Source organism: Dermacentor silvarum, chromosome 7 (assembly GCF_013339745.2).
Source record: "Dermacentor silvarum isolate Dsil-2018 chromosome 7, BIME_Dsil_1.4, whole genome shotgun sequence".
Taxonomy (NCBI): domain Eukaryota; kingdom Metazoa; phylum Arthropoda; class Arachnida; order Ixodida; family Ixodidae; genus Dermacentor; species Dermacentor silvarum.
In genome coordinates this window covers 179,015,451-179,507,281 of record NC_051160.1, presented here as the reverse complement: position 1 = coordinate 179,507,281, position 491,831 = coordinate 179,015,451, and the positions used below count along the sequence as shown (strand labels likewise).

Sequence of the window (491,831 nt, the reverse complement as noted above, 5' to 3'; positions counted from 1 at the left end):
TTAGTGACTTTGTCTTTAGGTATAGGGCAGCCATTACTATCACACAATGAAATGCCATTTGGCTCGGCAGTTTTAATAGTTTTCCAGAAACGTTTGGGATTGTTGTATAGCATATATGGCAGAGTGTTAATGTAAAAATGATTTTTGGCTCGTGTATTTGATGCGATGTACTCGTTTCTGGCAGTGTAGTACTTCGTCCATGCAGAGCTAGAATTAGAACGCTCAGCAGATCTAACTGTCCTCTTCTTCTTATTGTTGTGCCGCTTTAAGTTAGCATTAAACCATGAGGACTGTGCTCACTCATTAATTGTAATAGTCGAAACATGTTTTGATGTGAGTCTCAACATTTCGTTTTTAAACAGCGTCCACTTGAATTCATTGGAGCATGACTCAAGATGAACAGCGAGATCTTCGTAGAAAACTGCTAATTCTTCCGTCATGGCAGCTTAGTCGCCTTTGTCGTACAATGTCAGTGTTTTTCTGCTTTTCTTGCTATTAAGCATTACACTACACACAGTACAGTTAATCGCAGAATGGTCACTTAGTGTGGGAAGAAGAGTTAGTGAGGAGAGGTGCGTGTTGCTCAAGTAAAGTCAAGAATATTAGAAGAATGAGGTAACATTTGCAGTTAACATTTCACTGTTTAAGCACTTGAGATTTTTATCTGCCACTTCATTTGTTATCAATGTTAGCGCGATAAAGGAAGCAAGAAGGCTGAGAAGGAGAAGACAGGGCGAGCGCTAAACTGACTAATTTCGGAAACAAAGCAAACCAAGAAGACAACCAAATGCACATGCGTGCAGCGGTTACGTTGCCAGCACAACGTCATGTCAAAACTGCAATTCACTACCAAAGAGATACTGATGTGTTGCTAATATGGCCTTGTTATTAGTGTAATAATCTTCCCACAATTACGTTGGGACATTACTTCTGCCTAGTATTTTGTGAAGCTGTGGTTCACATTTGCAAGTGTTGCAAAGAGTTGCTAAAGGCTCATTACCTTTATTCTTTATGGACAATTTATGCTCCCGTGGTTGGTCATTAATACGTATCCCAACGTGACCCACGAAGGTCTGCCCACATGATAGCGGGATCCCATAGACAATGCCAGTAGGGAAGTTCTCGTATGGCCTGGCGTGCCTCTTTCGGCATCCATGCTTCGTTTCAGCCTGGCAGGCACAGGCCAGCCAGCTGGTGCTGCACGAAATAAGCTACTGGAACGCCTTGTGTGTTGACGACCTTCCTGTGGGACGAGAACGGATTTAAGGTTTTTGTACAGTGCCAGTCCTTTACGGCCTGGTTCCTTTGACATTTTGCTAAAGGGTTTGGGTGACCGCTCCCAAGATGGGTTGCCAGCTGCAAGAAGCAATTGAGCATCACGACTAGTCTGCTGGCACGACTTCACTAGTGCTAACTCTAGGCACAGGTTGGCAATTTCTCTTATAAATAACTTGGAGCGTGCCAAATCATAATGCAACAGGCCTTTCTGCGCACGTGGGCAGTATTGCGACCAAACATGATCCTTTTATGTCTTTCTTAGGGCAGTTGACGCACTTTCCGGAGGCCAAGTATCTATGTATGTTCTATCTTTGAATCAAACCTGGGTAGTGCATCAGGCTGCTATGCTGAGGGAACAGGGTTTGAAACCAGCCTTCGGAGCAACTTTGGTCACCAAGCATGTGTATGTATGTGCCAGCGTTTCAAAGAACCTCTTTCACACCAGCATGGCTCATAGTAGGACTCGAAGGAACTCTATTTGACGCCGACTTGGAGTACTGGCCCAGTAGGCGTGTGCTGCTCATCAATGAAACTGGGAATATACCGCTCTGCAGTGACGAAAAAATTGCGGCAGATCACGATGACTGTCGATAATAGTAACACAACGTATTGCCACTTCGAAACGAGTTGTGGCAGCCCCACTGCCAGCTCATTGTGGTAGCTATGCTTTCACCTGCTCTCGCCATGATATCCCGCCTCCGGGACTAGAAGCTTATACCACACTCTGGGCCTTCGTGCTGGCCCAAAATGGAGGAAGCTGACCAGAAAATTTTCAGTCAGATATTTCGACTGCAAGAGGGGTGCGAACCAAGAAACATCAGACAAAGGTTAAAGAAACAGAGGGGGGTCTGTGAAAAACAGGGCTGCAGACGAAATCAGCACTGGAACATACACAACTTTCATGCAAGAAATTGCCAAAGAAAATATCTATGATAATTCTAGGGGAAGCTCTTTGTTGTTTGAAGCCAGGACGGGACGGGAGTATTGCGGACTGTCACCCATCCTTCATGTACTACCCCACACCGGGGCCTTTGAGGTAATAAGAAATAACATACCTGCCAAGTCTCCCGGATTACTTGGGAGACTCCCGGATTGGGACTGTTTCTCCCGGTTGTACGGTTGACAGGAAAATCTCCCAGAAATTTCACTTTTGTCCCATTTCTATGCGCGTCCAGCGCTTTGTCAGGCCACATTGGCAAAAAAGAATCCAACCCAATCCAATCCAGTTGGAATTGCGCAAAACATTGTTAAGGAAGGAGTATACGCTATTTCGTTAACTGCAGAGTCGCTCCTTATGCTGACGGGTTTGTTGAGTGTCCTAGTGGCCCTAATCTCATTAAGCTAGCGAGCGAATGCCGTGTTCCGCAACTAGCAACACTCGACTCTCCATCGTTCTCCTCTGCGTCAGCCACTCTGGCATTGCGTAGGCCTACGGTCAGTCATGGCTTTAAAAAAGCAAGGAGCGCTAGCGCAAAAAGTATCTTCAAGTATTTTTAATGGGGTGCTCAGCCGAAGGGACGCTGGGTATTTTGTTGATACCACAGCGCAATGCAGAGTGCGAGTGGCAATTTAACATCGGGAAAAATACGAGGACGCAGTGCCGCTCGTCCATGTGTCGCTCGTCTAAGATGCTGGAAATCTCGTCCTCGCAAAATGTGAAAGAAATGGAATTTCTTACAATCAAACATTCTCTGAAGAATTTTTGAACACCCGCTGTGGTTGCTTAGTGGTTTTGGCATTGCGCTGCTATGCAAGAGTTCGCTCGATCACATCTCGGCTGCGGCGGCTGCATTTAATTGGGACGAAATGCAAAAACGCCCGGTGTGCCGTCCACCGGGTGCACGTTAAAGAACCCCAGCTGGTCGAAATTAATCCGGAGTTCCCCACTACGGCGTGCCTCATAATCAGATGGTAGTTGTGGGAGGTCAGACCTGATAATTTAATTAAATTGTGAAGAATTTTTGAAGCCAAAATTAGCAAAAACGAAATGCTGCAAAAGTGAAACCTTGATGTTCATGTGGTAATTTGTATATCTGTGAATAAAATTGTAATGGAGTTGTCATGTCAGTACTTGCAAATATTAACGCCGGGGGGGAAGGTGTAACCGACTGCGCCCCCCCCCCCCCCCCCCCGGTTGGAAGATCTCCCAGATTTAGCTTCTGCGTATTTGGCAGGTATGAAATAATAAATAAAATGTACCGAGCCAAGTACCAAGGTATAGACATGCTGTGCGGTGTGTGCGGAGAGGAACACTTGATACTTTTCTTTAAAGGGCTTAACCCTACAGTGCAAAGCAGCGGGGCTGATTTTTTCAAAACATTGGGTTTAGGGACACTGGAGGCAAAATAGACTTTAAGCGGGTAGAAATAACCAAACGGAGGTTATCTGGCTAAAACCAAGGCAAGGATGAAATTTCACCCTCCACAAAGTACAAAATAGGTTAATAGTCATGGCTAGGTGGCGTGTGCCGCAGCCCGATTTAAACGGTTCAGCCTCATCCATCCATCCATCCTGTGCTGCTTTCAGCGCATAGGCGTATGGGTCCAAAGCGCTGTCTGATAATTCTCAACCACGCTGGACTTGCTCGTCAGCGAACGATGCCGCCACGTTGACTCTAGACGAATGTGAAGTGATCACGCCGCCGTTCCATGCGCAGCGAAGCTCAAAGCCCCTCAGTGTCTAAAAGTAGCACTAATCATTTCCCACCTCCTCTGTTCCACGGTACCGCTCGGCACGGCCAGCGCGACCTTGACAGTGGCACTGCCTGTGTCGACCCTGTCTGACGGGTAACGCGCTACCAGTGGAAATCAGTGGAAAACTCCGATCGTGCGTACAGCACTTTCCTTTCACTGGGTCGTAAATGGTGACAGGAGCGTGCTAGAAAGAAAAAAAATATACAGAAGCGCGACGCATGTGGCCACGTGACACAGATTGGCCAATGGGGGAGCGGAGGAGGCTGGGGTGACAGTAGGTGGTGAGGAGGAAACGCCGGGGCGAGTGCGGTGGCGGCAAGATATAAGAATGGCGCTACTTTTGGAAGATTGAGGGGCTTTAGCGAGGCTTGAGTGACAGCGCTGCATGTGGAGCTCGTGCCGCGAGGATGTCCCCCTGAATGCGCTTCACTTCGGTGGCGAGTTCATCTAGGTCTCTGAACCTACATCCCCTGAAGTAGGCCGTGATAGTCAGGTGCGCTTGCCGTGTTCCGCGCTCGGCTTTCTTTGCGTCGGTGGCGAGGGGGTTCGCGAGACGATAAAGTTCGTCCATCGCTCGAACATACTCTAGCAGGGACTCGTCTGGATGCTGCATACGCAACTCCGACTCTCTCCTCAAACACCTCTCGTAGTTGGCCAGAAGAAATTTCTCGCGAAAGTTTGTGCGGAACTCTTCTACCGTGTGGGCTCGGCGTCCGGCCAGTCGGATCCATCGAGCCACCTGCTCAGTCAGTGAAGCAGGGACCACGCGCACAAGAAGTTTGGTGTCTGGAAGCCGCGTTGCTTGCTGATAATACTGCAGATGGTCGAAGTACTTGTGCAATCGTGGCACCCATTGTAGGTAGGCAAGTTTACCTTCATTCATGGTCGCTCGCTCTGCGGAGGGGCGTGCATTGCGTTCTGTAGGGCGCCGGCTAAGCTCTGCATGATTTCCAGCGCGTTCTGCAGCATTTTTTCGCTTGACGGAATACTATTGCCCGAAGGTTCGGACGCATCTGCAGCTCGTGTCGAACTATTTAGTGGCATGTGTGCCTCTGTGTTCGCGTTGCGAAGCAGTGAGGTGCCCAGCGTGTTACACCTACTTTCAGGCCTAATCCCTGCCAACGTGGCGTTCCCGCGATCCGGACTGTTCTGCATAATACACTCAAAATCAAAGCTACTGGCTTGTTCGGAAGCTGCTGCCTTGTTAGCACTAGGTCTCTGATTTTGTGCCGCTACATCCAACAACGTGAACAAATCTAGAAAGTCAGACAAGCCCGTCACTATTGTTTGCTGGAACGTCGCTAGTCCTAACGCCAACACACTGAAAAAGACTTGCTGTGTTGCCGAATTCGATCCACGTTGGTAGCGCCTAATGTGGGGGTACGTGAGGCTAGGGCTGAAGGCAAGCTCAGGATCTAGCCACACACTCAGTCATTCCGTCATACTCCCCAACCCGTGGCGTGTGTAGCAGCTATGGAGGGTTTGGGCAAATAAGGCAACGAGCGAGTTAACAACATTTCTTGTTGTGGGCAATAAGGCACACTTGCAGAGGGAAGTCCACTCTGTAATAAGTAATAAATAGGCTTGCCTCGTTACGTGTGATAGTCACGTAAGTGAGGTCACTCGCGGGTTACAGCAGGTAAAATCCGTTACGGCAGGTTCGAGGTAGCTGGTGCTCTTTTATGCTCTTTACCTTTCGCGAGGAGAATGACCTCCTCGCCTGTCAGATACGTTGCCTTTACCCGCGAGCGTACGCGCGTCACGAGAGGCGAGCGAGAATCGAGAGAGGGCAAAGTGCCTCTCTCTCGTGTCTATGCCAGCTACCAATGCATCCACAACATGCGAACGTGACGACGAGAGTACGTGGGAGAAGATGGGGTGTGTGTGCTCCCCATAAGCTTATAAAATGCAGTCGAAAAAGGGTCAGTCGTTCAGAACAAAAAGTCTGAATAAGATAGAGTAAAACAAAGTAACATAATACCATAGCAACAGCAACTACCACTTACACAGTGCAATAAATAGTGATGAGACGGATATAGGCACCGTACGGGAAGAAAATCTCGAACACCAAGTAGAAAAACTGTATCAGAATATGATGAGAGACAGAATTGGTGACAAATATAATCTAAAATGCTAATAATGCCAAGTACAATATAGAACATGTCCAGTTACAAGACTGATCCAATTGCAAATGAAATAGTCATGGTGCATACAGAATCAGAGCAAAAGACAATATAAAATAAAACGAGAGAAGTGTTACTAAGATAGTGCAAGCAACACGCAAGTGAACGAATTCAGGTCAGTGCTTTCCAGAACTTCCGGTGGCAGGTTGTTCTAGTTGTTACTTGTACCAGGGAAAAAGGAGCACCTGTACACGTTTGTATAGCAAAGGTTACTTTCTTAAGGTGAGACAAACGCATTTCGCGACGGTTGATAGGTTTGGTCTATTGCTAACTTACCATGATATATCAGATAAAATAACATGATTCTTTTGCGATACCGTCTAGTTTGTAACGTTTCCAAGTTTGCACTTTGCAAAAGAGCTAATGGGGATATATTGCACTGGTAGGCATTAAATATAAATCTTACAGCCCTTCTTTGTATTGATTCAAGTTTAACTATGTTCACTTGTGTGCGCCTGATGCATATTCCAGTATGTATTGGTATGGCATACGTTTTATACGCTAGGCGTTTAATTTTGTGGGTTGCTTTAGTTAGCGCCCTTCTTAAGTATCCAAGTTTTCTCAAAGCCTTTCTCTTTTCTTTTTTTTTTCAGTACGTGCCACGTGTTTGTTCCATCTTAAATCAGATGCAGTCACTAGGCCTAAGTCTGAAACGTAAGCTGAAATATGCTTAAACAAAAGGAATTGAAACATTGGAATTTTAAGGGGCCTTTCTTACGAGTTACACTCATCATTACAGTTTTTTCGGGTTAATGGTCGTTTGCCATGTTGAGCACCAATTCTGTATTTTAGATAAGAAGTTGTTCAAGCAGACTTGGTCGCTGTTGAGCGTTAACTACCTGACAAAGCACACAGTCACCGGTGAATAGCCGGGGTGCCGTGGAAGATGTCATTAATCAAAAAGAAAAGTGGCCCGAGGATGGACCCCTGTGGTATGCCGGACTGAAGCAGTGCAGATGGTGAATGGATGACTTGCAGTTTAGATATGCTTCAATCCATGCTAATGAATGAATTCTGGGGTTTTACGTGCCAAAATGACGATTTGATTATGCCTCTGGAATAATTTTGACTGTCTTTAACGTGGCCGGGATCTGATCCTTGGCAGCGCAACACCGTAGCCGCTAAGCTAAGCCACTTAGCTTAACGGGTAATTCATGCTAATCCTTTTTAAGAATTGGTGTGAAACACTTTTTCAAAGTCTAACAGTAAGGTTTGGCAAGGTCATGAATCATTTCAAGTAGTTGCATAGTTTTCGATTATGTTGTTACTTTCGATGAGAGCTGAAATGTGTTTGAATATGATGTGTTCTAGTAGCAGCGATATAGGTACAGCATGGGCTGGTTGACCTTTTTCGGTATGGGTGTTATTTTAGTCGTAGGGAAGTTCTGCTCGTGCAAGGGATTTGTTAAATATTAGATGCAGGTAGTACTTATGACATCATTCTGCGTATCTCACTAAAAAGGCTGCTGGTCAATGTTGTCAGTGCCACTAGATTTCTCATCTTCAGCAAAAAGGAAAACACGCCCTCCCCTTCTTTGCTTATGCGATCAATTGGCGACAATTCATCCAACTAACTCAGGAGCTGTGCCGTCATTGTTAGTCAAACTGAGCAAAAGTATTCATTAAGTGTGCGTCCTATTTATGGGTTGTCCGTTACAGCAATATTGTTTATAACAAGTTTAGGAGCTGGCTTTTTCTTAGTCGAAAGATACCTCCAAAATTTGGTTGGAGACAAAGAAAAATACTTGTGCACTTTCTGGTAGCGTTTAGCACCGGCAATGCTGTCTTTCAGCTGTGATATCAGCACAGAAATGTGATGCTATGTGGCCTGTGGTGAAACGACGACGACGACGACATTGACTACATGTGCGGCGCATTGCGGAAAGAAGAGAGAGAGCACGAGGTGGCGCGGCGGAGAAAAAAGAAGAAGAGGTAGAAGGGCACGAGCGCAGCAGAGGCGTTGGAGACGGCGTTCGAAGAGCCAGGGTTCGAGAGGGTTGCTCGGGTGAACCGCTGGGCAACCTCCTGACCAGTTGCGTTCCTGCGGATGTCGGTGACCTGTGCGGCGACTACCTGCCCGCGAGACTGTTCCCGGCTATAGTACTGTTCCTGGTCGTCTGATCGCCTGCCGATCCTCAACGTTCGAGCCGCCGCCACCGCTAACCCAGCATCGCGGCAAGTCGACCCACTACGCCTTGCTCAGCGACCAAGTCGTCCCACCACGGTCTCCTTCTACTGAAGACGACGAGGACATGAGCAAGAACCTTGTAGCGTAGGGACGTAGCATGCAAGGGTTATATGTACTTTAGTCACTGTGTGGTGTGTGCGTCGTGCTGTTTGTATAGTGTTTTACAGAGTGCTTAGTTCTAATATATGTTATCTTCAAACCTAAACGTCTACGGCTCCATCCTTCACCGCACCGCACGTCAACAAACGTGACGGTCCGCAATCATCTCCCTACATTTCTGGCGTCCACGACAGGACAAAACTCTCTTTAACACCTTTTGAGAGTCTCACTTTGTTTATGTGCGGTGGTTGAAGATGGATGCCGAAAAGCTGATAGGTCTTGGTAAAGAGTTAGGACTGTCAGGAAAGGCACTCCAGCAGTGGATAGAGAAGGAACGCGAGAGAGAAAGCGAGAGATATACGCTACAGCGTGAAGCTGCTAAGGAGGATCACGACAGAGAGTTAGAGCGGCAAGCCGGAGAACGCCAGTTACTTGAGCTAAGGCTACGCGTGCAAGAGTCGCAACAACCTAGTCAAGCAGGCACAGCTGAACCAAGCGAACGCAGCGCGAGCAGTCAAGGTTTTCGGAGTCCGCACAAGCTAATTCCAGCTTTCAATGAATCCCGGGATGAACTCGACGCTTATATTCAAAGGTTCGAGCGAGTAGCCACTGACCAAGGATGGCCTCGTGATAGGTGGGGTCTATCCCTGAGTTTGTGCCTAACAGGGGAGACTCTCACTGTTGTCGGACGCATGTCTGCTGAAGATGCAACTGACTTTGCGAAGCTGAAGTCAACATTACTGCAGAGGTTCCGGTGTACCGAAGAGGGTTACCGAATCAAGTTCCGAGAGGCCACACCCGAAAATGGCGAAACAGGACGCCAATTTGCAGGCAGACTGCTTGGTTATTTTGACCATTGGCAAGAACTGGCCAAAACCGAAAGGACATATGACGCCTTGAGAGACAGGGTCGTCTCGGAACAATTTTTGCGTCGATGCGACCAGAAGCTCGCGGTATTTTTAAAGGAACGAGGCTGTAAAGATTTGAGCAATTTGGCCGCAACAGCAGATCATTATCTCGAAGCCCAAGGCCTGACACACCTGGCGAGAGGCAGAGAAGAGAACGCGTATGTGAAGAGCGGGACGGTGCCAAAAGAGCCAACGAGCGCTCAAGGAAAGCCCCATTGCTTCATATGCAATAAACGAGGCCACAAGCCGTCTGATTGCTGGTCTGGAGCCACAGGGAGTAGGCCCGTGAACAATGTGAAAGGGAAGAAGCCACAGAGCTTTCCCAAGAACACGAAGGTCCGCAACGAGGCTTTGTGTTCCAGTTATGAACGTGGCCAAACAATGCAAAAAAGCACCCTGCGCGAACAGTGCCAAATTTCAACAGACATTGAAGACACCCGATGTGACAAGATTGGGTCGGGTGCGGAAAGCCACGTCGACCCGATACGTCGGACAGCACGAATGCCGACAGCGCAAGGTTATCTGGAAGGTCAGCCTGTGACCGTTCTCAGAGATTCAGGCTGCGACACTGTCATCGTAAAACGCGCATTTGTTCCAGCCGAGAAACTTACTGGGAAAACGCGGACTGTTTATTTATTAGACAGTTCCGCTCAACACCTTCCACAAGCGGAAGTTGATATCGACTGTCCGTTCTACAAGGGCACGGTACTTGTCATATGCATGGAACGGCCGCTGTATGACGTTGTGTTGGGCAATATCAACGGCGTCTGCCCCTCTCTCGAGTTGCCTGGAAGCGAAGCCGCGCTAAAGCCTGAAAAACGTACTGATGGCTGTCTACATTGCAAGGACAACACCGAACCTGTTTGCGATGATGATGTGGCTGCTGTATCACGATCCGGTGGCAAAGAATCACCAAAGCTGCCAGTAGTCATGCCAAGCCCGTTGGACGTTGGTCCCGAAAGATTCGCGAAAATGCAAAAAGACGACCGGAGCCTCAGTGGTTGCTTCGCGGACGTTGGCAAGACTAAAACGACACGATCAACCACTGCCATATTCGTCATCATCAATGACCTTCTCTACCGGCGGTACAAGTCTGCGACACAGAGAGAAGTGGAACGGCTGGTTGTTCCGAAGGACCTTCGAGCATCCGTCCTGAAGATCGCACACGAAGGCATACTGTCCGGTCACCAAGGGACAAAGAGGACGGCGGATAGGGTTCCGGAAGAATTCTACTGGCCTGGTGTGCAAGCAGAAGTCACGCGGTTTGTGTAGTCCTGCGACATTTGTCAGACGACCGTCCCAAATCATCTTGTAGGACGTGTGCCTCTGAGAAACGCGCCGATAATCAATACGCCTTTCCAGCGCGTCGCTATCGATATCATTGGACCCCTGTCACCCATATCGGCCAGTGGTAATCGATATGTCCTAACTATGGTAGACTTTGCAACCCGTTATCCAGACGCGGTTGCGTTGCCAAACATCACCGCTGAAAGAATTGCCGAGGCATTGCTTGAGATGTTTTCCAGGGTCGGCATTCCACGAGAAATAGTAACCGACCGAGGTACACAATTCACCTCGCAGCTCATGAAAGAGTTAAGCCGTCTGCTGTCTTTTAAACAGCTACCAACCACGCCTTACCATCCAATGGCGAATGGTCTAGTGGAGCGCTTTAACGGAACATTAAAGCAAATGATCCGAAAGATGTGCCAAGAAAGCCTGAAAGATTGGGACCGATACTTAGCCCCACTGTTATTTGCCTACAGGGAAGTCCCGCAGGCAAGCTTGGGTTTCTCGCCCTTTGATCTGCTCTATGGACGCTACGTACGAAGACCAATGGCAATCCTCAAGGAGCTGTGGTCGGGAAGCCAACTGCATGACGAGACAAAAACGTACGGCTACGTTGTGGAGCTGCAAGAACGATTACACCGAACGTGCGAACTTGCCCATGAGGCACTTCGAAGGTCAAAGGCGACCCAGAAGGAATATTATGACCGGAAGGCGAAGGTTCGACACCTTGCCGTGGGAGACAAAGTATTACTTCTGCTCCCATCCGACAACAACAAACTAATACTGACCTGGAAGGGACCATTTACTATTATTGTCAAGAGAAGCGACATCGACTTTGTCGTAGACTTAGGCACACGAGAAGGTACCTTCCACATCAATCTCCTTAAAAAGTACGAGGAGCGGTCGCGGTCAACACTCGCGAAGGTGTTGAAAATAGCGACCCTCCATTTCTTGTACTCAAGCAGAAAGAAACGTACGAGAACGTAAAAATTGCCACAGACTTACCAGTAGAGCAAGGCGACCAAGCAAAGGATACGATGCGTGCATTCCAAGACATATTCTCGGATGTTCCTGGCAAGACGCATCTTGTAGAATGCCAACTAAGACTGACCACGGAAGCGCCAGCGCACGTACGCCAATATCCGGTACCTTTTGCAGTTGAACAAGCCATCGAAGAGGAAATACAGGAAATGCTGAAGCAAGGCTTCATTGAACCTTCGCGCTCACCATACCAGTCGCCGGTGGTGGTAGTTAAGAAGAAAGACGGTAGCATGCGTCTCTGCATCGATTTCGGACAACTAAATCGAGTGCTCATTACGGACAATGAACCAATTCCACGGATTGACATGATGTTCGCCAAGCTAGGAAAGAGTCGCTACTTTTCGAAGTTCGATTTCACGAAAGGGTATTGGCAGGTACCAATGCAACCAGAGAGCAAACAGATGACCGCCTTCCAGTCAGCATCAGGCCTGTACCAGTTCCGATTCATGCCATTCGGCATCAAGACCGCGCCAGCTGTATTCACACGGCTGATGAGGAAGGTAGTACACGACATCACCAATATTTATCACTATTTTGACGACGTTCTGATTGCCACAGAAACATGGGAACAACATATTGATACTCTCCGACGTTTTTTCCAACAAGTGAAGAACGCTGGCCTGACCATCAAACCCTCAAAAAGTGAAGTTGGATTCACTTCTGTGAAGTTTCTAGGACATATTGTAGGTCATGGTGCCTTACGTCCACAGACGGATACACTAGAGAAAATAGAAGCCGCCACGAGGCCGACCACTAAAAAGGAGGTCCGCTCATTTCTTGGTCTTACCGGTTATTACCAAGACTTTGTGCCAAATTATTCCGAAGTGTCTGCACCCCTCACAGACCTGACTCGCAAGCGGGCACCAAACAAACTCGCATGGGAGACGTGCCATCAGGAAGCCTTCGACAAACTTCGACACTTGCTTTCTGCGCAGCCAATTCTACGGTCCCCAGATTTAGAGCAGCCATTTGTACTTCGGACAGACGCCTCATCAACAAGCCTGGGAGCTGTCCTCCTGCAACGCCATGACGGGGTCTTACACCCGGTTGCATATGCAAGCCGGAAGCTACAACCCAGGGAGGCACGCTACTCCACCATAGAACGGGAAGGTCTCGCCCTTGTATGGGCCATCCAAAAGTTCCACGTGTTCCTCTACGGAAAGCGTTTCGTTTTGCAAACAGACCACGAACCACTTTCCTACATTAATTCAGCTAAGCATGTAAACAACAGAGTGCTCCGCTGGAGTTTGCTAGTCATGGAGTATGACTTCACTGTCGAGTATATCAAAGGCAGTGACAACATTGGCGCCGACTACCTCAGCAGAGTCTCGTAGTCCCCAAAATGACACCGACTATTGTTTATGTATGTGTTGAGGTTACTGCTTTTGTGTATCGTGTGCGTGTGCTTTAGAAATGTATGAACAGTGCGAACAGTCTGTGTACTTTCAAGTGTGTGCGATAAGTGCTAGTGAAACCAGTGCTCCTTCTGCAAGCCCACTCCTCAGAGCAAAGTTGGTTAAAGATAAACAACTTTCTTGGGTGAGGGGTAGTGTGGTGAAACGACGACGACGACGACATTGACTACATGTGCGGCGCGTTGCGGAAAGAAGAGAGAGAGCACGAGGTGGCGCGGCGGAGAAAAAAGAAGAAGAAGAGGTAGAAGGGCACGAGCGCAGCAGAGGCGTTGGAGACGGCGTTCGAAGAGCCAGGGTTCGAGAGGGTTGCTCGGGTGAACCGCTGGGCAACCTCCTGACCAGTTGCGTTCCTGCGGATGTCGGTGACCTGTGCGGCGACTACCTGCCCGCGAGACTGTTCCCGGCTATAGTACTGTTCCTGGTCGTCTGATCGCCTGCCGATCCTCAACGTTCGAGCCGCCGCCACCGCTAACCCAGCATCGCGGCAAGTCGACCCACTACGCCTTGCTCAGCGACCAAGTCGTCCCACCACGGTCTCCTTCTACTGAAGACGACGAGGACGTGAGCAAGAACCTTGTAGCGTAGGGACGTAGCATGCATGGGTTATATGTACTTTAGTCACTGTGTGGTGTGTGCGTCGTGCTGTTTGTATAGTGTTTTACAGAGTGCTTAGTTCTAATATATGTTATCTTCAAACCTAAACGTCTACGGCTCCATCCTTCACCGCACCGCACGTCAACAAACGTGACGGTCCGCAATCATCTCACTACATGGCCGATGCTGCAATTCATCGCTTATGTTTTGCTTTTTTGCAATCTTCGTCCCAAGTTATTTTTCACTTGTGTGGTACAAAGTCATATATGCATTTAATGACAAGGTTCTTTAAAAAATTCCTCGGGTAGCCAACCGAACGCTCATATAATTCAGAGAGAGAGAAAAAGTATGAAAATGAGCTACCACCCTGTGAATCTGTCATTTCTGTGGATGCAGTAACTTGGGGGTACAATTTCAATGTCACTAATGTTGCTCTTTAACCATATTTCAGTTTGCACTATAATTTGTGGCCTTTGTGCAATGACAATACTCTCTAAATCAGTGGTATTAGTAACAATGCTGCGAGCATTTATGTTTAGACTTGTGAAATTGTTTGCACTCCTGTGGTTTGGTCATTCCATCCACCTCGCCCTACCACGGTTTCAGACAACTGGTACTCTGGCATTTCTTTATCATCCCATACAAACAATTCGTTATCATCTATGATTTTAATCACAAACATATCTATTTTGCTGTGATGGAGGTTATTTTTGCTGCGAATATAGAGCAACATGCTTTTTGACAGCATCTGTACAGAACAAAGTCAGCAATTTTTTTTTTTATATGTGCTACAGCTAGCATAGAAAACAATTTTTAGTGTTGTTCACCAAGCTCTATTATATAAGAGAAGTGACATTCGGGCAATTTAGTCAAGTTTTGTCTTGTATACTGTGCAAGAACAGTCAGGTCTGGATGTGACGGGAAGATTTTCAGGTGTGCTTCCCGTGAGGGCTCCTTTCAGAATCGGCATTGCAGAGTATGAAAAAGAATGGTGCGACACCAGCATACACATGCAACTTTCAATCGATTTATTCAGTACATCTTATGCCGAAGTAAGCATCAAGCTCCTGCTTAAACAGATAGCACAAAGAGCAACCAAGAAGGAGCAATATCATTTACATTGCGGTATCTAAAAACTGCTGCTGATTGCAAAAGAGTGGCAGCTAAGGAACGCTAACGCACTGCACACCCCTTTTTCTTGGTACGAAATGCCTCTATCAACTCTTAGGTAACTTTGTCGCGACTTTTGCCAAGTAATGTAGTGTCCGCAAACTGCGGTGCATACAAGCGTCAGCCACCGTGGATGGGCAGATGTGACCCTGATGCACTCGTTAATAGAAGCACCAGGTTCCCTTAATCAGCCATTAATGTAGACCCCACCACAATTGAGGGGTGCAACACTCCAACAGTGCAGGTGAGAAAGGGCTTGGCATGCCTTTTCTCGCACGGTTGCTTCTTCTTTTGATAAGAAATACGAGCCACACTCAGTAGGCACAGAGAATACCACACGTACACTGTCTGTATTTGCATGCACCTGATGTTCGCTTCAGCATAAGCTTTCCTGAATAAATCCCTTCCTTGTGTCGTGCCATTCCTAAGCTGTACCTTCTAGCCCAGCGGAGAGTTTTAGCCAAATATTTGGTATGAGAGCTGACTTGATTTTACTAGGCATGTGTGTTCCTAGGAAGCAGAGGTTTTCTGTAGATTGGAACGGCTTCTTTACGTTTGAAAGATCCCGAATATGGAAGGTTTAATGACACAGTATGCTGCAGTAATTACATTTCGTATTTGTAACAGTTTGATCTGACGTGGTGTTGGCATTGGTTATTCTTGCTTTGCTGTCGTGGCTGCAGCTGTACCCCGAGCTGGAAGGTGACAAGTTGGAGCGGGACATTGGAGAGTTTGCAGCGTCGCTGGCATGGGTGCTCGAGTCGCGCCGTCTGGAGCGCTTGTTTGATCGGCACAGCCCATCAGCCTCTGCACTGCCCTTGCTCAAGGCCCCTTTCGAAGACTTTGTCGGCCTTGACACAGAGTCCAGGTAAGGGTTTCTGCAATGGCAGTGGGAATGGTCTTGCAGCGTTTGCTGTCTGGTGACTCGGCGATTGGTGATAATGCCAAATGCTGTGCCCCCATGGTGGTGAACAAATATTTTTGTGCTACTGCGCCTATGAAAATGAAAGGCTTGACACGGAAGACCTTTCTTGTTTCACTTTCACTTTATTTCCTTAAAGACCCCTGTTCGGGGTATTACATAAGGGGCGGCTTACAAAATATGAGATACAAAGAGTAAAAAAAAAATGTTACAAGGCATAATGCGAGGCAATTTCTTCTATGAAGGCAGATGAGCAGGGTATAGAAACGATGTTGTGCGCAAGGCCGTTCCAGTCTTTGGCTGTTCGAGGAAAAAAAGAAGATGCAAAAGTGATAGTATGCGCACGTGGACGAGCTACGTTTAAGGAATGGCCTATGCGATGGGATATGCGTGACGGTGGCAAGATATATGGTGCACGATTGAGTACGCTGTGGTAGAATTTGTGAAATAATGATAAGCTGACAATTAAACGGCGGTGGGAAAGGGTTTGTATGCCCGATTCCGCTTTTAACGAAGTTACACTGACATCGTATGAAAAGGTGGAGTGAATGAACCGGATGGCCCGATTCTGAAGTGCCTCAAGAGCGGTAATGAGGAAAGTCTGGCGAGGGCTCCAAATGGCTGATGCGTACTCCAGTTTGGGGCATATTAGTGTTTTATAAGATAATAATTTCACATGCTGCGATGGGTTTTTAAGTGACGTCGTAGGAACCCAAGTGATTTGTTAGCTGAAGAGATAATGTTAGTCACATGCAGACACCAGTCCAGATCAATTGAGACGGTAACACCCAGGTACTTATAATTCTTTACAAACTCAATTTGTTCGTTAGTGATTTCGTATTGAAATACCAAAGGGTTAGAACGGCGAGAAAACGACATTGCTTTACATTTGGTAGGGTTTAGGACCATTAACCAACGTTGACACCAATTTTGAATGTTGTTTAAGTCTTCCTGAAGGGCGATTTGATCATTATTATTAGTAACTAAGCGGTAAATGACAATCATCAGCGTACATGCAGATTTTTCACGACACGTGTAATGGTAGATCATTAATGTATATTAAAAATAGGAGGGGGCCTAATACAGAGCCCTGGGGGACGCCTGACGTTACGGGTAGGGGCTCAGAAGTATTGTTATTGATGTACACCGACTGCATGCGATTAGTAAGGAATTGTTCGATCCATGTTAAAACTGTAGGATGTAGATTTAACCGAGAAAGTTTTAGGAGCAGTCGTTGGTGAGCTACTTTGTCGAATGCTTTTGCGAAGTCAAGGAAAATTCCGTCAGTTTGTATGTTAATATCAAGAATTGAGTGTAGATCGTGAAGAAAAATAGCCAATTGTGTTTCGCAAGTTAGTCCCTTGCGGAATCCGTGCTGGGATTGGTCAAAGAAATTGTTAGTATCAAGGAAGTTAATTATATGGGTGTATATGACATGTTCCATGATCTTACAGGGCACCGATGTGATGGAAATGGGGCGGTAATTCAAAGGCACATTTTTATTGCCCGATTTGTAGACTGGAACGACCTTGCTCATGTTCCACTCTTTCGGAAGGTTTCCAGAAGACAGTGACTGTGAAAACAACCATGTTAGGCATGCCGCAGAGATGAACTTGGTGTTTTTTAAAAATTTCCAGTGTGATTTCGTCGAGACCTGCGGATGACGAAAGTTTAATATTATCTATTATATTTGAAATTCCATGTATCGAGAAAGTGATAGCCGGCATTGTAGGTAGAGACGGCGCAAGAAATGTAGGTAAGGGAGTGTCGGGTTCTTTAGTGAACACTGAAGAAAAGGCTGCATTAAAAGTGTTAGCAATGTCAGAGTCTGATAAAATTTCGCCCTGCTCATTCGGGAAGGAGATAGTGCGTGATGGCAGCGGGTTAATGATTTGCCAAAATTTTCGCACATATCGCAGCTGAAAAGGCCACAAGTTCTGGCGGACAGAGCAGACAACTGACTTCAAAACTCCCACAGTGCAGGGTGGCTCAGTCCTTACCTTTCATTTATCCTTATCTCTTTTTTACTTTGATTAATCGCACCATCTCAGGCACACATTACCATAATGCCACACCAAAGAGATCAATACAAGTTTGAAAATGGTTTGCAGTGAACCTGCTTGATGCTTATGGAAGCTGTCTACCATTTTTTTAGAAGTCACCCACTTTTGGGATGCAATAGGCAGCTTAGCATAGAAAACGTCCATTCTTGAAAAAGTGTGGGAAATATTTTCAACAGAATTGGTGCATCTGTGAACGTTGTAAGTGTTGGCAATGGTTATTCATAGAGTCCGTGGTGGTGGAATCCATGAAAAATGGCAACAGCGCAGGCCAAGAGCCAACAGCGACGTTTTCGGGGTGACAACTTATGGTGAAAACTTATCAAATGATGGCCGGAATAGTTAATTTTGGGGCTTTCAAAATACAGTAAAACCCTGGTGATACGATCACGGCTGGTAAGAATTTCGGTCTGATAGGAATTCGTAACATTCCCCAGCCAAAATACATTGCTCTCAATACGAAAAAGATCGGCGGTTACGAATACGTTGCCGCGCCACTGTGGATCATACGAACGTGTAAGCAGCAGCGGCGGCGGCAGCGGCCGAGCCAGCGGAGCGACCGGCACAGCGGGATCTGGGCGGGATCCATAGTCGCCAAGCAACCGGCCACGTCACGCAGCTGCGCAATCTCTCATTGGTCCCCACGTCGAGCAGGCCGGACCACATCACAGCCTAGCTGATGCTTTGACCAGAGAGAAAGGCGACGAGGACCGCTGCAGCAGCCACGACGGCGAAGCAACGATTGCGGTAGCACATTATTAAACAGCTGCATGAAGTAAGGATAGTACTTTTATCGGCCGTATAAACTTGTGAGCACAGGCATACTAACTAAATTATGGTGTCACACGCGCACAGGTAAACACGAACCCATCTCGCCCGATGACAATGCTGGAGTAAAGGGCCGTTTATAGTCCAACGTAACGCACGCGCACATGCTACGACATGTTAGCGAAAACGAGGGCGCACCGGTGCAGCCAAGGCTACCGGTGGCTTCCGATGCGCCCCGGCGGGCCAGGCGCCGAAATGGCTCCTGACCCATTCGCGTGTCGTAGGCGACGGCACCGTCAACCCACAATGCATTGCACACGAAGAAAGAAATGCGACCACGCCGCTTCGCCGACACGTGCGTTGAAGCGGGGATGGCATCTCGGCTGGCGCAGTGCAACTGGCGAAGTGTGACTAACCGCTGGCCTGCGCGCCAATAATGTCACGGGCCTAGCGCGGCAGCAGCGGCTGTCTCTCACTTCAACGCGAACTAAACGTCGAAAGCAATGCACATACTAAGCTATCCGGCACTAGGCGCACTTTGTCAACATCGCAGATCGTTATGAAGATGAGGCGCGTGCGGGCTCGCACTTAGCGCATGTCGCAGATCGCTTTCAAGATATGGCCATGTGATGCGGCGGCCGCGCCCTATCGGCAATGTGCCGGCTGCTTGTTGTAACGTACAAGCTTGCTGCACCGCTAAATTTACGTGACCGCCACATTCAAGTGCAACGTAAGATACAAAAAAATTACATATTGGCGACGTATGAAGGGCAACTTAATACATGGAAGTCGATGTAGGATTCAGGTCAGGACCACGAAAACACGACGTAGCAGCCGGGAAAATGCAGCAGCGAGAAAAGTATCAACGGGGTTCCACTATTAGGAATTTTTTCTGGTAAAAATGAATTCATTTTTTCTTGATTTTGTGTATGTTTTGATGACATGAATTTCGGGTGATATGAACTTTTCACGTGACCCCGCGAGATTCTTATCACCGAGGTTCTACTGTAATGACCTTTCAGAATAACGAGCAATTCACTCCGATCCCCTGAAGTTCGTTGCATCGAAATTTTACTGTAGAAGGAGTGAATAGTTTTGAAATATGTAACATCCAAGGATACAGATAAGCGAAAAGTGTTTGTCACTTAAAACTTTATTTCACGTTGATTAGAAGAGTAACAAACTATTGAAATTTCATTGGGCACTATGCATGTATGTCAGTCAGCTCATTATCACTGCCTTATGGTTAGGTTGAACTATAAAATGCCTTTTTAGCATGGTCGTAGCCATCATAGCAGCCTATCTTCAAGTTCTCACAGCCAGTTTCCATGCAGCCCTGTGCAGTAGAACCTAATTTCTCATTCATGTGTTTTCTCCGGTATAACATGGCTGACTAGGCTAGTCCCTGCAAAGGCTGCTGATAGACACCTATGTATTAGAATCCCCTTTAACATGTTGTTCCTGTAGGATAAATTGCGACTATGGAAGAAGTAGTTTGCGAAGCTGTTAAGGGGCTCAGTATCTGATGGTCGTGTCCGCGTGTAGAAAAAAAACTCATTGGCCATATGCTGTATGTGCGAGTGAAAGCACGTGAGGTACGCGCACTTTCACGGGGAGCGAACGCACGGCGGAGAGCAAACGCGACTTCGTCCGTCACGCGAAAGGCCGTTGGGGGATGGAAGGGAGGGATGGGAGGCCACGTTTAGCTGTGGCACCAAATGCTTATCTTGCGACCGGGTGCAAGGGGAACTGGCCACTCTATCACCCACGTGAATGCGGGAAGGCCGTGTGGGAGGGAGGCAGTGCGGCTTTTGCTCTGCGAGCAATTCATTGCGTACTTGTACTTCGCGCGGCGACGAGTGGTTGCGTGCACCGTACCTTGAAAGCGATCTGCAACACGGCTCCTACCTTTGTATGCGCTGTGCTTTTGGCGCTCAGTTTCTGTTGAAGTGATAGACCGCATGAACCTTCGCTCGCTGGTGCTGGCGCGCTTGCTCACGCTAGCGTTTTGACAGCGGTTGTGTGCGGTCATCGAGTGTGGTGTGTTCATGTTTGCGTGTGTGCGCTGACACTAACCTTGTTAATTCAGTTAGTAAGCGAATGTGTCCCAAGTTTTCAGTCTGAGAAGGTATAACATAAAAGGCATGCGCTGCCTGTGTTTGTTTCATGACATTTGTTTATGGGTTGTCTGTCACCTTTGCTTGGGAGTGCGGAGAGTTGCGTACATGCGCTACTCTCGATGGAGGAGAGACACGACTGGCGGCACAGCAAACGAGGATTTAATATTTACAAGAACGGTAGAAGCACGCGGCACACAACACTAAAACCGAAACTCAAAACTAAAGGCACGCAAAAATAAAGACATAACTCAACGTAGATGCTTACTTAATAGAAAATCCAAAACTCTACCTAAATACAACACTACTAAAGAAGAACTATCTCATTTCCGGAGCCTAGCTCCGCCTTATAAGTCTCTAGGACAGTCCTAGTCTTCACTTGCCAAAGTCTGGCCACCCTGGCCCCGGCCTAACTGCGTTGCAAATCAAACGTGGGCTCTTACGGACGGACGACTTGAAGTTCCTCTCGTCGGGTCCAAGTCGTATTCATTCAGGGCGTCGTTACTGCCGTAGGTGCCGTAGCTTTTCTTTGAAACTGTCCCAGCTGGTTATCTCGTCGTCACGCGTTTGGAGCCACACGCACAGGGTGCCGCCGAGATAAAAGATGACATTGGCGAGCATAACCGTTGGGTTCCACCTGCTATTAGCACTGGCGTGTTCATAGAGCTTGATCCATTCGCCAACGTCCGGTCCCTCCAGGCCAGAGAACACACCAGGGTCGGGATGTTGGGCAACTGTGACGATTGGAGCAGTCGGACGAGCCGAAGCCGTTGTAGAGGCGGTCTCGTCACTGGTAGGCATGGTGACAAGCTCAATGTACCGACCACTTCGGAGTTCCGTGGCGAGGACGGGGATCGCTAACCTCCACCAGAATGTTACGTGTGGAAAGACACAGACGAAAGAGGCTATTTACACGCTATTTACACTGGAGCCAGACAGCCAGGCCAACACTGGCTCGCGCCAGAAGCCTAGACACACTTCGTCTTTCTCACGGCAGCTTGTCTCTTGAGCATCTCTCGATGATATCGTAATAATATCAAGCAGGGAAAGGGGCTACTGTTACAGAATATAGCACGTGTTCCCTTATTTGCATGTGCACATGCTCCATCTCCGGTGACAGTATGAGAGCGAGACTTCTAAAAACTTTGCCAGCTGGCCTTCAGAGTTTTTTGAGAGAGCCCCGCTCTTTTGTTGGTTTTAAACGTCCCCTTGACTTTCTGTGTTTTTTCATCTTACCGCCTTCCTTCTTGCTAGCTTTCCCAAAACACAGATGGGTTTTTCTGCTTTCTGGTGCACGGCACGGGTGCACGTTGTCGGGATATGGGGGATGCCCACGGCGCTCTGCCTCGGCACACCGAGTCCCGCGGTTGGCGCATGCCTGCCCATCAACCGCGGTCCGGTTCAAGCTCGAGGAAACAATAGACGACAACCATGTGTACACTCGGACAGCATTTATTACGACTACAACTAACACTTTTAGCAGGCCAGCTAGTTATAGTTGACATCACTGAGGGTTCCTTCGAAGAGAATAATACACTAGGTAAAGAAGGGTTTCTGACTTACCAACTGAGGAATGCGGGCGGCCGCGGCGTTTGCCGTGGCAAGAACGCTGTTGACTAACCACGTGCGGGAATACGGGAGCAGCAGCGGAGACTTGCGCTACCGCCACTTGCTGGGGACCAAAAAGAGACGCGGGCGATGTCAGCGTGTCATGAGCCACAAAATGAAGAAAGAAAGAAAAAGAAAAAAACAGAAGAAGAGAACAAGAAGACACGTGGAGTCGGTGACAGAAATAAAGAAAGAAGAAGTTAGAAAATAAGAGCGGTCTCAAAGGAATACAACATGAAAGCAAAAGAAGAAGCACAAAAGTGCACGCGCAGCTACGTGGCGAATGGGATAAGGGACACGTAGCCGAAGAGAGCGGTCCAGCTACGCTCTGGGACGCAGGCAGGCAGAAGGAGCTGGAGGCCGAACAGGACGGGTGAATCGCGGAGACGGCGGCAACCCAATGGAAGCTGTGCTTCAGCTGCCGCGGCCACGACCCGCGAGCTGAGCGAACGCCCCATCGGAAGCCGCAGCTACGGGCTGACGGCGCTGCTTCCCGGATTCCCTGTGGCTACGATCCGCAGGCTTGCGGAGTTGACCGGGCGCTCCAGGCGCTCAGATCACCCCACCATCCTGACCTCCTGACCAGCTCAACCGAGGGCCGAACGTCGGAATCAGCGACGCCGACTCTACGACGACGCATCAGCGGGCCCAACAACGTGTCGCCGGAAGCAGCGACGACGACGTGACGTGGCCATGTCAAGGGACTTCATGTAAATATTTTGAACTGTTTATACGTCGTGTGCGAGGACTTAAGTTAGTGTTTGTAATTATCCAGCTTTGTATATAGTTTGTTGTGTGTTAGGGTTTAGATATTGGTTTGATAACGCGTGTTTTCTTAATATTTGTATTTTTCTTGTGTTCATGCCCCATAAAGGCTTTTCTTAACCCAAACGCTCCTTGCGTCATGTTTACCACCCTGAGACCGTGACACAGCGGGATCTCACGTGACACACCCGGTGGCGCTGATAGTGCTTGCGATTCCCGTGCGCCGCCCGCGAAAGGAAAGCTTCCCCTCTCCCCACCCTCGCTGGCTCGCATGCGCCCGACGCGACGTTCGCCCTGTGTGCGGCGGTCATGGGACCCGAGGATTCCCACAACGTATATGATTAACTTCGCAAGGGTGGCTGAACGGGCGTGTTGGTAAAGTTGCATTTTTGGTTAGTAGCGCGACGATCTACATGGAAACGATTTTTCCTGCTATCCCAAGGAAAAAAAATGCTGCAGAACCAACCATCATAACCGCTTTGTCACGTGTGCTGTAGGTGTTGTTTACAACATTCTCCTGTCCTGCGGCTGCGAATACATTGGTCAGACGGGACGCTGTCTCAATGAACGATTAAAGGAGCACAATTATCATGTTTTCAACTCCGTTTCTGGTCATCTCGGTATTCATTGCAGAGACCACGGTTGCAATCCGTTGTTCGATAGCACACAAATTATCAGTCGCAACAAAAACAAACATACTAGAGAAATCATTGAAGCGCTTGAAATTTACAAATCTGGGGAGCGCTGTGTTAGTGCCCCTTCATTGTCACTGTGCGATAAAGAAGTGCAATGTTTAACCACATGATTTGCATGTTGTTTGTTGGAAGCTGAGTCCTGAACACGTGCCACCTTTCTGTTCCTTCTATTGTGCCGTAGCGTGGTATTTAAACCTTGGTTATGTGCGCAATAAAATTGTTGTAAGTCTGCGCTCTTTCCTGTCCCTTCTCTCTCGTTTCCACGTAGATCGTCGCGCTGCTAACCAAAAATGCAGTATATGATTAAGGAATATGTGCTAAGCCCCCTTTGGCAATACGAACGCTTTTAACACATCCGCACTTCCGCAAGCCATCCGCATGTGGAATGATCTTCCCGATGATATCGCCTGTGATAATAACCTTAACACATTTCGCCACAAGCTTGAGGTACATATTTTCTGTTAAATAGTGCTGTAACATGGTCTCGTCGTTTAAGTTCTTTTGATTATTTTGCGATGTGTTGCGTTTTTGTTAGTTTTTTTTCTTCACTTGCACTCAAATGCTCTTTTAGTGCTTATTTCGGAAACGTATTCTGTTGTGCAGCATTTTTTTTCGTCACTTGCGTTGGAAACTTGTTTTACATTTTGCTATTTACTCTGTTGCGTTGCGTTTTGATGTTCACTTGCATTGTAACCCTGTTCTATACTAGTTTGCTTGTGCTTTCCAATAATGTATTAAGTAAACCCCTCTTACTGAATGCCCTTTGGGCCTGTAAGGTATTTTTAAATAAATAAATTAATTAACTAACGGTCTCCTATGCGAGACACGCATGGCAGGTGAAACGAGCACTCAAATCGCCACAGCAACATTAGAAGTAGCTTTGAATGGCTCCCAGTATACTTATTAGGCATCTAGGTACTCGCACTGTGACCGGAGATGGTGCGTGCGTGCCTGAATAATTAAGAAACGTGTACTATGTCGCGTGACAGTGCCTCCTTTACATTTCTTATATACTTCACTGCAATAAATTAGGTATGCTTCACTGCATAACCTGTCTGTATTGCGGCGAAGCTGACAAGTCAAGTTCGAGGTATTTGATGAAAGCCAGTTTTCAGATCGAAATTATGGAAGTTCGGGCCCAAAGAAATGTATGAGCGCCGGCCGAGACCTTCGGTGAGGATCGAATTAACCGAAAAATTAATTAACTCGAGTTGAATTAGTGAAACTCTACTGTAGTACATTTTCTGGGTACTACAGTCAAACCCGTTTATAATGAATTCAAAAGTTCCGTGAGAAGTGGTTGTTATCAGTAGTTCGTTATGCCGGGAGTTTCAGCAAACACTTTCACAAAGTTTTAAAGGTAGCCTGTGGCAGGCAGCACAATTCTAGTTCATGAGCTGGTCTACTTGAAGAAGCAGACATTACTTGCATAAGAAATTGAAATGCATAATCGACAAATTAACAAAAATGAACTAAATAAGTTTTAACTAATAACCTTATGGCCCATATTGTACTTTGAGAAATTTCAGCCGTGGAGTTCACAAGGCGGATCCACTTGGAACGAATTCTCAAGATGACACCACTTTCGAGATTCCCTAGCTTTGCGGAGAAATGCATTGGCATTCCAGTTGCTATGTTAACAAAGCATTGTTTTATTCATTGAAGCACCAAAGTGGACAAGCCGTGATCTGATAACGGTGTACTAGTAACCCTTAGCTACACTCTGTGGCGGCGATGCGTGGTGCAGCCGCCACAGAGTGTGGAAGCACTGAAGCACTCTTTAGAAGCACTGAAAATATTTGTTCGCAGCGAGTCTTTTTGTTTTGTTTGCCTCTTGCTCACGCGAAGTACTGCTCAGAAGCACCCGTTGATGTGAGGTTAATGAAAGCATGTGACATAGTGGAAGGCACACAAGACAGCGCTCTGGAGTCTCGCTCAAACGATGTTCTGCTGCCAACAGGTGTGCAGTTACTCGTGGTGTAGTACTGGTGGTGTGAGTTAGGGCAGAACTGGACTGGATCCAGGAGGACACTTAGGGCTGAAGGACATCCCAATTGCTGCTGCAAGTCAAGGGTGCCTGCTAGTACCATCGTGTGCTGGCTCTTGAGAATGTAATGGAATGGAAGGGCAACACTCCGATGCTCGCACAGCTCATACCACTCCCACGGTTCCCTTAATTCTAAGAGACCTGTAGGAAGCTTCAGGAAACATACACCTAAAACCAAAATGCACCCTCCTGGCCAGGTGTGCTGAAACTATGAGAGTTCCAGATGCATGGAAGGACACCCACAAATTGGGAAGTTGGTGGCATGGGACTGCCATGCTCCTTTTTACCACAGTGATTGTCTGTCCGCCTCGAATACGGGAAGTACTGGGTTCAAATCCTGGTGCCGCCGGAAACCCACCGTTTTTAATGCGTTATAATTCTTAGGGTACTTAGGTTACATTGTTTGAAAGTGCAACCCATACCTGTATGCAAAATTGACTCGCCCAAGAAACAGCATTCTTAAGGTACACTTTTCTGGGGCTATGTTTGCCCACCTACCTGGGTCACTGGGTAGTCTGTGGTCGAATGGGGCTGCTGTGCTGAGGCAACAGGGTTCTAAATCAACCATCTGACCAACTTGGGCCACAGAGCATGGCACAGTGTGTACATACGTGCCGCTCTTCTACAAACCTCTTTCATGCTGACATGGCTCGCTGTAGACATGGGACTGGGTAAGTACAGCTGCAGATTAGCACAAGTGACCAATGAGATTAAGTGCGACACACGATGCTGTCGTGCCCTAGCACGTTGAAAACGAGAGTGCCAGGCGCTCCCTCTTTGAAACATGAATCGTGTGGCACTTTAGATAACAGTGTGCATGGGAACAAGAGATTTCCCTGCTCCGCTCCTTGGCCACTTGTGTCCGCTGCAGCGGTACCCCTGTTCGAAGACTGGGTATGTGCCACCAGGTGCCCTTCAATGAACGTCTCTGAGGCTAACTTGGGTGACTGGCTATGTGCCACTGGGAATGTCTACAATAACGCGAGAATGCCGAGTAAAGGACAGCAACCCGAGCAGGCTGTGCCACAAATGCACTGTGCCGCATTTCAATGAACCTCTTGCTAACTGGTGTCACTGCGACTGAGTGCGCACCACGCTTCTTACCTCGGAGGTCGCGTGCGGACTTCTTGGCAGTTCCACTAGATGGCGTAGCGTGTCCGTAGAGAGAAGCCCGGTTGCTGCACGACGCATTTCTCGGTGTTTGCACACACCGGTGCGCCATGCATTTTGGCGGCGGGTGTTGTTGGGGAAGTGCGAGGAGGAGTGCCACTGCAGTACAGGCGTCGTATATAACTTGTTTCGGCGCTAGCAATGCATTGTGTTGCTATATATTGATTCAATGCTAACACATTACCGTCGACAGTCGTCGTGAGATGGGTTCTGCCACTATTTTTTCTAATGGGTAGAGATGTTCTCTGGTCTGGTGCTCGGCGGCTACCAGTTGGGGCTCGCATCTCGGAAGGGGGCCTCCAGGAATTGTGCACGGGGTCTCTAGGCGCCGCTTGTCGAACCATAGACGGCCTTGTTGAAGAGCATCTGCCGTGGCTGTGGGAGGCAGGATAGTGCTTCCCCAGGGTACCTACTAATGAAGTAGGCACAAGCACGATCCTGGCTAAGTGCTCGGCCATTATGGGACTTCGGCGCTTGAAAAAGAGGTGTTTGTCCCCAACCCGAGGGCATCCCCACCTAGTAGGTGCATTGGGACACAACATGGGAAATGGCCATCATGGTAGCAGCCTAAACCTCCTTTCAGTACGGGGGAGCTTCCAATTGGCACGTAATACCAAGTGAATTAAAATGAATTTATTCCTCCAAGAACTAACAATTAGGAAAAGCTTTATACGGTCACATCAGGAACTTTAATGCACACTGGCTGGTGAGCAATCTCATTTTTTTATAGCATTTAGGAAACAGTACCTCTCCTTTTAATCTCATCTTAATGCTTTTCTTCATAACTAAGTGACTAAAAATATGAGCTTTTCTTTTACTTAATGGGCTTCATTAGACATTTGTTTTACTTTGTCTAGATACGAGAAAATATATTTAATATTGGAAGCACTTTGTTGCTGAATATGGGTGTAGTTCAGTACAACTCAGTTATCTCCCTTGTTTTCTAGTTGCACATTTCCAAGTGGCCTTGTTCCCAGGTGTTGGCTGTAGTACTATTTTTAGCAGTGCAAGTTGAATGGCAGTGATGTGCGCATGCAATGCAGGCAGTTCCGTCGCCGGTGTGGCGGCCGCCAGCGCAAGCAGCTGGGTGACCTGAGCCTGCAGCTCGGTCTGGGCCGTGAGGCGCATGCGCTCTACACTGAGGCCCAGGAGCTTCTGCGAGGGGTGCCCGATTGGCTCTGGCTGGCCGCCACCCTCGAAGGGGCTGTGGCAGGTGAGCTCATCTCGTTGATTTATTCACCTAATCAAGCAAGGTATAATTTTGTGTGAGCAGATTTGTTCGATTTTCTTCGCATGCTTCGCACCAGTGCTTTTTACACCAGATGGCAACATTCAATGACAAAATTTTATTTATGGATCAATGGTACTCGCAAAGTGCAGTGACAGACAAACGAGGGGGCACACTCACATGTGCTAACTTAGATGATGTACGCTTATGTACGCGATGATGTATGCTTATCATGTGCACCATCCTGAAGTGTGGTATGTCGCCAAATGTAGAACCAATGAGGGAAATCAAATATTAAAATTTCAATTGCCTACACTTCTAAACCACAGAGTAAAGGAAAATAACATTGACACATCTGGTACATCACCAAGAGAACTGTGTTTAGTGTTTGTATAATGATGTGATATGTTGACTTCCTTTTTCTGAGTGCCTGCTTTGTAATCCCCTTTTTGAGTGACGTTCTGTATCTTATGCGAAGTGTTTTTTTCCTCTTAGTAGCTTCTCAAGCTGTTCACACAGCTGTTATCTGTCCTTCTCGTAACTTTTTTGTTGTTGCGGAATAAAATTTCAATTCAGTTCACATGCAGTGACCTACTCGTGAGACCAATGCTCTAGGCCTGTTCAGAACCCCAGGTGATCTAAATTAATCTGTAGTCTTAAACTACAGCATGCCTCATAATTGTATCGTGGTTTTGGCACTTAACCCCCCCCCCCTTTCATTTCTATACGAATACAACCGAGGCTGTCCGGTCTAATAATTGTAGTGATACCTCGTAAAGAGAAACCTATTGCTACGATCCCACTTTCTAAGGATTTCCCAGTGGCGACATTCGTGATTAGAACACAAAGAGTGACCCGATACAATTACACTTCTTGTTTACCAGTCAACACATTCCCGTAAAAAATAATAATGTTTCGGCACCAACGTTGAGTACATCGCCAAACTGTGATTGTATGATACGTTTTCCTGTCGCTAGAACCCATGTGAACAAGAAAAGGCACGAGGCACGTATGATCGAGATCGCCTGTCACGGCAGCTTTTCTGTAGTACTCGCCTGCCCGTGTCTTGTGAAAATCCCTGCACGTACTCGGTTTCCTCTTCTGGTACCAGCAAATCTTCTCGCGAGTCGTTGCACGTCGAATTCACAGCGAACCCTATTGCGATAAGCATCTTCGCTGTCCACATTATAGCTTGTGTGGCGTACTGCTGTTGGAAGCATACTGCATGTTTTAACAGCGTAGCTGTTTAAGCGCAAGGTTCGGCTACAAATCGTTGGCAGAAACTCCGCCATTGCCTAGCAACCACTTGGCACAGCTCCGCCTGGCTCGTGCTGTGCCTAGCTCTGACATCATTATTCGTCACCTAGCAACCACCTGCCATGTCTGCGCCCGGCCACGCCACGCTGCACCGCCGCTTCCAAGACATCGCCAAGCTTCCACAGGCGTGTAGGCGGAGGAAAAAAAAAAAAAAAAAGACATGACGTCACTGCGCGCCGCTTCGTTCGCGGCCTTTGTATAAAGCTCCGTGACGCCGTGACGGTGGCACATTGCCTAGTGTCTCTGCGCCGAGCACGTCGTTTGCGCCGCCTAAAAACATGGGTTGGTCAAAGATGTACGTAACCCCCGAGGTGCTTGATGGGAAGCTCGTTGCACCGCTGCTTACGAACGAATGCAACGGCTGCGATCTTACCCGGAATACTGTGCTGGTGAATCTTCGTCAAAGCACCAGCGAAGAGCGGAAGATCCCGAGTACCTCGCGCTTTGCAGGGAACGCTCTGGCCTGAGTGATCGCAAGCGCCGAGAAAGTGATCCTGGCTACCATGTCATGCGTAACTTCCAGCGTCACACCTACAAGTCCATGGGTGGCGCAAACGGCCAAGTCTGCGATCTGCTGTGGTTTGACGTCAACCTGTCTTCTCTGAACTCAGTTCAAGACTTCGAGAGGCACAATGCCGCCATGCAAGGGTTGCGCTAAGCGTTTCTCGCCGAAAACTACCCTGGAGAGATGAAGGTCTGCAAAAACCTTGGCATAACATAGCATTGCATAGCAAAACTTTATTAAAATCTTAGCGTGATATAGCAATACATAGCAGAAGCTCGGTAAAATCTTAGCATAACATAGCAATAAATAGCAAAACTCGGTAAAATCTTGGCATAACATAGTAATACGTAGCAAAAACTTCGCAAAACTATGTAAACCTTGGTCGATCGCCAGCCTTGCACCACTAGTGTAAGCTGCCCTCATTTTTTTAATCTGTTAACAAATGCGCCACCATTCCCTGCTACAAGTAGCACAGAGCGAGCATTAGGTTTCGCTCTGGCGGCATCGAATGTTGCCTACCAGCTCGATTTTGTTTCCGTTTTCCGTGCTGTCTTGAAACACAGCAAAGCGAGTTCAGGGCCACTCGAACCCCACAAGCTTGACATGCACTGGCGACTTGTGCCGCAACGATTCTTGCAGAGTGGGCACGTCAAAATTACAAGGCAATACGATCCACCCAAAAATGCTGTTGACCAAGGCCGAAATCAAGAGATGCAAACGTAAGCTTGCTGAAGCCACTAAAATGGCAATGCGCATCTCAGGCTGTTGCTGCTGTGGCCCTGCCAGCTTGGCGTGCCCACGTTGTTCACCAAATGCTTCACAATACATAGCTTTCTACTACAATTGAGTCTCAGAAATTTTTTAGTTGCTTTGAATAGTACGTTTTCCCGGTTAGTGTTTTTTTCTCATGTGTTTTCCACAACTTATGAACGACGTTCTGCTGTATTAGTGGCTGCAGTGCTGTCCTTTGCGACATGAGTATTCAGTACATAAATGGCGCAAAGAGATAGCAGCGGCATATTTATAGTTATCAAAAAGCCAGAAGGAATATCCTTTGCTCTATATTTGTATTATGATGTGCTTAGAGTGCTTGAAGTGCTTGCAGAATACAAAAATAAAAGATGACGATACTTGTGAGCGGCACGGAAAACATTTGATAGCGGGGGAAAAAAAACGGCTCAGAAGACTGCTTGAAAAATAACTGAGATAATTTTTCTAGAAAGGTTATGTACACACAGTGCACATTGCCCACGGTGGTGCCAAAGAAGGTTCCAGTATCCATTGCACATGGGTGACAGGAAGGAGATGGAGGCAGTGAAGTAGCTCCTGACAGCCCCCCATAATGTTGATTATGAAACCACTCAATCATTGGTGGATTGGCCAAGTCCTGCCTTGGTGTCACTTTGCTGGGTGCACTAGGCGGGTTTTGGCCAAGTCAGCTAAAACATGCACCCATGGTGTCTCGCATGCTGTTGACAAGCAAATAATGGAGACCTCCCTGCTTGGAGCTCCTGTTCTGCCAGAAACAACAAAATGAGGTGTTCGCTTGCACTGCATACAGCATGGGGGACTCCAGTGGCGTACACTACATGTGGCATTGTGCGGGTCTCTACACCGAATATGCCGAACATTCGAAAAATCGAATAGTAGATATTAAATTTGCAAATAGAACTATTCGAGTATTCGCACGCTCCTACTCATAACAAATCTGGCTACTGGGTGTCTGCACTGAAAAAGAAAAAGGAATGCGAAATCATAACAAAAAATTGTGGCAGAACCCACCTCACGATGACTGTTGATGGTAATGCGGTGCCATTGAGTCAGTATAGCGACACGATGTACTGCCATCGTTGAAACAAGTTATATACGAGGCGTGTACTGTAGTGGACTCGTCTTTCGCACGTCCCTACGAACACTCTGTGATGCCAAGAAGCCGGTCTCCAAAATGCATGGCATGCCAAAACTGCGGCAACTGGGCGCGCCTCATTTTGGACATGCTGCACCATCTAGTGGCACTGCCGAGAGATGAGAAGCATGTCATGCCTGGTAATGCTGAGAATTGTTCTCGCACATGCTGTGGCACATATGGAGTGTCCCAAGTTGACGAGAGGATCATTGAAGAGTGGGACATACGCAATGAATTCACAGCACAAGCTTTGACGTGAAAGGTGGTCGTTGAAAAGTGGCACATACCCAGTGCATTTGTGATGCAGCCTGCCAATGCGGCAGGTTGCTGTCCTTGAGTAACGCTTGTGACGTGGGTTCGGTTCCGCTCGGCATGGGAGAAATTTGAGAGATTGATTTCGTCATTTTCTAGCGGCACATTTTCAGATCCCGTCAGCATGGGTGACTGCGGAACCCCACAGGGCTCGGTGCTCTCACCCTTCCTCTTCAACCTAGCCCTGATAAACCTGCCGGCTAAACTAACCACTGTACCTCGTCTCGGTTCCCCTTATATGCGGATGACATCACCCTATGGACTACCAAAGGTCGAGATAGCGACATAGAAGATACCCTTCAAAGAGCAGTCGACATAATGGAACCCCGTTTAGAAACCTTGGGTCTTAGCTGCTCACAACCTAAATCCGAGGTACAGGTCAATCGTGACATCCCATTTGAAAAAGTTAGTTGAAAAAGCTAATTGAAAGTTAGCGCTTGTCCATGTCCCTCTTTTCGTTCTTGTTTGAATCTTGCACAATATCTTTGTTTTCCTCAAAGAGGCAAAAATGCAACAGCCTACCTCATCCCGGATCTCAAAATCCTGGTACAAGGAGAACCGGTCAAAAGAGTGGGTGGTCTCGTGGGTGGTCTGAATTTCTTATGTAAATAGCTTCTTCTATCTCTTTGACTTCATAAGTCACGGCTCAGGGAGCCGGGTGGCCGCGGGCCACGGGTGCCGCTACGGGCTGACTGGTATTGCGGCCTGGCACCGGGCGCTCCGAAACCGTCTGGGATGGTGGGCACCATCAACTCGGATGCTTTGTGCACCGAGCGGGGTAAGACCACCTCACAGAGCTAACGTCTCCTCGCGGCTGCCTGTTGTGCCCATTTTGGGTGATGTTTTTTTTTTGATGCCGGTTGTTGTCAGGGTAGCGACGCATTAGGCCTAAGGCTTTACGAAGCCGCCTATCGCACGTGGAGAGACAACCTGGTGGACCGTGGTGTTGAGATGTCGCACATTGATTCCCTCATTAGTTCGCCTCGCACAAATTGAAATTACTCGTTCGACTCAAGAAAGCAAGCTTTGTTTACGTGAACTTAGCATCTGAAATGCCACCCGAAATTTTGCTAGCCGAAGTGAATATCGAACCACGTGGTCGATGCGCATGCAGAATTCCTCTCCCTTGCACTACTTTAGTGTTTGTCGAGTGCGTTAATGCATGCAGCATGAGCGGAGTGACCCCTCGTTTGCTGTCACTTGCACATCACGTCGTCTGCGCTGTTGCCCCAGAGTACGATCGAGCTACCCCAGGCGATGCAGATGCCTGTGACCAGTTCGGCGCAGTGATTTCGGCGGCCGCCTGTGTACGGCTCGCTACCCTCGGCGGCTGGGAAAAGAGCCAGCAGTCACCAGCGGCTCTCGCCGGCAGGGCGCGTCGGCGCGAGTGACACTTGCTCGTGCCGACTTCTGCGTCGCCGTTTCCGGAGTCCTGTGCTGGAGTCGTGCCATCGAATCTGCAGAAGTGGTGCTGTGACCAGCGGACGCCAGCGGTGAACCCCAAAGACAATGTCTGCTCGCATGTTGTGGATAACGTGTGGACATTTCCTCGGCGTGGCCACTGTCGCATGTACTAACTTTTGTTCACGGCGCGCGTTGATAGACTGTGTGACATGTTTCGCCGGAGTATGTGTAGCAATTTAAGGTTGGGGGGATGTGGGGATGCGCGACTCTCACGCGTCCCCTGATGTTGTTTTCCCCGCATGTCTCCTGTAGTCCGGCTTCTCCGCGTGGCTAAGCCCGGCGGCAGTCGTGGTGGTTGCGGCGCATTGCGGAAGATGGCGCGAGTGTCGCGATGCTAACGCCGCCGAACGGCGGGGTGACTTGGGAGAGAAAGGTCGAGGGCACTTCCTCTTTGGGTTGGGATCGGTGAACGACGCGGACGTCCCCCCGCGTGCGCCGATCCACGCTTCGCGAGATTTCTCCCGTGGCTCGGAGCGGGACACCGGTATGGACGAACACGGATCATTCGAGCGCGCCGCCATTCGCGTGACTGTACACGTGAACGACTAGGCGATGGTGTCATAGCATGGGGCGAACGTATTCGCTCGCTATCGGGTCGGGGTGAGTCGGACTTGATTTTGTCGCATGCCCGTGTGAATGTTCTATTGGTTGTAATTTGGCTAGTGTGCATTAGTGTATGAAAGGTGCAATAAATGCCCTTTTGATTGTTTGCACTACTGTCTCGTCGTTCCTTTGTCCCTAGAGCATGTGTGAGACCCCACAACGGCTACAGGAATGACACCTGTGGGAGCGATGTTTGGACGAGAACTTTTGTGTCCTCTCGACCTACTCTAGCCGGAGACGGTGACACAGATCCCTGAGCGCCAGAAGACACTCAGGCAATCACGTTGCTTCTCAGTAGGGGAGAAAGTGCTTATCCGACAGTTTTTAAAGAAACCAAGGTTGAAGACTGGGCATATTGGTATAGCATACTAGAGGTTGAAATGCGCAGTATTAAAGATACCAGACTGGATTGAAGTGGAAATACTGCGCCGCGTCGGACCACGATCCTGGCTTATAAAAAGCGTCCTCGGAAAGGTTCTGCGTCACCTTAATCACATAAAAAAAAAAACAAGTCAGACCAGGCAAGCAATCCAAGCGCTGACAGACTGGACCACAGCAGACGAATTCGCGGATACAATGCCGGAAGAAACAAGTGCTTCTGTTCCGCTAGTACCGGATCCACTTGATACGCAAGAGAACAACACTTCCTCTCAAACATCGACCTCGACATCACAAGCAGGAACCACCCAGCAACTGTGACCATCAGAGATTAGGCGGCCTCCAGACCATTATGGAGACTTGGTCTAAGTGAGCAAGAATTGATATGTCGCCAGAAGACGACAACAATGAAGTGCGCACATGAAGGCACTGGTGCTCTGGCACGAGCGTGCCTCACGGAACGAACACCTCGCCAGTATATGATAATATGAGTGTAATAGATCATCGACAGCCAACTACGGCTGTAGAGACGCAGCAACCATCAAACCTCTACCAAAGAACATGCATCCTGCCTACTACGAGGGTAGGAGGATAGCTAGAGCCAAGACTCTAGCAAAGAAATACAGGGGAAGGCAGGATGTGGCGTATGTTGATGCGGCGGCAGACCCCGGCAATACCAATGCCTTCGCGATAGCGGTCTCCGCGGCAAACGGAGAACCGATATCAATAGCTACAGTCACAGTGAAACACTCCAACGTTGCGGATGAAGCAGCCGTAGCACTAGCTTTAACTAACCCCAAAATTAAACAGTTATAAGTGATTCAAAAATTGCCATTAATAATTACTCGAGAGGAAGAATCTAAAAAACCATCTCCCAAATCCTCCAAAACTACAGTGTAGACCGCTTATAATGTAAGTCACCGCAGTCGCGAATATCCGCACTATAAGCGGTACTGCACTATACATAGGCGCCGACTACGGGGGGGCTCCGGGGCTCGAGCCCCCTCCGGAGTTTTCCGGGGGAGGCCCCGCCCCCGCTCCTAAAATGTCATTACCAGAGCCCTGTTACCCAAATCATTTATGGTTTCTTTTCAGTTGCCTCTACCTCTTCCCTTAAAATGTTAATGTGGCTAAAAGCTAATTGCATCATTGCTGACACGGACGTGCACGGCTTTTATTCATACTTTCGCTTTATTTCTGAAAATCCTGACAATAGGAAAACAAGCGCTTTAGAAGCGCCTACCTCATCTGTATTTTTATTGCGATAGCAATTATATGGACACTCAAAAGCAGATTTCTGCCGTCGGCGTCGCCGTCGCCGTCGCCGTCGCCGTCGCCGTGAGGTTCCGTATGACGTCAATGGAGATGAAATCGTGGCCGCGCGCCGCCGAACGCTGTATGTGCGAGTGAAAGGGCGCGAGGGACGCGCTCTTTCACGGGGAGTGAACGCACGGCGGAGAACAAACGCGCGTTCTGCGCCGTGCTTCCTTAAGGGCTGCAGAAGTAGGCGTCTCTTTCCTCCTTTACAATCACCATATATGTAGAGCAAACGCGCCTTCTTCCGATGCGCGAGAGGCCGTGGGGGAGGGGGGGAAGGGGGAGGGAAGGGAGGCGACGTTTAGCTGCGGCACCAAGTGCCTATTTATATCAGAGGCTCCGGCAACAGTCACCAACGCCGCACGCATTTTGAGCGAACGCGGGCAAAATGCCGACGGCGTCGACAACAGTTCGGCGCGTTGCCGGTGCTGCTGCATGTCCAAGTTTATACAGCTGATAAAGCTAATATCATTACTCCGTATATCTCTCTACAAATTTGCTATCGCAATTGATGCTTCACCTTTCAGGTGAAACTGCGACAACTTTTTTCACTTCAACATGTTATTTTAATTTTCAGTGTGAACATCATGCACAGACACATTATATTTCAATGTGTACGCAGACAAAGTTCATTATATTTTAAAGAGAAAGAGGAAGCCAACTAACAATTATTTTTCATGATATGGATAGCCTATGTCTAGAGAATGAATATGTTTCTGTATGTTCAGCTCGCTACAAATTGCTTTGTCCGCTGTTTTGACACTGAAAAAGACCTGCAGACTTCAGTGACCCCTTCGGCAGTCTTTTATCAACGGTGAGTGACATGCACGTGAGTGATGTGTCTCAGCATTGCTTCTCTTTTCAGTAGGTATAAGCTAGCGACTCATGAAAATAAAAACTTATAATAATTTACAACATTCATTGGGGATGGAAACATCGCCACGTGCATGCAGAGTTCATAAATATCTCCACAACGTTCACCCCGACGGCCCAGCATTACTCCTTGTGAACCCTAAACACCTACGCTCGGCTGTTCTCCACGAACTTCACGACCTCCCCACTGCCGGTCACCTCGGTGTGTCACGTACCTACGACCGGATCCGCCGACGCTTCTTTTGGCCAGGGCTTGCTCGCTCCGTTCGAAGATACGTAGCTGCGTGTGAGAAATGCCAGCGACGCAAGACACCGTCGATGCTCCCTGCTGGGTACCTTCTACCAATTGACATTGCCGCGGAACCATTCTTTCGGGTTGGTTTAGATTTACTTGGTCCTTTTCCTCTTTCTACCTCTGGGAACAGGGGTATTCCAACCTCCCTTTGCTTTCACTCAATCCTTTCGTCCTTTTATCTATATATCGACGCCCCCCCCCCCCCCCCCCCACTTTACCACTTTTTTTGTGCGCCTGAACACCATTTTTCCTCCGCTACTTTTATTCTCCCTGTCAGACATCGATAGTTCACTGACCTCCAGCAGAGCAGACCCCCCCCCCCCCGCCGCCCCCTTGTCCAGACCCCTTGCATGAAAAGAGGAACCTGCCATGACACGTCAACCTGCTAACACACGGCGCTGCCTCAAACTCCTCCACCGACTATCAGTAGTGCATTCTATTTCTTTTCAATTCTATACCCTTGCCGCTAACACACTCTCGCTCGTTACCTCACCCACCTGCCTTACCTTCTCTCCCCTTTAGAAGAACCCTACCTATATATACTGTGCCGAGGATAGCATATGTCACCTTGAAGAAGACAAGTCCACTTGTCAAAACGTTGGCTCCTGCTCTCACCTTGTTCTCGTGTTACTCATCATCTTGAATCGCCATCTCCCGCATTCCCCTTGTTTTCCCTGGATCGGGGAAAACTAGCAATATATGAAACGATATCAATTTGCGTGTGCTTGTTGCATGCACTGAAGAGAATTTTTTCTCCACGAGATCTGCAAAGGATGGAAATATTTATCAAGCTTCTCGTAAGAACGTACAAACTATTCAGGTCTTTGAATGTAAATTGCAACTCGCTCTTTCGAAATACTTCAGGATGTGAAAAATCAGCTGCTACCGAATGCCAAATTGCCTGCTCCAAAGTGCTCCAAAATGAAATTTCTGATGCTATAATAATTACTTCAAATCAGAAGTCCACAGTAGCATCACTGCTAGCGCCATCTCTCGTAATACGCTTCCGCTTTAACGCCACGCGGTGAAGCCGGATTACAGGAGACGGGAGGCATGCAGGGAAAACAACATCAGGGGGCGCCTGAGAGTCATGCATCCCCGCACCGGAAAATACAATTTTTCGCCACCGACGTTCAGTAGATCACCAAACTGTGATATACGTTTTCCGGCCACTAAATCCTATGTAAACAAGAAAATATGCGAGGCGCATGCAATCGCAGTACATAGTTGTCTACTGCGGCAACTTCCCCGCAATACTCTTCTGCCCATCTTACATGAAAACGCAGCACACACTCGGTTTCTTATTTCGGTACTAGCAAATCTCCACCCAGGTCATCGCACGCTGCATTCACAGCTATTGCCGCCAACCTATTGCGATAAGCACCTTCACCTAGCTGTTTTACAGTATGTGGGGCGTAGTGCCATTGGTAGCGTACTGCATGTCTTCAGTTGGCAATAATCCAAATGCGTTGCCTGCTGCAGGCGGCATGATATGAGCATCTCGTTTCGCTTGTCGACTATTATTGCCGCTACCCAGAAATTATCACGCTATGCAGCACTTCTAGCCAGGCGGTGATTTTGGCTATCAAGAGTGTCATGACTTGCTTTGGCATGCCAGAGGTGCTCCAAAGTGACAGGAGGCCTCAGTTCTTGTCGCACGAGTTCACAAGCTTTGCTAAGAATCATGGGTTCAACCATGTCACTAGCAGTCCCGGGCATCCCCAGTCCAACGGCGCAGTGGAGCGTTCGGTGAAGTCCGTGAAAGATCTTTTCCGAAAGAGCGATGACTGCTTCGTGGCACTGTTGGCATATTGTGATGCACCAGGTGTCATGAGCTACAGCCCGTCTCAGCTTCTGATGGGTTGGCAGTTGCGAAGAAGTGTATCCAGAGACTAGGGCAAGCTGTCACCGGAACGACCACGACCCAGCGTCTTCTGGCAAAAAGGCAGTGTCGCCAAACGACACCAAGCTAAGGACTTTAACCATCGCCACGGTGTGTGAGAGCTTTCTGGCCTTACCCCAGGAGACAAGGTTTGGATAACGGATGCCGAGTGTCCTGCAGAAGTTCTCAGCAGGGCCCAGCGACCAATTTCATGCATCGTTCAAACACCATGAGGCATTCTTTACTGCTGGCATCTGGTGCCTTTTGGAACCGAGGAGCCCACTCTGGGTCCGAGGTCATTGTCTGCCAGTTAACCTGGCCAGGCATCTCCACCTTCAGTCCTGAACCAAGTACGACTGTCACCGTGTGAGCCAGTGACAATTTTAATAAAACACGTGGCGGGGCTAGTTGGTGATGCATTATTTCTTTCTTACAAAAGTAATATTGCGTTTTTTTTACAAGACGACGACACAGAAAGACATGACAGAATGAGCACTGATCTTGTCATGTCTTTCTGTGTGTTCGTCCTGAAAAAGTAGTGCTGGAATACCTTTGTAAGAAAGATGAAACAGTGATAAGTTACGAGCCAGATGCGAACATGAAATTACAATGCTTGGTAAGTGGATTGTTCTACCAAAGTGACTGAACCTGTAACCTAATAGATGGAACATGAAAAACAATGCTTGGTAAGTGGATTGTTCCACCAAAGTGACTGAACCTGTAACCTAATAGATGATGTGCATTCTGGGAAAGAGGGATGTAGTAGTGTGCTTTGTTCTAAACATATAGTGGCACTAACACAGGGCTAATACCATGTTAGTTACTAGATGGCGCCACCAGGCGGTCACATTTATGAGTGCAAATATTCTCGGAATAAAGTGTGCCAGGCACTTCCTTGCTGGCCCAGCTGAACGCTGCCTCATTCCTCGGATCACTACACCACCCCAGTGCTCCAACCCCTGCTGCATTTCAATCCTTGTACGCTTCTCTCCAGTGTCCCTTCCATCCCTGCGAAACATGAGTAGAATGCACAGCGCAGACTGGTGTCAGTGAGAGCTGCCGTAAGCACAGTGTTTTGGAGGGGTGGTAATGTACAAGTCTAGCAATGCAACAGGGGTGGTGGCTTTTTCAAGCGAAGCTTGTATTGCCTTTCAAGTGCGGTGGTGGTGGTGGTGGCGTCACGCTAAAACCCTATTGAAAACCTGTCGAAAACTCGCGTCTCGTTCACTTAGCATATACCAAAATTGACATGTAAGGGTACTAATATATGACTAACATGACTGATAGGTAATGACATCAATAACATCACATGCTCGTCAGTTACGTAGCGATTAACAATAATAAAATCACGTATGGTGCCTACCCGCATTGGATGCAGGTATAAGCCAGGGAAAGAAAGAAGGAAGGAAAGGAAGAAACAGAAGGAAAGAGAGAAATCACGTGTGGCGCGTTCCCACATTGGATATGTGGGTATGAGCCACGGATATGCGAGTATGAGCCAGGCACAAGAAAGAAGGAAAGAAAGAAAGAGAAGGAAAGAAAGAAAACCGGCTGCTCCCGAGTAGAGCAGGTGCGGGGAAAGCTGCGCCGGCGCTGGATTATGTGACGCACGCAACCATTCAGGGTCGTTTGGTGTGTCGCGGGGAGAGAAAGGAAAGAAAATGGGGTTGGCCTGTGCTCCGCCGGGCTTCACTTGCCTCGGATCAGTTTCGGCGTCTGGATGGGAAGGCCGCGCGTGGTGCGTTCTGCTGAGGAGCAGGCTGCATTTGAGGAACGGCGCCGGGAACTCGCTCGGGAAAGGGCTCGTCGTCGACGTGCCGATTCTAGCGTGAGGGCTTCCGAAGCCCAGGCAAAATGTCAGCGATGAGCCGTGGACCCCGAGTTGCGGGAGCGCGATGTTGAGGCCAAATATCAATAAAGAGCTGCAGATCTGAGTTTAGGGCAAAGCGGAACGCCTGCGACTGCATCGTCTTGCCGGAAGGTTTGCTTACCCCCATTTTCTTGACAAGGGAAAGGCTCGAATTTTTTTTCCTATGATTTTTCGTTTTTTTCTTTTCTTTCAGGGAAGCCACCCAGTAGCTGGATTTAATTGTTATGACGGATAATGTGACATGAAAACATTGTAAAAAGCACTTTATCCCCTTCAGGCACGCATTTTTCTTTTTCCTTTTATTATGCCCTGTTGTTAGGACACAATTTTTTTTTTGTTCTTCATTTGCTCTGCATGGTTTGCGATGGTTAATTTTGTGCAAATGGCATTTGCAAACAATGATGTGCTGCTTCTGTGTGTACTAACGTCGCGCAAACGGCAATGCGGGGGCCTGCGGCTTCGTCAAGCTGTCCATGTGGCAGCTTTTTCTGCATGCCCCTCGCGTCATGTACTGATGCGTTATGTACTGATGCAAATAAACATCATTGTCATTGTCATTAAATCTGGCAATGAGAAAAATAATTTTAGCATAATTTTTGGATCTCTATGCTTCAATAAAAGAGTCATTAAAAAACGAAAACAAAGATTTCATTTTTTCATAGTTTTTCGTGGTGTCCACATTGTGGACCAAAAAGAATGTGTACGGTACTTTCTGGTCGCTTAGCTAGGTAAGGGAGACAAAATATTTTTCCTGTGATTTTTCCTTGATTATCTAAACATTTGTTGTCTAATTTGTGTGGTAAAGATGAAAGCAATAATTCTGAGCCGACAGGCACAATAAACCGTCTCATTTTGGCTAGAGAATTTGGCTCTTCGCTGCCTATCCCTCACGGCGGCAACACTGTGCATTTGGTGTGCGCACATGCTTCGGCCAGTGATCGTACCTGTCATGTCTAATGGCAGCGGTCAGAAGTGACTGCGGTGTGGCCTTCTTGACTACTGCCTTAGAGCTGTCATTGCTTGGCCTACCGCGCTTTTTTGGAGCATTTCTGTTGCAAGTGATCAGGATGTTCTCAATGTTGGTTTGGAACGTCGTCATGTCCATGGTGGTTCTCTGTATGCATACAAGGCAGCTCACTCGCAAAGGCGGCTTTGAGGCGCCCTGTCTATAAACGTGGACACTAACTCTCGGTAGTTGCGTGCGGCACTCTTATACTTGGCACTCCAAGAAAAGATAGTATTTGGCAATCACTAACCATTGCTTTTTACAAATAAATAGCTTTTGGGTGTTTTTAATAAAGCGAATACCATGAAAACAAATAAAAACGGAGAGCTACTTACGGTTCGCACCGTGGAAGCTTGAAGTGGCCATTTTCCTGTGCTTTCTGATCATTATTTCATATGTCTTCAGAGTGATGGTACCGCTGGTCAAATAGAGCAAGGAAAGGCGCATTCGCTCATGCTTTTCAAATCGCATTTTTCAATCTATGCTTGGAACTACGCGAATACAAAGTTGGTGTCCAAGTTTGTAGACATGGCGCCTGAAGGGGTTATTTTACCAAAGAAGACTCCGCACTTTATTTTACCAAAGATGCCATGGCTCTCTGTTTTTCATGCAACCCAGTTGTCAAGTACGCTCTTTGTTTAGGGAACTCCTTGGCACACGCACACACACGCAGTCTGCGTTCCATCCAGCCGCACCGCATCCGGCTTGCTCCGCCGATTGCTTCACTCACTCAGTTTGTTGTTGAGCGCTCCCAGCACGCCTTCCATGTTCTCTCTCCTGGCCACACACGGTTGCCTACCGTCGCGTGCCTGCAACTCTACAGTTGCCTACCGTCTCGTGCCTGCGACTCTACGCCGCCTGGCGTCGGCCCGGTACCCTCACACAGTTATAATGATAGAACTTTTTTGGCAGTTGATCATTTTTATTAGTGGGTTCAATGGTAGTGAGATATTTTGAGTGTTTAAGCATTTTCCAATGCTGTGCAGGTGGGGAAATAGCACTGATTTCAATGTTGTGATGCAGACAAAGCAGATTTTGCCCTGCTGTTTCAGCTGCTGTTGCGGGAGGCCCCGAGGATAACAGGCGCAGTGGGGCATCCACGGACGAGGGTTGGGAGCAGCTGCGTGAGAGCTGCATCCACTATGCCAAGTACTCGCCCGTGGCCGCCATCCAAGCCGAGTGTGCCATCAAGGCAGCTCGATGGCTCTCGGCTCACGGGGTGAGTCATTTGCTCGGTTGGGGCTGCTAGTGTTTTTATGCATGTGCAAAATGTACTTCTTACACCAATGTTTGTCTGTTGGCATGCTATCTTAAGTGTGTGCAATGTGGCAGGTTAGACATGAATTGACAGGCCAAGTTTCACTACGAAGCAGTGGATTGAATGGCATAATTCTTAAATTACTGCAAATAATTGGCTCAACCATTGCAACTAAACCTTTGAGGGAAAATTTTTTTCGCCAGATGCGTCCTCCCTGGATCACTTTTTTTATTTTATTGCAGGCTTAAAATCTTCAGAGGGACCTGCTTCGAAAAGAATTTACCCCAGTTTTCTTAGTGTGACCATAAAGTGGCATAAAAATATTTTACATGGCTAAACATGCATTGTTTATTCGTGAATACAGATGGGCTTGCACATAAATACTTCTAATAAGAATATTTTAGGCAAATACACCTTGTGTGCACATGTGTACTTGGGGGTATATCTATCAATCAATAAATTTTTCACTTGAAAGTCAGCGCCTGTATTGTGTCTACATCTTCATTTCTGGTGTGCTGTTGCTTATTTGCCATGAGTCAAAAGCAACTCGCCCAGTTTTCCATCCTCTTCAGATACACTGGAATATAGATATGCAGTTGAACCCGGATATATCGAATCTGAAGGGGATCACAACAAAGTTCGATATATAGCTAATTCGATATATAATATAAAATTTTATACAAAAAATTTGAAGGGGATTTTACTGCTGTTCGTTATGCACAATAATTCACACAATGCACAAGTTATATGTGGGTTCAATATATCTGGGTTCGACTGTATGCTGATTCGGCACACTTGGTCAGTAGACCACCGAGGCATCGCTTTGGTGGCCCCAAAAGAGTCTGTAGCATCTACCGTACTTTCCGGTGTATAAGACGCGTTTTTTTTTTTTTTATTTTCTGAATTTTTCGTCGGTGCGTCTTATAGAATGGTGCGACTTATGTACGTTTGTTTTTCGGGAAACAATGGCGTCAAAATCGGATTCGATGTTATGGCCAAGCGAAGTGTGCTGGTTGATTTAATTGTTGCGGGTTCTGTGCGCGCTATCGAGGCGGCAGGTACGTTCTTCTCGTGATCGAGTTCCCGTGTGCCGTGCGAGAAGGATGGAGCAGCAACTCAAACGGCGGCAGGCCGACCGCGAGTTGGCCGACCCCGAATTCATCGCATCTGCAGATCACTGTCAAGATACAGCCTGCGCCGCTGCGCAAACTATGCAGTTGCTCGATAGGGAAACAGCGCAAAAAAACACAAGAAGAGAGACACACACGCTGGTGTGTGTCTCCCTTCTTGTCCTGTCGTGCTTTTTGCGCTGTTTCCCTATCGAGTATGTACCGACTAGCCCAAGCCTCTACCGTTATGCAGTTGCTACCAGAGTACAAGCCCCCCCCCCTCCCTCCCGCGCTGCTTTCCCGCTTTCCTTCCTTGCGCGCGATTCGGCTCACCGTCGGACGCTTTCACTCGCACATACAGCATATGGCGCGCGGGGACTATGTTATCGCCCTTGGACTTTATACGGAACATCGCGGCAACCACGACGGCAGAAATGCGCCTGGAGTGGAAATATATAGGCACCCATACGCTTGCGCGTGACCTGCGTTCACGGAGTGAAACGTCACTGTAACTTTTTTTAATCGCTTACCTAACGAAGAGGTACGTCTTATACACCGGTGCGACTTATATATGTTTTTTTCCTGAAAAACTGACGTTTTAAGGGGGATGCGTCTTATACAAAGGTGCGACTTATAGACTGGTAAATACGGTACTTCTTTTCGGTACGTCGGCTCGAAGGACGAAGAGGAGTTTGAAGTCGGGCATACGTGGTGTGATGTTTGCTCCCCGATCACCGTGTTTTCACCAGTGTGAATGTTAAAATATATATTGCCACGGGGATGAGAGTAGCAAAAGGGATAGGAAAATTATATTTACACAATATATACAGAGAGAGACGGCTGCAGGCAAGATTACAGAACAACAACACGAGCGCTGCCCAGATCGTCGTCTGCACCGTCTTTTTGGCACATAGAACCCCCGCCGTCGAGAGCGCCGTCTCGGCGCATAAGGAGCAGTAGGATCTTGTCCGGCAACATAAGGCTTAAGGCAGGAGACAGGCACGATATCAGTGGCGGACGCGGCAGATGAGCGACTGTCCAATGGAGTGATCTCGTACGTGACGTCTGTGACCTGGCATAGGACCTTGTAAGGCCCGGTGTATCGGGAAAGAAGCTTTGACGACAAGCCAACGTGGCGGCAAGGCGTCCAGAGGAGGACCAAAGAGCCCGGAGAGTAATTAACAACTCTGTGATGGCTATGTTAGCGGGCCTTCTGGGACAGCTGGGAGGCATAAAGACGATCCCTGGCAATCTGGCGAGCCGTTGCAGCCCGAGAAGCTGCATCGCAGTCATAGTCGGTAACAGGGTGCACAGGTGATGGTAAAAGAGTCTCAAAGGGCAATGTGGGATGGCGGCCAAACAAGAGGTAAAAGGGGGAAAAGCCAGCGGTGTCATGGCGTGACGAGTTGTAGGCGAATGTCACATAAGGCAAGGTTCTGTCCCAATCACGGTGGTCTGAGGAATACATGGAGAGCATTGTGGTCAGCGTGCGGTTGAGGCGCTCGGTAAGCCCATTGGTTTGCGGATGGTAGGCAGTGGTTAGCTTGTGACGGATGGAACACGAACTAAGAATGTTGTCAACGACTTTGGACAGAAAGGAGTGACCACGGTCGGTCAGCAGCTGTCGAGGAGCGCCGTGGTGAAGAATAACGTCGTAAAGTAGGAATTCCGCAATGTCAGTGGCACAGCTTGTCGGTAGTGCCCGCGTGATAGCGTATCGTGTCGCGTAGTCCGTAGCGACGGCAATCCACTTGTTCCCAGTCAGAGATGTTGGGAATGGCCCGATGAGATCAAGGCCGACGCGGTAGAACGGGACACCGGAAGTGACGATGGGCTGAAGAGGATCGGCTGGCGACAAGGATGGATGCTTGTGGCGCTGGCAAGACTCGCAAGAAGCAACGTATAGGCGCACAGAGTGGTGGAGGCCTGGCCAGAAGAACCGACGCCGAACGCGATCGTACATGCGAGTTGCTCCGAGATGTCCAGCGGTTGGGGCCTCATGAAGCTGTTCAAGGACAGTGGAACGGAGTGTTTCGGGAACAACCACTAGAAGCTCTGGGCCATCGGAGCTGGTGTTGCGTCTGTATAAGATGCCATCACGAAGCACGAATAATTGTAGGGACGGGGCACAGTTATGAGAGCGTAGACGGCGGATAATTGACCGCAAATTGGCATCGCTGAGCTGTTCGCTGCGTATGTCAGATAAATCGGATATTGCAAAGACACAGGCGTCCAAATTGTGCGCTGACAAGTCGGGAGGGTCCACTGGATGACGGGATAGGCAGTCCGCATCCTGATGCAGTCTGCCAGACTTGTAAGTGACGTCAAAGCTGTATTCTTGCAGTTTCAGTGCCCAGCGACCAAGTCGTCCAGTCGGATCTTTGAGGGAAGACAACCAGCAAAGCGCATGGTGGTCTGTGATGACCGAAAAGGTGCGGCCAAACAAGTATGGTCGAAACTTTCCGACAGCCCAAACTAGTGCGAGGCACTCGAGCTCAGTGTTCGAAAATTTGCACTCTGAAGAGGAAAGAAGGTGACTGGCATAGGCGATGACGCGATCGCGACCTTGCTGCTGCTGGGCGAGAACAGCGCCGATGCCATGTCCACTGGCGTCGGTGCAAAGTTCAGTGGGGGCTGACGGGTCAAAATGGGCCAAGATGGGTGGTGACGTAAGTAACGTCGTGAGCATGTGAAAGGCAGTGGCCTGTTCAGGACCCCAAGAAAATGGTGTTTCCTTCTTCAAGAGTTCCGTGAGTGGACGGGCAACGTCGGTGAAGTTCTTGACAAAACATCGAAAATAGGAGCACAAGCTGACAAAGCTCCGGACGTCTTTAGTGGAATGTTGTATAGGGAAGTCTTTGACAACAAGACTTTTTTCTGGGTCAGGTTGCACGCCTTCAGCACTCACAAGGTGGCCAAGCACAGTGATTTCGCGGCGGCCAAAACGGCATTTGGCAGAGTTCAGCTGAAGGCCTGCTCGCCTGAAAACTTCAAGAACTGCCGACAATCGGCTAAGGTGACTGTCAAATGTTGGTGAGAACACGATGACATCGTCAAGGTAACACAGGCAAGTGGACCATTTGTATCCACGGAGCAGGGAGTCCATCATCCGTTCAAATGTGGCTGGGGCATTACACAGTCCAAAGGGCATTACCTTAAACTCGTAAAGTCCATCGGGCGTAACAAATGCGGTCTTTTCACGGTCTTGATCATCGACGGAGATCTGCCAGTAGCCTGACCTCAGGTCGATAGACAGTCGAGAGCGCCATCGATCCGCGGCAAAGGGTAGACGTCCTTGCGCGTTACCTTGTTTAAGTGGCGGTAGTCGACGCAGAAGCGCCAGCTGCCATCTTTTTTCTTCACCAGGATGACCGGTGATGCCTATGGACTGCATGAAGGTTCAGTGACGTCCTTGGTGAGCATCTTGTCGAGTTCACGCTGTATCACTTATCGCTCGGCATAGGTACGTCGTCTGATTGGGCTGTCGTCCCCAGTATTGATCTTATGAGTGACCACAGATGTCTGTCCCAAAGGACGGTCATTGAAGTCAAAGATGTCGCGGTAGGACTTCAATATGCGCCGCATATCGGCTGTCTGTGCAGGAAGGAGGTCAGACGCAATCATCTTGTCAATATCACCGTCGACGAGATGGTGCGAGAAAGAGGAAGGGGCAGAGGATAAAGAAGCGTCAGTGACGAATGCAGAAACGGCACACTCATCGATAGAAGCAATGTGGCCAGAGTCATGCCGCCTGGGATGAGTTGCGTGCACCAGCTAAAGTTCAGTATGGGTAGAGACGTGTGATTAACTACATCTCTAATAAGGATCCCAGGTGAAAATTTCCAACTGGGAATGCAACTGGTTCCAGTTAAACTGGTTTATGGAACAATTGGTCCCAGTTGGTCCCCATTGCAACTGGTCCCAGTTGGTTCCCATTGCAACTGGTCCCAGTTGGTCCCCATTGCAACTGGTCCCAGTTGGTTCCCATTGCAAGTGGTCCCAGTTGGTCCCCATTGCAACTGGTCCCAGTTGGTCCCCATTGCAACTGGTCCCAGTTGGTTCCCATTGCAACTGGTCCCAGTTGGTCCCCATTGCAACTGGTCCCAGTTGGTTCCCATTGCAAGTGGTCCCAGTTGGTCCCCATTGCAACTGGTCCCAGTTGGTCCCCATTGCAACTGGTCCCAGTTGGTTCCCATTGCAACTGGTCCCAGTTGGTCCCCATTGCAACTGGTCCCAGTTGGTTCCCATTGCAAGTGGTCCCAGTTGGTCCCCATTGCAATTGGTCCCAGTTGGAGCCCATTGCAAGTGGTCCCAGTTGGTTCCCATTGCAAGTGGTCCCAGTTGGTTCCCATTGCAACTGGTCCCAGTTGGTCCCCATTGCAACTGGTCCCAGTTGGTTCCCATTGCAAGTGGTCCCAGTTGGAGCCCATTGCAAGTGGTCCCAGTTGGTCCCCATTGCAACTGGTCCCAGTTGGTTCCCATTGCAAGTGGTCCCAGTTGGTCCCCATTGCAATTGGTCCCAGTTGGAGCCCATTGCAACTGGTCCCAGTTGGTTCCCATTGCAACTGGTCCCAGTTGGTCCCCATTGCAACTGGTCCCAGTTGGTTCCCATTGCAAGTGGTCCCAGTTGGTCCCCATTGCAATTGGTCCCAGTTGGTTCCCATTGCAACTGGTCCCAGTTGGTTCCCATTGCAACTGGTCCCAGTTGGTCCCCATTGCAACTGGTCCCAGTTGGTCCCCATTGCAACTGGTCCCAGTTGGTTCCCATTGCAAGTGGTCCCAGTTGGTCCCCATTGCAATTGGTCCCAGTTGGAGCCCATTGCAACTGGTCCCAGTTGGTTCCCATTGCAACTGGTCCCAGTTGGTCCCCATTGCAACTGGTCCCAGTTGGTCCCCATTGCAATTGGTCCCAGTTGGAGCCCATTGCAAGTGGTCCCAGTTGGTCCCCATTGCAACTGGTCCCAGTTGGTCCCCATTGCAACTGGTCCCAGTTGGTTCCCATTGCAACTGGTCCCAGTTGGTCCCCATTGCAATTGGTCCCAGTTGGAGCCCATTGCAAGTGGTCCCAGTTGGTCCCCATTGCAACTGGTCCCAGTTGGTTCCCATTGCAAGTGGTCCCAGTTGGTTCCCATTGCAAGTGGTCCCAGTTGGTCCCCATTGCAACTGGTCCCAGTTGGTTCCCATTGCAAGTGGTCCCAGTTGGTCCCCATTGCAATTGGTCCCAGTTGGAGCCCATTGCAACTGGTCCCAGTTGGTTCCCATTGCAACTGGTCCCAGTTGGTCCCCATTGCAACTGGTCCCAGTTGGTTCCCATTGCAACTGGTCCCAGTTGGTCCCCATTGCAACTGGTCCCAGTTGGTTCCTATTGCAACTGGTCCCAGTTGGTCCCCATTGCAATTGGTCCCAGTTGGAGCCCATTGCAAGTGGTCCCAGTTGGTCCCCATTGCAACTGGTCCCAGTTGGTTCCCATTGCAAGTGGTCCCAGTTGGTTCCCATTGCAAGTGGTCCCAGTTGGTCCCCATTGCAATTGGTCCCAGTTGGAGCCCATTGCAACTGATCCCAGTTGGTCCCCATTGCAACTGGCCCGTGCAGAAGCCTATCAAAAGTGTATTCTGCTGATGGATTTCATACAACTAAGGCAGTTCAGCTATTATTGCTTGAGTCCCTAGCAAAATTTCTAATACAAACCCTAATAGTCTATTCGGTTATCGACACTAATACAGTCTAGTAGGTCTATTAGTGTATTAGTGTAATAGGTCTATTGGAGTGAAAGAAAATGTTGCAGTGTACCAGATACATAACGAAAAGCAGGTAAAATTGCTAAAAGCATTTATTAGCACAGCATGTATTTTTACAGATTCCTCCTTCGAGATCTTCGTCAGGTCAGCAATCTTGATTGAGAGCTTTTCGTTGACTTCGACCAAAGGACGTCCTTTTGAGGAAGTGGTTAAAAAAAACCTGGGCACAAAAATACACACATATAGAAGAAGTTAAAAACAGGGGTGCTAGTTCTACCACTAAACGTTTAAGCTGGCAATATTTGCTTCCACATTAGAGTAATGTGGCTCCGCAATTACCAATTAAACTAATTTTAGGACAGTGTGATATATGCTAGCTCAAAATGTTTATCATAATAAAAAATGACGCCACGTGACACGATAGGACAATTATAAAGAACACAAAATCAACATGTGTGTTCCATCGAAACAGTAGGCAGATATAAAGAACTCTAGACACAAATCTTGCACAGCGTTGTCGGAAACAGGCATGCCGATCATTGCTGCAACGCACACAGCAATCGGCCCGACGGCGCTGTACAGAAGTACTTACGTCCACCGTCAGGATAAAAAAAAAAGAAGACACCTCATACTGTACTATAGAAGCATAAACAAGAAGTATAATTACCTCGAAATGGTAAATCGGCGCCGGGGAGAACACTGCACATCGATGCACGCTGATAGATCCACAAGGCCGCGAAGTACAGGGGTAAAACAGTTGCCTTGGGTTGTTTTGAAGTCACAACAGCAGCCATAGATAAAACTATCCAAATATACTACTGCACGAATGAGATTGCACAGGCGCTAACACCACGGGTTCCTTAAAAACACATCGTTCATTCACTAACACGCACGCACGCCTCGTGTGACGCCTCGCCTTGACATGGCGGCCGCCATTGCACACGTGCTGTACGCAACTACCGCTGACTACGGTCGCAGTTTTATATCCTTCCCACCTGCCGCGTTCCCTTTTCTGCGATACTGCTCTTTGATGTCAATAAATATTACGGCCTTTTATATGCGATAACAAGTTAGCAATTTAGATTAAAAGTTTAGCATTTACTTTATGCGCACTTCAACAGAAAATACGACACTGACGAAACTTCAGCGGCAAACAAATATGGTTGTTCGTAAGCTGACCGGGCATGGAGTAAGAAAAAAAACCTCCATGTGACCGGGCACCGCGATCTGACGGCTGGTTGTTCGCGTTTTTTTTTTTTTTCGCAGGGGAGTATTCGCTGTGCTGTAAACACTAGCTGTTTCCTCGACTCATCGCGACGAGGCTCAGTGAAGCAAAATTGGCAAGACCATGTAGGCGCACGTCGCTTTTGTGTACGTCGCTGAGAGGTGGTGTGCTGAAACTAATGCAAACGTGCGAACGCAATCTGCTGCACAATTGTACAGCAGAATTTTTAATTATTCAGTGATTAATTAGAAACACCCCTCCATGCAAGCAAGCGGTCCGCTAATTTTTTGTCAATTAACTTTCACCAGCAAACAAGAGCTGTGGAATCTAGCAGTACATGTTGTACCAGACCAGCAACAATCTGCATAAGGCCAATAGGACCTATTAGTCTAATAGAGGAACTAGTAGACACGCAACACTGCTTGTAAAAGACTAATAAGTCTAATACGCACGGCCTCTTGGTCTTATAGGTAAATCAGTACGACTAATAGAAATTTCTATTGGTCTAATACAAAACTTATACAACTAATACAAAACTGATGTATTAGACTAATTATTACAGACTTCTATTAGAATGTTTGCTAGGATTGCTAAAACTGCCAAACTTAATTGCTCAGTATAAGTAGGACTAGCTGCTGCATGTTACTGCATGTTACTTGCTTTCATTTAAACTTCTGGTCACCATTTCCTTTGGATTCAAACTGGAAACAGTTGCTACCAGAACAACTGGCCAATGTTTAAGTTGGTTCCAGTTGCTACTGATACAACTGGTCAAAGTTCCAGTTGGAAACCAACTGGAACCAGTTGATTCCAGTACAACTGGTGAAAGTTCCAGTTGCCTCTCTACTGGAACCAGTTGATTCCAGTACAACTGGTCAAAGTTCCAGTTGGATCCCAACTGGGTCCAGTCACTCCCAGTATAACTGGAAATTGTTCCAGTTGGATCCCAACTGGAACCAGTTGCTACCCAGTTGCTTTCCAACTGGGACCAGTTGGTGTGTAACTGGGACCAGTTGGTTTCCAGCTGGAACCAGTTCATCCCAGCTGATCCCAGTTGGATCCCAGTTGGAAATTTTCACTTGGGATGTGAAGAAGAGCGACGTTTTTGGCGAATAAGATGTCACCGATCGGGGTCAAGATGTAATCGCCATCGGGAATGGGCGAACAAGACCGCAAGTTCACATACATAATGGCTTGAGGAGGTAGCCGAACGTAATCCACTGAGCACAAGCGCGGTTGGCGTGTAGTAGGAGCGTCATGGTAGCACGGTAGGTCTAGCTGAAGCAAGCCGGTTCCACAGTCAATAAGGGCAGAATGGGTAGACAGAAAATTCATACCGAGAATGAGGTCATGGGAGCATTTCTCGAGCACGGCAAGGAGTAAGCTTGTGGACCGGTCAGCAGCACTTATTCGCGCGGAGCACATCCCTAGCACGGGAAACGTTCCGCCATCGGCGACACGAATGAGCGGTACTGTGGGTGGTGTTAGGACCTTCTTAAGGCGGTGACGAAGCTCTGAATTCATCACTGATATCTGAGCCCCAGTGTCCACTAGAGCGACAACATGTGCGTCATCCAGTTTAACGTCTATCAGGTTTCGTCTGGTCTGCAGTGTGGTCAGAGGATTTGGCAGGCGGGTCGTCGATGCAGCATCACCTCTGGGAGCTGCATCGTCTAGTTTTCCCGAGGGAGTCGTTCAATCGGCGACGTAGGGCAGCGGAATTGGGGCGAGCGAGATGGTGGTTGGCGACGCCACAACGGCGAACGGGACTGATGACCACGTGGTTATGGCGAACGACGATACAGCATGGGGGGAGCGTCTTCAGTGGTGGTTTGGGGATGCTCGTGGTAGGGCTGAAATCAGCCATGATCCATGTCGGGGCGACTGTTGTTTCCATAGGGAGCCTTATACCAATACCACCGACTGTTACAATGACGGGCCACGTGTCCAATACGACGGCAGTTAAAGCAAATGGGACGGTCATCAGCAGTCCGCCACTCGGCTGGGTTGCGAGTACGGAAAGGCGGCCTTTGACCTTGGGCCTGCGAAAGTGAGGGACGGCGGTCGATCGGCTGCGAAGGAGCTGCGGCGCATACAGAGTCCAGGCCAGCATTGGAGAGCTCCTGATGAACGATAGCTTGGACTAGTGGCACCATCTGAAAGCTATGATCACAAATACAGCCGCACGTAGAAGCAGGAGACGCAGCGTCAAGTTCACGTCGGATGATCTTTTTCACGTGTTCCACGGTGAGCGGCGCCGACGGCTCAGGTACGTCTTCGCAGGACCACGTTGCTGCCGTGTTCGGAAGTCGAGCGAAATTATTGGCAATGCGTTGAATTTTGGCGGCCTCAAAGCGCTTGCACTCTTGGATGATGGCATCGATGGTGTCGCAGTATTTGCAGATTAGCAGGTTGAAAGCATCATCTGCTATGCCCTTTAACACGTGGCCTACTTTCTCAGACTCCGTCATGCTGTCGTCGGCTTTGCGGCAAAGGGCAAGCACGTCCTGTATATAAGTCAGGTATGACTCTGTCGCTGTCTGCGCACGAGATGCCAGCTCCTTCTTTGCTGCTGCCTTTCTACCTGTGGACTTGCTGAACAGGGAACATATCTTTTCCTTGCATGCATCCCAGCTCCCAATTTCCTCTTCATTATTCTGAAACCACACCTTCGCGGTTCCCTTGAGATAAAATAATTTGTTTGCCAACATGATCGTCTCATCCCAGTGATTATTCTTACTTGCATGCTCGTACAGGGGTAGCCAGTCCTCGATGTCGACGTTGTCAGTCCCGCAGAATGTGCCTGGGTCTTTTAGCTGAGCCAGGACGACCTTTGTCGTTGCAGCCGCCTCGGTGGGCGCAGACACCTCTTCCGCCATCGTGGATAAAGCCAAGCGTCGGTCGCTGCGGAGCTCCGTTGTACCGTGTGGGTACCCCGCACCTCCCACCAAAATGCCATGGGGATGAGAGTAGCAAAAGGGATAGGAAAATTATATTTACACGATATATACAGAGAGAGATGGCTGCAGACAAGACGGCAGAACAACAACACGAGCACTGCCCAGATTGTTGTCTTCGCGGTCTTTTTGGCGCATTCTTCCATGCTCGGCATAGCGCGTAACAATATTATATGTAGCGTGACTGAATGCGTCACTCCTTTACCTACAAGTGGTGACCCGGACGCTTTCAAACAACCTTTCCCTTCATATTTAGATGATATCCTTGTCTTCAGCTGCAGTACATCCGAACACGAGTCACCTGCACCAAGTTTTCATGTGACTGCAGCAGTGCGGTCTCATTGCCAACGCCACAAGGAGTGAATTCAGCATCTCAGAGTTGAATTTCCTTGGCCACCGCCTCCCAGTTGTGTCACTGCCATACCAGAATTTCCACGACCGACAACAGTGAGGAAACTTCGGGAGTTTTTAGGACTCAGGAATTATTACCACAGGTTCTTGTCATGCTGCGCCACCATCTTGCATCCACTTCATGACTTGTTGGGTAGCCACTTGAGGCCTAGAGTTCCTTTACCTTGGACAGAAGCAGCCACCAAAGCTTTCGAAAACATAAAAGTGGAACTCGTCAAGGCGACACTCCTTGCTCATCCTTTACCCAACAGCCTCACCTCCGTTATGGTCGACGTTTCGGATGTGGCTGTTGATTCTGTCCTCTGGCTGTTTGTCGCTGGCACATGGCAGCCCCTCTCTTTTTTTCTCTAACATGATGACCCCACAAGAGCGATGCTACAGCACCTTTGGCCGCGAGTTGCTGGCTATATGCCTTGCCGTCAAACACTTCCACTGCTACCTCGAAGGTTGTCAGTTCTTCATACTGACAGATCACAAGCCCCTAACATACGCCCTGAATTGAAACAGCACCTCGTGTACTCCCCGTGAGCTTCGACACCTGGCGTACGTATCTGAGTTTACAAGTGACATTCGTCATATCAACGGCAATGACAACACTGTGGCTGATGCACAACCTCGGCTACATGTCGACTTGACCTCCGTCACCAGACCCCACGTGGATTTCACACGCTTGGCTGCTGTCTAGCGCGATGACGACGATCTCCACAGGCTCCGTACCACTGGTACTTCACTCGTGCTTGAAGAAGTTCTTATGCCTGGCAGTGACGTTCCTATTATCTGTGATACTTCAAATAACCGCTGTCGTCCGTATGTGCCACGAGCTTTTCGCCGTGCCATTTTTGAGGCCCTACACTCTCTGTCAAACCTGGGAACGAGAGTGACGCAACGCCTAGTAACCTCTAAATATGTGTAGCCCCGTATAAAAGCTGATGTTCGGAACTGGACGCGCGGTTGCTTGAAATGCCAACAGGCTAAAGTTTCTAGACGCACAGTCGCCCCAATAGAAAGTTTTCCACCTCCTGTTGCCTGCTTGAGTCATACCCACATAGATATTGTGGGATGCCGTGTCGATGGAAGGACGCATCCCAACATGAAACATAACGACTGTTTATTAGCGTAGTAGCAGCGGCGGGGCGAGCATACCGCCGCTGCGCTCGAACGGTTAGTGAAGGAAGTATCTTTCGAGCTTGGCAGCTTGGGTTTATATCCACCGTCGCTGACGTAAGCCTCCGGTGAAGCTGCGGTGGCGCTGTCCCTTATCGGAGGCGTGGTGCAGCATGCAGCCGTGTCACGCCGGGCTAGCTAGTGGTGAGGCGGAGGCTGCGCCGGTTTGTGTGCAGTGTGTCGCCACATCACCCCCCCCCGCGGAGTGTAGAACCCTCAGGGTCTGTAGAAATCTGGGAGGCATAACAGATGTCCAGAGCGTGTTGTGACCGGAGCGGGCTGCGACGTCGGCGGCTGCAGATAGATGCCTGTGGATAGAGTGGTGCTGCCCGGTTCGTTCGCAGTGATGTATGCGAGCTTGAGCCGGTCAATCGAGATGCGGACGTCGTTCCCGTTCAGGCGCAGAGGGAAGTTTTTGTCGTCACGATGGACGACCAGGTAGGGTCCGCTGTAGGGTGGCTGGAAAGGCCTGCGGACGGTGTCGTCGCGGAGGAAAGCGTGCGTGCACGATGCTAGCTCCTTGAACACGAAAGGTGTAGGCTTGCAGTGGTGGGCTGCAGGTGATGAGCGTAAGGCGGTGATGGTGCGTCGGAGCCGGGCGACGAAGTCGGTGGGATCTGACGTCGTAGTGCTGGAAGGCAGTGCAGCGAGAAATTCACCTGGGAGACAGAGTGGTTCCCCATAGACGAGCTCCGCTGGTGTAGCGTGGATGTCTGGCTTGAAGGTGGCGCGAAGACCGAGGATGACGGCTGGGATGTCCTCGAGCCAGGTTGAGTCTGGGTGGCACATAATGGCTGCTTTGAACTGTTGGTGGAAACACTCGATCATTCCGTTGACGCAGGGGTGGTAACTGGTGGTCCTCAAGCGTTCAAAACCGATGGTCAGCCCGAGGAGCCTGAAAAGGTGCGATTCGAACTGTCATCCTTGGTTGGTGGTTACTTGGCGGGGGGGCGCCGAAACTAGTATTCCAGCCAGTGAAGAAGGCCGAGGCGATGCCTCGGGCCATCGGGTGTACCGGTCGATGGCGGTGAGGCAGTAGCAATAGGGTCCAGCCGGGGGAAAGAGTCCTATGATGTCGAGGTGGACGTGCTCAAACCGACCAGATGGCTGAGGGAATGTTCTGAGTGGTGACGTGACGTGTCTGGTGACTTTAGCACATTGGCATTGAATGCAGGAGCGCGCCCAGGTGCAACAATCCCGCTGCATGGAGGGCCAGACATAGCCGTCAGCCATGAGGCCTCTAGAGGCGCGTATGCCGGGATGGCTGAGGTTGTGGAGCTGTTGAAAAGACCACGGCCATGGGACAGGGGCACATAGGGCCTGCTTTGTCCTGTCGACATGTCGCAACAGATTGTGGTTGTCGACCCTGGAATGGGAACTTGTTGCAGCTGTAGTGAGAACCTGCCCTTGAGAAGTTCCTGCAGTTCGGCATCTGTAGTCTGAGCCTCAGCGAGGAAGTCTGCTGTTATCTGCCCAGAGTTGATGGCTGCTACACGTGAAAGCGCGTCGGCGACCACGTTGTCTTTTCCGCTCACGTGTTGGATGTCGTTGGTGAACTGTGCAATGAACGAGAGTTGGTTCTGCTGGACAGGCGGGAGTTTGTCGCGACGTTGAGAGAAGACATAGGTAAGAGGCTGGTGGTCGGTATAGATGGTGCAGTTCTGTGCTTCAAGAATACGGCGAAAGTGTTGCACTGCTTCGTATATCGCCAGAAGTTCTCTGTAGTAGGCTGGCAAACTTGCCGGGCAGTGGTCGTGTTTTCGTCAGTGGAACTGGCGGTTGAAGGGGTCGTTTTCTGAGCTGCAAGTTTCTTGGAGAAGAATGCCAAGGGATGCCAGGTGTTGTCCACGCGTTACATGAGGGCGGTGCCGATGGCGAAGCTAGATGCGTCCGTGAAGAGTCCCAAGGGAGCGTCTGGCACGAGATGGGTGAGAAGCGTGGCAGTTCAGAGGGCGGCTTTGCATTCTTCGAAAGTTTTCGCTAACGTTGGTGTCCATGTGACGGGTTGGTTTCCTCATAGGCCAGCCAAAGCATCGTGGAGGGGAGCCTGGTAGTCGGCTGCGTGTGGCAAGAAACGCCTATAAACGTTCAGCATGCCGAGGAAACGGCGAAGGTCTTTAGCGGTGGTGGGTCGAGGGTAATTTTGCAGGTCCGATATGCGTTGGGGCAAGGGCCGAGTTCCCTCAGATGAAACTTCGTGGCCGAGGAAGCGGACAACGGAAGCGCCTAGCGTGCTTTTTTGGATATTGGCAAGTAGACCGTGATCATCGAGGCGCTGGAACAGCAGACGAAGGTGCCTGTGGTGCTCTTCGGCATCGCGGGAAAATACCAGTATGTCGTCCAGGTAAAAGAAGCAGAAGTCGACGCCGCGGACGACGTCATCGATGAAGCGCTGAAAGGTTTGTCGAGCGTTCCTGAGGCCGAAGCTCATGAAGGGAAATGCGAACGAGCCAAAGGGAGTGATGATTGCCGTTTTCGGGACGTCATCCGGATTGACGGGTATCTGTGTGTAGGCCTTCACCAAGTCTAGCATGGAGAAGTCGTGGCAGCCATGAGTGCGATGGGCGAAGTCCTGTATGTGGTGGACGGGGTACTGGTCCAGGATGGTGCGTGTGTTGAGGGCATGATAGTCTCCTTAGGGCCGCCAGCCTTGGGTCTTCTTCGGCACAAGGTGCAGTGGCGAGGCCCATGGACTGTCAGAGCGGCGGGCAATTCCTTCGCGGAGCATGGCCTCGAACTTTGCTTTGGCTATCTGCATGCGGTCCGGGGCCAGGCGACGGGCGCGGCAGAAAACCGGGGGACCTGAAGTGGTCCGGATGTAGTGCACGGTGGTGTGCTGCACTTTGCGTGTCAGTCCGCTGGGGCGCGTCAATCCGGGAAATTCTTCGAGGATAGCGTGGTACGGCGAATGATTGTCAACACTGAGTACCTTGATGCTTGGCTGTTGGGCAGTCATTCGCTGGCCTGGTGTGGAGTGTCCCATTGTCGTGTCGATAAGGAGGTCGTTGCGGCAGTCCGGAAGGAGGTTGTAGTGAGCCAGAAAGTCTGAGCCGATGATTGGCTCGGCGACGTCGGCGATGATAAAGTTCCAGTGAAGGTCACGGCGTAAGTTTCAGAGCTGGATGTGCAGGCGGAGCGAGCCGTACATCTTGATTGTGGAGCGGTTTGCCGCACTGAGCTCGAAAGACATAGGCGGACAAGGACCTTGAAGATGGGATCGCGGGTAGCAGCAAATGTCGGAACCGCTGTCAACAAGGAACCGCTGCTTCGTGATTTGGTCGGTGACGAAGATGCGACGGCCTCCAGGTTGGCAGCTTGTGGCCGTCTCTACGAGCTGCCGTTGGCGTTTTCCGCATGTCCCACGGAACAGGGTGATCGACATTGCCGGGCTCTGTCCTTGAAGCGTTGGTGGTAGTAATACGGGCCGTTGTTATCAGGTTGCCGCGATGAAGTGGTGTTAAGGTCGCGGCTTTGCAAGTGGCGGCGCTGTTGCATCGGAAGACATTCATTCAGGCGTTGTTGAATGGAGGTGAGCTGTCGATCCATGTCGTCGATACGGCACGCAAGCTCTGTGGTGTGAAGCGATGCGGCGACAGCCTGGATGGTGGGCGACAACTGCGGCAAGGAGGTCTCGATGACGCGATCAGCAATCTCCGCAAGTTCGTTGAGAGGTAGCCTAACCTGAGCTTGCAGAATTGCCTGGACGTGCGGTGGGAGTCGTTGGAGCCAAAGCGCTCGCAGGAAAGAATCCTGGACTTGCATGTTGCCCGCGAGCGCACACATGTAGTGCAGGAGCTGCGAAGGTTTGTGCTCAGGAAGCTCTGCGGACTGAAGTTGTCGTATCTTCTGCTCTTCCGAGAGCGACAGGCGGTGGATAAGTGCAGTCTTCAGGAGTTCATAGAGGTTGGCCGTTGGTGGGTTGGCAAGGATATCCGGGACCTCGTTGGTCATAACGTGCATCCAGGTGGGCGACGATGTAATCGTAGCTGGTCCGGTTTTGTGTGATGCGCTCCAGGGAGAACTGGGCCTCGACCTGGGCGAACCAGACCTCGGGCGAGTCCACCCAAAATGGTGGAAGCTTGATGGCGACACGCCAGGTGTCGTATGAGGCAGCATGCGGGATGCCTTCTGTAGGAGCTGTGACGTCCTCAGCCGAGCCGACAGGCACGGCCTCGGTTGTGGAGGCGTTGCGATAATGCTGGTGTTGCTGGGTCTGTAGTTCCTGTTGAAGTTGTTGCACTTGCTGGCGAAGAGCGGTGAGGACTTCTTGTTCGGCCATGGTGGTGCGATTTGTTCGGTTTCCGGGTCACCAGATGTGGGATGCCGTGTCGATGGAAGGTCGCATCCCAACATGAAACTTAACGACTGTTTATTAGTGTAGTAGCAGCGGCGGGGCGAGCATACCGCCGCTGCGCTTGAACGGTTAGCGAAGGAAGTATCTTTCGAGCTTGGCAGCTTGGGTTTATATCCACCGTCGGTGACGTAAGCCTCCGGTGACGCTGCGGTGGGACTTTCTCTTATCGGAGGCGTGGTGCAGCATGCAGCCGTGTCACGCCGGGCTGGCAAGTGGCGAGTCGGAGGCTGCGCCGGTTTGTGCGCAGTGTGTGCGCTTCCTGTGCAAGAGCATAGATACATATTAACGTGCATTGACCTTTTTACTCATTGGCCCAAAGATCTTTCACTTAGGAACATTACCCCAAAACAGTCACACAAGCTGTTATCAAAGTCTGGGTCAGTCGATATGGCATCCTGTCTGCTATAACAGCCGACCACGATCATCAGTTTGAGTCCACACTTTCTCGTAACTTCTCGAAAACTTTTTTTGTTCATGTACCCAAAGGCCCTTTTTTACCGGCATTACATAGGGGGATTGAGAAAAAAAGCAATGAATGAACATTATACATATGTACCGTATTTACACGATTGTAAGTCGACTCTAATGTAGGTCGACCCCCCCAAAATTGCATGTCTCAAAAAAAAATTGGGGGGGGGGGGGGGGAGAAAAACCACGCGAGTGCATTTCACACAAGGGAAAATATTGATGGGGTTGCTCAGACTACTAATCGTCACTAGAGTTGACCTCACTGGTACTGCTGCCGTCATAGCTGCTGCGGTCCCACAGCACGTTGTCATCAAAAGTGAGTCCACACTTCGCGAACGACCGTACCACGACATCGCGCGGTACAGCCCCCAAGCAGGGAGGACCCACCCGCACACAGTAGCCAGAGAGGCCAAATTTTCTCGCGCTGAAGCCGCCACTGCCGCACCACACGTTCACTGACTCCAGACTTGTGTCCCGCTGCGCAGTTGTTAGTTTCCTCAACATGGAAGATAGCAGCTCGTTTGAATGCTGCTGAGAACGAGCGCCGAAAGTTCTTGGCACTCATGACAGGCGCGATGATTCAGCACAACAGCAGAAGTGACAGATGCGCGCGGCCGTCGAAAACAATCGTATCTCAAAAAAAAGCTCTTCCGCCAACTACTAATGCCCCCCAAACGACGGCTCTTCTGCCAACTACCAATACCCCCCTAACGGCGGCTCTTCCGCCAGCTACCAATACCCCCAAACGGCGGCTCTTCCGCCATCTACCAATACCCCCTAAACGGCGGCTCTTCCATGATCGATGCTCCCACAAGAGCCGTGCGCTCGTGGTGCGCGCAATCAAGATGTATGCAATACAGTAAATTATTACGCTACGCTTCTACCGTAACCATAAAAACGTAGTTGCAAAGTTGTAACCACGCCGTAGCACCCCTGATTTCTCGTTTCTCTTGCCGTTACTAGCGGTACACGGTTCGGTTTCGATTCTAAGTCGACCCCCCAATATTGGATTGCCAAATTTGAAAAAATGGGCCGACCTACAATCGTGTAAATTCGGTATTTACTCGAATCTAGGCCAACCCCAATTTTAAGCCGACCCACCAGAAGTTCGAAGCCAGAAAAAAAAAGAAAACTTGCCTCGAATGTAGGCCGAACGAAAAAGCGAGGACAGCATTCGCAAAATGAAACAGCATTTATTAAATATGAACATGCTGAGCTCATTCTACGTGACCATCGCTGCTAGCCTCGTTGCTATCTTCCATCTTCAAACAGTGCACTATTTTCAGTACCATCAAGCGCGTTAGAGATGCTGCACTTTTTTTAAGGAGCACACAATCAATGTTTGCTATCCTCGTTGAGGCGCACGCAAAAAGCATCTCCCATGGCCACCTCCAACGACGTACGTTTTTCTTATCGATGCCGAAGTCCCGCCTGGCTTGAACGTTTTACGATGCTTCTACTAAAGCCCCTCCATGCACGTTTTCAAAAGCGGCGGTGGCGCATGGATGAAGGGGCTTTAGCCTCTACGGCTCGCACAACTACCGTATTTACTCGATTCTAGTGCACCCTCGATTGTAACGCGCACCTGTTTTCCGTGACGACAAAAAAGTCCTTTACAGTACCACGCACCTCATGCTTTCAAACAGGAATACAACTTTCTGTCATTTGGAAAAACAGATAGGATTTCTCACGATGCACTGAAGTTGCGTTGAATAAAAAAAGTCGCAGTTTCATCGAATGCGATAGCAAATTAGTAGACCGCTATACGAAGTAAGTATAGCAGTTTTGTTGGCTGTATAAACTTGCAAACATTGGCTTACTAAATAAATTAACAAGCACGGTGTCACGCGCGCACAACCAAACATGAACACATCTCGCTCGTTGACCACGGAAACGAACTGTCAAAATGCTTGAGTGACGAAGCGCAGCGGGCGAATTGACCTTCATGCTAGCATGCCTCTCGCTTCAAAGGCAAAAATACGGCGCCCCGAAGACTTTCCCCGTCGCGATTGTTTTCAAGATAGGGCCAAGGCGATCGTATCGCCGAAGTGGATCGTCGCAGGCTTCGTTCCGCTGAAACCGTTCCGCATTGCTTTGCTGGCGAAAATCCTCTCCCTCTGATTGCGCTGTCCCGCACGCAAGTTTCAGATTCTCCGAATGCCCGTGATGCAGCCCGATTTCCGTCCGTCTCCGCACACATGATCACTTTCATTTTGAATGTAGCATCATGATGAACTCGGTACTTCGTGCTGATAGAGCAGACGCAGAGAGCGGGAAGACAGACGGTAGACTATTGCCTAAGCACGTGTACTGCAGCACATTGAGGAAGCTACGGTAGCTAGGCTAGAAAGTAGCTAGGCTTGACGCGCGTGCGAGGCAGCCATTTTGAAATGCCGACGGCTATATGGTAATGCAGATGTAAGGTCGTGTTAAAAGTGCGCGTTAGATTCGAGTAAATATGATATTTGTTAGAAATCGCCACTATAGTGGCATCACCTGTTTCGTGCCATTACGATAACGCCACGCCGCACGCTGGTGCTACACCATATCTATTCGACACAGGTCAAAATGGCGACGTCCCTCGTGTACTTCAGTTGGCTACTGGCGCGGCTAGTAGCGGCATGCGATACTGACCTTTCTAGATGGCGCTAACCATGCACCATATTTATCAGTTTCAGCTAAAAACTGGCGCTTTCTTTAAAATCCTCGAATCTGAGCCGACCCTAGAGTTTTGTATATGATTATTTGAAAAAAAAAACTATCGACCTATATTCGAACAAATACAGTAGCACCACAAGTAAAAGGAAGAAACCCTACACGTAGAACAAGATAACAAGATCACAAATACAAGATTGAGATATACAAATACAAGATTGAAATATACAAATACAAGTTTGAATTACAAGCTCAACATATAGGTCGCGTGGAAACGCTTTTATTTATCAGTATGCATCCAGCACTTCAGTTTATTAACAAAAGCATTGTGATTGTTCTCGGAAGCGATTTCAGCTGGTAGTCTGTTCCAATGCAATGAATGGCAAGGAATAGTTGATGCATAAGTTTAGTACGAGTGAACTTTGGCTGCACTTTAAAAGGGTGATCTAACCAGGGAGGCCGGTTTGATATGGGCTTTTGGGAATGCCGAGGGATTTGATATAGTTAATATCAGTTACGCCGTAGTAACGAGAATATTTTTTTATCACAAATCTATCAGCTTTACTCTGTAGCTATTAGAGCTTTTTGTTGAGGTATTCTTGATCCGGATTTCAAATGATAGCGGCATATTCCAGTTGCGGTCTAACTAAAGTAATGTATGCTGGTCGTCTGGTTTGCGGAGTACAAGTGGCGCCTGATAAAGCCGAGGGTTTTGGATGCTTTGCTACTTATGTAATCAATCTGTTGGTGCCACGTCAGGTCTGAAGAAATGTGAACGCCTAAATATGTGGACACTTCTTCAATGGCCACGTTATTAACAGGGTAAAAGCAAGTATGGGGTACACTGATCGTGGTGAATGTCATGGCTTTTGTTTAGCGATGTTTATCCCCATCCGCCATTTTTCGAACCACTTAGCGATTTCATCAAGGTCCGACTGCAGCAAATTAGTGTCATCAGAATTATTAGGCTTTCTGTATATAACACAGTCGTAAGCAAATAACTGGACAGTGGAAGTAAAGTTATTGCTTATATCATTAATGTAGATAAGTAACAGAGCTGGTCCAAGCACCGATCCTTGAGGTACACCAGATTTTACAGGTATTAGTGTGGAGCAATATTCATTTGCAGAAATAAAGTGCTGTCGGTTGCTTAGAAAACTGATGATCCAGCTCATCACATTCCTGCTTATACAGTAAAATCTCGGTGATAGGAATCTTGCGGGGTCGCCTGAAATATTCGTATCACCCGAAATTCGTGTCATAAAAACATAAACAAAATAAAAAAATGAATTAATTTTTACAAGAGAAGATTCCTAATAGTGGAAACCCATTGATACCTTCCTCGCTGCTGTGTTTTCCTGGCTGCTACGTCGCGTTTTCGCGGTCCCGACCTAAATATTATTGACTTCTATGTACAGCCGAATCTTGATAATTCGAACTCGAAGGGGCCCGAAAATTTGTTAGACTTAAAAGAAGGACGTATTTTTAAATTATTCGTGCACCATAGCACGATGCATGAACGGTGCGAGTCGTGAAATATCGTGGCGCCCAAGAGCATAGTGAGCGAGGCCCACGAAACTGCCCACGCCGGCCAACGCTGGCTTCCGGATAACAGCAGAACACGAAACTTCAGGGTGTGGGCGGCGCCGGCACGGCAATGGGCGCACGCGGAGACTGTGGAAGGTGAGGGAGGAAGACGGCAGGGAAACGGATTTTGCCTCGGAAACTCCGCCACTTCGGTTGCTCCCCTCGCCCTCCCTCTCAACTCCCTCGTAGCTCCCTCACCTTCAACTGTCACCGTGCGCGCCCGCCACCGCTCCAGCCAGCCTGGTGCCGGCGTCCTGAAGTTTCGTTTTCTGCCATTATCGGGAAGAGGGCGTTGCCGGCGTGGGCAGTTTTTTGGCCGGACTAGGACACCGCCGCTGCTTCCCTCTGCGCCGCAGCCGCAGCGTGCAAGGTCAGCACGTGACTAGAAAATAGAGGAAGCATAAAGGAAAAGGGTTCACTGCCATTTTCTCCGCATGGCTGAGACGTCGGCATGTACACGCGTGTTCCGGCGCAACGCAGAAACGGCGACCTTGCGCAACACTTCAGAAAGGGCAAAATTTCCGCCGGGGTTTTTTTTAAATTTTTTTGGGTTCGCGCGCGGCATTGAGGGGTCTTTCCTAAGCTTTTACTCTATGCTGGTGCTGGACCAAATCACGCTGCCGCGTGATTAGGCGCGCTGCTGAGAGCATTGTCGGTGCATGGTATATTCAAAGTAACCATTGCAAATGCTTTCGCGTTCGATTTACTGGGCGTTTTTGCACAGCCGCGTGACATAGCCGCGTGTCTGTGCCGGTCGCTCTGCTGGCTCGACCGCCGCTGATGTTTATCACGCGTTCGTATGATCCGCAGCGGCGCGGCAACGCATTCGGAACAGCCGATATTTCCTGTATTGTGAGCAATGTATTTTGTCTGGGGAATGTTACAAATTCATATCACACCGAAATTTGTACCAGCCGGGATCGTATCACCGGGGTGTTACTGTATTAAGGTTATCCATTTTCAGTATAAGACGATTATGAGCCACCTTATCAAATGCTTTTGTAAAGTCTATGAATACAGTGTCTATTCTAGTTAGGTTGTGTACAGCGTCGTGAATGTCAACCGTCAGTTCAAATAACTGTGATTCGCAGGAATGTCTACGCAAGAACTCGTGCTGGTTTTGGGAAAAGAAGTTGTGCTGATCTAAGTACTTAATTATTGCAGATGAAATTATGTGTTCAAGTATTTGACAGGGTGTGCTTGTTAATGAAATAGGTCTGTAATTTGTGAGGGCAGAATAGTCTCCAGATTTAAATGTAGTGTAGTGGGGAATATGCATGTAGCGCTGTGGGCTCTGCCATCGCTTAGGCGTGAGACTCGAGCTGCTGATGCCAAGAGCTGTGCATACAAAGGCACTTGCGATCTCTCGGATGAGCTTCAATAAATCGCTCTTTCAGTAGCTATAACACGAGCAATTTTCCATGCATCAGGCATGGAAATAGACTCTGTCAGTAGACTGCTGAAACAATGCAGTGAAAATGCGGGCTATTGTTGATTTAGTTAGTTTGAGCAGTTGGGGCAAATACCGTCAGGACCAGGACTTGAATTATTTGGCAAATGGTCAGTAGCTTGTTCTATTCCTTCTTGAGTAACCATAATATGTCGTCCATGGTGGCACTTATAGAACCAGCATGCGCACTTGGGGAGATTTGGATGACATCGCTAAGCACTGAGCTAAAAAATATATTAAATTCTGTGGCGACTTGTGAGAGCAACAGGATCTCACCATTATTTACTATAAATATAAGACTAGCTCTAGAGGACTTAGAATTTTTGAGAATTGGTTCTCGGTAACGTTGAAATATCGTGGTTAAAGAATTTATCTTTAGCTGTTTCAATTTCTACTTGACATAGTTTTGACTGTTCGCCGTAACTTTTCCAATTGTCCTCGGAGGCCGATGGTTTTGCCTTAGCATAAAGGTATCAACACGAAGACACCGTACCATTGACCGTCTTAAACCAGCTTATTTAGACAATGACTCGATAAGCACACACACACCACTGCAAACACCTTCGAACCTGCTTATTGCCATCCTAGAGTGCATTTTGCTATACATACTACTTTCATTTCTTCCATTCGCACCGCTCACCCCGCGGCTTCCTTACTAGGGGGAGGGCCCTGTAGCCAGTGTTGCCAGGTCCGACGAGGCGGCGTAGCCAAAAGCTAGAGAAGTTGTCGCCCAAATGTAGCCAAACACAAAAAAGTGCAAAAAAATTTCATAGCCAAATATAGCCATTATTATTTGCAATTTTATTTGTGTATACATTTTCACATTCGACTACGGCAATCCTTTTTTTGCACAACCCGGTGTAACAAAATGTCCGTGCCGCTATTACGGTCGGCCCTTGACATCAACATCAGCGACATCATGCTTACACAGAACGCTTTTTTGTTGGGCCATGAAACTGTTAAGTTCCAGCAAATCGCTGCAGAGGGTGAAATCAGTGCTTTTATTTTATGACAGATAGTACTAAGTTATTATTTATAGTTATTTAGTTATTTACAGTAATAATATTAACTACAAACTCTGCTTTTTAGATGTCGTGAACGCGAAATAATGTTTACCATCATCGATCTGTCACGTTATCTCTGCCTACGGCGTAAAAGTTCAGCTGTCCAGCGATCTGCGACGTGCTCACGGCTTCTTTTTTATGAGCTAAAACAAGTCTTTCGCGATATGATTTCTCGTGTTATTTGTCTTGTCGTCCTATCTTGTTTTCACTTTTTTTAATTAGCTTGGCCCGGGTTAGCTGGTACATGATCTATACACTGTTCATTTACATCAACCTGGCCGCCATCTTAGGTCTCTAGCACGGCAAGAACTTGCGTTAAAATAAAGTGTCAGACAACAGATGCCACTCGCCCTCTGAATCGGTATAAGTGAAGCTTTAAAAGATTACTGCGCAAAACGGCACACCAGTGTAAGAAGCACGCAGTTGTTTTCGGCGACGAGCACGTCCCGAACATAACTCGCTCGAAATGGTAAAAGCTGCGACAGCTCACAAAGAGCAAAGGTAAACAACAAATTGATAACAGTGTTTATGCTGTGAAAACCGGTTGCTGTCAAAAAGCAAATTATTTTGATGTGCTAATAAAGTTTTAGAATAGGGGCCCCCAACCTTTGGGGCCCCAAAGAGTTTGCGGGTGTTAGCGTTGGGTCATAAATATTGCTACAGGCGTGTGGTATTTGATTGTTTGACCGAGGCGCGCGGGCGCCATCACTCGAGAAAAGAAGAGGAAGAACGAGCTGGGCTCACGCTGTGAACCTAACCGGTTAGCGCTGCAACCGCTGTTGTAAATACAACCTGTAAATAGTTGCCCGCCTTATTGACTCGTTCTTCGCGTAGCATTGTGGTGGAGGTGGAACGTTCCCCGTCCTCGCCATGGAGCTCCGAAGCGGCCGCACCGTCGTCTTCTCAGCCATGGCTTCTGATGGAAACACCCCGTCGCCACCTACACCTGCGGCGCCTACCACAACGTACGTTACGGTTCCTAGTCTCCGTGATCCTGGGACATTCTCCGCCCAAAATGGCATTGACGTCGACGACTGGCTCAGCATGTATGAGCGTGTTAGCCAAAGCCACCACTGGGACCCTACCATCATGCTTGCCAATGTGATATATTATCTGGACGGGACACCGCTTGTCTGGTTTCGCACCCATGAGGTTGAGATATCCAGCTGGGACACTTTCAAAGAGAGGCTTCGCGACCTCTTTGGCAACCCATCAGGTCGCCAACAGGCTGCGCGAAAGGAGCTTGCTACCCGTGTCCAGTCGTCGACAGAATCGTATGTCGCCTACATACAGGAAGTGCTCGCGCTTTTCCGGAAAGTCGACGAGCACATGACCGAGGTTGACAAGGTGGGCCATATACTAAAAGGCATCGCGGACGTCGCCTTCAATTTGCTCGTCTGTAACGACGTCTCTACTGTCGCCGCCATCGTCAAAGAATGCCGCTGCTTCGAGGTAGCCAAAAGCCACCGTGTCGTCCCACAGTTTTCCCGGCTCCCAAACACCCCTGCCACGTCCTCTTGCTCTGCTCTTCCTGCCACACGACCTTTTCAAGAGAACGTCACTCGTATCGTTCGCCGTGAGATTGAAGCGGCGAGTTCGGCCCCCCTTCATCCACGACCCCTCGACGGTACCTTTGACCCAGCGGCCCCTACTATTTCCGTCATACAAGCAGTTGTGCGGCAAGGAATTGCAAACTTTGGCATCCCTACCGCCTGCTCTGTCTCCCGACCTGATTCGGCATCCATTCCCATGGCCACATCCTTCAACGACCAGTATTTCACTCCCCGACCACGCAATCCTGCTGAATGGCGTACCCCCGACGACAAACCGATCTGCTTCCACTGCCACCGAGTTGGTCACGTATCCCGCCACTGCCGCAGCACCTGGATGCCGCCGTACTGGAGCTCATTCCCTGCTCCTCGCCCATACGCCGACGCTCGCCGTTACTCACCTCGCCGTCCGTACTCTACTTCTGATGCCCCTGACAGCCGCTCCTCTGGGCGATCGCCGTCGCCTCAACGCCGTCGCTCCCCGTCACCCCAACCTCGCCGCTTTTCCTCGCCCAACCGCCGGACGGAAAACTAGGCCATGCAGCTCTTGGAGGTAGTGCTGCATCCCGTCCGTCCTGTACAAATCCTCCGCTGATGCTCCTCACGAACGCGAACCTAATTGACGTAGACGTGGATGGTGTTCCATTCAAGGCATTGGTTGATACTGGAGCCCAAGTGTCCATAATGAGCGCTAATCTTTGTCGTCGCCTCAAAAAAGTTCTTACGCCTGCCATCACTCGGGCCGTACACGTCGCCAATGGCGCCACTGTTGCCGTCAGTGGTATGTGCACTGCGCGCGTAGGAATTACTGGCCGCCACGTTCCAGTCCTGTTCACCGTGCTGACCAGTTGCCCCCACGACCTCATCTTCGGGCTCGACTTTCTGACGACGCATTCTGCCCTCATCGACTGTTCCACCGGTACGCTGTGCCTCGAGCTTCCTCTTGTTTCCGACGTTCGCCCCGAAAATAAAATATAACATTTTATGATAAGAGTAATTTAGATTTACGTGTTTAATAACAATTTAGAACTAATTCTATTAGCAGCAAGCAACTTGTTAGTTTTAAGTAACCAACTTTACATACCTTCACGCAGCCAAGTCGATCCGTGTTAGGCCTACGAGCCATGATTCGGAATCAGCGGTGTTTAATGAATCAATCCTCATTACACATGTTAGTTGAGAGAAAACGATAACCGCCATCACTTCTCCTAGCTTACGAACTTCACGCGTTACCACGAATCGAGCCCAGTTCGGTGCTAGGTTAGAGCCGTCGCTTCGATGGGTGCCGCCATGTTTGTTGACAAAAGCTTTTGGGGCATCTTTTGGGGCTCCTGCTAAATCGCTGAAATAGCGTGCCTGACGCAAAATCCAAGCACAGTTTGCGTCTTGCGCATGCGCAGTGGCTTCGACGCTATTTCTTTGGGCCCCCCAAAAGTTTGAGGCCCCTATTCTAAAATTCTCTAATATTTGCGGGGGTCTACGTGCCAAAGCCACAATATGATTGGGAGGCATGACGCAGTGGGGGACTCCGGATTAATTTTGGCCACCTCTGTTTCTTTAACGCATACCTAAATGTTAGTACACAGGTGTTCCTGCATTTTGCCTTGATCGAAATGCGGCCATCGTGGCCGGGAATCAAACCTGCGTCCTCCAGCCAGCAGCGCGACACCTCACCTGCTAAACTAACAGGGTGGGTGAAGTTCATGTGATGTGGTGCACTGATGTCATCGTGGCAAACATGTTTCAATATTGTCAAAATGAGTATCTGCATCTGTGACGTTACGGGCAAACCATCTAGAAGTAAAAGCACCAGAACCCACCTTTGGCTCGTGGTCTTGCTCCCATTATTTTTTATACATTCTTGCATGCTTGGCCCACTTCCCCATGTTTGGATTCTCCTCTCTGAGGAGGATCTGATCTTACGTCCAACCTATCGAAATGAATCTCGAATGTAAGCACGTACAAAAATTCATCTAGCAGGTGAAGGAAAATGGATATAAAGCTTCGCGCGAGATCGCGCGGTCGAAAGCTGTGCCCGGCGCGATACTTCATCCAGAATTAAGACATGGCCATGAACACACTGGGGCGTGTCATCCACCTGTGCTTCCATTCTTTCATGTCGGCGCCCCGATCGCCCGATGGCCCCGACCCTATGTCATTGCTCTCCCTTCCTGAGCATACCCATATTAGTACAGTGTACTGTGAAAAACCCACTACTCCCTGGTTCATCCCCATGCCCGGGGATCAGGTGCATAACGGTCAAGCGGGGTGTGTGTTTAAGTGCATCAAAGATCAAAGCCACCGGCTCAGACAACGGCGCAGAGAGGGAAGGGAAGGGGCGGGGCTGTCATTTCACGCACGCACACATGCACAACCGCTTTGCCGGCTCAGCCAGCTAAGACAAAGCCTTCGATATTTGCTTCTACCCGATCAAAGCGACCTCTGGAGCGTGGACTAGGGCGCCACTTATAGCTCAAACAAAGCCAAGTCGCAGATTTTCAGTAGCCCAAATATAGCCACATAGCCAACTCGTCCATGTCGACGCCAAAAATTTTTTCCTGTAGCCCAATTTGGCTATATATAGCCAAACCTGGCAACACTGCCTGTAGCGTCTACTTCTTTTCGGTGCGTCGGCTCGAAGGAAGAAGAGGACGATGAAGTCGGGCGCTCGTGGTGTGCCCTTTGTTCCCTGATCGCCAAGTTTTCGCCAGTGTAAATGTTAAAATATATATTATTATGTCGGGTGACCGAATGCATCACTCCTTTATCTACAGATCCTTTTAAAAAATGCGAGAAGGTTGCCACTGCAACCTCTCAGCTTGAGAAATCCAGAAGAAATGCTGGGGCGAGATCGCCACAAGCATTTCGCCACGTACTTCTCACTGGCTTACACGAGAAAACCCCATGTCCATGAGCCTTGCTTGCTCTACACGAAGCTTGCCGGCATCCTTCTCCAAGGAATCCACGTAGTGCAGCAGAAGGTGCCTCACGAGAATAAAGCCCTGGAGGGACTGAATCATCTCCAGGGCCTCCTGCAAGGACAATATTGAGGCAGCCTGCCCTACCGCATCATCGCTGTTGTCATCGCCATCACTGTTGCCGTCGCTATCCGATGAAAGCAAGTTCGCGACGATCACCTCATTCGTTCGAAGTTCTAATGCATGTGTCTGCATGTAGAAACTCTTGAAGTCTTGAAGCATCCTCGTTGACTGCTTACCACAGTTCAGGCATCACTTAATCGGTGGGAGCTTCGCTGGCTTGGTATAAGTCACTGCTGTCTCGGACAAAGCACGCTTTCCTAATGCAGTTCCACACCATAGAAGCACTTACTTCGGACCACGCACCAAACTGCACAACCACCAATAGATTGATGTTCAAATCTGGTTGCTCTTTGCTTGTCCGTGTGGCCATGTCCCTCAATGACTAACTTGTTCAGGACGCGGTGATGATACCTGACTTCAAGATTGTCGATCATGCCGGCGTCCATGGGCTGCAAGCCTGCCGTCGTGTTCAGCGGCAGGAAAATTACTTCCACGCTTGAGAGCTTAGGCATGGAATGGTGGGCACTACAATTATCTAGGATGAGCGCCACCTTCCTCTTAGATCGCTCGATACGTTGATCGAATTCCAAGAGCCACTCATGAAAAAGTTCTCGCATCATCGAGGCCTTGTGGTTGTGACAGTAGCACACCGGTATCCTGGCAGCACCGTGGAAGCAGCGGGGATTTTTTGATTTCCCAGTGACAAATGCGGAGCACTTGACACTCCTGTCCATGTTGGTGCACAAAAACACATTGAGGTACAGCTTGCTGTTTTTGCCATCCTTACGCGTGTATCCTTTGAGCGCACGGCTCTTAGCAACAAGAACAGTTCTGTTTCGTCGCCGTTATATGCATCAGTGTTAGTGTAGTTGCCGAGGATGTGCAGCAGCGTTTCTTCAACCCACTTCTGGTTCGCCTTCTGCTTCACCCACGTCAAGCGAAGCTGCCTCGCCGGTCAAAGCGCAAAGCTGTGTTGCCTGAGATGAAGCTGCAAATTTTGCAAGATTCAAAGAAGTATGAGCTGAGGATATTGACGATTCTGAAAACCTCAAGTGCCGCGATCATGAAAAGTGGAACCACTAGCCATGCTGATCAATGGAAAAAGGGTTAAGGACCCTTTTTCACCATAAACAACTGTTTCAAAAAGGAGGGCTTTGTGTGCCACGGCGAATCCCCCGCAATAGTGAAACCAACATGTCGCTACTGTAATGAAACAGGTGCTGCTTCGATGGAGCAGTTTCTGAGTGCAGATAGTGCTGCATCATTCTGGGAACAGATCTCTGACGAGGTGATCGTTGTCGCCACAGACGGCGGCGTGGTGCAACAGAGGCGACAACAGCGTGGCAGTGACGACGAGATTGGCAAAGGTCCATCTTTGATCCCGACCCCGATGTTCATGCAAAGTGCGCTGTTTTCGATCGTGTCGTTCATTGATTTTGTGCACGCTAAAGGACTGCCATCATTGCTCGCACAGCAGGTGGACACAATGTGCACCGTGGTCGTAGACCTGAAACTGCCACGAAAGAAAGTACAGATGTCTGACTATTTCAGCGCGCCTAATGCTTGGCACACTGTTTAGAGCTATAAATAAGCATTTTATTTTTCATTCTTCTTCCTACAACGTCTATTTAACGCAAGTGGCAAATTTGGTTTTGAAGCTACAAAGGTATGTTCGGCAGTCCAGATAAAGCGATGATCAATTATAACAACCGGATTTTTCGTTCTTGATACTGTTATAAGTGGACTGCACTGTATTGTATAATGATGCCGCATATTTTTTTTTGCCTTCTTGTTCAATTTTTCTTGCCATTGTAAACCCACCTTCCTCTTCGGACCTTGAGTACTTAAGGGTAATAATAATAAATAAATAAATAAAATATACCTTGGCTTTTTTTATGTACACATTTTTGTTCACCTCTGTTAAGATGTTATGAAAACATGAAAGATGGTAAAGGGGTACAACTTAAGGTACCTACGCCTTTTCGATAGTAAATTAAGGCCATTTCATCTCTCTGACAAGAACACTGGATGCTTATTTTGAAGTCATAATTACTGCACACAAAACGGGCTGTGCATTTCTGCACAAATTCTAGTTCATTTGTGTTTGACTTTTGCACTAAAAAGCCAATGTAAGTTAACTACTAACGTGATGCGCAAGGTGCACAAGAAAAGCGCAACGCTCTGTTCTGTCCTTTTTCTTTCTTTTCTTGTGCATCTTGCGCAACATGTTAATAGTTCAGTATGAACCAACTAGTCCACAAGAAAGTATTACTTCAACCTATGTAAGTGATTTTCTCGAGCAACTGTGATGGTAAGTCTCTGTTTGCAACTGTCAGATGTTGCCTCAGTGGGAAAGAGACAATGCCAGCTTGTGAATGAGCACATAAAAAAAAGGTGTGGAAAAAAATACAAACCATTTTTAGTACAATGTCTTAAATTCTACTACAAAGGAAACCTGTCGAGCCATTAAATTATTCAGCCTCACTTAGCAATCTGCACTCCTTGGTTGAGTGGCCACCCCAGAAAGGCATTGGTTCTAGGTTTGGTCCCCGGGTGATCAGGTTGATTTTTGACACCAAGGCTCTCTTTCTTAGAAACCTGTATAGTGCAGTCCAGTTATAAAGATACCACATATAACGATATATCGGTTATAATGATGAGTCGACTCAAGGGTATCAACTTAAGCGTTAGGGCTATGAGAAAAAAAACCATATCGGATATAACGAGTGAAATTTTGCTTCCGGGCGGCGTTTTTCATGCAGGATAATAGTGAAATTTATGTTTTAGTCGAGACGGGTTGAAAAGTTTGCCTACGCGAGTTCGTATCTGCCGCCATTACCGCGCAGCGTATCCCACCCGCGCGCCGGTTGCGAAAGCCACGGAGAGCATCGCTAGTTGGCACAGTGTGCACAAGATGGCGCCAGCTGCTTCGCGTCCGCGTCGCTGGTGGTTGTGCGAGCGTTCATAGAAGAGGAGGGGAAAAAAAAAAAGTAACCAATAAGCGAGCGGCGCCTGCACTCTCTCTCTCAGCGAGTGCGGAAATGCGCCACGGAAGAAGAGGGAGGTGCGCCGACCAAGCGCAAAGCTGTATAGCTTGAGACGAAGCTGCAAATTTAAAATTTTGCAGACTTGAAGAAGTACGAGCTCGCGCAGTCGATGATTATGGCAACCGGGAGTGCCACGATCATGTAGGCTAGAAGCAGTACCCATGCCGATCAACGGAAAAGGGGGGCTTTGTGTGCTAGGACGAAACCCCCATGGGTGAAACTAACACGGTGGAAGCTGCTGACATAACCGTACTTTAGTAGCACGTTGCTACTGACGATCAAACAGGTGGTGCTTGGGCGGAGGAGTTTCCGAGTGCAGATAGTGCTGCCTCGTTCTGCAAAGACCTCTCCGACATGGCAATCGTTGTCGCGACAGACGGTGGCGTTGTGCGACGGAGGCGACGACAGCAGCGGCAGTGACGATGAGATTGGCAATGGCCCGTCTTTTATACCGACCCCGATGTTCAAGCAGAGTACGCTGTCGTCGATCGAATCGCTCATTTATTTCATACACGCTAAATTATAACCGCCAGTGTTAGCGCAGCAGCTGGACGCGATGCACAACACAGATGTGAACCCAAAACTTCCGCGAAAGCAAGTGCAGATTTTTATTGCAGCGCACCTAACGACTGAAACGCTATTTAGAGGTATAAATAACCCTTCTATTTTTCACAGCCTACTTTCTACAATGTTGATTGTGTATCGCAAGTGGAACATTTTGTTGCGGGACTACAAAAGGTTTTTTTTTTAATTTTACGGCAGTCCAGATATAGCGATGACCGGTTATGACGATCGGATTTTTGTTCTTCTTGATATAAAAAAATGTTTGATTCTGTGAGACTTGGAGATTTCTGAAATACTGATTTGACAATAACTTATTTCGCAAGTGTTGTTTGAAAGATATTTCTTTTTGTATTGCCCTCGGCATGATCCCTAAGAGGGTGTTAGTGGTAAATGAATAAGTTAAATAACAGTAAATGTGCCTTGCTAGGACGTCTAATGTTGAGCACTGACAAAGCAGTGCGAGTCAGTACTACTTGCAATTGCGACTACTATTGAGAATGCCATGATGGTTTGTGTGGTGTAGTGCATCCTCATTTATGTTTATGCAGCGTCCCCTGGGTGCAGCGGAGTTTGTCCAGAGTGTCGTCTCCATGAACATGGCCCTGTCGGAGGCAGACAAGGTGCGCTTTGAGAGTGAGCTCGAGTGCTGCCATGCGATCTCAGGGTGGGACAACGAGATAGAATCACCCAGTAAATGCACACTCTCCATGTGTCGGTTAAGGGCGAAGCACTTTAGAGCTGTCGGCATCTAATGTGATGTCATGTCGTCGTGGTCACGCACAAAAACAAGATCTGCTCGCGTCTCGTTCACTTGGTACAGTAGAGCCCCGCTGATACGTTTTTCACGGGACCGTAAAAAAAACGTAAGACCCAGGAAACGCAAGAGCTGAGAAATAGGAAAAATTGAGAAATGAGAGTAGTGTTGAACTGCACACAATACTATTTTAATTCTTACGTGTGAAAAAAGTCGCAGTTTTGCCCGAAAGCTGAAGCATCGATTGCGATAGCTAATTAGTAGACAGCTATACAATGTAAGGATTTTATTTTTATTTTATTTATTTATTACATACTGCAGTCCGAAGACCAAGCAGGAGGGGCAAAAAAGGAGTGAAAGAAATGAACAAGTTATACAACAGGTTGTAATAAGCATTACTACTGAAAGACAAGCATACACTAACAAAGGTGATTAAATATACATATGTAGAAAAATTTGCATAACTATGTATTAACAGTTTTATGTACACAAGGGTAAAGCAAACACATCAAAATTTATACACAATCAGTTTAAACACAATCAACAGTTTTATGCACACAAGGGTAAAGCAAACACAACTTAGATAATGCGTTGACATAATGTAGTATGGCAATAACAACAATGTAGTTTAGACGAAAAGATGCATGTGTTTTTCGAAGTCAGGAAAGCCACGTTCTGGAAAAACATTTGAACGCAGTGCATTCCATTCGTTAATGGTTCGCGGAAAAAACGAGTGTTTAAAAAGGTTAGTACGTGCAAAGTACGGTGTCAGATCGTGATTGTGACTATGTCTGGTTTGCCGGGAAGAAGAGGGGGAAATGAATTGACTGAGATCGATACTAAACTGCCGATTTCGGAGCAGGAAAAGAAACTTGAGCCTCGCGATCGCTCTGCGCTGTTTCAAGAGTGGAATGTTGTTAATAGCCATCAGTGGTGAAGGTAAATCAAGATTGTGGTAGGTGTTATAGATGAATCTTACTGCTCTCCTTTCGACCATTGCTAGTTTATTAACATCCTTTTTAAAATATGGGTCCCAGGCCAGACATGCGTACTCTAGACGGGGTCGAATGAAAGTATTTGTCACAGCTGTCCCCAATTCGTCGTCGGCGCGAAGTCGATCGACGGGGCAGACAAGCCGGTTGGTCGTTCCGTACGCAAGCGAGCACAGTGAAAAGAGTCAGTGTCGGGAGTAAACAAGAAAAACAAGATATTTATCGGGTGATCAATATACACAAATTAATAAAATAAAATAATAAAACAACACAAGGCAGACTAACACACCTGAACTTAATATACACAATGATGAAAGAGAAATATGATGAGCAATTAACAATACATACACATATGAAACAGTGTGACGATCAAATACACAAGAATACACTAAACAGTATTTCACTAAAACAATGTTCAAAAGAAAACAAATGGTGTCATACGCATGGCCGGGCAGCAGCAGCAAGTCCATAAACCGTGAAGTCGGTGCACAAAGCTTTCCCGAAGAATGCTGGCGGTCCGATCTTGTCAAGGTGGATGCGAATTGCTGAGCTGGGTTTCCCGGGAGTCTAGATCTGGCGACTTCCCTTAAGCAGGTTGAGCTAACTTGAGGCGAACTACCGTGAGATTCGTTGCAGACGCTGGTTTGACGTCTCGTACGTCAACAAGTTCCTCGGAGTTCTGACGTGGCCAGGTGGCCCAGGCGATACTGGACGGCACTAGCCCCCCGACGGCTTCTCAGCAGCGCATAGGTTCAGCTTCTAGACTAATCAGCAGGGCCCAAAACCGGCGCCTAAGTAGCCTCTCCTTTCCCTAGTTCCCTATGTAGGGAAACTGTCGGTATGTAGAGTTCTCCTAATTCACGGTTCCTAGCTCTAAACAGTCTTGGCCACGCCCCTTTCACCATGGACGAAGAACCGCAGATTCTCCTCTCCCCCAAGTTCAAGGGCCAAGGTCGAGCCCGGCACTACCACGTGGCCGTACACGCACACTTCGACGTCCGTAATCGGCGTGTCGCGTCTTGAATCGAAATGCCGCCCGTGACGCCACGACGCTTTTGACGCGCGTAATTCGGCGTGTCACTAATCGAAATTATACGCCGCATAGTGAAGACCCCACGTTTTGACGCCCGTAATTCGGCGTGTCGCTAATCAGCGTCAAAAGCATTTGAAAACTCTCGAAAATATGCTGCTCCGTGACAGTATTATATGCAAGAAGTTTGATCTGAGATGGCGCGTTTTTTAGTTTATGTCGAGAAATTCTAGTTTTCTTGAAGCGGAGGAACAAACATCGTCAATATGGCTACCCCATGATAGTCGATTTGTAATCTTGACCCCCAAGTATTTAAAATCACTGACTTCGATCAGGGGATTATTATTTAAGGTGTACCTAGAAGAAAAAGGGCTGATTTTATTCGAGATTCGCATGAAGACTGATTTGTTAATGCTTAACTCTATCGACCATGTGTTGCACCAATTGGAAAGAGAATTCAGGTTGTTCTGCAAGCACTTTTGGTCCTTTTCACTTTCAATTGACTTGTAAAGAATGCAGTGGTCTCCAAAAAGTTTTAAGTTTATGGCGGAAGTGTCAACTGATGAAACGATGTCATTGATGAAGATAAGAAATAAGGCAGGACCAAGGACACTACGCTGGGGAACTCCCGAGGTTACAGGCAGAACCTCAGAGCTGCAGCTCTCGACCTGGACAAACTCTTTTCGGTTGGAGAGGTAAGAACAAATTCAATTAATTAAGTTAATGGGTAGGCCAATGTTAGAAAGTTTCACGAGTAGTTTACCGTGACAGACACAGTCGAAGGCTTTTCTAAAATCTAAGAAGATAGTGTCTATTTGGTCGCTCTTATCAAGTGCTATTGAGAAGTCATGAATAGTGGTGACAAGTTGTGTGGTAGTCAAGAGGCCTTTCCTAAAACCATGCTGGAAGGGAGTCAAAATATGGTTTTCTTCTAGAAAGGACGTTATGTAATGCGTAATGATGTGCTCTAGAAGTTTACAGGGGCCGGAAGTTAATGATATAGGCCAGTAGTTTTCAACATTCAGGCGATCACCTTTCTTGAATATAGGAATAACGCGCGCCGTACGCCAATCATCGGGAAGAATTGAATCATGAAACGGGGGAAAGACGAAAAAGATGGGTGAAGGCATGTGCAAAAGGTTCGGCGTAACGTTGCAGAAATGCGTTTGGTATACTGTATGGACCGTCAGAAGATTTAGTCTTAACTTTAAGTAACAGAGAAAGGACACCTTTGACAGTTATGAAATCGGCAGATATGGTAGGAAGGGAATGATTATTCGTGTCAGTATGATGTCCCTGAGTGAATACCGAGTGGAAATAGTGATTGAACTGGTTTGAAATTTTGGTTGGATCATTAACAATATGGCCGTTCACTGATATCTCGGTGAGTGTTTTGTGAGAGTCGCTCAAGTATCGCCAGAATCTATCCGGGTTTGTTTTCAAGAAGTTAGGGAGTGAATGGTTGAAGTATCTCGCGTTGGCTTCGGTTAGCCGAGTCGCAAGCTGGGCCTTCAATGAGATAAGTCTACAATGGTTTGTTTTCTTCTTTCTAGCACATTGTAGCTTGCGGTGCAAGTGTATTACAGTGTAGACCGCTTATAACGTAAGTCGCCGGAGTCGCGAATATCCGCACTATAAGCGGTACCGCACTATAACCAAAGCAACAATTTTCAAGGCCAGCACATATGCAAAACATGTGCACCGAGCCGCCACGCATAAGCAACAGTCGAGGAATGCGGCTAGAACGCTTGCATTCAATTTACAGTCGAATCTCGTTAATTCGAACCAAATCAAGCGGCGGCGCCTCCGACCGGCATTGCTCCGGCACTGCCATAGAGTAAAAGCTTAGGGGAGACCCCTCAACGTCGCAAGCGAACAAACCAAAAAAAAAAAAAAAAAACGCTGTGGACATTTCACTCTCTCTCAAATGGCAAGGTTGCCGATTCTGCGTTTCGCCGGAACATGCGTGTACGTGCCGACGTCTCAGCCACGCGTAGAAAATGGCAGTGAACCCTTCTTTCTCCTTTATGCTTCCTCTACTTTCTAGTCACGTGTTGACCTTGCACGCTGCGGCTACGGCGCATAGGGAAGCAGCAGCGCTGTCCCAGGCCGGCCAATGAAACTCCCCACGCCGGCAAACACCCGCTTCCCGATAACGGCACAAAACGAAACTTCGGGGAGCTGGCGCCGGGCCGGCTGTTGCGGCGATGCCTCGACGGCGGTGGGCGCGCACGGTGACAGTCGAAAGTGAGGGAGCTACGAGGGAGGGCGAGGGGAGCCACCGAAATGGCGGAGTTGCCAAGGCGAAATCCGCTTCCCTGCCGCCCTCCTCCGTCACATTCCACGGTCTCCACGTGCGCCCTTCGCCGTGCCGTGCCGGTGCCGCCCGCTCGCTGAAGTTTCGTTTACTGCCGTTATCGTGAAGCGAGCGTTGGCCGTTTCGTGGCCCTCGCTCGCTATGCGCGCTGTGATATTTCACGACTCGCACTCAAGATTCTGGTTCCAGCCTCACTGGCTGTTCGTTCGCACCACGTGCCCTTCTCCTCCACTCCGTCTCTCTTTCTTCCTCGAGCACTCCTTGGGGCGCCCGTTTGAGGGGAGCGTTCGCCGTCTCCGCTGACTTCCGTACTCCCAGGCAGCCGCACTGTAACCGGTATTTCGTTTCCCGCAACTGCACTATAAGCGATACGTGTATACCGTATTTACACGATTGTAGGTCGACCCATTTTTTCAAATTTGGCAATCCAATGTTGGGGGGTCGACTTAGAATCGAAACCGAACCGTGTACCTCTAGTAACGGCAAGAGAAACGAGAAATCAGGGGTGCTACGGCGTGGTTACAACTTTGAACCTACGTTTTTATGGTTACGGTAGAAGCGTAGCGTAATAATTTACTGTATTGCATACATTTTGATTGCGCGCATCACGAGCGCACGGCTCTTGTGGGAGCATCGATCATGGAAGAGCCGCCAGTTAGGGGGTATTGGTAGATGGCGGAAGAGCCGCCGTTTGGGGGGTATTGGTAGCTGGCGGAAGAGCCGCCGTTAGGGGGGTATTGGTAGTTGGCGGAAGAGCCGTTGTTTGGGGGGTATTAGTAGTTGGCGGAAGAGCTTTTATTTGAGATACGATTGTTTTCGACGGCCGCGCGCGTCTGTCACTTCTGCTGTTGTGCTGAATCGTCGCGCCTGTCATGAGTGCCAAGGACTTTCAGCACTCGTTCTCAGCAGCGTTCAAACGGGCTGCTATACTCCATGTTGAGGAAACTAGCAACTGTGCAGCGGGATGCAAGTCTGGAGTTGGCGAACGTGTGGTGCGGCAGTGGCGCCTTCAGCGCGAGAAAATTTGGCCTCTCTGGCTACTGTGTGCGGGTGGGTCCTCTCTGCGTGGGGGGCTGTACCGCGCGATGTCGTGGTGCGGTCGTTCGCGAAGTGTAGACTCACTTTTGATGATGACGTGCTTTGGGACCGCAGCAGCTATGACGGCAGCAGTACCAGTGAGGTCAACTCTAGTGACGATGAGTAGTCTTAGCAACCCCATCAATAAATTTCCCTTGTATGAAATGCACTCGCGTGGTTTTTCTCCCCTCCCCCCTTCCCACACACACACACACACACACAATTTTTTTTTTTTGAGACATGCAATTTTGGGGGGGTTGACCTACATTCGAGTCGACTTACAATCGTGTAAATACGGTACATGGAGTGCTATGGGAAAATTAGCGGGAGTCTGAAAAGACCGCACTATACCCGGTCCTGCACTATAAGCGGTTACGTTATAAGTGGTCTATGCTGTATATCTCTAGTAACCCACGGGTTATTTCTGTTTTTCCTAACACGTTTGCTTGGAACAAACTTATCAATGCAGTAATGTATCGCAGTTTTTATTTCATTCCAGATGGCCGACACGTTATCAGGAAGATTGTCGCATAAGAACCACAGATAATCCAAGATGGCCTGGTCATCAGCCTTCGAATAATCCTTAATAACATGCCTGGATTCTTGTTTGTGTAAATTTTGCACCAATACCGAAAGATAAAAACACGGCTTAAATTTTATGGTCAGAGATGCCTTCTTCAACGGAAACTGTATCTATATACATCAGAATTTAAAAAGACTAGGTCGAGTGTAGAACGGGCGTTTCCAGCCTCTCTGGTGTACTCGTTAACAATCTGTACAAGATCACACATCAAGACAATGTCGGCAAGCGGGTTCAGGGACGTTATATCAGAGTCAGAGCCAGGAATGCGCCAATAAACACTGGGTAAGTTAAAATCGCCTGCCAGAATCAGACGATCATTTTTGAACAGGTACATGTGGTAATATGGCTTGGTCAGATATTCATGCGTTGATGAGGGTGGTCTGTAGATGGCACACACGGTGAACGAATGGCCCCAGCAGCTCACTTTGAGGAATAAACTTTCGTGCTTATGGATTTGTTCAAGAGCACTAATTCCATCTTTAAGAACTATTGCTACACCGCCCCCTCGAGTCAGCCGGTCGCGTCTGAAGATTTGGTATGTCGGAGAAATTGGGACTGAATCGTTTATACCTTCATGCAGCCAGGTTTCTGTGATTATTGTAATATGAGGGCCATAGGTAAGTAGAAGGTACTCGAGCTTATGAACTTTATTGGATAAGCTTTGCGCGTTTACATTAAGCACTCTATAATTTTTGGAAGCAGCCTGCCGCGAGCGTCAATCAGAGCCTGTAGTTTGCAGATGAAGGGCTACACGTGTTTTTTTTTGCTTCATCCCAGACAAAAAGTTTGCCATCAATTTTGATCTTGTCGTGAATAAAAGTAACCCGTTTTCTGCTGTTGAGTTCATTTCTCGCACTTTCCCAATGTATAGTACAGTGTAGACCACTTATAACGTAAGTCGCCGGAGTCGCAAATATCTGCACTGTAAGCGGTACCGCACTATAACCAAAGCAACAATCTTCAAAGCCCGCACATATTCAAAACATGTGCACCTAGCCACCACGCATATGCGACAGTCGAGGAATGCGGCTAGAATGTTTGCATTCAATTTACAGTCGAATCTCGTTAATTCGAACCAAATCGCGTGGCGGCGCCTCCGACCGGCATTGCTCTGGCACCCCCATAGAGTAAAAGCTTAGGAGAGACCCCTCAATGTTGCGCGCCCACAAAAAAAAGAAAGAAAAAAAAGCACGGCGGAAATTTCACCCTCTCTCTAATGACAAGATCGCCGATTCTGCGTTGCGCCGGAACATGCATGTACGTGCCGACGTCTCAGCCACGCTACCGTAACCACGCATAGAAAATGGCAGTGAACCATTCATTCTCCTTTATGCTTCCTCTACTTTCTAGTCATGTGTTGACCTTGCACGCTGCGGCTACTGCGCAGAGGGAAGCAGTGGCGCTGTCCCAGGCTGGCCAACGAAACTGCCCACACCGGCAAACGCCTGCTTCGGTGCTTCCCGATAGCGGTAGAAAATGACACTTTGGCGAGCTGGCGCCGGGACGGCTGGAGTAGCGGCACCTGCACGGTGGCGGGCGCGCACGGTGACAGTCGAAAGTGAGGGAGCTACGAGGGAGGGCGAGGGGAGCCACCGAAGCGGCAGAGTTGCCGAGGTGAAATCCGCTTCCCTGCCGCCTTCCTCCCTCACATTCCACGGTCTCCGCGTGCGCCCTTTGCCGTGCTGTGCCGGCGCCGCCCGCTCCCTGAAGTTTCATTTACTGCCGTTATCGTGAAGCGAGCGTTTGCCAGCGTTGGCCGTTTCGTGGCCCTCGCTCGCTATGCGCGCTGTGATATTTCACGACTCGCACTCAAGATTCTGGTTTCAGCCTCACTGGCTGTTCGTTCGCACCACGTGCCCTTCTCCTCCACTCCGTCTCTCTTTCTTCCTCGAGCACTCCTTGGGGCGCCCGTTTGAGGGGAGCGTTCGCCGTCTCCGCTGACTTCCGTACTCCCAGGCAGCCGCACTGTAACCGGTATTTCGTTTCCCGCAACTGCACTATAAGCGATACGTGTATACATGGAGTGCTATGGGAAAATCAACGGGAGTCTGAAAAGACATATCCGGTCCTCCACTATAAGCGGTTACGTTATCACGCACAAAGCTACGAGCCGCCGACGCACCTACACTGCCTAGACTCTGCCCCCAATGCAGATCGCTCTCAAGACACGTGGCACATGCCCGCATCGGATATGTGGGTATGAGCCAGGGATATGTGGGAATTAGCATAAACTCGGGAAAATTGCTTTCGAAACGCCAGTCTGGCACGAGCGCAGCACAAGAGAGGGCACCACCACCCCACAAGCGCTCGATTCCTCCTCACTGGTGCAAGAATAGCACAAGAATAACATAAAGGAAACACTGGTGCATCACTGATTCTCACTTCCCCAGGTTCCACGTTAGTGGAGCTGCATAATCAGATCGTGGTTTTGGCACGTAAAACCACATAATTTAATTTTTTTTGAGAGGTCCTTTTCTTGCCTTCAGTGACTGAAAATGTGCTTGCGGTCAGTGACTGGACACGCCCGTTTGAACCATCTGGCAATTTTTTCACGCAGACAAAGAACTGTCCCGCCAAATTAAATTTGAATAAGATGTGGATCCGACGACTTCATTTCCAGATCAAATGCCCTTTTTTCAATGATGTTGAAATCATCGCAACAGACAACGAACTGATGTCTTTAATAGGAGAGAAAAAGGCACCAACTTACAAGTCAAAGCAAACCACCTGGCTTAGAAAACAACGCAAAAAGTTATACAAAGGAACGAAAATGGGGTCCAGAACAGCGCAAGCAGAGTGAGGGCATTTGGGTAAGAAAAGACGCGTGGTTGCGCTATTTGTAAAACTCCCTAGTCTATCTGTGCATATTCCTTATTAATTTTTATTTGTCGTATGCTGCATTTGCCTCTCAATAACACAATCCACGTTGTTCCTATATTTGCTATCGAGTCCTTTCGCGCTTTTGAGATACCGCTGTCTTATTTATTTATTTGTTATTATGTTTATTTATTTGGGCACCTGACAATTTTTACTCTATAATCCTTTGTTCTGCCTCTGGAAAATAAACGAAACCAGTGGCATAAGGCATGCTTTGACATGTAATGAAACTATGGCGTTATGGAATCACATTATACTTACGCTAATAATTCTAGCCATAAGTTGTGGTCAGAAATTGTTATATATCGTTTAATGCTTATGTATGTTAAGTTTTATCTTCTCAATAACTGACCTTTCGTCAGGAAAAGATTTCTTGATTGTATCTTTTGTATTAAATCTTTTACAAGGCGTTACATTGCTTTTTCATAGATGTGTACTTGTGCGACAATATGCACAAAACACATGTATCTCTCTAACGTGTTTAACTGAAACCGCTTGTCGCATGGCTCAACCAAGAGAAGCCAGTCTCTTGGGGACTCTGGCTGTAAAACTGAGTTGTCTCCTACTCTGAGGTCTTGCAAACACTCATATAAGCTCGTCACTCCAGTGAACAATCTTTCGAGGTCACAGGAAGTTTCCTGTGTAACTGTTAGTAAAGGTTATGTGTATATATATATATATATATATATATATATATATGCATACATGGGAGGGGCTCGGAAAACTAATCAGCCCCCCCCCCCCCCCCCCCCCCCCCGAAAAAATGAAAACTTTCCGCCTATGGTCTATCGTAAGCTTTTGCTCTATGGCGGTGTCGGAGCAATGTCGGTCGGAGGTGCCGCCGCGTGATTTGAAGCACTGCTGAGGGCATTGTCGGTGCACCGTATGTTCGTTTTAACCGTTGCAAATGCTTTCGCATTCGAATTACCGGGCATTTTCGCCCATAGCAATACACATAACTTTGACGGGACCACAGCGTCAGTTCGAATTAGGCGTGTTCGAATTAACGAGATTAGATTGTAAATGCTTTCTGTGGGTTTTCCTCGCTCGCATTATATGCGGGTGAAAACTTTTTTTTTATTGCTATCTGCAAATGACACCTCGTATTATATGCGGGTCCGTATTATACGCGGGTTTTTACGGTAATATTGGCACATGTCGTCACATATGAGCCATCTGCTGTGGCATGTACACGCTTGGGGGTTGGAAGAAGAAGAGAATGTTTTTCTTTTGCTCTGGTTCCGGTAAAGATGCGGACTTCTGGCTGTCTCTGTTGTTTCACCCACGACATTACTGGTGGAGTTGCTGGGTAAAAGCTCCTTACAGACAGCCACAGCTCCCACAGCAAGAAGAAGCCATCGCCTGCAAGGTCTACCACCCAAATTCGTTCCCTTGTCATTGAGACTGAAAATAACAATGTCAACGACCACTACAAATCAGGCGAGCCAAACCCACGAAGCCCAGTATTCTCTCCCGCATGTTTTTCATGCGCCACAGACACCCAGACCGTTCCACCGAGACACTTTTGAAGATGTTGAAGACTGGCTGGACCACTTCGATCGGGTTGCCAGCATCAACGAGTGGGATCATGTTCGCAAGCTGTGGAGAGTTTACTTCGTGCTAGAAGACTCTGCGAAGACGTGGTATGAGAACCATGATCGCAAAGGAACCCTCCTTTGCGACAAGGCAAGAGTTTAGCCGACAGCTCCGCGATGCGTACCACAACGCCGAAAGAAAGGAGAGCTGAACAAGCCATCCCGTCTAGGAACAAGCGGCCCAACAAGAGAGTCTTGATGTTTGTCGAGGACATGCTTCGTCTTTTCAGACACGCAGACCCTGCAATGCCCGAGGAAAAGAAGGTGCGACATTTAATGCGTGGAGTCAAGGAACAGCTTTTCGCCGGACTCGTACGCAATCCACCAACAACTGTGGCCGAGTTCGTGAGTGAGGCAGCCACAATGGAGCGTACTCTCCAGCAGCGGTCGTCACAGTATGAACGCCATGACGTCACGGCTACTGCGTGCTCTCTTGGGTCCGACAGCAAGAAGCAGGGCCTCGCACTCTTCATACGAAGCGTTGTGCGTGATGAACTGTGGCAACTCCAAGCAGTGGCACCAGTGGGACCCCAACCACCTATGACAGCACTTGTGTGATGTTATTGGGTGCAGGATCACTCCAGAAAGAGATAGAAGCAGCATGCAGAAGCACAAACACACATCAGACTTGTATTTAGACACACGCAATACATTGAAACATCACATACGCAACAGTTACCCAAAATAAGTTCTAGAAGATATGTAGCTAATATAGGTTAGTCAAATGTAGTCGGCCTACAGTTCATGTAGAAGCAGGTGTCGCCATGTCGGAGACGTCGGGGAACCGGTGTCGGACAGCAATGTCGGACAACAGGGTCGGACGGCTGGGTTGGACAGCAGGGTCGAACTACTGGGTCGGATCGCCTTGTGGAGCTCAGGTGGCCCTGCGCCACAGTCGAAGTACCGGAGCCTCCGCGTGCCCGGTTACCTGATGGCGGGGTTTGTGCCCCGGAGAACACTGCGGCAGCCCACCGGGTCACGTCCACAGCTGGCGAGGTAGCCCTGTGGCCGCTCACCCGAACGCTCGATCAGCCAGGCTAAGGACTGCCAGCCCTCCTGGATCAGTTGCCCAGCGGAAGAACTAGACGAGGTAACCCTGTGACCACTCACCCGAACACTCGATCAGCCAGGCTCAGGACCGCCAGCCCTCCTGGACCAGTTGCCCAGCGGAAGAACTGGATGAGGTGGCCTCTCAGCTGGTGACAGCTTTGATTCGGGAGCAGATGTTGTGACACGGGTGGCGATAGCTCCTATGGACCGGACGCCCAGCGAGGAAGCTCTGCCGTCGAACGCCGAACCTCGCGCACCGCCCACGCCACGGGCCACGCTCTCTCGAGCCACGCTTTTCGAGGCGCCACTGTCAACGCTCACAGGTCGATGTCAATGATGATGATCACCTTAAGGTACATACCCATTCACGGGTATTGGCCAAGAGTCGGTGTCATCTTCGCCACCGCACGGCGCACTGTCTTCACATGCTCATGTTTTAGACTCCCGTGTACCATATATTATCACAACTTGCGGACATCATCTGGAGTGAAATCAGACAGGTGGCGCAACCACTCGTACCACCAATACCTGAGGTCCCTCTGCTAACATATGCAGCGGCATTGAGGGCTCCTGCACCACCATCTGCAGATCCCATCATGCGTACAGTGGACCAGGCTACACATCTGTTCCCAGACACCTCTTCGCATCCGCTACCCGACCACCTGATCACTCAAGACAGAGCGCTACTAAGGCAAGTGTATGGCGCTCATCGAATAACCGTCCGCTATGCTGTGGCGAAGCGGGTCAATTTTTCAATTCAATTCAATTTATTTACTTTGTGAAAGATGCATACAAAAACGGGTGACAAAACCATCTGGGCCCTTAGCAATTTGCTAGTTCGGGCCCATGCATTAAGTACAAAAAATTAATGCACCCAGGCGCCAGTAACAAAACCTGAATATAATGTTTGAACTTTTACGTGCATAAAAGATGGATTACATGAAAATAATATAATAAAAGATAGATTACATGAAAATAACAATCAACAGTAATAATCATAATCATATAAATGACCAATAAATAAAAAATCAAATGGGGTCGGTGTTTTTTTTTTTTTTGACATCCGCAAAAGTACATACGATAGCAGGAGTAGAAAAAAAATTTTTTTTTGAGCACATTGTATTTCAAGAACACCATAGCACACTATTTTCATAGCACTAGAATTCGGCAAGAAATTGAAAATTGTTTTTAGCAATAATTTTCTTTTAATGAGCAAGAAAAATTGGGGCTTCTTTTTATCTCTAGTGTTAGAAAATTCCATATCTTTGTGCCAGTATAAGCTAACAGTCGCCTTCTGTATAAGTTGTTAACCGCTGGTATGTTGAAATTATGGTTATCTTGACTTCTTGTGTGTCTTTTGGAGGGGATAAAGATGGTGGAGGGAAGCGGGTTATTACTCGACAGAATTGTATGCATAGCATGTGCTGTTTGATAGTCACCTGCAACGATAAAGGGCATAACCGGTAGTTCGTGAAACAGTGGGGTAGTATGGTCTCTACAGTTTCAAAAGGTTAAAATGCGCAGGGCACGTTTTTGCAAAGTGATGAGTGGTGCTAGATATGAAGAATACCTATAACCCCATGATTCTACACAGTATGTAAGACGACAATGAAAAATTACAAAGTATACCATTCTCAGTGTACTTAGAGGAAAGTGCTGACGTGCGTGATTGAGCACAAAGCATGCATGTGTTAGTTTCTTGCAGATGTTACTGATATGTTCCTTAAAGTTTATTGAGGAATCTAGCGCGATGCCAAGGTATCGGCATGTGTCCACCTAGACGATTTCTTTGTTATCGATTTTCAAAGTTACTGAACGTTTATTTTTGTTGCCCGAGGATGCAAATATTACGTAATAAGTTTTAGTGCAGTTTAATGTCAGTTTATTTGCAGTGAATCATTTAGATATATTGTTTAGTTCTTTATTAGCAGCTTTTTCTATTTCATCATTATCTTTACCGGAAATTAGTACAGCTGTGTCATCAGCGTATATAACGGCATCACTATCATGCAGGCAGTTGGGGAGGTCATTTATGTATAAGGAAAATAATAGGGGGCCTAATACCGATCCTTGTGGTACCCCATGAGAGATTTGCAAAAAATCGGAAGTGTCTGCTTCTATATGCACTCTCTGCTGTCGGTTTGTGAGATACATGTAGCTTCGAAATAAGTTTACCGCTATGTCACGAAAACCATAGCAAGCTAGTTTCATTAGTAAAAGTTCATGGTCAACTGTATCAAACGCTTTTTTAAGTCTAAAAATATGCCAATAGCTGTTTCTTTGTTATGCGAAGCGTTATAAAATGTCACGGGTATAAACTATTTACAAGGTGTATTTACAGGAGATAGATAAACAGCAGCTGAGAATACAGAGAGGCTGTATCCACGAACAGCACTTCGTCCTCCTCTCCGTCGTCGACATTGTCTGCTTGCCTACCGTAACACAACCCCCGGCGGAAAAAGCACCGTCCCGGTGCTTCAGATGGGGCCATCGGTTAAGGGCATAATAGGGCTTAAGCCGAGAGACGTGTACGACGTCAGGTGATGTGGAACCGGGTGGCCCGACGGATGTCACTGGGATGATCTCATAGGTGACATTGGTCACTTGACGTAGAACGCGGTAAGGACCTTTGTAGCACGGAAGGAGTTTCTCGGAGAGCCCCACTCGTCGGCAAGGGGACCAAAGTAGTACCAGAGAGCCTGGTGAAGAGTATGTCTCACGATGGCGGCAATTGTAAGCGTGATTTTGAGTTTCCTGCGATGCCAACAAACGACTACGGGCAAGCTGGCGCGCATGGTCAGCGTGGGCGATGTCGTCGCGGGCATACTCGGTCCGGGAATTCCGTACCAATGGGAGCGAAGCGTCCAATGGTAATACAGGGTCACGACCGAAGAGCAAGTAAAAGGGGGAATACCCAGCAGTATCGTGGCGTGACGAATTATAGGCGAACGTGAAATAGGGTAGGGCAATATCCCAGTCCTTGTGGTCGGGTGAAACGTATTTCGATAGCATGTCAGTGATGGTCCGATTAAGCCGCTCAGTAAGGCCGTTGGTCTGGGGATGATAGGAGGTAGTGAGTTTGTGCTTGGTAGAACAGGAGTGTAGGATATCGGCGATGACTTGGGAGAGAAAAGTGCGGCCACGGTCGGTAAGGAGCTGTCGCGGGGCGCCATGGACTAAAATGATATCCCGGAGTAGGAAATCGGCGACGTCAGTCGCGCAGCTCGTGGGAAGCGCCCGAGTGATGGCGTAGCGCGTCTCGTAATCAGTAGCCACAGCAATCCACCTGTTGCCAGAGCTGGACTCGGGGAAAGGGCCAAGGAGATCCAAACCCACGCGGAAGAATGGTTCAGTTGGAATGGCGATCGGCTGTAAGTACCCGGCAGGAGGCATTGCTGGTTTTTTCCGATGTTGGCAGGGCTTGCAAGCAGCTACGTATCGCCGTACGGAGCGTGCGAGGCCGGGCCAATAGAAGTGGCGGCGCACACGGTCGTAAGTGCGAGCAACCCCAATGTGTCCGGCAGTAGGTGCATCATGAAGCTCCTGAAGCACGGTTAAGCGGAGGTGTTGGGGAACGACAAATAGAAGGGGAGGACTGTCAGGGTGAAAATTGCGGCGGTACAATATCCCGTCGTTGAGGACGAACCACCGTAACGATGGGTCAGTGGGAGCAGATTGCATTCGGTTTTCGTATTGCATATATGGTGACGGGAAAGCGAAACAAAAGGCAGCTGGTGGGTGACTGCCAGAGCAACACATGACGCTCACTTTGCACATTCAAAATGGCAGTGCATATCGTCTATTGAAAGCATGCAGTACGCTTCCAATGGCACCACACGAGATGCGTACGCAATAAAAGGGTCTGTACCCAGCCATTTAGCCCAGCACTGCAAGGAATGCGGCTGCAAACCGCCGTTTGAAGATTGCACAATACTAGGTAGATATACAGAACAAAGAGCACGTGAGATTTGGGAAGCGTTTTGCATTCAGTCACATGGAAACTCCTGCGTACCTTCTGTTTCTCTGCATAGCTGCGAGATTAACTACTTGTTAAAAACGTGATAGCCTGCTATGATGATTTTATTCTCTTCCTGGTGCAGAAACCATGTTTCTTCTGGCCTTCTGCGCCAAACCTGTGTGTTGTATATATTGCATTCCCTACAATAAACCAGTGGTTGTTAGTTCACCGCCCTGTCTGTCGTACTCACTAAGTCGTGTCCTAGCGCTGTTTGCTCCCGTCCTAAAAAGAAATAAAAATAATGGAAACAATCACTCCTGAAAGACGAAAAATTGCATATTTATACTATAAAAGAAAATGTGCCAGCAATAAAAGGGCTGAAAAAGTGAGAGCATTAAAGAACTAAGTTCGAACAATGTCAGGTCGTGCAAATTACAGCCTGAAAGAGTAACATCTGTCTGTGTTTTCCAGATGACACACACAAGCTTCTAAATGATTACAATTGAACCTTGATATAACCAACTAAAAGATAACGAAATTGCCGATATAACGAAATACTTCACTTTTTATAACTTCTTGTATATACAATACCATGTAGTGTCGAACCTCAATATAACAAACTTCTACTTGCAGCAAAAAACTTCGTTAAATTGCGAATTTCGTTAATTCGACGTTTTAAAGTTACAGCAGTAAAAATTATTTCACAAATTTCCTGAACATTCGTGGGTGATAGTACCTTGTCTCTAATCACTTTTAAACAAATCGCAAGAAAGCCAGGCCATAATAGCGTGGTTATGAGCGCCAGTGCACTCGGTGCAGATCTCGGATGCTGTGAGCCACGCCGATGCATTGCTCTCGGTGCGGCTCACAGCATCCGAGGTTAGCGTGTTGCGTCGCATGGTGCCGTAAATCATGGACACTATGGCTGACCGTGCCTAGTGGCCGCAGCCATTATCAGGTGGTGCCTTCAAATTAAAAGCGCAGAAGTGTAACAATATGCGGATATTTGTCCCGAGAAAAAAAAAATGAGGTGTTGAAGTTTCACCAGAAAGGCAGAACATTGATGGCGATAGCAAAGAGACAACAACATGGAGTAAGGTTCGTAGCTTTAGCGGTGTCACGCGCGCTCAAGCAAATATCACTCAATGACCGAAAACAATCACTGTCACAACACTACAGAACGCTTCGCACCGTGCCTTGGAAACTTGAGATTACGCGACCGCCAACACTAAACGTGCGGGAACAAAATGCGCATGAAACCCATCGTGGCTTGAGCTATGAACTTGCCAAAGATTACCTCCAAGATACGGCATGTGGCCCGCATATGGACAGCCATGCACAGCTGTAGCAAGGGTAGAGGAGATGGGAAGAGGGCAGATAGGCTTTCGTCACCCTACCCCCCGTAGCACATGCTTGATTACGTTACTGCACACTCGCCCCTTCCCCACCTCTCTTGCGCTGAAGAAATCAGCAGCTCTCGTGTTTCTCTGGCGCTCTGAGCTGCTGCACCTCCCGCGGCCTCCGCAAGGTATTACGCGACAAATTGCGCAGCACTGTTTCCTGCATACTGCGTCTCGGTGTGCGCGCTTCAATGCCGTTCTTTTAGAAGGATGCTTGCAAATAAGTTTGTCCTCGGTCGACATTTTAGTTTTTTTGCTAGATTTACCAGCTATACAGGCTCCAAGTGCTAGATGCTGTGGGGATGCGCGACTCTCACATGTCTCCTGATGTTGTTTTCCCTGCATGGATCCCGTCTCCTGTAATCTGGCTTTGCCACGTGGCTTTATGGCGGCAAAGGTTGGTGTGGTTGCGGCGCATTATGAGAGATAGTACGAGTGTTGCGCTGCTAACGCCACCTAACGGCGGGGTTACTTGGGCGCAAAAGGAAGAAGGCGCTCTTCGGCATGAAGTCGGTGGGCAGCGCGAATGCGTCGCACGCGCGTCGGCCCGTCTCGTGAGGCTAGGAGCGGGACACCGTACACTGGACAAACTCGGATCGTTCAAACGCGCCACCGTTCGCGTGACTGTACACGTGAAGGACCAGGCTATGGTGTCTAGCATAGGGCAGACATATTCGCTTGCTATCTGGTCGCTGTGAGTCGAACTTCCTCGATTTGTCGCACGGCCATCGGCATAGTAATTCATCTAGCAGGCGTTTGTGTATGGAAGCTGCAACAAACGCGTTAGATTGTTTGCACTACTGTGTTGTCGTTCCTTTGTCCCAAGAGCACGTGTGAGACCCCACAATGCTTGAAATGGCTGAAAGCTTCTTCAGATCTAAACTGTGTCACGAAATTACTTTGTTAAATCACAAGGAAGAAATACAGTTTTCAGTGGAACTGAAATCGGAATATAAAAATAATTTGTTACATCATGAATTTTATTAATGGAAAATTCGTTGCGTCAAAGTTTTACTGTACTTGGAACATCCTTATAGCGAAGTGTGTTTGTACACGATTTCAGTATTAACAATATTTCACTGCCACCACGAAGGAATACTACCAAGACAACAAATGGAAGCTTTTGTGGTCGTAGATGGATAAATGGTTGAATTACAAGCAGATGCTTGGGAACGCACCTCTCCAATCACGTGCTGCACGACCAATGGTGACTGGTGAAGCGGAGCAGCATCATGTTCTGTATAAAATCCAAGGGTGATAAGATCCGATTGCGCCCTGCACACTTTGGGTGCGAGTGAAAGTGTGCGAGGGTGAGCCAAGAAGGATGGTGGCTTGATGAGCGCCTTCTTCTCCTGCGAGCAAGGCGAAAGGGGGGGCGAGGGGAGGGGAGCGGGGGGATGAAGTGTGTGTTGGCCGTGACTGCGCATGGCTCTCAGCGCTGCTAAGCAGATACGCAGCCCGCTTTAGAGCTCATCTGCCGCGTGTGCAAGGAGCGGGTGTGCCAAGGTGCCGGGACATCATGTTCTCAGTCTTCCCGTGCGTTTAGTACTGGAGGTTGCATAATCTCAAGTTTTGGAGATGCGTTGACGCGAGAGACAGACGAAGCGTTCGCTCCACGCTGCTGGATACTTTTCATGATAGCGTCGTTCCACTGCGTGGGGGCGACAATATTAACCGCGGGGGCAGAGTGGATGCAAACCCATGGCTGGCTTCACTTCGTTCTGCCAATGTGAAGATATCATCAACATGACATTAAACTGCATCTTTCGTCGCCGACTCTGAAATTCAACAAAATGAATTTTTTACTCATTCAATTTTGTCTGATAATTAGCGAAATTTTGCAGCTCCTTCCGCGTAAGGAAAATCTATGGACTATTGACTACTTACTTGCATGAATGGTCGAATTTCAGTGTACCGAACTTTAAATATAACGAAGCAAATTACAGATTTTACCGACAAAGTTATATTGAGGTTTAACTGTGTAACATCGAGGCATCTAGTTTGCCTAGAAATTCTTCTTTGGTTTGTCATCATGTGAAAGTTGCGCTGAGATATTGAAATTTTGGAACATATGTTCTTAATTGACATAAGTGAAATCGTAAGACTGTTTTGGCTAGTAAAGCTCATAATCTTATACAAATAAATCTTCATTTGACAAAAGAAACAGCATCTGTTTGGATGCTTCTGTCTGCGCCTTTTCTGCGCTGTTTCTCAGGATGTCAGTCAACCCTTCATTGGGTGTGCTTACAAGAACTGTACGCACTGAAGTTGTGTTAGCTTATTCCAACTTATTGTAGGCCAATTGCCTTTATATCCACTTGCTGTAAGATCCTGTAACACGTACTATACTACATATAATGCATGCAATCAGATTTTCCAACTGCTACACAGTTAACTGTATCCTTCCATGACATTGCTTCTACTCTGAACTTCAGGCATGAAAGGTATTGTTTTGCAGGTGCTTTTATTTATTATTTACATTATGATGCTGCACTTGATTCAAACAATGCTGTTGTTCGTGACCAAGTCAAACTCGACAGTGTTTTTTCTAGCTTGTGCAAATGAAATGAAACTTGTCAAATGAAGATTAATTTATATAAGATTATGAGCTTTACTAGCCAAAACAGTCTTACGATTTCACTTATGTCAATTAAGAACATATGTTACGAAATTTCAATATCTCAGCGCAACTTTCACATGATGATAAGTGCAAGACACGTCTGCTTTATCCAGGAGATGTTGAATATTGTTGCCAATTCATGGCGAGAACTTTGCCAAATCTGATTGCATGCATTATATGTAGTATAGTATGTGTTACAGGATCTTACAGCAAGTGGATATAAAGGCAATTGGCCTACAATAAGTTGGAATCAGCTAACACAATACAGGGGTAATTGGAGATTGCAGGGAGAGGCCTTCGTCCTGCAGTGGACATAAATATAGGCTGATGATGGTGATGATGTAGTATAGGGTTGTTCAGTCTGGAATGCAACATCTCTGGAATAGTATAAATTTTCTTGAAGGCACATTTGACAACTGATGGTTGCTATCATTGCAACTTCAGTGTGTACAGTTCTTGTAAGCACACCCAATGAAGGGTTGACTGACATCCTGAGAAAGAGTGCAGAAAAGGCGCAGACAGAAGCAACAAAACAGATGCTGTTTCTTTTGTTCTGTCTGCGTCTTTTCCGCACTGTTTCTTAAGATGTCAGTTATTGTATTCCTGACTCACAGTTGTGGCAGTTCTTCACCATCGCTACAACATGATGGCAGTTTATAGGCATGGTATTTTTTGGGTCTGCTTCTGTGATGGCTCACACGGAGGTGTTGTTAGTTACACATTGTAATGTGTTTCGGCTGGATACACGAGTCTAGCCTCATAAATGACACTGCAGCATTATTAAGAGCAGTATCTTATAGGTGGATGTGTGCTGCAGGTGTCGTGGTATGGCTCCCTGGCCCGTCTCTATCTGGAGCTGGGTCTGGGGCGCAAGGCAGCCTTCTACACGCGAGTGGCTGCCCTCAAGTGCATGGCGGGAAAGCAGCCTGACCCCGTCCAGGTAGGACATTGCGTCAGCACTGCACCCATTGGGGATGTGCAAAATGCATAAGGGCCACTCGTGTGTGTGCCCAACCCTCAACAATGTTTTAAACGGTTCTCAAAGCTGTTCACTGCAAGCTCACCTGGGCCCAGTGTGCTTCACATGTGCTTACACGTGGGATGGAACCCTTCATTGTGCCTACTCGAGGTGGTGCCCAGTGTGAGAAAAGGAATTCTTGCCATCAAAGAAAACTGAACCTCTAAAGGAGCACTCTGGCTGCTTCCCCAAGGGTAAAAACCCTGCCTACATGTTACAGCACGTAGGGGGATCGGCGTCGCAAGAGGGTGCAGCAGCAGCAGGCAAGGGCCCTGTGGTAACTCCCTTTTGCCCCCTTGGTGGCAGCTGCCAGTGCTGCCCCAGCGTCTTCAAGGAAGGGCCCTAAACTGAGGCCTGAGGTCAGCTGTCCAGTGCCTTTGAGAGAGCAATGGAGGTCGACGCCAAAATATCAGCACTTTCTCAAGCGCACTAAGAGTGATACACTCCCATTAATGGCACCAAAGAAGAAACTAAACAGGTATGGTAGCGTTTTTGTAAACAGTACTTTTCCTTTCAGAGATGCAAATTGTGTCTAAGAGACTACGAACGCACTTGCCGGTTATCAAGAGGAGTGGTACAAGCCGCAGGTCCTGCACGAGAAGTTAAATTACAAATCACTTTCAAGGCTGTGGCCGTTTAAGTCTTGCCGCTTAGAACTGACACCATTTCTTCACTTCACATTCCGCCTGTTTCACAGGTCAGAGAACTTGAAAATTGAAGAGAACAGCTACCGCAGGCTTTTCTTTTACTAGGAGGTTGTAACCTTCACTGTACTCTTTGGAGTGGTGATAGAACTTGCCAAAGAGGGCAACTTATTGAATATTTTACTTTGTCTAATAACTTGGGTACTTAGAGCGTAGGTGCGCCTACTTATTTTTCACCGAGTCTGTAATTCTAGTTGCATTTTGCTCACCATCTTATTTTAGAGATTGTAAATGCGAAATCCTGGCCACCGCATATGGCATTTACCCCCAACTATATCACTCTTGTCAACAGTACCCGCTATGTAGTAAACTGTGCGCTTGGAAACTACAGGTGGCAGAAAAGACAGCAGTGGGTCTTGACTGTAACTATTATTCAAGGCTTGTTCACCAGTCACAAGCATCTGAAGAGGCTCTTCTTCATATAATGCTGTTAAAATAGAAATCTGTGATTATGCCGAAGGAGTGGGAAAATAGTGGCATTCTTAAACCCCACATCTTCCAGTAGCTATTGCCCTCACAGGCTGTTTGGCAAAACCTTATGAAAGCATTGTAAGTATGAGACTGACATTGACGCTTGACACATGACACTTATTTTAGACATTCACCAGTGTGATACAAAAAGGGGATCGACAGCTGGCCACCTTGTCTAACTCGGAACACAAAACAGGCGAAGCATTTCTATGCAAGCAGCGCTGCCTCGCAGTGTTCTTTGAACATGGCATTAAATCGATATTTGTTATGTTGCGCGACCAAGCTGACACTTGGGGATCCATGGCAGGAAACTTGCTAGTGAACGTTGAAGCAGCTGGGCCTAGCGTTGCAGAGCGCACGACAACGCAAATGGCCACTGGATTAGCATGCAAGAGCGCTGGTTCAAGGCTGCGAGATCATCAAAATGGGAGTGGTGGCTTCGATCAATGTCATTTAGTACATGCAGTCACAGCAAGTCCAAAAAATTGCACGCCGAATAGTTTAACATCCGAAATTGCAGACATCCTTATAGAGTCAAGTTCCATTAATGTGACCCTGACGGGACCGGCGAAATTCGGTGGGTCGAATTACACAGGAGGCAGAAAGAACGCTGAAACACACCACTGATTTAATTGGTAGTACTTTCCCAATCTAACTTATTCTTGAATTGAACGCCCACAAACTCTTTGTGTTCAAAGTGGAATGAATGAATGAATAAACCTTTATTTCAAGCAGTGACTTGTCAAAGTAGAAAACTAAGGTAAAAAAATCACATTAGATTTCCTAAACAAAGTAGAAATTGAATGTGCACTCCATTTTCTAGCAAGAAAAACATAGCATGCCTCCAATCCAGGCATTGAGAAAATGATGAAACACGCAAACTTTACCTTTGCAAAATAGATTTATCTCCAACATTGTCATAACTCTCAGCTAGCACTTTATCGCTGTCTATCAACCACAACATGACCTCCATGCAGTTCAGTGGACGTTAATGTTTTTTCAAACAACTCCACAAAAAGTGCAAACGAAATGGTGGCCCTGGCCTAGACTTTGCTAGTTCATCCTACAACACAGGCACTTCTCCCGAACGGCAAAAACACACGATGCCACTGCGTTGGCATGTGAAACGACTTGCCTTTGAATTAGCCTTCATAGTTGAAGGCTGAAAGCAGCTTGTCATTACGTTAGGCTGGCTGGAACTGGGAGATTACAATTCATTATAACTATCTTAAGGCACCAAAAAATCACACAGCACACAAGAGAACACAATGGGACAGGGCCACTCACATCTGCTTTATTTTATGGAAGACATGTACATATGTGCCTTCAGTCAGCGCATGCATAGCAAACACATTCATTCAAGCATCAAGTGTGGTATGATAAGGCACGCTGAAAAAAAGTTTTCTCAGCTTTGTACAAGGATATATGGAAGTTTCACAAATGTACAAGCTATCTTTCTTGCTGAGTGCTTCCCTCATTTCCCTGGCTCTTGTATCTCTACTTCTGGCAAGAATCCGTGCATCAAAAAAGCATGGCCCACAAGAACGTGAGGGGCAGTTTCTAATATGCTTAGGCAAATTTGGGCCCTCTTTATTTTGCTCAACATTTCGTTTGTGTTCCCTGATCCGCTAATTTACTCAGTGCCTGGTTTGTCCAATATAAGAATGACCGCAGGAGAGGGGAATTTCATAAACTACCCCTTTCGCACATCTCGTGTCCATGCTTAGTTCCGCAGCACCTTTCTTTTCCCTTTTCGTATCCGAGCTTTCTAGGTGCTGAAAAGATGAGCGGAACACCATGCCTGCTTGCACCCTTCTTGAAATTGTGGGCCAACTTTTGCGCATAAGTCACAGCCATCGGTCACACTTACCCGCACTTACCCGGCGAGCTTCGTAATCCTGCAGCACTGCTCTAGGGATGTCATCCTAGGCATGGACTTTCTAAACCAACACGGTGCAGTCATCGACTTAAGGTCCAAGTCGATAACGCTTTCAACGAACAACATCATACCACCGGATACACGTATCAGTTACCATGCCTTGAATGTGCTAGAAGAACAAGTCACCGTTCCGCCTCGCTCCAGCGTAATGATTTCCGTCGGTACCAAAGTGACTGCAGACATTAAGGGCGTCATCGAGGGCGATCATCATTTACTGTTCGATCAGGAAATTTACGTCGCTAGAGGCATAGCTGAGCTACATGAAGGGAAAGCATGCTTACGAACTTCAGCCACGAATACCCAGCACCTCCACCAGATGTCACGTAGTAGTGATAGTAAAGAAAACAGTCATAAAACTGTGTATGACGAAACTGATTGTTTATTGGGCGAACCTGTGCCCACAAAAGCAAGCTACACTCAAAGCACAATGATACCGGTGAACACAGTCGGCGATCGGCGAAATCTGATCAGCGGCGAAACGCGTCGGCTTTTATACACGAGTCATCGAAGGTTCCAGATTAATCCCCGGTGCCCGTGTGTCTTCTAGAAAGTTCTAGACAATTCGCGTCGCTCATACAATCAGACTACATGAGCGTCGGTGACCACAGACGACGGATAGAAGCATCGATAACGTTCGAGAAGCTTCCAATGCAGGCGCGTCCTCCGCCAAGCGATAACGTTTAGCAGCTGTTAGCTGGTGGAAAGCAGCCACCGCTGAAAGATAAACATGTATACGTGTCAATATAATTGCCAGTGTTAGCCAGCTTTGGGTATTTCATTGTTTAGGCTTCTTGTGATGGCACTGAACTGATATTACTGACGCCCGCTTCGTGATGCAACCCATGCAACATAAGTTCCACTGGCTTATGTACTTTACCTACCGCCAAAAACAGGTCAGGCAATACTGATGTGATACACAAATCTGACGAAATGCTTTCTTGCTGGATAAACACAATTCCTTCGAATTCTGTGATCCGTGAACTTGGGTATGTCTTTCAACAGGTTCAAAAATAATTTTGCATTACACCTGCACTGGTTCTGAAGTTTCAAAATAACAAATATGTGAATCGCTGCTTCAACAACTGTGACAACCGCTCAATGTTGAATGTTGAGAAATAAATCCTTGGCATTAGCACTTGGTAGCACATTTTGTAGCTAGAAAATTGGCCAGTATCTCCTACGGTGGCAGCTTGGTGTGCATTTTGATGTATATCGTTGATTGCAAATACACGATAATGTGGCAACGGTGCTGACATCCCCCCAACCTTAAATCACTACACATACTCCGGCGAAACATGTCACAAGGTCTAGCAACGCGCGCGTCGCGAACTAAAGTTAGTACATGCGACAGTGGTGCCGCCGAGGAAATGTCCACACATTATCCACAACATGCGAGCCGACATTGTCTCTGGGGTTCACCGCTAGCGTCCGTTGGTCACAGCACCAGCTCTGCAGATTCGATGGCACGACTCCAGCACAGGACTCCGGAAACGGCGATGCAGAAGTCGGCACGAGCAAGCGTCGCTCGCGCCGACGCGCCCTGCCGGCTCTTTTCCCAGCCGCCGAGGGTAGCAAGCCGGACACAGGCGGCCGCCGAAATCGCTGCGCCGAACTGGCCACAGGCATCTGCATCGCCTGGGGTAGCTCGATTGTAGTCCGGGGCAGCAGCGCTGACGATGTGCAGGTGACAGCAAACCAGGGGTGACTCCGCTCACGCTGCGTACACTCAACGCACTCGACAAACACTAAAGTAGTACAAGGGAGAGGAATTCGGCATACGCATCACCCATGTGGTACGATGTTCAATTCGGCTAGCGAAATTTCGGACGGCATTTCAGATGCTAAGTTCACCTGAACAAAGCTTGCTTTCTTGAGTCGAATGCGTCATTTCAATTCGTGCGAGGCGAACTAATGAGGGAAGCAATGTGCGCCTCAACACCACAGTCCACAAGGTTGTGTCCCTCCACGTGCGACAGGCGGCTTCGTAAAGCCTTAAGCCTAATGCGTCGCTACCCTGACAACAACCGGCATCCAAAAAGAAAGAATCACCCAAAATGGGCTCAACTGGCAGCCGCGAGGAGACGTTAGCTCCGTGAGGTGGTCCTACCCCGCTCGGTGCACACAGCATTCGAGTTGATGGCGCCCACCATCCCAGACGGTGTTGGAGCGCCCGGTGCCAGGCTGCAATACCAGTCAGCCCATAGCGGCACCCGTGGCCCGCGGCCACCCGGCTCCCTGAGCCTCGACTTCCGAAGTCAAAGAGATAGAAGAAGCTATTTACATAAGAAATTCGGACCACCCACGAGGCTTCCGTACTCACTCGCTTCAGGCTTGCCAATGCTCCGCGGGCGCTAGGCCTCGCTCTCCCAGGATGCAGACCACGTGGCTCTCGTACCGACGAGTGTACTTCAAAACACTCGTGAAAAGGCTTAGCATGTTGAAAAGTTCAAACACGCTACAGCAACCGTCTCCTTGCTCAAGAAAGCACGCTGCCGACGCTAGCGATCAAAATGCACGCTAGGAATACGCTTCGGTTCAAACAAAGGTTGTCTCGAACCAAGCAAAACTTTATCGTCCGATGCCCCAAGAGGTCCACGTTGGGCAGCCAGATGTGGGGTCTCACACATGCTCTTGGGACAAAGGAACGACAACACAGTAGTGCAAACAATCAAAAGGGCATTTATTGCGCCTTTCATACACCAATGCACACTAGCCGAATTACAACCAATAGAACATTCACACGGGCATGCGACAAATCAAGGAAGTCCGACTCACCGCAACTCGATAGTGAGCGAATATGTTCGCCCCATGCTATGACACCATCGCCTAGTCGTTCACGTATACGGTCACGCGAACGGTAGCGCGTTCGAACGATCCGTGTTCGTCCATACCGGTGCCCCGCTCCGAGCCACGCGAGACATCTTGCGAAGTGTGGATCGGCGCACGCGCGGGACGTCCGCGTCGCTCACCGATCCCCACCCAAAGGCCTTCGACCTTTTTCTCCCAAGTCACCCCGCCGTTCGGTGGCGTTAGCATCGAGACACTCGCGCCATCTCTCGCAACGCGCCACAACCACTACGACCACCTCCGGCGCCCAGCCAGGCGGTGAAGCCAGACCACAAAAGACGCATGAGAGTCGCGCATCCCCACAACCTCTAGGCCAATTGTGCGCTGAATGAGCTCGTGTCTGTTGGCAGTGGCCACAGCTCAGGTTTTCAGGCCTGTGCGTCACGGGAGGTGACGTAGGCTGTATCACTACCAGCCGGCTCTGCGCCCTTCGCCGGCCGTGCGGCTCGTGCTAGAGTGGAAAGCTGGTCGTTTCTTGCGGTATGAAAATCGGGAGCATCATTACTTTCATGTAATGCAAGACAGACCAGTGCATCCTGAAATAACATTTGTGTTAATCAAAGACATGAAGTTTTCCGTTTTCACAGGTTCTCAAAACACGGGCAAGATGCATGGCGAAAAGAAATTTTTATTGCATATGGAAACATCTAATGATGCATACCGGGTGCACGAGATATTTGAGAACCCAATGTTGGCTTCAGGCAGAGAAGAATATCTCCAGCAAAAATAGACATATTTTCACCAAAATTGGGGAAATACTTCTCTTACGGTTTATATCCACAATTACTAAATGAATCCGCCATCCGCAGCAATAACGGATTCAATTCGGCTTCGGAAACGGCTGCATGCTTAGAGATGTTGGCCATTGAGTCAGCAATGGCGGCCTTCAGCGAGTCTTTTGTATTATGTAGCTGTTTGTTGGCCTCTCTCTCAACGACGCCCCAGACATAGTAGTCGACCGGATTTAAATCTGGAGAACTAGGAGGCTACAAGTTGGGAGTGACATGGTCGTAGAAGTTGGCAGCCAGCCACTCCTGGGTGACGCAGGCGGTGTGGCCGTGAGCCGAATTTTCCTGAAAGACATAAGGTCTTCCTTTCGAAACAGTCTCTATCCAGGACATTACAATGGTGGCAAGCACCTCCAGGTATGCAGCAGCAATACTGTAGAGTCCTGCAAAAAAGTATGGCAGCATGACGTTACCCGCGTTGCTGAAGACGGCTAACACCATCACAGACGATGGAAATTTTGTGTGCATCACTGTAGGCACCTCATCGCCGCTTGCGCAAGGCCACCTGTGCTTATGGTGGTTAACTTTTTGGTCTTGGTCAAAGTTTTTTTATGTGAAAAAAAAACAGAGCATTCCAGGCTCCTCAGGTTTCTTCAGCTTGCTTAGCAAGCGCTTGGACCAGAAGAAACGATACTCCCGAGTTTTATTGGACATGAATTGCTGCCTTCTCACGACATAGGAACGGTACCTCAAGCCCTCGTGCACAGTGAACCTGACAGTCGACTCGGCGACTTGGAGCTCCTTTGCAATAGCCCACATTGACTTCCCTGCATCATCACTCACAATGACTTGCAGCCGCCGGAGAAAATCAGGGGTTCTGAGGACGTCTGAGCCCTGACTATGCTTTTTCCTTTTCGACACAGATGCCACCTCACTGCCAGAACACATCAGTTCTGTCCGCACCTTGTAAACGAAAGACTTCGCTACGTTCAGAAAGGTGGCAAATTCCAAGTCGCTGTGGTGTGCTGCCAGGGCGACGAGGACTGCACGGGCGTTTCATTTCCTACGTCAACCTGTACACTTTCATCTCTGAACAAACTGCGCAGCATGAATGATAAGGGGTCAACCAACAAAAAGCCGCACGCCTAGATAAATATGATGTGCCTGCTCGTGTCTATGGCAATAAGGAATTGTGTTCTCAAATACCTCGCTCACCCGGTAAAGCTCAAAGCAGCACATTTCATATTGCTGTTGCGGAACACGTGCTTCAATACAGAGCATAGACAAACAAGCCAATACAAAAAAAAAAGTGTTAAATGTACAAAGCAAGAGTGAAACGCTCCGCACATTATACAAAATCCCGTTAGTATCAATAAGAACTAACCCCTGACTGTTATAAAACACGAAACACAGTATGGCAAACAAGTAATCGAACAGTTACCGCATATGTAAAAAAAAAAATGTTTCTCGGCAAGTACTCGGGCCTTGTGCTTTTTGCCATTCTCTTCCTTTGCAGTGCGATAGACATCATTACGTTGCTTGCACAAGTTATTCAACAGAATATTTATAGTACAGTTCATAACTAAATGTATATGTTGCGTGTCCGGCCTTTTACACGCGTCGTCACCTCTTCAATATACTGCAAAAAATTACCATCTGCTGACTCGGAAAGCGCGAACAGTTGCAGAGATGAGGATGCATTTCTAACTTTACTTGGTTGAGGCAGCATGATTGCATTTGTTCTTAAACATTTGTAAGCATGCGCTGACATGGAAATACATGCGATTACTATCAAATGCGGGCTCTATCGAGCTATGCACGACCGGTCATGCTTAGGTTGCTCGATTATTGTGAAAAAATGTCAATTTTGAAGGCTGCACTTAAATTGAAGGGTACGGCTGTTTCAATAATGCAAGATTTCTCACGTATAGTTCGAGAAATTCGAAAGAAGCTTTGGAACAGTTCTGCTTTAGAAAGAAATAATGGCTCGAAAGTCAAACTTGTGCACAATACACTGAGCAAAGACGGCGTTATCTTTGACTGGTATGAAAAGAAAGGTTGTGGGGATGCAGGCGAACCACAAGGTGCACGTGTCCAACGAAAGAAAAATCAAAATTGATGTTTTGTACCAAAGCCTCAGGAGCTTCATATACTTAACGTGAACTGCCAGAGTGTTGTTAACAAAGTCACATAACTTGAAATATTGGTGACCCATAACCCTGAAATTATTATTCTCACGGAAATATGGTTAAATGATTCTATAAAAGACAACGAATTTGTTTCTCATGGGTACAATGTGCACAGGAAAGATCGAGGGAGCAAAGGCGGGGGGGGGGGGGGGGTGTTGCTTTACGGTTCAAGGAGCGTTTCAAAATTTTTCGTATGCCAGATATACCGAACATTGAGGGCATATTCTGTAAAGCTTATCATGGTGCAATTAGATATGTATTGGGAGCACTTTACCGACCACCAAATTTCTCTCCTGATTTCTTTGCTCATTTGCAAAGTTACCTGATTGCTCATGTGAAGCCTGGTGATCGATTAATTCTTGGCGGAGACTTCAATATGCCAGACATAGATTGGTCAACCTTCACACTAAATGTTTCTAATGGCAAGCTACAAGAAGGGTTGTTTGATATGATTTTTTCTTTTGATCAGCGGCAAGTAGTTGACAGTTTCACTAGAATACTAGGTAACTGCTGCTCCATCCTTGATCTGTTTTTCTTAAGTAGATCTATTACGGGGCAAGCAGAGTGCGAAGTGCTGCCAGGAATTTCCGATCACTCTGCGGTGTTGTTGACCCTTTGGGGCGTCTCTGTGAACAAGTCTGTTGATGTCATTTCCATGCTCAACTTCTCGCGCGCAGATGATGTCGCCATATTGGACATGCTTTCGTTTAGTTTTGACTCGTTGCAGGGCAGCAGTGCAGACATACATACACTGTGGAATCAATTTAAAGATCTTGTAAATGATTGCATAAAGCGCTTTGTTCCTTGCATGCTAAAGAAAAGAAAAGGCAAATCTCCTTGGATTTCACGGGACGCATTGCAATTAAAAAGACGGTTAAAGCACCTGAAGACAAAAAGAGGTACCGCAAGAGACTTAGACGCTTTGCTTACTAAAATTTCCGAACTCTCTTCCGAGCTAAAAATGCAAGTTTCTTCAGACAAGCAACGCTACTTTGGGGAGAAACTTCCTAAATTTATTTCAACATCTTCTGAAAAGTTCTGGAGGCTGATTTCTCCCATAAGCAAATTAATGATTTTTTCGTCGTACAGTTAAACCTTGTGGGAATCCTCGGGTCCCATAACCGCCGCACGGGCAGCGAACGTCGCGTCAAGCACATGCGTGCCAGGGAGAGTTGGGAGAGGGGAAACTGTCCTTCCGCGGGCGGCGCGCGGGAATCGCAAGCGCTATCAGCGCCACCGGATGGGTCACGTGAGATCCCGCTGATATCGCCCGGGTCTCTTTGTTCCCCAGCAAGCGGCGATGGCGGAAGTCTCCGCCGCCGCTCCCATATAGTACGTGGTTAGTCAACCGCGTTCTTGCCGCGGCAATCGCCGCGGCCGCCCGTATTCCCCAGTTGGTAAGTCGGAAGCCCTTCTTTACCTAGTGTATTATTCTCTTCGAGGGAACCCTCAGCGATGTCAACTATAGCTGGCTGGCCTGCTCGAAGTGTTAGTTGCAGTCGTAATAAATGCTTTCCGAGTGTACACGTGGTTGTCGTCTATTGTTTCCTCGAGCTTGTACCGGACCGCGGTTGATGCGCAGGCATGCGCCAACCACGGGGCTCGGTGTGTCAAGGCAGAGGGCCGTTGGCATCCCCACCATATCCCGACATTTTGGCGTTCCCAACGTTGGGCAAGCTCTTGGAAAACGGGACGACGATCGGTTCGGATGCGAGGAAGCCTGAAGGCTTTGTCCGGACCAGCGTTAGGCCTCAGTCGAAGGCGTGATTGCTAGCTAGATCTGTGTGTGCTTTCTTGAGGGCGAGTTAACGCTGCGCCAGTGTCGCCGAACTCGTGTAGACGCCGAGATATGCAGCAAGTTTTCTTTTAAGAGTACGCCCGAAGCGAGCGGTGCAGCAGCCGACGCGGTGGTCGATTTTCACTGTACATATGTAAATAGCGTCCTTTCTGTATCTTTGGCTCTGGGAGCCGGGCGCCGGAAACGCTGGCTAGGACGTCAGCGGGGCGCAGTCCCAGGAGTCTGCTCGGAAGCTGCGTGTTGAGCAGCGAGCGGGGACCATTTAGCTAGGCCTGCATCTCCTCGCGGCGGCTCATTGGAACCCTTTATGGGTCTTTTGTGGCATTGGTATCCGTCATTGACGCATTAGGCCTAAGGCTCTGCGGAGCTGCCGGTCGCATGTTCGAAGACGACCATGCCGTGACATTTAGCGGGTGCAACCGGATTCGCTAGTTCTACTATACTCGCCCGAGCGGAGAAACCTCATTCGAAATAGAAAGCTTATTTTGTTCAGATGAACTCAATATTTTGCGGGCGGAATAACCGAAATCTCGGGGGACCAGAGAGCGCTTTGTTCATACGAGCATCGCCCACTTTCGCACTGTATCGGACCGGAAAAATTCGGTCGAAGCGAGTAACTTCATTCAAACGAACTGGATTGTTTTTGTTTTTTTCTCGTTGCCGCATAAAGCTATGTGGTAGACGGGTGGTTCAGCATCGTGTCAGACGGCCGAAGCTGCGGCGGCCTCAACTGCCTTAAATCTAAGTGTTTGTGGAGTGCATTTGAGCGACTTTGCAGAATGAGTGAAGCCACCTCGACTTGCTATTGCTGCCATGGTCCACGTCCCTGGCTGCTGTCTCGGCCCCTCCCTGCTCGCGGCCCGATGCAGCAGCACATGGTAGCCACAATGAGGGAGGCCCACCATCACACTCCCACGAGGATGCTTCGGTGCGAGGTTCATCGAGCCGGCACGCGCGCGCTTCGAGAAAGTCCTGACCCGCTGTTCCCGGGTGGACATTGCGGCGCGCATCTTGAGGGCAAGCCATCTTCAGCCCCGTCATCGTCAACCACTGTGACGGCTGCCACATGTGGGCGGCCGCCACACAGGACAGTGCTGCCTATCAACGTGGATTCAGACATTTCCTGCCGGAGTTTACCATCGCATCTGCCCGGATACTTTGTCAATGCCGTCGTTCCAGCGATTTCTCCGCCGTAGGGCAATATTTAAGGGTGGAGGGATGTGGGAATCCTCGGGTCCCATAACCGCCGCACGGGCAGCAAACGTCGCGTCCAGCGCATGCGTGCCAGGGAGAGCTGGGAGAAGGAAAACTTTCCTTCCGCGGGCGGTGCGCGGGAATCGCAAGCGCTATCAGCGCCACCGGGTGGGTCACGTGAGATCCCGCTGATATCGCCCGGGTCTCTTTGGTCCCCAGCAAGCGGCGATGGCGGAAGTCTCCGCTGCTGCTCCCGTATTCCCGCACGTGGTTAGTCAACCGCGTTGCCGCGGCAAACGCCCCCCCCCCCCCCCCCCCGTATTCCCCAGTTGGTAAGTCGGAAGCCCTTCTTTACCTAGTGTATTATTCTCTTCGAGGGAACCCTCAGCGATGTCAACTATAGCTAGCTAGCCTGCTCAAAGTGTTAGTTGCAGTCGTAATAAATGCTTTCCGAGTGTACACGTGGTTGTCGTCGATTGTTTCCTCGAGCTTGTACCGGACCGCGGTTGATGCGCAGGCATGCGCCAACCGCGGGGCTCGGTGTGGGCGATCCCCACCATATCCCGACAACCTGGATATAACGAAATTGACAAATTCCCGAAATACTTCGTTATAAAGAGGATTTCGTTATATGCAGGTTCGGCACGAAAATTTGAAAAAGAAACGTTTACTGTATTTACTCGATTCTAAGGCGCCCCCGGATTGTAACGCGCACCCGTTTTCCGTTTTCTTCGAAGCAGTAGCGCACCCAGGATCTCTGCCATGGGGGGGGGGGGGGTTTACAGTTTGCCTTAGTTTGCCAATACCATCTAAACAGCACTAATTTCAATTTCTTCACGGGAAATTGTCAAAAAAAGCACATTTGCGCATGTTTGCGAGTGTGCAGACGATTGCGCGTCTTATATCTTAGTGGCAGTACTCAAAGGCGCAAGGAAAGAAAAGGGGTTAAACAAAATTGGGAGTTAACTCGGCCTCAGGGGGGGAGGGTTTACAACCTCCAAAACACCCCCCGTCGGTGCGCCACTGCGTCGAAGCACTCATCCTTGGAATGTCACACCAGTTACTGGATGCGTGGACGCGTGCCGTTTCGCACAAGCGCGAGGCACCGGAAACGAAGGGCGAGCACCACGATGGCGTAGTAGCGTCTTATAGTGTTACAGTAAAACCCCGCTGTTACGTTCCCGGGTGCTGCGTTTTCCCGGCTGTTACGTCGTTTTCGGCCGGTCCCGGCACAGCTCCCATAGAACCCAATGCATTGGTAACCCCGCTGTTGCGTCGCAACTGTGGGACCGTTCCCGCATCATACGTTGCGAACTGCCACCCCGCGCCGGCCCGAGCGGCCATTTTGACTTTTAATGTCGCTTGGCTTGGTGGCTTGACGATGGCATTGGCCGCCCAAAGTGCCGGGGGCGACAACTATGATGCATTTTCGGTTTCCGCCAGCAAAAGTATGACCCTTGAGATCCGTATTTGCTTTCTAAAGATGGTGTCTGTGACGCGTTATGGCCCTAAAATTGGTTTTGGCTACAGTGTACTAGAATAGTGGCAGTGTGCTCACTGCCGTATCCCTGCGCCGCGGCGCACTTAGCGTCGACTGCTCCGGTGCCCGCCAGAGGCGCTGCTGCCAGTTTCTCCTGAAAACTTCCCTCGCTTGGTATGGAGTGCGTTCTGTTGGATCACGACATTGACCGTTCTCCCTCAAGGGCTGCAGAAGATAGCGCCAACCTTTCCTTACTGAAAACGAACCACTTAATATCGACCTTGTCGGCTCTCGACTGGAAGTCCCGCCGGCGTTTTCAGCAGTATCCTCTGTGCTTGCTCTGTGCTTGACACAGAGCAAGCACAGAGGATTTGTCTCCACAAACCCGTATACCATCAGCTTTTCCTGCCTTAGTTGCTTGTCTATCTCCTCCCACTTCATCCTATTCCTGCCACCTTGCATGTTAATGTACCCTATGTCAGAATGACCTTGCCCTGGTGCTTACGTCTATTTCTTCTCCTACCGATTCTACGTTTCTTGAATCTTGGGGCCTCTCTGGGTCCGTCTTCGTCTACACTGGTGGTCTTAGGGCTCTGGGTCCCCCCAAAAAAGCCGTCGCTTGGCGCCCTATCCTACTACCTACCCTCCCGCCCGTGGCACCACTGTAGTGAATGCCATCCTGTGCAAAAGGGTGCGAGCCAGACTCGTACACTTCCCGGTTTACCTCCATTATGCCGTACCCAAGTGGTCGGCTCAGACCCCTAATGACCCGGTGTGGTGGTTCGTGGGCCCAGGGACTCGGATACAGGAAGCAAAGTCATAGACAGGACAAACATTTATCAACGACAGACAGAAACAATTACACTTAGGAAGAGCTACAAGATACTGTACAATGTCTATATAGTGTCCACGCAGTCCACGACTCACGCGAGCTATCACAGTGCGTGTCCTTCGGCCATTTTGTAAGATGGTCACTCACAATACTGATGACGATGGCGGGGGCGTCGGCGCTTGTAGACGCAGCGTTGTTTGTACGAAGAACTCGTACAGGTGGCCAGCACACGAGAAGGTGAACTGCTCGCACGACAGCATGGCAGGCCCACGCGGTCAGCAACGCGGCATCGTGGCCACGACCCCAGCAGGCGGTTGTGCCGGACCCTCTCACGTGGCTCGCCCGAACTTCGCACTCCCGACCAAGGCCATCTGGTACCGCTGGGCTCGAACGCTCGTTCACCGCAGGAACAGCACCGACCCGCTCAGCCTGGTCCGCATCTCAGCTCTGGCCGGAACACAGGTTCACCGTAGGACACGCCAGTCTCGTCCCGGCTGGTCTGGTAGCACTGGCTCGGTCCGTTTTGTGCCTCAGGTCGAACCCGTACACGCCCTGGCTAGCCTGGCAGCGCTAGCTCAGCCGTTTTCGTTCCGAAGGGCCCGAGCTCCCATGCACGTTCGTCACAAGCTCGCGCATTCACTTCTTCTTCTTGGCTTCCGTTGGCTTCTTCCAGGTTGCCATATAGTAGTTTCTTACTACACCCGGTTAGCCTCAAGCACACTCTGTTCCATCCCGCTAGCCTGGCCCCGGACCTGTGGGATTGTGCATATGGTCACATGCACATTCGCAGAGGTTTCTCTGAGTTTACGCAACCCAACCTCTAACTGTGTGTTTAGGTTCTGGCTCCTTCCCTTCAGCACATCGTTGAGACCAGCATGGATAACGACCAGATGTTCATGCTCCAGGTTGTCCCATACCACCTTCTGAGCTTTTGCCAGTGCGTCAACCATGCACTTCCCTGACTGGGCCTCCACCCTCACCCGCCCGTCTGCCTTCACTGTTGTAAGGACGCCGTCCTCAACCCTAGCTACGTTGGAGTCCCCCAGCACTAGGACCCTTCGCTCTACACGTTTGCCTCCTGCCTGCGATTGTCGTCCTCCAGTTCGCGCTAGCTGGTTCTCCACCCGCCGTGCGCCACTAACACGTGACGATGTGCTCCCTGCCGTTCGTCCCTTCCCACCCGAAGCCTGCCGCACTACCTCGCTGTAGAGTTGTGGAACCGCCGTGTTGCCGCCGGCTCTCGCCTGCTGTTCAACAGCCCCTAGGCGTCCCTCCCTGATCTCATGGCATGCCTCTGCCTGAGTCTCCGCGCTGTCCCCGCCGCCCGCCTGAGCTGACCCGGGATTACGTGCCGCCTGTGCCATTAGCGCCTCCACCCGCTCTTCCAGCATGGCCCGCTTTTCCCGTTCTTCTTGTAGCTCGCCAGCTATTCGCTTTACCAGGACGGCCTCAGCCCCCTCCCTGTGAAGCAACTCGCCGATACAGTAAAAGCTCGTTAACTCGGATCTCACGGGACCGGAGAAAATGTCCGAGTTAACCGAATTCCGAATTATCGAATGGACCATGAAAACAAAAGGAAAACGTACACGGCACAGACAAACCTTTATTTCTTGAAAAAGTGCGTTATTTTCGTCTGCCTCGCCGTCGGAATTTCTGACAGAACGATCTTATTTAATCCCATCAGGTGGTGGTGCGCACTGTTCACTGTCGCGAGATTGCTTGGTTCTTCACATAATAGCTTAAGGTGCTTCTCTTAACATCGTACTTTTTCATTATCTCTTGTCGAGAAACACCTGCGTTCACGTCTTTCAACATCATCACCTTTCTTTCAAGATCATTTGCTGGCTGCTGTGGCCGCTTAACTCCTGTGACGGTCGCCATCGGTATGAAGCGCGGCGGCGGCGGCAACGCACACACACACGCGGCCGCAACACGCGAAGTCACAACACAAAGAACTACGTCAACCAAGTCACGAAGTACACCAGTAGGCGTAGCGAGCAGCTGTTAGTAAACACTGGATGTGCCGGTGGCCCAAGCGCTTCCGCCGGGTGGTGACTAGCGCCACCTAGCCACTTCCCCCTCATTCACTATCATCATGATCATATTCTGCTGCAGTTCGTTCGGTTTCGGTTTCTCCAAAACTCCGGTTCCGCCGTCGGTTACGGCAAGCGGTGCTTAAGCCTCCAAGCCGCCAAGATCGCGCGACTCTGGAGTCGCGCGGAGTTGTCCGAGATAACCGGTGCGCGGCTAAATCCCTCCGAAATAATGAGCATTTCACCCCATTGAAATATACACAGTTTTGCCGGGACCGCGCCGCGAGTCCGAGTTAACCGAATTTCCGAGTTAACGAGGTCCGGATAAACGAGCTTTTACTGTACGAGTTTCGAGCTCAATTCGCCGCTCTCGCTCCACCTTCAGCTCCCCTTTGAGCTCTTCCACACAGGCTGCCCATCCCCTTCCATCCGCCGCACAGCCCCCTTAAATCCTTCACACGACCTGCACGCGAAGCTAGCCTCCTCAGCGTCGGCTAAACTGGTGAAGTGCGTCTCGTCCAAATAACACCAACGTTTGCACTCCTCGCACTGCACTAGCTCGTCATCACCCCTGTCCTTCCTAGCCTGCCGCACCATTGTCCACCCGACCACCTAAAGAGAAAGCCCACCAAAATACCTGAACAAACCCCACGGTAAGCCATACGGCAAACTCGCTATCCGGCTACTTCCGCTAGCTTCCCTAACGCAGTTTAAAACTGCCGCTTTACACTGCTTTCACCATGCAACACGTGCGCCACAACCCGCTTCCAAAAAAAAATTAGAACTATTCGCTACCTACTAACGTCCTACCAAACTGACCAAGAAACTAAAAAAAGCATGAAAAACAATATTGTCACGGGAAACGGTGTAAGTGAAAATATATTTACAAAATATATACAGCCAGCTGTAGCACTGCCAAGATGGCCGAAAGACAATCTCTTCAATTGTCGTCGTCTTCACCGAAATGGTCAACGTCATCTTTGTCCAATTGCGCGCAGTCTCGTAACATTAACCTCCGGCTGGAAAAGCGCCGACCCCATACCTTTCGGCCACGTGCACGACGTCTGAGGAAGGAGAAGACGTGGTAGGACTGAGCGGGGCGACTTCGTAAGTGACATCTGTCAATTGCCGCAGGACGCGATAGGGGCCAGAGTATCTCCAAAGTAGTTTTTCAGAAAGGCCAACGTGCCGAGACGGGGACCAGACAAGGACAAGATCACCCGCACTGAAGCGGGCGTCCCGGTGGTGGGCGTCGTACAACAACTTCTGCCGTGACAGCGACGCAGAGAGGCGAAGACGGGCAATGTGACGTGCCTTTTCTTCTGTAGCAATGGCGTCGCGCGCGTATTCAGTAGGCAGTGTGGCTGGGGTCGAAATAAGTTTGTCAAAAGGGAGCTTTGGTTCTCGGCCGTATAGAAGATAGAATGGAGAGTAGCCGGCGGTGTCATGGCGTGAGGAGTTGTAGGCAAAGGTGACAAAAGGTAGCGCAGTGTCCCAGTCATGGTGATCAGACAAAACATACATGTAGAGCGTATCAGTGATAGTGCGATTCAGACGTTCACTAAGACCGTTCGTTCGGGGGTGGTACGCAGTCATAAGTTTGTGTTTGGTGGCACAAGAACGTAGTAAGTCTTCACTGACTTTAGATAAGAAGTAGCGACCGCGGTTGGTGAAAAGCTGACGAGGAGTGCCGTGATGTAAAATTACGTCTTGCATCAAGAAGTCGGCGACGTCTGTATCGCAACTGGTCGGGAGAGGTTTTGTGATAGCGTAATGGGTTGCATAATCCGTAGCAACGGCAATCCATTTATTGCCAGCGGTGGAGAGAGGGAAGGGGCCGAGAAGGCCGAGGCCAACACGAAAAAATGGCTCGGCGGGTATGTCAATAGGCTGGAGGAGCCCAGCTGGAGGAAGAGATGGCCTTTTCCGGCGTTGGCACGACGCGCAGGCAGCGACTTATCGTTGAACAGATCGGTAGAGACCGGGCCAGAAAAAGCGCCGCCGTACACGGTCATACGTCCTGCAAACACCAAGGTGGCCGGCTGTTGGGACATCATGCAGTTGCTCGAGTACGGTTGCCCGAAGGTGTGCGGGAACGACGAGTAGTAGTTCCTGTCCCTCAGGGTGCAAGTTACGGCGATATAATGTGTCATTTACAATGACAAACAGGTGAAGTGACCGGTCCGACGAGCCAGACTGCAGGGCGTTGATGAGATCATTCAGAAACGTGTCCCGCTGTTGCTCGTCTCCAATATGGCTGAAAGCGGAAAGCGAGAAAAGGCCAGGTGGTGTATCCTCCGTGGTAGCTTCGGGGGCATAAACGGGGTGCCGAGACAAGCAGTCGGCATCCTGGTGTAGTCGACCAGACTTGTACACCACAGTGTACACGAATTCCTGGAGACGTAGAGCCCAGCGACGTAGACGCCCAGTGGGGTCCTTGAGGCTCGAAAGCCAGCACAGTGCGTGGTGGTCAGTGGTAACAGTAAAGGATGTGGGGATTGAGGGTTGCGCCGGCATGATCGCGCGCGCTTCGTCTGCTCTGCCATCCCTCGCCATCGTTCCCCGCTGGCCTCCTTCTCCGCCCGCGCCGCCTAACCGGTTCCCGCGGTGGCGCTGCGCACGCGGCGGTTTGCGGTGGGGGCGGAGCGCTGACGTCACTACGCGGCCGGTTGTCGGCCGCTAGCGGGGAAGCGTGGACTTCTCTCCGGGACCAGCGCACGGTACGTTCATGCTTTCCTCTCGTCCGCCGACACCTTTGTGACTAGGACTGAGCTCGCGCACGGTGCCTTTGCCCGTGCGGGGAGCGCGTACTTTGTGCTGATCCTTTCCCGACGCTAAGCCGACGAGCGGTGCCATTAGTGCTCGCGCGAGGTCGTACCTCGCCGAGCCGCACTTGCCGAAAGCCTAAGCCGAAGGATATTGCCCGTGCTCCCGCGAGTTGACCCATTGGTTATCGCCAGAGCAAGTAGCATAGCCGCCGGGACTTTTCCTAGCGGCGTGTCCCAGCTTGAGCCTGTGCTCTCGCCGCGACGTGCTATAGGCGCCTGTTATTGTATTTTCGCCCTGGTGCGGGACCCCTTTGGCTCCCCTCCGTGCGGGCGTTTGTGCAGTGCTGGTGCCGACGGTTTCAGTAAACGGTTTCCGTCAACTCAGGGCTTTACTGTGTTTTTGCGTGCGTCGCTCGGTAGCCCCTTGCGGCCTCTGAGCTCGCGCGCGAGCGGTGCTGGAGGCGACGGCTGACGCGGCCCTGTGGCTCGCTAAGCTCGAACCCGCGGTGGTTGGTCTCCTGTGAGACACCAAGAACCCACAAGGACCGCCCGTATAAATAGGGGTGAAATTTGCTAACTGCCCAAACAAGAGCGAGGCACTCGCACTCGGTAATAGAATAATTGCACTCGGCAGGGGAGAGAAGCCGGCTGGCGTACGCAATAACTCGATCACAGCCACGTTGGCATTGCCCTAAAACAGCACCAATGCCATAGCCACTCGCGTCTGTGCGTACTTCAGTTGTAGCATTGGGATCCAAGTGGGCGAGAATCAGCGGGGTAGTGAGTAGCGTGATAAGGTGTGAGAAGGCTGTGGCTTGAGCGAAACCCCACGAAAACGGTCTTTCCTGAGAAGATCGGTTAGTGGACGGGCTATGTCTGCAAAATTTCTGACAAATCGGCGGAAATACGAGCACAGGCCCACAAAGCTCCGAACATCCTTGGCACAAGTTGCCACAGGGAACTCGATGACAGCACGAACCTTGGCGGGGTCGGGACGGACGCCAGTTGAATCGACGAGATGCCCGAGGATGGTAATTTGGCAGCGACCGAAGTGGCATTTCGAAGAATTAAGTTGAAGCCCAGCCGCACGAAACACCGACAGGATGGATGAAAGACGTGTGAGGTGTGTGGCAAATGTCGGGGAGAACACGATCACGTCGTCCAGGTAGCACAGGCAAATCGACCATTTAAAGCTGTGCAACAGCGTGTCCATCATTTGCTCGAATGTGGCCGGGGCATTGCGCAAGCCAAATGGCATAGCTTTGAACTGATAGAGGCCGTCAGCTGTAACAAATGCTGTCTTTTCGCGGTCCCTGGCGTCCACGGCGATCTGCCAGTTACCAGAGCGTAGGTCTATGGATGAAAAATAGGTCGCTCCGTGAAGGCAATCCAGAGCGTCATCAATCCGTGGAAGAGGATATACATCCATTTTGGTGATCTTATTGAGATGCCAATAATCAACGCAAAATCGCCAACTGTTGTCTTTCTTTTTAACTAAGACAACAGGGGAAGCCCATGGACTCGCGGACGGCTCAATAATGCCTTTTGAAAGCATCTTGTCAACCTCTTGTTGAATAACTTGGCGCTCGGATGGCAACACGCGATAAGGTCGCCGGTGAATCGGAGGCGCATCGCCAGTATGTATGCGATGTTTGACGAGAGAGGTTTGACCTAAGGAACGGCCGTCAAAGTCGAAGATGTCGGAGTATGTGACGAGCAAATGATGGAGTTCGTCTGCTTGGGAGGGCAGAAGGTCCGGGGCAATCATCTTTGTGATAGCGCTCTGTACTGACGGAGAAGTGGGCGCGTCGGCGGACAAAATTGCTGACGTAGCATCAGGTGACAGTGATGAAATCTGGCACCCATCTGATGGTGACAGGGTGGCGAAAACTATGCCTTGGGGAAGAACTTGAGGACAGAGTCCGAATTTCAAGAGGGGCAGGCAAGTCTGGTTCATCGCAACAGTCACAACAGTGTGGGGGAAGGAAATGTGCGACAAAAGGACACTGGTAGGCGGAGTAACCACATAGTCACCATCATGGTACACTGGGGCAAGGTACAGCTACAATACAGGTGAGTGCTTGGGGTGGCAAACGAACAAACTCTGCACAAGAGAGCTGGCTCTGGACTACATCAGGAGCGTCTAGTGAAGCGGGGAAGTCAAGTTCAACGACACCGGCTGAGGAGTCAATTACAGCGGAGTGGTCAGTCAAGAAATCGAGTCCTAGGATTACGTCATGAGGGCAGTGGCGGAGAACATGAAACAACACGGAAGTGTGACGGCCAGCGACGCTCACGCGTGTGGTGCACATACCAAGCACGGCCGGAGTTCCGCCGTCAGCGACACGCACAACGCGGGACTCTGGAGATGTTAGCACTTGTGCAAGCATTCACGGAGATCAGCGCTCATGATACAAATATGTGCACCGGTGTCGATAAGGGCAGTAGCGGATAGGCCATCCACTTCTACGGCAAGTTGGTTCTCGTGCGTGGGCAAGGTTAAAAGAGGCTTTGCAGGTCGTGGGTCCAATGCAGCGTCGCCTCCGGGAGCTGCATTGCTCAGTTTTCCTGGGAAGAGCGGCCAGAGGGGTGCGGCGATGAATAGCGGCGGGGCAGAGGGGACCGGGAACGACGATCGTGCGGAGAAGGTGAATGGCTGGAGCTGCGGGTTGGTACGGGAGCGTCTCGGAGCGGTGAGTTGTTACGAGCGGGAAACTGCAGGGGCCGATTGTCGTCGCGGCGAATGTAAAAAAATGAGCGAGGGGAGGAAGGTTGGCGATACCGGCAGTGACGGGAAATATGTTCAACGCCGTGGCAATGAAATCATATGGGCTTATCGTCCTAGGTTCTCCACTGGGCCGGGTCACAATAGTGGCGCAACGTTGCTGTATTTCTGTAAGGCGGCAGCACAGAACTGACCCGAGGGTGAGGAAGGGAGGCAACAGGCTGGAGTCCTACGTTAGCCAGCTCTTCCCTCACGACGGCTTGGATTAAAGAGACTGTTGGTCGAGAATCGTCGGAAGGGCGTGCGAAATAGGAAGGTGTGAAGCCTTCGCTGCCTCAATTTCACGACGCATGATGCGGACAAGGCTATCAGTGGTCGGTTGCTGATTGAGCGCAGGATGATGTAGCGGCCGTGTTTGGAAGCCGCATGAATTGTTGGGCGATGCGGCGACTCTTCAGGGCTTCAAAATGCCGGCATCCCTTGATAATGTCTTCAATGGTCGAGCGGTCCTTAAAGACCGGCAATTTGAAAGCATCCTCAGCAATGCCTTTCAGGATGTGACTTACTTTGTCCGCCTCGGTCATGGTGGCATCAACTCGGCGGGAAAGGGCGTTAACGTCAAGTATATACGACACGTACGACTCCGTGGGAGATTGGGCGTGACAGGAGAGATCTTTCGAAGGGGCGCTCTGGCGGCCAATTGGTTTGCCAAATAGGTCACGAAGCTTCTGCTTACATCGATCCCAGCTGGTCAGCTCCGTTTCGTGAGTGTCAAACCAGACGCGCACTGTCCCACTGAGGTAGAAACCGACATTAGCGAGTGTCACTGTCGGGTCCCACCGATTGTTGGTTGCGACGTGCTCGTAATTCCTAATCCAGTCATCAACGTCGACGTTGTCGGTGCCGCAAAAAGATCCTGGGTCGCGGGGTTGGATCAAGATCACTGGCTGGGGTGCCGGTGTTGCGGTTGACACAATATGCCCGCCTGTTGACATGGTAGAACTTGCCAGGACATCTCTGCTGCGGAGTTCCGTCTTGAGTAGTACCCAGCACCAAAATGCCACGGGAAACGGTGTAAGTGAAAATATATTTACAAAATATATACAGCAAGCTGTAGCACTGCCAAGATGGCCGAAAGACAATCTCTTCAATCGTCGTCTTCTTCACCGAAATGGTCAACGTCATCTTTGTCCCATTGCGCGCAGTCTCGTAACAATATATATAGATAGCTCGGGTACCCTAACACTTCTATCAACCAAATAAAAATAAACAAAAATTGAACTTATTCATTGGTATGCTGCTCCTGCTGCGCTGAGCACCACTTGGCCACGACCGTCCTGTTCGGCTTCACTCGAGAGAGTGAAGCCGAACACTAGACCTGTGTGGATGGATGGATGAGGCTGAACCTTTTAAACCGGGCAGTGGCATACGCCACCTAGCCATGACTATTAACATATTTTGTACTTTGTGGTGGGTGAAATTTCACCCCTGCCTTGATTTTATCCACCAATCAGATAACCTCTGTTTAGTTATTTCTACCCGCTTAAAGTCTATTTTGCCTTCACTGTCCCTAAACCCCAATGCTTTGAAAAAATCAGCCCCGTTGCTTTGCACTGTAGGGTTAAGCCCTTTACAGAAAAGTATGAGGTGTTCAGCCGTTTCCTCTTCTCCACACGCACAGCACGTGTCTATACCTTGGTACTTGACTCGGTACATCTTAGTCCGCAATACTCCCGTCCTGGCTTCAAACAACAAAGAGCTTCCCCTAGAATTATCGTAGATATTTTCTTTGGCAATTTCTTGCTTGAAAGTTCGGTATGTTCCCAGTGCTGATTTAGTCTGCATCCCTGTTTTCCACAGACCCCTCTCTGTTTCCTTAACCTTTTTCTTAACCGCTGTTTCCTGGTTTGCACCCCTCCTGCAGTTCAAATATTTGATTGACAGTTTTCTGGTCAGCTTCCTCCATTTTGTATCAACATTCCTCATGTACAAATAACTGAAAACTCTCCTTGCCCACCGCTTTTCTGCCATTTCTCTCAATCGCTCCTCAAATTCTATCTTGCTGCTGGCTTCCCTGCCCTCGAATGACGTCCATCTCATGTCACCCTGTACCCCCTGATTTGGTGTATTTCCGTGTGCTGCCAGAGCCAGTCTACCTACCCCTCGCTGCTTAACTTCCAACCTTGCTCGAACCTCTGATCTCATGCACAGGACCGCATTGCCGAAAGTCAAACTAGGGACCATCACCCCTTTCCAAACCCCTCTCACCACTTCGTACCTATTGTAATTCCACAGTGCCCTATTTTTCATCACAGCTGCATTTCTGCTACCTTTAGCCGTCACATATTTTTCATGTTCCGTTAGGTACTCTGCCCCATTGTTTATCCACACTCCAAGATATTTGTACTTATCCACCACCTCCAGCGTAACCTCCTGTATCCTATGCTCGCTGCCCTGATTATCATTAAAAGTCATGACTGCCAATTTTTCTTTACTAAACTTCAAACCTAAGCTATCTCCCTCTTTACCACAGATGTCCATTAATCTCTGCAAGTCTTCCTTGCTGTCAGCCATAAGTACAATGTCATCCGCAAACATCAGTCCTGGTAATGACTGTTTAATCCATTCTCCTTGCTTGAAATAGGAAAGGTTGAAGCCAAGTCCGCTCCTCTCTAATTTTTTCTCTAATCCTTGTAAATACAGCATGAACAACAGAGGTGACAGAGGGCACCCCTGCCTAAGCCCCTGCTATATCTCTGTAGGCCCAGATACCTTGTTTTCACATTTTATAAGCACCTTGTTAGTTTTAGAGATATCTTTTAAAAGATTTTTTACTCCATCTTCCACATCTAGAGTGCCCAGTATGTCCCACAAATCCTTTTGGATTACACTGTCATAGGCTCCCTTGATATCCAGAAATGCAAGGCATAGGGGCCTGTGTTCCTTTTCTGCTATTTCAATACACTGTGTCAATGAGAACAGATTATCTTCTAACCTTCTTTGTTTCCGGAACCCATTTTGTAGTTCCCCCAGCACCTCCTCGCTCTCCACCCATGCCTGCAGTCTGTCCTTTATAATCTGCATCACCACCCTGTAAACCACTGACGTCACTGTTATGGGACGGTAGTTGTTTATGTCGGCTTTGTCCCCCTTTCCCTTATATATCATGCTCATCCTGCTCAGTCTCCACCCGTCGGGGGCTTCACCGTCCATTATCATTTTGCTCACTGTCTCTCTTAATGCTTTCTTAGATTTTGGGCCCAATGTCTTTATCAACATAATTGGGATGCCATCAGGACCTCTTCTTCTCTGCCCTTTCCCACTCGCTTTGTGCCAGTGGAGCCACTGCACTGACTAGTCCATCCTCACCTGATTGAGCACATGCTATGTTTCGTTGTTTAAATTTTTCTGTCATCATTGTTCTTATATGTTCCATTGCCTCATCTCCCTCTAGTCGAACACCTTGAGCTGTAACTATAAACCTCTGCTCTAGGGTAGTCTTATTACTCAAGGAGTTGAGATGTTTCCAAAATTTCTTCGCTGCTTTTCTGTCCTTTTTGTTTACTTCTGACAACCATTGGCTCCCCTTTCTTCTGATCTTCTCATTGATCAAATGGGATGCTTCCCTTCTACAGTTTAAAAAGTTATTCAATTTTCTGTCTACATCAGCTTCTGGTTCACCCCTCTGCTTTGAATATCTGTGTTCCCTGGATGCTTCCTGATGTTTCTCTATGGCCTTCTTAACTTCCTCTTCTTAACCTCCAAATGTTGTCGGAGAGTGAAACCGCGCCACCTGTCGGCGGCGACACGAAGTGCGTCAAGCTCTGCCGCGTTGTGAGCGCACTACAACTCTTGTAGTACACTGTAGTTTTCGCTCATAGATGTTCCGTCTAAAGTCCAAGGGCGATAACGCAGTTGCCGCGCGCCGTATGCTGTATGTGCAAGTGAAAATCTGCGCGAGGGGCGCCGATGGCCGCATCTAAATCTCGCGCGCGCATGAAAGAAAAGCAGGGAGGATGCGTGCCTTCTTCCGTTGCGCTCGAGGCACCGGCGAGGGAGCGAGGGGGTAGGGTAGTAGTAAGTGGCTTTTATATAAGAAAGGAAGATAAAAGTGCAGTACTGTAACTGTCTCTCGCTGGGAGGTCACCTCAACAGTACTGCATGGGGGAGGGATAATGGGAATAAAAGAGTGAGGAGTGAAAAGAGTAGAGGCAGCGGTAAGACCCCAAAGAAGGGATGAAGAGGTAGCAAAACGGGGCTTGTAGCCGCGTGTAAAGGTTCGTGGACTAAAAAAACTCAAGCAGAGCTGTGAAAGCTCGCTTGGTTATAGACGCATGTCCACGGGGAAAAGGAAAACGTTAGCGTTGTCCGATGGGAGTCCAAGGCGGCGATATGCGGCTGTTAATGAATCGCGGGCTAGGGAATAGCCGGCGCAGTCAAGAAGAATGTGGCTCAGAGTTTCATCTGAGCCATTGTTGCAACTGAGGCAGACAGAACTGTTGGTGCCGGATAGCTGAGCAGCTCGCTGTGCCGTTTTGGCACAGCCGACGCGAAGTCGGAGAAGAAAGGTTCGATCAGCTCGAGAGAGCCCCAACTTTGGGAGGGGACGAGGCGGAACACCGGAGGCGACTCGCGCGTCGGGGTGTTTGGCTCTGATGGCAATGGAGATGACGTGCCGGGCAGAGTCGAAGGGGCAAACAAAGTTCGTAAACGGTACGTTATGGTCGTGTGCCTGTTTGGCTAGGTGGTCTGCCAGTCCAGTTCCTTGAATGCCAGTGTGTGAGGGCACCCATTGAAAGAGAATATCGCAACCCTTTTGTTGTGCGTGTGCGAACTTCATGGAAAGTCGTTGGGCAATGAGCGGACCTCTTTCTCCTTTAAACAGGGTTTGTAGGGCGGCACGAGAGCCAGTAAGTATGGTGACAGCAGGGGGGAGATGTTCAAGAACACCATCGGCAGCCAGGTCAAGGGCTGCGAGTTCGGCCAGGGTTAAAGAGCAACTGCCGCGTAGGTGACACTGAGAGCTCCGGGATGGTGCAGGCTGCTGCTGCGGAGCCATTCTTGAGGACGGAGCCGTCGGTAAACACTTTCACGCGGCCAGAGAGTCTTTCATCAAAAGTGGCGGCGACTTCCTGGAGAATGGCGCAAGTGGCGGTGTTACGTTTGCTCCTAATACCCAGAATGGTTGTATGAATGACGGGTGGGCGGTGACGGTGGGGAATGGGGGGAAGCCAGCCGCAGTTGGGGGCGGGTACGGGTGAGTGAAATGCAGCTGCTCGCCGTCCCATGCAGGAGTGGGGGAGAGAGTGAAGTCGCAAAACAAGGTCTTGTCCTTGGCGTGTGCGTTGGAGTCGCTCGACGTGGTTGAGAGCGCGCCATTGTGCTTTGACAGATAGGGGGAAGTCTTTGGCTTCCGCGAGGGTGGGGCCTATTGGCCAGTTGCGCGGGAGGCCGTACAGTTGTCTAGGGTTTCCCATTGGGAGGGTCTCAGAGATGCCAAGGGAAGACATCTAGACGTGGCGACGGCGTTGTACACTCGAGCCAGTTGCGGCGAGCACCCGTGGCCTCGAGCAAGGAGGGAGCGCGCGGCATTTGCAACTTTGGTTGAGCTCTTGCGGAGTGCCGCTACGGCTGGTTTCCAGCTGAGTCTGTGGTCAATTAGTACGCCCAGGTGAGTACACCGCGCAGATTTAGGCGAGGAACTTGGTAGCGTCCGCGAAACTGGGGGTGTACCAGTAGCACCTCGGTTTTAGTAGGCGAAAGATTGAGTCCTATACCGGTGCAGGTAGGAGTCAATGGCGTTGATGGCGCCCTGAATGCTTTGGCCAGCGCCACTGCTTTGGCGGACCTGCCTGCGGCTTGAAGTGGGTCCAACAGCGAGGAGAGCCAGATCGTCGGCATAAATAGCTAGGCGGACATCAGAAGGGAGGGTGCGCGGGATAAAATCGGGAAGGCGTGCCAGAGCAAGGTTAAAAAGAAAGGGGCTGAGGACGCTCCCCTGTGGGACACCAATGGAGACGGAGCGAGGGGAGCTTGCAGAGCCCCCGACGCGCACGCGAAAAGAGTGGCCGCTAAGGAATGCAGACACATAGGCAAAGAGGCGGTCACAAACACGAATGGCGCGGAGTGCGTCCGTTATGGCGTAATGCAGGAGATTGTCAAACGCGCTTTTAACGTCGAGTAGGACAAGGTATCCGACATGCCCGTGTTGTTTGGCGTCTTCTAGTGTAGCAATGATGTCGGCGAGGCGGTCAGCGGTCGCACGATGTCGTCGGAAGCCGCTCATTTCAGGCGGAAGAAAGTCCAGTGCGGCGGCGATTCAATCGAGCCTACGAAGGGCCGTTGCTTCGAGAAGTTTCCCAGCGGCAGAGGTGAGGGAAATGGGCCGGTAGGATGTTAGCTGGGAGGCTGGTTTGCCCTTTTTCAGGAGGGGCATGATGATGGCTTCTTTCCACGAGGCTGGTATGCCGCCGGAGCGCCAAACCGCGTTGTAGGCTTCGAGGAGGTGAGGAAGGTGGGAGTGGTCGAGGTTGCGAAGCATCTGATAGGTGATGCCGTCACTTCCCGGTGTGGACCGACGTTTGCGGCTTTGGAGCACATGTGAGCTCGTAGATGGTGAAATATTCGTTACACAAGGCATGGATTTGGTCTTTAATGCCTTGCGTGGGGAAGAAACGGGAGGGTGCAAAAATTTCACACCTGTTTTGCTCGGGAGGGGCCAATGAAACGGCGTGAGTAGAGGCGGGCGCGTGAGGCAGAACACTGAAGTTTTCGGCAATGAGTTCGGCGACTTGGGCGGAAGTGATGTGCCGCGCGACTGCAAGTGACAAGGCCGGGCAGCGTGGGACTTTTGGACGGAGCATGGCACTGAGGATGCGCCAACATCGGGACTGGTTACAGGGGTCATCCAGAGTGGCACAGAGTCCAGCCCAGCTCTCGTTGCGGCGTTGCCTCGTGTGACGATGGCACACGGCATCAATACGATTGTATATAGAGGGTCCAATGCTCAGCCTTGGTGGTTCGGATGGCTACGCGTTGTGCTCTTCGGCGAGCAGCTCGAAGGTTGAGCTGTTTGATGTCTGGTGCAGGCGTGTTGGCGGGCACAGGACAGTAAACAGAGGCACTGCTGGTGCACTCAGTGATGTGTGTGAAGAGGTCGGACGCGACTGGCACAGCAGCACACAGTTCACGAAATCGAGGCCAGTTCACTACACAGTATGTTCGCACTTGTTGTGAGCATTATGGAGGGGTTCGAGGACGATGGGAAAGTGATCGGACCCCTGGGTGTCGGGCTTTCGGTGCCACTCATAGTGACAGCGCTCCGACACCAGAGGGAGGTCAATAACGCTGCGACTATTGACTCCTCGTCGGGCAAAGGTGGGTTTGCCCGTGTTGATGACGGGGAGTCCAGCAGCATGTATGGCATCAAGAAGATCACGCCCGTTAGGGTCGGTGTGGCCACTCCCCCAGGATGTGTTGTGGGAATTAAAGTCCCCGCAGAAAACGTGGTCACCGTTGACACGGTCGACTAGACGGTTGAGGAAGTGGCAATCCCACCTCCGAGCAGGCCATACGTAAATGGAGGTGACGGTGGTGTCAACAGAACCGACGCGGACGGTGGCAACCACGCACTTGACTCCGGTGCACTGGATGTCCGACACAGACACGAGGGCGTGTGGCAGCTGTGCACGAATGTAGAGTGATGCGCGTGAGCGGCCAGGTGGATGCGACGAGTCAGCACAGGGATGATCGGCACAAGTGCTAAGTTCGCAGTTTGTGGCACTGTGGTAAGCGACGAACCCTGGCAGAGTGAGCTCCCCCTTGCAAATATGAGTTTCCTGCAGAGCCAGGACATCGTATTTACTCTGCAGGAGTTCTTCCGCGAGTTCTGCGTGGCGGCAGCGCAAGGAACGGACGTTCCATTGGAGTACCCGCGGCCGTGGAGCGATGGAGTTAGCCATGATGAACCAGGGCCTCGTGGGCGGCTAACGCCGCTGTGCACAGTTGGTGGACGGGGGAGTCGTTTTGAAAGGTTCCGAGAAGAGCTTTTATGGCTGCCGCAAGAGCGGTGATCACATCTTTTTGTGAGTCAGAGTTGGCGACGTTGTGTGGCTGAGAGGGCGGCGGCAGGGCAGGTTGGCCTGCGAGAGCTTGGCTAAACGTGCGGCCGGGCTGAACGTGCGCACTCGGACGAGCTTCGGGCTGTGGTTTGGAGGCAGCAGAAATTGTCTGTTTTTAGGGGGGAAGCTCCTTAGGGTGTGGGTCTGTCCCTCCTCTGTAGTATGTAGTAGTAGTAGTAGTCGTCGTCGTAGCAGTTTGTCGTACTTTGTCGTCGTTGTACTTTTATGAAAAAAAAAAAACACCGCATATCCACGGGGTGAATGATGATGAGTGGGCGAAGCTCCGGAGGGAATCATCGGTAAACCGTGAATCTTCCGTGTAATTCGCCCAGTCTCGCCGCACTAAATCGAACGATTGACTTCCACCAATGACACGTGCCATATGTGACGTCATTCCTATTTTATAACAGCGCCCTTCATTATAATTGCACCATCTCCCGCTTAAGGGGACGCTAGCACAAACGCGTTAGAAATGTGCAGTACTCTCTAGTAAGGGGGAGAGGCCACAGCGTCTTACACAGCCGTTTACACATGCCGGAACGCGCACCGCGTTTGCCGACGCCATCACATGACTGCTGAGAGAGTATAACCCTCGTATTCATAAACGCTCCTCAACTTGAACTTGACTTGCCACCGCCTTCAACGCGTCTCGAACGCGCTGCCCAAGGCGGTGGCAAGTCAAGTTCAAGTCGAGGAGCGTTTATGAATGCGGGGGTAAGGCGGAGAGGCCACAGCGTCTTACACCAGCTTCTTACACAGGCCGTAACGCGCTAGCACAAATGCTTTAGAAACGCGCAGTCTTTCGTTAATGTTGGGTATTTATTGTCATCGTGGTGCGTGTGTCCATGTGCGCTTCGTGGCGTAGTGGCTAGCGCCGCACGTTCGGAAGCGAGGGGTCCCTGGTTCGATTCCGCGCTACGGACACAACTTTCGGAATTTTTTTTTTCATAAAAGTAGACGTGGCTACCTACTACTACGACGACGACTACTACTACTACTACATACTACAGAGGAGGGACAGACCCACACCGTAAGGAGCTTCGCCCTTAAAAATTTCGAAAGTTGTGTCCGTAGCGCGGAATCGAACCAGGGACCCCTCGCTTCCGAACGCGTGGCGCCACCACTCCAGCGGCCACCGCCAACACGGACGTCTGTCGCGTCGCCGTCAAGCTCCCACCCATTTGGGCAGAGTCACTCGAGGTGTGGTTCGCTTAAATCAAGGCGCAGTTTTCCCTGGCACGTATCACTCAGGAATGGACGCGCTACGACTACGTGGTCGCCCACCTAGACTCTCGCTACGCAGCTGAGCTCCGCGACGTACTCGAGCCGACCCCGTTAGTGTTCAAGGACTTGGCAACGTGCTCGCATGCCTTTCTCCGCGACGACACTGTACATGCGCCGTTTCAACCACCTACTCCGGACCCTATAACGTCATCCGCCGTGACGACAAAACATTCACCCTTCAAATCAGCGGGAGGGACGTTCGTGTCTCCATCGACCGACTGAAGTCGTCATACGCCCTCTCTTAGGAAACTACCAACTCCTGCGCGCCTCCCGTAAATCACCCACAACAGCCTCCAACGCCTCAGCCCGTGCCCTATATTACGCGCTTTGGGCACCAGGTGTGCATCCCCAATGTTCTTCAAACTTGAGGGCACCTCTCCGCTTGGGGGGGTGGTGTGGCGGCACGGTGCGGCGCCGCTTCTGCACCTGTGCGCAGCGTCGACGCTACTAAACCGAGCGCCAGCGTGATAAGAACACTCTTGCCCAACAGAAGACATAAGCTGTGTGCACGTGCTCCCGCAATGGGGGCAGTTGTTGTTATTCCGTCTTTCGTGTGGATGCATTAAAGTTATATGTACCCACAATATCATGCCATCAGCGTGGCTTCTGAAAGGGTTTTTCTACATGCACACAATTGGTAACTACTGTACACGATTTCGCTAAGGCAATAAATTTAGGTAAGCAGGTTGATGCAATCTTCATGGACTTTGCGAAAGCCTTTGATAAGGTTTCCCACAAAAAGCTACTCTACAAACTTATGTTACTCTTTGTAATGCCAAAATTGTTACTTGGCTTTCTGCATATCTTTCACACTGACATCAATATGTTTTATTTAAAAACCATGCCTCTCGTAGGCTTCCCATTGACTCTGGCGTTCCACAGGGTCTGCTGCTTGGACCAATTTTGTTTCTTGTTTTTAATAATGATCTCGTTAATGACATTCCCGTGAAAATTAGACTGTATGCGGATGATTGTGTAATGTATTCAGAAATACAGTAAAAGCTCGATGATACGATCACGGCTAATACGAATTTCCGGATTATACAAATTTTTCTGTGGTCCCATCCGAGCCCCATTACTTTGCAACGTGCTAGAGAATGGTTGTTACGAATCGATTTTCAGCCTGCGTCGGTTGATACGAATAAACGCCGCCCCACTGACGGCCGCGAAAGAGAACAGCGTGCAGTCACGCGCTTTCTCTCGTTCTCTTTTGGTGCGGAGGCGCGGCGCCGGACAGCGCGGACTCCGCGACTGGGCGCGAAGAGTTTGAAGCGGTGGCGCTTCAAGAAATAAATGCTTTTTACGTACATGGGCCTGAGTGAGTTCACCTCTGACTGTTTAATTTAGCTACAGTCGAATCTCGTTAATTCGAACAGGCTTATTTCGAACATACCGCGTACCGACAATGCTCTTAGCAGCGCGCCAAATAACGCAGGCGGCGCCTCCGACCGGCATTGCTCCAACACCGCCATAGAGCAAAAGCTCAGGAGAGACCCCTCAATGCCGCGCGCGAAGGAACGGGGAGAAAAAAAAAAAGAACCCGCGGCGGAAATTTCCCCCACTCTCAAATTGCAAGGTTGCCGTTTCTGCATCGCGCCGGAACAAGCGTGTACGTGCCGACTAGAGTGTTCTAGACAACCGTATTCTAGCACACACTAGTGCCGACGTCTCAGCCACACGGATAAAATGGCAGTGAACCCTTCTCCTCTATTTTCTAGTCACATGTTGACCTTGCACACTGCGGCAGCAGCGCAGAGGGAAGCAGCGGCGGAGGCACAGTCGGGCCAACGAAACTGCCACGCCTGCAAACACTCGCTTCCCGATAACGGCAGAAAACGAAACTTCAGGGGGCGGCTAAAATAAGCTGGCGCCAGCACGGCGGCGGGCGCGCACGGAGTCGAAGGTGAGAGAGCTACGAGCGAGTTGAGAGGAAGGGCGAGGGGAGCCACCGAAGCGGCGGAGTTGACGCGGCCAAATCCGCTTCCCTGCTGCCCTCCTCCCTCACCTTCGACGGTCTCCGCGCGCACCCGTGTGCCGGCGCCGCCCGCTCGCTCCCTGAAGCTTCGTTTTCTGTCGTTATCGGAAAGCGACCGTTAGCCGGCGTGGGCAGTTTCGTGGCCCGCGCTTGCTATGCGCTTGCGCGCCGCGATATTTCATGACTCGCACCGTTCGTGCATCGTGCTATGGGGCACGAATACATCAAAAATACGTCCTTTTAATTCGAACAAATTTTCGGGCCCCTTCGAGTTCGAATTATCGAGATTTGACAGTAGTTTTAATTGTGTTTCGATGATACGAATTTCGGCTGATACGAATGTTTTTCGTGACCCCGTGAGATGTATCATCGAGCTTTTACTCTAGATAGCGTCAGTGACCAACTAGGACTAAATGAAGCCTTTGAAAAAGTTGTGAAATAGTGTAGTGATTGGCAAATGGCTATCAATTTTGACAAAACTGTATTTATGAAAATTTCGCGCAAGCGTAGCAATCTGCACTTTCAGTACTCGGCGTGTAATGTCTTGCTATCTGAGGTTGAGCACATAAAATATCTTAGTATGTATTTGGATTTCTACAGATCTTAGATGGAACAAACACACTAACACTGTGTGCAATTCTGCCAATCAAAAGCTGTTCTTTCTCAGGCGGGCTTTGAGATTGACAGCACCTTAGATTCGCCTTCTTGCATTTAACGCAATTGTGCTGCCGCTTTTAGATTACGCATCTATTTTTGGCATCCTTTCATTAAAAAAGACATTGATAAAGTAGAAGGTATTCAAAAGTGGGCGGTTCCATATATATAGTAGCAGCTTTGGGTGCACGTCGATGACAGCCTTGCTAAACAGAGCCAATCTGCCAACTCTGACCCAAAGGAATCGTGTTCTCACATTAAAATTTTTGTTTCAGCTCATCAAGGGACACTACAGTGTAGATATTTCCGAGCTTATTTCCTTTTCATCGGGTTATGCTACAAGACAACGGCATGCACTAAGAACTACCCCCTTCACTAGCCGTAAAAATTGCTTTTAAATACTCATTTTTTTCCAGGGTCGTGACTGAATGGAATCAGCTGTCCAACGATGTTGTGTTGCAGTCATCCCTGAATTTGTTCATGTCCCATATTGTGTAATTTCCGTATTTTTCTTTTTTGCTCTGTTACATTTGCACTTGCAGTATATGCATTGATTCAGTTGTACTCGAAGCGTATCCTTTATTTCATGATATCTGTATTGTCTTTTTACTAGTACGTGTACTGGTAATTTTCTTTTGTTTGCCCTGCTAATCATGTCATAATGTTGTATCCCCATCCTGCAAAAATCCCGTAACAGGATTGCAGTATTTGTAAATAAATAAAAATAATTAACTTTAAGCAGCAAATCTGTCTGTTCTTTTAGGAACGTTACACCCTCCTTTTTTGCTTCACTTACGGTAGCTTCAACTTTATAACGAAGAGAAATCATTGTGCTCAACAATTGACAGCACTTTGTTCGTGCTTTCGCAGCATGGCAATACCGTCTAAAATTTTCATCAAAACACCGATGTCATTCACAGTGTCCTGGATGACATTTTTTCCCAATCTTCTGATTTGAGTTCCTTGGAAAGAGATGCTGATTTTCAGGTCTTCACAAACCGCCACGGAGGCTTCTAACTGTGGCTCACACCCACCTACAATGTTCAGACATATTGTACACACATAAGGGGAGGACTGTCCAAATCTCAGGGATTGAAACTGCTTCAAGGCACACATTGCGAGGTGGCGCTTTTCCTGTTCTGCATTGTATGACGCCACGGATTCCTTGACTGTATTAGCGAGCTGTTCCGCTTCCTTTCTTGTCTCCTTTGCTTCCGGAGCTTCTCTTGTGGTTTCTCCCAGCATAGAGAAATACGATAGACACCCAGGAAATGCTTTCGGTACAGAATCTGGGCGTAGGCACTGCACTGACGACACTAGGAGTGCATTGACAGTCCTTGGGTCTGTGTAAGACGTCGTTAATTCCAAGCAGGACCAGAGAAAATGGTCTGCACACACCTGCACAAACGTAAAAGTGTGTCCCGAGTCCCACGGTAACTGTAAAAAAAAAAAAGTAAGTTGCCTTGCAGTTCACACGCGCGACGCGTACGTTAGCAATAAACACGTGGTGTGAGGAGTTTTCTTTTTAGCCATTGCCTCTAAGTTATAAAAAGCAAAGCTCCCATGTACAGTGAAAAGTAACTAGAAAGAGCCGTTAAAAACGTCCTAACTTCATGCATGCAGGCGGCACAAAATCCTTCCTTGGGATAGCGCGGATCCACTTCTGCCGCATATTTCCATCCTTTGGAAAGTAAAACGCTGGGATCTTTTTCTTCCCGGCATATTTTCTGAAACATTCTGGAGCACAACACTTGTTCGGCATTTTCACACTGTTGTCTTCGGCTCCACATTAACGAAATTATGCCAAAAGATACAGAAACACGTGCAACGTGCCTTCAGCACCGATGCAGACACGCGCGCATCTGGCAGAGTCACTGGGATAATAGGGGAATGGAATGCAAGGAAAGTGAACTGGTCAAACTCGTCAGACGGGTTGGATGGCCGGCAGCTTGTGAAGTCAAATTCTTGTGCGCAGGCCTGAAAGCCTGTCTAGGAGATGTTGGCAGCGGAGACTAGTTTTTGTTGCTTTTCTGCTTGCACAAAGTTTCAAAAGGTCAATATTGTGGTGCTGCAGGAGGGCAAGACATGCTTACCAGAGAGTGGCCCACCAAACCTTTCTTAGGGCTGCAGTGGCTCACAGGATGTTTTGCAAACCTTGTTGTGTGCAGTGCTACCAGCTTCTGCTCAAGAGCCTGCCTGGGTACAGAGTGAGCCTGGACAAGCCAGCCAAGGGTGAGGATGCGAGATGGTTTTAAACCTTGTAGCGTAGTTTTGTTTGTGCCTCCTTTGACTTGTTCTGCTGGTCAAGTAGGCACACATTTCAGAAAGCAGTGGGGAGGATCATCACATCCTTTGTGGCCGCAGCTAAAGCACCTTGCCAATCATGAGGAGCCCATTGGGACCACAAGTGCCTTTCTGATTTCATGGAGTGGCACATCTGTGAGAATCCACATTAAAGCAGCCACCCTGCCACAGTAGTATGTTTGTCCTGTCCCCCACTCCACTGGCAATATCAGGGAAGATAACTTGGCAGAGCTGTTTGAGAAATTGTCAGGCACTGGTATTTGGGATGCTGTGTGATTAGGAGAGAGCCATGCTGTCATTTAGAAACCTATAAAAAGAGATCACCTGGTTTCTCAAAATGGTAGTTCAAGAATCTTGTAGGCACTGCCATTATTGTGCCTTAGACACTAGCTATGGCAGTGGCTAAAGCAACTTTGCACTTTTTTCTTTGTACTGTTACAGCACGCATACAGCAAAGCTTGTTGATATGTTTAAAAAAACACACAAGAAAAAACATACTAACCAGGAAAACGTGCAATCCACAGTCACTAAAAAAATTTGGCAGACTCAACCATAGGTCGGCAAAATAAGTGCAGCTCACTCAGAAATCATATTTTTTGCTTAGGGCCCACTTGGGCTCAGTCGGACTGCCCAATTGAACCTAACCCAGAGTCGAAGTCGGGCTACTTAGCCTACAGACTCTCAAAAACTCAGGCTTTCTTGTGAATTAAACACTACAGTGATTAAAAGAATATCATATGACATATACAGGGTGTCCTAACTATCATGCAGCAAGATTTAAAAATATGTAAATGCCACGTAATTGGACAGTGCGAAGGTAATGCTGTTTGCCGTCGCTTGCAGATACTCGGAGTATTTTTTGCATTCCACCTAATTAGATAATTAGTCGTAATTAAATAATCAACTTCTATACAATTAGATGAAAAGTGTCAATGAGAAAATTTTAGAGCAACATGTGAAACTACCAATACAGCTTTCTGGTGCTCAATACGTGCTACATAAAAGTGTTTTTCTGAGCATGAAAGAAGCCCGTGAATACACGCAAAATTGCTGCGCGACTGGCCACTCGAGGCACTTTGCGTGTATTCTGAGCAAAGTAATGCGATCGCATTAGAAACATTTTATACCTGTAAACAGCGTGTCAAGTGTTAGGCAGGCTGAAATAGTCAGAAATCTGCACTTGCTTTTGCGGCAGTTTTGCGGTATGCATCGCGGTATGCATTGCGATATGCATCGCGTCCAGCCGCTGCTGCGCGATCACTGTCAGCAATAATTTAGCTTGCATGAAATCAATGAGCGGCTCGATCGGCGTCGGGGTCAAAGACTAGCCATTGTCAATCTGACGTCACTGCTGCTGCTGTTGTCGCCTCAGTCTCTCACAACGCCGCCATCTGTCGTGACAACAATCGCCCCCGTCAGATATCTCTTCACAGAATGAAGCAACTCTACCTGCACTCAGAAACTCCTCCATCAAAGCATCACCAGTTTCATCGTCAGTAGTGACGTGTGGGTATCGCCATTGGGGGGGGTTTCGCCCCGGCCCACCTTTTTGGTTGACCGACATGTCCATACCGGTGCCCCGCTCCGAGCCACGCGAGACGTCTCGCGAAGCGTGGATCGGCGCACGCGCGGGACGTCCGCGTCGCTCACCGATCCCAACCCAAAGAGAGAGCGCCTCCGACCTTTTTCTCCCAAGTGACCCCGCCGTTCGGTAGCGTTAGCATTGCGACACTAGCGCCATCTCTTGCAACACGCCGCAACCACCGCCAGGCTTAGCCACGCAGAGAAGCCGGACTACAGGAGACATGCGGGGAAAGCAACATCAGGGGACGCGTGAGAGTCGCACATCCCCACAACCCCGAGCCACGCAAATACCTTTGTTCAAAAAGAGCGCTATGTCTCCATCCGCTATGCCTTCGCGGTCGCAAAATGTTTCATTCTCCACAAGAACCGCAGCGTGGCGGCACAGTTTCATCATCATCAACGACGCGCAGTGCAGCAAGACGTCGCTCCTCCGATTCTTCCACAGGTATAGCTAGTTTTGTCGAGAAAGACACACTGGACCGACATTGGTTAATTATGGCGCCGTTAGCTTGTAGAAAATCCATTCCCAATATAAGTTCCCGTGAACCTTCTCGTCCGTACAATAAAGTACAATAAAGTCAATAAAGTACAATAATGTCAGAAACATAGGTGAAGCCTTTTATCGTAAGTCTTGCGGTGCATCGGCCAAGGGGCGTAATAAGATGACCGCCTGCCGTGCGTATCTGCGGTCCAGTCCACTGCGTCACAACTTTTTTCAGGTTCTTCGCCATCTTGAAGCTTATTACTGAATAATCAGCGCCGGTGTCGACTAAGGCATTCAGCTCGCATCCGTCTATTATCAACCGCAAATCTGATGTAATCGTTTCGTTCCTGCATCTGTTTATTGGAATTATCTCGTCATCGCACTGGAACCGTGTTGGAGGATCTTCGAAACTCTGGTTATCAGCGGCCTCACCTCCACAGGTCGCTTGCTTCAGTTTTCCTGGTGTGGGCTTGGTGAACGACGCCTAGGCAATCTTGGAGACGCGCGTGGGCTTGGCGATCGGTAGCGCATGGGCGACGGTGACTGTGATTGATGTTGGCGAGGAGCAATGGGGCTTTGGCGCGTGGACAAGTATTTTTCTATCTCTGCTGGCCGTTCACCGTATCGGGGGCATGGTGCACTTAAGGGAAAACCTCTTAATCCAGCTTGACGGTACGGGCAGAACCTATACAGGTGACCCACTTCTCCGCAGTGAAAACACAGAGGTCTGCGCTCGTGGTCAAGCCAGACGTCGCTTTTCCGGGGCCTTTGTTCCACAAAACGAGGTGCACTACGTGCTGGAGGTGGATAGGCAGCCGGTGGTTCCAACAGACGAGGTGCACTGCGTACTGTCGACGGGTAGGGAACGGTCGTGACAACTGCTCCACTACTGTGTACCGCGGGTTGTCTGAGTACGTCGGCGTACGTAGGGGTGCACCGCATCGGCTGTGGCTCACGCTCTGGATCCCTTATGACCTGCCTCAGTTCATCCCGGACAACGTCGACGATAGATAGTGCAGTTGGAGTCTGAGGTGTCTGCAACTTGTTGAGCTCTTCCCCGATCACCGACCGGATGAGCTCCCGCAGGGCTTCAAGGTCATTCGGCGCACATCCAGAGAAGACATAGGCATGTGCACAGCTTGCCTCCCGGTTGTATTGCCGAGCGCGCTGTTCCAGCGTCTTTTCGATGGTCATTGCTTCGGTTCTGAACTCTGCGACCGTGCGCGGTGGGTTGCGGACGAGAACTGCGAAGAGTTCTTGCTTAACCCCCCGCATGAGATGGCGCAGCTTCTTATCTTCACTCATGGTGGGATCAGCACGCTTGAACAGGCGGGACATGTCCTCGATGTACATCGCCACGTTCTCGTTTGTGAGCTGGTTCCTAGCTTGAAGGGCAATTTCCGCCTTGTCTTTACGATCCGTGCTGGCGTATGTTGCTAGCAGTTGTCGTCGAAATTCCTCCCAAGAGGACAAAGAGGGTTTGTGGTTCTCATACCACGTTCTTGCGAAGTCCTCCAAAGCGAAATATATGTTACGGAGCTTCTGTCTCTCATTCCATTCATTAAAGCTTGCCACTCTCTTGAACATTCCAACCAGTCTTCCACGTCTTCGAACGAGTCGCCATGGAATGTTGGCGGCTTGCGAGGTTGGCTTACGACCAGCTGTGCCGGTGTTACCTGGCTAGTCATTGTGGCGGCGTCCGTTGTCCGAGTTTCTCTTGGCGTGAAGAGAAGAGGGCCGAATTCGGGCGAGTCACCTCGAAGACGGCGGCTGGTCCGCTGGTGCACAGGTGTCAGTTCCACGGGATGGACTCGCTGGTGGTCGGGGCTACGCTGACTTTCGTTCGTGGGGCTTCGGCTCATACCCCGCACCTCCACCAGAAATGTAACGATGTTGAGGAACACAGGTTAAGAAAACAACGATATTTAATAAGGGCGAACCTGTGCCTACGACTTAAAGTTACTGCGGTTGTGAAGAATGCCCGGCAGTCGCGTTCTAAAACTGGTGTCTAACCGTCTTCTTCTTTCTTCTCGAGTCCTGCCTCGTGCGCGTGGCTCATGCGAGCCGAGTCCAACCGGGTGCTCGTGCCACGAACACCGCTGCCTGTTGCTGCTTAACAACTCCACGGAACGGCGTGCACATTGTCCAATACGAAGGGCGCGCAGCTTGAATGTGGCCAAGTTGTCGCGACAATATTACCCTGCTTATCTTTCAGTGCATACATCTTGCCTTGTCCTATGCCTAGTGTTCTCACTTCTACTCCATGGGTCTCCACAAGAAAAGTAGAAAGTTACCTATCAAGAAAGGGGTCAGGCAAGGAGACACAACCTCTCCAATGCTATTCACTGCGTGTTTAGAAGAAGTATTCATGCTGTGCCCATATTTTACTGCTTCCTCAACCTTTTCCACGTTATAATTTCGGATATCCCTTACTTTTTTCTTGTTGATCAGTTTCGACAGTTCAGCGAATTCTATCTGATCTCTTGAGTTTGACACTTTCATGTTTTGCCGTTTCTTTATTAGATCCTTTGTTACTCGGGAGAGCTTACCTACTGGTTGCCTTGGTGCCTTACCTCCTACTTCAATTGCTGCTTCTGAGATCATCCTAGTTACGGTTTCATTCATTACCTCTATGTTGTCTTTATCTTCCTGTTCTTAACCTGCATATTTGTTTGCGAGCACCAGCCTGAATTGATCTGTTTTTGCCCTTACTTCGTCTAGGTTGGCCTGTTTCTTCATGACTAACTTTATTCTTTCTCTCTTCAAATTGAGAGAAATAATCCTAGGCCTCCCTAACCTATGGTCACTGCACTTTACCCTACCTAACACTTCTACATCCTGCACTATGCTGGGATCGGCAGAGAGTATGAAATCTATCTCATTCCTTGTTTTTTCATTAGGGCTTTTCCAGGTCCACTTCCTGTTGCTGCGCTTCCTGAAGAAGGTATTCATTATTCGGAGCCTATTTCTTTCCGCGAGTTATACCAACATCTCTCTTCTAATGTTCCTAGGATCGATGCCATAGTTGCCAATTTTTTGCTCGCCAGCCTGCTTTTTCCCCACTTTTGCATTGCAGTCGCCCATGATTATAGTATACTGAGTTTGCACCTTGCTCCTTGCTAATCCAACATCTTCATAAAATTGTTCTATTTCTTCATCATCGTGACTTGAGGTTGGGGCGTAGGCTTGTACAACCTTCATTCTATACCTCCTATTCAGCTTTATTACGACGACTGCTACCTTCTCATTTATGCTGTATAATTCATCAATGTTGCCCGCTATGTCCTTATGGACGAGAAATCCTACTCCGAATTCTCTCCTTTGTGCTGCGGCACTGCTCTCCATATCACCCCCAAGCGAATGGATTGGCAGACAGAGTTATCCGTGACATAAAACAGTTTATGTCAATGTACCCAAACTTCCGAGGAGGTTGGAAGTGCTGCCTAGAAGCAGCCATTGCACACCATAACAGGACACATACCACAAGCCTCGGATGTAGCCCACATTTCGCCGCGTATGGTGAAGTGCCGAAACTGTCCGCCGACCAGGAGCTTGGAATTTCGGACAAACTCCAGCTAACGGAACGACCAAAAACCATCGAGGAGTGCAGCAGGTATCGCGCAGCGATGAAACGCCAGTTCGACAAGAGGCATCATGGACATATACCGGATATCAAGCTAAACGACTTTGTGCTTGTCAGAAAGAGACCACCAGGAACTGATGTAAAAATCCTTGGTCCATTCCAGGTCGTGAAAACGTGTGTGCAGCAAGGCCTACTCAAGACTGTTGGGTATATGAACAGTGGACAATTAGAGATTGCAGCTGTGAGCAACATCATTCCTTATCACCCCAGGAGGGGTGAGACTTAAAAGAGGGGGAGTGTAAGGTAGAAGAAGAAGGCAAAATGCGAAGACGAAGAAGAAGAAGAAGAAGTTACAATAAACAGGGATGGCTGCCTTGTCATACTGATTATCTCAGTTTTATTACAAGGGTCGGCATGGAAGTACGGGCAGATAACGAGCGCATGTGATGAGAGATAGCCAGAAGCCATTTCTGACTGTCAGGCATATAGTTGCGGCAGTAGAGGGTGTTGTCTCGCACGGCAAAGTGGGCTGCTTGACAATGTAGCGTCTGCGTTGAAAAAACAACCGATGGAGCGACAAGATAGTCGAGCAGCAGTACAAGCGATAAGTTCTTGCGTTGCTCGGAGGGCATATTAATGGCGTTCAGTAGTGACAGGTCCGAGGTCGTAGAGGAAAAGGAAGCCACATATGGTGTCATCGGCAAGCAGGAGAGCGCGTCAGCGTCGGAACGCTTTCGACCGGAGCGGTATACGACAAGAATGTCATATTCCTGCAGGCGTAGTGCCCAACGGCCGAGGCGGCCCGACGGGTCTTTCAAGGAGGAGAGCCAACAAAGGGTGTGAGGGTCAGTGATGATGCTGAAAGGACAACCGTAGAGATAAGGACAAAACTTGGCGAATGCCCAAATGATGGCAAAGCATTCCTTCTCTGTAACGATGTAATTCATCTCAGCTTTCTTAAGGGTACGGCTAACTTAAGCTCTGACGTATTTTTCATTCGTGGCTTTCCATTGGACGAAGACAGCACCAAGGCTGACACCACTGGCATCGGTGTGAACCTCTGTCAGTGCAGTTGGGTCGTAATGGCGAAGAATCGGCGGTGAAGTCAGCAACCCGCGAAACTTGTCAAAGGCTTCTTCACATGCAGATGACCACGCAGAAATGCCTTTGCTTGCGGTAAGCAGTTTTGTCTAGGGTGCGATGGTAAAGGCGAAGTTCCGGATGATGCGATGAAAATAAGAGCACAGGCCAATGAAACTTCACAGTGCCTTGATAGATGTTGGCTTTGGAAACTCAGTGACTGCGCGAAGCTTGTCAGGATCGGGAAGGATGCCGTCTGTCGAGACAACGTGATCCGAGACAGTTAATTTTCAGGCAGCGGAATGGCACTTTTTGAGGTTGAGCTCTAGGCCAGCTGAAGTGAGACAGGTCAGGATGTCATGCAGATGGACGAGATGTGTCGGAAAATCCTTTGAGAAAACAACTATGTGACATAAACAGCAAGGTAACATAAACAAGTCTTCCACTTGTGTCCGCGAACGATGGTATCAATCATGCCCTCGAAGGTAGCGGGAGCATTGCAGAGCCTGAAAAGCATGTTAAACTCATACAGGCCATTGGGAGTGATGAAAGCCGTCTTTGTGTGGTCAGCCTCAGTCATGGGATCCTGCCAATAACCAGAACATAGATCTGAAGACAAGTATGCGGCACCTTGTAGATGATCAAGAGCATTGTCGATCCGAGGCAGCGGGTAAACATCTTTTCTGGTAATCCTGTTGAGGCGGCAATAATCAACACAAAATGAATGAAGCCATCTTTTTTGTGCACTAGAACGACAGGTGACGACCAAGGGCTTTGAGAAGGCTGAATGACGCTGCGCTGTAGCATGTCGTCCATTTGTTCCGTGGTAACTCGGCGCTCTTCTGCGGAAACGCGATACACACGCTGTCACAAGGGGGCATGGTAACTGGTGTCGATGGTATGAGAGACACTTGTCCTGCAACCCAAGGATGGTTGATTGAAGTCGAACGAAGAAACGAACTCGTTTAGTAGAGTAAGAAGTTGGCTGCAATGAGACGGCGAAAGGTCTGCGGCGATGGCGCAGTCAAAAACGGCTGAAGGCGGTGTTGATGAGACAGGAGTAAACGGGTGGCGCCACCGTGAACGTCAGGTCTTCAATACACGTTACAGCTTGCGCAAATCTTAAGGTCTCACCACACAGTATGGTCACTGGGTACCAGTGCCAATTACAGATGGGTATCAAAGCAGATTCAGACCTAACAGTGAGGACGGCGAACGGCAGAAATAAGTCCTTCCGGTGAGCAAGCATGTCATATGGCGTAAACGTCACAGTTAAGTCTGGCACGGCAGCACACGGCAAGGTCACGAGCACTGGTGTCTCCGGAGGTAGATCAGTATCCACATCAAGGACGACTTTGCGAACACTGAGGTCAGCGCCGACCGATGGTGAGTCGCATAGCGGCAAAAGGGCCACTTGCGCGTGAGAACAATCGATGATGGCACTATGAGGTGACAGAAAGTTGCACCTGAGGATGAGATGATGAGAACAGGATGGCAACACAAAGAACTTGATGATGTGTAAAATGTCGTGGATGACTACACGGACGGTGCATACAGCTGTAGGATGAATGTGTTGTGCGCTAGCAGTGCAGAGTGCCTTGCCAGATAGAGAGGTTGTGACTTTTTTCAGCTTGCAACAAAGATTTTCATGGATGATGGAAACGGCGGCCCCGGTATTGACAAGCACTTGTGCGGATACTCCCTCGACATGGACATCAATGACATTTTGCAGTGAAGATTGAGGTTTTAGAAAGTTCGATGAGCTTGCAGTTCTTGCCTCCGGAACTGTGCTATTAAGCTTCCCTCGGCAGTAGGTCGCCGACGACGCATAGGTTATAACGACCGTCGACGTGGAGAAGGAGAACGGCGACTGTCTGAACGGCGGTTGTGATCGAAGGGTCTCAGCGGCGAGTCAGCGACATCTCGGCAGCGTGTCTCGGCGGCATGTTGCGGTGCATAGGGGAACTGTTCGAAGGCATCACTGTTCAAGGACATGTTACGATGACAAAAGCGCACAACGTGACCAGCAATGCCACAGACGACGCAAAGAGGCCTGTTGTCTGGTGTGTGCCACGTGTCTGCTCGACGAAGAAGCTGGGGTGACTGCCGTGGAATGGGAGCAAGGGGAACTCGGTGCATTGGTGGTGGGACAGAATATGATAGTAGGGGTGGCCTTGAGATAACGAAGGTGTGACCCACGACGGGTAGTTGGCATAAGAGAGCAGTGCCGTCGGAGATGGGAATAGCGGCGGGTAGTCGGCATAGGAGAGCGGTGCCGTCACAGGAGCTGGCAGGCAAACGGGGGTAAGTGCGTCAGGTATTTGCGCACGGATGGCTTGTTGCACAGCCGTAGTTAGTGTTGGGGCAGGCTCCTGGCTGTGAGCAAGCAGCTACAGCTGGCGGGCCACTTCCTCTCGAATGAAATCCTTCAGCTGAAGGACAAGAACAGAAGGATCGGTATGGCCAGCGGCAACTGCACTAGCCGAGATGGAGTCAGCTTGTGGGACGTTTTGGCGGTCGATGTTACGTTGGCGGCCCAATTCGTCAAAACTCTGACACAGGTTAAAGAGAACGGCGACGCTGGTTGGGCTCTTGGCAAGCAGCATTTGAAATGCGTCGTCCTCAATACTCTTCAGAATATGTTTGATCTTCTCATCCTCCGTCATCGTTTGAACATGGCTTCAGAGATCCAATGCATCCTCAATATAGCTGGGAAAAGTCTCGCCCGGCTGCTGTGCTCGCTGGCGTTGTGGGGTCTCACATATGCTCTTGGGACAAAGGAACGACAACACAGTAGTGCAAACAATCAAAAGGGCATTTATTGCACCTTTCATACACTAATACATGCTAGCCGAATTACTACCCATAGAACACTCACTTGGGCGCACGACAAATCAAGGAAGTCCGACTCACCGCGACCGGATAGCGAGCGAATATGTTCGCCCCATGCTGTGACACCATCGCCTAGTCGTTCACGTGTATGGTCACGCGAACGGTGGCATGTTCGGATGATCCGTGTTCATCCATACCAGTGCCCTGCTCCTAGCCACGCGAGACGGTCTCACGAAGCGTGGATCGGCGCACGCGCAGGACGTCCGCATCGCTCACTGACCCAACCCGAAGAGGAACAGCCTTCTCCCTTTTGCGCCCACATAACCCCCCTGGCTCAGGTGGCGTCAGCAGCGCAACACTAGCGCCATCTCTCGTAATACGCTGCAACTCCGCCGCTGTAAAGCTACACAACGAAGCCGGATTACAGGAGACGGGAGCCATGCGGGGAAAACAACATCAGGGGACGCATGTGAGTCGCCCATCCCCACAGCGTAGACGCTGTTCGGCGCATAGCCTGTGGACTGCGGGGCGGCCAAACACTTCGGTGAAATGTGTTTTGAATGCGGACCAACTCGAGATGTCAGATTCGGGATTCTTAAACCATAAGTTTGCAACATCAGCTAGGTAAAAGATGACGTTATTCAGTTTTGTCTGGTCATCCCACTTATTGTGAGCATAGGAGGACAGCCAGTCTTCGACATCATGTTCTCCAGTCCCGCTAAAGATGGCCAAGTTGCGCTCACGGAGAACGCTGGCGCAAGTGACAATGTGGTTATCGAAGAGTTGTTTACAACTGATCACCTAGTTCAATTAGAACATGAAATAATCAAAACCTTTTTACACAAGCAACACTGCCTAACTATCTTTATCGACTTGGAGAAGGCATATGATTTGACATGGAGATAGGGCATTTTGAGGTACTTGGCAGACTTAGGGATTTAGACTTAATGATTTACTTACGAAACCTGTCCCCGTCCTGAAACTAAATGAAATATCACTACCAGTTAAACAAGAAAAGAAGTGTTTAGGGGTCATATTCAATAAAAAGCTATATTTTCTTGCACACATTAACAACCTAAAGGTTAAAACAGACGAAGCACTCAATGTCCCAAAAGTCCTGTGCCGGAAGTGCTGGGGTTCTGACCGTAAATGTCCTACATATTGATCATTCTTTGGTACGTTAGAAAATTGGACTACGGTTGCATAGCATATGGTTCAGCCAGACAATCTTACCTTAACCACGCAGGGATACCGACGGCCTTAAAAAAAATGTTTTTTTCATGGGTTTTGCACATCGCCCACCATATGCCGCCGCTACCGATTTTCTTCTCTTTGTATGACTGAACAATGCACGCGATGTCCGCAAGGGGTGCTGCGTGTCAGCTGAAAACTCCAGCGCTGGCTCCCCATACAGAACACAGAGAGATGTGTTTGCTTGAGGCATTGTTGTGAGCCATTGTTTGTAGCCAGTGAGAAGTTTAGCACTGTGATTGGCATCAAAGCGAGGCAGAAGCATTGATATGCTAAATGACCTCTGTCGTAAAGTCATCCTGACGCTGCAACGCCAGAAGAATGGTAAGCAAGGGCACGTGAACGGCACGGGGAAACATAGTGCTGGATGTTGACCGTCTGAATTTCCCTTGCGAAAACATGATCGATTGCACCACCAGTTCTGCAAGTTGGTGGTAATGGTATGTTGGAGTCGCAGCTCACAAAACACACACCGAAGACCTCTTGAATAACATTGGCAGCCAGCGGTTTTCGGGTTTCCTCAGATCGGATTACTTTGATGGGTCCTTTAATGACCACGTACCTAAACGAAAGTACACAAATGTTTTTGTATTTCGCCCCCCTTGTAATTTGACTGCCGCTTTCGGGATCGAACCTCGATCAATGCTATAGCTGCAAAGCTACCACAGCGGGCACAGAAGTGTTGAATTGAAGTGCGATGTCTAGTCTCTACGGTGCTACGATGTCACCTAGACGCTGCAGTGCTTTAATGTGGCTGTGAGTCTGCACGCTGTGCGTCAGTTGTACGCTTGACAAATTTGCATTATGTTTATTTTTCAGAAATACCAGAAACATAACTTAAATTAATGCAGTTTGTCCGCAAGCGATGCCATGTCTAGTAGTAGCTAGGGTGCTCTTGCGCGTAGGGGGGAGGGCGCATTGAGGCACCCTAGTAGTAGCATTTCCTTGCCTTCTCCCTTCGCATTTTCCCTCTTTTGCCCTCCCCCCATGTATGCGAGCGAAGAGTGCCGAGGCTATTATTCCCTCGTTTCATGGCTGCTTCGGTTCTACCCATGCTCTGCAATGCTTTTGTGGAGGGTCACAGATAATTACACCTGTCAAGAGGCTAATCTAGCGATGTCTTGTGAGCTCCAGAGGGCATTGTACACATTCGACGCGGTGCAAAGGTCCAAACCAGTTTCTTGCATCTCCTTTCCTCTCTGGCGTGCTCCTGTCATGTACTATACACATGCTCTGAACCACCCCCCGACGCGGTGTGCCATCAGCAGTGTGTGCACCACCATCAGCAGCAGCAGCAGTGGGAAAGACGAAGGAAAAGGCGAAGAAAGCTTGACTTTAATAATTACTTGTATCCACACAGGGTGGTAGCACTTGCTGGGCAACGAAGAGTTCAAAAATTAACGTTTTTCAAACATATAGATCGCACCGTATATATACGGCATCGACCATTAAAGACTTGTTCATGGCGCCGTATATTTACAGCATTGGCCGTCATAGGGTCAATTTCTGTGTGCCAATCAATACTAGTTTTTCTTTTGTCTAAATATAATGTCACCACTTTTTTTTTTTCTTAATGAAAGGTCTCGTTCTCATTCAATGCTCTGGGACTTTTACTCAGCTGCATTATATCCTCTTGTAGAAGAAACAAACCTCACAGGTACCTTGTGCATTACCACCAATGATTCCAACGAGTGTGAGAACACTGCAAAAACATCAGACACGTTCTTTGCAAGATCAATAAAAACAATAAAATCATCAACGAACCGTAAAATGGTTTTGACACGTGTATCTTGAAGGCGGCCAAAGAGCAACTTGTCTGCTTTTGACAGGTGTATGTCACTTGGCCCAGGTGCAATGCATGGATCTTATGGAAATGCTGTTTTGTTGTAGGGCCAAAAAAAAAATTAAAAAATAAACGGCATCAACTGCTAGTTGGAAGTCTGCACTCTGTCTTGGTTTTTCCCTGCATGTGCTGAAACAGAATGCATCAACAACTAGCCTGTCAACAAACATTATTTGCGCTTCTTTTTTTCTTGTCAAACTGGGCAGGTAACAAGTATTTTTAATGCAATTCTCCTATGAAATTTGAGCAGAACCAGTACAGCTCCAAGTGACCAGTTTTAATATGGAAACTGGGACCATTGTGTACTCCACTCATTTTATGGGCTACTTCTGCTACTGAGGCCATCTTGGCTCGAGAGTAGAACTTCATGTACTACATAAGCATTTAGTGGGAAAGATAACAGTCGCAGTTTCGCCCGAAAGGCGAAGCATGGATTGCGATAGCAAATTAGTAGAGAGCTATACGAAGCAATGATAGTAGTTTAATGGGCCATATGAAGTTGTAAATATTCGCTTACTAACTAAATAGACAAGCACGGTGTCACGCACGCACAGGTAAACATCAACACATATCACTCGATGACCGCGGAAACTTGCTGCGAAAACGCCGGAGTGAGAAAGCCCGCCAGCAGCACCGGGCAAATTGACCTTCCCGCTGTCTCTCGTCTCGCTTCAATGCAAACTTAACATCGAAAGCACAGCGCATACGAAGCTGCCGGCACACTGTGCATGCACTTCACCCACATCGCAGATCGCTTTCAAGATACGGCGCCCGCGCTGTGAGCAGCAGCCAATGGAATAGAACGCACCCCCCCTCACTCTCAGTTGCCTCGCCCCCGTGCCTCTCGCGTGAAAGAGGGCTGCGCGCTTCCAGCCTGCCCTTTTCCCTCGCATGCGCTACATTGAGTCGCGCTTACCAGCTCACCCTCGTACGTTTTCACTCGCACACACAACGTGCGAAGCGCAGCGACAATTGTATCGCCGCTGAAATTTATACAGAACCTCACGGTGATGGCAGAAATGCGCTTGGAGTGTCCACATCCCCGTCAGGCGCGAATTAACTCTGGCGATGAAAAAAATTATTTTTACATCATTTTCAGCTCTGCATGCTTCAATAAAAGAGTCATTAAAAGACGGAAGCATAAATTTTATTTTTTCATAGTTTTCCATGGTGTCCACACCTTAGCCTTAACCTTAACCTGGAAAAAATGTTGCACTGTACTTTCCAGTTCGCTTAGCTAGGAAAGTGGAACAAAACATTTTTCCTGTGATTCTTCCTTGATTATCTAAACATTTGCAACCTACTTTGTGTGGTAAAGATGAAAGCAATCATTCTGAGCCGACAGGCACAAAAACACCTGGCATTTTTGGCAGCGAATTCAGCTCTTTGCAGCGCATCCCTCACGGCGGCAACGCTATGTATTAGTGTGCACACGTGCTCCGGCCAAAGATTGTACCCGTCATATCTAATGGCAGCGGTCAGAAGTGACTGCGGTGAGGCCTTCTTGACAATGGGCTTCGACCTGTCATTGCTTGGCCTACCACGCTTTTTTGGAGCATTCTGTTGCAAGTGATCAGGCTGTTCGCAATGTCTGTTTGGAACGCCATCTTGTCCACGGTGTTCCTCTGTAGGAGCTTCCCGGTGCTTGCGTTCCTGAGGTTCTCTAACCAGCTGTTGCTCAGTGCAAAACAGAGAAAATGAGTAATCACCATCACGGGTCGCCGTTTGCGCCAATTCTTGCTCCGTGCATTCATCATCCGAGAGATCTGCATCGGATATGTCACCATTTTGAATTTTCACTAAAACTTCGTCGACAGTCTGGTCATCGACCTTCCTTCTCTCTACCACATGCTTATAAATGCCTGAAATAAATTAGGTTTTCATTATTTTAGCCTAGGGGCGTCATGTGCTATACAAGGCAGCTCGCTCAGAAAGGCGGCTTTGAGGCACCCTGTCCACAAAACGTGGACAATAACTTTCGGTAGTTGCATGCGGCACTCTTACACTTGGTACTCCAAGAAAAGGTAGTAGTATTTGACAATCACAAAACATTTATTTTTACAAATAAATGGCTTTTGGGTGTTTTTAATGACGTTAATATCATGAAAACAAATAAAAATAAAGAGCTACTTAAGGTTCGCACCGTGAAAGCTTGAAGCGGCCATTTTCCCGCACTTTCTGATCATTATTTCGTATGTCATCAGTGCGATGGCACCACTTGTCAAATAGAGAAAGGAAAGGTGCGTTCGCCCATGCTTTTCAAATCACATTTTTCAGTCTGTGTTTGGAACTACATGAATGCAAAGTTGGTGTCCACGTTTGTGGACATGGTGCCTGAAGGGGATATAATTGCTGTCACAATAATATCAGAAGTGCTACAGGATTAGTGAACAGGTAGAAGTTGAAGTTTAAATTTATTTGCATCATCACAATGCGGGAATGCTCGGGCCAAAAGTGAAAATCAATTCACTTGAGAAGCGCCTGAGCCCCTATATACAAGGCATACAAAAAGGGCTACAATATACACTAACAGGGCATTTTAACTATTTATCATTGCACGTCAACTTCTAGTGTTATACTGTGTAATATAATACAAACAGCTTGACAATAATTATAAATATATAAAAAAACACTAACAGCAGTGGAAAAAGTACTGACATCATGGAATGAAATACTCTCGTATGTTACGTATGCTGCACATTTCCACATGGATGTCTTGGAAAATTTGCCTGTTTATTAGAACTGCAAGTGCATGACGTAACATTTGCCGCCCATGCTGAGTACAACAAAATGGCACGTTCCAATACTCTTTACTGCGGAATGGATATACAATGGTATTCGTTTTCAGCGATGATATTGCCGCCACAACTTGGCCACATTCAAGTTGCGCGCCCTTCGTATTGGACACTGTGCACGCCGTACCATGGTGTTGTTCAGCAACAACAGGCAGCGATCTTCGTGGCACGAGCACCCGGTTGGACCGGGCTCGCATGCGCCACGCGCATGAGGCAGGACTCGAGAAGAAAGAAGAATACGGTTGGACGCCAGTTTTAGAACGCGACTGCCAGGCATTCTTCATGACCACAGTGACTTTTAGTCGTGGGCACAGGTTCGCGCTTAATAAATATAGTTGTTTTGTTAACCTGTGTTCCTCAACATCGTTACAATATGATAAGAAATGCATGCTCGAAGTTATATACAGATTTTTTGTATCTCATGCACAGAAAATACTTGTAAAGTTTGGGCACGGGAACAATTTTAAACTGACGAAACTGTTCAGCAGTGGGCATTGTAATCAGCACTAGCGATATGGCATAACGCCTTCTTTTGTAGCACATAGTTTGCTAATGTTAGACGATGTGGTACTTCCTCAAACCAGGAAACAATAGTTAAGATGTGATAAGAAGAGTGTGTTATAAATTAAATATTTTACGGATACGGGAAGGTATGAACGAAATTTTGCTAGAACACCAACACACCTATTTAGGCGAGACATAACTCAGCTAACGTGGGGATCCCAGCTCAAGCTAAATGGGAGATGCAAGTTGAAAATAGTGTCCAGTCACGATATCAAGAAACAGAAGGATATTAGCAATATCGTAAGATGAAAGCAGGTGGGGGAACAGGCTGTTGGAAACTATGGCATCGACTCTAGAAATGGAAGAAAAGCTGTGTTGGTAGAGTGTGTGGAAAGAAACCGATTGCAAATAATGAATGCCTTCACAAGAGTATGGATCCAAGCTAGTTGGTACGGCATCATTTTCCTTTAAGGCAGGGCAAGTGCACAAAGACACGGACAGCGAAAGAAGACAAACAGAGCATTTCAAACATACAGAACAGAACAAACAGTTTGAAGTAGCGCTCTGTTTGTCTTTTTTTCGCTGTCCGTGTCTTTGTGCGCTTGACCTGCCTTAAGGAAAATAATGAATGCCTTCTTTGGAAGGTGCAATTGCAAACCTGGAAATGAAATCGACTTGACACTCTGTGCCGACCCCAGCACTGTGCGAGATGTTCGGTTGATAAAGGATCAAAAGGTCAGTGAGGTTCAGGATTGCTCTCAATTTTAAGAGCGCCAACCGAGAAGCAGTGAGGGTAAAAGCAAATAAATTTAGGCTAGTGCTTGCCAGCAAACAAACTTTGATTGGCTGACAAACGAGACGCAAAAAAAAATAGTGTTGGAACAGAATCGTTATGTTATCTCGGCCAAGGACAGCAAAGGTTTAGGTTATACCTTAGACCATATTGTCTAAGGTATAAAATGAACCGACTAGCCCAGCAACAAGTTTTGTTAAAGGTTCAGGGGATGTGATGAGGTGGTATGGGCATGGGTGGGTGGGCAGTGGGTGCAGGCCTTCTGGCTTTAATGATTATGATGATCTGTTGCATAATGATTGGCAATTGTGCTAGTTAAATGTGCCTCATACTGAATAAGAGGGGAACTGAATAAGGAGGAGGCAACACAAACACTGCCACGGGAGTTGGTAAAGTAGGGAGATTATCGTGGCATTTCACATCATCGAATGTAACGACACTTGTATCAGCCACCCTTCAGCCATGCTGCAAAATAAAGAAAGTGTTTTCCTTTTTTTTTGGGAAGACTTGCATAAACATTGATGTGTAACTTGAACTGAGAAAGATGAGTCTGTTTTGTCTGTCAGTTCTTTTCAGTGATGTGAAGTGCTTTTTCTGTCACATGGTGGTGCACTAGTGTACCTATTTCAGACCAATTTCTTTTTCATTTGAAATCAAAATTAGTTTCGAGTACAACGTTTGTGTCATCTCTTCTTCCTATGTTGTGTGAACGGATACCAACTAGCCAAATTTTAGGCTTTACTAAATGCTGCTTTTTGACTTAGCCGGCAAACATCCTGCATCACAGCTTTTGTGCCATGTGTGGGTGCCTTGCCTTTGTTGCAGGCAGCAGTGTGATGGATGGCTGGCCCCGACTTCAGATTCAGCTGCTGCAGGACCTGCTAGTCACCGCTCGCAAGATGGACGACCTGCCACTGGCTGTCAGGTATTATGTGGTGGTGCAACTGCATTCTCTAGAAGACTGCACATTTTTGATAAGCACCCGCGTTCAAATTTCTCTTCATCACTTTAGCCCATTGTCTTTTACTGTGCATGAAAGAAAAAAAAATGCCAATTTCCAACTGCAAGCTTATTCTATGTACTGTCGGCGTCAAATGAAACACGAAGAGCGGAGTGTGGGGCCGAAGCATAACTGATGGTGCCATCCAATCATCACCATTGACAGGTATGACTGCACTGTGGGATGATTACTGTGATAATTTCGTGTCTGTTTTGGTTCTGTTATTTGAAAGCAGGAAAAGAAAAATCATAGGAAACAGAAGCTAAAATATTGCAGTCCATATAGGGTGAGCATTATCGCACAGTGTGGCAAAACTGTATGTGCTACTGGTGTAAAATGAAACATGAACAGCAGTGCACATATTACAGCTCGTGCTGTCTTCTTTTATCACTTTCAAATAAAAGAAAACCACAACAGAAACAAAAATATCCCAGCATAGAGGGAGCATCACCGCGCAGTACCTTCTATGCTGACCCATCTCATTTACTAGCATTCCATGCAAACATTTAGAACACGTAATATATTCTCACCTCATCGATTTTGGAAAGTAACTCATCCTTCCATCCATGCCATCACGGTTTTAGAAAAACCGTGTGATACTCAAAGTTGGTGAAAAGACTATCACATCATCTAGGTAACACAGACATGTCGACCATTTATAGCTGCGAAGTAAGGAGTCCATCATTCTTTCGAAAGTTGCCGGGGCATTACAAACACCGAATGGCATAACCTTGGATTGGTAGAGGCCGTCAGGTGTTATAAAGGTACAGTAAAAGCTCGATGAAACGATCACGGCTAATACGAATTTCCGGATGATACGAATTTTTCTGTGGTCCCGGCCGAGCCCCATTACTTTGCAACGTGCTAGAGAACGGTTGTTACGAATCGATTTTCAGCCTGCGTCGGTTGATACGAATAAACGCCGCCCCACCGACGGCCCCGAAAGAGAACAGCGCGCAGTCACGCGTTTTCTTTCCTTCTCTTTTGGTGCGGAGGCGCGGCGCCGGACAGCGCGGACTCCGCGACTGGGCGCGAATAGTTTGAAGCGGTGCTGCTTTTGGTGCTTTTGTACTTTTCCTCCTTTTCTGCGAGCCGTCAGATGGAGTGGCTGCTGCGCTTCGGGCCGCGTTCTTCGTGTTTGCGCCATATTGCCTAGTCGCAGCGAGCTATGTCTCGCAAGAGGAAAGCACTCTCCTTTAGAGAGAAATTTTTTCGAAAGGTCGATGAGGATCCCAAGATGAAGCGGACGGAGTTGGCTAAGGAGCTAGGCCTCGCAACGTCAACACTGAGCACAATTGTTGCACAGCGAGACTATCATGAAAAACGTGCTTTCGTTCAACGTCAACACGAAGCAAGCGAATTCGAACACGCTTATTTCGAACATACCGCGCACCGACAATGCTCTTAGCAGCGCGCCAAATCACGCGGCGGCGCCTCCGACCGGCATTGCTCCGACACCGCCATAGAGCAAAAGCTCAGGAGAGACCCCTCAATGCCGCGCGCGAAGGAACGGGGGAAAAAAAAAAAGAACCCGTGGCGGAAATTTTCTTCTCTCTCAAATTGCAAGGTCTCCGTTTCTGCATCGCGCCGGAACAAGCGTGTACGTGCCGACTAGAGTGTTCTAGACAACCGTATTCTAGCACACACTAGTGCCGACGTCTCAGCCACGCGGATAAAATGGCAGTGAACCCTTCTCCTCTATTTTCTAGTCACATGTTGACCTTGCACGCTGCGGCAGCAGCGCAGAGGGAAGCAGCGGCGGAGGCACAGTCGGGCCAACGAAACTGCCACGCCTGCAAACACTCGCTTCCCGATAACGGCAGAAAACGAAACTTCAGGGGGCGGCTATAATAAGCTGGCGCCAGCACGGCGGCGGGCGTGCACGGAGATGTGCGCACGGAATCGAAGGTGAGAGAGCTACGAGGGAGTTGAGAGGGAGGGCGAGGGGAGCCACCGAAGCGGCGGAGTTGACGCGGCCAAATCCGCTTCCCTGCCGCCCTCCTCCCTCAGCTTCGACGGTCTCCGCGCGCACCCGTGTGCCGGCGCCGCCTGCTCGCTCCCTGAAGCTTCGTTTTCTGTCGTTATCGGGAAGAGCCGGCGTGAGCAGTTTCGTGGCCCGCGCTTGCTATGCGCTTGCGCGCCGCGATATTTCACGACTCGCACCGTTCGTGCATCGTGCTATGGTGCACGAATACTTCAAAAATACGTCCTTTTAATTCGAACAAATTTTTGGGCCCCTTCGAGTTCAAATTATCGAGATTCGACAGTAGTTTTAATTGTGTTTCGATGATACGAATTTCGGCTAATAGGAATATTTTTCGTGACCCCGTGAGATTCGTATCATCGAGCTTTTATTGTAGTTGTTTTGCGGCCGAAGTCATCTACCGAGATCTGCCAATAGCCTGATCGAAGGTCTATGAATTAAAAGTTCCGTGCAAGCAGTCCAAAGTGTCATCAATACACCGCAAGGGGTAGACATCCTTGCGCGTTATTTTGTTGAGGTGTTTGTAATCGACACGTCGACTGCCGTACTTCTTGCAAAAGGATGCCCATGGACTGCAAGATGGCTCAATAACGCCTTTGCTCAACATCTTATCGACTTCTCATTGTATCACTTGTCTCAGCATGTGAAACACGGTACGGCCGGCAGCGTATCTGATCGGCATCTCTGGTGTAAATACGATGGGTGACCACCGCTGTCTGGGCTAAAGGGCGGCCATCAAGGTAAAAAATGTCGGTGTAAGTTTGCAAGAGACAGCGGAGGTCAGCAGCTTGTGCAGGAAGAAGGTCAGGTGCAATAATCTTGTTAAGTTCGTCTGTGAACTAGAGTAGGTGAATTGGAGGTTCCAGTAGAGGGTGAAGGAATTGCTGTGTCAAAAGCCAATATCTCGCAATCGTTGGCAGGCAAAATGATGCCCAATGACATGCCTCTGAGAACAATTTGATGTGAGCACTTAAAATTAAGGAGAGGGAGCGAAGTCTGATTGCCTGTAATAGTGAGCACGGTATGGGGATCGGCTAAATTCTTTTCGAGCAGTATGTCAGTGGTGATACATAGCACATAGATGCCATCAGGAACTGATGGAAACGACGCTAGAGTGATGTACGTAGTAGTGGCTTGAGGCGACAGGTGGATGTCTTCGGCAGAGCATAACCGTAGCTGTGTGACTGGCGGGCTATAGCAGCCGTAGAGTAGCTCAAGCTGAATGACACTACGACGCATGATCAAAGAGGGCTGAATGGGACGACAAAATGTTTTTAGCCAAGTATAATGTCGTATAATGTCGGAAACGACATGAGAGTGATATACGTAGTGGCTTGAGGCGGATGTCTTCAGTAGAGCATCAAGTTCTGTTTGGTCGGCAAAGTGGTTTTGCAGTTGAGTCATCAATGCAGTGTCTCCTCTGGGAGCTGCATCGCTTAGTTTTCCGGAGGCAGGAGTCGAGGCTACATTGGGGACGACCAGCCTGCGGCGATAGGGACGATGGTGGCGATGTTGGAATGACGATGAGGGACTGTTCAAAGTGGCGTCATCGTTTGGCTGTTGTGGTTAAAATGGAGGCTGGTAAATGCTGGCTCTGTTCGGGTGATAATAACTGGCGAATGGCAATCGTTGAAAGGAAGAGACGGTGTGGTTATTACAATGGCGAGCAATGTGACCGATACGCTGGCTGGCAAAACAGATTGGCCAATTGTCTGTGGTTTGCCACTCAGCCGGATTTCGGTAGCGTGCAGGATACCACTGACCAGTGGCTGGACAAGGAGCATTGGGCAGCTGTGAAGGGGCAACGGCACATACAGAATGAACTCCAAGATTAGCGAGTTCTGCACAGACTGCACAGACTGCACACTGTAGGCAAGTTGTTTGGCTCACTGGGGTGAGAAAAAGGGGCTGCAGGAGCCGTGGCTTCAAGTTATCGCCGCACTATTTGCGTCAGGTCACTTGATGATGACGGTCGCTGCATTGCTAGCCTTTCGTCATGAGAGGATGTCGCAGCCCTGTTTGGCAGACGTGCAAAGGTCATTGCAATGTGGCGGCTGTTGGCCTGTTCACAGCGCTGACATCTTTTATGATGTCCTGTACAGTCTCACAATTTTTGTACATGAGCAGGTTGAACGCATCGTCAGCGATCCCTTTCAGTACATGGCCAACCGTGTCTGACTCAGCCATATCGTGGTCAGCCTTACAGCACAGAGCCAGCACGTCTTGAATGTACGAAACATATGATTCTGTGGATGTTTGAACACAGGTCGGTAGTCCTTTCTTACCGGCACTCTTCCGCCGAGCTGGACGGCCGAACATGTCCCTCAGCTTCTGCTTGCACGTGTCCCAGTCATTGAGCTCTTCCTCGTGGTTATCATACCACACCTTCACCAAGCTTTGTAGGTAGAACACCAAGTTAGCCAGCATAATCGTTGGATCCCATTTGTTGTAGGCACTTACGCGCTCATACGTGGCGATCCAGTCTTCCACGTTGAGGTGGTCAGTGCCGCAGAATGGATCCAGGACAACCGTCGGAGTTGTAGGCGTTCATGTGGGCCGTGCCGTTTCGGGTCCTGTTTCGCCTGTCATGTTGTAAAGTCCAAGGTGATGACCACTGGAGAGCTTCGTTGTTGTCTCTCGTGGTTACCACGCACCTCCACCAATTTGTTACAATGTGGAAGTCAGGAGATAGAGATGTATATACAATATAACGGGTGCGCGAGGTATTTGGGAGCACAATGTTGGCTTCAGGCAGAGAAAAATATCTCCAGCAAAAATAGACATATTTTCACCAAACTTTGGGAAATACTTCTCTTACAGTTCATTTAACAATTGCTCAATGAATCCGTCATCCACAGCAATAACCGATTCAATTCGGCTTCGGAAACGGCTGCATGAACACATCAGGTGGTCCTTAGAGATGTTGGCCATGGAGTCTGTCACCTTTACTCGCTTGGGAGGCGGAGAGTTGCGTACGTGTGCTACTCTCGATGGAGGAAAGACACAACTGGTGGCACAGCAAACAAGGATTTAATATTTACAAGAACGGTAGCAGCACGCGGCACACAACACTAAAACCGTGAATCAGAAATGGAAGAAATCAAAAAACACAATTAGTGTTTCAACAAAAGGTAAAACATAGGAGAGCTATAAGCTGTGAAGTTCATTAAAAGAGAGAATTTCTACATCTGCATGGCACTGCATAGGCAATGCAAGGGTAATGCATGGGCGCCCGCAGGGACCTTGGATGAGGGTCGAATTGAAGGAAGACAACTGTAGATGCATGTATTGTACTATATATGTCATTGACATGATTTATCCACTCTCCTCTATAATGCCTTTGGCCCGAACTGAACAGTAATGCTGCTGCAGCCATGTGTGCCAGCTCCTGGAGTGGCTGCTGGAGTGGCTGTCCCCAGGAGAGCGGTCGGAGGCATGCCAGCAGCTGCAGGCACTGGCTGGACGGCTTCAGGGCCCGGCCTCTGCTCGACCCCCACTGCTGCACCTGCCCCTGGTCCGGTGAGTGGTCAATGGAAATGCATTTTATACATGGACCATAGGCCAACAATGCTACACTTGGGCACTTCCTGTGCTGCAGCTGGCGCACGGCTATTCGACAACCGCGGCATGGTTCAAGCTCCTGGAAACAGTGGCCAACAACCTCGTGTACGCTCTGAAAGCACTTGAGCTTTATCTTTTTATTTACTTGGAGAAAGGCCCTGTAGAAGCCCATGCAGGAATGTGCATAGGTGCAGAAGGAAGGGTCAGCTAAGATAAGCAGAAAAGTACAAAAGGAACAATGGCATAGGTACCGTATTTTTCCACGTATAACTCACTACTGCGTATAACCCCGCTCCCAATTGCGGCAGTTCGTGAACAGTTTTTAGTAATTGTGTTGTGGTTGATAGGCCTTTCCGAAATCTGTGTTGGCGGTGATGAATAAGGTTTTTAGCTTCTAAAAAAATGCCGGAACATGCTTGAATACAATGTTCTTTGGAATGTATACACAAGAACACAATATCGATATTGGTCGAAAAGAAGAGACGACTGTTGGGCACAGTTTCATTTCGTAGTTGTGTTGTGGTTGATAGGCGCTTCCCGAAATCTGTGTTTGTCGGTGATGAATAAGGGTATTAGCTTCTAAAAAATGCTGTAACTTTCTAAGCTGCTCGCTGCCACTATGTTGTGGCCTCATGAAGCAGTGGTGAGCTGTGAGTCTCCTATTTTTTCCCTTTCATTTATGATGCTGTCAGGGACACACCACAGTACTAACCCTTTCAAGCGTCAGTTATTTCTGTTGATTAAGATATCACTTTCACCACATTTCTCGCATCTTCAGAATCATAAAAAGTGCACAGCTGCAGAATAGATTAAGAATTTTCAATTCTTTAGTGAGTTTTGTCAAGTTTACAGAATGTGGACTTCATGCGAAAACTCGCTGCAGGAACATCAGACTTTATTTATTTTAATAACGTCACTACATGTGCCCAGGAGGCATTATTGTATCAAGAGTGCATTTCAAGATAAACAAAAAAAAACAACCAATACAATCAAAGCTATAAAAACAAAAGAATAATTGAACATCAGTGTCAGTCACACGACACGTGTCAAAGTAAAAAGACACAGGAGGAGGATTCATGATGCATCATGACTGCGTTTCATGCAATTGTCGCTTCAGTAAGGTGGCAAACGACTCACTGGATGCGGTAACAGTATTAGGTAAGTATTTCCACTCACATGTTGTGTGTGGGAAAAACGATGACTGGAACACTATGGTGGGGCACCTAATTTTTCTAGAATGACAGCAAGCTGAGCTAGTTGGTAAGGATTCATAACGTAAAGAGGTAAGGCGTGCAGATGCGGACACTGGAGAGTGTTGTCCACTTCGCTTCTCTTGTGTCCGTGTCGGCTTGCCTTACCTTTTTGCATTATGTACTAATTTCTCTAATTCGCTTACTATTATTCCTTCTCTGGGAATAGTATGTGGGAGGCTTCAATTACTTCTGGAGATCAATGTATAGGTTGTCGTGGTCAGAAAGGAAAGCCCGAAAAAGTGGTTTCTAATGTAATATGATACGATCAACTATCGAGAAGGCTTAAAAAGCACCAATACAGCCACTTGAAAATTATGCCTGATCCAACACATTGTGAAACACAATTTCATCACGCACACTCTCAATTCCAATTGGAAGTGTTTCAAGATGTATTCCACACATTTTAAATCTTGTCACTTTCATTAATGCTTTTGCTGTTGATGCATTTATCTTGTGGTGCGCAATTATGTACACAGCACCCTAAAGGGTTAATCGTCACCTTGAGTAAGTTTATCGGTACTTTCGAGCAGACACAACCAGCTCATGCGCTGCGCATAAAAGACTACGAGCCCATAGCATTTCAGCGAGATCACGCCCAGATAAGCATGCTAGCTTTATTATGCTCACGCAGCGGGAAGGCGGGAATTTCACGTCATTCATGGGCCAAAGGCACAATAATTGTGTTTTGAGCTGAAATTGACCATTACAATGCAGAGCTTTTTTTTATGTTTGAAACAGGTTAGGCTCGGACGCTTCAAATATTGCATTAGGACCAATCGTCTTGACTGTGTGCTAAGCATACTTTCTTGGCATAATGCCAGTAGTGCTGTTGTCCGTAGACGGGTCCGCTGCCAATGCTCTCAAAGGGACTGACTGGTGGCATTTTGGAAAGGTTCTGTGTTGTATTGCGCGGCCCATGGGCTTCTATTTTTGTGATTTCGCTTATCTCGAAATTTCTTACCAGTTTTTACAACTTCAAGTTAATGGTGGTTTATACACACACTCAAACATTGTTAGAACAAAGTTGAAGGGGGAAGCCAAAATGACTTCGTTATATCCATTACTGCATTATACTGACTATTACCGTTTACTGACCCGCCGTGGTTGCTCAGTGGCTATGGTGTTGGGCTGCTGAGCACGAGGTCGCGGGATCGAATCTCGGCCACGGCGGCCGCATTTCGATGGAGGCGAAATGCGAAAACACCCGTGTACTTAGATTCAGGTGCACGTTAAAGAACGCCAGGTGGTCCAAATTTCCAGAGTCCCCCACTACGGCATGCCTCATAATCAGTTCGTGGTTTTGGCACGTAAAACCCCATAATTTAATTTAATTTTTACCGTTTACTGCATGAAATGCCCACTGGCGTGCACAACTTTAAATGTGCAAAGAAGGCTAGGGCTCCATGGCTCGCCGAACCACTATGTGGCTGTGTATGCGGTGAAATTTCATTAAAACAACATCAAGAGATTCTCCAGCGTGTGCAGCATGCAACTTTTAGCACCTGATGCAACAGCGTTTACGATAGCCTTTTTCTGGTCCAATGAGATTATCTCCTGCTTCTGCTTCCCACTTGGCTTGCTCATATTGTTGTGAAACACCTATGCGGTTGAAAGGAACAGCTGTGATGCGAATATAAGTGATGCGGTTTATAAAGTACTCATATTCTTGTCATCCACTTTCGAGGAATTTGACACTCTATTGATCTAGACCTCTGTGTCGGCTCAGACGGCCGAAGGAAAGCTTGAGGTGTGTTTTGAAACCACTGAGATTGCGAGAAAATACCGGATGCACCAGCAACATGACAATGTACTACACAAAGTTCGATCTTCATCTCTTCATTTGAGCAGTGAAATGCAGTTTTTACCGTAGCAAACATGAGGAAATAAGGAGATGTTTATGTACATGGAGACGCAGTTTTTGACATCAAACCATGGTATTTAAATGTTAAAATTGTTTTTCAAGTTTATAACATAACAGTAGACAATAAAAACCACCTTGAAGAGTGATTATACGTATCACATAGCTGTGTTCGAGTCTCAGGAGCTTATAACGAGGTTCAAGTGTATATAGTGGCTAGATGTCGTACACATACACAAATAGCATGGAAAGTGGATGGGAAAACAGCGCCATGGTAGCGCAGTTAGTAAGACCATCGCACTCATAATGGGAAAACGTGGTTTTGAATTCCACCTGTGGCAATATATATGTACCTGTGGGCAGTGGTCATAAATTGGCTGACGATGAAGATAATGGAGTGCTTCCGTAGCTTTTCCTATTGTTTGAAATGGCAAGATGTTTACTCCTTCCAGTCAGATTTGAAAAGCCTTCAAAGTGTAGTGAAGGTGACACCAAAGTGATACCCGAGTAGTGCACGCTTGTCATCAACAGTTCCGTGGCTGCAGCATGGTCCTCTGTAAATAAGCGCCTTTCCAAGGAGTATTGTTTCTACGTTTGTAATGTTCCTTGTTTGAAACAGAATTGTGAGTAGCTTGATTTCTTTGAAGAGCTGCATGCACATTTCCTTGCTAGTCAAGAGCGCATGGACATTGCAGGCGGTTCCAGCCTCAGGCCCCGGCCCCACACCTGCGACCGCTGCGGCTGGGCTCCTCGCAGGTGGCCTCCAGTGGTGGGGGCAGCAGCCCTTTCATCTTCTCACCCCTGCAGCCACATCGGCGGCCGGGACGTGCACCGCTGCTCTGGGTCCAGGGTGAGGTGGCCGCCGTCACCTTGCAGCTCTGCAACCCGCTGCCCACCGAGCTGGCCGTCCAGCACATGGTGGGCGCACTTTCCTCTGCACTAGAGGGAACGCTGGGAATGATGGCCTTAACATTGTCCTTCAGATGGCCTTGTGCACGTTTAGAAATGTAGGATTGCTTCAAAATGTAGGTCGTTTAAAGCAGATGAAGCACAGTCAACAAAGTCACAAGAATGTTTCAAACCAGACAAATCCATGTACCATCATTCCCATGGTAATGCAGCAGCAGAGTTCTCTCTGGAAATTTCAGTAGAAAGCTCTGTCAGTTCAGTAACACGTTGGTGCATTCAGCTGGTCTTTCTGTGCTGAATCTTGTGTCAGGCAGCAACACAAACATGTGTTGTGGAGCTGCCTGATTGGTCCTCAGTAATCGGCACTTTTGTTGTGTGCACCCACATAGATGGCACAAAATCTGTCATCTCGCCGTAAGGATTGTTTCTTTACTGTAGCAGTCTGAAATGCCCAGGATGCTTCATTGGATGTCGATCAGTGCAAAATCACTGTTCTGTGGACCCCTAGCTTGGAAAGGAACCTAATCAGATTGCAGGCCTAATTGACTTCGAGAGGCTCACATTTAACACGTGCAGTCGAGGCACTGGAATGCACATGCTGAACACGAAGGAAGATGACCTCACATCTTGGCAAGCACCTCACATCACAGTGCTTTATTAAAGTTTCGCAAATCTTCCATTTTTCCGATGTAAACAGACTGCATGTCCATGTCACGGTTCACCAGTGCTGTAATTGCTCGTGGGTAGACGGGTGCATGGACTCCAAATTTAAGTACCTCCCGGATAGGGCCTCCTTTCTGCAGATGGGGAACTTTAGACTGGCATCAGAGCGCATAATCATAGTGTCTAAGAAAGGAATCCTTTCACTGGCTTCTACTATGGTGAATTTTATAAAAAGCTCCATACTGTTTATAAGCCCAAGAAATCTTTAAAATGTCGCCCTTGTTCAGGAAAACTTTTTTGGTTGGGACTGGAAGGAACCGAGTGCTCTGGATTCAGTTGTCTCCATTGTCCGATTTGCTGCAGATAGAGATTCAATTCATTTATTTTTTAAAGTGTCCATGAGCAGCTATAAGCGCCTTCTATGAGGGATAGAAGCTCCCATTGCAGTTCTATTTATCCGTTTGTAGAAATCATTGTTGTATGTGAAATAGGTGTTCAAGGGCCCCTCACCAGGTTTGGGCATTGCAAACAAACACACGCAGTCCGGTGATGATTGTGTCTGAAAAGTATGAAACAGCTGCGGGTCATGCAAACAGTTTCAAACACCAGGCCCTTGCTCTTAGGGGCTTCGAGCAACAGTGTCATGCTATGCAAGACACATTGCGTCACCAACCATGGCATGTGACTTCAGTTAATCTTATAATACGTAACACAAAACACCGTCACTAAAACTGCACCGCGTGCAAGAAAGGAAGAAAAAGAAAAAAGCAAGCAGGGCTCATCACATGAACATAATGTGATTTGACTTCGTTATGGGAGAAAGCAGGAAAGGAGCTTGCAGATGGCAGCTGGTAACGCTGATGCTAGTCGAGGCAAGGGACTTGTGACTCTCGCCTCATCGTGGCAGGGTAGCAGGAAAGTTCAATTTTTTTTCTCTCCTCAAATAAATGAACCGATCTGGAAAATTCTTTCAGCAAAATGCTTCTCAGATGGCGTTCTACAACTTCCAGTGTATAACTGAAATTTGCAATGGGGCCTGGTGAGTGGCCTTACAGGCATAAGTGTAGGAGACCACAGAGCTCTGTCGCATCAAATGATATCTATTCTTCTAACATCGAGTTGTTGCTCAACAGGCGCTGTCACGATACCACTGCAAGATTGACTGACACACTTGTTAATAAAGAACATACGTTGAAAAACATGAGTTGATAATTGTCTCCGAGGCACACATCCTTTACTTTTCTAATGAAATCTCGTGTGTTTTAGATGTGCGTTGCTCAGTCTTTCCCACAAGCTGGGGCACGAAGTTGTGCAAATATGTTGACAGACTCGGAAGAGGTGATCTCATATGGATCTCCGCCACACCACAGATGGCAGGCACTCAACCGTTGGTGCAGAGCAACTGGTAGTATAGTAGATTGCAGTTGGATTTTTCCGTTAATCAATCCCGACCGAAAGTCCCAGCCAGTGCTCATGCATTTCTATGGGTCCAAACAATCACTATTTCGATCAGTAAAATTGGCCTTCGCTGGATAATTTGAACTTCAGCACGATGTCAGGACGCATGCGCCTGACTTCTAGTGGCAGTGTCGGCAGAGCTTAGTGAATGTGGAGCTTAGCTCAGTGAATGTGCGGAACACGTCATCACTCGTCGAAAGCGCCTATTTATGGCCAGACCTAGCAATATTTTCAAGCAATAATCATAGCTCGCAGTGACCAATTACTGTATTTACCTGATTCTACGAGCACTTTTTTTTTCTTCAGAAAGATAGATTGAAAATTGTCTGAAAATTGTCTGCGCGGTAAAATCGGATACGAAAACAAAACCGATTCTGTGCCCTTCGTATGCTTTACCGTGTAACACTAACGTACTGCAGCGACGCTGATTTTAAAGATTGTGTGGCCGAGCTAACTTTAGGAAACTGGCCGCCATTGAGCAACACTTTCTTTTGTTTGATAAAACATTTGGTGCGCATTTGATTTCTACTTTGTTTAAGAGCTTTAATGTAATTTCTATGTTAGTTTTCTCCTTTGGACATCATAGAAAGTAGGCACGTGGTTGATGTGGGAGCGTGTTAGATGTTTGCAAATAGTGCCAAAGGAATCGGTGGTGTGTTTAGAAATTTTTTTATGAATCTCGAACAGTCATTATTTATTTAGCATTACTTGGCATTTTTTATGATAGCAATCAGTAATTAAAATGAACCAACTAGCCCCTCAAGACATTCTAGTTATGAATCTTGTTTAATTTGACCCACCAGATAATTTGATCAATTTTGTTGGTTCCGTCAAGGTCAAATTAACGGAAGTTGACTGTACAAACTTTTCTTTGATGGAGGCCGGTACTTAAAGACCTTGGAAAGTGTTTTCTGCAGCTCCGTTTGCACCTTACCTGTCAGTTTAAAAGGGAAGGCAGTTCTTTGGAGCTGGAAGTTGACCCAAATATATTTTCACGGGAAACGGTATAACTGAAAATATATTTACAAAATATATACAGCGAGCTGTAGCACTGCCAAGATGGCGGAAAGACAATCTCTGCAATCGTCGTCTTCTTCACCCAAATGATCGACGTCATCTTTGTCCCATTGCGCGCAGTCTCGTAACATTAACCTCCGGCCGGAAAAGCGCCGACCCGGCGCCTAAGACAGGGTGGGCGCGAGGTATGGCTTGAGGCGGGCCACGTGAATGACGTCTGAGGAAGGAGAAGACGTGGTAGGATTGAGCGGGGCTATTTCATAAGTGACATCTGTCAATTGTCGCAGGACGCGATAGGGGCCAGAGTATCTCCAAAGTAGTTTTTCAGAAAGGCCAACGCGCCGAGACGGGGACCAGACAAGGACAAGATCACCCGCACTGAAGCGGGCGTCCCAGTGGTGGGCGTCGTACAACAACTTCTGCGGTGACTGCGACGCAGAGAGGCAAAGACGGGCAATGTGACATGCCTTTTCTGCTGTAGCAATGGCATTGCGCGAGTATTCAGTAGGCGGTGCGTCAGGGGTCGAAATAAGTGTGTCGAAATGGAGCGTTGGTTCTCGTCCATATAGAAGATAGAAGGGAGAGTAGCCGGCGGTGTCATGGCGTGAGGAGTTGTAGGCAAAGGTGACAAAAGGTAGCGCAGTGTCCCAGTCATGGTGATCAGACGAAACATACATGGAGAGCATATCAGTGATAGTGCGATTCAGACATTCAGTAAGACCGTTCGTTTGGGGGTGGTACGCAGTCGTAAGTTTGTGTTTGCTGGCACAAGAACTAAGTAAGTCTTCAATGACTTTATATAAGAAGTAGCGACCCCGGGCGGTGAGAAGCTGACGAGGAGGGCCGTGATGTAAAATTACGTCGTGCATCAAGAAGTCGGCGACGTCTGTAGCGCAACTGGTCGGGAGAGGTCTTGTGATAGCGTAACGGGTCGCATAATCCGTAGCAACGGCAATCCATTTATTGCCAGCGATGGAGAGAGGGAAGGGGCCGAGAAGGTCGAGGCCAACACAAAAATATGGCTCGGCTGGTATGTCAATAGGCTGGAGGAGCCGAGCTGGAGGAAGAGATGGCCTTTTCCGGCATTGGCACGACGTGCAGGCAGCGACATAACATTGAACAGAACGGTAGAGACCGGGCCAGAAAAAGCGCCGCCGTACACGGTCATACGTCCTGGAAACACCAAGGTGGCCGGCTGTTGGGACATCAAGCAGTTGCTCGAGTACGGTTGCCCGAAGGTGTGCGGGAACGACGAGTAGTAGTTCCGGTCCGTCAGGGTGCATGTTACGGCGATATAATGTGCCATTTACAATGACAAACAGGCGACGTGCTCATAATTCCTAACCCAGTCATCAACGTCGACGTTGTCGGTGCTGCAAAAGGATCCTGGGTCACGGGGTTGGATCAAGATCACTAGCTGGGGTGCCGCTGTTGCGGTTGATGCAATATCCCCACCTGTTGACATTGTGGAACTTGCCAGGACACGTCCGCTGCGGAGTTCCGTCTTGAGTAGTACCCCAGCACTTCCACCAAAATGTCACGGGAAACGGTATAACTGAAAATATATTTACAAATTATATACAGCGAGCTATAGCACTGCAAAGATGGCGGACAAACAATCTTTTCAATCGTCGTCTTCTTCACCCAAATGATTGACGTCATCTTTGTGCCATTGCGCGCAGTCTCGTAACAATATTTTTGCTATTCCTTTGCTCCAAGTTAGTGTAGAGTATTTATTATTGCTCATTTGAAGCCCTGTATCATCCTTGGAACCAATGCAACCAGTAGATAAGCTCTCCCAAGTAACAATGGACCTAATAGAAAACAACAAAGCATGAAAGTGCCTAACTCAAGAGATCAGTCAGACTTCTCTGAAATGTCAAAGCTGACAGTTGAGCTTTGACAGTTCAGAGAAGTCTAACTGGGGAGCTATTTTATAGCAATGACTTTCAAAGTCACAATGCCTTTTTGCACGATGTCACCGCTTTTACAAATGGTGTATACGTATGCACAACGTTTTTTGAATAGTCCAATCAACAGCTCCCTCCGTTGGGCGGATGTTTCTTTCGTGGTCTCTTCGCTTTTTCCGGGGCTGTATAGCAAATTTGTTTTGTGAAAAGACATTTAATAAAAGCGCACGTCCATTCTTCGTAAAGCAAATTTGTTTTATAACCTTACAACGTGAAAGCGGCTGTTGCATAAAGAAAATCAAACGCAAGTGCTCCTATTTTTGAAGCCGTAGCCACATATTTGTCGAATATACATCCAATCCATGCCGTTGAGCTCACGCAAAATGGCGGCTTCTGTTGGTGTCGAGCAGCGGGCTGTCGCATCACCGAGTGTTTACGCTAGTCTGTAATGTTCCACAAGGGATTTCGGCCCACGACTGTGTACTTTCGTCTGAGAAGAAATTCAGACGCGGCTTCCGGCAAATGTGAGATAGAAGAAAGAGGTGAGTAAATATTCTCGTGTAGTGCTTGCATTGTTGTGTGGTTTTCGCTGCATGTATTGAATGACGTGTGATCCTTCCTTTTTTTAGGAAGAGCCAACAAGAATTATTCATAGCAGTGTAGAACATAGTGTATCGAGAACTGTCGAGACACCGCCACGACAGAACAATAGCTTCGTCAAAGTGATTGCAGCGACGGCAACCCTTCTTCGGTCAGGCGCCCCTGCACTGACGGTTCCGCTCTGAGAAAGAAGCTGCTAGAACGGTAAATGTGAGTAGCGACGTTAAGTTCTTTTACATTAATGGTATAAAAAGGTAAAACAGAGTAATCAAATCAAAGTGAGTGTTTTATGCAGGCGATAAGTTTAGACAAAATGTTTGCCTTACTGTGTTGCGGTAGGGCTGAAATTCTCATTTTTAGAAAGGCTTCAAAATGTCGGCGAAAGACCCATGTCTGTTAGGCTGTGTAGGAACAGGCCACTATTCTGTTTCACTTTATCGAGCAGCATCCATACCTGCTTCTACTAAGTTCTCGCCACGTATGAGTGCTGCTCGAAAAAACGAGCTGGGGGAGGACGTAGTGGCCCTTCTAAATGAACAGCGGTAAAGACAAGCCGCTGGCGCAGTCACTGGGCCAGCATGTGCTGACCTCTGTATTAATTGTATCGATCAGTAAACAAGCGTAGTGCTGTGATGTACAGTTGCAATCTTTTTGTGGGTGAACACGGGAGCGCGTGGATTTCTATATCACCAGCGCTGTCAGACGGCAGCCGCGCGCATGCTCGGGGAGGGTAGGCTCCTTTCGTGCGCATTACGTCATCGTAGCGCGCGTGTGTCGTCTGCTAGCAGTTTTTTCCCCCTCAATAGAAACCAAATTATGACAGAAACCACAATTTTGATGCTTCTAATTCAGAATGTTGTGCTTCTTATGCTTGGCGTTATTGTACTTAAACTTTTCACTTTGTTTAGTTTTCATTCTGCTGTGTTCTTATCGTACAACGAACAGGCAAGGGAACACGAACATCTGAACTTTTATTGGATGCAAGCTCAACAAAAGATTGATCCGTTTAGAAGTAGTATTAGTAAGCAGGAATAATTTTCTCTTTGATGATGGTAGTATTTTGTCATACAACCCTTTGCAGAAACGACTGCTGCCATCCTAGAGGGCAGTGACGCGTACAGCGCTGGCAGAAAGTTATAGTGCGCTCGAAGGTCCTCTCATTCTTGTCGAACGGTTGCCCACAGCTCATCCCCAGTCGTCGGGCGGACAGGTTTTCACACCATGGCTGCTTTGATGTCCCCCATATATTTTCGCAGATGTTCATGTCAGCGCCTTTGGCCGGCCAGGAAAGCATGCTGATTCTGCGATTTTCTATATGTTCCTTGACAACTTTTGCCGTGTGAACCGGCGCCAGGTCATGTTGAAACATAAAGTCAGGATCGGGAAAGACGCTGTGGGCGTAAGGCAGCAACACATTGTCCAAAATTTCTGTGCAGTATCGCTGCGATGTAAGGGCACCTTCTATGCGATGCAGAGGCCCGAGACCATGCCTTCACGCTGCGCTCCACACGTTCACGCAGTTTCGGCCACTCGCGGCGACTCCCTGCACATTGGCTGGTTTGTAACTGCATGGAAATCGTATTTTTGACCATCCTTCGCAAAATCAAACGTGCATTAAGAAAAGTTTCTTACCGTGTGCCTCTGGTTCGCCAAACTCGCATCCGTTGGTCTTGGTGAGTTGTAAAAGTCGACTCATCCGAGAAGATCACTCGGCCTCAGTCATCTGCCATCTATGAGGCGTGTGCTTCGGCAAACTGGAGACGTGACTTCTTGTTCGAAGCAGTGACGACTGGCTTTCGTGCAACTACAGAATTTCGCAGTCCAGCACTTCGGATGCGTCGCCGGACCGTAGCAAGGGAAGCGTCCACATCTAGCTGCTCCCGCACTTGCCTCGCGGACTGGAACGGGTTCTCGACGACAGCAGCTACCATAAGCGCGTCTTCATCCTCCGTCATTGCCTTTGGTCGACACCTGTGTGGGGCATCACAGAGTCGTCCTTCCTTGCTGAATGCCTGAATAATCCTGTTGATGGACTTTAGCGGCCTGTGCACGAGAGCACCGATGGAGCGCTGTGAATATCCCTTGAGCGAATATTGCACGATTTTCCACCTCTCTTCTTCGGGAATGCGGGCCATGCTGAAATTCAGTTGCTGCTCTGACAGATGCGGTAATGTGCGAGAATATACATATGCTGCTCAAAGACGGAAGCCCCTTTTTAATTACGCCCACAAGTGTCATGAGCATGCGTGGCCTTACTACAGATCAACAATGATCTTGAGAACGCCCACAAAACATTACATATATTTTCAAGTTTATTGATGCATCGTGGAGAGCGTAATGAGAAGTTCAACATCGTCACCAATCCCGAACCGTACGGCTACCTTATTGTGGTACACGCACAGCGGAAGAATTTGCGCACGCCGGACGCACTGTGCATGACCAATGCTTCTCGTTGCCGCCGCTGAACAGCGCTGTGAGCTCAGAAGGCCATCCGTTCCCGTGTTCACCCTCAAAAAGATTGCGACTGTACATTTACAAATTTACATGTAGTACTGTGATGATCATTTCTTGTACACATTTTCAGGATATAACTAGCAATGTCTAGGCACTCATGTGGCTAAAAGAAAAAAAGTCTAGTTCAAGTAGCCATGTAATGCATTTTTATGGGCCACAAATATATTTTCGGTGTCTCAATATAGAGTGACAATAGCAGTATTGCAGTAACTCCAAAGCCTGCGAATGCAGACCAATACAACAACATACCAAGGCCTTGTTGCTGACCTTCTGTAAGTAAATTTTAATTTATTTTCTTGCAAACAGCACCATAAGGCACAGATGGCTGGCCTGTGGCAGCTGGCAGAGGAAGTGCGCAGCCTGTGGCACACACAGGAGCAGTGCCTCGAGGAGGAGCGGCGGTCTCAGGGGACGAATCAACACCTCCTGCAGCTGTTGCTGGCTGCACTTGCTCATGGTGCAAGCCAAGCCCCTCAGCCATTTCAGGCCCCTTCATTAAATGTAAAGAAGCATAGGCAAGGAATTTTTCATCACATTTTTTTTAATCGCTTAGAAAAATTCGCTGATGTAGTAATGATGATATGAAGTCAGACTATTGCTGGTTTGCAACAAACAATTGCTTATGCCATCCTTTAATGCAACCACAAATAGCATAGCAGGTGCAGCATGATTTCATGCTTGAATTGATACTGCAGCAATAGGCTTGTCCACGCCATCAGGCTCACCTGCACAAGTGCGAGTAAGCCTGGTGGTGCGAGCATTCTGACTGTGGCATTTAAATTTCCAGGCACCTGATTGCTGTCATGTCAATGTGCGCATGAGGCCACACCACAATTTCATCCTGTCTCACCAAATAGTGGCGATCACTTCTTGAGAGGCAGGAGAATTCGGACCTTAATACAGTGTGGACCGCTTATAACGTAAGTCGCCGGAGTCGCAAATATCCGCACTATAAGCGGTACCACACTATAACCAAAGCAACAATTTTCAAGGCCTGCACATATGCAAAACATGTGCACCGAGCCGCCACGTGTATGCGACAGTCGAGGAATGCGGCTAGAACGTTTGCATTCAATTTACAGTCGAATCTCGTTAATTCGAACCAAATCACGCGACGGCGCCTCCGACCTGCATTGCTCCGGCACCGCCATAGAGTAAAAGCTTAGGAAACCCCCCCTCAATGTCGCGCGCGAACAAAACAAAAAAAAGAGAAAAAAAGAATGCGGCGGGAATTTCACCCTCTCTCAAATAGCATGGTCGCCGATGCTGCGTTGCGCCGGAACATGCGTGTACGTGCCGACGTCTCAGCCATGCTACCGTAGCCACGCGTAGAAAATGGCAGTGAACCCTTCTTTCTCCTTTATGCTTCCTCTAGTTTCTAGTCACGTGTTGACCTTGCACGCTGCGGCTACGGTGCAGAGGGAAGCAGCGGCGCTGTCCCCGGCCGGCCAACGAAACTGCCCACGCCGGCAAACGCCCACTTCCCTATAACGGCAGAAAACGAAACTTCGGGGAGCTGGCACCGGGCCGGCTGGAGCGGCCCAGCGGCGGCGCCTGCACGGTGGCGGGCGCGCATGGTGACAGTCGAAAGTGAGGGAGCTACGAGGGAGGGCGAGGAGAGCCACCGAAGCGGCGGAGTTGCCGAGGCAAAATCCGCTTCCCTGCCGCACTCCTCCCTCCCATTCCACGGTCTCTGTGTGCGCCCTTCGCCGTGCTGTGCCGGCGCCGCCCGCTCCCTGAAGTTTCGTTTACTGCCGTTATCGTGAAGCGAACGCGACAGAACACCCATACAAACTTGTTTCGCGGCCCTCGCTCGCTATGCGCGCCGTGATATTTCACGACTCGCACTCAAGATTCTGGTTTCAGCCTCACTGGCTGTTCGTTCACACCACGTGCGCTTGTCCTCCACTTCGTCTCTCTTTCTTCCTCGAGCACTCCTTGGGGCACCCGTTTGAGGGGAGCGTTTGCCGTCTCCACTGACTTACGTACTCCCAGGCAGCCGCACTGTAACCGGTATTTCGTTTCCCGCAACTGCACTATAAGCGATACGTGTATACATGTAGTGCTATGGGAAAATCAACGGGAGTCTGAAAAGACCGCACTATATCCGGTGCTGCACTATAAGTGGTTACGTTGAAAGCAACCTATGAACACACTCAAAAATGTGATGAAAATTCCTTGCCTATACTCCTTCATTTCATTTGTATATTTGTGACTATCAAAGTATGACATTGTTTTTTTTTTTTGTAACTCCACGACAGCATGCTCCTTTCACATGTGGTGATGTGCTTACACATCTGGCTGTGATAATAAATATGGTTCTGTTGTTGCATGATAATTTATGCACCTGTACATTCTTTTCTCGTACAGTTTAAACTGGGTGCTATTTCTGTGTAACTATGGTTTGCACAGTAGTTTTATGAAACAATGCGTGTCGTTACTTGTGATATTTTAGACGCAAGTGCAAGGGGATGTGATATTTATACAAGGTGACGTGATATATGCTGCATGTCTCTACTACTGCAGCCTGATGATTATCACGGTTCTTTAATGTAATTGCTATTGCATATGATGTGTGCATAAACATGTTTTACTTTAAAAAAGGGCTGTAGGTTGAAGAATAAAGAAAGTTGCAGTTTTGTTTAATGTTTTATTTACATGTCACTGCTACATTTGCAGTGTTAGCTTGCACTATAAAAATATTACTGTGTAACATTTCAGTTATTGACTCTACTATTTACAAGTGAGGACACTTGGCTGAAATCTACGTGAACACACTTCACGGCAGCCACACCGCTTGACATGTTGGATGACGAGTTGACAGCATTTTCAGGAAATTTTGCGGTTGTTGCGAGAGAAAAGGGTGCAGGACCTAGAAGGTGTGCATGTAACAGCACATTCGATGCAGCAGAAGGTGCGATGTGCACTGTGCATTTTGGCTTTTGTGAGCTTCACTGCCCGAGTAGAAACCGAGGAGACAAACGCTAATGTCCTTCATTACATAAGGGAAGCGGAGAACTGTCAGGGATACTAGTAAGAAAAAAAGGCTACAAAACAAAACTGCACGCTACATCCGTGGAACACAGGGCATCTACATGACGACAGCAGCAGCAAGCAAATGTCAAACACACCTTTAGAAGCCACTTAATTTTAGGTATCTTTCAATCTTATATGTTACCACTATATAGTTTGTTTTACTTATTATAAATGTACGGTCTACATAACCCTCGACTACACAACTTTTACATTTCTCTATAAATCGTTAATGCTTTGCATTATGTAGACATCAACTACAACTGAGTATGAAAAATGTTTTGTCAGCAATTTCACAGCAATAAATGCACAATGCAATTATTTCGTATCTGTTCGACCACCACATCTTGCTGATACTACAACAGCGTGTATGTACCTAGCGATGCTCACAATGCTGTTGATGTTGCAAATGCAGCCACACACTCCTCAAGTAATGCATGTGCTGCGCACGGGTTGTGTCGAACATGCCGATTACACTGTCTCGGACAGCCCGCCCTCTCAGATAATTCAATCGAGACCCGCTGTTTCGGGGCACACCATGTGGTATGGGGTCGCCGTTGTTATCGAGCTCACTACTACTGCTGGTGCTGCTGTCGTCATCACTTTCATCATCGTCGTCTTTGTCGCCCTCAGACAGCCGAAGGTTGTGTGTGCAACACAGCGCATGCAGCGACAATGTTGGCTGCTCGTTCTGGCTCGTAAAGGAGGGTGCGCTACCGCTGCAGACAGCGGAAATGCCTCATCAAGAGCCCAATACACCTCTCCACTACAGAACGTAAGGTGGCATGTGCTGTGTTGTACTTCCCCTCGGCTGTTTGTGTAGGAAGATAGCCGAGAACCGGGGTCAGGAGCCACGGATCCAAGGGATAGCCGCTGTCACCTGCATGAAAATGGAAATGGTGCACTGAGTACTGCTCTGATGAGAGGCAAGTTGACAACTGAGGAAAGTTACAGCATCATTCAACAAAGGTAGGGTTCAAACGTAGCAGACCTCACACTGTCGTGAGTCCCAAGTAAGAGCACGAATTGGGCATGTCCACCCCGACACAAACTGTTAACCAAATTACAAGCGTACTACTCGGTGCCCCCCTGAAGGTGAAGAAATCAACACTTACTGGTGCTACCAATGATAAAGTAGTAGCACTAATATGTGTTGCTTTCTTCTGCTCCTGGCAGGTACTTGGTAGCATGCTTGTAACTTAACACATTTAAAATTGTCAGTGCTAGCACTAATTGGTTTGATTTTTTCTACTTAGGCAGGCACTTACTCGTGTGCATGTTATTTAATTATAAGTTTGTGTTGGGGTGGACATGGCGTTTTATTCGCTGATGAAGCGTGATTACGACTAAAAATGCTCTGTCTCACCGATGAGGTATACACCGGGATTCGCGATGCGCCCCGCCTGGAACTGCCGGCGCAGCCATGTCGTCCGCCAGACGAATGAGTCGTGATCTGACCCCGGTCGCATGGGATACTCGGTCAGGATCCTCATGTCTGCGTCGCAGATCAGCGGAAAATGTGAACGGATAAAGTACGTGTTGACAGGTGCAACACAACTGTCAAAGGAATGAGCAGCACTAGAGAACATGACGTATACTTATGAACATGCAGTTTTCGGCGTAGTAGCCCTTCCGAGACATGAACGCAGCAGTATTGCGCTCACCCTTGGGTGCGATAATGGCAGTGAGGCCACCGTCCGTGCATCCGATAACGCCGGGAATAGCGCCGCGCCGAAGGAAACCCTCCTTCACGGCTGCCTTTTCTTCGGACGTCTTTGGAAAATGGTCACACTTGTTGCGGACCCCTGCGTTTACGACAGCCTCGGCCACGCGTCGCACGCACTCGCTCCCGGTCGACTGCGACACCCGCCGGATCGTCCCCTCGCTCCCTACGGACGCTTGCTCCCGGTGGCAAAGAAGAGCAGCGCGCACAACACCTTCTGCTCCACTGACAGTCCGGTCACTCGCTCCGCTTCTAGTTCCCCCACCAGTTCCTCGCACAACAACCGCACCATTTCCTTCAAGAGAAGAAAATGCCGTCGAAAATGGTCATCTGGCATGTCAAATGCGTCGTGTGGCTCTCCGTGTCCGCGTCGGCGAAGGCGAAGAGCCACCGCAGGGGGCAGCCATTTTTTATACGTTCTGAAACGACCCTACCTCCGGCGGTGCTAAAAAACTATGACTTTTATTGCGCATAATGAGTACATCAACGTCATTTTGACGTAGCGGGTTTCTGCGGGCTCCTGACATCGCGTGATTGACAGACAACATGGGCGTGGCCCGGTCATTTTCGACCAATCGCAGCCGGGTGAGGACATCAACAGTCATCGTCGAAAGTAATAGAATTGCTACCAAATAGCACCCCTGATCTCTTGAGTTGCTGACAACTGACACTTGACTTCAGTCAACGTAGAGAACAGGCTGGCTTTAGGAAGGGATATTCTACAATGGATCACATCCCATGTCATCAATCAGGTAATCGAGAAATCTGCGCAGTACAATAAACCTCTCTATATGGCTTTCACAGATAATGAAAACGCATTTGATTCAGTAGAGATACTAGCAGTCATAAAGGCCTTGCATAATCGAGGAGTACAGGCGGCATACGTGAATATCTTGGGAAGTAGCTACAAAGATTCCACAGCTACCTTGATTCTCCACAAGAAAAGTAAAAAGTTACCTATCAAGAAAGGGGTCAGGCAAGGAGACACAATCTATCCAATGCTATTCACTGCATGCTTAGAAGTATTCAAGCTATTAGACTGGGAAGGCTTACAAGTGAGAATCAACAGTGAATATCTCAACAACCTTCAGTTTGCAGAGCACGCAGTCCTGTTCAGCAACACTGGGGATGAATTACAACAATTGATTGAGGACCTTAATCGAGAAAGTGTAAGAGTAGGGTTGAAGATTAATATGCAGAAGGCAAAGGTAATGTTCAATACCCTGGCAAGGGGACAATAATTCATGATCGCCAGTCAGCCTCTAGAGTCTCTGCAGGAGTGTAGTATTTATCTCCTTCAATTAGTCACAGGGGACCCTGATCATGAGAAGGAAATTTACAGAAGAATAAAATTGGTTGGAGAGCATGTGTCAAGCATTTCTGACTGGGAGTTTACCATTTTCGTTGAAAAAAAAAGGGTGTACAATCAGTGCATTCTACCAGTGCTAACATGTGGGGCAGAAACATGGAGGTTAACAAAGAAGCTCGAGAACAAGTTAAGGACTGCGCAAAGAGCGATGTAGCGAAAAATGTTAGGCATAACGTTAAGAGACAGGAAGGGAGCAGTGTGGATCAATGAGCAAGTAGCGATAGCCAATATTCTATACATAAATCAGTGAACACACTCAAGAGTCGGCTCACTAAGACTTGGACCAACCCATGAGGCTGAGTTCATGTGGGCCTAGCTGAGTGGAATTTTGATGAACATGAGTCGGAGTGAGCTCAGTTGAGTAGAATTTTGGGTGAGTCTGAGTCCGTGTGAGCTAGGTTGAGTAGAGTTTTGGGGAGTCTGCACACACATGCCTTTAAATCACACAATGCAATAAAACAGTATGCAGCTGCATCTCACAAGCTAACAAAAATAAGATTCAGATACACAAATCTCATGCTGTCTTTGTATATCTTGCAAGTTGCATGATACTTTAATTGTAGAGAGAGTAATGACAGGATATCGTTATTTGAGTTTATGCAGTTATATGTGTAATTGCAAACTGATTAGCAACTTTTCCTCTATGTTGTTGGGCACAGCGTATGCCTCGTGATACGTCTGCACACTTGATTAGCTGCGGACATCCAAGAACCGTATGCACTTGAAAGGATCGATGGCATCATTCTGAGGAATGAATGCAACTGGCTAACTTCTCTGCAGCATTTTGATTTGCTTTTGTTTAATGTGTTATCTACTCTCGACTTTGTTCTCCCGACTTTGATCTCTCGACTTTGTTCATAAAAACAAGGTGCTTACCTGCTTTCCACATTTTTGCATGTGTTTTACTTGAGGTATAGAGAGAGAGAAGCAGGGAACGGCGGGGATGTTTACGATTAAGTGGTTACTAATACTGTGATACAGTGGAATCCTGTTGGAATGCTTTGACGTGTAGCTTTTCCCGCTTGAACGCGATGTCTTATTCTGTAAGATGGGTCAGTGGCTCGGCAGTACGTGTAAGGAGTCGAGGGCGTTATCTGATAGACCTCTTTACGAGTTATCTTATTGAGCCAACGGTAATCCACACAGAAGCGTATTGAGCCGTCCTTCTTGCGTACTAATACTACAGAAGACGCCCAAAGACAGTGGAAAGGCCGAATGACACCACGATGCAGCATATCGTCGACTTGCTCAGTAATTATCTGTCGCTCGGCTGCCGACACGCGGTATGGTCGCTCGCGTAATGGTGGATGGGAACCAGTGGGGACGCTGTGAGTGACGATCGCCGTACGTCCCAGGGATGGCTGGTTGCAATCAAACGACGAGTGAAAATTTTGAAGAAGCGCGAGGACTTGCTGGCGGTACGGAGGTGGCAGATCGGCGTCCAAGGCAGATTCAAGAACGTCTGACGACGACGACGGCGACGATGATGATGATGATGATGTGCACAGCAAGGGAGAAGAGAGGGCGTCGAGCTCATAACAGGCCGTGTCATCGGAAGTATCGAGAATGTGAAGCGGGTCAAGGGGCTGAACAGGACCGAGTGATTCTCTGCGCAATAAGGTCACAGGGGATTGAAACAGGTTACACACAAACATAGCGGATAATCCAGATACAGTGTAGAGGACAGCAAACGGGAGAGGTAGAGCCTTGCGACGGTGTAAAAAGCACCGTAGCGTCTTGCGCGGTGGAGCAAAATACGGGCACAAGAACCGCCATTTCGGGTGGTATGTTCGTATCGGAGACAACGGTGAGCTTGGCGGCTTTACTTGCAGAAGGGTCAGGCAGCGGAGCATCAGAAAGCGGAAAAGCGCCACTTCGGCCCGAGCACAGTCGATGACGGCACGATGGTGAGACAAGAAGTCCCAGCCAAGAATGATGTCATGTGAACATGAAGGCAGCACGAAAAATTCAAGAACATAAACAATGCCGGTAATGACAATGCCCTTGCAGTACATTGAGCAAGCGGTGCTATATGCTGCGCACTCGCGGTGCGCACTAGCAAACCAGACAACAGCGTGGTGACCTTGTTGAGATTATGACAAAGCTTTTCGTCCTCCTCCCCTACACATCCAACCTTTCAAAAGTGGTGAAGTGCTCCATCGCCCTAGGGGCCCTTAGAAATGCCGTTGTTCGCTCTTGCCCTCACTTGATGTCCAGCAGCTTCTCCAATCAAGTCCAGCGACTTAAGGAAAGTGGCTACCCTACACAACTGCTGTCATTCTCGACGGAAGCTTTATTGCAAGAGGTTCGTTCCCCCAGGAAACAGCGCGCAGTGGTTGAGGATTTAACCAAGACTGTTGCGATCCCGTACATACATGGTGTTTCCCATCGCATCAAGAAAGCCGCAGGCCGGGCTGGTGTAAAGGGGGGGTTTACCGCGCCTAACAAGTTGGGAAGGCTGTGCAAGAAAGTCAATGAGAGCCGGAGAGCACCTGGACTGTGCAATAAGCGACATGTCGCCAAGCCTGTAGAATGCAATACCAATGCAGTGTATTCAATTCCCACCTCGTGTGGCTGCACTTACATAGGGCAAACGGGACGTTGTATTAATGATTGTTTGCAGGAGCATGCGTACTGTGTCAATATTAAGACTGGCAGTAATCTTGCTGTTCATTGTGCAATGTGTGGGTGTGCACCACTCCTAGATAACACACGTGTGTTAAGAAGGTACAGCGATCAGATGGCCAGGGAAATTTTTGAGGCCTTTTCCATGTGTCATTTAGGAGCCACCTGTGTTAGTGCCCCATTTTTAACTCTCTGCGATAAGGAACTTAAGTTCCTCAGGAGTTGATCACTTTGGCCTGTGCCCACCATGTGTATTGTTAAATTTGTATTTTTTAGTGTTTTTGATGCATGCGCAGCTGGAGTTGATAGCCGGTTCTGATATGAAGTCACGTGGGCTGGGATCCCAAGACAACCCGGAGCTGCCCGAAGTTAGCAAAATCGGACGCCGGGACAGCGCTGGCCAGGAGATAAATGTAAACATGCTACCAGCATGGCAACGACCGGCATGGGCGGTGCGCGCGAGGCGTAGTCGGCCCATTTCTGCGTTGCCACCTCGAAAATATACAGGTGTATTCGGGCAAACAATAACTTTTGCGAGATTTTGCGTGACTGGCACAGCGTAACAATGCCAATACAGAAAACCGCACGTAAATAATCGCGAAAAAGCGATCGCTCGAGGAATGCCTCGAGGAGGTCGGCCACCGGCGACATTAGAAGTCATTTGACAAGACATGAAAAAGCGGGTACGTCATCACATGTAAAATTTGCCGATCGAAATGCTTGAATTCGATTTGAGAAAATTTGTATCGGTTGATAGCGCTCCTTTTAATTCTGCTCCTGTGCTGAAGGAGCTGGCTCTGCGGCTGGCGCATGAAAATGCAGGCCACCTGGGACCAGCGAAAAGCTTTACACGAAAAATAGTATTGGTCGATATTGGTATTGTTAGAGAGCAATAATTAACCTAATATACGTGTGGCCACTATTCATCTCAACCAGTGCACTCCTTTAACATCAACGGCGGTTTCGAGCTGCCACCCCAGCATACGACGAAGAGACGGAGCGAACATGGCTAGCTGCGACGCCTTCGCTATATAACTGCAGAAAAAAGATATCGCCGCATATACGCGAGCAATGTGAAAAGGGATACCACTAGAGAAAGATGGACCAAAAAAGCACCGCGATGTGGGGAATTGAGCGTCTACAACTTCGCGACCAACTTGCGCGGAACACAATCATAATCAAGCATAATCGACAGCGGCCACGGTGACGCCGCGCGCGCTGTATACGGCGGGGAAGAAGGATTCACGGCATGCACACATGCACACACAAAGGAAGCTTCAAATGGTTCGCCAGCCGCTCGTATGGCACCGCCTCGCAAGGCAGAACGGTGCACCCTAGTAAGATAATGCTAGAAGCAACGCAATCAGCGATCCACGCACCGCGCCGACGAGTACGCGAGACGAAGTCCAACACCACAACAGCCAGGGCGGCGCGCACTAGCGTCGACGCAAGCAGTTGGCTGAGCAAGGTAAAAGTCCTCAAGCGCCCGCTCTGCAATCCGTCAAGTCCCCACAAATATGGCGGCGAGCACGCATCGCCTCTTTTTGTCGTCTGCTAGCCAGAGAACTTCTAGAGAGCAGCCAGAACAAAATCGTCCTGGCTGGTTCTGGCAGCCCGCGGGTAGCCAGAAGCGTCCAGCCCGAGTAAAATGAACGCGCGGCGGAAGTGCGTCACGCGGTCGGCGGAGCAACCCGAGAAAAACGAAGGCGCGCTGGCTGGCTCTGGCAGCCCGCGGGTAGCCAGAAGTGGAAAATCGAAGAAGCCCACAGTCAAATCAAGCTGCGCTCCAGCTATCATCAACCGCTGCAAACATAGCGAGATAACAGCACACAGCACTTCGCGGCGCTGGCATCAGTCCAAGTTGGTTCAGGCCAAGCTGCGGAGCGTTCGTGTTAAGCATGCTGACAGCGGTACGTGTTATCTGTATTGCATTGCATCCTGTTGAGCGTACCCTACTAAATATTCTGCACACCACATGCAATGATAGGAGTAGCCCCGTCAGTGTCATTTGTTGAAAGACCTTGTGGGAATTACGAAGGTTCATATTTCCCCGCGTCCTTACGCGCGCCACGGAAGTGAGGAGAGCAGACGCGTTTTTCCCTCTTCCCGTTCGGGGAGCCAAACGGCTTTTCGCGCGGTGGCGCGATCCTCTTGGAAACCGGTTGCAAACGCAGCGGTGACGTGCACGCGGAGCCCCGCGCTCATTGGACCGAGCCCAGAACGAGGCGGGGCGGTCGCGATCGGTGCGACCGGCGCACGCCAGAGAAATGGGACACGACTGCGAGCCGCGACGAAGGACGGAGCTCAGGTAACCATCTTGTTCCCTTCCTTTGTCGTGTCCTACCTCATTCGACCACTATCGACCCCGACAAACGTCGAGGTCGACTCTATAGCCTGCTTCCACGCGAATTCCCATGGAGCAATAAACCCTTTTTATACTTGTTACACTATCATGTGTTGTCGTGTTTCTGCCTGTCCTTGTACCGCCGAACCCCGGTAGTACAAGGCAAGCACAAGGGAGTTGGCCGTCAAGCCTAAGCCTTACGACAAAGGCGGCTTGAGAGAACCCGGAGACTACAACCTACCAACGACTGATATATACTGGGCTTGTGTATACGTGTTATGCATTTTCACTTGTTTTATTGGCAACTCTGTCTGTGTGCAATTGGTGGCATGTGAGGAGTCACGTGCATGACTGTACACATAGTTATTGCCCCTTCTGGTTGGCCCACTTGTTGCAGTGAGCACATCATGATTTGTTTTTCCACCATGCAGTCCTTGCTGGCAGACGGCGTACCTCTGGAGAGCTTCCCAGCGTCCCTGGAGCTGCCGCCTGAGTCCAGCCCATACCCGGTCAAACTGCTGGGCACACCCCGGGCTACCGGGCAACTCCAGCTACGGGGTGAGTGCAAGCGGGGCTCCACTTGAAGGAGAGAAATGCAGCTGGGGCTGTTTTGTGTGCACGATGCAAGCACACATAATGTGATGCTCCCATGTCAATGCTTGCTTTGACCAAGGCAGGCTCACAGGTTGCTGTTGCATCACAAGCACAGCAGCTAACTCTCAGTGGCCATCCCAGACATTACAGCGTAGACCGCTTATAACGTAAGTTGCTGGAGTCGCGAATATCCGCACTATAAGTGGTACCGCACTATAACCAAAATAACTATTTTATTGCGATAATGGACACTCCAGGCGCATTTCTGCCATCACTGTCACCGTGCTCGAGGTTCTGTATTCGCTTACTAAATAAATTAACAAGCACGGTGTCATGCGCACACAAGCAAACATGAACACATCTTGCTCGTTGACCGCGGAAACGAACTGTCAAAACGCTCAAGTGACAAATCGCGGCGAGCGAATCGACCTTAGTGCTATCATGCCTCTCGCTTCAGCGCGACCTATAAGCGGCGAAAACACGGTGCGCGGTGGACTTTCCCCGTCGCCGACTGCTTTCAAAATAGGGCCAAGGCGATTGTATCGCCGAAGTGGATCGTCGCAGATTACGTCCTGCTTCGGTCCACTGAAACCATTCTGCATTGCTTTGCTGGCGAAAATCCTCTCCTTCTGCTTGCGCCAGTCCCGAACGCAGGTCACATGATCACTTTCCTTTTAAATGCGGTATCATGATGAATTCGGTACTTCATGCTGATAGAGCAGACGCAGAGAACGTGAAGACAGACGGTAGACTATTGCCTAAGCACTTGTACTGCAGCACATGGTGGAATTAAGCTACGGTAGCTAGACTCGAGAGTAGCTACGCTCGACGCGCGTGCGAGGCGGTCATTTTGAAATGCCGACGGCTATAAGGTAACGCAGATTTAGGGTCGTACTCGACTCTAAGTCCGACTCACCGCGACCAGATAGCGAGTGCATATGTTCGCCCCATGCTATGACACCATCGCCTAGTCGTTCACGTGTACGGTCACGCGAACGGTGGCGCGTTCGAACGATCCGTGTTCGTCCATACCGGTGTCCTGCTCTTAGCCTCGCGCGACGGTTGCGCGAAGCGGGCCGGCGCACGCGCAAAGCGTTCGTGCGTGTTGGCCGCCGATCCCAACCCAAAGAGAGAGAGCGCCTCCGACCTTTTTCTCCCAAGTGACCTCGCCATTCGGTGGCGTTAGCATCGCGACACTAGCGCCATTTCTCGCAACGCGCCGCAACCACCGCCGGGCTTAGCCACACAGAGAAGCCAGACTACAGGAGACATGCGGGGAAAACAACATCAGGGGACGCGTGAGAGTCGTGCATCCCCACAACACAAACACCGCAAGTAAGGTTTTAAGTCAAGCGCTCACTGCCAGCTGTTTATTTGCCACATTGGAAACCCACATGTACGCACGACTACCGCACCTACTCAATACACAACACCACAAGAAAGGTTTTAACTTAAGCGCTCACTGCCAAGTGTTTATTCGCCACAAAGAAAACCAACATGTACAATTATGAGCAATATGAAAGGAAACACAGGAACATGTGGCAAACAGCCTTGAAACAGACTCAGAGCGATACATAGATGGCGCTGTGAAAAAAAAGGGGGAAATAAGGGCGCTCTTCCACTAACTGTTGGCACTCCCACTATGCTGGCATTTCTACAAAGCAGCAGCTTACGTCATTTCGCCGATAATATGGTATTGTCCGACAGCCGATAAGACGGTAATCGTCGCAGTGACTTACACCGATTCATATTCTTTTCTTTCATTCATTCTTTTTTTTCTTCGCGTAACTGCTTGATAGTACTCTTAGACCAAGCTTGCCCTGTATTTCAAACCAATTCCAGAGTCCTTCCATGCTTTTCTGGTCACGAAACTGCCGCCTCAGTTTCATATAGAGCCAGCGCCCGCCGCTAGAGGCGCGACCGTGCATGGGAGGGCATGCGAACGCCGCTACCGCTGTGGTTGTGTGCGGGGCAGCCTCGGTATTCTAGCTTTCTCAACTTCCACAACCGTCGGTTTACTTTCACGTAACTATTTTTAACATTCCACATGCTTAAATAACTGCCCGATTGCGTCTTCTGCCACGATATGAGCGCCCGGGACGAAAAAAAAGCCGCTCATAACATGGAGCTTGCGGCGGTCTCGGACCAAAGAAAAAAAAAAGTATCTGGGATTTTGAGTCAGAATCGCCATACGATTATGAGGCATGCCGTAGTGGTGGACTCAGGATTAATTTTGACCACCTGGGATCCTTTAAAATGCACCTAAATTTAAATAAACGGGTGTTTTACATTTCGCCCCCGTCGAAATGCGTCCGCTGTGCACGGCCGGGCGGTCTCGGTCCATATTTCTTCGTCATCGCCGTTCGCCTCAACACTTCGGTAGGCTCCGCTGTTTAATATTTGCCTGAAATTAGACACCGCGCATTCGCACAAAGCGCCAGTGGTCCCACTTATCACCAGATGAAACCTATGGGCTGTTGCACCCCCGCAAGTAAGCGCCAACTCTCCGTTGCGCATAGCGTCAGATTGTTCACCGAGCACAGCTGTTCACTTTCTGTTAAATTGTGGGCAGTATCTTATCCGAAGATCAAAAGTATGAAATTGTTATTGCAAAAGACTGCTTCTGTAGAATGCTTAATGACAATGAAAAGGAAATTGAGCTGCTCCGAGCGCTTCAGATTTCTCTGCAAAACGATGCCATTTCTGAATGAGATTTAGGTAGGATAAATGCAAGACAAAATCCACTACTAAATGTCTTCGGTGCGACTTTTAGCAACGGATTAAGGCAAACGTGAAGTGTTAGGACCTGTACAGTTGAAACTAGCTGTATTGTAATTAGGCAATTGCCTTAGCAAGCAGTCTTTTAGAAGCGTCAGTAAGCCCAACACTTATTCAAGCTGCTCGTGGTTTCGACGCAGAAGCGATGAGACTAGGTATTTTGTTTCTTAATGCGCACCTATTTACAGGATGTTAAAATGTTGTAATCACCGGTCCTGATATTCTTATCATGGTCGAAAAATAAAGAAAAACTGCTTTATAATTCGATTAAAAAAAGAAATAAAACGTGTTGGTGCAAAAACAACATACAAGCATGATCATTTATTTATCATGCAAAATAAGTGGAGCGAAATACAAACAGCACAAAGAGGTGTCCGGTCATGAATGTTCCACCATTCACAATGCAAGAAGTTGTTAAAAGCACTGATATAATAAGCATAAAGATATAATAATCTGATGTAATAAGCATAAAGAAAAAAACATCAAACGTGAGAGATATGTATTAAGGGGCAGGAAACAAACACCAGCAAACGAATGGCAATAAATGCACAATGCATAAGATTGTTTCTATAAACAAGAAAGTGTAAAGCATAGGCATTTCATAACACATGGCAAAACAACTCAAACGAACACAAGTAGCCACATCACAAATACAGTAATTAAAAAAATATGGCTGGTTAGAGATACCACTATTCTACTTCTGCAGCTGTTACTTAAACATGCACACACAACTTGCTCAACAAATCATAATGCAAATATAGGTTTGGGCTTCGTGAGGTACGCTGGAAGGCCTTCAAAAATCCTTGGAATGGCGTTAGTCTTCAGCGTCGGCTGCTCACGCTCCAGGGACACGGCGTCGCCGTTGATGTTGAAATTGTACGCAGTGACGATTTCGGAGGCGTCGAAATGTTTCGCGCATTCGAAGTTAAAACCGCCACCTTCCTGCCGCGGTATGGCCCACTTCCATTTCTCGCGCAGCTCCTTGTCAATAGGCAAACGGAACAACGACACCTTTTCGGTCGTGCCCTTGTAGCCGGAACGGCAACCCGGCACGCAACACGTGTTCGGCATCGTTGTCCCACCCCGCCACTTCAACTAAACAGTCCAGCACTCGAAAAATAGCACAGCACATGCACAGAACGCACCCGATCACTCAGCTCGCCTCGCACTGCGCAAGCGTTTCGGTACGCGAACGATGCCCTCCGATGCGTAGTGGCGCCGCGTCGCGGCAGCTTTGGACAGCGTATGAACCTCTCCCATAGATGACGGCGGAGTTTCGTGACCAGAAAAACATGGAAGGACTCTGCCAATTCTTTATTTGAATCGACGCACCCAGTTGTCAGTGATGCAATATCTAACAGTGTTATCACTGTCTGCTGGCAATGCGAAGTTCCGCACTTTGCAGATGCATGGCGGGAGTGCAAACAGTTGTTAGAACAGCGTCCCCCTTTCCACCTTGTTTCTGACGGCGGCCACTGCGTATCACCCATAGCTGGGTCTGAGTGTGTTTTCTATGTGTTCCTGTGTTCCCTTTCATATTGCTCATAATAGTTGTGGGAACCCTCGGGTCCCATAACCGCCGCACGGGCAGCGAACGTCGCGTCACGCGCATGCGTGCCAGGGAGCGTTGGGAGAGGGGAAACTTTCCTTTCGCGGGCGGTGCACGGGAATCGCAAGCGCTATCAGCGCCACCGGGTGGGTCACGCGAGATCCCGCTGATATCGCCCGGGTCTCTTTGGTCCCCAGCAAGCGGCGATGGCGAAAGTCTCCGCTGCTGCTCCCGTATTCCCGCACGTGGTTAGTCAACCGCGTTGCCGCGGCAAACGCCGCCCCCCCCCCCGTATTCCCCAGTTGGTAAGTCGGAAGCCCTTCTTTACCTAGTGTATTATTCTCTTCGAGGGAACCCTCAGCGATGTCAACTATAGCTAGCTGGCCTGCTTGAAGTGTTAGTTTCAGTCGTAATAAATGCTTTCCGAGTGTACACGTGGTTGTCGTCTATTGTTTCCTCGAGCTTGTATCGGACCGCGGTTGATGCGCAGGCATGCGCCAACCGCGGGGCTCGGTGTGTCGAGGCAGAGGGCCGTCGGCAATCCCCACATATCCCGACATTTTGGCGTTCCCAACGTGGGGCAAGCTCTTGGAAAACGGGACGACGATCTGTCCGGACCAGCGTTAGGCCTCAGCCGAAGGCGTGATTGCTAGCTAGATCTGTGTGTGCTTTCTTGAGGGCGAGTTAACGCTGCGCCAGCGTCGTCGAACTCGTGTAGACGCTGAGATTTGCAGCAAATTTTCTTTTAAGAGTACGCCCGAAGCGAGTGAGTGCAGCAGCCGGCGCGGTGGTCGATTTTCCCTGTACATATGTAAATAGCCTCCTTTCTGTATCTTTGGCTCTGGGAGCTGGGCGCCGGAAATGCTGGCTAGGACGTCAGCGGGGCGCAGTCCCAGGAGCCTGCTCGGAAGCTGCGTGTTGAGCAGCGAGCGGGGACCACTTAGCTAGGCCTGCATCTCCTCGCGGCGGCTCATTGGAACCCTTTATGGGTCTTTTGTGGCATTGGTATCCGTCGTGGACGCGATTAGGCCTAAGGCTCTGCAGAGCTGCCGGTCGCATGTTCGAAGACGACCATGCCGTGACATTTAGCGGGTGCAACCGGATTCGCTAGTTCTACTATACTCGCTCGAGCGGGGAAACCTCGTTCGAAATAGAAAGCTTATTTTGTTCAGTTGAACTCAATAGTTTGCGGGCGGAATAACCGAAATCTCGGGGGACCAGAGAGCGCTTTGTTCATACGAGCATTGCCCACTTTCGCGCTGTATCGGACCGGAAAAATTCGGTCGAAGCGAATAACTTCATTCAAACGAACTGGATTGTTTTTTTTTTCTCGTTACCGCATAAAGCTATGCGGTAGACGGGTGGTTCAGCATCGTGTCAGACGGCCGACGCTGCGGCGGCCTCTACTGCCTTAATTCTAAGTGTTTGTGGAGTGCATTTGAGCGACTTTGCAGAACGAGTGAAGCCGCCTGGACTTGTTATTGCTGCCATCGTCCACGTCCCTGCCTGCTGTCTCGCCCTCAAATTGCAGCGGAGGCCCCTCCCTGTTCGCGGCCCGATGCAGTAACACATGGCAGCCACAATGAGGGAGGCCCACCATCCTACACTCCCACGAGGATGAGTCGGTGCGAGGTTCATCGTGCCGGCACGCGCGCCGCTTCGAGAAAGTCCAGACCCGCTGTTCCCGGGTGGACATTGCGGCGCGCATCTTGAGGGCAAGCCATCTTCAGCCCCCGTCATCGTCAACCACTGTGACGGCCGCCACACAGGACTGTGCTGCCTATCATCGTGGATTCGGACATTTCCTGCCGGAGTTTACCATCGCATCTGCCCGGATACTTTGTCAATGCCGTCGTTCCAGCGATTTCTCCACCGTAGGGCAATATTTAAGGGTGGAGGGATGTGGGAACCCTCGGGTCCCATAACCGCCGCACGGGCAGCGAACGTCGCGTCACGCGCATGCGTGCCAGGGAGAGTTGGGAGAGGGGAAACTTTCCTTCCGCGGGTGGCGCACGGGAATCGCAAGCGCTATCAGCGCCACCGGGTGGGTCACGCGAGATCCCGCTGATATCGCCCGGGTCTCTTTGGTCTCCAGCAAGCGGCTATGGCGGAAGTCTCGGCCACGGCCTCCCGTATTCCCGCACGTGGTTAGTCAACCGCGTTCTTGCCGCGGCAAACGCCGCAGCCGTCCGTGTTCCCCCAGTTGGTAAGTCGGAAGCCCTTCTTTACCTAGTGTATTATTCTCTTCGAGGGAACCCTCAGCGATGTCAACTATAGCTAGCTGGCCTGCTTGAAGTGTTAGTTGCAGTCGTAATAAATGCTTTCCGAGTGTACACGTGGTTGTCGTCTATTGTTTCCTCGAGCTTGTACCGGACCGCGGTTGATGCGCAGGCATGCGCCAACCGCGGGGCTCGGTGTGTCGAGGCAGAGGGCCATCGGCAATCCCCACATATCCCGACATAGTACACACGATTACTGCTCCTGCTCAATACATCATCAAGACCACCTACTACAGCATGTTATCTATCTTATGGCACTCTGATTACAATCGGGACTCTAATACCCTGACCTGGTATGGAAAAATGGAAATGGAAGGCTCGCTGACACACTGGTTCTTATTCTTCCTTATAAGAACTGCTTCTAAAGCTGAACATGCCATTCTTTTTATGATTTTGCTGAGAGTACGCATTTCACCAAACTGTGGTTCACACCCACATGAAATAACATGCGGAACAAGATGCGCAAATCTGTCATGTTTTTCTTGACTTTTTGAGTATGCTCCTTGAATCGGTTACACCACTCAGTTTGGCCGATGTAAAACTTCCCACATGATAAAAGAACTTCTTCTTGGGCAAGTTGGTGCTGATATTTCCTAGGTGAACTTGTCTGTGGCATGTTAGTGACACGCCACAGACAAGTTCCTAGGTGAACTTGTCTGTGATTGTGCTAGTGACACATCCATCACATTGTATTCTGCAGAAATGTGCTCTGCAGAAATGTATTCTGCAAAAATGTTATCATGACCATGTAGTTCCATGTCATACCTTGGCTCTCTGCGCACGCGCGGAAGTTAACTTTCTTTCTGTATGCTCTTCTTTTCTCTTCTGTCCCCTTTTCACAAAATGCATTTCGCGCCACAGACAAGTTCACCTAGGAAATTCCCACATGATAGCAGAACCGGATACATGGCACCCATGGAACATAATGCAAAGGCAACCTCATACCCCTGACACACGGGCGAACTAAAGTCTTTTAAAGTAAAACCCTTTACTACGTGCTATAGGGCCCCTTACAAAAAGGAGTTTCGCCAGTGACACACGGTTCGGCTCATTCTTCATGTTGTGTTCAGAAGTGCCACGCAGAACAGAAGGCACTGCTTTTTACTCTGATACTGACAAAACGCTAAAAAATTGATTGGGCTTCTAGTCAATACAAAACAAAAAAGAAGCAAGCACAAATCATAAAAGAGAAATAACATGAAGCATAAAAGATGTGTTGCAGCATTATAATTCGCATACAATTAAAAGCTCATTAATTAGCACCTCATTAATTCAAATTTTTAGATAATTTGAACTGACTGTCGCGGTGCGGCCATGCAGCATAGCCGTCTATGGATAAACCAACTTGTTATTTCGCACACGCATCGGCTCCTCCATCTTTAATTCAAACTGAGCACCACCACTCAGTGATGAACAAAAAAAGCAAAAAAAAAAAGCAACCTACAATAAGTGGCTATGACGATAGTGCTGACCAAAAATAGAAAGAAAACGGTACAAGTGCCATCCCCTGGAGCGTTTTGTCAGCCAAGGAAGAGCAGGCATGGCCTCCAAAACAGCTAGATAGCGCTCGCTCCCAATCTTGGAGGCCATGCAGCGGGCTACTGGAAGCCAAGCAAACGGAAAATCTAACATGGCGGCCTCCACGATCAGTTAACATGGACGAGGCTCGGAGCGAGCGATTTAGTCTGCAAAATTGAAATTTGGGGCCTAAATTCCTCCGAAAAATCGGTCGCAAAATTATCTATGGGAACCCATTTATGCAGTCCGGAATATCCATCAAGTCAAAAAAGTTTGTCGGCGACTGTAATGGGGGCGCTCAGTGTCGGGCGCCTATTTTTCAATTTGCTGAAGGGTAAAGATGAAGCTATGCTTCAAGTTTACACTTTGGAAGACAAACTAATGGCCATCGCTTTCAAAGAAAAGAAGCAAAAAGTGATCACAGGTAACTTTGGTCAATAAATATTGTGATTTACAAGTGCTTTCTAGTGTTACGCGAAGGACGAGTCAGTAAGACGAGCAACTGTTTACAGGTTATATGTCCAACAGCGGTTGCAGCGCTGACCAGTTAGATTCACCGCGCAAGCCCAGCTTGTTCTTCTTCCTCTTTTCTCGAGTGATGGCGCCCACGGGCCTCGTTCAAACAATCGCATACCACACGAGGTAGCATAATCCCCCGGCGGCCGTAGCGACGTTCCGGAGCGTCTAAATGTCATCACTGGGAGGGTGATACTGCTTCAGTCGTGTAACGTGCACGATATCACTGGACTGGGAAGCAGATGGGGTGTTAGGGGCAGTCTCATAGTTGACGGAAGTCACGGCACGAATCACTCGGTATGGGCCTGTATAGCGAGACAGCAGTTTTTCAGACAGGCCGACCTGAAGCAACGGAGACCATAGAAGCACCAAAGAACCAGGCGGGAAGTGCACGTCTCACTGTCGCTGGTCGTACAAACGCCTTTGACTCTCTTGGGAGTTCAGAAGGAGGTCACGGGCAATTTCTCTTGCATGGGCAGCGCGGGCAATGGCGTCAAGTGCATATTCACTGGTCGGTGCCACGTGAGCAGGGAGAGTTGTGTCGAGGGGCAGTGCTGGTTCTCAGCCGAACAGAAGGAAAAATGGGGAATAACCGGCTATGTCGTGGCGCGAGGAATTATACGCAAACGTGACAAACGGTAGAGCGAGGTCCCAGTCTGTGTTGTCTGAAGAGACATACTTCGCGAGCATGTCTGTGAGAGTGCGATTAAGACGCTCCGTGAGGCCATTTGTTTGCGGATGGTATGACGTGGATAGCTTGTGCCTCGTGGCACAGGACTGCGGGATGTCCGCGATAACTTTTGATAGGAATGTCCGGCCACGGTCTGTGAGAAGTTGTCGCGGAGCTTCATGTAATAAAATCACGTCGTGTAGAAGAAAATCGGTAACATCTCTGGCACAGCTTGTAGGGAGCGCTCGGGTGATGGCGTAGCGTGTGGCGTAATCTGTGGCCACAGCGATCCACCTGTTCCCAGAGGTAGAAAGAGGAAAAGGACCAAGTAAGTCTAAACCAACCCGAAAGAATGGCTCTGCGGGAATGTAGAGTGGTTGAAAGTACCCAGCAGGGAGCGTCGATGGTGTCTTGCGTCGCTGGCATTTCTCACACGCAGCTACGTATCTTCGAACGGAGCGAGCAAGCCCTGGCCAAATGAAGCATAGGCGGATCCGATCGTAGGTACGTGACATACCGAGGTGACCGGCAGTGGGGAGGTCATGAAGTTCGTGGAGAACAGCCGAGCGAAGGTGTTAAGGGATCACAAGGCAGTGGGGAGGTCTTGAAGTTCGTGAACAGCCGAGCGAAGGTGTTTAGGAATCACAAGGAGTAATGCTGGGCCGTTGGGGTAAACATTGCGGCGGTAGAGTACGCCATCTTGAAGTGTGAATAAGCGAAGGGAACTGTCGGTAAGTGACGATTCCAGGCGGTCAATGATGATACGCAAGGACGGGTCACGGTGTTGCTCGTCAGCGACATGGAGCAGTGGGAAAAGAGAGAACGCAGGCGTCGGTGTCAGTATCAAACGTAGAGGTCGGGTTTTTGACTGGGTAGCAAGAGAGGCAATCTGCATCCTGGTGTTGGGGTCCCGACTTGTACGTCACTGTGTAGAGATATTCTTGTAGTCGGAGGGCCCAACGACCGAGCGGGCCAGTAGGATCCTTGAGCGACGAAAGCGAATAGAGTGGATGATTGTCTGTGATTACTGAGAAGGGCTTGCCATATAAATACGGTTGAAAATTTCAAACAGCCCAGACGAGCAAGACATTCGCGCTCGGTAATCGAATAGTTGCGCTCTGCAGTTGTCAGGAGCCGGCTAGCATAGGCTATAAAGCGGTCGTGTCCGTGTCGGCATTGCGCTAAGACGGCGCCGATCCCATAACCACTGGCATCGGTTCGGACCTCTGTAGGTGTGGGCGGGTCAAAGTGGGCCAAGATCGGTGGATTGGTGAGCCATTACTGCTTGAACCTTCTCCGGGTCAGGTTGTACTCCGGAAGCATCAACGAGATGGCCTGGCACTGTAATCTGTCGGCGGCCGAAGTGGCACTTCGATGAGTTTAATTTGAGCCCACCCTTGCGGAAGACTTCAAGAATAGCTGCGACACGCTCAAGGTGCGTCTCAAATGTACGAGAAAACACAAGGACGTCGTCGAGGTAACAAAGGCAAGTTGACCATTTGAAACCTTGAAGCAGAGAGTCCATCATCCGTTCGAACGTGGCGGGGGCATTGCATAAACCGAACAGCATAACCTTATATTGGTAGAGGCCATCTGGAGTGACGAAAGCTGTCTTTTCTTGGTCTTGCTCATCGACGGAAATCTGCCAATAACCAGATCGAAGGTTAGACAAAAAGTATTTGGCACCGTGAAGACAAGAGCGTCGTCATTCGTGGTAAAGGGTAAACGTCCTTTTTAGTGATTCGATTTAGGTGGCGGTAATCAACGCAGAAATGCCTTGTGCCATCTTTCTTTTTGACGAGCACGACCGGCGACGCCCAAGGACTCCACGAGGGCTCAACAGTGCCTTTGGCGAGCATCTTGTTTACTTCCTGCTGAATAATTGGCTGCTCTGCTGTGGACACACGATACGGTGGCGGTGAATGGGAACAGCATCACCAGTGTTTATCCGATGATTAACAAGGGACGTCTGACCAAATGGTCGATTGTCAGTGTCAAATATGTCACAGTAGGAAAGCAAAAGGCAATGTAGGGGGCGGCTGCTTGGTCAGGTGCGAGGTGCGGAGCGACCATGGGACGGTAATGGGCCGTCGAGGTTCAAGGCATCCTGCGGGTAATCAGGAGGATCTGGAGACGCGTCGACTGCGAAAGCAGTGACATGGTCGTCTGTCACTGACCAGAGCATGGCCACCGCTATGCCTTCAGGTAACACTTGCTTCGTCAAGCCAAAATTGATAACGGGGAGACACATCCGATTAGCAGCAAGGGTAACGACAGAGTGTGGCACAGAGATGTCGCGCGCCAGGAGGACATCACGAATAGGGGCGACGACATAGTCGCCATCAGGCACGGTTGCCGTTGAGGCCAATTCGACGAAGGGTAGGGCTTTTGGAGGTAAACGAACAAACGCTGTAGTGCAGAGGGTGTTCGGTTGTTAGGGGCGAACGTCTGAAAGAAGAGGAAGCTTGAGGCACAGCGTACCGGTGGAACAGTCGATGAGGGCAGAATGCGTTGTCAGAAAGTCGAGCCTGAAGATTAGGTCATGAGGGCAACTGGTCAGCACGGTGAACAGGACTGGAACTTGGCGGTCAGCAATTTCAGTGCGAGCAGTGCAGATACCCCTGACGGCAACAGTGGCACCATTGGCGACGTGTACGGCTCGAGTGACGGCAGGTGTAAGAACCTTTTTGAGGCGACGACATAGGTTAGCGCTAATTATGGATGCTTGGGCTCCAGTATCAATCAATGCCGTCAACGGGACGCCATCTACGTCTACTTCAATTAGGTTCATGTTCGTGAGGAGCGTCAATGGAGAATTTGGACAGAACGAACTTGATGCAGCACTACCTCCAGGAGCTGCATGGCCTTGTTTTCCGTCCGGCGGTTTGACGAGGTTGGGGTGACGGGGAGGGACGGCGTTGAGGCGGCGGCGATCGCCGGGAGGTGCGGCTGTCAGGGGCATTAGCAGTAGGGTACAGACGGCGAGGTGATTAACGGCGAACGTCGGCGTATTGGCGAGGAGCAGGGAATGAGCTCCAGTACAGTGGCATCCAGGTGGTGCGGCAGTGGCGGAATACATGACCAACTCGGTGTTAGCGGAAGCAGATCGGTTTGTCGTCTGGGGTTCGCCATTCAGCAGGATTGCGTGTTCTGGGTGCGAAATACTGGTCATTACAGGTTGTGGACATAGGAATGAATGCCGAATCAGGTCGGGAGACAGACCTAGTAAGCGGTAGGGATGCCAAGGTTTGCAATTTCTTGCCGCACAACTGCTTTAATAATGGAAATAGTGGAGGCCGCTTGGTCAAAGGTACCATCTAGGGGTCACGGATGAAGGGGGGCTGGACTCGCCGCTTCAATCTCACGGCGAACGATACGAGTGGCGTTCTCTTGAAATGGACGTGTGCCGGTAAGATCAGAGCAAGAGAACGTGGCAGGGGTGTTTGGGAGCCAGGAAAACTCTGGGATGACGCGGCGGCTTTTCGCTACCTCGAATAAGCGGCATTCTTTGATGATGACAGTAGAAACGTCATTACAGATGAGCAATTGAACAATTGAAGGCGTCATCCGCGATGCCTTTTAGGATATGGCCAACCTTGTCAACCTCAGTCATGTGCTCGTCAACTTTCCGGCAAAGCGCGAGCACTTCCTGTATGTAGGAGACATACGATTTGGTTGACGACTGGACACGAGTAGCAAGCTCTTTTCACGCAGCCTGTTGGCGACCTGACGGGTTGCGAAGCCTCTCTTTGAAAATGTCCCAGCTGGAGAGCTTGACCTCATGGGTGCGGAACCAGACACGTGGTGTCCCGTCCAGATAAAAGATCACATTGGCAGCATGGTGGTAGGGTCCCAGCGGTGGCTTCGGCTAACACACTCATACATGCTGAGCCAGTCTGCGACATCAACGCCATTTTGGGTGGAGAATGTCCCAGGATCAGGGAGACTAGGAACCGTAACGTACATTGTGGTTGGCGCCACAGGTGTAGGTGGCGACGGGGTAGTTCCATTGGAAGCCATGGCTGAGAAGACGACGGTGCGGCCACTTCCGAGCTCCGTGGCAAGCACGGGGAACATTGCACCTCCACCACAATGTTACGCGAAGGACGAGTCAGTAAGACGAGCAACTATTTACAGGTTATATTTCCAACCACAGTTGCAGCACTGACCGGTTAGATTCACTGCGCGACTCCAGCTCGTTCTTCCTCTTTTCTCGAGTGATGGCACCCGCACGCCTCGTTCAAACAATCAAATACCATACGCGTGTAGCACTAGCAACCCGATCTCAATTCTGGCTGTTCTTCAGGCCCCAGACAAAAACTGTGTCTTTCTTGAGAAGTTCTGTGAAAGGACGCGCAACGTTAGCAAAATTGCGTACGAACCGGTGGAAGTATAAGCAGAGGCCCACAAAGCTTCGAATGTCTTTGGCACTTGGTCGACACGGGGAAATTCTTGACGGCGCGAACTTTCTCGGGATCGGGGCAGACACCGGAAGAATCAACTAGGTGTCCGAGCACAGTAAGTTGCCGGCGGCCGAAGTGGCATTTTGATGAATTGAGCTGAAGCCCAGCCTTGCGGAAAACACAAATAATTGTCGAAAGACACTCGAGGAGCATGGCAAAAGTTGGTGAAAAGACAATAACATCATTGAGGTAGCACAGGCAGATTGACCACTTAAAACCGTGAAGGAGAGCATCGATCATAGGTTCAAATGTAGCCGGGGCATTACACAACCCGAACGGCATCACTTTAAACTGATAAGAGGCCATCAGTTGTAATAAATGTGGTCTTTTTCACGGTCGATGTCGTCAACTGCAATCTGCCAGTACCCGGAGCGAAGGTCTATAGAAGAAAAATAGTTTGCACCATGTAAACAATTGAGGGCATCATCGTATCGTGGCAGGGGATACACATCTGTTTTTCTTACTTTGTATAGATGGCAATAGTCGACACAGAAGCGCCAGCTGTCGTCCTTCTTTCTCACGAGCACGACCATGAACGCCCAAGGGCTACAAGAAGGCTCAATTATATCTCGGGCAAGCATCTTGTCGACTTTCTTCTGTATAACTTGGCGCTCAGTAGGGAAGACGCGGTAGGGCCTTGAGTGGATTGAGCTGGCGTCGCCGGTGTGACCCAGTTTGACCCAGTGGCCAGTCATCGACATCGAAAATGTCTCGGTACGTGGCGTGGTACGTGGCAATAAAGTGCGTCCGCATGGTGGGCCAGAAGGTCAGGAGCGACCATTGTCGAGAAAGGTTCTAATACTCGGGTTGTAGGGTCCGAACCAGCAGAGGGAAAGGACGCAGTATCACCAGTCAAGGCAGAAATGTGGTAGTCGGAAGCCGGGGTCAAGGTTGCAAGAGATATGCCCTGAGGTAGCACTTAAGGACAGAGACAGAAATTCACCACAGGAAGACAGGTGGCATTGTCTTTTATGCGGACTACCGTGTGGGGGAATATGACGTTCTGCGACAGGAGGACGGTGGCTTTGGGCGACACGATGTAATCACCGTCGGCAACAGGTGGATCGGGTGAAACGGCAATATAGGTCACGGCTCGGTGAGGTAAGCGAACGTAATCGGTGGAGCATAGTCAACTCGGCGTAGGATCCGGAGGGTCAACAGCACATGGTAGGGCAAGTTGGACAGCCCCCGCAAAGCAATCAATAACGACTGAATGTGCCGACACAAAATCAAGGCCTAAGATGATTTCGTGTGGACACTGATCTAAAACCTAAAACAGGACACAATTATGATGTCCGGCTACAGTGACACGGGTGGCACACATCCCAGTGACAGCTGCAGTTCCACCGTCGCCTACGCAGACAACATCGAGCGGGGCATGAGTGAGGACTTTCTTTAGGCATGTACAGAGGTTCGAGTTCATAACCGATATGTGTGCTCCTGTGTCAATCAGGGCTGTTACAGCTATACCATCCACGTCCACGTTGATAAGGTTGTGATGGCCTGGCAGTGTAAGCAGAGGAATTTCGGGTTGGGTCGTCATGGCAGGTTCACCTCTCGGAGCTGCACCCGTTAGTTTTCCGAGGAGCGGTGGGAGCATGGAGGAAGGAAACCCATGGAGAGGCCCCGGCCAGCACGGACGTATTGGGGATAGTATGGCGGAAGTGTCGTGCTTTTATTCGCAAAGGAACACTGGGACGGGTACCCCAAATGTCAACATTGCCATAGCGACCACACTCCTGAAGCTTTCGCTGCTGCTGTCTGTCTCTGAAAAGTGAGATAAGATTTTTCTGCCGGTGTCTTTCTCGCAGCACCTTTTGTTTTCGAGAAAAGCTGACTTTGGAGTGTGGTGTGTAAGCTTGAAAGTAGTGTTTTGGGTCAGTGAGTGCGAGTGTCAGCCAGCAACATATACACTCAAGCAATCACAGCGCAGGTCTTCGTCGTCTTCTTCAACATGCCACGGAAAAACACAGGAGTGCGTCTGCTTCACTAAAACTGCTACAGAAGTTTCGTAGGCTTTGTTTTGACACGCGTCGGCAGCACACACTTGTGGTGGCTTGTAACAATGCAAGTTCAAAGTTCACGCCCATCTGCTCCGGCGAGCTCCCGAACCCCTGATTCGAGGCCCAAAGGGAGATGGCACACCAACATGGCTGCACTTTCGGCTTCAAAAGCGTGACGTCAGGGCCTCTCCTGTTTTGTTTCTTTCCTCCATGGGCGGGAGTAAGGGGACGGAGAGCAACAAGGCAGAGGCGAGCGGGAAAGATGTGGGCATGGCGAAGGGGAATGGTTTTGTCATGCGGGCAGAGATTTTGGAGTGGTGCCTTGTTCAATGCGGGGCGGCGGGCTGGGACTGCTAGGCGGCCGTCAGGCATTGCGATAGCTCTGCCAAGGCTGTGTGTTCCAAGAGCTGCGACAATAGCGAGAAATATGTCCAACGCCTTCACAGCAGAAGCATATAGGCCTATCATCAGAAGTGCACCATTCCTCCTGGTTGAGATAACAAGGACAAGCGAACGAACTTCGTGGTAGATCGGATACGCCGGGTGAGCGGTAGTCGGGTCTGTGGGCTGGGCTCAGTGAATGGAGTCCGACATTGGCCAACTCTTGTCGTACAACGGTCTGGATTAGGGATATTGTTGCATGGGAGTCGTCTGGGCCGCGAGCCTGGATAGGAACAGGAGATGCAGGTTCAATCTCCGGGCAGACGACGATGCTCGCAATACTGTCGGATGCAGGCGATACAGGTGGGAAACGGAGGTCCTCGCAGGTAGATGTTGCAGTCGTATTAGGAAGGTGAGAAAAGTTGTGAGCAATACGACGGCTTTTGGCTTCGTCGAATCGGCGGCATTCAGCAATGATGTCCTGCACTGTCGATGAGTCCTTGAAAACGAGGAGTGTAAACGCGTCATCCGTGATTCCTTTGAGGATGTGCGCGACCTTTTCCGCTTCCTACATCTTCTCCTCAACCTTGCAACAAAGAGCAAGCACGTCCTGAACATATGCCACAGGACTCAGTGCACGTCTGAGCTCGGCACGCAAGGTCTTTCTGGGCGGCACGCCGGCGGCCAACAGGCTTGCCAAACAAATCGGTGAGCTTTTGCTTGCACAGGTCCTGGCTGGTGAGTTCCTCTTCATGAGTCTCGAACCAGACGTCTCGAACCAGACGCGTGCAAGGTAAAATAGCAGCTTAGCGAGCGTGACGGTCAGTCCAGAAAATGGTGTCAAGACAACCAGTCCTACATCAACGTTCGGCGCGTCAAGAGTTCAAAAGACCGTCTCACAGTTTGGGTCGTGACAGCTCACTTGTCGATGTGTGGTATGGTCGTCGAGGCGAGCCGAGTCAGAGGTGGCATGGTTACTGTGGCTGGAACCGTTGACAGCACACGGCTGCGCTATCGTTCGCGGCGCCTGCCTACGTTGAGGACACCAGTGTGATGTCCGGCTGCAACTTATGAGGACCGCGACCCAAGGTCAACCCACGCAGACAGCACCTCGGTAGGCCTCAACCAAGAACAGCCCTCAGCAACTGCGCCCTGGCAGGAGCTACTCAGCAGGCCTCGGCCTTGGTCCCGGAACAGGCCTCCGCATCTGGCCCGGGTAGGCACGCCTTTGTCACTTGGCCGCACCAGAAACCACGACAGGAGCTGTTCTTCCCGAGCGTCGCACTCGCCCTGCTGCCACTGGGGCTTCGCCGCTCGAGCTCCTTCACACGGTCTCCCTGTAGCACTTCGTTTCTTTCATATTGCTACACGCAGTGTGGTATTTGGTTGTTTGAACGAGGCGCGCGGGCGCCTAGACGAAGAAGACTAACTGCTCTGGGCTCTCGAGCTATCGGCTGATCTGGCCAGCGCTGCAGCTATCTTTTGTAAATATACTTGTAAATAGTCTCCTGTACTTAATTCTTCGTTCGCGTAACATTTTTGGTGGAGCGTGCCGTTCCCCGTCCTCACCACAAAGCTCCGCAGCGGCCGCACCGTCCAGCTTTCCGCCATGGCTCCCGGTGATGACAACTCGTCTGCTGCTACTACTGCAACTCCAACCACAACGTACGTCACGGTTGCCACTCCCCGCGATCCTGGTATATTCTCCGGCCAAGATAATGTTGACATTGATGACTGGCTACGCATGTATGAGCTTGTTAGCCACAACAACCACTGGGACCCTACCATAATGCTAGCTAATGTCCTCTTCTACTTGGGCGGAACACCTCGTGTCTGGTTCCGGGCACACGAGGAGGAGATCTCTAGCTGGGACGCTTTCAAGGAGAAGCTCCGCGACCTCTTTGGAAATCCGACCGGTCGGCAGCAGGCTGCAAGAAAAGAGCTTGCTACACGAGTACAGTCTTCGACTGAATCGTATGTCTCGTACATACAAGACATGCTAGCTCTTTGCCGGAAAGTCGACGAGAACATGGTCGAAGTTGACAAGGTTGGCCACGTTCTCAAGGGGATCGCGGACGACGCGTTCAACTTGTTGATCTTCAACAATGTGTCTACCATCGACGTCATTGTCAAGGAATGCCGCCGCTTTGAGCTCGCCAAAAGCTGCCGCGTCATTCCACAGTTCTCCCGGCTCCCTAACATGGCTGCGACGTCGTCCTGCGTCGCCCTTACCGCTTCACCCCCCTCCAATGAGACCGTCACACGTATTGTTCGCCGCGAGCTCGAGGCTGCCTGCATTGCTCGCGTAGGAATTGCTGGCCGCCAAGATCCCGTCCTGTTCTTCGTGCTGACCAGTTGCCCTCATGACCTAATCTTCGGGCTCGACTTTCTGACGACGCATTCTGCCCTCATCGACTGTTCCACCGGTACGCTGTGCCTCGAGCTTCCTCTTGTTTCCGACGTTCGCCCCGAACAACTGCTCACAACCCTATGCACTACAGCGTTTGTTCGGTTACCCCCAAAAGCCCTAACCTTCGTCGAATTGGCCTCAACGGCAACCGTGCCTGATGGCGACTATGTCGTTGCCCCTATTCGTGATGTCCTCCTGGCGCGCGACATCTCTGTGCCACACTCCGTCGTTACCCTTGCCGCTAATCGGATGTGTCTCCCCGTTGTCAATTTTGACTTGACGAAGCAAGTGTTCCCTGAAGGCATAGCAGTGGCCACGCTCTGGTCAGTGACAGACGGCCACGTCACTGCTTTTGCAGCCGACGCGTCTCCAGATCCTCCTGATTACCCGTAGGATGCCTTGAACCTGGACGGCCCATTACGTCCCATGGTAGCTCCGGACCTCGCTCCTGGCCAAGCAGCCGCCCTATATCGCCTTTTGCTTTCCTATCGCGACATATTTGACACTGACAATCGCCCACTTGGTCAGACGTCCCTTGTTAAGCATCGGATAAACACTGGTGATGCTTTTCCCATTCATCGCCGACCGTATCGCGTGTCCACGGCACAGCGGCAAGTTATTCAGCAGGAAGTCAACAAGATGCTCGCCAAGGGCATTGTTGAGCCCTCATCGAGCCCTTGGGCGTCGCCGGTGGTGCTCGTAAAGAAGAAAGATGGCACGTGGCGTTTCTGTGTTGATTACCGCAACCTAAACCGAATCACTAAAAAGGACGTTACACGTTACCACAAATTGACGACTCTCTTGACTGTCTTCACTGGTGCCAAATACTTTTCGTCCATTGACCTTCGATCTGGTTATTGGCAGATTTCTGTCGATGAGCAAGACCAAGAAAAGACCGCTTTCGTCACTCCAGATGGCCTCTACCAATTTAAGGTTATGCCGTTTGGTTTATGCAATGCCCCTGCCACGTTCGAACGGATGATGGACTCTCTGCTTCAAGGTTTCAAATGGTCAACTTGCCTTTGTTACCTCGACGACGTCCTTGTGTTTTCTCCTACGTTTGAGACGCACCTTGAGCACGTCGCAGCTATCCTTGACGTCTTCCGCAAGGCTGGGATCCAATTAAACTCATCGAAGTGCCACTTCGGGCGCCGACAGATTGCAGTGCTCGGCCATCTCGTCGATGCTTCCGGAGTACAACCCGACCCGGAGAAGGTTCGAGCAGTAACAGCTTTTCCTGTACCTCAGTCTGTCAAAGTCGTCCGGAGTTTTGTGGGGCTCTGCTCTTATTTCAGACGGTTTGTGAAAGATTTCGCAGCAATCGCTCGACCACTCACTGAACTTATGAAGAAAGACGTGCCTTTTACGTGAGGTTCCCCTCAGGCTGCCGCATTTTCACGCCTTATCACGATTCTGACCAATCCACCGATCTTGGCCCACTTTGACCCGTCCGCACCTACAGAGGTCCGAACCGATGCCAGTGGTTATGGGATCGGCGCAGTCTTAGCGCAACGACAACACGGACACGACCGCGTTATAGCCTACGCTAGCCGGCTCCTGACAACTGCAGAGCGCAACAATTCAATTACCGAGCGCGAATGTCTTGCTCTCGTCTGGGCTGTTTCAAAGTTCCGCCCATATTTATATGGCAAGCCCTTCTCAGTAATCACAGACCATCATGCGCTGTGTTGGCTTTCGTCGCTCAAGGATCCTACTGGTAGGCTCGGTCGTTGGGCTCTCCGACTACAAGAATATCCCTACACAGTGACGTACAAGTCAGGACGCCAACACCAGGACACAGATTGCCTCTCTCGCTACCCAGTCCAAGACCCGACCTCTACGTCTGATACTGACACCGACGCCTGCGTTCTCTCTGTTTTTCCACTGGTCCATGTCGCCGACGAGCAGCGCTGTTCGCAGACCTTGCGTGTCATCATTGACCGCCTGGAATCGTCACTTGCCGACAGCTCCCTTCGCTTATTCACACTTCAAGATGGCGTACTCTACCGCCACAACGTTCACCCCGACGGCCCAGCATTACTCCTTGTGATCCCTAAACACCTTCGCTCGGCTGTTCTCCACGAACTTCACGACCTCCCCACTGCCGGTCACCTCGGTGTGTCACGTACCTACGACCGGATCCGCCGATGCTTCTTTTGGCCAGGGCTTGCTCGCTCCGTTCGCAGATACGTAGCTGCGTGTGAGAAATGCCAGCGACGCAAGACCCGTCGACGCTCCCTGCTGGGTACCTTCAACCAATTGACATTCCCGCGGAACCATTCTTTCGGGTTGGTTTAGATTTACTTGGTCCTTTTCCTCTTTCTACCTCTGGGAACAGGTGGATCGCTGTGGCCACAGATTACGCCACGCGCTACACCATCACCCGAGCGCTCCCTACAAGCTGCGCCACAGATGTTGCCGATTTTCTTCTACGCGACGTGATTTTATTACATGGCGCTCCGTGACAACTTCTCACAGACCGTGGCCGGACATTCCTGTGAAAAGTTATCGCGGACATCCTGCAGTCCTGTGCCACGAGGCACAAGCTATCCACGTCATACCATCCGCAAACGAATGGCCTCACGGAGCGTCTTAATCGCACTCTCACAGACATGCTCGCGAAGTATGTGTCTTCCGACCACACTTACTGGGACCTCGCTCTACCATTTGTCACCTTTGCATATAATTCCTCGCGCCACGACACAGCCGGTTATTCGCCATTTTTCCTTCTGTTCGGCCGAGAACCAGCACTGCCCCTCGACAAAAGCCTCCCTGTTCACGCAGCAACCACCAGTGATTATGCACTTGACGCCGTCGCCCGCGCTGCCCACGCAAGGGAAATTGTCCGTGGCCGCCTTCTGCACTCCCAAGAAAGTCAGCGGTGTTTGTACGACCAGCGACACCGCGACGTGCACTTCCCGCCTGGTTCTTTGGTGCTTCTATGGTCTCCGTCGCATTAGGTCGGCCTGTCAGAAAAACTGCCGTCTCGTTACACAGGCACCTACCGAGTGACTCGTGCCGTGACTCCCGTCACCTACGAGATCGCCCCTGACGCCCCATCTGCTTCCCAATCCAGTGATATCGTGCACGTTACACGACTGAAGCAGTATCACCCTCCCAGTGATGACATTTAGACGCTCCGGGACGTCGCTTCTGCCGCCGGGGGATTATGCTACACGCGTGTGGTATTTGGTTGTTTGAACGAAGCGCGCGGGCGTCTAGACGAAGAAGACGAACTGCTCTGGGCTCTCGAGCTATCGGCTGATCTGGCCAGCGCTGCAGCTATCTTTTGTAAATATACTTGTAAATAGTCTCCTGTACTTAATTCTTCGTTCGCGTAACATTTTCGTTCTTTTTTTTTTTTTCCTCCAGCTCCCATGCCACCTGCCCTCAGCTCGTATTATTCATTTCCGTTTTCGATTTCTTCAAAGTTCAAATTCTACTGAGTCAAGAAGTTGCGGCGTACACATAAAAAAAAATTATAAAAAGGAATATTGTGTTCGTTCCCCACATCAGGTAAACATCTCGTTCCGATCCTTTGTTGCACCCTGCCATTGTTTGCCTTACGATCGACCGTGGCAAACGTCACGGGCGTACAGTCAAACCTCGTTAATACTATTTAAAGCAGAAATTTGGGCTAGTTGGTTGTAACTGAACTTAGACATGGTAACAAGCGCTGATAGATTGGAACACAAAGAAGACACGTAGACTGGACGGGTGCTAGTCCAGTCTACTTGTCTTCTTTGTGTTCCCGTCTATCAGCGCTTGTTACGATGTCTAAGCTCGTTAATACGTAGTCAGCCGGGTTCGACGTTCAGGTACGCACTAAACAATGTAAGGATTAACCACCAATGTTAGTTTAGCGGCTACTTACCGGCTGGAAAGGAACTACGTGACGATGCTCTCAAACATACACTCTCAGACAGGCTTTATTCGCGGGACGGCAGCAAAATATCAGTTATCTTCACTTGCCACGATGACGGCATCTTCGAACAGAACGCTACAACAATACCACGACCGCAAGCACATTGGCGGAATGAAGAAAAAAAAAAAGAATGGTCACAATTCCACCCGATATAGGCGAAGCATCGATTGTCGATTGCAAATTAGTAGACAACTACATGAACTAAGGATAGTAGTTTTTTCGGTTGTATAAAGTTGTAAACATTCGCCTACTAAGTTAACAAGCACGGTGTAAAGCGTACACAGGTAAATATGAACACATCTCTCTCAATGACTGCGGAAACTCGATGTCACAATGCTGGAGGGAAAAGGCGCGGCAAGAGCAGCAAGTGAATTGACCTTCGTGCCGTCACCATGAACTAAACGTCGAAAGCACAGCACATATGAAACTACCGGCCCTAGTTACACTTTGTTCACATCGCAGATCGCTTTGAAGACAAGGCCCGCGCGGATGCGCTCTTTCTTCACGTCGCAGATCGCTTTCAAGATAGGCGGCCTGCGCGGCCGCCGCCGGTTGCCTCCCTCGTCGTGCTTTGCACGTGACCGAAGTTTGCTTCCGTCCCTGCCTTTCTCCCTCGCGTGTGTGAGATTGCATTGAGCTGAATCGTAGGCTGAACCTTGCAAGCTTTCACTCGCACATACAGTGTACGGCGCTCGGCAACGATGTTACCGTGTTTGGACTTTATACGGAACCTCAAAGCGACAACCACGACCACGGCAGAAATGCGCCTGGAGCGTCCATAAATTTGCAATCACAATAAAATGTGCTTCTGCGTGGTTACTACTTGGATTGGATTCGACGGCGAAGATAGAAATGGGATGGGAAAGGCAGTGAGGAGCAGCAGGAGCTTGATGTGAGCAAGTTGGTGTAACAGCTTCTGGTTTCAATTCAATTCAATTTTATTGATAAGTAAATTGTACAAAAACAGTAGCATACAGGAAGGGGTCCCAAAATAAAAACTGCAGGCGGGAACCCTTACAATGAATTAAATGTCGAGAAATAAAACGAACCTAACAATGCATAGGTGCTACCCTGTACTGGGGGAAGGGGGCAAAGAAAGACTGAAAGAATGGTGGAGAAATAGAGCAATAAGGTAGTGGGAAAGAAACTAGAAAAAGTGGGAATGTCTGGGAGAACTTTCAGATCATTTTTTCTTTTTTTTAATGTTGTTAGCAATCTGTAATTTTTTTATTTTTGTTCCCACTCCTGTAAGATCCTGTCAAGGCTTACAGTATTATTAAAGAAAAATAATATAATAGCTCTTGATCGACTTGTGGTGTGACGTGCAAGACTTCAATTGGAAACAAATAGAAATTTTTGAAACCGAAATTCTACATCTGCATAGTGCTTTCATAAAGCTGCATTTGGATGCTCTCAACACTGATTACTGGATGTGATGGCAATGTTATACTGGCAAAATTTTGAAATTTAAAGTGCCGGAAAAGGTAATTTTGTGCCAAACCCTGAAATAATGACTTTAAATGTCCTAAGCACTTGCTTGCCTAAGTAATTTTTTTTCTTAGTCACTGATAATTTTACATCCTTCCTAGAGGCACAGTCTTTCTTTCAATAAGCCTTTTGCACCACATTATTAGAATACGGAACTGCAGAGTTCAGTCAGACACACAACAGCACATATGAAGAAGAGCTTGGTCATCTGTGCTCTTTATGTTGTGTGTTTGTCTTAACTCTGTATTATTATGATGCTATTTCAACTAGCCCCAATGCAAGCCTTAATCTGTTTTGTGCAATGGTCTAGCAAATGCACATTGTGGTAAAGACTGGTGTTGTGATGATGCCATCACGCCTTAAGGGGGGACGCGGGTTCCAGAATGGTAAAAAACCGCCGAAAAATTGATTTTTGGAAAAACGCATTTTAGGAATGTTTGGGCCTTCAAGCAGCTGCCCTCAAATTATTAACCCTGATTTCGATCGGTAAATAGGAAAAAATCGGCTTTCAAAACGCCACGGGAGACGCGAAACGGCCTGCGGCAGGCAAAATTTGTTCAAACTTCCTGCGCGCACCGCGGGCCCAGCCGCCAACCGACCGCCGCCATCTTGGGCTTGTTTTGTAGCTGTTTTCTTTGTGAGCATTTTGCGCCAGCTAAAAATGCTCAAGCTGAACAACCGCTCTCGCTGTTTTTCCGAAGGTTGGTTCTGGGCCTCTGATTGAGCGGAGCGCGCGCGCGCAAGGTGAGCCCCCCGTCTCGTGCCTCCCATTGGCTGGCGCGCCCACTGAGGCGGCCATTTTGCTTTTTTTTGTTTGTTTTGCGTGCGCCGCCGTATCTCCGTTGCTCCCGGTTTCTCGCGGTCGTCTGCTACGCTTGTGTTCACGCGGCTTGCGCACCGTCTTTTCGTCTTGCGCTCGTCTGAAGATAACGCGTTAATCTTACGGAAAGAAACGAAAGCATCCATCGAACGCACGGCTGAAGATCGCGGACGAAGGCGCGCTACTTGAATGGCCGGAACCACCGCGTCCTAAGCGGCGCATCTAACGTGGCCGTTCATTCTACTGGGCATAGCTACGGCCCATCTGATGTCATCGGATCATCAGCCAGCGCATCCAGCGGCACCCAAGACTGTGTTGATATGGCATACCATTCAGCGCAAGACCGCGTTGATACGGCGTACTATTCAGCGCGGTGCGTGAACGGTCGGCACGAGCGGAATGGCCGGAACCACCTGTTGCGTCTGAAGCAGCCCATTAACGTCGCCGTTGATTCTACTGGGCATAGCTACGGCCCATCTGATGTCATCGGATCGTCAGCCAGCGCATCCAGCGGCACCCAAGACTGTGTTGATATGGCATACCATTCAGCGCAAGACCGCGTTGATACGGCGTACTATTCAGCGCGGTGCGTGAACGGTCGGCACGAGCGGAATGGCCGGAACCACCTGTTGCGTCTGAAGCAGCCCATTAACGTCGCCGTTGATTCTACTGGGCATAGCTACGGCCCATCTGATGTCATCGGATCGTCAGCCAGCGCATCCAGCGGCACCCAAGACTGTGTTGATATGGCATACCATTCAGCGCAAGACCGCGTTGATACGGCGTACTATTCAGCGCGGTGCGTGAACGGTCGGCACGAGCGGAATGGCCGGAACCACCTGTTGCGTCTGAAGCAGCCCATTAACGTCGCCGTTGATTCTACTGGGCATAGCTACGGCCCATCTGATGTCATCGGATCGTCAGCCAGCGCATCCAGCGGCACCCAAGACTGTGTTGATATGGCATACCATTCAGCGCAAGACCGCGTTGATACGGCGTACTATTCAGCGCGGTGCGTGAACGGTCGGCACGATCGGAATGGCCGGAACCACCTGTTGCGTCTGAAGCAGCCCATTAACGTCGCCGTTGATTCTACTGGGCATAGCTACGGCCCATCTGATGTCATCGGATCGTCAGCCAGCGCATCCAGCGGCACCCAAGACTGTGTTGATATGGCATACCATTCAGCGCAAGACCGCGTTGATACGGCGTACTATTCAGCGCGGTGCGTGAACGGTCGGCACGAGCGGAATGGCCGGAACCACCTGTTGCGTCTGAAGCAGCCCATTAACGTCGCCGTTGATTCTACTGGGCATAGCTACGGCCCATCTGATGTCATCGGATCGTCAGCCAGCGCATCCAGCGGCACCCAAGACTGTGTTGATATGGCATACCATTCAGCGCAAGACCGCGTTGATACGGCGTACTATTCAGCGCGGTGCGTGAACGGTCGGCACGAGCGGAATGGCCGGAACCACCTGTTGCGTCTGAAGCAGCCCATTAACGTCGCCGTTGATTCTACTGGGCATAGCTACGGCCCATCTGATGTCATCGGATCGTCAGCCAGCGCATCCAGCGGCACCCAAGACTGTGTTGATATGGCATACCATTCAGCGCAAGACCGCGTTGATACGGCGTACTATTCAGCGCGGTGCGTGAACGGTCGGCACGATCGGAATGGCCGGAACCACCTGTTGCGTCTGAAGCAGCCCATTAACGTCGCCGTTGATTCTACTGGGCATAGCTACGGCCCATCTGATGTCATCGGATCGTCAGCCAGCGCATCCAGCGGCACCCAAGACTGTGTTGATATGGCATACCATTCAGCGCAAGACCGCGTTGATACGGCGTACTATTCAGCGCGGTGCGTGAACGGTCGGCACGAGCGGAATGGCCGGAACCACCTGTTGCGTCTGAAGCAGCCCATTAACGTCGCCGTTGATTCTACTGGGCATAGCTACGGCCCATCTGATGTCATCGGATCGTCAGCCAGCGCATCCAGCGGCACCCAAGACTGTGTTGATATGGCATACCATTCAGCGCAAGACCGCGTTGATACGGCGTACTATTCAGCGCGGTGCGTGAACGGTCGGCACGAGCGGAATGGCCGGAACCACCTGTTGCGTCTGAAGCAGCCCATTAACGTCGCCGTTGATTCTACTGGGCATAGCTACGGCCCATCTGATGTCATCGGATCGTCAGCCAGCGCATCCAGCGGCACCCAAGACTGTGTTGATATGGCATACCATTCAGCGCAAGACCGCGTTGATACGGCGTACTATTCAGCGCGGTGCGTGAACGGTCGGCACGAGCGGAATGGCCGGAACCACCTGTTGCGTCTGAAGCAGCCCATTAACGTCGCCGTTGATTCTACTGGGCATAGCTACGGCCCATCTGATGTCATCGGATCGTCAGCCAGCGCATCCAGCGGCACCCAAGACTGTGTTGATATGGCATACCATTCAGCGCAAGACCGCGTTGATACGGCGTACTATTCAGCGCGGTGCGTGAACGGTCGGCACGAGCGGAATGGCCGGAACCACCTGTTGCGTCTGAAGCAGCCCATTAACGTCGCCGTTTATTCTACTGGGCATAGCTACGGCCCATCTGATGTCATCGGATCGTCAGCCAGCGCGTCCAGCGGCACCCAAGACTGTGTTGATATGGCATACCATTCAGCGCAAGACCGCGTTGATACGGCGTACTATTCAGCGCGGTGCGTGAACGGTCGGCACGAGCGGAATGGCCGAAACCACCTGTTGCGTCTGAAGCAGCCCATTAACGTCGCCGTTGATTCTACTGGGCATAGCTACGGCCCATCTGATGTCATCGGATCGTCAGCCAGCGCATCCAGCGGCACCCAAGACTGTGTTGATATGGCATACCATTCAGCGCAAGACCGCGTTGATACGGCGTACTATTCAGCGCGGTGCGTGAACGGTCGGCACGAGCGGAATGGCCGGAACCACCTGTTGCGTCTGAAGCAGCCCATTAACGTCGCCGTTGATTCTACTGGGCATAGCTACGGCCCATCTGATGTCATCGGATCGTCAGCCAGCGCATCCAGCGGCACCCAAGACTGTGTTGATATGGCATACCATTCAGCGCAAGACCGCGTTGATACGGCGTACTATTCAGCGCGGTGCGTGAACGGTCGGCACGAGCGGAATGGCCGGAACCACCTGTTGCGTCTGAAGCAGCCCATTAACGTCGCCGTTGATTCTACTGGGCATAGCTACGGCCCATCTGATGTCATCGGATCGTCAGCCAGCGCATCCAGCGGCACCCAAGACTGTGTTGATATGGCATACCATTCAGCGCAAGACCGCGTTGATACGGCGTACTATTCAGCGCGGTGCGTGAACGGTCGGCACGAGCGGAATGGCCGGAACCACCTGTTGCGTCTGAAGCAGCCCATTAACGTCGCCGTTGATTCTACTGGGCATAGCTACGGCCCATCTGATGTCATCGGATCGTCAGCCAGCGCATCCAGCGGCACCCAAGACTGTGTTGATATGGCATACCATTCAGCGCAAGACCGCGTTGATACGGCGTACTATTCAGCGCGGTGCGTGAACGGTCGGCACGAGCGGAATGGCCGGAACCACCTGTTGCGTCTGAAGCAGCCCATTAACGTCGCCGTTGATTCTACTGGGCATAGCTACGGCCCATCTGATGTCATCGGATCGTCAGCCAGCGCATCCAGCGGCACCCAAGACTGTGTTGATATGGCATACCATTCAGCGCAAGACCGCGTTGATACGGCGTACTATTCAGCGCGGTGCGTGAACGGTCGGCACGAGCGGAATGGCCGGAACCACCTGTTGCGTCTGAAGCAGCCCATTAACGTCGCCGTTGATTCTACTGGGCATAGCTACGGCCCATCTGATGTCATCGGATCGTCAGCCAGCGCATCCAGCGGCACCCAAGACTGTGTTGATATGGCATACCATTCAGCGCAAGACCGCGTTGATACGGCGTACTATTCAGCGCGGTGCGTGAACGGTCGGCACGAGCGGAATGGCCGAAACCACCTGTTGCGTCTGAAGCAGCCCATTAACGTCGCCGTTGATTCTACTGGGCATAGCTACGGCCCATCTGATGTCATCGGATCGTCAGCCAGCGCATCCAGCGGCACCCAAGACTGTGTTGATATGGCATACCATTCAGCGCAAGACCGCGTTGATACGGCGTACTATTCAGCGCGGTGCGTGAACGGTCGGCACGAGCGGAATGGCCGGAACCACCTGTTGCGTCAGAAGCAGCCCATTAACGTCGCCGTTGATTCTACTGGGCATAGCTACGGCCCATCTGATGTCATCGGATCGTCAGCCAGCGCATCCAGCGGCACCCAAGACTGTGTTGATATGGCATACCATTCAGCGCAAGACCGCGTTGATACGGCGTACTATTCAGCGCGGTGCGTGAACGGTCGGCACGAGCGGAATGGCCGGAACCACCTGTTGCGTCTGAAGCAGCCCATTAACGTCGCCGTTGATTCTACTGGGCATAGCTACGGCCCATCTGATGTCATCGGATCGTCAGCCAGCGCGTCCAGCGGCATCCACGACCGCGTTGAGTGGGCGAGTCGGCTGAGCGCGCGAGAAGTGCGGCGATCTTGAAGGAGTCTCTGGCATCATAGTGCGCAACGGACCGGAAATTCAAGGTGCTAGTCGCAAAAGCTTCGGAAGTCGCAAAATGAGCATCTAGACCAGGGGTTCTCAAGCAGGTTCGTTCCAGGGAACCCTGATAAGCTCCATGATGCGCCAAGGAACCCCCCCCCCCCAGTTAACCGAATTAAAATGTCCTAATTAACCAAATGTCGAATTATCGAGGGTATCAAGAAAACAATAAAGAAATGCTTAACTACATCAACACGCTTTTATTTACTCAATGAATCAGCAAAGTCTGTTTATATTTATTTAGCACAAAACCAGTGCAGAAGCTGAAATTCTCGTCATCTCATGACTGATTTGCGCTAGCAGCGGCGAAGGCCTCCGCGCGCGTACATCCCGATTATTTTTTCGCCAGTCAGCTGCTCGCCAACAAATTGTCCGCCCATCCCCAGTGAACCATTAATGTACCATAGATGTCCATAGAACATCATGTTTGAGACATTGCACACATCCTATAGATATCTATATTTATCCAAACAACATTACAAAGACGTACCATGGATAATCTAAGTCCCATCCAGATCACGTTGCTCTAACGTTGAAAGGATGTCGCAGCTGGACATAAGTAACCTCTAATAGATGTTCTTTTTGGGGATGCAGGAGGTCCATAGAACATCTAGTGGATATTTCCTGCTGACGCTATACTGAGCTGCATACCTGCGAGTGCCACAGCAGATGTACTATTGAATACAAATGAAATGGGAACAACAGAGTGTGTGGCAAAAATGTAACTAAAAGCATAGTCTGCGGCGTCGGCCAGCGATCATTTTACACATGCATGTGGTTTCGATGCGGAGTGCAGGGCTGCTTGTCCTAGTGCGTATTACGTCACCTGTATTTTGTTTGAAGCTTGTATTCTCACCCCACCATTGCAGTGCCATTCCTATCTGTGATTACTTTTAAGGTGGCTAGCACTGTTGTTGCGCATCCAATGCAATACATTTTTCGTGCTATTCAAATTACGATTAGACACTGTCAGCTTTGATGCTGGTAACAAAAGCAAAGCAATGCACGTTAGCAAGCTGGGTAGCATGCCAGCTATATCACACTACAGATGTAGCGATGGTGCTAGTCACCATAACACTGTACTGCCAGGTGGGTATGGCACTGTCGAGGAGAGATGAGAAAACTTTCGGACAAAATACGGGTGACGTTTATCGCAATAGGGCGAGCAGCGCTGCACTCTTCCTCGAGAACTACATCCCCACGCACGTGCACAACGACTGGCCGACGACATGCACAGTATACCTTTAGTTATGCTTCGGCCACACACTCCGCTGTTCGCATTTAATTTGTCCTCGATGGTACATCTGCTGAGGCACACTAATGGCACAGTTACCCCCATTGTCGGCATGTAGCTGGTGACTTTGCTTGAAATGTTTTGTTAACGTGTAAACGTGTGAATGTAAAAATATAAATTGCAACACTTATTAAGGTGAAAGCCTTGGATGGCTCAATGGTCGAAAAATCCGATGTCCAGCGTTGCAGCACCAAAATTTAATGGCACCAAAATTGGGGATTGAACCTTCGACCTTTGGTGTTAATTAGATCGAAGCGAATTAAAACATAGTTCATTAAGATAGAGTTAATTGAGGCACTCTAACCCACGGCCTTTGTTGGGAGTCAAAACCACTTGGAGAGATGGGCGAATCGGCCACATCTCCAAATTATCTCCAAGTTGGATTCCAATTGACATGGTGAAGGTAGAGTCGAACCCACTACCTTGGGTGTTCATTAGAGCGAAGTTACTTAAGGCAAGTTAATTAGGGCAGAGTTAATTAAGGCACTCGAACACTCTACCTTTGGTGGAAGTCAAACCCACGACTTTTGGTGTTAATTAAGGCAAAGTTAATTAAGATACAATTAAGGCACTCAAACCCTCGACCTTTGGTGGGAGTAGAGCCCGCAACCATTGGTGTTAATTATGACGAAGTTAATTAAGGCACATGTAATTAAGGCACTCGAGCCCACAACTTTGGTAGGAGAAAACAATAGAAGTAATAACGCATGCAAATGAGAATGACAAATAATTTAATTAATGCTTTGTGAGTGCGCAGGCTTCTGCCTTCATCCTCTTCAGTGTTCGCTAAAGTGACTGTCAACTTTTATATATAGTTCTAGCGCTCATCAAAATGCGAAAACTGAGCTAACAAAACCGTAAATCCGCATTTTGATCATTATGCATCATTACAAATCCTGCAATGGATAAATGAAAAATAGTGAGTTCAGTAAGCACTAGGTAAAGCACACCAGTGAAACTCACAATGTCATACCAATGTTACTTTTTTTATTTATACAACTGATAAAGCTTTATTACAAAAATGATCGGCCCCCAGCCACGCACATGTATGAAATTATTCATTACATGTTCTCGCTGTATACAGACAGGTTAAACGCGGATCTAAAAAAAAAAAAACACGTAATCAAAAACAGATTCTTGAAAATTAAACTTCATTAAAACACAAGTAACGAGTAGGCACAAAATGACTAGTAGGCACAGTGCCACAGTTATAATTAAAAAGAATAAAACTGATTACTAAGAGGTAGTATAACATACTAATTAATGACCAAAAGCGCATGGCCTGCTTGCCAGCACTTGCTTCTGGGGCCACCGGATTCAAGATAGAAAGCCAGTACTTTCTAGCTGCATTGAAAAATATATGGTGAAATAAATTCCACGCAAGCAGAATCCAGAGATGGAATGTTCATCTTGATAGGCAACTTGGTCAAGGCAGCTTCTCGGATCACAAAAGTGCCAATAACACAGTGGCGCACCGACGGGGGGGGGGGGGGGGATTTGGGGGTTGTAACCCCCCCCCCTGAGGCCGAGTTAACCCCCCCCCCCTTTTGTTTAACCCCTTTTCTTTCCTTGCGCCTTTGAGTACTGCAACTAAGATGTAAGACGCGCAGTCGTCTGCACACTCGCAAACTGGCGCAAAAAGCGCATTTTCTGACAATTTCCCGTGAAGAAATTGAAATTAGTGCTGTTTAGATGGTATCGGCAAACTGTCAACCCCCCCTGGCAGAGATCCTGGGTGCGCTACTGCAATAACATAATGCTGCCAGAGACTTAGAGATAGGCATTGCAAATGAGAAATATCCCTGACACTTGAAGAGGAACGCAGGAAACCAAGCGATACAAACATGTGCGAAAATTAACCATCAGAACATTGCCTCCAGAGTATTCCCGCAAGCGCTCCGCAAGGCGAACAAGCGTACCACAAATAGCAGTCAGAAGCACAGCTCGAAATTTCAGCACACAACTGTACAGTTCTGCCTAGTATACACGTACTTGGGCCATGGTCAACCGCACAAAAGTCGAAAAGACACAAATAAAGCACACGCTGCTCACGCCTGGAACATTGCTGCGCACTTGCATCGAGGCGCGTGTTGCTGAATTGATATCAGTGGCGATGCGAAGTCAGAACTATTGCGAGTTCTATGGTTCAAGCTTCTTTTTTTCTTTATAAATTGTCGTAATACATCAGCAAGTTAAAGGTTACGTATTTTCAACAGTGTACTAATAGATATAACTGAAAAATAAAGCATCTTTGCATGAGAAAGAAAATGACGTAACCGAGACCGAAAGCATAGCGAAAAAATGGCGCTTTTGCGCGCGGTGTCCGGCAGCAACGTTACTAGACCTCCAACAGTGCGAGCAAAGGTCGTGCTAAATTGCAAAATAATTAATTAAATGCTTTTGCTCTCCTAGCTTCCCATTGTTAGGCATTAGAGACAATTTGCTTGTATTTCTGCGGCATAGTGCGTGCATCTACTCATAACGCACTATGTACGATCAATGCACGAGAGCTTTGAATGTGCAAGAGATGTCCAAATCATAAGGACATTCGACGTCCTCTGGATGACCTTTGACTGCCACGTACCAGTCGAACGTACTATAGATGTAAACTGGACGTCGTTAAATGTCTTGGATATTTGGTCTTTTGTGGTACATCCAATGGATATTTGTGGTTCACTGGGTCGCGTTGTAGCCGGGGCTCTTAATCTTCGACAGCTTTAAACTACTGCTTGCCGCAACCGCTGCGCATGAAACCGCGGCCGCTATCGTCGCGATCATGGACGGCGACCTTGCGGTTCAGAAGGCAGGCAGGCGGCCGACGCACGCACCAAGTCAAAACGAAACTACCGTTCGCTGCAACAAGTGTGGACGAAACTGCGGCCGCTATCGACGCGATCATGGACGGTGACCTTGCGGTTCAGAAAGCAGGCGGCCGACGCACGCACGAAGTCAAAACGAAACTACCGTTCGCTGCAAGAAGTGCGGACGAAACCGCGGTCGCTGTCAACGCTAACATGGTTGGTGACTACGCATTTGTGAAGGCACGCAGCCGACGCACGCACCGAGTGAAAACGAAACTACTGTTTGCCTCAGCTGCTGTGGACGAAACTGCAGTGGTTATCGATGCGATCATGGATGTCAACTACGCACTTATGAAGGCACGCGGCATGCCGCCAACGTGGTGTTACGCGCGGCGATAAACGCAAGAATAAAGTCTTAAGGGCGCAATTAGGCACGAAGCGCTCCGGCGTTGCTGTCAATCACGTGCCGCGCACGCTTGCCACTGAGGATCATGGCAATGCGGACTGCGCCGCTTCGTTTCGGTAGGACGCTAGCGTCGTTCTTGCTCTTCTGCGGCGCGTATTTGCGATGCTCCGCGCATTCTTTTTTCTTCATTTTTTTTTATTCCTCCGACGTATACGTCAGTGTGCACGCAATCGGCACCTACGCTATCTACAAACGGCAGAAATGCGCATATTGGTAAATTACGGCCTCCGAGATTTAAGTACGAAAGCTTAGGCGTAATGCCCGTTTTCGGAGGTTGGGTGGCTACAAGTGGCTTGTGAATTTATTACTCAGTTCGCGCGTTGCCGTTACGCGCTGTGAGTGCTTTTGGACACTCGGGCGTGAGTAACGGACGTTCTGTAGATCGAGCGCACCTCGTTTTCGCCGTTTTAGCCACTTGGTTAGCGTGGGACCACGGAAAATTTATCAGTGGCTCGCGGAACCCCGAGCAGGGGCCGGCGGAACCCCAGGGTTCCGCGGAACCCACTTTGAGAACCCATGAATTCTAGACAGTAGTGATACCAAGGTTAGGCTTTCAAAACGGCACAAGCCAGCAAAGAACCCTGCATATACAGCCCTGGCATGCTGTAGAGCGAAGTGTTGTTGAATGACAATAATCAATTTTGTTCATTCAATAAATATTCCATAAATGCGTCATTTTGACTTGAACATTGTGTAAGTTTATTTGTCTAAGGGAAGGCTACTTTATTATACAATTTTTGTATTCATTTAGCTCATTTAGCTCGCAGGCCACTGGAACGGGCACATGAAGTGGTAAATGTAGTTTCTCATGCTGGTTTAGGGGCAGTACATGGCTTTATGACAAGCTTTTCCCAGTTTTCTGGCAGGGTACCGTCATATATTTAGTATAGTCATTCTCGTGAAGAATAGAGCTACAAAATGATGTCATTAATATTGCTGTAGCTGGATTCTAGAAAAAGTTGCAGCTGTCTAAACTTCAAATGCGTTTTTCTCAGTTCGATGTTTTTACACACCGCACTCAGCCTTACGGGGCTTTTTTCTATGATGTTGTATAGTGACAATAACAAGTTTGGTATCAGTGTATTCGTAATGAAATGATCTAGGGGGTGATGCTATTTATGTTACTCTAGCGTCATTTTATAAATTACAATCAAAAGTAACAATGAGTGAAAATAAGAAAAATATATTCACAGTCAATGTTGGTCTCCTTTCTTACCTTTATAATGCTTTCAAACAAATAAATATAGCATCCCCCCTAGAGCAAGTCTTTGGCATTAAAGTCATGCTCTTACTTTTTGCCTTTGACAAGGATAAGTTGCCAAAAAGCCCTGTAAGAAGTACTCATGAAATTTATTTTCAGATTTTAATACTTTCTGAACTAGAGTAGCTATCAAAAAACTAATTATAGATTTGAAATCAGTGTGAAAAATTGATCTAAACAGTGCAGTTTAGTTAAGATAGAACCAAAACTAAAGAAAAAGTTTTTAGAACCCACGTCCCCCCTTAAAGGGCCCCTCATCAGGTTTGGCCATTTTAAACAGACAAGCACAGCGCATACTTTACATGCAAGTGATCGTGTGATCAGCCAGGTAGAGTTTTTGTGAGCCCGGGTCCAAGCACCCGTCAACCTCTGCATCCTAGCCGCATTCACCCGTTCCAACCACTCCTTCCCTCGCCGGTTGGTACTTTGTGTTTTTTGTGATGCGACACTTGTCATGCAGCACGTCGTCTATTTCTCCCTGCCATCCGACACACCATGCTCACGTCGTTGCGCACACTTCACACATGACAGTGTGTCAACGCAGTGCATGGCACACTCGTAATCGCATTGATTGTGCATGCATCAGTCTATTCATTCATCAAAGTTGTTGGATTGCTTTGCTCTACTGGTGTCCCTGTGTAACATGCAGATTTTGATGAGCAGACAGTGCTGTGCCTACTTTGTTTTGGTTCAAGCGTGCTTGTTATTAGAAATGCAGTCACGTTGAGAAGTGGCTGGGTGATGTGTGTGCAGGCTACAGCACCTGCGTGCTGGGTGTCCACAGCGAGTGTGTGCTGGCGCAGCCCACAGCCCCCCCCGTGACAGTGGTGCCCCCCTTGCCCCTGCTCGAGGCGACGGCCAATCTGCCCCTGGCACCCGACTTTGCCACCATTGGGGATGCTGCTCATGTGGTCAACAACTATGCGCTCAGCCTGTACGCGGGCGAACGGTGGGTCAAGGGCATTCTCGCATTGGCAGAGCTACTCCCATGGTGTTCTTTTGAATGAAGCATTGCATTCATGTTAGCAGCACGTAGAAAACTGAACGAAACAGGCACACAAAGAAACATGCTAAAGAGATCGAAGGTCTCTCTAATAGGATGTGTTGCTTGGCTCATAAAATAAAGTACCATCACTGCTGCTACTACTACTGCCATTTGCAGGTTTGACGAGCACACGCTGTAGACAAAAGAATGTAAACACTAGAAGCTTCTCAAAGCTCCAAGACATTTCCTTTTTGTGTGCGTTTTCTCCAGTTTTGCTCTGCCAACTTAAGTGCAAGCTCTAGCAGCCAGCTGGCTCTCCTTGAGAGCTGTCATAGGGAGAAAGTCGAGTATATTTTCGTAACCAAACAGAGGCCTAAATCCAACCTAAAGTGCTGACAAATAAGTTTTAACATGCATTATTCCTTGTCTTGACTTTCCTCTTGTTTGGTTTTTGCATTGTATTGCACTATCACTCTTGAGTTCTCTTGAATATAATGAGTAATAATTGAATGCCGTGGTTTCTTGGATAATTGCACTTCCACTTTGCGTGTCTCAGACAGAGTTGGCTGAAAATGTCAGCTTGGCACACTGTAGGCATGACGACGCTGGATTGTCAAGTTCATTCACTACATAAATGCACAGTCAAAGCGAATCGAAAGGCTAATGTGTATTTCGAGAAGGAGCTTGAACCAAGTTAGTAACTGTTGATGCTTGTGGACAAGCGTGAAAGCAAGCTGTTCATGAATAGCCATACCCAGCTTGCTGTTAGCAACTGGCCGTGCAGCACTGCAGCATCACATGGATACTTAGACACTAAAGGAAAATCTTCAGTCAAGCTAGATTTAAAGATTAGGCTTCTGTAATAACGAATTCATCATTTGTAGAGAGAATAAAGCTTTTTTAAGTGAGAAAATGACTGAAACGTAAAATCTGTAGTGGTGCCACATGGTACCTCTCACGTGATGACAGCTCAAGAGAGGGAAGTCACGGGGGAGATGACATCAATTCATCCATTTTTGTGCCGGCTGTTCAAATTTAGGAGCAGGACCGGGACTTTAGGTGGCAATTTTCTACACAATAAAGTTATCTTGCCGACTGGCACACAGGAAGTGATGATAGGCTTCTTGATGAATACTTTGTTCAACTAAAGCTTCCTTCTAGTTTGTTAGCACTGAGGTGCTCCAAGCTGGCATAACCAGCTTACTTGGTATGGAAACTTTTCTTCAGCGGCCGCCGTCGTCGTTTCTCCTCTTCCATCAGAGATGGGACACCATAGACGTTTGCACTTGGAGATATGACTTTATGTACACAATATACGCATCCACAGCTATTTACAATGAGTCTGACGTAACACTCGACATAGCCAATAGTGCATAACACCGCTTGTATGTTCAGACCCTATGTTTACACTGGATTCGGCGCCTTAACTCTGCAGAGCCGACAGTACAGAGCACCTTTCCTGTGTCTGGAAGCACTCGTGAGGGGTCAGGAGCCCGGTTTTAACCCTTCGGTTGCTCCCCCCAAATCCCCTCGCAGCAAATCACGACAACACAGTGACCTGATTGGGTCAACTGGGCTCTCACTCGCTTGTCACTACTTCTCTCAGTCTCTACCTGCATTTCTCGGAATATTCAGAGAGCTAGAGGGAGAGAAAGAAAACAACAAACAAGAAATAAGCAAACAAAGCACAAACAGTTCCACTCTGCGACATGTTAAACTATCCCTGGCATTTCCCCTAGAACACTGTCGGTGAAAGAAACACCCGAGTCGCCCCGTTCTCGTGCCTTAATTGGAAGTCGCACACTGCATGCAATAAAGGGCGCCCATCGATGCACAATGCCGTTCGGCGCGTGGTCCGTCTCCGGTAGGCCCATAAAACTGTCATCCCAAAGATGGACTGCACCTCTAGTGCCAATTTGTCGCTCAAGGGCCCACGTGTCGAGTTACATGATCCTCCGGTCCTGAAATGGCTTCTTTACAACCGAGGCTGCCCATTGACACCCTAATGAAGTTTTGCAGGTCTTAGGCAGCGCATGAGAGGGCAGCCGTTCGCGCTTCCATTTGCGCTTCTGGGTCAAACAGCTCCCAATGCCACCCTCTCCTCCGCGTCTTCAGACCGCGCGTGCAGCATTTTACGATGCACCGCTGGCGACGCGGGTTCTCTGCAGCTGCAGAGCACCTCCTGACCCACTAACAAAGCCCCCCCTGCTAGTATTGCTTTCTACGACGCTCGAAAACGGCGACCTGCCATGTTTCTGGGGCGAAATTACTTTTCGGGCCCTCCTGAGTTTATCAACATCCTTTACAGTCCATGTAGCTCAACTTAATGCAGTGGAAATCTGTTAATTCGACCTTGTGAGGACCAATGAAATTTTGTTGAAGTAAACAAAAGGCAGTAAAATACTAAAACACACTACTGATTCATTTGACAATTTTTGCTTCAATTCTAACACACCCCTGAATTGAATGTGTAACCACTTTCTAATGGTTCAAATTCGAAAACAGTGTTAATATGACATTAGAGCTCTTAAGGGGAGATGGAGCTTTCGCATTGCAAAATATTGTGTCGGGGCGTCAAATAGATATAAGAGGGACAGGATTTATATACAGGGACTGTTAACAGAGATGGCCAAGATGGCTGAACATGCGCAGCGTTCCCCGGCTATCGTCGTCTTCTTCCTTAATGCAAGGAGGCGGCCCGTAACATCTAACCGCCCCGGCGGGCTGAGCGCCGTCTCGGCGCAGACTAATTACACGAGGGGACGACGGAAAAGTATGGTTTCAGTCGGGATACGTGCACGACGTCACGAGATGGCAGGGTAGATGGTGAAGAACTGTTCAATGGGGTGATTTCATAGTTCACGTCACTAAGTTGCAGTGAAACCTTGTAAGGTCCGGTGTAACGCGATAAAAGCTTTTCGGAGAGACCAACGCGACGAGAAGGGGTCCAGAGAAGCACAAGAGATCCCGGAGAAAAGCAGAGGATTGTCCCGCATGAGCTATCTGACGTGCCAGATGGGCTCGCGCGACAGCAGCACGGGCATACTCCATGGTATGTTGTAGAACAGCAGGTAGTAGCGTGTCAAAAGGCAATGCAGGGTGGTGACATAGAGGAGGTAAAATGGCGAAAAACCGGCGGTGTCGTGACGGGAGGAGTTGTATGCAAACGTGACGTATGGCAAAGCGCTGTCCCAGTCCCGATGATCGTCAGACACGTACATCGACAGCATATCTGTCAAGGTATGGTTCAGCCTTTCGGTGAGCCCTGCGGGTCGTACGCAGTAGTGAGCTTGTGCTCCACAGAACAGGAGCGAAGAAGGAGCGGCCTCGGTCTGTGAGCAGTTGCCGAGGAGCACCATGACGAAGGATGACGTCATGAAGGAGGAAGTCGGCGACGTCAGTGGCGCAACTAGTCAGCAAAGCTCGCGTCATGGCAAAACGCATAACGTAGTCGGTCGCAACTGCGAACCACGTGTTCCCTGAAGCAGACGTAGGCAATGGACCGAGGAGGTTGAGACCGACACGGTTGAATGGCTCCTGGGGTATGTGAATAGGATGCAGAAGGCCTGCAGGCAACCCCGAGGGCCGTTTACGTCGCTGACAAAGGTCACACGCAGCAATGTAGCGTCGACCTCTTCAGAGCTCCGTCGTCTGGTGAGAATACCCAGCACCTCCACCAATGTGTGATGGGGCGTCAAATAGATAAAAGAGGGACAGGATTTATATACAGGGACTGTTAACAGAGATGGCCAAGATGGCTGAACACGCGCAGCGTTCCCTGGTGATCATCGTCTTCTTCCTTAATGCAAGGAGGCGGCCCGTAACAATATTGACACGTGTGCTTGTTTATCTTTCACCCGCTAACAAATCTTAAACGTTATTGCTCGGCGTAGGACGTGCCTGTATGTATCGGAAGTTTCTTGAACGCTTTCGATGCTTCTATCCGTTGTCTGTTGTCACCGACGCTTATGTAATCTGACTGTATGAGCGAGGTGAATTGTCTAGTACTTTCTGGAAGACACGCGGGCACCAGGGATTACTCTGGAACCTTCAATGACTCATGTATAAAAGCCGACGCATTTCACCGCTGATCAGATTTCGCCGATCGCCGACTGTGTTTGTCGCTATCATTGTGCTTTGAGTGATACTTAGTTTGTGGGCACAGGTTCGCCTAATAAAAAGTCCGTTTCGTCATTCACAAGTTTTGCGACTGTTTTCTTCACCATCAATACTACGTAATATGGCCAAAAAATTAATTTTTGAATGTAACATTTTCAGTTTCTATAGCTCTTGTTCTATCTGATTTTGAAATATGTTCCAAAAGTGTACGCATTTGGGTTGTTTGGTTCATGACTTGAGCGGGAATGGCGCTGTCGAAGATTAGCAGCAGACGACGAAGAAAAAGAATGGAACGTGGGCTGCTGCCTTCGCGCCTGGCGCCAAGAAGTGAGCGCACCGTTATCATCATTAAACCTTTTGTGTTCGTCTCTCATCATTAAAGGCTTCGTTGAGTGTATCGCGGCTCCGTCTTTTCTGGAGAGGCGACCAAGTTGCCGGCGTTCCGCAACATATGGTGCCGAAACCCGGGAAAAGGGCCGTAGCACAGCTACTTCTGAAATCCTTTTACGTCGATGACCTGTTATTCGGAGCGAATTACTTAGAAGCAGCGGTGACTCTTTACAAGTGCACGAAAGAACTGATGGATGATGCTGGCATGCCTTTAAGGAAATGGAGCTCAAGCTGTAGGCAACTAGAACGACTGTTCGACTCCAATGATGCTCTTACCCCTCTAGCCTATGAGAACACTGGATATCAAGAGAGAGTGCTAGGGATGGATTGGTCGAAAGCGACAGACACCTTCATCTACAACCCGGAGAACATCTTTACTTTCTTGGAGAAGGCAAAGGACACTAAGCGTTTTGTCCTCCAGGCAGTGTCAAGGATCTACGACCCATTAGGATTTCTTTCACCATACGTAGTGCGAGGAAAAATACTGTTTCAGCAGTTATGGGTTTCAAAGGTAGACTGGGGTGTCGAGGATCTACGACCCATCAGGATTTCTCGCACCATACGTAGTGCGAGGGAAAATACTGTTTCAGCAGTTATGGGTTTCGAAGGTTTGCTGGGACGAAGATCTTCCTGATCACATTGTGGCAAAATGGCACGACTGGAGAAACGAATTGATCCATTTGTCAAAAGTCAACGTTCCCCGTCACCTCATGAGTGGAGTTACAGAACCGCATGACCTTCAGCTACACGTTTTCGTCGACGCAAGCACAAAAGCGTACGGAGCTTGTGCGTATACCTTCGTGTAGAAGATGTGAATGGGAGCATGGCTAGCACTCTGATTGTAGCCAAGTCAAGGATAGCCCCACTGAAAGCTCTATCCTTGCCACGACTAGAGCTAATGGGTGCGTTAACAGGAAGGAGGCTGTTCAAATATATAGTGGAAGGCTGCAGAGATCTCATGCCAAGAGCGCAATGTTTTCTTTGAACTGACGCAACCATAGTGCTTGGCTGGTTACAGCGAGTGCCTTCGACTTTAGACGTCTTTGTGAAGAACCGAATCACAGAAATTTTGTCTATTACTTCGGAATGTAGCTGGCGGCATTGTCCAGGAGAAACCAATCCTGCTGATAGACTGACCCGAGGTGTTTCCTTAAACGCACTGGTTACTGGGCTACACTGGTGGCAAGGACCAGCTTAGCTGAGTAAGGACTCAGGAAAATGGCCAGCTATGAAGCATTCAGAACCCCAAATCAACGACATCCTAGGGATAACAGCGACAAATTCAACGACGCTTCATTCTACAGAAACGCATTGCAGTTAACCCCACTGCTAGATGCCACGAAGTTTAGTTCATTGCACAAGCTTCTCCATGTCACAGCATGGGTGCAGCGCTTTGTCTCCAACGTTAAGTGCAAGATTAAGAAAGTTGGAGTCATCTCAGCTGAAGAAATATTGGCAGCTGAGAGATATTGGATCCGGCAAGTTCAAACTGAATCGTTTCCTGAGGAGAGGAGTTGGTTGCTGGAAAGGCAAGGTCCGCCCAGTAAATCATGGATAGCACAACTATACCCATTTCTCGACGAGAACGGGCTTCTACGCGTCGGAGGAAGACTACATAACCTCACAGACAGCCGAGACGTGAAGCATCCATTGCTACTTCCAAGTCGACATGGTTTCACCTAGCTGGTATTTGCGGATGCCCATCGTCGAGTCATGCATGGAGGAGTAACGGCGATAATACACAACGTACGCGAACGATTCTGGGTCCCAAGAGCACGACAAGCGGCAAAGAAAGCAATCAACCGATGCCTTCTATGCGTCCGCTTTCGCACGAAACCCACTGTGATGCTGTATACGCTGCTTCCATGTCTGCCGGGTCGAAAAAACGAAATCTTTCAACACTACAGGACTTGATTTTGCCGGACCATTATATGCGAAGTCATCTGAGAGCTCCGGCAGGAAAATGTACATCGTACTTTTCACATGTGAAGTAACAAGAGCATTGCATTTGGAACTGGTCTCGGATATGTCTTCACCTGCTTTCCTGTTGGCATTCCGGCGTTTCATGCAAGAAGGGGACTCCCAAGTTCCATTTACTCCGGCAATACCTTAACCTTTGTGGGTTCTTGGTGTCTCACAGGAGACCAACCACCGCGGGTTCGAGCTTAGCGAGCCACAGGGCCGTGTCAGCCATCGCCTCCAGCACCGCACGCGCGCGAGCTCAGAGGCCGCAAGGGGCTACCGAGCGACGCACGCAAAAACACAGTAAAGCCCTGAGTTGACGGAAACCGTTTACTGAAACCGTTGGCACCAGCACTGCACAAACGCCCGCGCGGCGGGGAGCCAAAGGGGTCCCGCACCAGGGCGAAAATACAATAACAGGCACCTATAGCACGTCGCGGCGAGAGCACAGGCTCAAGCTGGGACACACCGCTAGGAAAAGTCCTGGCGGCTATGCTACTTGCTCTGGCGATAACCAATGGGTCAACTCGCGAGAGCATGGGCAATATCCTTCGGCTTAGGTTTTCGGCAAGTGCGGCTCGGCGGGGTAAGACCTCGCGCGAGCACTAATGGCACTGCTCGTCGGCTTAGCGTCGGGAAAAGGATCAGCACAAAGTACGCGCTCCCCACACGGGCAAAGGCACCGTGCGCGAGTTCCAGTCCTAGTCACAAAGGTGTTGGCGGACGAGAGGAAAGCATGAACGTACCGTGCGCTGGTCCCCGAGAGAAGTCCCGAGCCATGCTCCACCGCTAGCAGCCCAAACGCGCGGCCGCGTGACCTCAGCGCCCCGCCCTCACCGCCAACCACCGCGTGCGCAGCGCCACCGCGGGAACCGGTTAGGCGGCGCGGGCGAGCGGGGAACGAAAGCGAGGGACGGCAGAGCCCGCGCAATGGCACCGGCGCCTCCCTCAATCCCCACACCTTTAAGACAACGTCGCAGGAGCTACAAAAAATATGGAAAGTACTATGACAAGACGGCTTCCAGGCTTACATTTTGAACCAAAGAATTCAGTGGAAGTTCATTGTCGAAGTGGCCCCATGGTGGGGAGGCTGGTGGGAACGGTTGGTCGGTACCGTAAAAATGGCACTCCGTAAAGTTTTAGGTCGAAGTTGTCTGTGCACAGAAGAACTTTCAACTATTATTACTGAGGTTGAAGCGGTGCTCAATTCAAGACCTCAAACGTATTGTGATAATCAAGCAGGCGAGCATGTTGCCCTCACGCCACATTTCCTAGTGGGCCAGCAGCTTATGACTTTACCAGAAGAAAATACATTGTCAGACCGAGTAACCAGCTAAGATCGCAATGACTATGCTACGCTTTCAACATCGACAAAAAATGATGAATGACTTCTGGAAGTGAAGGAAACATGAATATTTGCTGCGACTACCATCGGCTCATCGCTCACCCACGCATCACTCAAGAAATTTAAAGGTCGGAGACATCGTAACAGTCGACATTCCCAACACGCCCAAGTTATTCTGGCATCTAGCCCGGGTTCAAGAGGTGTACCCAGGCACCGACGGATTTGTGCGCGGCTGTTTTCCCCGATTACAGGGAGGCAAAGTCTTCAAGAGGCCAGTGCAGAAGCTACATCGTCTAGGACTAGATGTCACCACATTTGAGGCCCCGGAGGATGTCGGAGATTAGCAGCAGACGACGAAGAAAAAGAATGGAATGTGGGCTGCTGCCTCCCCGCCTGGCGCCAAGTGCGCACACCGTTGTCATCATCATTAAACCTTTTGTGTTCGTCTCTCGCCATTAAAGGCTTCATTGAGTGTATCGCAGCTTTGTCTTTTCTGGAGACGCGACCGAGTGTCCAGCGTTCCCCAACAGGCGCAGAATAAGAGGACGTGAAAAAAAGGACAGACAACAACACTGACAAATAACTGAATGTTCATTCTTTTGCACGGCATATATAGATACCTCTTTGCAAAAACCAGGAAACATGTGAAAGGGTTCAGCACAATGCGTTGGCGGGCTAGTTGGTGCGAATCCATAATTACTTGTTTAGCGCAAAAACAAGTAATTATGTGAAAGGTCATGTGTGCAAGTAAAAATAATGTAATCACTCTGATAAAAATGAAATTTATTTCGGAAAGAGTGAAATTGATGGAACGCTTACACAAGCATCACTACTCTCCTGGATATGGAATGCTAAAGAGATTAGATGCGCGCACCCATCATGATAGTTTGGCAGTATGGCACAGTCTTTAAAAAGTGGCTCACAGCCACATTCAACACAATGCAATGACAGGTGACTATCGCTTCCTTGCTTACTGACCTTAGGCGTGTTCGTGCATGCACTCATTCACACAACGCCCAGTTTGTCCGACATAGAGACGTCCGCTTTCCGGTAAACAATGGACATCTGCGATTGTCAGTTGCTGACAGTCCCGGGCTGCTTGGGGCTGCAGTGCCACATTCAATTTTGCTCGGAGAGCTTTGGGAACTCCGCCCACCAGTCCGAGAGTTGTCAGAAGCGCATTCATTTTTTCATGCACCGGAAGTTCCGGACTGCCCGCGGTCTCTCGAAATGGTCAGCAGATTTTTGTTCTGACAAGCGCAAGCAGCTAGCCGACGACGGCTGTCTGAGAAAGTTGTGCGCGGTGTTTGCCGCCTTGTTATGAAAGATTCTGTGTGCTTCTGCGTACTTTGCGCGTTTCAGACGGCAAATATTGTATACTCGGCTATCACGTCTCTTACATCAGTGCTTTGTGTGCCATTATGTGAACTTTTCATGAGCCATGAAAATACTGCAGCTTTAGTCCATGTTTTTTAAGGGGTAAGCACAGCGATCAGACACACATGTGTTGGAACGCGCTGCTAGGCTGAGCCAAGTGATTATAAGCAGCACACATCCCAAACAACAACTGAACTTTTATTCACTCAGATGCTCACGAAGAAAAGTCACGTGTTTCCTCGTGCATGCGCTCTTGGCATTGTGCACGGGAGTGCCGTTTCGGGGCGCTACAATAATTCCCCCCTAGTGAATGGGTCAACAATGAAGTGCGGTTCATAAGTTCATTCGCAATGGAGGTCTTGTACGCTGTCCACTCCGCATGAACCTTTCGATGACTGGTTGGGCCGGTTCAGTCGGTTCTGCTGGTAGTCCTTGTGGCTGTGGAACTCGAGATGATGCACGCACTTCACTGTTGCTGTCCACGTGCGCTGCTTTTACGTGGTCAAGCGAAACCACGTCGTGACAGCCACCTCGGTCGATCGGGATGTGCTTTTCTTTTCGTTTCACCACCTTGAACAGCACCATACGGGGGCTAGAGTGGAAGCTTTACGGCGTCGTGCCTTACAAACACGCGAGAGCAGGAGGAGAGATCACTGTGGACGTGTACATGCTGTGGTGCTGGCAGACGCGGAGGGACAGCGCGTAACTTGCTCATAATGTCCCGCAGTCGCAGGGCGTAATCGTTGTTTACCTGGATGTTTGCGTTTTTACTGTCAGCGACAAACTCCCCCGGAAGGCGAAGTGTTGTGCCGTATACGAGTTCAGCCGAGCAGCAGCCAATGTCCGCTTTCAGAGCCGTCCTAATTCCCAATAAAACCAGGGGTAACCTTTACACCATACCGTTGCTGATGGGATTGTAGGCCGTTGTTCTGATGTGCATGATTCCTAGGAGCCACGTGATGTTCCCAAATAAGGCAGACTCGAGTTGCGTTCCGCGATCTGTAGTCACTGTTGATGGAACTCCGAATCGCGCTACCCAGTGGTAGATGAAAGCGCGGGCCACAGTATCGGCAGGCATATCTGGGATGGGGACGGCCTCCGGCCACCGCATGAAGCGGTCGACGCAAGTTAGTAAGTAGTTTTGCCCTTCGCAATAAGGCAATGGTCCCACAAGGTCCAAATGCACATGTAAAAATCGAGTGTCCGGCTCAAGAAAGCATCCTAAGGGGGTCACCGTATGGCGCTGCACTTGGAGCGCTGACATGATAGGCACTCCCATGTACAACGTTGGATATCCCGGTTTATTCCGGGCCACATGAACCTAGCCCTGCACAGCCGTTGAGTGACTCGAATCCCCGGATGCGAGAGGCCGTGCAGCAATTCATAAATGTTGTGGTGAAGATCCGGGGGCACGAACGGTCTGGCCCTACCTGTGGACATGTCACAGCATACAGATCCTGTTGGTCCATCCACCCATTGCAGCTTCAAGGCACTAGTTGTGGACTTCAGTAGGTGTTTGAACTCCCTGTCACTGTGTTGAGTGGTCGTTAGTGTGGTGAAATCAACGCTGCTTGGTAGGCTGATGGCATTCACTGGGCTGTGCGAAAGAGCATCTGCCGCTGCATTGTCCTTCCCGCTGACATGGTGTATATCTGTCGTGAATTCTGCGATGTACGACATTTGGCAAAGCTCTCGTGCCACGTGTGCACCCTTATCTGAGTTGATCGCACGCAATGCGTAAGTCAACGGCTTGTGATCCATGAGTAGAAAAAATTCTCGTCCTTCTACATAGTGGCGGAAATGTCGTATAGCAGCGTATATGGCCAGGAGCTCCCTACCAAAGGTGCTGTACCGTCGTTCGAACGGGCTCAATTTTCTGGAGAGGAAAAAAATCGGTCGCCACCTTCCGCTCGACTTCTGCTGCAATACGGCTCCAATAGCTGCGTCGGAGGCGTCCACCATTACGCATTGCGAAACACTGGGCTGCGGGTATGCGAGCAGAGCGGCATTTGCGAGAGCCTCCTTAAAGGGCCCCTAAACCACCTCAGATATTTTTTGAACATTTCAAGTAAACACGCGCATCGAGTTCTGAATGCCGTCACGATCAACGATGTCAAACACTGCAGCCAGTCGTCTCCCATAGGTAGCCGTGCACTGGAGCTGAGCTGCAGCCAATGTTTTCGTTGCCGGTGGCGGAGGCGCGCAGCTTCGCGGTCGTCGATTGGCCCGTTGATCGTGCAGCGGGCGGGGTGCCGTCTGAACTGCCGTCTACTTTGGACACCTCTCACGCAGCAGGCGTTCTACAGCATTGGGGGCCAGTTCGCCGTCAGTATATGTGCCGCTAGCATGGCTAGCGTGGACGTGCCTTAACCGGAAGTAGGCAGTGTTTTGAGAAGCGCGTTGGTGATGACATATGTCACGTGACATTTCAAGCAGCACTTGGCGAGGAAGGGAGACCAGCTGATGAGGAGAGTAGTGAAGGAAAGAGCGAAACGAGCGAGGGCCGTTTTTCAATTATCAAACGCGTGTAACTCCGCTATTACGGCACCATTTCAAAAAATTCTCGCGGCTACATGTTCGTTGTAGACTCGTGCACAACTGCAACACCACAACTAAATTTTGACCTTGTGGGGTCTCACACGCGCTCTTGGGACAGAGGAACGACAACACAGTAGTGCAAACGAACAAAAGGTCTTTTATTGCGACTTTCATACACTAATGCACGCTAGTCGAAGTACTGTGCAGAGAACATTCACATGGGCACTCGACAAATCAAAGATGTCCGACTCACCGCGACTGGATAGCGAGCAAATATGTTCGCCCCATGCTATGACACCATCGCCTAGTCGTTCACGTGTTCATCCATACCAGTGCCCTGCTCCTAGCCATTCAAGACGGTCTCGCGAAGCGTGGATCGGCACACGCGCGGGACGGCCACATCGCTCACCGACCCCCACCCGAAGAGGAAGTGCCTTCAACCTTTTGCTCCCAAGTCACCCCGCCGTTCGGTGGCGTTAGCATCGTGACACTCGCGCCATCTCTCGTAATGCACCGCAACCACTACGACCTGCCGCCGGCGCTTAGCCACGCGAAGAAGCCGGATTACAGGAGACGCGAGCTATGCGGGGAAAACAACATCAGGCACACGTGAGAGTCGCGCAACCCCACAACCTCTAGGTGGTTTAGAGGCCCTTTAATATGCAGGAACGCTTCTACGGCTTGGTCGTTCCACTGAATGGCACTTGCATTAGTTCCTGATGCTGCTAGTAGGCTGTGCAGCGGGTGAAGGATGTGGGCGCGCTTCGGAACGAACCTACAGTAGAAGTTTACGAGTCCCAGGAACTCTCGGAGCTGGCGGATAGTTTTTGGCTGTGGAAACCGTCGTACTGCTTCGACCTTGTCCTGATGTGGTTGCACTCCCGCGCTTGAGATGCTGTGGCCCAAAAATAGTAGCGACGGTACCCCAAACACGCACCTGGCCGTATTGGTAACGATTCCATGCTCGGCCAGTCGCTGTAGCACGCAGCGTAGATGACTCTCCTGCTCTTCGGGCCTGCGGCTAGCAATCAGCAGGTCATCCAGGTAAACCTTGCAGAAATCGAGGCCCCGGACAACGTCATCCATGAACCGTTGAAAAGTTTGGCCTGCATTCCCTAAGCCGAAAGGCATATGTAGAAATTCGAACATTCCAAATGCCGTTGTTATTGCAGTCTTGGGAACATCCTCTGGTGCTACAGGTATCTGATGATATGCTCTCACCAGATCTATTTTTGAGAAGATGTTAGCGCCATGCAGGCAGGAGGTGAGGTCGTGGACGTGCAGCACTGAGTCACGGTCCGGTACAGTCACATGGTTTAGTGCCCTATAATCCCCACAAGGACGCCAATCACCGCCTATTGATTTGGGGACCATGTGAAGAGGCGACGCATAAGGGCTGGACAAAGGGCGTACTATGCCGAGTTCCATCATATGCGAAAACACCTGTCGTGCTAGTCGTAGCTTCTTGGCTGAAAGACACCGTGGCCGCGCATAGACCGGTGGTCCTGTGATTTCTATATGATGCTGAACATTGTGTTTCACTTCGGCGAATGCCTGCTGCTGTTGCCTCAGCTCTGGGAACTCTTGTACTATGGTGGTGAAGCGCGATTCTCCGGACGGGAAGGAATAATGTCGGGCCGAGAGGAGGATGCCAACACGGCTTGCCTTGTACCACTGCACGACATACAGGATCCTGAAGGTGTTTGTTCCGAACATCAACCAACAGACTGAAGTATTGCAGTTTGACCAATATGGCGAACTTGACATCAGCGGCTATGAACACCCATTTGAAGGTTCTGTTGAAACCGAAGTTCATCGTGAGCGAACGATGTCCGTATGTTCGTATCACCGTGTTATTGACGGCTTGGAGTGGCGATGTACGAGGGTTCTTCCTTTCGGTTTGTGACGCGGGTATCATGCACACCTCGGCGCCTGTGTCGACTAAGAAACGATCCCCATTGTTGCAGTCGGTAACAAAAAATACCGAGGGACGACTTGAAGGCAACATAGAAGCACTGGTCGCCCTCAGTGCTTGCCGATGTTGTTTCCCGAGCGCGCGTAGGGTGGAACGCAGTTACGCGCAGCATTTCCGAACCGCCGATGATACCAGCATATATTCTCCCACTGAGGTTGTGATAGCGACGTGTTTGGCTTGCTTAAATTTTGTGCATTCCTGCTTGTGCGCAAAGCTGATAACGTCTCGGTGAGTCGAGAAATATCTTCACGCATTTGCTGAAGTTCGTCCTGAGCCTGTTGTGCTTGCACGCCAGCCAGTGATGTGGGCGTGGTGATCGCCATGAGCCGATCAGCAAGCTCGGCGACCACAGCTAGGTCTTTCTGCTCTGACGCAGTGACAACCAAGCGGACACTTGCCGGCAGCTTTTGCAAAAAGAGTTCTCAGAATAATGCTCCGTCTACAGTGTTGTTTCGCCGCACAATAGTTGCATGTGCCGCAACAGCTGACTGGGAGTACGTTGGCCGTGGTCCGTGTCGCGAAGCAGTTGCTGCAGTCGCTGCGATTCGGAGGGCGTGACACCACGGATGAGGGTTTCTTTTAGTGTTGCATATGCTTTTTCAGCAGGTGGGTCGAGTAAAAGATCCCGTATTTTACTGGCTATGGGTGACGGGAGACTGTTTACGACGTAGTCGTACAATTAAACCTGGATATAAAGAAATTGACAAATTCCCGAAAAACTTCGTTATAAAGAAGATTTCATTACATGCAGGTTCGGCACGAAAATTCGAGAAAGAAATGCTTACTCTATTTACTCGATTCTAATGCGCCCTCAATTGTAACGCGCACCCGTTTTCCGTTTTCGTCAAAGCACTCATCCTTGGAATGTCACACCAGGTACCGGATGTGTGGACGCGTGTCGTTTCGCACAAGCGCAAGGCATCGGAAATGAAGAGTGAGCGTCACGATGATGTCGTAGCGTCGTATAGTGTTACAGTAGAACCCCACTGTTGCAATCCTGGGGGCTGCATTTTCCCGGTTGTTACGTCGTTTTCGGCCGGTCCCGGCACAGCTCCCATAGAACCCAATGCATTGGTAACTCCGCTGTTGCATTGCAACATCACACGTTGCGAACTGCCACCCCGCGCCGGCCCAAGCGTCCATTTTGATTTTTCATGACGCTTGGCTTGGTGGCATAACGATGGCATTGGCCGCCCAAAGTGCCGGGGGCAACAACTATGACGTATTTTCGGTTTCCGCCAGCAAAAGTATGGCCCTTGAGATTCGTATTTCCTATCTAAAGATGGTGTCTATGACGCGTTCTGGTCCTAAAATTGGTTTTGGCTCATAGATGTTTGGTATAAAGTCCAAGGGCGATAACATCGTCGCGTGCCGTATGCTATATGTGCGAGTGAAAACGTGCGAGGGGTTCCCGACGACCGCGTCTAAATCTCGCACGTGCAAGAAAAGCAGGGAGGAAGCGTGCCTTCACCGGCGAGGGAGCGAGGCGGGAGGGATAGCGGGGCGGCGTTGTCTGTACTCTGGCATCAACTGCGTACTGCGCGGCGGCGCGCGGTATCTTGAGAGCGATCTGTGTTGGGGCAGAGTCAGAGTCTAGCAGTGTAGGTGCGTCGGCGGCTCATAGCTTTGTGCGTGCTGTGTGTTCTCGGAGCGCAGTTTGCGTTGAAGCGATAGACTACAGCACGAAGGTCACTTCGCTCGCTTCTCCAGTGGCGCTTCCACACGCCGCCAGCGTTTGACACCGCGTGTCCGCGCTCACCGAGTGTGATGTGTCACAGCGTGTACCAGCGCGTCGCCCACATCAACTGGAAAAGGAGAGAGTGCCGGCTTGGCGGGCCAGGCTAGCTGCAGCAAGTGGCAGGGTCAGGTTTGAATGAAGGGAGGGGGAAAAGTCACGCCCGCGGCGGTAAAATCGCAGAGTCGAGGGATGCAGGCCCGCCTCGCACACGCATGCACACGTGCGCTCGCTTCGCATTCCGTCGCGGCGGAGAAGGTGCTTCCGGTTGCTGCTCGCGCAAAAATGACAAAATTTGGGCGAAATCTCTAGGTTGTCGGAGGGGAAAATTCGTTATATTGAGGGGGTCTCCCGCTGCCACTTCGTTACGTAGAGGTCTCAAAAACATGTGCTTCTATGGAATAACGGCGGGGAATATAAAAACTTCGTTATATCCAGGAATTCGTTATATGGAGGTTCGTTATAAGCAGGCTTAACTGTATTTGGTAAGAGCTACTGTGATGCATCGTGCTGTGAACTGCCCTTCTACTTGAATAAACCAGAGTGCGGGGTCAGCGGTCCAAAAAGGGGGCAGCTTACCGTCGACTGAAAAGACTGTCGGCATAGCCTCCGTCGTGGACGTCGAAGTTATAGTCGTGGAGTCCGTCGTCGACATCAAAGTCATAGCGACATTGATGCTCAACCCCGGTGGCTGCACCACAATTCCCGGTCACCAATGTCAGAAAGCTCGGCTAGGCTGAGCCAAGCGAGTATAAGCAACATGCATCTCAAACAACAGCTGAACTTTTATTCACTCCGAACCTCACAAAGAAAAGTCACGGGGTTCCTCGTGCATGCGCTCTTGGCATTGCGCACAGAAGCGCCGTTTCGCAGCGCAGCCAGACGGCAGCCAGCTAGTTTCGGTTCTGATAGGAAGTCGCATGGGCTGGAATCTCAAGACAACCTGAAGTTGCCCGAAGTTTGCATGGCAACGGCCGGCTTGGGCGCGATGCACGTTCGGCGTAGTCGGCCCATTTCTGCGTTGCCAGCTTGAAAATATATACAGTTGAACCCCGCTGATACGTTTTTCACGGGACTGTAAAAAAAAAGTAAGAGCCGGGAAACGCAAGTGCCGGGAAACAGGAAAAATTGAAAAATGGGAGTAGTGTTGAACTGCACACAATATATTTTAATTCTTACATGTTAAAAAAAGTAGTTTCGCCCGACGGCCATAGATTTCGATAGCAAATTAGTAGACAGTGTGGGGTCTCACACATGCTCTTGGGACAAAGGAACGACAACACAGTACTGCAAACAATCAAAAGGACATTTATTGCCCCTTTCATACACTAATACATGCTAGCCGAATTACAACCAATAGAACATTCACATGGGCGCGCGACAAGTCAAGGAAGTCCGACTCACCGCGACCGGATAGCGAGCGAATATGTTCGCCCCACGCTATGACACTGTAGCACCCACCGACGCTGCGAAGCGGGAATGCTAAGGTCAGCGCTCTCGGCCGGCGCCTTTGGGCCGGCTGCGACTGACGAGAAAAATAAAGTTGGGCGGCGCGTGCCAGCGGCACAAGCACGGCACGCGCTAGTCCGTTCTGAAAGCCTGCGGAGCCGGTCCTCTTGTTCTTTCCCCCTAGCTGCCGTTTTGACCACGTCCATCTTGATTTGGTGGGACCACTTCCTCACTCTCACGACTGTCGCTACATTCTCACAATGATCGACCGCTTCACCCGTTGGCCCGAAGCCGTGCCCATTCTGGACATCACTGCGGAAACGGTCGCCAAAGCCTTCGTTTCAGCATGGGTTTCCCGCTTCAGCTGCCCCAGCATCGTGACAACTGATCGCGGCCGGCAATTTGACTGCACACTTTTCACTTCACTCAACCGCCTGCTTGGCACTAAGCACTGCCGTACCACTGCATATCATCCCTGTGCCAATGGCATGGTTGAGCGGCTGCATCGCCAGCTCAAGGCTGCACTCACTGCGCACCTGGATCGAGAGCACTGGGTCGACCACCTTCCTATGGTGCTTCTCGACCTACGTGCCGTCCTTCATCGTGACCTTGGCTGTTCAGCGGCCGAACTGCTACCGAGCTTCCTCGACACACTCTGTAAATTGTTGAGTGTCAGTTGTCAATAGGTCACCTTCTTGACACGGCAGCATAGCGTCCAGCATCATCTGGACTTCACGACCATAGAGAAAGCGAGGGCATGAAGCGCGTTGTCTCTTGCACGGCGTTGTCTCATGAGCAGCTGGCTCCTGGAAAACCCGTCTGTCGGGGTTAAATCTCGAGCAGGGAAGAAGCGCATAGTCTTCTTTGTTGTTTTGGGCACAACCAGCTTTTTCCCTCGACCCATGTGGGGTCTCACAAGTGCTCTTGGGACAAAGGAACGACAACACAGTAGTGCAAACAATCAAAAGGGCATTTATTGCACCTTTCATACACTAATACATGCTAGCCGAATTACAACCAATAGAACATTCACATGGGCGCGCGACAAGTCAAGGAAGTCCGACTCACCGCGACCGGATAGCGAGCGAATATGTTCGCCCCACGCTATGACACTGTAGCACCCACCGACGCTGCGAAGCGGGAATGCTAAGGTCAGCGCTCTCGGCCGGCGCCTTTGGGCCGGCTGCGACTGACGAGAAAAATAAAGTTGGGCGGCGCGTGCCAGCGGCACAAGCACGGCACGCGCTAGTCCGTTCTGAAAGCCTGCGGAGCCGGTCCTCTTGTTCTTTCCCCCTAGCTGCCGTTTTGACCACGTCCATCTTGATTTGGTGGGACCACTTCCTCACTCTCACGACTGTCGCTACATTCTCACAATGATCGACCGCTTCACCCGTTGGCCCGAAGCCGTGCCCATTCTGGACATCCCTGCGGAAACGGTCGCCAAAGCCTTCGTTTCAGCATGGGTTTCCCGCTTCAGCTGCCCCAGCATCGTGACAACTGATCGCGGCCGGCAATTTGACTGCACACTTTTCACTTCACTCAACCGCCTGCTTGGCACTAAGCACTGCCGTACCACTGCATATCATCCCTGTGCCAATGGCATGGTTGAGCGGCTGCATCGCCAGCTCAAGGCTGCACTCACTGCGCACCTGGATCGAGAGCACTGGGTCGACCACCTTCCTATGGTGCTTCTCGACCTACGTGCCGTCCTTCATCGTGACCTTGGCTGTTCAGCGGCCGAACTGCTACCGAGCTTCCTCGACACACTCTGTAAATTGTTGAGTGTCAGTTGTCAATAGGTCACCTTCTTGACACGGCAGCATAGCGTCCAGCATCATCTGGACTTCACGACCATAGAGAAAGCGAGGGCATGAAGCGCGTTGTCTCTTGCACGGCGTTGTCTCATGAGCAGCTGGCTCCTGGAAAACCCGTCTGTCGGGGTTAAATCTCGAGCAGGGAAGAAGCGCATAGTCTTCTTTGTTGTTTTGGGCACAACCAGCTTTTTCCCTCGACCCATGTGGGGTCTCACAAGTGCTCTTGGGACAAAGGAACGACAACACAGTAGTGCAAACAATCAAAAGGGCATTTATTGCACCTTTCATACACTAATACATGCTAGCCGAATTACAACCAATAGAACATTCACATGGGCGCGCGACAAGTCAAGGAAGTCCGACTCACCGCGACCGGATAGCGAGCGAATATGTTCGCCCCATGCTATGACACCATCGCCTAGTCGTTCACGTGTACGGTCACGAGAACGGTGGCGCGTTCGAACGATCCGTGTTCGTCCATACCAGTGTCCTGCTCTTAGCCTCGCGAGACGGTCCCGCGAAGCGGGCCGGCGCATGCGCGAAGCGTTCGTGCGTGTTCGTCGCCGATCCAAAGCCAAAGAGAGAGCGCCTTCGACCTTTTTCTCCCAAGTCACCCCGCCGTTCGGTGGCGTTAGCATAGCGACACTCGCGCCATCTCTCGCAACGCGCCGCGACCACTACGACCGCCTCCGGCGCCCAGCCACGCAGTGAAGCCGGACCACAGGAGACGCGTGAGAGTCGCGCATCCCCACATCCCCCCAACTTTAAATCACTACACATACTCCGGCGAAAGATGTCGCAAGGTCTATCAACGCGCGTGTCGTGAACAAAAGTTTGTACATGCGACAGTGGCGCCGCCGAGGAAATGTCCACACGTTATCCACAACATGCGAGCCAACATTCTCTCTGGGGTTCACCGCTGGCGTCCATTAGTCACAGCACCCGCTCTGCAGATTCGATGGCACGACTCCAGCATAGGACTCCGGAAATGGTGACGCAGAAGTCGGCACGAGCAAGCGTCGCTCGCGCCATCGCGCCCTGCCGGCGAGAGCCGCTGTAGCCGTTGATGACTGCCGGCTCTTTTCCCAGCCGCTGAGGGTAGCGAGCCGGACACAGGCAGCCGCCGAAATCGCTGCGCCGAACTGGCCATGCCGAACTGGCCACAGGCATCTGCATCGCCTGGGGTAGCTCGATTGTAGTCCGAAGCAGCAACGCTGACGATGTGCAGGTGACAGCAAACCAGGGGTGACTCTGCTCACGCTGCGTACACTCAACGCATTCGACAAACACTAAAGTAGTGCAAGGGAGAGGAATTTGGCATACGCGTCGCCCACGTGGTACAATGTTGAATTCGGCTAGCGAAATTTCAGACGGCATTTCAGATGCTAAGTTCACGTGAACAAAGCTTGCTTTCTTGAGTCGAACGAGTAATTTGAATTCGTGCGAGGCGAACTAATGAGGGAAGCAATGTGTGACACCTCAACACCACGGTCCACCAGGTTGTGTCCCTCCACGTGCGATAGGCGGCTTCGTAAAGCCCTAGGCCTAATGCGTCGCTACCCTGACAACAACCGGCATCCAAAAAAAAACATCACTCAAAATGGGCACAACTGGCAGCCGCGAGGACACGTTAGCTCTGTGAGGTGGTCCTACCCCACTCGGTGCACACAGCATCCGAGTTGACGGCGCCCACCGTCCCAGACGGTGTCGGAGCACCCGGTGCCAGGCCGCAATACCAGTCAGTCTGTAGCGGCACCCGTGGCCTGCGGCCACCCGGCTCCCTGAGCTTGGTGGCCGCAGGCCACCCGGCTCAGGGTGCAAGAGATAGAAGCAAGCAACAGATAGAAGAAGCTAAATACATAAGAAATTCAGACCACCCACGAGGCTTCCGTACTCACTCGCTTCAGGCTTGCCAATGCTCCGCGGACGCTAGGCCTCGCTCTCGCAGGATGCAGACCACGTGGCTCTCGTACTGACGAGTGTACTTCAAAACACTCGCGAAAAGGCTTAGCATGTTGAATAGTTCAAACACGCTACAGCAACCGTCGCCTTGCTCAAGAAAGCACGCCGCCGATGCTAGCGATCAAAATCCATGCTAGGAATACGCTTCGGTTCAAACAAAGCTTGTCTCGAACCAAGCAAAACTCAATTATCGTTCTTTGTCCTAAGAGCCCCACGTTGGGCGCCAGATGTGGGGTCTCACACATGCTCTTGGGACAAAGGAACGACAACACAGTAGTGCAAACAATCAAAAGGGCATTTATTGCACCTTTCATACACTAATACATGCTAGCCGAATTACAACCAATAGAACATTCACATGGGCGCGCGACAAGTCAAGGAAGTCCGACTCACCGCGACCGGATAGCGAGCGAATATGTTCGCCCCATGCTATGACACCATCGCCTAGTCGTTCACGTGTACGGTCACGCGAACGGTGGCGCGTTCGAACCATCCGTGTTCGTCCGTACCGGTGTCCTGCTCTTAGCATCGCGAGACGGTCCCCGGGCCGGCGCACGCGTGAAGCGTTCGTGCGTGTTCGTCGCCAATCCCAAGCCAAAGAGAGAGCGCCTTCGACCTTTTTCTCTCAAGTCACCCCGCACGGTGTTTTTCTCCCAGTCACCCCGCACAAGCAGGGTGTCGGCGCCCACAGGCAAACATGAACACACCACACTCGATGAGCGCGGACACGCGCTGTCAGACGCTGGCGTTGAGCCGCTGCAGAAGCAAGTGAAGTGACCTTCGTGCTGTTGTCTATCGCTTCAACGCAAACTGAGCGCCAAGAACACACAGCACGCACAAAGCTACGGGCCGCCAATGCACCTACACTGCGTAAACTCTACCCCCAATGCAGATCGCTTTCAAGATACGGCCCGCGTGCCGCCGCGCAGTACACAGTTGATGCCAGAGCACAACGCTACCTGCTATCCCTCCCCCCTCGCTCCCTCGCAGGTGCCTCGAGCGCAATGGAAGAAGGCGCGCTTCCTCCCTGCTTTTCTTTCTTGCGCGCGAGATATAAACGCGGTCGGCTCCCCTCGCACTCTTTCACAATTCACAGCATACGGCATGCGTTATCGCCCTTGGACTTTATACCAAACATCTATGAGCCAAAACCAATTTTAGGGCCAGAACGCGTCATAGACACCATCTTTAGATATGAAATACTGATCTCAAGGGCCACACTTTTGCTGGCGGAAACTAAAAATACTTCATAAGTTTCGCCCCCGGCAATTTAGGCGGCCAATGCCATTGTCAAGCAACCAAGCCAAGCGCCATGAAAAGTCAAAATGGCCACTCGGACCGGCGCGGGGTGGCAGTTCGCTACCTATGATGCGGGAATGGTCCCATAGTTGCAATGTAACAGCGGGGTTACCAATGCATGGGTTCTATGGGAGCTGTGCCGGGACCGGCCGAAAACGACGTAACAGCCGGGAAAACGCAGCACCCGGGAACGTAACAGCGGGGTTCTACTTTTGCATTCGGGAATACTATCACTTTTGCAAGATTTCACGCAACTCGGCACAGGACGCGCTCTGGGTACCTCACTTTGCACAGCGCAACAAACGGCGTGCGACGCGTTCGATGCCAAATGTGAAATCACACGTAAGGATAGCGGAAGCGATCGCTCGAGGATGCCTGCTCGCAGTGATCCCGTCGGCCACCCGCGACATCTGAAATCATTTGACAAGACATTAAAAAGCAGGATATTGGTTATGTCTTATAGGCATATAATTTCGTGCCGGCTTGCTTGAATTCGATTTGACAATGTTTGTTTTGGCTGGGGCTGCGGCTGGCTCATAAAAATGCATGCCGCTTGTGACCAGCGAGAAGCTTCACGCGAAAAATAGTATCAGTCGATCATGAGAACAATAATAAAGGTAATGTACGTGTGGCCATTACTCATCTCAACCAGTGCATTACTTTAACATCAACGGCCTATATATAGTTAGAATGCATCGGTTTCGAGCGACCACCCAAGCATACAACGGAGAGACAGAGCAAACATGGGCTAGGTGTGATGCCTTCGCTAACTGCACAAAAAAAAGATATCACCGCATATACGCAAGTGATTTGAAAAGGGATACCACCAGAGAAAGATGAACCGAAAAGGCACTGCAGCGTATGGGAGTGAGAGTCTACAACTTTGCGGATAACTTGCGTGGAACACGATGAAGATACCATGCAAGCATGATCGAGAGCGCAGCGGGCTGTTCACGACCGGGAAGAAGCATTCACGGGACACATATATACACACACAAACGAAAGCTTCAAATGGTTTGCCGCCGCACCGCCTCACAAGGCGGAACGATGCATTAGAATCGTAGTAAGATTATGCTAAAAGTAATGCAATCAGCGATCCATGCACCACGCCGAGTACACGAGCGCTCACTGAGACCAAGTCCAAAACCACGTCAGCCGGGGCGGCACGCGCTAGCGTTCGACACAAGCCACTAGCGAGGCAAAAGTACTCAAGCGCCTGCATTGCAATCCATCAAGTCCCCACAACGATGTTGGCGAGCGCTCATTGCCACTTTTTGTCGTCTGCCAGCCAGAGTACTTCCCGAAAGCAGCCAAACCAAAATAGTCCTGGCTGGTTCTGGCAGCCCGCGGGAAGCCAGAAGTGGAAAATCACAGAGGCCCACCATCCAGAAGTGGAAAATCAAAGAGGCGCTGTCAACTTGGATGCGTGTGTAGAGCACTGCACGGGCTCGGGCTTACCCGAAAGCCCGGGCCCGGCCTGACCCGTGGGCTGGGTCGGGCCGGGTAAGGCAGTTTTTTCACGGCTCGGGCCGGGCTCGGGCATGACATGGGCTTTTTGACCCGGGCCCGGGCCAGGCTCGGGTATTTCGACGCGGGCCTGGGCAGGGCTCGGACTTTCTGGTGGTGCATGTAACGTGCAGCGAGTTATCCTCACGCATCTCGACTCTGAAAGACATGTTGCCCCGGCGCAGCTGGAAGCTAGCAGTGCTACTCCTTGTCATGAGTCACCGACAAGACGAATGAAATGATGCGAAAAAAAAAGCAAAAAGACGAAGACGCCGGCCGAAGAAACAGCCAAGGGACCCACAGGCGAGAAGCACATGAAGCGTGAGAGAAAAAAGAATAAATGAACAAAAAGGGGACGCAGGCGATGATGAGCTGGCTTTGCTGACGTGGTCGCCAAGTAGTTGCATCTCCAGCTGTGCTCTGGAGACGGGAGGCAGCAGCTTCAGGGACCATGGACCGAAGAGACGTTTGCGAGTTGGCCAGCGACAACTCCAGCTCCTGAGCCCCGACTGCGTCGCCGTGGCTGTGTTCCGCGGCCCCGGTCCAGCCCCAAGCTGCCGTAACCAGTTGCTGCTCTTTGCCACAAAGGCAATCGCCAATGCCACGTCAGCGGCACAACGGCCAACTGGCCCAGACCGCGTCCTGTGCCATGCGGGTCTCTGTGGAAGACCACAACCTCATCGCTCTCGACGGAGGTCGACGCCCACGCTGCGTCGGAACCACGCAGGCCAACGTCCTTTGCCACGCTGGGCCGGAGTCCGACAGCACGACTGGCGACGGTCAGAACATTAGTTTGTTCGTGACTTCGCATTGGTTAGTCGAGCGGAGGAACAATATGTAGTTGAGGGCTTGTTTGTTTTTTATATGTATAGCTAGTTTTTCGAGTGTTTGTGTATGTATAGTGTTTATAGTTTGTCAGGGTAGTTTGCTGTTTGTTTTTCTTCAATATCATTTTTTTTTAGATTAAATGTTCTTCTAGGTATTTGCTTTGTGTCTGTCCATTTCTGGAGCGCTGAAATTCGTGACACTCCTGCGTACTTCCCTTTTCTTCTTCCATCATATTTTGCACAGCTCAACAGAATGTAAAAGTCCAGAAAGACGGAAGTCGCCTCAAACCAAAGGATGCCATCGTTTTCCCTGCCTAAATCAATGTAATTAACGCTTTCAGCGCAGTGTAAGCGCATTCGCGACTTGCTGATTTTTCAAAGGCGAATTGGTAAAACGATGACTGGTAAGATAAGATAATTCGTCACGCGGCTGAAATATGGCACTGCGTCCATCCATAATTGCACGCATGTCCTCAACCAGCCGCCTAGCAGCAGCTCATTAGGCTGCACCACGGAGGAATGAGAAGCTTTCTTTCTCCATTTACTCCATCCATGCACTGCGCTCACAACCTGTCGTGGCTGCGCTTCGGCTAGAGTGTACTACAATACGATTGCGCGGGACGAGCTGCTGGGGCATCGCATGCTTTGCAGTGAAGCGCCCGACGTGGAAAAATACTGTGGCGGCGTGGCGATAGAAGTCGATTGGGCAGTATCAAAGTCGCGCCGTTGGAAACTGCTGGCGATACTGCTCAGCAGGGTCATTCGTACTACTTCCCATGCTGGTATTACCGTTCAGACCACTCAAATTGTGTTCATAATTGCATATTACATGTATTTAGGCCTTAAGAATAAATTCCTTTCATTCTCTTCTTTATTTGATTTTTTTAATGCCACTCGGTGGTCTTTTTCAGTCTCGGGCCGGGTTCGAGCCGGGCTCGGGCCGGGCTCGGGCCTAAGGTAAAGTGGTGGTGGGCCGGGCCGGGCGGGTAACGTAGATTATTTCCGGGCCCGGGCCGGGCCCAGGTCTCAGCCATAAAACTTTCGGTCGGGCTTGGGCGGGGCCGCCCGATGTAAAATCGGGCCCGGTCCGGGCTGAAAATATCGGCCCGTACAGTGCTCTAGCTGTGTGCACCGAGCGGGGTAGGACCACCTCACAGAGTTAACGTCTCCTTCCGGGTGCCTGAGGCGGTGGTGGTGTCTAGCATGGGGTGAACACATTCGCTCGCTATCCGGTCGCGCTGAGTCGTACTTCCTTGATTTGTTGCGCGCCCATCGGCATAGTAATTCGGCTGGCATGCATTAGTGTATGAAAGGTGCAATAAATGCCTTTTTGATTGTTTGCACCACTGTGTTGGCGTTCCTATGTCCGAAGAGGACGTGTGAGACCCCACAGCGCAAGATACCTAACGGTAATGCATCAAGCAGCTGACAGCCACAACCTTTTATTACATGCATATAGAGTGGAAATATGAAATACTCATTCTGTAAGGTGGCACGGAATGCAGACCGCTTCACGGTGCGATCTGTCCTGAAAGACAGATGCCGTGCAAATGGAAGGACATGAAATTATAGCGGACATGATGTCATGGATTAACATAGATGTTCTGGGCCCCTTTTGGCTGCTGCAACCCGGTCTCAGCAGACACGGCCTATAGTTTGACATGAGTTAAATGCTGCATATTCAAAAGTCATATTCAACCATTTAGTATTCTTAGATACTGTACAATAACAGACAAGCACGAGACTGGGGAGACTACACATGTGTGATCATACTGATGAGGCTCAATGAAATAAAATTAGTTTGCTCCGGTATCTACCCTTGTCTGTTCTTACACACTATCTTTTTCTAAGTAGTGAGGACTAGCCATCCCAGCAAGAAGTTTTGTTTGGTTAGTGTACAGTTGAAATATTTGCTCTCTAATGTGAATACACGGCCAAGAGAGCAGCAGGCAGCGTGTCTCAACCAGAGCAGGTCAGGCAACCTCTAGCTCGTGCCTCCCGGACTACTGGCGATGTGTCTGCAGCGCTGGGCATTCGTCTTCGCTACAATCACCCCCCATGCCCCATGTCATGAGCGTCAAGAAGCGGGGCATCACACAGCGTTTGAAATTCCACTTCAGCGCGAGAACAGTCGATGACGGCCTTATTAGCGGAAAGGAAGTCCCAGCCCAAAATAACATCGTGGGAACAAGAACACAGCACCAAAAATTCGACGAAGTAGAGGAGGCCGTTGATCACAACGCGAGCAGTACACGCAGCTGCAGGCATGATGTGGTCTGTGCTGGCAGTACCAAGGGATACGTTTGACAGTGGTGTCGTAACTTTTCTGAGCGAACGGCAAAGTTTGGCACTATAATAACTGAAGCTGCGGCACCAGTGTCAACGAGGGCGAGTGCAGCGACGCCGTCCACAAATACATCAAGAACATTAGTCGGAGAAGGGAGAGGCCTTGGTCTGTTCGTGGGTGATGCAGTTCTTGCCTCTGGAACTGCGGCGATTAGTTTTCTTGTTCTGGCGTAGAAGGACGACAACGCATCGACGAAAGCGAGCAGCGTTGAGGCGATGGCCAACGGCGGTCAACAGAGGGTGGTGGTCCGAATAGGAAGACATCTGGCCAGGGTTCTGAGACGCGGAGGACGACCGGGAAGGTGAAACGTATGGTTCGTTGTCGAAGCTGCGGCGGTAGGATGTTGTGTGGCGACGGCAAAATCGTGCAACGTGGCCAGGTAGATCACATGCAAAACATATTGGCCGGTTGTCAGGAGTGCGCCATTGTCCATTGCTGTGTGGGTACCGCGGCTGAACGAAGTGATGGACTGGACGCACTGGCATGACTGATGGGAATGGCGCAAAGGTCTGAAGTGGTGGCCGCGCGAGAGCCTCGGCATAGCTGAGAGGTGCAGTCACTCCGGGAAAAGCAACGGGAGTCGGCATTGGCGGAGTCTCGCGGGCAGAAGGGAGAGCTGTGCACACTTGCTCGTGGATGACCTGGCGAAGGTTGGCCGGCAAAGGCGAGGGTGCTGGCGTGGCTTAGGACAGCAGCGAAAGCTGACGAGCGACCTCAGCACGGACGAACTCTTTTATCTGGCAAAGCAGAGAGTCCATCTCAGGAGCCGCGGTCACGCTCGCGAGGGTTTCGTCGGACACAGGTGGGCGCCATCGAAACTCTGGCAAAGCTCAATGACTTCAGAAGCAGTGCCTGGGTTTTTGGACAGCAGCATATGAAAGGCATCGTCGGAAATACCCTTCATGGTGCGACGTACCTTGTCCGCCTCCGCCATCATCGGGTTGACATGCCGGCAGAGGTCGACGATGTCCTCTATGTAACTGGTGAAAGTTTCACCTGTTTCCTGGGATCGGCTTCGTAGGCGTTGTTCAGCGCGAAGTTTGCGCATGCCAGGACGGCCGAAAGCATCTGCGATGCTGGTGGTGAAGCTAGCCCACGTACGTAGATTGACTTCGTGGTATTTGAACCACAGCTTGGCAACACCCGATAAATAGAAGATCGCGTTGCCAAGCTTGAGGGGATCATCCCATTTGTTGGTGTTGCTGGTGCGCTCGTATGATTCCAGCCAATTTTCAACGTCTTTCTCATCGGTACCGCTGAAGACGTCAGGATCCCGCTGACGCTGGGCACCGGCACATACGATGGCTGGAGGAACCGGTGGGGATGTCGGGCTGGGGATGTCGGGCTGGGGTTGTCAGGCAGTTCGGGTGCGTAATTCCAGGTTGGGGGGAAAACCGCAGCACCTCCACCAGAATCTAATGTGAATACAGGCCAGGAGAGCAGTAGGCAGCGTGTCTTAACCAGAGCAGGTCAGGCAATCTCTAGCTCGCGCCTCCTGGACTACTGGCGATGTGTCTGCAGCGCCGGGCATTCGTCTTCTCTACATCTCATTTTTGTGATGCCTATTGGTGACAAGCACCCTAAAGTGTGCACATTGTTCCTCGCTGTATTGCACAACTGTGGTTTTAAGCATTACACCGGCTCAGTCGAGGCATTGTGAAAGGCTCTTGTGCTCAATAGTCGGTTCATTGTGAAGCTCTACTTCTTTTACGGGTGGTTCGATGTTTGTTGTACCTGGCTACTGAAGAAAACACAATAAACCATGGTTCAAGTGAAGCTGATCAAGTGCTCTGATGCAGGCGCCAGTGCATGCTGACCATAACCAACTCTGGGGCTGAGCCAATCGAGATGCTGGAGCTGAGCCTACAAACCAAGCTGGATCGTGGTGAGCATTTCAGGGCTGCAAAGGCCTCAGTTCAAAAATTTGCGCTTAGTTTTCCAGTTACCGTTAAGATTGGCAGAGAATGTTGTCCGTGTTATGGTGTAGCATTGTATGCACTGAGGCACTCCCAGGCATAGCAAGAAGGTCTCCAGTCCTTTATTAACATTAAATGTCTCTTGGTATGACCCAAAAATACAGATCCACAACTGTGTGATTAGGTTTGTAGCACATGCAATTCTATAGTGAAATTTAAATATATCTGTAAATTTGTCTGTAGTATTGCATTGAAGAGGCTGTGACATCTTCTCTCTGCAATTGATGCCTAGAAGGAGTGTGCCCTATGTCACATCGTGTTCAGCTGATTTTGTTCTCCATGGCAGGGACGAGAGAACCACTTCGAGTAAAGATGCCTTCTACATTGGGAAGCAATGGCGCACCGACGGGGGGGGTTTTGGGGGTTGTAACCCCCCCCTGAGGCCGAGTTAACCCCCCTTTTTTGAGACTGCAACTAAGATGTAAGACGCGCAATCGTCTGCACACTCGCTAATTTGCGCAAAAAGCGCATTTTTTGACAATTTCCTGTGAAGAAATTGAAATTAGTGCTGTTTAGATGGTATTGGCAAACTAAGGCAAACTGTCAACCCCCCCCTGGCAGAGATCCTGGGTGCGCTACTGTTGGGAAGTATGCACATAGTGATTTTCCAGAGTGCAGTTTGCGAATAATGCGCAGGCTTCTTCACCTATAATATAAATTCATGTTAAGTACAGTGTAGCCATTTATAACGTAAGTCACTGGAGTCGCGAATATTTGCATTATAAGCGGTACCGCACTATAACCTAAACAACGATTTTATTGTGATAGCAATTCTACGGACACTCCAGGCGCATTTCTAGCTGCCGTAGCTGTCGCTGTGAGGTTCTGTATAAAGAATTCTCGCCGTATGCTGTATGTGCGACTGAAAGCGTGCGAGGGTGAGCCAGTGATCGCGTCTTAGTCTCGCACATGCAAGGGAGGAAAGCGGGAAGGAAGTACGCTGTTTTCAGTCGCGCGCAAAGCTCGGAGGGGGGGGGGGGGTTGCGTTTACTCTGAGCGCGCACACCCGCCTGCAGGGGCAGGCGTGTGCAGAGAGCCGCGGTGACGGACGTGCTTTCAAGTGCTCCTGCCATTACGTCATTCTACCTGCACCTCGTGAGGAATGCTGGGATGCGTGGCCGGCGCAGCTTGGTGCGCTGGGCGAAAAATATGAATGGAGCTATTCACACGCCAGCAACATTGTAACACGCCTGATGGCGCGAGACGCACCAGTTGTTTGCCACTGTGACGTCGCGGAGCTCGACGTGCATACTCGCATTACGTTGGAGTACATCTGCGGCTTGAGGGGAGCGTTCGCCATCTCAGTTGACTGCCAAACTTCCAGGCAGCTGCACTGTAACCAGTATTTCGTCTCCCCCGACTGCACCATAAGCGATATGTGTATACATGGAGTGCTATGGGAAAATTAACGGGAGTCTGAAAATACCGTACTATATCCGGTCTTGCACTATAAGCGGTTACGTTATATGTGGTCTATACTGTAGTATTCACAATGTTAGCAAGTTTCTGTCATTACATCACGCACTATGAAGCATGGTTTACTAGAAACACTATGTAGCATTGGAAACAATGAAAGTAAGACATAAGTTGTCCACATACTGAAATCGGCTTAGGAAAAGTGATCATGAATTTTATTTATTTCACCACGAGGATGAAGAGGGTCGAGAAAAAAAGCTGTATATGCTTGACAAGCCCTCAATGAAGGGGGGGGGGTGATGTACAGGTAGCAGCACACTAAATACCAGGATCAGACATAGACAAACAATAATACAGTCAATACTGGTCACGAGTGCATAGAGGCCCTTCAAGAATTCATGCAACAACACGTACGTAACTCCCGAGTCATCCTCATGGGAGACTTTAACCTTCCAGACTTTAACTTGGCTACTATGCATTGCACTTCATTTGCCTCGAATGCACTAGTTGACCTCATGCTTAACTTCAACCTTCAACAGGTCATACTGCAACCTACACACACGCAAGGTTCCACAGCAAATATCCTACACTTGATATTTCTTAGCACTCATTTTTCTGCAAGTCACATCCAGGTTCATATTACTGAGGGTATATCAGATCACCAAATACCACTATGTCTACTACCATTACATAGTACATTAAAAAGTTTGTCACCTGTAGTAAATGTGCCTAACTTTGCAAGAGTTGACGACGGTAGCATATCGACTTATCTTGTGCATGAGTTGCAATCGTTTTCTGAAATCGCTTTAGAAACATCTACAACTGTTACTATGGCTCTATTTTTTACTATGACACTATGGCTTTATTTTAAAAGCATTGTTCTTCATTGCATGAGTAACTTCATACCTCTTAAGCGTAAACGACCCCGGTCAGATAACCCAGGGATAACTCGAGAAATCATCCATGCAAAACGACGAGTTAAACAGCTACGCCGTACAGTCAAAAACAGTGCTAGTGACCCAAGTAAAAATTCAAAGCTAGCTGCCGCTGTTGCAGACTTCAAAGAAAAGACAAGCGAAACAACAGTACTGCAAGGTAACCCTTCCGAACCTTCTTACAAGTAATCCACAAAGATTCTGTAGATATTTTCCTGTGAGCTCGTCCTCTGCATCCACGCCCTCACCAGAAGAAAACACCGCTAGAGCAAATGAATTTAACGATTTTTTCCATTCAGTGTTTAAGGAAGGTAATGGCTATCTACCTCCCCTAGGAACGACTACTAATGCGAGTATTGGTCCCATAGACAATTCAGAACCTCCTACTAAAACTAGATCACAAAAAGGCTAATGGCCCTGATGACATTCCTAATATTTTCCTCAAAAGATATGCGGAATTATGTAGCGCATACCTCGGCCTGATCTTTCGCAAATCAATTTTAACTTCCAAACAACCAGACGATTGGAAAGTCGCTAAAGTAACTCCAATCCACAAATCGGGAGACACAGACACGCCGTCTAATTTCAGGCCAATATCATTAACACGTACATCCTGTAAGTTGCTGGAGCATATAATTCTGAAACATAAATTTCCTAGAGACAATAAACTACCTATCACCTAATCAACATGGTTTTCATAGCGGTTTGTCAACCATTACTCAGCTCACTGAAGTAGTTCATGACCTTGCGTGTGCTATCAATAACAAGAGTCAAATTGATATGAGATTACTTGACCTAGCTAAAGCATTTGATTCTGTCTGCCACATAAAAATAATAGCGAAACTAGAAACTGTGCTTGGAAAAGGGGCAATAACCACCTGGACTTTTTATTAGACAGATCCCAATTCGTAGTAATGCCATCTAAATATGTACCAGTAACATCCGGAGTTCCACAGGGGTCTGTGCTTGGGCCAGTTTTATTCTTAATATTTATTAATGACATGACCAGTAACATAGAGTGCAATGTAAAGTTAATTGCTGATGACTGCATTATTTACAGAGAAATTAACAGTGTTTTTGGTACGCTTTCTTGTTTTATGTTCAAATTAAGTGTATACGTACTATTCAGTGAAACTTTTTTCCATCATGTATATGTTGCTGCATAAATTGTCACCTTCTACTTAACAGATCTCTTAGTATGCTGGCAGATTGGTGCAATAATTGGCAGATGTCAGTTAACATAAAAAAATCCGTGACCATGACCATCTCAAGAAAGAAAGAAGCCTCTTGCTACACGTACCTTATTAATAACCAGCCCCTAGCAAAAGCAAGAGAACGCAAATATCTAGGTATTATGTTAACATCTTATCTAAAATGGGACACTCACATCACAAGCATCACTACCACTGCACTGCGCAAACTGTTCTACCTTAAACGATGCCTAAAACTATCACCTCCGTCCACCAAACTCCTAGCCTACACGACCTTCGTGAGACCTGTTTTAGAGTATGCTAATACAGTATGGTTTCCGCATTCGAAGACTAACGTTAAAAAAACTAGAAACTGTCCAACATAAGGCTGTGAGGTTTATTCACAACAAATATAAACGTATGGATTCCCCTACTAACCTGTTGGTTGCCTCTGGCCTTCAGACGTTAGAAGCTAGAGCGATACAGTCCCGATTAATATTTCTTTTTCAATTTCTCCATAATACCTATAAAATTGACCAGTACAAGTATGTCGCTTATTCACAGTCACGTGAAAGCCGACATAAGCATCTGCATACATTGGTAGAATATTCTCACAAGGTCAACACATTTAAACACTTATTTTTCCCATATGAAATACGAAAATGGAACCAATTAGATCGCGATATAACAAGTGCTTACACTCTGTCTGAGTCCCACATGAAAATAGAGGCACTATAACTTTAAATTGACAAACAGCATGTTTACGCAATTGAACAAGCTGGCTGTCTCATCGTAAAGGATATATATAGATATTTTAATCACTTGGTTGCCTTTCTTTCTTTCTTTTTTGCGTGTTAATGTTTTTTGGTACGCTTTCTTGTTTTATGTTCAAATTAAGTGTATACGTACTATTCAGTGAAACTTTTTTCCGTCATGTATATGTTGCTGCATAAATTGTTGCCAATCACACGTATAAATATGTATGTTGCAATTGTGCATTCCTAGGCATATATATGTATAGATACATACTTTTTTTTTTTTCGTCTCACTTTTACTGTACAATGTACCCTCAATATGCCCACCTGTTATGCTCTCGATCGAGAGCGGCAGTATTGTAAATAAATAAATAAATAGATAAATAAATAAATAAATAACTAAATTAATTACTGAAATATACATGACTTCACGAAGCAAGAAACAAAACAAAAAATACACTGGTGTAATATAAACAGTAAGAAGAGCACATATATATTTCAATGAGTAAATTAAAAAAATGTCATGACTATTACGATACTCCCTGATGCGATATTTGAGCGCAGCTTTATACGTGTTTTCATTTCGCAATATATTGAGGCAAAGAAATTGAGACAAATCACCGCACCGACTGGCAGTAAGCCAGTGCTGTCAGCACCTTCAAGAGGGAGGGGCAGTATGGGAAAGCTGGCATGATGAGCAACATCGGAGCCAGCTGTGGAAGAAGATGACAAACGCCCGAGTAGTTTCACGAGTGTGTTCACGCGGTTACACCGAGAAATGCCGCCGCTCAGCCCAGGAACAGGCACCTAAGAGCTGCGCTCTAAAATGCAGTTCATAATACCACTTCTCAACATCAGCCTCAGGGTGTTCTACATCCGTCCACCATTGTCCTGAGTGGCTCTGTCTAACGCTACCAGGGCTTGATCTAGGGCACATAAATACTCAAGATAGGGTCCGGATTGATAGCCATCGCCTGTGGGGATGCGTGACTCACGCATCCCCAAATGTTGTTTTCCCCTCATGGTTCCCGTATCCTGTAATCCGGCTTCGCTGCGTGGTTTTATGGCGGTGGCGATCATTGGGGTAAGTAAGCAAGTAAGCTTGTTCCTAGTCCCTTTTAACGCAGAGCAGGCATTTTAGGTGCCACAGGGGAAAATATATAGTTTTTGCTGTCACACACAGTTCACTTTGGTTGTTTGTTCGTCCACCGTCGAGTTTCACCACAATTTCGCAAAGAGCACCCGTCCACCACAGTTTTACGAAAAACGCTGTGCCAAGCCAAGCGAAGTTTGGCATCGCTAACTGAGTTGCCCGGCAATGAAACACTTGGGTAGCATCTCATAGTCTGTAGCCAACCCCTTGGTCATTGTCGCAGGGGTAGATCTGGCTGGGCTTCACGTAAGCCGTGCGGAAGGATTGGAGAGGGCTGCATTCTGCACAACTGTCGTCCTGACATTGTGGGGTCTCACACATGCTCTTAATTGGGACAAAGGAACGACAACACAGTAGTGCTAACAATCAAAAGGGCATTTATTTCACCTTTCATGCATTAATGCGCGCTAGCCGAATTACTACCCATAGAACATTCACATTGGCATGCGACAAATCGAGGAAGTCTGGCTCACCGCAACCGGATAGCAAGCGAGTATGTTCACCCTATGCTAGACACCACCGCCTAGTCGTTCACGTATACGGTCACGCAAAAGGTTCGAACAATCTGTGTTCGTCCATTCCGGTGCCGTGCTCCCAAGCCTTCTCAGGACGCTCCTGCGAAGCGGGTCGGGGCACGTCCAAGAGGAAGCGCCTTCTCCCTTTTGCACCCAAGTAACCTTGCTATTAGGTGGCATTAGCAGCGCAACACTCGCGCCATCTCTCGCAATACGCCGCAACCACAGCGACCACCGCCGCCGTAAAGCCGTGAGTCGAGGCCGGATTACAGGAGATGAGAGCCATGCGGGGAAAACATCAGGGGACACGTGAGTCGCACATCCCCACAACATCGATGTCCAAGCGATGGCGTGCCGGTGTGCGCAGTTGGTAAAGGAGGTGTGTTGGGCGTTACCTTGGTCGAGCTGCTTTTGAGAATAGTTAATTGTTGGGCTAGTTGGTTTTCCATAACTGAACAAGTAACTTAGCACAATAAAAAACAGACACTAGAAAGGGAGACGAAGACAAGCGCTTTCAGTGAAGCTGTTTCGGTTGCTTTCGGTTTGAAAGCCCAGCTGCTTTCGGTTTGTCTGCAGAGCTGTTCCCACTGCAGAAATAGGCTCTTCATTGACTGGATCCGATCAATTTGTGCCTCATCCATTTGACCGGACAGGCCTAAGAGTTCAGTCAAACTTGGTGATGTTTGGGGTTTATCATGCAGTTGGGCAGACCTGCAAGACGTGAGCAACTGTTTCTTCAGTACCACCGCATAAACGTCACAAAGGATCTGAGTCGAACAGTTCATGTCGTTATTGTTGAGTGGCCAAAGATCCTGCGCGAGCTTGGAAGAGTAGTGCGCTCGGTCTGTCCCCCTGCAGTATGGTTCCCTGCTAAGTTCCAGTTTATGTTTTGCATAGCACGACAGACTCTTTTTCTATGCGGTCGCTGTGTGCCAGATGTCTATGCTTGTCAGCATTATCCATTGCTCGCTTCTTTACACCATTCGCTTTCACTTTTGGTTTCCTGGAGCTTTGGATTTGGGCCGAATTTTGTTCCGATAGAGGCAAGTCAAGAGGGTTTTTATGCCCTTACACCGCAGGTGTAGGCATATTCAGCGGCTGTAATTGGCTTCGGGCATAAATTTAAACCTGCCTATGTATTGCAATTTTTACCTTGCTTCTCGAACTTCAAACGATGACCAATCTATTTCACCTGTTATTGCGGCATTGGCTGTGAAAATGTTTCCTCCCAGCAGCCATAGCCCAAGTTCATTCTGGTGCTGGTTTAGGCTTATTATTGTCTGGGTCGAGTATGTTAGTGTCATAGAGTGACCACCTAAGTACAGTGTAGACCGCTTATAACGTAAGTCGCCGGATACGTGAATATCCGCACTATAAGCGGTACTGCACTAAAACCAAAGCAACAATTTTCAAGGCCCACACATATGCAAAACATGTGCACCGAGCCGCCACGCGTATGCGACAGTCGAGGAATGCGGCTAAAACGTTTGCATTCAATTTACAGTCGAATCTCGTTAATTCGAACCAAGTCACGCGGCGGCGCCTCCGGCACCGCCATAGAGTAAAAACTTAGGAGAGACCCCTCAATGTCGAGCGCGAACAAAAAAAAAACACGGCGGAAATTTCACCCTCTCTCAAATGGCTAGGTCGCCGATTCTGTGTTGCGCCTGAACATGCGTGTACGTGCCGACGTCTCAGCCACGCTACCGTAGCCATGCGTAGAAAGTGGCAGTGAACCCTTCTTTCTCCTTTATGCTTCCTCTACTTTCTAGTCACGTGTTGACCTTGCACGCTGCGGCTACGGCGCAGAGGGAAGCAGTGGCGCTGTCCCAGGCCGGCCAACGAAACTGCCCACGCCGGCAAACGCCCGCTTCCCGATAACGATAGAAAACGAAACTTTGGGGAGCTGGCGCCGGGCCAGCTGGAACGGCGGTGCCTGCACGGCGGCGCGCGCTCACAGTGACAGTCGAAAGTGAGGGAGCTACGAGGGAGGGCGAGGGGAGCCACCGAAGCGGCGGAGTTGCCGAGGTGAAATCCGCATCCCTGCCGCCCTCCTCCCTCACATTCCACAGTCTCCGTGTGCGCCCTTCGCCGTGCTGTGCCAACACCGCCCGCACCTTGAAGTTTCTTTACTGCCGTTATTGTGGAGCGAGCGTTGGGCGGCGTTGGCAGTTTCATGGCCCTCGCTTGCTATGCGCGGCGTGATATTTCACGACTCGCACTCAAGATTCTGGTTTCAGCCTCACTGGCTGTTTGTTCACACCACGTGCCCTTCTCCTCCACTTCGTCTCTCTTTCCTCCTCGAGCACTCCTTGGGGCGCCCGTTTGACGGGAGCGTTCGCCGTCTCCGCTGACTTCCGTACTCCCAGGCAGCCGCACTGTAACCGGTATTTCATTTCCCGCAACTGCACTATAAGCGATACGTGTATACATGGAGTGCTATGGGAAAATTAACGGGAGTCTGAAAAGACCGCACTATACCCGGTCCTGCACTATAAGCGGTTACGTTATATGTGGTCTATACTGTAATGCTTTTCTTTACTACATATCCCCTGCTTGGCCTGGAGAGGAGTTTTATTTTGTGACTCCTCATGACGTGCTGTAGCAGGCTACACGCAGGATTTGCCATACACGCTCGCATTGTGCAGATATCCTGGCACTGGACAGTTCCTGCCTGTTGTGTGTTGACGCCAGGACCGAGTTAGAACGTACTTTATTATCGAGGTGCACGCTGGCAGCCTCAACTCAACAACAAGAAGAGAACACACAACGATACTCGAGCGCACTGGCTATCTCTCGGCGCATGCGCAGCCAACAGTAGTTTGCGAGCCCAAAGTTATGATACGCTTATCGCATGACGTCACAACACTTCCTTCAGGCGCAATTTTAGAAATTATCTTAAGTTAGGCGATCAGGTGGGCGCCGCTTCCTTGTGCCTCTTCGTAAGTAAGGGTAACGGCTGCTCATGATTTTCTGGACTCAGTGGAGTCGTTGCTGGTGACGACTACTCCGGGCTTTGGTCTGTTGTCAGTGTAGTATCGGTGACGTCGGGTCCATGTGGCAGTTCCACTTCAGCCACTGGGCGATGTCGTACCTTTGGCTCAATCTTCGATGGTTGCAGGTGGTCCGTGTGCACGAACCGCACTGTGTTCTGCACATACACTAGATATGTTGAGCATGACTTTGCACGCGTCACTACTCCAGGCCACCAGTTCACCACTTCTCTACGCACAGAACGCACCAGTACACGTTCACCCACAGCAAACACTCGCGGCGGACCTCTCCGCATATCAGCAGATGTGTTTATTTTTGCGGTCTTAGCGCTCATTTCATCTTTTACGTCTGGGCACAGTAGCGACAATTGGGTCCGCAGCTTCCTTCGTACAAATAATTCAGCAGGTGTTCTTGCCGTGAAGGTGTGAGGCATTGTTCGATAACTGAATACGAAGTTATCTATTCTGTGTTAAAGCATTCTAGTAGTGCCATTTTCTGCGTCTTCTAGTACCTGTTTGAGAAGTGCTTTTTTAGTTGTCTCAACTGCACGCTCCGCCGCACTATTAGACTGCGAGTGGTACGGCGGCGTCAGTGTGTGCCTCACACCATTAGCTTGAAGGAAGTCTTTGAACTCAGCGGCTCGAAACTGCGGCCCGTTGTCCGTAATTACCTCCAGAGGAAGGCCATGCGTCGTGAACCAAGAACGCACGACCTCAACCGTCTTCGAGGTGGTTGTTACATTCATGATCTTAATTTCCAACCATTTGGAATACATGTCGATAGCGACAAGAAATGTCTTCCCTTTTTCTTCGGTGACATATAAATGCACTCTTTCCCATGGATTTTGACATACTTGCCATGATGACAAAGGTACTGGTGACGCTGCAGGGAGTACAGTCTGGCATATTTCACATTTGTGCTGTGAAAGAAGGTGTGTGGAGAAGGTGGCACACGCTGCCACCTTCTCCCGTGGGCGCTCGCCCGTCACTTGCGAACGGAGCGCACGCGGCGGTAGCTGGGCAGACATCTCATGCGCGCACAACGCGCGCCGCGGGAGCCAGGCGGACACGGGAGAAATGCACTTTGCCCTCTCCCGGTTCTCACTCGCCTCTCGCGACACGCGCACCCGCGCGGGAAGAGGGAAAGTATCCGGCGGGCGAGGAGGACACTCCCCTCGCGGAAAGGTAAAAAGATATAAAAGAGTGCGACTGAGAGACCCCCGGCTCTCTGACCTCGCTTGACCTACCTGCCCATACGGATTTACCCGCTGAAACCCGTGAGTTACCTCGTTTGCGTGACTACTACACGCGACGAGGCAAGCCTATTTTATTACTTATTATACAGAGCGGACTTCCCTCTGCAAGTGTGTTTTATTGCACACAGCAATAAACGTTGTTCAGTTGACTCGCTTGTTGCCTTATTCGCCCGAACCCTGCGTAGCTGCGATTACACGCGCTACGGGTTGGGGAAGACCCCCACATTTGGCGCTACCAGCGTGGTTCGAATTCGGCAACACGGCGAGTCTTTTTCTGTTTTTTGGAGCTGGGACTACTGAAGTTACAGCAAACAATGGCGACGGGCTTGTCTGACTTTCCAGATTTGTTCATGTTGTCGGATGTAGCGGCAGATAATCAGAGACCTAGTGCTAACGCGGCGGCAGCTTCCGAACAAACCGGTAGCTTTGATTTTGAGTGTTTCACGCGGAACAGTCGGGATCGTGGAAATGCTACGTTGGCAGGGTTTAGGCCTGAAACTAGGCCTAACACGCCTAACACCTCGCCGCTTCGTCCCACGGACTCAGAGCCACCTATGCCTCTAAATAGTTCGACGCAAGCTGTGGATGCGTCCGAACCTTTGGGCGGTAGTATTCCGTCAAGCGAAATAATGCTGCAGAATGCACTGCAAGTCATGCAGAGCTTAGCCGGCACCCTGCAGAACACAATGCAGGCCCCGTCGCAGAGCGAGCAACCACGAATTAAGGTAGACATGCCTACCTATAGTGGGTACCACGATCGCACTAGTGCAAACGAGTACCTCGACCATCTGCAGTATTATCAGCAAGCAATAGGGCTTTCAGACGCCGAACTTCTCGCGCGCGTGGTCCCTGCTTCACTGACTGAACAGGCGGCTCGTTGGTTCCGACTGGCCAGACACAGAGCCCGCACAGTAGAAGAGGTCCGCGCGAACTTCCGCGAGGAATTTCTTCCGGCCAACTATGAGTGGCGTTTGAGGAGAGAGTTGGAGTTGCGTACCCAGCATCCGGACGAGTCCCTGCTGGAGTATGTTCGAGCGATGGACGAACTTTATTGTCTCGCGAGCCCTCTCGCCACTGACGCCGAGAAAGTCGAGCGCGTCACACGGCAAGCGCACCCGACTTTCGCGGCCTACTTCAGGGGATGTAGGTTCAAAGACATAGACGAGCTCGCCGCCGAAGCAAAGCGCATCCAAGGGGACATCCTCGTGGCACGAGCATACCGTCCGCCTCCACCCGCCGCGCTGTCACTCGAGCCTCGCTGCGCGTGGAACGGCGGCGGGATCGCTTCACATTCCCCTAGGGTCGATGCGTCGGCATCGTTCGCCGACGAGCAGGTCCAGCGTGGTTGGGAATTATCAGACCGCGCCTTGGACCCGTACGCCTATGCGCTGAAAACAGCACAGCATAACGCGCCGAGCCAGGAACTTGCGAGAACGGAGGAGCGGAGCATGCTGACCGCCGAGCGTGGAAGCTACGGCCCGCCGGATTGGAGCGACGGGCGCCCACACCACCGAGGTTTCGGTGGCCGTTGCTACCAATGCGGCGGACTGGGGCACATCGCCCGTGACTGCGCAAGCACGCCGGGCCGAGGTCGAGCACGTGGTTCGGGAAACGGGCGAGGCCGCCGGTGATTCACCTTGGGTCCCGGGCGGTGATCTCGTACACAACTGGTGATTTCGATTTACTTGCGCCTTTGGCTTGTCGCGTTGGAAATGTCACGGACTCGCAGGCGCCGTTCATCGAGCTAACGATAGCCCGAAAGAAGTTTGCCGCATTATTGGATACTGGGGCAAGCGCTTCTTTATAAGAATGGATAGTTGGGCGAGTTGGTACGGTAACATATTCTTGATATAAGCGCTAAGAAGACACGGACGGAGGCCTCCGTCCGTGTCTTCTTAGCGCTTATATCAAGAATACGCTTCTTTATTTGGTGACGAGGTGTTGCAGCATCTCCGCGAGAACAATATCCGCTTAAGAGATAGTGACATCACTTTCCGCCTTACTTCCGGCACAGCACAATCGATCGGTGCAGCTAGACTAGTTATTCGTTGGGAGAGACGCGTCAGGCGACAACGCCTCGTACATCTTGCCGGTCTGTCAGTGCCTGTTATTTTAGGTCGAGACTTTCTCGCCAAGTCAAGTATTTTGATAGACATCGCCAGCGGAGGTTACTGAGAGAACGGAACGGGTGTTTTGAAGCGTTTCGCAAAAGCGCCCGTGCCTGCGGCGACACGCCAGTCTCCGGGGGCGGTGCGAGCGGGCCACACCCAGCCGCAGCCGAGCGAGCAAACCGTAATCGGTAAAGACGATCAAAGCAACGGAGAGACGGTGGCACAACATTGTGCCGCGACGTTGCAAGGGGCAGCGCACCCACTTTTGTCAGAGGTCAACAGCCTGCTGGAGAGAGAAAGGGCACGACTGTCATCGCTGTTGTACGAATACGACGCGATTTTCACGGACCGTCCGGGCCGCACTACGTTAGTCAGGCACAGGATAGACACGGGTGACGCTGCGTCATGGAAATGTAATCCTCGGCCGATAAGCTTGACTTAACGGAAAGCACTTGACAGCGCCTTAGATGAACTCATCGACACAGGCGTTGTGGAAAGGTCGAACAGCCCATGGGGCTTCCCGGTAGTTCTAGTCCCGAAGAAGGACGATACTTATCGCCTTTGTGTAGACTACCGCAGGCTGAATGAGGTTACGAAGAAGGATGCGTACCTTCTACCCTCCATTTCCTCTTTAGTATCTAACCTAGGCGGGGCGAAGTACTTTACGACGCTCGATGCTAGTCGTGGATACTTTCAGGTCGAAATGGACGAGCGTGACAAAGAGAAAACGGCTTTCACTTGTCACCGCGGGCTCTTTCAGTTCAAAAGAATGTCTTTTGGCTTAGTCGGAGCTCCCGCTACCTATCAGAGGTTGATAAACCGAGTTCTAGGAGGTGCGAAGTGGCAACATGCTCTCTCATATCTCGACGACATAGTGGTTTATTCGAAAACATTCGATGAGCACTTGTGCCACTTGAGAGAAGTCCTAGACTGGCTGAGGTCCGCGGGTATCACGTTGAACCCGAGTAAAGCTCAGATAGCTGCGAACAGAATAACGCTGTTGGGATTCACGTTGGACAACGGCCGCATTCAGCCGAGTGAGGATAAGCTTGAGGCTATACTGAGCTACCCGTCGCCGAAAGATATCGGCGAACTGAGACGCTTTCTAGGATTGGTGAACTTTTATCGCCAATTCATTCCAGACTGCGCGGCAGTGCAAGCGCCTTTAACAAAGCTCTTGAGGAAAGACGAGCGTTGGACTTGGGGTCAAGAGCAGGGGGCGGCACTGCGCGGTCTAACAAAGGTGCTCGTTGACACAGTAGAGTTGCAGCTGCCTGACTTAAACAGGGAGTTTGTGATTCAAACAGACGCAAGCGACCTGGGTCTAGGTGCAATTTTGCTTCAGGAGCACGGAGGCATTCTCCAACCGGTTGCGTTTACGAGCCATTCGTTGACGCCGGCGGAAAGAACTACTCGGTGACAGAGAAGGAGTGTCTCGCGATAGTTTTCGCTCTGCGAAAGTTTGACTATTATGTCGACGGAGTGGCATTCACGATTGAGACTGACCACATGGCTCTCACTTGGTTGAGGCGCTTGAGTGAGCCGAGTGGCCGCCTGGCGCGTTGGGCACTGCTTCTGCAGCGTTACGACTTCATCGTGCGCTACCACAAAGGAAAAAGCAATGCCGGAGCGGACGCACTTTCGCGAGCGCCAGTCCGAGGTGAGGGAGAAACCCTGGCCGTAGCCCGAGTAAGGGACGCGGAACAACCGTCGATCCTGGGCGAGAGCGTGAACCACGTAGATGTTGTCGGTTCCGCAGGAGTTGTCTTCAGCAGAAAGGAGCTGTTCGAGGCTCAGCAGAAGTATCTGTTTTGTCGAAAAGTGATCGATGGCCTCCGTGAGCCGGGCGGTGCGGCCGCCGCGCACATGGAGGCAGCTGGTATTGCTGTTGGTGCTCAGCGCTCAGGAACAGCTGGTAATGCTGTGAGCGCTGGATTCCTGTCTGCTGAATTCCGACGGCGTCCTGCTGAGGTATATTCCCACCGAGAACGACACAAGTGAGGCGTTTAAGGTGGTGATACCGCGCGCGTTGTGAGGAGCACTGCTACGCTACTTTCATGACTCGCGCATCGCTGGGCACGCGAGCGGCCCCAAGACTTACGTTGTGTCGCTTCCCTACCTGGCCAGGCATGAAACAGGACGTGATTCGCTACGCCCGATCGTGTCATGTGTGCCAAAGCGTGAAGCCCCGAGGCGGACGACCGCCCGGCTTCATGCAGCCTATCGACAGCCAGACTCCCTGGCAAATCGCGGCATGTGACATCATGGGACCGTATCCCACAACACCGAGCAGGAACAAATTTTTGCTAGTGGTTACGGATCACTTCAGTAAATGGGTAGAACTTTTCCCCCTACGAAAACTGACGGCACGGCTGATCATGGATAAGTTGATGGAGGTTTTCACCAGGTTTGGTTTTCCGGAGCAGTTGATAACGGACAATGCGTCCTACTTCACTGCAAAGGTGTTCGTTGACTCATGCGCCGCACTTGGCATTAAGCATAAGAAAACGACAACCTACCATGCTCAGTCGAACCCCACTGAACAAGTCAATCGCAACATCAAGCACATGCTTGTCGCGTTCTCTGAAAGGCATAAGGACTGGGATACCTACCTTCCAGAGATCAGGTTTGTAAATTGCGATCGACAGGGAACCACTCGACTGGGTATGCACCTTCTTCTCTCAACCTGGGGAGAGAGCTGCCGAATCCGATGGATAGGTTTCTCGCAGATCGCAGCGGAATGCCAGTCGCGCCGTCAGCACGAGCTGAATACGCGACGCATCTATGTGCCAAGATGACGGAAGCTTTACATAAAGCACGCTGTAATCTTCGCACTGCAAGGGCACAACAGAAGGCGCAGTACGACCACTCGCATCGGAACGTCCACTACGAAGTGGGCGATCTGGTGCTTCGACGCCAGCACAATCTCAGCGATGCTACCAAACAGTTCGCTGCCTCGCTGGCGCCGAAGTGGACCGGGCCGTATCAAGTGAGAGAGAAGGTTTCCTCGCTTGTTTACCGGCTCGAGAACAAGAAAGGAAAGCTGATCGGCAGACCGGTACACGTATGCGACCTGAAATGCTACGTGCTGCGTGATGAGCAGTGGGATGACGATCAGGCCCTCCCTCAACCACGATCGGTGAGAGAGAGCAGTCAGAACCGAATGGCGAGCCCGCAGCCGCACTACAATTTGCGTCGCAGGCGAAAGTAATCTGACTGCTAGTTGCGTAACCCGACGACTGCGAGGAACATTCGTAAGTCCGGGTGGCGTTGCGTACCGCGTGAGCATACAGCCATGCCGGGCTGGCACCTTGGTAGTTCCTGCCGGGGAAGCGAACGTCTAGTGACCACGGAGCGCCGAGTATGGATGACGAGTCGTCGAGGCCACGACGGGAATGTGGCCTGAACGTTCGACGCGTGGGTGTGCGGTTTCACCAAAGACTGCTGTGAGGGACAGTGCGGTGATTATCTTGTGCTGCGACTCGAATTGGTGATGATTCTTGCGAACATTCCCTTCGTAACAGACGTCGACGGGGTCCCCGGATACGGCCAACTTTGCTGCTGATCACAGTGCCGCTTTGTGCAGTTTGCTAATAATTTCCAGGAGCAGAGCAAGACGAGATACGGCCGTGCGAATTGCCTGCAGTACGCGCTGGAACAACTGACGCCCTTGCAGTACTGACGGCGCTACGCCGGCCTAGGAGCCGCACGAACCGCTAGCCGGCGGCCGGCAGACGACCACCCCGTCCAGTGCAGCCGACACCTAGGGCACAGCACTGAGAGCCACCTTCGAGCCCCGACAACGATTCCGCCTCGCAAGCCCGAGCAGTGCAGCTGACCAGCCGCCTCCGAGTCGGCATCAAGTGTCCGCCAGCTGAGGGCTACTTCACCACCAGCCCGACGCTTCCTCGGTCGCCAACCTCGGCGGGTACTCAGGCAAACGGACGTCCCTAGGTGCCAGCCTCAACGTACGGGGGCCTTCTTAAGGGGGGGAGGATGGGGGGAGCACACGCTGCCACCTTCTCCCGCGAGCGCTCGCCCGTCGCTTGCGAACGGAGCGCACGCGGCGGTAGCCGGGCGGACATCTCGTGCGCGCACAACGCGCGCCGCGGGAGCCGGGCTGGGCACGGGAGAAATGCACTTTGCCCTCTCCCGGTTCTCGCTCGCCTCTCGAGACACCCGCGCCCGCGCGGGAAGAGGGAAAGTATCCGGCGGGCGAGGAGGACACTCCCCTCACGGAAAGGTAAAAAGATATAAAAGAGCGCGACCGAGAGACCCCCAGGTCTCTCTGACCTCGCTTGACCTACCTGCCGATACGGATTTAGCAACGCTGAAACCCGTGAGTGACCTCGTTTGTGTGACTACTACACGCGACGAGGCAAGCCTATTTTATTACTTATTATACAGAGCGGACTTCCCTCTGCAAGTGTGTTTTATTGCCCACAGCAATAAACATTGTTGAGTTGACTCGCTTGTTGCCTTATTCGCCCGAACCCTGCGTAGCTGCGATTACACGCGCTACGGGTTGGGGAAGACCCCACAGTGCACAATGTTTCCGAGGACCTCGTCCATTCCAGGCCACCATACTATTGACCTCGCTAATGCTTTCATTCGGGTTACTCCCAAGTGCTGTTCATGCAGCAATTGCAAAAGACCATTTTGCAATGACTCCGGTATGACAGCTGTGTTTGTCCATATAGCGCACCCGTTGTGTACGCTGAGGTCCAACTCGTGTATCCAGAATGGCGTTAGGCTTCTTAGACACTGCTTTGGGCCATCCATGCCAAATCATGTCACGCACACCCCTCAGCACTCCATCCTTTGATGTGAATGGCAAGTCATTTAGGGCCGAAAAGATTTCCTCACAGCTGCTGCCTGTGTGAGGTAGCAGTAAACGAGACAGTGCGTCTGTATGCCGGATGGCTGTTGCTGGCTTGTGTTTGATTCGATAGCTGTAGTCGGCCAAAAATGTCAACCAGCGATGCACTCTTGCAGTGGTCACTGCACTGCCCTGCTGTTTAGGATCAAACAAAATTGTCAAGGGCTGGTGATTGGTTATTATATCAAAGGGTCGCCTGTAGAGGTACTTGTGAAATTTTTTACAGCAAACACAATACTAAATGCTTCTTTTTCAATTTGTCCGTAAATACGTTCAGACACAGACAACGACTGTGAAGCAAAAGCAACTGAGTTTTCCTCACCGTTTACCACGTGCAATAGCACTGCACCTAACCCATAATCAGATGCATCACATGTGATCCAAATTTCTTTTTTTACATCATAGAGTTGTAGCACACTTTTGTCAGTTAACATTTCTTTGCATCTTCCGAATTCCTCATCACATTCACGTGACCAGTGCCACATAGTTTCTTTTCACAGCAAGTCGCGCAATGGTTCCAAGACCGATGCAAAGTTTGGCAAAAATTTCCCATAATAGTGTATCAAACCCGTAAAGGCCTTCAGCTGGGTCACGCTAGTGGGCCTTGGTGCTTTTCTAAAGGCTTCTACTTTTTCTGCCGATGTGTGCAAGCCATCCTTGTCGATCTCGTGCCCCAAGTATGTGACACGCGGCTGAAGAAAGCTGCATTTCTTAGCATTCACTTTTATGCCATGTTCACTTAGGCGTCGCAGTACTTGCTCCACTTGTTCGTAGCACTGCTTGTAATTCTCACCTGCACTGACTACATCATCTAAGTAGCAGGTGGTTCCCGGCATATTGTGCAGTATCTGGTCCATGACTGCCTGGAAAATAGCCGGCGCGCACGCTACGCCATAAGGCAAGCGGCAGAACCTAAGGAGTCCTAAGTGGGTGTTTATTGTGAGCAGTTCTTGAGCTTGCTTGTTTAGTTCAAGCTGCAAGTACGCTTTCGAGAGATCTATGATAGAAAACATGGTTCCACCCTGCAGGTTTGCGAATATATCTTCAGGCAGCGGCAAGGGATATTGATCGACCTTGATTGCTGGATTTACCGTGACGCGGTAGTCGCCATATAATCGCAATTCCTGTGTGTTCTTTTTTGGATAAATCACAAGTGGTGTTGCCCATGTACTGTGCCTGGCCCTAAATATGACACCAGCTGTGTCTAATTTCACCAATTCTTGCTCGACTCGCTCACAGAAAGCACATGGCACTGTTCGCGCTTTCATCAATACAGGGTGCACATAAACACTTCCGAAACAGACAAAACTTCAGGCCAATTTATTTTTATTTTAGAAAGCCAGTTTCGGCCAAACAACATGGGCATTCTTGCCCCCTGCGCTTCTTTCGCTATGACCAGTGGCAGTTCGAAGCATTGGTCTTGGTATTGCATCTTTACATCTATGACGCCTACAGTAGGGACTGCCGTGCCATTGTACGCGGCTAATTTGACATTTGCTTGTCTGCAAGAGGCATTCAGAAAGTGTTTCGCATGCTCTACTTTTGACGATATTGACACTGCTGCGCCCATGTCAAGTTCCATGGGTATCACTTTATAATTTATCAGAACCTCGAGTAAAATGGTGTGCGTGCCTTCCTTTTGGTTCGTGCGACATAAAGTGAGTAGTTCGTTGTCGCACTCTTCGCTCTCTACACTGTGGACAAGCTTAGAATTGCACATTTTAGCAACATATGACCCTTTTTCATACACTTATAATAGGTACTGTTCAGAAACTCACAGGTGAATGCTGTCCTCCGCATCGATGACACATTCTTTTTGTTTCTTCTTTCACTGACCACTTTGCTTTTGCAAAGCTGGACTGCGCTGGCGCTTCTTTCGTTGGGGCTTTGCTTTGTTGCACAACTTTCTGTTGCCAGTGGATGTCTTCCGTTTCTGAAGGCACTCCTTTACCATTGGGTTGCACCATTTCTTTCGCGTCTTGCGTCGCTGCTTCCATGGCTACAGCTACGCTGCACGCACGTTCCCATGTCACTTCGTCATCTGGCATTGCCAACAGCCTGCACCGTACTCCCTTGGTACGTAGCCCAGCAATGAGCCGGTCCCGCAGAGCTTCCGTCAAAATGGTGCTGAATTTGCAGGTGGCAGCTAGTTTCTTCAATTCGACTATGAAATCTGCGACAGTCTCATGCGGTTGTTGCTTTCGCCGGTGAAACTGATACCGTTCCGTGACCAGGGAGCGCTTGGGAGCGTAATGCTTCTTCAGAATGTTCACGACTTCCGTGAATGACACCTTAGCTGGTGTTTTAAACAACAGCAAGCTCCGCAGCGTGATGTACGCCTTTTCACCGATAGCCGTTAAGAAGACCGGTAGCTTCTTGCCTTCGGCGATGTCATTGGTCGTGGCAAATACTTCGAACCGCTCCAGGTACATCTCAAAGTTGCCACCATCTGGACGCAACTCCGGTAGCTTCCCAACAGTGGCCGCCGTGCTTCCGTTCAGACTGGTTTGGTGGCCATCCTAGAAACCCGGCACGAATCCTATCCTCGTTGCCAGTTGTTGTAGCTTGACACCAGGACCAGGTTAGAACGTACTTTATTATCGAGGCGCACGCTGGCAGCCTCAACTCAACAACAAGAAGAGAACACACAACGATACTCGAGCTCGTGTAGGATAAGCACTGGCTGTCTCTCGGCGCATGCACAGCCAGCAGTAGTTTGCGAGCCCACAATTATGACATGCGAATGGCTTATTGCATGATGCATGACGTCACAACACTGCTGTAACAAATTTCCGATTGCGCTAGCTGCATTAGGCCCTGTTTTTTGGGACCGCCTAACCTCATTTGATAAAAATAAAATCGGCTTGCTATAGACGCTTTCACGAGGGTGCTTCTTACGGTCTGGCGTTTAGAGTATGTGTCAGTGTTGCCTGTTCGGTCTGGACTGTGAGCTTGCCTTGCGCTTGCATTGTGGAGTGGCAGGTGTCCTTCGATGTTTCCGTTTATTTTTGTCACGAATGACTTAGGCTCGTAAATAATGGCATATATACTCATCAAAAGGCTACAGGCCAGCACTGTGCAGTTTATGGGTGCACGTTAAACAACCAGCGGAAAATAAAGATTGTGGGGACTAAGTGTGTCCACAACACAGCACTCTGCGAGACCACTGCCACGATGTGGTATGTTCACACTTTGCCGGTTTCCTGCTTTACCTGAGGACTTGGCATTTCAGTCTAATGTGAACCAATGCACACATCAGTAAAATAATGCATTTTGGTAAACCATTTTCGGCGCATTTCCCAATAGGTTGCGAGAATTGTCAGTTCTTCGATGCAATATTTTCTCGTATGTAGTGGCAGAGGCTACATTTGTTGTTCTTTCAAACATGACTTTATTCCAGTTCCTAATACGGGGGTCACACGGCGCACTTTTGATCGTATTCGAGCTCGATATGGGTCGAATTTAATGGTCGCAATTGGCTTCTTTGCTCAATCTGCAGAAGGGAGCCAATCGCTGTCAAACGGTCTCGATCCCTATCAAAAGTGGCCGTGTGACACCGGTATAAGACAAATTGGAGCACTCTGCGAGAGAACTAGTTGGTAAATACACTTCGCAACGATCTGGAAAAAGTGTGTCCTATGGAAGATGTATGTAGACCCTGTGTCCACCAAAACATTGTCTCTGCATTCACACGCACCCTGCACGGCCCTGCCCATAAAGGTAATTAACTTCAACAGTGTGGTGCTGCATCGATCGCACCCATCTTTGAGCGTTGTCTATGTGCTTGGGCAGCAAGAGAATGCAAAAACGAAGGTGTCAACCTCATAAGCGCAGCCTAGCACCAGTGCTAGAGTTCGGGAACCATAATGCGCTAACTGTGCGTGCCGTAGAAACGCGCTAAATGAGTTCACGCAAGTAAGAACGTAAAAAACAGTGTTCGCATGGGTACATGGACAATAGCAGCATGCTTGCAAGAATAACAGTAACGAAAAAAATAAATTATTCGCACAGTCGATCAAGTGAAATACTTACGTGCGTGCAGTGACTGCTTTGCTGACCACTAAGCACTTTTCACTTACAGTCAGTAGTGGTTTACAGTCATATGTATATGTATTTATACGACAATTGTTAAGACTCAACATTACTTTATCCCGAGCTGTCAGCGTCTGTGTCAGCGTCTCGACGACGCCCCTCGGCTGCTCCGCACATGCGAGCTGAGCGCGAGGGAGAACGCGACAAGACGCCAAGAAGAACGGCGGCAAGAGCAACAGCGTCTGTGAGGGGTATATAATAAATGTGGGCAACCAAACGTATCACGTCTTCCCACAAGTGGTGACCCGGACTTGATTCGAACATGCAACCTGGACTTCCGACGCCAACGCGCCACCTGCTCGTTCCTTCGCCAACGCACCCAGTGTCCACGGTAAACGCCTTCAGCCTCGTTCATTCCGGCTGATCATGGACACCACACCCAACAGCGAAGTCACACCGAATCCCACGGTACCCGAACCTGTCGTCGCTACTCTCAAGCTACCGGAATTTTGGCAGTCGGACTCGGAACTCTGGTTTCTGAGCGTCGAGCCCCTCTTCCGACGACATCGAGTAACATCGCAAACAGCAAGGTACGACTATGTCATCGGTGCTTTACCACCTGCTGTCATTGCCATCCTAAGGGAGATTCTGCGCTCCCCGCCTCCTGACACACCCTACGACACTCTTAAAACAGAGCTTATACGCCGGACAACTGAGTCGGAACAGCGTAGGCTGCAGCAGCTACTCACCGCGGAGGAGCTCGGTGATCGAAAGCCCACGGAGCTTCTGCGTCGCATGCGGCATCTGATTGGGGACCAGTCTGCTGCATTGGACGCATCCATTCTACGGGAGCTCTTCCTACAGCGACTGCCACAGCAGGTGCGGATGATCTTGAGCATGTCCTCCACAGAAACCCTCAACTCACTGGCACAGATGGCCGACAAAATTATGGATGTCAGCACCCCGGCCATATCTGGAATTCAGAGACAACGCGACTCTTCCCTCTTTGCGCCGGTCCGCAACGATCGCTTGGACCGTCTCCTTCAAGCTAACCAGGAGCTCAACCGCAAAGTGGACCAGCTGGCCGCTGAACTCAGCTCGCTCAAAGCAGACCACCGAGGCAGTGCGTCACGACAGCGACACCAACGCCGCGACAGATCACCAAGTCTGGCTCGCAGCGTCTGCTGGTACCACCGCCGATACGGAGCACACGCTCGTCAGTGCAATCAGCCATGCCAGTTTGCGGGAAACGCACGGGCCATGCACTGACGGCGGTCAGTGTTTCAGGCCCACCATACAGCCGCCTATTCCACGTCACTGATTGCGTCACGAAAGTCCGGTACCTCATCTACACAGGTGCCGAAGTGTGTGTCGTTCCTCCTACGCTGGAGGACTGCCGACGACGTCTGACCACGCCGCCTGTCACTGCTGTCAATGGTTCAACCATAACGACCTTCGGACACAGGTCCGTTACGCTTGACATTGGCTTGAGACGCACGTTTCGATGGATTTTCTTAGTCGCTGACGTGCGTGTACCAATCATCGGTGCAGATTTTTTTTGGCATTTTAAGCTTGTGGTAGACCTACGACATAGCCGTCTCCTGGATTCTGAAACCCACCTAACAGTTCAAGGCGTGACATCAAGTTTACCACCTTTGCGTCTCGTGCAAGCTCATGCCAAAGTCTCTCCGCCGTGGTCTACACTTCTGGAAGAATTTTCCAATCTCTTCCGTGCTCCATCTCTTGAAGACCCGGTACGCCACCATGTCACTCACCACATTGTGACAGTAGGAGCGCCGGTGTTTGCACGTGCTCATCGTCTCGCTTCTGTCCGTTACAAGATCGCAAGGCAAGAATTTGAGCATATGCTTGAGCTCGGATAAGTCCGCCCCTCTTCTGGTGCCTGGTCATCACCGCTACACATGGTCCCCAATTCATCAGGTGACTGGAAACCGTGCGGTGACTATCGCACCCTCAACAAAGTGACGGTACCGGACCGCTACCCGATACCACACATCCAGGACTTCACGGCGTTGCTGCACGGTTGCACCGTATTCAGCAAGATCGACTTAGTGAAGGCATATCACCAAATACCTGTCGAGCCTTCCGACGTACCGAAGACTGCCATAATAACACCTTTTGGCATGTTTGAATACAGTTAAGCCTGCTTATAACTAACCTCCATAAAACGAATTCCTGGATATAACGAAGTTTTTCGATTCCCCACTGTTACTCCATAGAAGCACATGTATTTGAGACCTCTACGTAACGAAGTGGTAGCGGGATACCCCCTCAATATAACGAATTTTCTCCTCCGACCACCTAGAGATTTCGCCCCAAATTTTGTCATTTTTGCACGAGCAGCAACCGGAAGCACCTTCTCCGCCGCAATGGAATGCAAAGTGAGCGCACGTGTGCATGCGTGCGTGTGCAAGGCGGCCCTGCATCTCTCGACCCCGCAATCTTGCCGCCGCGGGCGTCACCTTTCCCCCTCCTTCATTCAAATCTGATCCTGCCGCTTGCTGCAGCTGGCCTAGCCCGCCAAGCCGGCACTCTCTCCTTTTCCAGCTGATGTTGCCGACGCGCTGGTACACGCTGGGTGGGGCACATCAGACTCGATGAGCGCGGACACGCGCTGTCAAACACTGGCGGCGTGTGGACGCGCCGCTGGAGAAGCGAGCGAAGTGACCTTCGTGCTGTTGTCTATCGCTTCAACGCAAACTGAGCTCCGAGAACACACAGCACGCAGAAAGCTACGAGCTGCCGACGCACGTACACTGCTAGACTCTACCCCAACGCAGATCGCTTTCAAGATACGGCCTGCGCGACCGCGTGCCGCCCCGCTATCCCTCCCCCCTCGCTGGTGCCTCGAATGCAACGGAAGAAGGCACGCTTCCTCCCTGCTTTTCTTGCGCACGCGAGATTTAGACGCGGTCGTCGGCTCCCCTCACACGTTTTCACTCGCACATACAGCATACGGCGCGCAGCGACTGCGTTATCGCCCTTGGACTTTAGGGTACGGCCACGCTAGCGGCAAAAACATCCAGCAAAAACGCGCGTCAGAAACGCGCGGCAATGCATCATGCCGCGCGCGGCAAAAGCGGCAGGAATCGGGGGTCTTGCGGCGTGCCGCGCGAAATGGGTTCGAGACCCATTTCTGCGGCAAATGCCGCGTGCCGCGAGATGAACAACCAATCAAGAGCGACGAGGGTGACGTCACGGAGCCATCACAATCGGAACGCCGCCGGTCCGCGCCGGGTTTTCAATCGACGATCTCGCATGAAACAACGAGCGCTCGCGGTGTTGCTCACCCATTCGGAGAGCGCGGGAGATCTTATCGCGCTGCTACGCGGCGAGACGCGCGTGTCACGGTGGCCTCGCGGCAAGGCAAGGCGCTGACGCGTGGCAACTTGCCGCTCGCTGCATGACGCACGCGTTTTTTGCTGCTAGCGTGGCCGTACCCTTATATACTGAATATCTATGAGCCAAAACCAATTTTAGGGCCACAACGCGTCATGGACACCATCTTTATATAGCAAATACGGATCTCAAGGGCCATACTTTTGCTGGCGGAAACCGAAAATACGTCATAGTTGTCGCCCCCGGCACTTTGGGCGGCCAATGCCATCGTCAAGCCACCAAGCCAAGCGACATGAAAGTCAAAATGGCCACTCGGGTCGGCGCGGGGTGGCAGTTTGCAACGTATGATGCGGGAACGGTCCCACAGTTGCAACGCAACAGCGGGGTTGCCAATGCATTGAGTTCTATGGGAGCTGTGCCGGGACCGGTCGAAAACGACGTAACAGCCGGGAAAACGCAGCCCCCGGGAGCGTACAGCGAGGTTCTACTGTAACACTATACGACGCTACGACGCCATCGTGACGCTCGCTTTTCCTTTCCGATGCCTCGCGCTTGTGCGAAACGACACGCATCCACGTATCCGGTACCTGGTGTGACATTCCGAGGATGAGTGCTTCGACGAAAACGGAAAACGGGTGCGCGTTACAATTGAGGGCGCGTTAGAATCGAGTAAATACGGTAAACGTTTATTTTTCGAATTTTCGTGCCGAACCTGCATATAACGAAATCCTCTTAATTTATAACGAAGTTTTCGGGAATTTGTCAATTTCTTTATATCCAGGCTTAACTGTACATACGTATGCCATTTGGTCTACGAAACACCGCACAAACCTTTCAACAGTTCGTGGACCAGGTTCTTCGTGGTTTGACGTGATGCTTCGCGTACATCGACGACATCCTGATCTTCAGCACCTCAGAAGCGGATCACCAACTTCACCTGCGTCAGGTTTTCACGTAGATCCGCAAGTACGGACTAGTCGTCAACGGACCGAAGAGCGAGTTTCTTCACTGGACTTCCTTGCCCATCGCGTGGATTCCCGTGGCATCTCTCCACTAGCCGCGCATGGAAGCTATATTACAGTTTCCACGACCAACAACTACGAAGAAACTGTGTGAATTCCTCGGGCTGGCCAACTATTACCGGCGGTTTATTCCCCACTGTGCTGCTATCTTGCAACCGCTCCATACACTTCTGTCCGGTCAAACAAAGCCGAACGCTTCCATCTCCTGGACAGGTGATGCCGAGACAGCTTTCAGTTCCATCAAGGAAGCGCTCGCCAACGCAACACTCCTCGCGCACCCAAAGTGCGGCGCCAGCACGTCACTCACTGTGGATGCCTCGGACGTCGCCATTGGAGCAGTCCTGCAGCAGCTGGTCGATGGAGTTTGGCAGCCGATCGCTTTCTTCTCCCGGAAGCTCTCGCAGACTGAGCGCCGTTACAACGCATTCGGTCGCGAACTGCTGGCGGCCTATTTGGCTGTCAAGCATTTTCGCCACTTCCTCGAAGGTCGGCAATTCCATATCCTCACCGACCACAAGCCGCTCACGTGTCTTTCGACCGCTACCACCTCTTCCCACAATCCACGTGAGATCCGCCAACTTGCCTACATATCAGAATTTACCAGTGATATCCGACACATCAGTGGCAAAGACAATCCTGTAGCTGACGCACTATCCCGAATAGAAATCAACGCAACGGTGCATGAGCACCCGCCAGTCGATTTTGCAGCCATGGCCACTGCACAATGCGAGGACAGTGACCTTCAAGTTCTACGACTCCAAGAGAACTCCCTCAAGTTCGAAGATGTCCAAATTCCAGGCTGCGCGAATAGCGCAGCCTGGTGTCACTCATTTGAGGTGTCACTCATTTGCGACACCTCTACCGGACGTCATCGCCCGTATGTTCCAGCGCCATTTCGCCGCAGCATCTTCAACGCCTTGCATTCCTTGTCGCACCCTGGCATACGTGCGACTCAACGCCTCGTCACAGAGCGATATCTGTGGCCACGAATGAACATCGACGTCCGCCGCTAGACACGTGCTTGCCTCAAATGCCAGCAAACCAAAGTCCAGCGCAACACAGTGAGCCCACTGGGTAACTTTACGCCTCCCGACTCGCGGTTCAGTCACGTGCACCTGGACCTCGTAGGCCCTTTGGCCCCATCGAACAACAGCCGCTATATGTTAACGTGCGTTGATCGGTTCACACGGTGGCCTGAGGCACTACCGCTCACCGACATGACGGCAGAGTCAGTTGCCCGCGGACTCATCACCGTGTGGATAAGCCGTTACGGAGTTCCCAAGACCATCACAACAGATAGAGGTCGTCAATTTGACTCCGCACTCTTTCGCACTTTGTCCCGGATGCTTGGTGTCAACCACATCAAGACGACGGCCTTACCACCCGATGTCGAACGGCATGCTTGAGCGATTTCACCGCCAACTCAAAGCCTCACTCATGGCCTCATCATCACTGATACCCTGGACGCACAGCTTTTACTCTGCCAACAACTGCGCTCGTATGTTGCCCACAGCTGTGGCGGTCGCCCGCACCGTCTGTTATCTCCACACGGCTCTCACCTTTGTATGTGCTGTGCATTCGCCGCTCAGTTTCCGTTGAAGCGATAGACCGCACGAACCTTCGCCGGCTGCGGCGGCTGCGCTTGCTGCCAGCGTTTTGACAGTCGTCTGCGGTCATTCAGTGTGATCTATTAATGTTTGCTTGTGCGCGCTGACACTACGCTTGTTAATTCCGTTAGTAAGCGAATGTGTCCAAGTTTATGCAGCCGATAAAACTACTATCCCTACTCTGAATAGCTCTCTACTAATTTGCTATCGCAATTGATGCTTTGCCTTTCGGGCGAAACTGCGACATTTTTTATGAACATAGCACAGTGAGAAGGTGTAAGGGAAACAAGGGAAAGAGCAGAGATGGCCCTAACGCTGGAATATTATTGGCTTATTTTGCTTCAGAGATAGCGCACACGAACAATTCTTGCCGTACGCAATATCTTCAATTCAGACATTTGGAAGAAAAGCCATTCCAGATAAACAAACATAAAAAGTAGGTAAACAAATATATCTTTATAACAAGTCCTGTTATAAACCCTATTGTGATTGACAGTATGTATAAATAAATAAATACTAAATACTAAAAATAAAAGTCTTGCACCTGGGCTGTATCAGTTGCGCTGGCATCTGTGATCACTGTCGCGCGTCGGTTCGCTGCAGGTACCGCGCTGCTCGATCGCCACACTTGTTCAGTTCAGTTCAGTTCAGTTTTATTTCCTTGAAGACCCCTTTGCTAGGGGTATTACATAAGGGGTGGGTACAGTTGATGCAACAGAAACACAGGTATTCAGAAAACTACAAGAAAGCTACATTTCGCAAGTGCATAAAAACAGAAAGAAGGGGGAAAATTTTCGCGGTGAAAAAAGCTGATTATTTTTCAGCCAACAAAGACACATTTTCGAAGAACGATGTCGGGCAAGTGATTTCAGCGACGTGGTGGGGAAGGGCGTTCCAGTCTGATGCTATGCAGGAAAAAAAAGACGAAGAAAAGGTAGCTGTATGGGAGCGTGGCTGTAAGACTTGTAATGGGTGCCCAGTTCGTAGCGATATGCGTGCGGGTGGTGTGATATATGGCTCATGAATTAGGGAACTGTAGAAGAACTTATGAAAGAGGCAAAGGCTGGCTGTAGCGCGACGACGTGCAAGGGGCTGGAGATCAGATTTTGCTCTTAAGGATGATACACTTACGTCATATGAGTATGATGAATGTATGTATCTGACGACGCGGTTTTGAAAGGACTCGAGCGCGTTAACAAGATAGACTTGATATGGATTCCAGATGGATGATGCGTATTCAACTTTCGGTCGGATAAGGGATTTGAAAGCTAGGAGTTTCACGTTCAGCGGGGCGTCGCGCAAGTGCAGTCTCATGAAGCCAAAAGTTCTGTTAGCTGATGAAAGTATGTTGGAAATATGCGTAACCCAACTGAGATCATGAGAAAGTGTTACGCCCAAGTACTTAAATGATTCTACTGATTCTATGGGAACGTTTACTATTGTATAAGAGGACAGGAAAGGGTTACGGCGGCGGGTAAAATATATATGCTTACATTTGTTGGGATTAAGAGTCATTAACCATTGTTCACTCCAAGACTGCACGTTGTTAAGACTTTGTTGTAAGGTGTTTTCGTCAGTAGCATTAGAAACTGGATGGTAAATCACGCAGTCATCAGCAAAAATTCGTATCTTGCAAGATACATGTAGGGGTAAGTCATTAATAAAAATTAAAAAGAGAAGAGGACCGAGAACTGATCCCTGCGGGACACCAGAAGTTACAGGGAGAAGAGTGGATGATTTGTCATTTATAGAAACGAATTGGTAGCGATCAGTAAGGAATGCTTCGAGCCATTTGAGTACGTCACTGTGCAAGTTCAAAGAAGAAAGTTTTAGTAGTAAGTGGCGGTGAGGAACTTTGTCAAAGGCCTTTTCATGGTCCAGAAAAATAGTGTCAGTTTGTTGGTTAAAGTCACGGTTTATATGCAAGTCGTGTAGAAACAAAGCTAGTTGCGTTTCGGTAGAGAAGCCCTTACAGAACCCATGCTGTGCCGAATGAAAAAATTGATTGGCGTCCAAGTGATTCATGATCAGGGAGTAGATAACATGTTCCATGATTTTGCACGGAAGGCTAGTGAGAGAGATTGGTCAATAATTTAGCAGTGTGTTCTTATTACCAGACTTGTAGATGGGAACGACCTTCCCCACCTTCCAGTCGTGAGGCATGGAGGCTGTAGAAAGTGACTGAGAGAATATAAGACACAAAAATGATGAAGAAATATATTTTGTATTTTTTAGCAGTTTAGAGTTTATATCATCTATACCTGCTGACGATGAAAGTTTAAGGTTTTAAATAATGCGCAAAACACCATCAGGATAAAACACCACGCTCGGCATGCTAGAAGCTATGTTGCAGGGGACATTAGACAATGGAACGTTATTATCATTAGAAAATACTGACGAAAATGCGTTGTTAAATATTAGTGCGCACTCAGTTTCAGGCATGATTTCCCCCGTATCATTAACAAGAGTTATGTGCGTGTGTTCCCAGGGTTGATTACTTTCCAAAATTTCTTGGGGTTGTCGTTAACATTTTAGTTAAGTCATTGTTGAAAAAGGACCATTTGGCATTGCGGACAGCACGTAAGTATTCTCTCTCAGTGGTGTAGTATTTTTCCCCATGAAGTTGGGCTTAAATTCTGCTTGGCATTACGAAAAAGTCTTTTTTTCTTATTTTCCAACCTCTTTACATTGTTATTAAGCCAAGGGTTCTGATGATTCTCACGGAATGTTATTTTTGGAATATACTTGTTTGCTAGTTCATTCATTTTATTTTTACACAGTTCCCAGTGGTCTTCAACAGATCGTTCACTGAATGAGGTTTCAAAGACTGGTAAAAAAGTGCACAATTCTTCATTTATAGCTTCGAAGTTTGCTTTATCATATAGGTTGATAGTTTTGCCGGAAAGAACACGCGGTGCTGGGGCAAAGTCAAATGTGGCATGACTCACACTGTGGTCACTGATAGGACGAAGATAGGTAACGGATGATAAGGTTTCTGGATGGTTAGTAAGTATAAGGTCCAAAATGTTTGCGCAGTCACGCGTTACACGTGTCGGGTCTGTGATAAGTTGCGATAAGTTAAAATTCAAACAGATGTCGACAAAGGCTTTCGCTTCTGCGTTGTTTATTGCGGAAGTCAGGTTATTCCAATCAATAATGGGGAAGTTGAAGTCACCAAACAGGAGTATATGAGCGTTAGGATGGCTTGCTGTAATCTGGCATAAAGCACTGTTAAGTTCTGGTGAGAAGTTTGGATTACTGGTAGGTGGCCTGTAGCACATGCCTATAATGACACAACGAGGGGAAGAGCGAATAAGAAGCCATAGTATTTCTAAGTTGGAAGAGATAGTAATTGGCTTACAGGATAATTCATTACTGGAAGCAATAAGAACACCCCCGCGTGCACCTTGACGGTCACAGCGATAAACATCAAAGTTTGGCAAGTCTTGGACTACTTCTTCGTCCCTAATTTCACTTGTGAGCCACGTTTCCGTTAGAACTAGCAAGTTGCTGTTAGATGACGTCACGAGATTTGATATTGCGTCACTTTTGGGAATGAAACTGTGGGCATTAGTATAAACAACAGATATGGAAAGGTTCTTCCTAGGGGGGGAAGGGCGGTTATTAACTGCATTTTTCTTGCGCAATGGTTGCTGTTTAATCTTTTTTACTGATTTAGTTGATTCGTCATATTCATAGCGCTGGGAACCCATGACGAGCATCTTGAAACGCATGGAAAAGGGCATAGATTGACTTTAGCGTAGGCAATAAGATGTTTGCGGGCGTTCCGAACTGCAGGTGAAAAATCTTCGCTCACGCTATAATTTGTGCCTTTCAGTTTGCGGCCATTAGACAGGACTGATTCTTTCGTTTTATATGACGCGAATTTCATAATGATGGGACGGTGCCGGTTAGGTGAATAGCGACCAAGGCGATGAGCACGTTCGATATCTTTGGACTCAAGGTTAACCTTCATGGTATCCGCGGTTTCATCAACGACCAGCTTTTCTGATTGTGCGAAGGTTTCTTTGGGGTTAGTATCAGGAAGACCATAGAAAATTAAATTATTCCTTCGGGACTGGTTGTCTGCATCGTCTAGGCGATTTTCAATGGCGTATACAAGGCTGGCAGTTTGAGCAGAGGCACATTTGACAGCTTCTAATTCATTTTGAAGGGGTATCATGGCCTGGTAATGATGTTCCAGTTCGGTCATTCGTTTGTTCAAGTCCATTAGATTGTTATCGGTATTTAGAATCTGACTTTTTAAGCCTTGAACCTCACTGATTAGTGTGTTTTGACTGGCTGAAATCTTTTGCAATTCTTTCAATACATCGTTTGTGTCGGGTCCCTGGGTAAGTTTCAATGTCACCAGAGAGTATTAGTAAGCTGCAAATCACTCCTACACATTCACCAATAAGAGCAAGGCAGCAATGTGGGCTCGGAAGCTGCACCAGACAATAGTCGCTACACCTCTTAGCAAAAAGGCTGTGCCTTGTACCAACCTGCATGGCGAAAACCAGTGGATTAGGCAACACTGTCATGGTGCAGCCACCATGCTTTGACATTTGGTTATAAGCACCCTGCACCACACCAGATCCAATAAGTTTTGCATGATTGAGCTATTTAGTTACGTCGGAAGCGTATGGAGTAACCACCGCATATCTACCAACCACTGACACGTGTCGTCGGGCCGCCGGTGCCTGGTTCTAAGCATTGCCCGACAGCTACGTACGCGCCTGCTTTCTCTAAATGAGGCAACCCTCAACCGCGAAACGTAATGGCGATCAGATTCAATCGATGATATGGTCACATGGGCCCAGCAATAACTATGAAATATACCGCTGATTAACACGCCAGGTCTCGACGAAGCAGACGCGGCTGCCGCCGCTACCGACGACGAAACTCCACATCCACTGGCTGGGCTTACTGTTGCCATGGCACACTACACTGAGCGCTCACGCAAGCACGTGAAACATGTAACAAGTCAAGCAGCACAAGACAAGTGAAGCAGAAGAAAACAATTGAAATAATGCGCGGTGAAGATCACACAACCGAAGTGCGGCTGGCCTGCTCTCGCAAGGCTCACAGTCTAAAATGGCGACATAACATGTTCTGACGCTAGATGTCGCCTGTGTTGGCCAGTGGCGCTGCTCAAATGTCGGTTTGTGAAAACGTCTATATTTAACCTGGGGGCTAGGGAAGAGGTCCGGATAAAGTATTATAATCAACCACGCCCAACAATTGGTTTGCATTACTGCATGAAATTGTTGGATTATCAAATACTGGAACTGTTGAATCTCCATCCAATGATAGTCTACGTAGCGTTGCAGTCTAAATATATTATCACCATCAAAAATGTAATCACGACTTATCGTATATATTTATATTTGTTAAAATGACCTTGGTCGAGCGCACAGAGCAATTTCAGTGCCCATAGAACACTGAACTGAATTTTTTTCTAAAGGCCTGTGTCGCTTCTGATTCTATCGGTTTCATTTTCAGGCCGTTTCTAAATAAGAGCTACACTACTATTTGTTGTTGTGGGGATGCACGACTCTCACGCGTCTCCTGTAATCCGGCTTCACCGCGGGGCTAAGTGCTAGCGGCGGTCGTGGTGGTTGCGGCGCATTGCGAGAGATGGCGCAAGTGTCGCGATGCTAACGCCACCGAACGACGGGGTGACTTGGGAGAAAAAGGTCGAAGGCGCTCCCTCTTTGGGTTGGGATCGGTGAGCGACGCGGACGTCCCGCGCGTGCGCCGATCCACGCTTCGCGAGACGTCTCGCGTGGCTCAGAGCCGGGCACCCGTATGGACGAACACGGATCGTACGAACGCGCGCCACCGTTCGCGTGACCGTACACGTGAACGACTAGGCGATGGTGTCATAGCATGGGGTGAACGTATTCTCTCGCTATCCGGTCACGGTGAGTCGGACTTCCTTGATTTGTCACGCGCCCGTGTGAATGTTCTATTGGTTGTAATTCGGCTAGTGTGCATTGGTGTATGAAAGGTGCAATAAATGCCCTTTTGATTGTTTACACTACTGTGTTGTCGTTCCTTTGTCCCAAGAGCATGTGTGAGACCCCACATTGTCTGGCAGGAGCAAGAACAGCAGATATTTATTAATTCATATTTTGACGAAATGAAAGCCACTTTTTTGTGATGTGTACCGAAAATTTGAACAATGTAGGTTGCTTATGTGCTCGAAAAACCGTTACTGAATACTCGCTTTCTCTAAATTTTTATGCTTTACACCCGGCATTTAGTTGTTTCCCCCTGGTGTCCTCCGTAAACTATGTGTGGCACGGTGTTTATACTTATTCAAAGTATGAAGCAATGTTCTGAGTGACAAGCGATAAATGGTTATTGTGTGTAGGTTCATTACAACCTTTGTAGAAAGTTACTCATTGAAGTGTTCCGGGGTGTCATACTAGACTCCTAAAATAGCTGCACGAAATACGGACTTGAAATTCCATGAAATTAAATAGGAAAATAGGGCCTAGGTTTGTGAGTGGTGGCACTGGCTAGCACTCCAAGGGTTAGTTCTAGTTGTAAGACATAAATACCCCAGAAAGTGGATGGGAAAATGGCACCGCGGTAGCTCAATCGTGAGAGCATCGCACGCATAATGCGAAGACGTGGGTTTGTTCCCCCCCACCTGCGGCCAGTTGTTTTTTCATCCATTTTCATTTTCATTAATTTATCATTTTTTAAATTCAATTACTAAGTACAAGTAATTTCCCCTATGTTGTCCTTGGGTGTCATTGTTTGTTAGCTTCTTATGATATGATTAATAAAAAGCGGGCCCCTCGGTTCCCTTTCTTCTGGTTCATAAAAATATGGAGAATTTTAAGCATATTGCGTTCCACTTTCCTGCTTTAAATGCAAGTGTTGCCGATAATTACTGAACCCTCATTTTCCAATGTGTTCTCGTGATTCATATGGGATGCATATAGGTTGTTTCTCTGGTGTCCTCAGTGAGCTAAACAAGGTATCTTGTTTATATCTGGGGAAAGTTAAGGGCATGGTATGGGCAATATGTAGACAATGTTCCAAATAAGTGGGTTAAAATCGCATTTTCCAATAGAATAGATGGCTGCACTGTCATAGTTACAAGTTACAACTACTGAGGTCAAATTTAGCGAATATAGGGTAACAATACGCCAAGTTTATGTGCGATGGCAAATGCACGTTGATCAAATGCAGCTTTAAAGAAACTGTAAGCAAGTATTCGAATGTATCACACTGTTGTTATTAGCTGGGTTTCCCAATGTTTCAAGAGAACTCTGCATTTCAGATATTTTATACTTTGACAGGACAGGCAGGATTTTAAGTTAAATGTGTCATGAAGGTTTAACGTTTCTGGCTTATTTAAAAGTGTTACGAATAATTGTTGAACCCCGTCTTTTTTTTTTTTCTTTTTACTTTTTCATGCGGGATATATTGGGTTCGCCTGGTGTCCTCACTGAACTAAAAGAAGCAGCTTCTTAATGTTCTGTGACTTTGAGGAACAGGCAATGTTTGATGTGTAGGTAAAGTTCAAAATAGACGGTAATTGGGGCTTTCTGAATAAATTATGTATGCAGGCACTCTATAGTGTGTTATGAGCCTGTCTAACATGCGGGGCACAATTGAGCCCACTGCCCTGACAGAACTGCAAATGCCACCAAGGCAAAGCTTAGCGAAAATTGATCGTACACTATGAAAGCTCTCTGTGCGAAGGTAAATGAGGTTGGGTCAAACAGAGTCTTTCTAAAAAAAATCTTATTCAAGTGCTAGAGCGTGTGATATTGCCGCTTTCAGCTATGCTTCTCATTGTACCAACGTAGCTGTTCATTACAACAGATTTATATTTCGTGGAAAGGGAAGAGGGGTCATGGTAAGTGCGACAAAATTTTTACGTTCCTGGTGTAGTTACAAGCGTTGCAATTAATTACTGAGTCGTCGTTTTCTCCCCCTATTTTCATGCATCAAAAGGCGTTCCTTGTTGGTTTGAGTGATGTCCTCGGTGATCTATACAAAACACTGTTTATATTTGGCGAAAATAAAGGGCGTGGTATGGGTTCAATGTAAGTAAACTTCAGAGACAGAAGACTGTCATATTGCAGTAAATTACGCAAGCAAGCAATCCGGAGCTTTATGAATGTGTTTTATGAACAAAGCAGAATTTGTCCTACTGCCTTGGGGGAACTGTGAACTCAACCGATATCAAATGTAGCAAAAATTAGCTGGGAGGGAGGACATCATAGAATTTTCTGGTGAAGTAGTTAGATGAGTGTTGATGAATCACTGGCTTTTTAAAAATTTCCGACAAGAAGTGCTTCCAAAGCTTTACATGGAGACAAGGTTTCAAACGGAACAGTCTTATACGGGCAAGTTCTTACAGTATGCGATATAATTACAGGAAACTGATACATTTAGTGCAACTATTCGAAAAAAATGTCGCAGTTTCACACGAAAGGCAAAGCATCAATTGCTATAGCAAATTAGTTGAGAGCTATACGGAGTAAGGATAGTAGTTTTATCAGCTGTATAAACTTGGGCATGCAGCAGTACTGGCAACACGCAGAACTATTGTCGATGCTGTCGGCATTTTGCCCGTGTTTGCATCGAACGCACGCGGCATTGGTGACTGTTGCCGGTGCCTTTGGGGGCGGCTTGAAGGTTTTCGACAAGATCAAAATGGGACACTCGTCGAGCAGCGTCGGAAGTCTTTACCACCTTCTCGCCTCGCAACGTTTTTATTTAATTACGCATTTGGTGCTGCAGCTAAACGTCGCCTCCCTTCCTGTCCCCCCACGACATTTCGCGCGACAGAAGAAGTCGTGTTTGCTCTATATATATGGTGATTGTAAAGGAGGAAAGAGATGCTTAATTCTGCAGCCCTTCAGAGAGCATGGCGCAGAATATGCATTTGCTCTCCGCCGTGCGTTCGCTCCTCGTGAAAGCGCGCATCCCTCGTGCGCTTTCACTCGCACATACAGCATACGGCGCGCAGCGACGATTTGATCGCCGTTGACGTCATACAGAACCTCACGGTGACGCCGACGGCAAAAATCCGCTTTGAGTGTCCAAATAATTGCTATCGCAATAAAACCAGCTTCGCTGGAAATCGGGTTGTAATGCGCCACGCACATATTTGCTGTCTGTCTTTCTTCTTTTGAGTATTGAGAGCAATTTATGTTGATTGTACTTTGCTCAGTATAACCTCGACAATACTATTATCTTAACTAGCGATTTTTGCTGTAGTCTTAAACACCAAGTAAAATTCTTTGAATTAGTAAAACTGTGTGCAACAAATGTGCATTTTTTTATGTGTGCTGTGTTATCCTGGGCTGGATCAGGGACCTCTGGGCACTCGATGCCTTTTGTCCCTGCATCGCATATAGATTGTAGAGTGTCAAGAAATAAATGCTAATTCCAATAATTTTTCAGACCCCCATGGTTCACCACGTGTGATTGAGAATAGGTCTATGTCTGTTAAATACAAAAATGCGTGACAGATGCATATCCAGGCTTTTTCACTCATTGTAATAATTATATATATATATATATATATATATATATATATATATATATAAAGAGAGAGAGAGAGAGAGATAGTCCCATTGTCTGCAGTTTGCCCCCCCACTCGAGACATAGTTGGTACGCCACTGGTTAGTGTGTCCGTTGAGTAGGTTGTTTGGACTGTGCGTGTTTTCCACAGTGTGCGACCTACTGAATAAGGTTGTACAAATGTCGGGATAGGTGCTATACTAGGCCTTTTAGTGCTGTAATGCAGTGATTTGTGCTTGTTTGTATGACATCGTGAGGCTTATAGCACGGGAAAAGACAAGGACGAAGGGAGAGGTGACAAACACAGGCGCTAACTTGCAACAATATTTATTTCGAGAAAAGGACCCACACATATATACAACTTTTTCGCAAACATCATCATACATGTGCCGTTTACATGGTGTGTAAGGTATTTTTGTAACCGGTGCATGTATGACGATGTATGCAAAAAAGTTGTATATATGTGTGGGTCCTTTTCTCGAAATAAATATTGTTGCAAGTTAGTGCCTGTGTTTGTCACCTCTCCCTTCGTCCTTGTCTTTTCACGCGCTATAAGCCTCACGAGGCCTTTTAGACGGTTCAATTTCTTGATTATCGAATCAGTTTGTTTTCGAAGGTCACACAGTGCGGTTATTTCCCACCTTGAGCCACAGGCCTGCTTCATTTTTCTCCTCAGGCTCTCCATTTTATGTAGGGGAGCTTGCTTTTTTTTTTTTTCGCTTAGATTTGTTCTAGGCTGGAGGGGGCGGGGGGGAAGAAATTCTGTTGATTGAGGATCTAGACAGACAGACAGAAAAACTTTATTTGTAGCAAGTGAGTTTGGACTCCTTTCAGTCCCTGGACCATCGCACGGTCCCACACTACGTCGAGACGGTCATGTTCCTTTTGCTCATGACATCGGCGGCCCGAGCCACTGCAGCAAGCTGCGATGTCGGGTCCATAGACAAGAGCAGGACCTCCCAGTCCTCCCAGCTTGAGATGGCAGGCTGTCCCTGCGGGGGAGGATCAGCAGGGCAGCCAAAAAGGATGTGGGAGAGTGTGGCGTGAGGGTCGCCGCATAAGGAGTATGTAGGGGAGGTGCCACAGTAGTGGGATAGCAGCTGAGGGGATGGGAGAGAGCGGGTCTGGAGGCGTCTCCAGAGGATCTGTTGGGGGTGGGGGGAGGAGGGTAAGTCCGACGATCCAAACGGGATACTTGCGTGAGCTTTGCAAAGCTGCGCGCCCGCTCCCTCGAGAAGCCCAGATCGAGGTGGTCCTGAGCCCGGCAAATCAAACCTCGGGCCAATTTATCGGCAGCCTCGTTTCCAGGCTTCCCAGAGTGAGCCGGCACCCACCGGAGCTCTACCCTGCCTGGTAAATTCTGGGTGGGGGTGTTCAACAAGTGCCAGGCAGGGGTGTGAATCCTGCCTCTGGCAAAGTTGGACAGAGCAGTCTTGGAATCACTAAAGATGTATTCAGCATCCGAATGTGCAAGGGCTAAGGCGATGGCGGTCTCCTCTGCCTCCTCAGGTGTAGAGCCCGAAGGAAGATGGTGAGTTAGTGGTCGGGGCTGGGTTGGGTTGCTAGCAACTGCTACAGCTTCATGCGTTGTACATACGGCGTCTACCCAAATGGCATTCTCGGCTTGTCCGTAATATTTGTGGAGGGCATTTGCGCGAGCTACGTGGCGAGAGATGTGATGCTGGGGATGGACGTTTCGAGGAAGGGGTTTAACTACGAGGGGGGTATGGATGTGTCGAGGAATGGCTATAAGGATTGACTGATTAGCGGGTATGTTGATGCAAAGGGAGGCGAGGATATGGCGGCCAGTGGCGCTTGTGGCGAGTCTTAAGTACTGCGTCTGAAGGTGCGCCTCAACTAGTTCAGGAAGCGTGTTATGCATGCCTAGTGCAAGAAGTTTGGCTGTGCTAGTGCTGCGGGGTAGCAGGGTGCGTACAGGTCCTTGAAATCCTTGAAAACCCTTGAAATTGAAAAGTGCATTTTCAAGGCCCTTGAGAGTCCTGGAATTTTTTTGCTTCCTTGAAAATCCTTGAATTTCATGAGCAATGCACTCTGATATTGCGACCTCCTTTCTGTGGTAGATCGGCATCGATCCGACATAGTCCCCATTTCAGAAACAATACGCCGGCACGAGCACACACGGTTCCGTTTTGCAGAACTACGGGAAAAAAATAAAAGGCTTCACCGCGTCAAACCGTGAACGGAGTGAGAGATGCGTGCCGCGCTTGGGTGCTGGCTCGGCTGGCAGTGTTTATGCTGCTTTCCTCACCCTATCGTTCGTTTCACTCCTCGCCCGTCGGTCTGCCTTTTCCCACTTTCCCTCTTGCTCGTGAGATGAAGCTAAAGAGAGCTTTAGTGGAGCAACTTTACCACTGATGCTCAGTGCCTTTGTGCCTTCGGGTGGAGGTCTGTTATAATATTATTTATGATAAAATAAGTGCAATAACCTTATGCTGAATGTTTTGGAAATGTTTGATGAACCAACCCAGCTAATACTGCAGAAGCCTGAGAGCAGTTGTGAGTGTTTGTTGTGTTAAATTTAATATTGCGTACTTGAGAAACGATCAAGACAAGACATGTTTTACAAAATTCCAATATACTGTACATCTATTTTTATAATATAATGGATGTGTTGGAAGACTACACTGGATGGTATGAAAATGTTCGGTAAACTTGCCCAGTTAATACTGGAGAAGTCAGAGTGGCTGTTGGTAGCATTCATTGTGTTTTGTAAACTTTTTTTTCTTCGGCATTGTTGTGAACTTGCAAAGTGATCAAGGCTACACAATACTAACATCATTGGGATATACATTTATTTCTTTTTATTTTAGCACAATAACCCTATGCTGAATGTTTTGAATATTTTTGGTGGACTTTACCCAGCCCATACTGGAGAAATCTCAGCCACCGTTCTAAGCATTCATTTTGTGTTGTGATCTTGAGAAGTTATCAAGGCTATACATTTTATTTTAATTGTGATATACATTTCCCTTGAAAAAGCTGTGACAGGTCCTGGAAAGTCCTGGAATATCCTTGAATTTTTGCCTTGGAAACCTGTACGAACCCTGGGTAGGTTTAGGGCTCCCTTAGTTGCAAGGAGGATCATGGCGTTCACGCACTCGGTTTCGGTGCGGTGCAGCTTGAGATATGGGGTGGCATACAGAATGCGTCTAAGCGTAAAAGCATGTACAACTTTCATGTTGTCTGCTTCGTCTAAACCCTTGTGCAGGGAAGATACGCGGCGTAGAAGCTGCAACACTGATTGCGTGGAGGTCTTGAGTGTTTTAAGCGTATGTTCATTGCATCCAGAATCTTGCAGGAAGAGTCCAAGGATGCGCAGGGTGGGACTGAGGGGGATAGGGGATCCTTGTAAAGTGATTTAGACGGGCGAGTTAGCGGCAGATTTTGGTCTAATTAGGAGGAGCGCGGACTTAGAGCGGGAACACTCGAGCCCGATAGATGATGCGTGAGTGGAGATGGTGTCGGCTGCTAATTGTAGAGTTTCCTCAATTTCCCCGTCAGAGCCATGAGTGGTCCATATGGTAATATCATCAGCGTACAGGGTATGCTTTAGGTGTGGGATGACATTGAGTTTCTGGGCTAAGGGGATGAGAGAAATATTAAATAGAAGTGGGGAGAGAACCGCGCCTTGAGGGTTTCCGAACTCGCCGAGTGTTAAGGGGGTGTGCTGAGCTGATCAATGTGCAAGGACGCAGTGCGGCCAGAGAGGAAGGCGCAAACGTAGTTGTAGGTTTTAGGGCCTACCTATAGTGCCTGCTGTTCCCGTAAGATGGCAGCGTGTCGAATTCTGTCAAATGCCTTAGTGAGGTCAACTGCCAGAATAGCTTTAGTGAGATCATCAAGCACGTCGTGCGTATTTTGGAGTAGGGCATCCTGCGCAGATAGATGCGCACGAAAGCCCACCATACTGTAGGGGAAAAGGTGATTCTCTTCCATGTACGTTGTTAGTCGGGCAAGGATTATGTGCGCGAAGGCCTTGCCGAGACAGGATGTAAGAGAAATGGGGCGGATGTTCTCTAGGGTGATGGGCTTGTGGGGTTTTGAGATAAATATGATTTTTCCATGCTTCCAGGAGGCAGGGAGGGTACCTGCTTCCCAGCACTCGTTAAAGTAAGTGACTAGGTGAGATATGGAGGCATCATCAAGATTTTGGATGGCAGCATTCGTAATTTGATCTTCCCCGGGTGCGGTATTGCGCATTTTCAATAGGGTTGCGTGAAATTCTGACTCTGTAATAGGGGCATCAAGCTGTGGTTGGGGTGAGCCCGTGTACTCGGGATGTTTGCAAGGAAGACCTGGGGTGGTATAAGTGCATTTCACCTGCGCGAGGAAGGCGTCGGTGTCCTGCCGATGGTTATGAGTTAGGCGGTGAATGCTAAGGCGCGTCTGAGTTTTAGATTGCGTGGGATCTAGCATGTGGCGTAACAGGTGCCAAGCGCAGGTTGTGGAGAGATTGCCGCGGAGGCCGTCACAAACCTGAGCCCAGTTAGCTTTGCAGAGAGTGACACTATGGTGTTCTATTTGGGATTGAAGCTGGGTGAGTTTGAGTTTTAGTTTCCTGTTGTGCTTTTGAGTTTTCCACCTTTGCGTTATATTGTCTTGAGCTTCAAGGAGGTGGGCGAGCTTATTGTCGATAACAATGTTGTTTGGAGTAGTATCGAGCGTTTGGGTATGTTGGCGAATGTCCTTCTGTAACTGAGTAGTCAAGGTGTCTAGGCCGAAGGGGGCCTGTGCTTTCTGCGCTTGCCTAAATTTACGGAGCTGGTACCAATTAGTGTGCCTAGCGGTAAATTTGCGCTCAGGTTGGCGATAGTTTACTGCTATGCGAATTAGGTGGTGGTTGCTACCTAGTGTGGCTTGCGTTCTTTCCCACTGTAGATGGGCCAAGTTTCTACCAAGCGTGAGGTCTGGGCTAGTATCGGCAGTAATGCTGTTACCAATCCGCGTAGGTAGGCTGAAATCATTAAAGATGGTCAGGTGGAGCACCAGTGTTTCATTGTATAAAACCGTGCCTCTGTGGTTGGTGCGTCGAATGCCCCAGTCCATGTGAGCGCAATTAAAGTCGCCGGCAACCAGTATGGAGTTTTATCCGGCCATTTGGGTTACGGATTTGAGGAGTGGACGGGAGTAGGTGAATAGGCTGTCGCGGGAGAAGATAGCAGTTAAGAATGAACAGGGGAGATTGTGCAGGGGTGGGGGGCAAAATTTCGATGAATGTGTGAGCAATAGGGGAGGTAATGTCGTGCACCGCGTAATGCAAGGAGTTACAGACGTATTTAACCACCCGAGGAAGATGAGTGGAGTCCGATGAGATAACAGCGTATCCTGGCAGTTGCCTGCAAACATTGCCGTCCTGGATAGCGATAATGTCTGGTGGGGACAAAGAATTGGCGATAATCTGTTGCAGAGGGTCGCTGCAATTCCATTGAATAATTTGTAAAGAATTATGGCCCCTCGGATGAGCCATGTTGAAGGGTGGCGGGACGAAGGAGGGGTGTGGAAGGTGGGACTGCGGGAGGAGAAGCCGTTGAGAGTCCAGGTATAAGCTGAGCTAAACGCTCCTCTACTTTGGTCATGATGCTAGGTATGACCGTATCCATTATACGGGTAATGGTAGCTTCAATCATAGTCTGACACTGTGCAGTGACCTGCGCAGTAATGCGCTCTGTGAAGTTGGCTTCTAGGTTTTGGGCAAGATCCTTAAATTTGGCTTCCAGGTCTATAGATTGGGCTGGGCTCTTATCAGGCCTCCTCTTTTTCTGAGGAGGTTGGTTCGACGGGGTGGATGAAGAAGATGGGGTTGGTGGAGTGGGAGGTAGAGCAGGGGTGGAGGTAGAAAGGGCTGCCCTGAGCTGCTTTACTTCTTCCCGCAGAGCCTTCACTTCCGGGTCCTGGGAGGTCGTGATGTTCGTCTTGGCAGCCTTGGAAGCCCATGTAGAGGTAGACGGGAGGGTCGTGCTAAGTGGGGGAAAGTCTTTCTTGGTAGGGCACTTTGTCTTCTGGGGCGGTGGGCTGCGTCTTTTGTTGGTGGCATTTCTTGCCTTGCACGAGCCGGTGCCCGTGAGATGCTGCGCCCCACAGAGAATGCAGATCGGGATGCAGGAGGGAAGATCTTGCGGTTCATGCTTGTCCCCGCACCACGGGCAGAGACCACTCTTAGGGTGAGGGCACACATCGTATCTGTTTCCCGGTCGACGACAGTTTGTGCATGCGTCTGGACTTCTCTTGTACGGCGTGCATATATACACTACACTCATATAACGTATGGTGTGAGGGACTGGCCCGTGCGCAAATGTGATCAATATGGAGAGGGTCCTACCCATTCTGTGGGCTGCGATGATATCAGCTTCCGGGTTGCGGGTCTGGAGGTCCCGTAGCATCTGTTCCGGTGTTTCCGCCCAGTAGGCTTGCGAGGTGACTCCGTGCGCAGCAGCGGGCGGCGGTGCGATGTAGGCGGCGACAGGGTAGCTGGTCTCTTGGAAGACCACTTCCTTGAGTTGGACGAGGTGAAGGGCCGTTGACTCGTGAGGTGTAGCGACCATGAAGGTGTTGTTCGTAGGGTGCATCCGGAGGTGAAACTCTCCTAGGTCCCGGTCAGCGGCGGTGACTTGTATAGCTTGCATGAGCCATGGTTCCGTTCAAAGCAAGGCCTCCTCTTCGTGGGAAAACTACCCTTATAGTGTCTGGAGGGAGGGAAGCAAGTTGCTTACTTCGCAGTGCGACTGCGTGCGTCACGCGCAGCTGTTGTTGTTGAGCGCGGTATGTCGGCTTGAACGTTGCAGGGGTAGCGTCGGCCGCAGTACCGACCGCGGACGCGGCAGGCTTATCTCGAACAGGGGCTCCATGAGGAGGTGCAACTAGCGTTTCTGGACTTGGTTTTCCACCCTTGTACGTGCGGAGTATCATGGTCCACTCACTTGCTCTGAACGTTGTCGGGTCGAAGTCTTCGCCCTGCGATTGCACATCCATGGCTCTTGGTGCTATAGCTCTTGGGGCTCTTGGGTGCGCCTCCGGTGATAGCTAGGCCTAGCCTCTAGTGAGGCAAGACCCAGCGTGGCGGCTGGCAAGGAGCAGACTTTCCGACGTCGATACGGTCCGAAAAAAGGTTAGAATGCAACAATGACTGTAACGGTTGAAAGGTGCTCACCTTTAGGAAGCGTTTGGCATATGAGGTGAGGCACTAGGGCGTGTGGTTCGCACGAAAAGAAGATTTCGCCCGGAGCCGATGCAGGGCACGTCTTGCTTCTCGAACGCGATGCACGTCTCCAGGACCTAGGTCTTTGGGTACAATAGTGCCATCGTCATCGGCCTGGTGGCAATGTATGAGTTTGGGATTTTCATCGCAGTCTTGGAGAGCCGTCACTTTTTCTATGAGTTCTTCATGTTAAGCACATTCTGTGTTGAGCTCATGAGTGAGTCTTTGTATTTACTGCTTTATTTGTGGCTTCTGATGTTGCCCACTGGTACTTTAATTGTTTCCACCAGCAGGTTAAACTTTTCCCTCATTTTTTTTTCCCTGCAATGCTATTGTGGTGTTAAGCGCAGATATCTTGGCACAGAACTTGCATGTGTATTTCTTCCCCTCAGCCTCTTCTATAGTAGAGAAAGGGGAGTCCTCCGTCCTCCAAGTGGGTCCAGCCTTCACAGTTTCCGCACTATACCATGCCAGAGTCTCCTTCCGTTGTGGCGTCTAGCTTTTTCGTTGCAAGGTGACGTTGTTTGGACATACTGACGCCAAAGTGGGCTGTCTTTTGATTCAAGGTTCAAAGAATGCGTTTTCATATGCAATCGCGCATAAGCCATTCACGCACAAATGCTGCACGCACTCCGGTGGTGCCAGTATGGCGACACCAGTCAGGCTTCGGCGATTGCAACACGCTAGGCCTATCGCTCTAACGTCCATTGTTGGTTTCACTTGTCAAACAGTTGGCCTTATGAATGTTACATCACTTGCCTGCTATCGTCCTGGTATTATACCTTTGTACGTGAGACGGTCATACAATGGCGATCAATGTATCCGCGTTGATGTTGTCCAAGCATGCAAAACACATTCACAAAAATCTCCAGAACTCCGTATGATCATATTATATATATTGCAGCATATAACGAGAGATGGCGTGAGTGTTGCGCTGCTAACGCCACCTTACGGCAGGGTTACTCGGGCGCACAATGGAGCAGGGTCTTCTTCTTTGGCCTCTTTGGTGTGGACACACTTTCTGCGAGACCATCTTGCGAGGCTTGGGAGTAGGTCACCGGAATGGACAAACACGATCGTTCGAACGCACCACCGTTCATGTGACCATAGACGCAAATGGCTATTCATTGGTGTTCAGCATGGAGCGAACATATTCGCTCGCTATCTGGTTAACAGTATAAGTTTCTTTCTTTTAAGGTTAAGCACGTTAGTTTTCCGTAAGTGCATAATTTGCATTGAGAAGCGTTGGTACGATACCACTTAACACGTGTCCTGTCCGGACAGAAGGAACCAGACCTTTTGTGACTGGGTCGCTCGTGTGTGTTGAGGGCGGCAGTGTTCTGAGTTTTCTATTAAGCGGGCATACAATTAGTTAATAGCAGACGCAGTTTCTTTTAAAGGTTCTTATGAGTGCGTAAATTACGCAAGTTTAATTTTGTTGTTCACTTAAGAGATATGTCCTGGGTGGACGAAAGGAAGAAACCTGACTAAGCGTTAGAAAGCGTCTGCTGGAGACGCAAAGAAGGCATTGAGAATAGTGTCCGCAAAATTCGAGCGATTTAATTATGCATCCTTAGGTTGGCGAGGCTGCTCATTGTCGTCAGTACGTGCGAAAAGTCGCCCATCGTGACAGTTTATGAACAGGCTGTTCGTGAAGTGAGGCTGCCTAAGATGTTCTGAAGCATTGGTTATTTATGGAATTTTGTTTGGTTCTACGTGTTACCTTCCTACCTTTGAATAACGAGGTATGTAATTGCATTGTGAGCTGGCAGTAATCCTCGTAGCGTCAAAACTCCGCTTGCTTATGATTAAAATGGTTGTTTCCATTGGCTGTTCCATTTCCTCACGATTCTTTTGTGACGACAATAGCATTCTGGGCTTGTCAGCATTCGAGGAGATATGGAATGCTGCTTGGAAAGGTGGTTGGAACTGCTGTATCAAAATTGGGTAAAGAAAAGAAAAGCACATAGTTGATTTTGATAGAGTAATAGCCTGGCGAGTTAGGGGTGAAAAGCCTGCACTTGCACGTGGTGCAGCGCTATGTTGTTTCGTTTGTTTGACGTACGGTCTCCAGGGCCCAGGATCCAGAAATTCGTCACACGAGGCTCGTCGCCAGTGTACTAGAGGCTTCATCAGAGTTCTTCATTGCCAGCGAATTGAGTTCCCCGGCCATTCCGAACTTCCGGGGGGAGGAGGAGCTGTTAGATACGGACCATTTCCCAGAATCACTCAAGTTTCCCCACCACCTCAAAAGGCCGTCGCATTCCAATTATGGTGCGCCGAGGTGCATCAACCACGCCTGGACCCGTCAGACAGGTTGGCGACACCCCCCCCCCCCCTCCTGCGCCTCACGTCAAGCTATTGCCTCTCATCCTGGTTGACACTTCCCGAAAGTGCAACGGGAGATGGGCACAGTTCCAGGTAGGGAGGCCTTGGTCGAGAGCAAAGTAGTTTTGCCGCACTGGAGGGTCGTTCCGAGAACATCCCGTCTCCTTCAGCCGAGTGCTTCCAGGCGAGGAGGCAACGCCGGAGGCAAATCAACCATCGGACAATGCAGCCCTCGGAGCGTCCCCATTGGCCGAATATGATGGCACTTGCACGGGCCAATACCAGGGGAGGAAAATGACGACACCGGAGCTGGCTCGACGATTGGCAGAAAATGATGGGACCCCGAGGGACCTCAATGGACTTCAAGGAATTCCGAGAGACTGAAGGGGTTAAAAGAGCGACAAATCGAGGAGAGGAAGATGATTCCTCTTCTTGCCACGGGTCGCAGCATCTGATTTGCTGCCGGCCGTCGATCACTGTTCATTATTTTGTATATTAGCATTGTAAATAATGTAAATAAATCCCTCCTTAACTCCCCCAAGTCCGCCTCAACGTCCCCCAACTCCCACAACCAACGCCTGCCAGATCCAATAACTGGTGGCATCGGTGAGATAGATCATCGCAGCCTCCAAGAAGATTCAATAACGTGTTCGACTGCCCCGCCGTGTGCAAGCTCCGTGCCGAACAAGCTCCTCCGTGGATGTGTGCAACAGCTAGGCAAAAATTTTATGAGCTGCATAGAAGACCTCATAGACTTGTGTAATCGCCTGAATTTATCCATGACCGAGCACGAGAAGATTAAACACATCTTCAAAGGTATTGACGATGATCCCTTTCAAATGCTGCTGGCAAAGGACCGACGCACCATAGCTGAGCTTACAACCTTGTGCCGGAGCTTTGACGAGCCCCGTAAGCAATGCGTCTTAATTCAGTGGCTATACTAATGCTGACTGTACACAGGCCCAGCCTGTTCATTAGCCCTTATTCAGAAAACTAAAAGCAGCAACCAATCGAGATGTGTGGTGGCTGTTATGAAAACACAAATAATACTTCACCAGCACCGATGCTGCAAGAACCATTGCTACGGCATAGCAATGGCACGCCGCTGTCCAGATGAAATCTCGAAGCAAGGAGCTCAAGAGGAACTGCTGCGACATAACAAGCGGGTCAATGTGATGCAACTGTGGTCCGACACTGCATTCATTTTTTCTTGTTAATGAGTAATGTGCAGACTTAGTTACTGGCAGATGTGGTTTGGCCACAATTTCACGGACCCATATTATGATGCTTTGTGGCACCCTCAAAACAATGCCATGAATGGCTTTACTAGTAATGTTCAGGTAAATAAATTAATAAATATACCCGCCACTACAGCTATGCCTCATGCATGCATCAGTAGCCAATGTAATTTTAGGTGGTACATTTGGTTCAAACATGCACGGCAACAAGTGATTTTCTGAATATTCTGTGCAAGTACGAGGCATTCTTTCACAATGTCCTTGCAGAGTCTGAGCGCAGCCTGATCCAGTGGAGCCCCGATGACCTGCAGTCACAGCTGCCGCTGCCTCCAGGTGGTGCAGCTTCCATAGCTCTCCAGGTGCACGGCCAGGCACCTTTCCTTGTTCCAGGTGTGGGTGCGCAACAATGGATCCTTCCGTGCTGTATCAAAGGAGCTCCTCAAATCCTCAAAAGAACTTTGTGCTTTACATAGCAGTAATTCTTCATAACATTTGACAGTTCCACGTTTTATAGGAGTCAAGAAATGCATTTCAGGTTAAGATAGACAACATGCCATAAAAAGTACTTCAATGCGTTCGACAGAAGCGGAGTTATCGGCAGTCAAAGGTCGTATGCCCGAGGGGTCGTTCAGCACCCCTTTCAATAATGAAACCCAAAGTTGTAACTAAAGATAACACTTGGCAGTTGATACTGGCATTTAACTACTGACACATTTTAACTACTTTTGCCAAAAATTACCATGATCATTGACCACTGAATTGCAAAGATGATTGCCAAAACCTCCATGGAACTTGTATGCATGCCAATGACAATCTCAAGCTATTTGTGTAAGCCATTGCCCCAAAACAACTTAGCAGCATAGCATGGAGCTACATCGCAGAATATGCAGTAGCACACACACAAACGCCAAGGCTCGCCCCTTTGTCAGCCAATCATGTTCCTCCATGACACTGCTTCCCTCTTACTGTCCTTGACATCGGTGTAGAGGTCTTTAGTTACAGGAGTGGTGAGCACTTGACTTCTCAGCAACATCTCGTCTCACTGTAGATCTGCTGTCCTTTTCTCATTAAATTGGTCCAAAACTGGCTTGTGCGAATATCAATTATTTGTTCAAAGCAATGTCAAGGTGAATATTAATTTCTGCCAAATAAATTCGAAGCGAAGCGTTAATAGTTTTGGGATTTGCTTAAAAGCAGCACAAGTGCCAGTTGTTGACAAATCTAAAAAGAAATTCGTTCCTTAGTTTTTGGAAAGCCTTGCGGAAAACCTAAGTTTCGAACCAGCACACAAAGAAAAGAATAAAGACAAGAGACCAGTGCACATGGTGCCGTACTTGCACAAGTTGTCACACAATCTAAAGAAAGTTTCCAATAGACGTAATGTTAATTTACTTTTCAGTGCCCCATGCAAGCTTCCCTTGGTATGCAATCGTATGAAAATGCTCAAAAAGCTCTTGTGCACCACCAATCATAAAGGTCGTTTTTACTGACTGCACGTTCAACGTTATCTATCAGATACCGCTGAGCTGGAATAAAATTTATATTGGACAAATGGGACAGTGTTTCAATGACAGAGCTCATCAGCACTGCAGTAACATTAATGACTACGGAAGTCATTTAGCGGGACATTACTATAACACGTGTGTATGCACTCCCATGTTTGAAAATACAAAATTCATAGGGAAAGGAAGAAGTAAGAGGAAAATGGAAATTAATAGAGGCATATCATATTTGAAAGGAAGGAGATAAATGTGTAAGCGCTTCCTTTCTAGCTTTGTCGAAAAAAGAAATAGCTTTTTTGTTGCTATGTATATGTGACTGGTCTACGCATGCTTATGCTGGGAAAGGTATAAAATGGCTGGAAAACAAGCTTCCAGTTCACGGTCAGCGCCTGTCTGTGGTATTTGTTTCTTCATGTCCTTGTTTTATTCTCGCTGTTCAACCTCAGTTCTAGATATGAACCAAGTAGGAGTCATCAAGATGTTTCTAGGTAGTCTATTTTCGAAAGGCTGTTATTCAGCAGGTATTTTCATGTAAAAATGATAGTTCAAGAATTTTTACAATGTCAGCAGCACGTAAAACTTGTTTACAGGCTTTTGCTTAGTGTTGCGCTTGTGGGGGTCTTCCCCAACCCGTAGCGCGTATAATCGCAGCTACGTAGGGTTCGGGCGAATAAGGCGACAAGCGAGTCAATGCAACAACGTTTATTGCTATGGGCAATAAAACACACTTGCAGAGGGAAGTCCGCTCTGTATAATAAGTAATAAAAGAGGCTTGCCTCGTCGCGTGTGGTAGTCACGCGAACGAGGTCACTCACGGGTTGCAGCGGGTATATCCGTATGGGCAGGTAGGTGCAGCGAGATCAGAGAGGCCCGGGGGTCTCTCGGTCGCGCTCTTTTATACCTTTTTACCTTTTCGCGAGGGGAATGTCCTCCTGGCCCGCCGGATACTTTCTTATTACAGCGCGGCACCGCTGTAATAGAAATTCAGTGCCCCATGCAAGCTTCCCTTGGTATGTAATCGTATGAAAATTCTCAAAAAGCTCTTGTGCACCACCAATCATAAAGGTCGTTTTTACTGACTGCACGTTCAACGTTATCTATCAGATACCGCTGAGCTGGAATAAAATTTATATTGGACAAATGGGACAGTGTCTCAATGACAGAGCTCATCAGCACTGCAGTAACAATAATGACCACGGAAGTCATTTAGGGTCATTTAGACTCTATAAGATCATTCGACGTATTGGCGCACTGGAATATGAGGTCGTGGACGGCACGACCTCATATTCCAGTGCGCCAATACGCCGAATGATCTTATAGGGTCTGAAGTAGCGACGTAAGAGTTTCTCGCTAAGTCCTCGTCGGCGTATCGGAGTCCAGACCCAAACATGGTTGTTAGGCTAGTATTCGACGTAGCGTCGTCGAAGATTGTTATGCCGGTTGTCCGTCCTCTGCTGGTTCTTGATGTGCAGGCGGGCGAGCTGTCGACCTTCCTCGGCACGCTGCAAATAGGTGGCAACGTCGAGATTTTCTTCGTCGATGACGTCCGGTAGCATGGCATCAAGTGTCGTTGCCGGGTTCCTTCCATAAACCAGGTTGAACGGCGCCATGTGCGTCGTTTCTTGCACGGCCGAATTGTATGCGAAGGTCACGTACGGAAGGATGGCATCCCACAACTTGTGTTCGATGTCGACGTACATTGCCAGCATGTTGGCGATGGTCTTATTTAGGAGCTCGGTGAAACCATTCGTCTGTGGGTGGTAGGCGGTGGTCCGGCAATGGCTTGTCTGGCTGTATCGCAAGATGGCTTGAGTTCGATCTGCCGTAAAGGCCGTACCTCTGTTGGTGATGAGGACTTCTGGGCGCACCATGACGCAGGAGGATGTTCTCAACGAAGAATCTGGCTACCTCGGCGGCATTGCCTTTGGGCAAGGCTTTTGTTTCGGCATAGCGGGTGAGGTAGTTCGTAGCTACGATGATCTATTTATTCCCAGACGTCGACGTCGGAAAAGGCCCCAGTAAGTCCATCCAGATCTGCTGGAACGGTCAGCGAGGTGGTTCGATCGGCTGTAGAAGTCATGTGGTGCTTGGCGACAGGGCTTTGTCAAATATTTGATAACGACAAGAAGCAGTCCTTGTATTGGAAGAGCAGGGCTTTTAGCTGTTATTTCTTATGCCTGGGAAGGTTCTCATTTACGTCAAAAGCTGGTTCAGGTACTACGTACAGTCGTCGTTGCAGGTTCTCTAGAGTCGGTGAAGGCGAAAGCACTGCTGGCTTGTACTATTTCACCGATGTAGGCGACCACGGTGCCTCTGTTAATGTGCTTGTATTTGTGGCTGAAGTTTGTGAGCAACACTCTTGCTTTTCCTTCACGTAGCTCAGCTATGGCTCTAGCGACGCAAATCTAACGGTCAAATAGTAATTGATGATCGCCCTCGACGACGTCTTCCATGTCTGCAGACACTTCGGTACCAACGGATATCATTACGCTTGAGCAAGGCGAAACGGTGACTTGTTCTTCAAGCACTTTCAAGGCATGGTAACTGATGTTTGTATCCGGCAGTATCGCTTTGTGCATTGAAAGCATTATCGACTTGGACCTTAAGTCGATGACTGCACTATGTTGGTTCAGAAAGTCCATGCCTAGGATGACGTCCCTGGAGCAGTGCTGCATGATTACAAAGCTCGCCGGGTAAGTGCGATTGTTAACCGTGACTTGCGCTGTGCAGATTCCAGCCAGCATTATAAGGTGGCCTCCCGCTGTCTGGATATCGGGTCCTTGCCAGGCCGTCTTCACCTTCAGCTTGGCGGCGAACGGGCCACTGAAGACGGAATAATCGGCTCTAGCGTCGACAAGAGCAGTGACATGACCATCGATTCGCACATCTAGGTCGGTAGACCATCGTCTAGCATTGCGGTTAAGTCGTGGCGTCAGATCACGGCTGCGTCGGCTTGCTCCGCTGCTGCTATGTTGTGTCGGCAGGTCTTCTTTCGGTGGCGAAGTGTTGTCGTCAAGGCTCTTGCCAGGGGGTGTGCTGATACCTCATTTGATGATGCGCGAATCGTCATCGGTGGTGGAGGATCTTCGGTATTGCGTCATACAGCAACCGTACCTCCATCGGTTTCTGCTTTTAGTTTCCTGGATAGAGGCTCATGGACTGGCCCCAGGCTGGGCCAGTGTATGGTCAGCGCTGTGGCGACAGGTAGCGTCCTGGTGATGGCAAGTGTGAGGGTCGGCGTGGTTGCCACTGGGCTCCGGTGAGGTAGTCGGCGATGTCACGTGGTTGCTCGCCAAGCTGTGGATGTGGCACATTGACGGCGAACCCTCGTAGGCCCATCTCGCGGTATGGGCATCGGTGGCAGGCATGACCAGCTTCCCCGCAGTGATAGCAGAGCGGGCGGTGGTCAGGGACGTGCCAAATGTCCGTCTTTCTCGGGTAGCTGCGCTGGGCGACGGACGGGCATGCTAGCGGCGGCGGTGGACGACGAAACTGCGTCGTTACGGGGCCCTGGTACGGGTGTGGAGGAGGACCTTGAAATCGTGATGTTCTCGTTGTTCAGTTGCACCCAGGCTTCTAGAACTTCGACCCGTTCCTTGTGCCCGATGCTTGTAAAGGTCTGCAGGAAGCCGTGGTGGAACAGGTCCCATGTTGTCAAGGTCGACTCCCGATTCTCGAACCATGTCCTGGCGGCATCTTCCAATCAGAAGAAGACATGGCGCAGCTTGTCGTCGCTGTTCCAGTTGTTGAATACAGAGACCTTTTCATGCGTCTCCAGCCAGCTTTCCGGATCCTCAAATGTTGATCCGCGGAACGTCGGTGGCTCCCGGGGGAGCTGTAACACGATCGGTGTAGGCGGCACTGGTGCTGTCATTGTTGATATGGTCGTGGCCGTGCACTTCCTGGTCTTCTCAGGAAGAAGTTCTTACTCCGGGGGCTGGTTTCGTAGCCTGAGGCCAGCTCGATGCTCTGGGACGATGTTGATACTGTCTTCGGGGTTCGGGCTTGGATCACGGCTTTTCGGGGGCTTCCGGTGCATGAACACAAAAGCACCTCCACCAGATGTCACGTAGTGATGACAAAGAAAACAGCAGCACTACTGTGAATGACGAAACTAGCTTTTTATTGGGTGAACTTGTGCCCACAAAAATAGGCTACACTCAAAGAACAACAATAGTGGCGAACACAGTCGGCGGTCGTCGAAAATGTGATTAGCAGCGAAACATGTCGGCTTTTTTTTATACATGAGTCATTGAAGGTTCCAGAGTAATCCCTGGTGCGCGCGTGTATTCTAGAAAGTACTAGACAATTTGCGTCACTCATTCAATCAGATTATGTAAGCGTCGGTGATAACAGACAATGAATAGAAGCATCGATAACGTTCAAGAAACTTTCGATACATGCAGGCACGTCCTGTCCCTCGCAATAACATTTAACATTTGTTAGCCGGTGAAAAGTGGTCAGTGAAAGATAAACATGTACACGTGTCAATATTGCCACGACCTTGATACGACTGAAAGCCTCTCGGCGCAATTCCATGCTAGGCACGTTTGGTTGCTTCAAGGCTCGTGGTGGGTGTGGTGGGTGCTCATAGTGTCGTATGTGTTTCTTTCGTGTGTCCTCGTTTTTTCACGCAGTTATATCAACGTCTAAAAGCTATGAACCTACTAGCCCGCCAGAACGTCCCCAAAGAAGACAACGATGAAGGTGCCAGGACAGCTCCATAAAAGATCTATAGCGTTGACTGAAGTCTGTTGTGGTTTTGTCTGTGACAAACTGGTGGAGGTGCTGGGTATGCCTCTATGTACTCTGACCCCCCCGGAACTGGAAGCGGACAACCTACACAAAACCCGACGGCTTTAAAGACTGCCTCCGATTCCGGAGGCCTTCAAGATCTGCCGAGGATGTCGACCACAAGCACAAGCCAGACACAGGAGACATATGATACAGGACAGCCTCCTGCATCGCTGGTTGTCCACACGCCACGCTGGCCATGGCCGTTCCATGGTGAGCCTTTTGAGGACAGAGAAGACTGGCTCGATGACTTCGATTGTGTGGCCGAGGTTAATGATTGGGATGAACAGAAAAAGCTAAGGAATGTGTACTTCGCCCTAGAGGACTCTGCCGAACATGGTTCGCTAACCACGAGCCATCCATCACCACCTGGCAAGAATTTCAACGGCCGATACGCGATACGTACAGCAGTCCTGCAAGAAAAGAGCGAGCATAGCAAGCCCTTCAGAGTAGGGTTCGAAAACCTAATGAAAGCGTAGCCATATTTGTAGAGGACATGTCGTGGCTTTTCAAGCGTGCTGACCCTGGCATGACAGAAGCGAAGAAGGTCCGCCTGCTGATGTGTGCAGTGAAAGAGCAGCTGTTTGCTGACTAATGCGAAGGCCTCCAGCTACAGTAGCTGAGTTCGTCAGTGAGGCGACAACAATGGAGCGAGCCCTTCAGCAATGCTTCTCCGTCTACGTTTGCGAAATCACCCTGGGATCAGCATCTTCTCTCTCGTTGCCCTGTGACACCAATGCGCTTCGAGAGCTTGTGCGTAGTGTCGTGCGGGAGGAGCTCGAACGAGTACAGAGAGTGTGATTTCAGCCAACTGTAACGTCCCTCACAGATATCGTCCGCGAAGAAGTCCGCCAGGCAACACAGCCATTCGTGCAAACCCGACCTGAAGCCGCCCCCGTACTGACTTATGCGCAAGCAGTGAGGCTACCTGCGCAGCCCATGAACCACTGTAACCTGCCTTCTTCTGAAGAACTGCTGTGCCACTTACAGGGTCAAGCTTCACAAACAAATATGTACGAGTCCACGAGCCCCCGAATCAATACGCGAAAGTCAGACGTGTGGCGCACACCTGACTATCAGCCACTCTGCTTCCACTGTGGCGAAGCGGGCCACTTGTACCGTGCCTGCTACTACCGACGAATAGGACTCCAGGTATATCACCCCGGCGTTCATCGCCCACGTGAGGGAGAGCGCCTGAGAGAAATCCAGCAATATCTGGCCAGTCAACATTCGTCGCCGTACACACAGTTCCCACCATTTGAACAGTCCCTGCCCAAGAGCCGAGCTCCGTCTCCACAGTGACGATCACCACCTCCTCGACGATCGGCGTCACCTAGCCGCTACACTACGTTCTCCGCTTCTTTGGGCAACCGGCCCACTAGTTCAAGTCGGGGAAACTAAGAACAGCGACTTCCGAGGGTGGAGCCACTGTCCAACGCACTTTGAAAGATCCTCCTCTGCGACATCCCGACGTCGAAGTCGACGATAACGATGACGACTGCGTACTTTCGGCACCTTGCTTCGAAAACTGTAAACCAGTTTCAGCCGGCATACTCGTTTATGTAGATAACTACCCGGTAACTGCTCATGTCGATACTGGTGCCGGTTATTCTGTTCTGAGCGGACAACTGGCTACTGCACTTCACAAGGTGACGACACTGTGGCCAGGACCTAAGCTCCGTACAGCCGGCGGTCATGTTCTCACGCCAATTGGCAAATGCACTGCGAGGGTACGCATTCATGAGACCACATTTGTCAGCTTTACCCCTTTTCGCTTGGTGCATGGCCGGGAAGCTGTTACAACGTTTGATGCAATGTTTTTACCAACCCACTGTTCTAATTTAGTCACTGATGCTGCCAAATTAGCTCGATGCGCCGAAGAGGCCCGCCAGCTCGCACGAATGTGTATCCGCTACCAATAACGCAACGACGCCGACCGATACAATCTTCATCACTGAGACGTCACTTATCAACCTGGTGACGAAGTATAGGTGTGGACACTGATCCGCCAGCGTGGTCGGTCGGAGAAACTTTTGTGCTGCTACTTTGGACCTTATAGGATCGTTCAACAACTCAGCGACGTCACATACGAGGTTATTCCTGAAGGAAAAGGCACCACTCGCCATCCTCGACGCCCATGCCTGTCAGATGTCGTTCACAGTCTCTCGGTTGAAGCTCTACTACTCCCGCTGACCGCAAAGCTCTACACCTCTCTCACCATCTACGTCTTCCTTAACAGTATCACTTTGGTGCCCCCCCAGTGCATAAATGTTCCGCATCGAGACGATGCTTCTAGGGAGGGGGGTAATGCCATGACCTTGACACCTTGACCTTGGTGCAATTCCATGCTAGGCATGTTGGGTTGCTCCCCGAAGAAGACGACGACGAAGGTGCCAGGACAGCTCCATAAAAGATCTATAGCGTCGACCGAAGTCTTTTGTGGTTTTGTCTGTGACAATATTTGGTAAACAATACAGATCTTACAATCCACAAATTTAGACATGTCTTATGCCACATTCTGAGTCTGCACATTCCTCTGTGAACCTTTTGGTTATCTTTAGCAAAATGTAGGGAAGCATCAGGATGTGGGTGTGGCTTTCTCTTCAGTCGATAAGTTCTCGAGTATTGCGAAAGACAAACAAATTGTTTATCCCTGTACTGCAATTGCCACTGCATCTTTTTTTCCCCATCCCTTTTAATTGGTTGCTTCTTCACAATGCATTCTAATATATATTTTTTTTTGTTTCTTGTGTGTACTCATAGAGTTCCTTCTGCTTTTAAATGGTTGTCCGTGTAATGAAAACAACTCCAACGTGTGAGTGCGTGCTACAAAACTGCAGCCAGCTGCTGCAAAATGTCTTCCAGGCTGTTGGCTCTAAAGCAGAGATTCCAATCACTATACTTGCCCTAAACTTCTGCTGTGGTGCATGGGCAGTGCAGCCAAATTAAGAAGCCCTGACTAAGAGTGCACATTCAACAGTGTTTGCAGATGGATTAGCCTTGTTCGTATAACGTGTTGGTAGGCTGTATGTAAACATGTGGATGAACCAAAAGATGTTGAGTGAACTGGGCCAGTTGGCGTTCATTCATTTTGAACTGCGCAAACACACCACACAGGCCTTTGCGTGGTTTGCACTCTCTCTGTCATTTACCGGGATCATTGTCACTCAGCGCAGTTCAAAATGAAGGACTTTGTGCTGCTATGAGGCTGCCAGTGCTATGCTCTTGTCTGCGCAGGAGGCTCACCAGAAGGTTCACAGGTGGTGCTACCCAAGGTAACCTGCCTTTGTTATTTAGCGTATTTTGAGCATGTATCGTCTCCATTTGGAAGTCAACTGTTGCCCTTTATGAGACCCATGGAATTGATCCAATTATCACGCAGGGTAAATTCAAAGAGGAGGCAGAAAAGGCACCTAAACACACCACTGCTTCATTTGGCAGTGTTTACCCATTTCTAAAGTGCCCCCAAGTGTAATGCACAACCAGTCTTTTTTTATATATAGTTTCAAAGTAGGGAACCAAATGCACTGAACAGGGGCGTAGCCAGAAATTTTTTTCGGGGTGGGGGTTCACCGGCCTGACTGGGGGGGGGGGGGCAAGCGTCTGCTTTCCTCTACGTGACGTGATCGATAATAAGTACCAGTAGTTTAAGCAGACTCTATACATGTATATCAAAGTAAAGACATGGGACCCCCCCCCCTCGCGTGTTCTTGTGCAGAAATTAAGTAAAAAGTAAAGTAAGTTCAGTAAAATACAGCAAGTACGACAGGCACAGTGGGCGTTTGGAGCAACGGTCTCTCATCGCGCCACTGAATGGACCAGTCTTCGAAAACGCATCATTGAGACGACCCGCCCGATCAGAGAGGACATCATTAATTGTTAATCTCCGTTAAGCGTAGATGGCGTTGTCCTTGTCGGGGCAAAGTGCGTTTCGCAAGTGAAGGACGGCTATACACATGAAAATGCACGTGTGACCAGGCTATACCTACTCCCATAGTAATAGCTTGTTCGCTGCGTCTTTGCGCTATAAAACTGAAATACGCACAAAAACGCGTAATGCTTTTTTTTTTTCGAAGCTTTCGTCGGTCTGCTCCCTCATACAAGAAGGTTGCATATCCGGCGGCAAGTGCATGGCCCGCTGTGTCTTCCGCTGTGTGCGAGCGTGCAGCCGTCATTTGCCTTTACGTCAACAGATTCATAATTGTACAGAATATTTCACCGCACAGCATAGATGTGGCATCTGTACGCGTTTTAAGTAGTGCGTGCAACTCATTTCTGCTTCACTTACGCCGGTGCAAACAGTGCAACTCATTTCTGCTTCACTTACGCCGGTGCAAACAGGAAGCGGCCTTGTACCTCACAGAATCTCGACTGATTGGTGTACTAGTGATGCACGAATGAACTCCGGTCTTGTTCAGTGCATAGTGCCCATAATCAATTTCTCAGGACGCGTGAACTCTGACGAGAACTGTCAGCGCCTGCAACAAGAGTTTAGTTACGCTGTACACAGCAGTAATCCATGCTTGTCAGCTGTCTGTTTCGTGCATTCAGTAGCGAGTCGGTGGAATTTCACTGTTGGCATCAACCACTTCGTGTGTACATTGCTGGTTTGGTATTCCACTACACAACAGCAACTACCAGCCTTCCGTAATTGCTGGTTTGGGATTCAACAACACATCAGTAACTACCAGCCTTCCGTAGGGGCGCAATCGCAAACAAGAGACGTTTCGCGTGCAGATCCTGCGCGAGCACGGCCTAACCGGCACCTGAAAGGAAGCGGCGGAAATGTATACCAGAAATTTCGACCACCTGGGGTCTTTAACGTGCACCTAAATCTAAACGGGCCTCGAGCATTTTCACCTTCATCCAAAATACGGCTGCCGCATTTGTTGCTGCAGAATGCGGCCGCCACATTCTCCCCCAAAACCTCACAGAGTGTCAAAGCCTCGACAAACACCGTGACAGTTTTTTCCATATGCAGACATGATTCGCTGTAAATTATCAACCCAAACAGAAGCGCCCAGGAATGAAATTGTGATAGTAGCACCGGTTTCTTGAATCATGGCAGCGCGAAGCGACGAGAACAAAGGCTGGGTAAGTGGGCCGGGGGGGGGGGGGGGGGGTGCGCAAAAAATTTCGAGGGGGGGGTTGAACCCCCCCACCCCCCCCCCGGCTGCGCCCCTGGCACTGAAATCTAACAGGCATCAATTCTTTTACAGGAAATTGTAAGTTGCCTGCAATTCTAGCAATCTGAAAAACATTAATCCTTCAGAGTTTGCCTTTACACAAGTATGGCAATTTATTTTTTGATGTTCATTGTGATCACTGTCACGCAGCTCTTTACTGTCATAAATGAAAATATACACTCGCCAATTTAAAATAAAATATTTGATGTTTTGGCACTTGTGTGCAAACATAAACAAATCACAAAACAAAATGCACAGCATCAGCGATTGTGTATGCACTGGATGTAATGTTGTTGAAGCAACATCAGCCTTTCATTCTGTTTATGGCATCTACATTAGTATGTGCAATGATTCTAAGAGAATCCCTGATGAAATTCTGTTTGTTTTGGTGATTATAGAGACTCATTTCCAGTTGATGTCATGCGCTGTTTTTTCGTGGTGCTCAGCCGCGGCATTCAAGGAGCGTTACTTCTTGTGCTGTTTTGGTCATCTCTGTATGCTTCCAGTTTAATCATTGCCTGGCAATCTTGACATGGAATTTTGTAGCCATTTCTGGGGCAGTTGTATTTTTTCAATGCAGTTATTAGCTCTGATGATTGAGCTTGTTTGTGGGAACATGGCAGACATGGATGTCATAATCTTTAAAAATTCTTCATAATGATTCACTCAATTCAGAAACGTAAGGGATAGAAGCCTGTTTCTTTTGTGTTGCACTTGCAGCACAAGAATTAGCAGGGGATTTAGCAGCACATCTTTCTTCAAGACCTAATTAGCTTTATGAGGGTATCCGTTTCCAGCCTAGAGGTTTTTGACTTTTCGGAGTTCAAGGTAGCATGCTTCAGCTGTGGAGCACAGGCTGAGAACTCCGGAGAGTAGCGCCACTGCTACCAAACCCTTGTGCCCAAAAGCATGTGATTCTGTGAAAAACTGGTGATGTGGGGAATTATGTGATGCAGGGAACGAAAGATTATTATATGCAAAAAAAGTAAACAAAAATCTATTTGTACAGCTGAACCTCAATGTAATGAGCATGGATATTATTTCCTATAATGAAGAAACTCTAAAATTTGTTAGGTCATGCTATACGCGTAGAGCGCGCAGATGGACGTGCCTCTGGTGGCGGCTTTGCTTGGCGCGCGGGAAGGAGGCAGTTGTCCACTGTAGATTTCTGCGACACTGTTCGTGCATCTCTTTTTGATTTAAGTTTTTGGAGTGAAATAAGCAGGAAGTTACCTATCAAAAAAGAGGTCAGGCAAGGAGACACAATCTCTCCAATGCTATTCACTGCATGCTTAGAAGAAGTATTCAAGCTCTTAGACTGGGAAGACTGAGGAGTGAGGATAAACAGTGAATATCGCAGCAGCCGTTGGTTTGCAGATGACATTGTCCGGAACTGCTTGCCTACGAGTCATTCGTACGCTCTAAGCTGGAATATGCATCTGCCATCTGGAGCCCTAACCAAAAATATCTAATAAAGTGCCTAGAATCAGTACAAAATCGTGCCACAAGATTAATTCATTCATGCTATTCATACAATACCAGTATATCATCGTTAGAAGCAGAGTCCGGCATATCAACCCTGGCTTGTTGGCGTCGTATCACTAGTTTGTAACTTATTCCATAAGTTTTTTTACAGCTCACTTCATCATCCACCCTACATCAGTCCTCCGGCACACATTTCAATTTGCATTGGTCATCCCTTCCAAGTCGCCCGGCCACGTGCGCACGCTACCACTTTTGCCTTATCATTTTTCCTGTATAACTTCCATATTTAACTGCGAGCAAACGTGTACTTAAACATCCTTTCCTTGTGTATTTATTTACTTTATACTTGTTGCCCACCCCTTAGGTAATACGCCCAACCCTGGGGGCCTTTAAGGTAATAAAGTGAAGGGAAGTGAACAATGGGGACGAATTACAACAAATGATTGAGGACCTTAATCGAGAAAGTGTAAGAATTGGGTTGAAGATGAATATGCAGAAGACAAAGATAATGTTCAATAGCCTGGCAAGGGAACAAGAATTCAGGATGGCCAGTCAGCCTCTAGAGTCTGTAAAGGAGTACGTGTATCTAGGTCAATTACTCACAGGGGACCCTGATCACGAAAAAGAAATTTACAGAAGAATAAAATTGGGTTGGAGTGCATACGGCAGGCACTACCAAATCCTGACTGGGAGCTTACCACTGTCGTTGAAGAGAAAAGTGTACAATCATTGCATTCTACCGGTGCTAACATATGGGGCAGAAACTTGGAGGTTAACAAAGAAGCTCGAGAACAAGTTAAGGACCGCACAAAGAGCGATGGAACGAAAAATCTTAGGACTAACATTAAGAGACAGGAAGAGAGCGGTGTGGATCAGAGAACAAACGGAGATAGCCGGTATTCTAGTTGACATTAAGAGGAAAAAATGGAGCTGCGCAGGCCATGTAATGCGTAGGATGGATAACCGGTGAGACATTATGGTTACAGAATGGTGCCGTCGTTGTTGGACTTCGCTAAAAAGGGGCCAAGTGACCTAGCGGGAGAGAAAAAGGAGAGCTGAACAAGGGAAAAGGGGTTGGAGTGACCCCTTTCCCCCTATCAGAATGCTGTGGATGCGTTTCCCGTGGACACCGATGTGTCCCATCTCCTGCAATATGCCACTCGGGCCTGCCAAGCGGCCGCAGTGGTTTTTTTTAATCATCGATATGTTAGTGCAAATGTGTATATATATATATATATATATATATATATATATATATATATATATATATAATGGAAATTGGAATCAGCTAGCGCAAGACAGGGGTAATTTGAGATCGCAGGGAGAGGCTTTCGCCCAGCAGTGGGCATAAAAATAGGCTGATCATATTTATTTATTTATTTATTTTCAAAAAAATTTAGTTGGAAGTCAACGCTTGTTCTCATTCACATTCATCTCTATCTCATCTTATTTTCACGCTGTGAAATTGTATCATAGATCACCAATGAGCCCACTCATATAGTATAATTTGCTGTTGAAGAAAACAACTTGAAATACACATTTTTGACATGTGTGCATGTTTTAGCCAGTGGCTTGGCTTGGTTAGACCATGACTGGCAAGACGATGCGCTGATGCCGAAATGACTGGATATTAGCAACAATGCAAAAAGTGTGTGTGCAATTTACTGTTGTTCTTGTGCCACTCACTGGCATGGAAAGCTGCCAATGGGACATTAAAACCTGCAGGAACCTTTTTGCTGGTTTCTCGAGGGTATCATGCTTGTATTTCTTTTGCATATACCAGATCACAATTTTTTTTCACCGATATCGACTTTATGCTTATAATACTGAATATCTGGTAGAGCAAAGGTATTCTCATGCCAGGTGCAACTTTGTTACAAGGAGGTTCGATGGTATGGGCATAATTTTCCACATGGACTCAGGAATGTTGATGGCAGGTATGGAGTGTATGTCAGATTTTTTTTTTTTTTTTGGCAACAAGAAAATTTTAAAAAATTTGTGCAACTGTTCAAAAAAGAAGCTTGGGCATTAGTGCTGTCAATTTGCAATAGGCATAGCTACGTTAATAATTGCAGGATGCCTTCTTTGAGTACATTGGCCAGACTGACTGGTGGGTGAATATTAGGTTGAGGGAACAGGTGCTTTGTTTCAGGAAAAAGGCCCACACTTGTCTGCCCATTGTTGCAGCTGTGTCCCTAAGTTCATAGAAACAAAAGTATTGTTTGCCCACATTTTACAAGAGAAATTGTCGAAGCAGTACTTATTGAGGGGTGACATTATATAAGCCAATCATCAGTATGACATGCCTCATCAGGAATTACTCGTACATGAATAAGAAAAATAAGCACAAACAAAGACAAGGAAATCAGCATTCTTCAGGGGGGGGGGGGGGGGGTATTTTGTAAGAGTCCACCTAGTGGACTGTCCACTTCGGCTGTCGCCATTGGCTCCCGCTTCACGAGCATGAAGGAGACTGGCTGGCACCTTCACGCTCGTGAAGCGGGAGCCAATGGCGACAGCCAAAGTGGACAGTCCACTAGGTGGATTCTGACAGAATATCCCCCCCCCCCCCCCTGGTCTCTGTATGTATTTCGGTCTTGTTTCTTCCTATGCACAAACAAGCACCAACTCATCCGACTTTATTTATCCTGGCAATATAGGTCAAGCACCAACTCATCCAACTTTATTTATCCTGGCAATAGGTCACGTTTTTTTTATTGTTGGCTTGCATTTTTTATGATAAATCTAGGTGCATTTATTGTAGCTTCTTGTGCCATCCGACTATGATCAGCTGTACAGCTTACAACTGAAGGAGCCGGGTGACTTTCGCGTGTGCAGCTATTTTGTAGATGTACAGGGCTCAGTGATTCAGATGTGATAATCGGCCTGCATGATGGCTGGCACTTCTTGCGCAATCAGTGGCTACTGGGGGCCAAGGTCAGTCCCAATGAACCACAACAGCCCTCGCTTTCATCGTATACTACAATGCATCCGCACAAAAGGCACCAGCAGCCATGCAGGATAATTATCGTGTTTTAATCGCTGAGCATTGTGCATAAGTAAGCGCGTCATCGTGAATAAAGCATTACTCATGAGTTGGACGAATGTCCAGTCTTATTTAAGTGCGAAGCACTTTAGGGGTCCGGGCTGTCGGCGTCTGTCACGTGATCATGCTCAAAAGAAGTGCTCAAAACAGGGTCAAAACAAATGCAGAACTGATCAAAACCGGTTCAAAATAAACTAACAGGATTCAGAGTAATTTAAAAGATGTGAATAATCAAGCATTAAGTGCATTAATTAACAGAAGTTCGTTAAAATTGCTTCTATCATCAGCAAAGGCTTTGGGTTCTATGTGCATGGCGGTTTCCCACCAGTTGTGCCTTAGCACAGGTGTCAAAACGGATGATGGATTGCTAAACACAAGATAAACATAGAATAAAACAAGATAAACACTAGGGAAACACCGGCAAATCACTGCTCCGCACTTACTCAGCTTTCACGTTGTGTGGAATTGCATTACCGCCGAGTTTACCATTGCATTAGCGCCGAGTTTTTTTTTTTTTTTCCACCTTGTTCATCGCTTTTTTGTATTGTTTCTTTCAAAGATTCCTTGTCTTGGAATCTAATGAGGAGCTTTTCATATTTACTTTCTTGCAAGAAAGAGAGCCATACGTGGATTGTTTTACTTCTTGCCTTTATTGAATGTTGTCACGTTATCACTGTGTTGTGCAAAGTGCCACTTGCTGTATTAGAAACATTGCAAATGTTCAAAATGGCACGAGCAATTCTAAGGGTGCGTGTTTTTTAAATTGAAGCATTCTTTGCCTCTTTCTTCGACTTTTCCACTGCTGCTGTCGCTGTCTTGCACGCAGGGTCGGGTGGTGGTTCAGAGCATGCAAATACATTGCAGGAGCGTGGCAGAGAGGAAAGGCAACGGGAGAAACTCATTTAGACCTTTCCATCATGTCGCCACAATGCCCTCTGGAGGTCCCTGAACGTTGCAACAATACGGTCTTAACAGCTGTAATTATCCATGACCCCCTGCAAAGCAGAAACTGCAGCACATCACCTTTGCACTAACATACATAAGTCCAGAGGGGAGGTAGATAGAATGGTAGTGAGAAGGCAGGGAGAGGAGACAGAATAAATAGAACCAACACAGTCACGAAATGAGTGAATAACAGCCTTGCCACTCTTAGCTCGCATACAAGGGGGGAGGGTGGAAGAGGGAAAAAACGACGTAAGAAGGCAAGGAAACGCTACTACTAGACACGTAAAGTTGTGAACAAATTGGATAAATTTAAGTTCAAGGTACAGTACAATACATTTCCGCTATTTCTGAAAAATAAACACCGTGCAAATTTGTCAAGTGGACAACTGATGCAGGGCATGCAGATGCAAAGCCTCATTGAAGCACCATAGCGTCTAGGTGACCCTATGGAAGCGGCCGCATGTCAAATCAACACTTCTGTGCCCGCCACTGTAGCTTTGCAGCTATGCCGTTGCTCCAGGTCACGGTTTCCCTGCCGACCGTGGCAGCAGCATTTCGACGGGGGCCAAATACAAAACACTCGTGTACTTGGATTTATGTGCATGTTAAAGACCCCCCGGGGCTCAAAATTCATCCGGAGTCTGCGACTACGGCATGCCTCATAATCATCTGATTGTGGTTTTGACACGTACAGCCCCTTAATTCAATTAAAGTTTAGCACTTCTGCCACAATGCGATGTGCGAGGCAATGACAAGGCTAACCTTCTCGGAGGCTGTGAACAACGGCGCACAACAACGCCTCAAGCAAGCACGTCTTCGTGTTTGTACCACGCAGACAAACAGCAGTGGTACATACAAGGTAACATCAACTTGCCACTCTCATATTGTGCTAACAAATTAAACATTTGCCATGAACATCACTGCACAAGTGCTGATTATCGTCGATAAAAAAAAACAGCACAGAAAGCTTCGCTTCCGAGTGCGTGGGATCCGCATAATGTTTTTTCTTTTATTTCTTTTGTAATGATGACGTCAGTGGCGCACCGACGGGGGGGGTTCCGGGGGTTGTAACCCCCCCCCCTGAGGCCGACTTAACCCCCCTCTTTTGTTTAACCCCTTTTCTTTCCTTGTGCATTTAAGTACTTCAACTAAGATGTAAGACGCGCAATCGTCTGCACACTCACAAAAATAGCATTTTTTGACAATTTCCCGTGAAGAAATTGAAATTAGTGCTATTTAGATGGTATTGGCAAACTGTCGACCCCCCCTGGCAGAGATCCTGGGTACGCTACTGGATGACGTGCCTTGTATATATAGTATTGTGCCTGGCCATTTGTTTATTGTGGCGAACTGTTCATCCATCACCCTGCTTGACAAAAGATGGCAGGTATTCATAACAGAACAAAAGATGTTTGTAAAATAAAAAAACTTCCACTGTGCAGGTGGTGGAGGTTGTGGTTCAGCTTCGCTACAGTGGGGGTCCTGGCCTGCAGGCACGTTACTGCCGTCAACTGGGGCTGGCCCTGACTCTGGAAGTGCAGCCGTCGCTCCTCATATCAGGATGGGATGTTCTACCAGCACAAGAGTGCGTTGCACTTACACATTATTAGAAAAGCACTCGGTGCTATCTACTTACTACAACAAACTGTGTGCAGTCACATTGCAGGCATTTTGATAAAGCCATGTTCTGCATCAGGCTTTGTCCATGTAGCATCTTCAATGTTATGTGCGCATATTGAGCATGCGGTCTAAGTGTAGGTTTAATATTATGTGGTTACATCTGGCATTTATAAAAGCATGCACTATTCCTGTGAGCCTTCACCACCGACCATATCTGTAGCTTATTGTGCGACACATACCTTGTCTAACATCAAGCTCAAAGCTGACTAAAATAAGAGCTATATCTGCTGACATATGGATTGTTTAAATCAATCATTTCAGTGCCATGATGCATGCAATGCAAGTCTGGTAATGTGCTCCACTGTTGACATTCCATTTCCCACTAATAGTATCAGGATAGGGGGCATCATTTTTGTCCCTGGTTGCTGTGTCTGGGTCCAATTCTCCATGCTGTTTTTCTGTCATGTAAATCGCCACATTTACCTTTGTGCAAGAAGTGCTTGCACCTGCAGGCAGTCTTTTTGCTTGTGCTGAGATGTGCACAAAGAGGCCAAATACTTTTTGTGTGATGCTTCTCAGTGGCGCACTGACGGGGGGGGATTCGGGGGTTGGAACCCCCCCCCCTGAGGCCGACTTAACCCCCCCTTTTGTTTAACCCCTTTTCTTTCCTTACGCATTTGAGTACTGCAACTAAGATGTAAGACGCGCAATCGTCTGCACACTTGCAAAAAGCGCATTTTTTAAACAATTTCCCGCGAAGAAATCGAAATTAGTGCTGTTTAGATGGTATTGGCAAACTATCAACCCCCCCCCTGCCAGAGATCCTGGGTGCGCTACTGATGCTTCTACAACCAACTATAGGACCACTCTGAATTGTGGCCAACATGTCCTCCAAGCAGAAAAAGCAAAAATTGCAAGAATAGATTGCTGTAGGCCAGTGGTGCTTGGGTCGTGCCAATCAAGCTGCACCATTTTGAGGGTTTCACATTAACCATTCTTTTTCTCACGGTTTGTGCAGTAAATGGAGAAGCACAATCTTCAACTGTACGAGGGTCATTAAAGTAAACCTTGGATTTTGTGTAGTATGTGCACACAAATACACACCAGAGCCATCTGTTAGGCATGCTATGACAAGACACCCGTGGGTTCTTACTTCGTGGTGTGCTGATGTTGCTTCACACCGTAAGTGATGGGTTAAAAATGATGATGACAGAGCCTGTGAACACACTTGAGAAACAACACACTGTAATGAAGTTTCTTACGAATACCTATAACCGACTGAAATTCACACTAGACTGTAAGCTCAGCAAGTAGATGAAATGGCAAGCCACAACACAATATTTTATCGATGCAAACAGTTTCGAGATGGCCGGATATCAGGTTGGGCGATGCTGGATGAGGCGGAGGCCCGTCAGCAGTCTCCCCAGACAGCAAGCATGTGAGGACCCAGTGCACTCAGGATGGAATGGCCTGGCTGGATACATCCAGGACATTAGTGTGCACTTGGTGGTACCTTGTTGGGCAGGTACTGCCACATCTGCCATCCTCGCCGCTAGTGACTATCATTTGTTTGGATCACTGAAAGAGTTCCTGGGACACCAGCACTTCAGGGAGAAGGTCAAGCAGGTTGTCTGTCATTCACAAGAAGAAATCTTTTTATGCTGCTGGCATCATCGAAAACTGCATCAGTTTCAAAGGGGATTACCTCGACAAATAAGACCACTTCCACGCATCTAAACATGTCTTTCAATCCTGAAAAATAAAAACTCGGAGTTGAGTTGAGCACCCCTCATAAGAACATTGATTGGCAGTATTGGTTGGTTAACAAAGGATGGCACTGAGCATAAAGGATGTCGGGAAATCATGCTGAGACTTCTCTGTTGGCCACTGAGTTTGTATTTCAAAATGAGTTTCATTTGTTTCATTTAATTTATTGTAGTCTTAAAGGCCCGAAGTCATTACACAAGTTAGGGGCTGTAACTAGGTAGTATGACATAAACAGACAAAAACACCAGTAACACAAAAGAAATAAGGTAAATACATCAATAGCCTTATTATGTAAGTACTGAAACAAACAAGCAGTAAAAATAATAAAAGAACACTAATTACTGGTGAGCTAATAAGGCAGTGGTGACATTCGTTTCAATATAAAAAACAATAATTCAGCACGAGAATAAGCTAACCACAAGCGATCTTGACAATGACCTGATAAGATACAGCAAATATGTTGTTTTATGTGATGATGTTGAACAGTTGTTGCCGGAAAGAGGCACAGTCTATACATGACTGCCGTAGAGGCTTGGGCTAGTCAGTACATACTCGATAGGGGAACAGCGCAAAAAAAAAACACGACACGAAGACAAGGAGGGAGACACACACCAGTGGTGACTGATGACTGAATTCTTTATTCAGAAAGGAACGCATATATACCAAAAGAAAAAGAAGAAAAGAAAGGTAGATCACAGCACATGGGCAAAAATAGACACCGATTAGATTTAGATTTCCCGCGAATTATGATGGTTCCTGAGATATGTTAGTTCTGCCTCAGACAAGGCCACAGACGGAGTGCTGATACAAGACGCACCATTCCTTGCAATGGCAGCAGCCTCAAAGATTTCTCATGCACACGCATCATGATAGCGTTTGTGGATCGTGCACTGCGAAAAGTCAAGTCCCGGATTACGGCACAGATCACAAGCACTGTAGTGTAAGGCGAAGTTGCTGCCAGTACCGGAGCGAAGGCTGTAGGCATGCTCTCTTAAGCGATCGTTTAGGCAACGACCAGTCTGTCCAATGCAGGAGCGTCTACAGGAAGAGGCACCTCGTACACCATGCCTGCTTTGTACTGGACGAATGGTGTGGCATGGTTCTTTTTACAAGCTGGTTGTTCGGATTTTTCCTGGTTGACCTGACGGCAAAGTCGACCTAGCTTGTTAGACGCATATCTCAGGAACCGTCATAATTCGCGGGAAATCTAAATCTAATCGGTGTCTGTTTTTGCCCATGAGCATAGATGTATACCCTTCTTTTCTTTCTTTTTTCTTTTGGTATATATGTGTTCCTTTCTGAATAAAGAATTCAGTCATCAGTCAGCGCTGGTGTGTGTCGCCCTTGTCTTCTTATCGTGTTTTTTTGCGCTGTTCCCCTATATACATGACGAAAGCTGGTTGATCGCAGGAAAACACATGGACAAAAGAAGGCACATTGGGTGCCTGTGCATTCAGTGTGTCTTCTTTTGTCCTTGTGTTTTCTTGTGCACAACCACCTTTAATTAAGATGTACCAACAAGCCCACAACACCACCTTTGTCTGTACACAAGGCTTTGCTATTGAGAAGGGCATTCCACAGGGTCATTGCCTTTGGACAAAATAAGTAGATCATCGCTGATGTGCGTCCGTGAATATGCGCGATTGAGTGACTGTGATTAAGGTGGGAAGATAATCTTGACGGGAATCTGAGTAAGGGGTGCCTTGAATGTGGATTGCTGTAGAAGTAGTACAAGAGGCTGAAGATGATGTGATGAATAGATAGTAGATCATGGATGCACTTCGGTGCAGTTACGCTAGATCTTCGACCATATTAACAAGTGATAAAGTGTGCAGCATTTTGTACTGCTTCTAGTGTATTAGTAAGGTATCATTGCAAATTGTTTCAATATTGTAACACACAGTTGAGACAATGTACTTTAATTAGTTTGTTAGGTGAAACTGTGCCCAACAAACAGCTATGTGACAGTCAACCTCCAACATAGTCTTTTCCCAAGAGTTCCACACTTCTTTTTCTCGTGTCATGCACTGATGGCACCTTGGTCCGATTGCGTGTGCCCTGTGAGCACATGTTGCCCGCTTAGCAGCTGCTCTCTTTCGCACGTAGCCATAAACAACTGGAAGAGGGCGCAGGATACAGTGGGCACGCGTGATTTGAAGGCAGCTTGTGTCATTGTCCTCCTTCCAAGAGTGCATCGTCCCAATGCTCATAAAGAAGGTGGTGGTTTCCAGGCAGTCATTTATAATGCTTGTTGATGAAAGCAGTTATAGAGAAACCTCATTACTACATTACTATGAACACCACATTAACAAACTTTTCGATTAACGAATTTTCTGAAATCCCCTGCTGACTGCTTATAGTTTCAATGTAAAAATAATTCAGTACTACGAACTTCAAAATACTGAACTTTGTAGCCTGTAGGTTCTCTCAAGCCGCCTTTGTGCATAAGGTTTAGGCTTGACGGCCAACTCATTGTGCTTGCCTTGTACGAGGCGATCTTGCTGTGTGATGGAGAGCACCCAAAGTGGCCGGGGCGACTGCCCCGGCGGCGCGCGCTGGTGCTGCGGGCACGACCTCGTCTGAGTTGAGCCCTGGGTAGTGTACGCCGAAATTTTCCGACGTTCTGGGGACGCAAGTGGAGGAGAGAGGTTCTTCGCCTTTCGAAAAGGGCCTCCGAGAACCGCCGCCATAATCTGCTGTGTTGGAGGTGCGCACGGAGGGAACCAAGATTTCCCCGACTGAAGAGAATAGGTTTGGTAACCAGCCGAAGAATGCTGGCATGTTGGTGAGGTGCACGGGGTCGGACACTCCTACATTTGTAGGGGATGCGGTAGTGCAGTATGTGTTTTCACGGCCCACATTTGTGGGTGACGCGGCCGATGCAACGAGGCCTCAGTTTTCCCTGGCCTGACTGCAAATATTGGCCAACTCCATGAGATTGCTAAGTTCGTACTGCAGCCTCGTTATCGTGTAGCGGGAGCCGGCTGCTGGATTGCGTCTGCAAATGAAAATACACGTTGGGCGCCAGTTGTAGTCTCCGAGTTCTCTCAAGCCGCCTTTGTGCATAAAGCTTAGGCTTGACGGCCGACTCCCTTGTGCTTGCCTTGTATGGCCGGGCTTTGGCAGTACCAGGACAAGCAGAAACACGACAACACACGACAGAATAACAGCCACAACAATGTTTATTGCTCTAGGGGATTCACGTGGAAGCAGGCTAGGTTCGACCGCAACGTTTGTTGGAGTCGATAGTGGTCGAATGATAGCAGGGCGCAACAAAGGATGGGAAAAAGATGGTTACCTGAGCTCTCTCCTTCGTCGTGGCTCGCAGTCTTCTCTCGTTACCCGCAGTCGCCGGCCTCGCCGACCTCGACCGCCCCGCCCTGTTCTTGGCTCGGTCCAATGAGCGCGGGGCTCCGCGTGCACGTCACCGCTGCGTTTGCAACCGGTTTCCAAAAGGGTCGCGCCACCACACGAAAAGCTGTTTGGCTCCCCGCACAGGAAGAGGGGAAAAGGCGTTTGCTCTCCTCACTTCCGTGGTGCGCGCGCGCGCGGGGAAATATGAACTTGCATAATTCCCTCAACTTGTCCATAAACAAGTTGGAAAGGTGTCATTCAAGTCGTCTCTTGCACTGCGGTATAGTATGCATATGTTGCGTACGGTAACATCCTGTCCCATGTTCAGTGCTCTATGTCCACTACCCATAATCTGTCTCCAAGTGTGTACTGGACCTCTCTTTGTCGCAAGTTGTATTGATTCACGTCACATCGGTTTGTTGTTGCTGCTGAATGTGGTGCCGTGCCAGCTCTTGTGCCTTTTTAGCTTTTTGTGTGAAGTCACTGATACCATGGTCATTCTTAGAGGTCTCATCTACAGGTAACATTGCATCTAAGTGTATGATGATGGTTCGTCCAGGAACAGTTGGAAAGGTGTCATTCGAGTCATCTCTTGCACTGCGGTATAGTATGCAGATGTTGCGTACGGTAATATCCTGTCCCATGTTCGGTGCTCTATGTCCACTACCCATAATATGTCTCCAGGTGTGTAATGGTGAACGTCTCTTTGTCGCAAGTTGTATTAATTCATGTCTGTTATAATTGAAGAGCATCTGCAAATAGTCCGAGACTTGGACTGGAACAACCCACTTTATTCAGCTGTACACAGATATATACACAGCTGACATACATACAACGCCTCCTCTCGGCGGAAAGAAACTAAAGCAAAACCGAAACTGAACTTGAATCATAACATACCCCTTCCTTATTTAGAATGTTAGTGACGTTAGCAAGGGCTAGTATACGAGCAAACATGCATGGTTCACTTTAAGACACATGCTGTACATGCACTACTTGGGCACAAAGTCCTTCAATGAAACTGCGTTCTCGTTGTGGCCATGCGGCCGCTCAACTGGCAGCAGACTGTACCGCCAGAGGCAGCAACTGTGGTTCACCGGAGGGAGTCGGGTGCATGATCACCGCAGGAGGCTGCGACGGCGATTCGCCGGAGAGAGTCGGGTGCACCATGGCCACATGAGGCGGCGACGTGCGCACTGCAGCAGGAGCTGGCACAGCCGGAGGCAGTGGTTTTTGCACTGCTACAGCAGGAGCTGGCGCAGCAGAATGCAGCGGTGTTTCTACTAAAGAGCAGGAGATGGCTGCATCGGCTCAAGAGGAAGTGGCAGCAACCCGATTGAACATTCATGGGGGTTCAGCCAACACCACCTGGACTGCCTACTTCAGGCCTCCGCACTGCCCGCCTGACATCACGGACCTGGCCGGTCAGGCCAGGTCAGGCCAGGTCTGACCGGCCAGGTCCGTGATGAGCGTCGGTCGGCGTAGCCACATGTTATTTATTTATTTTTTTAATCGCACCTTCCGGCTAGATTGTGGTAGTTGCTAGTACAATCGATAAAAATTTAAATACAGAAAGTGAAAAGTAATTTTTTCTTGTGAAATAGCACCAGGTGTGAGATCATATGCACTGAAACTGAAAAAAAAGTTAAAGAAGTTGAATGATCTCAAAAATGAAATATGTATTTATAAGTACACAGCTTATGCTGTTGTTTACTGCACTTACGCAAAAACGCCCGTGTGCTTGCGTTCTAGTGCATGTTAAAGAACCCTAGGTGGTCAAAATTAATCCGGAGCCCTCCACCACAGCATGCCTCATAATTAGAGCTGGTTTTGGCACGTAAAACTTGTGGGGATGCGCGACTCTCACGCGTCCCCTGATGTTGTTTTCCCCGCATGGCTCCCGTAGTACGGCTTCGCCGCGTAGCTTTACGGCGGCGGAGTTGCGGCGCAGTGCGAGAGATGGCGCGAGTGTCGCGATGCTGGCACCACCGAGCGCCAGGGTGACTTGGGGAGAGAGGGGTCAACGGCGCTTCCTTTTTGGCTTGGGATCGGCGACCAACACGCACGGACGCCTCGCGCGTGCGCCAGCCCGCTTCGCGCGACCGTCGCGCGAGGCTAAGAGCAGGACACCGGTATGAACGAACACGGATCGTTCGAGCGCGCCACCGTTCGCGTGACCGTAGACGTGAACGACTAGGCGATAGTGTCATAGCATGGGGCGAACGTATTCGATCGCTATCGGGTCGCGGTGAGTCGGACTTCCTTGATTTGTCGCGCGCCCGTGTGAATGTTCTATTGGTAGTAATTCGGCTAGTATGTATTAGTGTATGAAAGGTGCAATAAATGCCCTTTTGATTGTCTGCACTACTGCGTTGTCGTTCCTTTGTCCCAAGGGCACATGTGTGAGACCCCACAAACTCCTGAAAGAAGATATGTGCTAGCAGACAACAAGCTTGATCCTTGTTTACTTGTTGCTTCGAAGTCACATGCTAGCAATGATATTTCATGGGGAAAAAAACAAAAAAAACTCCTGCACACACAAAAACTATGCTAGTATATAACAACCCTGGTCCTTGTTTATGTGTTACTTTGCAATCACAAATTAGCGCTGACGTTTCGTGGCAAAAAAAGAAAAGAGAACCCCGCACATACTATAATATATGCTAACATATGACAGACTTGGTCCTTGTTCACATGATACTTCACAATAACATAATAGCACTGATGTTTCATGGCACAAAAATAAGCTCCCACACACAAACAAAGGTCCACAAATACTATTCACTTCAGTGTAAGCAGCTTTCTCTTATTGGTACAACTCTTCTGCTTAGATATTGTCACGAGCCTTCAGAAGTACTTTTGGGTTTTAATAAACCACAGAGCAGCTGTCTCCTTAAAAACGCAACCGACAGGGCTGGATCTCGAGCAGAGAAGAAGCACACAGTCTTATTTGTTGTTTTGGGCACGACCCGGTGGCATTATGCAACCTTCCAAACAAAAGCATCGCCTCGATGCTGCAAAATAGGCGTAAAAAGAAAAAGAAGAATAAAAATATAAGACAACGCAGGCATAGCGAAAGCATACAAAGAGGTCAACGTCACACCGACACAGTCAATGAACAAAGAAGTAAGCTCATGAAGATAAATGAAAAGCATAAAAAACGAAGGGGAATGAGAGAAAAAAAGAAAGAAAAAAAAATTACGGACATGCAGTGTACAGCTTCACGCGCATAGCATGAACTATGTCTGAGCTCAGTTGTCTTTGTGTCCTGCTATGTGTCTGCAATGTTAAGTCCGGGACTACTTCATAGTTTACATCGCTGACATGGCGTAGAACTTTATACGGACCAAATACCAGCTCAGCAACTTTCCACAGAGACCACGGTGGCGAATGGGGATCCACACCCAAACTTGGTCTCCGGGGTTGTAGGACACATCCCTGTGGCGGATGTTGTAGCATTGTGTGTCTGCCTGCTGCTGTGGGCCTACGTGCAGCCATGCGAGCTACCGAGCTTCCTCGACACACTCTGTAAATTGTTGAGTGTCAGTTGTCAATAGGTCACCTTCTTGACACGGCAGCATAGCGTCCAGCATCATCTGGACTTCACGACCATAGAGAAAGCGAGGGCATGAAGCGCGTTGTCTCTTGCACGGCGTTGTCTCATGAGCAGCTGGCTCCTGGAAAACCCGTCTGTCGGGGTTAAATCTCGAGCAGGGAAGAAGCGCATAGTCTTCTTTGTTGTTTTGGGCACAACCAGCTTTTTCCCTCGACCCATGTGGGGTCTCACAAGTGCTCTTGGGACAAAGGAACGACAACACAGTAGTGCAAACAATCAAAAGGGCATTTATTGCACCTTTCATACACTAATACATGCTAGCCGAATTACAACCAATAGAACATTCACATGGGCGCGCGACAAGTCAAGGAAGTCCGACTCACCGCGACCGGATAGCGAGCGAATATGTTCGCCCCATGCTATGACACCATCGCCTAGTCGTTCACGTGTACGGTCACGCGAACGGTGGCGCGTTCGAACGATCCGTGTTCGTCCATACCGGTGTCCTGCTCTTAGCCTCGCAAGATGGTCCCGCGAAGCAGGCCGGCGCACGCGCGAAGTGTTCGTGTGTGTTGGTCGCCGATCCCAAGCCAAAGAGAAAGCGCCTTCGACCTTTTTCTCCCTAGTCACCCCGCCGTTCGGTGGCATTAGCATCGCGACACTCGCGCCATCTCTCGCAATGCGCCGCAACCACTATGACCACCGCCGGCGCTTAGCCACGGGTAGAAGCCGGATTATGGTAGAAACGAGCTATGCGGGGAAAACAACATCAAGGGACGCGTGAGAGCGCATCCCCACATTCCCCCAACCTTAAATCACTACACATACTCTGGCGAAACATGTCACATGGTCTATCAACGCGCGCGTCGTGAACAAAAGTTAGTACATGTGACAGTGGCCACGCCGAGGAAATGTCCACACGTTATCCACAACATGCGAGCCGACATTGTCTCTGGGGTTCACCGCTGGCGTCCGTTGGTCACAGCACCACCTTTGCAGATTCGATGGCACGACTCCAGCCCAGGACTCCGGAAACGCAGACGCAGAAGTCGGCACGAGCAAGCGTCGATTGCGCCGACGCACCCTGCCGGCGACAGCCGCTGGTGATTGCCGGCTCTTTTCCCAGCCGCCGAGGGTAGCGAACCAGACACAGGTGGCCGCCGAAATCAGCTGCGCCGAAGTGGCCACAGGCATCTGCATCACCTGGGGTTGCTTGATTGTTGTCCGGGGCAGCAGCGCTGACGATGTGCAGGTGACAGCAAAGCAGGGGTGACTCCGCTCACGCTGCGTACACTCAACGCACTCGACAAACGCTAAAGTAGTGCAAGAAAGAGGAATTCGGCATACGCATCGCCCATGTGGTACGATGTTCAATTCGGCTAGCAAAATTTCGGGCGGCAGTTCAGATGCGAAGTTCACGTGAACAAAGCTTACTCTCTTGCGTCGAACGAGTAATTTTATTTCGTGCGCGTCGAACTAATGAGGGAAGCAATGTGTGACACCTCAACACCACAGTCCACCCGGTTGTGTCCCTCAAAGTGCGACAGGCGGCTTCGTAAAGCCTTAGGCCTAATGCGTCGCTACCCTGACAACAACCGGCATCCAAAAAAAAAACATCACCCAAAATGGGCACAACTGGCAGCCGCAAGGACACGTTAGCTCTGTGAGGTGGTCCTACCCCGCTCGGTGCACACAGCATCAGAGTTGACGGCGCCCACCATCCCAGACGGTGTCGGAGCATATGGTTCCATGCCGCAATACCAGTCAGCCCGTAGCGGCAGCCGTGGCCCGCGGCCACCCGGCTCCCTGAGCCGCGACTTCCGAAGTCAAAGAGATAGAAGAAGCTATTTGCATAAGAAATTTGGACCACCCACGAGACTTCCGTACTCATTCGCTTCAGGCTTGCCAATGCTCCGCGGGCGCTACGCCTCGCTCTCCCAGGATGCAGACCACGTGGCTCTCGTACCGACGAGTGTACTTCAAAAGACTCACGAAAAGGCTTAGCATCTTGAAAAGTTCAAACACGCTACAGCAACCATCGCCTCGCTCAAGAAAGCACATCGCCAACGCTAGCGATCAAAATCCACGCTAGGAATACGCTTCGGTTCAAACAAAGGTTGTCTCGAACCGAGCAAAACTCAAAATTATCGTCCGATGTCCCAAGAGGTCCACGTTGGGCAGCTAGATGTGGGGTCTCACACGCGCTCTTGGGACAAAGGAATGACAACACAGTAGTGCAAACAAACAAAAGGGCATTTATTGCACCTTTCATACACTAATACATGCTAGCCGAATTACTACCAATAGAACATTGCTACTGAAGTATTAAAGCACCAAACAGACGACGCAAGAAGAGACATGGACGAGCGCTTACTAACAACTGATGTTTTATTGAAATAAACACACAATATATAGGCATATCTGGTGGCGTAACTCGCACGTTGTCGAAATTCACATGGTAACCAGGCAAAAAGGCGATAAAAAGATTGTAAACGATGATGAAACTCAAATAAAAGATGACGTTCGCGACACTGACATGTGGTGTATAGAGCCACAAGACCATAAAAGATAATGGTTAAGCGATACACAAAACAGCGCTGTAACCCCTTTAGAGAGCTAACGATTAAGATTTTTACCAAGCGCATGCATGCGGCGCATCAACGTGCTAAGTTGTAACCAAGGGCTTCTAAAAAGGACAGTTCGCTTGTATACAATATTTTTGACGGTTCGCTGACGCATTCCAGGCCCTTCCTTTTAATGTGGAAGGCTTCCTTCAGCTCACGGGCAACACTGTCTTGACTTCTCTCCAGAACAATGCTATCTCTTAGGCGAGGCTTGCACCCGCACTCTTTGCAATGGATGGCCATATTGGATCCAGTCCCTTTCACTAGTGAGCGTTCATGTTCTTTTAGTCATTCATTCAAACATCGCCCCGTTTGTCCAATGTAAACCTTTTGGCATGAGAGGGGAATATGATAAACCACCCCTTTCTTGCAACTGACAAGTGGATCGGTATGCTGGGTTCCGCAGGTCGTGCGTTCTGTTTCTTGGTTGTTAACACGAGCGCACAATTTAGCAAGTTTTGAAGGGGCTGAAAAAACTACCGGGACTTTGAATTTACAAACGGCGTTGGAAACTTTAAACCTCCTCTGCTCATGCTGTCAATTAACAGATGATCATTCACCTCCAGCTCTCTATCTGCAATTGTGAGTTGTGCGCGACAGTTATCGCACGGCTGGTGCTTCAATGCTGCATATGCACAATAGCCAGCAATGTACGTAATCGCAGGCATGTCACTTGCAGACATCTTTAGGCTTTCTTCAGGGAGTGTGATGTATTTGCTTATCAGTGGCGTCAGCACTCAGTTGATTCAGTGCCTTTTCCTCTTGTTTGGACAAAGGCAAGTCTTCTAGAACAAGTGTGTTCCGAAGACGAGATTTGTTTCTGCTTCAAAGACTTGGGTTATTGAAACATTATATTGTGAACCACAGAGCTGCCTGTACTTGCTGAACCTAGCCTCTAGAGAATCTGTTTGAAACTTTCCCAAGAGGACGTATATAAAACCAAGCTCGTGCAGACAATACCTTGCTAGTTCGATCAAGGCATATGTGCTTAGTCGCAGAGCCGAATGCATCTCTTTGGTCATGCCATTAGAGTGAGTGCCTCTGCAGTTCTAGGCATCAAGCCAGGTCACAAACTTGTCAAGGAATTCAATCTGCTGGCACTGCATGTCACGGACCAATTCCTGCCATACATCCCGCTGCCTATGCCCCTTTTCCAGTGTCTTCACATTCACAATCTTCCACCACCTAATAATCAAATCACTAAATCTGGCAGTTTCTTCATGCACTGGCTATTGTAGCTTCTTGCCTTCAATTGCTTGAGCTGCTGACATAAAGCTGCTGAAAATTTTATGCGCAAGCTTTACCTTCTGCCGTTCCAAGTTGGTCGGATAGAGAGCCCTATATGTGAGCCCATAAGCAACATTTGCCAGTTTGTTTTGTTCCATTTGGTACAGGCGTTTTAGACAAAAAAAAAAGGATGCTTTCTGGTCACATCTGCTTTCTGTGGCTACAAACTCGAAAGGAGGTGAACAGAAATCTTTGTCTTTATCTTTCTGGTTTATCCAATTATTCCTCGTACATTTTAACAAATGCACAGTATCGACGATGTAAAATAAAGGCAGGATGCGGGTAGACAATGTCTGGTTCATTACTATTACCAAAAGGTGCCATCATTTTCATGTAAATGGCATTGTTATCGGTCACTGCCACCACAACATGAAGGCCAGCACTTTCGAGGCTCATAGTAACCCTTTTCAAGACATTGTGTCCTTGTATGGCAACAAAAGCGACTGCACCATAAAAACGTGGATAGCTTTAGCTGGCTCGGCGCAATGAGCAGCAGATTCCGTTAAACAGCTACCTGTGAACTCGAAAAACTGCTGCTGTAGGTGTATTTCATCTAACATCAGCGACACATTTCTCTCGTGTTCTTTCAAAATGCTTGCTCTAGCTGCGCTTTATGAATCTCAAAAAACTCTCCTGTTTCTGTTCTTTTGAAGGGCTGACATCACGTGTGGCGCAAACTCTCTTTACCATATCAGGGTATGGCAGCACCAGCTTTCCGCTGTGGCGAGAAAATTTATAAGCATGAGGTGAAATAGTGTACAATATACTAGAAAAAACAAGAAGTTCTGAGGAGTACCTCAGACCATTGCCCTTTCTCGTAAGGAGATTACACTGCTCCTTGAGAAACAGCAGAGCATCATCACGTTCAATTCAGTTCAATTCAGTTTATTTGGACATACATAGATGGTACAGGGCGTCCATGAGGCGTGGCAAAAGGAAGCAACAATGCCTCCTGACAGGGCCTTCACCTTGGGATCACACATCATGACAGCAGATTGGCATGACAAAATACTGCATTACATTGAGAGATCAAGGCAATCAGTGAAAATTCAGCAATACATGCTGTTTTACATATGACAAATTATTCTATTATTTGACATTATACATTGATTACATCATTCTAACTCACGGAAACAATGATGTAGAAAATCATTCTAATTGCACTTGCTCAAGACAAAAGAAAGGTACAATTCTAAGCAAAAGACGCAGGAGAAGAAAGCATAAATTTCATTCTTTAAATCCTCTAAATCCTCATTAGTAATATCCTCAAGCAGGGAAGTTACTAGGCCTAAGGTTCCTTACACTTTGTCGTGTTTCTGAATTATCTTCTTGCGAGTGTAGTTCTCCACGCTATCAAGGTGATCGACAAGTACTCAAAAATCACAAATTTTAGAAGGAATGCACAGCTGTTCGCTAGAAAATAACAGCATTTCTTGAAAACGCGCAAACAGATAAATCTGACCTCACTACCAAAGACATGGTTAGATCCGGTGTTTTCGAAGTCATCTCCACGTGAGTGAATATCACGCACGAATCACACACGGTCATGCACCAGAACACTTTGTGCCATATACGTTCCACGCGAGACGTAATGTCAATGAGGTTCTGAACTTTGTTCTCCTGCGACTCATTTCTGTACGTGATCTTTGACTGCTGGATGGCACGCTGAAGCAATTCGCGTTCAATCCGTATTTTCTTTTCGTCAGGACCTTCACGTGTTTTTCACTTGTCAGACTGCGTATGCCAGACAGTCAAGAAAAATTGTTGGCAGTGTGTCTGGCGTCAGCCTTGTCAGTTTCATGAGTTCTTCGATGGTCTGCCCGTCAACGTCCATGTATGACGACGTTGTCAGCAAATATTCAGGCTTGAAGTACCATTCACACACCTGCATACGACGAAAATGGTGTCACCAAAGAAAGTTTTTTGAAGCCAATTTAATTAATCGTCCAATGCAGCAAGTAAGTGGACCCGCACAAATTGAGGGAAGCTATGAAAACTTACAGCTATATCACAACGCTCTGCTACACACGGGAGGATGGCAATTTTTCCTTTCATCGCAGCTAAAATAGTATACCATGTTATCACTGATAGATATTCACAATTTCGCTTACCTTGGGGTCCTTCAACTGTGAAACATCCATGTCGTGGAGTATCACAGCACGTTGCCATTCAGCTTTTCTCTTCGGGTCGCTCGGGAAAGAAAACAAACTTTTGGACCTCCTTCGTAATTCCCTCTACACATCGGAACACAGCACCGGCCCATGCTTAAACATTCACGGCATATATCCACAGAATTACTTACGAATCGCAGAACAAAGCAAACGACGGCGGTCATGTTGAATCACATGTTGTGCCAACTTGTTGAGGCATGAAGTGTGCTCGGAATATAGGTGGCACTAGTCCTATTAAGGGACGACTTGGCCATCTAATGAGCATGGATGGAAGCATTTGGTTTGGCTGGCCGGTTCACTCGGCTCGGGCGAGGTCTGATGACGTCAGCTAGCACAGTGAGGAAGTGTCGAGGCCTGAAGAAGTCTAGGTGGTGGTGGTTCAGCTCGCTCTTCTGCAGCACCTTGGCAAGTTGTGCTGCGTTCCAAGTCCTGCCATCTTTTAACCAGAAGGAGGAAAATCCTTGCTTCTTCATGACTTCATTTGGTGGCGAGAATGCCAAGTCTCCTTTGAAGTGGACAGGCTTACTCTTATCGTCATCTCCTTGGCAGCTCTTCCTGTCCGCATATTGTTTGCTGCTCTGCTGTTGCGGCTTCAGTCAAGGCTGGTGCTGAAAAGCCAACCACGTCCAGCCTTGTTTGGGGCATTCTACCATGCAATAAGACCGCTGGAGCGACGCCAGTCGAGGCGTGTGGAGTGCACCTATAGATGCCCAGATATTCCTTACCTGCTCGACGGAGTGGTCGCCACTCCAGAAGAGAAACTTGGATATAGTTTTTTAGTGTTCAATTAAAGCGCTCTATTTGCCGATTGGCCTGTGGGTAATAGACTGAGGAATGAGACAAGCGGATAGCCTACTCTTGAAGGAATTCAGTGAACTCATGTGAAGTGAATTGTGGTCCGTTGTCAGAGACTACCTCCTCAGGATAACCCTTCCGTCAAAGAACGCTTGTTAGAAACTCCTTGACCGTGCTTGAGGATACGTTGCTACAGGAATAAACCTCTGGCCATTTGGAGTGGTAATCCACGAGAGTAATGATGAACCTGTTGTTGTGAGGTGCATGCTCCAGGGAGCCGACAGGGTCAATGCCGAGTTTTTGCCATGGTTGCTCGCGCCATTCCACAGGCTGTAAGGGTACTGGTGACGTTTTAGAAGACTTATCTGCCTCCAGGCACACATTACAGTTCTTTACGGCCGTTTCGACTTCCTTATCTATCTGAGGCCACCAGAATTGTTTCACGAAGTCTTCCCTTTGTGTAAGTGATGCCCTGATGCGTCTCATGCCCAATGACTATGATTTGAGCCGAAAGGGATAATGTTACGAGTCGCTCAGCACGCATCAATAAGTCATCCACCACTGAAAGTTCTTTGCAAATGTTGGAAAATGGCTTGATCTGTTTAGGAATGGACTTGTGTGGAGGCCAAGAAGTCATTATGAAAGGCTTCACTTGCTGTTGGCAGGCATTGCCAAAGACAGCTTGCTTGAATTCTTCTTTTGTCACACAAAGAGATTCAGCAAGCGAGACGATTTCTTTTTGCGTGGCAAGCTCAGCTTCTGCTCAGCTTCTGCAGCTGCGAACTACAAGCCCAGCAGTGGCTTCTGCGCACCTCCGCAGCCCTTGCGCCCGGCTCAGCATTGTGCACCCCAGCCTGGGCCCCCTGTTCACAATCCGTGGCGTACCCAAGACAACCGGCCCATCAGCTTCACGTATGGCTTTGACAGACACGTGGCACAGTTTTGCCGCCGGCGTGGTTGGTGCCCTCCTGCTGCTGCGAGACCACAAGGGAATGCACCTGACTCCCAGTCCCGCTATGACACACCAGTTCCGCACTTCGCTTCCTCGTTTCCTGCTCCCCGAAGTTTCAAGAATCGTCGGTCTCCATCTTCCCATCGACGTTCACTGTCCCCCCCTTATCCGCCGCCCTCCAGCTGTTGAGGAAAACTAATAGGCGCAGTTCCGGAGGCAAGAACTGCGATCTCATCGAACTGCTCAAGCCTTCGTTTATTCCCTGCGAACGTCATTGAAGTTTATGCGGAAGGTATCGCCGTTCACGCGCTTGTGGACACCGGTGCCACGGTGTCAGTGATAGCCGGCCAGCTTCGCCGTACGCTCCCCAAGGTCGCGACGCCATTTTCCGCTATTTCGCTACGTACAGCAAGCGCTGAGCCAATTGAGCCTGTAGGAACTTGCACCATCCGTGTCGCCATACAAGACAGTTTATATCACATTGAGTTTGTTGTTCTTCCCCACTGCTCTCATGCCATCATTCTAGGATGGGACTTCCTCTCTTCTCATCGCGCAGTTATTGATTGTGCCCGTGCAGAACTTGCACTGACTCCATTTTGCAGAAGTCTTTCTGAAGATTTGCCTCTATCTTCTGCTCGAGTGTTCGTCGCCGCCGACACCGATATCCCTGCTTTCTCTTCTGCCCTTCTGCCTGTTTTCTGTGCTGCTTTCTATGATCCCACAGTTCTCTTCATGCCATCTAAACATGCTGCACACTGTCATCCCTTCTTGCTTCCCTTTGCCCTCCTTCCCATTCACCAGGGCTCCAGTGCACTTTACGTTTCGAATCCGTTTTTATTTCCATCAAACTTGCACCATGGCGAGTGCCTCGGGTCTGCTGACGAATTTGAGACGAGCTCTGTATACGATGTGCCTGATGACTCAACTCCTCTTCAGGTTGATGCCATGGCTCTTCCTGTCTCTGCGTCTGAGCCGGCATGTGACAGAATGTTTGCTCGGTGTATTGATCCGAAACTCACTCCAAGTCAGTGCGCAGATTTTCGACCTCCTCACCCGACTTTGAACTTCCGTTGACCTCCAACAACAATGTTTAGGACGTACCGCCACAGTCGTTCATCACATCAACATTGGCAGCCATGTGCCACTACGTCAGCGTCCATACCGTGTGTCCACAACAGAGTGCCGTGTCATCGACGAGCATGTAGGCGACATGCTCCAACAATTCGTTTTTGTGTGGACTATCGACGCCTCAACAAGATAACCCGGAAAGATGTCTATCCTCTCCCCCGTATCGACGACGCACTGGACTACCTCCAAGGTGCTGAATTCTTTTCGTCCTTAGACTTAACGATCTGGTTATTGGCAAGTCCCGGTGGCTGAGTCAGATCACCCAAAAAACGGCATTCGTTACGCCTGACGGCTTATATGAATTTACTGTGATGCCCTTTGGCCTGTGCAATGCGCCTGCCACATTTGAAAGAATGATGGATAACATCCTCCGGGGCCTCAAATGGTAGACATACCTTTGTTATCTCGATGACATTGTCATCTTTACCCCAGACTTTTCTTCTCACCTGCTCCAACTTGAATGCGTCCTCACTTCCGTCACCGATGCTGGACTCTAGCTCAACATCAAGAAGTGTCGCTTCGCTGCCTGACAGCTAGTCATCCTTGGACACGTTTCAAAAGATGGTGTGCTTCCAGATCCTATCAAACTCCAAGAAGTCGCCGAATTCGCACGACCAAAGACCACAAAAGAACTCCGCAGCTTCATCGGATTGTGCTCATACCTTCGCCATTTCATCCGCAACTTCGCCATCATAATAGCGCCTTTGTCGCAGCTTCTCGCGGGTAACCACGACTTCTCGGCCTGGTCGCCACTTTGCAATGCCGCATTCGCGACGCTGCGTCGATTTCTAACCTCACCCCCATTTCTCCGTCATTTCGAGCCATGCGCACTGACAGAATACACACGGATGCTAGTGGTGTCGGCATTGGCACTGTTCTTGCGCAACGAAAGACTGGCTTTGATGAATACGTCGTTGCCTACGCCACCCGCGCACAGCAGAAGCCAACTATTCCGTCACAGGAAAAGAATGCGTGGCTATCATTTCGGCCATAACTAAATTCCACCCTTACCTCTACGGCCGCCCATTCGATGTCATAACTGACCATCATGCCCTCTGCTGGCTGTCGTCCTTAAAAGATTGTTCAGGTCGCCTCGCTCAATGGGCGGACCTCCAAGAGTACGACATTCGAGTGCTGTACTGCTCTGGCTGTAAACGTTCAGACGCGGATGCCCTGTCCCGCTCCCCTGTATCAGGCCGGCCCAATTATTCGAAGGTACCAATATGCGAGTCCTCCCTTACCGCCACGGACTTGCTTTTGGAGCAGCAGAAGGATCGATGGATTGTCTCTATGCTGACTTTTCTGTCCAACCCATCAGCGCCTTCTTCTTACTGTACACTGCATCGCCAAACACACCACTTCGCTGTTCGTGACGGACTCCTATATCACTGTAACTACCTCTCGGATGGCCGCAAATGGTTACTCGTGGTCCAACGACATCTACATTTGGAAATATGTGCAGCATTTCATGATGACCCATAATGCGTGCACGCAGGAGTACTAAAATCATATGCGCGCCTGCGACTCCGTTATTACTGGCGCGGAATGTACCGATTCGTCCGCCGATATGTGCGCTCCTGCCTCGCTGGCCAACGCCACAAGAATACCCCTCATTCCTCAGCTGCTCCATTGCAACCATTGCCTTGCCCAGGACGCGCCTTTGACCTCGTCAGAATTTGATCTTTACGTGCCCCTGCCGAGTACTTCAGACGGCAACCGCTGGGTGATTGTGGCAATAGACCATCTTACGCGCTACGCGGAAACTTCGCCTCTGCCCAACGCATCTGCACGTGATGTTGCATGGTTCCTTCTGCGTAACATCATACTTCACCATGGAGCCCCCAGAGAATTGCTGAGTGACACAGGCCGTGTCTTTCTCTGTGACGTTATAGAAGCCCTACTTAAGGAATGCCATGTAATTCACCGCACCACTAGTGCATACCACCCGCAGACTAATGGGATGACCGAGCGCTTTAATCATACTCTTGTTGGCATGTTATCCACGTACGTCGCATCTGACCACACCAGTTTGGACCGTGTTCTACCCTTCGTGACGTATGCTTACAACACCGCCACACAGACCACTTAGGAATTTTTCCCGTTCTTTTTTTTTTTACGGACGCGAGCCTTCCTGCACAATGGACACCATCCTTCCGTATCACCCTGACACGCCGGAATCTACTGCCCTCTCCGAAGCTGCTGCACACACGAAAGAGTACCGTTAGCTCGCCTGCACATTTACTTTGGGAGACCAGCAGCGACAAAAGCACCATCGGGATATTCCCGCCTCTCCTGCACCCTATGCCCCTGACTCACTAGTCTTGCTTTGGGTTCGCGCCACAATCCCTGGACTTTCACCCAAACTCGTTTCCAAGTACCAGGGTCCCTACTTTGTGGTCAATCAAACGTCTCCTGGTAGAACCCCTTGAGCCACTTTCGGATAAGCGCCGCCGAGGGCGTGAAATTGTGCACGTTCAGTGGCTAAAGCCTTACTTCGACCCACCTGTGCTATCCTGCCCGTAGGTTGCCGGGACGGCTCTTCTTCTCCGCGGAGATAATTGTACTGAAGTGCTTTGAGAAAGACGACGACGACGAGTTGGTCGAAGCCTTGTGCCTGTGTTGCCTGAGCTGTGCCACCTCTCGCTGCGGTGCTCTACTCTCTCAGGGCTGCATTAATTAAACCAGAACGCCTCTCTACACAAGAAATTTCACGACAGTTTCTGCATATTGCTTGAGAAAAGTGTTAGGAATATTATCACAACCAGAAGACGTTTTGACATTCAGATTTGACAAAAGTGACAGTACACCTGGATAGGATATAAATGATATGTCACATGTTGAAGCAGAAGCCGTGGATTGGCACATGATAGTTCGTGAGTACACACTATGAAAATGTGTTAAAATGTTGCGCAATTTTTATTGAGTCTGAAATCATGTGATCATGAAATTTAAGCAGTGTGAAAGGTTTCTTTTGCTCACTTATGAAAGTCCAGAACTTTGTTGGGTCATGTTTTATGAATTTTGGCAATAACATTTGAAAATAATTATCTTTAATTGCTCGTAGATCATGCGCTACCTGCTCACGCAGTGCACTTACTGAAGGTGACTGCGCATGTCGCTTTTTTAATTGCTTAAGCTTGCGTTTCAGTTGAATGAGGTCACGCGTCATCCATGGCGTCTTCTTATGAATTCTTTTTTGTTTATTTGGCACAAATGAATCTAAACAATTAAGGCACATATCTCAAAATTGATACAAAGAACATCGACATCATTGTCATTGAAATCAAACAGGCAACAATCTATGTATTCTAAAATGCTTGCGTCATCAGCACGTGAATAATCCTTAACTAAGCAGAATGATTTCGCTTGCTCACTGTGAGAGCTCAGCGACAAGAAAACACTAACAAGATAATGGTCGGACAGTCCCTGTTCTACAGAGGCAGTAAAATTAGAAAAATTTCTGGGAAGAAACAGTAAATCTAAAACCGATTTACATGTTCCCTGTTCTCGAGTTGGCTCACGAACAACTTGCATTAGGTTGTGTGCTAGCATGATGTTAGAAACAATGTTCACGTGACTGTTATAACTTTCAAGGGCCTTTAGTCCATCGCAGTCAACACCGGGTAAGTTAAAATCGCCAATGATTAAGATTTTGGATTTCAATTATTGCGACATATGAGCTTCTAATTTTCTGAAGTAATCCGGAGCTACATCAAGGGGTTTATATAACGCGTACATGATAAATTGATGACCCCAGCATGAGAGCTTGATACATAAGCCTTCAATATCAGTAATATCACCCAATAAGGAAGATTCAACATTGTTTTTAATGAGTACAGCAACACCTCCTCTTGAAGCCCTATCTTTACGGTATACTTTGTACTGAACGTGAGCCTCTCAGATCCTGGGATTGCTAAGAAATCAGACCTGTCACCCTTAGCCCTGAAGCAGTTGTCCCTGCTTTGCCTACATGAGTCTTGACTGAATACATATATACACGGACGGTTCCACCAATTCCAACAGCTCTACCAGAGCAGTGGTTGTTCCATCGGGCACCGTCTCTTTGCAATTTAAGTACTCTCACAACACCACGTCGACAGCAGCAGAACTTGCGGCTCTTCAAGGTGCAATCCATTACGTGCTCCAGCAACCACCAAATCGTTGGGCCATTTTCTGCGATTCGAAAGCAGCCCTACAAACTCTGCAGTTTGCCCTACGTCACGGGTTACACGAACAGCTAGTGTACGAAATAAGGCAAGCTCATCACCACGCGATTGAGAAAGGACGCAACATTGTATTTCAGTGGTTGCCGAGCCACTGCGGAATTGTTGGCAATGACAGTGCCGATGAAGCTGCTCGCTCGGCTCATCAAAAACATCAGCGAGTGCCTATACCGCTCTCAATAACGGACGCTGCGCGGCAACTTCAGTCACTTGCTTGCCACATCACACTTCAAAGATGGAATTCACCAGGTTTCAGCAACTCACGCTTGCATTCTCTCGACCCTAAATTGCGACTTCACCTGTCACCTGGACTCTCCAGTAGCGAAGCAACTTTACTGTGTCGCGTGTGGTTGGGCATCGCATTTACAAATTCCTATTCATTCCTGATAGGAATGGCTAACAGTGCAGCATGCAATTCGTGCAGGTGCAATGAGACACTAGAGCACCTTCTGTGTCATTGCCCAGCTTTTGACGCTCAATGACAGATTCTTCAAGCTCAATTCAGCATGTTAGATAGCAGAGTGCTGTCAGAGGAAAAGATTCTGGGACCATGGCCTACGCATTCTTGCATGCGAAAGGCCACAAAAGCTCTTCTTCACTTCTTGAAGGAGACTGGACTATATGAATGCTTGTGACAGTGGACCTTTCTCTGCGACTGGCTGTGTGAATGACTGACTCTTTATGATTTTTTTTATATTCTCGCTCCTTATCTATTTATCCCCCTTCCCTCTCCCCAAGCGTAGGGTAGCCAACCGGGCACGTCCTTGGTTAACCTCCCTACTTTTCCCTTCACGTTTCTCTCTCTCTCTCTTTGTACTGAACAGGGAAAATGTGTTCATCTATCTTATCGCGGAGCCACCTCTCGGTAATGACTGATATGTGGATCATGTTGTACTAAAGCACTTTCTAACGAATCAATGTTATTGCGTATACTACGTGCGTTTATGCTGATCGTGCGCAGTTGCCTATTTGATACTGAGCATCCTTGTCATGCTTGACATTGGCTACGTTGATTTCCTGTTTGCTATGCTTTACCTTGTTTTTCTGTTTTCACACATTTGCCCCTAGATTCATCCCACACAACCATCCACTTTATGCTTATCATGGAGCAAAGTTACCTTTTTGCCCTGAGCTTTTTCAGCCTTAACACTTTCCCAGAGTAGTTTTCAATTGTTTAACGTAGCTTGCGAATAATCATTCTGAATAAATATTGAAGATTCTTTCAGTTTCCTCACATTATTGAATATTTCCTTTTTTTCATTGAAATCTTGCAGATAAACAATTACAGGTCGTTTACCGCGCTGCCTACCGAGTCTATGAATGCATCCTATCGACACGCAGCTCATGCTCAGTGTATCTTTAAAAATGCCAGAAACAACTTTTCCCTTCAGATCAGCTTCTATTTCCTCAGGACTTTCAGGCAATCCATGTATAATTATGTTGGACCTTCTATTTTTGTCTTCTAGGTCAGTTAGTTTCATTGCTTGAAACTTTACTACATGTTCAAATGTCTTAAGAGGAATCTGAACTTGCTCATCTTGATTAGCAGGCGATGAAGTTAACATACTCCTAATCTCAGTCATATTCTGAAGATCATTAATCAGTTTTACTTTGTTGGTGACCAAAGCTTTAATTTCTTTTAATGCTTTAGTGATGGCCCTTTGGCCTTCCAGCAATTCCTCGAACATCTCCTCTTGCGTAGGGCCTGGATTCTCTTCTACGTCACCACAACTTGGCAGTTTACAGACAAGAAAACTATCGTACATGATACCAAGGCACTGTTGGAGGCACGGCAGAACCACAATACCACGAACATCACTACGGATTGAAATGGTAGAAACCGTAAAAGCACCAACCTCTGCAATGCAAAACAGATGCGTGGTCAGCCACATGCCAGTGTTGGTTCCGCCGTACCCACAAAAGATGAAGTTGTGCGGCTTCTCGTATATATTGCAGCTTGCTGATAACGCCATGCCAGCAGGGTGTCATCAGAGGATGAGTAGGCTGATAAGGGTTGTTCCACTGTGGTGAAAAACTGCAAGTCATCGACGTCGAATTGCCACTGGCCACATGCTTGCACACCGTGGTTTGTTGATTCAGAGATGCCACGCAAAACGCCCTGTGCAATGCAAAACAGATGTGTGGTCAGCCACATGCCACTGTTGGTTCTGCCGTAATGAATTTCTTAGTTAATTACTTAACGACACATTGCAATTTATGAATTGTAGCTGGTGAGTTTGCAAGACGCATTCACTTGAAATGAATTTCCAGGATGACACCAGTTTCGAGATATTATTTCTCGAAGTGTCACGAACTTAGTGTTGTACACGTTCCTCTAAAACAGGAACGAAAGCTCGTTCCTTACGAATATTGAAACGAGTTCCCGTTACAAGTTCCTTGAATGCGAAAGGAACGCGTTCCGGTTACACTTTAAGTATTGGAACGTGTCGTTACATTAATGTTCCATTTGATTTTTGTTTAAATTCAAATATAGCGTCGGATAATCTTGAGGCGATATAAAGTGAGAAATTTAAAACTCGCATCGAACTACGTATAATATACGAATTGGAACATCGCCGGCAGCAAATTATCTGGAGATAAAAATAATCCAAAGAAGCACTCCTACATTAATTTTTTCAGGGAGCACCGGACATACTCCAGACATGTCTAACTGCAATTTTGGTGCTCGTTTATTACAAGTGCAACACATATGGCATTTTCGACTTCGGTCTTCAAATGCGCATTCAGGATAGTGCACTTCAGATGTGCAAATAGAAAGTTACTCAGATTCACCAATATAATGAAATTTCTTGCACAAGAAACCGCATCGAAAGGAACAACACATAAGCATTTAATGAATGCGGATTCAATATTGCAGTACGAGTGAGAAAATTATCTCCAGAATACATATTCGCAACTTAGTAAAGTCCCTTTGAACTCAGCAAGAGTTGCATCTCAATGTTGGCGTCCGACAAGACGAACCCGTTTTTTTCGTCAGCACTTCGTTAGCAAAGTTGAACAGACGTATCACCGAAGTGCTTGAGGGTGCTGCCGTGTTGTACCTGAGGAAAAGTTGGCTCAGACCCTCGAACTTCTTCATCTGAGACAGCGGGTAGTCCACTGGTACTATATAGCAGGTAACGCGACAGATCATCCTGTGTCTCAGTTGGAATTGTTTGGTGCCTGAACGAGAAGAAATCTTCGGGCGCGGACGAGGTGGCAACATCTGCGCTGCCTGGTTTGGCCTCATTGCCACACGCTCACCTGCGCCCCCGGCTCACCTGTGCCCCCGGCAGGCGCCTTGAAGTGAAAACCACGATTGGCTGGTAGGGTCATGACAAATGCGAGTTACGTGAGGACTGGAAATTTTCCATCCGCCGTGAAGTCCCTCGAATGGCGTGCGATCCTGACGTCATCGTTCCTCTGCGGCAGGCTGGCATGCCGGCATGGAGGAAAGAAACTACAGGAGGGAGCGTCACGTGATAATCTTGAATGCTATTCATTAAGATATAGTGGAGAGCTCACGAAAAAAATGCACCATAGTCACTTAACAGGCAAGCGGTAATTTTTTGCGAATCATGCAGTCGCCCATCCGCCCTGAATGATGGATTAACAAAAAGAAGCAACGGGAATTTCCTTGTTGAGAAGACCGATAATCATACAGTGCGACGTAACTTGAGAAATAACGATATTGATACGTTCGAGATTTTAGAAGAAAAGAAAAAAAAAAAGATTGAATCGTCGCGATGGCACATCGTGAGTCGCCATATAGCGTCGAAGTCCTTAGTTATTGGTCGGTTGGTAATAACTTCATTGAAATGTCCTGCAGTTTTGGTGACCCGGGCTCAGGTCTCCCACGACGGGGTGTCGAGATCTTGTCTCACCGCCGCCTCGCGGGCCTGCTGGACAGGCGAGAGTTGGTCGCCAAGGTCGGAGCTGCGCAGAGCATTGGCCCACCTCAGCGATAGGGTCTCAGAGTTTAATTCGTTTTTGTGTTGGGCATTACATTCCCATAGCATGTGTTTGACTGTAGGTTTCCTGTTTGCGTATCTTGCGTGTGTCTTCTTTGTGTTATAACGAAATTATTTTTGAACAGCTCTGATAACGTCCACGCAACAATGGTTGCTTATGTACTGTCAAATGTTCATATGCTACGGCCTAAATCTCACGGTATGGTGCAAAAACGCGCTCGCAGCAAAAGCGAAACATTGTGAGCGGACATGCATGCAGAGGCGCAGTCGGTCGCTGCGACGTACGATCGCTGCATTGAGGCTTCATTCTGTTATGCGCCATTTGGTTATACGGACACCACACTATAAGAACATATTTCACATAGTCTGCTCTCAGCATTGCGTACCTTTCACGCAAGAAGCTGGTTCGGGGGACTTCATCACCACGTCGACCGCGCGCAATGGGCGTTCATTGTATGTATTCGGTAAGGCTGTCAGGGAGGAAGCATGCACATCGTGTCTCGAACAAGTACAACCCTTTATTCCCTCTCCTTGGCCTCCCCACCACTCCTTCTCCATGCTCACGATGTCGCTCCGTCAGTGGCGCCATCTCTCGGCTCCGTATCAGTGAGGATGATGTCGCTCTGTCTGGTGGCGCCATCTCTCGGCCTTGCGGTGGTTGTCCCCGCCACACAGTCCTTACACGTCTCCCCCCCCCCGTAGAACGTGAACCAGTCGCAGGCATGTCCAGTCGGGGTTCATAATACGTGGTCAGCTGGTCGGCATGGGCTATCCCGCGACGGCACCCTGTCGTTGGGTCTGTCAGCATGAAGTCGTTAACACCGACATTCCTTGTAATCCTATAAGGACCTGAACATCTTCGTACGAGCTTCGATGATACGCCTGTTGCTGCATTACTTAAAGTATGGCTGTCCAGGAGAACAAGGTCGCCTGGTTTCAGTGTAACTGGCTGCCTGTGGTGGTCGTAATATGCCTTTTGTTTCGCCTGAGCGGCAGTTTGCTGTCCGTGAGTAAATTCAAAGGCCTGGGCAAGGCACTGGCGAACTTCTTCGGAAAAGGCATGGTAAGCCGCGGCAGGCGGTTCAACGTTGTCCTTGGTGCCAGGTGGTTCCCATGGAGTGCGCAGCTCTCGACCATAACACAGGAAGGCAGGCGTGTAGCCTGTCACAACGCTCTCCGCAGTGCGGAGAGCAAAGGCAATTTCGGGGATGTGAGAGTCTCACTCCTTGTGGTTTGTGCAGTAGGCCCGGAGGCATTCCTTAACTGTACCCTTATGGTGTTCTACCATCTGTCCATCGGGGCGGTAAGGCACGGTATGACGGTCTTTTATGCCCCATTGCTTCAGGAGGCTCTTCCAAAGCGTACTGACAAATGGGCGCCCGTTGTCGCTGGAAATTGCTACTGGTACTCCATGCCGACAGAAGACTTGCCGCATACAATCAACAATGTTTTGGCTGGTAGCAGCTCTTAGAGGAAACAATTCAATGAACTTTGTGAACTTGTCAACCACCACCAGCAGGTACTGGTGGCGCCGTGGTGTGAGTGGTAACGGTCTGATGACATCTACACTAAGTTCCTCCATCGGTGCAGTGGCCCACTGGCTGCTCATAAGGCCTGCTGGCTTTTGGCGATTTGCCCTGGAGCGCTGGCAAACTTTACAGCATCTGACATATTTAGATACATCTGCTCGCATACCCAGCCATACGAAACGAGAAGAGACACGCTGAAATGTCTTGAAAAAACCTGCATGTGCACTCGTGGGGTGGTCATGTGCCATTGTCAGCACCAGAGTCCGCAAGCGCTCTGGTGGCACCTTTTGGTTCCCTCTGTGCTGAACGAGCAACCCAGTAGACTCCAGTTATGTCGAAGCAGCCGAGTCCTTAATTAGGCGTGATTGTGGGTCGTTCTCTGGGGGCGTTGTACCTTGCATGACGCTTTTCAGCTTGGCAAACAGTGGATCACGACCTTGCTTCTCAATCAGGCATTCTATATCGTTAAGGAGAGTCACATCGTCTGTCACAGACAGGGGGGCAACTATCTCGAACGTAATGTGTTGCTCAGGCTCTTGAACGGTAATCGGAAACAGAGTTTCGGGTAGAGTCTGGCTTGGGTTGTCTGGAAAGTTCAAGGGGGCTCTGCTAAGGGCATCTGCTGGAATGTTGGCAAGTCCTCTCCTGTGTTTGATCTTGCAGTTAAGGCCTTGCAGCCTAAGGACCCACCGCATGACTCTTGGTGAGGTTTGATTTGTTTGAAACATCCATGAGAGAGAAGAATGGTCACAGTGGATTTCGAATTCCGTAAATTCGAGGTAAGGTCTGAATTTATCGACTGCCCAGACCACTGCCAGGCACTCCCATTCCTGAACAGTGTACTCTTTTTCTGCCTCGGTGAGTACCCTGCTTTCGAACGACACGGGTCTGAGTTCCTCGGGGCTTGCCTGGAGTAGCACAGCAGCTATTCCGATACCACTGGCATCTGTTTCCACCACAAAGGGCTGGTTGAGGTCAGGCAGGTTCACCACGGCATCATTGGCCAACGACTGCTTCAGACTCTGGAGTGCGCACTCTTGCTTGTTGGTCCACTGCCAGGGTGCATCTTTCTTCGAAAGGCTGGTGAGGGGGTGGGCTGTGAGAGAAAATCGAGGTATGAAGCTTCGATAATACATTTTCTTAAATTTTTGCACGCAAATAAACAGGGACGAAGAAAAGGAGACACAAGGACGAGCGCTTTCTAACAACTGATGTTTATTATTGAAGAACCACCGGCTTAAATACCCACAGATCTGCGCGATCCTGTCAAAAGAATATGTCAAGAGCGCATAAAATAACGCTTGTCATGAAATGCCGCTACGCGGTCAGCATAAAAAGCAGCAATGTTCATAAAACAAGCACAAAAGGCGAAAACGCGTTAAAGATATGATGACAGCAGCGAATTCTCTTTATCTAACAATGAAACAGAAGGATGACTGATGCATTTTTCTTTTAGTTTTTCAATCCAGTGAGCTTCCACAATTTCTCTCGCGGTTTGATTTCTATGCCTAAGCAAAATGGCGGTGCTTTCAAGACAAGGTGAGCACGCATGTTCTTCACAATGCATCGCCAAATGCGTACTAGGGCGACCTTTGAGACTAGACAAGTGTTCCCTTAGTCTCGTGTTAACGCATCTCGAAGTCTGCCCTACGTACACATGACCACACGTCAAAGGAATCTGATAAACAACGTTCATCGCGCAATCGACAAATTGGTTCTTACGTGGATGTTTTATACTACATCCTTTCTTAGCATCATCCTTACTTTCAAACTTACTTTTGACCTTAGAACACACACTGCCTATTTTGTTTTTTGCTGAAAACACCACTATTACTTCGTAACTCCCAGCCACCTTCTTAAGTCTGTGTGAAAGGCCATGAACATACGGAATCACTGACACCTTAGAAGCTAAATTTTTCTGTCTTTGATTACTTGTGCATGATTCTTTATCCTGTTTTAGTTTTTTCATTAATCTAGAGCATGACGCCAGCATCACAGCGAGCGGGTATCCAGCCTTTCTCAACCGATTGACTTGTTCAAGAAATGCAATGTTTACAGTGTGATAACATGATTTCAACAACGCTGACCTGAAACATGAAATGACTATACCATTCTTCACAAGCCTAGAATGGTTAGAGGCATAGTTCATTAGTGGTTTTCCATCTCGGGGCGAGAATGACCAACACACATGTTCTGGTAGAAATTCTAACTTGACATCTAGAAACTGTAGCTTATTATCTACTGGTACTTCAGAAGTGAAAGTCAAGCCCTTGCCCAGAGAATTAAATGATTTTACTACCCTATTTCTGAAAACATCTTTGTCTACATGACAGCCCAAAATCAAGTAGTCATCTACATATCTGTATACCTTATATACTACACCTTCTAAATCTTTTGCCAGCTCTCTGTCTATGCTTCCCAGAAAAATGCTACTAAGGATGGGAGCTACCTTTGACCCGATGCACACGCCCCCTGCCTGTATATACGTTTAATCACAGAATCCTACGTGTGTATTAGCTAAATAAAAATGCAGAAGTTCAAGAAAGGACTCAACAGTCATCCCGCACGTGTTGCGAAATGACACCTCGTCATTCTCATTTGTTATGCAATCATGAACACTGCGCATTAAGGGCCCATGCGGCAAGGAATAATAGAGGTCTTGAACATCTATGCTGAATCCCCGTGTGCTCACCTTTTCTTGAAAGCACCGCCATTTTGCTTAGGCATAGAAATCAAACCGCGAGAGAAATTGTGGAAGCTCACTGGATTGAAAAACTAAAAGAAAAATGCATCAGTCATCCTTCTGTTTCATTGTTAGATAAAGAGAATTCGCTGCTGTCATCATATCTTTAACGCGTTTTCGCCTTTTGTGCTTGTTTTATGAACATTGCTGCTTTTTATGCTGACCGCGTAGCGGCATTTCATGACAAGCGTTATTTTATGCGCTCTTGACATGTTCTATTGACAGGATCGCGCAGATCTGTGGGTATTTAAGCCGGTGGTTCTTCAATAATAAACATCAGTTGTTAGAAAGCGCTCGTCCTTGTGTCTCCTTTTCTTCGTCCCTGTTTATTTGCGCGCAAAAATTTAAGAAAATGAATCTGTTCCAACTAGGCCGACTCGCAGTTATGCTTCGATAATACCCCGCCAGGCCAAGGAAAGATTGCAGTTGTTTGACTGTTGCTGGTTGAGGATAGTGCAACACAGCAAGCACTTTGCCTTTGTCAGGTCTACACTGCCCAGGTGAAATAATATGTCCAAGGAACCTGAGCGAGTGGTGACAGAGTTGGATCTTGTCTGGGTTGATGGTGAGGCCTGCGGCTCTGATGCGCTCGAGTACACATTGGATGTGTTCCACGTGCTTGTCCAGAGTGTCTAAATACACCAGGACGTCGTCGAGGAATTCCATTGCAAATTCATGATTTATACCATCCAAAACTCTGTCCATCAACGTTTGGAAGGTTGCTGGCCCACCTGCCACTAAGAAGGGCATCCTAGTGAATTCAAAGGTGCCCTGGTGGCAGATAAATGCGGTTTTAGTTATATCCTGTTAGCATACTGGGATTCGGAAAAAGCCTTGTGACAGATCAAAACTTGAAAACCATTGTGCCTGACCCAGCTGTGCCAAGAGCCAGTCAGTCCTGGGCATAGGGTAAACAGGCACCCTTGTTCGGCTATTCAGTGGCCGATAATCAATGGCGAGGCGGAAGCCACCAGACTTTTTTGCGACCAAAACAGGAGCACTCGTCCACTGACTGGTACTCGGGCGTATGAGCTTGTAGCGCCCACCGACGCCGCAGCGCGGGGCGCTTCGTTCGGCGCTCTCAGCTGGTGCCTTGGCACCGGCTGTCAAAGAAGGTGAAAATAAAAGACGCGCAGTGCTTGCTCGAGGCGCAAGCTCGGCACACGCAGTGTCGTTCCAAAAGCCAGCCACGCTGGTCGTCGCAGCCCCGTCGCTCGGTTCGCCACCTTCGCCCTTCTGATCAGGGACAACGGCAAGGCTCGTACAGCCGCCGTCACGTCCCTCCTACATTGGTGACCCGGAAGAGCGCGCCTTTTCCCGAGCGACACGCTGCCATAGCTCACCTGGCCGGAGCCCCAGTTCGACCCGCCATTGCCGCCGTTCTCGTCCAGCTATGTCGGCGCATGGTTCGCCCAGTTCGAGGCGGCTCTGGAGCTGAACCACATATGGATACAGGAGTTCAAGCACGTGGTACTCCTCGACGTCCTCCCGCTTGCTCTCCAGCTCCACCCCGGTGTTCCATCGCCTGGCCCGCGCCTGTACGACGAACTGCGGCAGTCCATCCTGGACTTCTACGGTGCTGTCTACCACCCTCTTCCAGAGGTAGACCGCGCGGTGCGCGAGTCATTTCTGCCAGCGCCTTCACCGCCAACACCAGACGCGTCTGCTCCTGCGCCCATCAGGCAAGCCTTCCTCCCTCAACTTGCCCTGATACCGTCTCGGCGCCCACCCGATACGCTACCGCACAGTCTCCAGCCTCCGGCTCTCTCCAGGGGTCTCTTTCGTGCGAGTACATGCACAATGTTGTCGCTGAGGGTATTGTCACGACCATGACACCGGCCACGTCATCGCCTTTCTCGCCCCCAACGATGACAGGCGACAGTGGAGACATCACCGACCCAACGCCGGCTACCGTGCCGCATGCCATTGGGTCTGTCTCCAACGCCATCGCTCCTGCAACAACAGCACCCGACCCTTCCACGTGGTCTGCTGAGCCGGTCTCCGAGGCAGTGCGCGAGCTCGGTATCACGCCGATCCCACTGCCTCCGACTCTGCCGGCTACCACCACCGCGGACACGGGCCACGACCTTCAGCGACCCTCACTGCATCCCATGTCAGGCGTCCTCAACGAACCATCGGACGCTCCTGCAGGCCTTGACCCCCCTTTGCCCGGTCAGCTCGTGGCTCACTCACCACGTATTCCGTCGCCATGTACCCCGCCAGGCTGCGCCGCGTCCACCTGCACTGCTCGCGTCGTGGTCCGCCCAGCACTTCAACTCCATCGGTCGTGCGCGCACCCTACGCGCCACGTAACAGTGCGGCACGTAATACGCCGCCGACAACGCTCGTGCGGGTACCGCCGGCGTACCATTCGCCTCACAGGCCTCCCCGTTCCTCCTTCAAGACGCATGGGCCGATCATTATATTGTCGGCTGGACGCGCCCCTCCCAAAAGCGTCCATTCTGCGAGTCCCTAGACCGTTGCGGAGCTCCCAGTGCCGCCCGCCTGAGTAGTGGTGGCGACCCGATGCCTTCATGTTGACGACTCGGACTGGCCACGGACACTTTTCAACCACGATTCAACTGCCTCGCCATTTCGAAGTTCCGTCTGGGCAGGGGGCCCTGTAGCGCCCACCGACGCTGCAACTGCGGGGTGCTTCGTTCGGCGCTCTCAGCTGGTGCCTTGGCGCCGGCTGTCAAAGAAGGAGAAAATAAAAGACGCGCAGCGCGTGCTCGAGGCGCAAGCTCGGCATGCGCAGTGTCGTTCCAAAAGCCAGCCACGCTGGTCGTCGCAGCCCCGCCGCTCGGTTCGCCGCCTTCGCCCTTCTGATCAGGGGTGCAGTTATCCATAATGGCCTGTTTTTTGGCATTGACAGGGCGAAGCTTGCAACGTACAGGTAGGCTGTCCCAGTGTCAATTCGATGTTCAGCAATTGTCATGCGCCCGGGGGTAGTTGTAATAATTTGGCTGAAAGTGTCAAGCACCTGCACCAGACGTGGATCAACATTCATCTGAGCCGCAAAGCTAGCAGGGTCATTGGCAGTTGAGACCTCAGAGCTGACCATAGGCCCAGGTTGCTCAGTGAATATTGGTTGCTCGGCAAAGATTGCTTGCTGGTAATATGATTCTTCGCTGTCTAGCTCCCCCTTAACCTGCTGCTCTCCTTTGACGAAGGGTACCATGCACTGCGGTTCCGTCCCAATTGTCCAACCTCCCAGTGCAATATGGAGCGATATTCCAGTCACTGTCAGGAAGTCCCTCCCGAGTACAATGTCCTTACAGAAGTCAGGCACACACAGGAACCGCTGGCGGCGGGAGCCTGCCGCCCAGTGGATCTTGCATCGGAGCGAGGACGTAGATTGAGACCAGCCCGTGGCCAGGCGGAGTGCGCGTACCTCTCTTTTGTGACTGGCTCCTGTGGCTTCAACAGCTGCCATCGCTTGTTGTCCCAGAAGGCTGACGCTGGATCCCGTGTCCACGAGGGCCTGGAATGTCGTTGCTCCGATGTGGATGTCGAGAAGGGGTTCCTTTCTGCCAGCAGTGGCCACAACCTGGAACGCGCTGTCGTAGATGCCTGCCGGCGTAGCATCTACCAATGGATGTTTCCCGAGTACTGATTCTCTGGGCATTCGGCCCGCACGTGCCCCAGTTGATGGCACTGAAAACACCTGGGCGGCGCATTTTGCCTACCCGTGGCGCATTGGCGGGCAACATGGCCTATCCCTCTGCAGCGCTGGCAGTGGACTTCTCGTGTGTTGGGCCACTGCCAACGAGCGGCCGGTTGCGAGGTGTGGGCGACTGGCTGCGTCAGCGTAGGAACGGTGGGGGCGGGATGAATTCTATCACGAAGATAGGACGGTTGGACCGCTGCGGGGTGTAGTGGCCAGTGGTATGGCGGCGACATTGTGGCTGACATAGTGGTGCCCACGGTGGCAGCCGCCGACATGGGCCACAGTCCGAGAGCGTTCGCAACTGCCCTGTGTGGTTGGAATGCCAAACCCTTTGCGACCTGGTTTGTTGGTGGTGGCGGTGGTTTGTACTGCCATCGCCGCCACGCTCTTTCCATCAATCCGTCTGCCTCCATCGTGAGCTCCCTCAGTGTGGTAAAGGTTGACCCTTCTGCGAGGTCTTGTAACTGCGGGTGCATTTGGTGGAGAACCCGCTGGACCTTCTCCTCTACTGGTACGGTTTCACCGATGCGGTCGTAGTATGCCGATATGACATAAATGAACTCCTTCAGGTTCTCCTCTGGGTGCTGGGTGCATTGTTGAAGCTCTTCCTTCAGGCGGCGCTTCAAGTCAATTGAAGCGAACTCCGCACGGAACGCTTGTGTGAACTCTTCCCACGTGGCGAAAACACCCGACAAAGCGCCACCACAGCTTAGCGCTGCCCTCCAAGGCAGCCGGCACCACGTTGCTAAGCCTTCTGGCAGAGTCGATACCAGACACGAGGCAAATGTTCTCCAAACGTTCGCGGAACACCTCCGGTGACTGTAGGTCATTGAATCCTGTGAACTTCGGCAGCTCTGATGTCACGGCAGGTGGCTGCGACACAGCTGCCGGCACCCCTAGGCCTACCGGCGCGGTAGTCACGGTGGCGGTCATCACTCGTTGCCGCAGCAGGGAGGCAACCTGTTCCCGCTGGATGGGCGATCCGTCTGTCTGGTTGACGAGGTACTGCACTACTTCCTCCGAAACATTCACGCTATCCATTTCCAATCCCGGACGAGCCCCCACTTGTCAGCAAGGAAGCGTGCACACCGCGTCTCTAACAAGTACAACCCTTTATTCCCTCTGCTCGGCCTCCCCACCACTCCTTCTCCGTGCTCACAATGTCGCTCCGTCCAGTGGTACCATCTCTCGGCTCCGTATCGGTGATGATGATGTCGCTCTGTCCGGTGGCGCCATCTCTCGGCCTTGCGGTGGTTGTCTCCGCCACACAGTCCTTACAAAGAGATAGTGCCTGTAAACTCTTCTGCACTTTCTGTTTGCCCAAGATTATTATTTTGACAGTAAGAAACTTCCCTCGTTTGGAGAGTACTTACAGAAACTGGCCAGTAGGGCTCCTGCGTGGTGTTCTTATTGAGCGCCGACAGCCAAACCTATGAGGAGCGCGCCGCATTATCCCTCATACTACGCAAGCGAGGCGCTTCAAACAGATGGCGACTCCTTAAGTCCTCGCCCCCAATAAAACGGCACTTTGGGAAAAAAGTAAGTGGAATAACAGTGCATTTTTACAGTGAGTTTGATGGCGCATATCTCCAACTGTGTCAAATGGGCAGTAAAGATGGTTCCTCAGTCCAATGCTGTGGCACTATGTTAGTGACGAGAAATTCAGCTACTTCAACGGCCGTTCCCCTAAGAATAGACACTGTCTCGGCATATCAAGTTAGGTAGTCAGTTGCAACTATGATCCATCGCTTTCCTGACAATGATGTAGGAGAGAGTCCAAGTACGTCCATTCCCACTTGTGCGAATGAACCTTCCGGTGGCTGTATGGGTTGAAGGAAACCTGCTGGTTTCAGTGGTGGTGTTTTACATCTTTGGCAATCCCACAGGTTCTCATATATTGTTGCACAGAATTCAACAACTGTGGAAGGAAGAATTATTTCATGTGAATGCGTGAAAATATTCTGGTCACTCCTGGAGTGTCCTGCTGATGGGTCACTGTGGCGCGCTTCCAATATCTCGGGTCATAACTTTGAAGGGACGACAAGCAGAAATGTCTCTGCACTATGCTCAAAATGCCTTTTGTAATGAACACGGAGAAAGGAAACTGAGGGGAAATTAGTTGTAGCTTTTAATAGAAATTAAGAAAATTATGAATAAATGGAAATCAATGTGGATGAAAAAACTGCCCGCAGGTGGGATATGAACCCACGTCTTCGCATTACGCTTGCGATGCTCTTGACAATTGAGCTACTGCCACACTGTTTTCATCCGCTTTCTGGGGTATTTATGTTTATCTACTAGAACTAACCTGTCCATTTCGTGCAGGTGTAGATTCTGTGGATTCGATCAGCGCATGTGACAAGCAATCAGCATCACTGTGCTTGTGACCAGACTTGTATGCGACCGTTATATTGTATTCCTGTAGCCACAGGCTCCATCTTGCAAGTCGTCCAGACGGGACTTTGCGATTTGCCAACCAGTACAATAGATGATGGTCGCCGATAGCTTGAAACGGTCTACCATATAAGTATGGCCTAAACTTGCTGATGGCCCATATCACTGTGAGGCATTCTTTTTCTGTGGCTGAGTAGTTGACCTCAGCCTTCAAAAGAGTGTGACTAGTGTGCGCAATAACTCGTTCCTCTCCATTTTGCCGGTGAATGAGGATGACCCTAAGGCCTAAATTGCTTGCATTGGTGTGGATATCTGTTTCGGCTTCCCCATCAAGATGCGCAAACTGGATGGTTCTGAAGATGCTTTTTTAGTTCGTTGAAGGCATTCTCCTGTTCACTCAAGTAGATGAAAATAATGTCTTCTTTTGTTGATTCGGCACTCCCTGAACAGTTCTTGATGAAGCATCTGTAGTAGGGGGATGCGGAGTCCTAAGAATCGCCTAATGGCCTTTTTGTACGTTGGAAATGTTTCCACTTCCGCAGTCTTCTCAGGGTCTAGCCGAATGCTTTCTGAACTGATGACATGGTCGAGGAAAAGTGGTTTGTTAAAGGCCTAATGAATATTCCTGTGGATTTATTGTCAAACCTGCTGATTTAATAGCTTTTGTCACAGCCCACAGTTGTTCTGTATGCTGCTCGAAGGTAGCAGAAACTATGACATTGTGTGGGATCTCACACGCGCTCTTGGGACAAAGGAACGACAATACAGTAGTGAAAACAAACAAAGGAGCATTTATTGCACCTTACATACACTAATGCATGCTAGCCGAATTACTACCCGTAGAACATTCACATGGTCGCGTGACAAATCAAGGAAGTCCAACTCATCGCGACCAGATAGCAAGCGAATATGTTCGCCCCATGCTATGACACCATCGCCTAGTCGTTCGTGTGTACGGTCACATGAACGGTGGCAAGTTCGAACGATCCGTGTTTGTCCATACCAATTTTCCGTCTAGGAAAATTTCATCTATGTGTGCCTGATCATCCATTGATTGCAAGGTGTTGTGTGCAAAATCCACAAGCTGGCTATCACACGAAAATCATTTTTAAATCCATGCTAGTGCTGGTAGAAAAATTTTATCGATTCAATGCGACTCGGTAGGTTGGGAGATACAGTGGGCTTAAGTAGTTTAGACGGTATGCTTGTTAATGATATCGGGCGGGGCTTCGTTACATCTGAGCGGTTTCCAGCCTTGTGGATTGGAATGATTTTGGCCTTTTTTGCCAGTCATGAGGTATGTCACCGGTGCTCAATTACTGCTTGAATATGACTTGATAATGAATGTGTGTTTTTTAACAACTTGCTAAGAATCTAGTCACAACCAGCAGAGGAAGAGAGATTAAGGGAACTGATTAGTTTAGCTATCCTATCATGGTTTACCTGGATTTCCGAGAACGCTACTCCTGATCCAAGCGGGGCACGATTAGTGATGTAATCAGTTGTAGTTAAAAGCACAGAGAAGTAGTAGTTGTTCAAGGCAGTTGCGAAATAATCAGCTTTAATCTGGTTACCAGAACTGTCTTTGAATTCAACTTGAGTTTGCTGGTACTTAGGAAAGAGAATTGCCCAAAATCTGCTAGGATTCTATTAGAACATAGAAAATAGATCAAACGAAAAAAAATTATCTTTGGCAGCTCTTAAATCTTTAATGTATTCTTCAGATCGTTTTATACATGTTCTTCCCACCACTGAGCGTTCTTAACTAAATTGGCCTTCCTGTACAGGCACGTTTTTCTGCTCAAAAGTTTCATTTATTTATTTCACCTCAAGGGCCCGAAGGCATTACATAAGGGGGGACATAAAACGCATGTAAACTTCAATTATCTGACCAAAAATGCAAAAATACACCAGAAATATAATCAGTTGAGTAAAAAAAACAATTGTGAATACATCGAAAGTATAAAGGGTATATACTTATGAAAGTGAGTTAGTCAGTGTTAGAGCACTGCACGGGCCCGATTTTTCGGCCCGAGCCCACCCGGGCCCAAATACAAAGCCCGAGCCCGGCCCGGGCGTTCATTACCAAATTTAGCTAGGGCCCGTGTGTGCATGACCAGGCCCGGCCTGTAAGAAAAAAATTCTTTTTTTTTAATTACAGATTGTACCGTATCTGTCAGCCTCACCTTCTCGAGGTTCAATCAGCTGCAGTATATAAGCAATAAAAGGCCGAAATCTTTGTTTCTCCCACGGGAACATCAGTAATCCGGCCCATTACCTGCGCTACTATTTTTCTGGTGGTGCGCATGCACTTACCTTGATTTGTATGATATGGTTCTATGATGTCATTTAGCATGCAAATATACAGGGTGTTTCATTTTAGCTGAACCAAATTTTTCAATATTGCCTGTGGCAGATAGCACAGTTAAAATCTTTGATCTAAACTACTCGATGAGGTGGCCATTACTTCCACGAGAAATCAAAATGCCTAATTGAAGAATTACCATAATTACGCTAATTAATGTTTTAATGAATTATTTTATGGCACATCTTTCAATCTACGAATTATAGCCGCCAAGTTCGCAAGGCGTATCCACTTGGAACGAATTCTCAGGACTAAACCAGTTTCGAGATAATAATTTTCAAAGTGTCTGACGAAATCAATCAAATCAAATCAATTTATTGTCCAGTTTACATGCTGGACGGTCATTTTGGTCTAAAAGCTACATATGTAGCTTGACGTGACCCATAAGACCAGGCAAGGCAATAGTACAGCAAACAGTGTGCACACATGCACAATAATTCACATATATTTCCAGCTATCGCTGGAATTCCTCATAGACGAAATAGCTATGAACGGAAAGACAAAGAATATTTGCGTCACGGCGAGTTGACAGAATTGGAAAAAGTTTTAACAGAATGCATTTTAAACAACACTACAATAACAATACTAGCTACACAAAACAACGCAACACCAGCTATACAACATAGCATAGGACTGAATTTTACAAGATCAACATTTGCTAAGAAAACGAAACAGGATTTACATAATATACTCAGAACCATACACAAAGGCAGAATAATAATCACATCAGATACATTCCAAGCGACCAAAGTGTCAGCTGAGTTCTTTCTTACTAAAATTACTGCCATTTTTGTATCTGTTCAAAGTGAATGGTAGGTAATGTATTAACGACTGATGCTTATAGAGTGTTCTGAAGTATGGAATTGACCATATTTCAGGATTTCTTCTGTTCGCATTAATGCGACGACGCTCTAAGGAGGTTAATTGTTTTATGTAGTTCCAAGCTAATTCTGACATGGATGGCCTAATGGATGGTCAAAACACCTAATTGAATATTTAACATAATTACGCAAATTAACTTTTTAATTAATTATTTTACGGCACATCTTTCAATCTACGAATTATAGCCGCTGAGTTCGCAAGGCGTATCCACTTGGAACGAATTCTCAGGACTGAACCAGTTTCGAGATATTAATTTTCAAAGTGTCCTACGAGATGCATGGGCATTCCAGTTAACTTTTTGAGGAAAACGCTGTTTTATGCATTGAAGCACAAAAGTAACTGGCCTTAGCACTAAAATAATGCCATATTATCGACACTAGTAATAGTGCGATCGCAAAAGCGGTAACATGGAAATGGTTTGAGGAGTGGTTCTTTGTATGATTTATTTTTCCTTACATGGAAACAATGTTCGTTTTTGCGGAAAAGACAAAAAATAAATTAGCGTAGCTTGCACTGGCGGCGCAATGCTAAAGAGACAGCGGAGATTATGGGCACCTAACTAATCCTGGCTTTTGGGCTAGACTAAGCACTACCAAGTCATCCCCAGCATTTCCCAGAATTTATTTATTATTGGTTGATTATCAATTAGCTATTGATTGGCTATTGATTGTCTATTGCAAGATATTGGCAGCATATTTGGGATAGGCTAAGCAGTACCAAGTTATCCGAATTTATTGATTATTGATCCATTATCGATTAGCTATTGATTGGCTGTCGATTGGCTATTGTAAGGTATTGGCCACGTATTTGGGCTAGGCTAAGCACTACCAAGTCATCCCCAGCATTTTCGGGAATTTGATTTATCGACTAGCTATTGATTGGCTATCAATTGCCTATCGATAGGCAATTAGTCCCCACCATTCTTAGCTAGACTTATCCAGGCTCAGCTTCGCTAGTTCACAGGTGTATGTGCCATTGCGCTTGGACCCTTTCTGCACTGCTGCCAGGATCGGACCACATTTTTGGATTCAGCGGACACATTAGGCCCGGCTGAAACAGCGCCGCTGTTAAAAATGAGAACTTCATCGGTTTTACTATTTTCTTTGATAGATATAGTCATATGATAAGATATACAGTCAAGAGAGCGCTGTGGATCTGAGAATAAACGGGGATAACCGATATTCTAGTTGACATTAAGAGGAAAAAATGGAGCTGGGCAGGCCATGTAATGCGTAGGATGGATAACCGATGGATCATTAGAGCTGCAGAATGGATACCAAGAGAAGGGAAGCGCAGTCCAGGACGGCAGAAAACTAGGTGGGGCGATGAAGTTAGGAAATTCGCAGGCGCAAATTGGAATCAGCTAGCGCAAGACAGGGTTAATTGGAGATCGCAGGGAGAGGCCTTCGTTCTGCAGTGGACATAAATATAGGCTGATGATGATGATGACAGTCATCTTGCACGTGTCACTTCAGCTTGGCACAGAATACATTGAAACATGCAATGCATAACGGTCGCGTGTGTTCGAAGGCCTAATTAGGCCCTTCAATGTGCGGGCCCGAGTCTGGCTCGGGCCCGTGGCATCAAGCCCAAGTCTGGCCCGGGCCTGCGGCCTCAAGCCCGAGCCCGTCCCGGGCCCGCGGTGTCAAGCCCGAGCCCGCCGACAAATGCTTCTGATGGTTGTCTGACTCTTGATCCTGCATCACCTTGGCAGCGCATGAAGTGTACCTTCCCTCCTGCAGGCCCACCAAATGCCACCTAGTGTTAGACTTGCGGAATGAGACGGAGCATGAGCTGGAACTGCGAGCTGATGACGAGCGGCAGCCGCTTCTCCTGGAGGCCAAAGATTGCTGCCGCATCCCAGTCACTGTCCACAGGTGCACAGCTGACAGGTGAGCGCTTTGTGCAGGGAGGGCTTAGTGCAACGTAGTCACAGGTGGACTGTTGCAGCTGGCCATGCGCAGAGGGCCCCGAGCAGCTGGCTGAGGTGGCCTGCCGCCAGCACCTGCGAGACACGGTCATGCTGCGCTGGTGGCTGATATCCTTGGCACTTTGTTCCTCACCTGTTACTGTTAAGAGTGGGCTTATATGCAGTAAAACCTCGTTGATACGATCCTGTTTCGTAGGAGTTCCCGTGCCAATGTTCGCAATAAAGAACGGAAAAAATAATCCAATACAGTTACCGTTCTCTTTTAACACTTAATATGTTCCTGGAAAACACAATTTTTCGGCACCATTGTCCAGAATATCACGAAAATATTATCGTCTGATACGTTTTTTGACCACTAGATCCCATGTAAACAAGAAAAGGTGCGAGGCACATGCGATCAAGCATTAGGCTCTTTCAATGACAGCTTCCTCACAGTACTCACATGTCACGTGAAAATCAGGAAACTCAGTTTCCTTTTCCGGTAGCAGCAAGACTCCTCGTGGGTCATAACATGTCACCATTCACAGCTATGGCTGCCAACCCGTTGCAATAAACACTTTCACCTATCTGTTTCGCAGTGCATGTGGCGTAGGAAGCATACTGCACACTTTTAATAGGGGATAAGCCAAACGTGCTGCCATTCCCTGGTGCAGCCAGCACAAAGTGAGCTTCATGTTTCACTCTGGTGGCATCATTTTTTTCGATCTTCTTGCTAGTTTTTTTCTTGCGTTCTTTACAAAATATATGAATGAGGTTCTACTGTATTTAAGGCTTCACACCTTCTGTAAAGGGAGTCTTTTAAGGCCCCATAAATTGTTGCACCGCCTCAGGAAGGCTGCAGGGAACTTCATGTCATTTTCACTGCAGCACAAAAGCTATAAAAAATATGCCACTTGGTAAATGAAGCACTTAGTATAAAAGCTTGTGTGAAAAAGCATGCCACATGCACATGGTCATGGTTTTACCTTATTCTCCTGTTGTGTTGAGAGTGCTATGTTGGTCAAATGGGCCAGTGTAGAGTGTACTAGATAGGGGGAGTGGGTCCAGCACAGGCTTTCCCCTGAAGCTTTCTTTATCGAGTTGGTGGTACCACCGTTGCCTTCACCTGAATGAGCGGACCCGAGGGCCGGTCGGGCGCTTGTCGCGTCGGAGACCCTACCTCAGCTGCATGGAGCTTTGACAGGCGTTTCACGCTGCTGCATCTAGTTTTGATACCCGGTGGCAGAAATAGTGATTGTATTCCACACCGACCTGTAATTAATAAAATGAAGAAAGAGCAACGGAAATGACGCAAATGACACAACGACGATGGTGTGTCGAGCAGACGAGAGCAACTCGGCCCATGAGCTCGCCTCAGCCAATGGGTGCTGCCAAAACACCCGGCGCTTCAGGATAAGGCGACAGCAGCACCACCGCAATTTCAGCATTTTTAGAGCGCAGCTCTACTACTCCAGGTACAAACCCAGAAAACACCTGGTTCCATAAATCTGACCTTCAAGCTCAGCCAAGGTCGAACTGAGACTAAGCCTGCTACTACCGGCGGCTGCTGCGTATGCCGCGTGGGCGCCCATATCTTGAAAGTGATCTGTGATGTGGACAATGTGCGTCAAGTGTTGGTAGCTTCGTATGCGCTGTGCTTTTGACACTTAGTTCGCGTTGAAGTGAGACTCGTCATGAAGGTCAATTCGCTCGCTGCTGTTGCCACGCCCAGCAGCGTCTGTATTTTGTCTTGTGGTGCATTTGTAGATGCGGTAGTTGCTGACGGCGCCGAGCAGCGTCTGTGTCCTTTCCCAAAGCAAGCAAAACCGTGCTATCACTCAACAGACTTGATTTAACCACGTTCTACCATGGCAAATTTTTTGCTTCACCCTTGGTGCTTGCTAAGGCTGGACCTACTCCCCCATTTTAGCACACTCTAGTCCAATGCTTGAAACATTGTTTAAGGCAGTGGTCTCATACTCACGGCCCACGTAGCCCAGCTAAGTAAAGGGCTCAGCAGGGCTTGAAGTCAGCCCTCGAAAAACGGCAATGGTTCCTGCAGCACAACAGCCAGACGAGCGACGACATGGTGAGGGCAATTTTTGCTGTTTCGCATCTCATATAACATACGCTGAATACTGAGGGTGGGCAGCGCACAGAGACTGAACACAAAGTACTTACTCAACTATCGACTTTTCTGAACATAATATTGCAAGGCAGCAGCACAGCTGTTGTCTCGAAGCCTTTATTCAGCTGAGCCACCCACTGAACGAAAACGACGCGCACAGTGATGATGATTATGTACAGGTGAAGAGGATGAAGGATGAATATTGTGCTCACACTAATTACCCCCCTCGCGCTGAAGCGGCCAACCTGGCCACTGGTTATAGTGGTGCGGTACACCGTTGGAATGTGTTTAGGCGCTAAACGTGGACGATTTCTGTGCCACGGTAGCGGCCATCGGAAGGTGTGACAGCGGGAGTGACGCGGTAGTTCACTGGCGAAGTTTGCTCTACAACAGTGTAGGGCCCTATAAAACGTGACTGAAACTTCACACAGGCCAGGAACACTTGTTGGTGTCCACAATAACACTTCATCGCCGGGGCTGAACAGAACGATGCAGTGAAATGCATCATAGCGAGTCTTCCTATCCTGTTGCGTGAATGAACACACGGGTTAGCATGCTTTTTCAATTAGAAAAAGAGAAGGAGGGCACTTGCCCACTCATTGCATTGCATGCAAAGGAATTGCATAGGCATTGCCTATGTTTTATAGCATTAAGATTTTAGGCAGGAGTAACGACAAAACAGCCTGTGAGCTTTTAGAAGCTTTTTATATCAAGAAAAAAGGTGATGCTTGCTTAAGTGACACTTCGGTTACCTTGTATCAAGCGGAAAATAATTTTCTGCGCAGCTTCTGTTGATTTGAGGTGGGCTTGATATGCAACCCCCCCCCCCACCACCCCCTCTCCCATTTTCTCCCCTTCCTTTTTGTGGCACGTCTTAAAGCTGCCTATATATTGTGGCTTTACACAAATAAAACCAGTTGATAGTTTGCGATCTATCCGTTTACGTCTCTTTTTTCGTGTGTTTGTCCATGTGTATGCGCAAAACGCTTCCCGATATAGCTCTGCACCAACTTGCCCAGCAAGAAGTTCTTCTAAACTACCTGTTGACTTGCTTCGGTGTTGAGGCGGGCGCAATGGCGACATGCTGCAAGGTGAGATATTAACTGCTCACTCACTGACGCCGACGAGTTCACGGGGACATAAAAAAAAAAAGAGACGTCGAGGAGAGAGGTCGGCGAAAGAATGGTCAGTAGCCAGTAGTGCGCTGTGCAGTGGTATTGTAGGCAAAAGTCAAGAATGGCAGGATGGTATTCCAGTTGGTGTGGTCAGCGTTGATGTACATGGATATCATGTCAGAGAGGGTTCAATGAAAGCGCTCTGTGAGGCCATTAGTCTGAGGATGGTAGCTGGTAGTCGTCTTATGGATGGTGTTACATGTATGGAGGACGTCCTCGAGACAGAAACGCCTTGCCACAGTCACTCAAAAGGGCGCATGGCACTTCATGTCATAGAAAGATGGCTTCCAAGAAGAAAGTCGCAATCTCCTCCGCGGATCCTGAAGGTAGCGCAGCTGTTTCAGCGTACCTGGTCAAGTGGTCAACTGCAGTGACGATCCATCTCTTGCCGCTAGCTGATAATGGCAGCAGTCCGTAGAGGTCAATCCTGATGACTGCGAATGGAGCGTCAGGACAGGGAAGAGGTTGCAGCAGTCCAGCCGGAGGTGAAGTGGACCGTTTGCGGCACTGGCAGAGCGAGCAAGAAGCGACGTATTTCGCTATGCAGGTGGCAAGTCCAGGCCAGGAAAAATGACTGCAGATGCGTTCATAGGTCTTGTGAAAGCCGAGATGTCCAGCCGTGGGATCATCGTGAAATGTATTCAATATCTGTTCCCTGAGTGATCGAGGAACAACAGGGACCCAACGTTGTCCTTCGGGGTGGAAGACATACCGGTAAAGGATTGAGTTTGCACACTTGAAGTTCTGTAACTGGCGACGGGGCTCGCGCGTTAGGAGGACGAAGTGAGCTGTGAAGGCATTTCATAATTGAGTGGCAGTAAGCGTCGTCGCATTGGTGGGACGCAAACGTCTCAGAGTGCAAAGAAGGAAGACCGTTGAGAGTGGCGAGTGAAAGAACTGCAGAGGACGCGTTCACAGGCTCAGTGACGGATGGAGGCAGGCCGGGAACGTCGGGCTGCAGTGGTAACGGACAGTGGCTGAGAGCATCTGCAATGTTGTGTTTCTTGCCTGATTTGTACGTGACGTCGAAGTCATATTCTCGCAGACGAGGTATCCAGCGACCTAGACGTCCAGACAAATTCTTTAACGTCGACAACCAGCACAAGGCGTGGTGGTCAGTCACGACCGTAAAGTGCGTGGCGGCCGTGTAAATACGGTCTGAATTTTTGGATGGCCCAAACAATGGCGAGACACTCCTGCTCAGTGATTGTATAATTTTTCTCGGCTGATGTTAGCGTCCAACTTGTGTGTGCGGCCACGTGTTCCTCAAAACGTTGTCGTTGCAAAATAACAGCGCCGATTCTATGGCCGCTGGCGTCAGTATGGAGTGGAGTGGGTGCGGAGTCATCGAAATGACAAAGCACTGGCTCAGACATGAGGGCACGCTTTAAAGTGTCAAACGCCGCTTGGAACTCGTCTGACCATACGTAGGGAGTTCCCGAAGGAAGGAGTCGGTGAAGCGCGATGGTCACGAAGTCACGTATGAAGCACCGGAAGTAAGAAGCGAGGCCAAGAAAGCTGCGAAGTTCTTTGGTGCATTGGAACCTTGGAAAGCGGAGGACGGCGGTAATCTTTTCGGGGTGAGGCCGAATGCTGTCTTTGCTTACGAGGTGGCCCAGTACTTTAATAGTCTTGCTGGCAAAGTGGCACTTTTTGGTATTCAGCTGAAGGCCAACAGCAGAGAGACACGTCAGACCTTCGTCTAGGCGCTGCAAGTGGAGTTGGAAGGTTGAAGAAAACATGACTATGTCGTCAAGGTAGCACAAACAAGACTTCCACTTAAGGCCCCGCAGAACAGTGTCCATCATTCGTTCAAAGGTTACTGGTGCATTGCAGAGGCCAAAAGGCACTGACGTTAAATTCTTGCAGTCCATCAGGTGTTGCAAAGGCAGTTTTTTTCTTGTCAGCCTCGTGCATCGGAATTCGCCAATAACCCGAGCGTAAGTCAAGACTGGGAAAGTATTCCGCGCCTTGCAATGAATCTAAAGTGTCGTCAATGCAAGGCAAAGGATATACGTCTTTTCGGGTTATTTTGTTCAAGGCACGGTAATCAACACAAAATCGCACTGTGCCATCTTTCTTGCGCACCAGAACGACGGGTGACGACCAAGGGCTGACATGTCCAATGCCTTTTAAAATGTTTCGAATGTAATCGGGCTCGCTCATTGCCGCGTCGACGCGGCGCCAAAGGGAAAGGACGTCTTCAATGTACGAAGTGTAAGTCTCCCCTGGTTGTTGTATGCACGCATCAAGCTGCCATTTTGAAACTTCAGAACGGATGGATGGTGTTCCAAAAATCTTCCGGACTTGGTGCTGGAAGGTGGTCCAATCGGGCAAGGCGCTCTCATGGTTAAAGAACCACGTCTTCGCGACATGGGACAGGTAGAAGGCGACGTGGCGAAGGTTTTGAGTGTCGCCCCAGTGGTTGTACCTGTAAGAAACCGAGGGGTCGCCGCGGAGCGCCCGACCAAGAGGACCAGCTCAGCAGGCTTTTAGAACGGACTAGCGCGTGCCGGGCTTGCGCTGTTAGCACGCGCTGCCCAACTTTATTTTATCGTCTGTTAAGCCGAGAGCGCCGATCTTGGGGTCCCTGTGTTGCGGCGTCAGTTGGCCCTACAGGGCCCCCCGCCCAGACGGAACGCCTAAATGTGTGCGATTCACTATGGTGTAGGAACCATTGTTAAAAGCGCAACACCACACAACACAAGATAAGACCAGACGAGCACAGGCGCAAACTGACAACTGATTTATTGAAAGCAGATCTCCAGCTATATATACCAACAGGCTGCGCAGGCGCATCGTCACAGCAACCCCCGGAAACATCAAACATATCGCGAAAGAAAATCAATTTCAGCTTTATACAGCGCAATAGAAGTGTCGCTGACACTCTTCACCTGCCTTTCTGATTAAAAATGCTTCCAACGTTTCACGCGCCGTTTTTTGTCTGCTTCTGCCTACAATTTTTGCACATCGGAAACGTGGTTCACAATTCGGGCAGTTCGTGCAGTGGTCGACAAGATGACTTCTCTCCTTGTTCATTAGATTTCTTGCGTGTTCCCTGAGCTGGTCGTTGAGGCAGCGCCCCGTCTGGCCGATATATACTTTGCCGCAGGTCAGGGGAATCTCGTACACAACGTTGTTGGCACACTCAACGAAACGTCGTTCATGGTTCTTTTTTTTACAGCCTCCCTTTTCCTCGGCACAGGTGGTGCGACGGCTAAGCTGAGCGAGCTTCTGGGGGACCGAGAAAGCCAACGGCACGTTGAACCGGCTAGCCACTTTTTTCAGGCTATGTGTGACCTTGTGTATGTACGGCACCACTTCTGGCCTCTGGAAGCCCACCAGGGGCTTTGCGGCATCTAGGTTGCAACGGTGCTTTATCTTCTTAAGAAGCGTCTCAGCCACAGACAAGACGACCGACCCAGGGAAGCTGGCTGAAAACAGCCTCCCCAATTGAAGGTTAAAACTTTCCTGCACCTTGTGAATGCACGACTTCCGAAGTGCTGAATCTAAACAGAGAGTTGTGATGCCTCTCTTTACCGTTTTTGAGTGAGCTGAATTGTACGGAAGGAGCTCTTTTTGTGCACGCGGAGAGTACGCCCAGCAAACATGCCTTTCATTGAACGTCACTCGCAAATCTAAAAACTGAAACTTACTTTCGTCTGGACGTTCAAAGGTGAAGGTTAGCCCTTTCCCATGATTTCTAAAATCTTCTAGAACACACTTCAGCGCATGCTCATACGAGGATGAGCACTTGTTAAACAGAACTAAGAAGTCGTCCACATAATGAAAAACTTTAAGGACCTTGTCAATGTAAGAAGAATTAAAACGATCGTGTAAAGAGCGATCGATGGTTGATAAAAAAATATGACACAACACAGGCGCGATACATGAACCAATACAGATACCTTTCTTTTGAAGATAAATCTGGTCGTCAAATTTGATAAAAGTGGACTGGAGGTAAAATTCCAAAAGGGCTAGAAGGTTTCGTTTCCTACAGACATGCCTGCGCCATTTTGGAACGCAACCGCACCATTTTCATCAATGCATTTTTTAACTGCGAGAAACAGTTCACTATGGGGCACCGCGTAAAAGAGATCTTCCACGTCGACAGAAAACGCGAAACCAATATCATTGTTGCCTTCAAGAAAGTTCACCACATCAGCGGAACTTTTCGTGAGGAACGGATCAGTTATCACGAGGTTATTTAGGGTTTTAAGCAGAAACTTACTGACGCAATGCTGCCACGTGCCCCGTTCTTTCACAATGGTACGTAATGGGGCATCGGGTTTATGCGTCTTAACGCTAAAGAAGACGTTCAGCGCAGCACTATCACTGTTTGTGATATCTCGGGCGAGCTTAAGAAGATCTAGGCTCTTGCAAAGTTCCACGGCTTTACTTTTAACTCTTGCCTTGCCTTTCTTCACGCAAAAGAAATTCTTATTGACAGCCACAGCAGCTTTTTCATAGTACATAGTTTTGGGTAAGACAACGAAACCGCCTACCTTATCTGCCTGTAAAACGCACAATTCATTGTTTTTAAAGAACTTCACAACACGTTTCAAACTGTCTTTAGCACCCCTTGGATCCATCCGCTTTACATTCTTGGCGAGACAGTCCATTCCTTCCAAAAGACAGCGTTCACGATCTTCCTGAGGTGCCCTCTCTGCAATTCTTCGGTTCAAAGCTGCAAGTTCGTGGGGAGGCACACACGGTTCTAGTCCAAACTTAGGACCCTTGTCTAGGATATTTGTAAAGTTGTAAGGAACTGAAGCTCCTCCCATGACTGTCAGGCTGCCGGTACGACGTTCTGGCTCCTTAGGCTTCGCCACGGCACCAAGGATCCACCTCAGGTTGTAGCTCCACCAGAATTCCGTCATTCGCATGGCTTCCCGTTTAAGAATGTAGAACTGGGTTTCCGCCACAACTCCAGGATACCGAGTAAAGGTAGCCACCCTCAGCCAATCGAAGTACAAATGCACTTGCCGCCAATGTTCGGATCGTAAAATTTTAACCAATCTTTTCACATGTCCCCACGAAGGCGCAACTGGTCCAAGCAGGGCACTTACTTCCGGAGGGGTGATGCTCTTCCTAATGCAGAATCCTAGAAGCCTTGAACGGCAGATCGCTGCGACGATGTTGGCCAGGAGCCGGTTGACATCATGAAGATCAGTACGACACACAAAGAAAGAGGAGCCTGATGTACAAGAAATATGCTCTAAAAGAGTTGACTGTTGGGCTAGTTGGTGTTTATACATAGGAACCATTGTTAAAAGTGCAACACCACACAACACAAGATGGTGGTCTGGCCTGGGAGTGCAGCAGTGGACGAGGTTTTGGTGGCAGCAGCTTGAGGAACATGGACCTGATGATCCCTGGATCGCTGAGGGCGCAAGCGGGACGCCATTCGCGATCCAGGGATCATCAGGTTCATGTGACGCCATTCGCGCTCTAAGCTGCAGATGTTGCATGGTCGGTGTGCATGGACGGTCGACCCCAGAGCGGTGCAGGGAACGCGGCTGCTATGATGACATTGTGCCAGTTCAGTTTGGACTGTCCAAGCGGTGAAGGCCGCAGTGGGGTGCGTCGGCTCTGACAGCAACATCGAATCCGGCACCCGCATAAACCGCGACCATGGTGACATGCCCGCGACGATGGGACCCAGCCTGCTCGATCGAGGTTAGTGTGGTGCCAACGTGTGAATGTCAATCGGACCCGTGAACATAGGTTAGGTTTTGAGGTGAGGGCGGGCGCTTTCGAAGTGCATGGTAGCAGCGTCCGGCCTGGCACCTGTAAAATCGGCTGGACGCAGCGACGAAAAGCAGCGGGGCTGCCGGCCGCACTGGGCACAAGTTCTCTGACGCCGAGCACCACAAGGTGAGGAGGCATCCTTGTGGCCAAACGTCAAGGCAGTGTCGTTGGGGCATTGAAGCCGAGACACTGAACGTGCGCTGCGATAGGGGGCATGCGACAAGGGCACCACGGGAAAGACGCTGGCGTAGCTAGGAAGTGCAGTGCACGTGATAGCTGGCGGACCAGTCTCACCGTAGTGTTGCCTCAGGATTTCACTCGGAACAGGTGCACTGATATGCGTCTCGACAGTCGTCAAGGCACGGCTCGCTGCTGTGTCGTCTCGACGGCTTGGACTAGGGACGCCATGTAACTCGGGTGGGGGTGAAGTACATGCCGACTCTTTGGTATGCTCGGGCGTGGATGCAAGGTGGTTGTTGCTGAGGACTAGTGGGCTCACCAGTTGTGTAGTTGATGGTGCGGGCAGTGTGGCAGGAGGTTGTTAGTTGTCGGGGAACGAACTAGACGCGGGAGGTGCAGTTGTAGTGTCTCCCCACAGTGACTCCTTCGGTGTAAGTTCGGCTGAAGATTTAGGAGCAGTGGCACAGCTCTCACCAAGCGCCGATGACAAAGAGGATGACGTAGGTTGAGCCACTCCTTCAGAAGGGTCAAGCATTGAAGGAAACTGTGGCGTGCTGCGTAAATGATCGGGAACTGGCATGCCAAAGTGATGAAAGAAGGCGGTTTTTAGGCCCTCGTCCATGTTCTGGTCTGGTGGCAGAAGGTTAAGACGAGAGAAGATGTCGGTGGGAATTTCTCGCTTGAGGAGTAGATACCGTGAGAGCTGCGACGACACGCCATTTACGTATAGCTATATGTCTACTTGCGCGAACCACACGATAGGGCTATGCGGACGGTAGGGCCACAGTTGCAAACGCCAAGGGTCATCAAGCTTCGATGGGCACCACTCTTCTTCCAACTAGTCCATGGCTGCAGGCGGGGCTTGGTAGCTGGCGATGCTGAATTGGTCCTTGTTGGTACTCTGAGGATCTCGTCTGGGTCACCAATGTAAGAAACCGAGGGGTCGTCGCGGAGCGCCCGACCAAGAGGACCAGCTCAGCAGGCTTTTAGAACGGACTAGCACGTGCCGGGCTTGCGCTGCTAGCACGCGCTGCCCAACTTTATTTCATCGTCTGTCAAGCCGAGAGCGCCGATCTTGGGGTCCCTGCGTTGCGGCGTCGGTTGGCGCTACATACCCACTCACTCGGTCATAGTTCTCCAGCCAGTCCTTGACGTCGTCGCGTGGCAGACCAGAGAATATAGTGGGATCACGCTGCGGGGCGGTAACGGTCCACGCGCAGGCGGCTGGTTGGGGGGCAGAGGGGGTGATGCGCAGGCTCTGGGTGCGGTACTTGGGTCATGGCAGTGGACAGGCGGAGCAAAAGGCGACCCGAACGAAGCTCCAGTGGAACTTGACGTTGTAGAGGTCTAGGGCAGAAAGCAGCCTCCACAACTTTGTAAGGCAGCAGCACAGCTGTTGTCTCGATGCCTTTATTCGGCTGAGCCACGCCTGAGCTGAGAAACGAGCCTCTCAAACAGTAAGATGGGCCGCCATATGTTTGCCTTTTCTCTTCCTTCTTGCTTACTTTTTGCGCATTCTGCCTTAAGCGATCGTTCACGCAACATTCAATTTGACCGATATACACTTTACCACAAGACATGGGGATGGCATAAACCCCACCTCTGGAGCACTTAACGAAGGGTTTCTCATGCCTTGTGCAGTAACTTTGCTTTCGCAGCAGATTCGAGGGCAGGAAAAAAACTATAGGCACACCATGACAGATGGCACCCTTTTTAACATTCTGTGACACTTTGTGAACATATTGTCACCTGTAGTAGTGGGAATAGGGCAAGCGCAGAGGCACAAGAAGAAAGAAGTGCATGCTAACCGCCCCGCTCGATAGTTGCCTCTCGCTGCCGTTTTCGCCAGAGCCCAGCCGCTCTCAATTAACGTTGTCAGCCGCTTTTGAAGACGCATGGCAAAGTGGTGGAAGTGCTGGGTATTTCTCACTCATGCCACAGACTCCTCCTGGGAGCAGAAGCACCAGCCCTGTGTTAGTCCATACTCCCGTCCATCGGACCAGCTGCAGGATCCGGGGACTGCCCCCTGAAGACACCGTAGTGCTTCAGACTACCCCAACCGGTATGGAACGTGCAATGACGAACCGGTATACACTTCAGAACCCGCTGGTGCCGAAGTCGTTCCATGGCGACGTCTTCGAAGACGTCGAAGACTGGATGACCGACTTCGAGCGCGTCGCCGAATACAACAAATGGGACGACGCAACTAAACTTTTGCCTCGAGGACGGCGCGCGTACATGGCTTCAAAACCGTGAGGAGCAACTGACGTTGTGGCGCGAGTTCCGCCGTCATGTACTGGACACTTACGCCAGTCCTGATCGCCACGAACGAGCCGAACGAGCAATTCAGGTCCGCGTCCAGCTTCCCAACGAAAGCGTTACCGCGTTCGTCGAAGATATGACGCGCCTCTTCAGACGAGCAGACCCTGGAATGACCGAGGACAAGAAGTTGCGTCACCTGATGCGAGTGGTGAAGGAGCAGCTCTTCGCTGGTCTGGTACGCAATCCTCCGAAGACTGTCGCCGAATTTCTATCCGAGGCGGTCAGTATGGAGAAGATGCTTCAGCAGCGCTCTAACTTTTACGAGCGACAAGTGAACGCGACTACGGACATGTCCACGGCCATCGGAAGCCACAATGACAACCTTCGAGGCCTCATCCACACTGTTGTGCGCGAAGAGATACTGAAGGTTTACGGCACCCCACAAGCCACGGTGAGCTCCATTGCAAGTGTAATAAGAGACGAAGTGCACTAAGCACTCCGGTCCACCGTTCCTTTTCCTAACACCGCGTCTGCACCTTCTGTACACCACCGTGCGACCTACGCAGAAGTCTTGCGACAGCCTGCTTCGTCCCCGCTGCTGTTTGTTCAGGCCGCTCATCCGGTTGCACTCCCACCAGCCCAACCGGTGCCATACATCGAGGAACGATGCACGCCTCCACCGTTTCCCCATGCTGCGTCTCCAGTTGTGCTTCCGAAAGAGCACCCGGTGCATTACACCGATGATCAACGCATGTCCCCTCGGAAGTCAGACGTTTGGCGCACTCTGGATCGCCGTCCTCTGTGTTTCCACTGTGGTGAGGCAGATCATTTGTACTGCCAGTGCCCATACCGACGCCTCGGGTTGCGGGGCTTTTCCCCCTATTCGCCGCCACCCCTACTGGGCCAACGACCTCGGGACATTGAGGATTATCTGGCTCAGCAACGCATGCCACCGCCTACCGGGCGGCAGTCACGCTCGCCGTCTCCAAGGCGATTTTCACCATCGCCCCAGCGGTATTCGAGCGGATGGTCGCCAAGTCCCCGCCGGGAAAACTAACTACAGCGACCTTTGGGGGCGAGGCCGCTGGCAGTCGACGCGCTGAAGACCTCCAATCGACGCGAGTAAACAAGGGTACCGGTCCGACATCAACTGCAGCTGAACAGAATGACGGGCTTTCGCTCGAAATACCGGTGGTGATCGACGGTTACGCGGTTAGCGCTTTAGTGGATACCGGAGCGGACTATTCTATATTAAGTGGGAAGATGGCGATGTTTCTGAAGAAAGCAGTTACCCCTTGGCATGGCTCGCAGATTTGTATGGCTGGCGGTCACGTCGTTACTCCACTGGAATCCTGCACGACAAGAGTTCGAATTCAAGGATCGACATTTGTGGCAAGTTGCCTTGTCCTACGCGAATGCTCCCGCGACGTCATTCTCGGATTTGACTTCCTGCAGGAATACGGCGCTGTTATTGACTTACGGGGAGGTGTAGTCACCTTCTCAGCCGACCAAGCAATCGACACAAACGATGACAAATGACATGACGACGCGCTACGTGTTGCCACCGAAAGTGTTACGCTTCCTCCACGAGCCAGTGTTCTAGTCGAAGTGATGTGCGTTGGAATGCGCGAAGGTGGAGTGGTCGCAGAAAGTAACTTAGCGCATCTACTGACACAAGGTGTTTGTGCGGCCAGGAGTGTGCTACAGCTTTGTGATGGCCGATCTAAGTTGCTAGTCACCAACTTTAGTAACGAGCATCGACACCTCTTCCGCGGTACTTCGATAGCGTTTGCCAAAGAAATAGAACACGTTGCTGAATGTTTTGCCCCTGAACCAGTGAGGATGGCTGACAAGGCACTGGGCAACGTCGACATTAATTCAGAGTTGTCTCAAGACAAACAGGCAGCACTGCATGAGCTGTTGCTTGAATTCAGGGCATGCTTCGCAAGCTCGTCTAAGGTACGCCAGACTTCGGTTACAAGGCACAGGATCATCACATGCGACGACGCACGCCCGATACACCAGCAGCCTTACCGCGTGTTGGCAAAGGAACGCGCAGCGATTCGTACACATGTACAAGAGATGCTTGAAGACGGTGTGATCGAACCTTCCAACAGCTCATGGTCGTCTCCGGTCGTTCTTGTCAAAAAGAAAGACGGAACGCTACACTTTTGCGTCGACTACCGGAAGCTCAACAACGTAACTAAAAAGGACGTGTACCCACTGCCACGTATCGACGACTCGTTAGATAGACTGCGGCGTGCCCAGTACTTTTCGTCACTCGATTTGAAAAGTAGATACTGGCAGATCGAGGTAGACGAACGAGACCGTGAGAAAACTGCCTTTGTGACTCCCGACGGCCTTTACGAATTTCGAGTGCTCCCTTTTGGTTTGTGTTCAGCCCCAGCAACGTTCCAGCGAATGATGGATACTGTCCTCGCTGGATTGAAGTGGCAGACTTGCCTTGGTGTATCTTGACGACGTAGTTGTCTTTTCTGAAACATTTGAGCAACATCTTCATCGCCTGCGGCATGTGCTAGAAGCGCTCGGATCGGCTGACCTCATGCTTAAACCAGAGAAGTGCCACTTCGGTTATGAAGAGCTCAAGTTTCTCGGACACGTCGTCAGCGCCAAAGGAGTTCGACCCGATCCCGACAAGCTTGCCGCTGTAGCAGCTTTTCCTCTTCCTGCCGACAAGAAGGCTGTCCGACGCTTCCTGGGCTTGTGTGCGTATTATCGCCGCTTCATCGACAACTTCTCGAAAATTGCGGAACCCCTGACTCGCCTTACCAGGGATGACACGCCATTTGCCTGGACGAATGAGCAACAAGCGGCCTTCGCTGAACTACGCCAACGCATGCAGTCAGCACCCGTCCTGGCACATTTTGACGAAGAGGCTGACACCGAGGTGCATACTGACGCCAGCAACATCGGCCTTGGCGCAGTACTCGTCCAACGTCAAGACGGCATTGAACGAGTAATGGCCTATGCTAGCCGCTCGCTGTCCCGTGCCGAGGTGAACTACTCTACTACAGAAAAAGAGTGTCTCGCGGTCGTCTGGGCGATCATGAAGTTTCGCCCTTATCTCCACGGCCGTCCCTTCAAAGTGGTGACAGACCACCATGCTCTATGTTGGTTGGCGAACATACGCAATCCTTCAGGATGGCTGGCACGGTGGAGCTTGCGGCTACAGGAATTCGACGTCACCATAGTTTATAAGTCTGGCCGCAAGCACGAAGACGCCGACACGTTGTCACGTGCTCCCGCCGAATCTGTCAGTCGACAGTCAGAGGACGACGACGGCTTCCTGGGTGCCCTTACTACGTCGGACTTGGTCAAATGCCAGTGTGACGACGCTGAAATTCGACCTCTCATCAACCACTTAGAGGGCCGTGAAACAACCATACCACGCCATCTACGTCGCGTCTTGACGTCCTTCTGTCTATGAGACAATGTGCTGTACAAGAAAAACGCCCGCCCGAATGATCGAGCCTACCTCCTAGTAGTTCCCAAAGACTTGCGGGACGATATTCTTTTCGCTTGCCACGACGAGCCTACATCTGGCCACCTCGGCTCCTCACGAACGCTTGCTAGAGTGCGCGAGATGTATTACTGGCCCGGACTTTCGGCAAGCGTCAAGCAGTATGTGAAAGGCTGCCGTGAATGTCAGCGACGAAAGTCACCACCCCTGAAGCCCGCCGGGTTATTGCAACCCATTGAACCACCTCATAAGCCATTCGACCAAGTCGGCTTGAACATTCTTGGGCCTTTTCCTCTGTCAACCGACGGCAACAAGTGGGTGATTGTCGCCATTGACTATTTAACCCGCTATGCCGAGACAGAGGCGCTCCCACGAGCCACGGCTTCTGAGGTAGCACAGTTCTTCATGTGTCACATTGTATTGCGCCATGGTGCCCCAGCCACTGTTATCACAGATAGAGGAACGGCGTTCATGGCACAGCTCACGGACGAAATTTTTCAACTAAGCAACATCACAGGAATCGAAAGACGACCGCTTACCATCCGCAGTCCAACGGCCTTACGGAGCGATTAAACAAGACCATCACAGACATGGTCTCTATGTACATTGACGTCCAGCATAAAACATGGGATCGTATCCTGCCTTATGTGACCTTCACGTATAATACCGCCGTACAAGAAACAATGCGCTTCACACCATTTCGCCTTGTCTATGGCCGCGAAGTACAGACGATGCTGGACGCTATGCTTCCGTGCCACGACGCCGAGAACCTAACTACTGATGCCAAAGAGTTTGCTCAGCGCACTGAGGAGGCTTGCCAGCTCGCGCGGCTGCACATCGGTGAGCAGCAACACGCAGATGCACGGCGCTATAACATCCGTCACCGGCAAGTGCGCTACAGTCCCGGTGACCAAGTGTTGGTGTGGACCCCTGTTCGCCGCCGTGGCCTTTGTGAAAAGTTGCTCAGCCGGTATTTTGGCCCCTACAAAAAGCTCTGCGCCGCATTAGTGACGTGAACTATGAAGTCGTTCCAGACAGTGCGGCGCAAACATGGCGCCGACAACCACCTAGTTCTGACGTAGTTCACGTTGTACGCATGAAGCCCTATGTTGCGCGTTAGTGATTTTTACGCTCCCATTTGCACCTAATGCACTTACCGCTCCGTTTCTAGAGAGGTAGAGAATTGTTTCTAGCTACGCTGCTGTAGCTGTCGCTGTGTTCTGTGCGCGAGCATCTTCATTGAGCATGTGTTGTTTTTTTGTTGTTGTTTTTTTTCCCTTTCCCACACCACTTCTTGAGCATCGAGCCGATGCTCTTTCCAAGGAAGAGGGAAATGTCACCTGTAGTAGTGGGAATAGGGCAAGCGCAGAGGCGCAAGAAGAAAGAAGTGCGCGTGCTAACCGCCCCGCTCGATAGTTGCCTCTCGCCGCCGTTTTCGCCAGAGCCCAGCTGCTCTCAATAAACGTCGTCAGCCCCTTTTGAAGACGCGTGGCAATATGGTATAACCTCCGGCCTCAAAATTGGGCCTCTGCCCTTAACTTTTTGCAGTAGTGTCTCCGGTGTGCATTGTCTTTTTGTTGCGGCAATTTTCCTCATCATCAATGCAAGAACAACTAGCCTAACAAATAATTTTTATTGCCGTTTCATGAGACTCATGTTTTCAGATGGCTTCACAGGCAGGCTGATAGAAAAATTTTGAACCTTTATGAGTAAAAAAAGAGTTTGATAGGTATGTAAGCACCGCGTCACTGACACTCGCCATAAAACAGTGAAAGGGAGATATGTCATCCACCCAAGTTATAGCACGAAGTCACAAAAAAAATCTATGTGGGCTTCTCAGTAAGAAAGCGTCACAGTTGAAAAGAATTTGTCATTGTCCGGCGATCTAACCCGCATAGGCGTATCAGGCCGTAGTCCAAAGTGGAGGGGCAGAGTAAGCCATTTGCCCCCCCCCCCCCCCCCACTTTCGAAAGCAGTCACTGTCGGCTGCACACTGGAAAAATCAACAAAACAGCCGAGGCCAAGTTGTCTTTCAATATAGCGCCCGTGTAACTGCTTTCTTTACTGCGTATTTCCTGCTTAGGCCACAAGCATTGTATTTCGGGACTCGCCACTACATGCTGTGGCAGATGACAGTCTGCCAGCAGCACTAAACAGTACGGTTTTTGTTGGAGCGAGGCCTCTTTCGCACCTATCTTGAAGAGGAAGCAGTCGCCCCCCGCCATGGTTGCGTAGTGGCTATGGTGCTTTGCTGCTAAGCACAAGGTCGCGGAATCAAATCCTGGCCACGGCAGCCGTATTTCGATGGGGGCCAAATATGAAAACACCCGTGTACTTAGATTTAGGTGCCCTTTAAATAACACCAGGTGGTCCAAATTATTCCGGAGTCCCCCACTATGGCGTGCCTCATAATCAGATCGTTGTTTTGACACATAAAACCCCATTATTTAAATTAACGTTTAATTTAGGCTGTCGCCGGGCAGCAGAAGACAAGTTTCGCCTTCCGCCACTTGCATTATCTCGTGTTTGTTGGGGCCGTCGAACCCCAACTATCTTTGAAAACACGAAATAAGCTTTGCATTTTACAATTTACTGGTCTGTAATTAGTGTTGCCATCTAAGCAATTTTATCACTAGATATGACGATATTCTCACATGTTTAGCGACGATTTTGCGACCGCCGTCTTTTTTGGCGACATGAATTTAGCGACTTCCAAGTTAGAAAGTTGCTTCAAAAATGACTTTCTGAACACATTTCATTATTCATAAGCTACATGGAAGCGACAAACTCACCGTACGATGCATAGGCTCCATGACCATGATGAAGCCAAGTTGGCCTTCACGTTGGTAGTCTTCACATTGTATTTGGGTTTTGCAGCACAGTCATCAATCATAGACTTCACATTGTTCTCACAAAACTTATCTGTTCTTATTCTTCACAAAACCGATTTAAATGAGTTGAAACCCTGCGGGTTCTGCGGCATTACTAAATGAATTCGGTTTGTGGGCATTCGCTAGCGTAGTAGTAAATTATTTTCCCGGAACCAATTGGAATAAATTTTTGGTCAAATTAAGAACACAGCATGTGGATGAGATAGATAGACTATAGAAACTTATTGTCACGAGTGGTGCTAGACACCGGTAACTACAGAAGGCGAGCGTGTGGCAAAACAAACATTTATTGAGGCGAACTTGTGCTCTACATAACCAAAACCCAACTAGCCCAGTAACAGCAACATGTGCGAGCACAGATGGCGATCGGCAAAACAGAGAGCATCACTTATGTGTGGGCAGTATTTAAAGGCTGCGAAGGAACATGCGTAGTACTATCACGAGAGATAGCACGAGTTGCCCTGCCTGATACGATGGGCCCATCATAGGTACGAAGCTCGTATCGCAGTAGGTTTGCACGAGTGCTTAAACGCGATAGCACTCGTCATTCGAAAGTCACCGGCACAGATGTAATGCCCAAAAGGCACGTGGCAATACACAGAAAGGCATAGATACTGAAGCGGCTGAACTCGTTCACATGAATCCGTATAAATCGCTTACATTTCTTACGGCTTTCAGACCAATCAATCATTCACGGTGGCTTTCAGGTAAATCAAGGGTGGAAGCTTAGTATTTGACCTGTATAAAGCTAATTGTCATCCGCGTGTTGACAACATGCGGCGAAGAATTTATTTCTCGTATAACAAACGTCGAGAATCAGGGATAATGTAGACTAAGTGCCTTTTCGTGCTAAGAAAACTTGGTTATTTGTGTTCTTCTGAATCTTGTTTTGTTGTATTTGTAATCATACAATCTGAAAGCTGGATTTAAACTGTCATCACCCGTTATTTAAATATTTCAGATGTCAACACGGATTTAGAAAAGGTAATTCTACATATATGTACTCAGCTGATTGAAATTTTTTTATGATTTCGCAGTAGGAAGTAATGCTGGTGACAAAACTGACGCAATTGTTGTGAATTCTAGCAAAGGCATTTGACAAATATTCCCACCAAAAGTTACTTTGTAAATTAAATGAAGTCCTCAAAAATGCACTATTGATAACCTGGTTCGTGTTCTTTTTTCTTTTGTATACCGTTTGGAAATTTGCAGGCGCAAGCTGGAATCAGCTAGCGCAAGACAGGGGTAATTGGAGATCACAGGGAGAGGCCTTCGTCCTGCAGTGGACATAAATATAGGCTGATGATAATGATGATGATTTGTATCTGTATTTGTTACATTTTTGAAAATCTTGCAATCATTCTGTATAATGTTTTGCCAACTTCCTTTTTCATTCCTGTGTACTACCTTGTTAATGTGCTACTGTTGATTTGAATTGTTAACTATCATAATTGTTTTCGCAGGAGGTCCCGATACAGTTTTTGACTTTGGGACCTCCTTCTGTATACTAAATACCTGTAATATGACCGAACTTTTAATCATAAATTCTTATTCTGATTTCATAACTCACACTGCCAAAATCCAGAGTGGGGATTGCAGTAAAAATAAATAAATAAATAAATGACTAAATAGGTAAATAAATAAATAAACAAATGAATAAATAAATAAAATCCTCTACACCCTGTTGGTAAATTCACTGTTCATCCATCACCTTCATGGACGGACATTAGACACATGTGAAACGTTTAGGTAAATGACTAACTTTACGTTAGCTTTACTTTAGCTTTTTTTTTTTTTCAAGATGCGTACGTCATTTAAAGTACCCATGACAGTCGTAGTGGGAATTGTATCGACTGTACTGTCTCACTTCGGCAACAAGGTTCAAAAAAATTTGGCAACACTGGATTGTAATGGCTCATTATGTGCAATAATCAGGTCTGTCAAACACAAAGATAACTACCACTGATCCATTCTCAGCAACTTTTAATGCAATGATAATCTGCAAATCTCATATGTATATATATATATATATGTATGATGTTACGGAGCAGTGGGGCATGGTGTGTCCGTGAACAACGAAGACAATTTAGCTAGGAGAGCACGCGGCTGGTTCGAGCAGCCATCTTGTGTAACCAGCATTGGCTGCAATTGTGTAAATACCTGTAAATACACCATTGCTTCACTATTTCTGCCCCGTGGCATTTTGGTGGAGGTGCGGGGTATTCCCAAGAGGACCACTGAGCTCTGCAGCGGTCGTCACCTTGGTATTAACATCATGACGGAGGACGCGGGACTGCGCCAGTGGCGACAACCCCAACCATTGTTGTGGCATATCCGAAAGATCCAGGAACGTTCTGCAGAACTGATAACGTTGACGGGGAAGATCGGATCACCATGTATGAGCGTGTGAGTACACACAATAAGTGGGATGTAACTGCAATGCAGGCGAACTTGATGTTCTACTTGCAAGGCATGGCAAAGGTGTGGTTTGACAACCACGAAGATGAGCTTACGGACTGGGAAACGTGTAAGCAGAAGCTGAAGGACTTGTTTGGCTGTCCACTTGGGCGGAAGAACGCCGCGAAGAAAGATCTAGCGACTCGTGCATAAACTTCCACGGAATCGTACATCACTTATATCCAGGACGTGCTAGCTCTGTGCCGCAAGGCTGACAGTGACATGTGTGAGTTGGACAAGGTCGGGCACGTTCTGAAGGGCATCGCTGATGATGCTTTCAATCTGCTAATGTGTAGGAATTGTGCGACAGTCGGCGATATTATCAAGGAGTGCCAACGCTTTGAGCTGGCAAAAAGCTGCCGCATTACAACTTTTCCAACATCCTTCGCCCGCTTACCGAACACAACTGCTACTTCCTCATGTGAGGACAGCAGAATGCAGCGACCATCGACTTCAGAAGATGTGACAGGAATTGTGCGGCGTGAAATTGAAGCAATGTCACCTGCCAACCTTTTTCCACGCGTCAGTGATCCCAACAGCTTGCCCATGGTACCACTTGTCTAAGCAATAGTCCGCGAAGAACTCAAACATCTCGGAGTTCATTCCTTTTGCTCTATTGCACCCTCACGACTCTCGGATGGACCTGCTCCGAAGCCTAGCCAGTGGATCGCTCCAGGCTATCGAAACCCGGCCGAGTGGCGAACTGCAGATGATTGACCGATCTGCTTTGCTTACCGTCAAATCGGTCACATTGCCCGCCATTGCCGCAGGCGAGTTGGATCCTCACTTCCACGACCACCCGATGGCTATTACCGTTCCGGACTGAGCCCACGGTGTTTCCAGCCTCCATTTGACCAGAAACCACCTAACGCCGACGCTACTGTTACATGTGTAGTGAAGAAGAGGAAGAAGTGCTCTTGCGTCTGTCGCTGTGTCCACCATCAGCGTTCGTGGACTGCCTCGATTGCGTGGGACGTCTAATAAATCGTCATATCACATTTGGTGGAGGTGCATGGAACAGTTCCGCACCGTCATTCCGCCATCACCAGTCCCGTTCGCCACCAGCTCGTCGCATCCCTATCGCCTCAGGCTCATCGCCCGCCGTCCCCCATGAACCTCCGACGCTCTTCCCCGGAAAACTAACTGCTGCAGCTCCCGGAGGTGATGCTGCACTGCCGACTCGACCAACAAATCCTCTGCTGACTTTACCGACCCGACAAAACCCGATTGATGTTATAGTCGATGGCATAAACATTCCGGCGTTGGTCGACAATGGTGCGCAACTTTCTGTGATGAGTGCCCGATTGCACCGCCGTCTGAACAAAATCCTCACACCTGCTGCATCACGAAGCCTGCGTGTCGCCGATGGAGGAACGCCCACCGTACTCGGAATGTGCACTGCTCATGTCAGCATCGCAGGGCACCTTACCACTGTTTTGTTTGCTGTTTTGGAACGATACCCTCACGATATTATACTAGGATTGGACTTCTTATCATCTCATGCCGCCCTCTTTGACTGCGCGTCCAGTGTGATTCAGCTTCAACTGCCCCAGAGCTTCGACATCCCACAAGAAACCCAACGTGCTTATGTTCCCTCGAGGACATCCGCCTACTATCGCAATCCACCCAGTACGTTAGTCTGACCTCATTTCCACCTGTTCCTGATGGCGTCTATGTGGTGAGTCCACATGCTCACGTAATGCTTGAAAGGACCATCGCCGTGCCGCACACCCTACTCACTGTTGCAGACAACCGAACCACACTCCCTCTCCTCAACTTTAACTACTGTGCGCAGGTGCTCCCGAGAGGCATGTCACTGGCCGATTTCTCGCCTATTGGTGATTGCGAGATCTCCGTATTGGAAACAGAAGGTCCACCATCCTCCGTAGGCAATTTCGATCAGTCCAACCCTGCAGTGGAAGAACTAAGCAAGATGATCGCAACTGACCTTCTCCCTACGCAGGCTACCGAGATATGCCACGTCTTGGAGGCTTATCGCGACATTTTTTATTTTGATGGTCGTCCTTTAGGCCAGACGTCAGTGGTCACTCACCGCATACATACCAGAGACGCCAATCCCATACACCGACGGCCGTACCATGTGTCACATGCCGAACGTCAAGTTATACAGCACGAAGTGGACAAAATTCTGACTATTCATTTTTATTTATTCACGTTGCCTCACAGGCTCCACATCGGAGCATTGTGTGAGGGGGGGGGGATTACATAGATAGGGGTAATGTCAGGAGCATGAGTAATATGACTATGCAAAAACAATGCTTATTGACTGTTAGTACCCATCACTGAAAAGTAAACACAACATTATACAATACTTAATAATGTGTTAGTATTTAGAAAAAATGGCCGTTACTTCGGCCCTAAAACTAGTTGGATCACGGATCTCCACGATGTGCTCCAGAAGACCATTCAAGTGAATGATAGCCTGCGGCAAAGCCGATGAAATAAATGCAACGGTTCTACCAGAAATGCGTTGGAAGCTTAGAGGGTTGTTTAAACGACGTGAAGTGCGGTAAGGTTGTGCAAGAGGCAGCGTTGAATGATTGACGCTATGGACTATCTTGTGGAATAGACAGATTAGGGCGATTATTCTCCTTGATTGCAATGTAGAAAGTGAGAGCGATGATTTAATGCTTGTTATGCTTGAGTGACGGTTGTAGTTCCTGGAAATGAAACGTGCGGCACGATTTTGAACCAATGCGAGGGAATTAAATAAGCCTGATGAGGTGACCAAATGGGTGATGCGTACTCGAGTTGCAGGCGAACAAATGTTTGATAGGCGAGCTTACGCGTAGTGGCAGGAGTTCCATGGAGATTACGTTTTAGATATCCTAATGTGCGCGATGCTTTGGCTGTTACTTTCTGTATGTGGGTGGACCAGCAGAGGTTACTCGTGAAATGAACGCCTAGGTATTTATATGAAAGCGTACGGGACACTAAGGTATTATTCAGTAAGTAATTGGAAGAAGAGATTGATTTTTTCCGGCTGAATGTCATGAGCTTGCATTTTTCGGTGTTATGTGACATTTGCCATGATTTTCACCAAGCGGTTATGTGATCGAGGTCACTTTGAAGTGCTAGGTGATCTGAAGATGAACAAATTTTGCGATAAATAATGCAGTCATCTGCGAACAAACCAATGGTTGATGTAATGTTAGAGGGCAAGTCATTAATGTAAATGAGGAACAGCAACGGGCCCAGGACGCTACCTTGAGGTACACCAGATAGTACCTCGCTAAATTGAGATGAGTGATCGTTAACAACTGTGAATTGTTTGCGAGATGACAGGAAGTTCCTTATCCATGAGGTTGTTGGTGAGTCTAGGTTAAGGGAAGTGATTTTAGCTATTAAGCGTGAATGCGCGACATGGTCAAATGCTTTTGAGAAGTCTAAGAATATGCAGTCTGTTTGAAAGTTCTCATCCATATTGTGTTGCAGTTCGTTAGTAAATTCTAGCAGTTGAGTGTCACACGAGAAGCCTTTCCTGAACTTATGCTGGTTAGTAAAAAAGAAATTATTACTGTCGAGATGCTGCGCAACGCCTGATACGATTATGTGTTCGAGGATCTTGCGTGAAACTGATGTCAATGAAATGGGGCGATAATTACACGCTTTTGTTTTATCACCTGATTTGAAAATGGAGATAATCTTGCCAATTTTCCAGTCATTTGGAATTTCTCCAGTTGTTAGGGATTGACGAAAGATGTAAAAGAGAATATTGCTTGAATGTATGACAGTGTTTTTGAGTATTTTTGTATTAATATCATCGACACCGGCGGAAGTTGATATCTTGAGGCTGTTTATCAGTGATGCAATGCCGGCGACACTAATTTCTATGGGGCTCATGTATTGGTCTACATCAGCTAATGGTGGAATATTGGAATGGTCTTCCTGCGTGAACACTGAAGCAAAATAGTTAATGAATACAGTAGGACATTCTTCTTGATTAATGGGAGCACCAGTGTCATTTAACAAGGAAATAAGTTTAGCGGGTGATGAATACAGTAGGACATTCTTCTTGATTAATGGGAGCACCAGTGTCATTTAACAAGGAAATAAGTTTAGCGGGTGATATCGTTTTACAGAATTTTTTGGGGTTGTGCGTCATAAGCGATTGAAGGTCGTGGGAATAATATTTAAACTTGGCTTTACGGATGGCACTGCAATATTCTTTATTGGTGATTGTATGTTTCTGCCATGAAGCCGGTGTGCCCAGGCGCTTAGCTGCTTTGAAAAGTCGCTTTTTCTTGTTTTTTAGTGCACGCAGCATCCGATTAAACCATGGTTTAGACGCGTTCATGCGAAAGGAGCGTAATGGTATATGAGAGTGGGTTAATTCCAGTAAACTATGTTTAAACAAAAGCCAGTTGTCATTGACAGAATGCTGAAAAAACTTCGGAAGGTATGTGTCACAAAAACTTTGCAAGCCGAGATTAATAGCATTGTAGTCAGCACGGTTATAATCAAAAATACGTTTAGGTATTAGCACACGTGTGCATGAAGAAATGGAAATCATGAAATTCAGCAGCATATGATCACTAAATCCCTGAGAACAAGAAATAGCGCTAAAACTGTCAGGGAATGACGTGAGGACGAGGTCGAGCGTGTTGTTGCCTCGGGTAGGCTGATTAACTAGTTGGACCAATGAGAAATCGAAAGTTAATTGAATAAAATTAGTGCCGTCACGCGTTCATGAACTTAAGCTAGGCCAATCAATTTCGGGATAACTGAAGTCGCCAAGTAGGCAAATACTTGATTTTGGAAATTTAACTTTTATTTCAGCAAGGTTATCATGCAAATCGGAGACAAAAGATTGGGGACTGTCTGGTGGTCTGTAACAGACTCCTCAAATATGTTTAGTAGATGGCGAAGTGATGCAAACCCACAAAATCTCTAATTGGCTGGGAAGAATAACGGGAAAGGACGTTATATGCTGTTTTACTGCAATCAGCACCCAACCTCCCCTTTTGTCGTTCCTATCATTTCGGTAGATATTGAAGTTATTGAAATCTGGCAGGACTTCATCGTTCCTAATCTTTTGGTGCAGCCACGTCTCGGTTAGTACTAAAATGTCACATTCACAGTTGTCCAGATATGAACAAAGTTCGATGCGTTTAGGAAGGATGCTGCGGATGTTAGTGAAGCATAAATATAGCTGGCAGTGTTTAGTGTTATTACGATAAGGCAAACATTTGTTTTTGATGACACGTGTCGCCGAGCTACACCTTTCCTCTGCTGAAACTAGTGTTACGATGTCGTTAGCGGCATCGTATACGTAAACACTGTCATTTATTCTTAGCTTATCAACATTAAGCTTGAACGGAACCTTCTTTGGTTTAGTAAATTCCAGCAACTTCTTTCTAGCCAGTCGTGTCTGCAATGAAAAATATTCGCGCACCGCAAAGTTGGTTCCTTTGAGCTTGGGACTGTTTCCAATTATCTGTTGCTTATCTTTAAAGAACGTGAAAGGCGTCATTGAACATTCGTCTAGTCCGTGTGCTTCCCCAGTTGTCCTTGTTAAGAAGAAGGATGGCAGCTGGCGCTTTTGCGTCGATTACCAACATCTGAATAAGATCACGCGCAAAGACCCACTGCCACGTACTGATGACGCCTTGTGCTGTCTGCATGGAGCCCAGTACTTCTCGTCCATAGACCTTCACTCTGGGTATTGGCAGGTCGCTGTAGATGGCATGGACCGCGAAAAGACCGCTTTTGTAACGCTGAATGGGCTTTATCAATTCAAGGTTATGCCATTTGGCCTTTGCAATGCCCTGGCAACCTTCGAGCGAATGATGGACTCTTTACTTCGTGGCTATAAATGGTCCACTTGTCTATGTTATTTAGATGACACGTGATAGTTTTTTCGCCCACATTTGCGAGTCACCTTACGCGTCTGTCGGCCATTCTTGGTGTTTTCCGATGTGCCGACCTGCAACTCAACTTGTCGAAGTGCCACTTTGGACGTCGCCAGATTACTGTTCTCAGCCACCTTGTCAGTGGCACAGGAATTCAGCCCGACCCCAACAAGATTCGCGCCGTCCACAACTTTCCCGTACCGTCATCCACAGCAGCTGTCAGAAGCTTTGTTGGCCTATGCTCATATTGCCGCCGCTTCATCAAGAACTTTGCCGACACCGCTCGCCCGCTCACTGACCTAATCAAGAAAGATGCTTCCTTCTCATGGGGACCTGCACAAGCCAAAGCCTTTGCCGCCCTTGTCCGCTTGCTAATGGCTCAACCATTGCTGGATCCACCATTGCTGGCTCACTAGGACCCTTCCGCTGCTACTGAACTTCACACAGACGCCAGCGGCCATGGCATAGGAGCTGTTCTCATTCAGCAGCAGAAGAATGCACAGCGAGTCATTGCATACGCAAGCCGCCTTCTCTCGACCACAGAGCGTAAGTTTTCTATCACGGAACACGAGTGCGGGGCGTTGGTTTGGGCAGTGGCCAAATTCCGCTCTTACTTATTTGGCCGCCCATTTTTCGTTATCACTGATCACTATGCTCTCTACTGGCTCTCATCGCTGAAAGATCCAACTGGACGACTGGGTCAATGGGCGCTACGGCTACAAGAATACACTTTTACTGTTCTGTACAAATCTGGCCATTTACACAAGGACACCGACTGTCTCTCCCGTCACCCGGTCGACAGTCCAGACCATGATGCCCACGACACGGATACTTGCGTCCTAGCCATTTCAAACTTGCATGACATTCGCAATGAACAATGCCGTGATGAATCTCTACCTCTTCTCATCGAATGGGTAGCTTCTGTGCATCCCAAACCCGCTATCAGTGCATTCGTCCTCCGCGACGGCATTCTGTACTGCCGCAATTTTCGCCCTGAAGGCCCGGAACTTTTTTGCTTGTTCTACCTCGACATCTTCGGGCAGAAGTTCTTGCGCAGCTACATGACGCGCCCACCGCCAGCCACCTCGGTGTCTCCCGTACCTACGACCGCGTACGACACGGTCTGCCCCGTGGCAATATATATATATACACACACACACACACACACACACCAAGGGAATGTTTCTCTGAATGATCTATTTGTTCTAATTCATACAGAAAGAACAGACGAATACACGGAACATTTATTTTCTTCCAATGTTCCACTCACGGAAATCTCTCTCTCCATCTCTCAATCTATACATATATATACATATATATATAATATATAGAAAGAGAGGAGAGAGTTTGCCCCCACCCCCACCCCGCACTCAAAAAATAGTTGGTATGCCACTGCTATCCCATGACCTTTCCGGGGCAATCGCTCTACAATTTGAGCTAACCAGGAGGCTTGCAAGTTGCGGCACCAAGCCCAATTAGCCAACAACTGCAGGGACCTTTGCCGAACTGATTTGCCATACTCTCTTGTGACCGTGAAGCACGTGTCGCAGAGTCCTTTATGTCATGGTGAGCACAGCGCAAGACAAATGCCAGCCAAAATTTGTCGGTATTTGAAAACAATGAAAAAAAAAACATGAGACAAAGACAAACGCACAATTTCAGACTTCGAAAGTTTTGCACTTGTCAGTGTCTCTAGCTTTTTATGCTTGTCTGTTTATTGTGCAGTATCTTTTTTCTAAGCATTATAAACCAACTACAAGTTTTATTCAACTGAAGCCTGCATGGCTCCACTAAAATGTGATGCCACGAGGAAAGTGTGGTGCACATTGAAATACTACAATAATTAACTTTGGAACTTCTAACCACGTGGTTGTGCGATTTGTTGCCTTCATCACTGCCTCCAAAAATTTGTTACCCGAGAAGAGTATTTATTGACTGCCCTTGGGTTGTTGTGCACTATTGAAATGTGTGCACTAGTGAAATGTGTGCACTAGTGAAATTGTGCAGTAGTGAAATGAGCATAGATGTGGCCAAACAGTGTAGCAGTGGCATCCAGCATAAGGTGTTGATTATAACAGAAATTTGTGTCCGCTGTGGGGGTTCGTTCTGTGTGAGGCTAAGGCTGAAGGCAAGCTCCGGATCTAACCACACACAGTCGTTTCGACGTACCCCACCTGTAGCGTGTGCGATCACAGCTACGTAGGGTTCGGGCGAATAAGGCAACGAGCGAGACAGTTCAACAACATATATTGCTGTTGCTGTGAGCAATAAGGCACGCTTGCAGAGGGAAGTCCACTCTGTAATAAGGAATAAATAGGCTTGCCTCGTTGCGTGTGGAAGTCACGCAAGCGAGGTCACTCACGGGTTGCAGTGGGTATATCCGTGGGGGCAGGTCAGGTGTAGCGAGGTCAGAGAGGCCCGGGGGTCTCTCGGTTGCGCTCTCTTATACCTTTTTACCTTTTCACGAGGGGAATGTTCTCCTCCGTCGGATACCTTCCCTCTTCCCGCGCGAGTACGCGAGTCGTGAGAGGCGAGCGAGAACCGGGAGAGTACAAAGTGCCGCTCTCTCATGTCCACCCGGCTCCCGCTGCACCCACTACGTGCGCATGCGACGACGAGCGTACATGGGAGAAAATGTTTGCCCGGCTCCCGCCGCGTGCGCTACATGCTCATGCGACGACGAGCGTACGCGGAAGAAGATGGCGGCGTGTGCTCCCCACATCGCATATGTTATATGTTGCTGTGGTTCCATTGCCTGCATACAAATTCTGGTGGTCAAGGGTGTCTCATGTGAGCGAATATTAATTATAACTGAAATCATTATGCTAAATTGGCAATTAGATAGACTTACTCATAATCCATAGAGCAGATGTTTCATTGGAATGGGTGCCAACAGAAAGGAAGCACATTTGTGAGTGGCAGAGGTGGTGTGATGAGGTCAGGAAATTTGCTGGCATAGGATGGCTGAGGCAAAACAAGGCAGTTGCTGGGAGAATGGGTTGTTGATGCGTCGGGAAACTAAATTGCACGGTTGCATTTTCAGACATGTTCTTTTTTCCTTGACTGCTTGTTGCACCCTTCTTTGGAGCGTGGCGGTGAAGCCAGCTTGGACGAGGTGCCTTGGACATCGCACATGCTCGACACCATCCTCCAGTCGCCTTTGCAGTGGGGTGAGTTGTGTCGTACATTGCCTTTGATCCGAGGCACTGTGAAGCATGGCAGTTGTCGATTATAAGGCGAGGGTGCAGTTGAAAAGCCCAAGAAAAAGAACTTGAGTATGCACACTAATGCAAGGCCATGTAGAGTAGCTACGATGGATTATTTAGATTCGACGGGGATTGCCCAAAATACCAAATAATCAGAAGTCCCCATAGTAATCAAAATAATCGGTGAGGGTCATAGCAAATTTCACCTGCAGATGTGACTTCATGGCAGCACAAATTTTGCCTTGTGGTTTGGCGTTACAGCAGCATACGTGGTGCTGCCATAAATCACAGCGCTTCACACGTCAGTGCTTTGTCCATCACCTTTCTCTGATTTATTTACATGATTTATCCCCTGGACTCTCCCCTAAACAGCCGCTTTTTAGCAGATGAATGCGTTCTGTACCTTGAAATAAAATTCGAGAAAGACCAGGAAATTCTCAACAGGCATTTGGCAGCGGTGGTTGACTGGTGTTTTACTTAGGATATGCATCTCAATATTGCTAAATGCACCCACATGACTATGACATGAAAGAAGCAGCATTTGCATTGCAAATACATGATAAATAACGGCTCCATTGTATCAGTCAGTGATTTCAAGTACTTAGGCATCCACATCAGTTCAAACTTAAGTTGGGGCGCTCATGTGGGCCACACAGTGTCGGCTGCATCAAAAAAAAAACTGTGGCTGTTGAAACACCCATTGAAGCACGCCATGAGTAAAACAAAATTAGTTGCCTACACAAGTATCACACGACCGGTACTTGAATATGCCAATGCCGTGTGAAACCCGCACACAGAGAAGGATACTAGTCGCATAGAAAAGGTGCAAAACAAGGCACTTCAATTATCTACAGTGCTTATGGCTGAAACATATCCATGACCAGCTTGCGCACGAAATCCGGACTGCCCCTACTTGAATCGCACCGCAAAATTCACTGACTACAGGTGCTCTTCAATATCGTCACCGGCCGAACAAAACGACTGCCATTCGTATATGCAGCTTAATACCACCCGACAAACTCGAGGTAGACACTAGAAAGCATTATTAATGCCCCACACGAAAACCATGCCTATATCTACTCTTTCATTCCTAGAACGATATCGGAATGGAACTCATTGCCACGCAAGGTGACACAAATGATGTCACCCGCATTCTTTTTATCAGCCGTGTCCAATATTTAGTAAGGTTCCTTGCTGATCATTTGATACGAAATAAGAAAAAAAATGTGGAAAATAAAGAGAGGAAAGAAAAAAAGGGGGGGGAGGGATTTTCTTTTTATTATTTTCATCCACTTCTGTTTGTTCCCACTATGTGCGGTGACTTAGTGTCCTTTTTGTTTGCTTTTTTATTGATAATACATTCGGTGCCTGTGTTGCTTCCATGTTCCAACGATTTTTTGTTACCCTTGTATTTGTTATCATATTTCTTCCTGTACCACTCCTGCCTTGGTTGCCAAAAGGTCTCTGGCAGTATTGAATAAATAAATAACAAATAAATTTCCTCTTCCTTTCCATACTGTTAAATTTCTCACTGTAGTTTCAAGCATAACTCACACCCCACCATCACTGTTAAATTATTCAGATTCTCAGTGTGGATTATACATGCAAAAATACGGCACCACCCTGCCTGCCAAGGCTTATCACTTGCTACAATTTGCACCATTAAAAATATTGTTGTAAATATGGTGCTGGGGCCGCGATATTGAAATAGTAACTGAATCTATCAGCCTCTCATATAATGGGGGTGACGTTGAGGCTAGGGATTTTAGGAAAAAAACTCGCGAGGAGTTCATAACTCAAAGAACCGTTTTATTTACAAATACTGCAAGCCATAACTCTGGCCCAAGCAGGAGGGGGACAATATACAACATAAGAACAGGTTTGTCTACAATGTGGGGATGCGCGACTCTCACGCGTCCCCTGATGTTGTTTTCCCCTCATAGCTCGCGTCTCCTGTAATCCGGCTTCTCCGCGTGGCTAAGCGCCGGCGGTGGTCGTAGTGGTTGCGGCACATTGCGAGAGATGGCGCGAGTGTCGCGATGCTAACGCCACCGAACGGCGGGGTGACTTGGAAGAAAAAGGTCGAAGGCGCTTCCTCTTTGGTGAAGCTTATAGCGCGTGAAAAGACAAGGATGAAGGGAGAGGTAACACACACAGGCGCTGTGTGTGTCACCTGTCACCTGTGTGTGTCACCTGTGTGTGTTAGTGCCTGTGTGTGTCACCTCTCCCTTTGTCCTTGTCTTTTCATGCGCTATAAGCCTCACGATGTCATACCAACAAGCCCAAATCAGTGCATTACAGCTTTCTCTTTGGCTTGGGATCAGCGACCAACACGCACGAACGCTTCGTGCGTGCGTCGGCCCGCTTCGCGGGACCGTCTCGCGAGACAGAGCAGGACACCGGTATGGACGAACACGGATCGTTACAACGCGCCATCGTTCGTGTGACCGCACACGTGAACAACTAGGCGATGGTGTCATGCATAGCATGGGGCAAACATATTCACTCGCTATCCGGTCGCGGTGAGTCGGACTTCCTTGATTTGTCACACGCCCATGTGAATGTTCTATTGGTAGTAATTCGGCTAGCGTGTATTAGTGTATGAAAGGTGCAATAAAGGCCCTTTTGATTGTTTGCACTAGTGTGTTGTCGTTCCTTTGTCCCAAGAGCACGTGGGAGACCCCACATCTGGCTGCCCATTGTGGACCTCTTGGGGCATCGGACGATAATTTTAACAGTTTTGCTCGGTTCGAGACAACCTTTGTTTCAACCGAAGCGTAGTCCTAATGTGGATTTTGATCGCTAGTGTCGGCGGCGTGCTTGCTTGAGTGAGGCGACGGTTGCTGTAGCGTGTTTGAACTTTACAACATGCTAAGCCTTTTCGCGAGTGTTTCGAAGTACACTCGTCGGTACGAGAGCCACGTGGTCTGCATCCTGGCAAAGCGAGGCCTAGCGCCCGCGAAGCATTGGCAAGCCTGAAGCGTGTGAGTACGGAAGCCTCGTGGGTGGGCCAAATTTCCTGTGTAAATAGCTTCGTCTATCACTATGACTTTGGATGTCGCGGCTCTGGGAGCCGGGTGGCCGCGGGCCACGAGTGCCGCTATGGGCTGACTGGTATTGCGGCCTGGCACCGGGCGCTCCGACACCGTCTGGGACGGTGGGCGCCATCAACTCGGATGCTGTGCACACCAAGCGGGGTAGGACCACCTCACAGAGCCAATGTCTCCTTGTGGCTGCCTGTTCTTGTTCCCATTTTGGGGGTTGATTTTTTTTTTTGGTGCCAGTTGTTGTCAAGGTAGCGACGCATTAGGCCTAAGGCTTTACGAAGCCACCAGTCGCACGTGGAGGGACACAACCTGGTGGACCGTGATGTTGAGGTGTCACACTTTGCTTCCCTCATTAGTTCGCCTCGCACGAATTGAAATTACTCGTTCGACTCAAGAAAGCAAGCTTTGTTCGCTGTGAACTTAGCATCTGAAATGCCGGCCGAAATTTTGCTAGCCGAATTGAACATCGTACCACGTGGGCAATGCGCATGCAGAATTTCTCTCCCTTGCACTACTTTAGTGTTTGTCGAGTGCGTTGAGTGTACGCAGCATGAGCGGAGTCAACCCTGGTTGGCTTTCACCTGCACATCGTCTGCGCTGCAGCACAGACGATGTGCAGCTTTAGGGGACGGGTACAAGAGGGAGAAGGTTGTTCCTTTTCGGGTTGGGGTCGGTGAGCGATGCGGACGTCCCGCGCGTGCGCCGGTCCACGCTTCGCGAAACCGTTTCGCATGGCTCGGAGCAGGGCATCGGTACGGACGAACACGGATCGTTCGAACATGCCACCTTTCACATGAACGACTAGGCGATGGTGTCATAGCATACTATGACCTAGCATACTATATACCTTTTATACTTTCCAAAAATGAATCTTATTCCTTTCCTTTGAATTCTTTCCAATTTTGCTATATTTTTTTTAGTGTGAGGATCCCAAATGACTGCCGTGTATTCAACCTAACGCAACCATTATAAGCCAGCAATTTTGTACTTATAGGAGCATTTCTTAGTTTCCTCTTCACAGTCCAAAGTTGTCTGAGCACAGATGCACAGAAGCTTGAAATGTGACTAGACCATGTAAGTTTATCAGTTAGAATGACACCCAGATATTTGTAGTTGTTAAATTGACAGACTGAATTATTACAAAGGCCATATGAAAATGTAGTAGGCAACTTCTTTTTTTTTATACGTAAGAGTACTGTTTTCTCCATGTTTACTAGCTGCATGCCCCACTCCTGGCACCATTCATCTATTGACTGCCAAGTCTTCTGAAGCAAAAATTGGTCGATTCTAGACGATATTTGTTTAAAACTACACAATCGTTCGCACACAAGCTGGCACCCACTTCTTTTAGAATTACTTGAACTAAATCATCAATATAAATTAAAAACAACAGTGGCCCCAACACACTGCCCTGCGGAACACCAGATGTAACTCACAACACATCGGAGAAGCATCCACGCACATCACCAAACTGAGTTCTGTTATGCAGATATGCTTTAATCCAATGAACTATTCCAGATGGGAGTCCTAGACATTCCAATTTAAACAAAAACCTAGCATGGGACACTGGGTCAAATGCCTTGCAGAAGTCCAAAAATAATACATTGATTTGACTAGACACTTCAAGGACATGAGAGAACTCGTTAACAGTTGACACAAGTTGCGTGACAGTCGACATATTCTTTCTAAAACCATGCTGGTATGACGACAACACATTTTCTTGCATCAAAAACTTACAAATGTAGTTGGCAACTATGTGTTCTAATAACTTGTAACAAGTGCTGGTAATCAAAATAGGACGGTAATTTTTTATCAACAAGAGATCGCCTTTTTTGAAAATCGGGACAATGCGTGCCTTACCCCAGTCAAGAGCTATGACGCTAGCATTAAGTGATAATTGAAATATGTGGGTAAGGAAGCCAGATATTTGTTCAGTGTAATGCCTTAGAACGCATTAGGAATTTCATCGGGTCCAGAAGATTTCTTAGGGTTAATATTGAGCAACATTGTAAGCACTCCTGCACGTGATATAGTTACATTCTGCGGCAAAGGAGACCCTGAATTAATCGTGTATTCATCACATTCCGAGAAAACGCTCTGAAAGTATTTATTAAAATGATTGGCAATCTCTATGGCATTAGTCACAGGAATGGTATCCACAGTTATCTTTGATATTTCGTTTTGCCACTGCCTAAATAACGCCATAATTTGATGGGGTCTGACCTAATATATTCTTCTAGGTTTTCTTGAAAGAACCTGTGTCTGGCTTTGTTAATTTTTGTAACCAATTTTTGCTTTAATTCGACAAACTGGGGCGTTGAAGATTTGTGCTGTTTGCGCAGTCTCTTAATTTTGCGCTTAGAATGTATAATGTCACAATTAATCCAAGGATTAGATCGGTGTTTGTAGATTTTCCTAAGTGGAACAAAAGTTTTGACACAGTATTCAATAGCACCGCGAAAAAGTTCCCATAATGATTCGACATTGGTATTTGCGATGGCAAGATGTGTCTCCAAGTAGTCAATTACAGCAACGTCATCTGCCCGATGGAAGTCTCTAATGAGAATTGGCAACGACTCTTGCCTTCTATCATTACTATCATTTTGATTCCAAGTGAAGTAAATTAATTTATGATCTGAAATTCCGTATTCTGTTTGAACCAACCCTTTATTAAACTTTTCGGAAACAAATAAAAGGTCTAAAATAGAATTTTCACAAGTAGGTTCTTTCACAACTTGTTCAAGACCGAGAGCAAACATTAGATCCAATATTATGTCACATGAAGTAGAACATCCATAACAGAGGTTATTCCAATCGATTGCCGGTAAATTGAAGTCACTTGTTATTATTACATTTTTATCACGGACGCGTAGAAGGTGATTAGCGCCTGTCCTGTGTCTGACCCTCCTTTTGTGCCTTGTCTCTTGTTTGCGCTCTAACAAGTTTATCAAGTATGCACCAACTAGGCCCACAGAAAGTTCTTCTAATACAAATAAAAAAGAATGGATTCTTTGGCGTCAGGAGGGCGATAAAAAGCACAAAGATAAAACGCTGCCCCCCTAACAGACACTTTCAATAATAGATATTCAAGCTATTCAATCCGCTCAGCAAAAGATACATCAACACCATTCCTTGTGACGACTGCTACACCACCGCCGCGAGAAGCACGATCACACCGTACAGTTGATAGCATGGCGGCACAATTTTGGCATAAATGGCATTGTGCAACCATGTCTCAGTAATAACGCACACGTGCGGATCATACAGTAACAAAATATTTTCAAGTTGGCCAGTTTTACTTGCAATGCTTCTCGCATTCAATGAAAGCAAGCGCAGTTGGTGGGTACCTCACAGCTAGCTCACCCTCATTTCATCGCGCTTTTCCGACGTCTGTTTGTGAGAGTTAGAACCGTCATCCCAGCAGTAAAACCGGTTATGAATTCGCAATTTATCGTGAACAAGCGATACCTTCTTACCATGCTCTTTGTCTTGTTTTGCGCTTGCCCACAGCAGCTTGTGTTTCCTCAATGTATCTGCGCAGTAGTCATTTTGAACATATATGCGTGTGTCTTTTAGTTTAGCTGAGCGGCAGAGCACCGCTTGTTTCTCTCTATAATCTTGAAAATACAGGATAATCAGTCAGTTGGCTGATGGCTTTCCCAATCTGTGAATTCTTGCCACTGAAGAGCACATGACTTGAAGTTTCTCCTGAAACACTTCCTTAATAACCATGTTACACAGTGCAGATTCAGACTCATTGGGCATGTCCGGTATCCCAAAAGCAACAAGATTTGAGCAACGGCTGTGATCTTCTAAATCAACCAGCTTGCTGTATTGAGACTGAAGTGTTTATAGTTGTATGTAAAGTTTCAATTGACCCTGTTTGAGCTTGCAAGTGCTTGGCATTGATTTCAAGGTTATTCAAATGTGAAGCAAAGTTATTAATCGCTGATTCAGTCGATTCAAGACGTTTTTATTCCTACAAGTTCAGTACAAATTTCGGCTTGCCCCTGCAAAATGCTCTCGAACATCTCTTTAACATCAGGTCCAGGATTCTCTTCAACATTCCCACAGAGCAACATTTTACAAACAAAAAGACACTCATATGCAATATTCAAACAGGTGCGTGGGCATGGCACAACCAAAAGTACAATTTCATCGCCACTCCTAATATTGAACAGAGAAGAACTGACCTGTGTTAAGAAAAATTTGTCGCAGTTTCACGCGAAAGGCAAGGCACCAATTGCGATAGCAAATTAGTAGAGAGCTATACGGAGTAAGGATAGTAGTTTTATCAGCTGTATTAACTTGGACATGCAGCAGCACCAGCAACACGCAGAACTGTTGCCAGCGCCGTCGGCGTTTTGCCCACGTTCGCACCGAATGCGCGCGGCGTTTTTATATAAATACGTGTTTGGTGCCGCAGCTAAACGTCGCCTCCCCTCCCTCCCTCCCGTCCCCCCACAGTCTTTTGCGCGATGGAAAGAGTTGCGTTTGCTCTCTATATATGGAAAGGAGGAAAGAGACGCTTAATTCTGCAGCCCTTCAGGGAGCATGGCGCAGAACGCGCGTTTGCTCTCCGACGTGCGTTCGCTCCCCATGAAAGCGCGCGTCCCTCGCGCCCTTTCACTCGCACATACAGCGTCCGGAGCGCGGCGACGATTTCATCGCCGTTGACGTCATACGGAACCTCACGGCGACGACGACGGCAGAAGTCTGCTTTGGAGTGTCCATATAATTGCTATTGCAATAAAAAGAATTTCTTGATCAGCGGCATGGTTCCAGCCACTTCGCCGTGCCCACTGTCGGTGAACCGTTGTGGGCAGTCTTTTAAAGGGCGTTTGAATGGTGACGTTGCTGTCAGTCGCTGCTCCTGAATAGGCCTTTCCAGCATACAGATTAAGAGTGGTGAAGGCACGAGGGGCATGTCGATGTCATAGGCAAACGTAAACGTAAACGTCATAGGCAAACCTTGGGTAGCTGGACTGCTCGGCTCGTTCAGGACGAAAGTCCAGATTAGGCACAGGGACCGCCCGGCCCGCTCTTCCAGCTCACCCAGGAACACCGGCCTTGGGTAGATAGACTGCTCGGCTCATTCGGGACGAAAGCCCGGACTAGGCAGCTCAGGCTAGTGACATGGCTGCCCCTTCTGCACCGGGCACCGGCTCTTCCTCTTCCTCGTCCATCATGCACCACAACAGTCACGCACATTTGGCCGCACAATTCAAACATCGTCTAATCTCCTATCACACCCCATTGTTGCTGAATAGGATAATGTCATCTGCAACCCAAAGGTTATTGAGATATTCGCCGTTGATCCTCACTCCTAAGCCTTCCCAGTATAAGAGCTTGAATACTTCTAAGCATGCAGTGAATAGCATTGGAGAGATTGGGTCTCCTTGCCTGACCCCTTTCTTGATAGGTAACTTTCTACTTGTGGAGAACCAATGTAGCTGTGGAAGCTTTGTAGATATTTCCGAAGATATTCACGTATGCCTCCTGAACTCCTTGATTACGCAATGCCTCTATGACTGCTGGTATCTCTACTGAATCTTTTCATAATCTATGAAAGCCATATAGAAGAGGTTTATTGTACTCCTGATTGATGACATGGATGTGATCCATTGTAGAATATCCCTTCCTGAGCCAGCCTGTTTTGTTGGTTGATTGAAGTCAAGTGTTGCTCTGATTCTATTGGAAATTATCTTGGTGAATATTTTATACAATACTGAAAGCAAGCTAATGGGCATATAAATCTTCAGTTCTTTAACGTCTCTCTTCTTATGGATTAGTATAATGTTAAGCACGACGTCTCCTCCATCTTTTACTAAATAGACTGTTATTCCATCTTCTCCTGCCGCTCTTCCTCGGGTCATGTCTTGCAAGGCCCTTCTAACTTCATCGCTAGTTTTAGAAGGAGCCTCAGTATCCTGTTCATCACTACTTTGAACAAAGGTAGCGTGGCTGCTCTGGGTACTGTAAAGGTCGGTATAGAATTATTCCTCTGCTTTTACTATATCATTGAAATTGCTGATGATATTACCTTGCTTATCCTTCAGTGCATACATCTTGCCTTGTCCTACACCAAGTTTTCTTCTCACTGATTTAATGCTGCATCCATATTTTATGGCGTCCTCAATCTTCCCCTTGTTGTAATTTCGGATATCCCTGACTTTCTTTTTATTGATCAGTTTTGACAGTTCAGCGAATCCTATCTGATCTCTCGAGTTTGACACTTTCATGCTTTGTCGTTTCTTTATTAGGTCCTTTGTTACTTAGGAGAGCGTATACCTACTTGCTGCCTTGGTGCCTTTCCTCCCACTTTAATTTCTATGTGGAAGGTTGTACAAATTCAGTGACGGCAGCTTTTATTTTTTCCTGTATTGATAACTATTTTTTTTAAGAAGTATCTAAATGAGCGCTAACGCCGTACCATGACGACTCCGAATGTATCGCATGCGCTACAATTAGGTAAGCAACATTTGTCAAGCACGTGTCGCAAGATCTTGTTGCGAATGGTTGTAAATAACACGTTTACGATCGAATACCAACATCCGGCCTCCAGCAAGCCCTCAGCAACCTAAATAATCTGCACCATCCTGGCCATGTAAACTCGTGGCGCATATCAGCTATAACACACAGAGGCAGGCAGAGGGTACGAACGCACCATCCTAAGTGCCCTACAGCAAGTGCGTCTCAGAAACATAATGGCCATACGAACTAAACGAACGAGCAAGCGAACAAATAAATCAGCATGCAAACGACTAAACGAACGAGCAAATGAACCAATGACTCAACGAGCCAGTGAGCGCAACATTTTCTTTGCGAGTGCTCCACCACTGCATCTGAACCTTTACACACTTTAAAGCTCATGCGAATTAGCAGGTACATCTCAAACACCTATGATGCTGTCGTGCGGTGACAAATGCACCCCGTAACTCGGTTTTGGGAGAGCACGCACGCGTTTAATCGGTGCCGTTGTATCGCAAATCCAACGGGCTACCGCCAACGATGAACATGAACAAAAGAGGCAAAAAAAGCTATTTGCTCTAATGAAGGCCGGTAAGTAAACACAAAAGGAAGAGAGTTGCCTTCCTTAGATGAGTTTTGACGCTTGAGCCTCAAATTTCGTCAAAAGGACTGTACTGAATCCTAAAAGCTTTGTAATCACGTTTTCGCACGCAGCCTTGCGTGCCCACGAATTCAAGCCTGTTGGCGTACAAAACGATTAATCTTACCAAATACGACCACATAGTGCTTATATAAACAAAGTACACGTCGCGTAGGAATTGTGTTAAAGAGAGAGAGAGAAAACATTTGTTTAGACCATCAAGGTCATTGATCTTGAGGACGAATGGGTGGTGTACTCATTCCAGGACTCCACTGGCCATGGCTGCTCGACGTACTTGCTGAAAGAGAGCTTCTTGTCCCACCAGGGTATCGCTGGTCAGCTGTACCTCCCGCCGCTCAAATGACGTGTTAGGCGTCTTTAAATGTTGAGGTTTGCCTCCGCACCCTCACGAGATATGAAAGAGTGTAGGGCGTGTGTCGCCGCACGTACCAGGGGCAGATGCCGCGATATGTTTGTGGGTATATTTTGCTGTATCTGTTTAGGTTTGGGAATGTGTTTGTTTGGATAAGTCTGAGGGCTATTGCCTCTTCAGTGCTGAGCTTTTTGTGAGGGGGAGGATAAATCCTGCGGTTGAGTCGCTGGATCTCGAGTCGGTCGCAGTAATTTGATGGCAGGGGCACGAAGGCAAAGGTGTTAAAGCGTGCAGACAAATGGCAACATCATCAGTGAACTGTGCAATATTTACTACGTTATGGCCCGCAACAAATCATGCAAGATTGACACATACTATACTATGAGAGACTCGCGACTTACCTCGCGTATCCGTGTGGAGCACGTTGGTTTGAAGTTCTCCCTCCCAATTCGATGGATCCATGTCTGCTTAACCTGTCGCCCTTAATGGACGGTATTGAGAAGAGGACAGTATTACTGGACGGTATTTGCTGAAACTATTTTGACCTCCAAAGGCACAACAGGTAATGGTGATGGAAAATGCCTTGAAGCGACGTTGAGTTCAAGGCGTTCGCAAACCAAAACAACACGGAAGAGCAGCAGCGCCAACATGCGCTCCTCGCCAGTCAGTATAGACGCTTCTCGAGCGAAAATGGCAGTGGAGCGCGACTGTGAACTGGGGTAACTGTAAACAAATGAAGCCGGCGCGAGGGCCCACGTGATGCCATTAGGCCAACAGTGACACGGCGTCGGCCTCGTTCAGGGCGTGCGAGAAAGCAGCGGCATTCTTCAAAGCCTGTCACTACTTTGCAAAGTTTGAGGGGCTTTACATGGGTACAGTGCCCTAGAACATGGGTGCCTCAATGCCACGCTTCTCCGGCGGGAGGTGGCGCTAACCTCAAGGCACATGAGCCACGCGTTTGCTTGTTCCCTCTAACAGTGGACCCAACCCTGCATGAGCCACACGTTCGCTTGTTTCCTCTAACAGTGGACCCACCTGTACATCATACGCGTGCTAAACCACTCCTCATCGCGCCGTGCAAGATAGCAGCAGTGGAAAAGTACAGGGAAGAGGCAAAGAAGCTTCACTTTAAAATTAGATGGCCAGAAGATTGGTTGGGGTGACCATTGCATTCTTCCTATCAGAATACATATTTTGGGTCATGTGCAGAGAAAAATTTACTTCGCTATAAGCAATATCATGTCGGATTTCACATTGTCGATCACACGTAGCAAAATATTTAATGAAATAAAGTGTGGCCTCTCATATCTTAATATTTGATGTCCCCGCAAGCTCATATTGAGGTTCTACTGTATGGTGCTGCGGAGTCCTCATAACCTCTTGGTCTTCAGTTGATGTCACTCAATGTCATCTACTTGATTCCATGCAGTGAACTCGCTGTACGAGTCTATTATCAAATACTCTTTTTACATAATACATCTACTGCTAGGGCAGAGACTCTTAGTAGGTTACGTAATTAAATTTTATCTTTTGACAAAATGCTGCAAATGTATTGCTCCTCGTGTTGCACTGCTGCTTTGCAATTTACGTTAGTGTGGAAGCTTGGGCAAATCGTAAATCTTACATGCCAATGGATAGTGCAATAACTGCAAAGCACAAAAAGAACACACACCTGCAAAAAGTTGCATCATTGGCTATGGAGATCATATTGGAAAGATTTTAACTGTGCTAGAAACAGGGACAAAGGAGGACGAAAAAGACAACACGTGCACAGAGTCACAACTAACTTTTAATGGGTGAAAGATGACATATTGCCACACGTCTTCAAAAGGGGGCTGATGACATTTATTGAGAGCAGCTGGGCTCTGGAGAAAACGGCGGCGAGAGCGAACCATCGAGCGGGCGGTTAGCACGCGCACTTCTTTTTTCTTGCGCCTCTGCGCTTGCCCTATTCCCACTACTACAGGTGACAATATATACAGTGACGATAACAAAACAACATGGAGAGGCCATGGAGAGCAAGGAAACTGTCAGCTGCTACATTCCTTATTTTGCTAATGTGCTCCCGTCACCTATCACTCATGCATAACTACTGCCAATGATGCAACTTCAATAAAATTCGGCAGAGACACTTAAGACTGCTTATGTGTGGGAATGCAAAAGCATTGTAGTCGCTTTGGTGAAATGTTTTCGCTTAGGTATTCATCCGCATGTCATCGTGCACGTTGTAAACTTGCACGGCATTCCTTTTGAGACAGAATTTCGGTGACATACCTTATTTTGTACACTCATTATTTGGCGTCGAGAGTGTTGTTTCTTGTCACGTATGTGGCTCCTACCCATTATGGGGGATTGTCCAAGAAATGCATACGTTGATCGCAGCAGTGCCATTTCGTATTGAAGGATTGTTAGCACGTGATAGAAGAAGATGACGGTGACCCGCGCACCATCAAAGGTGTTGTGCAGTGCCGCCATTTCTTATTGAAGGATCGTTAGCGCGTGATAAAAGACGAGGACGGTGACCCGCACACTATCAAAAGGGTTGTGCAGTGGTGCCATTTCATATTGAAGGATCGTTAGCACGTGATAAAAGCCGATGACAGTCACCCGCACACCATCAAAAGTGTTCCGTGAGGTTTTGCTTATAAGGAAGACAGGATGCGGGGTTGCGTAAGACACCGAGAAATTTGACGTCAATTCGAGCATTTCTTGACGTGTTTTTACTATTAGCGCCCTCGGCTATTTTTGGTGCCATGTGTTGGTCACGTGGCCGCCGGATTTTCGCAAAATGGGGCATATAACGCTTTCGTACTAAAACTTATTCAGTTGGGGCTAGTTGTTACATAGTATCTTAAGGTGAAAAAATTCAACGCGAACACCCAGGACAATCACAAAGAAGAGATGGGTCAAGCACTGGCACTGACTGCTGCCTACTCAGAATATAAAGAAACAGCTGCGAAATGATGCACTTCGTTATGGCAGCTAAAAGTATAGCAACTTTTGGTGGTGTCATGAAACTATCATTATCAGTAGAAGAGCTTGAATACAGTGATTCCACTCCTGCGCCAAAGTGCGCCAAATGGGATTTACTGCGCCATCCTGATACAATCAACGAAAATTGCACCTAACTGCGCCAAACAGTCTCGGATTTGATGGCGTCTATCGCCGACAATTGCACCACCGGGGAATTAAAACGTGCAACGTGATGATAGGGCGAGCCTGAGTTGCAGCCTTAGTTGCAAACAGGAGACGAAACAGCACTAGTGCGAGCGTCCCGATTAAGCCACAGCACCACGCATGGTGCCTTTCGTGTGCGAGACTGAGTCGCCAGTTCCCCTTGCGCCGTTGGTGCCACAGCACAATGTCGCCCCCCCCTCCCTCCCCCCCACCCCCCCATGGCTTTTCGTGCGACAGTCGCGTTTGCTCTCCGTGAAAGTGCGCGTCCCTCACGCGCTTTCACTTGCACATTCAGCACACGGCGCGCGGCAACGATTTTATCGCCTTTGGACTTTATACGGAACCTCACTCGAGCGCTTTCACTCGCACATACAGCATACGGCGCACAGCGACGATTTTATCGCCCTTGGACTTTATACGGAACGTCACTCGTGTGCTTTCGCTCGCACATACAGCATACAGCGCGCGGCGACGATTTTATCGCCTTCGGACTTTATACGAAACCTCATGGCGACGACGACGACGATGGCAGAAATCCGCTTGAAGTGTCCATATAATTGCTATCGCAATAAAATCAGCTGCTCCCCAATTGTCAAATTTCCTGCTCCAAAGTGCTCCAAAATGAAATTTCTGATGCTCCAAAAATTGCTCCAAATCAGAAGTCTACAGTAGCATCACTGTCAGAATATCTTCTCATGCATTAAACAAAATGCCTTAGTAATCAGGCCTCAAAAGTTCCTGCGGGTGCTTTTTTTTTTTTTTTTTGCGAAGGGAAGTGCAGAAGTGGTACGGAAAGAAAGAGACAGGACAGGAAAGACACTTGTTTGTGTTCAACTAGCAATGCAAATGTGCCTCGTATGACGGTTTGGGTGGTTTAAGTACAGGTGTGAAAACTGGATAGAAATGTGCGGTTGAAGTTAGCGCTGTGTGTGTTGTGCCTCCTATATCCATGCTGTGCCTGCGCTAAAAAATTACATTTGGATGGTAAGACTCCTATAAATTTATCTTGCTGGGGCAGACTAAAGATTATTTTCTCAAAGCTTAAAGGCAAACGATTTAACATTGTCTCTGAATGAGTGGTGGAATTCAGTCGCAAGATGAAAGAAGGTGAGAGGAAACTTCTATTTTCATTAGCACAGGTAAGGCCTTGCTTATTCACATGTGATACATATGAATGTCATACATTATATATGCTGGAGTTAAGAAAACAGTTTAAGTGCAGTGGTGCGGTACAAGTGATTTGACATGTTTTGGGTTAGCTCCAGTGTTTTTATATAGTTGAGCACGAGAAAAAAGGTGGACAAAGCAGATGCACTGTTGTAACCACGGTACTGTGATTTCATGAAACTGAATTAATAGCATCATTTTGCTACCAACCTCCGTGGTGGCTCAGTCAGCTAAGGTCTTGAGCTGCTGAACACGAGATCGCAGGATCGAATCCCGGCTGCAGCGGCCACATTTGGATGGAGGCGAAATGCAAAAAGCGCCCGTGTGCTTGCGTTGTTGTGCACGTTAAAGAACCCCAGGTGGTCAAAATATAATCCGGAGCCCTCCACTACGGCGTGCCTCATATCAGAGCTGGTTTTGGCACGTAAAACCCCAGAAAGAAAAAGAAGAATTTTGCTACAGCCAACCATCTTTTCTGCACTTACAGAAAAATTTTTAAATATTTTTTGTGTTCCTTAGAAGTCCTAGATGCCGTCTGAACCTGTTGTACTTGCGTAGAGTTGTGCTTTGAAGCTATATGGTCAGGACCAACAAGGAAAGCGTGGGCATCTTTGGTTAAATAAAACAAATTACAGACAGTGTATGGGTCAGAAGCAAAGCCATCACAGTCTCTTGATTAATACATAGTTTTCTCCAGTTGAACTAGTTCAGAGCCCAAACAATTTATGAAATGTAATAATAAGCAGTAATACAATATTGCGCTATTGGCACTTTAATAACCTGAGCATTGGCTGGTGCTCCTACTGTCTGCAAAGTTGGAAGTATCCCGTGGCTGGCATTTTTTTTTTTTTAGTTATATGTTGTAACGACTTAATGCAACTGGTAAATGATTTACGAAGGTGCGTGTGGTCGACAAGATCTTGGATTTTTCACTTAATATCATTTTCATGTATTTTAACTAGGCTTGTGAATGACCGTCATGGTGATGAAAGATTATATCATCACAGGATAGTTACACTGGCTTTCAAAATGTCGTCTTTTTCTGTGGCTTTTCCAAGCTGTCAGTGTACCACATTTAAATTGTACACACGCTTACAGTGTTGCTTTGTATGTAGAAGTGCAGGTTGATGGCAGGATCCACCGGCCAGAGCAGGAGTATGTATTTCCAGTTGGGGAGCCCCTGCGACTGAGCGTGCTTCTCCGCAATGTTTCACGTGAGTATTAGGCTAGTTGGTGAGATACAGTAGTGATTGGAAGAAGAACGCCCATTCTCTCATGTGATTGGTGTATGACAATGTGCAGCCCCGAGGCATCTCCGTAGTATATTTTCTACCTAGCTCTTACTGTTTTCTTATTGTTTTCGCAATTTTGAAAAGTTGAGCTTGTTTGTCAGTCATAACTACAGGTACAGTGTGAAGCAGACGAGATGGATAGGGGTAGACACTCGCAGTGCCAACTGTCAAGAACTTTAATTGGAAAAGTGGCACACAGCATTTATATATATACACGTAATCACAATCATGGCACTGCATCATGTAAAGATACATCAGACAGGAAGTGACTCCCAAGCTTGCATTTTAAAAAAGTGTCGCAGTTTCACCCAAAAGTCAAAGCATCAATTGCGATAGCAAATTAGTAAAGAGCTATACGGAGTGGTGGCGTAGAGCAGACGTAGAATACCCGGCCTCAAATCTGAAGGTCGTAAGTTCGAAACCTACTCCAGTCCGCCACATTTTCAGGCATGGAGTGGTGCCTGACACCGGCAAGAAAAAAAAAATATATCGCCGAGAGCTAGTGGGGCTATACTAGTTCAGGTGCAACCAAACTCGTAAGGCCCACTAAGCTTCATCAAAGTCACTCCCTCACCAGAACAGGAATTGCCCTCCCTGGTGCAGTATTCGGCCACTACCTCCCTCATGACTCCGACAATTAACCCATGGCCCTCAGTTCCCAGTGGCTGCGGAGCACCTGACCAAGGCAGCGGTCAGACCTGCTACGCGGCAGAGGGTGCTAAGAATCTCTGGGACAAGACAGGCCGCCAATGGAAACTGAACCTGGCAACGTTCAACACGCGCACCCTCTCGAGTGATGCTAGCTTAGCAGGACTATTTGAAGAATTATCAGGCATTTCCTGGGATATTATTGGCCTTAGTGAGGTTAGAAGAACTGGTGAGGCTTACACAGTGCTGACTAACGTCCACGTCCTCTGCTACAGAGGTCTTCCAGATAAGAAAAAGCCCGGGGTAGGATTTCTAGTGCATAACAACATAGCGGGCAACATTGATGAATTCTACAGCATTAATGAGAGGGTAGCAGTCATCGTAATAAAGCTGAATAGGAGGTACAAAATGAAGGTAGTACAAGCCTATGCCCCAACTTTGGGTCACGATGATGAAGAAATAAAACAGTTTTATGAAGATGTTGAACTAGCAATGAGAAAGGTGCAAACTCAGTATACTTTAGTCATGGGCGACTTCAATGCAAAAGTGGGGAAAAAGCAGGTTGGTGAGCAAGCAATTGGCAACTACGGCATCGATTCTAGGAATGCAAGAGGAGAGATGTTAGTAGAATTCGCGGAAAGGAATAGGCTCCGAATAATGAATACCTTCTTCAGGAAGCGCAGCAACAGGAAGTGGACCTGGAAAAGCCCTCATGGAGAAACAAGGAATGAAATAGATTTCATACTCTCTTCCCATCCAAGCATAGTGCAGGATGTAGAAGTGTTAGGTAAGGTTAAGTGCAGTGACCATAGGTTAGTGAGGTCTAGGATTTCTCTCAATTTGGAGAGAGAGAGAGTGAAATTAGTCAAGATGAAACAGGCCAACCTAGAGGCAGTAAGGGTAAAAGCAGACCAATTCAGGCTGGTGCTTGCAAACAAATATGCAGCTTTAGAAAAGGAAAATAAAGACAACATAGAGGTAATGAATGAAACCGTAACTAGGTTGATCTCAGAAGCAGCAATTGAAGTGGGAGGTAGGGCACTAAGGCAACCAGTAGATAAGCTCTCCCAAGAAACAAAGGACCTAATAAAGAAACGACAGAAGATGAAAATGTCCAACTCAAGAGATCAGATAGAATTCACTGAACTGTCAAAACTAATCAACAACAAAAAAGTAAGGGATATTCGAAATTATAACGTGGGAAAGATTTAGGAAGCCGTAAAATATGGACGCAGCATTAAATCAGTAAGACGAAAGCTTGGCATAGGACAAGGCAAGATGTATGCACTGAAAGCTAAGCATGGTAATATCATCAGCAATTTCGATGACATAGTAAAAGCAGCAGAATTCTATACTGACCTGTGCAGTGCCCAAAACAGCCAAGCTACTTTCATTCAAAATAGTGATGAACCGGATACAGAGGCTCCTTCTATAACTAGCGCTGAAGTTAGAAGGGTCTTGAAAGACATCACCAGGGGAAAAGCTGCTGGAGAAGATAGAATAACAGTAGATTTAATCAAAGATGGAGGAGATATCATGCTTGAAAAGCTTGCGGCCCTTTATACACAATGCCTCACAACTTCATGTGTACCAGAGAGCTGGAAGAACGCCAACATTATTCTAATCCATAAGAAGGGAGACGTTAAAGAATTGAAGAATTATAGACCCATTAGCTTGCTTTCAGTATTGTATAAAATATTCACCAAGATAATTTCCAATAGAATCAGGGCAACACTTGACTTCAACCAACCAAGAGAACAGGCTGGCTTCAGGAAGGGATATTCTACGATGGATCATATCCACGTCATAAATCAGGTAATCGAGAAATCTGCGGAGTACAACCAACCTCTCTACATGGCTTTCATAGATTATGAAAAGGCATTTGATTCAATAGAGATACCAGCAGTCATAGAGGCATTGCGTAATCAAGAAGTACAGGAGGCATACGTGAATATCTTAGCAAACATCTACAAGGATTCCACAGCTACCTTGGTTCTCCACAAGAAAAGTAGAAAGATACCTATCAAGAAAGGGGTCAGGCAAGGAGACACAATCTCTCCAATGCTATTCACTGCATGCTTAGAAGTATTCAAGCTCTTAGACTGGGCAGGCTTAAGAGTGAGGATCGACGGCGAATATCTCAGCAACCTTCGGTTTGCAGATGACATTGTCCTATTCAGCAACAATGGAGACGAATTACAACAAATGATTGAGGACCTTAATCGAGAAAGTGTAAGAATTTGGTTGAGGATGAATATGCAGATGACAAAGATAATGTTCAATAGCCTGGCAAGGGAACAAGTATTCAGGATCGCCAGTCAGCCTCTAGAGTCTGTAAAGGAGTATGTTTATCTAGGTCAATTACTCATAGGGGACCCTGATCACGAGAAAGAAATTTACAGAAGAATAAAATTGGGTTGGAGTGCATACGGCAGGCATTACCAAATCCTGACTGGGAGCTTACCACTGTCGTTGAAACGAAAAGTGTACAATCATTGCATTCTACCGGTGCTAACATATGGGGCAGAAACTTGGAGGTTAACAAAGAAGCTCGAGAACAAGTTAAGGACCGCACAAAGAGCGATGGAACGAAAAATCTTAGGACTAACGTTAAAAGAAAGAAAGAGAGCGGTGTGGATCAGACAACAAATGGGGATAGCCGATATTCTAGTTGACATTAAGCGGAAGAAATGGAGCTGGGCAGGCCATGTAATGCGTAGGATGGATAACCGGTGGACCATTAGGGTTACAGAATGGATACCAGGAGAAGGGAAGCGCAGTCGAAGTCGGCAGAAAACCAGATGGGATGATGAAGTTAGGAAATTTGCAGGCGCAAGTTGGAATACGCTAGCGCAAGACAGGGGTAATTGGAGATCGCAGGGAGAGGCCTTCGTCCTGCAGTGGACATAAAAATATAGGCTGATGATGATGATGATACGGAGTAAGAATAGTAGTTTTATCAGCTGTATAAACTTGGACATGCAGCAGCACCAGCAACGCAGCTATTGTCGACGCTCGGCATTTTGTCCACGGCGCGCGGCGTTGGTGACTGTTGTCGGTGACTGATGTCGGTGCCTCTGGCGGCGGCTCGGAGGTTTTCGACGAGATCAGAACGGGACACTCATCGAGCAGCGTCGGAAGTCTTTACCACCTTCTAGCCTCGCAACGATTTTATATAAATACGTATTTGGTGCCGCAGCTAAACATCGCCTCCCCTCCCTCCTTCCCATCCCCCTACAACCTTTCGTGCGAGAGAAATCGCGTTTGCTCTCCGCCGTGTGTTCGCTCCCCGTGAAAGCGCACGTCCCTCACACGCTTTCACTCGCACATACAGCATACGGTGCGCGGCGATGGTTTTATCGCCGTTGGGCTCTCTATGGAAACTCACGACACCGATGGCAGAAATCCGCTAGGAGTGTCCATATAATTGCTGTTGCAATAAAAATCAACTGCAGACCTTCCCATGCATTTGATATTTGCCAGTAATTTCTACACAGGAAATTGGATTCTTTTGTCAATAAAGCTATCGATGGAGTGCTCACGCAGGAAATTTTGAGGATGTCCAACGAAAAACCAAGACTCCGCAGAGAACAAGAAAAAGGTGGCTCTCTTTCCATATATGTGTACGGTGTCACATAACCTGAAGCAAGGCACGTGCACGACAGTGGTCCGGTAAAATGTTGTCAATTCAGATTTCACAGTACCCCCAGAAATGTCTGAAAGAACGGAATGTCGAATTAGCGACGGTATCAAGAAAACGATAAACAAATGCTTACGACATCTGCACGCTTTTATTTACTGAAGGAATTGGCAAATTCTATTTCGATTTTGCACAAGATCACTGCAGAAGCTGCAATTCCCGTCATCTCATTACCAATCTGCCTTTTTCATTTTCCTGTGCTGCCCTCTGCCGCATGCCACTGGAAACATTTTGGAAGGGTGCCGGGGCTTTTGCCGGTTGATTTGGGAACCTTCGCTAATATTGAGTGCGCATCGGTTGTGCGTTTCGTGGATCGCAAATAATTATTAATGGCTTCTCCGGGGCAGCATGTCGTTCCTGGAAGCCATGTAGCACTCACCAATAGACTTGTGCGAATATGCAATATTTTTGAATAGTTGAACGAATAATGCGCTATTCGATATTCGCTTCAATTCGAATTTTGTTATTCGGAAATTTCGAAGTATTCGGCTTTAACGAATAGCCACACGCGGCAGGGAGAAGGCGTTTTCGGAAGTTTCGGTTTTGGATTCAGTAATACTTCTCCCAATCCAATCCAAACCAAGCCAGGCAATTAGAACTATACTCAGAACAAAGCCGTACAAAAACGCATCTTGTCGGCGTGGTAGTGTGGTCGATTGCGTTTACTGGGTGACTTTGTCTCTGTTGCGGCGGCATTTGATCAATCCCAGCCGCCTTGGCCCACTCCAGAGAGCACCATGGGGGACTTGCATGCGGCCAGCAATCCGATTTGGAACTTTTTTGTAAAGATTCCACCGGGAACCGAAGCTCGATAGTGCAAGGCAGTCCTGAAGACACCGACAAGTACAACAATCCTAGCAACGCATTTAAGGAGACGCCCAGGACGCACGCGAAAGGCCATCCAAGCTCAAGGGGGCAAGCAAGGCAAGTGGTCAACAGCCATTCAAAACCGACAGTTTCAAGCCGAAAATGAAAGCGTCGGCCCCAAAAGCCCAACAGATGACAAAAATGATAGCTCGCTTCGTAGCTCGTGGTATGCACCCCTACAACACTGTCGAAGAACCGGGTTTCCTCGACATGATGAAGTTCGCTATGCCGGATTATGTCGTGCCGTCTCGGACAACTTTCTCGAGAGCCATTATTCCAGACCTCTACACATCAAGCAAAGAGAAGGTGAAAAAGAAGCTCGGGGACATTTTTGCAAGCGGAGTGGGGTCGCTTTCAATCACAACTGATGGTTGGACATCACGGGCAAATGATAGCTACATTTGTGTAACTTGTCACATCGTGGACAGTGACTTCGTGCAACACGTGCATGGAGATGACATACTCTCACACTGCAGCAAACCTGGAGCTATTTATCGCAGGTGTCATCGAGGAGTGGGAACCATTAGCCCACGATACTATGCCGATCTTCGTCGTTACAGATAATGGAAGGAACTTTACTTCTGCAGTAGCGCAGTTGTCCTGGAATGGTGTGCATTGTTTCGGACACACCCTTCAGTTGTGTGTCAGTGATGCCAAAAGACAAGCGTCAGGGTTTTTGCAGCTCTGTGCTAAAGCCAGAGCGATTGTGGCTAGATACAAACAGAGTGCCAAGGCCCGAGGACGGCTTCAGGAAATCTTATGAATGCAGCAGTGCAAGTCTTGAAGCCACTTGACCATGCCCACGATACTATGCCGATCTTCGTCGTTACAGATAATGGAAGGAACTTTACTTCTGCAGTAGCGCAGTCGTCCTGGAATGGTGTGCATTGTTTCGGACACACCCTTCAGTTGTGTGTCAGTGATGCCAAAAGAGAAGCGTCAGGGTTTTTGCAGCTCTGTGCTAAAGCCAGAGCGATTGTGGCTAGATACAAACAGAGTGCCAAGGCCCGAGGACGGCTTCAGGAAATCTTATGAATGCAGCAGTGCAAGTCTTGAAGCCACTTGACCATGCCACAACTGAACTGTCTGGGCACAGATATCCCACGCTGTCACAAGTCATTCTCCTGTTGCAGTGTACTGAGGTGATTCTAGCTGAACATGTTTCCGAAGGCAGCATTGCTTGCCTCAAGCCTTTTGCGTAGCATCAAGACGAGGTTCCCTAATATCAAGATGTCACGCCTTCCTGCATTGGCAATGTTGGTCGATCCTAGATACAAAGATGTCTGTTATGCTGAACGACCCGCAAAGCAATGGGTGTTTACTCTACTCACAACGGCAGCAGAAGAGACTGTGCCAGTTGATCAACTTGCTTGTCCCTGTCTGGAAAGAGTGCATCATTATCAATGATATCGTACAAAGCTGCACCATTTGCAATGGCCGGAGCACGCACGAGCAATCGGCTGCGTACGGCAACACGGGAAGCTCGCTTTGTAAATGGCCTCCGAGCTCGCTCACATTGCGTGTCGTGCCATCTCGGAGGCCATAGTTTGTTTCCCTCTTGCGTCTACCACCACTTCCGCCGTCGGCACTGCAGTCTGACATGTTCTAAGATCCCTCCATAATTTTTAAGGCAGCAACATCTGCCACGCGCGCCACCTAGAAAGTACCTGTAGCAGACAACGCCCAGGTTAAAGCACGGCATTCAGCAGGTGGAAAGATTTCTGCACATGCTAGGAAATAGCTACCGCATTGCTACCGCATTGCATAACGAAAATTGATTCCCTAGAACACTTTGAAAAATCCGTACTGGCCTATTATTCTGCTATGTAGCAATCCTCATACATAATTAGCTTCTTCATGCAATGATAGGCAGCATGTGCAATGTGACATGATTGAAATGACTCTGCGGATATTGACGAAGTTCCTGTATGTGATGTTAAAAATTTGATTTTGTATGATACATGTTTGTTATTGATTGTAGTGTTCGGTGCCTGTTCAATGCTCAATGCTCATTTATATTACATATGTGTGAATATTCTTGTGTAAAATTGGCATAATTAAGCAATTGTATTTTCTGGTTTGATTTTTGTAGCGCTCGTGTTTGTAGCGATCTTTGAAGCTTATTTTATGAGTTCTCCACCCTGTATCGGCCTTTGGGCTAACAGTATCAATAAATAAATAAATAAATAAATAAATAAAAGCTACTGATGCCCGACTGTAATGAAGACCGAAAGAAGGGCCGAAAATGCTAAACATTGAAAGAAAAGCACACAAGAGAGCGAAAGGAATGTTTGATCGCCTCGATTCAACATGTTTACATCTCGTTCGTTTGCGCTCGTAATACTTGCATTTTGCAACCTAAATTAGCTTCATATAAATAATAAAAATGGAGGCGTGTTGATTTGCTTTCATTTCACAAAATAGTCGAAGCCCTTGACGGTAAACAACAAGCCGGAATTAAATACAACGCGAGGAGAGTTTATCCGCGCTAGCCTTGGTCGCTGTACTGGCCGAACCTTGATGAAAGCGTACGCTTAATCCGTTTGCTCTGCGGCTTTCTTCCTCATAAGTGTGCTGTGTACATATAGCAGTTACTTCGGTCGAAGAGGGCTGACAGCCATCCGGACCGAAAAAATTTCGACATGGTGTCGCTGAAACGTGCGATCCTCGCTGAAAGTAAACATCCTGCGCATGTGTGTGGAAACTAAAATTTAGTGGAAACGAGTGCGCCAACAGTCTTCTTGTCACTGCGTGCGACCACTGCCCGACTACTTGTGTGTTTTGCTATTCTGTGCTACGAGTCAGTGCCACTGTCGTGACATCCCAACGCGGCATTATTGATCGTGTCATCGCCGATCCTCGAATTTGTTCGTGTTGCAAACACAACCTAATTGCGCGGCATTCCGAAGCGTAGTTCACTTTCTTCGACAAGGCTTCTTGTGTGTGCGTGTGTGAATGCGGTTGATTGTATTCCTGAAATGAGCAACATTGCTACGTAGCCGTGAATCACTGCGTGGATTTTTGTGTGTTTATGCTTTTTCGACTTGCCTTTGTGCCTCTGTGAAGCACCCAAAAGCCTCTCAAGAATTAGAAGAACATTACATAAAACACCCGCGAATTGGCCTACTTATTACAGCACTTTATTTTGCTGGCCATTTTTATATCGCTTCTGATGTTTTTCTTATGTTCGCTGTTCGGTGCTTTTCATCAGTAAAATGGCATTGCTGCTTACCGAGGCATTTTGTTTAGTATCCGAGTGTGAGGGTAACCTATGTGGGGTCTCACACGTGCTCTTGTCCGTGTCTTCTAGCGCTATGACCACCTCTGACCATTCATGAAAGCGTTTTGGTACTTTGGAATATATTGAGGGACTTTAGCATGCTCTAAGGTGCCTCAATACCAGCGCCACTTTCAGGGTGGTGACACCCACGCTTTTCGGCGCCAACTTGGTTTTTTCCAATACGGAGGTGCTCTGCGTGTGGCGGCTGCAGATTGACCACCGGGCAGAAAGAAAGGGCGGCGGGCGTGCTAAGGGCGATACCGACACAATTTAAATGCAGATTTTTGGCTTTACCATCTGATAAACAGTTTGCTTGCATAGAGTGCTCATTTCAAAAGAGGTTGTCCGACACTTTTCGCGTGTATTGCAACCTGAAGGTGGCACGATTTGTTTGCGAGGTTACCCTCTCTTTTATTTATTCATTTCACTGGTAAACGTCCCACAAATATTACTGGAATTGTACACTTGGATGAAATTTTAAGTTTGCAGCTCTTTTAATAGTAATCTTGCTTCTTGTGGTTTTCCAGTCATATTTATGAAACTAGGAAAAAAAATAGGAGACGTCGCATGAGTAGGCCTGCAGCACTTCAGGTGCCTACTGAAGAAGAAAAATGCACTGAGAACAGTTTTAAACATTCAAACACAATTTATTTACAAAAGTAAGCACTAATTAAATCACTTTATACGCTCTCAGCGAGGTTATCTAGTTAAAATGTGGTTGCCCTATTTCATGCTCGTACCTGCTACAGTCTTGCTAGCATAGCACTCAGCTGCCTTTTCAGGAGTGTTAAGCCATCACAGATAGATGCGGAGATGTGTGGACACAAATCGCTCAAGAAGTTTTCCAACCATATATTTGTGCTAATAACGGGTTTTCTGGCAAGGTTACATTCTTTACAATAATTTCTTTCAGTGCTTTCAATGGTGTTCTCAGACAGCTCAGATCTTGAGCTTCAGCAAGACTTGAGAGCACTCTCACATTAAAAAACATGCAAATCCAGAATTTGTCTGCTTGCATAAATTAAAATTTGCTGCCTTGGACATATTCATTTAGTTGAGTAAGGTGGTTTTCCTGTCCAGGTTCTTCAGCCGCTAATATGCACATGCACACAAAACAGTGTTCCACAGTGCAGATAATCAGCTCTAACAAAAAGCCTGCCAAGTGGGTGAGCACATCTTTCTCAAGAGAAGAAACTTCCTCTAAAGCCTGTTTCACATGCAAACGAATGGAGCGAACAGCGGCACTGCGAAGCTTTTCGTGAGGTTTCATTTCACATGCATTGCCGACGTGCATTTTCCACCGCTGCGAATATCGTCGTATGCGCAGGCTTTCCTGTGCTAGTCCTCCACTGGTCACGTGGTGCTGTCACCCCTTGAAAGGGGTGACAGGGGTGACAGCACCGCTTTGAAAGCGGTGCTGTCACCCCTGCCGCCGCGATGAAATTCCAACTTGCTCGAACCTCGCCGCTCCAGCCACTAGTGCCGCCGCCGCCGCTCGAAACAGGTTCCCAGGTAGCACAAAAGAGATACATAACGTTTTCGTAGCATTTATCCAGGACGATAAAAACAGTTTAAAGAAGACATCAGTGAGACAACTTCGTCGGTAAAACGTCATATATATCAGCTAATGTCCGGCTTAATTACTTTTCTGAGACGATCTATAACATGTCTTAAAGACGTATTCAAAAAGCTCGTATAGAAATAGGATTGGGAAAGAAACAAATAAGCCCTTTGCTAAAGCTATTCATATCCAATTTCTAAACGTTTTAAAGACGTTATCAAAAAGCTGGTCTAGAAATGGCCTTGAAAGGTTTACGAGAATCTGAAGCTAATTTTCGGGGGTTCCAGATGAGTCGAAGCGTCGGTGTCGAGTGCAAAAGAGCTCCTGGTGCAGTGCCAAGCACTGCTGCCTATCGACGCCGACGCATCCTCTACCAAGGCACATGAAAATGAACACGTCCACGAAAATGAATCTGGAATACTGTCTTTGGTATGCAGCAACGATGTTTACAACCAAAATAGGAATGACATCCCACTAAGAAAAAATGGACGCGTCTGGACGAGCGTCCAGGCCAGGGCTTTTGCGGCAAGTGCGCATGGAATGAGGACAGTACAAAAAAGCAAAAGTTTATTGAAAAATTGCAAGATTTCAGCAAAATGTATAAGAAATACAAAGCAAATTGAATTAAAAGTACCCCAACAATGACTAAAGTTCGCAGATACAATTCTTAATGAACTAGAAACTGATAAACAATGACTACAATATACAAACAAAATTCGTAAAGTTCCTGATTTAGATAAGTAAACAGCCCATGTAGTCAGATGAACAGACTAGAGTTATTTAGAGATTGATATCACAGCAACTGCAAGAAGCAGACTGAGAAATGTGAGATTTAATCGCATGGTAGCTGCCTACAAGCAATGTTACCAATAATCTAGAAGCTTGACAAGAACACAAAAAGGAATAACGTCGCATAGTATCAAAAACAAACACTGGAAACATGTTAAAATAACAAATACTGCCTTTGGGATACGTCAAATAATGTAAGGGTTTAAATTAAAAGAACCATAAAACCAAAAAGCAACAATCAAGTGAAAATAGTATAGAATACTCAAACGGGGAAATCAGTGTCATAAGTGTGCACCATTGTATTGCAGTGTATGATGAGACTGAGTAATGCTACATAAATAAAATAATCTTAGCATTCTAGTACACGAGACATGGATGTATAAGCCTCATATTACAAACTTATATAAACCTGGAAACTATTGCACCGGAAGCTTCATTCAAGTAACCAAGGAAGTAATTCTTGGTTCATATGAAAAGCATTGTACAAGAGGCACATATGTACCACTCTGGAAAAAAAACAAGCATAAGGTCGCAATGAATCATCTGCAAACCAGTGAATACATTTGTACACTGCCATGTTACACTTTACACACATCTCCTGTTTCCTAAAGTAAAAAAAAAGCACTCTGAATGACAAGAAGCTTTTGCACATGTAACCCCGAGCAAACGCTTTACCAGTTCGCCCTCTAGCAGCCATCGTCATTTTCCTCAGCCGCTTTTTATACAGGGTGTTTCACGTAACTTGGCCAAAACTTGGCCACGTAGCTGGACAGAACCAAGGCAATGTTTGTCGCTGTTTGGAGATACTCAGATTATTTTTTGAATTCCACCTAATTAGATAATTAGTCTTCATTAATTCTTCAACCTCTCGATTTATTATAATTAGATAAGTGTCAATGAGAAAATTGTAGAGCAACATGACAACCTCCCGATACAGCTTTCTGTTGCTCAATACATGCTACTTAAAAGCGTTTTTCCGAATGTGATAGAAGCCCCCGAACACACTCAGAACTGCCGTGCGACTGGCCGCTCGAGCCAGTTTGCGTGTATTTTGACACTTTTCTCATTGACACTTAAATATAACTGAGAAGTTGATTAATTAATGAAGACCAATTATATAATTAGGCGGAATGCAAAATATAATCTGAGTATCTCTAAGCGACAGCAAACATTACCTTGGTTCTGTCCAGCTACGTAGCCTTTGCACATTTTTGAAGTTTGGCCCAAGTTAAGTGAAACCAGAGGCTTGGGCTAGTCGGCACATACTCGACAGAGGAACAGCGCGAAAAGATGAAGGACAAAACCAGGAACACACACCAGAGCTGATGTGTGTTCCCCTTCTCGTCCTTGCGCTGTTCTCCTGTCGAGTCTGTTTACGCCGAACTCCGGCGCATGTCTCGTGCTGCAAGGTTAAAAAAAGGAAGAACAAGAGAGCTTGTTTTCCTTCTGCCATCGGTCCAAACAGTACTCAGGTCTTTTACTGAAGGCGAGACTGCTGATCTTCAAGGTGCTACAGCGGAACGGTCGTTGTTGCTAGAGCACCTCTTGCTGAATTGTCAGCGATGCGGTTGGCCAGCTCGGCATGATTGTTGAGGGACATGTGTTCTTGTGTGGCAGCCAAGGCGACCACCCGATTCTGCGGCAGGCGCTGAAGGAACAGTTCACGCAGCAGCGGCCTGTTTGCGTCCAGCTTAGTCACTCAGAAGCTGCCGCATACAACATAGAAGTTCCGACGCTCGACGAGCTCCTGTTGGTTTAGAAGCGGCTGAAGCCGCCTGCGTGCAGACACGGACTTGTGATCCTGCATCGTCGATTTGAAGTGGTAATAGGTTGTGGTGTTGTGGGGCGAGTCCACAACTTCTTGAAACTCCTCTACTACCTCTGTCTGTAGAGAATACCGAGACAGCATGGAGGAACCACGCACGCTGCGAGGTAATGTGCCGAAGGTCGAATATGGCCTCCACCTGAGTAAATCAGGTTGCAGGATTTTGTGGCCAAAAGGATGGCAGGTGAATCTCCAACGTGGCAAGGCCCTCTGTGCTGGTCGTTGGTCTCTCATTGGTGGCATCGTCCATGACGGGGTGCTTGCCGTACGATCACGTCCGGGTCACCACGTTATAGCGACCAAGGTTAGGTCCACTACAACATGTGTCAGCGAGCGGAAGATCTGAGAACCGTTCGGACCGATGGCAGGAGCAGAAGAAGCTTTTATTTCCCTCCCTTTTTTATAACCTCACAGCTCGCAGCACGAGGCACAAGACACACGCGCCGGAGCCAGGGGCGGATCCAGGTTTTTTCTGAGGGGGGGGTCAGCTTCTGTCAATGATGATGATGATGATGATAGTAGCCTTTCTTATTTACCGAAATTTACCGTTTTTCCTCACGATAAACCCGCGTTTTATACGGCTAAAGCAACACCTGTAGCCCTCCGTGGTGACTCAGTCAGCTCAGGCGTTGAGCACGAGATCGCGGGATCAAATACCGGCCGCGGCGGCCGCATTTCGATGGAGGCGAAATGCAAAAACGCCCGTGTTCTTGCATTGTAGTGCAGGTTAAAGAACCCCAGGTGGTCAATATTAATCCGGAGCCTTCCACTACGGCGTGCCTCATAATCAGAACTGGTTTTGGCACGTAAAACCCCAGAAAGCGGAAGAAGACCTGTAGCGAAGCCAGGTATCGGTTTCTCCAAGCTTATACACGGCTTGCACTGACGTCACTTCCGCCAACGCTGGGTTAGGTTTCCGCCATATCGGAGCACCACCAACATGGCACCACGCTGTTAGTCGTATGCGAATGACACTGTTTTGCAATGGCTATTTGCGCTGTTGATGGGTGTTGCAACCGCAGTAAAAGCAGCTCGAGGAAGGAGTCGGCAAACACGAACCTTTTTTGGCTTCCGAAGGTTGTGGAATGGCAAGACGAACGAACGAAAGCACTTATCTCGAAGCGGCGCAGCCTGTGGCTTGCGCGTATCAAGCGTGCTGATACGCAATCAAGGGCGATCTCCCAAATATTCGAGTGTGCGGCGCCCACTTCGTAACAGGTAAGCCTGCGAAATATTACATAAGGCGCACTTAACGCTGTGCTAGAGTCACATTTGTTTGCATTTGTAGGGAGACCGTCCAAGCTCTGTGAAGAAACGAACCCGGACTGGGCGCCATCGCTTTTGCTAGGCTACAAAGCAAATAATGAAGGCACTGCGCGCTACGAGCGTGCTGCAAGGCGACGGTTTAAACGAACGACACCCGAGGTCGACGCGGTGACCGCTGCACCGGCAAGAGCTTTTGGAGTCGGCGCAACGATACCCGAAAACCGCTACGACGGCGGTGACGACGACCGCACATACGCAGACAGCCCGTTGAAAACTGTTGAACTCAAAACATACGTGATGTAAACAATGCAGAAATATCGATCCAAATAAAGCATGGGAGGTACGCACATCATTTCCCAGCCACAAAACACTCGCGCAAGCTGCATATCCTGTTTGAAAATATTCAGACCCTAGCACATAAACTCCGCTTTTGCGTGATTGTTAAATGGACAGTATCAGTTCGTTTCTTCTCTGCACCAAGCTCCAATCTTGCGTGTCTCCTGCACGCACCACTGACTAACCAGGGAATGCCTCTGAATGTTATAAACAAAATGCGGCATGGAAAACGGTGGCTGCAGCCTACCTCTCCTAGTAGGAGCACCTTTTCTCCTTGCAGCCACTTCGCCGATAGTGTTTTCACCCAACCGCTTGTGAAGTAGTTGTGGGATTCAAGCGATTTATAAGCCTTCCTTTCCTCCAGTGTCGCGAAGCTTGAAGAGAAAGCCAGGTAGTTTACAATGTCTCCGTGGGAGACCTCGGGGAAAGCGCTAACGTCCATCGTCGTATCCGCACCCGGTCGCAACGTGTACGGGTCCACATCGTCGCACAGTTTCACTTTTTCTTGATATCGTGCACGCGCCGACCCGATCAGTCCTACGTAATATGTCTCGTTAAACGCAGGCCTACTGTAAACGGGTGGCATTTCTGGCGAGGAGCGGTGAAATCCGCTTAAAAAACACAGTGAGACCGCAACATAAGCGCACGCGATCAAATGCGAAGGCGGCGCGTACGGTGCTCCGGCATGGCGCGGACGCAACGGTGCGGGCGGACGTGACGTCACGTGCAAGCCATGTATATGAAAAGGACGTTACCCAATACAGCCATGTGCTTGGCGGCTGCGCCTGATAATACAGGGTGTTCAAAACTAAGCTTTGTGGTTTTCTTAAAGTTAGGCACTGGGAGGCACGCGAAGACCACCTGTGCAAATAAGTTATGTGGCTAGGGGGGCACAAAGTGAGATGATAATTATCGCTGTGAGCAGCCCAATTAACTAAAATTGAACAATTATTTTTGTTGACTGCAGTAAGTGGGTATGTTTGTATTGAAAACTTAGAGACAGTCGAGTTTCTACACAGTATCAGTCGGAAGAATTATTCTAGCGTGTCCGTGCTCCGAGATATCAGACTCCAAATTTCAATTGTCGTACTGCGCAGAATAATCGAGAATAAAGACGCGACAATTCTCATGAATTCGCGTGAAAAATCATGAAGCTCAGTGACCACTTCTGTGGAGGGATGGCGGTGCCATCTTCTCTCTTGAGTCGTGGTGGTGTGTTGACTAAAGGAACGTTCTTGAATACGGGCGTAACGGTCCGCTCCAACGCAGCAACCGCTACGCTGGTTGTTTACGATATGCGAATGACCACGTATGAAGACTCACGAAGCCACCTACAAGAACAACGATGTGGCGTAGTAGGCGAGAGCACGAGCCAGCGTCTTCATGTTTTGTTTCCCACGCGACGTCATCCTTTTACACAAGGCGCGCATCTGCTCCCCTTTCTCTAACCACGCGACGCCATCCTAGGCCCGCGCGCTGGCGTTGGCCGCTGACGTCACGCTCCCCCACTTCGCAGCCGCGGCTCGAGGCTTCGCCCCGCTACGCGAGAACGCCCGCTCAGATAAAGGGATCCGGTGGGCTTGAGCCTCCTATGATTAATGTACCACAATAAAACTGCGAAGTTACAATGAAAAACTTGTAGCGCACGAACGGTACTGTGCTCGTACTGGATATTGTGAACGTGTAACTGTGATCACAATGAGTGCTACAGTTAAGAAAAGTTGCCTATGCGTAGTTCTTAGTTTAGCTGTTAGTTGTTGTTATTTATATATGAACACTTCAGCAAGAGACCTCTTTCATTAAGCAGGTTGTCGCGGAACCGATGACAGCCAATGAGGCAACCATTGACACCCCAAGGGGAAACTAAGTTAATAAGGCGCGAAGGCGCTCGAGCGGACCTCGGCGTGTTTCGCAAAAGGGACGTCCCCTCGTTCATTCGACGCCACCGACGGGACGAGTAAGGCACGGCAGGCGCCAGGAGGTCCAAGGTGTTCATGAGAAAAAGATAACTACGGCAACTTCGCGACACCACACTCCTACGGAGTACAACTAAGCTTGTGAGCGATCTAGCTTTACTTCTACATGGCTGATACCACCGGTACTCGCGAAAAATACTTTTGAAGAATGCTGGTGGCCATATCTTTTTTTTTTTGCGACAGGGCCATCCCCCTGTCAGCGAGGGGGCGATGCAGAAATCTGAGGGGGGGGGGTCAGGACATCCGGACATCCCCCCTGGATCCGCGCCTGGCCGGAGCGCGCCATATATAAAAGGCGGCCGAGGAAGACGACGATGCCTGATAGAATCCCAACTTTACATCCAAAAGTATTTGGCACACAGTCCAGGCAGAATTCTATTGATGAACAGCTTGGGAGTGCACCATTTAACATTATTCAGTGCCTCTTGCAATGGAACTGTCGTACATGCGGGTACATGAAATGTATTTAATGTAGACACACTTGTTGCCCTGGACAGGTACGCCCATATATTTGCACTAGTGCTCCATTTTGTCGAAGTGGACACGTATCCTGCACTATGCTGGTAGTTGAAATGTTTTAAATACAAATGCAGTGGCTTCAGCAGAAAGGCTTGCCCACATACTATCGCTGGCATATACAGGGTGTCCCAGCTAACTTTAGCCAGAGTTAAAAATATGCCACTGCACACTAAGACGACGTGACCAAATGCATGTTGTGTACTATTGTTTGCAGTAAATCACACTATCTTTTGTATTCGGGTCAATTGCATAATTAGCTGATATTAAATAACTAACGAAGCAAGCAAAATTCAAATTAAGTTGTAGAGCAGTCTACAAACCATCCAATTAAACAGTTTCTAACTTTCTATTTATTAAGTATTAGTTAAGATTAATGAACCAACTTCTGAAGCAACGAAGTTAGAAATAGGAAAGAAGAGTGCCTGCTTACTACAGATGCCTGCGAAATAAAAAAAATACCACGTGACATGCTCACTTGCACGTCGTGATTGCAGTGCTACCAAACGTTCCGCGTACAAACGAACATAATATTTAGCAGGGTGTGCTGCCGCTTAAAACGCGACAGGGCAAGCGTTATCGCAGCGCAAGCGATAACGGTTGCTGGTGTAAATCACGCAGCCAATGCCTGCGTCGATGCCCTGTCGCCTTTTAAGCGGCAACACCCTGCTAAATGCTATGTTCGTTTGTACGCGGAGCGTTTGGAGGCACTGCAATCACGGCGCACAAGGGGGCATGTCACGTGGTAGTTTTTTGTATTTTGAGGGTATCTGCAGTAAGCGGGAAAATACTAATACTTAATAGAAAGTTAGAAACTGTTCAATTGGGCGTTTTGCAAACCACTCTTCTTTCCTAACTTCGTTGCTTCAGAAGTTGGTTCATTAATCTTAACTAATTATGCAATTAACCAGAATACAAAAAATAGTGACTTACACCATACAATGGTAAGCAACATGAGTTTGGTCGCGTTAGAATGCATCGACATATTTTAAAATTCTGGCTAAAGTTAGCTGGGACACCCTGTATATGCATTTGCTCTTCACTTGGTAGCACCAGAGGTAGCAGTGGTGCACCGACCCCCCGGGGGGGTTTCGGGGGTTGTAACCCCCCCCCCCCCCTTCTGAGGCCGAGTTAACCCACCCTTTTGTATAACCCCTTTTCTTTCCTTGTGCCTTTGAGTACTGCAACTAAGATGTAAGAGGTGTAATCGTCTGCGAGTATGCAAAAAGCGCATTTTTTCACAATTTCCCATGAAGAAATTGAAATTAGTGCTGTTTAGATGGTATTGGCAAACTGTCACCCCCCCCCCCCCCCTGGCGGAGATCCTGGGTGCACTACTGAGAGGTAGCACTGAGGTGTAGCACTGAAGACTTCCCTCTAGGTGTGCTTGCTAGATAAGTGGGGAGGCCTACACATTCTTTCAAATTTTTGCAGCTTGTAATGAAACATAACAGCACAAGTAAGCTACAATGTTAAAGACATAATAAATTTTATTATGACTTATGAAAGTCATATGTACAGTGGAATCTCGATGATACGATCACGGCGAATACGAATTTCCGGATGATACGAATTTTTCTGTGGTCCCGGCCAAGCCCCATTACTTTGCAACGTGCTAGTGTACGGTTGTTGCTAATTGATTTTCGACCCGCGTCGGTTGATACGAATAAACGCCGCCCCACCGACAGTCGAGAGAGAACAGCGCGCAGTCACATGCTTTTTCCCTTTCTCTTTTGGTGCGGAGGTGCGGACGCGGCACCGGACGCGTGGAGGCCGCAACTGGGCGCGAAGAATTTGAAGCAGTGGCGCTTTTCTTGCTTTCGTGCTTTTCCTCCTTTTCGGCGGCCGCCCATCAGACGGAGTGGCTGCTGTGCTTCGGGCCGCATTCTTTGTGTTTGCGCCATTTTGCCTAGTCGCAGCGAGCTATGTCGACCGAGATACGATCTCGGCTGATTCGCGTGGCCGTACGCCGAGGCGTGGGAGCCTCCGTTGGCGCGTCTTCCGTCGACTGGGTTATCGGTGCCGATGGCACAGGGCGATTGTCGGTTTCGCTGCCGGAGTCACACGGTGCAAGGTAGCGCAGCACGTAATCCAAGGTGCGAGGTAGCGCGGCACGTTCAGTCGGGTGCTCCTCCGCTTCTCCCGCTAATCGCCGTATTTTTCTTGCCGTAGGAGGCTTGCGCTTCTGTATTCCGAAGGCATGCTTCGTCCAAAATGTTTTCTCCGAGCGACGATCCATCACTAACCTGGGAGCTCTCAGTAATCCGAATTCTGCGTGTCAAGTGAAGACGCCAGCGTGGTTTACGAGCAGACAACTGCGGTTGCCATCTTGCCCCTGCCACAGCAGCAACCAATGGAGAGACGCCTTTCAGCACGGCAACCAATTGGAGGCCGCTTTCATCGGAGGGTCCGTGTGACTACCTATCGCAGACCCGCGCTTCTTTTGAGTTTGCGCGTTTGTTACAAGATGGCGACGACGGACGAATTGAGAAGCGGAACGACGAAACTTTGAGCTTTCGAACGATACCAAGATGGCAGCGCTCGGTGGCGGGAAATACGAGATATGTCTCTGTGAATTGCGGTGATTTTGCGCGATTTAAAGCTTTTTCTCGCCCTGCGCACTGACGAATAAATCTTTTTCGGCCACTTTTAGCGCGTTTTCAGCCAAACCATTTTGATACAGCGTAGATTAGGCGTTGCAGATACCGAATCGCGTGGTTTTCAAAAATAAATTTTTCTCACGATTTTCGCGATCTGATATGCTCTCACCCCCCCCATAATTTAGCTAGTTTTAATTGTGTTTCGTTGATACAAATTTTTTTCGTGACCCCGTGAGATTCGCATCATCGAGATTCCACTGTACACTAAATATGCAACTACAACACTGTATACAGATCATAAAAACAAACATAATGAGGGGAACTATAAAAATTATTGCAGGAATTGTTTTGAAGAGGCTGCTCAATGAAATCACATACATGTAGATTCTACATTAAATCTACCAAGCATTTCAAGTGAAGTTAGCGACAGCTAGCTTATGTAAAATCATATTAAATTGCATTCACTCACCCTTCCTGTGCTAGCAGTGTGATTGCTTGCATTTCTTAAGCGATTTGGAGAACACCCTTTAAAGCAGATGAGGGAAGATGCCCCAATGTATGTTCATGTGTTCTCCTGCACTTTCACCAGTGGCTGCTGTGTTGATGCCAGTGGACTGAATGAGAACGATCAGTTGGCATATTGCAAGGGAGCAAGAATAATTAAAGCCGCTATGCGCTTAAAGCATTATCACATTTCGGGTCACCTGTCAACTGCTCACTATCATTCAAGACACTACTATCAGTCACGATGCATTCGTCCGATACTTCTGCGGTTATTGGTACACTGTTGCCCTGTAACCGTATTTTGTACTTAGACCTCCACGCAGGGACCAATTTATGCAGTTAATCGTGCACGAATCCATTCCGCACTGCCATGGTTAAAATGGCTATGTAAATAACCCATCACATGGACTCTAAGCAGCAAATGCTATGTACTTTTACCCTTCAACTTACTTAGTGCACTGACATGTCTAATAGAGGCTCCTCTGCTCTGTCTGATGTACGATAGGAAATTTTGTTGCACAAGGACCAAGAACCGCAGCATGCCCTGTTGCGCGAAGTGCACGAAGAGTGCACAAATTGAAAGAACCGCGTGAGCACTTCTCAGGCACACAAAAGCAACATTTCTTCTGACCTTCATCCTCATACTGAGCTTAATTAAATACAACATCACTGAAAAGGCTCCTCACATAGCGACATGGGAATGAGATTGAAGAGCAAATTAGTGCCCTCCACTCAGTGCTCTTTAATGCAAAACTAAGCTGCTCAACAAATTAAAACCATACAACAAATCACTGCACACGCATTGTCGAATAAGACAGCACAACACTGCAATACTTGCATGAGTGTAAAGGAAATAACAAGGACATTCGTCACACTTGTTTGTCGTGCTGCGCGATGAGGAAAAGGATGGAAGAAAAGCAGTTAAACTCGTGATGGGAAAATCCAAGCTACCTTTATAAAAACTAAAACCAAACTACATTTACGAAAACTATGAAATCAAACTACAGCCACACAGAACCTTACGACACATGACACGACATACATACAAGGCTAGAACAGCTAGGGTTTATAGGAGTCTGAGAAAGAAACAGTCAAGAGAGCTCACGGTAGGGTGTACATGAGACGAGGGCTTGCCGAAGTGAGGGGCGATGACATGACGACGTCGGACATGCCTCGATGTTGGAGACGATGCAGAGCGACCGAACCGGACCGAACTGGAGACGACCGCTCACTGGCGCTCATCGATCAGCCTGCATCCGAGCCGCAGTGCACGTTGCAGGAATGGTCAGCCTGCCCAGCAGACAGCTTGCGCGCGAGCCACCGTGCTCGGTGCATATGCGGCCATTAGCTAGGCCACGAACGGTGCTCCGCCGAACAATTGACCAAGGAGACTCCTTGCCCGCTCCGCAATGCTCGCGGCAAGTGGTAGCACAGTAGGCCAAGCCACGCTCCGAGCTGCAGTACTTGCGCTGGCGAACGCCTTGGCTAAGGGAAATGGTCCGGCAGCAGCTCCATGGACGGCTGCGTTCTTTGGAGCCTTGATTGTCGGCGTCCGACACGTCGGCCTGCTGTCTTCCGTCTCCCGCTGACTAGCTGCGTCTCTCGCCACGAAGCATTTCGCCATGTGCTTGCCATACGTGGCCCTATACCACTGGGCCATCGCTGATTTGGCGAGATCACTCACATGCGTGGTCGAATCGCGAAAGAACCCGCGCACACTTCGTCGTCATCATTTTCTTTCACTCATCACAATGACAAAGGACAGCATAACCGAAAACAGGCAGAAACACACGACAGCCCAAACCAAGCGCAATTACGGAACTATGCACAGGCCGGTTTCACACGGGAGCCGGCAGCCGCGGCCACAAGGTTGGACATGTACACCGTGGCCATGTGATCGATGTGACGACGGTATTGCCACCTTGCATATAAGGTTGGATAAATCACGAATTCTCCCGCCAAAAACAGCGCCGTCGAAAACCCGGTACGAGTTGCGCCACCACGTACCCGAGCACACGAGGGTTGGACCCTCCCGCGTGTAGCCGTGCGCGGCTTAGCCGTGTCCGGGGAAAAGAGGATCCTGGGGGTTGAGCCAATGCCGGGTGTTTGGACCTTTATGGCCCCCCGGCGGAGGCAACACACCTCTTTGGCCTCGGCTTCACGTAGACGGTATCTCCGGACTGACCCACCCGGGCGAAATCGGTAGTTGCCTTTTCCTGTTTCTCTCTCCAATCTTCGTCTTTCTCTCTCGCCTTTTCATCTTTTCTGTCATCTACTCTCTTCTATATTACTTCCGACCTTCTTGGCAGAGAGGGTTAACCCTGTGTGAGGAGCCAACCTAGGTTACTTCATATTCGGTTATAGTGGTGATATACAGTTGGCGTCCGCAGGACTTGTTTTCTATAAGACCTGTGGCGTCCCCTTGTTGGGCTCCATGGTGGGCGGCTGGCGTTACTGCCGAAAACTGCAAATTTGGATGGATAGATCCTTTCCCAAACTCCTTGATCGCCCTCAGAAACGAGGGCGCACCGAAGAAGTATTTAAATTTTTTGGCCGTAACACTGAGAATTTCCCCGCTATCAAGTAATTCACTGTGAGAAACCAGGAAAGACAACGAGAATGATCTCGCCTTTCCTCGTTTCCAAATGTCTAACTCAGACAATTGGCCCAGGCTATCAGGCATCCAGACTAGCAAGTGGCGACCTTCTTTTGGAACTTCACGACAAAAAGCAACATGAAAAACTATCTAACCTAGTGTCTCTTGGGGACATACCCGTTTCAGTGACCCCACACCGCACCATGAACACCATCCGCGGTGTAGTTTCCAATGATGATCTCATGGAGCTGACCGAGATTGAAGTTCTGGAAGAATGGAAAGAACAGAATGTAATCAACGTAAAACGAATCAGAATGAGGCGTGATGGTAAAGAAATTGACACTAAGCATCTAATACTCACATTCGGTTCCAGTGTGCTGCCAGAAACCATCGAGGCAGGTTACTGTAAAATCAGAGTAAGGCCGTACATCCCCAACCCTCTCCGAGAGTTGCTTCAAATGCCAAACATTTGGCCACAGTTCACAGAACTGCCGAGGCCGTCAGACTTGTGCGAAATGCAGTGCGAACGAACATCTCTCTGAATCATGTGAAAACTCTCTCCACTGTGTGAACTGTGATGGGGAGCACGCCGCATACTCGCGGTCGTGCCCTACCTGGAAAAAGAGAAAAAGAAATAGTATCAATCAAATTAAAGGAGAACATATCATTCAAGGAGGCACGTAGGCAGGTATCATACCTGCCCAAAAACACCTTTGCCTATGTGACGCGTCAGAGGGCAGCGACACAACGTTTTCCGGCGGCTGTCCGGCTCACACGCAGTGAGCCGCCAGCGACACCATTCGCCCCCTCGGCGGCTGCAGCTCACGCTGCTCCGCCATCTCAAAACACGGGGCCATCGACCTCCGGGCTGGTGGCCTCCAAGGTCTCGTCCCTCTAGACGAAGCCTTCATGTCAAACTAACCGCTCGCAAGAGCGCATGTCCAGCGCCTCGCAAGATACGATGGACACAACAACCGGCCAGACGGCGCCACCAGCGCCTAAGGAGCGGCGAGAATCTGTCGACCGCTCCAGAAAAGAAAAATCTCGTATCACGGCGCCTGCAAAGGGCCCCGGGAGCTAATCCTCACCTCTTAAACACACAGCACAAACACATTTGTCATTATGGAGACACAAATACTACAGTGGAATGTCAGAGGACTTCTTCACAACCTCGACGACATTACAGGACTCCTACACAAACATAATCCAAAGTTGCTGTGTGTTCAAGAGACATATCTGAAACCTACAAACACAAACTTCCTTCGTCAATACACCATCTTTCGAAAAGACCGCAATGAGGCTAACGTCTCGTCCGGCGGGGTAGCAATAGTAGTAGATAAGCCTGTAGCTTGCCAACATGTTGCCCTCCAGACGCCCCTTGAGGCAGTGTCAGTTCGGGCAATTCTTTTCAGCAAGTTGATAACTGTATGTTTCGTTTACATACCCCCAAATCATCGTCTCGTGAAAACAGACTTCTACAACCTTATTAATCAGCTTCCCGAGCCCTACATACTCGTGGGAGATTTTAACGCCCACAGCACGATGTGGGGAGACTCACGATGTGACGCGAGAGGCCGATTCATAGAAAACTTTTTAGTAAACTCCGGTGCATGCCTTTTCAATAAGAAGCAACCAACGTATTATAACATTCACCACAATTCATATTCATCGATAGACTTGTCGATTGGGTCTCCTTCCCTATTTCCCGACTTAGAATGGAATGTGATCCAAAACCCATTCGGAAGTGACCACTTTCTATTAACTCTAAGCTTAGTAAAACACGACTCCCTTTCTCATGTCCCTAGATGGAAACTAGCCTCTGCTGATTGGAAATGTTTTAAGGAATCGACTTTTATATCACGAGATTTTATCGGTGAATTTAATATAGATGATGCAGTAGCGTATTTTACCGCTTTTATCATTGGCGCAGCAGAGAAATCATTCCACAAACTAGTGGTTGCTCATACAAACGACGAATTCCTTGGTGGAATGAAAACTGCATGCAGGCGCGCAAAAAACAAAATAAAGCATGGGACATACTACGTCAGTCGCCAACTGCTGAAAATCTGAGTTCAAACACATAAAATCCCAGGGAAGGCGGACGCGACGGCAAGCTAGGAGAACGAGCTGGGAGAGCTTTCTTTCAAGCATAAATTCATACACACAGGAGGCGAAAGTTTGGAGTCGGCTTAGGAGGCTTGATGGGCAGCAAGCCTATCCATTACCCCTGGTCGACGATCAAGGGAACACCTTGAAAGATCAGGCAGACACTCTTGGTGAGCACTTTGAGAGCATATCTAGCTCCAATAATTATTGTAAGTCGTTCCTTAAATATAAAGAAATAGCGGAACGTAAGGCACTGGATCGGAAATGCAAACCGAATGAATCTTATAACCGCCCATTCAGCATTGCCGAGCTGAGAGCCTCATTGAACGCATGTGAGAGCTCTGCACCTGAAGCTGACAGGATTCTATACGACATGATAAAAAACTTGCACCAAGACACACAAATAACACTTTTTGCGCTTTTTAACACCATTTGGGCTTCTGGATATGTTCCTTCAACATGGAGAGAGACTATTGTAGTTCCTATATTGAAACAAGGTAAGGATCCATCTTCAGTTAATAGTTACCGTTCGATAGCACTTACAAGTTGTTGTTGCAAGCTATTTGAGAAGATGGTAAATCGTCGTATGATACATTTCCTCGAATATAACAAAATCCTTGACCCTTATCAGTGTGGTTTCAGGGAAGGTCGTTCTACAACCGACTATCTCGTATGCATGGAGTCAAACATCCGTGACGCTTTCATTCACAAGCAGTACTTCTTGTCTATATTTCTTGACATGGAAAAGGCGTACGATACGACATGGCGGTACGGTATCTTACGAGACCTGTCGCACATGGGTATATGAGGTAATATGCTTAACGTTATAGAAAGCTATTTGTCTAACCGCATATTCCGTGTCAGAATTGGCAATGCTCTCTCCAGGCCCTTTATCCAGGAAACTGGGGTGCCGCAGGGTGGCGTACTAAGCTGTACTCTCTTCATTGTAAAAATGAATTCATTATGCTCATCAATTCCACATGCGATATCTTATTCAGTATACATTGACGATGTGCAAATAGGTTTCAAATCGTGTAATCTCTCAATCTGCGAGCGACAGGTTCAGCTTGGCCTGAACAGGGTTTCTAAATGGGCGAATGAAAATGGGTTCAAGTTAAATCCGCAGAAAAGCTCCTGCGTCATTTTTACTAGGAGGAGAGGCTTGACCCCAGACGTTAATATTGAACTCGATGGACAACGTATACCTCTGCACTCAGAGCACAAATTTTTGGGTGTCATACTTGACTCCAAACTATCTTTCATGCCCCACATCAAATATACGAAGAATAAATGTCTAAAGACAATGAACATTCTCAAAGTTCTTTCGCACGCAACATGGGGTAGTGATAGGAAGTGTTTGCTAAACCTGTACAAGAGCCTCATACAATCCCGTCTGGATTATGGCGCTGAGGTCTATCACTCTGCCTCACCCAGCGCGCTAAAGATACTGGACGCTGTTCACCATTTGAGGATTCGCCTGGCCACAGGCGCTTTCAGGACAAGTCCTATACCGAGTCTCTACGTGGAATCAAATGAGTGGTCACTTGAACTTCAAAGATCACATTCTAGTTTTACGTATTTCCTGAAAGTGAATTCAAATCCTGAACATCCTTGCTACGCAACTGTAAATGACATGACGTGTGCTACATTGTTTAGTAATCACCCCACATTTAGAGAACCCTTCTCTCTGCGTGTTAGGAGGCTTAGTGAGGAAATGGGTGTCTCGCTTCTAGAACACCGTCTGAAGACCCCAGCAAGGTCCTTACCGCCGTGGCACTGGGAAATCATAGAATGTGACACGTCATTTGTGCAAGTCTCAAAGCACGCTCCACAAGAACACATTCGAATGCACTTTCTAGAACTGCAAGCGAAATACTCCTGCATGGAATTTTACACGGATGCATCAAAGTCGCATGCGGGCGTGTCCTATGCAGCAGTTGGACCATCATTTTCGGAATCAGATGTTCTGCACCCTCTAACAAGCATTTTACAGCTGAGGCCTATGCATTATTGTCGGCTGTAAAACATATCATGCATATAAATTTAGAGAAGGCAATTATATTTACAGATTCATTAAGCGTAGTCAAGGCTTTAATGTCGCTACAAAAGCACAGAAATCCTGTAGTAAATGAACTCTATTCGCTTCTGTGCACTAGTTATGCTGCTGAACAGCGTATCATAATATGCTGGGTTCCTGGCCACAGAGGTATTCAGGGGAATGTGCAGGCTGATGAACTCGCTACATCTACAGCAATGAAACCTCGCAACGCTCCTATGGCTGTCACAGCTATAGATTTGAAACCTTTGTTAAAGAACCCCAGGTGGTCAAAATTAATCCGGAGCCCTCCACTACGGCGTGCCTCATAATCAGAACTGGTTTTGGCACGTAAAACCCCAGAATGAAGATGAAGATTTGAAACCTTTCCTGCGGAGAAAACTAAGAAGCTATTGGTAACACCTCTGGGATGCTGAAACATCTAATAAGGTTCACCTAATTAAAGCTCAATTAGGGTTTTGGCCATCAACAACGAAATCACGGGCAGCCGATGTCCTCTTAACTAGGTTGAGAATCGGACACACGTATGGCACACACAACCACTTGTTGACCGGCGAGGAACCTCCAATCTGTGGGAAATGTAGTGAGAGGTTGACCGTCATTCATGTACTACTGGAGTGTCGGGAAGCAGATGCTGAAAGGAAAAAACGCTTCCCCCTAGCTTACAGACATTTTCCTCTGCATCCAGCAATGTTTCTTGGTAAGGAACCACTGTTCAACATGAAAACAGTATTAGATTTTTTCAATGAAGTCCCCTTGCTACACGTTATCAGTCCCAAGAACACGTAGCGCGGCCTCTCTTGCGAAGCCGCTGCTGTGATGGTAGCGTTTAAGTACAGCGCACGCCTCCAGGCCCTTACTCTCTAAGGGCCCTGATGAGGCAGTAGTGCTAGTGATAGCCATATATTTTAGAGTATCACCTCTTCAAAGCATATACTTTATTTTCCTTCAACATATCAGTGTACGCCTCATACATCACTGCCATAATTTTATTTAAACGTATATTTTACGCATTTTACAGCGAATGATCTTAGGCCACTTTACAGCCGCATTACATATACCCCTTGACATTGACCACTACATCGAATACATCATACCATTGTCTGGCGCTCTTTGGCCTTCTGTGGCCCTTGCGTCATTAAACCACACTAATCATCATCATCAGAAAACCTGGTACGCTAGGTAATTGAACAGATTTGACTAGTCTTATGAAAACGTTTTCAAGACGTATTCACCCCTCCTTTTTAAGCTGTCATGCCTGCAACGTTTTTAAAGCGTCGATTTTGGTCAAAAATCTGTTTTAGATGTTGAATCTATTAATACGACGTTTTGAAGACTTTGTGTGCTACCTGGGTTTCTGCGCCGCCGCGGCAGGAATCGCGACGCGAGCGTTTTCGCTTGCATGTGAAACAGGCTTAAGTCGAAAATGAAGTCTCTTCTCTCATCACTCGCCTTCAACTGAGTTATGCTTTGTGCTTGTTTAATTTTTGCTGAGAAAAAAATCGACCAGGTCGGTACTGTCATCGATTGCGTATCCAGGAAACGAGTTTACAAGTGCCATAATACTTCTAGATACAAAACCGGCGGTGCCACTCGTATCCCTCACTCGTATCTTCGTTGTGTCCATCGGTACCCGGTTGTCACGCTTTACTTGCGCTGCCCATTTTTTTCTTCGTTCAACGTCGCGGGGTTAACAAAATACCCGCGGCTCTTTTGCAGTCGATCCAGTGCACAGAGCGAGACAACAGCCCGTCATGTTTCGTTAACAAGCTTGAACATCACATGTCCCGGGACTACACAAAACACGAGCTCTCACACCACAACGCCACAAAGAAAGCAAATGGAGTGCGTGTCCGTTCAGCTCGACAGCTGGTGCGAAAGAACCATCATGGCGCCAAAAAGCCAGGGCGGCGGCACCGGGCGGTTCAAAGGCTGTCCCCACCCTGAAAAGCGGCGCTGGCATCGAGGCGCCCTAGCATGCTCGGTCTTGCGGCACCGAATGAGGGTAAACCGGTGGCGCATTGTTCTCTATGCCGCCAGCCGTCGCTGTGTGACGCCGGTTGGCGCCGACGCCGAAAATCCGTCAAATATTTCTTCCTTGTGGTTGCGCCATAATCCGCCAGGGCAGGGCGCATGCGCTGTCGGGCCACGAAAAAAGGCGGATTAGCGCTCCCGGCAGTGAAGGCCTCACGACTTCCTTCGCAGCACGGCCGCAACGCGCATCTTCATCCTACACATGTTTTTCACTACCGCGCGCACATGCCAATTATTTTTTTTTTTTGCCAGTGAGCTGGTCGCCAACAGATCGTCTGACCATCACGATGTAGCTGACCCTCAAGGATGTCAAGGATTCATCCTTGACAGCTTCCGCCAAGTTTGTGACATGCACAAGCAGCCATTGCACTAAGTCGACAAAACTACTATTTTCCGCAACCGCCGCCACTATCGACATGATCATGGATGGTTACCATGGAGTGCTGAAATCACGCAGCTGATGTGCGCAGCAAAGTCAAAACAGAACTAGTGTTTGCTGCAACCGCTGTGGACGAAGCCATGGTCGCTATTGACACGATCGAGGATTGCGACTACGCATTTATGAAGGCCTGCTGCCAACACGGTGTTTAGCGTGGTGGTAAATGCAAGGATGAAGACTTAAATTCAAAAGTAAGCATGCAGTACTCCTGTCGTTCATGGACGAGTTCCGCTGGTTGGCTATTCTCACTGGGGCGCACAGTAACAATCTAAGAATGCGTCAACATTCATTGGTTATTGGGCACTAAAGCGGCACCTACCTTAGGCCCCCACCCCTCTCCCCCTGGGCTACGCAGTCGGTTGCTTCGCTCTCCTTAGCAGGAGCCCTCCGTATCACGTGTGGTAGTGATGCATAGGACAAGAGAACAAGTACGGCAGAAGTGAAACAAGAAAAATAGTAATGCAGCAATGTTTAAAAAAAGAAAACTTTTCCACGACACAATTTGAACCGTGGACCCCCCAATCATGAGCCCAACGAGTTTCCGTAGCACTATGTAAGGAGACTGAAATCTCTGCATTACACTGGTTCTGCTGTGGCTGCTGTTACCCCGTCATTATAGTGTTATGGCCTCATGTATAGTGAAGGGCCCAGTCGCTATAGTGAGTTCCTATAAATAAACAGATAAATTTGAATAAATAAATGGCAACCACTACCTCAATGGATAATGCCTTATATACATCATTGATATTCTTCAGGTGGTCTGAGGTCCAGTTAAGGTAGTAAATCGCTTTTCCTAAATTTTAATAAACGTTTTAACAACGATAAATCTTTTACAATATGTTATGCTTGATGTGAATTGAAGACAGCTGTCATTATCAAACATATGCCTTGAGTGGAGCTCAAAAATCCTTGACCTTGTTATAGCGTACTAGAATATGAGGTATTGTGTTCAGGGAGGACTCAAGGTTGCCGCACTTGATGTCGAAAGTTGCGAGATGGCGCCTCCAGAGCATGGGCTGTAGCATCATGCACCGGCCACTTCCAATGCTCTACGGCGCATTGTATACATCAAGTTTAATAATCTGCTTTTTAATTGCCAACACGTCAATGGCAAGCACTCTGAGTGTGTGTGGTTGTACATGCATGAGAAACAAAGCAAAATGCAATAAAGCAGCCACGCACGGCCTGAAAGAAAGAGCAGCGACTAGCAGATAACAGCGAAACAGATTCCAGGCTGCGGAAACAAAACTCTGTGCAATTTCTCTAGGACTAGCTCACTGAATGCAAACAAAATTTCGGGAGATCGATGGAAGCAAGCAGAGTCTATAAACCCTGAAGGTCCTCGTTAAATTACTGGTAGAATCGATCACTGCCCTGCACCCTGCCGCAGCTCCGATTTTCTTTCGTTACGAACGTGGCTCCGTTCTTGCTTCTTTGTGCGCACACACAAGAAAATTACACTGGGCACCGCTGCCGGAGATTTAGAGATAATTTATTAACATATAACGAGATTACTAAACACTACTATCTAGGAAGCAGACAATTTCTATTGCCACATTCAAAGCTGAACAGGGCTCAGGCAGTTTCACTAAGACTATTACAAACAGGAACTTATCCCACGCCGTACCACCTTGATAAAATTTATCCAGAAAGGGAGGTCAAGAAAGATTGTCATGCGTGCAATGGCATCATTGGGATCAGACACATGCTCGCAGGATGCCCTGTGACTCTCACCAACCCTGAAGAAGAATGGCTCCATTGGAAGAAAATGCTACAGAGTTCATCTTTTCAAGATCAGCTACGGGCTGTCCAGAGGGCCCACAATGTCACTGAAGGGCTGGGCCTAACGGTGCCTTCGTGGGTGCGGCCTGCCTCGGCTTGAAATAGTCGAGCCTCAGGACTTTTGTAAATAAAAAGTTTTCACACACACACACACCGCTGCCGGACTGTATGAGCAAACTGATAATTTACATATGTGTGTGCATACTGCAGTGAGCAGAAAAACTGACCTCAATATCGTGACCATTCCGAAGATTTTATTAGTTCATGATCTACTAGTCGCAATGGCACCTTTATGAACACTGACTGATTTTTACGTGCAGTTTTTTTTTTTTTCCGGTTAGCCTCTCGCGACTGGTTGATACCTTTGAACAAAAATGGTCTTGTTAGCACATAAAACTTAACGACTGCTGCCGTCAGTAGGCCTGCGTGCTGGCTGCCTATGGTACAATCAAAGTGTTTTCTCGTGAGCAGGAAAATGCGCCATGCTTCAACTCGGCAGCCACAGAGGTGCGCTGAATAGGCAGCACCGGGCATACCGTCTTGTGAGAAAATCACCACTTTCTCGGATACAACGTCCTCGTTTTTGCGCATTTTAAGCTCACAGTAAACAACCCCTTCGTGGTTTGGAATGCGGTGGGAGCTCCAATAAATGGAGGGCACACAAAGCTTGAGCGAGCGTTAGGCTAAAGCTCTCTGTAGTTGTCGCCACGTCAGGTTTGTGGTCAGCAGGAATGTCCATCGACGGAGCTGAGCCAGCTGCTTCATCGTCGGCACAGCGTGTTGCTATTCTCTTGGGGGCCATAGAATCAACCACAGGGCTCTTCTAGTTACCCGGAAGCCTTGGATGCGACGCTTTCTTTGATAAATAACTAGGAGCATTGGGAAGCAGCATTGGCATGGCGTCAGCTCTAGTCTCCCTCGTGGTACGCGAACTTCTCCATTTATGCTCGAATGGCAGCTCACATACCGAGCTGGTTTTATCCAGGGTCCTGTCTTTGCGATGTAAATTCCGCTCCCAATGTTTCCTGCGTGCTTCATCTTTTGGAACAGCGAAAAGCGACGGATGCACACCGTTAGTCCAAAGATAACCTGTTTTACAACCAAGTGCAAAGCAGTACCGGTGCCTCCGACGATTCGGCATTGCTTCACTGTCAGATGGCCAGCAGCAATTATTGCATCAGAAAAGAATCGCCAGCAAAACTTTCCTTAAGTGATCGCAAACACACGCAACAGTTACTGCCCAGCAGCCTCTCGGCGCGGCCCAACCACGTCTCCAGCCCATGCTACAGCAGCGCCACCTCACGAACCCGGTTTCTTTTGTTGTGCACCGCTTCACGCCAATGCCTGACGAGTGGGGGCGCCTGAACACACTACCCTATAGGGTGCCTCGATATCCTCTTCCCCGCCGCTCCGTGAGCGGCGGGGAACACGGAGCGGCGGGGAAGAGGATATCGAGGCACTCTACTACCTCATATTCTAGTACACTATAGCCTTGTTACCGCTGCAAACATTGCAGGACATGTGAAGCGCTCGCAACTGTAGCATGCTGAATGCCTCGTCATGAGGTTGACTTTTCTGCTCCCCATGTTGTATGTCAGCGCTCTTGTATTTACAGGGTTTACAAATATTCTGAGTGTGCATGTTATACTGCAGAGGGAAGCTTTCAACATCTCTGGCTGTCTGCTGTTGGCTACCAAGACCGGCAGAATGGTACACTCAGCTACCGGCTCGATTCCAAGGTCATATTCGTTGGCTCTGACAAGCTCTTCATTGAACAGGTGAACTTCTCTTTCTTTATATGTGTGCAGCTAGAACCATAGGATAAGGAATGTCAGAGAAGTTACTGAGCCAAGTTTCAGATAGTGGAATCACGTGGAAGCATGCTTTAGAGATGCATTCAACTGAATCAGTTCGTCGTAGTGCTTCTGCAGGCTGCGAATGTTTAGATGAAGTTGTGACAGATCAGATGATGTCTTCATTTGTTGATTAAATTTCTCAACTTCAAGTAGTTCAAGAGCTATGACACTTCACAGAGTGCTTGTTTAAGTAGTGAAATTATTCAGGGACCACTTATAATGCGCAAGTCGTCACTTGTTCGTATTTTGTGCGCATAGCTTGCTTCATTCTTTCTTGCTTTGATCACGCACTGTTCAGTCCACAGGAACTGCCACTGATGATTTTTTTTTTTCAATTTCGGTGCTTCAGAGAACAGTGATTTATTTTGCGGGCTCAGGTGATCATTGAAGAACACTTGTGTGTGCTCTTCACCACTTCCAAGGTCTCTTGCGGTTAAGCGAGGCTTGCGAGCTTTCTTTTGGAATTCAGTTTCCTTATCCCGTGAAACAAATCGCACAATGACATTATTTTCTTTGGGATTTCTTGGTGTAGGCACTCTGTGTGCTGTGTCAATGTCTCCCGCTCCTATGTCACACTGAACTTTTGAACCAATGTCACTTATTAGTTCGGGAAGGTTCTCATTAAAGGCATTTGGGATTCCTTGAATTTCGACGTTTAAGCGTGTGTATTGCTCTAATTGAGACAATTCTCATGTCAGAATTGCATTCGCACTTTTTAGGTCGTCATTTGCTTTTGATAAAAAGGCATTCTCGGCGTGCATCTTGTCTTTTTCAGTCTTTATCACGTCGGACTTACGACCTTCAAATCTGAAGGTCGTAAGTTCGATTCCTACTCCAGTCCATCACATTTTCAGGCATGGAGTGGTGCCTGACACCGGCAAGAAAAAAATATATTGCCAAGAGCTAGTGGGGCTATACTAGTTCAGGTGCAACCAAACTCGTAAGGCCCACTAAGCTTCATCAAAGTCACTCCCTCACCAGAACAGGAATTGGCCTCCCTGGTGCAGTATTTGGCCACTACCTCCCTCATGACTCCGACAATTAAGCAGGCGCAAGTTGGAATACGCTAGCGCAAGACAGGGGTAATTGGAGATCGCAGGGAGAGGCCTTCGTCCTGCAGTGGACATAAAATATAGGCTGATGATGATGATGGTGACTCTCTGCTCAAGAAGTTTATGCTGGCAAGTGCGTCATTAAGTTCTGTGCAGCATGTTGTCACTTCTTAAGCACTGAGCAAGAACTTTGCAGCAAAATCATTTGTTAGTGCTGTCAGTTTTTCTTCGAACCATGTTTTCATGTATGTAATTTCTTTTTCTAACTCTTCATTCGTTGTCATTTCGACGGTACACTGAGCGATCCGCAATGGCTTTCGAAAGATCTACGATAGTAGAAGAGACTACAAAGCACTTTACCTGCACAAGGGTATAAGCGATGTGTAAGCCTTTACGACGATCTGCTTGCTGCCTTGTGGATCGCTCAAGTGACGATTGGACTGGTCCGGTTGCCCTTTTGTAGCTTCTGTGGCTGGGCCGGATGTGATGACTGCATGTGTAATGCTACTGTCAGATAAGTCGATCACTTGGGTATAATCGCGTGCACTGCGACGGGATGACCACTGGAGGGCAGTACTTGTAGTTATCTGTACAAGAGTAAAAGTGACGTGTAAGCCTTTACGACGATCTGCTTGCTGCCTTGTGGATCGCTCAAGTGACGATTGGACTGGTCTGGTTGCCCTTTTGTAGCTTCTGTGGCTGGGCCGGATGTGATGACTGCATGTGTAATGCTACTGTCAGATAAGTCGATCACTTGGATATAATCGCGTGCACTGCGACGGGATGACCACTGGAGGGCAGTGCTCGTAGTTATCTGCACAAGAGTAAAAGCGACGTGTAAGCCTTTACGACGATCTGCTTGCTGCCTTGCGGATCGCTCGAGTCAAAGTATCACAATGCAATGCTTCTGGGGTTGGGTGCAATCACTTTTGTTGATATATTTTCATCAGACCCTAATTGGCTTAGGGCAATACTTCACACCAATAATGCGTCACCTTGGATGATACCTCATAAGAAATTTAAAGTATCTCATGATGTGATCAAACGAGAACATTACCCCCTGTTTTAGAAGTGTTAACATACTGGTTGCGCCAGAAAGTGCAAAATGATTTGTCGAGGTTTCAAGTTCATCAGTGCATCTATACCTCAGGTAATTCTGAGCATCTGTATTGACTAGCAGTTCATAAGCCACTACACACAAAAAACAGTATTCAAGTAATGGTCCACCAAGCGAAAGGTGAAACATGGCAGCCTAGTCAGAGGACCAAGAAAAATAAGTTGCTAAATTCTGATGACACCTCTGATTGATATTATTGAAATAGATGACAAAAGAACAGCACAGGTAAAATTAAAGTTATGACAAATTATTGCAAAGCAGTTCTGCACACTCCTGGAACCCGCAGCATCATGCCTGTTCTACATGCACATGTGACAACACAATCTCAGACACATGCGCCATCACACAACATTGTGCAATCCCCTCAGAGTAAGGTTAAATAACACTCTGCACAACAAACCTACAATGATTCATTCGGCAGGTGCCAGCCAAGTGCTGATGGTGGTAGAGCCAAATTGAAGTTTGTTCTTGTATGGAAGCTTGGGCCCATGTTTTATCAATCCAAGCAGCAAAGCATACATCCTGCAGCACACAGAAAGATTTGAAATTAGATTCCTTGGTGATGCTGTACAGTAAATTCCTGTAAAGAAACTAAATCACACAGAAAACCTTTTAGAATACAGAACTCATCACATACTGGCTTGAACACATTTGTGCATTGTGGAAGCAAGGTGCAACATAAACTGTTGTATACCAAAGTTTCACTCATCTATGAAATACTGGTGAATGATGACACGACAGAGTTAATTTGTGAGTTCTTACATAGTATTGACTACCTACAGTTAAGTTTTGGAAAGCTTAGGGAAACTAAGTACATAGTAGCAGAAGTAAACTGTGTAAACTGGTGCTGAGGAACAGAATAATAGTGGCAGCTGATAAGGGACCAGTGCAAACAATTTTTAAAAAATGCCCGTTTGCTAAATGCTAGATATTTTACGTGAAGTGCTCCCTGGTCTTAACCCATATACGAAGCACTGTGAAGATTAGAGAGGGTAACGTACATTGGCTTTCACTGATCATAATGATGAGGTCCCGCCATTCAGCTAACACCAAGAGACAAGATGTCCAGCCGTCTATACAGTGAAAAGAACAAAATAAGAGAGTATCAGGTCAGTTGAAGGATAGATATGCAATTACAAATGAGGTGAACCACAGTTATTCATTTATAAACGACAAGCAGTCGTGATTGCACTCCCAGGTAAAGCACATACTAGGCTACAAGTTTTGTAGCTTATTTTTAACAAAACACCAGTGAAATTTTTACATTTTACATTTTTTACAGCCAACTGCATTTACATTGTAGAAAACAAGTAAGCATTGCAGTGGGAATGCTACAAGGTGTATAGTGACACATGCGTGCGCGCACGCACAAAGCTGTAACATACACATGCAAGAACAAAAGGAAACAAGATAGGGTGAGTACAGTCTGGCTCGTGATTATGAGCAGAGTGTCCTCTCTGAATGCACTCCCTTCAGTTGTTTCATGCTACATTAACCATAAAGACTATAAACAAGCAGAACCTTCGTATAAAAATAAGGGAGTGGATATTGTGCCAGCAGCCGTCATTTTACCGTCCCCGGATAATATGCCGGCACTGTCGTCCAATTGGCTGTCGTGACTGCAGGACCACAGCCAAAAATTTATTTATTCCTTATAGTAAGTTCCCATAATTAAAAGTAATTGTTTTTTTCATACCAGCAATTATTTAAAATGTTGTGAGCTAAAATGGCACCATTGGCTGGCTCCCATAAAATTAGTGCCATCCACCCGGACCGGAGCTTGCGTGCGGCACTGCGGCTGCACGCCATTCCGTGCCGTTCCTCCATGCGTGCGTGAGGCGTGAACGTGTTGTTCTTACGTGCGTACGCTTTCCACGTGGTGGTGGTCAGGCGCACGCGTTAACGCACATTGTCGGAAATGTTGGAGAGTGTGATGTGGACAATGTCAGACGACGATTCCGTAGAGACGTCGCCGTTGGTAGGTCAGGAAGAACTCTCGTCATCGACTCAACGGAAAGCACCTTCGTCGGCATCGAGCGGGCTCCCGGTTTCCTCGGAACTGACTTTTCGCTTGGGCAACCAATTTTCAAGTTTTGCTGAACTCGAAGATAAGATCACGGCGTATAGTTCTGCTCACTTTGTACAGCTGTGGAAGAGAGATACGCGCACAATTGGAGGCCGCAAAAAAGCGAGTCGGGAAGATAGCCAACAAGATGTCGGACGTGCTGAAATATCACAGCGTCAAGTACTGCTGCGTTCACGGAGGAAAAAAGTTCACGACAAAAGCGTCGACATGAACTTCTTCGTAAGTAAACAAGTTTTCATAACTCTGCCTCCGCGTACGTGGAAATGTGCAGCCCCTTTTCGGTTCGTTCTGCACGCGCACTGAACCAGCATTAAACCTCCATTAATTAGCAGGGTGAATCTAACGTCCCAACGCGGTTTTACACAAGGCTTTTCGTTCGCGATTGGATTTTTTGTGGAAGCTGCAGTCGCAATCGGTGAATTCTATCCCTATCGGGCTTGATAGCGATCGAAAGTTCCTTATTGTTAAGTCTGTAGCGAGCCTAAAATGCAGTTGTAAAATTTCTGGAAAACGAGCCGAGAATTTTGTGGCCGAGCTAGTTGGTTGTTCGTGATACTCCTATTTATAACACGTAAGGACAGAGAGGGACAAAGACAAGCGCTTGGCTTCGCCCCTTCTGTTCTTGTCCAGTTACGCGCTGTAATCAGAGTTTCTGAGAATTCACTTTTTGTATCCACTTTGTAAGCCACATTGCTGCCATGGCGCAGCTGTTTAGCATCCTCAAAGCAAATTTCATCTCATTGCAGGACCCCCAAACAAGACTGTGGATTTCACATATACTTCGTGGCCACCCAAGATGGTAGCAGTCTCGAGGTCCGAAGCATGTCGCTTCAACACAGCAACCATGCAGCCTCAGAGCCACTTTTCAGACATCTGCCTCAGCAACGAAGACTGCCACCTGAGCTGCAAGATGAGGACATGTCTATGCTACGTCTTCGTCCCGACAAGAAGCTGCTGAGGGAGCACTTGGAAAGTTGTTCAAGCAAGGTTGTGACACTGCGGGACCTTTCAAACCTTGCAGCCAAAAGCAAGAAGGACAACCGGCGGAATGATCTGCAAGCCACAGTGAAGCTGTTGCAAGATAATTATAAAGCCACAGTCAGGCTACTAACTGATGAAAACAATGAACTGAGGGCAATGTTTTTTCAAGATAAAACAATGAAAAGATCCTTTGGGGATTACCCTGAAATCATCTTCATTGATGCAACGTAAACTTCTTGAGACACGGATGTCATGTTTTCTAGTAGTAGTAGAAGATGGAAATGGCGAAAGTGAAGTAGTTGCAGTTGGGTTGTTTGGAAGTGAAGATGGTGACACCCTCCGCTGGTTCTTCAATGTGTTTAAGGAATTAAACAAGAGCTGGGCTCCGCTGGTTCTTCAATGTGTTTAAGGAATTAAACAAGAGCTGGGCTGCCGTCAGAATAGTAAAGCTGACAAAGATTTAAAGGAGAGGCAAGTCGTAACCGAGCTTCTTCCACAGGCTTCTCTGCACATCTGTGCATTCCACACTTTGCAAACATTCCGCCGTGAAATTAGCATTCAGAAGCTTGGGATATCGAAACCTGAGCAAGAGACTGCATTGGATCTTCTGCAGCGTATGGTGTACTCTCCGAATGAAGATGAATATCTACGCCTCTACAAAGTTCTCAAGTCATCTTCACCGAAGCAGGTCTTGGACTACTTCGAACTGAATTGGCACAGCATCCACCATGAATGGGTTATGGGACTAAAGTGGTCCTGCAGCAATTTTCTAAACTCTACAAATAATCGAGCTGAGAGTCTTAATGCTAAATTGAAAAGCATTGTCGTCAGGTATAGTTCTTTAGAAAATTTTGTTACCTATTTCTTTTGCTTGATATATAAATCGAGGAAAGAACGTAGTCATAATGCTGCTACACTGCTCCAAAAAAAAGGGTACTGAAAACAACCGATAAAGATTGTATTGCAAGTTGTTGACACCTTATGCTTTTCGACATGTGAAGCGTCAGCTGGACCTCTCCATTAAAATTACTGTAGATGCAAGCAATGGTGCTCTGGCGACAGGTGGCTGTGCCTTCAGCGTGGCTATGCTACTTCCATGCTGCCACATACTTGCTGCACGACATCATCTAGGACTGAGCAAGTTTGACACTAGCCTCTGTGCGCCACGGTGGTCGCTTGAGCACTACACGGAAAACCGTGAAATGCTGTTCATGCAAGAGAGCAGGCAACCAGATCCAGTGCATGTTGACAGAACAGAACACCAGCCAGCCTTGTCAAGCCACCAAAAATTCCGCAAGGCCTCAGTACTCGTGGGGAGAATTGCTGGTGTTCTTTCAGAAGTGTCCACAGCAAAGTTTCGTAAAAGAATCGTAGTACTTGAAACCCTTCTGGAGCACTGGGTGAACGATGAGGAGGTGCACCTGGCTGCAGAAGTGCGTCCACTAGTCCCACGAGAGAAAGTTGGTAATGCCACAGGGAGCAGCGATAGTGGCGCACTCTGTGCTTTCATGCCAGTTGGATCCAAAGAGGCTGCCAAAATTCCATGCAGTACTTTGCCACGCAACAGTGCTGAGGCCTGTGCTTCTGCACAAGGTCCTGAAATCGTATTATCACGAGCACACACCGCTATACCTCCTACAACACACCAAATGTCTGACAGCATGCAACCAACTGAAGCTACAAATTGTTCGGACTGTTCAAACCCATCGCCTGCTGTCCTCTCCACTGCTGACGTGAAAGGCATTAAGCTGGCCCAACCTATGCGGAAATGTGGACGCCCAAAAGGACACACACTAACTGTGATAGGAATACCCAGAAAACGGAAGCAAAATGCGGAACAAGGGCCTTTCAGATCCCTCCCAATTTCAGAGAAGAACGCTGTCGACTTGGTTGGTGGGATCGACAGCTGCAGCTAGTGCTCTAAATGGGAGGCTCCTGCAAGAACATGATGTGGAAGTACAACCAACACAGCTTCATTGTGGAATTTTAGATGAGACTGTAGATATAAATATTGCCCGAAGTTACTTCACAAATGATGCATGGCTTGCTGTGGCTAACACAGTGAGCATAAAAAGGTTGGCTCATCAGTGGCAGTGCGAAGCATGTCACAATGATTTGGATGAGTTCGACTCAATCTTGTGTGACTGGTGCCTTGCTTGGTTCCACTTGCCATGTGTGTCAATGAAGAGGCAGCCAAAGAAGAAATTATGGCAATGTCCTGGGTGTAAATAACTCTTGGATGCACCATGAAACATGGCTTGTGTAAGCATTCTACACAAGTACTCCGACAATCTTATGTTTAAAATTTGTCGCAGTTTCACCCGAAAGGCGAAGCACCAATTGCGATAGCAAATTAGTAGAGAGCTATACAGAGTAAGGATAGTAGTTTTATCAGCTGTATAAACTTGGACATGCAGCAGCACCAGCAACGTGCAGAACTGTTGTCGACGCCGTCGGCGTTTTGCCTGCGTTCGCACCGAACGCGCGCAGCGTTTTTATATAAATACGTATTTGGTGCCGCAGCTAAACGTCGCCTCCCCTCCCTCCCTCCCGTCCCTCCACAGCCTTTCGCGCGACGGAAAAGTTTGCGTTTGTTCTCTATATATGGAAAGGAGGAAAGAGACGCTTAATTCTGCAGCCTTTCAGGGAACACGGCCCAGAACGCGCGTTTGCTCTCCGACGTGCGTTTGCTCCCCGTGAAAGCGCGTCCCTCGCGCCCTTTCACTTGCACATACAGCGTCCGGAGCGCGGCGACGATTACATCGCCGTTGACATCATACGGAACCTAGCATGGTGAAACTGTGTGTATACTTTTACATTGAGGTAGGACATACGTATTGCATTTTGGAGTTTCGTACGGTGTCATCTGTGGAGTCAGAGCGGCCATTCGAGAAAGAAGACCTCACGTAAAATTGCTAAGGTACCAAACGTTCATTCGTCCCAAGCTGGAATACGCATGCGCAGTTTGGGACCCGTACCAGATTAACCTACAGAAATCTCTTGAGTCTGTTCAAAGCCGTGCTATTAGATTTGTCTTCTCAGATTATTCATACTATTCTAGCGTCACTTATCTAAAACATACGGCTAATCTTCCCAGTCTTGTGTCACGCAGAAAAATAGCGCGCCTGTCCCTCTACCACAAGTTTTATCACTCGTCTCTTGCTCACTCGATTATCGTACCTGCTCATCGCCTTTCGCTCCGCAACAGTCACTCTAAAGCTGTATACCCACCACCTGCGCGCACTACTGCGCACCTCAACTCATTTTTCATTTGAACAGCGAATGACTGGAATCATCTGCCCACCGACGCTGCGCACCACTCCGACTCGTGCCACTTCAAGTCATTCATCGAAGAACTCGTACAAATGTAACCCACCCCTCATGTAATACCCCATACCAGGGGCATTTGAGGTATCAATAAATAAATAAATAAATAAACCTCACGGCGACGACGACGGTGACGCCCACAGCAGAAATCTGCTTTGTAGTGTCCATGTAATTGCTTTCGCAATAACAAAGTACTGTTCCTGCCTATTTAAATGCATCTCAGATGTGTCCTGTTGTCTTATGAATGCATGCACCTGCCTGTTGCGCAGTTTAATTTTACATTTTTTTTTTTTTGCCTTAGAATGATTTGCTCAAGTTTGTAAACCAGCATTCCCAGTAGAATTCTGCAAAAGTTGAACAACATAAAAAAAAGTATATCCTCAGTAAAGGCTGCATTTCAGCTGGCAGCTAGCTGTCCATCTGTGCGCATGCATCAGTTGCAAGAAAAATCTGGGGACTTGCTTAACTTTGCGCCCGAACTGCATCACAGCAGTCGATGTAGAGTCCGTAATGGCAAAGCGGCAGTTTTTTGTCGGTGATAAGTCCGTGCACTGGGGCGCACTTAACATAATGTTTGTCACCGTTGTTCTACCAGGGCCAACGCGCCCGTCGCCTACATGTACGCGAGTAAACAAAAGTATACGGACCAGGAGTTATGCGATAAAGCCGATTTTTTCTCCCTACCTGTGAACACAACTTGAAATTGACGACTGCAGTCCAAACTTGGCATTGCGAACTTTTTAGTGTACTCGTCAATTCCAGTTTATGCTTGTTAATTACGAAGAAATTCAGTTTTTTCGGCGACCCTGTGGTCTGTATACTTTTGCTCACGGTTGGTGTAGAAGTTTGGAAACAAATTTACAGCGCCTTTGACCAATAAGTGCAAATGAAGGCGAAATATTACTAATGCAGCAGCAGTATTTCAAAGAAAAATATTATTAAACACGAGACGACCTCACAGTCGTAGTGCAATGCCTTTGTGCAGCTCCATGAAACACGAACTGCGGTGGCGTAGTGCGCACAGCTCGGCTAGAGATATGTTAAATTAAGGACTGCCGGCGTAACATCCGTCCCAAAGTTATAGACAGTGTTGAAGCGCCGGCAGAGTATCAACTGGTAATAAAGTGCCGGCTGCCGGCACATTATCCGGAAATGGTAAAATGCCGGCTGCCAGCAAAATATCCGAAACTGGTAGGATGCCGGCTGCCGGCAAAATATCCGGAACTGGTACAATGCCGGCTGCCGGCACAATATCCGTGCCCTAAAAATAAAGCTGACAATAACCGGCAAGGCAGATGAGCCCAACCATCAATAATTGTTGCGGTTAACACCAAAAAAAAAAAAAAATTCAGACATTGTTGACGAGAAACAAAGTGCAAAGTATTTCACTTACCGGAAAAAAGTGCTATCCAAACATGCGACGTACAAAGGCGCATCGAGAGCGAAGGCGGCGAACGCAGATCCCGCCATTGTGGTAGTAAACCGTTGGCAAAAACACACAATACAGCCGATGTCACAAAGCACTTATGCAAAATACATGGCAAACAGCATGGGCACAGCTAAATGACTCCAGCTGATATCAAATAAATGTATAGAACAGCTTAGAGCGGCACATAACTAGCACAATGTACGAACCCACGAACTAGACAATGCGTACGCCAGCGATCGTTTTTTCAAACTTCCTGCCTTTCTGCCTCCCAGTGTTTCCAGCACGGAATGGGATGCCTGACAAATTTAGAGCCTGTCTACTTGACGACCGCCAATGAAACGTTACTATTGACCCTTTTCGCAGAGCAGTTTGCTTTAGAGAAACGAGATGGCGCTCACGGCGGCGCGCCATACCTCTCCTCAGCGACCGCGCACGAATACGAAACCATTACTGCTTCTACCTTGCTTCTGTGCGATCAGCTGTCGGAAATGCAACTGAGTTTTCGCTAACACACTGTGCTCCAATCATGCTTGACTGAATCATGTGGATTGAAGACGTGTGCAGTAGTTGGCTGGAAAAATAGTGACTGGCATGTTAAGGAATAGAATGAATCTGTGTGGCCAAGTTCGCGGACCGCTGCTGCAACTGTCCGAACGTGTTACCGGCACTTCGTGATATACGGCTTTCCTCGAGGATACAGAAATTTGCTCATCCGCCAGCCTTGTATCGCTAACCTTCAATGAAAGGGCTTCATCCCCAGAACGTCGGCAAGAGTGAGTACCACTCGTCAAACAAAGACAAAGAGAGTAGCGCCGCTTCCTGTCATAGTAAGTGTCGCGCACGTTATCTATACACATCTGTCCCAAATGGCAGGAAAGCTTACGCCCACTCTATCACCGACGTATCAAGAATAAGTGAATTGGCGCACACTTGAATATATGCGCACTGTATAAGCACAAGGAATGACGGACTACACCGATGGCGCACGAATGGCCGAAGCTGAATGTTTCGTGATGCTCCACAAGGGTAATCGAGTTACTAGCTGTAATATATATTTGCTACAAAGTATTACAATGTACAAAATAGCTACGTTTCAAGCCTTGTGCGCAGCAAGAACAAATCTATCGGAACTGAGCACACCCGCGAGCGATTAGGCAGAAAATAATCAGATAGTTGCCGCACTGAGGAACTTCACTGAGTCAGAAATTGACAAGCCACTGATTCAAAATATTTGCCGAATAAAGAACAAAGAGCAAAACACACTAATCCTGACTGAATTCATGAGCGGAATGTTTGGATAGCTTGGCATACATATTTAGCCCCGCTTTTAGAACAAGCACCATATACGCTGCTTGCCCCGTTTTGACATAGCTTAATCAGCTCCGAAAGCGCTTTTGCATGTTCTCTGAAGCTGTGATCAAAGCTTCGTGTCGTCCACCTAGTCGCCATCTACGATATCTCCGAAAAGAGAGGTTTTCTAAGCCGCGCCGGCGTCATACACTTCCATTGTAAACAAGGAGGCAACGGAGGCAGTTGAGGCAACCAATGGACGCATCACCACGTGATCAAACATGGCAGCGCCCACGGGATCGCCGCGAAAAGGGTCAATAAGATTACCCTCAGTTCAGGGGCGTGGCCAGGGGGGGGGTTCAACACCCCCCCCCCCATGTACCCACCCTTTGTTCTCGTCGCTTCGCCCTGACATAATTCATGAAACCGGTGCTACTATCACAATTTCATTCCTGGGCGCTTCCGTTTGGGTTGGTAATTTACAGCGAATCATGTCTGCATATGGAAAAAACTGTCACGGTGTTTGTCAAGGCTTTGACACTCAGTGAAGTTTTGGGCGAGAATGTGGCGGCCGCATTCTGAAGCAACAAATGCGGCAGCCGCATTTTAGATGATGGCGAAAACGCTCGAGGCCCATTTACTTATATTTAGGTGCACGTTAAAGACCCCAGGTGGTCGAAATCTCCGGTATACATTTCTGCCGCTTCTCTGCATGTGCCGGTTAGGCCGCGCTCGCGCAGGATCTTAGTCTGCGCTTAGTCTGCGTAGGCTTAGTCTGCGATTGCGCCCCTACGGAAGACTGGTAATTACTGTTGTGTTGTTGAATCCCAAACCAGCAATTACGGAAGGCTGGTAGTTGCTGTTTTGTTGTGGAATCCCAAACCAGCAATGTACACACGAAGGGGTTGATGACAGCAGTGAAATTCCACCGACTCCCAACAGAATGCACGAAACAGACAGCCGACAAGCATGAATTACTGCTGTGCGCAGTACAGCGTAAGTAAACTTGTTGCAGGCGCTGACAGTTCTCGTCAGAGTTCACGCGTCCTGAGAAATTGATTATGTGCACTATGCACTGAACAAGATCGGAGTTCATTCCTGCATCACTAGTACACCAATCAGTCGAGATTCTGTGAGATACAAGGCCGCTTCCTGTTTGCACCGGCGTAAGTAAAGCAGGAATGAGTTGCACGCACTACTTAAAATGCGTACACATGCCACATCTATGCTGTGCGGTGAAATATGCTGTACAATTCTGAATCTGTCGACGTAAAGGCAAATGACGGCTGCACGCTCGCACACAGCGGAAACACAGCGGCCCATGCACTTGCCGCAGGAAATGCAACCCTCTCGTTTGAGGGAACAGGGCGACAAAAGCTTCGAAAAAAAAAAGCCTTACCCGTTTTTGCGCGTATTTAAATTTTCTAGCGCAAGACGCAGCGAAGAAGCTATTGCTATGAGAGTAGGTATAGCCTGGTCACACGTGCATTTTCACGCTTATAGCTGTCCTTGACTTGTGAAACGCACTTCGCCCCGATGAGGACGACGCCATCTACGCTTAACGGAAATTAACAATTAATGATGTCTTCTCCGATCGCACGGGTCGTCTCAATGATGCGTTTTCGAAGACTGGTCCATTCAGTGGCACGATGAGAGACCGTTGCTTCAAACGCCCACTGTACCTGTCGTACTTACTGTGTTTACTGAGCTTACTTTACTTTTTACTTAATTTCTTCACAAGCAAACGCACACGCGAGGAGGGGGGGGGGGCGGTCCCATGTCCTTGATATACATGTATAGAGTCTGCTTAAACTGGCGATATTTATTATCAATCACATGACGTAGAGGAAAGCAGAAGCTTGCCTCCCCCCCCCCCCCCCCCGTGTCGGGCCGGTGAACCCCCCCCCTCCAGAAAAAAAAATGTCTGGCTACGCCCCTGCTTCAGTTTGAAAACTGCGTGGCGGAGCGTGGCGCGTGGCGCTCGCCGCACGGTCGCCCCGACTTTCCAAGTGAAAGAGCGTGTCCCTTGCGCGCTTTCACTCGCACGTACAGCATACGGCGCACGGCGAGGATTTCATCGCCTTTCACGTCATACGGAACCTCACGGCGACGCCGACGGCAGAAATCCGCTTTGAGTGTCTATTTATTTATTTATTTATTTTATTTTCAATACTGTGAGCCCTTTCGGGCTGTTACAGGGTGGGATAATTCACAATACTAAGAGCGAATATACAAACAGTGTAATACAAGCAACACAATGAAAACTGAAAGTAAAAATGTATAAACACCATACAATAGCATAAACAAAACAGCAGCAGAAATATCGCAGTACAATGCCAAAAAACATTGAATTTAAACATATAATGATTCTAGGTTTCTTTCAAAATTCGCAAGCGAATTCATACCATCAAATATTTCTGAGTTAAGTTGGTTCCACTCTTCTATAGTTCTGACCAGAAACGAATGTTTGTAAACATCGACTCTAGGCACATAAGGTCTAACAACGTATGGGTGACAGGACCGAGGTGACACTCTGCCAGGAGGCCGCAACTAGAGTCCGGGATTTAGGTTTAACATGCCATTGTACAATTGATAAAAAAATTTTAGCCTGGCTATTTTCCTTCGTGAAGCTAAATCTGGAAGGTTTGCCTTATCAATCAATGCGGTAACAGATTCAGTTCTCTCGTACTTAGAAAAAATAAAGCGCACAGCAAGACGCTGTATACGCTCGATCTGATTTATTAGAGTTCGTCGATACGGGTCCCACACTATACTCGCGTACTCCAGGGTAGGTCGAACAATCGTAGTGTAAGCCTTCAGCTTTACGTCAGGGGACGCTTGCTTTAATTTCCGCCGAAGCATTCCCAGCTTTCGCTGTGCTGATCCACAAATGTTAGCAACATGTTCGTTCCAGCTTAAATTATGTGTGATGGTAACACCCAGATATTTCATCTTCAAGGTTCGTCGAATTTCCTTAAGTCCAATTTTGTAATTAAATTGCAATGGGGATTTTTTCGCTGTAACGCTCATGCAGACCGATTTATCAAAGTTAATTTCCATGTCGTATGCTGCACACCAATTAGAAATTACGTTTAGGGAATCATTTAGCAGGGATTGGTCGTGGACGCTCCTCACTCGACAAAACAACAGACAATCGTCCGCGAAAAGGCGAACCTCAATTAGTGGGTCCACATCTTTAGCAATATCGTTGATGTAAAGCAAAAATAGCAGGGGTCCTATTACAGATCCTTGGGGCACCCCAGAGGTGACAGGCAATGAAGCTGAGTACTCATCAGCTATTTCCACAAACTGCCGTCTGTTACACAAGTACGCCTCAATCCACTTTACCACCATGGGATTTATACCGTATGTTTTCAGTTTTTGAATAAGTTTTACGTGGCAGACTTTATCAAACGCTTTTGAGAAATCTAGAGCAATAACGTCAACTTGCTCTTTCTGGTTTATAGTATCTGCAAAATACTGAATTGTTTCAAAAAGCTGCGTAACGGTTGATAAGCGCCTTCGGAAACCATGTTGTTTAGCATAGAATAAATTGTCTTCGGCATACTGAGCCAGATATTTGTTAATTACATGTTCAAGTAGTTTGCATACGGTGCATGTTATCGAGATGGGACGATAATTACTTAATTTTAGCTTGTCTCCAGCTTTGAAGATCGGAACAACGCGGGCAACTAACCAGTCATCTGGCAAGGCACCCATTTCGAGGGAAGCAGTGAATATTTCTACTAAAAAATTAGAAACCCATTCACAATAACGTTTCAGAAACGCATTCGGTATTTTATCGGGACCAGAACTTTTCCTCACATCTAGATTTAGAAGTAGTGCTACGATTCCGTCTTTAGAAATAATGAAGTCACTACTACGTTCTTCATTTACCCCAGCTTCTTCTACCAGATATTCTTTCTTAGAGGAAAACACAGTGACAAAGTAGTTGTTAAAAGCCTCAGCCATTCTCACCGGTTCGCTACAGACGGTTTCATTGACTAAAACACCATGTATCGTTGGCTTTGAAGAAGATAAGTACCTCCAGAATTTTTTCGGGTTATGAGCCATGTAATCAGTCAGCGTAGACGAAAAGAAACGAGTTCGGGCATCTTTCAGCTCTCTTTGTATCTGGGTGCCAAGCGCCGAAATCGTTGCCGCTATCTTTGGAACTTTTTTTCGAGCACGTCGCAGTCGGCGCTTTAAATGAATAATATTGCGGGTTACCCACGGGTTGGCCCTTTCTATTCGCTTAACTTTCCTGGGAACAAACCGAGATAAACAATGTGATACCAGGGACTTAAAGTGCTCCCACAATTTATTTACATCTTTTTCCCGTGGAAGCATGTCGAAACCTATTTCCAGAGCATCCAGAATTGATGCGTCATCAGCTCGTTGAAAATCGTACACGTATGCTGTTCGGGCTTTAGTTAATTTTTCGTTTGTCGCACTATCGTTTGTCGCACTATATAATTGCTATCGCAATTAAAATATGAATTCACACGTTGCAAAGCAAATGCATTCAGAGCAAGCGGTCGTTGAGCCTGGAGAACACGGTTTTCGGGCCGACAGCGACGGCAGCACCACGGCGCGAGAGGAGACGGAAAGGTGACACATTCTCGCGCGCGGCTTGGGCGGGGCTTGCAAACAGAAGCTCATCTAGAAGCGTTGCACCGAAGTGATCGAACCGCGCTGGCTGCTCTGTGACACCGCTGCGATCACAGCCACCGTGATGCGATCACTTTGACACTAGGGAGCCTACATGCAACGCCGTTTTAGGGTGGTGACAGCCTTTGTAAGGGCACTCGCCGCCGCCAACTAAATTGGCCTGTGGCCAATCGGTGGCACATTTGTGCCCCAGATTGGCCTAAATCTGGGGCACAAAATGGCGAAAGACCAGCCGACAGACCACATTTCGCGCAACCCTTGGTGACGTGAAATGAATTAACTTTGCCCTCAGCAGCCAGAGACAAATGGCGCGTCTGAGCACTGTACACGACACGTCTACATTTTAGTTAAACAGGCTAGTAAGGACAGTCTTTATTACATCGTCAGCAGCAGCCTATATTTTATGTCCACTGCAGGACGAAGGCCTCTCCCTGCGATCTCCAATTACCCCTGTCTTGCGCTAGCGTATTCCAACTTGCACCTGCAAATTTCCTAACTTCATCATCCCATCTGGTTTTCTGCCAACCTCGACTGCGCTTCCCTTCTCTTGGTATTCATTCTGTAACCCTAATGGTCCACCCGTTATCCATCCTACGCATTACATGGCCTGCCCAGTTCCATTTCTTCCACTTAATGTCAACTAGTTATCGGCGATCCCCGTCTTTATTACAGCACACTTCTAAAAGCATCCTTTTTATATTATGTACAACTGGAAGGAAATGACAATGCTTAATACAGTTCACGTTCTTGGCGTGAGATAATGCTACCACGAGCACGCCATCGTGCCTTTTAACTTCTTGCTTTATATGTGTCGCACGACGTGCAATAAAAGAGGAAGTTTGGTGTGTTAAAATAAAAGGAAAATGCAACTAGTATATTAAAGATGTATGCAGGTTTCTTGTGCGCATTGGCGCAAAACTAAATTAAAGAAATTTAATAGATCGCGTGCCGACATGAGTATATCAGAGCGTGACAAAAAAAAAAGGCAGAAAGACTGGGGACCAAAATGGCTACCCACCAAATTTGGCGGTAAATAGCGGTCAAAATCTTGGTGTTGTCACCACCCTAAAACGGCGTTGCATGTAGGCTTCCTATTTGACACCGGCGTTTCGCTCCTGCTGTCAGCCCCGGCATACTGCGCGAGCGTGGAATAATGGTTTCCAGGCGTCGTGTGTGCTCGCTGGGTTGCAAACGATAATAAACCTTTGATTGTAGAGGTTCCGGTGTGAAATTATTCAACAATGAAGCCAGCTTGTTATGTTACTTCTTATGAGTTGGTTTATCTGTGGCGTCTTTTAAAAATAACATTCCGTTTGGCATTTTATGCACTTTTAGACAAAAACATCTAAAAAAGTTATTGAGCTAGACACTATGAATGCGTTTAACAAAATAGACTAAACAGTAGTAGTGAGTTGTTACCGTGGATAGAACATATACTAGTATATTTTAGGCGCTTAGGCTATGTTTAGAAGAAATTCTTTTTGCAGTCTTGTCGTAGACCAAGACGTCTATAGCCGTTTGTAACCATTTCAAGACGTTTTTAAGAGGTTTTGTGTTTCGTGGCTTTAGCGCAACGTTGAAACTTCGGCTACTTTGCTGCCTTATCATTTGCCCTTGCAGAGGTTGCAATTATTTAAAGGGCCCCTAAACTACCTCAGATATTTTTGAACATTTCAAGTAAACACGCCCATCGAGTTCAGAATGCCGTCACGATCAACGATGCAAACGCTGCGGCGCTACGCGCCGCAGGCGCGTCACAAAAGGAAAAAAACAATGCTGTCCTCCTCTCCTGGCCTTTCCGGTATCCCCAGCGGTCGTCACGATGTCAGCAGGGTGAATCTGGTGATGTCATGCAGCGTCGGTGACGATGCCCATTGGTCGAACAAGAACCTACGACTTCACGACTTCGGTTTTTCTGCTAGCAGGTACGCGCGCTCCCTGCTCTTCCATGTCGTGTTGCTCGCTTGTGCGCCCTTGCGAATCGGTAATTACAGTCCGCGACGTAAGTGCCAAATCGCTCGCGTTCCAACACAGTCGTGCTTAGCAGTCTGATTAGCTGCGCGAACAGAGTGCAACAGTGTTGGCCTTTCTAGACGTGCGCGACACAGGGTCCATAGCGGCACGCTTCGCATGAGCGCGGGCCGGCACTGAAGCAACAGCGGGTAGCCGAGAAGCGCTGAGTCGCGGCTAAAGCCCGTCCACGTTACCGGCACGGTAACTCGCCGCACGCCGTTTGCCATTCGCGGGCCGCCGTTCGACAGCGGTTTTGCTCGCGAACGGTGAGATTTCCTTGCTGTAGACAGGATGAGACCGAGCTCATTTGTGCGGCAGCGTCACCTCTGCTGATCGCTCGACGGCGCCGATATCGTGGCTAGGCCTTTTCCGGTTCACTTCAAATCTAAAGCGGATGGCGCTTTGGAATGAATTACCAACGCTCACAAGCCGCAATATTTTCTTATCGTTGTTGTCGCTCTTCGCAATAATTGTACACAAAGAAGAAAAATACGCTGATATTAGGAGCGCCGTCCGCTGCGATGCGAGCACAGCCGAGCCGTTCGTTTCCCGTCGGTAGCCGTGCGCTGCAGCTGAGCTCGACAAGTATCGGAGCTCTCGTTCACGTTAAACGTTTAACAGCGGATATTGTTTTATTGCGATAGCAATTATATGGACACTCAAAAGCAGATTTCTGCCGTCGGCGTCGCCGTCGCCGTCGCCGTGAGGTTCCGTATGACGTCATTTGGAGAAGAAATCGTCGCCGCGCGCCGAACGCTGTATGTGCGAGTGAAAGGGCGCGAGGGGCGCGTCTTTCACGGGGAGTGAACGCACGGCGGAGAACAAACGCGCGTTCTGCGCCGTGCTCGCTTAAGGGCTGCAGAAGTAGGCGTCTCTTTTCTCCTTTACAATCACCATATATGTAGAGCAAACGCACCTTCTTCCGACGCGCGAGAAGCCGTGGGGAGGGGGAGGGAAGGGAGGCGACGTTTAGCTGCGGCACCAAGTGCCTATTTATATCACAGGCTCCGGCAACAGTCACCAACGCCGCACGCATTTTGAGCGAACGCGGGCAAAACGCCGATGGCGTCGACAACAGTTCTGCGTGTTGCCGATGCTGCTGCATGTCTAAGTTTATACAGCTGATAAAGCTAATATCATTACTCCGTATAGCTCTCTACAAATTTGCTATCGCAATTGATGCTTCGCCTTTCAGGTGAAACTGCGACCACTTTTTTCATAAAATGTACAATTTATGCATCGCTTTATCTAGCGGAAATGATTTTGCTTGGAACAGAAGCTGGAGCTTATGTTTTCGTCGCTGGCGGCGGAGAGAGAGAGAGAAACAACTTTATTGAAAAAAATGTCGCAGTTTCGCCCGAAAGGCGAAGCATTGCTTGCGATAGCAAATTAGTAGAGAGCTATTCGGAGTAGGGATAGTGGTTTTATCGGCTGCATAAACTTGGACACATTCGCTTACTAACTGAATTAACAATCGTGGTGTCAGCGCGCACAAGCAAGCATGAATAGATCACACTGAATGACCGCAGCCAACGACTGTCAAAACGCTGGCAGCAAGCGCAGGTTCGCGCGGTCTATCGCTTCAACGGAAACTGAGCGGCGAATGCACAGCGCATACAAAGGTCAGAGCCGTGTGGAGATAAGAGACAGTGCGGGCGACCGGCACCGCCGGGCAAAGGGCAGAGAAGTTGTTGGCAGAGGAGAAGCTGCCCCCCCCCCCCTCTTCCCGTTTCTTGCTTTCGCGTGGGAGATTGAGTAGCAAGATACGCCTTTGGTGCCGGAGCACAGCGCCGCCCCGCCTCCCTCCCTCCCATACCCCCACGGCCTTTTGCGTGACAGTCGCGTTAGCTTTCCACCGTGCGTTCGCTCTCCGTGATCGCGCACGTCCCCCACGCGCTTTCGCTCGCGCATACGGCGCGCGGCGACGATTTTATCGCCCTTGGAATCTATACGAAACCTCACGGCAGAAATCCGGTTGAAATGTCCATATAATTGCTATCGCAATAATAAAGATCGTGCTTGGCTGTTGTGGGTGGAGCCCCTCTTCCAGGGCCCCACTGGCTATTGCGGCGCGCCGGGCCTGGTCGAGGCTTCCCAAGTACAGTTCGGAGGGAGACGCGCAGCTTCGCGCGTCGTCGATTAGGCCCGTTGATCGTGCAGCGGGCGGTGCGCCGGCCGAAATGCCGTATACTTTGGACACCTCTCGCGCGGCAGACGTTCTACGGCTCTGAAGGTCGGTTCACCGTCGGTAGAGTTTACTAGAACTTTTGAGTGGCGCGACTGGCTGTCGTGGAGAGGGCCTCCGCGTGTGGAATGTTGGCGGTGGCGCTGCAGTCAACAGCACTTCGCCGCTCTGCTCCGTTCGCTTGCAGCCTGCCGCGCAGCGCATAGTCGGCGCGCACAGAAATTTCGCTAGTGCTCGCGCGGTGTGAAATCGATCGTTGCTTCTGAGCGAAAAAAAATATCCCGTAAAATTCACTTTAATTCCCCCCTCCCACGCCCAACGCTTACACCCGTGATCGTGTATAAGGCACTAGTTCCTGCGCCCAATGTCCTCACGATTATTTACATAAGAGCAAGTAACGTGCAGTAATCTTGCTCTGCAACGCGTGCCGCGATCACCTGCGTACGCTTTCGTTCGCGTCGTTAGCGCAGCTCAGTTACAGAAGCGTGCGATTTATAGTAAAGCCAGGGCAAGTGTTTTCTATTAGTATTGCGCTTCCAATTCACGTATCCAATAATCATTTCACATGCGATGCCCACGGTGTATGCGAACTTTGTGCACTGCTACCCAGTCTTAAAAGCAGCAATGCCCCAAAAACACGAATGCACAGGAAGGAACGTAACACATTTTATTTACAAATACTGCACGCCCAGTGTTCCCCTACATAATCCTGCAGCGCAGGTTTTCTACATACGACTCATTTTTAAATGCTGCTGTGCTTTTCTACGTGCATAGTCACGAGACTTGTTAATGCCCTTGACAAAAAAATGCAGCCTCGTTACTAGATAAAATGTGATTAAATTTAAAGAAAGCTCCTTGCAGTGTTGATCGCATCCAATTTGATTCAGGCCCTTTTTGCTCACAAGGGCCAGCACATCCATAATGCTGTCATGCTGCAGCTCTGCAGTGCTGAAACGTCCCGTGAAGATGTCCTCAAGCTCACTAATAAACTTGAAGAGGCTCAGAGAGGGGTACAGCAAGCTACCAAAACCACATGTGCTTGTGCAGTTGGAAGCGTTTAAACGTTTGCGTCAGGAGCAGGCAAGAGTAGCTGGTCCATGCACACATGGCACTTGGTTTTCAAGATGCATTTCCGAGCAACGTATCCTGCAACGTAGTTAGTCAACGTTGAATCGCTCCTTTGAGTATTATAGGAATGCGTTGTCATGTCTCCTTTAGTCTCAAGTGCGGCCTCTGCTCCGTCCAGATCACCCATGTTGATGAGCATGTCAATAACTTGCTGCTGTTTTTGGCAACCTGCTGTCTAGTCCTTAACTGACAGAAGCGAGTTGATCACATCTTCAGGCACATTTGATCCAGTGACGCTCTTTGCCAAATTATAATAATTTAGGCTATTTATAGTTATCAGGAATTGCTGTGGGCTTGGGCGGGCATTGCAGCCTCATGTTAACATTATCGGCTCAGTGCCCGCAGTATCGATGAACTGCACTTGACAGTAGCAGGCTTCCCGACGATGCGGCTAGCGCGCGCCGCCGTAGCAGTCGACGCGGTTCAAGATAACGCGCCTCGACCGTCTGCGCCTGCGCGAGCTACTTCCGGCACCTGACTCCAGCGCTCGGAGCATCGCGATGAAATGCGCTCCGAGATTTCCCCTAAGTGTGAAACAGACTGTACACGCAAAATTGCCGCGCAACTCGCCGCTCGAGGCACTTTGCGTGTATTCGCAGGCTTCTTTAACACTCGGAAAACACTTTTATGTAGCACGTATAATTGCAACAGAAAGCTGTATCGGGATTTTCATGTCTCTCTACAATTTTCTCGTTGACACGTTTATAATATTTTGTAAGTTTCATTATTAAGACTTATTAGGTAATAAGACAGAATGCAAAAAATAATCTGAGTATCTTCAAGCGACGGCAAACAACATTATCTCGGTTCTCTCCAACTACGTCGCATTTGCATATTTTAAAATCTTGGTGCAAGATAGTTGGGACCCCATGTATAGTATACGTTACGGGCACTGCATGCACACATCTGTGCTTCATGCATATCACGACGCACCCAGTCTCTTAATTCGCTTTCATGACAAGCTTTGGCATGTGAACTCTTGTGTTGAGTGCAGCTCCATAAACCACAAGAGAAGACATTTTGGCCACGCTATTATAATGTCGCTTTCAACAGATCGAAAAGGGCAGACGAGCTATCAAAAAAAACAACGAAACGCAGCCTTACGCGCTCTCCTTCCAAATTAACGCTACAAAAGGTAATACCTGCAACTTACGAGTAAATGTGGACGTCCGTAGGAGGTGAAATCCGGAGGCTGGAAATGTCAATTTTTCCCGAACAAGAAGTGCAGCGCCATAGAAACCGTGCGAAGCTGCGCCGACCAAGCAGCCACTAAACGTCTCTTCCCGCCAAAAGCTCCCCCGAAAAGCCACCATCTACGCGCCTACCTGTTGCCGGTTCCTCCCCGTGAATGCTGCCTGAACCGACTGCCACAGACGGTTGAGGCGACCTCCTTTATTCTTTCGCTCCCCAATCCCGTGCCCCCAAGTCGGAAGTCGACTAGGCGGCGACTTCTATTCGGTGGGCGGGGGCATCCTATATGATCGGCCAGCAGCGTCAGGCCAGCGTGAAGCCGACGTCTCTGGCCAGCCAAAACTTTCGTGCTCGGCATTATGCAGCCCTATATACGCATCCGGGCCAGCATCCATGACCAAGCCAGCGCCGACTGGGTCGGCAAGATAAGTCGGCCTTTTTACGGCCCAGGCTCTTCAAGTCGACATGATCGGCTCCCAGCGATCTGCCGAGCACCACCCGATGCGATGGTTGGCCCTCGGCCAATTTTGCTTGGGGTATTGGTTTCATCAGCTCGGGTACGGGAGGTGTTACCTTGATATTGGTGTCTGTTCTTGCAAATGGATTTGATCGTGTTTGTTGTTGTTGTGTTCTTTTTTTTTTGCACTATTGCCAAGTTTTGGTTCTGGCACTTAAATGTGTGTGCGCGCGCGCAAGTAATGTCAAAGCATGTGTTAAATGGTTGCATGATAAAAGTAGATAAGATTCTCTAAAAATATGGCGTGGCAGATTGGGTGTGCGGAAATAGGATATGGCACTGCGCACACTTAAAAGAGTGGTTGGCTGCAATAAACGCTCTTTTAGTTTGTTTTTGTTATCAATCTTTCTACCCTATTGGTTGTTGTTGTTACAGTACTTGGTGTCTTTGTATTGATCCATCTGTATTGTATGTATACTTGTATTAGTTGAATGTATTTACTCACTCCTGCTAGGGCCTCCTGATGGCCGGCAGTATTCTCTATATAAATAAATGAATAAAAATTTCAGTTTTAAGTCGGCGCTCAACGGGTGCGCGGTGTCTTATTCGTCTGTGTGTTTTTTATGCTGCGCTCTCCCCGTTACTTCACTGGTCCACTCCAGATGCTCCATGTTGAGATTTTCACTCCATAAATCTTCTAGCCCGGCCGTGGCTGCGCATGTCGCGCCCTGTCTTGGAGGCAGTCTGCGGCGGGTGCAAGAGCGAGTGCGCCGAGATGCTGGTGGCTTCAAGTGCGCTGTCCATGTGCGGGAGGTTGCGCAATCAAGTTTCTGAGATGCGAGAGGCAGCACGAAGCGTTCGCTCGCCACCTGCTTACGCTCCTAATCACGGCAGCGTTGTGAGAGCGAGTGTCAGCGGTCATCGAGTGAGATCTGTTAATGTTTGCAGGTGCTTGCATGACACCGCTTGTTAATTTAATTAGTGTAACTAATATTGATTGCAATTCATACGACTGATAAAACTACGACCCTTAAGCCGTGCAGTTTTCTGGTACTTTCCTAATGCTATCAATGTTTCACATTTCGAGCGCTACTGCAACATATTATCAACGAACAAATAAGTATCATTGAGAAGACTTTGCCAAAATTTATGACGTCAATGAGTGTTGCCGCCGGTCACGCATTTTTCGTAAAACAAGCCGTTTATGCATGTCTGCTGTGTCACACAGGTGGAGCCTGGCGCTAGTGAGGCGCACGAGTTCACGATCGTCTTCCTGCTGAAGGGCGTCTACAAGATGGAACTCAGCTGCCGTGCCCAACAGGAGCAACTGTCCAGGGACAACGAGCGCGTGTGGAAGTGCTGCCCGCCCATCGAAGTCACCGTGGCGCCACAGCAGCAATAAAGCGCCCTATGTTGTTGCACCGGTGTTCCTGACTGTCGTGAATTACTTCGACATCGCCTGTGCCTGTCTGTCATTCTTGCACAAATATAACATTGCCTATGGTTCTTCCGAGTCCATGTCTTCGGTCTATAGTGCAGCGTTTCACGGGACACTCTTCACGGTTGGTACGTATGGGGTCGGGCGCCGTCTGGGAAAGGAATACGCATAGGTAGGTGGCAGAAGACAGTTTATTTTCTACAAAAGACGAAGGTGAGTGTTACAAAAAGGATCATGAGATGGCGCACCATTCCGTATGTATAGTGTTTACACACTGGCCGCGCGCCCCTTCTGAAACCTCCGCTTCCAGGGCAGCTGGATGGATGGATGGTTGAGGCTGAACCCTTTAAATCGGGCGGTGGCATACGCCACCTAGCCATGACTACTAACATATTTTGTACTTTGCGGTGGGTGAAATTTCACCCCTGCCTTCATTTTATCCACCAATCAGATAACCTCCGTTTGGTTATTTCTACCCGCTTAAAGTCTGTTTTGCCTTTACTGTCCCTAAACCCAAATGCTTTGAAAAAATTAGCCCCGTTGCTTTGAACTGTACGGTTAAGGCCTTTACAGAAAAGTATGAGGTATTCAGCCGTTTCCTCTTCTCCACACGCACAGCACAACGTGTCTATCTATACCTTGGTACTTGACTCGGTACATCTTAGTGCGCAATACTCCCGTTCTGGCTTCAAACAACAAAGAGCTTCCCCTAGAATTATCATAGATATTTTATTTCGCTATTTCTTGCTTGAAAGTTCTGTATGTTCCCAGTGCTGATTTCGTCTGCATCCCTGTTTTCCACAGACCCCTCTCTGTTTCTTTAACCTTTTTCTTAACCGCTGTTTCCTAGTTTGCACCCCTCCTGCAGTCCAAATTTTTGATTGACAATTTTCTGGTCAGCTTCCTCCATTTTGTGTGAACATTCCTCATGTACGAATAACTGAAAACTCTCCTTGCCCACCGCTTTTCTGCCATTTCTCTCAATCGTTCCTCAAATTCTATCTTGCTGCTGGCTTCCCTGCCCTCGAATGACGTCCATCCCATGTCACCCTGTACCCCCTGATTTGGTGTATTTCCGTGTGCTCCCAGAGCCAGTCTACCTACCCCTCGCTGCTTAACTTCCAACCTTGCTCGAACCTCTGATCTCATGCACAGGACCGCATTGCCGAAAGTCAAACTAGGGACCATCACCCCTTTCCTAATCCCTCTCGCCACTTCGTACCTATTGTAATTCCACAGTGCCCTATTTTTCATCACAGCTGCATTTCCGCTACCTTTAGCCGTTACATATTTTTCATGTTCCGTTAGGTACTCAGCCCCATTGTTTATCCACACTCCAAGATATTTGTACTTATCCACCACCTCCAACGTAACCTCCTGTATCCTATGCTCGCTGCCCTGATTATCATTAAAAATCATGACTGCCGATTTTTCTTTACTAAACTTCAAACCTAAGCTATCTCCCTCTTTACCACAGATGTCCATTAATCTCTGCAAGTTTTCCTTGCTGTCAGCCATAAGTACAATGTCATCCGCGTACATCAGTCCTGGTAATGACTGTTTAATCCATTCTCCTTGCTTGAAAAAGGAAAGGTTGAAGCCAAGTCCGCTCCTCATTTTTTTTTAGTGCTGGATCTGTGTGATGAACAGAACCTTATAGTAGTTAGCAGGGAGAGTAAGTGTCATGGACAGGTAACGTGGCGATGCGGAAACAGGCAGTCATGTATCGACTACGCTTTAGTCTCAGAAATGGTGTACACGAACAACTAGACCAAATGATAATAGACGAAAATGGAAAAAATAGCATGGGAAGCGATCATAGACGTTTAGAATTAAAGCTTGGGCGTGATACCAACGCAGAACATGAACCAATATAGCCTCAGAGTTTTTAAAAATGAATATAGAGCAAATAACATCGCAAACAACATAGAGAAGAAAATTGAGGCTTTTCCTACAGCAGTCTGGGAATATAAGGAACTGGTGGACGTTATGCAGCATGAAATAAGGCAGACACGGCAAAACGATTGTTGGATTGGAAAGAGGGAACCACGTAAGTGGTGGAACAAGGAAATGAAACAAGCTATAGAAGAGCGTAAAGAGGCATCTAGGGCTCATCGAGAAGCCAAAAGGTTGGGATTACAAGAAGAGGTGCTCCTTAGATGGAATACATACCGAAAAAATAAAAGGTGGCGAGTGAGCTCTTGCAAGCGAAAATTAAATGCGCAAGTGGACGTTGGGTGCATAACATTCACAAAAGAGAGCAAGGCACTCCAAAAAGATTCTGGGACCATATAAAATCACTCGGAGCCCCAACTATCCGTCTAAATCGTCCGTGTGTGCGTTCATATCTCCCACTAATATCACCTGGCCCGATTTACTGAACTCATTAATATCGCTTCTAATGCAATAAACCAATTCCTTATTTTTTTCTCTGCTATCACTACCTGTCCAAAGGTAAGCTACTCCCAGCCACGTCTTTTTACCTTGCCATGTGCCACTAATCCATAAATGCTCTTTACATGTCTCGTTTACCCTTTGCCACTTCAGACCTCGCCTAATTAGTACGCCTACGCCTCCGCCTTTCCTTGACCCTGTCATTCTGTTGCACCCTTCCCATACAAAATTGTCAATAACAGGCGGCTGCTCCAAATCTCTTAGATGCGTTTCGGTCAAGGCGTACACGCTAATCGCTTCATCATTCAGCTGTGTTTGAATTTCCAGCCATTTTTCCTGCTTGCGACCACCCTGCATGTTAAAGTAGCAAATTTTACCTTCTCTATTCCTATCCTTTCTGCGTCTTTTCCTGACTCCTGGTCGTCTAATTCTGTCCTTTACTGGTGTTTCGCTACGTTCAATACTTAATCCTGCTTCCTGATTGCCTGGGACCCGCCTAAAAAAGCTACAGCTCGCGCTGCGAATCGACGTCCGACCGGTGTTGCTACCCTTTCGCTAAAATGTATCCCGTCAACCACAAAAGCGCCTTCGCGGCCTGCTCGGTGCACTTCTCGGTTTATGTCAATGACCGTAAAATTCATTGCTTTAGCTAGAGTCCAAATTTCCCTGTTTACTGCAAGAATTGCCCTTTCAATTTCATAGCCCTGCCTTTCAACCTCTGGCACGACCGTGCACACCGCGATTTGCACTTCCTTTGAAACATTCCGCAGGTCGGTGACCCCTTTGGCTATTTGCTTTGTGATCCCTGCTCCTCGTCCGTGCAGTACATCAATCACTCCGCCCATTATCACCACTAGGTGTCTCTCCTCCATTGTGTCCCACATGCGTTCCTTTGCCTTCGCTATCACCTAATCGGCTTTCCCGGAAGCGCGCTAACCTGGACTCGTTCGCCTGCACCTACCCTCTCTGTTATCGCCGGTTCTACTCTACGCATGTTGGAATCCCCAACAAAGACTACTCGACGCTTTTTTTTCCCCTCACCGCCGAAAGCTGCCCCCGAGGTCACAATGCCCTCCGCTCCTGTCTTATCCTTGCCTTTGTTCTCTTCCGCGGCTGGGTCAGTGGTATCCCCCTCGTGACTATCACTGACTGTTCCGGGTTCGGCTGTCGCTGCACTCGCATCGGAGCCAGCTCCATTCACGGTGCTCGCCTCGATGGGTTCACCACTGCTTTGCTGAATGGTGGCCCTCAGCTGCATCTCTACGTTAACTAGCTTTTCTTCTACCTCCTCCCTCTGTTTCTGCTCACTTTTAAGTTCCTTTTCAAGCTTTCCAACCCGCTTAGCTAGCTTATCTTTCTCTTGCTCGAGACGGTCTAGCCGCGACCCTAGCACACACAACCTACAGATAAATCGGCACCAAGACATTGGGCCCAAAATCTAAGAAAGCATTAAGAGAGGCAGTGAGCAAAATGATAATGGACGGTAAAGCCCCCGACGGGTGGAGACTGAGCAGGATGAGCATGATATATAAGGGGAAGGGGGACAAAGCCGACATAAACAACTACCGTCCCATAACAGTGACGTCAGTGGTTTACAGGGTGGTGATGCAGATTATAAAGGACAGACTGCAGGCATGGGTGGAGAGTGAGGAGGTGCTGGGGGAACTACAAAATGGGTTCCGGAAACAATGAAGGTTAGAAGATACTTTGTTCTCATTGACGCAGTGTATTGAAATAGCAGAAAAGGAACACAGGCCCCTATGGCTCGCATTTCTGGATATCAAGGGAGCCTATGACAGCGTAATCCAAAAGGATTTGTGGGACATACTGGGCACTCTAGATGTGGAAGATGGAGTAAGTAATCTTTTAAAAGATATCTATAAAAGTAACAAGGTGCTTGTAAAATGGAAAAACAAGGTATCTGAACCTATAGAGATACAGCAAGGGCTTAGGCAGGGGTGCCCTCTGTCACCTCTGTTTTTCATGCTGTATTTACAAAGATTAGAGAAAAAATTAGAGAGGAGCAGACTTGGCTTCAACCTTTCCTTTTTCAAGCAAGGAGAATGGATTAAACAGTCATTAGCAGGACTGATGTACGGGATGACATTGTACTTATGGCTGACAGCAAGGAAGACTTGCAGAGTTTAATGGGCATCTGTGGTAAAGAGGGAGATAGCTTAGGTTTGAAGTTTAGTAAAGAAAAATGGGCAGTCAAGATTTTTAATGATAATCAGGGCAGCGAGCATAGCATACAGGAGGTTACGCTGGAGGTATTGGAAAAGTACAAATATCTTGGAGTGTGGATAAACAATGGGGCTGAGTACCTAACGGAAGATGAAAAATATGTAACGGCTAAAGGTAGCAGAAATGCAGCTGCGATGAAAAATAGGGCACTGTGGAATTACAATAGGTATGAAGCGGTGAGAGGGGATTTGGAAAGGGGTGATGGTCCCTATATAGTTTGACTTTCGGCAATGCGGTCCTGTGCATGAGATCAGAGGTTCGAGCAAGGTTGGAAGTTAAGCAGCGAGGGGTACGTAGGCTTGCTTTGGGAGCACACGGAAATACACCAAATCAGGGGGTACAGGGTGACATGGGATGGACGTCATTCGAGGGCAGGGAAGCCAGCAGCAAGATAGAATTTGAGGAACGATTGAGAGAAATGGCAGAAAAGCGGTGGGCAAGGAGAGTTTTCAGTTATTTGTACATGAGGAATGTTCACACAAAATGGAGGAAGCTGACCAGAAAATTGTCAATCAAAAATTTGGACTGCTGGAGGGGTGCAAACCAGGAAACAGCGGTTAAGAAAAAGGTTAAAGAAACAGAGAGGGGTCTGTGGAAAACAGGGATGCAGACGAAATCAGCACTGGGAACATACAGAACTTTCAAGCAAGAAATAGCGAAATAAAATATCTATGATAATTCTAGGGGAAGCTCTTTGTTGTTTGAAGCCAGGACGGGAGTATTGCGGACTAAGATGCACCGAGTCAAGTACCAAGGTATAGACACGTTGTGCGGTGCGTGTGGAGAGGAAGAGGAAACGGCTGAACACCTCATAATTTTCTGTAAAGGCCTTAACCGTACAGTTCAAAGCAACGGGGCTAATTTTTTCAAAGCATTGGTGTTTAGGGACAGTACCCAGGTGAAAATTTCCAACTGGGATCCAACTGGGATCAGCTGGGATGAACTGGTTCCAGCTGGAAACCAACTGGTCCCAGTTACACACCAATTGGTCCCAGTTGGAAAGCAACTGGGTAGCAACTGGTTCCAGCTGGGATACAACTGGAACAATTTCCAGTTATACTGGGAGTGACTGGACCCAGTTGGGATCCAACTGGAACTTTGACCAGTTGTACTGGAATCAACTGGTTCCAGTTGGATTCCAACTGGAACATTGACCAGTTGTACTGGTAGCAACTGGTTCCAGTTTGGATCCTAATGAAATGGTGACAGAAGTTTAACTGAAAGCAAGTAACATGCAGTGCTTGCTAAGACAGCAGCAGCTAGTCTATATACTTATACTGAGTAATTATGTTTGGCAGTTTGAGCAACCCTAGCAAAAATTCTAATAGAAGTTTGTAATAATTAGTCTAATACAGTTTTGTATTAGGACGTGTATAAGTTTTGTATTAGACCAATTGACAGAAATGTCTATTAGTCGTACTGATTTACCTGTAAGAACAATGGCCCTGTGTATTGTACTTATAAGTCTTACACAATCAGTGTTGCATGTCTACTAGTTTCTCCATTAGACTAATGGTTCTATTGGCCTTATCCTGATTGTTGCTGGTTTGATACAACATGTATTGCTGGATTCCGCAGCTCTTGTTTGCTGGTGAAAGTTAATTGATAAATAATTAGACTAGCGGACCGCTTGCTTGCATGGAGAGGCACGTGTTTCTAATTAATCACTGAATAATTAAAAATTCTGCTGTACAATTGTGCAGCAGATTGCGTTCGTACGTTTGCATTAGTTTCAGCGCACTAAGCTAGAAATGGCCATCTCAGCGACATACACAAAAGCGACGTGCGCCTACATGGTCTTGCCAATTTCGCTTCACTGAACCTCGTCGCGATGAGGCGTTGAGTTGGGTCGCTAATGTTTACAGTACAGCGAATACCTCCCCACAAAAAAAAAGGGGGAAAACCGAACAACCAGTCGTAATCTGCAAGGCAGATCGCGGTGCCCGGTCAGCTTACGAACGACGGTGCAATAGCAGCAACCATATTTGTTTGCGGCTGAAGTTTCATCAGTGTCGTATTTTCTGTTGAAGTGCGCATAAAGTAAATGTTAAACTTTTAATCTAAATTGCTAACTTGATACCGCATATAAAAGGCCGTAATATTTATTGACATCGAAGAGCAGTATCGCAGAGAAGGGAACACGGCGGGCGGGAAGAATATAAAACTGCGACCGTAGTCAGCCGTAGTTGCGCACAGCACGTGTGCCATGGCGGCTGCCATGTCAAGGCGAGGCGTCACGCGAGGCGTGCGTGCGTGTTTGTGACTGAACGATGTGTTTTTAAGGAACCCGTGGTGTTAGCGCCTGCGCAATCTCATTCGTGCGGTAGTACATTTGGATAGTTTTTATCTGTGGCTGCTGTTGTAACTTCAAAACAACGCAAGGCAACTCTTTTACCCCTGTTCCTCGCGGCTTTGTGGATCTATCAGCAGGCATCGATGTGCAGCGTTTTCCCCGGCGCCGATTTACCATTTCGAGGTAATTATACTTCTTATTTATGCTTCTGTAGTACAGTATGAAGTGTTTTCTTCTTTTTTTTTTATCCTGATGGTGGACGTAAGTACTTCTGTACAGTGGCGTCGGGCCGATTGCTGTGTGCGTCGCAGCAATGACATGCCTGTTTCCGACAACGCTGTGCAAGATTTCTGTCTAGAGTTCCTTATATCTGCCTACTGTTTCGATGGAACACACATATCATGTTGATTTTGTGTGCTTTATAATCGTCCTGTCGTGTCATGTGGCGTAATTTTTTATTATGATAGACATTTTGAGCTAGCATATATCACACTGTCCTAAAATTAGTTTGGTAATTGCGGAGCCACATTATTCTAATGTGGAAGCAAATATTGCCAGGTTAAACGTTTAGTGGTTGAACTAGCACCCCTGTTTTTAACTGCTTCTATATGTGTATTTTTGTGCCCAGGTTTTTTTAACCACTTCCTCAAAAGGACGTCCTTTGGTTGAAGTCAACGAAAAGCTCTCAATCAAGATTGCAGGTGGCTACATCGAATGACACTTTGTAGACTGCATCAAATAAACATTTGATGATGATCCAAGCTTGTCTTTCTTGCACTGGAGCCAAAAAAAAATGGCCCCATTGGGTCACATTTTTACTGAACCCAGCTGCAGACCACTAGCAGACCGACCAGTCCCTACTGGGGCCAACAGGCAACTGGTCCCAACTGGGGGCCAACAGGCAAATGGTCCCAACTGGGACCCACTAGCAACTGGTCCCAACTGGGACCCACTGGCAACTGGTCCCAACTGGGACCCACTGGCAACTGGTCCCAACTGGCAACTGGTCCCCACTGGGAATTCTGCCATAAGCCACTTTAACTGGTCCCAGTTGTCACCAGTTGCAATATTTTCACCTGGGTAAAGGCAAAACAGACTTTAAGCGGGTAGAAATAACCAAACGGAGGTTATCTGATTGGTGGCTAAAGTCAAGGCAGGGGTGAAGTTTCACCCACAACCAAGTACAAAATATGTTAATAGTCACGGCTAAATGGCGTATGCCACCGCCCGATTTAAAGGGTTCCGCCTCATCCATCCATCCATCCCGGTCGCATCATGGTTACGAAGCCTGCGCGCTGCGTTAAACGCAATTTACGCAGGTAATTCTGTTTAAGGGGAGTTGTTTCCGAGATTGTGAGCAAACGTTATTTCGATTGTGCAACTAGAGTATCGTTTCAGTCACTAGAGCGATTCCACACGACAGAGATGCCTCAATCGAGCTAGTGCTATGCGGGACTCTTATCCATTCAGCTGTGAAGATTAATCGGGTTCAGTTCTTTTGAATTCAGTTCTATGTAAGATTATGTGTTTACGGTGGGTCACGGAACATAAGTATCTGATGCCGCCGAAAATATTGGAACTTAGAACCACTCGTTTGTTCGAGAACACTCAATGCCAGGATACGCGTTTTTTAAAAAGAAGATACCGAAGTACTTCAGTGAAAGCTTTCCATTTTTAAGGCTATAAAAAGCGAAAGACGACGAGAATAAAACAAGTCAAATTGAAAACAATTTATTAAGGCGAAAACGTAGATGGCTCATGGGCCAAAAAATCCGACGTCCGCTGTTACGGCACCTAAATTCATGGTGCCACCAACAAAGGTCGTGGTTTCGAGTGCCTTAGTTAACTCCAACTTAATTGACATAGAGTACGGCACTCGAACCCATGACCTTTGGTTTCATTAGGGAAAAGTTCATTAGGGCACACTTAAATAAGGTACTCGAACCCACGACCATTGGTGGGAAAGAACAAGTAATAGGAAGTAATTGCACGTTAAAGGTGGTCAAAATTAACCCGGAGTCCCCCACTACGGAGTGCCTCATAATCATATCGTGGTTTTAGAACATATAAAACACCAGAATTTAATTAGATTTCTTAAACTCACGACGCATTCGAATGAGAATGTCAAGTTATGTAATGAATTTCTCGTGAGCGCGCACGCTTTCGCATTCATTCTTTTTAGCGTTTGCTAAAGTGACTGTCAAGTTTTTGAACAATGCAACAAACATCAACTGGGAATCACAATGTCACGATCCGCCCCGGACCGTGAACGAAAGGAGAGGGGCCGAGGAACCCCCATCCCAGATACGACGCGCAGCGTGGTGGTGATGAACGATGACTGATCGCCGAGCAGCTGTGCTCGCGATGTTTATTCAATGCGGTGAACCAATGTTGCCCACCGAGCATCGGCGGGCCACTAAGCCTAGTAGGCCAACTAAAGATATGGCTGGGGTTACGTCACACGATCGTCATACCCCCTTAAACCCATTTTGTTTGTCCACGCAAACAACACAAACAAAAAGTGTTAACCAGGCGAGTAACGGTCCGGCGGCCTCCGCTGTCGAGTACTCCGCCTGAGCACAGGTGTTGACGATCCGGGTGTGGCAACGCCGGGTTCTCCCTGAGCCAGTTGAGCTCCGTCCGGAGGGTCAGCAGTGACCGACCTTGATAATGGCGCCGAACTTGGTAGTGGCTCAACGGGTGCCGCACAACTGGCGACGCTTGCCGCCCCTGGTGCTTCGCTGGCAGCGACCGGTGTTGCAGTTGGCCCCCCTGCGGGCTGGCCTTCTGAAGTGGCGCCTAAGCTTGCTGGCTGGGTCACGAGGCGAGGCCGAACATGGTCGGCGTGCCGGTGCCACGTGTTCCCGTCCGGCATGCGGACGAGCAGCGATGAGGCGCTGGCAGGAGATAGCACCTCTCCGGCGGACCAGGGTGGACCAGGACGGAAATTCCTGGTTAAGACCGGAGCTCCCGGCTCCGGCAAAGGCCCGGGATGGCAACCTCTGTCAGGAGCCAGCTTCTGCTTCAACTGTTGCAGGACGTCCAAGGGTGTCTTTACCATCCGACCCAGCAGGAGCTCGCAGGGGGCACGGCTAGTGCCGTCGTGGGGCGTGGTCCAGTACTGAAACAGTGCCCGGGCAACCTGCGTCCGGAAATCTCCAGCCTTACACTTTTTCAGTTTGTCCTTGATTGTCTGTACCACCCGCTCGGCTGCACCGTTTGAAGCAAGGTGGTACGGCGGAACCATCATCCGGCGAATTCCGTTCTTTGTCAGCCAGGCCAGGTACTCTGTGCTGGCGAAAGCGGGGCCATTGTCGGACACGATGACGTCGGGCAACCCCTGGGCGGTGAATACCTGTCGCAGCGCCGCAATGGTCGCGCCTGCTGAAGGAGTGGTGACAGGTAGGACCTCCACCCACTTCAAAAAGGCATCCACCACTACCAGGAAGTAGTGGCCCTTGAAGGGACCCCCAAATCCACATGTAAGCGGGACCAGGGTCTCTATGGGAACGGCCAGGGGGTGATCTCCACATGACGCGAGGCCCGCTGGTGCTCCTGGCAGCTCTGCGCCATGTGAGTGATGTCCCGGTCCAGGCCACCAAACGTGGGACCGGGCCACCATCTTGGTCTTTTCTACACCAGGATGACCCGCGTGCAGCAACTGCAGGACCTTGGACCGGAGACTTTGTGGGATCACCACCCTGGAACCCCAGAGTAGGCAGCCCTGCTGCAGGCTCAGCTCGGCAGCCTTGTGGCTGTAAGCCTGCTGCACCAACTCCTCCCCTCGGGACACCGCCTTGACCACCTGGGACAGGACTGGATCCCGGCTGGTCGCCAGCGACACCGCAGATCTGGAGAGTACCTCCGGGTACACGTGCTCCAGCATGAACAGTTCAGCAGGCTCTGGAGCAGCAGCTGGCACCTCCGGCAGAGGCAGGCGGCTAAGGGCATCAGCAGGTCCCAGGTCTTTTCCCGGACGGTAGACCAGCCGGTAGTTGTAGGCAGCAAGCCTCAAGGCCCAGCGTACCACTCGAGGCGATGCCTGCACGGGAACCGCCTTGTCCGGCCCCAGCAGACCCAGCAGCGGCTTGTGGTCCGTGATCGCCTCAAATTCCGTGCCCCACAGGTACTGGTGAAAGCTCGACCCCGAACATGAGGGCCAGGCCTTCCTTATCCAGCTGGCTGTAACGTTGCTCTGCAGCAAGAAGCCGACGGGAAGCAAACGACACAGGGCGTTCCTGGCCATCCTTGATCCGGTGCGCCAGGACGGCTCCCACGCCGTACGGCGACGCGTCTACTGTTAGGACGACAGGCTTGTCCGGATCGAAGTGCATCAGCACTGGAGCCTTGGTGATTAGCTCCTTGCTGCGCTGGAATGCCACTTCCTGCTCCTTCTTCCAGGTCCATTGCTGACCATCTCCAAGTAGAAGATGGAGGGGCTGTAGATGCGCCGACAGGTTCGGTAGGAAACTCCTGTAGAAGTTGATGAGGCCGAGGTAACTCTGAAGCTCCTTCTTGTTGTGGGGCTTTGGCGCCTTGAGCACAGCATCAACTTTGCGGGGGGGGGGGGGGGCTGGAGACAGGCCAGCCTGGGAAATGACGTGTCCCAGGTACTCAACGCTGGGGGCCAGGAAAACGCACTTTTCCAGCTTGAGCTTGAGACTGGCGTCCTGCAATCGTGCCAGGACGTTGTGCAGGTTCTGCAGGTGGTCCCCATCGTCGGTGCCAGTAACCAGGATGTCGTCCAAGTACACCGCCACGTGCCTCATGCCCCTGAAGAGGTTGTCCATCTCCGTCTGAAAAATGGCCGGGGCTGAGGCCACGCTAAACGGTAAGCGCGTGTACTGGAAGAGCCCCAAAGTTGTCGATATCGTAACATACTTCCGGGAGGCATCCTGGAGCACCAGCCGTCGGTAAGCGTCTCTGAGGTCGAGCTTTGTGAACTTCTGTTCCCCGGACAACGCTGACCAGAGATCTTCAATCCGGGGAAGTGGATACTTCTCGACGGTAGCGACGGGGTTGATGGTAACCTGGAAATCCCCGCAGATCCCGACACTGCCATCTCGCTTGAGGACTGGAACTATTGGAGCGGCCCACTCAGATGTCTTGACGGGCACCAAGATGCCCTCTCGCTGTAACCGTTGCAGCTCCTGGGTGACCCGTCCTTCAGGGCGAACGGCAGTGGGCGAGGCTTGAAAAAACGAGGCCGGGCTCCCTCAGGGACATAAACGCTAGCCGTCCAGCCAGCAAATGTGCCCACCCCCGTTTGGAACAGGGACTTGAAATCGGTCAGGAGGCTTGGGACATCTTTGACCACATGTAAGACGGCCTCTTGGTACTCCGGCAACCGAACGCCCAGTGCGTGAATCCAATTTCGGCCCAGCAGTGTCGGTGATGACCCCTTAGTTAAATAAAATGGAAGGGTTGCCTCCCTGTCACCAAAGCGAACGCGACCTGGGCCTGCCCCTGGACCTGGGAGAGCTGTCCGGAGTAGCTGCGCAGCATCACGCCCAAAGCCTCAACGGACACGTCGGGGAAAGTACGCTTGAACAGTTTCCCGGCCATGACCAACACGCTGGCCCCTGTGTCCAGCTCCATGGAAACGGGGTGCCCGCAGACTTCAACGGTCAGCAGATACGGTGGCACAGACGACGGAACAAGGCCTGTGTGCCACATGTCGAAGATTGGCGGGTTCTCGGCCACAACGTGGAGCCTGGCCGCTGAAGGACCCGCGCCTGCTGCCGCACGTCCCCGTCGCGAACGCTTGCTACGGCTATCCTGATCACGGGCTTGTGTGGAACCTGGGCTTGATCCAGGCTGCTGCTGCTGTCCGCTGTTCGTCCTCCCCCCTCGGCAAACCCGTGCGAGGTGCCCAGTTTTTCCGCACGTGAAGCATTGTGCTTGGGAGAACTGGCACTGTGAGGGGGAGTGGTCACCACCGCAGCGACTGCACGTAATACCCTTGTCGTCATCTTGTTGACCGTTGCTTACGTCGACGGTGAGCCGGTCGCGCGCGCAATCTCGCCGGCGTCCTTGGCCGCAGCGTCCATCGCCTGCGCTGCCTTCACGACGTCGTCCAGCGAGGGATCAGGAAGCTCCATGAGTCGTGTCTGCATGGTGGGGTTGTTTATCCCGCAGACGAAACGGTCCCGGAGCAGCGAGTCGAGCTGGTCCCCGAAGGCGCAGGCACTCGCTAACCCTCGTAACGCAGCGACGAACTGGCCGAGGGTCTGTCCTTCGCGGCGGCTCCGGTTGTTGAAGCGAAAACGCTCCATTAACGTTGACGGTGCCGGGCTGAAGTGCGACCGCAGTGTTTTGAGCAGCTCACTCAGCGTCTTGACATGCGGTGTGGCCGGCTTGAGAAGGTCGAGCAGGAGACTGAAGACGCGGGTCCCGCAGCTGGCCAGGAAAATGTCCCGCTGTTTTGCCTCGGGTGTGTCGTTCGCCCGGAAAAACATGTGAACTTGTTCCTCGTAGACTGGCCAGGCGGACCCATCACCCTCGAACGGCTCGAGCCTCCCGTACAGCGGCATGGCGGCAGGAACGGGGGGCGGCGTTTCACCGCTCTCGGTGGCTTGGGTCGACACGTGGGCTTCCTTCGTCGCCAGTGTCACGATCCGCCCCGGACCGTGAACGAAAGGGGAGGGGCCGAGGAACCCCCGTCCCAGATACGACGCGCAGCGTGGTGGTGATGAACGATGACTGATCGCCGAGCAGCTGTGCTAGAGTGACCTAGAATATGGGAGAGTGTCCAAAGCGCCGGCTCCGGCGAGGACCTTTTTCTGTGAACTGCCGCGCCGCGCCGCTGCTGCTCCGGACCCGTGGCATAGAGAAAGAAATTCAACAAGAGGGGACACTCGGCAAAAACTGGCAACAGGAAACACGTCACCATACGTCACGCTATACTTTTGACACTGAACGTTAGCTGCCGCGAGCATCGAAAAAAAAAGAAAGTGAACTTAAGTTAACAGGCATTGATTTATTTTTTTCATTCTTTGCCGCGAAAACTAAAACGTTTTGCGTAGAAATGAACTTAAGCTTTGCGACTTATTTTCCTTGCCTTACCTAGCCACAGGTCAATGACGCGCCAGTTACATGCGTCTTCCGCCAGACACTCCCCCGAAGCCAGCGAGGATGGCTGCGCGCGCGGCGACCCGTCTGTCTCCTTCTTTTTTTTCTTTTTTAAATGTAACCTGGTTTATTGGGCCCTCGGCGTATTCTTGCGTTCCTTCTGCACTGCGACAAGACACCACTGCACTATTGGACTACGGCAAGGTGAGAAATCTTGTTTCACAGTCTACGACGCAATTAGGCTTACGGCACGGGACCGAGACTTAAGACGCAGTTTGCGAAAAACAGCTCGGCCATCCTGGCGCAGTTAATTTGAGTAAATGAATCGTGCTGAGACATGTTTCCGACGCTTCCTAGGGGGACTATTGTAACTTATTTCGGTTTTTGAGCCACACTGGCCGCACAGGGCGCCGTGTCGCAGTTAGCGAGAACTCAGCCGTGGTGTGTAGTCTAGTGCATCTTGCTAGGAGAATTTTGTGCCGCTTTCTCTGACGCCAGACATTGCTGAAAAGTAATTTTGTTACTTTCTGGGGTACCTTTGAGGCACGCTGGCCGCACAGCGCACTGTGACGCAGTTAGCGATAAGCAGCTCGGCCGTGGTGATAAAGTTAGTTTGGCGTGTAATGAATCTTAGAGGGACAAGTCTGTGACGTTTTTTGTGGCTCCGCAACAACATATACTTTCTTTCGGTACTCACGCCTGTTGAAAACGCGATGGGCGATTGCCAAGAGTGATAACATGGGGTGTGCTGCTGGCGCCGGCAGAACGCGCGAACGACGAACATATCAGAAACTTGTAATTCGAAAATTACGTCTTCTAGAGGACTGAAAAAAAGGCATTGCACCCACGCATTTGCGTCCGTCTCTGTGTATGTCGCGTACCGTCGCGTCGCCCGAGGCCAAGTTTTGGAAACGCGAAGTCGCCCGTGTATTTGTGCTCCCAAAGTGCAGAAAATAATGCCCGGAAATTGAGGAACGCTCGGAAATCAGATGTTTTCATATATGTTTGGGATGAGTCGGGTATTTTCTACGCCATGTATGTAAAAGCGAATTGTTTTTGTTTGTAATGCCGCCCATTCACCGCTTTCGCACGTTTCGCCTCGCAGTATTCCTATGTCCAAATACCAAAATGACTCATGCTTGTAACATGCTGTTACGTGCTTGCAAATGTAACATGCTTGTAAATTACTTTTTTTTTTCAGCTGGTACCGTCCGGTGGAGCTTCATACAGGAACTACTGCCTCACCTGCTGGTGTCACAACGTTGGATGAACGCACAAAAAGCGCGGAACGAGCTTTTATATAGAGCAATATAAATATTTCCTAATTGCACAAAAGGTCTTGCGTCTACTTTGTGAAATTGCACGTGGCACAGATTCGATGGGACTTTACGATATCGTTCGCATTCATTTTTACTGAATAATAAACCGATTCTGCACGAAGAGCAAAAAAAAAAAAAAAGAAAAATAAAGGGGGGGGGGGCGCAGCTGGCGTGCTAGCTTGCGTTCAAAATAGGCGCGCCCGAAACCGGCAGTGATGCAAGTGATCGACACCGACCGCTTGGCACGCTGCAGTTAATTCGGCCGCTGGGCCCTATGGGAGTGTCCCCTCTTGTTGAATTCCTTTCTCTATGCCCGTGGCTTCAGACGGGAGCGGACGTGTCGAGTTGAGGTGCCGTTTCAGCGCAGCAGGAGCAGCGTGCCAAAGAGATAAGATTTCTTATTTTATAGTTCCTCTTTGTTTTGTTTTTTGTAGGAGGGTTAGCCTAGCCAAGCAATCTTTATAAATTATTTTCATGCTTTTTCACTTTCTTTGTCTTCTCGCTTAGGTAAAAGTAGGTAACAAATTGTTTTCTTTTTTTTCTTTTTGTCACATCCACGCCTTGTTAGTACGAGATGATGGTTGGTACTCGGGGAAACCCACGCGTGCGTTGTTCTGAGTGCGAGCGTTCCTACGCGCTGGAAGAAACGCGGTTTAAGTCTGCACGCGAAGCGAATGGTGCCGATTTTATCTGTAGGATGTGTGTGCTAGGGTCGTGGCTAGACCGTCTCGAGAAAGATAAGCTAGCTAAGCGGGTTGGAAAGCTTGAAAAGGAACTTAAAAGTAAGCAGAAACAGGGGGAAGAGGTAGAAGGAAAGCTAGTTAACGTAGAGATGCAGCTGAGGGCCACCATTCAGCAAAGCAATGGTGAACCCATCGAGGCGAGCACCGTGAATGGAGCTGGCTCCGATGCGAGTGCAGAGACAGCCGAACCCGGAACCGTCAGTGATAGTCACGAGGGGGATACCACTGACGCAGCCGCGGAAGAGAACAAAGGCAAGGATAAGACAGGAGGGGAGGGCATTGTGACCTCGGGGGCAGCTTTCGGCGGTGAGGGGGAAGAAAAGCGTCGAGTAGTCTTTGTTGGGGATTCCAACATGCGTAGAGTAGAACCGGCGATAACAGAGAGGGTAGGTGCAGGCGAACGAGTCCAGGTTAGCGCGCTTCCGGGACAGCCGATTAGGTGATAGTGAAGGCAAAGGAACGCATCTGGGACACAATGGAGGAGAGACACCTAGTGGTGATAATGGGCGGAGTGATTGATGTACTGCACGGACGAGGAGCAGGGATCACAAAGCAAATAGCCAAAGGGGTCACCGACCTGCGGAATGTTTCAAAGGAAGTGCAAATCGCGGTGTGCACGGTCGTGCCAGAGGTTGAAAGGCAGGGCTATGAAATTGAAAGGGCAATTCTTGCAGTAAACAGGGAAATTTGGACTCTAGCTAAAGCAATGAATTTTACGGTCATTGACATAAACCGAGAAGTGCACCGAGCAGGCCGCGAAGGCGCTTTTGTGGTTGACGGGATACATTTTAGCGAAAGGGTAGCAACACCGGTCGGACGTCGATTCGCAGCGCGAGCTGTAGCTTTTTTAGGCGGGTCCCAGGCAATCAGGAAGCAGGATTAAGTATTGAACGTAGCGAAACACCAGTAAAGGACAGAATTAGACGACCAGGAGTCAGGAAAAGACGCAGAAAGGATAGGAATAGAGAAGGTAAAATTTGCTACATTAACATGCAGGGTGGTCGCAAGCAGGAAAAATGGCTGGAAATTCAAACACAGCTGAATGATGAAGCGATTAGCGTGTACGCCTTGACCGAAACGCATCTAAGAGATTTGGAGCAGCCGCCTGTTATTGACAATTTTGTATGGGAAGGGTGCAACAGAATGACAGGGAAAAGCGGAGGCGTAGGCGTACTAATTAGGCGAGGTCTGAAGTGGCAAAGGGTAAACGAGACATGTAAAGAGCATTTATGGATTAGTGGCACATGGCAAGGTAAAAAGACGTGGCTGGGAGTAGCTTACCTTTGGACAGGTAGTGATAGCAGAGAAAAAAATAAGGAATTGGTTGATTGCATTAGAAGCGATATTAATGAGTTCAGTAAATCGGGCCAGGTGATATTAGTGGGAGATATGAACGCACACATGGACGATTTAGACGGATATACTGATTACAACGGCTCTCTAGTGCTGGATCTGTGTGATGAACAGAACCTTATAGTAGTTACCCTAACAGGGAGAATAAGTGTCATGGACAGGTAACGTGGCAATTCGGAAACAGGCAGTCATGTATCGACTTCGCCTTAGTCTCAGAAATGGTCTACGAACAACTAAACCTAATGATAATAGACGAAAATGGAAAAAAATAGCCTGGGAAGCGATCATAGACGTTTAGCATTAAAGTTTGGGCGAGATACCAGCGCAGAACATGAACCAATAGCCTCAGAGTTTTGAAAATGAATGGCGAGCAAATAACAGAGATCGCAAACAACGTAGAGAAGAAAATTGAGGCTTTTCCTACAGCAGTCTGGGAATACAAGGAACTGGTGGACGTTATGCAGCATGAAATAAGGCGGACACGGCAAAACAATTGTTGGATTGGCAAGAGGAAACCACGTAAGTGGTGGAACAAGGAAATAAAACAAGCTATAGAAGAGCGTAAAGAGGCATCTAGGGCTCATCGAGAAGCCAAAACTTTGGGATTACAAGAAGAAGAGGTGCTCCTTAGATGGAATACATACCGAGAAAAGAAAAGGGTTGCGAGTGAGCTCGTGCAAGAGAAAATTAAATGCGCAAGTGAACGTTGGGTGTATAACATTCACAAAAGAGACAAAAGCGCTCCAAAAAGATTCTTGAACCATATAAAAGGACTCGGAGCTCCAACTAAAAACTCGCAAACGGCTATAAGGGATGAAGACGGTAACATCTACGAAGGAGATGATGCGATGCGGTACATCACAGACGTTATTAGGGATAACTTCGGCACGGGAAAAAGCGCAGTTCAGACAACAGATCCAGCAACAGCAGAGAGGCCAGAAAGATCAAAATTTAGCATAGAAAGCTTTTATTGGAAAAAGGCAGCAGAAAATGTCCCTAACAACACGGCAGCAGGACCCGATGAAATCCCAATACAGCTAATCAAAAACCTCGGTCCAAAAAGCACGGCACTGCTGACTAATGCCATAGAGCAAGTGATTAGAATAAAGAAAATTCCCGTTGGATGGCATGAAAGCAAGATGAATCTCATCTACAAAGGCAAAGGAGATAAGGATAAGACGAGCTCGTACAAGCCAGTTACAGTAACGTCGGTGATATATAGAATGGCAATGCAAGCCATAAAATTAGAACTGTCGAAGTGGGTGGAGAAAAACGATGTATTGGGGGAACTACACTGCGAATTAGGTTTTGATTTATCCTACATGCGTAATGGACAAATGGTGCAAAAGAAGATCCCTGGACTGATGTACGCAGACGACATTGTGCTACTAGCGGACAATAAAAATATTTACAGTTGCTTGCGAATATCTGTGGGATTGCAGCGACAAATCTAGGCCTTAAGTTTAGCGCAGAGAAATCAGGAATTATGATCTTTAATGAACACACGAGTAACTTCGTGGGGTCAATTCAACAGCAAGTAATACCCATAGTGAAGCAATATAAGTACCTCGGCGTACACATAAACGAAGGAAAGAATTACTCAATCAACCACCAAGATAATCTGAAAATAAAGGGGAAGCGGAATGGCAGCTATAATAAAACACAAAGCACTGTGGGGCCACAATAAGTATGAGGTGGTGCGTGGAATCTGGAAAGGAGTAATGGTGCCAGCGCTAACATTCGCAAATGCCATTATGCCATTAATCGGATATATTGGCGGGTTTGGAAGTTAACCAAAGATCAGGAGGCCGGTTGGCTTTGGGAGCTCACGGTAATACCACAAATGAGGCAGTGCAGGGTGACATGGGTTGGGCCTCTTTTGAAGTCAGAGAAGCACAGAGCAAAATTAGTTTTGAAGAAAGGCTCAGGAACATGGATGAAAATAAATGGGCGGCTAAAGTGCACAAGTATCTCTACATGAAAAGCGTGGACACAGAATGGAGGAAGAGGTCAAGGAAGTTGGCAACCAAGTACAGGATAATCGAAACTGCAAATAGACAACCAGGAGTCATCAGAAAGAAAGTGAGAGAAATAGAGACCGGTGAATTGGATGCAAAGAATGGAAACAAAAAGGACAATGGAGATTTACAAGAATGAGAAGAAAGAAATTAGAAGGGAAAATCTGTACGATAACACAAAGGGCAGTGCCTTGCTATTTGAGGCTCGAGCCGGTTGCCTAAGGACGAAAACACATCGGAACAAATATTCGGAACTAGATAAGACATGTGCATGCTGCAGGAGAGATCCAGAAACCACTCAGCACATCCTGGTGGAATGCAACGGGATCCACCCAGCGAGAACCGTAGGTAACCTACAACTCCCAGAAGCGCTTGGTTTCAAAGTGGAAGGAAACATAAACAGATCAGCCGTAGAGATCAGCAAGAGACGATTGGAGTACTGGTGGAAAAAAAGCAGGGAAAAGATGGATACGACCTGATCTCTTAAAATCATAGGCAGCGGCACAAGGTAATTTTTTGAAAAAGAAAAGTAATAATGAGAGGTATACAAAAATGCTAGATAAAGAACATGTATAGTATACCTGATTAAATCAAGCAGGCTAGGTGACTATTTGTCGCTGCCCCGTTTCAAAGGGGATGCCAATAAATCATTATCATCGTGGGCTTTTCGCGCTCGCGTAGCGCGCGGGAAGCGAGGGTCGTCTGCTACGCGCTGTAGTTTTTTGCGTTCATTTTCCACGCAAAGCACTTAACCTATATTTAACTTCAACAGTGTGGTGCTGCATGAAGCTTACCAATATTTTAGCGTTTCTTTGTGCATGGGCAGCAAGATAATGCAAAAACTAACGTATAAAACTCATCAGCGCGGCCTAGCTCCGGTGCTAGAGTTCGGGAACGGTATTACGGTAACTGTGCGTGCGTAGAAGCGCACAGTTAGTTGCACAGAAGCAAGTTGCACTGGTAGCGTTTCATTTATTTTTGTTTGTCTTGTTTCTTGCCACGTGTATTTCTCGCGTAGCGTTTACCTACACGCCGTGGCAGCTTAGTGGCTTTTGCAGGTTGTACTGCTAAGCTCGAGGACGCGGGTTCCATTCCCGGCCACGGGCTTACATTTCGATGGAGGTGAAATGCATAAAACACCCGTGTACATAGATATAGTTGCACGTTAAAGAACCCCAGGCGGTCGAAATTACCGGAGCCCTCCAATACAGCGTCTCTCGTAGCCATATTGTGATTTTTGGATGTAAAACCTCAGAAATTATCGTTACTATTATTAGCCTTTACCTGTGCTCTCAGTTATACATGATATATGGGTAAGTTCGACACGTATAGAGATCGAGATTGGCATTCAACACGTTTTTATTGTCACACCTACAGCATTAGAGGGATTTCTGGCCGTCGTCATATGACCACACGTCATATTGTTATCGTTAATCGTGACGTGAGTGCAAGTTTGTCAGGTTACTAATGCCATGACCCATCAGTCATCTTAGTGACATATTTGTGCCTTTGGTATACATACCAAGTGAACGAGCCGCGATAGTTACGCGGTTTGTATTTATTTTTGGTATCGCGGCATCGGCCAACAGACGCATTCCGCTTCTCAAGAGCCTAGTTAAGGATTTCGCCTTAATAAAGAAACAACAGAGCGCGGGATGCAGTCTTGTAAAGCAAATCGAATGCATGAAATAAAAGAAAGGAAACGATAGGGTGTAAAAGCGTTAATTAGCATGAGCTAGCCATATCTGCTACGTTCTCTTGGTTATTATCGCGGTCTCCAGCTTATTTTCTTCTGCAGCACGTTCACGTTGCTCATTCCACGCATAACTAAATGAAGCAAACTCAAACAGCCGCGTAAGCGCGGACGAAGGGAGCTAGAAGGAAATAGACAAAATACCCGTATTCACAGCCGGCAAACGCGTTCTCTGCGCAGTGAGTAACTGCGGTATTACCTTGCGGTGACGTGGAACCCAATATATCCCAAATTATCGCGATATTGGCAAATAGCAACCAAAATATCAGGCTCGTAGCAGACGCCCGCCGCCTTGGCTTGGCTTCCGCAGCGCAGAAAGCCCACGATCATAGAGTTTCATATTACTTCTCTATGCCCACGATGGATGGATGGATGAGGCTGAACCCTTTAAACCGGGCGGTGGCATACGCCACCTAGCCATGACTATTAACCTATTTTGTACTTTGTGGTGGGTGAAATTTCACCCCTGCCTTGATTTTATCCACCAATCAGATAACCTCTGTTTGGTTATTTCTACCCGCTTAAAGTCTATTTTGCCTTCACTGTTCCTAAACCCCAATGCTTTGAAAAAATCAGCCCCGTTGCCTTGCACTGTAGGGTTAAGCCCTTTACAGAAAAGTATGAGGTGTTCAGCCGTTTCCTCTTCTCCACACGCACAGCACAACGTGTCTATACCTTGGTACTTGACTCGGTACATCTTAGTCCGCAATACTCCCGTCCTGGCTTCAAACAACAAAGAGCTTCCCCTAGAATTATCGTAGATATTTTCTTTGGCAATTTCTTGCTTGAAAGTTCGGTATGTTCCCAGTGCTGATTTTGTCTGCATCCCCGTTTTCCACAGACCCCTCTCTGTTTCTTTAACCTTTTTCTTAACCGCTGTTTCCTGGTTTGCACCCCTCCTGCAGTTCAAATATTTGATTGACAGTTTTATGGTCAGCTTCCTCCATTTTGTATCAACATTCCTCATGTACAAATAACTGAAAACTCTCCTTGCCCACCGATTTTCTGCCATTTCTCTCAATCGCTCCTCAATTTCTATCTTGCTGCTAGCTTCCCTGCCTTCGAATGACGTCCATCCCATGTCACCCTGTACCCCCTGATTTGGTGTATTTCCGTGTGCACCCAAAGCAAGCCTACCTACCCCTCGCTGCTTAACTTCCAACCTTGCTCGAACCTCTGATCTCATGCACAGGACCGCATTGCCGAAAGTCAAACTATATAGGGACCATCACCCCTTTCCAAATCCCCTCTCACCGCTTCATACCTATTGTAATTCCACAGTGCCCTATTTTTCATCGCAGCTGCATTTCTGCTACCTTTAGCCGTTACATATTTTTCATCTTCCGTTAGGTACTCAGCCCCATTGTTTATCCACACTCCAAGATATTTGTACTTTTCCACTACCTCCAGCGTAACCTCCTGTATGCTATGCTCGCTGCCCTGATTATCATTAAAAATCATGACTGCCCATTTTTCTTTACTAAACTTCAAACCTAAGCTATCTCCCTCTTTACCACAGATGCCCATTAATATCTGCAAGTCTTCCTTGCTGTCAGCCATAAGTACAATGTCATCCCGTACATCAGTCCTGCTAATGACTGTTTAATCCATTCTCCTTGCTTGAAAAAGGAAAGGTTGAAGCCAAGTCTGCTCCTCTCTAATTTTTGCTCTAATCCTTGTAAATACAGCATGAAAAACAGAGGTGACAGAGGGCACCCCTGCCTAATCCCTTGCTGTATCTCTATAGGTTCAGATACCTTGTTTTTCCATTTTACAAGCACCTTGTTACTTTTATAGATATCTTTTAAAAGATTACTTACTCCATCTTCCACATCTAGAGTGCCCAGTATGTCCCACAAATCCTTTTGGATTACGCTGTCATAGGCTCCCTTGATATCCAGAAAGGCGAGCCATAGGGGCCTGTGTTCCTTTTCTGCTATTTCAATACACTGCGTCAATGAGAACAAAGTATCTTCTAACCTTCATTGTTTCCGGAACCCATTTTGTAGTTCCCCCAGCACCTCCTCACTCTCCACCCATGCCTGCAGTCTGTCCTTTATAATCTGCATCACCACCCTGTAAACCACTGACGTCACTGTTATGGGACGGTAGTTGTTTATGTCGGCTTTGTCCCCCTTTCCCTTATATATCATGCTCATCCTGCTCAGTCTCCACCCGTCGGGGGCTTTACCGTCCATTATCATTTTGCTCACTGCCTCTCTTAATGCTTTCTTAGATTTTGGACCCAATGTCTTGGTGCCGATTTATCTGTAGGTTGTGTGTGCTAGGGTCGCGGCTAGACCGTCTCGAGCAAGAGAAAGATAAGCTAGCTAAGCGCCCCTTTACAAATCCCTCTCACCACTTCGTACCTATTGCACGCAACAGCGACAAGCGACGCGATGGAGATGGCTGTCGCGTTCGCTCGTCGCCTACAAGTCGTACCGCATGCAAGCGACAAGACGAGCGACGACTTTGAGCGACGTCTCCCCGGTGTTGCCGGTATGAGGGCAGCAAATACTCGCCGAAACTGGCGTGACGCTTGCTTTATTAATTTCAGTTGATGTGTTTTAGTGTAAAGAGCAGCATGAATATTTTTAAAGGTCTTGCATTACGTTATTATCCTTGCACCTATCAAAATCTAGTCGTTTGCTCGTTCCGTGCGACAATCGGTAGTACTTGACTGATGTATATCCAGTTCCGGCTTCGCGCTATTGGCTAGTCGCTCATAGCACTTCCGGGCGAGGAGCGACGAATTCTAGATTTCTAGAACCGAGCGATTGAGCGAAAAGACCAAGCGATCTGTTCGCGCGACGGCCCGTTTCGTCGCTCGAAGCCGTCGCTCGTCGCCGTCGCTCACAAAATCGCGTGAATGCGGTTTGGGCTTAACTCGTAAGGCGCAACCGCATGCACGCGATTTTCGAGCGACAGCGGCAAGCGATGGCGACGAGCGACAGGTTCTGCCGTCGCGGAGGGCGATCCGTCGCTGTCGCTGGTCGCGTCGCCGGTTTCTGGCCAGCCAGAAAATATCGCTCGTCGCCCGGAAATCAGCACGATAACATCCGCTGGGGACAGCGATTGCGCAACAACATGGCAGCAATCAGTCTGCCCGCTTCGATCTGAATTCGCTCTTGCAACTTGCTCTCTGCTGTGACAGCAAAAAAATAAATAGTACAATCAGCCATCGCTTCGTCTCATCGCTAGCTGAGGACTAAGTGTCGATGCTCTCTTGTCGTTATTCTTGAGATCGGTTGTTTGTTTTGACGCTGTTAGGCCTGAGACGCCACCGAGAGCCGAGAAAATGTTTTAAGTTTTACTCAACAGATGGCGCCACGGCATTTTAAGCGTAGGCCGGTTGGCTTTGGGAGCACACGGTAAAACGACAAATGAGGCAGTGCATGGAGACTTGGGTTGGGCCTCTTTTGAAGTCAGAGAAGCACAAAGCAAAATTAGTTTTGAAGAAAGGCTCAGGAACATGGATGAAAATAAATGGGCGGCTAAAGTGCACAAGTATCTCTACATGAAAAGCGTGGACACAGAATGGAGGAAGAGGTCAAGGAAGTTGGCAACCAAGTACAGGATAATCGAAAATGTAAATAGACAACCAGGGGTCATCAGAAAGAAAGTGAGAGAAATAGAGACCGTGAATTGGATGCAAAGAATGGAAACGAAAAGGACAATGGAGATTTACAAGAATGAGAAGAAAGAAATTAGAAGGGAAAATCTGTACGATAACACAAAGGGCAGTGCCTTGCTATTTGAGGCTCGAGCCGGTTGCCTAAGGACGAAAACATATCGGAACAAATATTCGGAACTAGATGAGACATGTGTATGCTGCAGTAAAGATCCAGAGACCACTCAGCACATCCTAATGGAATGCGACGGGATCCACCCAGCGAGAACCGTAGGTAACGTGCAACTCCCAGAAGCGCTTGGGTTTAAAGTGGAAGGAAACATAAACAGATCAGCCGTAGAGATCAGCAAGAGACGATTAGAGTACTGGTGGAAAAAAAGCAGGGAAAAAATCGATACGACCTGATCTCTTAAAATCATAGTCAGCGGTACAAGCTAAATTTTTGAAAAAGGTATACAAAAATGCGAGATAAAGAACATGTGTAGTATACCTGATTAAATCAAGCAGGCTAGGTGACTATTTGTCGCCACCCCGTTTCAAAGGGGATGCCAATAAATCATCATCATCATCATCATCAACGGCACATGGCAAGGTAAAAAGACGTGGCTTGAAGTAGCTTACCTATGGACAGGTAGTGATAGCAGAGAAAAAAATAAGGAATTGGTTCATTGCATTCGAAGCGATATTAATGAGTTCAGTAAATCGGGCCAGGTGATATTATTAGGAGATATGAACGCACACATGGACGATTTAGACGGATATACTGATTACAACGGCTCTCTAGTGCTGGATCTGTGTGATGAACAGAACCTTATAGTAGTTACCCTAACAAGGAGAATAAGTGTCATGGACAGGTAACGTGGCAATTCGGAAACAGGCAGTCATGTATCGACTACGCCTTAGTCTCAGAAATGGTCTACGAACAACTAAACCTAATGATAATAGACGAAAATGGAAAAAAATAGCCTGGGAAGCGATCATAGACGTTTAGCATTAAAGTTTGGGCGAGATACCAGCGCAGAACATGAACCAATAGCCTCAGACTTTGAAAATGAATGGCGAGCAAATAACAGAGATCGCAAACAACGTAGAGAAGAAAATTGAGGCTTTTCCTACAGCAGTCTGGGAATACAAGGAACTGGTGGACGTTATGCAGCATGAAATAAGGCGGACACGGCAAAACAATTGTTGGATTGGCAAGAGGAAACCACGTAAGTGGTGGAACAAGGAAATAAAACAAGCTATAGAAGAGCGTAAAGAGGCATCTAGGGCTCATCGAGAAGCCAAAAAGTTGGGATTACAAGAAGAAGAGGTGCTCCTTAGATGGAATACATACCGAGAAAAGAAAAGGGTTGCGAGTGAGCTCGTGCAAGAGAAAATTAAATGCGCAAGTGAACGTTGGGTGTATAACATTCACAAAAGAGACAAAAGCGCTCCAAAAAGATTCTGGAACCATATAAAAGGACTCGGAGCTCCAACTAAAGACTCGCAAATGGCTATAAGGGATGAATACAGTAACATCTACGAAGGAGACGATGCGCTGCGGTACATCACAGACGTTACTAGGGATAACTTCGGCACAAGAAAATGCGTAGTTCAGACAACAGATCCAGCAACAGCAGAGAGGCCTGAGAGATCAAAATTTAGCATAGAAAGATTTTATTGGAAAAAGGCAGCAGAAAATGTCCCTAACAACACGGCAGCAGGACCCGATGAAATCCCAATACGGCTAATCAAAAACCTCGGTCCAAAAAGCAAGGCACTGCTGACGAATGTCATAGAGCAAGTGATTAGAACAAAGAAAATTCCCGTTGGATGGCGTGAAAGCAAGATGAATCTCATCTACAAAGGCAAAGGAGATAAGGATAAGACGAGCTCGTACAGGCCAGTTACAGTAACGTCGGTGATATATAGAATGGCAATGCAAGCCATAAAATTAGAACTGTCGAAGTGGGTGGAGAAAAACGATGTATTGGGGGAACTACAGAATGGGTTCAGGCCAGGCAGACGCTTAGATAACAATATGTTTGTACTAACTCAGTGCATAGAGATTTCAGTAGCTCAGAAAAGACCTTTATGGATAGCATTTCTAGATATTAAAGGAGCTTATGACAACGTCGACAGGGAATTGTTATGGGATATTCTTCAGCACGAAGGCATAGATGACGATTTCGTGGAGCTTCTGAGGGAGATATACAGAGACAACCAAGTACTAGTTGTATGGGAAGGTCGAAAAGGTAATGAAATGGTGGTAATTCGCCAAGGATTGAAGCAAGCATGCCCTCTGTCACCATTGTTCTTCACGCTTTACGTTAGGGGAATAGAAAGACGACTGGAAAACAGCGAATTAGGTTTTGATTTATCCTACATGCGTAATGGACAAATGGTGCAACAGAATATCCCTGGACGACGCCGCCAGGGATATTCGCAGACGACATTGTGCTACTAGCGGACAATAAAAATATTTACAGTTGCTTGCGAATATCTGTGGGATTGCAGCGACAAATCTAGGCCTTAAGTTTAGCACAGAGAAATCAGGAATTATGATCTTTAATGAACACGCGTGGAATCTGGAAAGGAGTAATGATGCCAGCGCTAACATTCACAAATGCCATTCAATGCTTAAAATCGGATAACTTGTCGGGTTTGGAAGTTAACCAAAGATCAGTAGGCCGGTTGGCTTTGGGAGCCCACGGTAATACCACAAATGAGGCAGTGCAGGGTGACATGGGTTGGGCCTGTTTTGAAGTCAGAGAAGCACAGAGCAAATTTACTTTTGAAGAAAGGCTCAGGAACATGCATGAAAATAAACGGGCGGCTAAAGTGCACAAGTATCTCTACATGAAAAGCGTGGACACAGAATGGAGGAGGAGGTCAAGGAAGTTGGCAACCAAGTACAGGATAATCGAAACTGTAAATAGACAACCAGGAGTCATCAGAAAGAAAGTGAGAGAAATAGAGACCGTGAATTGGATGCAAAGAATGGAACCAAAAAGGACAATGGATATTTACAAGAATGAGAAGATCATTAGAAGGGAAAATCTGTACGATAACACAAAGGGCAGTGCCTTGATATATTTGAGGCTCGAGTCGGTTGCCTAAGGACCAAAACATACCGGAGCAACTATTCGGAACTAGATGAGGCATGTGTATGCTGCAGTAAAGATCCAGAGACCACTCAGCACATTCTAATGGAATGCGACGGGATCCACCCAGCGAGAACCGTAGGTAACGTGCAACTCCTAGAAGCGCTTGGGTTTAAAGGGGATAGAAACATCAACAGATCAGCCGTAGAGATAAGCAAGAGATGATTAGAGTACTGGTGGAAAAGAAGCAGGGAAAAGATGGATACGTCTTGATCTCTTAAAATCATAGGTAGTGGTACAAGGCAAATTTTTGAAAAAGAAAAAGAATAATGAGAGGTATATAAGAATGCTAGTTAAAGAACATGTATAGTACATCTGATTAAATCAAGCAGGCTAGGTGACCATTTGTCGCCGCCCCGTTTCAAAGGGGATACCAATAAATCATCATCATCATTACCTGGCGGCATTGGACGGATTTCGACTGGGGATGATAGCATATTTAGCTATAGTCGGGTACAACGTAAGAAGACAGGAGAGGCCCCGCCCAGATGACCGAAGCGCAGCAGCCGATTTCCTACGCGACTAAAGAAATAGCGCCGCTGACGCGACTCGCCCCGGCTTGAAGCGCGAGCTGCATGCTCTCCGTCGGCGGGGACACCGGCCGTCCGGCTCGTGACGCAAGTCTTTAGTGCGCGCTCATTGGTGGAGGCTCGTATGCATCCGCCTTTGAGGGCGCAAATGCCGCTGGCTTCTACAGTTGTACCCGACTATAGATCTAGATAAAACGTTGACCATTTGATAAAATTGAGATTTCTTTACGCGTGCACGATAACATTTCGCACAACAATGTAAATCCGTCGCTACTCTTTTTCGCTATATCGCGTTCATGTGGTTGCTCCACGCCGCGACACGACAGCGCGACAGGGTGTGCCTGTCGCGTCGCTCGTCGCTGTTGCTTGAATATCGCGTGCATGCGGTTGGGCCTGTATGTCGTGTTGAGTTCTGGATTCCGTTTTCCCTTCATTATCACTGCTTTGTGGTCCGTGAAATGTAGAGACAATGGTTCTTCGATCGGATCTAGCCTGAAGTTGGCAAAGTCAAAGTCTACACACGTTCCCCTGGTGGTTGTTGGTTGTTTCCAGACGTACGAAATGCATCGTAGAGCGTATCGATACGTCATATACTGCACCAGCCAGTCGCTGTCCGTGATGTCTAGAATTGAAGTCTCCGACAAGTACGAAGGAGTTGTTCTTGTACTTTGTTTCGTATTCGCGCATGGCTAGATTGCTGTACTTTTCTACGTTGCCTCGGCAGAGATTCGGCGCAAAGTACTTTGTCATGACGACGGTTCCGTCGGATTGTTTTATTGCAGCGTGCTCGCCATTGTGAAATTGGCTCGTTATTGGTAGATCCACCACGGTATCTGGCAATAGGCCTCTCCTGGGGTACGTCACACCGCCCCGGCGACGTCACAGCGTGTGGTCACCGGCGCACGTACGGCGTCTCTGGTTGGCAAAAAACAGCCGCCGCCGGCTTTCTGCGTGGTGCAGTCGCGCTTTAGTTGGTGTAGATGGGCGTCACGTGGATGCGTGTTTTTATTTCTTTTATTTATCTTTTATTATTACGTGAACCTCCACAATTCTCCTGCCAGCCAGATTAGCATTAATGTGTGTCAGAGAACATCGGCGTGTGGTAAACTGCGTGATGAAAATGTGGCGACGCTGGCCTCTTACTTGCGAACATGAACCACTTGGTGGTGGTCTGCGATGGATTGCGCAATGAAGAATATCGGCTTTTCCATGGATGTGTGCCACATTTGTTGTGATAAAGTTTGCGGAGAGAACAGCGATGATATCGGGTCATCTTAGCGTGGGGAAACGGACCACATCATGTGTGTGTGCGCGCGCGCGTGGTGTACTACGCGATAAGCAATACATCTCGCTTGCGATACTGTGGACGCGTGTTACGTGTAATAAAACCAGTCGTAGTGATCAGGCTCCGATAGAACTTCAGGAACCGTAATTATTGACAAGTGAGATTGAATGAGACGCGATGATTAGTGAGCGCATGTATTTCGAGGCCATTCGCGCTGTGTGCAGGAAAAAAAATGAAAGAAAAAAAAAACCTTGTTTTGAACATAATTTATCGACTGAGAGGTATGGCTACGAATGAACTTCTACGATGGTTTGACCGCTGCCGAAGCTGCGTGTATAAACTTAACCACGGGGAAATGCCCTTAAGGCAAGCCACTGAAATTATAGTGATTTAACGCAGATCTCACGGGTCTTAAGTAAAATTGAACTTTTTTTTTCGTTATTGGTGCATTAACCTTCATGGTACGGACTTTATGCCGTGATGAGGCACATAAACATGCAAAAGTTAGGTCTTGTAAAGTTGAGAGCAGCAAAGTATGCAGCAGATACAGCGATGTTAGCGCGCAACAGATCATCTACTTGAGTTTTGCTTTGCACATTCACATGACCGAGACTAATATTTAAAATTAAATTATGGTGTTTAACATTCCTAAGCTGAACAGCCGCTTATGGGCGGCCGTGTAACGAAAGGCTCCGGATTAATTTTGTCCACCTAGGGTATTTTACCATGCTCATATAAAGCCGGCTAATAAGTTTTTCTGCATTTATCCCTCATCTGCATTTAGGCGCTGATACTTGGTACGGCTCCATTGAGCCGCCGTATAGTTGTAGACGAACTTCATCTTATATGTCGTTTGGTACAGTGTAAATGGGGCGCAAATCAGTGCAGTCACGACAATGCAATGCGAATTTGTGTTCGAATACCAGTCATTTAGCACTTTGCCACCGCGAAAACGTGCACAATCTGTCACAAAATGTTCCTTTTCGAGGAGTAATACATTTTTGTGGATGTTTGATCTACGGAAGAGGCGCACTTTTACGAAATCACCACACGCTGACTTACGGGAACCATGCACTCGGCAACAACGCTACGTTGTTGTACCGGTAAAACGGGGACGATTATACTTCCTAAGCACAGTTCGGAAATACTGTCACTTCAAAAAATCGCAATATGCCGCACTTACGATCGCGGCAGTTGATATACAAGCAGCGCTCTTACGCAGAGAGAACAGGTCGCACGAATGTTTTTTGCCAACCAGCTCCCGCTTCGGAGGCGCGGCCACAGCGCGGCAGAGGGGAGGGGCCCCGCAATGACGTCAGGCTGTTTGCAAACAGGGAGAGGTCTATGTCACGTACGTACATCCCAACACCACCCGCCGAACGCTCTGCTTCATCGGTGCAGACGTAGCTAGACGACGGGGAAGAATTCATTGATGTGCGGTCTCGCGTTCCACGTTTCGGTAAAGCGAAGGACGTCTGCTTTCGTTAGTATGGGATCTCGTTCGACGTCTTTTGCGTGGGCATTGAGGGAGCGCGCCGCGGAGAGAAGAGTAGTAGTAGTAGTAGTAGTAGTAGTAGTAGTAGTAGTAGTAGTAGTAGTAGTAGAGGTTGAGGAAAAGAGAAAAGATGCATGTTTCTGCAGCCCTTATAGGGAGCACGGCTCAGCATCTGAGGGGCGGGGGCGGGAAGTGAGCTAGGAGCTGGCGAGGAGGAGACCACGTGCGCATGCGCCGCGCCGCCCTCTTCTGCCCTCCTGGTTGCTATGGCTACGGCGCGGCCAACGTTGACCGTGAGCACGGACAACGTGGACAGACGGACAAGTTCCTCCATGCGGACAAGTCTCGACCCTAAGGTGCTTCGCCCCTAAAAAGTGGCCGTTCGCCGCCGATCCACTCCCTCCACATATTCGCCGCCCAGCAAACCGCCGCCACCGGAAGTTGTCGCGCGCGAAGGAGAGCGTGGACCAATCGGACCACAGCGCAGAGGTTGGCTTCCGTCGGTCATCCGTAGGCGGGAGTTTTGGTTGTTGACGCTTGGCTACTGTCGGGCCAAGTGGTGTCTGTCGGCCCAGACACCACTTTTTTTCCGTGCTCACGTTGGTTTCGACGGGAATTCAGGGCGCAGGCTCCTTCGCTTCCTCCTTCAACGCTTGTTTTCCAGCGCCGTTTCTCCTCTTTGTTTGTTGTTCTGTCTCAATGTTCAGTAAATAATATGTGGTCACTGCTTTGTTTTGTTTACTCTATGTAGTTAGAGGCTTCGCTTCCCGATGATGCTCTGCCCCTGCATACCCGCAACATGGTACCTTGTGTGCCGCCGTGATTTGGAAAGACGTTTGATTGACATTTGCATGGTGTATATCACTGGCACGTCCGAGAAAAACGCGAACTGAAGCAGCGCGTAGGTGCGGCATATGGGCGGTTCGCTACTTTAAGAGACAAAAGAGAGCCTTCTCGCAAGCCACGTACGGGACCCCCCCTTTCGGCGCGCGCTTTTTGTATACCCTTGGAGCAGCTCTCGCGACGCAGCGGAACGAGAATAGTCAAAATCGGTGCCACCTGTGTGTCACCTCGCGGGGGGGCTAAACCTCTTCCACGTGGCGCGACGACAGGGGAGACCGTTAGGTGGTGTGTGCCGGGTTTGTCGGGTTCTTTTTCTCTGGAAAAGTCGGTTGACTACAATTTGCAGTGACGACTATGGCCGCCATCGATGCATCGCTCCTTCTCTTCTTGCTTTTGTTTTCTTTAAAAGCAGCAACTTCTTTTTCAACTGGAGAAGAGGGTTTCGATGGCCGATTGCCATGTCCGTCGGCACATAACAGCTTTCCGCGTTTCCTCGATGGCAGGGCAGGCTCGAAGGCGGAAAATGACGGGAGAAAAATTCAGCTGTTGCCGAGCGGAGCGAGCCGTAAACGAACACAGGGTCACAGACGAGGGATCGTATAGGCGAAATATCGACGTGTCGCGCTTAAAAAAAAAAAAAAAGGGGGGGGGGGGGGCGAAGAAGGTGCAACCTAAATAGGTTCCGGCTAACAGCGAACACTTCTGTACGCACTTTTTATGGTCAGTTGCCTTATTTTACGGGAAAAAACATTGGTTTAGGTGCATTTTTGCCTTCAGCTTTCATTCGCCAACGTCGCATTCGCCAAGTTCGCCGCATGGAGGTTGGTTTTTAGGGCTACAGAGGCTCTATTCTGGACATTCCGCCATTTTCTTCGAGGCGTGACGTCGGCGCGACGCTTACAAAATGGCGCTGATGGCCCCGTTTTGCTTTCGTAACGATACGCAAATTTGACGTTTCGCCTAAGAAACTGTAATGTAGGCATTGAGCCTAGCGTTCCTGATAAAGGAAAACAGTTTTCCTCCCCAGTAAAAATAAAGCCGATAGCTCAAAGCGTACGATTATTCCATCAAAATCGTTTCTCGCTTCCGTCGTCTGCATACACGCAGGCTGTCGTCTGCTTCATTAGATAGGATGCGTGTCCTCGGGAAACTGAAAGAGTCATCGTATATCGGCGCCCACGCGCTTACTTTCTACCTTGAGACAACACACGCGACCTACCAGTGATGATGAGCGCACGCTCTAGGCCGCGTTATCGCTATCTCGTGATCCGCAAGTGACTCAGCCCGACTCGTCTGGCTGAGAAGCGGCCGAATATCATCGATAGCGTTGCGCGCGCCACAGTTATCCGCTTGAGCGACGCAAACACCGGCACTGCCATCTCTTGTGCACTTCGCTGCTTACTCGCACCGCGAGAGGAAACTTCAAGGCGCCGTCTTGCGTACATTTCTTTTTGTAAATTAAAAAGTCACCGTTGTCATAGCCTTTGATGATGCGAAAAGTCATTAATATTGATTACAATACAAACACAATAGTGAAAAGTGCGAAATGTCGCTGAAAGTTTGCTAGTTTCAACCAATATTATTTCAAATAAACGTGTTTTTAATAAAAATGATGGTGCAAAACACAAATGCCAACACCACCCGAAAGCGATGCAAATGCTATGAACACGCGTTGTGAACAAAATATTTTTATGGCCCGAAATGACAGGGAAAATGCGGCGATACGCATGCCTCTCCACTGCCGTTGCATATGGCCGCTCATTACCATAATTCGCGCGGCTCGTCGCACCACAAATTATGGCGGAAAATCTCTGCAATGGCGGCCCAGCGCAACGTCACGCAACGTCAAATTGACGTTTACGAAACGGCCCTTCCTGTGACGCTCCTCACGGGATATTCCTTCAGCCAATGAACAAGCTGACATGCCGGCTATCTTGGAACGCCACCACATATTCGCCAAATTGCAGATGCATTGCACGAGCTTCTGCACGCTGCCGTCCACTTTCTTTTTAAAGCGCTAGAGTCGCAATATAGGTGCCAAGGACCACAAGAAAGTATTACTCGATAAAACTTGCAGCTCCACGTCACGTTTCATCATTCTGACGAAAACGCAAAATTGCATTTAGCAAAACTTCCGTTTCCCGGCACAAATTTCAAAACACGTGACCTCCGGACAGCCAATGAGACAGCCAAGATGGCGGATAATGGCGGCCGTGCAGCCGCCATGCGTGTCCAGAATAGAGCCCCAGTTCAACTAGTCTGCAGATACAGGGGGTGAGGGGGGGGGGGGGGGGGCTGGTATAAAGAAAATAGCTTCCTGGCATTATCATTGCTTAATTTTCTTCGTGTGTTGTGAAGTTCATCAACTAAAGGAGTTGAATGTTGGGCTAGTTGGTATTTTGACATAAGAACCATCTTGAAATGGTGCGTTCGCCTTCCTCTCTGTTGCGCCATCCCGTTGCGCGCCATTTCAAGATGAATCAACTAAGCTGGCCGATTTCTTAGTCAGCCAAAACCCAACACAAGTAAAAGTTGAACGTTTTTCTTTTTATTCACACATTTCATACTGGAACAAAATTGACCTTCACGCAGTGTGAAAGTGTCAATCTGGAGAATCGATTTTAATTGGCAACTGAAATTTGTACCTAATAAGCGAACATAGATTCCAGAAGATTCAAACCAATGCGAAAATTATTAGCCATCACTGCTGTGCCTTTCTTTTTATTTTAACCTTGACTGTGCATGTCGGCAAAGAGTATACCCCAACAATCACGCGCTCAAGCACTTCATTACAAGGATTTCACTGGCAGCACATGGGCTGCCGTCATGACGAATGAGTCGAGCGACACTGCTCCACCCAGGCTTGCACAGAACTGGTTTACTCGCTTTTCGCGCAAACAGCTCGCTTTCCCGTTCCTTCGCTTGCCTTCTCGTGATCGGTCAGAATTGTGATTGCGTCAGCGGCCGTCAGAGATAGCGGGGCGGTATCACAGCTTTCCCACTTTGTGACGTAGCAGCCAAAAAGAACGTGCGGAAAGCGAGCTGTTTGTGCGATTGCACCCCTGTGGCGTTAGAACACCACACAGCTGCACAAGACATGTGATGCCCCGATTTAGCCTTCTTCGTCCAATGCTTTGTTGGCCTGGTTTCATGCGTCTTCCTTTCCTTGCACGCCTAGTCAAGCTTATCTGTCTTATCTATCCCATCTTCATACTGGGCACGACAACCGAAGCAACTGACCAAGCGCTATCCGACTTATGATATCGCTGAGCGAGTGGCAAGGGTGAGCGGAGGCTAGCTCGACAGACGCAAGAATACAACCACTTACCGCGCTTCGACTGATTTAAAATTCACAAAAAGAGAAATAAAAAAGAACTTAGGATGTCCGGTAACCGCTAAGAGCGCGCATGTCTCTTGAAACCGAAACTAGCACTCGCCTTCCGGGGGTTGGTTAGGACTCTAGAGGAGCAGCGTGAATCATAGAGTAACATACGGATTACAAGAGTGGCCACTCCAGCCTAAAAGCCGCCGAGCAACGCAGCTTCATGCCACCCGCTAGAGGGCAATACAACACTCCCTGTCTTCAAGGGAAAGCGCGTACTAGCTATCTACTGTAGTAACTTTTCTATAGTGCACTATACGTCTACTTGTCTAGGTGGCTGTAGATGTAGACGTTATCAACGGGATCAGCCGGCCGTGAGCGGTGGATGATAAGACTAGTATATAGAATGAAGCATAACGCATCGCTACAAAATATCGGCCATTGTGTGATCAGGCAAGGTGACGCTACAAAAGATGTGCGATAACGTCTGCGTGGTCTTTGCTGGGTTCGTCTGCCAGAGGTCTGTCTGCTTGGCTGCTGCTTGGTAAGAAGGCCTTTATTACGTTCTTCTATCCCTTCATTACTTTGCAAATTGCTTATGTATTTGTCACTTCAGCCGTAAGTTGTCATTTATCACATTGTGATGTTCGGCGCAGAGAGCTTTTTGTGTTCTTCACTTCGCGCGTGATGTTCGTGGATTACTTCACATTATGTAAGAAACAGCAATTTGGAATGCTGCGCAGCACGTTTGCGAGAAAATCGTTTCTTGGCGCGAGAAAGTGAGTCGGCACACGCCGGTATACGTAGTGTGAATTCAATGCACGTGTGTGCAATTATGTGAAAGAATGCAGTTATGCTTAGGATCGTTATTCGTGGCGTGCGCAGATTGCCTGAAGCCTTTGTTACGCGCGCAATTAGAGAGGTCTTGCGAATTGAGAAGTATGTTTGTATAAGTTGTGGCTACGACGTATTCTGAATAAACACTCTTGCCTCAGTAGCGCATGTATGGCACCGAAGGTTTTTTTTTTTTTTTTTTTTTTTTAGCTGCGACAATTGCACTTGACGCTTTTCGCGAAAGGGCGATCTGAAGTGCGTAGGTTAAAATTTGTGCGAAGGCGGGAGAGAAGACATAACCAATACTTTTTTTTTCAGGTCATGCCGACCATAGTCAAGTCTGCGGGAATTACTGCGTTGTTGCGAGGTGCAGTAACAACGGCAGGGCAGGGAGAGAGCGTGGTTGGCTGACAACTGCAGTGAGCAGCCTTC

The 491,831-nt window shown here is 48.5% G+C and overlaps 1 protein-coding gene and 1 long non-coding RNA gene across 2 annotated transcripts; both read left to right on the top strand.

Moving 5' to 3' along the window:
* Positions 1 to 15,521: 15,521 nt before the first annotated feature.
* Positions 15,522 to 455,196, top strand: LOC119459367 (trafficking protein particle complex subunit 9-like; the record flags this gene model as incomplete). Its single annotated transcript, XM_049671685.1, has 21 exons — positions 15,522 to 15,724; positions 28,052 to 28,221; positions 43,017 to 43,183; positions 76,155 to 76,226; positions 96,677 to 96,799; positions 132,787 to 132,850; positions 150,497 to 150,596; positions 156,028 to 156,174; positions 160,023 to 160,245; positions 179,924 to 180,050; positions 216,144 to 216,339; positions 244,820 to 244,905; positions 292,825 to 292,947; positions 302,091 to 302,128; positions 310,958 to 311,100; positions 352,286 to 352,435; positions 352,494 to 352,581; positions 381,727 to 381,820; positions 397,847 to 397,945; positions 430,558 to 430,682; positions 454,916 to 455,196. Coding segments are annotated over 21 exons (2,712 nt in total), but the record flags the coding sequence as incomplete, so codon positions are not given.
* Positions 455,197 to 460,817: 5,621 nt separating this feature from the next.
* On the top strand, positions 460,818 to 462,812 carry LOC125947082 (uncharacterized). Its single transcript, XR_007468122.1, has 2 exons — positions 460,818 to 462,239; positions 462,685 to 462,812. It is a non-coding gene; the product is annotated as an uncharacterized LOC125947082 (long non-coding RNA).
* Positions 462,813 to 491,831: the final 29,019 nt, after the last annotated feature.